The sequence below is a fragment of the Panthera leo genome, chromosome A3, assembly GCF_018350215.1.
Source record: "Panthera leo isolate Ple1 chromosome A3, P.leo_Ple1_pat1.1, whole genome shotgun sequence".
In the NCBI taxonomy this organism is placed as follows: Eukaryota; Metazoa; Chordata; class Mammalia; order Carnivora; family Felidae; genus Panthera; species Panthera leo.
In genome coordinates this window covers 119336883-119913598 of record NC_056681.1, presented here as the reverse complement: position 1 = coordinate 119913598, position 576716 = coordinate 119336883, and the positions used below count along the sequence as shown (strand labels likewise).

General features: G+C 43.6%; 3 protein-coding genes, 2 long non-coding RNA genes and 2 pseudogenes across 21 annotated transcripts; 4 read left to right on the top strand and 3 right to left on the bottom strand.

Annotated features, from left to right (window-relative positions):
* Positions 1–26443: 26443 nt before the first annotated feature.
* On the bottom strand, positions 26444–124952 carry DNMT3A (DNA methyltransferase 3 alpha). The gene is made up of 23 exons (XM_042933514.1): positions 124883–124952; positions 98346–98581; positions 85991–86095; positions 69943–70213; positions 63761–63804; positions 63160–63306; positions 39411–39626; positions 38988–39146; positions 38510–38617; positions 38104–38260; positions 37624–37773; positions 37472–37516; positions 36651–36730; positions 36025–36137; positions 35720–35903; positions 35419–35503; positions 33051–33196; positions 32195–32285; positions 31857–32005; positions 30748–30833; positions 28872–28941; positions 27922–28040; positions 26444–26864 (listed from the first exon to the last, which is right to left on the bottom strand). The coding sequence occupies exons 2-23, from the start codon at positions 98406–98408 to the stop codon at positions 26723–26725; spliced, it is 2730 nt and encodes a 909-aa protein (XP_042789448.1). The 5' UTR covers positions 98409–98581; positions 124883–124952; the 3' UTR covers positions 26444–26722.
* On the top strand, positions 49776–57313 carry LOC122216548. Of its 2 annotated transcripts, none has more exons than XR_006200956.1 (3): positions 49776–49904; positions 55656–55758; positions 57068–57313. It is a non-coding gene; the product is annotated as an uncharacterized LOC122216548 (long non-coding RNA). The 2 variants fall into 2 exon arrangements; XR_006200955.1 differs by lacking the exon at positions 49776–49904 and adding an exon at positions 54496–54973.
* A 29773-nt stretch (positions 124953–154725) lies between the features above and the next one.
* DTNB (dystrobrevin beta) lies at positions 154726–394310 on the bottom strand. 9 transcript variants are annotated; one of them, XM_042933506.1, is made up of 20 exons: positions 394132–394310; positions 367880–367947; positions 359216–359296; positions 353436–353649; positions 337734–337819; positions 325513–325667; positions 314401–314506; positions 310182–310348; positions 271311–271435; positions 231579–231656; positions 215307–215396; positions 212043–212130; positions 198413–198498; positions 197453–197566; positions 192693–192789; positions 165162–165321; positions 164242–164331; positions 160344–160397; positions 156843–156877; positions 154726–154938 (listed from the first exon to the last, which is right to left on the bottom strand). In XM_042933506.1, the coding sequence occupies exons 2-19, from the start codon at positions 367944–367946 to the stop codon at positions 156873–156875; spliced, it is 1863 nt and encodes a 620-aa protein (XP_042789440.1). In that variant the 5' UTR covers position 367947; positions 394132–394310; the 3' UTR covers positions 154726–154938; positions 156843–156872. The 9 variants fall into 9 exon arrangements, with proteins under 9 accessions (XP_042789440.1, XP_042789439.1, XP_042789441.1 ...); XM_042933505.1 differs by lacking the exon at positions 394132–394310 and adding an exon at positions 389975–389993; XM_042933507.1 differs by lacking the exon at positions 394132–394310 and adding an exon at positions 389975–389993 and having other exon boundaries at positions 160344–160394.
* A 13267-nt stretch (positions 394311–407577) lies between these two features.
* LOC122215134 lies at positions 407578–408114 on the top strand (annotated as a pseudogene).
* A 43707-nt stretch (positions 408115–451821) lies between these two features.
* Positions 451822–575524, bottom strand: ASXL2 (ASXL transcriptional regulator 2). Of its 8 annotated transcripts, XM_042933500.1 has the most exons (14): positions 575243–575523; positions 574654–574881; positions 527531–527613; positions 518450–518452; positions 501054–501162; positions 497168–497318; positions 480420–480535; positions 475277–475406; positions 474346–474489; positions 467323–467486; positions 462459–462555; positions 459780–459885; positions 457171–457888; positions 451822–454371 (listed from the first exon to the last, which is right to left on the bottom strand). In XM_042933500.1, exons 3-14 carry the CDS (start codon positions 527584–527586, stop codon positions 451897–451899), a joined length of 4269 nt encoding a protein of 1422 aa, XP_042789434.1. In that variant the 5' UTR covers positions 527587–527613; positions 574654–574881; positions 575243–575523; the 3' UTR covers positions 451822–451896. The 8 variants fall into 8 exon arrangements, with proteins under 8 accessions (XP_042789434.1, XP_042789430.1, XP_042789432.1 ...); XM_042933496.1 differs by lacking the exon at positions 574654–574881 and having other exon boundaries at positions 575243–575524; XM_042933498.1 differs by having other exon boundaries at positions 574654–575523.
* Positions 485307–494438, top strand: LOC122216543. Its single transcript, XR_006200953.1, has 2 exons — positions 485307–485349; positions 494295–494438. It is a non-coding gene; the product is annotated as an uncharacterized LOC122216543 (long non-coding RNA).
* On the top strand, positions 552622–552709 carry LOC122216727 (annotated as a pseudogene).
* Positions 575525–576716: the final 1192 nt, after the last annotated feature.

The window sequence follows — 576716 nt, the reverse complement described above, 5'->3', positions numbered from 1 at the left end:
CCAGGCCTGGGTTTTGCTGTGTAAATCTGAAGGTTAGCAAGCTGGGGACAAGCTCCAGGAAGGTAGAGCTTGAGTCCTATTAGCAGAGAAGACACTCGGAGGGGCTCAGCACTCCATAAATGACTGGTTCAGAGGAGGTGCTGGGCCAGTGGAACAGGTTGTGTTCTTCGCACAAAAGAAAAAACAAAAAGAGAGAGAGAGAGAGAGATACTTTTGCCCCCAATCTGGGGAACTGAGATCTAGGTGTGGGGGGAAATGGGATTGATTCCTCTCATCAGAAAGGTCCCCAGGCACGTAACTAAGCCTGCACGTTAAAGTGTTTAGAAGAAACTTGGTCTGATGGGTATTGAGGAGGGCACCTGTTGGGATGAGCACTGGGTGTTGTATGGAAACCAATTTGACAATAAATTTCATATTAAAAAAAAGAAGAAACGGTCTGGCGGTTACAATCCCCAACAGTAGGGCAGCCCTGCCCTCTGGTGGCCACTTAGTGCAGTGCCACCCCGGAAAAGCTTAGACAACCATTGGGGGAATTTTTTTTCGTCGTAGAAGTTGCCGGACTCCCTTGTAGACAACCGAGAAGCCCAAAAGTAAGGGAATAAAAATCACGTACCCTTAACACCTCTGGTGCCACTGGAGTTTCCAGTCCTGCCTGTTTCATACCTAGTTTATTCCTTCAATCAAGTATTTCACGGCACTTAACCTCCCGGCTGTAATCACTCTATTTTTTATCTTGATATGCTCACTTCTATCGTAACCTGTGTTGCCGCACGGCCTTCATAAAGATCACTGCAGATGGCTAGATGGAAGCCCACTGAGTTAATGTCCTCAGCCATCGGTCCAGCATGTGGGTGGCTTCTTCTTCAAAGCAGGGTGAGGCATATGAGAAGCTTTTAGTGTCTTCGTCACAAGAGTGAGGTCCCACTGGCTGAGCGGCCTCAAATGCCACCCATGTGGGTTTTGGCTGTCTCCAGGTCCTCAGTCCTGAATGGGTGCTCTATCTAGACCCAAAGTGAGGGCACACAACTGCCGTCCAAATACCTGCCTTCGCTCAACGACTGCCACCTGCTGGCATTATTCTAAAGGCTGGGGGTGCAGCTCTGGAAAAGGCAGGCAGAACCCTGTGCCTCCTGGAGAACGGTTCTGTAGGAAGGGGGTGGGGAACACATAATCACAAGAATAACTCTAACTCCGCTGTCATACATGAAAGTATATAACAAGTGTCCCTACTTAATCTGACTTCATCAGAGGGGTCCACATCTCTGGGGAGGTCTTTATTAAGCTCAGAACTCATGGATATACAGTAATCAGGCTGGGGCCAGGCAGAGGGAGGAAGTGGGGAGAGGGACGGCCAGGCCAGATCTCCCAGGAGTCTGTAAGCCGGTGAGCAAGTGTGGGGTTTCTCCCGGGGCTACAGGAAGTCACTGCCGGGTTTTGAGTGTTTTGAGCAAAAGACAGGCCTTTTAGAAAGATCCCCTGTAACAAACATAACCAGTTCGAAAGTGTAACTGAAGACAAGAATCTATTCATAAGAATAGCACAAAGAAGAAACTATTTAGAAAGTCATTTATCAAGAAAGATGTAATACGGATCTACAGAAAAGCTGCGAACTTTCCTGAGAGACAGAAAAGACTCGAATGAATGGAAAGACACATTTTGTCTGGAATAAAGGACAGTATTGTGAAAACATAATGTTTTCTTAAATCTGCCTATATGGGTGCCACATGCATGTAATATAACTTGGATCCTAGGGCCCCTGTTTTACACTTTTCCGACTTCCGGTACTTTCCCTCCACAACACGTATGACAGTGCGATTAGATTATTTTCGTAGATATGTGTTTCGGCTGCCTACCCGTTACATTGGTAAAAAGAACACTAAAATTCATCTGGAAAATGCACGAGTGAAAATAGCCAGTAGATTTCTTTTTTAAAAATCTTACCAGGTAATAAAATATGTTATAAGGCTGGAGTAAATAAAGCAGCTTGGCACACATAAATACAAAAATTGGCAGAATAGAACAATATTAAAACAACAATAGAACACAATAGAGAGACCAGAAATGGACCCTGACTCTATGTGGAAATTTAGAACATCATAGAGGTGATACTACATCAGTGGGGGAAAGGATTCTTCAGTAAGTAGCACAGGGAAAATGGCTTGCCATTTTGAAAACACTTAAATGTGGATCCATACCTTTCTCTGCACCCAAATAAATTGCGGCTGGATCAAAATTTTAAATGTAAAAACTGAACCGTGAAAGCATGAGAAGAAAGCATGCATATATTTCTATCGCACCCCGTAGAAAGGACAAGCAAGACGACACATAGCAGAGAAAAGAGATTCGTGTGGATAACATATTAAAAGCTCAGCCTAACTCAGAATTTAAAAAATAGAAATTAAAAAAGGAAGTTACTATTTTTTCTGAGGCGCTTGGGTGGCCCAGTCGGTTAAGCGTCTGACTTCAGCTCAGGTCATGATCTCCAGGTTTGTGAGTTCAAGCCCCGCATCGGGCTCTGTGCTCACAGCTCAGGGTCTGGAACCTGCTTCGGAGTCTGTGTCTCCCTCTCTCTCTGCCCCTCCCCTGCTTGCGTTCTTTCTCTCTATGTCTCTCAAAAATAAACAAACGTTAAAAAAAATTTTTTTTTCAAAAAAAATGCAAGGTGCAAAAAAACAGGCAGGTGCAGAAGTCTGAATTGTTTGTGTTTTGAGGTCGCACACCCACACATCTAATTATCTATATCGTTATGTATACACACGTAGATGAAAGCATGTATATGCTTTGGAAAAATTTGGAAGGATACACATGAAACTGATGGCCTCTGGGAAGTAGGCCTGGAGTTCGGGGGAGGGGGGAGGGGGGCGTCTATCTTTCACTTTCTACCACCTTATAAACTCCTCCACCATCTGAATTTTCACACTGAGCATGTATTACCTCCGCAATAGTACCAAAATTGTGGCTGCTGTTGTTGTTTTAAGATCCCCAGGCTGCCATGCAATGAACTGGCCACGGGGGCCGCGGGGGCCTGTGGAGAGACGTTTGGCCATCCAGAGAGGGCACGCCGGTGGCAGGGATGGCCGTGGTGCTGAGAGATAGGTGGATTGCAGACTTACCTAAAAGGCAATGCTGACAGGCCGGTGAGAGTGGGGTCCTTCTGAGCCCCCACGGACATTCTGCCACCCCTCAGTTCTGCCCTATGACAAACGTCATTCCCCCTCCCCCACACACACACACACACAACACCGGACTAAAAGCTCTGTGAGGACAGAGACCATGACTGTTATGTTCTCCACTGCAGGACCCAGGAGGCCAGTGGCCACCAACACTGGCTTTAAGAGCTCAGGGCCTAAGTGGGAGACACCCCCTCCACCCCCAGGGAAAGCAGGGAAAGGGTTTGAGCCGGTTCTGCCCACCGACCCCAATGACTCACACACACACACACACTTTCATGAGTACAAGCCTCGGCACCCGGTAGGAGCCTGCTTGGCACCCGCTGGATAAGTATTTGAATGGATCCCACCTATTCCCGATCCAGAAGGCTGTGCCAGCAAATATACCCCCTACCCCCTACCCCCCACCATTCGCTGCCCCCATGCCTGAACCCTGCTTCCTGCCCAGCACAGATTCTCCTGGCTGGGTGGACTTGGTCCAGGAGAAGGCTGCCCAGACTCCCACCTGCATTCCTGAGCCCTGGCCCCACACTCCTTGCCCCGCTCAGGCCCCCAATCCACTGAGCAGGGAGCCACAGATTTGTCCCAGAACCCCCAGGAAAGTCGGGGTGGTGTCTCTGAGGAGGCAACATCTGAGCTGGGCCTTGAAGCACGAAGAGGAAGGCGTTCCCACCAGATACAAAGGAGAAAAGAGGATGTAGGTGTATATGGGAGCCAGCGAGCCGCTGCAGGGAGGACTGAGGGCCTGGCCGGGCTGCAGTAGAGGCAGCCAGCTTGGGAAATACTCGAGGGGGTCACACTCATAATGGCCACCTCATGCCTCGATGGGCCTCTGTGCCCCGCTGTGCCCCCTGCACGTGTGGCTTCTCACATAGCTGTGTGTGGGGTGCGTCTTCTCTCCCAGACTCTGAGGTCCTCAAGAGAGACCTTTCATCTCTGTGCCTAGAGTGCCCGGCACAGCCTAGGGCACAATGCTCAACGAATGTTTGTTGACCTGCGAAAAAGGGGGGGATATTTGTAATTGTGGCAATCACCCAACTGTAGACATAGGTCAGAACTCCATGGGTTGTAGATGAGTTGGTGGACGTTATTGCTTGTGAATTACAGCCCAGCGTTGGGTACGAAGCGGAGCAGACGGGGCATCTGTCTTTGCAGGTCACCAGACACTTTCACTTCACTCATCCTGTGTCGCCCCAGCAGCAGCCCCATTTCACAGATGGAGAAACTGAGGTGTCAGTGGCTTGCCCATGTCCCACAGTGGCCAACCTGGGCCCCACCCTCAGAGCTTGGTGCTCACAGGATATGAGTCTAACGGACATTTTTAGAGGATGTGGTCCAGTAGAGGTTATAGAAATTCAATGTGCAGAGGTTATGGCTCCTTCTGCGGGTGCCAGTGGGCCCCCTTCTAAAATCTGGGGGGCGGGGAGGGGGCGCCTGGGTGGCTCAGTCAGTCAAGCGTCTGACTCTTGATTTCGCCTCAGGTCATGATCTCACAGTTTGTGAATTCGAGCCCCGCAACGGGTTCTGTGCTGACAGCTCAGAGCCTGGGGCCTGCTTCGGATTCTGTGTCTCCCTCTCTCTCTCCCCCTCCCCTGCTCATGCTCTGTCTCTCTCTCTCTGTCAAAAATAAACATTAAAGATATTTAAAAGAAAGGAAGGAAGAAAGAAAGAAAAGAAAGTGATGCTCTTCAAAGCATCCCCCTGTAGGGGCGCCTGGGTGGCTCAGTCGGTTAAGCGGCTGACTTCGGCTCAGGTCATGATCTCGCGGTCCGTGAGTTCGAGCCCTGCATCGGGCTCTGTGCTGACAGCTCAGAGCCTGGAGCCTGTTTCAGATTCTGTGTCTCCCTCTCTCTGACCCTCCCCCGTTCGTGCTTTGTCTCTCTCTGTCTCAAAAATCAATAAACGTTAAAAAAAAATTTTTTTTTAAATAAAAAAACAAGACAGAATACTTGGGACATATTTGTACAAAACAAGATGTATTAAACAAGAGACACATATGCTAAAAAATTATCCATTGTTTACCTAAAATTCAAATTAAACCGGGCTTAATGCATCATGTCCTGCATTTTATCTGGCAATCTCGAATGCATAAAAAATTAAGCTAATAAAATGTAAAACTAAAATGATAAAACAAAGCGATAAAATAAAATATAAAAAATAAAGTAAAATAAGATAAAATTTAAAGCTGATACGAAATAAAACATAGAATTTAGAGAACGAAAATAAAATAAACTAGATATAATATAAACATTACAAAATAAAGGTAAAAAATAAAATGTAATATAAATTTGTTTAAAACTTTTTTTTACATTTATTTTTGAGAGCGAGAGACAGAGCGTGAGCAGGGGAGGGACAGAGAGAGAGAGGGAGACACAGAATCCCAAGCTGGCTCCAGGCTGTGAGCTGTCAGCGCAGAGCTCGACATGGAACTTGAACTCACGGACTGAAAGATCATGACCTGAGCTGAAGTCAGATGCCTAACTGACTGAGCCACCCAGGTGCCCCTAAATCTGTTTGTTTAATAGGCGGGTGGAGGCCTGTGTGATCCCTGGTGCCTTAACCGTCCAGCAGGTTGATGGTGGCCCAGTGCCACCCTGCCTGGCCCTTCAAGCCCCCACCTGTGTCTCCACACAGCTCACCCAGCTCTCCTGGGTGCCTCCCGGGAAAATAGGGACCTCTCGCTCAGAGTCCTCCCTACCAGGTGGCTGAAGGATGCAGCATTTTCTCCACTGGTTTTTAATTTTTTTTAATGTTTATTTAATTTTGAGACAGAGAAAGAGAAAGACATAGCATCAGCAGGGGAGGGGCAGAGAGAAAGGGAGATACGGAATCCAAAGCAGGCTCCAGGCTCTGAGCCGTCAGCACAGAGCCCAATGCAGGGCTTGAACCCCTGAACCATAAAAGCATGACCTGAGCCGAAGTCATACACTCAATCGACGAAACAACCCAGGCGCCCCTCTCCACCATTTTTTAACCGAACCCAGTGTGTTCTAGAAAAGGCTGTCTGCAGCTCTGGAAGGAGCCCCCAGAGAGTGAGCAAATACTGCTCTGTTTTCAGGAAGGTTGCACCCCGCCTCCTGGCCTCTGCTGTCTTGTCTTGCTTGGGAGAAGGTCAGGTCGTGGAGGGCACCTGTGTCTGTAAGTTCCCAGGACACCTGCCAAGGCCCCCATGGGAGGGTAACGCCAGTGACGGTTCCCCCAGCTGAACTTTGCCGCCCCCATTCTGCGACCCCAATGCCAGGTGACATTCTGCAGCTGGAAACAGGCTGGGGGACCCTGGTCTTTTTTTCCAACAAATCTGAACGCTGAAAGGCACAGCAGAGGATCTTTGTTCGCTTGGGAAAAAGCCAATCTGTACCTTAGAAAGGAAGAGCAATAATAAAGTTATCATAATATGAAATTAATCCTACCTAATACAGCCATAAAGCTCCAAAACCTTACACCCAGTGGCCCCACTCCTTGGGCGTTGATCCTATTGAAATAATTATGTGCATAATAATGTTCATTTGGCATTGTTGACAGTGTTTGAAATTTGGAAACAGTTGAAAACCTAGGAAGGGAGAAGTATTCATTCAGTAAAGATTGACAGCCACGAGATGTAATGCTGGGCCGTCTTTCCATGATTATTTCCAGTGCTGTAGAAACATGGGGAAACGTTCACAACATCATGTCCATGAAAAGCGGTTGACACGAAATGGTCCCTACTCACGGATCACAGATCCTTCAAAATTCCTTTTTTTTTTAATTGACCTTTTACGCAGATAATTGTGGATTCACATGCAGTTGTAAGAGATAATACAGAGGGGCACCTGGGTGGCTCAGTCGGTTAAGCGTCCGGCTTCGGCTCAGGTCATGTTCTCAGAGTTTGTGAGCTTGAGCTCCGTGTCGGGCTCTGAGCTGTCAGATTAAAAAACTAATTAAAAATTAATTTTAAAAATTAAAAAAAAAAAAGAATACAGAGAGATACAGTTTTACACAGTTTCCCTCATGGTAACATCTTGCAAAACGAGCGTGTTGACAGTGATAGAGACTCCACTGACCTCGTTCAGATTTCTCCAGTTTTACTTATAGTCATGTGTGCGTGTGTGTTCAGTTCTATACAATTTTATCACACAGGGATGGTTTTTTATGTTATTTTTATTTTTTTTAATGTTTATTTTTGAGAGAGAGAGAGAGCACGAACGAGGGAGGGGCAGAGAGAGAGACAGAATTTGTTGTTTTTTTTTTATTTTTCTTAACGTTTATTTATTTTTGAGACAGAGCATGAATGTGGGGAGGGTCAGAGAGAGAGGGAAACACAGAATCTGAAACAGGCTCCAGGCTCTGAGCTGTCAGCACAGAGCCTGACGCGGGGCTCGAACTCATGGACCGTGAGATCATGACCTGAGCCGAAGTCGGCCGCTTAACTGACTGAGCCACCCAGGCGCCCCAGACAGAATTTGAAGCAGGCTCCAGGCTCCAAGCCGTCAGCACAGAGCCTGATGCAGGGCCCAAACTCCCGAACCGCGGCATCATGACCTGAGCGCAAGTCGGACGCTTAACCAACTGAGCCACTCAGGTGCCCCAGGGATGTTTTGTTTTTTTGTTTTTTTAAAGAACACTTGAATATGTAGAAACGTGTTAAGGTGGTGGGATTTGGAGAGGTTTTCCTTAACGTTTCTCTTTAATGTGGCCGCGTTATGTTATCCATGAACAGAGAAGGAGAGTTTGGACAGGACAAGGCAGGTGACGAGCAGAGGGAGGCCTGGCCAGTACTCAGGAGGCTGAGTACTGAGAGGTCATCATCCAGGCCCTGAGCACATTCAACTCACCATCCTTGCCAGAGGAGCCCGGGGTGGGGGGGCCGGGTGTCTCCCACGGCCTCCTTACCACTCACAGCCCACCACTGCCAAAAAGGGAAATCTCCCCACCAAGCGGGAGATATGACATGAGGCTTCCCAAATGTCTGCAGCCAAAGAGGCCTGGACTCTGGAATTGGACGGGCAGGCTCAAGACCGGCTCCCACGGGGCAGCCGGACGCAAACAGGATCTGATAGCAAAGGAGCCAATAAAGCAATGCCCACGGGGCCTCCTCTGGCTGCTCCTGAGAAAGTCGTCTGACTGAGGCTTTCCTTCCAGCGGGATCCCCCAAGGTCAGGGGCAGGGGAAGGGAGGTGCCTCCCCAGACTTCGCAGAGCCTCCTTCCCAGGGGACCCCCTTCCAGATGTGCCCTGCGCCGCTGTGCAAAAGGGCTCCGGTTCCCACACTGCCCTCTCCACAGGGAAGAGAAACTGTGAGCTGTTTCTGAAGGGGTTTTCACTTGAGACGTTTTGTAATTTTTTTTTTTAATGCGTATTTATTTTTCAGAGAGGGAGAAAGAGAGAGAGTGAGTGGGTGAGGGGCAGAGAGAGAGGGAGACAGAGGATCCAAAGCAGGGCTTGGACTCACGAACCACAAGATCATGAGCTGAGCTGAAGTCAGACATTTCACCCACGGAGCCACTCAGGTGCCCCAAGACGATGCTTTGTATTTTAACGCTGCCTCGTGAAATGCCTTGTGACAGCTCGGAGATCACAGTTGCCCAGAAGATCCTTGACTTGGTGGTTAGCCTTGCTGTCTGCTTATCCCAGGACGCCCCTTGCCTTCTCCTGTGAACCCTACCCTGCTCCCTTAAGGCGGGGGATGGCAAATATTTCCTGAGAAGGGCCAGACAGTAAATTAAGGTTTGTGTAGCATCTCTGTCACAGCTAGCATGGTGGTGATCCCACTAAATTTTATTTATCGGGGCACCTGGGTGGCTCAGTTGGTTAAGCATCCGACCAGATCAGGTCATGATCTCACTGTTCGTGGGTTCAAGCCCTACATCGGGCTCTCTGCTGTCAGCGCAGACCCTGCTTTGGATCTTCTGTCCCCCTCTCTCCCTGCCCCTCCCCTGCGTGCATGCATTCTCTCTCTCAAAAATAAACATTAAAAAAATAAATAGGTTTTAGTTATCAATATTTGTTGTGGATTAAATTTCGTCCCCCAGGAAGATTGTTTGAAGTGCTAACCCTCAGTACCTGTGAGTGTAAGCTGAGTTGGAAATGAGATCTTTGCAGATGATCAAGGCAAGACGAGGTCCTCAGGGTGTCCCCTAATCCAATATGACTGGTGTCCTTCTGAGAAGTGGGAAATGTGGACACAGACACACAGAGAGAGAACACCATATGAAGACACAGACACGGAAGGAAGGCAGCCATGTGGGGACGAAGGCACAAGCCAAGGAAATCCTGGGGACACCAGAAGTAGGAAGAGGCAAGGGAGGATCCTCCCTTGAGGCATCAGGGGGAGCACAGCGCTGCCAGTGCCTTGGCCTTGGCCTTCCAAACGTCCAGAACTGTGAGGCAAGAAACTGTAGTTCTAAGCCACCCAGTTTGTGGCCTCTCTTACAGCAGCCCCAGGAAACTAATGCAACACTGGATTGGAATTTTGTATAGTGTTCACCCGAACCACATAGATCTTGGTATCGTTTGTCAACCACACCAAGCAGCCTTGGGATTCAGCACATACACGCAGGCTGCTGAGAGCCTCTCCTCCAGTGAGCGCACCTCCCCACCACCCGTTCCTCTGAGAGAGCTGGCCGCACCCTTCGCTGAGAAAAGATGGGCTTCAGCCCCCTATGAGCCATTCCCATCAGAGCTCACTGGCCTGGGGTGACCCCGCCCCATCCAAGTGGGCAGCCAGAACCTACCCGAGAAAGCTGGTGTGGAGGGAGAGACGGGACTCAGCCAGGTCTGGTGCCTAGACTGGGAGGCTGGAAAAGCGGGGCCACGGGGCCTTTAAAAGGACCTTGAGAGGCACGTATAAATGGGCATCCAGAGGCAAGGGAAGGGACAGATAAGCTAGAAGGCAGCAGGCAGAGTGCACATGGCCCCGGAGAAGAAGAAATGCCTGAGAAAGCTGCTGCCTGGCGTCCTTCCTCGCTGAGACAACGGCTCTGCTTCCTGCGGCTGGGTGCCTGAATGCTCTGACCATTTAGTCCAAGTCCCCCTGATGTAAATAGCTTAGGTGGGCTTCTGGGCCTTGTTGCTGCCCTGGGACAAGTTCGCAGGGAAGGCAGGATGGGCCCAGCCCAAGGCAAGTCCTCAAGGCATCTTCCTCCATCCAAAGAGGTCCCACGTACCTTCCGGGACTTACTTCTGCCCAGGGAAGGCATCTGGGATGCCTTCTGGAAAGCAAGGATCCCCCAGAACAGAGGGACGGAGCTGGGCTGGGATTCCAGCAATTTCACTGATAGCTGCAATGGGTCAAAGACTAACACCATACTGTGGATCTTATGTACTGGGTGCTGGTGTATATACTCTATCGAACACCCCATGTACGTGTCTTAATCATCACAACAACCCAGGGAAGGAGACTTCAATTGTTCCCGTTTTACAGGCGAGGGAACTGAGTGTTTGAAGGCGTTACACAGCTAGTAAACAGCAAGTATTCCTTCTCTGGTCTGTCTGCTTTTCTGGCTTTGCCACACTGTACTGTTACCATAATTAAGACCCATATTTCTAGTTTGATTCCTCCGGCTGCTGTAGCCTTGAAATGTGAGTCAAGCAATTGCAGAATAGGCGTATCAGTTCTGTATTCTGACTGTTCCAAGAGCTAAGCAGTCTCATCGAGGGCTGAGAGTCAGCCACTAGTAATTTCTAATGCCCTCTGTTGTGTTCCCGTCATCTCGAACAGACTGTGCTCTTCCATACGGACCCTCTGCCTACTTCGTTGTGAACTTTATCCTGAAAATCACGTGCGACGGCATCTGGTTGCTATTGGTTTTGGTTGACCAGCCCCTGGCAACCCCATTTCCTTCTGGAAGGAGATTCTATTCCATCTCCTTCAACCATATCACTCTGTCGCGGCCACTCAGCGTACCCCCTTCCTTAGACGCAGCGACCGTCCCTGTAATGAGTGAGATGGAAGGCCATCGGGAGAATTCCCCTGGCGCTGTGAGCTACAAGCACCTGAATTCGGAGCGGCCAGTGACCACCTTTACCCTATCTGGAATCAGTCTGTTTACAGAAGGGAGCCAGGCAGAGTCAAACAAAAGATAGAAGTGGAAAGAGTGCGAGAGACAGAAAATCGAGAAGGAGAGAGAAAGCAAATGAGAGAGACAAAAACAGAGAGAGACCGGAGGCACCAACCCCGACGCCTGTTCAATTCTGTGACCAATCCCATATCCTTCCTAACTCCGAGCAGGTCTGTTTCCTTTTTGTTAAGTGTGTGGTTCTGTAATATGTCACCATGAAAACTCACTCCAAGGAGCTCAAGGGATGCAGGATGAACTGACCAGAAAGTTTCTCTCATGCTGAGAAGACAGAGGGTCCCGGACTCCTGAGGGAAAGTGAAGTCAGCCCCTGTAGTGCCACCCCAGTGCCTCGTCTGCCTACACCGCCCTTTGGACGTAGATGATATGTTCTACACAGGCAGACTCTGAGGCTCAGGGCGTCCATCAGACCTTCCCATTATGAGCTGCGGCCATACAGAAATCCCAGCGGCAGTTCTTGGGACCCCCTCTCTCTGGTAAACCCCACACCAACCCAAGCATCATCCCTCAACCCTCCGCACCTATTCCAAGCTCTGCCGAGCCCCCTTCCATCAGCCAGACAGGACTCTGTGTTTCCCCTGACACCTCTGGAGACCTAGCCCATGCCACTGCTGTCCCTCCCCAGGCCCCATCCCAAGCGGGCTTTCCTCCCTACCTACGCCATCGCCAAGGATCTAGATATTCTCGCTTCTAAGTCACTCAATCAGCATTGCATCCTGCCTCAGGCTTGCCCACAGGCCTCGTGCCTCCTCTGCCCAGGGTTCTCAGGGCCTGAGAGAGGCCTTGCCGAATGCAGGGCAGGCTGGCTCCCCACCCTGAGTGACTCTGGTTTGGACAGCACGTGGTGTGGAAGGGGGCCCAGTGCGCACTGTCCGGTCCCATAATGAAGGCGGGGTAAGGCCTCTGGAAGGTGGAGAGTGCCAGCTGGTGGCCACGTCTTCGGAAAAGCCTCTGCTCACAAACAGCATGCACGTCATGGTCCATCTTTATTTAAAAAACAAATAAATATATACACACACACACATACATACATTTAGAGTTTGAGAGTTGCTTAGAGTTGTGTACATATATTTGTATACAGAAAAGCACACATTTACATATGTATATATAATAGAATATATATTACATATAAGTAAAAATCTAGAAGTAAATATACTAAAATGCCAATGACGGTGGGAATCTTAAAAATAAATGTTTTAAAAATAAAAACTTTATTGAGGTATAATTTACATACAATAAACCGTACCTATTTTAAGAGTACAGTTCGATCAGTTTTGACAAAAATATACACCCAGGTAACCGCTGTGATATTTTTATTTTTTCCTTTGTGCCTTTTTTGATTTCTAATTTTTTTAACTCAGTGGGACAAATGTGACTTGAGGAATCGGATAACGCATGTACTGAAGGGTGGGGTGGAACCTGTCTCTGACCTTGCACTCTAGCAGAGGCTGGCCCCTTTGACCAGGTTGACCAGGGGTTTCAACAACCCTCACCTCATGTGGCTTCCTACAGTCACGCTCTGAGGACCTTGCTAAAGCAGAAAGTTAACCCATTTTGCAGGCAAATAAACTGCAGCTCAGAGAGGTCAAGTACCCTGCCCACTAAGTGTACAGTTAGAACCAACAGGGAATAGTCTTGGACCCCAAGTCCAATGCCTTTTCCATATGCCATACTCAACAAAAGACCACACCACCAGGTGGGGGGAGCCCGACCAAACTTTCCTAGGCCTTTGGGGGTCCCTGGCTCCTCAGAGCTGCAGGGAATGAGGCCAGCAGCCTGTTCAGGCATAGCTGCCCCCTCCCGCTGGCCACAGGAGGTGAATGGTGAATCCGGCCCAGACCTCCTGGATCCTGCTCCTTCCAGGATCCTATAAACACCTCACTCAAACTCAAAAGGGGTGAGCACCGGCCAGCAGGACCCACTTCTTGCCCTTGTCCCAAACTCCCCTCCGTGGCAAGCCAGGACAGAGAGAGCAGCACCCCTGGTCCCCCACAACACACACATTTCTTCTCCACTTCCAGAAGGAATCCCTTCACAGCTGAGTCCCTTGGGTATACAAACCCAGAAGTCCTCAGGGCCCTCCCTCTGGCTCAGTTAACCTAGAAGCCCAGGTATGGAGGATTTACGTGGAGGAAAATGCACATAAACAGGGGGACCTCACAGCCTCAGTCTACCAAGGCAGGAGGCTGTGGGCCCTGGTGACCTTGTACACATCTCAAACCTGTGTCCATTCCTGGACCTACCAAACACACACACACACACACACACACACGTATACGCAGCATTTTTTTTGTGCTTCTGTATAGCCCAGCCCAGCCCTTGGTGCTGACCATTTACACAACATCCTTGTAATTTCCACAATAATCTCATTATCACCCCCATTTCCCTAAGTGAGGAAACAGAGGCTCAGAGCAGTGAAATCACCTTCCTAGTTTGGGAGATTACAACCCAACCATCCGGGACCCCACCACTACACCCCAGCGTCCAACTGCACCCACCGCCTCACGCGGTGCCACCCAAGAACTCTTCCTCTGAAAACTGCACGGAGACATTCCCAAGCCCCCGCCCAGATAGGGGTGAACCCCTAATGCCCCTGCCCTTTCTCAACCTGCTGTTCCACCGGTCAAAGGGGCGGGGGGGGGGGCCGCTCGGGTGCCCTCACTTGCCACCAACAGAAGAACACAATCCTTCCAGGGCCAATTTACTCATATGGGTCCCGAGCCCTTCCACCTGAAATCACATTTCAAACATTTATGCTAGAAAATGATCACATACAGACACCAGGTTGAATAAACGATCCACTAGGCTGTGCTCCTTGCCGGGAGGGTGCATCTCAGTCACAGGGTATCCTGTCATCACAGCAGATGAGGGCGCCAGGCCCTTGAGCAAGGCCCGCACAGGTGAGGGAAGGACCTGCCAGTGCCCCCGGAAATCCCAGGGGGCCCAGGGGAGGAGAAGACAGCTAGGCTGGCCAGGCCAGTGGGATGGGGGCATGTGTGTGGGGGTCAGAGGCCAACCCTTCCTCCAAGCTCCCGGGTGGTAGGGATAGGAGTCCCCTCCCACCACCCCTGTCCCCCCACGCCCCCCATTCCCGCCCTCCCTACTGCTCAGAGGAAAAACTGAAATAAAATTATGTTACATCTGTGAGACAGAATAATACGCAGCCATTGAAAATGATGTTTTCAAAATAGTGATGGGGAAAATGCTCACAGTAAAATGTTAACAGAAAAATAGCATCCAGCATGCAATGAATTCTCAAAAAGTAATTATTATTTCAAAACACTATATTGACGAATAATACAGTCTTAAATGAATCAAGTTGTATATGTGCCTCATGGAAAAGAAAGAGAAAAGAATTCCAACAGCAGTTAAATTTGGGAGGTTGGGATAATGACTGATTTTTCACTTATCCCTTTTTTGATTACTTTGAAGGTGCGAGTAACATAATTTTAGGCTAGGGAGTCAGATTAACTTTTTTAAAGACTCATGGTCCATTCTCTTTAATGCAGAGAGCACAGACGTCTCCTTCCCCTGGGCAGAGCCCCCCTCTGAGGAAGCCTGGAGAGTGGAAACAGCCTCTGGGCTGGCATGTCAGACACACCTCCATCCAGCTTCTACCTGGCAAGTTGGGTACTCTTGATAAGCCTCAATTTTCCCATCTGTAAAATGGCACAATTATGAGGTCTTTGCATAGGAAGTGAGCTAATGCATGTAAAGAACTTGGCACAAGTCTGGACCCATGGGAAGGTCGGTCACTGTTGGCAGCTGCGGGCTAGGATTTCTTGTATCTGGTGGACACTCAATAATGAACTTTGCTTCCCTTCTCCTTGCCCTTTGTGCGCTGTGGACATAACCAACATTTATGCAACCGAGTTGGAACTAACTGAGGCCCATACGTTGTAAAAAATTCCAGAAACCCTGCTCAGCCCAGCAAGAGGCTTCTCGAGAGCCGCTATCCTGGAGATCACACAGGTGTGGGGCTGCCTGCGGTTACCCATTCATTCCACAAACATGCAATGTACCTCTGGGAGTATACCAAAGGACAAGACGACTCTATTTCTGCCTTCCTGGATTTCCATTTTAGCGAGAGAGACACAACAAATGAGTAAACAAAACGATTCTAATTATGATAAGAACTACAAAGGAAATAAAGGGCTGAACCAGAAAATTAGGGGAGAGGAGATCCTAATCTGAGCCAGGGGAGCCTCTCTTAAGGAACTGGTACCAGTAGGAATGTCTGCGCACAGAAGAGCTAATAAGAAATCTACCCAGGTGCCCCCATGCCCCGTCTTCCAACTCCTTTCCCCACACCTTGAAGAGCTAGCTCCCTGGGGGTGTGGCTGGAGGAGGAGCCAGGTCTAAGTAGGGAAGCAGGGGTGGAGGGCTGCACACCCAGACCTCTGGGGAGGGAGCCGGAAACTGCCACAGAGACCCTAATGGACCAGCCCAATCCGTGTGAGAGATAGAGTAGGGGCAGGTAACTCGGACTGTGACCTGCAGCCTTGCAGCAAGCAGAGAGGGTTTGAAATTTGGGCATTGCCCCTATGTGCAACCACAAGCACAGTATGTATCCCATCTGTAAAATGGGATAATAGCTCTCAGCACACAGGGTTGAGCAGGTTAAATGAGTAACGCAGAAATGATTTCTGGTACACGCTGAGCACTCAATACATGTCAACTCTAGCAATGATTAGGTTTCCTATGCAATAGTTATGTAAGGACCCGGTCTGGGCCCTGGGCACACTGCAGAAACAAAGGAAAGTTCCCCGCTCTTGCAGAGCTTTCGTTTGAGTGGAGAAGAAAGACAACAGCCAGGAAAGCAAACTACTGAGTCAGAAGCGGAGAGGGCGAGGGCTAGGAAGATAATACACGTGACAGAAAGCAGTGGGCACAAAAGTACTTGAGAAAGAGCAGTTAGCGTTTCTCTGAGTCGAGACCTGGATGAGAGCGAACAGGCCGAACAGGCCGAGGAAGGAGGGGAGCAAGATTTCCAGGTGGAGGGCACCTCGAAAATGCTCTGCGCTGGGAAAGAGCTTGGAGGCCCAGGCGGAGCGCGTGAGGAGGGCGGGGCTTTGCAGGCCAGGGCGAGAAGGGTTTACGCTCCCTGCAGGTGCACACAACGGATGGGCTTTTTTTTTTTTTTTTTAAGAGTTTGATTTTCAATAAGATCATTCTGCGTGTTGAACGGGCCGAAACCCGAAAGGGACGGGAAAGAACAAAGAGATCTATTGTCATGGGATGGGGACAGAGACCGGTTAGGGCCAGATGATGAAGACTTGGGGAAAGCTGCAAAAGTAAGACAGTGAAAGTGGCCCAATGAGGGTATATGTGGAGAGGGGTCTGTCAGTGCGAGCTGGTGACCGAGAAGTGGGCTGTGACAGAAAGAGGGGAATGGTGGATGAGCCCCAGTGTTTTGACACCAATTAAGCACCAGTTACAAAGATGTAGTGAAGTGTGAGAGCCGGGAGGAGACCAAGAGTTCTGTTTTTGGCAGGTCACATTTGAGGGGCCTGTTTTACACCTAAGCAGAGAGGTCAAGCAGGCAGCTGGATAGGAGAACCTGGGCTTCAGGGAAGTCGGGGTGAAAGCAGACACGGGGTCTCTGGAGCCCTCCAGCATTTAGAGAACAGGAAGGAGTCAAAGAAGTCGGGGGGGGTGGGGTGGGTAGGAAGACACGGGGTATGATGTCAGGAGCCCAGAGAACAAGGTGGTTCAGGGAGGAGGGGGTCACCCGGGCCCCAGCTCCTGAGAGGTGACAGGGTGATGGGGTGAGGGCCCCTCTGGGATGGATGGAGGAGAATGGGAGGAAGAAAGCTGAGTTGTTAGATCCCAGGAGTGCTTTCGAGTTTTGCTGTAAAGAGGAGCAGAGAAATAGGGCATCTGGAGGGAGGTCAAGGTCAAGTGTGCACGTGTGTTTAAGATCGATGGGTGCCATTTAGGAAATGCTCGGGGAGAAACAGAGACCAATGGTGCCAGACAGAGAGAGCCATGGCCAAGCAGGAGGACAGAGTGGGATTCAGAGCAAACAAGGGCGGTCCCTGTGGAGGGAGATCCCCAAGCCAGGCAGGAGGGGAGGGGCGGGAAGGGACAGGGAGATTGCGGAAGTCCTCACGCTGGGCCAGGCAGAACCCAGACCCCGGGTGATCTACAGTGCTCATGTCACTGTCACATGGGCCAAGTCAGGGCCAGGCAAGGGATGGTCATGCAGTGAGAGGTGGGGCCTTGCGCTTCCATCAGAACGAAAGCTTCTGAGAGGCTTTGGGTTCCCTCCCTCAGCCACCGCACACCCACTTTGGCCAAAGCCCTGGGCTCAGCGGGTGGCGGTGGCGGCGGGTGTGTCTCCCCAGGCCCCACAGCTACGGCCACACCTGGGTGGGGGGAGGGGGAGCCAAAAGCCACATGCTTGATGGACAAGAAGACGGAACCTGGGCCTCCAAGTAAGAAGACTGAGCTCAAGACCGGTAGCTAACCTGCCCGAGGTCACACAGGATTCAGATCCGAGGGTCCTACACGCTGTCCTCTTTCTTCTGATACAGTTCAGGGCACCTGGGACTTCAGCGTTGAGAATGAGGGGTCGGCTGGGTTGCTTTCTGAGATTTGAATCCAGCTCTGAAAACTGTTGTTCTAGCCGCCCACCCATCAGAGGACTCTGCCCAGGCACTTCCCCCCCAGCCCAGCAGCCTCCCCCACAGGCTCCCAGCTGAGGCCAGCGGGCCTCGTTCTGTTACAGGGTACTAGAACCAGAGAGAAAGGGAGCTTTGGGGGGTGATGCCAGGAGCCCATTGCAGGGGAGTCCCGTCCCCCTCGGATGGGACTTCCTTGTGCCCCCATCTTCGACATACACTTTCTGCCCCTCGCTGAAGCCCCTCGCCTAACACCCCCCCACACCGGACACCCACTGCCTGTGCCCACCACCTCTGGCCTTGCTGTGGATGGCAGCCTCCCCACCAGCCCACTCTGAGACAGCCTCTCGTCTCCCTCTCTCCTCTCTTCCGCTCTGCATTCACCAGGTCAACCTCGCTGAACCCAAGGAAGTTGCTCCTGAACCAGCAAGCCTGGGAGCGTGGCACATCTCCTCCCCAGCCCGGGCAGACCCACCTGGGCATTCCTCCCCTTCACAACGACCTGACTCCTGCCCAGCCCTGGCCCTTCCCTCTCTGTCCCTCTCCGCCACCATCGGATGGTACCTGGTTTAAAGGCAGGAACTTTGCAAGATGGTTTTTACTAATGAAATGGCCCCGGTAGCTCCCTCATGTAAGCTCTGGCCAGACCACCCACCTCCAGCTCAGGTGGCACTGGGAGGTCCCAGCGTGGCTTTCAGAGCTAGAGGGTACCCATGACACCCTCCCATTTCTCCTCAGCCTTGGAACCAGCATCTCAAAGATTCAGTGTGAATTCCATCCTCCCGAGGCTGCCTCCAGGTGGGTACTCCCAGGTGAGTTCTTTTTCCAAACTGAGTGACCAGTGTTGTTTCCACCTCTTGCTTCTGGCTACAGATTTCCAGCTTCTCAGGGGGAAAAAAAAAACGCTTTGAGCCTTCACTTCCTCACCGGGATTAACACGTTTCTGAGATGGTCAAACTAAGGACTGTGTTTGTTTTTCTGAACTGAGAGCCTCAGACTGAAGATCCACACTGTCTGCTGACCACTGAGAGGCAATCAGGCCAATGTGTCAGGAGCCAACCAAAATCTTCATCGTTCGGCCCCAAGACGTCTCATTTCTGGGAATCTAGCTTATGGAGAAAAAATACAAAATATAGGGGGGAAAAAAACCAACACATCAAGATATTTATTGCAGCTCTATTTATAGCTAAAATAAAATGCATATATATAGAAACAGATATCCAACAAGAAAATGCCATGCAGCCATTTAGAAAAAAAGCATTCTACATCAACACTGAAAAATAGAGAAAAAAAGTAGGATAAAAGTTAAGTGTACATTTACAATTTTGTAAAGAAAAGTGCCCATGAAAAAAAGCTGATTTTCTCCCTTTTCTCAAATTTTCCCTTTAGAATTCCTTTCAAAGCAGCCAACAAAATGGTGCAGCCCTAAACCTCTCCCTAGGTCTAATGTAGGAGAGAAACCTTGAATAATCCTCCCTTAGGAAGCCACTGGCCGAACTTGCTTGGCACTTAGGAGATAGAAACGCCACACAGAATGCCAGGCTCTTAGAGCTGAGATCCGTAAGGGGAACATCCTAATTCTCATATGTGCTTAGATTCTGTTTTTTTTAGATGGCGGGAGACCAGGAACTAGTGACTTTTAGGGGAAGAGTGGCAAGGATGAAGGGGACATTGCATATGAATGGGCTCTTCAAGCCACTAGCAAGACAGTTCTGAGGAGGGGCAGTGTGGGGCTTCAAGGAAGGCCGGTGGCATCCCCAAATGGCTGCCCGGTACCTCTTAACTGCACTGCTGGCCAGGGGCAAAAAAAGGATCTTAAGCGGAGCTGAAATGGGCTGACTTCCTGCCGACTGTCGCCACTTCTGCTCCCTTGTGGAACTACCCCAACAATCCCAGCCCCTCAGGCTTACCATGTCAGTGTTTGCAAACATCTCTCCTCCTTCCTAGGCCAAATGCCTCAGTTTGTCCCAGGGTCCCTTGTGCAGTCCAGATTGTCTACCTCTCAGCTGCCTTCCTCTCAACACCTTTGTGTGTTGGAGAAACCCCCTGGAGAGGGCAACAGAGCCCATAAGCAAAAGGCCCTCCACTCGGCTGACCCGGGCGCTGGCACGAGGCCCTCCTCTCACGGCTCCAGCCTGGAAACTTCTACCCCTCAGCCCAGGACAGAACGTGCTCTTCCAGAGACACCCCCCCCCCACCCCCGTCTCACTACGTAGCTTGTCTGAGCTTCAAGTTGACCAAACCGTCCTTTTTTTCACCCAGTTTACAGCCCCTACTTAATGCTCACACAGGTGATATTTTAAAGGGAGAAGCTGCATCGTCTGGACCCAAAGCTAGTCCCTCCCCACTTGGGTACTTGACCCCTCTGGGAAGGCTGTGAACAGTCATGTCAGGGGGAAGGAGACGCAAGACAAAAGGACATTATTACGGTGCTTTTTCCGTTTTTCTTTTTGCACAAAAACAGTCCATTTATTCAAGTGTTCTCCAGCACAAGTACATTAGAAAGGAGCTTTATTATAGTCTTCTGGGCACAAAAAAAATGTGATGAAGGCGGAACTGACAGACTTTCTACATCTGCTGTACGCATTGACCTCTTTAATTATTTCATAAACAGCTATGTCACGAGCATCACTTACACAGAGATACAACGGAACACCAGGGGGACGGGGATGGGGACCCGCTCGGGGGCCCTCTCCCGCGCCCCTCCTCGGATGTTCCAGAACCAGACTGTGAAATGTACATTATTATTGTCAATAAATAGAGAAGCAACCCTAAAAAAAAATACAGTGGTGAAAGGGTGCTGGAACCAGGAAAACAAACAAACAAACAAAACCGAAGGAAAAAAAAAAAAGAAAGAAAAAAAAGGAGAAAAGAGGAAGTGAAGAGAAAAGGGGCAGGGGAGGGGGGGCTGGGGAGGAAGTCCTGCATTTAGCTGCGTGGAATGTGGAATAAAAGTGCTCTGCCGCCGGGGTCAAAGCGAAATCGTCTGTAACAGTAAAAGGTATCACCCAATCAGCTACGGAGTTTATTCTTCAGTATGAATACATGATTTCCCACAAATAAGTAAGCACCCGCTACTTCAATGCCTCAGCTAAAACACATGAAACCGCCCATTTAGTTTTCAAGTACAAAGTTAAAATGCCTTTTTAATAATAATATATCAGAGTAAAATAATAGTCTCTTTTAAACTCCACTACAAGAAAACAAAACAAACAGTCATTGTCCAGACAGCAGACTTAATTTAACAATATATATTTTTAATAAAATGTTTTAGCACCTTGTTGAGTCACCTCCTCCCTCTGCGTATTCTAAGAAATTTCGGCATTTTGGTTGGTTGGTGAATTCTAGAGCTGTGCAGCCAAATCGGTCTGGGAAGTGAAATGGGACTACGGGGCGAGGCTTTCGATCCCTGCTCAGCTCCTCAGGCGCCAGGCTGGAGGCCGGCCAGACTGGGGTCGGGGAAAGCCGCTCTCCCACGGCCCTCGGGCAGAGCAGAACGGGGGAGTTTTCCAGTTACCAGAGTTCCAGGAGTCCGTGGGCCTCCGTTCGGGCAGAGTCACGACGAGCCAAGGGCCCTTCCGTCCTTGTCCTCACTCCTGGTTTCTCCCACCCCCAAAACTCTACTGCCCAGGGTCTGTGGTGAGCCAGAGGTCACCAAGCAAAGGCCCGTCTCGGCCAGGTCTCTGAGGACACCCAGGGACAAGAGGGGCTGCCCTTGCCTCCCAAAGACCCCCAGGCTTCCTTTACCAAAACGTAAAGATTCGAGAGCTTCTGTGAGAACCGTGCAGTCTATCTTTTCCATTAATCTCTCCTCTTTCCTCCCAGGTCCTGCACACATTTGGAGTTAACCCCTGCCTCAGCAGGGAAAGGCCGGCAGGGCCATGCTAGCTCCAGGCCAGTCCTCGGCAACCCCCCCCCCCTCCCCTCGCCCCCACCCCCAAGCCTGTGCTGGAGGAAAGCCTTTCCTGCCAAGGACAACTCCAGTGTCACCTCTAATCGCAAGCACTGGGAGCGAGCGGAGAGACAAATTCAGATTCCTCACCTCCTGGGATCAAAATGGGGCCTGGCTAGAAATGCTGTTCTCGCCAGAATCTTGGGTCTGCTGTTTCTCTGACCAAAGGAAACTGCCAGCTCTCTCAGATCACAGTGCCAGGCAGGTCCCACAGCCCTAACCCCACAGAGGGGGATCCTGCAAGTTTCCTAAAAATGACTCCTCTGAAAGACCCCAGTGCCACAGCAACTCTGGCCAAGCAGAACAGCGACAGGAATTCGAAACCTCCTCCAAGATCTGCTTTACCTACACTTAGATCACCAAACACGGGAAGACTACTGATTGTGGTTTTCCTGGAGAACATTTCCCAGACGGCTCCACTGAAACCTTCCTTCCCTTGCTCCTGCTACAGACCTTCCTGAGCCGGACATGGCGGGTATTCCCATGTAGGCTCTCCCAGAGCTGCCAGCAAAGAGGGACGGAGTGGGGAGCCGGGCCTCATTAGCCCAGTTCAAGGTCCAGCAGCCTTCCCTGCTGTCCCAATCCACACCCTAGCGACTCACCAAGACTCCCAGGGGCATCTCCACCAGCCAACCACTCCCAGGCCTGTCTCAAAAGCTAAGAGGTCCTGGATGCTCTTTGGGGAAGTTTGCTTTCTAGAAGAATGTTCAGTAGCAGGAGAGTTCTGGGGTCTAGAGAGAAAAACAGATAGTAACGCACTCAAGTCGTCATGTACTGACCGCGAGACCCCTCTCCCCCCTGGTCCTCACCTGCTGCTTCCTCAGCCTACTGTTCTCTAGTCAGCCCACAGGGAAGGGGCTTAGCACCAGCCAGCTTGAGGCCCACAGGGCTTAGCAGCCGCCTGCTGGAGACTCACCTCCTCCTGAGACAGGCGACCAAGGGCTCTGTGACCCTGGCACAGGCCCCCGACTACCTCCCCCGGACAAAAGCCACCAATCTCTTTGGCACCACCTTCTACTTGGCACCTGCAACAAACGGGGAGGCATCCTCCTCAGTCCCTAGAAGCCCTGGTTTCCAGGGGTAAATTTCGTTACAAAGAAGATCCCACTGGGGACACATTCCAGAATTTTCCCTAGGCCCTCCTGGTTTCTCCGCTCCGTGCCTCTACCCTCGGCTTCGCCCACAGCAAGCGTAACGATCCCCACCTTAATCCTCGCACGACCCCGCCTCAGCCAAAGCACAGCCCTCCTTTAGAAAGCGACCAGATACATGTCCCCAGAAGCGCCCCTGCTGGGGCTGGAAGTAGACTGAGAGCATCCGGCATGGCCAAGTTGGCACATCCCCAAGGTCCCCTACACCCTCTCAAATTCTACTGTGGGACCAAGCCCACGGCTTGGGCTGGAAGAAAAGCTGGTGATTGTGAACTGTCATCTGGCCCATTCCGGGGCCTAGTCAGGTTGCTAGACCAGGAGGAACAAGTGCTCTTAGGTTATCACCCACAAAAGCCAGGCCTCCTCCGAGCAAGCTGGCTGGCCCACACTAAGCCCTCAGGCTTTGCCACATCCATGGCTGCCAAGTTTCTTCCCCACACCGACCCCCTGGGTGGAGCTTGGGCCATCGGGAAAGGCAAACCCCTTCGCGTAAGCAGTGGACGAAAAGCCTAGGAGGGCCGAGAGAGCCGGTAAGTCTGTTTGCAGAAGGAAGGCCCGGAAGAGACGGTCCTGACGCTGGGGACTGCGAAGACCTTAGTGTTGGCCAGTGGGGGAGGGAGCACCTTGGACTGCCTGAGGCAGCCCTCCTCCCCACAGCCCTCCTGGAGTGGTGCTGGTGAACTCCAGGCCAGGAGGATGGAGCCCGGCTGGAGGAAGGGACGGGCAAGCACCACGATTTAGTACAGGGATTCCAACGAGGGAGGGGCGGACGGATCCCCCCTCCTAGCTGCTCCAGCCCCAGGGGGGCCCACCATCGCCACCTGCCACCGTGTCACAGAGCAGGCAGGAAGCAACTGGCTGTGATTTTAAAAACCAATCTGACAAGGAAATAGTAGCTTGAGGCCCAGGACCAAGCACCTCTAAAAGGAACAGGAGACCACGGCCACCAGCTGTGCGCGGACTCCTGAGCAACGAGCAAGGGATTCAAAGCCTTGGTTTAGTTTTGTCACCAATTATTAATTTGCTTTATTCAAATGATGAGTTTCACTGTCCCATTTTTTTTTTTTTCCAATGGAAGCCCCCTTGGCCGAGACAGACCTGGATGTCAATTTTATTTTGGTTGGGGGAGAATAGGTAGGGGGAGTCGAGGGCTGACTTTACTGGTGCCTAGAGTTGCAGGTCAGTATCACAGGTTGCTAACAGAAGAATCTTTTGACATCACCAGGGGCAAAAGAGATAGAACGCTACCTGCTAGAGGAGAGCACCTGCGAAAATAAAACCTCCTCCTTTTCCTGCCTTCAGCACCTAGCAACTTCTGGGATTGACAGTCTACCTGCAATCAGGGCAACAGAGGTAAAGAGCTGCAGGGCCGACGCCACGAAGTCCTGAATCCTGGGGAGAAGGGCGCTGGGAGCCCCCTGGCTGTGTGTGTGTGTGTGTGTGTGTGTGTGTGTGTGTGTGTGCGTGCACGCATGCACACGTCCATTCTGCATCGGTAGAATTCTGTTCCTGTGTATGCGTGTGGGATTGATTGATTGGCGTGGGGCTTGTCTGCAGTGGGACCCGAGGCTCAGCATCCTGAGCCCCCCTGCCCCGCTCCCCACTACATAATATTTCTTATACGTGACCCTATCTATGTATTTATATAGCGCCTATCACCGTAGGCCCTATCTTTCTAGGGATGCGAACTCGGGACCATGTGCTTGACAGCACACCTCCCAGCCCTGCCAGTCCCAGGAGGTGCCATCCCCCCTCCCATTATAAAATATATATCTCTATATGCCACATATCTACACCCCATCTATCCAGGCAAGCATCTGCCCATTGGGCCCTCACCCTGGAGCCACCAATGCTGTCCCTGCCTACCGCCAACGCCAGGCTGCCCGCCTCGGTAGGAGGTGTCAGTGCACTCGGGGGCTCCAGGTGCTGCTGGCTCCAACGAAGAGCACAGCTATCATCAGACCAAGTACTAGAAAAGAAATACACACCACTCCAATCATACACACGAGGAGAGAGATGGCCCGGTCCTCCCTCCAGCCCTGACACCCGGGACTCGAGAGGAGGGGAGTAGAAGAGAAGAGGGACGCGCCCGGAAGGCCGGCCTCGGGGACTCCTCTGGCCGCCTGGCTGTCGCTGCGCCCGGTGGCCCACCTGGCCCGAGGGGTGGGGAGCCAGGGCACCAGGGCCACCACTAACTTAGAAGCACCCTGCTCCCCGCACCTTGGTTTGAAACCGAAAGGGAGGGGGGTTGGGTTTTTGTTTTCTTAAAGAAAATCTGAAAACAAACATAATTATAACCAGAACCATAATAATAATTATAACAAAAGGTGTCATCAGCCTCCCAGTATAAAACTGCAGCCTTTGGAGATGACCAAAAACATCACATTCCAGGGGCCAGAAGCCGCCTTGTGCACAGAGGGTGGATGGTGAGGGCCTCATAAAAGAACACACAAAAGGCGACTTAGACAGGAAAGCACCAGTACGTTTTGTATGTTTTTTTATTTGCTCCAGGTGGGGTTTTAACTGTCACTTTCCCACACTCTGGATTATTTCTGATCCCACCACAAGGAGCCCTCGAATCGGCTAATGTGAGAAATTGGGAATGAAGACCCCTTATCCTGCCATCTTGCCGAGGGAGTCTCCTTTTTGAAAAAAAATCAAAAGGTTATTGCGTGAGCCTGGATGAATCCCACTCTTAGCTTTCCACGGTCCGACCACCTCGTCTCACCCCCTTTTTGGCAGGGAGAAGCGGGAGAACGCGGTTCCCAGAGTCTCCTCCTTCACCTTGTGAAAATACCAAGGGGAGAGCCCGCCATGGTTAACGATTCACCTTCAAGCTGCCTCCCTCCTCCATCCTCGGTTAAAACCCTTTGCACATAAGGCAATGTGGAAGCTGATGTTTTTACTCATCTCGCTGTTTTAAAGCACCATTATGAAGTCAGGTTGTACAGTAGTTAACAGTACCTTTTATATATATATCTCATATCTATCATATATATATAAACTGTAAACAAGAGGTAACAGCGGCTTCTAGAAACTGATTTTCTTCAAGGTTTCCTGTGTGGTAGGCACCTGAAATACTGTATAAAAGGGTCTTGTGTGTTCTGTCTCCCTGCTGCTAGTTGGGTTCTGTTTTGCATGACCAGGAATGGTGCTGGCAAGACAGCTCAGTGGCTGGGAGGGAATTCTGCCGCTGAGTGTCACTGTTTTCTGTCCCCTGCTTGTGCTCCTATCTGATCAGGCTAGAGACAACAACAAAAAAAGATATATAGTAAAAAAAAAAAAAAAAAAAAAAAAAAAAAAAAATCCAATATATAGATTTCTATAGAATTTCCTTTCTTCCTTCTCTCCCATCCTTCCTCTGCAAGGTATCGTTACTATGTCTTGTTACCGATTTTTGCTGCAATAAACCTTCTTGTTTCAGTCACAGCAAGAAACAAAAACCCAAACAAACAGAAAACCCCTCTGAAAAGAGTAGAAAACAAAAGGTTTGACCGAAAAAAAAAAAGGGGGGGGGGGAGGGGAGCTTGGTTTTGTTTTTAAATAGGACTGAAGATTAACATTGAAAAATCAGGAGATGATGTCCAACCCTTTTTGCAAAAGGCAAAGCCCTCCGGTATTTCCGCCTCTGTGGTTTTTGTTTTAAATTCCTTTTTCTCTTCTGGGTGCTGATACTTCTCTCCATCCTCATGTTGTTGGTGTTTTGTTGTGTTTTGTGTTTTTTGTTTGTTTGTTTAACTTTGTGTCACTACCTCGGTTTGCCCTCATGTCCCTTACACACAAGCAAAATATTCCTTCAGCGGAGCGAAGAGGTGGCGGATGACGGGCACACTCCATGACCGGCCCAGCAGTCTCTGCCTCGCCAAGCGGCTCATGTTGGAGACGTCGGTATAGTGGACAGGGAAGCCAAACACCCTAGAGACACAAGGCAGAAAGGGCAGGGGTCAATGTGGGCGTGGGCGAGTCTGCCAAATCTTCTGCCCTTCTTCACCAAGCACGACTCAGGCACCCAGCCACTTTCTGTGGACCTGAAGGAAAGTAAGATAATCGCTGTCCGAGAGGCGCCTCCCAGTACAAAGTTAGCATTTGTGAAAAACACCTCCGCCTGAGAGGATGGAGACACAGGCACGGCGGGTATGGAAGTCTATATACTTAAATGCACATCCCTAGGGCACGCCTGGGCGGCTCAGTCGGTTAAGCATCCGATTTCGACTCAGGTCGTGATCTCACAGCCTGTGAGTTCGAGCCCCGCGTCGGGCTCTGTGCTGACAGCTCAGAGCCTGGAGCCTGCTTCGGATTCTGTGTCTCCCTCTCTCTCTGCCCTTCCCCCATGCACGCGTGCTCTCTCTCTCTCTCTCTCTCTCTCTCTCAAAAATAATAAAAAATAAACATTTAGATAGATAAATACACCCCCCACCCCACCACCCCTGGTATCTTCTCCACAAGAGCAGACTCAACAAAGGAGTTGGACTCTTGCCTGAGTTCAGAAGCTTCAAGTTTCTGTTTGTTCTGTTCATTTGCGTAAATGGTCTCTCTGGCTAAGCTGCAGTTACACTGACACTGAAGAGGTAATCTAGCCCCAGAGTCTGGTTTGCACCAAATCAGAGTGCTGAGGCCGCGAGGCCTACCTTGGTCCCGCGCTGCCCCGGTGTGCAAAGTACCTACAACGAGCAGCACAAGTGGAGGAAGATCCTGCGGTTTAGCAGCTTGAGCAAGGACCTCTGGGAGCGAGCCAAGGCACCACGAACCGATTCCTAGACCCCTCTTACCCTGTGTGACCAACCTCACGATGCGCAGGAGTCCTCCCCAGGAACCTGCCCTGTCAGGAAACACTTGGGAGGACCCACCGCTCACAGGGTACCTGTGGAAGGTACGAGCCTGGCCGGAGGAGGCAGCGATCCCTCCTCCCTCACAGACAGCCACCGCTTCACCCCACACACCCCACGACACCAGCACCCGGCCTCGGTACTACCTTTCCATTTCAGTGCACCATAAGATGTCCTCTTTCTCGTTCATGAAGACGGGGAAATGCTGGTCTTTGCCCTGCTTTATGGAGTTCGACCTAGTAGTAATGGTCCTCACTTTGCTGAACTAGAAACAAGGAGAGGAAAAGAATGAGCACTCATCCGCCGGCTGTGCGTCTAACACATGTGCCAGGCCCTTGCCGGGACAGGCAAGTCCGACACTGACAAGTCAGGCCCGGTCCGTTCCGGTGGCCGGGGTGAGGCTCCGGCGTGAGCCTCGGCAGATCCCACCGCCCTGCTCTTCGTCCCACTTTGAGGTCACCCGGCCATCCTTAGTCCAGTCCCGCTGGCCAAGGACTTGAGAAGTAGCAGCTCGAGCCCAGGACTGAACTTCCTAAGTCTTCTGAGAACTGGTTCTTGCACACGTGAAGTAACTTGCAGGCAAAAGGAAGCCAAACGACTCGGGAGCTCGGACACCTCTGGGGTCCCTGCAGAGTGTTGGCGAATGTCGGTGCCTGCTCTCGTGGGCCCTGACGCCTAGTGCACTCGCTCCAGGAGATTTCTCCAGAGAGAGATGCGGCTTCCACATCACAGGAGAGACGTGCGGTCCCGAAGGCTCGTGCAACAGGCCCTGGCCAAAAAGCTTAAAAGCCCGAGCGGATCCAGGGACTCTGGCAAAGACGTCTTATCGAGTGTCTGCTTCCCACAGGACCAGCAGGCGACGCTCAACGGATGCGCCGGAGACTCGGAAGGACTTCTGATCTCTCTCCTTGCCCTCCAAGCTGTCCCCCGGGCCCGCCCCTCTGGCCGGCTGGCTGCGTGACCCCGTGTCACCTCCCAAAGTGCATCCTCCACACTAGCTGTGGACACGGCCCCAGAGGCCACTCCGGCTCACCCCGCCCTCTCTGCCCCTCTCCCTGCCCCCCCCAGCAGACGGCTTTGGTGCCAGGGGGCTAACCTTGGCTATTCTGCCGTGCTCGAGACACTCCTGCAGCTCCAGCTTATCGTTCACAGTGGATGCCAACGGCCTAGGAGGCAGAAAGAGAAGGTAACGCCCGAGACCAGGAGAGCATCGGGGACGCGCCGGGCGGCCGTGATTCACACGGAGAAGGAAAAGAGGGCGGAGGTCACCCGCACACGTTGTGACCCCCTTCAAACGCCCCCCAAACACAGGCACACACACTGCAGCCATCCCAGGACAGTGCGGCAAGTATTAATCCTTAACGGGAAGTTCCACAGTGGTCTCAATCCACGAATAAGCAGGTAACACCTGCCCCAAAGAAGGAAAACCCAATCGCTCTTGTCAGTTATCTTTAAATATACTGAGCTTTCAAAGTATCTGTCAGGCTTTGGGGGTGACCAAAGGTTCTGTATCTTGACTATGGTGACGGTTTCCATGGGTGTGTATGCTGGATGAAATTCATCCAAGTGTGCACCTTAAATGTATAGTTAAAAAGGCCTACGTTCTTGCACAGTCCCCAGAAGACTAAAATTCCGTGACATTCAATGTGTCACTTCTCACAGGGCAGAGCAGATCACTGAACATCACCTTCGGCGCTGACCTTTTCTGACCTTTCAGAATACTTAGTGAAGGTTTCCCATGGCAGTCCACCACCTCAGCGTGGGACCCACAGGGACCCACGGCCTGAGTGGGCGCCTCCAGCCTCTGCCCTGTTCACGCACACACTCACTCTACTTGGTCCCTTGTGGTACCTCTGGTCCTCCTCGAAGGTCAGAGTTCTAGAATTTTAGAGTCGGAAGAAGCAAGTGAGAATAATCCCACAGGACCAAGATCCGCGAGGAGACACTGAGTTCGTGGCTCCATGAAACACCGGATTGTGTAATCCAGTCTGCCCTTCCAGTACACATACGTCTTGGGAGCTGAGGAGGGCACTGAAACAGTTTTCAGGCCAGCTCTCCTCCTGACCCATCTCCTCCCATCAATAAGCCCTCACAAAAGACAGCAAGCAGTTTTGCGACATGGGTAGGAGACGAGGGATGTTCCTACAACTTCACGCTAATGGATGAGAGGAAGAGGAGAAGACTGAGGCCAGGTTAGACGATGTTTCTGATTTATAGATATAGCAAGGTATATAATCCACTCTTAGAACATTCTGGAAAAGAAAAAAAGAACATCCTGGAAAATATTTCCCTACATAACAGATATCTAGATTGGGTGGGTCTCACTCTGCTCTTAAACAGACTCTCAACCAGAATTCCTTTCTCCTCATAGGCCTTTTTAGAATGCATTTATTCCACTGAAGAAATGAAGTTGCCTTCATGAACATCTGGACATTAAAATCTCTACCTATGTAACCTAAACAAAGAACATCCTTCCAACAAAGGACCTGAAGCTAACAAAGTGTGGGGATGACAAGCGAAGCTGGACCCTCTAAGCTGCCCAGTGTTGCTTCGAGGGTCCCTCTCCTGGAGCAGATGTGGCCCAGGTGTGGGCACCACTCCTTCCCATCCCACATCCACCCTCCGTGGCTTCACCTAGAAGACTAAGGACAAGCGCAGTCTGGATCCATCACCGACGTGGGAGCGCAAACTATGTAGCTCAGCAGCATGGGGATTCTCCTTTTGTGTAAAGGGTGCACTTTCAAAGGTCTTATTTCAGCCATTAGTTTCTGATTTCTCAGGCAAGTATTTTCTATGCCCTGACTCGCCTTCTCCCTCAAGGAGAAGGAAACAGAGAAAAACATGGCAGAGTGGCAAGCTGGTCAGCAGGGGTGGCTGCCCAAGAGGGCCCCTCAGTGACCTCTTCCTCCTTGGCCTGAGCTGCCTGTCCACACCAACCCGCAGCCACCCCAGACCCGGGCTCTCTCACCAACCTGTTCATACCAGGAAGGTTCCCCCAGAAGTAGCGGGCCCTGTGTGCAGCTGACACTTCTTTGGCATCAATCATCACAGGGTTGGACTACAAAACAGGAGAAAGATTAAAGATGAGCAACAGAGGAAAATCAGAGTGCGCCAGGAAATTTTGCTAGTTTTAGAGCCTTACAGCCTCAAAGGCGCTTACTCCTCTCTCAGGAAGCCACACAGTGGAACAGCCTGAAGCCTCTAGGAAAAGCCAGAATGGAACCCAGCCACATTCCACATGCTCTCATTAGAACATTCTAGACCACTGCAGTCCAACTGAACACCCTGTGATGACGGAAATGTTTTCTGTCTGCCCTGTTCAATGGAGTAGCTGCAGGTGGCTAACGAGTACTTGAAATGAGGTTAGAGCGACTGAGGAATTTTAATGTCAATTTAAATACCACGCGTGGCTGATGGCTACCCTATTGGACTACATACCTCTAGCTCACCCAGAGGCTCTGAGTAAGAAAGTTCCAATGAGTGTGGATGCGTTCACTGTGTGTCCAGATTATGAGCCAAACAGACGCTTGCGCTTAACGTAAGAACACCGAGCGGGAGCACGGGCTCGAGCTCCCAGACTGCCCACCCCAAGAATGCCTCTGGCCACAGAGATCCTGAGTGCACGGCTCCAGCCGGCTCAGAGCTGAGCTGGGACCCACGGTAAGCCATGTTTTTTCCTTCTCAGATGCCACAGGGCATCTGTCGTGGTGCCAGGGAGTGAGGGCAAGCCATTCTGGTTGGGGAAAATTGATCTGGCCATCTCAAAGGTTCCCCCAGTGAAGCACCACACAGAACCCCAACTCTAGGAGTCTGGCACCCCACCTGACTTAGGAACAGTCCTTCAAGCCCTGAGGCCCACACCCACATACTACCTCTTAGAGTGAGACCACAGGTTCTTTCCAGGGTCGGCTTCTAGCAATGTTTCCTCCCTAAATGGGAAGCCCTGAGCTTCCCAAACAGGCCCCTTGCAAAGCAGAAGTCACCAGTCCCCAGCTCCACAATGCAGATGAGACAGGGATAAAGCAGCAGTCCAAGGTAGAAGCCATTAGTGAGCTGGCCAAACCAAGGTTGCTGGCTATACCTCGAGAAATCGCGAGATGTCCCTCTTGTCACTAACGCCCATGGCCACCACATTCTCAAAGAGCCAGAAGAAGGGGCGATCATCTCCCTCCTTGGGCCGCGCATCATGCAGGAGGCGGTAGAACTCAAAGAAGAGCCGGCCAGTGCCCTCTGAGAGGTCGGAAGAGAAAGCCATCAGCTGGGGCTGTCTGCATGAGACAGTGGTGTGGCTCGGGCACAGGGAGGGCAAGGGAGGACAGGGTCATTGGGAGTAGCTGTCCCAGGGCAGAAATATCCAAGTAGGAAACCTACGTGCGGAAGCACCAGCTCAGAAGGTGGAGGGGTGAGCACGGCACCTACCGTAGAGTCCTTTACGGGCAGGGTTGACGATGGAGAGATCATTGCAAGGACTGCCCCCAATCACCAGATCGAACGGGCCCCACTCCTGGATCTGGGAGGATAAAGGTAACGTGATGGCCTGATGTCCGGGGACAGAGGCAGAAAGGAAGAAATTATCTGTGAATCTGGCAAAAAAGTGCTTTGGCATGGGAGACAGGAGACCCAGCTGCTTGGTATGCTCACTACATACGTTCGTATCTAATACCACATATATGCCCCCCTCTCCCAAACACACACACACCGCCCCATGGGCACTGAGGCTCTCTGAGCTCAGTTTCCTAAACAAAGGGATTCAACCGGATAATCTCTGAGGCCAGCAGGGAAACAGCGTGCTCCTGACAGGAAAAGCAGCCACTTAGAGGGAAGGCAGTCCGGGCTGGGCAGCTGCATCTGAGGGTACTTTGTGCTCTGCACATTTTGGACAGGGTATCTGGGCCATCTGAACACCCTCCAAATGCCCTTGGGGATCCCCGAGGGCCTGCAGTTTCAGGGGTAGAGCTAGATAACTGGAAAGACAAAGGGTCACTTGGGCAAGACGCTGCCAGAGCGCCCCAGAAATGGAGGCTGGTAAAGCTGTTGCCAAAAGTATTAGAAAAACGGGAACCAAGGCGCTCTAGTAAAAAGGCCCTGAAAAGCTAGCTGGGGGCTGCCCATCTTCCTCTGCAGACAGGAGGAAAACGGAAGAGGAGAAGAGGCTGGGGAAAAGGACAAAGGAAAAGAGCAAATGAACAGAATGCAAGGGGGCGCTGCCGCCCCCCCAGGAGCAAAGCGCAAGGGACGCAGAGAAGGCGGGACGGGTCCCACTGCGCTGACATACATGCTTCTGTGTGACGCTGCGGACGTCCCCGACGTACATGATCTTCCCCTGGTGCCGCACCATGCCCACTGTGATGGAGTCCTCACACACCTCGGAAGCGATGTAGCGGTCCACCTGAATGCCCAAGTCCTTCAGCACCAGAAGCCCTGTGCCAGCCAGCAAAAGGCACGGTCACTGGGTCTCCTTCCCAGCACCCTGGTCTTCGCAGGGGGCTCTCTGGCTGGCTAGACACATGGGTCAGCAACAGGCCTGAACCCTACCCTGCCCGGTAAGCTGCAGGATCCTTCTGGACCTCTGTCATGCCTACTTTGGCATGAGCAAAAAGGCAGTCAAGAGCAGACAACAGATGGTTTTCAGGACCAGAGAGAATAGCAGGTGACTTTTGGGGAGGCCTCTTCTTTGCTGTTTCTACATCCTGCATATACTAGCCTTCCTCACCCCTCACCCATGGCCTCCTGCTGCAATTCTACCCAGCCTCCAAGACTCAACATAAATAAATGCCACCTGCTCTACAAGGTTTCGTCAACACCCCCCACCCCCCACCCCGCAGCCCCCTGGAAGCACCTCCCTGCCCCTGGAAGCCCCTAGCACTCTGCGTCTCTCCCCAACTCATTACAACGGTGTGTATTTCTAATTCAGCAGTTAGGCTGCAAAGGGTCTTCAGGACAGAGGAGTCTCATTTGTGTTTCCTCCTGAGCGAGCTACACTCACTTTCTTACCACGATCCCTCCACAAATGCCTGCTAATTGAGGGCAAGGAAACAATTAGAACAGACCCTGAGAGCTTCCGGAGAAACAGCATCATCTCCACTGCTCAACAGGCCTCCCCACCAAGGAGCATTTACAGCCTGTTGGGGTGTGACGTGGTTCCAGAAGGCCTCAAGGTTCTGGCCTGGGAAACCAAGGCTGTAAATTAACTTCTCCACGTTCACCTAATACCAACGTGGAGCTGAGCACATAAGCATCTGGCCCGGGATGCTACCCCACCCTGGCCCTCTGACAGCCCGTCTCCCTCTGGTCACAAGTTCTGAAGAGGGTTGTTCCTTTCTTAAGAACTGAGAAGCCGGGGCACCTGGGTGGCTTCGTCAGTTGGGTGTCCGATTTCGGCTCAGGTCACGATCTCACAGTTTGTGGGTTTGAGCCCCGCGTCGGGCTCTGGGCTGACAGCTCAGAGCCTGGAACCTGTTTCAGATTCATGGTCTTCCTCTCTCTCTACCCCTCTCCCACTAGCACTCTGTCTCTCTCTCTCTCTCTCAAGAACAAACAAACATTAAAAAAAAAACAAAACTGAAAAGCCCTCAGGGCACCTGGGTGGTTGAGGTCATGATCTCCTGGTTCATGGGTTGGAGCCCTGCACTAGCATGGTGGAACTTGCTCGGGATTCTCTCCCTCTCTGTCTGTCCCTCCCCCTCACATGTGCTCTCCCTTTCTCAAAAGAAATAAATGTTAAAAAAAGTAAACCTTTAAAAAAAAAAACAAAAACAAAAACGGAGAAGCCCTCGGCCTAGGGGCTTGGCAGATGGACAGAGGTCAGTAGCACCTCTCGGGAGGGCACTCTGGCAAGGTCAAGAACCGCATGAAAAAAACTTCCCATACGGTGACCCGGCATTCCCTACAAGAGAACAGTCTATGTGTGTATGTGTGTATAAAGATATTGTCAAGGACTACTCGTAACAGAGAAAAAACAGTAAACAACCCAACAGAGATCAGTTAAATAAATGATGGTACTTTTACCCAATGGAATCCTATGAAGCATTTTCCAGTAAGGGAGGTCCATGTTAACATGAAAAAGCACTCATAGTATCAAATGAAAAGGCAAGTTACAACACAGTGTGCATTTTACTATCCTTTCGTTTTATTTATCTATCTATGCATGATTATATAAACACACATTCATATACCCGCAGAAAAAAAAATATAAAAGGACAGACACCAAAACACTAATTATGAAATTATGGGTGATTTAAATATTCTTTAGACTCCCTTGTTGATAGTTTTTTTTTTTGTTTTTTTTGTTTTTTTTTGTTTTACTGTAAGTTACAGTCATCACACAACAGAACTGCCTGTGTTTTTGTTTTGGTCGCCGAGTCTGTCCTTTGAGGCTTTGTGAAAATCTTCAATGATCTCTGGCTAACGACCACCCTGTCCTCTGCTGCAGTGCCTCCCCCATAGAGAAACATGCTGGTTTACCACTGATTTTACTTCTCATTGAGCACAGAAGTTTCCTCTCTGAGGTAATATTTTAACAGCTGTCACGTTAACTATCACTCCGTTTTGCCGGAGTTACACACACATGGTCCCTCAGGCAAAGCCTCCTCGTCCCGGGACCAGGACGGTGGCACATCTTGGGGTCCGTGCCACACACTCACCTGTAGCAATTCCGTCGAATAGAGACAGCACCCGGATGGGCTTCCTCTTCTCGGCTGGGACAGGTGGGTAAACCTTCGGAGGGTCCTAGGCATGAGCACAACAGGCCAGGTGAACGGCCAGGATTCTGCAGGCCTGCACCCGGGGCTGGCCTCCCCCCAGCCAACTGGGGCTGCCCTGGCTTTCCAAACCCGCACCCCTGCCCAGGCCCCTCGACCACCCAAGCACTCTGGCTCTGGCCGAGCCTGCCCTCTGGTCCGGCAGGGAGGGGGTGGAAAGAGGCGCCCCGGGCCCGGCACTCACAAACTCCTGGTCGTGGTTATTGGCAAAGAACATCTGCAGCCGCGAGGGCCAGTCGTCCCGCCGCCGCAGCAGCCCGTAGGTGCCCTTGTGCCCGCACATGTAGCAGTTCCAGGGGTCCTCCTTGATGGCCGCCTGGGCGGCCCCCGGCCCCACCAACAGATCCACACACTCCACACAGAAGCACCTGGAAGGAAGCCCAGTGGAGCAGGGCTGGAGCGCGGCCGGGCCGAGGCCGGGTGGGGGGGGGGCGCTTGGCCCCGGGCGGAGCTCGGCTGGGGGGCTGCGGGCCAGGCAGGGACCCTCACCTGCAACAGTTGTTGTTCCCACACATGAGCACCTCGCGTCCCCCACAACAGATGGTGCAGTAGGACTGATAGCCGTCGTCATCGTACTGGTAGGCGCACTCCAGAAAGCAGTTCTAGACAGCAGAGGGGAGGGTCAGAGACCATCAGGCAGCACCCAGGACAGCCACGGCGAAGGTGGGCTTCGAGCCCAGGTCTGAGCAGGGGACAGCAGGTCTCCTGACCCACGGCAGTGCGTGGAATCAAGAGGCACGAGAGCAACGCCAGGGAGGGAACCGCATCCCCTTGTCCCTTGCTGCGGTGCTGGACTTTTCTCCTGGGCCCCCAAGGACATCCATCCATCGGCCCGTTCTCCCTCACCCCACACTAGGGACCGTGACATTGTGAGCCCACATCCAGGGAGCAGAATGGGCTTTAGAGGGGGAAGAATCTTTCCGGGGAGGACAAATAAGGGCAAGTAAACGCTCTGAAGGCCCAGGGTCTGTTATCAGGACTCTGCGTCCACAGTGAACTGTGGGGTCAACGTTGCTGCCACCCCAGGTGACTATAAGCCCAATGAGTTGACATGGCACAGAGAGCCAGGGCCCCAGGGTCACTCTCAACCACGTCTCTGCTGGGTGTGCCCCTACCTTACAGTTTTGGCACATTCCTCCAACGAAGAGAGGGTGTTCCAGGGTGACGTTGAGGCTCCCACAAGAGATGCAAATGTCTAGAAAGCAGGGACAGCAGAGAAAGCGGAGTGAACGTCACCAAAGGGCCCCTTCCCACCTTGGGCCAAAGCCCACGCCAGAAAAGCTACAAAAAAAGGGCGTGTTAGAGCCGCAGCCCCAAAAGGAGGCAGACAGGAATCTGGGAGAGCACCCACGGAACAGGAAGACACCAGGGCCCCAATCTTAAAGCTCATTAGCTCTCAGAGCAGCAACGCCTACCGCCCAGGAAAGGTGTAATTCAATGACAGAAACCCGCCCAGGAGAAGGCCCTGACCCTGGGTGACTCTGGGGACAGTCCAGTCCCTGGGCTGTCTTTAAGTCTCGTGCTCCTGCCCCATCTTTCCCAGCCCTGAGAGCCCCACGCTGGACAGACTAGGTCAAGGGAAACAGACAGGAGATGCTCTAATGACCACGGTATGAGAGAAGGTGAGGAAAAGTAAAAGGCCCAAAGGTCACAGGTTTAAGCAAATCCAAGAGGCCACCTCGCTCTGACCCACTGGAGTGTCCCAAACCCTAAGGACCAGCCCGTGTCACTGACAGGAAAGCGTGTGAAGCAGGCTGGGGGTGGGACATACAGGACAGAGGCCTTGACTGGGTACTGACATCCTGTGACGTTCGAACCTTGCTAAATACCTATGCTACTCTGTGCCGGGCACCACACGAGGAGCCAAGCCCTCCTGCCCGTGCCGGGAGCCACAGACTATGGACCTCCCAGGGAGTCAGTGCCCACGAGGACTCACCCTCGATGTTCCGGCACTTCTGCCGCACCTCGTACACCAGCCGCTCTGCGGAGGGGAGGAGAGCCCAGCATCAGAGGGGGCCGCAAGGGCCACGCCCGCGCCTCTGAACGCCAGCCTCGCCACACCACTCTCTCCAGAGCCAGGCCAACTACCTCTTGTGCGTTCGTCAATGATCTCCTTGACCTTGGGCTTCTCAGTTGTGCTCTTTCGGGGCTTTTTGGCTGGTGGGGGTGGTGCATAGGCAGCTGCCTCAGGCTCGACCCACATGTCTGTGTAAACTTCTTTGTAGGGGTTCTTCTCCTCTGGATAAGGAAAGCAGGTGACGAGACTGTGGTTACCACGGACAAGCAGTGCCAGCTCCCTCCCCTCCTCTGTTCTGCCTACAAAGGGGTGCAGCCTGGTCCCCAACTTGTTCTAGCTCCCAGCCCCCCAGTGCCAGCAAGCCAACGGGAGCATCTTATTCTGCGTCCCACAGCAGCACCGCCCCTACGCTGACCCCAGGGAAAGGGACACACCCCCCGGGCCTCTCGACAGAGGCACCTGGTGCCTCTAGGCAGAGCCTTCCCAGCCCTGGCATGGAGCTACCTGGCTGGCAGGGGTCCCAGAAGGCTGGGCTGAGCACCTGCATTTACCTTCGGGTGGCTCCAGGCCCTTGGGGCCGGAGGGCTGGAACCCTCCGAGAGCCCATTCGATCATCTGTTTGTTCTGCACCTCCACGGCCTTGGCAGTGTCGCTCTCATCGCTGTCGTGGCACGCTGGGAACAGCTTCCCCGCACGGCTACTGGCCACCTGGAGGGCAACACTTGTTGGGGAGAGCGTCAGGACAGGCTGGAGGACAGCAAAGGTGGCCTGAGGCAAGAGCTGGGAGAAGGGGCAGGGCAGGACCGCAGGAGAACACTGGAGGAGGGGAGCGCAGAGAGGATTCCCAAGGGCCTTACAGGTGGACCCCCTGCCTGGGCCTAACGTCTGCCCTCCAGCTTCTAGACCAGCTAGGGGTCCCTGCTGCCTAAGCCCCCTCTGCCTCGGAGGGGCACTCACCTGCAGGACCTCGTAGATGGCTTTGCGGTACATGGGCTGCTTGTTGTAGGTTGCCTGGTGGAAAGCACTGCAGAACGAGCTCAGGGGCATCAGCTTCTCAACACACACCTGGAGGAACAAGCGACGCCCCCTTGCTCCTCCGGCCACACCCGAGCCCCCACCGCGTGCCCGGCAACAGGCAGGTACTGAGGCGTGAGGACTCGGCCTCTGCCCTTGAGAGGACCAGATGCATCGACAAATGATTACACGATGCTCAAAGGAGGAGTCCAACCCAAGCGTGGGGGAGGACCTGAATGCAAGCAGGAAAGGAGTTCTGGAGAAAGGGTCCTGGGAGGCAAGAGCCTGGCAGGCGCACCAGCTCTCCGAGACCGCTTCTCCCGCCCCACTTCTGGACCTCGCCCCCAGCCAAAAAGCCTAGATAGCCCCTGGGACCCAGACCCGTCCCTCCCCGAGGCTACCACCAAACCCCACAACTTACCACCGAGAACTTGCCGTCTCCGAACCACATGACCCAGCGGGTGCCTTCAGCTGCTCGGCTCCGGCCCGTCATCCACCAAGACACAATGCGGCCTGGCCACCAGGAGAAGCCCCGAAGTTTCCCCCACACCAGCTCCCCAATGCCAAAGCCCCGGCCGTCCTGGAGCCCCAAGGAGCAGAAGTCATTACGTGGTGGTCACGAGGCCCTGCCACCCTGATCCCCCCGTGGCAACCCCAGCCCTGGGCATCTGAGGGTCAGGACAGCCAGGAGGGAGCTCCATCTGAACGGACCGAGACAGAGCAAGACTGGGGAGACGAAGAGGCCTGGGGTCAGGTGGAGAGAGGAGAGCAGGACGGGAAGAGCTGGCAGTGGAAGGACCCAGGAAAGAGCTGGACGAGGCAGGTGAAGAAGCGAGCCGCTCACCTCGTACTCTGGCTCATCATCGGCCGCTTTGGTGGCGTTCTTATCCCCGGCGTCGGCTCCCACAGGCTCAGGTGTGGTGGCCACAGTGGGGGATGCAGGGTCAGTGGGCTGCTGCACCGCGGGAGGGCTGGCCTCCTCCACCTTCTGAGACTCGCCAGACCCCTGGTTTTCTTCCACAGCGTTCATTACTGCAATCACCTTGGCTTTCTTCTCAGCCTGGAGAAACAAAGGTAACAGAAGTTACCTTGACCTCTCCAGGAATTAGCAAGGCCGCTTGACACGGGAGGGCTCTTCTCAATCTCTTTGTGGCCTGGAGAGAGTGACAGAAGTATAGCTGAGTTCTTTGCTCATCAACTCAACTGGCTTGCCATGGAAAACGGGAAGATCTGAAGTTGGTTGGTGAACTCAAAACAGTTGGCTGCTTTCCAACCTCCTCTTGTGCCTCGCACAAAAATCTTCCTTCATCGGTCAGCATCACCAGTTGCCCACCCTCGGACATGGGAAGATTAATTCTACTCAAACAGTAATTGTGTGCCTCAGCTTAGGCACAGACCTTGGCTCCGCCCTCAATCTTACTTCCCAAGCACGAATTGGATCCTCTTGTCCTTTTCTTTGTAATTTTCCTGGGCAATCAACCCCTGCTATTCCTGGTCTTGGCTTCCAGACCACAAATCCAGTTTTGTCGTGATGTCTACCAAGGATGAAATCACTGTTCTGTGTTCCCTCTCTGCTCAAACCCCACAGAAAGAGCCACAGAGCTTGTCTGCTCCTACGTCATTCTGGAGTTCTTAGCATTGTTATCAAATGCATGTTATCGGATTCCCCCCTTCTTTCTACACGCACCTTTCAGATCCAACACCCTACAAGCCACACATCCTCTCTGCCATCCTACTGACCAATTAACAATCCAAACCCAATTATGCTCCCAAGTGGCCAGCCTCCATCCGTTCGCCTCATCACTCTCATCCTTCCCCAAACCTGCTCCAAAACTGTCATCACCCTACAGAAGAGAACAAAATCCTTGATCCTTAGTTCTGAGAACCATTTCCCCTAGTGTCACCCCAGCTACTGAATCTGAGGGACACGTGAATCTCAAACTTCAAGGCTCTGCACCTGTTTCCACCACATTCGGAGAAAAACATGCCATCTTCAATCTGCCTTTCAACATGAAGCTTTCCCAGAGAGTTTAGAGCTGTAAATGCAAGCCCGTCCTCATAACTACATAAGAATATCACAAAGCAACTTGGAGTAGAAGAGCTCTAAGCTAGTCGGAGCACCTACATTCCCGCCTTCGCCTGGCAGTAACAGCCGATTCTAAGCAGTCCTTTCTTTCTCTTCCAAGTTGCCCAACCTAAAAAAGCATTTGATCTAAAGGATTTCCACTACCTGTTTCTGACTGGTTTAAGAATCTGATGTATATAAGTATCAAGATTTCCAAGGACTCTCTCTCCAAAGCTTGTCAACGGACTCCCAGATGCCAGGGTCCCAGGTGAAGAACCTTTGTTTTAAGCTCAAAGGCCTACTGTGTCGTCGATTCATTTCCCTTCTTTCCCTTCGGTCTTCCCGTCTGCCTCCAGGCCACCGACCAACCCTGCTTCTGGTGCAGTCCTGAAACACTGAGGATGAAGTCCTGGTTCTTTCCCCCGACTCCACAAATTCTAAGATGGGACACCGCATCCTTTGCCCCCAGCCCACAAACAGCTGGGAAAAGGAGCTGGATGCCAGCGGTGGAAAAAGGCAGGGCAACTTTTCTTCCCTCGCAAGCCCCTTGCTCACCTGCCGGGACTTTGCCCTCCCAGTCCCACCATCAATTATCTACCACCTCCTCCCCCACAAGAAGGTGCGCCTAGGTGTGTGCTCAACCCCATCCTCTTCCAGGACCAGCTGTGGCAACACTACTGAAGCCCCAGATCCGCTCACGGAGAAACACCATGCCTCCATGAACTTCAGGCACGGATCTACAGCAGGGTGCTGCTGTGGGAGACCCAAAGACCCTGCTTCGGGGGTGACGAGGCCCCTCAGCCAGAACAAGGCTGCGGGTGGCAGAGGGCAGGAGGGGCCTTCTTTGGAAAGGTGAAGCCACTGGCACAGAGAACAGCAGCGGGTGGGTGCCGGGCTCCCCAGGTCTAGAAGGGAATCGTGCGTGATGCCACCCTCCTCACTCCCCCACAGCCCCTTTGTCTCTCTTCTCAACCCCTCCACTGTGAGTTCCTGAACATTATTCTTCCCCCACAACTTCCCCCAGCTTGTCAGATGCTGCTGCTGACGGCTGTTAAGCACCCCCAACCCACTAGGTGCAGGAGAACGCGCACCCAGCAGGGTTTTGGCAGGCGGAGGAGGAGGAGGAAGAAGGGGGCCTCCATAGGGACGAGGCCAGCAGGGGTGGGGGAAGGAGGATGGGGGTGGGTTAGCAGCAGGAGGCAAGAGGAAAGGGGAAGAAGTGGCAGAGACGGTGGCTGGGTGGGGGAGGGGCCTCATTAGAATAGTCTGCCTAGGGCAGTGTGGGAATGCCTTTTTTCCACGCTCACTCCCACCCTCCTCCCCAGGCAAACAATAGGAGAAAGAAGGGTTAACTCAGGGCTTTGGCATTTGGGCTAAAGGCTCCTACCCCCAGTTCACAAGAGCCCACGCCAGAGCGGCCCAGAGACTGGGCAGGGCCAGGGAGACACCGCACCAACCCCCCACTACCGTGGCTCAAGGAAGCCACTTCTCTGGAGTTTGTCCAGCCTGGAAAGCCACTGGCAACTCTGCTCTAGTAGAGGCAAGGGCCCCGCGTCCAGGCCCATCTTCCTGGGCAGCTGTCCCGCCTCCACCTTCCTCTGCGACTCAGGCTGCTTTCCGTTCCAAAGGTCAGAGGTCCGGGCGCCCATGTGGACTGCCGGTGCAGTAGATCCCAGGCTGTCCCAGGCACCTCTGCCTTCCCAGGTCGGCGTCAGGCTGCCCTCCACGGCAGCCGCTGACGTGCCACAGCCCCTGTCAGGGCCACACTGCTCCTTCCTACCCAGCACCATTTCTCTCTGCCTGGCCTGCCCCGTGGCTCCCAGTGACACGCAGGAGAAGAAACTGTCCCTCCCAAGAGGCTGCAAGGTTGGCATGGCCCGAGGACAGCATGGTCCGCCAGCCAAGAGCACGGGTCAGCAAGGAAATGCCGACAACCCATCAGCCAGCCACTTCGGCCAAAGGGCTGCTTCCAGCCCAACTCCTGGTCTCCCAGCTCCCGTGGGCCAGGGCCTGCCCCCCAGCTTCACTGACTGCTGCCCCGGGCACACACGCTGGGGCTGCTCTTCTGGCCCCTGCACCGCCAGTCCCCACCTGAGCACAGGGAGAAGTGGGGCTGGGGGCTCCTGAAGAGGGAGTGGGTGGGACAGCACTAACTCAGCATCTCCAGAACTCGGGCCAGGCACAGCAGCCAGCTCCTGCGGGCCAGGGAGGCAGACTTTGACTCTTCTCAAATCCAGAGGGCTGCAGCGGCCCAGAGATCCTCCCACCGGCCCCTGCCGCCTCCCCGCCCCCAGTCTCCCCAGGGCTCCGTCCAGGAACCTACCCATAAGGCCAGGTGCAGCCCCTCTGTGGTCCGGCTCAGGTGTGAGCCCCGGCCCTGAAGCTCTGTAAGTAGCTGCCCGTCTGGGGGGAGGGGAAGGGGGCGATGGGGCTGGGGGCGGAGGGGGCCAGGGAGAGGGGGAGGGGGGAGGTGGGGGGGAGGGCTTGAACATTTTCTTTGTCTAGAACTCCAGGTCACGTGGGCCCCGCTGGAGTGCCTGGTTGGCTGCGAGCGGGCCGGGGGAGGGGGCCGGCTCTCAGACGCTGGCAATGGGCCAGCCCCTCTCCTCCCGTCCGAGGGGCGCGGGCCGCCGCTGGGGCCTGGGGGCGCGGCTGGGCCTCCGCCCGTTCCCAGGACCCCGCCCAGGCCTGGGCTGGAGGCGGCACCGCCCCCTCCTCCGGGCTGGTCCTCCCGCCCCCTTCACCCCCAACTCTGCGTGAGCTCCGAGGGACGCCTCGGGGCGAGGCGGGGAGCCCGCGGAGGCTGGGAAGGGGACCCGGGAGGGAAGGGGCTGCACTGCAGCGGCGGAGGTAAGCTGGGAGCGTGGAGAGTACCAGGAGCGCCGGCAAAACAAGAGAGGAGGTTGCGGACAGCCTGGGAGAGCCAGGAGAAAGTTGGTAAAAGTCCGTCTCTCGGAAGCACACCAAAAAAAAAAAAAGAAGAAAAAGCTTACAGATGAGCGTAGAGGCCCAGGAAGCTGTAGGGAAAACTCAAAGCACACAGAGATGGACAGAAGGCGCCTGCAGAAATTGGGAGCGCTCCAGAACAAGAACTGTTGGGGAGAGGGCTCTCCTCTTCATACTACAGGTGGATAGACAGGGGTCCCTTAAACGCGTGGCTTGAGTTCAGGCTTTGAAAACCTCTTCCTGGCCAAGTCCCTGGGTCCCCTACGTCACTCAGGATCTGCCTTGGATGTCCCATTTTCCCGTTTGCGGGGGGGCAGGGGGGGCACACTCTAGTTTAAAAGTGTAGCAATTCCTCTTTCCCAGGCACAATCATCTGGTGCTCAGGAAGACTACATTCCTCTTCTGGAGCCTCCAGGTGCGGACTCAACCATTTCAACCTCCCTCCTCCAGAGCAGAGGCCCCTATCCCAGGGAGGAGGGACACACATACACACACACTCTCTCTCTACCCACATCTGATAAAGAAGCAGACCCTCTTGGCCCTACCTTCAAGGAGCTGACAGATTCAACTAGACTTGGAGAGATAGGAAAAGGTCATTGAAAAAACATCTGTGAAGATAACTATACCACAAATACCAAGCCCCGTGGACTTGGATGGCTTGAAAGCCCAACAAAAAAAAAAAATGGCTAGTATGAATGATAAATGAGGTTAAGAGGTCAGTGTGGAGCAGAGATGAATCAGATTTGGAATGAAGTAAGATAGAAAGGAAATAAGAGATGTAGGGCTGAGGTGGGGGGAAATCCTTGCCCATCTCCACCTCCCAAGACAACTAAGGCTAAAAGGGTGCAGAGAAAGATGTCAATGGATATATCCCACAGCAGTGAAGAATAACACAGGTGTTTCTGACAAGACCAGATGAATGGTTATTTTGGAAAGATCAGCCTGATTTCCGTTTGCAAGATGAATTAGAAGGAGGAGCAGAGGAACTGAAGGTAAATGCTGTCAGCAGCAGAGAGCTGTTTAGCCAGCAGCACTTGTCAGAAAATCTGGACTTGGGTTCTGGTTCCATCACCATGACCTTGAACAAGTCACTTAACCCCAAGAAGTCTGGTTTTCTCATTTGCAAAATAGAAGTGATAACATCTGCCCTCCCAGGCCCTGGAATACCAGCATCTCTTAAAGAGATACTGCCCCAGGTGCCTGGCTTCCAGCCACAGTCAGCTGGGAACATACCAGCTGGAACAGGTGCTGGTATAAGGAGGTTAAGAGATGTGCTGTGAAGGACGGCCCACCATCCCTCCTGGGGCTCGGCACCCTTCTGAGGGCCATCAGAGCAAGCAAGCCCTGAAGAGGGAGGAAGACTCCAAATCAGAGAGCTTTCTCCAAATAATACTTGGGGAGTTCACACTTCGCTCTCCCAACCCTGACTGAGACTCAGAATCCATCCATACAGCAAGGAGAAGGAGTCAGGCTGTTCTGTTCCAACCCATCTTTCAACCCAGTCGAGGGATCTGGAACAGTTTTTCAGGCGATCCCCAAGCAGAGACCAGAAGTCCTGAATTTGTGCTTCTTGCCTGCTGGAATCCTTTCTGGATGAGCTTCTTCTCTGATGCCTCCTGGGCATCCAGGGCCTGTAAACAGGCCACTTTAGACCTCCCCTCCCAGGCCTCCTCTCAAAATGAAATTTCTGATCTGGTTTGGCCAGCTCTTTTTTAAAAAACTCTAGATCTTGGGGCACCTGGATGGCTCAGTCGGTTAAGCGTCCGACTTCGGTTCAGGTCGTGATCTCGCGGTCCGTGAGTTCGAGCCCCGCGTCGGGCTCTGTGCTGACAGCTCAGAGCCTGGAGCCTGATTCGGATTCTGTGTCTCCCTCTCTCTCTCTGTTCCTCCCCCGTTCATGCTCTGTCTCTCTCTGTCTCAAAAATAAATAAACATTAAAAAATAAATAAATAAATAAAAATAAAAAACTCTAGATCTCATCCATGGCATCTCCTTTTCCACTAATACGAGGTTAAACACTTTAGACTCTACACTGTGGCCTTGGGACTTCTTCAGACAGTAGTAACGATCCCTGGTGCATGCAGCCAGGATTCAAAGTGTCACCTCGGACAAGGACTATCAGTTTCACTTTCTCTTGGCCCACTTAATCAAGTAGCCTTTCCCTCCAACTGCCAAACTTCCTTGTTCTCATCCTTTAAAATTAAGCCCAAATCTTAACCTCTTCCACCCAGCTCCCAACTTAAGCATAAGAAAGACCCAACTCAAAGTTGTCCCCTCACCAACCTAGAGCACCGTCCCCCTCTTGTAGCTATGCGGACAGGAAAGTTTCCCCCCTTCTGTATGTATGCGTCACTCAGAGATTCATGTCTTCTTGGTGCTCAGTGGGCAGAGACGTGCCCCAAAACAGAAGAGGCCTCAAATCTAGGACACGAGGTGACTTTAGCAGGAAAAAAACAGGGCAGCCTTCAAGGATCCTCAGGTCATGTATGTCCTTGACCTTCCAAAGGAAGCTTCCCAGGCTGGTTACTGAGTTGGTCTTTTTTTTTTTTTTTTAAAGTTTATTTACTTAAGTAATCTCTATACCCAATGTGGGGCTCGAACTCATGACCCTGAAATCAGTAGTCCCAATGTGGGGCTCGAACTCATGACCCTGAAATCAGTAGTCCCAATGTGGGGCTCAGACTCATGACCTGAGATCAACAGTCGCAGGCTCTTCCAACTGAGCCCTGAGATAGGTCTTTTGATTGCAATAAAGATCATAAACCTGAAATAGGAGTGTCACATAAAACAAGCCAGGTTTTTGGAAACGTTAGAAAGTATGTTGAAAGGGGGAACTGCTGGATGAAAAGATCTAGTGGATGTCAAGAGCCTAAAAGAAGTGTTGGAGAGGAAGTATCCAGGATGGCCCAAAAGAGAGGGTAACTTGAAAGAGAGGGCCGTTTCCTGTTTGACAGGCAGAAAGCAGTGATTCAACAGGCCTGATGAAACACCTCTTAAGGACACCTGACTCTTCGCCCTGATCCTGCACTCATCGAGCAAACTTCTCATTTTAATTATATTTTCCAGCGACTCCGATGCCAGTAAGTTGCCAGAAAACAGCAGGACAAGTGCTAGGATCTGTGTGGCGAGGACACGTCCTGTTATAAATCTCAGCATTCTGCTATGTGTCGCTCTCCTGTGTTTCTGAAGAACATGATCACAAGACGTGCCATTAACCTGACTCTCCAGCTCCAAGACCTGAGATGAGGCACGAGGGCCACGATCCACCAGTAAAGAGCAGTAATTCCCACGGGTCAAGGTGGGGACGCCAGGCCTGCTGGGCTGGTTTTAACTCAAAGTTCAGTGTTCTGCGGTACGCTCTGACATGAAATCCGGTGCCGGCAGGACAGGGGGAGGTCATGTTGCTGCCATCAAACAGGACATTTAACCACAAGTCCGTTTACTCAAAGCCAGAGAAGCCATGATCCCTATGAAGCCATCTGCAAAGCCACGTATTGAGGAAGCACTGTGTATACTCTGCCACAAAAGCACTCGCAGCCATCCCAAGGAGACCTGGTCCGCACAAAAGGCCGTGAGATCAAAATGGATGTCTGTTCCGATCCTGCCCTTCTCCTACCTGTAGCTCAAAAGCCTCAGTGCTACGCACTAGACTCTGACTACCTGCTGATTACAGTCAACCCTCTGCATGGCATTCAAGGCCCCCACAAGCCGTATAGCGCTTATGTCACGCAGCCCACTCAGCCCACCCACTTGCTATTCCCGAAATATGCCCTTTCCTGCCTCTGTGCCTTTGCTCATGCTGTTCCTTGCTCCTCCCCTTCAACTCCCACCAGCCCAAATCCTGTCTATCCTTCCAGTTCATCAGTTATCTCCACCATCAAAGTTTCTCTAGACCTGAACTGTCCAATAGGGTAGCCACTCACTGCATGTGCTATTTAAATTAATTAAAATTAGGGGCACCTCGGTGGCTCAGGCGGTTGAGCGTCCGACTTCAGCTCATGATCTCACAGTTCATGGGTTCGAGCCGTGTGTCAGGCTCTATGCTGACAGCTCAGAGCCTGGAACCTGCTTTGGATTCTGTGTCTCCGCCTCTCTCTGCCCCTCCCCTGCTCGCCCTCTGTCTCTGTCTCTGTCTCTCTCTCAAAAATAAATAAAAACAATGTTTTTAATAAATTAAAAATTAAATAAAAATAAAAGTTATTTTCCTCAGTTGCATTGGTCACATTCCAAGTGTCCAAGAGCCACCTGTGGCTGGGGCTATTATATTGGACAGCACAGATCTTAGAACATTTTTATCATTGCATAAAGTTCTGTTGGACAGTGGTACTCTGGCCCCTCCCCCTTACCTTTCCCTACTGAAAAACTGCCCTGCCCCCACTCCGAGGTACTCCCATAGCACCTTGTAATCCTCTTAGCACCTGCCAATATTTGCCCATACTAAGGCAATCGTGCACTCACTCATCTTTCTCCTCCACAAATTAAAAATTCCTAGAGGGCAGAGACTGGACGTTATTCAGCTTCATATGGAAGCAGTGTGGACTCGAGCTTCTTGCACATTGAAGAGGATTTAGATAGTGTTTGCTGAACTGAATTCAACATTGTCTCAGGAACCTCATCCAGAATCCACTGCCAAAGTTCCCAGTTAGGGACAGATTCTGTCCATAGCAAAATTCTAATAGGTGCTAAGAGGTCCAGGTCTGCCCCCGCCCCCCCCAACCAGAGGCCGGGAATCTTTGTTTGCCTGTTCCCCTGCAATCCATATGGAGGTTGCAAGCAAATGACCAGGACTGGGCTGCTGGCAGTGAAGCTAAAAATAGCCACGGAGCCAACAGCAAGGAGTTAGCAGGACTTGTTGCTAGGGAGACCAGTCACAGAGAGAGCAACTAAGCAGGGAGAGTGTCAGACCAGCACCTGGAGAGCAGAGGCCATAGTTGCGGGAGGGGGGGGGGGGGGGCTTGAAGTTGACAGGGGTCCAAGGCTCCCACCTAGAGATGTTCAGCCTCCTGGCAGCTCCTGACTAATGCTCTAAGTGGGGCAAATGCTCCCCCTGTCCCTCAGTAACCCATCTCCATGGAAACCACCATTACTGGGGTGAAGTACCAGCCCCTGGAAGGGAGGCCTCTGCCTAGAGCTGGTTGTTATGGCAACACCCCCCCCTTTCCTGTCATTCTCTCTCCCCAGGCTTCTCCTGTGGGGGAAAGGTGGGGGCCTGGTCTTGGCTTAGCCAGCATGACCAGGAAACACCCGCTTCCTGACAAGAGTAACCTGCAAGGGGCTCTTCAGAAGCTCCTGGGAACCCAGAAAGGCCAGTCAGTCCTCAGCACAGGGCAGGCCTTCCTTTTCTTCCCACAAGAGCCCCACAGATCATCTTGCTAGGAGAATCCCCAAATCGGTTGGGTTTAATTGTATTAGGATCACCCAAGGTTTTTAAAAATACAGATTCTTGGGCCCTCTTGTGGAGATCAGCAGGTTGGGGCAGGGCCCAGGAATCTGCTAAAACCTCCCTAGGTAATTCTGATTCTCGCCAGGTGTGGAAACCACTAAAGGCCCTGGCTGTCCTTGTTACAAACGAGGAAACCGAAACCTGCAGGAACTGAGCCCACCCAAAGGGTCAGAGCCAGTACCGGGAGAGGAAGCGGTCTGGAGCAGGAGGGGTAGGTGGAAGGAGATTCGGAGGGAAGCTCCCTCAGTGCAAGCGTCGGAGGAGAGGCCTCAGGGAGGCCGTGTGTCCTGGGCCTTTCTCTCCTCCCCTTCAAGCCAGAACATGCAATTGTCCGATACTGGATTGTGATTTAGGACCGAGCCTCTCTCGACAAGCTATCCCCTGTGGCACAAGGCAGAGGTAGTGGGGTTGGGCCGTCTGGTTCCCAGAGTGTACAGAAGGGTGGCGGCCCAGGCAGATGATCTGTGCTGAAAGAAACTATCCTCCTTCGGAAGGAGACCAAAAGGGTCGCCATGGCAACCTGCAGTGCGCTGGCCTGGTTGGGCTCTGTGCCATCCTCCCAAACTTGGGCCCAGGAGAGGTGCAGCAGTATTCAGGCAAATGCCGGAGGGCAGGGGCGCCCCATCCCCCTCGCCGGTCCAAGAACCCACAGGGAGGCCGGGCTGTACTCCGGAGCCGACCTCGGAGCCCGCCTGGAACACACCCAGACACCGGAATCCGGGAGCACGGGAGTTCTGAGCACCTGCAGTAGCTGGGCCGGGGGAGGACACTGCGGAGGTGGGGGAGACGGGCCTCCGCCCTTCTGTTACTCAGCCTAATTGTGTGCCCAAGACCCACCGCACATGGAACCACAGCCCTCATGCAAGACAGCATGCAATTAGCTGGTAAATTATGTGGTAGGGATGCTGTCTCCATGTGCTGAGGGAAGTCAGAGGAGACGGAAATCAGTAAAGGCAGCAACGGGAGGATGACAGAGGGTATGCCAGGAGTGGGCACAGCCTCCCAGCTTTCTCAGACAGGAGCGGCCAGATCTTTAGGGGTGTCTGCAGTTGTATCGACTCCCCGGCAGATAGAGGGGCAGGGGTGTGAGGCACAGGCATGGCGCCTGCCTATCTATGAGGGAGAAGGGGTCCCAGCTCCCCCCCCACCCCCCCCTGCGTGCCATCCATGCACTCAGATGCATTCTTCTGAGCCTGGGAGGCACCTCCTGGCCGACCCCTCACCTCATCTCTTCCTGCCACATTCCCAGGCAGCCTCCCCTCCTCCCCAGCCCCCTCAATCTCTGCAGTCACTGCTACGCCCCCCCTAATGCTGTGTGCCTGGGAGCCCCAACTCGCCAGAGCAGCCCTGAGGCTTCTGGAGCTTCAGCTGCTACCTCCTTCCTCACTGCACCCATCTGCCTTCTCCTTCCCTACCGCTCCAGGTCTGCTCCATAAGGGGAAGGCTTCCCCCACAAAGCCAGCTCCCCGCTGCGAATCAGTTCCCCGGCCCCTAGCCCGGAGCTGTTGGGTGTGCAGGGATCCACCTGTGAGTGAGTGGAGTGCGGGTCCGGGCAGGGAGCAGGGGTGCAGGTGGCAGTGCTGCTGGTCCCCATACCTTACCACGGCAACATCAAAGAGCGGGATGTGAGGTCTCAGACTGAGCAGGGGATCATAGCTGATGCCAAGACCTTTAATAAGTGCCTAGGCTCTTTGGACCCTGATTTCCTAATCAGTCTGACAGGACCACAAATATCTGCTGACTAGTACAGGTAAGATCGAAGGAAGTCAGGAGGGGGGCGCCTGGGTGGCTCAGTCGGTTAAGTGTCCGCTCTTGGTTTCGGCTCAGGTCATGATCTCATGGTTCATGAGTTCAAGCCCCACATCTGGCACTGTGCTGACACTGTACAGCCTGCCTGGGATTTTCTCTTTCTCTCACTGCCTCTTCCCTGCTCATGCTCTCGCGCACACCCTCTCTCTCAAAATAAACTTAAAAAAAAAAAAAAAAAAAAGGAAGTCATGAGGGTGCAACATTTTGAGAGGTGGAAAGAACCCTATGACAGGTTTGCTTGAGGACTTGTCGATGTTCACTTTGCTTTAGAAACCCGACCCTAGAGAGAAGTGTTAATTTTATACCTGGGACAGATGGGTCAAAAGGAACCTGGTAAACCCTAACAGCCAGGGCTGCGCTGCTCTCCCCTCCCCTCCCCCACCCCTTCTCCAGGCTCTGGGGGTCAAAGGGAGGGGCTCAGGGACCACCATTCAGATTCAGGCATGCAGACCCTCTCAAGTTTCAGAGTCCAAAGAGAAGACCCAGGAGGAGCCCGGCAGACAGGCATTGCAGTAAACTACAGCTGGAAACAGCAGGAACGCCTACCATCTCCATCCCAAAGGGAAAATTTGAATTCCTGTACCAAGTCCTTTCCGGTCTTCTCCCCCCGCCCCACCCATGTTTGGAAACGGTTCCCTAGCTCTGCCTGCCTTAGAGCCCGAACTTCTTTCCTAGTTCAGTATTCCAAGATCAGAGAGTCTCATGCAACAGCTGTACATTAGAATCACCTGGGAGAGCGTTAGCAGCAATGTGGGCCAGGGCCCATCGCTAAATTCCAAATGTAATGAATCCAGAGGAGGGGCCCAGGCGGTGGTGGTTAAAACAAAACAAGACTCCCAGGTGATCCTAATGTGCACAGAGCGCCCCCCACCCCATGCGGTTGATAGGGCGGTAGGTGAAATGACAAATGCACCTTTTGGGGGATCTCTTCTGTGCCAGATTTGCTTTACTTGGAATCATCCAAAGCTTGGTGGTTCTCAAGCTTTCATAAGCCACAGAATCATCTGGGGACCTGGCTAGAAAACCAGCTTTCTCAGGAACCGCCCTAGAGATTGTGCCTCCTTGGGTTCTGAATGGGGCCTGGGAACATGCCTTTTTTGAATGCACAGCCCACATGATTCTGACGTAGTATCACAGCAACCCGCCCTCTAAGACACGCTGAATGCCCACGGCATCTTTGTTATGTATAAAGCAAGCCCAACTCAGTTTTTGGTTTTTGTTTGCCCCATAGAGTTGCCCTTGAAACAGCATCTAGATTCAAATATACAGGAGACTAAGCTCTTTCATCCCTATTGGTGTTTAATTCCTCTGAGTTGGAAATGAAAAATTAAATATGTATACTGCTCACCATTTACAGACTAAGGAGGAATAGGGGAAGAGTCATAAGGCATCTATAAGGAGTTGTAATTAAAAAATGGCAGATCTGAAAACTGGTAAAATCACACACGCGCGCACACACACACACACACACACACACACACACACGACATGTTTGTCATGGAAGAGTATAAACTGAGAGGTGGAGGACCAGGATGGCCAGATGCTTCACAGAGATTAGAAAGGGCTCCACAGCCTGGTGAAAGAGGGGGCTTTCTTGGTTCTTTAATGGGCTCCAGAACTCCTTCGGATTCCGAAGCCCTCGTAGTAGTCCTGGGCACCAGCTGTTCCCAGAAGCTCCAAGTCCCTGCCCCTCCTTATCCTGGTCTCCAACAGGCTGCTCTCCCTGCTTCCGGCTCTTCCCTCCCAGCTCTGCAGCACGTGCCCTCCACAGCAGTGATTCCAGAGTCTGGTTCCGGACCCACCTTCAGAGCTGCCTGCTACACCTCTCCCAGCGCACAGCCACCCTGCCGGCTTCTCAAAACCAGCTTGTCCAACACCGAACTCACCCTCTCCTAAGGGAACATATTTTCATGACCTTGGGGTGGGCAGAGAATTCTTAGAGATACACACACATGCTAACCAATAAAATGGGGGGAAGAAAAGGATAAATCAGACTTGATTAAAATTAAAAGCTCCTGCTCATCACAATACATCCTTAAGAAAATCAAAAGCCCAGACCACCTTCCAGTCCCAAACCCGCTCTTCCTCCAAGATTCTCTAGCTCAGATAATGACCACCACCCCCAGCCCCTAAATACGAGGCCAGTTTCTCCCTGTCCTCCGACTGGAGACAATTCTATCAAGTCTCTCGTGTCCGCCTCTTGTTACCTGGACCCTCAGTCAAAGCCCAGCCGAATGCCCTCCTAACTTGTCCTGCTTCTCGACTTCTCTGCTCTGGACTCCCTTGCCATGCTGCCAGGGTTACCTTCCTAAAAGCCACGGCCACCTCTCTCACACTCCTGCTCTCTGCTGCACAATGAAGCAGTTCCTGACCGTGACAGGAAGGCCTTTGCGGATCTGACCATCTTCCTTTGTAGTCTTCTCTCTCCTAACGCTTCCTCCCCGACTCTCACACCCTAGTTACCAGATCTCTCGCTGTTCCCTGAACAACCCAGAAGCTTCACGGCTCCTTCTCTTTGCCCCCTCGGTGGTTCTTTCCTCATTTATCCCTACTAGAATTCCCAAAGGAGGCCTCCACCAGGAAGCTTCCTGGAAATTCCCTGGAAAAGTGCCCTTGCCCTCCACTGTGCTCACCAGACTCTTGGTACCGGGAGCACAGAACAAGCCCCACGCTCTACCCGACACCGAGGTTCACAGTGAACGCTCCAGCCTTCTCCACTAGCCACATGTCCCTGGGACGGGAACTGTGCCCATGCGTCTCCTCTAGCACCAGCACAGTGCTGTGTGTGTTTGGTAAGAACTGAATTCAAGTCCATTAACTCTTTCATCTAGAGTTATTGGCTCCTTAATAGGGTCACACAGTCCAGCCGGCCACCCCGTGCTTCAACATCCCTGGGGTCTCCAGGACAAATGGTCTGGTCTTTAAAGCAAAGCAGAGAGAACATCACTGTTATATCTTCTCCTTTGTCTGCCCCATAGAAGGTGCTATAAGAACGCTTCTCAAAGTTGGGACTAAATATGCAAGCCATCTGGAGGTGCTCCAGACCCCAAACTCCCGGAGGATTTCTCGGCACCTACCTTAAGATCCCACTCAACGCCCTTCCCCCGCCATCCCTGTCAGGCAGACGGCTGGTTCCAGGGGGAGGGCTGCGTGCTGTCCCTTCTTTGGCAAGCCTTCCCCGAGGTCCTCAGGCTAGTTAGTGCTCCCATGGCCTGTTTGCTCCTAGTCCTAAAATGGCCGTACCGGGTTGCACAAGGTACTCACCTACCTGCCTACGTCTCCCAGGGGAAGGAGGCATCCCAGGCCGGGATTCTGACTTTCCTTCCAATTTGTTTCCGTAGTGTCTAGAAAATGTCGGAATGCAGTAGATCCGCAGACACATGTGGTGTCATCTTAAAGCTCAGATAAGGTTCGACGGTTCTTTGAATGAATGAATGAATGAATGAATGAATCAGTGATTAATAAAAAGAAAACTAGCAATACTGGGCAGATCTAGGTAGAGGGCCACCAAAGCCAGAAGCTGGAATGTGAATTCCCAAGCTAAGGAAATGCCCTAGGAAGATGTGTCACCTGTCGGGGGTGGAGGGTGTACTTTGCAACATGGCCTTTTTTGTATGAACTCAAGCCTCTCCCTAGCCTGGGCCTAGTGTCTGAAGATGAGCACCAAGTCAAGAGTAGTGAAGAGGAAAGGAAAACTAGGTTCCAGCACCAAACACATAAATATTACAAAAGTCTTTATTAAGAATCCTTGTCGGGATACTTTATATATGTGTTTCTAGAAGAGGCATGTACGTAAGGTCTGAGAATGCGCTCAGATATTTAATTTCGAATTCATGTACAAGGTAGTACAGGAGACAAAGGTGCTACAGGTCATGACTCGAGCCCTCGTCCCCACAAATTGTAAAATTTTAGAATCTCTGGGGTCAGCTGAGTCTATTTCTGTCATGTTACAAATGAGGAAACTGAAGTGCAGAGAGGAGAAAGATCTTCTCAAATAGATCAGGGGCAGAGGCTGAGCCCGGAAACCAAGCCTCCTGAATCCCAAGCCTCGTGAATCTCGTTCCAACACTGTTTTAATCCAATCTCACAATGTCAAAGGTACCTTCATGAGAAAACAGCGATTCAAGGAGGGGCTCAGGACCAAGTGAGTGGAGGGGGGGCGGGGCGGGGGCAGTCCTGAGGGCCTAAAGGACCCAAACCTGGCTCAGGCAGCCCAGGAGGTGGGGAGTGGAGGCGGCAGCTGGGGCAGGGGGTGGGGGGTAGGGCTGGGCCAGCTCTATCCTATCTCTTTTTTTAAAATGTGGTATGATTCTTTTCCTTTTTTCTTTTTTTTAAAGCTTATTGTTTTGAGAGAGGGAGAGAGAGACAGAACAAGTGGGGGAGGGGCAGAGAGAGAGGGAGAGAGAGAGTATCCCAAGCAGGCTCCGCCCTGCCAGCACAGAGCCCAACGCAGGGCTGGAACTCACAAACTTTGAGATCATGGCCTGAGCAGAAGTCAGACTTTTAACCAACTGAGCCACTAAGGCGCCCCCACTATCCCTCTCTTTTAACCCCATACTTTAAGGAGAAGCCATCAGCAAACCAGGAAGATTCTGTTCTAGGTGAGTCATTTGGGCGCAAAACAGAAGCAGCATGGGATGGGTTTTGCCCCTGGGAACACTCTACAAGCATATCCGTGTGGTTCTCACCTCCTTATCTAGGGGAATCTTAGTTTCCTAGGAGTAAGATAGGGATAAAGATAGTTCTTATAGTAACTGCAGATAATATATCTGTCAAATGACAAAAACAATACAATTCAGTAATGCGTTTGATGTCCTTTATTCCAGGGAGAAGAATCCAAGGATCGGAGAGTACAGTGCCTAACAAGCAATGGACTACTCTTCCCGAGGGATTCCGGCAGGAAGCGACTTTGATAGACTCTTAGAAGAGGTAACACGGAAACAAGGCATGATTGGCTAGGAAGTGCGGAATTTCCTTATAAGGCTAGCAGGTCCTATTTTCTAGGGTAAGGTGAGCCAACGAAAGCTGAGCTGGACGATTGTGATTGGTGTATGTTAAGTTTGACCTGTGGTTCCCGTAAGTGCATAAACTTAGGTTTGGATTCGTGACCTAAGCTGGGCCACTGGAACATACCGTATCTTAGTTCTATGGTGAAAGTGAATGCTCCTGGCACAGTGCCTGGTACAAAGTAGGTGCTCAGTACAGTCCAACCCCTCTTGCCTAGTTCCGCGGCCTCGGCCAGCCGCTAGACCCCGCCCACAACCACCACCACCACGCCCACCCCCCCACCCGCCGCCATTTGTTTCCTCATCACTAAAAAGTGAGGGTTGTTCTAAGAGCTATTCTCTGTGCCCCCTGATAAAGTGAACACTCCAGTGTGCAAACAGCCCATCCCCTCAGGAGACAGTGGGAGCCTCTATGATGACAATTTCACAGCCAGCCCTGGAAGTCACTCTGATTATAGGCTGTCACAGGAATACCTTTAAAAACCTGTTCAGCCTTTTGGTAAAGTACATACTTGTCATGCTTGCCCCAAATGGCATCACCTCCTTGAAGGAGATGTTATTTTTGAGGCCATCCTGCAAAAGTTCAGGTTGTCATGAATTTACGTATGGTGGATAAGAGAGGGATGCCTGCCGGTCAGAATACCCTAAAACTGCTATCCACGTAGTTTGCTAATAATTTGATTTTAGTCCTTAATGGTCTACTAGCGTAGCCATTTCTCAAGTCTCCAGTGCTAGAGCCCAGGGGAATCACACCTAATTCATCTCCTTATTCCTAAAGCCCCAAGCACAATGGCCCCCTACTTAGTAGGCGCTTAGTGATTGCTTATTAAATGGAATATAGCACAGCAGGAGATGACCCTCTCGACATTCACAGGCTGTTTCTTCCCAGGACGGACAGGAAGCACAGTCTGTTGAGACTGCAGGGTTATAAAGCAAGAGGAAGCAACATTTGCTCAGCTCAACAGAAGCAGCAGCACAAATGGCCAATAACCATATGAAAAGAAGTCCAGCCTCACTTATTATCTGGGAAATGCCAATTAAAATCATAACAAGATACCGTTTTTTTTCCCCACCCATTAGATTAGCAAAATATTGATGTTGGCAAAGGTGGAAGTCTTCTCATACCCTGTTTATGGGCACACAAATGGCACTGCCCTTTTTGGAAGGCAACTTGGCAGGTTCGATAAAATGCAAAACACACATTCCCTTTGACCTAGCATTCCTCTTTCTAGGTGTCTTAGAGGAACACAGATGCACAAAGAGGCATGACCAAGGATGTTCGCTGCTGCAACGCGTATGTAGTAAACTACTATAAACAACACAAATGCCCGCGACTCAGAGAACGGTTGAGTAAAATCGTGGCAATCCATATGCTGGGATAGAACAGTGATTACGTGGCGAGATTGTTGAGACTTATTGTAAGTGAAAAACCAAGCTGTAAAACAAAACTACAATGTGGTTCCATTTATGTAAAAAAGGAAGAGAAACAAAAGCAACTGTGAAGTAAAATTATATATTTATACACACAGAGATGGATAGAAAAAATCATGTCGTATATACACCAAACTCACAACACCAAGCACCTCTGCTGGAGGAATTAGAATCACGGGGGAGGGATGAGTTTTTCACAAGAATGCATTTGTGTAATACTTATGTCATTTAAAATCATTTAGAAAAGTATCAAGCTCCTGTTATACGCTACCCCTGCCCTAGGAGCTTTAAATGTTAAGGATTATTTTATTAACCCACATCAGTTCTGAGATTACAATTATTGACTCATTCAGCAAACCTTTCCCCAGTCTCCCCTGAGTGCCACCCCTGGGGACAGAGGTGCCCAGAGTGCCTGCATCTACCCAGCTCGGGTTGGGGAGAGGCGGAAAGCAAGCCGGGCAAGAGCCGCTCTCGTGCATACGAGATACACCCGGGAGCTCGGGGCACATCCAAGGCCAGCTACAACCAAGGGCTCTCAGCCTGGTGAGGTTAAAAGTGATGCCTAAGGTCCCACATCCCGTAAGTGGCCAGGTGGCATTCGAAGTCCCCTCCAAAGGCACCCTTCCCTTCAGGAACATAAAAGCTTTGCCACCTGTTGGGGGGCCCAGGGGGAGGGGATGGGGAACTGCCTGATATAGGCAGGAGAGGGGAGGTCTCTATGTGAACCACAGATTATTTGTTATCATCACTATTGAATATGTATTAAGCATCTAGTAAGTGTAAAGGTGCATGAGTCCCTCCCTTCAGGATGGGAGCCAGGAAAGAGACCAGATCCTAGATCAGCAGGACATGGTGTCCTTGCCTTGACATAATTTAGAATCAGGCCGGGGTGAAGAGATTACTCTTCATCACGCAGCTACAAGGGAGTCCTGAAACCACACAAACTGGAACCGTGGGAGTCCTCGGCCCCTCTGGCCAGACGACCGTCCCCGCTGCTTGAGCAGCCCTCTGCACCTCTTCTGCCTCACAGTGGTGACATCCGATGAAGTGACACATGTGCGAAGACCTTCCTAAACCCACCATACTCCCCTGGGTCACTGTGTTCTGTTAATCATTAGAAAGAGGAGCTAGGACTTGCCCTCCTCTGGGAGGAGGAATGCCTCACCTCTGCCCTCCCTGCTGCCAGGGCCTGGGCCAGCTCCGCCAGGGCAGGGAAGGTTCTCATCGGCTCCAGCACAGCGGAGGCCCGGCAGAAATAGCGGGAGCATGGAGTGCAGAAGAATCAGGGCACCACCTTACCCGTGGGAGTCTAATCACACGGGTCCTCCTGCCCCATGCTGTTCTCCAGGTACACCTGTCAGCACCTCCGAGAAACCATATGGAAACCAAGGGCTTGGGGCCTCAAGGCAGAAATCCAAGGGCCTGAGCTCCCTGAGGTGTCCCACATTCACCAATGTCTCAACTGCTTGGCCAACCAGCAGGTATATATTGAGCCTATTCTTATCCAATATCAGGCTGGGCATGATGGGGGAAGACAGGATTAACACACGAGAAATAGTGAAAAGTACCCTACAAAATATAACTGAGTGCTTCATCCAAAAACATTAGCAGTAAGGGCAATGGGGTGCAGAGAAGGGAGGAGGTCAGTGTGAACTAGAGAAATCCTAGAGAGCCTTGTGGACTCAGTCCTGCAGAGCATATAAAGGAAAGCACAGCGGGGACAAAGGGAAGAAAGAAGGGGCACAGCAAATCTAAAGGGGGACTGGTCCTTCTTAGAGGGCCTTCCTCTTAGAGAGTGGCAGTGAAACGGGGTGGGGTGATTGTGAGGTCCCAGTGAGAGATGATGCCTTGAGAAACAGCCAGGGCATTTCTAGCACAGATGAGGGAGACAATGGGGAGCCATTGTAGGTTGTATAGCAGGGCCCAGTCAGGATTCAAGGGGAGCTTAACCCTTGAAAGGATTAGTAAGGAAGTGACTATGTGATAGGACAGACAGAAAATGACAGCTTCCCACCTTCAGCCAGAATTCCCACCTCAGTCTCAGGGAAGGAGCACATGTCTCATTTTTCTCACCCGCTTATTTTAAATTTCTTTCATTTTGTGATATTCTAAGCCTTCTTTAAAAAAAAAAAAAAAAATTGGAGGTAGAGGAAAGCCTGGGGAGGTAGGTAATCTCAGATGGAAAAGGAAAGAGTAAACCTCAGTCAGTAACGGGATTGACAGAGGAGGATTTTGAAGGAAGCAGGCCCCACAGGTTGGGGCATGTGGACCAGCGAAGGAGCAGGTGCAGACTGGGGTCTGGTGGGAGCCCCAAAACAAGACACACGGTCCTCAAGCCCTACATCCTGTGTTTCTTCACCAACTTCCATTCCTGATCCTGAAAAGGCCATGTTGCCTGGTGCCTCAGAACCTCTGCATATGCCGTATCCCTCCTTCTGCAATGCCCTTTTTCCCCTTCCCTAAATTCTAGTCCATTCTTTAGAAGCCAAAAGCCACCTCTTGCTGATGCATGGATGATCCAGGCAGAACCGCCCTAAGCCCTTTGGGTGATGCTCTTCCCGAGGTGCCCTAAACCCTTGTCCTATCTTGGGGTAACTAGGAATCTTCTAGGCTTCTGGTACCCTCAATATCTCACACAGTGCTGAGACATGGAGGGTTCTCGTAGCTCAAAAATGGTGCCCTGCGGGAAGTTTTAAAGAGCAGGTGTCACCTTCTGAGGTTAGGAAGAGCCGGCTGGGCCTTCAAGTGACACTGCCTGGGAAACAGCTGGAACTGTGGTTTTAGGAGGGCACCTAGTAGGATCTAGGAGAGCACATAAGGGGTAAGTGGATCAAAACTGGCAGGAGGCGGGGGCGGGCAGAGATCTGGGGATGCCATAGTTAAGGGACAGAGGAGAATGTCAAGCAGATGCCATTGGAGGAAACGGGGAAGGATCCCAGGGCCAAGGTCAGGAAGGCCTAGTGAGGCAGTGTCGGAAGAAAGGCTCGGACGCCAGAGAACGAGGATGAGGCCGCAAGAGGTGGAAGGGTTTCTTTACCCCTGGGAAGCCACTCGGAAGACAGGCCTGCTGGTGACAGTTACTACCCTTTAGTCTGAGGGGAACCTGGCACTCTTGAGAGCTACCTGTGTTTCCCCAACATTCTTATTGCCCGCAGCTAGCTCTCTCCTAGCTCCCTGGCCGAGCCCAAGGGGGGCAGGGGTGGTGCTGTGGCCAGGCCTCAGCGGGCAGTAGGAAGCCCGAAGGGGGCCTGAGCTTGTAGCCAGCGCTTAAGTGCGGCCTCAGCCCCCTAGTTTGAGAATGAGGAGATCAGCAGTTCTAACACCTGTACTGGAAATCACGGAAGGCTTTATGACATCTTTAGTTATAGAATATGAATGAGGAACAGTTCTACTGGCAGAAGAAATACATTTTTTTAACTTCTTTTTTTTTTTTTTTTTTTACTAAGTTCTATGCCCCATGTAGAGCTTGAACTCAAGACCCCAAGATCAGGAGTCAGGTATGCTATTAACTGAGCCAGCCAGGAGCCCAACGGATATACTTCTGGGGCACATACCTCAAACATTTTAAATTAATTCAACTTTGTACGTGTTTCTGTAAATGCTCATTGGTTGCCTTTGTTGGCTGGGGGTGGGGAAGCAGAGGCCAAAGGTTTAAGATTTACTAGAAAAGCTTTTGATGATGGTTGAAGCTGGGTGATAGGTACATGGGGGTTCGGCACATCACTCTCTCTGCTTCTGCGTATGCTACAAGACATCCATGATAAAGTCTTGAAATTTTAGTGGAACACTTAAAATTAGGAGAAAATACACCTATTATCTTAATGTTTCCTGCAAGTTGAGAAAAGATCCGCTTTTCTATTGCAACTGAGGGCAGGCCCCCATACTGCTTCTTCAAGGGAGCACAGTTTGAGGACCACAGAGTTTATAAATTTACCAGGCCTAAAAGTCATCGTGTCTAAGCTTCTGGCCCGAGGGCTAAGGGAGAGCAGAAAAAAGCAAAGCCCCCCTCTGCTGGCCCCTGGGAACTGATTGGTGGGCACCTGACCAGATGGCAAAAACAGCCCAAGTTCCTGAAATTTCCAGTCCAAAGACCACACTGCGTGCTCAGGGTCAAGTGCTTCTCTCCTCTCCCAGACCTCAGACAGGCTGCCCCTTTTCCAGGCTCTTCCCGGAGAGAAATTTCTGCCTTCCTGGATCCCGAAGGAACTGGAAACAATCAAGTAGCCAAACCCCTACCTGTTCTGAACCTCTTCTAGAGCAAGCTCTCACACAATGTAAAACGGGATAAGGCCTTTCTTTGTAGGCCATGTCCCAGATGGTGGCAATTCAAGGCATTTCTGCTCTAATCCTGGTGCCAGAGGTCAACCGCCTTCTCTCTACTAATCAGACAGGAAGGAGAGCAGCCCCACAAATCAGGCTTCATAGACGGGGCCTCCCTGGTCTTGCAGTCTCCTTAGCTCCTCTCTCGGCTGCAGCCTTCCACGGGCTGGCTTCCACCCGCCACGGAAGCTGCTCTTAGAAAAGTTGCTGGCCAACTCCAGGGCGTCAGATGCAATGAGCATGTCTCAGTGAATTCACCTTCCACAGGGCTAGGCAAACACTCTCGGGAAAGCCTTCTCCTTCCTGAGTCATGGCTCTTCTCCCCTCGGCTACCCCCCAAGCCCCTCGTCAGTCCCTGCAGCCTGCCAGTCCTGCTCTCTACACGGCCCATAAATAGTGGGGTTTTGTGGCTGCGATCCTGGGACTTTGTCTCTTCTCTCTCCCTGTCCCTGGGTGAGCTCATCAGCTTCCCTGGACTTAAACACTAGCTTCTGCTCTTAACGCCCTCTCACCTTTGCATCTGGAGCCCAGACCTCCCTGCCCCCCAGGCTCCAGGCACCTCCACATCTCAGACTGAAGTCAGAATTCCTGCCGGTCTCAAACCTGCCCCTCCGCTAGCCATCCCCATATGAGGACATGGCCCAACCATCACTAGTATTCAGGTGAGACCCCTGGGAGTTGTCCCGGAGTCCCCCCATGTCCTCCCCTCCCCCGCCTCTCCCCTCCATCAGCAAGCCCTACTGATTCTATCTCCAAAATACATCCCGATGTGTCCACTGCTGCCCCTTTAATCCACATCAGATCATTCCTCTGCATAGAAACCTTCAGTGTCCTCAGAACTATACCAGCTTCTGGCCAGGAGCTGCAAAGCTCCATGTGGTTGGACCCCTGCCGACCTCCCAGCCTCGTCCAGTCCCACTTCCTCCCTTGCTTGTTTCACACTGGGCATACTGGTCTCTCACTTTGCCAAACAAAGTGCCTTGCTTGTGTGTTTCCTCTTCTTAGAACACTACCCCACTCCGCTCCTCACCAGACACCTTCTGCGGGGGTCGTGGGGTGAGGGGTGGAAGCTAGCTAGTAGAGGGATTTAGCAGCAAGAGGCTTTGAGGCAGTGGAGACTGAAAGACCAAGGAGCGACCCGATAAGAGCCAGCTCTCCTCTTCCTTTAGGTCTCAACTTAAATGCCACCTCCTCCAAGAAGCCTCCCGTGACCACCCCCACCTAAAGCAGGCCTCTGTTATCCTCTACTTCAGCCCCTTCTTTACTTTTCTGTCTTTATTGTTCTATCTCCTCCATCAGAATGTCAGCTCCACGAGGCCAAGAATTATATAGGCACAGAGCCTAGAACACTACCTGGTACACAGTAAGCGATCAAGAAACATTTGTTGAACGGACAAAGAAACCAGTCACTGCCTACTAATTGAGCGGTTCCCTGTAAGTGCAAGAGGTTAACCTGAAGGGGAAACTGAGGCTCAGCCAGGGGCCGACAACAGCTCCGGAAGGCGGCTGAAGCTAACTTCTGGTTTTCCAATGCTGGGGGACGGGCTGGGGCCCAGGCCAGAAGGCACCTCACCTCCCTTTTCCAGCGTGCCAGCCACTCGTCCCGCTTGCGCTTGCTGATGTAGTAGGGGTCCCCCGCCTGGAAGGTGAGCCGCGGCATGGGCCGCTGGCGGAGGCTGGACTCCCAGCCCAAGCCACCCCGCAGCCGGCCCCGGGAGCCCTAGGACAGAGAGACGACAGAGACAGACTGGCATTAAGATGGGCACCGACAGTCCCACTGCAAGGTTTCTTCCTCCTAAGGGGAAACTGAGGAGGCACTCACCTCGAACACGACACAGGAGCTCTGACTCCTGGCCAGAGATGCCGACCCTGCAAGTGCTGGGCAAGCCCCTGTTTGGGCTGGAGGAGTGAGCCGTGGGGTAACGGGGCACGTGGACGTGAACCATGAGGGGAGGTGCTTGGTCTCAGAGCGGGACCAGCTGGCTGCCTCGTTGGGGGACTGCTAACCTCCGCACCCATTTCCTTTCTTCCTAACATGGGGGACAGGTAGAGAAGGGGGCAGGGCCACCTCAGGATTCCCCTCACACACACTGGCCACAGTTGGTCAGAGAGGTGGCTTTCTTCTCCTAGAACCAGGATCCACAGAGCCCCTGGGGGTTGAGGAAAACACTTGCCTCCATTTTCATGGATTCGATGTTGGTCTCCTTCTGTTCTTTGCCTGTGGAGAGGGAAGAACAAAGGGACTGTCGCAGAGTTACAGGAGTGGCTCAGAGGCCCCACCTTGTGCCTGGGGTCCCTGCCACAGAGACGGGGTCCTCCAGCCGTTCAGTTGTTCGTGTGTCAAACCTGCTGGCCCACCGCGTGCTAGGCACGGTGTTGGCCCCAAGGACTCAGAGCAGGGCCTAGAGCAGAGAAGGGACTGGTGTGGGGTTGGAGGCCCAAATCTGAAGGAACAATAGAAAAGCCAGGGCCACTGTTTCTGGCCCACAGACACTGTCTCGGGCACACAAAAGGGGTCGTCTAGAAACAGCTCTCTCCCCCAGAGGAGGGGCCAGACAGCCTCCCCTACCCTGGAAGGGAGCTGTTCTCTTCCCTGTATGGAGTCAGGCAAAGATACCCTGGGGGGCAGTGGGTACAGAGCCACTGGAGCAAGACTCTGGTGAAGCAACTTTGTCTCTGAGACTCGGTTTCCTCATCTGGAAAATAATGATGCTGGAGATGATTTCTAAGGTCCTTCTGCAATTCTCAATATTGTGGTTCTGTTATCGATATCTGCCTCTGTACTCCATTCTCCCCCCACCCCCCTTCTCAGGTCCCTGAGCTAAGCCTCTATTCTAGTAGACTTGGATTCCGGCTGTTTCTGTGTGACCTCTGTAACCTCTCCTAGCCTGTTTCCTCACTGCATTAAGATAGAGAACTGTTCTAATATCTTTAGGTGATTGGCAACATTGAGTGCCTGGGGCAGGGCTTGGCATATAGTAGGTGTTCAATGAACGTTCATTTGGATCTCTGTCCCCAAGGCATTTCCCTGCTCCTCTACCCTGTGGCTCCTTCACTGGGCCCAGATGCCATTGCCTGGAAGCCCCCCACCCCCCTAGCAGAAGCCCCAGAAGTTCTGTCTATAGGGGAGTCTCACCCTCTCCCTGTCCCTCTCTGGGCCTCAAGCAGGAGGACAGCCACACTCCTCCAGAATATCCTGTGCTCCTATCCCGGTCCTCTCGGGGTCCTCACCCAGATGCCCTTCCCAGGCCCCGCACACACCTGGCAGTCTGGCAGCGGGGTTGGGTTAATTATGCCTTCCAGAGCTTCCTGCAGGTGGGGGTGGGCAAGTGAGCCCCTTCTCACCTGGGCCCCTGGACTCGGTTCTCTGAAGCCAAGAGTACTGAGCTTGGGCCCAAAGCAGGAAGGTCACTAAGGCTGGTTCACGGTAGTTGGGGTGGGGGAGCCCAAAACGGAAAAAACAGCCCCTACTTCATCTCCTGGCTCTGAAGCGGAAACCAGACACAGCATTGAAGGCCTCTTCGGCCCCCGGAGAGGAAGTTTCTTTCCCTCTCTCTCGCTAGAGAAGACCTGGGGCTCTTTGTGTGTGCCCCTGGGGCAGGGGCAGTCCGGGGTTACAGCGTCCCCAGAGCCCAGGGGAGGGGAGGCAGGGGCAGCGCCCACAAGGGCCCTGGCTGCGGGACCGCACCACGTGCCGGCATGCGACAGGGACGGTGCTGAGCTGGCTGCCTGGGTGGGGGAGGGGGCGTGGGAGGAAGCAGGAGTGTCTGTCGTGGGTGTGCGCAGTGGGAACGGGGGTGCTAGCTAACACTTTACACGACAGGCTTTTTAAGTGTGTCTCACCCGGGGCTTTCTGTCTCTTCCTCTGAGCTTCCGCTCAGCACGGCCAGCTCCCGGACTTTTCTCCCTGGAGCAGGGTGCCCCTCCCGCCCCCGGGGGTCCCCCTCCTCTCAGACCTGCACGTTCTCCCAGCAAGGCTTTGGGCTGCCAGAAGGGGGAGCCTGCCCTCGGACCAGGCTACGACCCAGGGTCCCTTGGACCTTTCAAGCTTTTCCTATGGGGGGGCCCTCCATGGCATCTCATTATGGGGAATCATACATTTATTAGAATGAAAGAAAATCAGGGCTGAAGGGGACTGTAGAGATGCTGGAGAACCTGTCCAGTCCCTAGATTTTGCCAATGAGGAAACTGAGGCTGGGGGGTGGGTGGCTGGGTGGGTGTGGAGTGACTTACTGCCAGGGCCGAAATCAGATATCGGGGCTCCTGAACCCCAAGCCAGCTCACTTTACCCTGTACCACCTTCAGGTTCTCCCCTTCCCCATTCCCTGGCCCCCATGCTCCCCCAAACAGAATTGCTTTTCCTCATGCAGTTTCCAACTGGCTTCTTTCTGGAATTTTCTCCCTGACAGATTCTGCACATGCCCACTGAGTGATATCACACACACACTTTCCAGCCTGGCCCAGCAAAACAACAAACTGGGCTGTCTCAGAATGCCACTCTTGTCCTGAGTCAAGGAGGGTCAGCTGCTCTCTCAACACTCCCTCTGCGGTCCATCTGCTCCTGGCCCAGACCCAGGGTCACAGGCGGGCCAGGTGGCTGCATGCCTCCCGGGGTGGCCCTGGCAGACTCAGACATGACCCTAGAGTATCTTAGGTCCTGGGGGCAGGAGAGGCCGGGATGTTTCCAACACTTACCTGTCGGTCTAAGCCTATACCCAGCTGGGGGCCACCCCAAATTCCCTTGAAAAGGAACCCAAATCTCAATGACAAGGCTAAGGCCAGGCTTGCCTCAGAGGGCAGTCACTAGCCCAATAGTGAGCGTTCAGAGAGGGGCTTTGTGCTGACCCTGATCTGGTCCTGTACTAGTTGTACAGTCTCGGGTAAGTAACTTAACCTTTCCGAACTCTCAGTCTCCCCAGCTGAAAAATGGGGACAATAAGAGTCTTCCTCACGTGATCACAAAGATGAAACAAGAGAATACATAAAAAGCAGGGCTTCTTAAACTTGAATATGCATCGAAATCAGGATCTCTTTGAAATGTAGATTTTGATCCCACAGGTCTAGGGTGGGGCCTAGGATTCTGCATTTCTAACTTCCGCGGTGACAGAGCTGGTCCACGGGCCACTTTGAGTAATGAGGATATAGGACACTCAACGCATAGTCAATACTCAGTAAAAGAAAGCCATATTACCGTCGTTTCTATTATAATCATGGCGGCATTAATGCTAGGAATGCAGGAGCGGTCCCAAGGCCACCACCTGCCTATCCAGGTGGCTCTTGTCCTGATTACTCATCATCTCCCCTGTTCTTCCTTCTTTCTCCTGGCTGTACTATCAGGATCTGGGGCACCTATGTGCACAAGAACGCTGCCCTAAAGTCTTCTGTCTTTCCTGTATAAGAGCTAACGGAAGGGGTTCCAGAGGGGATGGATGCCCCTCCCCGCCCCAAGAGATCTGGAATGAGGGAAATAGAAAGGAGACCATGGCTAACTCACTTCCTCCCCTGGGGCCTTAGTCTCCTTCCTCCTTGGAACTAAGCAGCTGAGTACGTGTTCTGTGTGGCTGACTGCTGGCCTGGCAGACCGCTGCCCATGCCTCCAGGTAGCACCTCACGGGTCTCAGCATCCGGGCAATGCACAGTGGCCTTCAGGGGTCCTACCAGCTCTGAGCGCGGCCAGTATCTCCCCCTCCTGGATAGCTGCAGCACACAGGAGCGCTCTGAGGCCGTAGCTGGGCGGTCGGGGAGGCCCGGAGTGTTTGCTTGCCACACTCAGCACTAAGACTCTGAGGAAGGTCCGCCTGACGTGTGAAGATCCCAAACCCAGGAGTCACCTCGACACCCTCTCTCCCCTTTCCCCTGGTGTTCTGGGGCTTGTCTGTTTCTCTCCATCTCTGCTGCCACCTCACTCGTCACAGCCACCTTCCCCCGCCCTCAACGCCTGCAGCAGCGTCCTAACCCTGCTTCCCAACCCCTCTGTTCCATTCCAGGATCCAGAGCACAAAGTGATTTGTTTTTCAAAACACAAAGCAGACCGTGTCACCGCCCCCCCCCCCCTCCCCAGCCCCGAAGGTGTCCTCAAAGACCTGCCCCGGCCCTGTCTGCTCTGCTCTCATCTCACACCCTTCTCCCTTGCTCTCTCCACTGCAGCCCTGCTGGTTTCTATCAGGTCTCTGGGTGCCCTGCTCCCTCCTACCTGGGAGCCTGTGTACCTTTTTTCCCTCATCCTGCACCACCCCTCACGTGGCGAGCCCCCACTCATCCTTCAGCTTCTGTGTAACAGGCCAGACCGGCTGAGGTTCCTTGGTCACCGTTCCTTACAGAACCATGCTTATTTTCTCTTAGAGAACATATCTCCCTGTATAATCACAAGCTTTTCTCTTTTTTAAACTCTAAAAAAACTTTTATTTTAAGTAGGCTCCATGCCCAACGTGGGGCTTGAACTCCAGCATGCTCTACTGACTGAGCCAGCCAGGCGCCCCTAATCACAAGCTTTTAAGTGTGAATTTCTCTTTCATGTCTGTCTCTCCAGCTGACTGTGAGGTCCTTGAAGGTAAGAACCAGGTTTTTGTTCATGATGGTTTCCCCAGATCCTGACACACACACACACACACACCAAATAGGTGTTTAACAAACGCCTATTGACCGACTCAAGAAGGAACTCCTGAGAACAAACAGAAATGGAGACAGGGAAATCCCAAACTGAAAGCAAACCCTTAAGGGTTAAGAGCAGCTTTAGAGCTCTGGCTCCACCCCACTGGGCAGGAAGGACCTGCCCTGACCTTGCACAGCAGCTTGGTGCCAGTCGTGGTGAGATCCCAGGAATCTGGGAGTCAGCCAAGATGTACCCACGGGAAGTGGCACATTTGGTGGGCAGGGCTGATGGGCTCCCAGGTTCTGCTCTGGAACACCTGGTCTCTTTAACGGGAGGGATGGTGTCTTCTCCCTTTCCTCCTCAGTTCCCCCCCACTCAGGCCCCTTGAACAATTCTGCCAAGTGTCGGGACATATCCCATGAGGCACTTGGGTGAGGGCAGGAGCCCTGGACAGTTCTGGGCCAGCCCACCCCGAGCCCCATTGCAGAATAAAAGGGGACAGTGGAAGGGCACACCGACTTTGAAGCCAGAGACCAAGACGGAATGAATCCTGGATCTACCACTTACAGGCTCAGGGTCCCTGAGCAAGTCACTTCCTCTCACTAAGTGGCAAGTTTTTCCTGCTTTAAAATGGGGATAATAATACCTCCGGAAGACTGTTTGGAGGACTAAAACAACGAATACAGAGTGCCCCAGAAAGCGCTTTGCACATAATGGGAACATCAAAGTATTAGTTGAATAATAAATGAACGAAAGATATTTTTTAATAAATTTGGAACTCTCTTTTCTGGAAATGCGCTCAATCTTGCATGAATATTGGGTTTGGATCCATGCAAAATAAGCGATGCCAATTAATCAATTTACTCATTCCATCATACACACTTGGAAAGAAGACGTTTTGAATTTAAAATGCACATATGCAAACCAACCTGGCAGGGCCCTGGGAGGATCAAATGTGATAATATATGAGAAAGCGCTCTGTAAACTGTGAACCCTGTACAAATGCTAGTTGTCCTCATTACCAACATGTTTACAGCTCGCTTGGCCCTGAAATCACTGGCTTAACCTGAAAGAGAAAAGTAGGCAACTTTCCAGGACTCCAGGGAGAGGCCAAAAAGTCCAGGGAGAAAGGGGCCTGGGCCGGGCAGCGCCCTGGCCACCCCATCCACCCCTCCCCCGCCCCGCTCAGTCACAACCACATTTTAGCGGGGTCAGCTGAACTGTGGTGGGTTCAGGACATCTGTGCTGGGGAAGACTAACTGGGCTTTTAACACCTACAAGGGCATCCACTGCCCTGAAGAGCCCAGAGGCTACAGACACAACCATCCCTGAGAGCTGCGCGCCAGGTGAGGGCTGAAGGAAACTGAGGTGCACACCCAGCCTACGAAGGGGTAGGGGGCGGGGTGGGGGGACAGCCATCACCCCAGTCCCGCAACTGTTAGCATTCTGCAAACCCACTGCTTCCAGATCTGGCTTTTTTTTTTTTTCTTCACGAGAAGCCAAAACTCCAGATTTTTATGTGAAATTTCTTGATTTTTAAATACTGGCAACTAATTTTTTTTAGATGTTTAAAACACTACATGGGCCAAATAAAATACGTATGCAGGCTGCGTGCAGCCAGCCGCTTCCAGGGCACAGCCTTGGCAAGCCCACCGACCTTCAGCTCCCATGCCTCCCCGGACCGGACCTGCTGGCCCCAAGTCTCTAACCCTCGGGGGAGTCCTGCGGAGCCCAGAGAGGCTGCCCCTTGTGCCCAAGACTCACTCTCTTCTGCGGGGGCTCCTCGGCCATCCTTGGGGGTGCAGCAGCCATTCTCCACAGCTCTGGAGGCTTCGGGCGGGGTCTCAGCCGCACCCTCTCCCTCTGCTGGGGCTCCGCCCTTCTGCCCTCCAGCGGGGCTCCCCTCCTCAGGCTGGGGATCACTCCGCTTCTCCAAGTCCCCATTGGGTAACAGCTCTGAGGGGCCTGAGTCCTGGGCCATGGACGGGGACTTGGAGGTCACTGCGGAGTCCTTCGGCGTGTCACTGCTTTCCACCTGGAAGATGAAGAAACAGGAGGAGAGGATTAGACCAGCGGTCTTGTCTCTCTTAGATCACTAACCCCTCTGGAAATTCTGGTGAGTGATGTCCTCTTTGTCCAGAAAACCGTGTTCACGTAAGCATCCGTACCAGCAGAGACACTCACAGTTTTGCTCTCGGTGTCAAGGGATTCGTGGGCCTGACTCCCTGAGGTCAAGGGGTTTGTGCGCTCCAGCTTCAGAAGCGGGAGAAGAATCCGGTAGGTGTGCCAGGCTGGTTTCACTGCCCAAGCCACCCTGGCCACCACCCCCGCTCCCTGAGGTGACATAGGGCTTCCAAGCCGACGCTGCAGCCCGCTGTTAGAAACAAATGTTCTGGGGCGCCTGGCTGCCTCAGTCAGCAGAGCCCGCGACTCTTGATCTCAGGGTTGTGAGTTCAAGCTTTGCATTGGACCTAGAGCCTCATTAAAATAAATACATAAGGGGTGCCTGGGTGCCTCAGTCGGTTAAGCGTCCGACTTCGGCTCAGGTCATGATCTCACGGTCCGTGAGTTCGGGCCCTGAGTCGGGCTCTGTGCTGACAGCTGGGAGCCTGGAGCCTGTTTCAGATTCTGTGTCTCCCTCTCTCTCTGCCCCTCCCCCGTTCATGCTCTGTCTCTCTCTGTCTCAAAAATAAATAAACGTTAAAAAAAAATTAAAATAAATACATAAACGTGAGAATGAAAGCTGGTGCTGCCACTCTGGAAAACAGGATGGAGGTTCCTCAAAAAACTGAAAATAGAACTACCCTACGACCCAGCAATTGCACTACTAGGCATTTATCCACGGGATACAGGTGTGCTGTTTTGAAGGGACACATGCACCCCCATGTTTATAGCAGCACTATCCACAATAGCCACAGTATGGAAAGAGCCCAAATGTCCATCGATGGTGAATGGATAAAGAAGATGTGGTATATATATACAATGGGGTATTACTCGGCAATCAAAAAGAATGAAATCTTGCCATTTGCAACTATGTGGATGGAACTGGAGGGTATTACACTAAGTGAAATTAGTCAGAGAAAGACAAAAACCATAGGACTTCACTCATATGAGGACTTTAAGAGACAAAACAGATGAACATAAGGGAAGGGAAACAAAAATAATATAAAAACAGGGAGGGGGACAGAAGAGACTCATAAATATGGAGAACAAACGGAGGGTAATGGGAGGGGTTGTGTGTGGGGGGGATGGGCTAAATGGGTAAAGGGGCACTAAGGAATCTACTCCTGAAATCATTGTTGCACTATATGCTAACTAATTTGGATGTAAATTTAAAAAAATAAAAAATAAAACAAAATAAAAAATAAATAAATACATAAAAGAAAAAAAATCAAGGATTTTTTAAAAAACAAAAACACAAACAACAAACATCCCTTGCACTATCCCTACTGCAAATTAGGACCACTCCCCAGAAGATTCTAGTGCCACCAAATCAATTCTGTTAACCTTGGGCTGATCTGACTTTTTTTTTTTTTTTTTTATGTTTATTTATTTATTTTGAGACAGAGGGAGGGAGGAGGGAGGGGCAGAGAGAAAGGGAGAGAGAGAATCCCAAGCAAGCTCCTTGCCGTCAGCACTGTGGGCTGATCTGACTTCCGTCCGATGTCTCTGGCTTTTGTTCTGGCCTCCTAAGGCCCAGACCCAAATAGTGACCAGTTGCCCCCTGGAGCGGAAGAGTCAAAGGGGGAGCCTCTCAAATATACATTCTGCTGGGCCCCAAAGCCCGGCACAGTTCTTTCCCTCAGCTCTGGACCCCACGTGTTCTCCCAGCACCCAGGCCCCGGGAGAAACTGCCCCCCGACCCCAACAGAAGCAGTTTGCAGCCTCTGCGGTAAGCCCTCCGTGGCGCGTGTTCTCATATTCCCCTCTGAAAGGAAATGTATCGCTCCATCCCAAGAGTCTAAGACCCGAGCCTGCTACAGTTCCAGGTAGTAAGAATCCCATCAAGGGTAATCGTGACTGTCCTTTGTAAGTGTCACTGCATGGTGGGCAAGACTCCTTGTCACCATTACCCCGTTAGAGCCACTCAACCTCCCTGAGGAGGCTCTAGAGAATTCTGTGACTTGCATAAGGCCACACACTTTGTAAGGACAGAGTGAGGGGAGGAGAGCCTGAGGAGCACTTTGTGCTTGGCCCCCGGGGGGCAAGTAGGCCCAGACATCTCAGAAGGAAGGGAGGTGTCCTCTTGGAGCAGAAAAAGCTAGCTTCCCCTGTGATCAGTGCTCTGCCATGCCCACGGGCACAAGGCCACCCTCGGCACCTGCCAGCCGCATCCACGGAATGCCTATGAGAAGGGAGACCGGGCCGCTGGCCTGCCAGTTAGGCGATGCTCAGGAGGGGGCCTCGGGTGCCCCACCTAGAAGGTGAGATGCTTAGGCTAGTCCCCTGAGGTTTTTCCCATCTTTTTAAGTCTTTTTTTTTTCTTTCTGTTTCTAAAAGTCAGACACATATATTATAAAAATTCAAGCCACACAAAAATGAGTCTTCTTAAAAGGCTAAAGCTCCTCTTTTTCTTTTTTTTTTTATAATTTTTTTTAATGTTTATTTTTGAGAGTGAGAGACAGAGTGTGAGAGGGGGAGGGGCAGAGAGAGAGGGAGACACAGAATCTGAAGCGGGCTGTCAGCACAGAGCCTGACACAGACCCCGAACCCATGAACCTCGAGATCATGATCTGAGCCAAAGTCAGACGCTTAACCGACAGCCACCCAGGTGCCCCTAAATCTCATTTTTCAACTCCCTACTTCCAAAGTCACAGGTAAACCCTGATCAACAGTTTGGTGAGTATATTTTCTAGACTTTTTTTTTTTTCTATGCATCTACAGTCATGTGTGAGTTACATGTTTATACATATGTATTCGCACACACATCCAGATCCAGATTTTTTTTTTTCTAATAGGGTATCATACTACTCTGTGTTCTATAACTTGCTTTTTCACATAACAAGCAGAGCGGGCATCTCTCCATACCCGTACATATGGATCCGTCTCCTATCTCACAGCTGCTCAACATTCTATTGAATGGAGGCTCCGTAATTTATTCAAGCAGTTCCCTAATAGTGAGCCTTTGGGGGGATTTACTTTACCTACAGTGAACCCCGAGCACTTCACAGTTCTGTGCACCTGTGTATTTCTGTAGCTTGGAGTCCCACAAGTGGGCTGGCTGGTAGAGGGCCCGCCTAAGTGTGAGTAAATAGGCCAAATCCCCTCCAGAGAGTTGTACCACTCAAGTGCACCCTGACGGCCCGAGAGAGAGCGCTGGTCTCCCTCCCCAGCAATCTCCAAGGCCGCTTCTGCTCTAAGGGTCTGTATCCTCAACTCTGAGCCCGCTGCTGCCATCTGTTGAGGAACCTCCAGGGTGGCAAATAGGGACAAGGGTCTTGGGGACAAAAAAAATAAATCAAAATAAAAACTAGAGTCTTCCCTGGACAAGGCTCCAGGCCAGGCCTACAGAGCAGCCTGAGGCAAAGGGACTGGCCGAATGGGGTAGCTTGGGGCAGGCCTGCTTCCAGGAAGGGAAGCTCCCATGGAAAGCTGCAAGTGTATGCAGTCCTCAGAGGCTGGGGGTTGGGTGGGGGCTGTAGCAAGAAAAAGAGGAGGCCTCTGGCAGGAACAAGAAGTCCTCCTGTTAACCTAGCCTTGGGCACAGAGGGCCTCCCAAGCCACAGCCAGGAGGCCAAACACAGGAACACAAGTGAGCAAGGAGGCCCCGTCTTTCTCCTTAGTCTCCATCTCTGAGTGTTGGGACCTACACAGTCTGTCCAGGACTCAGATGGCCCTTCCCACCTCCCTGCTCAAGCCAACAGGGTTCCCTGGCCTAGCACGCCCCTCCCTGGTACAAATCCTCTCACCTCTAGACAGCCCAGGTAGAGTAGGGCATACCCGGACCCTCAGGGCACCCCTAACGCCCAGCTGTGTCGGGCACCACAGAGCCCTAAACATGGCACTCCCAGGAAGATGGGGTGAGGGTCCCGCTGGCCAACTCAGGCTGGGAAATTCAGGTCAGAGCCAAGCTCTTACCGTGGCCGCGTCCTTTTCCCCTCTGGCCACTTGCTGCCCACAGACACCTCAAGTTGGGGCAGGCTCCCAGCCCCCCAAAGCTGCTCGAGACAACCCTGCTGTCACTAACTTCCTGCCTGGGAACCACATGGCCTGCTCTAACCCTGGGACTCACTTCCTGTTGATCGCCAGCTCCAGCAGAGAGAGCCAGGAGGACCTGTTCTAACACCCACGCTGCTCACACACCCCTCCCAGGCCCGCTCCGGGAGGACCTCAGTCTGCAGCAGACCCCACACCCTCTCCAGAGGTGGGCGAATCAGGCGAAGGGAAGCACTCTGCACAGCTCCAGCCCCAGGGTTAGTTCGGTGGGCTGAAATCCCCCCTGGATCCCACACAGTCCTCACCTCCTCTCTTCCCAACCACACCACCCTCCACTGCCCATTCTTTCTGGTTCTAGATGAGTCTGCGTTAGCCAAAGCTCTGGAATAGGGGGAGCTGCTGACTCCAGCCCAGGCCAGCCCCTGAGCCAACTCAAGACTCCCCCAGCCCCCCAACGCTGGGATGCCTGGCTGGCTCTATTGGTAGAGCATGTGACTCTTGATCTCCAGGTTACAGGTTCAAGTCCCCTATTGGATATAGAGAGTACTTAAAAATAAAATCTTGAAAAAAAAAGAACCCTCCCCTCCCCAAGCCAGCGGTAGGTCCTCACTGGCTTCCTCTCTGGGGCCCAGGCAACTGAGCAGGTTGAATCCACCTATAAGAAACCTCTGAGAGGAAGGAAGGAGGTCCACAGGCAAATGAACTGAAGTGACTGTCCAAATCTCTTGGAGGGGCTGCGTACACTCTGAAAGGGACATCTCGGGTGAGGAGCACAGCCTGATCCACATCTGGAAGCCACTGGGAGAGCCAGAACTGCACCCTTCTGCCCCCACCTCCATACCTTCCTCCCAGCTCCTTCCTCTCCTGTCCCCTGTCACCCTTGGGCTTGTCCACTCCTGGAGGCAAGGAGTTTGCTTTATCCAGCTCGACTCAGCAGGAGCAGGGCACCTGCTGGGCACTCAGTATTCATAACCGATTCTTGCATGCCAAGCTTAGGTTACAACTCAGAACACCCTGCTCATCTGCTGAGAGGCAGTTTCAACTTAGTTGCAGGTCAGATGTTAACTTTAAAATTCGGTTTTTGTTTGCTTTTATTTCACAGTTGCCTTGAAAGGAGACACAGCGGCACACCCTAAGACACTTATTTTTTCCCATGGAGGTGAGGGGGAGGGGTAGCAGCAGAAGCCCCTGGTCCTTTCAGAAGCCACCAGCAGCAGCTGAAGGTGACAATTTCAGCTTCCTCTGCTTCTCACCTGTGGGGCTGGGGGGAGGGGCGGCAGAGTTGGCAGAATGGGAATGGTGGCAGCTAGCGCCCCGTCACATCTCCCCCCTGGGGGCAGGGGGCAACAGTTATGGGTAAAGCCTGATCCCACTGCCCACGATGTACCTACTCTTGCCTGTATGCCCCATTATGGGTCTTCAAACCCTGCCCACCGCCTCCTGGGGTCCCTCAGAATTTGCTGACCTTTGCCTTCCTTCCAGGCAAGACCCCTCCACTCTGGGACAATGGTTCCTCCACTACCGCTACCCCCCTGCCTACCACCCCCGCCTCGGGCTCTCCTGTGAGCAGCTTATTTCAAGCTGGCAAATGCAGTGGTTCACAACCGGGGGCAGTTTTGCCCTCCAGAGGACATTTGGTAATGTGTCTGAGACACTTTTGATTGTCACACTGGGCTGGGGCTACTGCTGGCTTCTAGTGGGTAGGGGTCAAGGATGCTGCTGAACACCATACAAAAACAGGGCAGCGACCACAACAAAGAATTATTCGGCCCCAAATATCAACAGTGCTGCTGTTGAAAACCTCTGGGCTGAATGGGGGGCACTGAGCAGACTGCCTTTTTCTAAGAACCCTTTTTTAAAACGTCTTAAAAAAAGTGTATTGTGGCAAAATACACCTAACATAAAATTTTACCATTTTAACCATTTTCAACTGTACAATTTAGTGGCGTTAAAGCACATTCATACTGAACAACCATCACCACCATCTGTCTTCAGAACTTTGTCATCATCCCAAACGGAAACTGCACCCGCCACATACTAACTCCCCACTCCCTGTGCCCCCAGTCCCTGGTAACCACTATTCTACTTTGTGTCTTCTAAGGAACATTTTAAGGTCTGCCTGTCTCTTACACACACACACACACACACACACACACACACACACACACACTCCCAGCCAGGCAGGTATTTGTGCTAGGCCCTGTCCCCAGGTCACAGTCAGCCCCTCCAGCCCCCCTACCCCAGCCTGGCAGTAAAGGTGTTGGGGGGGGTAAAGTCCAGTCCAGAGGTCACCGAACCCCCAGCCCACTGCAGGCACGTTTGTTTACCGAGCCTTCCACACCCTAGCTCGTTACAGCACGCCTCTGCTACACTTCATTATTCACCATGTGTCTCCCTCGTAGACTCAAGAGTTTTTTGCCTTACGTCTCTTTTCATTCCCCTCCCTTCCAACGACTCCACCTACAGCTCCCTAGCACTGAGCACGCGGCATAAATATGCACATGCAATTAATAAATGTAATTATCACAGTCGTCCTGGTGGGTAGCGTTACCCTCACTTTTCCGAGGAAAAAGGCACCAAGGCCTCTGGTCACACACCTTCTAAGTGGTAAAGCTTCCAGAATGACCCAGGTACGAGAGAGGCATTTGAAAGCCAGCTCCCTCTTTGGGTTGAGTCTCTGGAAAAACCCAACCTCAAATCCCAAGGGTTCCAAGGAGGAAAAGGAGGCTTTGATGTGCCTAAGCAGGGCCAGGGAAAGGCTGCCGGCTGTTTCCTTGGCAGCAGCCACAGCAGGGAAAAGCCGGAGGCAAAGCAAGAAGCAACCTTCGGCAGTGAACCTGTCCAGGCCCCCGCCCCTGTTCACCTCCTCCTCTGCTGGAAGTCTGGACCAGACCCCAGAACACGCCCCCCCCCCCCAGATGAGGCCTCGTCTCCCAAGGTGGGGCAGTGTGCTGAGGTTCCAAATAAGGAAATGACTTTCGAGAGGCCCTTTATTATAATAATAATATTTACACACAAAAAATTAAAACCTGGCAAATAAGAGATGAGGAAAACAATACAAAGGAGGCGAGGCCCAGACATCTGAGGGCACAGGAACCCATTCACTGAGGGTGCCAGGGCACAGGGACCAGCTGTCCAGGGCAGCCCCGCGTGCAGGCTCACCTGGGCCCAGGTGTGGAGGGGGCCGGCCCAGGGCCCGGCCTCTCTTACAGGAAGCCCCTGGAGGCCTGAGTCAGGTTCCCGGGCTGGTTCTGGGCCCCTAAATGGCTCTCCCTTGCAGCCCTGGAGGCCAGGGCTGCAGCTAAAAGGGGCCTTCTCTCCTGCACCCCAGCGCAGCGCTGGGGCGGGAAGCCCAGAGGCCGGCAGATGTGGGGCGGCCCCTCCCACCCCGTGTTACCGCCGTTGTGCCTTTAAGGCCCTTGGCAGCACTCAGCTCTGTGCCAGCCGGGAACCCTGGCATCCCGCCAGCCTTGGCCTCTTGATTGAAGACACACAGTCACACGCACAGACACACAAGGGGTGCGCCACCTTCCGGAGGCACAGCCCGGGAGATGCGCGGGGGAGGCGGCAGAGCGGTGTCCACAAAAACACACATACAGTCCCCCTCTCCTTGTACCCGCGGGCCCGTCAGCCCCCCACCAAGCCCTGGATTCTCCCAGGCTGACTCCAGCTACAGGTTGACTTCAGCTTGCAGGGCGGCCTGTCCCACAGCACTGGCACTGGGCCCCACACTCCCCCCTTCGCCTCTGCCCCAGGCCTTCCTGCAGCCCCTTCTCCTGGCGGCCCTCGATCTGATTGGCCGGACGTGGCCTTGAGGCAGGGAGAGCCAGAGAGGTCCACGCATTGCCAACTCCCAAAAGAGGTCCCCAAAGCCTCCCTGCTCTGCCTTCCTGAGGTGAATGGAGGCAGACTCTAAGCAGATCGCTCTACCGTGTGTGTGTGTGTGTGTGTGTGTGTGTGTGAAAGAGACACAGACGGACAGACACTGGTTCTAGGAGACAAATTCAGGGCTCAGCAGAGCCTCAGAGGTCACACAGTTTGCGCCCCTGCTGGTCATGGCAAGTGCGTGCAAGAACGAACACGCCTGGTGGTGGCCAAGCCACTGGGGGTTCTGCCTCCAGCAGGGACACCTGTCCACCTGGAAGAGGGCCTGGCTGTGCTCTTTGAAGTCAACCTCAAAGGATTTCAGGATGAGCTGGAGGCTCCCGTTAAAAAGCCACCAGGTATAGAAGACCCACATATTTAGGTAAATCTCTTCTGAAGTTATTTCTATTTTCAACCCCTACCATCCAGGCCTGGGGTTTGGTAAGAAGGAAATCCACCATGGAAAATGGGGCTTTCTTTCTCTGTGCTTCCTGTACCTTTCTAAAGTTTCAAAGGGGTACCTCCCCACCCCACCCCACTGGGGTGCACCACAACCCCCCCCCGCCCCACCCCTCAACATGATTTCACAACTTCAATCGCATCCCCTCTAGCCTTTGTCTCTCCGGACTGGGGAGCCACAGTCTCGTCTGTCCTCACTTGGCAGCCCTGCCTTCCCCTTGATCAAGCTAGCTGCCCTGCTCTGGAACTTTTCCAGTTCGGTTATATCTTCCTCGAGGTGGCGGGACCAAAACGCACACAATTCCCTAGGTGATGATGATGAAAGAAAACCAGCGTCAACAACTCTGTCCGGGTGCATGTGCTGGCGAGCACCCACAGGAGCACAAGAGTGGTGCAGGTGCAGGGCGGGTTCCAGAGAGGCCCACGGGGTCCTAGGAAGCCCCCTGGAGGCCACCCCTGGAGGGAAGCAGGGCTTTCTCTGGAGGTGGCCCTGGAATGTGTGACTCTGGGGAAGGGACCAAGGCGGGATGAAAAGAAACAGGGAATTTTGGAAAAACAAAACAGAGATTCTGGGATTTCACTCAGATGCTCGCTGAGACCAGCTATCTAGAGTGACCTCTGCGAGGGCCCCTGCCAAATCTGCTCTCTTCCAGACGCCTCCATCTCTCACAACAACACTGATGCCATCCATGGGGCCTGCAGCATCTCCTCTCTCCCCTCCTTCTCCCCGGTCCACAGCGGTCAGCAGTGTGGGCCCCGCCAATTCTGTCCCACGCTGCCTCCCCTGGCAGGCTCTGGGGGTGTTTTCTGGCACCGCCCCACCTCACCCTCCTACTCCCTGCAGTCTCTCGTGCTCAACCCCCCATGCTCATGGATGCCAGAGCCGGCTGCCCAAAACATGACCCCCATTGCTTCACGCCCCCCACCCCCTCAAAAATCTCCTAGATAAACACACTTTTGAGAGGATAAAGTGTAAACCCCTCGGGCCGCCTGCCAACTACCTCTCCAACCGCTATCTAATGTGTTCATAAATGAAACCCTCAGCCACTCAGCCACACCAGTCAGCTCTCAGTGCCTCCTTCAGTGCGCCTTCCTCCCTCCACACCTTTGTTCAGGAAGGTCCTAGGTAGGAAAGTCTCCCACTTTTCCCTGGACTTGTAAACATTACCTCCCTTCCCAGGCCCAAGTCCAGCTCCTTCCCCCCCAGCATGTCTTTGGCACTTGAAGACCAGACTACCAGCCAGGCTCTCGGTCCTGGATGCCACTGGCAAGTGCCGCTTTGACCCATCAGGTGCAGGAATGGGCAGATGAATCTGCAGGGCAGAGTTACGAGAGGTCTCTAACCTCCTAAGATGAGCGACAGAACTGTTCTCCCCACACTTCGGAAACCACGGACAGACGGGTGCTAGCACTGCATCGAGGCACCCTCATAGGCAGCGAAGCCCTCCGAGGGGCTGGCAGCCAGGAGTGGGAGATACTTTCTGAAAGTTTTGTGCATAAAACCCAGGGGGCACCAAGTCACTGAATCAAGGTTCCAAAGATCGGTGAAGGAACCATTCTGACCTGGACACAAAGAGGGATTTGAGCTCTGTCTGAACTTGGAGACGAATCAAAAGTTCGTATTAGGTTGGAAAATGAGCCAATACTGCAAACGCCCAACAGCTGAGTTAAACTGTCCCCAGCTGGCTTGAGCTGCAGTGAAATGGCTCCCTAACTTCCCAGTTTACACCCCAAGTCTTCTGCTGCGAAGAGGGGAAGCTTTGCCCTCTTGAACTCATTTGGGCGTTGTGTCAGAGGCTCAGCCTCCAACGTGGAGTGAGTAATGTTGGCTTTGGGCTGGCCTGGCTGAGCTGGGCCCCTGCTCCCAACCCCCTCCTCCTCCCCCTCCCCCTCCCTTTCTGGGTTATTCTTAGCAAGAGGTGACCTCAGAATGCTCCCACTGAGCAAAAAATAACCCTGGAGGAAGTCGGTGAGTATAAATCTTCAATGAATAAATACATATAGCTAGTACACAAGGTATGGAGCCCTAAAGGGCTGGTCACTCCCCAGGGTCTGGTGGGCAAGGGCAGAAACTGTCCCTCCTAGTCCCCCAGTTGTAACCAGCATGAACGACAAAGGTGTCTGCAGGGCTGCTGGGGCTTGTGACCAGGCAGGACCCGGCTTCAGACACCTCCACTTGTTATGTCCTCAGGAGTTGGTGAACAGGAAGATGCCTCTTCCTCCCACCCTGAGGCTCGCACCCATGCACAGGCTCACACTCTCCGGCCGGCAGAAATCAGCCCTGCACACTGCTCTCCCTCCTCCCCATCACGGGCACCGGCCAGCCCGCAGGCCCTGAGCCCAGGTGCCAGCTCCCTTCCTAAGCCACGCCCAGCCCCGCACGGGCTTCCTGTTTCCTGTTGCCTGCTCGGCTCAAGCATCCTGGCTCTGAGGCCAGCGCTGCAGACCAGCCCCACTGCCCGGTTTTAATGGGCCCCCCTCTCGCTCTGAAGGCCGCTGCAGCCTTGCCCATTTACCCCCAGGCTCCCTGGTACTTGGGTTGGTCGCCCTCCTCCTATTATATCTGACTTGCATTTCTCTGTATGCTTTTTAGACCAGGTCTCCACTTCTTTCAAACAGCCCTGCATTCACATTTTAACTTCAGGCGGCTTTGGGAACACCCAGGCTTCCAGAGCATGTGGCTGGCGTGGTAAGGAGGATTGAGTGCTGTGGGCTTTGCAGGCGGGAGGTGTGGAGTCCAAGTCCCAAACATCCTCTCTGAACCTCAGTCTCCTCATCTGAACGTGGGCATCGTAATGACAGAGGCCCCACCTATCTCACACAGGTAAGTAAGTCACCCTTGCACAAGGCCTTTCCTTGTAGGCAATAAAGCGCTACACGACCCTAACTACGCCTTTGCTCCTGGTCTGCGTCCTCAGTGAGGTGGGTAGACAGTGCAGTGTGGCTCAGCTCAGTGCGATGTGGGGTGGCAGTCAACGTTAAGTCCAGTGGAAGGCACGAGCTCTCTCCGTGTGCTCTTCCAACTATGCGGGGTGGAAAGGCCAGGTTTTTGGTTTTGTTTTCTCAGTTCTCAATCCAGCAAGAAATAGTACTTTTGTAAAATACAAACTCATGCGTGTGGCTGTAGTGACAGTATCGAATCGGCAAAAATTCAAAATACTTATTTTCAAGTTCCCTAAAGACGTGTAATAGTTTGAAGACCAGTGCCATCCAAGCACATGATCAGTGGGCTTATTATCTTTTTTTAAATATCTTTTTTTTTTTAACGTTTATTTATTTTTGAGACAGAGAGAGACAGAGCATGAATGGGGGAGGGTCAGAGAGAGGGAGACACAGAATCTGAAACAGGCTCCAGGCTCTGAGCAGTCAGCACAGAGCCTGATGCGGGGCTCGAACCCACGGACTGCGAGATCATGACCTGAGCCGAAGTTGGACACTTAACTGACTGCGCCACCCAGGCGCCCCTTTTTTAATATTTTTTTAAATGTTTTTTTTTTTTTTTTTTGAGAGGGAGAGAGAGAGCAGGGGACGGACAGGGGTGGGGGGACAGAAGATCGGAAACAGGCTCTGCACTGACAGCAGAGAGCCCGATGTGGGGCTCAAAATTTCCAACCGTGAAATCATAACCTGAGCCGAGGTCGGATGCTTAACCAGCTGAACCACCCAGGCGCCCCAGTGGGCTTAATATCTTGTCTTTTATTCCTTTGTGTTCGTTGGGATTAATTTTACAAACAGCTCAGAAGAGAGGGTCATGATGGCCAAAGGGGACTTCCCTTGCAGGACAGGCTTTGATGGGCTATGACAGTGGGGCCAGGAGAGAGAAGGGAAGGCTGTGGACCAAGCCCCCAAGGTAGTGAGAGAAATGTGGCTGGTGTGCTCAGGGAGCAGCTGGCAGACAGGGTTTCTATGACAAAAGCAGTGGACGCTGAGCACCAGAGCAGGTTCAGGAGAGGGGCCAGATGGAGCATTCCAGACCTTGTCCCATAAGAAATGAAGATTCTTGAACACAAAAGTACCGTGGACAGTATTTAGTGTAACTGCACGGGGCCCCCTCTCTCTAACACACTAGGTTGAAAGGTATGTCTTCTTTATCAGTGTGGCCTCCTCACCCTGGTAGGTGCTCAGTGGGTGTGAAGTATCTGTCACTGAGGGGTTACAAAGTATACTGGGGGCAGCTGGGGTCTGGTCTGGGTGAGGGTGCAGCCAGGAGGCTGATGCCAGAGCAGGAATGAGTGGAAGAGATCCAGGCCTTGTGGATAACACGGGAAGGCAGACAATGATTTCTTAGCCTTGGGGCCAGGCGAGAGCGGGGAAAGTAGTGGCCGTACCTCACCCCTCCCTGTTCAGCACGGGACATGCACAAATTAAGACCCCGGCTGCAGCTCGCTCTCACGCTCAGCTTCCCCGCACTTCCCCCTCCGTGCCACCTGTCGGGATCTGAGCCAGGCTCCCTCCTGTTTCCAGGCTTAGCTGGATGACACAGGCTCGGCTGCTTCAAAGCTCTCTGGTCAGTCTGTCCCCAGGGCTGCCGCTGTACCGGGTCCCCACGAAGCCCTCCGGCTCTGCTCCTCTGCTGGGAGGCGAGGAGGCCAGGGCAAGCACCTGCTCCGTCCTGGGAGCCGACCTCTAGTGGCTGCACAAACTTCCCTGATTTCCCCCCCACAGGCTCCCTCCGGGGGCCAGGGGCCTGCTGCCTGGGAAGGCCTGTGAGCTTTTATTCCGGGGTCAGTTCTTCTCTGTTGCCCCAGAGTACAAGGGGTCCCTTTCACAACAGCTGCCTCAGCCCTCTGTCCCCCTGTCAGCATTGCCGTCCCCATGGTCTCTCTCCCATCCTGGGGCCTCTCTTGAGAGTCTGGGGGCTGCAGATGTCCACTAGGGCATGGGCTGGGCCACATGCAGACTGTGACCTGCACAGTATTGCACCGCCTCTCACCAGGGCTGCCGAGAGGCCAATGCTTGGCTCCCACCCGAAAGATCTGGTAGACCCCGGTCCCACGGACCCCCGCACAGGAGCAGGTTTATTCCACTGTCTGCCCTGCCCTTTTGGATCCACTTGGCTGTTTGCAAAGCATCCCTGGAGGTGGACAGGACAAGTGTTCCTGGCGGTTAAGTTTTCCCGATGGAGCAGCAGAAGTTCAGAGAAGTTCAGTAACTTGCTCAAGGTCACACAGCTGGTAAGCAGTAAATCTGTTTCTTCTATCAAACTGAGGTTGCTGTAGCCTCCTAAAGAGGAAAGGTTTGGCCGGGCAAGGGAAGACCAACCTTTGCTAAGCCCTGGCTCTCCAGTGCTTGCACCAATTTAACTCCCACAGGCATCTAGGAGGAGTGAATCCTTATCATCAATATTTTTCCAAGGGGGAAGCCGAGGTTCAGGCGGTGACTTCTTCAAGGTCACACGGGTGGTCAGTGGTGGAGCCAGGATTTAAACCCGGGTCTGTTATAGTCTAAAGACAGTGACTTTCCTTCCACACTAGCCCCTGTTCCAGGCAGGGGTGGGGAGGGCATACGACCCACTGACCCTTCACCCACTTGGCCCTGCCCCTCCTCCCTCGCATTCGTCCACCTCTGGACACATTTCCACAAACCTGCCCCTGACTGCCTTGCACTTTCTCTCCCGGGCCTCACCTCCCCTCTCAGTGATATGCCCTCCCTCTGGTCCCGGGGACTCACAAGGATGAGCAAAGGGTTGCCAGGTCTTTATTTGCTATAGGTGGTAATTCTTGTCCCAGGTGTGCCTGAATGGGGGGTGGGGGCCGAGTTCTCAGCCACAGATCATGGCCACAGATCATGGCCACATGTGCAGGTGAGGAATAACTGGTGGGCTCTAACTCAGCCTGGCTCCCCGCCCCCTCCCTCCAGCCTGCACTGGGGCCCTCCACCTTCTCCCAGATGCCCATGGGGAAGGAGAGTGGAGGGGCACCCTGGGAATCTGGGAGTACAGCCTGGAGTCTGCTGCAAGCTGGAAATTCCTTTGAAGTCCCCTGTTTTATCTTTCAACTTCATGTGAATTTTTCATCACAGGCCATAAAATATCCATGTTTGCTTTAATATTAAAATACTTAAAATTACTTACCAATTAAACGACTTAACTTCTGCCCCCCCCCCCCCCCCCCATCTCCAAACAGAATTGGCAGTGTACGCTTTGGTACCCACAGGTGCCCAAACCTCCTGGCTCTAAGAACCTCCCCTCCCCTCCCCCTGGTGCAGGCCTCCCTCCCTCTGCTGTCCTTTTCACCATGGCCACCATTCACCCCGACTCTCTCCCCCAAGGGAGAAAACCCTGCCCTGCTGAGAACATTTCCTTGATGGGCTGAGTTACAAATCTGAGCTCCCAGCCCTCCCTTGCCTACTTGCTCTGACTCTCCCATTCTCAGCTGGAAGGAACTGAAAGAAAGGAACCAGCTGTCTTCGGTGCTGGCAAATAATTATTGCTCTGCCTCTGAGTCTAAGGCATAGGCAGGCCAGCTCTTAGAGCCCCCAGGGCATGCCCTCTGGAGCATTCTTCATCCTGGGCAACCCCGGGACTCTCCCTAGACTCAGAGGTTATGGCCCCCAGAAGCCTGGGCTTGGGACTGGCCCTGTAGCCCACACTTAAACAGCGTCAGGTTCTCCTTCTTCTTTTTTTAATGTTTATTTTATTTTTGAGAGACAGAGAGAGAGAGCATGAGCAGGGGAGGGGCAGAGAGAGAGGGAGACACAGAATCTGAGGCAGGCCCCAGGCTCTGAGCTGTCAGCACAGAGCCCGATGCGGGGCTCGAACCCACAAACCACGAGATCATGACCTGAGCCGAAGTCGGACGCTTAACCAACTGAGCCACCCAGGAGCCCCTCTACTTATTTCTTCTGAAGGGACCCATCAGCCTGCAGCTCTCCTACTCACTTGGATCAGACGTCCAGACCTGGGTTCCCTTCCTCCGGGTCCTCAGGTGGGGCTGAAGCCCAGGGTGGGGGGTGGATGGGGAGGGGCCTGTGCAGGCTGGCCAGGGAACAGCAAGTCCTGCTGTCAAAGCCACAGGCCTGGCCTGGGGAACGTTTCAGGCTCTCTTACTGCCACTGCCCTTCCAGAAAAGTCCCAGCTCCGCCACGACTCGCAGCGCAAATCCTCTGGTCTCTAGGGGTTTCCAGTTCAGTGTAGAAAACAGGAAAGCGTGAGGGTGGCGGTAGGGTTCAAAGGACAGGGAATGTCAGCGAGCTCTGCACCCGCAGGCGTGCACCGCATTGCCGAGTCTTAACGCCCCCTGGTCCCCGCAGGACACACGTCACTGCTGTTTAGTGCGTGCGTGCGCGTGCGTGTGTGCGCGCGCTGGGGGGGAGGGGATGCCATGACACTCACCAGGGGGTGCTTGCGCTTCCGCCCAGGCCGCCCCACCTTCCGTGCGGTTGTGCTGGGCTCCTGCCGCTCCTCCTTGCCACGAGCCTCCTCCGGCTCCTCTCCCTCCTGCGGGTACAGACACAGCCTGTGAAGCCAGGGCTGGATCCAAGAGGCCTCCTCCCCTGTCCCACCCACCCCCGTGACAGCCACATTCCCGGGGTCGTGCCAGGCTGTTCCTCCCGGGTGGGGATGATCTTCATCCATTTCTTGCCTGGCAAAGCTCAAGCTGCCCCTCAGAGTCCCATTTAAGCAAAACCTTGGGGAAGACTTGAGGGCAGACGCTGTTGCCCCAAGCGCTGTGCCGCTCTGCTTCCTGGCGGTCACGTTTTTCTCAAGCACAGGGTCACAACACATGCTCTGACAAAAAGTGTATTTCTGGATAGGAATTTATTTATATGAAACCAACCTTACACAAGTACAAAAGTTAAATTAGCTATGTATTTCATGAATCACCTGTCCTGTAAAGCATAAAGTCACATGACACGACATTGTAAATCTGGCGACTGGAAATCTGGGCAGCACTTGGCATGGGGACTGTGGCAAACAATGGAGGACTTTCACAGTCACTGTGATGTATCTGCCCTGAAGCATTTGCCATGAATGCCTGTCACCCCACAGGAGCATCTCGGGGACACCATCTTGGTTCATCTCGATGCCCTGCGTTCATGGAGCTCTGGACCAGAAGTTTGGTCTTGTGAGCCACCTCCCCCAGCACCTGACAGAGCCGGGCCCTGCACTGTCGTCTCATGGAGCACAGAGACACAAACCTAGAAAGTCCTCCTGCCTCACTGCTCCAGCCTGGCCACAAACCACCCACGGGTTTCTTCTGACTCAGCCGGCTCCAGCATGACTAATCACAAACAGAAACAATGATGGGGAAGGAGAAAGGGACCCTGACCCTGCAGAGGGATCTCAGGCAGCTCTTCAAACCTTCCATGATGTCAGGAGCCAAAGATGGCTTCCCAGTCCACCCTGGGGAGGGTGCCAACCCAGAGCCGTGCTGGTGCCACAGAAGAGAAGGGGAAGGCGCACAGGTTCCCTGTGGATTTAATCAAGATGTCCCTCAACATCCCACTCAACTTTCATTTTCTGTGATTTCAAAATAGCTTGTGGTTTGCCTGTCTGTGGGCGGGAGGGGAGGGTCCAGGTGGAAAGAGAGAGTTTGCACCAGGACCAGAGACCCTTGACAGGCTCTTTTTAGGAAGACACGGCAGAGAAGCTGTGAGAGCAGAAAGGCCACAGAGGTGGACCGCCAGATGGTGGGGAGGGTTCCACGAGGGCTCTGGGAGGCCTGAGTGCGGGGGCCAGGGCACGTGCCCCCATGGGAGGCCAGCCCTCCGGCTCTGAGCTGTCCTTGGTGAGACCTCGCAGATACCCCGTATAAGAAACGATCGCTTGGATCACAGAGGAAATCTTACCCATGCAGCTTAGTCTCTGTGAAGGTTTCAGTCGAAGCTACAGAATGGCAGTGAATTTCAGGCGGAGACAGTGCTTTTGTTCTGACTCCACCACTGCTAACTGGGCAACATCTTAATCATTCTGACCAGGTAACCCGGCGTTTACAAAGCACAGCCAACGTGAAGTCATGCAAAGGCGCAGGACTTAGAGCAAACCAAAATGGGGCTGAGCCCGGCTTATCCGTTAGCTATAGTACCATCTTCTCTGAGCCTCACTTTGCTCATCCATAAAAGGGGAATCTGAAGGTGTCCATTCTGCCTGCTTCTCAAGTTTTTCAGAGGACCGAACCAATGTTTTGTCCCCTTGTCTGTTTTGTCCGCTGCTGACTTCCCAGAGCCTAGAACAGGCCCGGCGCTCAGTGAGTGTTCCGCATGCCCCCCACAGGAGGGGCTTACATAATCCCTGGCAGCAGGAGGCCTACTCAGCCCCTGCATTTGCCTGGAAAGCACTGGGCCAGACCTAGCCAAGCCTCTGACCACTCCTCACGGCCAGGCCCATGGGACTGGAATGCACAAGGCAACAGGCAAGAACGAGGCACCGATGTGGATCAGGGTCAGGCTGGGTGGCCACGGGGTCTGGAAAGACTCCTACTGCCCAGAAATTCTGGGCTACGAATGATTTCTTTAACAAACTGCATTTCTTACAGAGGGATTCGTTTGGTTTTCTAACTTTTACTCTGAACTAACCTGAGAAGTGAAAGTCATTCAGAGCCCCTGAACGGCACTAAGGAACCACAATCACCACACTGCGATGACCTAAAAACAACGACACTTGACATTTCAGGACCCGTGAGGCCGGTGCAGCCCGTGCAGAAGCCTTCAGGGGCCCCTGAGAGGCAACTGCTGTGCTACCCGAAGACTGCTGTAAGTTGGCCCCTTAGTGACACTGGCTATGCCTGACGCATAGGAGATGTTCCACGTATCTTCCCCCCATTTGAATTCAGCTCAGTGCAATACACCCCCGGAGGAAGGTGTGGGATGCCTGAAATGCCATGCCACCTGACCAGGTCCTGACATGTTGAAAGTGTGGACATCACCAGGGCAGGCTGCCACATGCTGAGCCCGTACCTTGGCCCAGGTGCAGGGCAAAGTGCGATACGCCCGGTCCGGCATTCAGGCCTCACCCCTGGGTTGTGCATGAAGAAACCCAATCTCCCCAAGAGCCCGGGTTGGGACTCGAACTCAGGTCCGGGTAACAACTGGCCCATGCCCTTTCCATCAGACCCTTAAGTACGGCTTTGTAAAAAGCATGTTATTTGGGGCCAACACATCATTCTTCCGTGACATAGTGATGTCACAGGGCAAGGAGAAGGGCGGTAAGGCCTCCGGCTCGGGACCTGCCTGAGTCCACACACACAGTCAGGGGGATGACACACAGAGAAGGAGAACAGATGGCTCAGGGCTGTGCCCCTCAAGGAGGCGTATCAAGAGGTCCATTCTCGCATCTGTCACGGAGCTGGCTTCATTCAATATCTTTGCTGATGGGTTGAGCAAAGGAATGTAAAATATGCTTATCAAATCTGTAAGCAGCCCTGATTAGGCAGCATCACTAATACTCTGAAAGGGAAGAATCTGATCCCCAGGGACTTGGAGCAGCTGGAAAACAGTAAAAATTTAGCAGGAACAGACATGAGCCCAGGTTGGTTTCCTCATCTGTCAGCTCAACCAAGGGGACTGAATTAGTCAATCCCTACAGTGGGGGTTGGCAGGAAGGGGACAGAAATTCTAGTTGGGTGGGATTTGGAGAGGGCAGGGATGAGCTGGCCTTCCCGTCCTGCTCTTGAGTCACTAGTAACTTCAAGCCATCTAACCTGAGTCTCTCTTTGCTCACCTATGAAACGAGGCTGATAATATCTACCTTACAGCGATGCCGTGACAATTGAATGAGGTAATATATCAAGAGCTGACACATGAGAGTCACTGAAGAACTACTAACTCCCGCTCTACACGTCCTGACCAGAACTATTCACAAAAGTGCATCCCTCCCTCTTCCCCTTCCCCCCTCCCTCCCCACCCCCAGGCAGAACCCAGTGCCCTGCATTTGCAGCCATCACTCACTGCTACAGACCAAGCCCAGCATCTGGCTGGTACCACTGCAGTGGGATACTCAGGAACACCGGCTCTCTGATCTTTCCAAAATGCAAAGCTGATTATGTCACTCTGCAGAGCTTAAGCCCTTGCTGAGGGGGCTCCCAGGGGCCTGCAGGATCCAACCAAGCTCCTTAGCCCGTGTGAAGGAAGTCCCCCAGGATCTGGCCAGCCGCCTTGGTCTCCCCTCCCCACCGCCTTCCTCCCACTCACCGTAAACAGACTGCACCAGCTGCAAAAGTGGGCTGCTTCCTTCCCCAGCGCCGTGGCACAGACCATTCCTTCTGTCCCGACTACCTCCCCCTCAGGTTGACCAGCAAATCCTTACTTTTCCAACCTAATTTCCTGGATTTCCTTCCTCTTGGTCCCTTCCTCTGACGGAGTCCATAGGTCCTTTCTCCCCATGGCACCAAATACCCAGCACTGCGATGGCCAGCAGTTGTCCTGGATGGGCTGTGAGTGTCTTGAGGGAAGGGACTATGTCTTATCCACCTTGGCATCCCCAAAGCCTAGACCGATGCGCCTAGCATGAGGCAGGCACTCAAAAGCACTTGATGAGTGACTGTCACATAGTAGGTACTCTCAGTAGGTGACTCCATACACACCGAGAGAGGCACACATGCAAATCTACAAACCTACAGTTACGTGAAGATAACTGTGCATGAGGCTCCGGTGCTGCCCTGAGCTTTATGATTTCAAATCAGGAAACAGGATGACTAACGTGTACTTTCTAGGCTTACACAGAGTCATGTCACTTTACATTTATGTAACTCTTTACAGCTCTCAAAGCACCTTCACATTTGGTGGCCTGTTAGGTTAGGTAGTTACCATCAGCCTTTCTAAACTTCTGAGGCTATGATTTGACCTAGATTTTAACCCAGCTCACTGGATGGATTATTTTAAGCCACATACAACTTCTCATTCTGATGAGCTGGGATATGACGATAATAATCTCTTGCAGTTGTACAGTAGGTGGTAATTAACAGAGCATTTTCACATACATTATTTCATTTTATTCTTCTGCTTTACAGAAAGCAGAGCCGGCATTATTATTATTATTCTTTTTATTTTTTCCATTACACAGGCGGGAAATCTGAAGCTCAGAGAGGTTATCTAACTTACAGAGATCAGGGAGCCAGGAAAAAAGGTCTTTAGAACCAAAATTTCAATCTTTCGACGCCCAGCTCATGGGTCTTTCCACTGCCACGTGCCATTACACCCTATTACGCCACGTGCTGCTGACGTGTGTCACCGTGTGCGTCACAGGGAAACCGTGAGCGTGCAGGCGATCCAAGGTAAAGGCACACACCGGCATTCACATGTGCGTATCTACACAGCTGTCTCAGGAGGCTCACGCCTAGACACAGGACCCCTCCCCTAAAGAGATCTACGTCCCACCCAGAGACAGCCGGCAAGATGTACGTGCTCCCTCCAGAGCGTACAGAGGATGCTACCGACCCAGCATCCGTTGAGCAGATGTCTCAAGTTGGTGTTTGAGTTGAGGGGATGAACTTGACAGATCTAGCCAGCCACTTGCCCAGACCCTTTGGGACAAGAGGCACGTACAGCCTTGGCCAGCTGGCCGGCTGGCCTCCAGGGGCCGTCTGTGATCGTGGAATTCAATGGAACCGATTGGCCTCTCCGCCAGGCCCAGCCCCGTTCTGGGTGGCCCGAGTCCCAGCTCTGCAGAGTGACAGCCACAGGACCCTGCACACCACACTGCGCACATGTGCTCACAGGTGCCACACGCCCAGGCTGGGCCCACAGACAGGTGGGTGGCAGGGCACGCTGCCGGAGGACGCACGGGGAGGACGAGGCTGCAGCGTGAGTGGCCACGCGGTGGCACCAGGAATGGCTGCACATACCCCCCAAAGTCCCTTGCTTTTAACGATCTCAGTCACCTCCCAAACTATCAGTCCTCTGTTCCAATTATTCATCAGTATTCGACAAGTATTCACTGCCCCATCGGTCTGCTTCATATTATACATACTGAGGAAGGCCCCATCCCTCCCAAAAGGCCATGCCCCCGAGGGGTTCCCACAGCTCCAGTGCCCCATAAATTCTATTTGGAAACCCCAAATGGTTCAAAATGGTGGTGCCTGGGGTTTTCCAGGCCCTCCTGCCAGGGTGCAGCCCTCCCCGACAAGCTGGGTGCCATGATGGGGCCTCACTGCCTTCTGGAATGGAGACTCCTCTAAGCACATACCCAACACACTGCAGCCCGGCAGGTTAACCTCCGTGGCCTCAAGGCCAACGTGAGGCCAGGCTAATGGGCGTGCTCAAAAAATATTTATCCAGCACCTATTGTGTGCTGGATACAAAGATAAGCAAATAGAGCACTCAGTTTAGAGAGAGACAACACATAAATAAAAAAGCACCTCAGTAGAGTGTCCCTTCCGTGGACCCCAAGCCCACCCAAGCTCTACATAGCGCTCCATCTCATCCCCACCCCACCAGGCACCCCCTTTCCGGAGGCATTAGAATGCTACGTGGGGCATGATTTTTCTCGATTTATAGAGGGAGAGAATCCAGGTAAAACTACTTCACAGCCATGTGACCCTTTGCCAAGTTTCTTAGCCTCCCTATGCCTCCATTCCTTCTAAAATGGGGGTGACGAGGAGATGCCCCCTGGGTTGTTGCGGGATTGAGTGAGTTAGTTGCCAAGCCAAGGAAGCTCCTTTACATGCCCTACCACAGCGTGCAGACATTAAGTGGGATGATCACAAGCAATATCCCTCATTGCCCCGCAGCTCTCTGCAGGGCACGACCAGGCCCAGGTGCCAGAAAGGAAGGGCATCGTCCCCATTTCCCGAACGTCCTGGAATACCCACTCCAGTCTGCCCTTCTCCTCTGCAAAGCCGAGCTCGGCTGTTCCCGCCCAGGCCCTGTGGGACGTGCTTCTTGGCAGGGAGGAGCTCCATCCCCAGCCTGACCATTTAAGCCACGAGGGACCTAGGGAACCTCACCTGAGCTTCTGAAGGTAGCCACAGCCCTTCCCGTCAGGAGTTGGGGCTCCCTGTCTCTTGCCTCAGTGTCGCTTCTATTCAACGCATGAAGGGAAGAGGGACCTCAGGCCTGTTTTTGAGGACCCAGGAATAACCTTCCTTCCCCATGCCAGGTTCTCAGTGGACTTTCAACCCACACCACACCCCGCCTGCGTTTTCCACCCTGTCACGCCAAGCTCCTGAGATCCTGGGGGCTACAGTGCACCTACCCCACCAGTGTGCGGACAGGCAGGTAGACAAATACATGGGTGGGTGGGTAGGTAGGTAGGTAGGTAGGTAGAGAGCAAGCTCGCTAGTTATCCAAAATAAGTCGTAAGACTAACTTAACACGTCAGGTCCCTGTGTTAAAAACACACCATGTAAACCTCTCTTTTCCCCGCTCAGAGGCCATGCCGCTGAGTCACACGGCGCATTCCAGACGCAAACACAGGTCTGTCTCCAGAGTCCGAGTGACGCCTTCTCAAGACTGTAGTGACTGCAGGTTACCTAAACTTGACCTGCCTACCTCCTCTTACGGTGCCTCACAGATAGCACGTGTTTTATGAATTGAAGGTTTGTGGCAACCCCGTGTCAAGCACGTCTGCCGGCACCATTTTTCTGACAGCATTCGCTCACTTCGTGCCACGTTTTAGTAACTCTTGCAATTTTTCAAAAATTTTCATTCTATTTGTTATGGTGATCAGTGATTACGACTTGCTGAAAGCTCAGATGATGGTTAGCATTTTTAGCAATGTTTCAAAATTAAGGTCTGTACATTTTTTTAGACACGTTATTGCACTCTTGATAGACTACGGTATAGCCCAAGCGTAACTTTTAGGCACTGGGAAATCAAAAAGTTCATTTGACTTGCTTTATTGCAGTATTCACTTTGCCCTGTGGATCTGGGAAGGAACGTGCAGTATCTCCAAGGTACGCCTGTCATATCTAACGTAAAGAATTTTAGAGGACCTAAAACATGGGTCCCAGTCGGCTCAGGGGTGGACTGTTTACGTCACACGTCCACTCTACGTGACCAAGCATCTAATCGACTCCACTGAACTACAAACGGATGTGCCCTTAGTCGTAGCTGTGTTCTTGAAGAGGTAAGGGTAAAGCTACCTTTTCTGTTACCGTCTGCATGAATTAAGACGGATGCTATTTAAACAACCCCTATAGTGACTATTATAAAGCAAAGAGCCGGCCCTAAGCATTGATGTGTGGGCATCTGAGTGTGATAAAGGCAGAGTGTGCCCAGAGTGGGCAACAGACCTGTGGACCAGCAAGAACAATGCAGAGGGGAGCTAGGGGAAGCCTAGCCAGGGTGCCCTTGAGTTTGTGTACCAGAATGCAGGAAGTAGTCAGTGCCCAAGGGAAGTCGGCACTTGCCAGGCCTTTGGGCCAGGCCTTTGGGTTGGAGGAGAGAGCCCCGGCCACAGCGGTGGACACACACGCACACACACACACGCACACGGGCACACTCACTGTGCTTCCCCGGCACAAATATGCATCCACTGCTGTTGCTTCTTCCACCCAGCTTCTCCCCCCCGGATGGTAGGCACGGCTCGTACCTTCCTATCCCCATTCCTTTACAGGAATGTTTATTTAGTTCATCTGACAGACTTATGGAGCCCTACTATGTGCTAGGTGCCTGGAGAGGTACCTGGAAAGAAAGAGAGGAAGAGAAGGAAAGAGAATGGGTGCAGGAGGGAGGCAGACAGGCAGGGAAGGAGGCATGGTAAGAAGTAGGGTGTCCACAGCCCTGTCTTCATTGACCAGCGTGTGTCTGGAGTGTCTGTGTGTGTGCGCACGCACATACCCACAATCGTGCCCACTAGACTTGTGTGTGAATTCTTACTGGAGATGAAGTGCCCCCAACACCCACCCTGGGGCAAGAGCGCTGTCGCGAGGAGTAAGGCATTCCCTGGCTATCCCGACTTGGAGGCACCACTCATTCTACCTCTTCATGCAGGAGGCAGCCTGGTGGTCAGCAGCCAAGAGCACAGTCTGCCTGGGTTCCAAGCCCACTTGCTAGCCACTGACGAGCTGTGTAACCTTAGGCAAGTGACCGCACCTCTCCAAGCACCCATTTAGTCGTTAATAAGATGGAGGGTGAAAAGAATACAGCCTATCTTATGGAGCAATGGTCAGAATGAAATAAGATAATGCAAAGCACAGAGCTTAAAGTAGCACCTGGCAGATAGCACTCAGTGCATCTTGGCTGTTGTGTTTCTGAGGCCAGAGGAAAGAAAGAGGGGAGCGGCGTGATCGGGGGCCCAGTCTGGGGCTTGGACTCGTGGCCAGGCGCTGATTCATATTTGGGGAACTGAGGAGGCCTTTCCAGCCCCTTCCTGCTCCCTCTGCCCCTCCCCTCCCCTCCATGCAGGGCCTGACACCCCACCTCCATGCTCCTCCGCAAGCCAGGACCCTGGCTCCGGGCCTCCCTGCTGTTGGACGTGCCCCCCGCCCCACACACATCCCCCATAAGGCCAGCTCCCCCTCCCTCCATGTGGCTACACCTACCCAGCTGACCCACCCTGGAGAGAACCCCAGAGCTCTACCCACCCCAAATCTGCATTGTCCCAGCCTCCCCACTTAACATACGGATGGCAAGGTAGGGGAGGCCACAGGGAGAAGAGGTGCTGGGCAGACCCCTCTATGCACTCCCAGCCATACGCACTCTGCCTCAGCCACACGCACTCTGCCTCAGCCACCACTGCACCCAGCCTGCTTGACCCAGGCCCCAGGCTGCTGTTCTGTGGGAGGGTCTTACCCCTCTCATTTCCCTTTCTCTGCTATCCGCTATGTATTTCCTGAGCATCTACTCGAGGCTAGTCAGGCCCTGCCCTCCCCTCCCCCTGGATATCATCCACACCAGTACTTCCTAGATGCCCCTAGAGAGCTAGTTAAAACAGATTGCTGGGCCCCTGCCCCAGAGTTTCTGATTTGCATTTCTAACCTTTCCAGGGGCCACTGGGGCTGCCGGTTTAGGGGGTCACGTTTTGAGAACCGCGTGTCCACTACAAACTATAATTCAAGGCCGACAGAAGGAAGCAAGGGCTTTGATCAGAGAGGAGCAGTGAAGATTAGGGAGCAGGCACACCGGGCAGAGGAAACCACAGAAACAGACGCCTGGCAGCTCCAGGAAGTACCCAAGTGGAAGGTGCGTGGAGGCGTGGCCGGGAAGGAGGCTGGAAGGGGCGTGGGGCCCAGTGGAGCAGGGGCCAGTGCGTGGCCACACCCCTTCCCTCTGGCTCACCAAACAGTTCCTTTATGCCAGGTGCCCCAGGCAACTCTGCCAGGCTCCTTGGGCCGCAGCCCAAGCCCATCTTCCCCCTCTGCAGACAAGGCACCTCTGCCCCAGGCCTGGCTTTCTCGGGCCAGCGTGGGCGGCTGTGTCTCTACCCGCCCTCCCCGGTGGCTCCCTGGAGCTGTGGGAGCCAGCCCAGAGGTGCCAGGGAGGTGTGCCAGGTGAGCCGGCATGCGCGCTGTGGGCGTGGGCGGCTGGGGAGGAGCGCCCGCCATGCCCCAGCCCCCGTCTATCGGCCGCTCTATCAGCACCAGGATCTGGGGCTTGGGTGTGTGTTTGTTGCCGCATGAGCCAGAACAGTTACTATGGGTAGATAATAATAGCAATCGTAATCCCTCATAATTGGACCAGACTTTGCTGTTTGCAGGGCATTTCCATGCCCGTGACCTCATCTGACTTCCACAACCACCCTGTAAAACAGGCACAGCCAGAGTCGTGATCCCCACTTCACAGCTGAGCAAATGCAAGCCCGGATGGCCTGAAGTCACATCTCCAGGAAGTGGCGTACTCAGGCCCGGGCCCGGGGACTTCTGACTCTGTCCAGTGCTCTTTCTCGATCTTGAACTGTCATCACAGGGAGCCTGATCTGCTGCTTTCCATGTGAGGGAGCCAGGGCCTCTGCTATCCAGGGTGGCACAGTTCAGTAACAAGAGGAGTCCGGCCTGACTGTCCCCCCCACCTTCCCCACCTGCCAGCGTGTGGACTGGAGCTGTGTCAGCACCAGTCAGGGCATCAGGCCACGTCGGGAGGTCAGGGTCACCTAATCCAACAGAGGAGCAAAGCAGAGCTGGTGGAGGGAAGGGAATTACCCATAGCTTCCACTCAAGAGCACAGGTGGCCAGCTGCAGGTGGCCCTGACTCCGTGGTGGCAGGGTGTAGGTCTACCGCCGCCCGAGATAGGAGTGGCCCGGAAGGCCCACGGGATAACCTGGACTACCTGTTATTTTCTGTGGGGGTCAGAGAAAGGGGACCGGTAGCGCCTAGAAAGCCTGGCTCAGTGGGCCACGGCAAGCACTTTCTCCCCAGTTTGCTGCGTATACACCCCCAACCGGGGCATTCTGCCGGATTCCAGGCTGGGAAGGCAGGTGCCTGCGCTTTGTGCGCACACCTGTGCGTGTGTCCACACGAGGACTGACGCAGGCGGGGCAGCGAGAAAGGTTCTGACCCACCAGGCTCTCATCTGGACCCACCACTGAGTATCTGGGCTCAGCGTCCTCACCTGTAAACTAGGGCCATCTGCCCTTGCCCCACCTGTTTCAAGGGCTGCTTCCAAGAACCACATGGATGGAAACCACTCAGAAAACCGAAACAGGCTCTAAGAATGAGCAAACCCAGGAAGGAGCTGAGTACGCATGGGGGAGGGTAAGCAGTGAGCGGGTCTCAGGGCCGCCCCTGACGGTGGCCAAGCAGAGGGGACACTCCTCAGAGTGCCGGGGGCGGGGGGGGGGGGGGGGGGGGGGGCATGCCCGGTGCCAGGTGTCCACTGTAGTTCCAGAAGGACAAACTATAACCCCCAACCAAGCATCACCACCCCTCGCTCCTTGCTCAGGAAAAGGGGAGCAGGCAGAGGAAACTGTGGGGACCAGGGCACGGCAGATAGGACACCCCAGAAAGGCCCGTGGCTGGCACAGCTTCCCCAGAAAGGTGGTGGTGGGGTTTACCATTTCACTGACAGAGGGGGAACACAGAATCCCAACGTTGGGGGTTCAGGGTGGCTTTGCCTACAGGTGGACACGGCTTGGTGAGGTTCCAAGGCAGCCTGTGGGGACCCAGCAGGGATCCCTACTGGTCTGCTGGGATCTCCTCTGATTTAGGCTCATCCTGGAGTTCAGCAGAGGGTGATGAGGTCACCTCTCATGGGGCTCTGAAAACAAGGAGGTCATTAGCTCCATGGTCACAAGTGACACTCACTCAGAGCCCGGGGGGGGGGGGGGGTGAGGGGCAGGAAATCACCATCTCCCACCATCTCCAGGATGACTGGTGTCACCCTGTGTGGGAGGGGGAGCCCTCACGCGGCCTCACATCTACCAACCTCCCTGAACTTGTCTTTGGCCTCCCAGAAGCTACCGAATACCCTGGGGAAGCAGAGACAGCTAAGACAGGTAAAGTGACCAACCCGAGGACACAGGGCTGGTAGGAGGCCAATCCAGAAAGGAATCTGGGTTCGGGGACACGCTGCAAGGCCGAGTGCCAACACTGTACAGACCCGGGGCTTGAGCCTCTGCTCAGACACCAGGAAGGTGAAAAGCCTGGGTCCTGGAGCCTGATCACGTGGTTCAAATTCCCACCGTACCACCAGGACTGAACCTCTACCAGCCATCACCTGAAGGGGGACATCACCCCCCCTCCACCGCCCAGCGCGAAGGCTGAGCTGCGCGGTCCAGCGCTCAGCACACCAGAGCTGTCACTGCTCGGGGACGGGCCCTCCCCTTCCCTGGGTTTGGGGTCCTAGGGGGTCCTGGGCAGAGCCAGCCGCTCACCTTGCGGTCCTCCTCCCGCTCCGGAGCGGAGCTGCTGGTGTCCCCGGGGCCGCTGGAGGGCATGGCGGGCAGCTGGGCGGTGGGAGGCAGGCTGGGGCTGCGCGGGGCTGGGGGGCTGCTGGGCTTTGGGGAAGGAATTATCGTGGTCTTTGTAAGCAAGAGTTAGAACTTAGACATAGATCCCGGTGCTGAGGGAGACTCCTGCTGCCTGCGGTGTGGACTTCCAGTGGCTCCACCTGTGGGGGAAAGACAAGAGGGGTCAGCAGGGCAGGGCACCCCCAACCCAAGCCCCACCTGACCCCCCCACACACACCTCAGCCCCGGGGCCTGTGAGGCCTGTTCCTCTGACCTCACTCCTCTTCCCAGGCTCACCAGCAGCTCCGGCCAAACTAGCACCCCAGAGAGTAGGGGAAACCGAGGCCGACTCAGCTGGCAGGGTACCGCCTGGCTTCCCCCAGGGCCACCTCCTGCCTGCGAGGCGGCAACAGTCTCCCCGGGGCCTCCGCGTTGCTGGGGCGCAGTGGGCGCCACTTCTGGGACTTCTAACTGCCTCCTGCCTCCTCCCTTTTCTTCATTCACGTCTGTTCTCTCCTTTGAAAGCTTCCCGCACCCTCCCTCCCACCCAGCCACCCCCTGGGAAATCCCAGAGGTCCCCAGCCCCGCTACATTTTCCTTCTAATCTGTCCTCCCCTCACGCCCCCGCCCCCACACCGCTCCCACCACGTGGAGGAAGTGAGCTGCAGTCACAGGATGTGAAATGAATGTCAGCTCACTTTAGGACCAGCGCCTGGGCCCAGAGAGAGCTGAGGTTGAACTCGGGCTGCGGCCAGGCTGAAGGCCTAGGTTTGCAGTGCAGTCTGGAGGGCGCCCCGGTGGGGAGAGGCCGAAGCCAAGGCCACGGTGACGGCTGACGGGAGGCTGCTTCCCCCCCACCCCCACTCGAGCCCCACAGATCGGCACCATTTGCCCGGGGAACCTGGTGGGCTTGAGGGGGGCCCTCCGCACCCACCCTGCTTGATTTTAGGGGCTTTTTCATCTTCCCTGCTTCAGGTGCGGGCCTCAAGCCAGTGAAATCACAAAGCCCCCGCCGCAGGCCTCTGCTCGGGGTGGGGGTGTTGCGGATTCAACCCCCTTTGCTCGGAGACACTGAGTTCTGGGCTCCCCACCCCGCAGGAGGAAACCCGGGCCAAGCCCCTGCCTCCAGTGCACCCGCCCGCGGGGAGGGGATTGGCAGGAGAAGGAAAGTGGGAGGCAGCTGGATCTGGGCCCACCCACACCCTTCCCCTTCCAGTTCCCGTTCTGCTTCCCGGGCTTCCCCTCCCTCTCGGGCTCCTTCTCCCATCCCCCTCCAGCCAAGGCTCCCTGGAAAACCAGGCACTGGAGAAAGCACAGGCTTGGGTCTCCCACGGGCGCGGCCCCTCCCCCAGGGACGGCGGCGGCTGGAAGGTGGGTTCTGCCCAGGGTGTGTTGGGACAGGCTGGGGCTGGGAGGAGCCTCCTTAGGGCCAGCACAGGAGGGGCTGTAAGTTCAGACCCCAGTGGGCTGTAGATGCTCCAAGCCCCCACAGGTGAACCCGAAGGAAACCCCAGGTGCTATGCAGACACATAAGCTCGGCACAGTACTGAGCTCCATGAATGTTTGCTGCCCAAGAGTGCACAGACAGCAGGAGGAGTATTGCTTTAAGTGTCAGACACGGTGCTAAGCACGTGACACGCTGGCCTGCCTTCCTTCCTTCCTTCCTTCCTTCCTTCCTTCCTTCCTTCGGGGAGCTTCTAGTACTATTACTATCCCACGTTTACAGTGGAACCTAATGTTCAAAAAGGTTAGGATTTGTCCATATTCTAGAGTCAAAGCAGAAACTTGAATCCAGATCTCTCTCACTAAAGCTCTGGGGGGACTGTCTGTGAAGCTTTGTCCCCCAGCTTATACCATCCCACAAAACAACTCTTGAGAGCCCATTAGAGAACTGGTCCAACCCAGAGCTCCATAAAGCTTCCCTCCATTATCAGCCAGTCATTCCCCCTCAAACCCACACCCCGTTTGTTAGCACAAACATGCCCAATGGCCTTACAACCACCCCCCCCCCCCCAACCACATTAAAACCTTCAAAAGGATAAGGGAGTTATCTGGTTGGAAAGAATATTGAACCCAGAGTCAGCAGATGTGGGTTCTAGTCCTGACTCGGGCTTCCCACCCTTAGTTTCCTCAACCGTGAAATGAGGCGAGGTAGACTACGTTATTTACAAGGTGTCTTCTCGCCCCTCCCAGCCAAGCTACTGGAGGCTCCAAGGGCAAAGGGGAGACGCAGACAAGGCTGGGATAACTTCAGGAGCCCCAGAGCCCCAGAATGGAGTCGGTGAAGACCCAGGCACAAAGTAAATAAGAGGCAGATAACCCTCCACCAGATGTTTGTCTCAACACTGCCCTGAGGCCCAGAAACACCCAGGGAGCTTCTGCAAGAAAAAAAAAAAAAAAAAAAACACTTTCAGAGAACCTCTGGTTGCCATTGAAAAGAGTAGGAAGTAGGAGGGAAAAGCGGAACATCACAAGGCATTGACCCTGAGGGCAGACACCCCAGAAAGGAAAGGAAAGGAAACCTCTTTCCTCCTCCCCTTCCTCCACATATCCCCCTGGTATCTGAGCTGCACGCACAAACTCACCGCAAACTCAGCTGACCTGGGTCAGTCTGTAGGTTCCTTTGTGTTACTCAATGGAACAGATCTGTCAGAAAGTGTTCCTCAGAATCACCCAGCATCATCTAAAACCATCCGGCATATGGTCAGGCAGGCCACGCACCGCACAGCCCAGGGGGCCCACGGCGGTGGCCAAGCTCCAGGACTCGACACGGCGCTTTCCACCTGCCCTTGGAAGCTTCCTTCTCTCAAGCAGCCCTGCTGAGAGGAGCGACCAGCTCCTGGGCCCCCGGTCCCAACCCAGCGGCATGTGTCCACCACGACGACGGTCCTTCGCCAAGCACGGCTCTCTGCTGCTCCTGGCGCCGAAGCCTCCTTCTCACCGGTGCCAAGGGCTGTGCCACAAAAACCACCACCAAAGAAAAATCCATGCCAGGAACGCTACCACCAAGGACAAGCAGCTTTTATTTCCTTCTTTACACTTCTAAATGTCCACAGTGGCCGTAAATAATGTGTATAGCAACATCTTTAAAAAATGCTTAAGGAATCCCATCAGAAAAATATCTGGGTATCACAACCTACACAGTCACCATTATCACTCTTCAATTCCAAACCCGCTGTGGGAAAGAGGACAGGGATTTTGAATATACACACCAAATTTCACCACCGTCTAAATCCAAGTTGGTAAAAAGTTTTTTTTGTTTTGTTTCTCAAGACGTACCGTCACGAGCTGGGGCAGAACAGAGAGGAGACACCACCCCCCCCACGACATTTTGGGGTCTGGAAAGCCGCTTCGTGATTGCCAAATTTCAGACAAAACTGATTTCAAATCAACCTCAAATCAAATCAGATCAGACCTGCTTTATGACAAGAATCCTCAAAAGACACTTGAGACAGTAGCACCAGCTACCTCCCAGACCAGGGGTGAGGGAAAATGAAGAAGACTGAAGGAAAGAAGTAAAAGCCCTAGGTCCTGTCCCCATGGAGTCCGAAGGTTTACTCTCTGGAGAGAACAGAACAGAGGGGTCTCTGCACAGAGTTGACTGGTGCAGCTGAGAGCAAAGGTAATATATCAAAATCCGGGAGATGAAGATTATTTTAAACGCTGACGTCGAGTGCCCCCAGCTTTTCCCCATTGGGCTCCCAGAACCCTGGCAGCCCGACCCTCGCCTTTTCTGGAGAATCTCATTAGTCCGAGGGGATAGGCCTGCGGACATAGATGCTGCCACCGGAAGCCAAACGGTGTCCAAATGGCTTGTTTAGGTCAACCAGGTGGGTCTGCCGCACAACAAGCCCCAGCATCATGCACAGGTCTTCTAATCCGCTTGTTCGTCCCCCGTGCTTAATCCTGTAAAGGACCATCATGGACCAGTAGACGTCAGAGGGAAGCCTCTGACTTGGAAGACAGAGACGAGAACGCAGAAACCCAAAGCAAACCACAACTTGGAAAACCTAGACTTCAGGCCCAGATCAGACGCCGCGTTCATGAGACAAGAACGTGGTGCGATTTGAAGAGAACACTCAGAGAACAAAACAGATTTGCCGAAGGTACAAGTCATGCTAGCAAGATGCAGAACTCAACACAAAGCTACTCCAAAGAGAAAAATGGAAATAGGAGAGGACGGGAAAGAGAGCTTGAGAACTGGTCCGGAAGTTTCATCTGAAAAGCAGGCGTTACAGAAAAACAAAAACAAAAACAAAAAAAACGGGAGAAAATTACCAATGAAATAATTCAAGGGAATTTCCCAGAACCGAGACATGAGTGACCTGGTTGAAAAGACCCACCACAAGGCACGTCACCGTGAAATCTCAGAACACTGACATCAAGAGAGGATCTTGCAGACCAGGAGAAAAAGTGACACATAAAGGTCCAGGAAGCAGAATGGCTTCGGATCGCTCAACGGTAATGTGGAAAGCAAGAAGACAAAGGACCAATACCTTTGGAATTCTTAAAATAATTCTCCCGTTAGAATTCTTTACGCAGCCTCGTCATCATTTACGTGTGATAGGAGAATATATTTTCCAGACGCTCCTTTCTCAGGAACACAGGAAGATGTCCTCTAAGACACACGAGACAAGGGAAGGGGATCTCCGGGATTGAGGTGGAAACAGGCCAGGTGAAGCCATCGAGGGTCACTGTTCGGATCAAAGCAGTGTCACCTAAGCCTCAGGCCTGTTGACTGCTGTCATTGCCATGCCCTTGACCATCGAACGGTCTTTTTAATCCGACAAGACTACAGGTGTCACTCCCTGTTCCCACTCTGCCATCTGAACTCAGGAACTGGACGGATTCGGATATTGACCGGTATCTGTCCTGGACGATGTGCTCCAAAAAGGGGGAGTAAACCAGACAAGAGGAAGAAGGCGAGATCCAGGAAACAGGAACTTCGACCCGAAAGAAGGCAGAGGGAATGCCACGGAGGACCACAAAAGGAAGCCACAGAATGGCAGCCACAACGTGCCACACAGCTAGAACTGGAAAGAACTTTCCAGCGAGAACTGGAAAACTGGGTCTGGAGCATGTAATATTTGATGTGACTGCCCTATGGAAAGCCACACCAACAGCTATTAGAAGGTGAGACAGCAACTAGCAAAAAGTACAAAGAAAATAAGGCAGGTGCAGAAACCAGATCATTGTTAACTTCAGTGGAAAAAAAAAAAAGGAAACGATTGCAGTAGACTATAAGGCTTAGCTGTGAATACAGACGCATTAGTTGATTTAACAAATATGTGTGTGTGTATACACACCTATGTAATGCATGTGGGTATATATACATATGTATGTATATATATATATATATATACACGTATATATATACATATATACGTGTATATATATACACACGTATATATATATATATATACGTATATATACGTATATATATATATACACGTATATATGTGTGTGTGTATATATATGTATATATACGTATATGTATGTATACACATATATATGTGTGTGTGTATATATATGTATATATACGTATATGTATGTATACACATATATATGTGTGTGTGTGTGTGTGTGTGTGTATATATATATATATATATATATATATATATATATATATATGCATTTCCTGTTGCTGCTGTTACAAGTTACCACAAAATTAATGACTTAAAACAACACAAATGTGTCATGTTGCAGTTCTGGGAAACAAAAGTTCAAAATGGTTCTTGTCACTGGACTGAAAATCAAGATGTTGGTAGGGCTGCACTCCCCTCCCTGGAGGCTCTAGGGAGAATCCATTCCCTCGATTTTTTCGACTCCTACAGGCTACTCATATTCCTTGGCTCATGGTCCCTTCCATCGTCAGAGCCAGCAACGGCCAGGCTCTCTCTTATCGCATTACTCTGACTCCGCTTCCAGAATCACATCTCCTCTGCCTCTCCCACCTCTGTCTTTCATTTCTAGGGACCCTGTTGATTACCCTAGACCCACCCAGAGAATGTAGGATGATCTCCCCATCTCAAGATCTTTAACTTAATCAGACCTGCCTGCAAAGTCCCTTTTGTTACATAAGGTAACATATCCACAGGTTCAGGGGATTAGGATGCGTCCCTCTTGGCGGGGGTGGGGACGTGGCAATATCCTGCCTATGACACGTATACACACGCATACATTCATATGTGCATAAAACATTTTTGAAAGAGCACTGTTAATAGTATGCCCTACCACGAGAGCGATTTCGGAGCAGAAAGGCTGGCCGTGTAAGGGAGCTGCATGCCTACTTACTAAATAGGAAATCAATGGGAAATGTCTAAAATGGAAGAATCAAAAATATGCACATGCCTCAGAAACGTGAGATGCAAAATTGCTAGAAGAAACAGCTAAAAGTGGTCGCCTCTGAGAAGGAGAGGGTGGGAGGGTCTCTTTGGTGAAGTGATGTTGGTCTTGACGTCTTACGTGATGCATATGTACTGCTGTGAGGAAATAAGACAGGAATGTTATGGGGCGCCTGGGTTAACCAGGCGGTTAAGCGTCAGCTTCAGCTCAGGTCATGATCTCACGGTTCGGGGATTCAAGCCCTGCGTCGGGCTCTGCGCTGCCAGCTCGGAGCCTGGAGCCTGCTTCGGATTCTGTGTCTCCCTCTCTCTCTGCCCCTCCCCCACTTGCATTCTGTCTGTCTGTCTCTCTCTCTCTCTCTCTCTCAAAAATACATAAACATTAACACAATTATTTTAAAGAGGCAATAGGGAAGGGCAAGAGGGCTTACCTCCCAACTTCAACCACTGGTTGGCATTGGCTTCTATCCTCCTCTACGAGTGCGTCTAAGCCCTTCTACCTTGCTGCTCTGTGAAACCATCACTTCCCACAGCATGACCATGACCAGTGCCTCACGCCCACACACAGTTCCATCACCAGCTATAAAAGGGGTGCCTCCCTCCCTGCTCCCCCACCCCACCCCTCACCGAACGTGTCTAATCCCTCCCCGTACATCACTTCCACCAAGCACAGCCCCTGCCCGGGGTGCTGCACGTCCCTTCCATTCCTCCCAAAGTGCATCTGTGCTCGCCATGGCTGCCCACGTCCCTAACCGCAACACCGGCTCATTCAACAGCCCACCTCAGCCAAACACCCACAGTTGAGCCATCCCTGCCACGTCACCTGCCCCCCCCCCCGCCTCCAGCCTGCCACCACACCGTCCCTGGCACCGTCCCCACCTTCCTCACCAACCCCAACCCCATCAGCACCTCCCCAGCTCATCACCCCAAGTCTCCCCTCCAGGTTTGCGCCCACCGGCACTGAGACCGTCACCCCGCTATGTCACCTCAACAAGAGCCTGCGCAGAACGATTCTCTTCCAGGAACAAAACCAGAATTGCCCCAAACCTAAATCCTTTCTCCATCAAAAACAATCCCGGGGCACCTGGGTGGCTCAGTCGGTTGAGCTTCCGACTTCGGCTCAGGTCACGATCTCACGGTTGGTGGGTTCAAGCCCCCTGTCGGGCTCTGTGCTGACAGCTCAGAGCCTGGAGCTGCTCTGGATTCTGTGTCTCCTTCTCTCTCTGCCCCTCCCCTGCTCACGCTCTCTCTCTCAAAGATAAACAAAAATTTTTTAAAAATTAAAAAAACAACACAATCTTGATGTCATCATCGTAAGAGCCCCTTCCACTCCATCTCAAGTGCTCGATCTGCATAGCTGAAAAACATAGACCATCTCTGGAGCAGGCCCTTCCTCCCCTTCCGTCTAAAGTCTACTTTTCCCCTTGTGGACTTTGCTTGTTTCCAGCTATCTACCCCTCCCCACCAGGGGGCTTGGGGCGTATTTGTCCTGACCCCACAACTCACCCCAGGCAGAGTGAGCACGTGACCAGGCGGGGCCAACCGGACGCCTCCGGGGACCGTGGTGGTGCAATGGAAAGGCTACAGGGTAGGATGTGAGTCAGGAGCGGCTGCCTGCGGGGGAGGGCTTGCCTGAGAACAAAGAGCTGAAGACAGAGGGATGGCACACTGAGGTCATTGTCTAGGCCCCCGAGAATCTAGCTGTACCTGGAGGCAGGGCATCTCTGAAACTCGCAGTAATGGAAGCCTTTCCCTGCTTGGGTGTGAGTGAGTCTGTGCCTTGCGGCTGACAGTCCTGACTCATATGCTAATCTCAGCCTCCTAAAGGGCTTCTTCCTGCGTGGGTTCAAATCCTGACCTGCTTACTCTATCAGCTGTGTGACCTGGGGCAAAACCATGGCCCTCGGCCTCAGTTTTCTCAGCTGTAAAATGGGGTAATAATAGGAGCCACTTCACAGGGTTGTTGTGAGAATTCAAACGAAATTCATTGAACATGCTTACAAGGGTGCCTGGCACAAAGAAAATCCTCAGTACATTTAAACAACTGTTAGTCCCTGACTAATCCAGCCCACGGTTTTCTCTCCTTTCTTGAAATCCCCCGAGTGCCCGTGAGCGGACGTCACTCAAACAGGAGCTTGTACTCACGAAGCTCCCACGACGTGCCAGCCCCTGTGAATAGAGCTTTACAACCGCAACATCTTGTTCATCGTCACGCCTCACTCCGACCTTTTGAAGTGGGGCCTCTCCCCTCCCCCCTCCCCGTTTTCCAGACGAGAAACGTGCGGTATCGAAAGGTTAAGAAAGCTGCCCAAGGTCATTATTAAGTGGTGGAGCTGGATTCACATCCACGTCAGTCCCACCCTGAAGTCCAGAGTTTTCCACTTCATCATGTCCTCTTACAATTAACATGTGGCTGTTGCAGACATATTAACTTCGGGCACAGATTGGTCTGAAAGCAAAGTTTCCAGTTAGCCTCCCTTTCCTGGTGAGGCCTGTCTGCGGGGAGGGCAGGAGTCGGCGTGGTGGTAAACAACTTTCTAATCATAGTAGCCCGGGCTCTGCCCAACGCGTCAATCATTCATTCAGCTATTTACTGGGTACCTACCATGTGCTCGGCACTTGCTAAGAGACTCGTATGGTCCCATTTCATCCTTGCAACGATCCTGTGAAATGTATGAAATGGTTCTCTTGTTATTCCCGTCTTATAGAAGGAAAACCTGAGGCTGAGGGGTTTAGTACCTCTCCAAGGGAGCACAGGTAGAAAGTTCCAGGGCAGGATTATGAAGCCAGGTCCATCTAACTCCAGAGTCCTTACAAACATGGCAGCACTTGGTCACGGATGAACGTGCTGAGCCTACGCCACAGCTCATCTGTCTACGCCCCTGGTGTGGCACCAGCCCAGAGATAACAGCGTCATAGCTGAATTTCCTACTGGAGCTTGGGCAGAGCTACAAATGCACCTTGTGGATGACCAAAGGCAGGAGAGTAATCGTGTGCCCCTCGCCACCTAATCATCTGCCAGGGTGGCGATAAGCTCCGGGCCTAGTAAACTGGGGGCCGGTAGGAGGCTGAGGGGAGCGACCAGGGCCTCCTAGACAGAGATGTCTATCTGCCAAGTCTTTCCCCTTACCACAGCCTCTCTCGGTCACAAGACTGAGCTGGATGGGGGGCGGGGGGGGGGGGTCTCCTTTGGACTGCTCATTCCCTCTCAGCGTGAGTGAGATGCACATCATCATACCATTCCTCTGGCTTCCAGAAACATCCCTCCCATCCAAACCACCAGCTGCACAGAGAATACCAAAAGCCATTGGCAACAGGCCAACAGTCCTGCCATCCTGTTGCCACTTCAAAGCCCATCTGTCTGGCTCTGGAGTCACAACAAGATGACCTGTGGTTGTCACACTCCCCTCGAGGCCAGGGCACCACCAGTGTGAGCATTTATGATCACACCAAACCTGCTGCCACGATGGTGGCAACACCGGCAGAGATGAGTTGAATCAGACTCCTGTGCTCATACTAATGGTTACCATGACACAGACCCGAAAGCAAGGAGGGAAAAAAAAGATTTATACCCAAAATAGATGCTGGTAAGGAGCCGAAGTTGTCCTTGGGCATTAAAAAGAACCAGTACAGACTTCCGTTAAGGAGCATGCAATTCTGAGTGTGACAGGTCAGGAGATGCCTGACTTGTGGGGAGCCATGGGTGCTGGAGCAGTCAGATGGGCGTCCCGGGCCTTGGATCAGAGAGCCAGGGTGGCCAGGCCGAGGGTCCACATGAGAATCAGCCACGTGGGCCCTGGCGGGGCCTGCTGTCTGAGCAGCCGTGAGCGTGGGTCCGGTCCTGTCCTCCCCTGGAGGTAGCCCATGGTCCACACCTGCCAGCTCCGGGACCTCTTCACTTACTCCCTGTTGACCCCTGCCTGTGGCCCCTACCTCCTGTCTCTGAAAGCGTCAAGGAGTGCGAAATGTCATAATCCCCGAAGGGGACACCACCATGGTTCCACTGGAAAGCAAGTCCACAGCCTGGCATTTTTTGGACCCCTGCGCCACTGAACCAAGAGCCCCCAAAAAGGAGTTACTCCACTGGCTTGGGTGATCGATCCTAGTTACCACACCGCTGAGTTGCTGGTTCGTAACAGAGACAAGGAAGACCACATCCGGAATCCAGAGGATTCTCTCAGTCACCTCTTAGAACTTCCAAGCCCCAAAGTTAGGGTTAATGGAAAAACTAGAGTAACAATAACAACAACATAAAAGACAGACCAACGAGGGATTCGGATCCTTCGAGAATCAAGGTTCGGGCCCCTGCACCAGGTAAAAGAAGCCTGGCCTGCTGACATTCCAGTAGAGCACAGAGGAAATCTAGGGTGGATAACGGGAGAAAGGAGCCAGACATCAAATGTGGCCTTGGGAACAAACACAGAAATGAAAACAGTAGTAGTTTTGTGTACTTTCTATTTACTGGATACATATACGTGTTTATTTGTACATGGTAACCGTTTTTCTTCTTTTTCCTCCTTCTTCCCATTATTTCATATACAAGCTGTTGGAAGTTAAATTTATACTTTAGTCTTTAAAAAAAAAAAAAAAGATTTTATTTTTAAGTAATCGCTACACCCATCGTGGGGCTTGAACTCACAGCCCTGTGATCAAGAGTCACATGCTCCACCGACTGAGCCAGCCAGCCTCCCCTATACTTTAGTCTTTAGGTAACAGAATAGTCAGTGGCACTGTGGCTGAACTTGAGAAGCTATTCATTCACGTAGACAGTGGCTGATCCAGTGCTTAGTGGGACTCTTCGGGGAAAGGGTGAGAAGAATTGCTTGCCGTGTCTTGCTAGGTAGAAACACGGCTTCGATTGTAGTTGTAGGGGAGCCCAAATAGGTGTGAAAGGTGCAAATGCAGTTGTGCGGCCAAAGGGGTAGGTAGACTGCCAGTTAGCGATTTATTCATCCTTCACTTCCTGCTCGGTGAAAATGCAACCAGGCCCTTGAAGTGTTTCTCCTCTGCCAGTAGGCACGGCATTAGACTCTGCCACCAGAGGGTACTGGAGGGACACTGAAGAAAAGGGAGTCTTCTTTCCTAGACCTGGGGTGCTCTCCCGGAGCTCTGTACACAACTTCCCAGGCCCCGGCTCCTGCAGCGAGGGGGCTTCTGAAGCGCCTGGTCTGGGGAGTGCCTAACAGCCGGCAGCAGCCAACATCTCCACCCGACACTCCCCTTGGGTAGTTTAGTGGCAGTGTGACCCATGCGTAGCTTTCCTTGGGACCCAAAGGATGGCTTCCAGTGAGTTCCAGGGGCAAGTCTCCAGCAAGGTCTTCCAACGTGTCTCCACAGTCAGCTCCCTGTCATCCAGGGAGCCACAGCCGTGCCCTCTCCATCCAGGTCGGGATATCGGCCCCGGCGTGGGCCTCTTCCCCGGGCGCTCCATGGTGACCCCCGGGGAAGCGGCTGGTCTCACACGTGCTATTTCTAGATTCTCTGTAGTTCGTTCTACGTCTCACCGGCCGGTCTCTCACTACTCCCAACCCCAGTTGTAGTTAACACGTCTTGATAGTAAAACCTGTTCGGATCACGATGTGCTTTCTGTCTTCTGAATGGACTCTGATACGGTCACGCACAGCCTCAAAGGACCATTTTCCATCCTCATGGTCCTTCAGTTCAATTCAGCCTCCTCGCCAGCTAACCGTTACCCTGCTTCAAGCACTCGATCGGCCACCGTTTACTGAGTGCCACTGCTGAGCCACAAGACACCCTACTTCTGGAAGCTTCCAAGCCAGTCGGCTCTCTGGCTCTCAGTTCTGCCCATGCCTCCCCCTGGCTCCATGCCCTTGACTCTCCCACCCCTCGGGCCCCTCTGCTGTCTCGGGGGGCAGCTATTACTGCACGGCGGGCACCCCCGTGGGGCACGCGGTCCCCTCTGCGGAGATGCTCAGGCACCGGGGTCAGTACAGACCCTCACTTTCTGGACATCTCCACCTGGCTGGTTTGCAACCACCTAAAATCCCACTCTTCTAGATCCAGATGCCTCATGTTTCCTCTGGCTTCTCTCCCTACGCGGTAGTGGCACCACCCCCCCTCGGCCGCCGAAGTCCCAAAGCCTGAAGAGAACCGAGGTCCCCCTTCCTCCTCAGTCCACCCGGCACCTGATCCTGTCCTCGGGCCTCTATCCTCCACCTCCGCCCTCCGGGCCCTTTGTGCCACAGGTCTCGACCTTGGTGGATGTTCTACGACGGGGCTCCCTGCCTCTCGCATATCTACCGCCCACCCCGGCCTCTCAGCAAAGATTTTCCACAGCACGTGGCCTCCTCCATCAAAACCTATGATGCCTGATGAAAACGTTCTGAGATTGCCTGTGGTGATGGTCGCACAACTCTGTGAATGTACTAAAAACCATCGCATTGCACACGTTAAACGGGTGGATTGTATGGTATGTGAATCATATCTCAATTCAGCCGTTATTTTTTTTAAAACTCCATCGGGCCTATGATTTTCACGCACAGTAAAATCTGAACCCTGGTCCAGACCTACACGGATGGCTCACCACCGCGTGGCCTCACCCCCCACCTTCCCAGCCGACCCCATCATTCCAGGGCCGGTCACTGTCCCCCAGCTCACACCCTCCGTTCCCACACCTGTGACTACACCCACCCCGTCCTCTCCTCTGAGGGAGTCCCCTCCCCCCGTCCCTCAGCACCCCCTATGCCCACTGCTTCTCCTCGACCACCCATCCAGTGGTCTTTAATCAGTGTCTGTCACGTGGTCATTTTGCTTTTCATGTGTATATGCGTGTGTCTGCTTTCCCAAACAGAGGAGGTCAGAGTTCATGTCTTGCACCTTGCTGTCCCCCCAGACAGCTCACAGCTGCCTCCCCCCTCCTCCCTGTTCCGGGTGACCCTTGAGGCAAAGAGGACTGTGTGAAATCACTCCCAGGCAGCTGCAACATCCCCAGCACAGTGCTGCGGTGCCCCGAGTGACCCCCCACAAGCCCCATTCCAGGGGTCGCTCAGCAGAGCCCCCCAAGGGACTCTGCCCACAGTGAGGCCCCCTGCGGGAGCTCCTGGCTTCCTGCACCACCTTTCCCAGGCCAGAACATACACCTGCTGTGGGGTCTACAGGCCCCACTGGCCCCCAGATGCACAGGGTGAAGGGGGTCATGAGGGTCCTAGGTCAGGGTGTCAGTGAACCACAGGAAGCAAGGGGGGATGGCCTCCCACACCCCTCCGGGCCCTTGGAGGCTGAGTCCCCACATGGCCTGTTGCCACTCTCTCCCCACCATCTACGCACATGCTTCTTCCACTCACGCTTTCTCACCCTCCTCCGAAATCAAGTGATCACCCAGCTGACCCCCTTCCAGGCCACAATTAAGATGTCCCTGAAAAGGTCTTCAGGGCCTGGGAGCTGCTATCGGGGCACAGCTCCTCTCCACCTGTTGCTACATGAACTACTCACTTGTCCCTGGTTTGCTTTCTCCTCACCCTCTGCCCCAACCAAAACCAAACGTTTTGTGAAGGGGGTCGAGGGGAGGAAGTAGAGCTCCAGATTCTGGGCAGTGCTTCTCGGAGTCACTAGCCCCTGGCAGCAGCCCTGGGGCCTCTCACCGCCTTCCCCCCCCCACCCAACTTCAGCCCTAGGGAGGCTCAGCCAGACTCCATCTCAAACCCTGGCCCTGCCAGTCACGGACACAGGCTGCGGTGTCTGGTCTGTGCAGTGGAGTGAATAGGAGCCCCTATTTTAAGATATGAGAGAATCCAGGGCGCCTGGGTGGCTCAGTCGGTCAAGCATCTGACTTTGGCTCAGGTCACGATCTCACAGTTTGTGAGTTCAAGCCCTGGTTCGGGCTCTGTGCTGACAGCTCAGAGCCTGGAGCCTGCTTCAGTTTCTGTGTCTCCTTCTCTCTCTGCCCCTGCCCTGCTCACGCTCTGTCTCTGTCTCAAAAATAAACAAACAAACAAACAAACAAACAAACAAACAAAGGATATGAGAGAATCCAAGTCAAGCTTTTAGCACAGCGCCTGGGACACAGTAGGCACTAAATAAATGTTAAGTCTTTTAAAAAGTATTATGTGATTAATCAGGGCAAAAGGCCAGTGAAGTGTCCTTAGAAAACCTAGACTCTGGCTTAAGATCACATCTACAAGTGCCTGTCGCTCATGGTGGCCTGACCCAGAGTCATCTCTCCCAGCTAAAGCCCTCGTCTGCCCCTAATCCCCCAGTCCAAGGCCCCTGGCCACAAGTATGGGCAACCTCTTCACCAGGGCCCCAAAGCCATCATCATGGCCACACACACACACACACACACACACACACACACACACGTGTGTGCACACAGATACACACAGACAGGTGCATATGTGCACACACGGGCATGTATACAAGGACAGATGCATGCACACACATACACAGATATACATGCGTGTGTGCACAGACACGGGTACACAGATACACATGCATGTGCACACACAGATACAGACAGATGCGTGTGTGCACAGACACACACAGACACTCACCCCTCCACACACACACAGACGGATACAGACACACACTGACACGCAGAGACACACATATATAGACAGACACGTATGTACACACACACACACACACACACACACACTCGCTCTCTCTCTCTCTCTCTCTCTCTCTCTCCTCACGCTCCAGGCGCCCCCTGCACATGCATCACACATTTCACCTACTGTATGGGCCAAAGAGGCATTTGGAAACCAGCTTGGGAACCTCATAACCATTCATAACATTGTTCTGATAGAAAACACAAAACATTGCCCGATAAACAAACATTTGCAATAGAATTCCTCCAAGAGCTAGGAATTGCCTGTGCTAGAAAACTAACCGAGCAAGAAGAGAAAACCGCATACACTTAGTTTGCCTCTGCAAAATTAATACCAATTACAAAAACATTTATGTGAACTGCTTACCATTTACACCTAATTACCATGCAGCACAATTATGCATACCATTAAGGGCATGCCAGATGAATTATGCTGTATGTTTCATTTGATTACACCACCACACCCTCCGTCCATATACGCCCGGCTTCCAGAGGGCCATCCCTCTGACAGGGTGCAAGCACAGGTCTGTACAAACCAGAGAAACATTGCTTTCCACTCTGAAGTCGATCGTGGTCCCCACCCCAACCTCTTGCCCCAGCCAGAGCCAGCCTGACTCTGGCCCAGGCCTTCCAGCCAACATCACCACCACGGGAGCCCAGGCCGAGACGCCATCTTCCCGCCAGAGCCTCCACCAGAAGGCTGACCTCCCAAGGTCTCCCCGCAGCCGTGGCTACACGTCACAGGGGCCACGATACAGCCAATGGTCACCATGGCGTGGCCACTCACGAGGAAGTTGGCCTCGCTGTCCAGACAAGGCCACCCCAAGCTCACCTTGCAGACGCCACCAGGGCCCTACACCCCTCCTCCTGGCACACTGAGCCAGCCACTGCCCAGGCCCCGCACGGTGCAGAGCTTCTCCCTCTCTTGTCCACACGGCCGTGGACAGTCCTGCCCCCTCTTTATTAAAGAGAAAAGGAACCGACTCCCCTGATTCCCACTTAGCCCACTAGACGCTCTTCAAATACAGTGGGGTGACCCAGGCTCGAGAAACAGGAGAGTCAATGGAACGTGATACGTGGACCTTCCCAGGACAGGGAACTCCTCAAAACTGACTGCGGGCAGGTGACACGGGCCTCCTGGAGGCAAAGCGCAAGAAGTAACTCAGCCGCTGAGAGAGGGAAGGAAGGGGTGCGCACGTGTGTGCCTCCACAGCACCAGAAGGGAACACGCGCAGCTGAATGTTAATTCTCGAACACCTGTGAGGCCAACTGCATAAGGATTCTTTTCAAAGACGAGTGACATAAAATGTGTGACGAGTGACATCAAATATCCAGGGTTAGCGCAAGAAGCAGCGTTTCAAAGAAGCAAACACAAACCTGTGAGGTTGTCTCCACTTTGCAGATGGCAAAACCGAGACTGAGAAGCATGGAGTGATCTGCCCAAGCACGCGGCTAGGAGGTGGCAGGGCCAAGCTGAGACCCCTGTCTGTCCAGCACCGGGTCTGCTGGCCCTGGCACGATGCCACGCTGCCTCTCGTCTCAGTGGTGCTAACTCAGCTCACGTCATTTTGCTGGAAGGTCTTTGGAAATGGCCCTTCCTGCGACAGGCAGATTCATTTCTATCTTAGAGAAATGGTTTTTGTTTGTTTCTCGTTTGCTTCTCCAAACTGCTGTCCCCGGCTTATCCCCACCTATCTCGGCAGCCCTGCCTTAAAGGGAAGGGTGGACGCCAACTCTGCAATTCGCGTACCATTTTCCAGGGTGAAGGGACTCACCCCGGGGCCCTGCAGCCAGGGAGCCCGGGGACAGAGCCTAGGCATTAAGGCTCATCTTCTGAGGGGGCTCCTGAGACGAGCAAGGTCCGGCTCAGGCCCTCAAACATCAGTAGCCCCCAGTTACTTCCCTCCGAAAAGTCTACAGAAGTTGCTACCAGCTACGGAAGAAAATGTGCCGGCCCTTCTAATCCATCATGCTGGGCCCTGTCCCTCCCTCCAGCCCCAGTCCTGTCCCCCATGGGAAGCCTCCGCAGGGCTCCCCCAGGCTCCCCCCACCGGTGCCCTCTCAGTGGCTGTAGCCTCCCCCCACACAGCTGGCCAGGTGACACTGCCCAGCCTCTAGCCCCACCTCCATGCCTGCACTGCCACTCCCCTTCTGACTAGGCTCCCTGCCCCCCTCCTTCTGTCCAGTCTCTCTGCCTCGAGGCCCCTGGACCCCCCCGCTCGGGTATAAACGTGGACATGTTACTCCAAGCTCGACATCTGCCAGAGGATAACACCCCAGCCTTCCGTGGTCCAGCTCCACCCCGCATCCCACCATTCCTCACATCCCGTGACGTCAGAAAATGCCCTTGACCCCCTGGCTGACCGCTCCCTGCCCTTTGACACTCAGCTCAAGCATCACGTCCTTTAGAACAGTATCCTGATGAGCACTTCATAATGTCTGTCATTGTCGAATCGCTATGTTGTACACCTGAAACTAATCTAATATTATAGGTCAACTAAATTTCAATTAAAAAATTAAAAAAAAAAAAGCCTTTGCTGTTTTTCTCTCCCCTTCTAATGAGACGTCTGAGCCCCTGTGGTATCCGGAGCTCTCTCCACTCCTCCACTCCCCTGCCAGATAATAATCATCATCCTGGTCAGATTCACCTACTGTGGGCTCAGCCCACAGGGACCGGCTCAGCCTCTCTCATCTTTGTGGCCAGTGCCTGGCACGTAGTAGGTCTTTAATAAATGAATAGATGAACGTGACTTGAGGATCTGAAGCAAAGGACCTCTGGACAGAAAACTCGAATGCTGCCAGACCTGCCAAGGCGGGGCCCTGGCATCTCACTCTGCTGAACCCGGCTCTCTCGGAGTCCAGGCTGTGTGGAGGGTGTTGACAGAAAAAACACAGAAGCAACGGCCCGGCCCCACTGGGCTTCCCAGCTGAGCCTCCAGTACTAGGCAGGCCCTCAGGCCACCAGCAGATGGGCGGGGGGAACCAGGCCCGGACAGAGGATGGCAATAGGCACCACCATTGTTGCTGGACATGAAACCATTAGGAACCAGCGCTGGGTCCCAGCTGCCAGCCCGCTGTGGTCTAGAGCCTCCCACGCCTCCAGGCCAGGGGGCAGGGCCAGAACCCGGCAGAGAGGTCACTGCCTGCTCTGGGCCCAAAGAGACCAGAGGGCAGGGAGAGAGAGAGGCCCAGGGCTTAGGGGCCCTTCGAGGTCCCCAGCGGGCACGGACTCCGACAAGACTGAAGTTAGCGCATCCAGATGAAAGGCCCAGAGATCAGGCGGCCAGGGCCAGAGGGCTCACAGATCAACCACCCCGCTGAATCTTAGCTTCCCACAGGAGGCCCTGAAACCCCGACAGCGAGAACGACAGACATCTGTAGGGTCGTACAGAGCAACAAGGCCTTCACGGGGGTCATCTCACCCGGTGCCCACCGTCACCCTCATGCAGCCCTGTCATGACCCCACTTAAAACAAAGGAACGCACATCTCCTCACCACCTACAGCGTGTCGGGGACAGCGCCAGCTGGTTTTCATACAGTATCTCATTCGACGCGGGCAACCCCGGGAAGGTGGGCAGGCTATTCTCCCTGCGTCTCACAGATGCAGGGCCTGCGGCACAGAGACATTAGGGCCCGCGGTGAGTGAGTGGTAGCGGGGCTGAGATGCTCAAGGTGTGCCCCCGCCCCCTGCCTGCCAGGGCTCTGCTTTGCCCAGCACATCCGTCCCCCTACCAGCCTGGGGCTGAGGGGCGGGGGGTGCGGCAGAGGGACACATTCTGTGCCTGCTTGCAGCACACGTTACCGTATTTATCTTCCTGCCTTAATCCGGGGGGGGGGGGGGGGGGGCAGAGACAAACAAGGCCGCATACCCTTTCTCAAGTCACGTTAAACAGGGGCGGCCTCAGAGTGGAAAGCGAACTCCAAGAGGGCACCCATGGGTGCGGGGGTAGGGCCGGAGGAGGAGGCTGTGGAAGGGGAAGGTGGGTGCTGTTGCCAAGCAACAGGCCGAGGAATTTGTACCTGCCGTTCCTCACCTCTCCACCCCATCACCGGGGTCACTGCCACCCACTCATGGGCCTCCAGATCACAGAGCTGGGCACATGCTGGATGAGTTCTCCAGAACCCCCTCCATCCCTCTTGGGGGTCTCCTGAAGCCCTATTTTGTCCTCCCTGTGTGCGGCTCCCCACGCTGTCCATGCTATGCCAGGGCTGGATCCCCTGAGCTCCGTACTGGGACCAGGGCCTGGTTATACCTCCGGTTCCCAGAGGACCATTTGGGCCACAACAGCCACCAGATCGAAGCCTTCTGTGAAGATCTTCGATGACTTGTGTGCCATCCTGGGTGAACTGAGAGTTCTAGTCACCACCCTAGAAAACTAACTCAGTCCACTGGCCCTGGCATGGACCAAGAGTTCAGCCAGCTGCCTATTTTCCACTCTCACCCAATCCCTATTAGCCCAGGCCTTTGCCTAGAGCGTCTGCAATATTTCTTCCTGCAACCTTTCCGGAAAAGACAGGTACCTGAGTGGCTCTACCCTTTGCTGTCAGTCTCCAAGCCCGTATCTTATCCATTACCAAAAAAAAAAAAAAAAAAAAAAAAAAAAGCCATTCTCCCAGGCCTGGCACGACTCAATTTTTTTCATATTCTTCCAGAAGCTTTCAAAAGTGTGCTTTTATTTATTTTTGTTGTTGTCATTAAGAAAGCAACACACGTGTGTTTACATTTTTCCAAAGATTACAAAAGACGTATAAAGCATATAAAGCAAAAAAGGCAAAGTCTCTGTTGACAGGTCTGCTGTGTGTCCTTCCAGAGCAACTTTTTCTGTCCACGTATATTTGTATTTCTTTTAAGGGATTTTACAAAAACAAGATCACACTCTGCACCCTGCTTTTGCGGGTAACCCAGCACCGTATCACGGACATTTAACACATCAGAGTAGACATGCTACGACCTCATTTCAAAGACTTAGGTCTATTTAGATTCCCCTTTATCCACAAATGTATTTACCTTTCCAGGATTTCTAAAATTAATCACACAGGACCGTTCCCTCAAGAAGTCCCTGCCCGACAGGTACCGTTTGCTGGAGTGTTAGAAGATCTCACCCGCCAGGCACAGGCCTGGGTGCCCTCCCTGGCCCCTCTCAGGGTCCTCTGGGGAACCTCTGGGGGGGGGGGGGCACACTTCCAGAGCCCCAAGCCCCAGCATTCCCAAACAGTCACCATGACATGGCCCACGTCCAGTCTAGGGCTCAGTAAACCATAGATCTGACCCCATTGTCCCATAATGTCCCCTCTGAGCATCTTTCACCTGTTCAAGTAAGCACCACTGAAACACAGGGATCTAGACGATCTGTTAGGTCCGGAACATCTGCACCAAAGCCCAGATCCATCCACACAGCCCAGCAGGCAGAGTACTAGACTGGGAGTCAGGACACCCAAGTTCCGACCTTCCGCTTACTAGCAGAGACAGACGGTCCTCCGTCCCCTCGGTGCACCCAGACAGGGCAGCTAACAACTGGCTCAGAATAAAAATGACCTTGACATTTGAAACGGAAACAGAGAGGAAAGATCAATAGGGATGACAGTGAGCAGGGCCATGACCGCAGGAAAGAGAAAATAGGAAACTGGTTATAGAAGTAAATAAGGCTGGGAAGCCTTAGGGGTCAGAGGGGACCACAGCAGGATGGGAGTGGACAATGCTGAGCTATGGTTGAAAAAAATTCCACTCCCTACTGGGATTCAGTTAGGAAAGCCCCAGACGTCTGCACCTCCTCCCCCTGTCGCTGTCCTCCAGACAGGCCTGGCTTGATGTGATCAGCAAGGGAGACGTGGCCTGGAGGGCCCTGAGCACTGGCTGTCCTTGCTGGGGGCTGCCAGGCACCTGCAGCCACACCTTGGTCATATCCCACTCACGCCCACCCTCACCCCCAGCTGGGGGCTTTGGGCTCTCAGTTCTGCTGCGTGTGGGGGAGGGAGACTGGAGGGAAGGGCAGAGTCAGCCTCTCCTGCCCCCATCCCCTTCCTACTCACAGCCCCTTGCAGGAATGTTCTGGATGCCAGGGCACCTCAGCTTGGGTTAGGGGAAGCCATGGGAGGCCAAGCAAGGGACCCCCCCCCCTCCTCCCCATTCATACCATGGTTGCTGTCACTGGCATGTAATCCTTACCCCAACTGGTGTTTCCCTTAATGGCCACAGCCCCCCTGGGGTTAGTGTGATTTAAATATGCTGTTTCCCTCCAAGTCTGAGCTCTTAAGTGCTAGTCTCTGGAATATAAAGAAATCATTAAGAGCCTATACCAAATGAAATCAGCTGGCCCCTTCCCTGCCCTCCCTTCTGTGCCTGTCTTCTCCCCACCCCACCTTGCAAAGCCACTATAAGCAGGGTAGTTCAAAGCCATTGTCCACAGGCCACGCAGGCGTTAGAGCACAGGGGCCGCTCTCCTCAAATCAATATGGGGTCTCCGTCTGGCTCCCAGCACAGCCAAGGCCTATCCCACATCCCAGCGGCTCTTCTACACTCCAGCCACCCCAACCGCCGCCCCCCCCCCCCCAGCAGCCTGGCTTCCTCCCCTCAGCCTGGAAACCCCACCTCAGTGCTTTGAGGCCCCTCTCAGGCGCCACCCCCAGGAAGCCTTCCCGGACGACCTCAGATGGTTGTGACTTCACCGTCCTTTGAGCACTTTATTTCTCCCTCTCCTGTGACCTCGGTCTGTGGTCATTAATTAGTTGGGCTCATCGTAAACTCACTCTGTTGTCTCCTCAAATCCTAGCCCAGGGCCTTGCCCACGGGAAATGCTCAGCAAACACACATGGGCCACTGAAGACAGGCTGAGAATAAAGCCTGGAACTGCAGCGTGAGGGATCGAAGGTGGGTACAAAGACAACCTGTTGACAATGGGATCCATTACACTCAGGAACAGACAGCTAAGTGGCACAGAGGGGCCTCCACCTCTGAAGATTATCCAATCAGAATCAGCACGTTCCTCCTTTGTCCAAGATTTTGCAAAAGAGGCAAAAGAGGAGGGTGGACAAGGCTTCCCAGAGCGCTTTGCAGCGCCGGTCCAACCCAAGCTGCCCACGTGATGAAGACAGTCACAGCTGCCTAACACTGAGCCCTGGCTCTCTGCTAAGGCAGTGCACTCTCTCTCCTGGAATCCTCACCACCACCTTGACGAGAGCCTCGTCTCATTTCCGCGTTACAGGTGAGGAAACTGAGGCACAGAGAAATTAAGTTAGCTGCCCCAGATCTCACAGCAGGGAAGCGGCTGTCTCGGGGGGGGGGGGGGGGGGGGGGCTCACTTCGGCTGCCTCGAAACAGGCTCATGTCTAAGCAAGTCATATCCCTCCCCACGCGGCTGCACACCGTGTACACAGAAGTACACACAGACACACGTGCACCACACCCTGTCTTGCCCAGAACACTCAGCCAAGTGGAAGCAGGCTTGAACACACACACACACACACACACACACACACACACACACACACCTGTGACACTTCATGAGCCTCAGATTTGTTATTTTGTTTTCTTTTGTTTTAGGGAAAAACAGTCAAGGAGAGAAAGGACTAAAAACAAGCCCTCAAGATTTGCAGGGAACGGAATCTGGCACCTTAGTTTATCATGAAAGCCCCCAAGAGCGGCCAAACTCAGGCCCATAGAGATGCCCAGCCTCAAAGGGCAGGTGGAGGCAGACTCCTGACTGACTCCACCGTTAGATACCAAAATGGAAGTGGAAACAATCCCCAAGGGCGCCGGACACCCGAGTCAGGGTCCCCAGGCCCCTACAGGCAGCAGGAAGTGACGAAGGAAAGGAGCAGGAGCACGTGACAGGCCATTATTGGCTCTTCTGGCCTCAGGCTCAGGGTAGCACTTCCAAGCCCAGCCAGGCCCCACACGCAGACAGCCCCCAACTCAGCTCTAAGTGTTCTCAGAGCTTCAAGTTCTCTTTCAACCCTAAACTGTAAGGCTCGTATTCTAATGGTAACATTTCAGGCCCAAGGATGGGGAGTGGGTGGTCTATTCTTAACTGACCCGTTCGTTCAGGAGCCAGTGAGACTGATCTGAGGAAGCTCTTCTGTGCTTCCAACAAACGCAGCCTTGCCTGGCCACGGCTAGGGAGAGGACAGGGACCAAAAACACAGATGTGTAGCAAACTCCCCCGCCATTCAGCAGACACCCATGGAGGCCCCACTAAATGTCTGATGGGGGACCCAGAGGCAGCCGAGTCAAGGTCCTTGTCCTGTGGAGATCACAGGCTTACGGGAGAGACGGTCACCCAGAGCAGCAGCCCCGGAGAGCTGGAGCGGGGGACAGTGTAAGTTCCCCAGGGGCCAGGTCACCCTGGGCAAGTATTTTGTAAGTCCTGTCTCCCTTGTGGCCTTTTTCAGAGGACCATCAGCAGTGATGTGTGTGACTGTGATAGGAAAATACCCACAAGGGAGTCGGCATACTGTGAATTGGACTCAGAGCAAAACAAAACCCTCAGAAATTATGCACACACACAGATTTACACGTAAATCACACACGTGTGAAGGTTTAACTGGAGGCTGCATTTTTACAGCCTCTGTGGAGTCACCTGTGACAAACCTGTCTCCCTGCAGGGCCCCCACCCCTCACACCACCTTCTCCTTTCAAAGGCCCATCCCCCAGGAGGCCTTGCTCTCTCAGACCTCCTCTCCTTGGAAGCCTTTCCGGATTACCGCCATGTGGTGAAAACAGACCACCCCGCCCCCATTCCTGGGTCTGAAATTCCACCACTAGAATCAGAGCCATAGAATTTCAAAGTTGGAATGGACCTCCAAGCTCCAGTCCAACCCCCACCCCACAGAGGAATCCTGTCCGCAGACACCCTGACAGATGGCCACAGTCCGGTCGTCTTCTCCAGTGCTGGGGTTGGGGGGGTGGGGGTGGGCAGTCCTTGCACTGTGCACCCGGCACTCAGGGAATCTAGAAGGAATTAGGAATTCACCTTCCTAAGGCCGACCTCTCATTGCAGACCCCACGCCAGGGATGGAAAACGAGGAGAGCCTCGGTCAGCCTGAGCTTTGAGGAGTAGCTGAAGACAAGCACCAAGCAAGCAGCTGGACAAGAGTGCAGAGAGGGAGCCAGGGCCCAAAGAAGTGGGGCCCGGGAAGGGAGGCAGTCGGGCAGGTGCCAGACTCGCCGCACAAGTTTGTGGGCCCCTGCCTGGGTGCAGCGCATGCACTCACATGCGCACACACACACACACACACACACACACACGCAGACTCACACTTTCACACAGTTGCCTGTCAAACAGCTCAACCGGGGGCTCAACGGGACCCGGAGGCAGAGCAGGACCACCTTACCCCAGAAACCTAGCAGGGACTCCCTCCTGACAACCCAAGTCTCCAAACCCCGGGGGTTTACTCAACCACCAGAAGATAGCCCCTGCCAGCAGAGAAGACAGCCCAAAGAGGGTCCCTCCGCCTGACAGCTGGGCTCCCCAAATCCCACAGGCCAGTCCTAACACTCCAGCAACGCCTAAGGAGAAAAGCTTCCCTGGCTGCAGCTGTCACATCTGCCTGGAAGGGAGGAGGCACAGCAGAGCAGCACCTGATCCCAGGATCCCTTCGCAGCCCGCCCGCCCAGGAGGCCGGAGGCCGGTTCAGCCGCTGGCAAGCCCAGGGTGAAACATGAAGACTGAACAGTCCCGCGGGGATGCTGATGGCAGTCTCTGGGCAAGGCTGCGAGGGGGGCAAGCTGGGTCACAGGGCAGAGGGCGCTTCTCGCCCAGGCTCCTGTCCCTGCTGGTTTGGGAGGGGGCGCGTGGCGTGGCTCTGGGGCCCGGCCCTTCCTCCCCCCGCCCTCAGGCCGGGGCTGCCCAGCTGGGTGCTGGACGCCATCTTGGGTCAAGGTGCAGCCACAGGGGGCTCCCCTCATGAGCCGGGGGTGGGGGGGTGGGGGAAGAAAGCCAATGAGACTGAGCGAGCCCCCCCGGCCCCCTTCCAGGGCAGCAACACCTACTCAACTGGCTTTGCAGTAGAGAGAGGTGGAAGGACGTTGGGGATGGAGAGAAAAGTGGGAAATCACAGAGGGGGGAGTGAGGGAAGTGGGTGCCCCCAAGAAGGGAGGTTCCAGGAAAGCGAAATGCAGTTTGGCAGCCCGAGGGCCGCGGGCCCCAGCGATGGGGGGCTGGGGGAGGCCGGGGGCGGGCCCTGGACCCACGCCAGCTCGGTCCGCGCCGAGGGGGAGGGAGGGCAGGGCGGCCTGGGGGAGGGGAGCCGGGGTGAGGGCGGGACACGGACCGCGGCCGCCTGCGGCTCCGAAGCTCGGGGTCTCCCGGGGCGCGGGGCCGAAGACCCCGCTCGGCAGCCTCTGCGAGGCCTCGTCCTTCACTGTGCAGATGCGAAGCTTTCAAGGACACGTCTGCACCGGCCCAGCGGGGGTGCGTGTGCGTGAGTGTGCCCGCGTGCGTGTGAGTGTGTGCGACTGGGGGTGCTGCTGCAGGGGGCGACCCTGGGCGCCCCCACCCGCGCCGCTCCCGGCCCCGGCCCGCAGCTCCCATCCCCGCGTTTTCCGGCCCCAGCGGCCCGGGCCCGGGATCTTCGCCCGCCCCCGCCCCGCCCCCACACTGCGGCGCCGCCGCCGCCACCACCGCCGCCGCCGCCGCCGCCGCCGCCGCCGCCGCCGCCCCGGCTCCCACGGCCCGCGGCGGGGGCAGGGAGGAGCCAGGCACGACGTCCCCCCCGCGCGCCGCCTGGCCCTCCGCGGGGAGGTGTGCCCCCCGAGTGGCACTCTCCCCACCCCCGCCGCCCCTCCCAGATCCGCTGGCACCCCGCACCCCCAGCCACAGGTGGCCGGAGGAGGATCGCAGCGCAGCGCTCCTCGGCCCGGCCCCCGGATCACCCCTCGGCCCGCCCCCGGGGGCCTCCCGGGTCCCCCGCCCCGCCGGGCCGAGGAGGGCCGGGAGCCGGGGGGAGGGGCGGGGGGCCGGGTCGTGCCAGGCTGCCATTTTCTGCCGCCGCCGCGGAGCCTGCGCGGGGCCCGGCCCCCGCCCCCTCCCCCGCTCCCTGCGGGCCGCGGCGGGAGCCGATCATTCCGGGTCGGGGTCCGCGCCCTCCAGCGCCCCGGCCGCAGGCCCCAGGCGGGGCCCCGGGGCGGGGGCAGGGCCCGGAAGGCGGGGGCGGCCAGGCCGGGGCCCCTGCGGCAGCGCCGAACCGGGCACCGCGGCTGAGGCCGGCGGTGGAGGGGGCCCCCCGCGGCATTGTATAGACTTGAACTTGAGCCCGGAGCCGGGCGGGGGCGGGGAGGGGGCTCCGCGCCGGGAGCGGGCGGGACGGGAGGGGGCGCCTGCCGAGCCCGCGGGGACATAAACAAACCCTCAAATCCCCCGCGCCGCCCTGGCCAGCCCGGCCCGCCGTCCCCTCCCGCAGCCCTGGCCCCGCGAGCGCCCGGCGCCGAGTTGCAGGGGTCCGGGAGCGTGCCCCAAGCCGGGCACTGCCCGCCGCCGTGCCCCCCGCCCGGCCTCCCCTCCTCTCCGCCCGCCTCCGGGCCGGCCTCCCGGGCCGCCAGCAGCGGCGCTCATTACCGTGTGGCCGGTGGGGTCGGGCCGGCCCGGCTGCGCGCCCTGGTGCCGCGGCGCCGCGTCCCGGCTCGTCCTCTGCTCTCGCCGCCGCCGCCGCCGCCCGCGCGCCCTCCCTCCCTCCCGGCCCGCCTGCCTCGCTCGCTCCCTCCCTCCGCTCTCGCTGTCGCGCTCCCTCTCTCCGCCTCCTCTGCCGGGTCCCCCCCCTCCCACCCCTTCTCTCCGCCTTCCTCCTTCCCTCCCTCCGGCCGCCCGCGGGCCCAGGCCTCCGCCCGCTGCTCGCCCCCCGCGGCCGCGCTGGCCCCGGCCCCGGCGCTGCGGAGCCGGCCCGGGAGGCAGCGCCGACTGGGGGGCCCCGGGGCGCCGCGGCGGTAGCGGCCTGGGCGCGCGGCCGGTCCTAGCGCCCTCGGCCCGACTTCCCGGCCTCTGCGGCCCCGCCGGGAGTCCCCGCACGCTGCGAGACGGAGGGCCAGACCCCGCAGCGCCCCGACCCTGCGCTGGGCCTGGGCACCTAGCTTCCGCCGCTCTCCGGGCCACTCCGCCGGGGGCCTTGCTGCAGCCCTCCCCCCGCGGGGTGCCCCGCTACCTGGCGCTGCCTCTGCGCTGGGTCCCCGCATCCAGCACTGGCCGCAGGGACAGCGGCCCCTCCTCTCCCTGGGCCGGTGTCAGTGCCTCCCCCCCAGCAGCCCGTGGAGCCCCCGGCGGCCTTCACCCTGCAGTTCTCCCGACCTCCACCAGAGCCCACTGCACTCTGCCTGCCTCAGCACTGGGGCTGGGGACAGCAGCGCCGGCCCATCCGCACAGCAATCCCCACCCGACCCGCCACCCCCGCCAGGTGCCGCCGCCGAGTGGAGGCCAGCCCACTCAACAGGGCCAAGGTCGGGGCGCCAGGTCCATCCAGGCCGTCCTAGAGGCTCGGGCACCTCTATAGGATGAGTCCCCTTAAAGGGAGTGAGCTCCCCGTACCTTGACGCGTCCAAGTAGAGTTGAGTGCCCTCAATTGGACAGTGGAAGACTGAAAGACTTCGTGGGGTGGGAGGTTGAACTAAATGACATTGAAGATCCCTTCCAGCTCTAAGATTCTGTGCACACCTACACTCCACCCTCACGCTTACTCACCCCTTCCCTGCGGGGGTTGTTCTCATTTCCCAGAGAGTTCTCCCGCTCCTGGTTTCTGACTTGGGGCATCTCTGTCTACTTCCATCAGCACAGCCACCCTCTGTTCATCGCTACCTCTAAGGCTTGGTGCCGGGCCCCCAGTCCCCCCAGACTGGCTCTCCACTTCTGCCTGTACCTCCATCAGCCCCTTCCACTGTGCACCCCCATTTCACCTAGCACTTCAGCTACATGGCAGTGCCCTGAGTTCCCTCACCCGGGACATGGAGTGCTCCCTTCCCGAGGCACCCACCCTCCCACTTGTGGGTGGGGGCTACTGAAAATGGGCACTCAGGCCCTCGCTGCTGAAACCAGTCCTACTTTTCCCTTCTCCCCCACCAGCTTCACCCCGTGGAGGGCACAGGAACAGATAGTTACCTAACTCTTTGAGACACAGAGCTGAACTTTCATCCAAGAGGTTTTCCTTCTGGAAGCTCTGTAATGCTTCCAGATCCTGTACACTTCCCCCACTCCCCAGCCTCAAGGTCAGAGGCCACTCTCCACACAGTTGTCTTGGCCTCACTCAAGTGTCCCCCCGCCCCCATGCCACTGATGGCAGGCCCTGTATGCATGGACTCCAGCTGGCCAGTTCTAGAAACTTGTACTGTTTCCTCCATGAGGATAGGAACCACATATGTAGCCCAGCACTTGGCACCCAGTAGGTTCTCAATAAACATCGGTTGAATGAAGGTGCACATTGCAAGCTCCTTGCCACTTTGCTTTCCACGTCAAGGCGGGCATCCACAAATAGTCTAAAGCTTGGCGAAGGGGAAAACCATGTTTAGAAAGATGGCACCATACCTCTCCCCTCCTCAAAGGCTTACGGAATAGTGCCCCCATATAGCGACTGTTTACCGAGCATGTCCTGTACACCAGGCACCAGACTTGGCACATTTCCCTTAGCCCTTGCCAACTCTGTGTGGTAGTTTCTATTATCCTCACTCTACGAATGAAGAAACTGAGGCTTAGTCAAAGCCATGCAGTCGGGAAGCCGCAGAATCAGGATTCAAAGCCTGGTTCATCTGACTCTGAGATCACCACACCATACTTTTAACACATTATAGTTACTCTTCACAAGCTGAAATGCTCAGGATCAAGAAGGGCAAATACAAGTTTCTGCTGATTAGTACTATTTATGATGGAATCCATAATGATGGAGCCCATGATGTGCGTGACCTTGGATATCTGTGGTGCTGGGGTCAAGAGGCCCAAGCTGACTATGTTAGAAGGGGTTTGTGTCCAGTGAGAAGCAACCATGTGGCTACAGGGTTGGTTCCAGAGTGTGGCCCTGATGTCTTTGGCATGAGAAGGACCCTCCAGGTGGTCCCAAGAAGAGGCATATCAGTTGTGGCAAACCCTACTGGTCCACACCCCATGTAACACTGGGTCTGGCTCAGATCGAGTTAGCCTTTGGGCCCCTATACCCCCTCACTTCTGTCTGTTCCACTGTGGCCTGCAGAACCCTGGTTGATCCTAGATTATCCGGGGCGAGGGGCAGTGTGGGTCAGGATATGCTAGGTTATCCTGCGATAACAAACAACCCCAAGTTTTGGTGATTTAAAATCACAAAAGTTCTATGGAAAACAGCGTGATGGTTCCTCACACGAATTAAACCTAGAATTACCATATGACCCAGCAATTCCCCTTCTGTGAAAGAGACTCTTCTAGACATTTGTACACCAGCGTTCATAGCAGCCTTGTTTACAATAGCCCAAAGGTGAAGATGTTCACGAATAGATAAGTAAATGTACCACCTACATACAGTGGAATATTATGCAGCCTTAAGAAGGAAGGAAATTCTGACACCTGTTCAACACGGATAAGCCACGAAGACATTATGCTAAGTGAAATAAGCCAGACACCAAAGGACAAAAATTGTGCGATTCTACTTACGTGAGGTACATAGAGTGGTCAAAGTCACAGAGACAAAGCAGAATGGTAGTTGCCAGGAAGTTGGGGCTGCGGGGCGGGGTGGCTGGGTGAGGAGGAGTGGGGAGTTAGTGTTCGTGGGTCCAGAGCTTCAGTTTGGGAAGATGGGGAGAGTCCTGGAGATGGAGGGGGGTGATGGTGGCACAATATGCGAATGTACTTAATGCCTCTGAACTGTGCACTTAAAGATCGTTCAAATGGCAATTTTATGTTATACATATTTTACCACAATACAAAAGTTGAGCATGGTACAACTATAAATTAAATCTATTAGATATATTACTTAAAAAAAAAATCACGTAAGTTTCTTTTCTCGTTCCTGTTACGTGTCTGTGGCAAGTCTGCAGAAGGGTAGAGTCCGTGGAATATTCTGGGACCCTGGCTGACGGAAGAGTCACCATCTCAAGGAGAGCACTGGAGAGTATCACACTGACAAGAGCCATTTGTCACTCATTGGCTGGAAGCAGTCATACGGCTCCATTCAGCTCTCAGGATCCAGGAAGTAATCACTACCACAGACCTTAAAGCAGCGAGAATCAGACGTATTTAGCAACCAGCACCAATGACTACCGCAGGGGCCCTTCCAACTCCTTCACTGACAACATGTTCCTCTAACATCTTCCACCCAGGGATTCTAGAGGGTGAGACTCGGTTCCCACACGTCTGACTCAGATGAGAGTCTACCCTGGGCCCCGCACCCCGGTAGACCTTATGTCCTCCACGTCAGTTGGCTTCCGAAACCATTCCACCTGCCTTTGCAGCACCTCATCCTAACGTCCAGACCCGGCTCACCTTCCATCCCGCTCGGTGGTTTCAACCCCACAGTGACTCATCACTCAGGCCATCTTAATACTCACCGCTCGTCACACCCACCAGGAGAGCTGCATCATGGACCGCTATCCACGTAGGTTCTTCATCTATAGCAAATGGTGACACTTCCACCTACCTTCCATGTGGGTTGTTATATTAGTCAAGACTCTCAAGTCACACGGGACAGAATCCCAGCCTAAACTGGTTTAAACAAACAAAGGGATTCAGTAGTTTAGAGTTTAGACAGTTGGGAAACCCAGGGTTGGAGATTCAGGACTAGGTGAATCCAGGGTCTCGAATGTTAACTCCAGGCCTCACTGTCTCCATCACTCTTGTCTGCTCCCCCACTGCCTTGGCACTTTCTCTCCTCCTCGAAACAGACCCCAAGATGGCAGCCAACAGCCTCAGGTATACATCCTCCCAGCTTAGAATCCCAGGGGAAGAACATCGTTTTCCCTTAGGAAGCCCCCGCATGCTTCCAGGACATAAAGCTCCCCGTCCTTTAGGAACGACCCCTCCCCCACCTCGAGCCTCAAGGTCTGAGACACATAATTGTCCCATTTTGGTTTTCATCGCCACCCTCACTAAAGGTGCCGTGCCTAGCAGACAAGTTCCAAGGGTTACTCCGGTTGTTCCGGCTTTGGTCACAAGCCCACCCCGAACCCGGCTCTACAGCCAGTAGGATAGCATGAATCACATGCCCACCCCCCTAGGTGAGGACAGGCGGTGGCTGGGGCCGAGGGATCCAGCCAGCACCCCGTGGAGTAGGAGCAGAGCTGTTCCCCCAAGGAAGGGGGCTGGACAAACACGTTACGCATCCTTCTTTCCCCGTGTGAGCACTTCCCAAATGCTCTGCCTACCTGATTGAGGCGGTGGTTGTACAACATCGCATGTTGTATATACATATATACATGATACAACATCAACGTGCCACTGAATTGTGCATTTTTCAATGATTGATGGTATGTGAATCTCACCTCAATAAAAAAGACATTTTTAAAATGTTCCTCCTCAAATGAAGAACCCACGCCATCTACAACTAAAAATGCACTTGATCTCCTTCCCAAAAGAAGATAGTCCAAGTCATGACCAGCTCTAAAATCGGGATCTCTGAGTAATGTGCATTTCTCTCAATGAGGTTTGGATGTGGCTCCTTTTCTATAACGGTGGCTAAATTACAAATTTAACCACCCAAAACACCGAAATTATGATGGCGGACAGAAAACAGATTATCCCCAGTAAGGACTGACTTTGCAAGAGGAGAAGGGAAAGAGCCTTCAGGGGTTGCCAGACCGCGGCCTCCACCACACCCACTTCTCCACAGTGGATCCAGGTGCGGGTCCTGGGAGAATCTCATGGAGGTTCATGGTCCTCCATGGCTGGGCCGGAGGGCCTACAGGGAGGAAGTCTCTTTGGGGGAGGGCCAGCTTTCCTCTTGGCGCGATCATGGCTTCCTGGGGATTCCTTTAGACCTTGAGCAATCCCTGGCTCTGGGAATTTGAGATCACTTCCGTAAGGCCTCAGCCAGTGGCCAGTCAGCTCATTTTCTGGGCATTCCATGGACCAGCCACTAGCCACCCCCTCCCAAAGACCCAAAGCACTGGGTGGACCACTTTGCCAGCCCCCCACAGGAGTCGTAAGCACAAATACAAAGAGCGGCTAGGAAAATGCTTTGTAACCCTTAAAATGTCATCCTTCTCACTCACAGAGAAAATCAGAAAGACACAAATTCATTCGGTGTGGTTTTGTGTGTGCCAATACACGGTCCTTTTATTCAGGTCTTCTACCCTCTTACTGGATTTCCCACAGCAACTGTCATAAACCTCCCCCGTTTCGAGATGCTGGCTCAGCCCCTTCCCCCAGGAGACTCCTCAGCCTCTACCTCTCACCCCAGCATGAGCCTCACGCTGTGTGTTGACAGATCTGGAAATAAATATGGATGTAAAATGTATGCATATATACATACATATATATATATACACATGTGTGTATGTGTATCTACCTATATTTTCCATTTTTCTGTTCACTGAGAGCACCTACAAGTACTAAAACCTCCATAGCAATGAGCACACCTCATGCCCAGATCTTAGTTTCTAAATACCATTCTTTACTAAAAGGAACTGAATTTTTTTGGAGAAATGGCAGATTCCCGAGATGGGTCAAGCAAGGAGCGAGATGAGGCCAGAACACGTCACACTTAAAAGTAAGGAAGCGCAAAAAAATTAAAAAAAAAAAAAAAAAAAAGTAAGGGAGTGCTCACAGAATCATGGGATCCAGGGGAGGGACTCCCGCTGGCAAGATGTGGGAAAATTTGAGCATCAGAATCAATGATAGCAACACTGAATAAAATAGGAATCTATCAGTCCACACTGCTAGAAATAAATGAATACACCGCAAGTTTAATGAGGAAGGGGATATTTACATAGTCTCAAAGTACTTCCCAACAAAATACTGCCTAATTACAAAGGGAAAAAGAGTGACTTTACAATGGAAAAACCTGAAACGCATCCCTTGAATCAAGTGATTAAAGTTAACATCATCAGTAATGAGCCAAGCTGAAATGGTATCCCACCTAACAGGATGCAGTGAGAACAACAGGGCACAATTTCTCTTGATATTCCAACCCAAGATGCATCACCTGAATCTAATCTTGAGGAAACATCAGACAAACCTTATCTTAATCCATTGGGCTGTGGTGACGAAGTACCATGGGTTGGGTGGCCGATAAACAGCAAACATTCACTTCTTACAGCTCTGGGGTCTGAAAAATCCAAGATTGTCACACCAGCAGATTCAATGTTTGGTGAGGGCTTCCTGGTGCTTAAACAGCCATCTTTTCTCTGGGTCCTCACATGGTGGAAGGGACAAGCTAGCGCTCTGGGGGCTCTTTTAAATGGGTACTAATCCCAGTCATGAGGGCACCGCCTCCTAATTCCATCACCTTGGGGGGTAGGTTTCAACGTATGGCTTTTGAGAGGACACAGCCATCAGACCCTAGCAAATCCAAAACAAGGGATATTCTACAAAATAACTGACTTGTGTTTTTCCAGAATATCGAGGTCACAAAAGTCAATGAAAGATTGAGTTTTTCCAGATCAAAGGAAACTAAAGACATAACAAGTGTATGTGTGCATTTCGGATGGAATCTTTTTGCTATAAAGGACATTATTGGAACAATAAGAGAAAGTTGAATGGGGTCTGAGGATAGCTGGTAGTAATGGGTCAATGTTACGTCCCTGATTTTGATGTTTATGCTGTAGTTAATTGTGAAAGAGAATGCCCGTATTTGAAAGAAATATATACTACAGTTTTTTGGAGGCTATTGGGCAATGTGTTGACACATTCATGAAAAGTTTAGAAAAAATTAAGTTTTTTTACTGTGTTTGCATCTTTTCTGTAAGTTTAAGATGTTCTTCTTACTTATTTTTAATGCATTTTTAGAAAAGATTTTATTTTTAAATCTTTCCACCCAATGTGGGGCTCAAACTTACAACCCAGAGATCAAGAGTCGCATGCTCTACCGTCTGAGCCAGGCAGGAGCCCCAGTTTGATTGTATTTAAACAAAAAGTTAAAAAAAAATCACCCCCAGGGGTTGTAGCATTTTGCCTTCCCGCCATGACCATGTATGAGAAAGCATGTTGCCAGTTGAGAATGCCGTCCCCCTGGTGGGTGAGCAGTGGTCTCACCACACATTGTGCCTTTTATGTCTCTCATTTTGAGGAGGTCGATCGTCTTTTCATATGTTTAAGGGCCCTTTGTATTTAAGAACTATCAGTTTATTTTTGACCATTTTTCTTTCAGGCTGTGTGTCTCTTTCTTCGTGTGTGTGTGTGTGTGTGTGTGTGTGTGTGTGTTACCTCTCCATAAATCAGAGGTCATCCCTTTGAGACACAAGCCAAGCTGAAGGCCAGTTGGGATTAGGTAGGTGAGGGCATCAGGGACGAGAGGGCAGTATCTGGGGAGGTATGTGGAGGGTAAGAACATGATGACTGGGGCCACTCCCCCTCAATCCCTCTCCCTCTGCTGCTGGCCTGCACCCTCAGACTGGGTGACCCTGCCTTACAGAACTTTCCTCTCTCTTCTGCAGCCTCCCCTCACCCAAATCGTTTCCCCCTTTCGCTGCTCCTCCAGAGGGAAGGGGAAAGAAAGGAACTACCTGCTGAATAGGGTCTCATGGGCTCCGGGGAGCAGCTGAGCCACCCCACAGCCCACCTGGCTCTCTGTGGGGCGTGTAATTCAATGTCAAGATAAAAGACTGGAAACCTGTGTTTGTGTCAGTACTTTGCGGGTACAGATGTTTTTGTGAGTAAAATATTTTTTTCATTCATTTCATTTCATTAGTAACGTACCTTCCAGGTTTTAAGATGAGTTCCATGCAACTCAATAAAAGGGTATCTTTTTTTAATTACACTTTTTGGAGATTTTTTTTTTAATGTTTATTTTTTTTTGAGAGAGAGAGAGAGAATTCGAGCAGGGGAGGGGCTTGGCGGGAGCGGGACAGAGGATCCAAAGTGGGCTCTGTGTTGATGGGATAGAACCCAATGCAGGGCTCGAACTCATGAACTGCAAGGCAAAGTCAGATCCTTAATTGACTAAGCCACCCAGGTGCCCTGGAGATATATATAATTAAATAAATAAATATATATATATATATATATATATATATATATATATATTTTTTTTTTTTTTTTTTTAAGTAAGCTCTGCGCCCAATGTGGGGCTGGAACTCACAACCCTGATATCCAAAGTCGCGCCTTCTACCTACTGAGCAGCCAGCCAGCCTCCCCTTTCTGGAGATAATTCTAGATTCACATGCAGTTGTAAGAACTACTACAGAGAAATCCTCCATACTCTTTGCCCGATTCCCCCCCCCCCGAAAACTTCTCTCAACACTCAAGTGTCCTATTCACAATCAGGATATTGACACTGACATGGTCAGTGGGCAGAACATTTCCATCTCCTCACGTTGGCTTCCTCACAGCCACACCCACCTCCCCTGTGCCTCTCCCCAACCCTGGACAATACGAATCCATTCTCCATTTCTCTAGTTTTCTCGTTTCGATGATGTTATATAAATGGAGTCATGCCTTTTAGGATTGGCTTTTTTCACCCAACATAAGTCTCTGGAGATTCATCCAGGTTGTTGCGTGTGTCAATAGCTCTTTTGTTTTATTTCTTTTTTTTCTGGGTAGAATTCCATGGTACAGATGTGTCACAGTTTAACCATTCACCTGTTGAAGGTTATCTGGGGCCCGTCCAGTTGTTAGGTTCAGGTTAGAAACCTGAGGCCAGGGAGGAGAACCAACCCGCACACAGGCGGAATATGGTAGAACCAGCCTGCAGACCCTGGCCTGGCTGCTGGAGTCATGGGGGGACAGTGGTGGGAAACATCAGGCAAGTTCAATGGGAACGAATATGGAGACGCGAGAGTGATCAATAATCTGACATCTTGAGGTTCGTGTTTAAGGAAGGTGTGCTGCTTTGGAGTGAGGCAGCTCAGAGGCGAGGAGACTGGTGCTCAGCTCTGGCAGGGGGTCTGGGCCAGCTATCAGCTGCCTTCCAGAAGGAACATCTACTGCTGACTGGAAACAGAGATGACAAGAAGGGACATATTCACTGGTTTGGGTTGTTATAGTAACATCCAGATAAAATATATATTCAGGGGCCAGAGGAGAAATGGAGCTGAATGCAGATGAGCTGCTGGAAGGGGAGAGACGACTGGAAGAACATCGCAATAGATGTGGTACTTACACATTGCTGGAGCCGGAAATAGGTGGGCTCTCCCTGAGGAGTGTAGAGACCAGAGACACCGGAGTGGACCTCCACCTGGGGGCGGAAGCGATGATGGCAAAGGAGAGAGGAGGAGACTCAGGAAGGCCAGGGGAGAACCAGATGAGTACGCAAAGGCCAAGGACAAGGGGATGATGGGGCGACAGGGTCAAGGAGAAAGGGCTGTATCTGTTATCTGTCGCCACATAACAAATTAACCCAATCTCGGTGGCTTACACAGCAACATTCGTTGTCTCACAGATGCTGCGTGTCAGGAATCTGTGGGTGGCTCAGTGGGGTCATCTGGGCCAGGGTCTCCCACAGGTAGCTGGCTCCAGCCATCTCCAGGTTCCATGGAGAAAGATTCATTTCTGAGTGTACTCATGTGGGAGTCCTTAACAAGATTCAGTTCCTTGGGGGTTGTCGGACTGAGGCCTTGTATTCCATGTTGGCTGAAGGCTGAGAGCAGCCCTCAGTTCCCTGCCATGTGGGCCTCTCCACGGGACAGCTCACAAGATGGCGGCTGCCTTCATCAGAGTGACAAGCCCGAGAGAGCGAGAGACAGTGTTCAGGAAAGGGAGAGGGCGGAGACACAGACTCTTGTATCAGAATCTTAGAAGCTTCGTCCTATTGTCTTTGTAAACAGCAAGTTACCAGGACCAGCCCACACTCAAGGGGAAGGGATTCCATGAGGGTGTGCGTATCAGGAAACCATTTTAGAAGCTGCCTACTACAGGGAGCAAAGACAAGGTGTCTGCACTTGACCTAAGACTGCCCTAGGTGGCCCCTGAGAGGATGGTGTCAGGAGAGTGCGAGGGGTAGGGGACAGAATGGAGGGAGACAAGTGGTGATGCCGAATTCCCAGCTGGCCCAGCACTTCAGGGGACATGAACAAACTCACGGCCTCCACCCCAGTCCCCGGATGATTCCAGCTCAATTGTCTGCCCGGGTCTGCTTCCTCCACCCCCCACCTTCACCCCCAAGCAGAGCAGAGCACACAAGCAGGCAGCGCCTGGCCCCTCATCTCCATTTCGCCAACTGAAACCAACTCCATTTCGCTAGGGGGGGCACAGGACCCTCCTCAGGGGATAGGAGGGCAGGAACCGATTCCATAGCCCTTTGCACACTCCTGGACTGGCGGCCTGTTGACTGATGCACCAGCAGTGACCGTCTCCCCGTCCCATCTGCAGAGGCATCCGCCTTCCCCTGCTGAGCCTGGCCAGCAATCTGGACCTGTCTCCCTGTCCCTCCTCCAGCCCAGAGGCCGTGGGTCCACTTGTTGGAGGGACACACAGAAAGGGAAGAGCCGAGGAGATGGGAACCAGGGCCTTCTCATCAGCAGCGGGCACCTCCTGGGCACACTTCCAGGGGGCACACAGGAGGCAAGAAGTGGAATGGAGGGGAAATCCTCAAAGGATGAGGCTGGGGCTGGACACGGACTTTTCCGAGAGGTCCATAGGAGACAGCCGCAGGTGCACATCACAGCCCACCCGACGGATGTGCAGGACGTGTGACCATTTGGGGATGCCGCCTTTGGGACAAGGGGCATATGATAGCCGGAATAATGGCCCCCAACAGTGTCCACATCTTAATCCCCGGGACCTGTGAAAATGTTAGGTCACATGACAGGAGGAATTGAGGTTGCTAATCAGCCTACCTAGAGGTGGGGGTGTCACCTGGATTATCCCAGGGGAGGGGGTCCAGTGTAATCACAGGGGCCTTAGAAGCAGGAGACGGAAGAGTCACATCAGAATTACAAGGTATGAGAAGGACTCCACCCACCGTTGCTGGCTTTGAAGGAGGAGGAAGGGGCCACGAGCCAAGAGCTGTAGGCAGGTTCTGGACTCTGGCAAAGGCCAGGATTCTCCCTTAGGGTCTCAGAAAGTTCCACTTGCCTTGTTCTCCCTCCTCTGCTCCGAGCTGGGGCCTGGGCCCAGGGAGCTGAGAACAGCCTGGGGGTTGAGAGATCTGGCTTCCAACCCTAGCTCTGCCGCTAACTCGCTTTTCCACCTGGGAAGTCATTTTTTTCCTTATTGGACACTCGCTTTCTGAAACATGGGCTTGGTAATAGCCTCCATTGCCCCCCACCCCAGCCCCCAGCCCCCGGGAGGTTGAGTCTAGACCACAGGTGGCGATGCTCAAAGGCTGCGGGAATCCCAAGGTCCACATTAGGGCTCAGCGCCCCCCCCCCCATCCCAGGTCTGCCTCCCCTCTACACATCTATTCCTTTTCTAACCACACAGAGGACGAGGGCAGGGATGACAGACATGCCCCCTGAGGACCTGGCAGGGGACTTGGAGAGCAAACTCCTTATAAACGAAGGAGACGATGGACGCCCAGAGAAGTTCATGTTGCCCAGGCCCCCACGGTGAGCTGCAGAGAGCACGGAACCCAGGTCAGACTCCCAGGAGGGTGCGTCCCCAGGCCAGGAGCTCCCTGGATGGTGTTGGGGCAAAGGGGAGGGGCTTCACTTCAGGCAGATATGGATGCGTGTGCTGGCCTGGCCATGCTTGGGAGTAACATGGGGGGGTGACGGTCCTGCCCGATTCCTGCACTTGTTGGGAGAATTTAACGGCATGCTGAGTGCCCCGGGCGGAGCCGGGCACACAGCGAGCGCTCCACAAACATCAGCGGACGGTACTTTCATTTGTTTGTTAATTTCTAACGCAAGCCTGATGTTTTTAATTGATGTATGATTAACATGCAGTGTTATATTAGTTTCAGGTGTGCTGACAGTGCCTTTATGAGTTGCTTTCCCACTTCTCTCTGTCCCTCGTCTCAGAAGGGGAGAGAGGAATAACGAAAATTCCCTCGACGGGACACGATGTTTACGGTGGGCTTTCCGGCTAGGCTCTCATTAGATCCTAACCACAAACCTGAAGGCCCTCGGGCCAGAGACCATTATCCCAGTTTGAAGGATGAGGCCGCGGAGGCGCAGAGAGGTCTCTTGGCAAGTCAGTGGCCAGCAGGACCGTCCTGGACTCCCAGCCACATTCGGTGCCCACGTGGAGTTTCCAGGGGCCCCGGGCTCCTCTGGGCACGGGAGGATGGCCAAGCTGGTGCACCCGGCTCGCCGGCTCACATGTTGCCATGCCACATGCGGGGCTTTGGGCTCACAGCTCTGTCCCGGGGCCCGCTGCACCCTCGCCCTGCCCCTGCAGTACCTTCCCCCCAAATGTCCTAGGTTCCCAGCATCCAAGGAGCATTCAGAAAACCTGCCTATCCCCAGACATCCTGAAATTTCTTTACTTGGAGACCAACCATGTCTTTTATCCCACAATTAGTGAGTTCCCAGGAGCTGAATGTCACCTGTTGCCGTGGTGATATGGGAGGCCATGAGCAAGGCAAGAGAGCAGCGGAGAGGGAAAAAGAGGCTTGGGAGAGGGGAAGGAGAAGCTGGGCCTTGGGAGCTCTTTCTGACCCAAACCGGGGGTTCGTGTGTTCCTGGGAACAAAGTAGCCAGGAGGAAATCGGAACGAGGAAAAGAAATAGAGACCAGGGCGTAGGCTGCACCAAAGAGGGAAAAGCTAAGCTTTGGGACTTCTCAGGTATCCCCCTCCCCGCCCCCACAGCTGTGCCTGCCTCAGTTTACCCCCAGCACAGTCTACTTTACTTTGATACCCAGGGATTCCAGGGTGTGAGGCCTCTCACTCCGGGAGTGGCGGGAATGGCCTTAGTCCCGGGGTGGCTGTTGGCTCTGCCAGAGCAAACTCGGGCACCCAAGAAGCAAGTCCTCTCTCACCACCGTGGTGATCTTGGACCAAGTGGCTCCCCCACCAACCCCAGTGGACCCCGGGCTCAGAAGATCTCCCGGATTTGGTGGCTGACACAGACCATCCCTTCCCAGAAGCCAGCGGTGAGCGGGGCACCCGGAGTTGCCCTGTCTACTCCCCCGTGACAGGGCACGTCATCTTGGAGTTTCCAGAGCCAGTTTCTTCAGAAACCTTGAGCTCCCTCCTGGCCCACCAGGGAAAGGCCTGGAACCTCATTTCCAGTCCTCACAATCCCTCCGGTGCAGGACCTCACATCCCTTCTCAGGTGACTTTGGTGGCGTACCTCAGCCTCTCCATTCTACACCCATAGACTCCCACCTTTTTTTTTCTTTTTGGCCACAGACAAGAAAAGTAGGGCTAGGTGATAAAGGAAGAGCCTAAAGGGATATGCTTCTTTGTATAAAATTAATATGTGACATTCCAATGATAAATATATTTCTTAAACCAAACTTCTTGGGCTTCTGTGAGGATGCCGCTGTCCCGGCCAGAAATCTAACACGGTAGCTGGCACATAGCAGGTACTCAATAAAATAAAAATCCCTCTTCCCCACACTCGTCCCCTCTTGCCCTTCCCCGTATCTGGGGAGGGCGGGCAGTGAAGGGGGTTCCTGAGAGCACCTGGACTTCCCGGATGTTGGGCAGCCCTCCTTCCAGAACAAACCTCTCCTGCAGAGGAGGGCAAGCAGCACCCAAGGGGCTGTGCTGAGTGACACAAGGGGAAAATCCACCTTGAGCCAAGCAAATCTTCAGTGTCCTTGGAAGGTGTATTGCTCAGACTTCCTTTCAAATGAGGAATAAGGAACTATGAAATGATTAAGGATTAAGTTCTGTGCCCTGACCTGGTGAGGGAGAGCAGGGCTGACAGTCAAGGCCCGTCAGAGAGGGGGACCTGGAGGTCAGGGTGCAGCGCCAGCCCTGGGCTCTCTGGGCCACTAGCTGGGGGCGGGGACCAGGGAAAGGGTGCCACTCCCTCGCCACATCCATCTGCTTAATGGAGGTGGGGCCCAAAGGAGATGCTATGGAAGCATTTAAAACCACTATTGTATCACTTTTCTGAGACACTTTTACTCACCAAATCCATTCTTCCGGTCAAGCAGGGATAATTCGCAACAAAGTAGGGGAAAGCTGTGGGATGTCACTGGAGTAAATCAGATAAACGGCGCTGTCGGGAGCTCCTCAGAGGCTCCTGCCTGAACGACCCCTTAGCAGTCTGATTGGGGGTGGGTGTGACGGAGTGGGCGTGGGGACTGGAGGCCAGCATCTCTAGGGACCCCAGGGACGTGGCCAGGTCTGGCTGGGCAAAGAACCCACTCGGCAGGCGCCACATTTGCACTCCTCGACCTCCAGGTGGCGCTGGGCTGGTACCGAGCACGCTGTCTGTCACCCATGTGCGGGGAGGGGCCTCGGCAATGCTGACTTCTGATTGGTTGAGTTCAGTCTCGCTTTCTTTTCGTGTCCAGAGCAGGTTTTAGGGAGGGGCGAGAGGAAGCGCGTGTGTATTTCATGTTTTGTTTTGTTTTTTTCTTTACAACTAAAACCGAGTTTCCATTTCTCATACCCTTACAAGACACCTCATAAATTTGCACATCAGGGAAAATCCTTGGTCACACCTATTTACAATAAATACATCATTTATGAGGTCCCTGGGTGGCTCAGTGGGTTAAGCCTCCGACTATTGGTTTAAGCTCAAGTCATGATCTCACAGTTGGGAAGTTCTAGTCCCCTCGTGGGGCTCTGTGCTGGCAGTGCCCAGAGTCAGCTTGGGATTCATTCTCTCCCTCTCTCTGCCCCTCCCCCACTCTACCTCTCTCAAAATAAATAAAAACAAACTTTAAAAAATGTAAATACATCACTTATTTATAAGGGAGTTAAGGTTTAGGATCTACCACTCAGACTTACCATTTTTTGTTTCCTTAGTCTCTGTCGTATGTGTGTTACCAACATAATAATTGCATCTTGGGTATAGTTTATTTGCACATTTGACAGCTGTTGGTTAAGCTTTTACGATCTGCCAGGCATTGGGTGGGGTTTTGTGGAGTCAACGGTGAGGAAAACAGACATGGGCCTTGCCCTCAAGGAGCTCACAGACATGATTTAGCAAGCACACCCATGTCAAATTTTAACAAACACAAAACTCCTTTGTGGCAATAAATGAGAAGTGGCTGGTGCTCTGAGAGAGAAGTGTGGAGATTTGAGGAAGTGTAGTACTGAGTACAGGCAACAGAGCCACTCACCCAAAGAGTATGAAACTGAAGTGTAACTGATCTCGTTCTAGAACACCGTTGGGCTCCCTTGTGAAGATGGGGAAGCCAGGGAGGAGTAGAAGGAGATTTGAGGTGGTTTTGTAGATACTCTCTGGTAGCCAAGGTGTCCAGTCTGGGCTTTTGTCTGGTTGGTGTGGAGGAAAGCACTGGAAAGTATGTAGCTTCCAGAATATTCTTTTCTTGCTCCAGCTAGAAAGCTATCTTCTGGGATTGGATGTGACAGGGGAACTATAAACCTTGTCCCTGGAGAAGGTGGCCAAGGAAGGGCTGACAAAACAAATAAGCAAACAAACGACACCTGTCAGGGAAACAAAGGCCTGGAGTCCAGAACACAGCGTGGACTTCAGAGAGAAGAAGGAGGAAAAAAGGAGGCAGGAGGGTTTTAGTCTGAGACCGGATCAGTCGCTGGGAGAGTCTGGCCTGGGTGGCTGGCAATGGTGGGACAGGACCCAGAGGGTCATAACCTGCCAGGACTCTTTTGAACTGGTTCGCAATTGGATACCGACCAGAGGAATTTCCTGCCAAGTATACTTGTGTTTTCTCTTTGTTCCTCTAAAAAGGTGCCGGTTCCTGCGCATTGGGGCAGAGACTGAGAACACTGAAAAGTTCACACGCTGCCCTCCCCGCCCCGTAGTCTCTAAACTTTCACCACACTTCCCCCCTCCCTTCCCCCACCCAAGCAACTTCCACCTGCTGACGTTACACGATCATCTGTTGCCTGGCTCCCGCACTGGAATACAAGCTTCCACAGGGCAGGTACCTGGTCCTTCTCTGCTGTAGCCCCAGGGCCTGGGATATGTCTGGTCCGTAGTAGGTGGGTGCCCTATAGATATCTGTTAAATGTATGAATGAAGCAGATTCTCCTGGGCCTGTAGAGAAACCTCCCTCAGCCTAAACGTGGAATGTACGGAGCGGGTCCCTCCAACGAAGGATAAATTGCTCTGAGAGGCCCCTTTGCCCTGAGAGAAGGCTGGTGCAGACTCTGCTGTTTCAGAGGTTTGAAAAGTCTGCCTCGCCAACTGAGGGGGCAGGCAGTCACCAGAGAGGGGTGTGCAGGTACTTGGTGGCGGGCGGTGCGGCCTGTGAGGTGGCGCTCCCGTCCTGTCCTGGCCCTTCCCTGCACCCCTGGAGCAACCCCCGGCCCAGAAGTGGCTCCTCCTGTGAGGTGGAGTCTGCGGTACGAGCAGAGGTTCCGCTCGGCCCTCAGAACCCCATGCTCGGACCTGACGGTGGCCCCTCGCGTGTCTGTGCAAGGGGATGAATTGGTCCCCAAGCCCTCGCAGCTCTCGCTGGCCCTGGGAGGCATCACGGGGGTGACTGGGGGCCACCCAGCGCCCAGCATGGCTCAGGAGCCCGCCCCGAGGCCGAGGCTCCGAAGGGGCAGCACCTGCAGTGTTGCGGGGGCGGTGCGCTTAGGGTCAGAGGAAGGAAGGAAAGGAAAGGCTATGGATCGGTGCTATGTGCTGAGTGCCATTCGGACCTTTAATCTTTTTTATTTTTTAAATGTTTATTTTTGAGAGAGAGGGAGAGAGAGAGCACAAGCAGGGGAGGGGTAGAGAGAGAGGGAGACACTAAATCTGAAGCAGGCTCCAGGCTCTGAGCTGTCAGCACAGAGCCCGATGCGGGGCTTGAACCCACGAACTGAGAGATCGTGACCTGAGCCGAAGTCCGATGCTTAACCAGCTGAGCCACCCAGGCGCCCCAATCTTTATAGCAACCATGTACGTTGGAACGATCCTCATTTTATAGATGCAGAGAACAAGGCGTGACCTGTCTGAGGTCACACTCTAGAAAGGAGCTGTGTGAGGATTCAAATGCAGGCACGGCTGCCCTCCAAAGCCCGTGTTTGTTCCACTCTACCCTACGGCTGCCCAAGAAGACTAGGACAGGGGTGGGGAGCCCAAGGAAGGTTCCCCGAGGAACGGGACCTCACCCAGGCCTCTGAGAGACGATGGCATAAGCTCAGAGAAGAGGGCAGGATCCTTGCCGGTGAAGGTGCTTGGGAGGAAAGATGGGGCAGAAGGAGGAGCCTTAGTGAGGGACACGCAGGGGGCAGGCTCACAGAGAGAGAAAAGAGAGAGGATTCAAAAGGATAAACCGAAGCCAGGTCTGGGGAGGTCACGGGGGAAGCCCAGGGAGCCTGAGGTGCCCCAACAGGACCGGATGGCTTCCAACTGAGTTGGAGCAGACTTTCTCCAGGAGCTGGGCCGGTCACATCCGTGGGCAGGTCAGCTGGAGGGCATAAACAGCCAGAGTGCAGGCAGAGGCACTCGGGACGCCAGAGCTGAGAGTTAGAGCGAGGGTGGGGGAGCCCCCAGATGACCAGTGGGAGGCCCGGGTCCACAGGCAGCCTGTGTTTCCTGGGCAGCGGGAGAATGCCAGATAGTTCAAGCACTGGCTCCCCCTTCCTCTCTACGTGGTCCTCACCCTCCCCTTTAGCCTCCCGGAGTTTTTTCTAGGGGCGGATGCTTCTCTGCATCATCTTAAACCACATATTCATTAACTGCACTGAAAAGCAGTCTTTTGCCCATATTAGTTAGGCACAGTCTACACAATAATTTGATTCCTATTTAAGTTTCATTTCCAGGCCAGTGCACTCTCCGGGTCCCCATACATCGGCCATTTGTTTGCTCAGAGTCAGCGCCCAATATGCTCTCAGCACTTAGTCTTCTAGCTCCTTCTCTCATGCCGCAAGTTGATTGGTGTGTCTGGGAAGGTTTTTACCCCCTCTGGGTGTTCCCAAGTGGGAATATCCTCAGCGGCCACTGCCACAGAACAAATCGTTGCTTCACGTGGGCCAGGACACACCCCCAGGGCAGGCGTCAGCGCCTATGGAATCCTGAGGAGGTCCCCAGGCTCCTTTAGGAGAGGACACCTGGCTTCAACGCTCTAGCTCCAGGCTGGGAGTGGCAGCGGATGGAGGAGGACAATCGGGAAGATAGGTGACAGCAGGTGGATTTTTTTTCATTTATTTTAAATTTTTTAATGTTTATTTATTTTTGAGAGAGAGAGGGAGAGTGTGAGGGAGGGAGGGACAGAAAGAGAGGGAGACACAGAATCTGAAGCAGGCTGCAGACTCCGAGCTGTCAGCACAGAGCCCGATGCGGAGTTCAAACCCACCAACTGCAAGATCATGGCCTGAGCCGAAGTCGGATGTTCAACCTGACTGAGCCACCCAGGCGCCCTAGATGGATTTTTTTTTTTTTTTAATAAAAAGCAACAAATAGCAATACTACTTGTAAACTTTGTTCAGATACTATCCTAGGATTCCATGGGTGTTGGCTGAGGGGCAGAAATGTAACTACGTTATATCCATCTATATTCATGAAATCATTTGTGCTTTAGGTAATTGACCATACGCACTCATTTTCGTCACTGGGAATGTTGGAGAACGTAGTATTTCCTGTTGTGAGAAGACTTGAAGAAGTCTTCTTTTGCTCTCAGGGAGCCTACAGTCCATTCTGGAAGATGTTAAAAAGCTCCAAGGAAGAGGCGCCTGGGTGGCTCAGTCGGTTGACCGTGCAACTCTTGATTTCTGCTCAGGTCATGAACCCAGAATTGTGGGATTGAGCCCCGCACTGAGTGTGGAATCTGCTTAAGATTCTCTCTCTCTCTCTCTCTCTCTCTCTCTCCCTCTGCCCCACTCAGAGTGGGCTTGGGGGTGGAAGCTCCGAGGTTCAAGGTCACATGTGTTCAATGAATGGAGACACAAAGCATAAATGTTTCAAGGGAGGTGAGTGTCTAGGCTGGGTGCTTGCTGACTTCCTGATTGTGACAACATTGAAGCGTCTCTCATATTCTTCCTCAGTTGTTTGTTTCCCTAAAACTACCTCTCCTTTCCTGCTTAGAGCCCAGGGCCATCCTGGACAGTCACTACCAGGCCTGCCATCACCATGGGGTGGCCCAAAGTCACGTCTGCCAGGAACACCATAGTTCGGCATTTACCTATGCAAATTTTACATCGCCCGCTGATGAGCAAAACAGTGGTCCACATATAGATTTGGGGTGTGGGGCTTTTGCCGTCGGAGTTCCCCCAGAGTGATGGTGGCTGAAGGCACAGTGACAGCAGCCACCAGGAGCAGTTGACCCCGGCAAAGGGGACTGTCTCTGACTCAGCAGCGAGGCCCCTCTCTGACCCTTCTGTCCCAGAATTCTGGCTCTGCATGGTAAAGGGGGTGGCGTACCTGTGGGTGTGGATGCTTTCCCACAAGTCTGTGCTCCCCAGAAATTCAGCTGCTTTGGCCCTTATTAAAAGGGCTGTTCTCGGTGGGGCCAGGGAGGCTCCTTCCAGGCTGCAGCTCGGGAATGGTGGGGAGGTGGGAGTGGGGGTCAGGGGGTGGGTGCTCTCTGGTCGGGGCTTCAGGGGGTGCAAGGACACCACCACGCAGCAGGATCCATGCCCACAGCAGCCCCCGGCACAGCTGCCCTGGGATGCGCAGGCACAGTCTCGAGAGAGAGGGGAGGTCTGGCGGTCTTCAGCAGAATCGTTGCCACGGGGGGACTTGTGGGACCAGAATAGCCAGATAGTCTAACATTTCCAGAGAAGCTGTAAATCTGGATTTTTCTGTGAAATCTTCTGATGCTTCACCATTTGCAGACCATTAAATTGTTTTAAAAACACCCCTCGGGCCAAAGCAAATGACTTTGGGCCATTCTCTGTTACACCCTCCTTAGACCCCAAACAGCAAGCAGAGTGTCTATTTCCTCAGTCCAAATGATGATGAGCACCCGACCTCTATGGTGTCATGATCCTCAAAGTGCTCCTTCCCCAGAGGGCCAAGCGGGCAAATGAGGCTGGGGCAGGAGCAAGCGTCAGTGTCACCGTGGAGTCACCAGCTGACACCACCCATGAGGCGTCAGCCCGGTGTGGGTCTGAGGAGTGAGCCTTGCCCTTCCCAGCCTCTGATGCCCGTGGCCTTGTAATGCTCTTCCCGGCCTGGCATCGGCAGTGGGCGAAGATGAGGAGGCCAGAGCGGGTGAAGTGCGCACTTTCTCGGTCACCTGCCCCAGTCCTGGGCCCGAGGAGGGGAGGAGGCAGGAGTCACCCCAGGCCTTAGTCTTAACCACCCGAGGCCAGCATCCTGGTTTGGGCTGCCAAGTCCTCGCCTCCTATTTTAGGGAAGCTGAAACAGATCCCCCTCCCCTCCCTGGAGGCTGCCTGGGCCCTTTGCACCTTGCTTTGCCCTAGCATTTTAAAAGTAAATCTCCAAACAGATGGATTTATTTGCTTTGTAGGTGTTTTAGGTTGAGTTGATTTTGTTTTGACGTGCTGGTTCAAAATAAGATTGACCCTTTGGAAACTCAACTTGCTAAAGCCATGTACCCAGCTTCAGCTTGAGGGTTTAATTGAAAACAGATGAGGCACACGGCCACCCCGCAGGCCTCCAGACTGAGCGAGACCTCGGAGGAGGTACACTGGCTCAGAGCAGGGGACGTGTGGCTTCAAAGGCAAGGGCCAGTGATGGGAAGTCTCATCCCAAGAGAAGGGTTTTGCTTCAAAAATAGCTTTTAATATGTGTTTTTTAAAAAATGAAGACACTAAAGGAGCTGACCAGGCATATTTAAGACCCTATAAGCATAGGAAACAGTAAAAGAACTCACTGGAATTCTATCTAAAAGCAGCCTTGGACAGGCTGAGTGAGCAAGTGAAGGAATGAGTTCACGTAATAAGAGACACGATGTTTTCTGTTATTTCGTCTTTTCCTATCATTTGATTTACCTGTGGTTGAACTCCTCCGCCTTCCCTGATTCCCCGGGGCGCTTTTCTGGACCTTGTGTTTGGTGATTAACAAGCATCACCTTGTGTTTTTGCCTTTTTACATATATGCCCTCCCACCTTGGGGACAGAGACATTTTACACACACGACCAAGTGTGGATGGCAAATGAAGAACTCTGCAATATGTACTTATTTACTCCTCTGATTCTGCAAGCAATTGAGAAGCAGAGAGGAGGGGGATCTCCTGTGATTGGCCAGACCAGTTCGGTCAGTCACTGGATGACACAGCTCCAGACAGACCTCCCTCCGCTAGGGTGAATAGGGTGGGGAAGGGACCCTCCTTCCAGGGTTGGGGAAACCTGGTGATTAGATAGAAACATCGTTGTCAGTTAATGAGGAGGCTTTGTGATGCGGCTTAGGCCGCGTAGGTGTGGTGAATGCTCACTTAGCCTAAGACCAGGCTACAAAGTGAGGCATAGAGGGATTAGTGTGTTCTCTTGGGGTGTCTTTCAACCCCCTGCCCTAAGGTTCAGGGTGACCCTAAGCAGCGGAGCCAGTTCCCAGGATGCATGTTAACTGAAGGAAGGAAGGCCGGCGCATCCTTCCGGTGCGTCTCGGTGGGGCCAATTATTAAACTCCCATTGATTCCCACCCTCCCGTCCCACTGTTTCTGTCAGGGATTCTGCCTGCCTTCCCCCCTGCTTCCATCCCCAGGGGCTGCTGGTGGAACCCCCTCCCCCGCAAGTCCCTTTAGTCAAGGCCAGATGTGACAGTGGATGGAGAACTCTCCAATCCTGCCCTGCAGTCAGGTGGAGGCTGGGGAGCCCCCGATGCTAATATTGGCCCCTGTGAGTGATGTGCCCACAATGCAGGGTGGGCCTTAGCGGAAGACCAGTCGGCTTAACCAGAGCGGAGTCTTTATCTCTTCGTTTCCTGCGTGAGGTAACACGTTGAAAGCACATCGCAGCGCCAGGCACAGACATCTGGCTCAGTCACTGTTAGCCAGAGAGACATGGTGGCTGGGAGATGCCTCCGGAGACAGCTTGCCTGGATTCACGTCCCCACCACTGGTTGTCCCTGTGTCCCTGGGCAAAACCCTTTCCTTGTTTCAGCTGCCTCATCTGTGGATTGGGGACAACGGTGCTAGTAGCTTTCAAGGGGCGTGGTGGGGATTAAGTCCCTGTGCTTGGAACAGTGTCGGCACACGTACATGACATATACGGGCTGGTCCACGCTAACGTTTCCACCTTCTCTTCTTGTTAGGCTTCGTCTCATGGGGCCTTTATGGGTCTCAGGGCGGGGGGTGGAGTGGGGGACAAACTCAAGTGTTTGTGGCACGTACAGGCTGGATTTGCACAGACTGGGGAGCATAGGAGAAAGGCACACCCAGAGGCAGAGGTGAAATTAGGAATTAGAGATACGATCTTGGTTAAGATTAAATATATATTTAATATATATATGCTATATATATATAATATATATATGCTTATATATATAAGGAAATCTGGGTGACTATTTCTTCATTGTGGTTTTTCAAAGTAGGCAAACCAGGCTGTAGTGAAGTCAACTGATTCAACACTTCACTTCCTCCCCTGAACCATCTCCCTGCTCCTCCTCCCCCCACCTTGGAATATTCTTCCTCTTCCTTGAAACGGTGCTGAAATTCTGCCATTTCAGCAGTCTGACACGGTGGGAAGGAGAGCTGCGTCCCAGTCAGGCAGACAGAGAGGATCCTGTGATCTCGGGCAAGTTATTTGACCGCTCTGAGCCCGGTTTCTCTGCGTTGAGGATGCCTACATCACAGCTGTGGTTGAGTGGATGACCCTACATAGAGCCACATGTGTGAACACACCTGGCGCACAGTAGGCATCTAACATACTCTGTTCACTCCTCTTTAGAGCAAAGCCTGCTTTAAGAAACCTGCCTGATTGTCATCACCCGGCGACATCAGGACGCCTGATGCTTCATGCATCTTAGGGCTCGACAGTTGCTTATGTGCATAATTCTCGTTTTTTTTTTTTTTTCCTGTTCCAATATTTTGCTTCATTAACTCCCTCCTAGATGTCTTCAAGCAGCTCTGTTGGCTGGTTTCTCAGGTAGAGTTCCATTTTTTTTTTGCTCGTATCTCTTCGTGGTGCCTGGACAGTCCTCTCCAGACATGGGGCCTCAGGGCTGACTGTGACTTCTGAGTTCCTCCAGGTCCCTGCTCGAAGCGAGTTCCTGTGTTGGGTGTGCCTGGGTGTACTAAGCCTTTTTGAAGGTAGCTCTGTGTGTACAATATGGCCAGAGAGTGACCTTGTCCAGGTTGCTGTCCCTGCTTGAAAGGACATGCAGGTGAAGAAAGACCCAATCTCATCATAAAATGGGGGCAGGGAGAGACCAGCTAGGTGAGGTGGCCTGTGGGAGGTCAGGGTAGGGGCCTCAGTAAACAGAAATGTTAAACAAGGCCTCCTCAACTCCACCCTGGCTTTAAACCCCCCGTTTGCAAAGTCTGGCTGCAGAGGCCTCCCAATGACCCCAATCTAAGTCCCCTCCACTCTCCAGTGATGGCTGAAGGCAGGAAGATAAGAGACTCCTTGAACAAGACACCCCCCAGGGAAATTCCATCAACCCCCTTGGAGGCTGCAACTGAGCTCTATAAACTGGGCTGGGGGCAGGGTGGGACTCGGAGAGGAGGGAGGGCAGGCGAGATAAGGCCTCTGACTTCTGGGCCAAGGGCCACGCTGGGGGTAGGAATCCCAGAGGAAGGCGTATGCTTCGCTTTCCAGTGGGGACTAATTAGGGTAAAATGTGGGGGTGAGTTGTGGCAACAGGACAGGAATGAGACCCCCTAAGCCTGGGGCTCAGGAGTGAGAATTTGTTCCCCAAATCCCGTCCTGTCTCCACCTGTAGTCCTGTCCCCTGCGCCCCCAGGGTGAAAAGCTCCCCTCCTCACCTGAGCTCTGCCCCTCTTCCCACCCTTCCTTCCTCTTTACTCTCTTCTCTCTGGTCTTTCACATGTCCCTCACTCTGCCCTGCTCTCTGTATTCCTGTCCTTTGTTCTCCTCCTCTGAGTGGGCTCCCAGGGTAGGTGGGTGGCAAAGGGTGAACCCAGGTGGTTGCCTAGGCAACGAGCAAAGTAGGACGAATGCCGGCCAGCCGTCATGGCAAGACGGGGAACCCAATGAGGTCCCCAAGCCCAGAGCCTCCTTCTTCACACTCCGTTGTCCAGTCCGAATCTGGTTCCGAGGAGCTGGGCTGGCTGGAAGCTCATCCAGCTGGAAGGAAGCTCAGGCTGACCCCTTGGGCACCTGACACCTGCACCTGGCTCCCGCCCTGTCCCCAAGCTGCTCCTCGGCCCTGCCTGGCTCGCTACTTCCTCTCTGCGTGCCCTCCCTCTCGGCAGCCCCAGGTGCATACACCTTCTTCCACAGGGCCAACCCCATCAGGGGAGCTTCACAGAGGCAAGACCTCAAAGGCCAAGGAGACTTGGCAGGCAGGGCCTCACCCAGGCCATTCACACGCTGGTGAATAAGACATCAGCCATTGCCACCGATGGCCATCAGGCTCTGTGGAAGAGGAGCCCCAGGGCCGGCTTTCTGAGGGATCAGGAAGACTGGGGCTCCGACCAGCAGGCCCAGGATTCTGAGGAGCTGTGGGTGGGGAGGACTTCCAGAGGCTTTGGGTCCAACTCCAGATAGAGTTCTTGCTGGTAGGGGGTGGACGCCTGGTGGGCCAGGATGGCAGCTGTGGTGGAGGAGGGAGGGAAAGACTAAGTGACAGGAGTCCTGGGTTCGGGCCATGGTGGAGCCAGCACGACCCAGGAGCTGGGACTTGAATGAGCAGCTCACGGTGAACAGGTGATCTTGAGGCCCGCTGGTGTAGACGTACCTGCTACATTTCCCACCCCACCCCACCCCACCCCAGATCATGTGCTTCGTCTGAGGATTCACTCTCCTGAGGGGGGGAAAGCTGCAGCACCTGTGGCCAAAACCCGAAAGCCAGAGGCCCCCCCTGTACGTATGTGCAGGTGCACTGAGGACTCACCGTGCCCCTCAGCAGGGCTGGGGTGGGGGTGGGGAGGAGCGAGTCCGCCGACCATCCTCCCACAGGCCGCGGGCCTTCAAACTCCGGCCGGGAGGTGCGCCAATGGCTGCAGGCCGACGTCCTAAGAGGTTCCTCTGGTTGAGGACTCTGCAGGGGATTCAGGCTCTAATTCTACCAGACGCATCCGTCCTCTTCTCCTCTCCTGTTCATGGGCCTGAAGACCAACACTTCCAAGTATCCAGAACCCCTCTGGTGTGACCGTTTCCCTTCCCCGGTGCGCTGTCCCATTTGTGTCCCCAGTCTGACAGGCTTCAGAAGGCAGTGCAGCACCCCCCAGCCCACCCCCATGCCCTAGTTACGAATTCAGACCAGGCTTCAACCTTAACCTCTAAGACCCCATGTTCACTGAGGCCTGGAGAGGGGGGCCTGGGGCTGGGCACACCGTCAGAGCTCCAAAGTATCTTCTCGAATGAATGCCAGTCCCACGTCAAGCTAACTTGTCCTCTCCCCACTTTTTTTTTTTTTTTTTTTTTTTTTTTTAGTGAACTCTACACCCAACGTGGGGCCTGAACTCACGGAGAGATCAAGAGTACGTGCTCTACCGACTGAGCCAGCCAGGCGCTCGTACGTGTCACTTCTCAATCTCTACCTTTAGCAGGGCTAGGCTCCCTTCACTTCAGAAATACCAAGACGCTCTCTGGTGCCTGCCTTTCAACAGCCCTCCCACCACCAGCAAGTCCCAGTTCTCCTCACGGCCTCCCTCAGGAATTACCCACTTTCAAAAACAAAAGCGCTCACCGCCCATCCAAACCTTCACACAACTGAGAAGCTGGTATCGCTTCCTGGAACTTGTAAACTGGTTCGATGTCCACTCCTTTTACCCTGTGGCCCTGCCCTGGCCGTCCCCGCTTGGAGTAGGAGGCAGAGGGCAGATGGTGCCAGCACACTCCACCTGCTCGCAGCCATGCCCGGGCAGGAGAGACACCGGCACACCACCCACAGACCTGGTTTTCCAGGCAGGGCTAAGTGTGCAGAGAAGGCATCACAACCCCTGGGATCTGCTCTTCATAACTGGGAAGGCCTGCCGCCCTCACCTTGGGCCCTCCAGTAATCATTTCCTCTTGGGCAATGGATTCTGCTCATGGGAGTTGGAGCTTCAGGTAGGCTGGAAGTAAGCAGCCCAGCTGGGCCCCGAATACGGTTTAACATCGAATATAGTGTTTGCATTCTGGGGAAAGCATCTGGGTGTAAAAGCCCCCCCTGTGGGGGCCGGGGGACTGTTATGCCACTTCCCCCCCCCCCCCCACTCCCTCTGGAGCCAGGCAGGCCCTCAGCCTCCCCCGTTGCTAAGACCAGACCGTGCAAGACCCACTCAGTCACTGGGCATTTGGGATACTGCTCTTCCACGCCTTCATGGCCTGTCTTGTAATGCTGTCCTCTCTTAACATGTCTGTGGGGCAGGTCCAATTGCTTGTTGGAGACCACAAAAAAAAAAAAAAAAAAAAAAAAAAAAATTAAGACCACTGGTCTTGGCACATGCTCCCCAGGGCACCTAACCAAGAAAAGGGACTGCTGAGGCCCCTCTTTTTCTTCCTTTAGAATAGACCACCGACTCTGGCCTTTCTCCACCTGCTGGCGATGGCTCCTGAACCTTTTCTCCTCGTAAATGTGTACTGTGGTCCTCACCACGTCGTCTTTGGACCAGCAGCACCAATGCTACCCAGGAGCTTGTTACAACTGCTACTGAATCAGAAACTGGGGGGTGGAACCTAGCTATCCATACATTACAAGCCTTCCGGGGGATTCCAAGTTTCAGAACCACTGGTCTTGTATCTTCCCTGAGAGCCCCAGGTAGGAAGCCTTAGTTTTCTGATCCACACGTGGAGAGCCTGTTGAGGTGCGTGTGGCTTGCAGCTATGGGAGTTTCATCCCAAGGAAGATGGGCTACCTATCTCCCACACTTCCAGTTTGCAACAGGCGTCTGGCCCCTGGCAGAGGAGAGGCCCAGGGAGGCTGGCTAGCTTTGGAATCCACTGAATGGTTCTTCATAAGGCCTTTTCTTCCAGAAGGTGCAGCAGGAATTCAGATGGCTCTAGGCATTGCCATAGCAACTGTACCTTTCTGAAGCCGTCATGGACTGCAGGAGCAGGGAGTAAGCAACGCAAAAGAAGGGGAGTCTGCCGGTGGAGAAAGCGCAAGCAGCAGACGAGGGGGCTGTGAAAATAAATGGAACCTCAGCACGGCTGGGACTTTGGGATCTGCACTTGGTGGGCCTGCGGCTTCCTCAAGACCCAGGATGCATTTAGGACCTCTCGAGGGGTCTTCACGGCTACGAAACAGCAGCCCAGGGGGCCTATGATGCTGACAGTATACGTCACTTCTCTTAAAAGATCATCTACTCAGGTTAAATTAGACTCCTAAATGGTCACAGAGCAATTAAGAAGGAAGTGCCCCCTACCTAGGGTGACACCTGTGTTCCAGGTCAGAGTTGAGGAAAGGGACCAGCTTCAAGCTCCTGATACGGATCTACATTCTACAGCACATGCCAAGAAGTCAGGAGGCACCTCAGGGGCCTTAGACAATGGTGGATATTCTAGCTGTAAAAGAACTCACTTGTCAACCAGAGTTTATATAAAACCCAACACCCCATGCACTGTCATGCTGGCGTCTGAGCTCATCGCCGTGGCTCTCTCTAGTCCTTTTTATCGTCCTCCAAGTACACGTGAGAGGCTGGGAGTCCAGAGCCTCTCCTGCGATTGAGGACGTTAAGGCTGCTCCTTGGTGCAAGAACCTGCCGAGCAGGGGCTGGGGGCCTTGTGGGCTCGGGCAACCTCTCAGGTGTGGAGGGACACACAGGGGGCCCAGAGGACACTGCCATACACCATGTGCACCTTAGCCCTTGGCTGTTTTGGAGCCACTGGTGCTTTTAATCTGTTCTCTGGCTCCTTCTGCTCTGGAAGAAGCAAGCAGTTCACGTGAGGAATCGGGAAGTGGGGTCCTGCTCTGTCCTCAGGGGCAGGGTCCAAAGTGTGGGACGTCAGGATTGTGGGGGGAGCACACAGTCATCCCTGAGACCTTGTTGTAGCCCTGCCGCCCCCACCCTGCCCCCCATCCCATACCTAATCTCACCACTGGTTGGCACGGAGTGTCCCTCAGAACTTTCCATATGGTTACTTTCATTCTTGCCCCATCTGGCCCTCCAGGCAAGGCTGGATCCCTGTTTCCTGAGCGTGTGGGAGAACCTTTTCACCAGTGCTTTTGTTTTACCAGAATCCCTGTTGGCTCTCCGGGGCCTCGGCTCACTGCTGGTCACGGCTGGGCCAAGACAGCGCTCGGAAGCTGCTGTGGAAGGCCAGCCCTCCACGGGCGTGGGGCCTCTCCGCAGGCTCCCATTTCCTCTCTGCTCTCACACAGCTGGAGCGATCCAGGCTGCACCTGCCCCTCATACGTAGTATTCATGACATGGAGGCCCTGGGCCTAGCAGCGCACAGCACTCCCGGAATAAGCCCTGACCTCCTTCCTGGGTGGGAGTAATGAGGAAGCGGGGACAGTGAGAGGGAAGGATGGAGAGTCAACCCCACCCGTTTCACCCTGGCTGCGCCCTCACGAGGTTTCCACGTGACTCCCTCCGTGGGTGGCTATGGGCTGAGCCCACTGGCTCCGCAGGCAGCGGGCAGGGGTCCGCAGGGGCGTGTGTGTTGGGGGGATGAGAGAGCCAGCTGTGGGGCCTCTCACTTCATTCCAGTCGCTGCCCTTTATAAATATTTATAGCCGTTCCACTACTAAAAATAACATCCTGGAGCCCAGGGAGCAGAAAAAAAATAAATGAAAATCACCGGGAATTGGGATTGATTATCATGTGTGCCAGAGCAGAATGGAACCCTGAGAAGGGGGAGGTGGCGGGAGCACAGCGCCCGGGGGTCAGTGCTCCCTCTGGTGGTCACCGGTCAGCGCTCCCTGGCCGGCCGGCGGCGGGCTTTGCTGCAAAGAATCCTCTCCTGGGCTGCTCTCTGCTCCCCCTTGCCGCCTAGGCTGCTGAGCAGTGAGCGGCACCAACCGGGGCGGAAGCCTAGCTAACCAGTATGAGAGAAAGGAAGGAGGCTATTTTTAGCACTGTGGCCAGGGTGTGAATATCTGTAAAACTCAGTAAAGCCTGAAGCTGTCTTTGCACGACACAGGGAAGAAAACCTGTTGGTTTTTAAAGGTCAAAGGTGGTGAGGAAAGTTGTACCCCCACCCCAGGGAGCACGCGATGTGCCGGCAAGACGCCAGCAAGAACTCCATCAGGTCACACACACAGGAGATTCGTGCTGTTTCTTTTCTCTTTTCAACCTCCCGGTAAATTCCTGTTGCAGAGATGAGACCGTGGCCCGAGGGGAGTGAGGAAGACGCTAGTTCATGCAGGACTGTGCAAGGGGGAGGCCCACCGGCGGCAGCGGCATCAGGCAGTCCCTCCCATTTCCCACCGGCTTGGGCTCCCCTCTTCCTGCCAGGTAGTGACGTCTGGCAGCCTGCAAGCCTGGTCCAGGTGTGCAGCCGAAAGATGGACAGGAATGCGCCTCTGGGGGAAGATCTCGCCTTCCTCATGTCAACGCCAGCTTGCTGCATGTCCCCTGTGCCTGTGCAGGACAGACACGCTGTTACTCACGGGTGCTGCAGAGGGTCTCCAAGCAAATGCTGCTAACATCTGCTGGGGCAAGGCAATGTCCTGGGATGGGGCTGTCGGGATGCTTAGCTTTCAACTCAGAAGATGCAAAGAGTCGATAACACTCGTGCTCCTTTTTAGGGAAAGGGGCTTTCTCTTTTGTGGGGGGTACCTAGAGTTTTTTGGGAGTTGCTGCTGGGGTCACAGGGCCAGGAAACGTTTCTGGGAAGAAAGAACGGGGTTTACAGTGCGAGGTTTGGAATGTGGTGCTTTTTTGGGAAGAAGGATTGTGACTGAGGAGAAGAGCACTGAGCTTGGAGAGGTGCTTACAAACACTGGGTGGCAGGGACGACACCTCAGATTCAGGCCGGAAGAGGGCAGAACTTAAGGGTCTGTGAAACTGAGCCACCTGAGTTTTTATGCTTTTCATTTGACTCTCTACTCCTGATGAGTTTCTCCTAACTCCCGATCTGAGGTCTGAGGACAGCGTCAGGAGACCCAGCTCCGCTTCTAGTTCTGGCACCAAGCTCCCAGGCCGTGGGCCTTCTTCATTCCCTCATCTGCAGGAAGAGGGGGGGGCCAGACGGCTCTGGCGTGCCTATCCTTATCCCCCAGTTCCTCTGTGCCCCCGGGGAGGGGGGCTCTGGCAAGCTCCCGAGGGGCAAGTCAGCTCCTGACTCCCTCGTTGGCTGCAGCGGCCTAGGCCTGCTGTTGGGAAGGGCCTTGCCTGAATGTGCAGTGAATTTAGGTAAAACCCTGCCCAAGCCCCGGAGGCCCTGAGATTTCCAGGGCAGCGAGAGAACTTCTGCAGCTTGGGTGCTTCCCATAGAGGCTTGCACAATCCCTGAGTCAGTGCAGGCTCCGAGACGGCAGGTCCCGCAGCGCTGGCAGAACAGAGCCCCTCAAGGGCCGGGTGCACGTGGGGGGTGGGGCCGGCAGGAAAAGGCCTGGAGATGTTCCTTTTTTGGGATCATGGGGCTGCAGCCCTGGCTTTTCTGCCTGGAAGATCTGTAACTGAGGAAGACGGCCTAACTTTTAAACACGAGAAGTGGGGGAGGGGAGGGAAAGAAAGATTGACAAATAAAGAGACATCTCGCGGTCAAACCAAAGACATCTATCTTCCAAAGAACTGTTCTGAACAGACTAGTTGTCCAATTATTTTCATCCCTTCTTTCTAGCAAGCAGGCCCCGGAGCCTCACTGTCTTGGAACTGGGAGGAGAGAAGAGTCAAGGTCCTCAGATGGAAAGACGTGAAAGACTACCTCCTAAAGCAGTGAGCACTGTCCCAGAGGGAAATCTGTATTTTCATTAATTTTTTAGGACGAGGGGGTGCGGGTTGGCAGGCACCACAGGAAATGGCTTGGTTGGCTCTATTGGAGTGGATGTGACCCTGGAGGACGGAAATACGTGTCTGTGGTCAGGTTCCGAGGCAGATCGGAGCTCTGGGTGTCGGAACCCTGGGGCGCCGGCACAGACCCTGGGAGAGAAATGACGGTGGTTGTGGGCAACCAGCAAGGTGGCAGAGGTGGCCGGGACAGCCTTGGCCACTGGCTCCCAGAGCCCGTGTCGGCTGGCAGCTCTTGGGTCTGCCGGCTGCATCCAGACACCAGTGATACCAACCGATACCGGAGGCCCAGGCCAGACCCAGCGTAGAGCAAGATGGGCCAGAGCCGGGAAGAGGGGCCAAGAGGGTATGATAGCGGGGCCGAGGCAAAGCGAAAAGGTGAACGGGGCTCTTTAAGAAAAGCTTTAACTGGAATCTCCCCCCTTCAGGGTGGCTGGCTTGGAAAGTGAGACCAAGGAAAGGGAGGAGGGAAAGGAAGACCGTGGGTACAAAGGGAAAGGGGCCGTGGGGAGGGCAGAGAACACTGTACTCACCCGCGCTTCCTCTCTGTCCCGGCTCCTCTGCTAACCTGTGCAGCACGGATACAAACAACACACGGAGTCACGCCTGGGGTGTCTCACCAGCCTGCATCTTCTCCCCGGGGACTACCGGCCCACACACCCACGGGCTTCTGGACTTCACTCTCCCCTTTCTGCCCCCTATGCTGGCTTTTCCCAACCAACTATGAAAAGGGCCAGGACAGTCACGCTACCTACAACCAGCACCTGCAACGGATGCAGAACAACCATGGAGAAACAAGTGTCTCTCGGGAGAGGGAAAATACTACTACTAAAATGGAAATGAAGCCACCCTAAATCTAGGGAGCGGTTATATCTGGGGGCGCAGCCCATCTGGTTCTGAAAGTGACCAAGGTGAGAAGGAATTAAATTTCGATACTGGCGGTGTTTCCTGCCTGCAGGCGTGTCTGCTTGGGGATGCTCAATCACTCCTGCTCCCCCTGAAATCTTGAACACCGACTGCACCCACAAAAGCCTGAGAATTCACAGAGGGCTGCTGCTGTCAGCCTACTGGACACACACCAGCGTACTCTGAGCGAGCAAACTGGATTTACAGCTCCCAACACTATGGGTGGCAGGTTCTGGGAGAGGCAGTTCTGAAGGACAAAGGAGCATAACATGAGGCCCTGGAGTGGCCGAGATGAATTTCGGGCTCTGAAGTACCGTGTCAGTCTGTTTCATCTGTGTAGTCCTGGCGACAAGGACTCTGAACACCCCAGGCGAGCAGTGAGGGGACGCGAAGTCAGTGCGGCACCCCAGGGGAGCAGAAGCGTTCCCCAGAATGCAGCCAGCCAGAGATCCAGGGTAAGGCAGTGAGGGGGCTGAGGTAAGGGCGAACGTGCTGGTGAAGTCTGGCTTGGTCACGAATTCTTCAAAAGTGCCCATTTGGCTCTTAGGGTTTTTGCACTGAGCAGACTATGCCTGGTGGGGTGCTGACCAAATTGTGTTTATGTTAGGTCAGCATCACTTCAACCCCAAAGAAGCACATCTCCTCTCTCTCTACGGTTGACAGTCACTCTTCTCCAACGCCTCGGTGACCGCAGTTACCGCCATGTTGGTCTGTAGTAAAATCTCATGTCTAGGCCACGGCAGACCATCGGAAGGTCCATCTGTAAAAATACCTGGCTTGTACCTCCACCCACATACCTGCCACAGTTCAGCTAAGAAGACATATCCTGAGACCTGTATGTACAATGCCAAGAGTCAAACATTTGTTTAAAACCCTACTCAAGTCTCACCCTGGCTCTTAACACTCTTTTTCTTTTTCTTGGGATGGCACCTAAAGCCACAGCAACGGAAACTCAGGTGTTCCCACAAGGTCTCACGGGGACAGACAGAAACGTTGGTGTGTGCACTGGAAGAGAGATGGGGAGACACTAAGAGCAAGAGGGGCAGAGAGGAGAGATGCTGGCAGAGAACACAGGTGCAGACAGAGGCCCCTGAGACCAGGGGGCACCAGGCAATGGGAACTATGCCCGTCCACGTGTGAGATGCAGCCCACACCCAGCCCTGAACCAGGACCTGGGCTGCAGTCCATGGTCATGGCAAGGCCCAGGTGGTCAGGGCCGCCCTCCGTGTGCTGCACAGAATACAGGGAAGCTGAGGAGAAGCCATGGGAAAAGCTACTGGGAAGGGAGGGTCAATGGGAAGAGAGGCCAAAGCAGCAGATGTTACGTCTTCAGCCAAGAACATTCCACACGAACGCTAGGATCTGGATGAGTTGTGTGGTGTGCGCGCGCGTGCGTGTGCACGCGTGGGACTGGAGCACGTGTTTACGGAGTGTGAACTTATCTCTGTGCATCTCCTCCCTGCTTCGTCTCTTGCACAACAACCCTTCTGCCTTCCCCCTGGTCTGCTCTCGGCAAGGAAAGGGTCTTCTCTACCATTCCCTGTGACACTGCTAGATGTCTCAAATACAGCTGACCTCGACTTCTGACATTTGGGCGGCCATGCCAAATATGCCGTGGTCCTCAATCCCGCACAGTTGCCGTCCACTGCCTCGCAGGCCTCGCTGACTCTCTAGAGGACTGTGGCACCCGGACTCCGCTTCTCCACTCCTCCCAGGATCCTGGACAGTCTCAGAGTCTGGTGGCAAACTCTGAAGGCCTGCCTCTCCTGCCCCGCGAGCCCCCGTGGCAAGCAGCACGGCAGACCCTACCCCCAGGCACCCCCCTCCCTTCCCTTCCCACCTTCTTCGCCTGCAACTCCCACTCCACTTCTTCCCACCCTTCCTTACGACTTTTCTCACTTCGCCTCGTCTACCAGCCGCATGGGCATGGATTCCCGGCTCTGCCAGCTATGATCTGTGCAGGTTATTGAACCGCTCTGAGCCCTGTCTCGAATCCTTGCTCGGGGGCTGTGAAATCAAACAGGAAGGGTGTGCTCAGTGCAGAGCATTCAGCAGGGGTAGAGAGAGTGGGCGCACCTTCCAGAGCCCAGCCTCCTCTGGGCCGCTCCCGCTCTGTCCCTGACGAAGCACTCTCTGGTACATCACCTGGCTTACTTCCTTGTATGTGAGAATTTACTGACACCTCACTATGTGCCAGGCACTCTTCTGGGCACTGGGGATACATCCTGAACAAAACAGACCGAAATCTCTACGTTGTGGAGCTTATGTTTTGGAGGAATCCAGAAATAGACATATTAATATAGGACCGAAATAAGAGCTCATACAACTCCCAAATGTTTTTTGTTCAGCATGGCACAGACACATGAAGATTAAGTGTGTGAAGTGGGGTCAGAAGGACCCAGTTCACACTGAATCTCTGCTGCTTTACAGCTACGTGATCTATACTTCTGAGAGCCTATTTTCTCAGTGGTAAAATAGGGACACTGTTATGTGTCTCACAGGGTTGTTAAGTGCCAAATGAGATAATACGTGGACATCATTTAGCACAGCTCCTTGTTCATAATAAGTTATTAAGCAAGTTTTCTATACAAGAAAACGAGGAAGGCATTACTGTCCTTTGCTGATACCCTTCTTTATTGCTTTTAATTCTTCCATCGAGGCCAGAAAACCATTTGGCTATTCTGCCCACAAGAATCGCTTCCTTTTCAGAAATGTTTCTTGTATTTATAATCACACACTCAAAGTTTGATGATTAACTTTTCCTGCTACTTCATTTTATCTCCTATTTATTCTGCATATCTCTGTCTTGCCTTTCTGACTAGATTATAAACTCCTGGAGGCAAAGGGTCATGTTCTGTGCTCTGCTGGTATCTACTTCCTATATCCGAACCATCTATCACAGTATCTGGAAATCAGGAGGCTTTTCTTGATCGCCTGACACCGCCACCTCCAGGGCAAACCTTGATGGTCGGTTGGGAAAAGTAGGCAGAAGGAACTGTGGGGGTTGGAAAGCTTTGGGGGAAGGGGCAGCAGGAAGGAAAGCAGAAACAAAAGGGAGGGGAGTTTCCCTCAGGGGCTGTCCAGCTCTGCCTCCCACTCAAACTAGGGGTCCTGTGAGCTGCCTTTACCTCTTTCTTTCCCACTTTGCATCTTCTTTTCTTCTTCCTCTGCACCTTCCTCTGCTGTGAAAACAAGTCCAAGGAGGCCAGTGACCCTTCAGCACAGCACAAGCATAGAGGGAGGGTGAAGGCGGTAACTCAGAAGGCTTGGGACGAAGCCCTAGCTAAAGGCTCACGGTCCCAGGCCTGCACGGGTGCTGACGCTCACCTAGTACGCGCCCTGCGTGGTGCACGCCCTAGCACTGTTTACCCATAAGCCCTACGCCCTTAGGGGCAGCACAGCTGAGGTCACTCACCTTGCTGCTGGTTCAGTTGCTGGCTTCCCTGGTGACTAGGTCGGGGGTGGCTGCCTCTTCTCCATGCCCGCTTTCCCTAAGGTGACGACACCCACTAGGGATACATCTAATACCTTGCATTCAGGTTCAAGAAAGCAACCATAAAAGTACATGGTGGGAGAATACCTAGATTAACACTGGCTTCTGTTAAGAAAAAACAACCAGGGGTGCCTGGGCAGCTTAGTCGGTTAAGCTTCCAACTTTGGCTCAGGTCATGATCTCTCGTTCATGAGTTTAAGCCCCGTGCTGGGCTCTGTGCTGACAGCTCGGACCCTGAAGCCTGCTTCAGATTCTGTCTCCCTCTTTCTCTACCCCTCCCCCGCTTGTGCTCTGTCTGCCTCTCTCTCAAAAATAAAATAAAACATTAAAAAAAAATTTTTTTTTAATAGAAAAAAGAAAAAACCACCAAAAGGGGGCGCCTGGGTGGCTCGGTCAGACTCCTGGTTTCTGCTCAGGTCATGCTCTCCCAGTTTGGTGAGTTCGAGTTCCATGTCAGGCTCTGTGCAAACAGTATGGTGTCTGCTTGGGATTCTCTCTCTCCCTTTCTCCCTTCCCCTCTGCCACTCACACTGTCTGTCTCTCTCAAAATAAGTAAATAAATAAATAAACTTAATTTTTTTTTTTTAAAAGAAAAAAACCACCCCAAATTAGAAGTTTTGGCTGATAACAAACTTAAAATGACTGAACAGCAAAGTGGCTGTGTGTTAAAAGCTAATGTCCTCAAAGGTTGCTTTCCCTGGAGTCTCCCTGAGCGAAAGCAGGCATGGAGAAGAGGTGTCACCCCCAGCGCAGTCAGCAGGGAAGCCAGCAACAGAGCCAGCAGCGAGCTGGGCTCTGCAGGGAGCACATCCCCCGTGATAGGGAGGAGTGTGCTCAGCTCTGGGAGCTCATTTTGAATTGGGGCCTTGAAACTCTCGACCATATCCCAGTGTTGGCAAGCAAAATGGTGAAGTGAAAACCACGTCACATTAAGAATGGCTGAAGGAGGGGCGCCTTGGGTGGCTCGGTCTGTTACGTTTCAGTCTCTCCATTTCAGCTCAAGTCATATGAGGTCACGTTTTGTGAGATCGAGCTCCTTGTCGGGCTCTGTGCTGACAGCGCGGAGCCTGCCTGGTATTCTCTCTTTCCCTCTCTCTGCCCCTTCCCCTGCTTGCTCTCTCTCTCTCTCTCTCTCTCTCAAAGAAAGAATGGCTGAAGGAACATCGAACAGCCACCTAAAGAGAAGGCATAGGGACAGCCATGTTACCTGTCATCAAACACTTGAAAGTCCAAATTAATAGGAGTAGGAAGGACTGAACTTACTCTGGGTGGCTTCAGAGGGTGGAATGAGGATAAACTGCTTACAGAGAGGCAAATTTTGGCTCCCTGATAAGAAAGAACTTCCTCATGATGAGAGCTGGTCATGAATGAGCTCACTGGAAATATTCAAACAGGACTTTTACACTGGGCAGCAACCTGGATTAGATGACTTCTAAGATGTTTTCCAACCTTTAGATTCTACTATTTGTGAAAGTATTTTGAAAAAGATGAGGAGGACAAGCTACACCTATAAACAGTATGCTCACATGGTATGGAAAATACGTAGAGACAATCTGAACATCTCACCTCATCCTAACAAAACCCTTGGTGGTGACAGTAAACGTGTGTGGGTGTTGGGCCAGCCTCTTCCATTCACTGAGAAACTGGCAGCTCGCGTGTAAAGGGAATCTGTTTCTGAATTTTGTAAAGGTGCTGTCATGTGTGGACTTAGTCCACATCTACCTGTGGACTTCAGGGCTTGGGAGGGAACAGAGTCAGTGAAAGGGGCCCTCGTGGGGCTGTGAATCTGACATCCTGTCCCGTGTGGACGGAAGGGCTCTGTGGTGGGAAGAGCCCTGGCTTCAGGTTCTTCAGACCTAAGTTCTAGGACCAGCTTCACCCCTTCAAGCAAATCACTCTTTTCGATAATCACTCACTGCATTTCTGAAGGGGACTAGACGACATGCTCTCTAAGGCGCCTTCCAAATACATCACATCATTTTGTTAAAACCACCCTTTCCTACCATAAGAGATTGCTGGGTATCCCTGTGACCTGTTAGTTTTGTGGAGCTATTTGGTCTCTGTGTGCCGTGTGTTTAATGGTGTCCGGTTACCTCTCATCTAGTGTGATGAGCTCATGAGCCACTGATTTTGCCCAAACCCTAGTAAGTAGTCACAAGGGACAGTGTGATTAACGTTCATGGCCTGAAATTCTTTCAAAAAGTGGGATTTCTGGCATCTGTGGGAAGTTCTATTAGGGAAGGGAATCTCTAATCACCCATGAAGTCATCTCAAAGGCAGTCACCTCTTGTATTTATGTGTGTTTATCATACAATAAAGAGGGGGCCGTGCTTCTGAGGATTGAGGAATGGGACCAGAATGGAGACTCTGTCACCTTCACACCCCCTCCACGGGAGAACTGGCATCTTAATTGCATTGAAAAAACCAACCTAGGCCATACGCTTACTCTCTTCTAAGTGGAATCAGGCAGATTTGAGAGTGAAGCCATGGGCCAGACCCATGACAACACTAAAGGTGTATGCTTTCTCCTTCAAAGGTCTGAAGAAATACCCAAGGCTTCCCTTCCCTAAGAGCCTGGACTGATGATTTCAGTGGATGTGTTTGAACAGTCCATGGAAACACTGCTTTATATTTTTATTTAATAACCTTGTTAAGCGACTTCAACGTATTCAAAAGCATTATATTAGGTGAAAAGAACAAAGGAGGGCCATATGTAGTGCTCAGGAAGGGAACCTATGTGTTTAATACGGAACATGGGAATCTGACTACTCTAAACCGATTAGTAAATAGCTAGCAGTTATAAAATGAAGAGAGTCATGGGGAGTCTTGAAAATATGACGATAGGGGAATGGCCTTTTATTATTTCTCTCTTTCATGGGTTTTATGTAAGAAGAACAATGAGGTAAGGGTGTCTGGAAAATCAGTGAAATAGCTAAGTGATGGAGAGACTGAGGAAGGAGCCACAGGGGAGACTGGACAGAGGAGCGAAGGAGCAACAGACTCAGGTCACAAACGTCACATGAAATCAGAGCCTAGTCGTGGACAAAAGGAGAGAATAGGGTTTCAAAACCAAATCAAATAGGAGAGAGCAGAAAGGCAACTGGGAGAAAGTCCAGAAGCTTTTGTGGCTGATTCAGTTCCAGTCTTCCAGGAAAGCCTCAGAACGAGGCGGTCGCGCAGCCCTGGGGAGAGAGAGGCTGTGGACGGAGAGCTGGCGGAGGACGAATGAAGCAGGGAAAGGGGCTAACTGTGTGTGCGTGGGGCTCTGAACTTCTTTAAAGTCTGGATTGGGTCTGTCCTGCAAGGAGCATTCTTGAGAGAAACATAACGTGTCAGCGTCTCTGTGTGATCACGTGTGGCAGAGAGGCTCCCTGGGCCAAGACGTCCAGTGTGTTCCTAGAAGGCAAAAAGGCTGAGTGGTGAACTGAGGTGGCGTGTGCTACGTGATGATGTTTTACCACGTGGCGAGGACGTGAGGAGGGCGTGGGGATGGAAAGGGGCGCGTGAGGCCGGGCAGGAGCTCTGGGCTTCACCTGAGTGGAGCTCCTTCACCAGGGATGACATGGTGTTGGTGATGGAATCAGCGGCCACCAGCAGGTCACTGCGGAGGTTTCTCCTCGTACCTGAGGACAGTCAGAGCAGACGGCGATGGCAGGTGGGCGGGCGTGGAGAAAGAGCCGAGCGCACGCCTCGGTCTGCCAGGCCCTAGACGCGGTGCAGGGCACCTAGGGGAGATGGGGCATCTCCACCCGCTCCCGGGCACATCAGGGGCACGAGGCACCCAAGTCCTCCTTCTCCTCCCTCTTCTTTTCCACCTGAGGAGTAGGAACCCATCAGCGGCACGCTTCTCAGCCACGGTCAAGGGAGTTGGATTCCAGAATGAGAGTCGGATTCCAGGCTCGTTGGCCTGATGTAGGACTTTACTCTCCACCAGCTCCACCAGGCAGTACTTTGTCTCCCTGACAGGACTTCCTTAGCCACGGCGTCTTCCCCCAACTATACGACACGGTTGGTCGCTAGCCCCTCAGACAGTTGTAGTGATCCTGTGCTGAGTGTGCCTGCAGCAAGGCCCTATTTAGAGCTCCACTCTTCCTTCTCTTAGTTGCTCTAAAGAGTTTCCAGGCAAAGCATGACTCCAGGAATGATACCACCCAATTCCTCCAGAGGAGGCAAAGCCCAAAGGACAAGGCACTTCCCGTAACCCAGGGGAAAAAAAAGCACAGAAGCCCCGGAGGCCTGCTCTTCACAAACATACGAAGCCTGTAGACCTCCCGTTGGGAGACCAGCCCATCTAAATGAGAAGGGACCAGCACTTGACTTATTTATACTGTATATGAAAATCTGATCGTTTACAGCTAAGCTCACAAAAGAAACTGGAAAAATCTCAGTAGGAATCTCATTCACATTTCCAAACCCCTCTAGCTCTCCAGTGAGCTCTGCTCCCAAATCTCACCTTGTGCAAAGGCCTCCTGCATGTCTCCCCCGACTCCGCTCAGTGGGTCTTGCGGACAGTGGGTGGGGGTGGAGCCAGCAGACGCTGAGCGGACAGGCATGGGCATCGGGCGGCCGCCTCCGTGAGTGGGGGATGTATGCGGTGATCCTGTGGCCTGAGCCTGGGAGAATCAGAGAGATGAAACGTGTTACCTCAGGTATCTTACCTCTTTGAGGAAGGAGAAAGTCCTTCTACTCAGTCAGTCTAAGCCAGCCGAAAGAGCTCAGTTCAGTGGGCCAGTGCACTGCGTGATCACATTTGAAAGGAAGGAGTCAGGCTGCCTCTAGGACTGCAGAGAGGAAGAAAAGGAAAAAAGGAAGGAAGGTGGGGGCGGGAGAAGGAGAGAGAATCCCATTAGACTGGACTAAAAGTGGGAGGAAAAGCAGAGGCTAGCATGGAGAGGGGGGCCTCGCAGGCAGACAGCCTGAGCAGAGTAGCTGGGTCCAGGATCTGAGAGGGGCTGGGGCCACACAGTTGGAAAATGATACACAAACATCTTTCTTTTTTGTTTGCAAACACATTTATGGACATGACCTCACTTGACCCTCACAATAACTTGTGAATGAACAGAAAGGGTGTATGTTCTTGTGCCCATTTTATGGTAGAAAAACACAGAGGGAAGCGGAAAAGCTTTGTGTCAGGCCAACACAGCTCACGGAGATGCCGGAAGAGCCCCTTCCACTCCCAGGGCAACGGCGGGCACCCGGCACCTCTGAACTCCCAGCCCGAGGGGATCACGCTCCTGAGCGCGTGTCCGAGCTCCGCTGCAGGCTGCTTCCCGGGGGCCGGGTCGCCGCACTTGCCAAAAGCACACAGTGAGGCTGTCGGGGCCATTCCATGGGGACCAGGTGAGGACGGACACACACCTGGTGGAAGCCGAACTTTCCCTGTGAAGGCTCCGGTACAGTTTCGGAGGAAGCTTGGAGCAAGGGGATCACATTTAAAAATTCTAGTTAAAGGAAGCTCACTGAGATTTGGGCCCCGATGCTGCTCTTCAGAACAAGGGACACTGGGTGTGACACAGGGCAGGTTTTCTGTGGAAGCAAAACTGGGAAAATAGAAGCCAAAGTGGGCAAATGAGTTCAAATAAAGAGATTTATCTTTTGGGGATCTAGCTCAGAAACACCCCGCACGACAGAATCTGCCCCAAACACGCCGACGGGCTCCATGCACAAAGCCTCACCTCAGCGCTTCGGCCGGCGTGCGAGCGGCGCCACAAAGAAACAGTCTGTTCTCTAACCCTTTGGTTTGTGTGAGCGTATGTGTGTGTATTTTAATTTGAGACATTTAAAATATACAGAAAGCTAAAAAGCATAACATGATAAACACCCACATTGCAAACTGTTCTTAGTTTGTCAAATTCATTTCAACTTAGAAACGCCGCAGAGAAGTCTGAAGACCTATTAGTGTCCAGTCCCAGTCTCTCCTCTCATCCCTTCAGAGGCAACAATCATCAAAGATTTTGGGGTGAATTCTTTTTCCTATGTGTACCTATATAACTATGAATAATGTATGATATTTCATACTTTAAAATTTTGCATCAATGGTATCATACTGTGCATATCATTTTGCAATTTGCTTTTATCACTTAGCATACTTTCTGAGATCTTTCCATGATACAAATGATAGGAACTTAGACCCTTACCTCACATTGTATATCAAAACTAATTCAAAATGGGTCATGAAACCCAGGAGACTTTTAGAAGAAAAGGTTAAGCAATGACTTTTTAGATATGACACCTAAAACATAAACTACAAAATAAAATGATAAATTGGATTTCATGAAAATTAAAAACTTTTTTCAAAGGACACCTTTAAGAAGGTAATAAGACACTTCACAGAATGGGAGAAGATTTTTACACATCATCTATCAGATCAGGGGCTTCTATCTGGAATCAGAAAGAAAACTTACACTCAATAACAAAAGGACAAGTAACCTAATTTAAAAATGGGCGAAGGGCCTGAATAGATGCTTCTCCAAAGAAGACATACAAATGTCCAATAAGCACCTGAAAAGATGCTCAACATTATAAACCATTAGGGAGATGCAGATCGAAACCACAATGAAACACCACTTCACATCCATTAGGATGGCTACAATCAACAAGGTAGACAATAACAAGTGTTAACAAGGATGCAGCTTAATTGGAACCTTTGCATGCTGCTGGCAAGAACGGAAGATGGTGCATTCCTGCTGCTTTAGAGAAGAGCCTGACAGTTCCTCAAAAGATTAAACACTGAGTGCCACGCGACCCAGCAATTCCACGTCTCGTGTATATACCCGAGAGTAATGAAGACACAGGTCTGCACAAAAATCTGTACACAAGTATTCATGGCAGCATTATACATAAGAGCTGAAAAGTGGGAACAATCCAAGGGTCTACCAACTGATGAATGATTTAAATAAAATGTGGGATGCAGCCGACCCTTGAACAATATGGGTTTAATCTGCACGGCTCCACTTATATGTGGATTTTTAAAAAACCATATTTAATTTTGAGAGAGAGAGTACATGTTGAGTGGGTGTGGAGCAGAGAGAAAGAGAGAGGGACAGAGAGAATCCCAAGCAGGCTCCACGCTCAGCACAGAGCCTGACGTGGGGCTCCATCTCAACAGCCATGAGATCACAACCTGAGCTGATATCAACAGTTTGGATGTTAACCAACTGAGCCACCCAGGCACCCCAAATTTTTTTTTGATAAATACAGCACAGCATTATAAATGTATTTTCTTTATGATTTTCTTCATGACATTTTCTTTTCTCTAACTCTCTTTTTGTAAGAATACATATACATATAACATACAAAATATGTGTTAACTGATTATGTCATGGGTAACATATGGATCAACAGTAGGCTGTTGGTAGTTAAGTTTGGGGGGAGTCAAAAGTTATACACAGATATTTAACTGTGCAGGAGGTCAGTACCCCTAAGGCCCCCACCATTGTTCAAGGGTCAATGGAATACGATTTGGCAAGTAAAGGAATAAGTACTGATACATGTTACAACGTGGACAAACCCTGAAGATATTATGCTAAGTGAAATAAGAGCCAGTTACAAAAGACAGAATATTGTTTGATTGCATTTATATGAAATGTCCACAACAGGCAAACCCATAGGGACAGAGAGTAGATTGGTGGCTGCCTGGGGCTGGGGACTTGGGAGGAATGAAGAGTGAGTGCTAATGGATGTGGGGTCCTTTCAGTGGGTGATGAATTGTTCTAAAGTCAATTGTGGTGATGGTTGCACAATTCTGTGAATATATTAAAAACCACTGCATGATAGACTTTAAAATGGTGAACTGTATGGTATGTGAATTTTATCTCAAAAATATTATAAAAAAGACACCACTAGAAAAAATAAAAAAGATAAGTCACAGACTGGGAAAACATATTTGCAAATTATATCTGATAAAGAACTTGTGGGTCTTTGCAATGATTTTTTTGAATATGACACCAAAAGCAAAGGCAACAAAAGCAAAAATAAACAAGTGGAACCACATCAAAAGTAAAAAGGTTCTGTACAGCAAGGAAACCATCATCAAAATGAAGAGGTCGGGGCACCTGGGTGGCTCAGTTGGTTAAGCGTCCGACTTTGGCTCAGGTCATGATCTTGCGGTTTGTGAGTTCAAGCCCCGCGTCGGGCTCTGTGCTGACAGCTCAGAGCCTGGAGCCTGCTTCAGATTCTGTGTCTCCCTCTCTGCCCCTCCCCCACTCGTGCTCTGTCTCTCAATAATAAATAAATGTTTAAGAATTTAAAAAACAACAAAACAAAACAAAATGAAGAGGCAACTTACTAAATGGGACAAAATATTTACAAATCATATATATGATAAGGAGTTAATATCCAAAATATATAATGAATTCATTCAACCCAACAGCAACAAAACAAAACAAAACTAAAAACCCAATCTAATTAAAAAATGGACTAAGGCAGGGGTGCCTGGGTGCTTTAGGTGGTTAAGTGTCCAGTTCTCGATTTCGGCTCAGGTCATGATGTCACAGTTGGTGGGATCGAGACCGTGTCGGGCTCTGTGGCGACAGTGAGGAGTCCGCTTGGGATTCTTTCTCTCCCACTCTTGCTGCCCCTCCCCTGCTCACACTCAAGTTCTCTCACTCTTTCTCTCTCTCAAAATAAATGAACATTTTGTTTAGAAAAATAATTTAAAAAAATGGACTGAGGAACCAAATATTTTTCCAAAGAAGACATACAAATGGCCAATATGTATATGAAAAGGTAGCCAGGGAAATGCAAATCAAAACCACAATGAGGTATCACTTCACACTTGTTAGGATGATTATCAAAAAGGTAAGAGATAAGTACTGGTGAAGACATGGAAAAAAGGGAACCCCTGTGTACTATTGGTGGGAATGTAAATCGGTACAGCCACTGGAGAAAACAGAGTAGAGGTTCTTCAAAAAATTAAAAGAAAATGAAAACGACAGAGCGCCTAGGTGGCTCAGTCAGTTGGGTGTCTGACTTTGGCTCAGGTCATGATCTCACACTTCGTGGGTTCAAGCCCCACGTTGGGTTCTGTGCTGACAGCTCAGAGCCTGGAGCTTGCTTTGGATTCCATGTCTCCCTCTACCTCTGCCCCTCCCCTGTGCTCACTCTCTCTCTCTCTCTCTCTCAAAAATAAACATTAAAAAAAATATCTTACAAGTTTGTATATCAATAAAGCAGAAATGGAAAAAAACACCAAGAATAAACTAAAAAAATAAAAAAGAAACTTGTGTCCAGAACATAGAAAGAACTCTTACAGCTGAATAATAAGAAAACAAACAACCCAATTACAAAACAGGGAAAGACTTGAACAGACATTCTACTGAAGAAGATGTACAAATGGGCAACAATCACACGAAAAATGCTCAACATGAGTAATCAATAGGGAAATGAGAACTGAAATTACAATGAGATACCACTTACCTACTGAAAGAGCTATAATCAAAAAGACGAACAAGGACATGAGAAAACCGAAACGCTTGTATGTTGCTGATGGGACCATAAAATGGTACACTACTCTGGAAAACAGGTAAGCAGTTTCTTAAAATGGTAAACATAAACTTACCATATAACCCTGCAATCTGACTCCTGTGTATGTGTCCAAGAGAAACGCAAACATATGTCCACCCAAAACTCAGACACAAATGTTCAGTAGCTATGGTCTGGTAGGCCAAAAGAGGAAATAGCCAAAAGTTCATTGACTGGTGAATAGATTAACAGAATGTGGTTTATCCATTCAAGGAAATACTACGAAATCTCTTTTTGCTATTTTTTGCTGTTTAACTTTTATAATAATTTTCCTCTGACAATTAAACATGTTCTATCTTGTGAAATATTTTATTTTTGTCAGCGTACATGAAACATGTATTATCATTTATTTTTTTTTCAGGGTATATATTTTTTCTTCCCAACTAGTTTATAAACATCTCAGGAATCCCGTTTTGGTTGGATAACACATTAATCACTGTATTAATATAAATCATTATCACATATTAATCACTGTATCCTGGGGAATCACCTCTGTCTTTTACCCTATAATTACCATCATCCCTGACTTTTGGCCATTTTTGGGGGGGAGGGGACAAATAATAAAGTATACAATTAACTCTGGTTTGGAAAGTGCTTATGAACAGCCAGATCCAGCAGTTCCAGCCCCAATCCAAGTGAGATAATGAAGCTGGGAGAGAGGTAAGAGGATGTGCAGAAAAGCAAGAAAGTCTGATGCAGTGGTGTGTCCCTTGCAGGGAAGTCCTATGAGCCAGCACAGTGTGGGATGCAGGAGATCGCAGACGCGGTGGACCCGGGCCAAGCCCCAACCTCTCTTGGGCTTCCAAGAGCTGAGGGGCATGGAAGGAAGATCGATGCCTGGGTTGCTCGGACAGCATCAAGGAAGGACCCCATGCACCCCTGTAGCCCATGGTTTCCCAGCTGCAGAGGCAACGAGCCTCAAGTGGTCTCTCAGTCACAGAAGAGTTAGAGCCTAACAGATCACGTGTGCACCCTGGCTGCCGGGAGAGCCTATGAATTCGGCTGCCTCGGCCGGGGAGTGAGGAGTGCTGCCTAGAAGAACCAGGCTTGGCCACAAGCAAAGGACCGGGCTGCCTCACCACACATGGAGTTGGAGCCGCGGACACCCCTCCCCTGATGCCACAGCACTCAGCATAGTCCCCAGGGCACAGCACCCATCTCGGTGCCAGAATCTGGGATGACTGGCTTCAGAGTTTGCCTGGAGATGCCCAGACTGTGTCCAGCTCAGACAGCAAGCACTCAAGAGGGATGAAGTCCAGCTAAAGATTTCTTTTTTGCGTATCTATGTGGCTTGTGAAATTCAAATGCACTTCACTGTGTGACAGTTGTCTGTCGTCCCCGCAGAGGGCTGACCCAGCATTAAGCACACAAGTATTCCCTAAATCTCCCTCAGTGCGATCTGGGCCAGGCACCGCTGCCTGAGGACTGAATGTCAGAGTCGCAAAACCCAAGATGAGCAACTAGGTTGCTTTTTAAGAACATGAAACCGAACCTCTGAAAGCATTTTAATAGGAAAATGATGATGGGGGATGAGGCAAAAGGGATGCACGAGGTGGCCGGCCACATGTGGCTAAAACTCTAGCTAAAGCCACATGTGGCTAAAACTCTAGGATCAGAAAATGAAACCTATTGCCCACCATCAGCTTGGAAATAATCAAGCCCTCTTCCTGGGATCAGTGCCCAGGACATGCCTTCCGAGGAAGATAAAAAACAGGCTTCAGAAGTTGTCTTTGTTCAGAGCAGTAGAAAGAGAAAAATGAAGACTGCTGGGAAGGCACGATTCTCCCCAGTGAATCTCAAGCACCAGCCCTTGGCTTTAGGGTCACGTTGGATTACAGCAATGCTGGGATGGAACCATCAAGAGCCCTGTGTGAATTCAGGCTCCAGCAGAGCAACACCGGTTTGGCATCCTGGTAGGTCAGTAAATCCCAACTGCCCCGGGAGAGGCACAAACCACAGCCAATCGATACACACATACTTCAAGTCAGGCCCGAGGCCCGAGGCCCGAGGCCACGGCTTCAGGAAGGCCTAGAGACTGGGGTTGGTCTTGGAGGAGGTACACATGGGTGCAGGCATGCCCATGGCTGCCACTGGGTGGTTTAGACATAAAGAAGCAGGACGGGCGACAGGTGCTACATCTACAGAAAGGCTTGCTCTCCCCTGCCTGCAGGCCTCTCTGCCTGTCGTCCTCTGGTCAGAAGCTCTCCACCCCCAGTGTGGTCAGACTAGCTCCTGCTGCCCCTCGGGGCATTTGCTTCATGGTCACCTCCTCTAGGGTCAGATTCCTGACATGCTCCCCAGAACTCTGACAGCATTAACCTCACCTCTCAAATTTTATCTTCCTTACCATTGTGCTAAGCACATGTAAATGCTTAATAAATGTTTGTTAAATGACAATGAGGTATATCAAGTTTCTGACCCTTTTTCTTCAGTAATGGAAAGTGGGAATGGAGCCAGAGCAGGCAGTAATCTCCAGGGAGCACTAAATCTATCAGTCATCAATAAAGCTTTGTGTGACATACTTAACTAGATGAGTAAATGTGGTTGGTAGGCAGACCTCTGTGAAGGCTCCCAATGACCTTGCTCCCTGCTGTCACACTCCTGTGTAATCCCCTCTCCTTGAATGTGGTCTGGGCATAGTGACTGCTGCTACTGAGTCAGGAGAATGGGATGTCACTTCTGAGATCAGGTTATAAAAGACTGTGACTTAGGTCTTGCCCATACGCTCTTTCTCTCTCTTGTTTGTTCAGTCTAATGAAGCCAGCTGCGATCTTGTGAGCCACCCTGTGGAGAGGCTCACGTGACAAGGAACTGAGGCGGCTTCCAGCCGCCAGCTGGCTTGAACTGAGGCCCTCAGTCCAGCAGCCCACGAAGAATCCTGCCAACAACATGTGAGTAGTTGAGCCTTGAGATGCCTGTAGCCCTTGTGAGAGACCCTGACCCTCAGCTTGTGAGGACCAGCATCTGGACTCCGGGCCCATAGAAGCTGTGAAGTAATAAATATTTATTCCACAAAGTCACTAGGTTTTGGGGTAAGCTGTGATACAGCAACAGGTAACTCATATTCTCAGGTTGATTTTCTTCTTGATACTTATTGGGTCAGTCCCATCTGAAGGACATTTGATGGAGAAGGAATGGGAGGGAAAGTTGTGGAACATGAGAGATCAAGCCCAGAGACTCAGGGAAAGAGGACTGTGAATGAGAATAGGCGCAAGGATATATAATCAAAAAACATTCTACCCGATCAGAGAATGTGTCTAAGTCCCTGAGTAAATGAGCCTGTCCTGATGCCGAAGTCCCAACCTCTTTGCTTTGTCAATAATCACAGGCCTTAGAGACGATTCTTTGCTGCCAATTCAAAGACTCAGAAGAGGAGGGGGAAGTTGCAGGTTCTGAGATGGAATCCTAGCTCTCTCCACCACTCTGGGGTAGACACACAAAGAGGAGGTGTGATTCGGTGGGAAGGGCATGGCCTGCAAGTCGGGAGACCTGGGGTTTTCTTTTGACCATACAGCACCTGCTTTTTAATTTTTCTGGGGCTCAGTCTTCTCATTTGTAAACTGAGTGGCATCAAGCAGATGATCTCTGAAGTATTTTTCTGATTTAAAATTCTATGATTCTATGCCTTTGGCCAAGTCACGTCATCTCAGTGATGTCAAGTAATCACGGCTTTGCTCCAGTCACAAAGAGGCCGTCGGTGAAGGATCTTCTGAGGGTTCCCGGCAGCCATCTCAGGGTCAGATAACGGCATGTTCTATACCGAACACACCTTTCTTTTTTTTTTTTCTTTTTTTTTTAATGTTTTATGTATTTTTGAGACAGAGAGAGACAGAGCATGAGCAGGGGAGGGTCAGAGAGAGGGAGACACAGAATCCGAAGCAGGCTCCAGGCTCCGAGCTGTCAGCACAGAGCCCGACGTGGGGCTTGAAGTCACGAACTGTGAGATCATGACCTGAGCTGAAGTCGGACGCTTAACCGACTGAGCCACCCAGGCGCCCCCGAACATACCCTTCTCAGCAGTACGGTGAGTACCAGAGATGCTGTCCATTTAGATTCATGCACACAGAGCCTCTATGGAGGTGCAGGGAGCAGGTGACTGCAACAAGGATGATTCTAGCTCAAGACGCACAGAATTTCAATAAGCCCCTTCTAGTTACACGCCCACAAGCTGGAGTGCGCAGAGCACACAGAGTTCGAGACCCTGTTTGCAGTGCAGCGCAGCACTCTGGGTGTGCCGTCAGTTACCTACGATCCCCGGTAGGGATTGTTCATTCTCTGCCCTCTCGACAGGTCTGGGCCAGACAGATACACTACAATCTGCCTGGGGCACTGCGTTGTGAAATTTCACCATGTCTCAGAAGCGCAGATGGGCTTTACATTCAGGCAGGCAGGACCTCCCCACAGAGACTGCCAAGCACTCCAGTCACTGCAAACCAATCTAGAATAAATGGTCACAAGAGCAGGCTGGGGGCAGCATCGCAGTTGGAACCTTGAAGTTATGGGGAACCTGCGAATCACACAGAAATCAGGAAAGGTGGAGGAACTAGTCAGGCGGCTCCAGGGGATGGGGATAAACTCTCCGATGCGGGTGTAAAACCATCTTGCGCCTCTGGGTTTGAGCTGCCAGGACAGGGGCAGTTAGCCTGGGGAAGCTAGGGAAGGTCTGCAATACGCTACTTGGTGTTCGAAGGTTTCCTGATGCAAGGACAGTGGGATCTTGCTGTAATACGACCTATAACAAAGGCTTGAATGCAGCACGGGCCAGTCACCAATGACTGAACACAATACATGCCCTGTCACTCAGGTTCTCTGAATACAGAGGTCCCTTGTAGTTAGAAACAATTCTGCTAGAAATACAGAGCTCGAGAAATACATTCTGAGACGCTCTTTGGTCTGTTGGCTCTTCACTTATTCTAAATTAGCAAAAGAGTTTAAAAACCTGAGAAAACTGGGTATCACATTCTAAGAAAAGGACTCACAGATTATGCTTACAATTTCAGAATGTTCATGACCCCAAGAAAATAGCCTCTCTTTTAGTCCAACGTTCATTTTATATTTGAAGAGACTGAGGCCTAGAGAAGCCACAAGGTTCCAAATAAATCAGTAGGAAGGCTACAACTGGTACCCGGGTCTTCTAATGGCCTCATATGGCTAGGAGAAAACCAAAGCATAGCACGGTGTTGCTGAGGCCTGGAGGAACCCATGTTTCAGTCGAGACCCGAAAGGAGAGTACAGTGATTATGACTTAGTCTCTTGTCTATGACACAAATCTAATATTGGAGCCAAAGCAGGTACACAGTATGCCAGAGAAGGTGACCTGAGGACACTGTGAGCAGAGACAGGAGCTCACAGGCTGTGGCAGAGAGAGCCGGCCCCAAAGGGAGAAAGGCACTGTCCTTAGCAGAAGGGTGATTTGCACCACACTCAGCTGTGTTCAGGCATCCTCGGCATGGTGCTTGGCACACAGGAGGGGCTCCAGAAATACTGTTTCCTTCCCTTCTTTTTCTTCATGGGACAGGTAGGAATTTTTTCGTATCTCCTTGGTACACACTACAGTTAGGTAATCGAGCCTGGAGCGGCTTGTGGCAAAAAGCCTGATTTTGAGTTACTGCCCTCTATGGAGCCCTGATAACTGTATCCTCTGCACAAACACAGACCCACCTGAAACTCTGAGCTAAGCTGTTATCATGGTACCAGAAGGAGGCGTTTTAGCCTCCATCTGTCTCTCTGACTCGTGGATACCTGCCAGGGAGCAGATGGCCTTTGTGGACAATTACCTTCATTTTGCTGCAGTGTATTTAAATTAAACAAACTGGCCTCTTTGCTGCTGATTTTCAGAGGCCCTCTCAGAAAAACAGCAACAACAACAAAATCCACAAAAATCAACCCTGGGAGAAAGGAGCTGCAAGTCTGAAATTTAGATAAGGCAACCCTGACTGTATAGAGGAATGGGATGTATAAAGAATGGACTTTTTTTTTTTTTTTAATGTCGATTTATTTACTTTGAGAGAGAGAGAGAGAGAGAGAGAGAGAGAGAATCCCAAGCAGGCCCTGTGCTCAGCTTGGAACCTGATTCCGGGCTCAATCTCATGACCCAGACGTCATGACCTGAGCCAAAATCAAGAGTTGGATGCTCAACCGACCGAGCCACACAGGTGCCCCTAAAGAATGGACTTGGGGCAGATTTTTCTCCCTTCAAGAAAAGGTAAAACAAACCCCACATACTATATCGATCTGATGTTGGGTGGCTCTGCTCGGAAAATGCAGCCATCACATCAAATGTGCAGCTGAAAGGAGAGAGACAGGAGGCCGCGCTGCCCGTCCTGCGTGCCTAACACGACAACAGTTGAGACCGCTAGCAGTTAGCACCAGGGATGGGAGCAAGCAGACAGCAGAGAACGAGGTGGAGGAGACGAGAGAGACAAGCGCATGGCAGCGAGCAAAGAAACAGGCTGTGATTCCCTCCGGGGTGAATTAGAAACAGCGAAAGAGCACGCCAGGAGACCTTCCTATCTGAGCAAAGGTGCTGTGTGACTTAAGTGTTGTGTAGCTTTTCAAGGTAAACTTTGCGTCTAAACACCAGAGAGAAGAGCTGAAGAGTTTTACGATGTCTCTCTTTTCTTTCCACCACAGATACCATGAACGTACATTTACATACTGTGTAGGTCTGTTGGAAGGATAGGATGGGGCCACCAAAAAGTGTGCCAACAGTCCCTCTGCAGAGGGCTGGCACCCGTTTGTTCCCACATCACTTCAGGAAACTCAGGGCTTACACACAGCCTGTCACTCACTGTTCACTGTGGTGGCTCATGGGGTAAGTTGCTATAAGACAGGAAACAGCTCCCATGGGACTGCTGGATGTTTATGGTCTCGGTACTGGCAGTGGGTAGATTCCGTCCCTGTTCAAGTCCAATTACACTGCAGAAGACAAAGCTTACCTCAAGGCTTCGAGGGGTGGGAAGCAAGTTGTCTAGCTATCTTTCTTAGTAGGAGGAGGAAAGCATACTAAGCTCCAGGGACAAAGAACAACCTACTACAACTCACCATAAACCCAAAGATCAAAAGAAGTTGAAATTTAAACTTTCAGATAGGGAAGCTCATAAATTCTAAGACTAGATTACCCTCTTTCTGTTTGTTTCTCCTAGTCTGTCCGACTCTATTTGAGAATGGTATTCCTTTAGTTCTCATTGTAGGATTTCAAAGCCAGTTCTCGGTGAAATGATCAGGGACCTCACTGAAGGGAAAATCCCTGTAAAATGAACACAAAACACTCAGCTTGCATATTAGAAACAAAAAGAGAATGAACTGCCAGGAGAGCATGGTCCTTATTCAGACAGCTCAATCGGTGATCAGGCAAGAAGCCAGAACCTATCAGGGATATTTTAAACTCCAATGAGTCAAATTTAAAGGCTACTTATAGGTATGCAAAACTCATATGGTGAGGTATGGCACCATTCTTTGCTGAGTCCCTGCTGTACCCAATGCAGCAGTTAGAGTCCAGGCTTTGCAGTTAGGGAGACCTAGTTTGGATGTCAGCTTTACCATTTATTAGCAGCATGCACCTGGGTAACTTACTTAACCTCTCTGCATCTCAGTTTCTTCATATGCAAAATGGAGATAATATCTTTACAGGCTGGTGTGGATGAACATAAAATGCTTCACACACCAGCTCAAAAGAGGACCACCTGCCATTATTCTACTTTGAAAGGTGCTGGGGGTCACAAAGGGGCAAAGTGTCCACTGTTAGCAGGCTCACGGTCCCCTGGGGTTGTTAGGCATGTATGCAATTAGCATACAAAGGAGAGTGAAATCCATGCCTTAGTGGAGGCACAAAGGAAAAGCATAGAATCGAGAGAATGTAACTCTGAGCTTCTGGAACAGGGTAAGGTTTCACAGAAGAGGTGGCATCTGAGAGTATCTTGAGGGCTATAATTTCAATAGGCAGAAAAGGCTCGGGAAGGGCAATCCAGGTGAGGAAAGGGCATGAACACAGGCCGCTGGCCTGGGAGGGGAGGCTGCCTGCGGGGGGTAAGGAGCAGTGTGGGGGGGCTAGCATATAGGGAGCACATAGACACGTGGTAGGAAAGAGCAGTGTGGCCTACCATCATCCGAGCCTTAAATAAATAGTCACCTAGTTTATTTACTAGGCCGGAGATGGCAAACGGCAGCCTATGGCCATATCCAGCTCACCACCTGTTTTTTACAGTCCATGAGCTAAGAATGGTTTTCACATTTTGAAATGGTTGCATTTTAAATGGTTATATAAGTACCTACATAATATCTCTGATTTGGTTTACAAAGCATAAAATATTTACAGTCTAACCCTTTTTAAAAATTTTTTTTTGTTTTTAATTTTAAGTAGGCTCGATGCCCAGTGTGGGGCCTGAATTTAAGACCCCAAGATCAAGAGCCACATGTTCTACCCACTGAGTCAGCCAGGCGCCCCATACTGTCTAACCCTTTAATAAAATGCCTACTGACCCCTGCTGGGGGCAGCGGCACAGGGAGCTAGGGGAAGGTTCCAGAGGAGAGAATGGCGTGGCCAGTGCCATGCATTTAGGACTCTGGCTCTGGAGCAACGTGAAGGAGGGACTGAGGAGGAAGAGATAGGGCACAAGGAGCCCTTATGCAGAGGCTCTTTCAACAGACCAGGTGACAGATGATGGAGGCTGGAATGAAGAAAGGTGGTAGGAAGTGGAAGGAGAGAGACACAAGCAGGCTTTTGGAGAAAAACTTGCCTGCACCTTGACAAGTGCGTGGATGAGCAGAAACCTGAGACAGTGTGCAGACAGGGAGCTGACAGGAAATATGGCCAGAGGACTGATTTGTGGGGAAGGTTCCTGGGAATCGTTCACCATCCAGTCCACATGTAAACCTCAGAATCAGGGATTCTGAGAATGCCTCGGCGGCTCAGGCTGTATCGCAGAGCAAGGTTCTCTGAGCTCAGGGTAGTGCTTCTCAGCTGGGGGTAATTTCACCTGCTAGGGCTTGGGGAGGGGGATATCACTAGAATTTACCAGGTAGAGGTCAAGGGTCCTGCTAAACACCCCACAATGCACAAATCAGCACCCCCAGACTCCCCAGAGTTATGTGGCCCAGAGTTCCACAGTGCTGAGGATGAGAAACCTGGCTGAAGGTGAGTCAGAATCTTTTCCCAGGCGGCAGGCTGCTGTGGAAGGAAGGGCAGGTCACCAGTAGCCTCGGGTTAGGTTAGGATCGTCAAGGGGCCCAAGAATAAACTCTTATATCTTCTGCACATTTGAAAGATGTCCTGGGGGGAGCGGCTACTGGCCTCAGAGTCTCCTAGATTGTCTCTTGGTTTCCTCAGGTCTGAGCTGGTTAAATACGGCAGTTGAAATTGGAGATGTGAAAGCAATGAATAAATAGTGAATGTTACATATATATTTAAGTTAATAAGAACACAAAATAATAAAAGTATTGAAGGATTTACGGTTAGCCAGCTTGTAGAGCTGTGGTGAGTTGGTGTGGTTTCTTATTAAAGGTACCGCATTAGCTACAGTTAACCGTCTCTCTCTTTGCCTCTAATTTTATAAAACAAGCTTCTACTTTTTCTTTCTTCTTTTCTTCTCTTTCTCTCTCTCTTCCTCCTTTTCTCTCCCTCCTCCCTTCTTCCCTCTCTCCCCTCCCCCTTCTCTTTCTTTTAAAGCATCGGGGCATCCGTACGGTAATGCCAAATGACAGTAATTCTACTTGCCAGACTATGATTGGCAGCAAATGGAGAAGAGTGCAAAAAAGTCTAGTGTACCTTTTATAACATGCTTCTTGTAGCTGAAACTAAGCAGATGTTCATTTCAGTTAAGGACTCTAGGAGAGAAGGCTCCCTACTGTTGCGTTATTGTTAATACGGAACATCAGAACCAGCCCGAGGTCAGCTATAAGACCCAAGAGATTGGTGCAGGATCAGGATTTGATGAAATGCCTACAGATGCTCTCCAAGTGAAGGATCATAGATCCAATCCCACGCCAAGAGAGGATGCTGGGGTGAGGTCTACCAGGAAGAGCACTAGGGATTCCTCTCCTCCTGTGGAAGCCCGAGAGATAAACCAAAGGAGGGGGCTTCAGGGAAGCAGCGGATATTTTCTTAGGATGCTTTCTTTTGTCTGGAAAGGAGGAGGGAGAAGGCTGGCGTGAAGAAACACTGAGGAAGGAGCTGGGTGTTGAAAGAAAAGCCCAGTGCATTTGAAAGTCACAAAAGGAGACACCAGTCTAATGAACCCAGTTGGTTTTCTATAGACCCTTTCTGGCTTTAGCCTTTCCCCAACATACTGGCTGGTACAGGTGACGAAAGCATCAAAGGACTGTGAAGCTGAAGTTTGCAGATGAGGAAACAGGTTTGTAAAGTCTATGGACATGTTTAGACAGAAAAGTGGTTTTGATGAGAAGGACCTTTGAATCACAAGAGCAATCCATTCATATGTAATTCAATAAGGAGGATTGAAGATTTAATTCCCTCTCCTTCTTTGGGCTGAAACCAAAGCAGGGTGGCGGCTGGACAAAACAAAGCCTATTTTTCAGAGCTATCTACACTACTACTCTACTGAAAATTTTCTTTCCAGGGTTGCTGGTAACTTCCTGATTGGCAAATCCAAGGGCTTCCTTATCCTATTGTCTTATTAATTTTCTCCTTCTTGAAAGCTTGAGCTTTCACCAAGAACCCACAATCCTACCCCTCCCACCTCCTCTTTCTTCTTTTTCTCTACTATGGTTTTTCCCTAAGCCTCATGTTTATGGTTTCAACCCTAATTTTATGTTGAAGACTTCCAAATCTACAATGCTAGCCATGTTTTCCCACTGAAGTTCCAGCTGCATATCCCCAAATATATGGTAGATCAGGCAAAAAGCCTGAGTGCCTGCCTAATCTTCAGAACTCAGTATGTTCAAAAACAGGTTAAAGTCCCCTCCCTAACCCAGATCATCTCCTCTTCTTACTTCTTCAGTCAGTGTTCCCATCATTTTCCTAGATCCTCAGGCTCAGAACCTAAAAAAGTCACCTTTCACTCATTCTTTTCTGCTGATGCTTTGCTGAGACTCAGATTGTAGTATTCTGGGTGAGACAGTGTGTCCCAGGAATTCAATGTTGTTCCAGCGGAAGGACAATTTCTCCAGCTTGGTGTGTAGAGAATTTCCCTGGAGACTTTGGAAGATAGTTTTCATATGTTGCATGCATTCTGTCCAAGAGAGGGAAAGACAGAAATGTAGTGCAGGAGGGAAATAGAAAAGCAGGGAAGGAAACCTCTCAGTTTGTCCTTGACGAGGGTGATGAAAAATACTGCGGAGACTCAAAGCGATTTCCCCCTATATCCTCACACTGTAAACTCCTTGTAGGTATTCAAGGAGTTCTGGGGGAGTGAAATACAAATCTTATTTTTAATACTGTAACAATATTTTCTCCTTTGGGGAAAAAACTGAATGAAAAACAAAGCAACAAACTACCAGGTTCCTATAGTGAGTACAGGAGCCGGGACTGGTGAATGAGCACACTTCACAGACCCACAAGGCAATCTACGTGCAGTTAGCACATGGGGTCATCTAGACAGACTAGGACTGGAACCCAGGCTGAAGGTCTATGGCAGAGTCACACAGTACATCACACTGATCTTTGTTTACCAAAAGACATCTGTGGAGTTCACAAACTTAGAGGGATAGCAGTGGTGCCTATAGCTCAGGATACCACTGACCTGGCATGTGTTTCTGTATTTAAGGCATGATGCCAATGATGAAATAATGTTCATACTATTTGAGGCTGGTATTTTTGTAGGATTCCTCTTGTTATCCTCCAAAACGCCAAGTTCACTGTCTTGAACATATGTAGTAAGACACTGCTGAATAAATAAGTGAACGGCAATTCTTTGCCTCGGGGTAGAAGTAGATTCAGCCTTCTATTTTAGAGTATGGTGGGGTCAGAGAGTCCAGAAGATTTAGAGGCATGTGAATTTGAATCACTTCCCAATGAGACTGTATCTAAAGGTTAAGTGAAGCAAGAGGAGAAGTGGTCCATGAGCACATCGAGGGGTTCACCAATAATCTCTTTAATGGACAAAGGAGGCTTTTATTTGTTGTTGTATAGAGTTTTTAAAAAGTACTTTTTCTTAAATTTACAAAGTTGATATTCATGAAGTTTGTTAGAACCCTCATGGGTCAACTGTGGCTAACTAAATATTGAGCACCCTTCCTCTGAGGTATATTTGGGGGAGCCAGATCAGAGATGCAGGCTTTTAAGAACCAGCTCACACCATGCTTTCTTTGGTGTAGTTGTAGTGGGTTATTCATCTGATTCTGGAAATCAGAAAGGGCATGTGGCAAGATCCCACTTGATATTCCAACTTACTGAAGTAAAAGGAAAGGTTCCAAGCGTGTCAATGCTCTCTTAGTGGAATCCCCAAGACTCCTCTAATTACACAATTTTCAGAGTCCCATCTATCTAACCCTCTGGACCATTACCATACTACTAATCTGGATCAAGGCAACCCCATGGGAGCCCTCTATTCTTATATCTTACTATCTAAAGTTAGAGTCTTTAAGCCTGATGTTGATCTGTATATAAAAAGTAGTGATGTCTAATAGGAGAATTCAGAGAAATGTTCCAGGCAACATCTTTCATGAGTAAACCGTACCTCTTGCCTTGGATAGCTCATTTTATTTGGTGTTAGCAATCCAGCAGTACAATTTTATGGTGCGTTGAGTCACTGGGAAAAATGGAACACTGAGATGTAACTCACATGAATTTAGACATCCGAAACCCCTCCAGACTAGGACCGGAGCAGCCCACAGCTCAAGTGCACCGATGGCAGTAAATACCATCACCAGCATTACTCGTCAGTCTGTTGTTACCTTAGTGAGTTCCTCTGTAACATGCTGGTGAATCCCCTAACCAGGCTGCAGGGGCCAGGTTTTTACTAAGCAATTATCAAAATACTTTCAAGTGATACAAATAACTACATATATCCCACATTTTATAGATTATATGTATTTAAAAAAAAGAGAGGATGATTTTATTCTACATACTCAACATCTGTTCTTTAGACAGAAATGGTAATAGCATTAATCATAATTAATGGCGACCCTGAAATTCCTTTTTCTGATTCCTTTTTATAAAGGGCGTTTCTGAACCATGATTTAGTCTTCTGAATGGGTAGGGAACAGGAGTACCTTGAGCAAAGTCACTGCTCTAAGTACTCGAAGCGGTTCTGTGCCTTATAATCAATAAACTTATAAATTCACACCACTTTTAGTTCGAAATCTTGTAAATTTGGTTAATACTAGTTTTCATTCAGCAACTATTTATTGAGTATCTGTTCTGTGGCAGGCACTAGCTAGCGACTGGGGATGGCAGTAGTGAAAAAGGCAGACAAAGTCCTTTAATTACAGTCTGATGATTATCACGGGCCTGATTAACCCTGACTCAGTTGATACAATCTAATTCCTGAGCCTGTTAAACTGTAGGGTATATTGTGGGTTGAAGAGTCACTCAGTGAAGTCTTATCTGAAATAGCCAGGCAGTTCTTCCCTTAATTATAACTCTTGGATCTGAGAAAAGAGAAGGGAAGGAGGGAGGGAGGGAGAGAGGAAAGACAGAAGAATTATCAGCTGAGGTGCTGATGCCACTCAAAGCCCTGGAGAAGTGGCTGAAGGCTGAAGGTGGACCCACAGCACCAAAGCTGTTAAGTCACAGTCATTACCTATTCCTCTCAAATCCCCCCAAAGCTAAAATAATCCCTAAAGAGGAAAGAAGCAAGAAGACGACTACATGAAAAGTTCTCTATAATGGATTTATAGAGCCAATTTTGGGAAGCGTGTCTAGTAAATTCTTCATTGTAGGAGTCTCTCACAACTATTTAATCACCCATATAGGTAACACATTATGATGGGGAAGAAATTAAACTATACCAGCCAGAACCCAGGAAGGAAGAAAAAGTTACAACTTAGCTCTGTGCTAAATACCTTTTTGTATCTCACTCAGTAAGGAGACAGACTAAAACAGAAGCACTAGTTCTGAAGCTTTATGTGTCTACTTGTTTAAAATGTTGAATTATATAAAGCTATTGAGCTTTCAAATTTGAGCCTCAGCACTGAGCCTTGGGTGGGTCCAGTTTAAACCTGTGATGTAAACAGAGGATATTTAAACCTATATCCACAGAGCAGAATGTCTTACCTATATCATAGTGGAGAAAGATGGGGAAAAGACAATTTGTACCAATTTGTGCCATGGACGGTCCTAAGAGAGTATGAAGACAAGGTCATGAACTCAGGACCATGGCCATGGAGAACTTCTAAGACATACACACAAGTGGTTCATTAGGGGCAAGCTTCAGCAGTCTGGGTCTAGCCTCTTACTTTGCCAACTTCAAGGGCATGATGATCTCACACAGACTCAAAGGTCACTGAAGCGAACAGGTTATTTAAGTCCCTGTCTGCTCAAGGTCAGCTTTAAAGCGACCTGAGAAATAACATACCAGCAGTGGCAATTTCTCGTTCTTGGATTACATGGCAATCCATAATGTTTTTTAAGAATGAAACGTCTATTGGAAGCTCTACTGCTACCATTAAAATAGATACTCATAAAGCCCGCCCTCTTTGGAAAGAGAGTTCTCAGGTAAGGTGTAGGGTTCTTCACTCTGAGCCGGCACATTCCCAGAGGGAGGAGATGCTAGTCTGGGCAGATTGTTGGAGTAAGGTCCCAGCAAGTGGTTTTAGCTGCAACGTGCATCTTTGGGGTATAGAGGAGAGAAGAGAAGGAGGGGAACAGTGGCTGTCGGCAGCTACAGGTGAGGTGATGCCCTGGAGCACCACGAAGGAGAGGAGACTGTCAGGCAAACAGCGGGAGAAAGGAGAAGGAAGGAGAGATGTTCTCTTTCCTTCCCTCAACACAAGCGCACTCATCCTCCTATTTGTGGTCGGCGTTACCAGCATCCGCGTCTCTGTGGCTTCTAAGCAAACTGGAGGATTATACGTCTATGCCCCCCTTGAAGTTAAGTGTGGTCATATGACTTGCTTTGGCCAATGAAAGGGAGGGAAAGAGAAGTATGAGTGTCACTTCCTGGGGCTTGACTTTCCATGCTGTCTTCTCCTGCTTTGCCCATATGAATGTACCTACTGAGGAAGTGCCATAAGATCAAAGCAATAAACTACATGTCAATGAGGAAAAAAACAAACAAACAAACAAAGCAAAAACAACACTAAACAAACTTTTGTTACAGTAAAGCCACTGAGATTTCTGGGTTGATCACCTATCTTAATCCCATAATCTATCTGCTTTCCTTCTGACAGTCTGTCTCTCCCTTGCTCCTTTCTTGCCTCTTCCCCCGTTTGATCTTTTCCTCTGCACTCTATTATTTCATTGCCCTCCTAACTGAAAATAATAAATATACTGTTGGGTATTCCTATTCTTTTTTTTCTAAATATTTATTTATTTTTGAGAGAGAGAGAGGGAGTAAGGGGAGTAGGGGTGGGGGGGGGGGGTGGGGAGACAGAGAATCCAAAGCAGGCTCTGCAGTGACAGCAGTGAGCCCGATGCAGGGCTCGAACTCACTAACTGTGAGATCATGACCTTAGCCGAAGTCAGATGCTTAACTGACTGAGCCACACAGGCGCCCCTGTATATTCCTATTCTTAATCTAAAACATGGATCACTTTGTTTTTTGAAAAAGAAACAAGTAAATTTTTTGAATTAAACATTCATATTTCTCTCTTTTAAAATTAAAGCCCTGAGGTAAGTTAAAAATCAGCTTTAGCTTGTATAAAAAAATGTATGCTTTGAAAACCTTACTATGTTATATAAACATATGGTGTTACTATTGTGGATAGGCCCTCAATTGATTTTCTTGTGTGGGTTAAGGGCTGTCCGGAAAAATAAAAACAAACATAAACCTTCCCTAAACACCATGCAACAGCCATGCAGCTCAAAAACCAGAGCTCCCCCTGGAGCAGACTCTGAACAGGAAATCACTGAGGGCATAACCAGTCACTTAGCTTTCATTGGTAACTTTGTTAAGAAGGCTCCTGGGGCTGGAGCATCCAGAAGCCTGTTCGAGACTAAAGGACATTTGAAGTCATCAGAAAAACTATACATTTCCATGCACAATCATTCATGATGTAGTATTTAGACCTGAGGTCACTCCCACAACCCTGAAAGTTGTTTCAGGCAATTAAAGTCACTCTAGACATGAAGCAGCAGCGAATGCAAAAGCAGGGAAATGCAATCGTAGCCTGGCTAATCATGCATAGTTAAATAAACACAACAGATGTGTACTTTAACAAAAATTCAACGAGCTCTGGTTTCAAGTAAGAACATGCTCTGCTAATGAGGTAAACATGACGTGGACTTTCAGGCCGTTTTACACGACTATGGAGCGAACGGCTGAGGGTTTTACACATAACCAATTCTGCAGAGGTGAACTTGTGCAGGGAGGAGACGAGAAAGAATGTAACAGTTCTCTGAGGAAGAGAAGAACATGCAAAAGGAGCAAGAATCAGGTGGAGAATTCCCAAGTTCACTTACTGCCTGCTTTTGCTCTTCCTCCTAGAGGTGTTGAAGATGGAAAAAAAGGCAGAGGGAAAAAGGAGAGAGGTTAATGGCCATCACCACAAAACATCTGGAAGAAATGATGGAAGAATCAGGCAAACCAGGCCAGGCGCACGGGTTCAGAGACCAAAGGCCCATACGGTCATCAGGCACCATCAGCTGCACAGAGCGAATGGCAGGCCTCCGTCCCACCCAGTTCATTCAGGGCTAGCCTCTAGAACTGGGAAACCATCTAATCCAACTTCCTCATTTATGGACAGAAAAGGCCTAGAGAGCCTGACTCGCCCGAGCTCACATAGCTGTTTAGGGTAGACTGAAAGAAATAGCTCAACTAGGACCCAGAAGCCCAATAATCAATCTCCCCATTCCTAATATTCCTATGTGTTAGCTACCTTCCTCTAGGCCAATGGTTCGCAAAGCAGCAGCACCTGGAAACTCGTCAGAGATGCAAAGTTTGGGCGCCTGCCAAGACTACCTGAATCCAAACTCTTGGGGTGGGTGGGGCACAGCAACGTGTTTCAGAGCCTTTCAGCTGATTCTGATGCCTGCTGGTTTGAGAGCCACTGCCCTAAAAACTTCCCCCAAACTAGCAATTTCACCTGACCAGACTCTCTTCCTTAGTCCCCTCCTCTCCACTTGTTTTGGGGCTGCTTTTTTGTGGTTTTGTCCCAAGGATGCGCTTACATCCCATCCCCATTCCTCCAACAAACTGGAAGCTGCTTCAGGGCCCTGAGAGGCTTTTCAAAAAGAACTCTCGACCTCGGTTTTCCACTAATTCAACACAGGTTCATTTAGTACTTCTTATGCATAAGGCCCTGGAAACCTGAAGATAAGATGTGGTCTCTGTCTTTTAGAGCCTCACAGTGACGGCGGGCAGAGTGGGTACTTGCCAACTCTCAGCTATCACAATGCACCACTGGGAGCCGCGGGGAGAAGCACAGCAAAGACGAGAGAAACACTTCTGAGTCTGTCTCTCCGTGGTCCTTTGCTCTTCAGCTACTCTGTCTTTTAATGGGCCTTTTTGCTTCTTCTTTCTCTGCCTCATCATGAGTAACTGTGGTCAGGGAGCCTCTGCTCTTTGCCCAGGGTGTGCAAATCTAAAAGCTGCTGTAATGGTTCTATTTAAATCGGATCCAGCCGTGCAGGCAGTCTTTACTGAACATGTGTGTAGGAAGTCTTAGGGACGGACGGGTGCTTCTGCTTTTACAGGGTCTGCAGATCTGGGGCCAATGGTAAGAATGGTTTCAGAAAATCCAACCAGTTACAAAAAGGAGAGAGGAAGTAAAAAAAATTGGAAAAAAAAAATTTTATTCCTGCAAGGAAGAGACATGGACTAGAAATTAAACAGGCACCAAGAACTCTCTTCTGGAGACTCCAACTGAGCACAAGAAGATGTTCTTCATAATTGGAGCCAGCTGCTAGATGCCTGACCAAACCTATACTCACAGGAGCCCAGGCAAAGAAGGCCCTGAGCGTTAGCTCAGTAAGCCTTAAGAAGTTAGCATCTTAGGGTGCCTGGCTCAGTTGGTAAAGCATGCAACTCCTGATCTTGAGGTCGTGAGTTCGAGCCCCACCTTGGGTGCAGGGATTACTTTAAAAAAATTAAAACAAAAGAAAAAGAAGTTAGCATCTTTCAGTTTTTACATCTGGCACGTGGCTCTGGTCAGAAGGGCTTAGAATTCCACAGCTGGGAAGAGCCTTCCCTTCCTAGCCAGGCTTCCCTGTAAGGCAGAATACTTTTCTCCATTCACTCGGCAGGGCAAAGAGCCATAGGAAGAGTTATTAAACCATTTAAAATGTGTGTTTATTGCTGGCACTAAGTGTTGAAATGGACACTGAGATGGTGGGGGAGGGATGAGGCAATCCTGACAGGCTGAAATTGCAGCTGAGGTCAGAAGACAAGGACAAAAGTTCTCAGGACTGTTTCTAAGACACCTCCCTATTTTTACTGTTTTCTCCAGGCAAGGTAACAGTGCTTTGGCTCAACAGAATAGGGAAATTTCAGGAAGCAATGTTTCCCATTTGCACATTTGGGAACTCTGCTATGGATAGTTTGTCCCAGGACATGACATCATGATAATCTGCAGGAGACACATGTCAGGTTAGGACGGGAATGGTGGACAGGGCAGCCTTTTCAGGAGGTAGGGGCCTCTGCTGTGCACTGGGGTTGGCAGAGGGTGGGCTTTGACAACGTGTTACTAAGGATGGTGTTTTACAATTTAAACTCACAGAAGTTGCTCAGATAAAGCCTTGAAGGCTCTGTCAACACACTTAACAGGTCAGATACGAGGCCTTAGATATAAGGTTTTTGTTTTCAGTCAGTCAGTCGTGTCAGTAAACACTGACTGATGGCAACTGGCACAGGAGCCAAGGTTGATTTAAAGGGAATAATAATACTTTAATCACAAATCCAAAAGTGCTTATGTCACCTAAAAACATGCGAGACTTTTCCACATGGGGGATGTCTGGCTAGGTGGCCAAAGTAACACCGTAAGTACTGCAGTTATCTACATGATAATTTATATTTTAAACCTCATTTGCAAATAAGGTTGAAATCCAAAACTGCAGAATTCACCTGGTGACTCTGTTTCAAAAGCAATATTAGGAAAATGAAAAATGAGGCAGAAAAATACTGGAAACATGATTTAGAAAGTAAAATACCAACATACAACCACTTCCAGCTTAAATAAGTTTGGGACAGAGGTTATCCATACACATTAATCAGGGGGGGAAATGTAAGGAAAAGATACCTTCTCACCATGGGTACCTGGGTGTCAGTCTGCATCATGCCACCAAAAAACCAAAAATACAATTAAGAAGGTCCCTGAGGGGTGTCTGGGTGGTTCAGTCAGTTAAGTGTCCGACTTTGGCTCAGGTCATGATCTCACAGTTCGTGAGTTCGAGTCCTGCGTTGGGCTCTGTGCTGACAGCTCAGAGCCTGGAGCTTGCTTCAGATTCTGTGTCTCTCTCTCTCTCTCTCCCTCTCTCTCTCTCTCTCTCTCTCTGCCTTTCCCCTGCTCGTACTCTGTCTCTCTCTCTCAAAAATAAATAAACTTAAAAAAAAAAAAAAAGAAAGAAAGAAGGTCCCTGGTACTCCTTGGTCTTACTGCCAAATACCTAAATGTGACAGTTAGGAACCAATATTTTCTTGTTAAATAAATGCATGATTAATTTTTACCCTGCCTTCTTACAAAAAAGGACTTAAGATTATTATTGAATAAATTAATAAACAATGGGAACACTTCATATACATCCTTCTTTAAATTATCATTTTTCAGATAAATAGATAATGTACACAATATTTCACTGAAGCAGTAGAAAGAACTCCCTGTGAAATGGAAATGTACTGTGCAGTGTATTTTAATTTATGAGTATCCCAGACCATGTGGTTTCATTGTCCATTTGACTAAGTGCTTACAGCTGTTTTATGAGAGAATTAAATGCTAGCAGATTGAACATCAACGAGGGCAGGACAGTCCTTTGAAATTAAAATTAGGATTCTAAAGCGTATTTTTATTATGGGTTAGTGAATATATTTTCTTAATAGTAGGAAAACATCTTTGAAATTTTCATGGAAGTCAATGATTCCTATGGGTGACCTTCTAGGAGTGCATATAATACACAAATTAGGATTGTGCTGTCATCATTTTAGGAAGCTGGACATTAGAGAGGCATGAAATTTTCAACTGTAAATTCTAATCAATGGGTAAAAAGACAACATTCCTGCTCTGTGTTGCAAATTCTTCCTCCCAGTCTGAATGGCCTCAGCCTATCTGGTAAGTAAATTATAAGGCATTTAAGAAGCCGGCAGGGGATTTTACAAAATGGGGCACAAGGATCCTGCTTATTTTAGGAAATTATAACTGTAAGACAGTAGCTAGAAATACAAAGAAGCTCAGCGTTTGGGATCAGAGTTCCAGGCCTCAGCTCATTCTGCCCAGCCCTTGAATACAAGCATCAGAAGTGAACCAGGTCACAATAATATTCACAGGGCTCTGAACCAGGAACTCTAACGGAGACTGAGGGCGGCGCAGCTAACGAGAAAGCACACCGTGGGACTTTGGGGGAAATGCATTCTGACTTCCCTTCAGTTTGCATAAACCTTTTGCCTTTTACAAAAATTACCCTACGGTATCTTCCCACCTATGTTTGGGCAATGTCTGAAAGCAACTTACTACAAGCAAGTCTGACACAGGCCAGGGATGAGTGGATCCCCTATTATCTCCCATCTTGCAGGGGACTACCCCACAATGGCAGGACTTTCAAAGCCCCACATGGCTCCAGATGCTATACCGGCCAAATGCATTTAAGTCCCTCTCTGCCATCTTGAGTGGGTGATTGGGTTGGATTAGCTGGATACTTGACAACTATTAGAGGGATCTGGGCCAGGTTTTCTTTAAACAAGACCCATTTAGACACGAAATACTTCTCAAGAGAAATTCCGTTAACAGGGTTAATGTAGAAACACGTCCATGCAAAACAACCCAAATACCCAGGACCAAAGCTAGAAAAAGAGATTCAGCGTAAGACTAAAAGAAGCGATTGTCTTGAGCAAGTCAAAAGTCAGTTTTTTTTTTTTTTTTAATGTTTATTTATTTTTGAGACAGAGCATGAGCAGGGAAGGGGCAGAGAGAGAGGGAGACACAGAATGTGAAGCAGGCTCCAGGCTCTGAGCTGTCAGCACAGAGCCCGATGCGGGGCTCGAACTCACGAACTGTGAGATCATGACCTGAGCCGAAGTCGGACTCTTAACCAACTGAGCCACCCAGGCGCCCCAAAAGTCAGTTTAAAACACAAACGCTACATTCACCCAAGTTGCTAATACCACTTGCTTCACTATGAAGGGACTCGTTTAGCATAGAGAAGTTGAAGAAAAGTCTCCAAGCTGATGTTTCCTTGAGCCGCACTGCTAGTCTGGACCCCTGTCACTCACACACTCACACTCACAGGTTGTGATGCAGCACAATCACTGGGCTAGACAGTTATATTTATCTCCATTTCTCCTTTAGCTTCTTCCCTCTCTGATCCGCTCTACGTATTTTCCCAAACTATTATTTCCCAAACCGTCAGTGACTCCCTTACCACAGGATTCAATCTACTCCCCTCAGCCTGGCTTTTGAGGTAATCCACACTTTGTGATTTCCACTCTGGCTGTGAACTCAGTGTGGTACCACAAAACACAGTGGTTTCCCAGCACAGACACAGAGACTGAAGGAACTAACAGCAGGAACAAATGTATTCTGGTATTGCTGCTACGTATCTGGGTAGATATTTCTGTGGAGTGCCAGTCAAACTGTCCAGGTGAGGACACTTAAATGCCAAATGTGCCTTTCTCTCCTCTGGGGTATAGGGGCTGCGATATATTTGTCGCATGTTGTAATATGTCAACAACGATAGTGACATCTGAATCATTCCAAATTTATTCAAGCCCCAAGATAACAAACATAGAGCTGGGATGCTCTTTTGTTCCTCCTAATAAAGTTATTCATTAGAATTAGTCTGATTAGCTTGGTCTGCCGCGATAATACTTACTAAAATAGGACTCTTAATCCTTCTTGAGTATTTAGGCGAAATATTTGAAAATTTGTTTTAAAAGAAACTTCAAATAGTTGAGAAACATTTGTTTACATATAGTTAATATCCTATTTATAAACCTGCCTACCACTATTTAAGGACATGACGCTAATTCCAGTTACTCATTTTTTATAATCAGACTTTACACTAATTAGATGACTTTATGGAGTCGTGTCTAACTTTACGGGCAGCGCCATTTAAGCCTTTAGCGGCACCCTGTTCAGGCAGCACGGCAGGGGTTGGGGGGGGGGCGGCAGCAGCTGAACTGGAGGTGAAGGGGAACAAGCGGTGGGAGGGAGGCGGGTGGGGGGGGGGCGTGGGGGAGCGGCCAGGGCTCTCTCTTACCTTCAGCAGCTTCATCAGCCCCTCCAGCTGAACCATCAGCTCGCGCCTGCTCTCCTGCAGCGCCGACATTCTCTGCTCCAGTTCATCTTTCCTTTGCCTGTCCGAGAGGAGAAGCCCATCCGGAATGAGGCTCTGAAGACAAAGGGACCCTCAAGGAAGGGTCTAAGCCTAGGCGAAATGGGCTTCAGACCCGATTCCGCTATTTACTGGGGTCTGTGATGCTGAGCAAGTTACTGAACTTCTGATACCTTATGTAGAAAGTGGTGATAATATCTGTTTTGCTCACTTTCCTGTTGTGAGAATAGTATGTAAAAATGCTTTGGAAAATGCACATGGCCATATACAGAACAAAGCATGATTAATATCATTGTTAAAGTGATTTTAAAAATTCCTCAGGAAGTCAATTTTAGAAAGATACATGAAACGAGTCCGAACTTAAATTGATAGTGGAGAAAACGTATGAAAACTGCTCAGGGGAAACAGGGTTCAGTAGCTGATGCTTCCAGCACCAGACGCCAGCCTCAAGAGTGAGACTGACATCAGGGTGGCTCTGTGTCTGAGAGAATTCACCTTTCTCCGAGGCCAGGTTTCGCGTCAGTTCTAGCTCAATAAGTCCAAAACCGAACTTAAGACTTTAGTCCGCAAATGGTTCTCTTTCCTCATTTCTTCTAGCTGTCATGGCTGAAAACCTCCGTCCTCTTCGATACTTTCCTGCTTATACCCTATATTCAGTCATCCGACTTAGATGACTCTTTCCTAGAAATGTATGTGTCTTTCTCTCCCGTCTCTCACTTTATCCAAGCACGCCTTACCTCACGCGTGCAATGGTCTCTCAGCCTGATTAATCCTGATTTCATCTGTTATGGTGAAGTGGAATAGAAATCAAGAGGCTTGAGGCCCACCATTTACTAAATATTGCAACCTTGGACAAGTCACTTAACCTGTAAGAGCCTCAATTTTCTCTTCACTAAAATGGGACTAATTACATACAAACAACTATGGCAATATCTGGAGGATCAAATAAGACCATGGGTATGAAAGATAAAATTAATGGCACCTATTTCCTTTTAGTTTTTCACTGTGGTTGTTAGAAAAGTTTTTAATTACATGTGTGGCCCACATTCTATTTCTATCAGAGTGCTGCTCCAGACCCCACCTGCATGCCTATCCTTAGTGCCTCACCTTCTATTCCCTTCCACGTCTGGAGGTCCAGCTGATGGTTCTCTTTTCCTTAAACAGATCCTATCATTTTGCGAATCCCAGCAATTCCCCAACTTCTTCCAAATATTATTCACTCCTTAGTGTCCCACCCAAATGTCACTCTTCCCGGGAAGCTACTCCTAATTACTTCAGCAGGTATCAGATCCTGCTTAATCAATCACTACAACAACTGGTGCTCCTGTGGCACCTAATTTATTTCACCTTGCGTTGCTGTCATACCTACCATGATGCAAAATCCTTGAGGTTAGGGGATGAGTCTTACTCATCTTGCATGTATTGAATGCTTAAGAGAATATCACATCCAGTATGTACTCAATTAACATCTAGTGAAGTTAACACCATCATTGTTTGAAATCCTCCAAGGATTTCCACTCACCTATCACTTAAGCCTCTCCAGAATCTGGTCTCAATTCCTCAACTAATTTTATCTCCTATCACTGGCACTCTAAAGATTAATTCATTGGATGCCTGAAACAAATTCTTAGTTCTAAGACTCTTTCCCTTCTCTGAAATGTATCATACTTCTTTGGGGGATCATGCTGAACCCCAACTCCACTTCTAATCTGAAATGTTTTGTCCCAGACTCCATCCAAATCAACCCTACCTTCCATGGTCTAGCTCAACTTCCACCACCTCCATGGGTCTAATTGCTTCTAGCCTCTCTCTATATTTTCATACTTAGATTTCTTATAGCATAATGCCCATACTATTTATTAACACTATATAATATTAGTTAACTGACCAGAAAATTATTTTATGTTTATTTCCAAAACTAGATCACAAATTTGTAAGATGGAATCATTGTTTTCTAGTCTTCATACTCCCTAAATTTCCAGCACAGGTATAAATTCAATAAAGAAAAACCGACTCATTCGATTTTCTAGAGAGCCTTTCTTCTCTGAACTTCCAAGACTGGATGCGGTACTCTTTCCCTGTGCTATGCACAACCAAATAATTACACTATGTGGTGAAAATGAAGGAACTATATGTAGCTACAGCAACAACATGGAAGGACCCTAAAGCGTAGTACTGAAGGGGGGAAAGGTTCCACTCTATGCATATAACAACATTTCTATAAAGCGCAAAAAACAAAAAGCAAAACTAAACACTTTATTATGTGGGAATACACATATATTTGATGATAGATACTGTTTAAAAAGCAAGACAATGATAAACCAAATTCTGGATAGAGGAGAGCTCTGTGGGGAACGTGGAAGCAAGGAAATGGGCTTGGGGGCACTTACACACACGACATGGTTTTAACAACACATGACAAAGGTGTGGGTTCATGGGTATTCATTTTATCTTTATGCTTCATATCTTACACATTTGTCATATATATTATTGAAATGAATATACCATTTAAAAATAACAGTCATGGGGCGCCTGGGTGGCTCAGTTGGTTAAGTGTCCGACTTTGGCTCAGGTCATGATCTCACAGTTCGTGAGTTTGAGCCCCGCATCGGGCTCTGTGCTGACAGCTCAGAGCCTGGAGCCTGTTTCAGATTCTGTGTCTCCCTCTCTCTGAGACCCTCCCCCGTTCATGCTCTGTCTCTCTCTGTCTCAAAAATAAATTAAAAAACTTAAAAAAAAATAAAAATCAAAAGTAACAATCATGGGGGAAAGACAGAATTCATAACCACTAATCCCAAGAATGAAATTCTCTATCTCGTTTTATTACACTAGCTGGGTACCTGGCAGTTCCTGGATTCGTATATATTGATCAAAACCAGAAGGATGTCAGATACGTAGAAATGAATCTTGCCCTTTATGTGTCTTTTGATAAACAAAAGTTCTCAATATGAATATAGATGAATTTACCAACTTCTTTCACGGTAAGTGATTCTGAGAAACTATTTTCTATTCCAAAATCCTAAAGAAATTCTCTCACATTTTCTTCTAGAAGTTTTAAAGTTTTGTCTCCATGTTTAATCCATCTGGTAGTGTGTTCTGTATATAGTGTGAAGTGGAGAGCCAATATGTTTTGTCTGTGTGCATAAGCAATTGATCCTGCACGCTTACTAAATAGTCTCTCTTTCTTTAGTGATAACAGAAGCTGCTTTTCAGATTAAACACTTCCGGACTTTTCAAGATTTAGACCCTCCTCAGATTTAGGGTAAATTCTTGCTTCTTGCTGCCTACATGACATCCCTGGGCTCAGCCCTCTGCCTACTAAATCAGTGACATTTTCCAGACACTTCCGGCTGAATTAAGGACTTTTAGCGATCCCACTTCCAGCAACAGTTAAGATTGGAGTATAATCATTTTTTGCTTTGCTAGATATAAAACAGTTACTTGTGCCTGGGCCGTGGTGAGGAAAAGGGAACAGTTGTATCTTACGCCGAGAGTTCAGAGTTAACACTGGGACTGAGTCAGCTGCACATGCTCTCCCAGACTTCGGAGAGTAGCACCAAGCTGCTAACATCCCAGACATGCAACGGAGGGCCTAGGAACCAAATCCTCAAGCCCAATTAAATTTAGGAACTAAAGTGAATTTTCAGAAGAATGGGAATCTCTGTATCTCTAATGATTTTCATCTGCACAGTTTAAATTCTTTATGACTTATTTATTGATGATATAAATCTAGAAAGAAAGACAGTTATAGAAAAACAATCATCTCCATTCTCTAGGAGAAGAAATGATGGTTGAGAAGCTACATGACCTAAGCCAAAGGAAGAATTACAAAAGGATATTCGGCTATGCAGAACCCCAGATGATGGCACATTAAAAATCAACTGTGCAATGTCAAATGTTACAACCTACATAGAAAGGATACTCTTTGGACATCTAGAGGTCTGGTGAGAAGCCAGCCACTAACTTAGCGTCCAAAAAATGTCTGCATTTACCAAAGAGTACACACACATCTTTTTAAGACTGATAGGAAATAAGAGCCTAATAACTTTGATCAGATCACTCTCATGTTAAGCTCTTCCGGCAGACTTCCTCATTCGCTCCAAAATAGCATCTCAGTGGGGGCTGAAGCAGCTCTCTGCCCGCATTCAGGTCCTGAGCCCTGAGTCTCCGGACCCTGAGGCCGTTTATATCTATGTTGAAGTGGGAAGGTTCCACAGCGGTGGTGCAAGGGATTCCCACGTGGTTTTGCATCTCAGAGATGTGCCTGTGTAACAAGCACCCTTCCCCTTCAACAGAGTCCTGCTCTGACTGTGAAGCACCGGGAGAATATACTTATGGGACAGAGGAGCATTATTCCTGCCAAGGGTCTTCAAAGTCAGACTAATTAACAAAATAAGAAGACGGATCGGAGCACAGTCTTCTTAAAGCAATCATAAAAGTGTAAACACTGCTCTGCCTGTCGTGGAGCTGGACACTGGTGTTGACCTAGTTCTGCCATGATGGCTGAAGTTCTCAGAATCCAAACACCTGAAGCAGTAACAGAATGACTGGAATGTTTTAACTGTTTGCTCTAACAGGACTAGTTGTATTGAGAAACAGATTCTATCCTACTCGTTTTGTTCCCGACACGTAAATTCCTACCGCAGACCATCCTTTGCAGACAGTGGTGCAGTATCCCTACTTACCTCAGCAGCCGCAGCTCAGCCAGCAACGTGGGGTTCTGCTGGGCCTTCTCGGGGGTGGGCTGGGAAGCCTGCTCATGCTCCAGACGGAGACGCTGAATCTCTTGCAAGATCTCCCTGGAGAGGCCAGATGAAAGAAAGTTGGCTGCACAGCGCTTCACAGCTCTTTCCTGTCAGGTCTTTTTATTCTAGAACAGCCTCTACCAATCTTGTTCTGACTGCTTCCAAATGACCAAGATGTGGAATAGCCACCTTCTTGACATTTCCACACTTCATATTTACTCAATGAAACAATCTTTTGTGGTAGAGAAAGTCATATAAACACTCTTCTCAAGAATTTGAAAAATCTCCACTAAAGGAAAACAGCCACTAGAAGACTTTCTTTCTTTCTAGGGAAAGGAAAAACGAACTCCCTGCAATCTCTGAATGTGGGTCCTATGCTAACTCCCCCCATCTCCCTTCTTCCTCTTGAGCCCCCGAGTGATAAGAGCTGCCATTTCTTCTTCCAAAACCTGTTACTTTACATCTAATCTCCTTGTCCCGGTTTCTACTATTCAGGGCATACTGGTGTGCCGTCTGGTGTCTGTGACTTTAAATGGCTTTGTGCGGAGAGAGCAGACAGTCACATACAGCACAGTGGGCCAGGATAAGATGACCAGATAAAGTGAAAGAGGGGTGGGGTGGAAAAGGGAATCATGAGAGGGGAGCTGGTAGGTGGGAGAAGGCACGGGAAAAAGAATCCATGAGGGCACAGGAACAGGGCTTTGGGCTACCAGAATGTACAGCATGCAGAGATCTCCAAATCAGAGTAGGGGCATTCCCATGAGTTGGTCTGGCCTATATTCACTAAGGTGGGATCCTCCTTCATGGTCAAAATACAACTAGTCTGCAAGGAAAAGGAGAATCAGATACTCACATGACAGTCTTGGACTTTAGAAACTGGCTTGGCCTCTACATTCTTACCTGTTTTTGTTTTCCAGTTCTGCAATAAGCTGTCTTTGTTGTTTGTTGGCATCAAAGTTAAAGCTCAAGTCAGTAGGAGGACGGGTCTACAGTGAGAAGAAAGCAAAGGGTTTTTTGGTTTTTTTCTTTTCTGTGTGTGTGTGTGTGTGTGTGTGTGTGTGTAATTAAAATATTCCAGAAACTTAGACTACTGATTTTTTAAAACAGATTTTTGGGGCACCTGAGGCTCAGTCGGTTAAGTGTCCAACTTTGGCTCAGGTCATGATTTCACAGATCGGGAGTTCGAGCCCCACGTCGGGCTCTGTGCTGACAGCTCAGAGCCTGGAGCCTGCTTTGGATTCCGTGTCTCCCTCTCTGTCTGCCTCTCCCCCACTCATGCTCTGTTTCTGTCTCTCTCTCTGTCTCTCACTCTCAAAAATAAACATTAAAAAATAAAACAGATTTTGGAGGTACAATTTACATACCATAAAATCCACCCATTTTAAGTATACCATTCAATGAGACTTAGTAAATTTAAACAGTTGTGCAACCAACCACCACAGTCCAGTTTTAGAACATTTCCCATCACCACAAAAAATCCCTCATGCTGGCTTGCAGTCAATTGCCACTCTCATCCCCAACCACAGGCAACCACTGACGTGCTTTCTGTCTGCAGTTTTGCCTTTTCTAGAAACTTCATATATATGGAATCATACAACATGTAGTCTTTAGTTTCTGGCTTCCACTAAGCATGATGTTCCTGAGGTTTGTCATTGTTGTTCGATGAATCAGGAGCTCCTTCCACCTTATTGCTGAATAGTATTCCACTGTTGCCAGCTTTTGACTGTTACAAATGAAGTTGCTAAAAATGATCATTTACAAGTCATTGTGTTGATATGTTTTTATTTCTCTTGAGTAAATACTTGGGAGTGGAATTCCTGAGTTATCTGATAATTCTGTACTTAATATCCAAAAAAAATTTTTTTAGGGGCGCCTGGGTGGCTCAGTCGGTTAAGCAGCCAACTTCGGCTCAGGTCATGATCTCACGGTCCGTGAGTTCGAGCCCCACGTCGGGCTCTGTGCTGACAGCTCAGAGCCTGGAGCCTGTTTCGGATTCTGTGTCTCCCTCTCTCTGACCCTCCCCCGTTCATGCTCTGTCTCTCTCTGTCTCAAAAATAAATAAACGTTAAAAAAAAAATTAAAAAAAAAATTTTTTTTTAATGTTTATTCATTTTTGAGAGAGAGAGACAGAGTGCCAGTGGGAGAGAGTCAGAGAGAGGGGAGACACAGAATCCGAAGCAGGTTTTGGGCTCCAAGATGTCAGCACAGAACCTGATGTGGGGCTCGAACCCACAAAATGTGAGATCATGACGTGAGCCCAAGTCAGACGCTTAACTGACTGAGCCACCCAAGTGCCCCTGTATTTAATATTTAAAAAAAATTTTTTTAATGTTTATTTATTATTGAGAGACAGAGCATGAGCATGGGAGGGGCAGGGAGAGGAGGCGACACAGAATCCAAAGCAGGCTCCAGGCTCTGAGCTGTCAGCAGAGCCCGAAGTGGGGCTCAAACTCACAAACCGCAAGATCATGACCTGAGGTGAAGTCGGACGCTCAACCGATTGAGCCACCCAGGCGCCCCCTGTATTTAATATTTTGAGGTACTATGAAACTGTTTTCCAAAGTAGCTGTATCATTTTAGAATCCCACCAACAATGAATGAGGGTTCTGAATTCTCCGCATCCTGGCCAACATTTGTCATTGTCTTTTTTCTTTTGTTGTTTTAACCATTCTAGTTCATGTGAAATATTTAACTGTGGGTTTTTTGAGATATGATTTACATACCATGAAATCCACCCTTTTAAAGTGTACAATTCAGTGGACTTAAGTATATTTACAAGCTTGTGAGATTATCACCATTAATTCCAGAATATTTCATCACCTCAAACCCCCCCCCCCGCCCCGTACCCATTAGCAGTCATTCCCCATTCCCCCTACACTCACACCCTGAGTACTGCTAACCTACTTTCTATTTCTATGGATTTGCCTACTCTGGATATTTCATATAAATGGAATCATGATCTTTTATGTCTGGCTTCTTTCACTCCGCAAAATGTTTTCAGGGTTCCTCTGTGTTGTAGCATGTAGCAATACTTTCTTTTTGTAGCTGAATAATATTCTGTTACGTGGTACTACATTTTGTTTATCTATTCAACAGCTGATGGGCATTTAGGTTCTTCCCACTTTTTGGCTGTTTTGAATAATGTCATTATGAGCATTTGTGGACACGTGTTGTGTACTCATAGGTTTTCATTTATCTTGGGTATATATCTAGGAGTGGAATTGCTGGGTTATACAGCAACCGCTTTTCCAAGTGGCTACACCAGTTTACATTCCCATTGGCAATGTATGAGGGTTCCATTTTTTCCATATCCTTGTCAACACTTGTAATTGTACATCTTTTTGATCATAGTCATCCTGGTGGGTGTGAAGTGGTATCTCATTGTGGATTCAACTTGCATTTTCCCTATGACTAATATATTGAGCATGCTTTCATGTGCTTACTGGCCATTTGCATATCTTCTCTGGCGAAATCATTTGTGGTTATGATTTGCATATCCACTGACATTTCTGACCCTTGTTGCCTCCTTTAAGAATATGAAAGCCAATCAACACAAACTAGGAAAATGGATAAATAGATGACGTTTCCCTTTTTTTGATTAACCAGAACGGAAGCCCAAAATGAAGGCTCTGAGATGGCTATGTTTCACACTGCACATTCTTGGTTCTGCCCAAAACATGACCTACCGTGAAGCAGAAACCTTGTTTCCTGTCTAGAGCTTAAAGATGCAATAAATAGTTCTTTTCATGTGGCATTTCCTAAATAAACAGGGGCAAAACAGCACAGCAAATGTGGGTGGGAGGCTTTTTTACCAAATATTTTTTTTCTTAAAAGAAGGAAAAAAGGTGATGTTTCTTTCTCTAGAGTGGACCAACAGCCAACTGAACAAATTTTCTATATTCTTTTCAGACTCTTGTGAGAGCCAGGGCTGAGCCTCACAAAAGTGGCTTGCCTGAGACTAAATCTGCTGTGAATAACAGATTTCCAGTTCTTGAAAACTGGAGTTGAAGCGAATGGCTCCTTATTAGTGTGAGATTGGGGAAAATTTGGATGAGGAAACGGACTCTCAAAAGGAATTGGCTTCATCATGGCAAACAAACAAAAACCTCATAGTATTTCATTGGCGATTTCTAAAGAATCTTTTCAGTTTTGAGTTACTGCAAGGCTGAGGCTTCTTTCAAAGAAGAGGTTAACACAGGAATCAAGAGTTATTATCAGCAGTTCCTAACCAGGAGAGATTCTTAGGCACCAAGAAGTATTGTTACTCGAGTACAAAGAAGTGCGGGTCAAAGACTTCTATCCTGAGGCAGCAGTTCCAGCTGGAGCTCAGAGCCTCTCCACCTGGAGATGACAACAAGGAGAGCCCCCAGTGGTAAGTGTTGATGACGGCTGATTTCCCCCAATCAAATGTGAAACACAGTCAAGTTACGTTAAATAACAGAGAAACTTGGGACTGTATTTATTTACTATCTTAAACTTCACAGTGCTCCTTAAAAGAAAAAAAAAAAAAAAAAAAAAAAAAAAAGCCAGGTCTCTCTTCCTAAAATGCCTCTAGGATACTGAAGGGAACAAGACAGAAAGGGAATTATTAGTTCACAAAGACATGGAATACTTTAACCACAAGAGACCTAAAGATGATTTCTTTCAAAAATTAACAAGTTTATTCATTTAGTCAACAAATATTTCCTGAGCACCTACTATGTGCTAGGAACTAGGATGCATTAGTGAATAAGATACAGCCCTACCTTCAGGTAGCTTACATTATGCTGGGAGAGAAAGATAAGGAACCAAAGACAGTACATACCATCAGTAGTGATAGATGCAATGAAGAAATACAGGGTCATAAAACAGAGTGAACTGAGACAGAAGACTCTTTTTGAATAAGGTGGTTCTGAAAAGGCTCTCTGAGACTCAGTGAAGCGGGGAAGCTAACCGGGTGATGATCTGAGGGACGGGTGTGCTAGGTAAAGGCCAAGCAAGGCCTGCAGCTGCTTCATCTGGGTGTGTTTAGGTCAGCACTGATGGAGTGGAAGTGGGCTTTGGTGAAAATGGTGGCTGACTCTAGGAGATGACCCCGGGACCCTGATCGCCAAGGGCCTTTTAGCCTTGGAGAAGAGTTTCCATTTCATTCTGAATGTAGTATGAAGCCACTGTAGGGCTCTAAACAAGGAAATACAGAATCAATTCCAAATACTGTAGGTACATACTCAGCCTTCGAGGAGGTGGAGCTTAACACTCACTCCTTTAGCGTGGGCTGTCCGCAGAGACTTCTTTCCAAAGAGACAGTGTGGAAGCAGAGGGGAAGAGTAACTTTATGTTGGAGAAACCTGACAAACACTACCTCAGCCAGGTGATCAAGGTCAACATCAACAGTGATAGATAAATGATGTTGACGCTATGTACCCCAGGTACAATGGAAGAAAAACAGCACTTACCTCCTCTTTCTCCTCCTCCTCCTCCAAAGCCATAATTTGAGTCTAATCATGAGAAAAACATCAGACTAATCCCAAATAAGGGACATTCTACAATGCATTTGACTAGTACTTGTCAAAGCTGTTAAGGTCATCAAAAACAAGGAAAGTTAGAGAAACTGTCACAGCCAAGGGGAGCCTAACAGACATGACAGTTAAATGTAATGTGCTATCCTGATGGAATTCTGAAAGAGAAAAGGGACATTGGATAAAAACTAACAAAATCTGGGGTGCCTGGGAGGCTCAGTCGGTTGAGCGTCTGACTTCGGCTCAGGTCATGATCTCGCGGTTCGTTTTGAGCCCCGCGTCGGGCTCTGTGCTGACAGCTCAGACCTGGGGCCTGCTTCAGATTCTGTATCTCCCTCTCTCTGCGCCTTCCCCGCTCATGCTCTGTCTCTCAAAGATGAGTAAGTGTTTAAAAAAAGAAACAAAAACTAATAATCTGAATAAAGTATGGGCTTTAGGTAATAATAATAATGCATCAATATTGGCTCATTAATTGCAATAAGCATGCCATGCTAATGTTAAGATGTTAATAAGAGGAAAAACAGCATGGGTTATATAAGTCTGTGGTAGCTTGGTAATTTCTCTGTAAATCTAAAAGTATTCTATAATAAAGTTTATTACTGTAGTGGGATAAGAATGGAAGTAGAGAGGCTAGTGAGGAATCCTAAATTTTGCTGTTTACTCACTATGCAGACCTTGACTTATTTTATTTTCCTACACCTTTATTTTCTCAGCTGTAAAATGGGAATATTTACAGAAAGAGATGTGAAGAGGACCACTTAGCATTCTCTTAGATTTAGGTAATCTCAGAGAGCTCCATCATCTTTAATGAGATGGAAATACATCTGAAAAATACAGGGTAAGAACAAGATCCCTCTGTGTAAACCTGGGCAAATTTTTAAAAACCAAGGAAAGCCAATGCAGTCAGCAAACTGCAATCTGGTAGCATGCATTTCTGAAGCCTCCTAAAAAAGGGCTGGCGGCTTCCCATCTGTATGAGCTTGGCAGGAGGAGTTCCAGAGAGATGTGCCTGATATCAGCTATGCTTTCTTCATACTCCAGCGGCACCCTCCCATCACCCCAATCTCACTTAGACTAACTAGAAGACTGTGGATTACTAATCCTCTCAAAAACCCAATGATTTTTAGGGCAGTGGTTCCCTAGCTGGCTATACATTTTTGTTTACAAAAAGTTCTGTTTTTCCTTTTTAAATAAAAAAAAAAAAAATCAATGGGCTCTAAACACAGAGATTCTGATTCAGTAGGTTGGAAGCAAAGCCAAGGATCTCTACGTTTTAAATGCTTCACACGATTATAGCATGTACCCACGTTTGACAATTAATTACTATTCTACAGGGGCTTTGAGTCATTAAGTGTGTGCAAAACACCACATGGATACTGTTGATCTTTACTTGCAAGAAGCCATAAGGATATTTCTGGAATGGTGCATGCCTGGAGCAGTCGATGTGATGATAAGGCTGTGAAGGCTGGGCTATCTGAAAAAAAAAGCTTCTTGAAAACATGTTGGGTGGGATGACAACAAAATGTTTCCCCTTCCTTTCACATTTCTTCCAAGTCTTCCATAAGGAATTTCACATTTTTCATAAAGAAAAAAACTTAAAAAATAAAGAAACAAAAAACTCTCCTCTGATTACATCTAGTGTTGCTGATGTTTGTGATGAAATTTTAAGAATTTGCTCTTATTACTATGATTTACCACACACTGTAGTTTTTTGTTTTTTTGTTTTTTTTAAAGGAATTTAGGCACTCCAGGAAAACAAATGAACTCTCCTGGCTCATCTAAACAACCTAGAATTTCTTTGTTCAAGGGTCAGCCTGAAGAGGTTTCCAGTGGCCGTGTTGTCAACTAAAAGAGAAGGGATGGCTCTGACACTGAGGTACTCCACAGGGTGCCATGCTGGCTGCTTAAGTGATTTAATGGTCTTTTTTTGTGAAAGAAGGTTTAAAAAAAAAAAAAAAAGTAAAACGTCAATACAAAGCCTATCTGGCAGGCTATAAATAAATTCTTTCGAGCACTACACCCATTTTATGCAAAGCACTTGTATCGGCAAGAGATTAGCAGATTAGTAGTCCTCTGTTTAACAGAAATCTAGTCAAGAAGAATCCTTCCTGAGAGGCCCAATATTTAGAAGATAACCACACACTGGAAAATAAACTGAAGATGAAAGGGACCTTATCAGTATTTCCACTCAAGACCATTCTAACAATTATCATTTTCACACAAATTAGAGAAGTGGCATCAGAAACTATCAGGTGTAAACAGACTTATCTTGTTTGCAGGAAAGGAGAACGTGACCTCCTTTTCAGGGTCAAGTGGCTTTGGAGCTTTTATTTACAGTATTTTTAAAGTACTATGTAAAGTCAACAAGATTACATGATGGCATTAAATATACTTAATTTTAAACATTCAACCACAATGCTATCTCAACAAATTTAATTAATTTCTAAAATAACTTAAATGGTTGTGACTGAGGACACATGTAAGGTTTAACTAATTAAATGGAACTTTTCTTTTCCTCAGACTTCTCCCCACCTGTCCTCCATTCTGTTCCATTTCACTAACCTTTAGAGTTGTAATGTTGGGAGTCAGATATATGACCTAATACTAGATACTCAAGGAAAAGATGTCGAAGCCTAAACAAATCTAAAGGAATAAATTACTTTTCGGGGGAGGAACAAAGCCAGACTCTCCACTGGAAGCACTATTTCTCTATGAAGAAGTAAACATAAATTGGCACACATTTCTAAAATTAGTATACTGTGTTTGTAGAAGACGGTCCTGAGAGATCTGGCCTGCCTGTCCAGCCTAATTTCACTCCAAGTATTGTTCTCTGGCCTCCAGCCTCACAGACATCTTTTCGGTGCTGAAACCTCCAACCTCAGGGCCTTTACCTAGGTTGAAACATCCCCCTGGCACACACTGGGTGTTCCTTACCTGGTTAATGCTCACACAGTCTGTTGTTTCAGCCTCAGATCCTTCTTCCTTTTGTCTTGCTCTTTCTTCCAGATTTAATGCTCTTCCCGAACTACAACCTTCTGTAGCTAAATCTCAGGAGTTGATTGACTAGTACCCCAGTCCCAGCTTGCCACTGACCAACTGTCACCTTGAGTAGTTTCCTTACCTTTCTGAGGCTTAGTTTTCTCATGAGATTGTTTTGCAGAATGAATGAGCTAATATATGCAAAGCACTTCGAATAATGACTGGCACATAGTAAACTGTCAATAAATGTTAGCTATCAGTGTTATTCTTTCAGCATGAATCTCACTGGGGCCTTTCTCAATGCTTACCAGAAAGTCTTTCCCCTTTTCCTTTGACAGGGTTAGTTACTTTCAGTACATTAATGATATTCAACTGTCTTTTTTCACAAAGAAAATTCTTAAAAGTTTCAACATAAACATCAGCAGCAGTGGATATAATTGGAAGTGTTATTTTTAAAGAAAGCGGGGTTTTTTTGTTTATAAAAAAACTGTTGAATTGTTGTTGGCGTTGAGAAATCTATCAATTCTTTGCAGGTATCTATCTTTTCTGGTTGCTTTTTGAGTACCTTGTCTTTGTATTCTGTAGTTTCACTAGGATACATCTAGGTGCGAAATTATTTATCAAGTTTGGAACTCATTGTTATGTTTCAATCTGAGGATTCATGTCATGAATCAATTTTGGAAAATTTTCAGCCATTAATTCTTTTTTTTTTTTAATTTTTTTTTAATGTTTATTGATTTTTGAGACAGAGAGAGACAGAGCATGAACGGGGGAGGGTCAGAGAGAGGGAGACACAGAATCTGAAACAGGCTCCAGGCTCTGAGCTGTCAGCACAGGGCCTGACGTAGGGCTCGAACTCACGAACCACGAGACCATGACCTGAGCTGAAGTCGGACGCTTAACCGACTGAGCCACCCAGGCGCCCCAGCCACTAATTCTTTAAATATTTTCTCACCTAATAGAAAATAATTTTATTTTCCTTTTTTTAGTGGTGGGGGAGTGGGGGAGGGGGATTCCAATCAGATGGCTGTTGGTTATCTTGTAAGTCTGAAAACCTTGTTTCAATCTTTTCATCTTTCTGTGTTGCATCTGGGAAACTTTCTTGCATATGTTTTCTAGCAGACTAATTCTCTGTGCAGCTGTGTCTGATCTGACCTTTAACTCATCCACTGAGTTTTACATTTCAACAACTTTGGTTTTTAAAAATGTTTATATTCTATTTGGTTTGTTTTCATCTCTGGTCTTCTTAGTCTTTTGTTACGTTTTTAATTCCTTCTTTCAGGTCTGAAGAAATTTTAAACAGCTATTCTATAGCCAATAATTCTAATATCTAAAGTCACTGAGGGTCTAACTTTACAGAGATGCTCAGGAGTTCATGTCTAGTTGGGATTCTCATGTCTAGTTGGATTCCTTCCTTTACAGAGATGCTCAGGAGTTCATGTCTGCTTGGCCTCAACTGTGAATGTTAACCTTAGGAGAGGATTTATATTTTGCTTCTCTTCCATGCCAGAGGATTAATTTCATGTTAAAATTTCACCTGGGTGTTTCTCAAACTATGAAGTTATGTAAATGCACCCAACACGAACACAGACAGGACTAAGGTTGTGAATTCCTAGGGGAGACCTCTTCTTCTGCTCCTACAGGAGGAGACCCATAAGCTTTCCGATTCTATTTTTGTGCCAGCAGATGGATGTCTTCTGTATCATACTTTCACCAGGTTGTGCTTCTGGGGGCCTAGCTTAATGTGAAAGCTTCATTTCCAACTCTCCACTTTGCATATGCACAAGGCTTTGCCCACTGTACCTCAAGACAATTAAAATCCAAGCACAGGGCTGGAGTGGGAGCAACAGCAGCCCATGGGCTGCTTTGGGTTTCAGTTCTTTTTAGCTCCTAGGAAACTGAATTCTCTTCTACTTATTTTCAGATCTCAACACAAGTAACACTTTCTCACAGAAGCCATACAGTATAAAGCAGGGACCTGCTATACATTTTCATAGCTCCTTCTATTTTCCCTCCACTGCACCTAATTGTTTGTAGTTCCGTTAGTAGTGTGATTATTTGTTTAATGTTTGTCCCTCTCACTAGACTGTTAGTTCCCTGAGGGCAGGAATCATTTGTTCATCATAGTAAATAAAATAAGTAATAAATAGTTGCCAAATGAATACGATGAATATGTGTGCAGAAGGAAGGGGAAATGGATATTAATATGCATATAACTCTTCAAGGAAAGGGTTGAAACGAAAGAAAAAAGGGAACATTTTATTATAAATTACTTCAAATTTATAGTAAACATATGGCAAATCCCTGGCCATTTTTCAATACAAACTCTTCCATATTCACCATTCTTGGTTCCTTTTTCTTTTAACTGAGATATAATGCTCATATCTTAAATACGCCATCCAATCAGTTTTGACAAGTGCATATAACTTGTAACCCACACCTCTATTAAAATGCAGAACATTTCCATCAATCTAGAAATTTTCTTTATCTCTCTTCAATATCCTCGTTCCCAGGAACAGTACCTGATGTGATTTCCATCACTATAAATCAATTTTACCTATTCTAGAATTTCATATACGTGGAATCAAACAGTACGCACTTTTGGTGTCTGATGTACGAGAATTCTGTTTGTGCCACATCCTCTCCAACATTTGATGTTGTCAATCTTCTTCATTTTAGCCATTCTGGTGGGTCAATATGGTTTTAATTGCCATTTTCCAGATGATTAATGATATTAAGCACCTTCTTATGTGCTTATTGCTCATCTGCATAACTTCTTCTGTGAAGTGAAGGGTCTGGACAAGTCTTGAGCCCATTTAAAAACTGGGAGTTGTCTTATTATTGAGGTGCAGGAATTCTTTACATAGTATGCCCTTTATCAGACATGTGTTGCAGATATTTTCTTCCAGGTTTTGGTTTGTCTATTTTTTTGATAGTATCTTTTGATGAGCAAAAGATTTTATTTTCAAAAAGGTCCAATTTATCAAATTTTTTTTTTAATGGTTCATGATCCCTCTAAGAATTCTTTGCCTGCTCCAAGGTCATGAAGATATTTCTCTAAGCCTTCTTTTAGTAGCTTTATGGTTCTAGCTTTTAGGTTTAAATTTATGACACATTTCAAGTTGGTTTCTATGGATGGTTTGAGATTCTTTATTTCATATAGATATACAGCTGTTCCAGAAGCACTTGTTAGAAAGATTTTCCTTTCCCAAAATGTCTTTTGTGCCTTGTCAAAAAAAGTCATTTGACCTTATACATATGAGCTTATCTTATGGATGCCTCATTTGTCTATCTTTTTGCCAATACCACACTTTCTTGATTACTGTGGCTGTATAGTAAGTCTTGATGTCAAGTAGGGTTAAGTCCACCAACTTTGTTCTTTTTAAAGACTTTTGGTTCTTCTAAGTCTTCTGGTTTCCAAATATGTTTTAAAATCAGTTGGCCAATTTCCATAAAAAGTCTACTGAGGTTCTGACTGGTATTGAATCTGTAGATTAATTTGGAAAATTTTGCCATCTTAACAATATTAAATCTGAATATTTTATGGCATACCTCTCCACTTATTTAGGTTTTCTTTAATTTCTCTCAGCAATATTTTATTGCTTAACATCTTTCGTGAAATTTATCCATAAGTATTGATGTTTTTAAGTGTTATAGTAAATGGTGTTTTTCCTAAATTTAGTTTTCTAATTATTCACTGCTGGTAGATAGAAATACAATCAATTTTGGTACACTGACTTTGTATCTTGCAGCACTGCTATAAAGTCATGTATCTGTCTTAGCAGTGTTTTTGTAGATTCCTTAGGACAGTCTCTACACCATCATGTCATCTGTAAATAATAACAGCTTTACTTCTTCCTTTCCAATATTCACACCCTTTTCTTCCTTTTTTCCCCTTTTCTTCCATATTGTACTGGCTAAGATCTCCAGGGCAATTTTGAATAGAGGTGGTGAAAGTGGACACCTTTGTCTTGTTCTCAATATTAGGTAGGAGAAATAGTCCAAAATGTAACCTTTCATTATATTAGCTGTAGATTTTCTTGTAGGTGTTCTTTAGCAGATTTAAGAAGTTTCTTCTACTACTAGTATACTGAAAATGGGCAGTGCAATTTGCAACTACATGGATGGAACTAGAGGGTATTATGCTAAGCGAAATCAGTCAGTCAGAGAAAGACAAATAATCATATGACTTCACTCATATGAGGACTTTAAGATACAAAACAGATGAATATAAGGGAAGGGAAGCAAAAATAATATAAAAATAGGGAAGGGGACAAAACATAAGAGACTCTTAAATATAGAGAATAGAGGGTTGCTGGAGGGGTTGTGGGAGGGGGGATGGGCTAAATGGGTAAGGGGCTTAAGGAATCTACTCCTGAAATCATTGTTACACCATATGCTAACTAACTTGAATGTAAATTATAAAAAATAAATAAATTATAGAAAAAAGTGAATAAACAATAAAAAAATAGAAAAAAAATGGTCACAGCCTTATTCAATAATTTCCAAAATAGTAAAATCCTGTTCTATTTGGAAATAGGACAAATGAAAGCAAGCACACTACCTGCAGTAAGAATGAAAATATAAGTAAGTTGAGAAAGGCTTTAGATATTTTCATGACTCGTGACTCTTAATGTCCGTAATAATTGGCATTTTATAGAACTATTTCCTTTTTTAAAAAAATTCTCAATGTCAATAATCTTTACCGAGATTAAAGAAAAGAAAAGAAAAGAAAAGAAAAGAAAAGAAAAGAAAAGAAAAGAGAAAGGGCAGTGCATTTTGTTAAATACTTTTTCTGCACTTACTGAAATGATCTTATAATTTTCTTTTTTAAACTGCTAACTTGGCAAATTACATTGTCTGATTTTTATGTATTAGTTAAATCTGCACTCCTAGGATAAATCTCACTTGATCATGGTGTATTATCCTTTTTATATATTGCTAGATTCAATTTTTTAATTTTTGTTAAAGATTTTTTCATGTTCATGAGAGAATTTGGTTATTGATATTCTTTTCTTGTAATGGCCTTTTTTGTCTTGGTGTCAGGTTAGAGTGGCCTGATAAAACTTGGAAAGTGTTTCTTCTTCCTCTATTGAAAATTTATGTCAGATTGTTATTATTTCTTCCTTAAATACATGATAGTATTCAATAGTTAAGCCCTCTAAGCTTAGAGTTTTCTTTGTGTGAAGTTAATTATGAATTCAATCACTTTAACAGATTTAGGACTATTTAGATTTTCTATTTATTCTTATGTCAGTTTTGTTAATTTACCTTTTTTTTTTAAGATTTTATTTTTAAGTAATGTCTACACCCAACATCAGGCTCGTACCCATAACCCTACGATCAAGAGTTGCATGCTTTACCAACTGAGCCAGCCAGGTACCCCTAACTTGTGTCTTTCATGGAATTTGTCTATTTCATCTAGGTTGCCAACTTTATTGGCAAAAAACTGCTTATAATATTTCCTTATCATCCTTAAAATACCTGTAGGATCTGTAGCAATGTCCCTTCTTTCATTTGTGATATTGGTAATTTGTGTTTTCTTTCCTTTTTTCTTCATCAGGATTTCTAAAGGGTTATTAATTTATTTGATCCTCTTTTTTAATGTTTTTATTTTTGTGAGAGAGAGAGAGACAGAGCATGAGTGAGGGAGGGGCAGAGAGAGAGGAGGACACAGACTCTGAAGCAGTCTCCAGGCTCTGAGCTGTCAGCCCAGAGCCTTTTGCGGGGCTCAAACTCACAAACTGTGAGATCATGACCTGAACCGAAGTCAGACGCTTAACCGACTGAGCCACCCAGGTGCCCCTATTCAATCTTTTTAAAGAACCAAATTCTAGCTCTTTGATTTTCTTCTCTTGACTCATTTTTTAAGGAGGATATTATAGATAAAACTAAAGGTCACTGTAATCCCTTCCCTAAACCCATGCCTCTCCTTTTGTTCCTGAGGTACCTATATCTATTCTCCTAAATTTCAAGTTTACCATCCCTCTACCATTTGCATATTAAAATAATGCTAATTTCTGCTACTCTGCTAGGACCTTCCATTTACTCACCACATTTCCTGCTTCTGCAGCCAGCCGGGCAGCATAGCGAGCTATAAGCCGGTGTTCCTCATCCAGTCGGCTAGGACTGTCCAGGACACTACCAAGGAGACAAAAATTCAATAGGTGTGCATTAAACATCCCCTACCTTTGTTTTTCTTTTAGAAAGAACAGATGGGAGAAAGCTTGTAAACAAGTATGGTAGCAAAAGAAACTGAAGCCTGGGTCATAGATACTAATGGTCCTCTGAGAGAAAGGGGGTTTACAGAAATGATGAGGCCATAGACGCCACACTTATCTCCCTGCTCCTACACCATCAGAAGGGGCACTTCTTTTTGAATTCAAGGTCTGAGAAAAGACAGACCATCTGCAAAATCTGAAAGAGGGATTTCTAATCAAATGTTTTGGAAGAACTTGTGACTTTTACACATAGGTCTTGAATTTAAAAAGACCAAGAGAAAAGTAAAGCACCATGAAAAACGGGGCTAAGGAAAAGTACTTAACACTGGCTGAACAGAAGTAAGAAGCCTAGGCAAGGGCATGTCCAACATATGCTAAAGTCAGAGAAGAATCCATGGTATCAAACCTTCCCTTTCAACGCTCCTTTTTCTTCTTTTACCAAGCTTCTTACCATTATAGCCTCATCTTCGAGTAAATTAATTTACTTCATTACTCTTTCATAAGAGTGCTGGTACCCCCAAAACTGAAAGACCTACCTAGTTGGGATATCAAATACTGCTGCACCTGGATGAAAGAAGCTAGCTCTGTATATATGTGATGCAATGAACTTCAGATTGGATTATGAAATAATTCACTCCTTTAATTTAGCATGTTACATCAACTGTCATTTATCCATTACATTATCTTGTAATAATTACTGAGGGGAATCTGGGAAGGGTGATGTTAAATCTACAGAGATGTGTCTGACCTTATTAATGTATTTTTCCTAGATGTTTTCACCTTTCTATATTTCTAATCTCTGTGGCTAATTCTTTAAGATTAACTTGGTCTTTCTTCTAGGATGGATTTTTTTTTTTAAGGTGCTTTAAGTCTTCTGCCTGTGCCACTTTAGAATATTTGATAATTTCAGGTATGCAAGTATCAGTCTCTTGCATGTCTCATCATCCTCTGAAAAGATGATCTTGTAATAAGAACATGCTAGCATCAGTTGGCTTTAATACATTAGGGCCAAGGCCCCAAGGTCAAGGCTGAACTGTCATATTTGTGCCTTAAAGATGTTTGTTAGAAATAAGAGAACTACCTTTATCTTCTGAATAAACAACAAAAATGAACATTTAATAATACAAGTGGATAATATTATAGAGGGCGTGGCAGCCTAAGAAATGGGACTTAAAGTGTCTGCCCTTTGTTTTGGCAAGGGATATAACAAACACTTCATTTTTTCCCTCTGTGCAAAAGAGCTCCTTTCTCCTCCATCATGTTCCACCCCCTAGGAAGGTTAATTCTGTTTGTCATTTATACACAAGTGTGGACGACACGGTTGCTTTATTTGGCTATGCTTTCCAGTCAGAAACTAGAACTTTATGCTGATCAGAGGTTTTAAGGTCAATGAAAATTAAGAGGAAAATTAGAAAGGTTCCTTATTTTTCTGCTTGAGCTAACTTTCATTTTCAGAATTAGCCAGGAAATTTCTGACTTCTTTGAGGAAGCAGGAAGCTAGGTTCATGAAGAGATACAGTACTCACCCAATCCTCATGTTCCCCCAGGCCTCCCAGCCACCAGTTCTTGCGCAGGAAGCCTAATCCCTAAGCGAGGAGGCTTGAGGACCTAAGCTAGACCCACCATAAATCTCTTTGGGCTGAAATACCAGGTAGCAGTCCCTGCCCAACATTCTGTTCCTATTTTCACCATGGAAACTTTTAATCACCTACACAAATGCCCTTATTGATAATAAGTAAGCTGTCCTGCCAGGGGTGAGACACCTCTATTCCTAGATCCAAGGAGCTGAGACAGAGTGTACAGAAATCATCTGTTGGATGAAGAGACACTCTTTGTGATACAATGCATAATTATCAGGCCTTCCCTCCCCTCCCATAGGATAGGCCTATATTAAACATACTTGGGAAGTAAAGAAGTAGACTTTAGAGATAAATGCCTAAACATATCAATGCTATTTAGTCACACTGGTAAAATTACGGGAAATGGTATGAAATATAAAAAACAATCCTTTTCAAAGATATGTATTTCACATTAATTATTCTTGTCATCGCAGGAAATAAAACAAGCTCAAATGACCTTCCTATGAAGCCATCGCAGGTTCTGTGCAAAACTAAGATCAAAATGCAAGGCTCCAGCTCTCTTATGTGCTCAGTTAATAAATTATGGCTTCCTCTCTAAAATTAAGAATCCGTTTGGCATAGTGACTCTTATTTGCTGCTAGGTGAAGTGGAGGGATGGCTTTGTATGATTTAAACGTTACCTGCTATTCTCCTTGCAGAATGGTGGTAGGTGTGGGCACAGAGTGGACAGGTAGCTTTGTGTCTGCCTGAATGTAACAGCACTTAGATTGGTATTAACCCTTTTAAAGGGTTAACTTTGCTAGAGTTAGTGGTTATCAAATGTTTTTCCATCCTAACCCACTGAGGAACCAGGCATATTCTCACATTAACAGTGAGTCCCTACCACAGTTGTCAAAGAAAGGGGTACATGGAGTTATTATAATACATACAATATGAGGAGGGATATATGTTTTGGAAAAGGCCCTGGGGTGACAATGATCCAATATCACTGCTGAAAACCACTGGTTTAGTTAATCAATGATGGATCTGGGAGACAGAGATGAAGATGTAGCACGTAAAGACGTTCTAGGGTGATGGCACCTTAGACGAGACAAAGTGAGACATCTGTGGGTTGATCAACCTTAAGCCCTGAATGTCGACAGAAAGGGGTCATTATTTAGACAAGAATGAACAGTGAGACGTGGCATCAGGTAACTCTGTGCATGTGCATCTTGAGACTGCACATCTGTCTGAGATTTGCTCAGCCTTTACGTGTGGGCCGAAGGAAGCGAACTCCACTTCATAAGAGCATTTCTGACTATATGTTTAGGTAAGTGCCCGGGCTTGGCAAGGCTCCTTCTCTTTCAGAAGTTAATGCTTTAGCAATTATTTAAGCTCTGCCAAACATAGCTGGTAGCTTCTCAAGAAAAACCCCACATGCAGAGCTTTTTCCAGCTGGCAACCCCAGGTAACATAGCTCTCCCTCCCTCTGATCAGCCCTTGGCTACCCGCCTGCTGCTGCTGCGCTACCACTGACCGTGCACAGTGTTGCAGACGGGCCACATAGGAGGCTATCAGCGCATGCTCATCGGCCAAGTGACTGGGTATATCCTGGCTATACTGTAACCTAGGAACAATGGAGGCAAAGACAGCAAGCACGACACAGACACATATAGAGCGAGAAATGAACATGGATTAAAATGGGCAAACTTCAAAGAAAAATAGAAAAAAAAATCATGATAAGGAAAATAAAAAAACACAATGCATAATGGAATATGGTGTTAGACCATAGAGAATACATTTCACAAATCCTTTGGACAAAAGCAGTCCCTCAGGAAACAGCCTTGGTTGACTGCCACTTTAGCCTTTGAGCAGAAGAAACCAAGGAGGGGTCGCCAAGGAGCCTTGCCCACCAGTCTTACCCAGGTTCTGGGCTCTGGGATGGACGCACCATTTTAGGGAATGCCCTCTGGCAGGCAGCCTGGGTCTATTTAACATCACTAAACGCCCTCTAATGCTTTTACAGCTTTTGTCTACACATTAAAAGATTTTCAGTGTCACCTCATGATACCAGTTAAACCTTTTTATTTTTATAAGGATACTGCCTTTAGCATCATTCTATTTTCTCCCATAAAACTGATACTTAAACCAAACTTGTCAGAGTTGTTTCTCATTGTAAAACAACACTGTATACATTCTGAGTGAGGCTCTTTTATAGACGTTCCGTAGGACCCTGCACATGAGTTTTTAAAAATTTTTTACTCCAGAAATGTTAAAACATACACAAAATAAACTAATGACTACTTTTCACGTACCCAACCTCAAAGAAATCAACATTTTGTCAACTTGCTGAGTCTATCCCTCAACTTTTTGCCTTGAAAGGGGTGGCTGGAGAAAATCCCAGTTTATTATTTCATTTTGGAATACTTAATTTATATAGCCATAATGCCATCATCACACCTAAACACATTTAAGAAAAAGTTTTAATTCAGCCCATCTAAAAATTTCCAATTTAATATCCATTTACATTTAAAATTAAGATCCCAGCAAGGTTCACACACTTTGCATTTGGTTTGTATGTTTTTGTTTTTAATCTTCCTTTTCCTTGTTTCTTTCATGTCATTTGTGAAGAAAACAGCATATCCTACATTCTGGATTTAACTGATTGCTTCTTTGTTGCCATTCAATTTGTTTCTCTATTCCCTGTGGCTGGATCTGGATATTTGATGTTTTTGCTTTTGTTTCATTTTTGAGAAGAGGCTAGAATCTGTCATAGGTAATACGGTGCACTTACAAATCAAATAGGGGCACATAATGGAATATAAACATTGATCAGTGAATTCAGAAGTTATTGGTCACATCTCTCTAGTATAAAGTTCCCCACCAATTTTTCACCTACTGGCTTTAGCATTTACTAATGAGTCTTTCCTAGATTCATTAGTTCTTGTGGGGTTGCACATGTCCAGTTTCCAATTTTATCATCTTTTCTGCATTTATTAGTTTTCTCTATTTATCATGAAATATCATTCATTCAAGAAAGGTAAAACAAATGGTTGACATTTATTACTTAACAAATTTCAGAACAATGAGTTAGGGCCCTAGTAACCTACAATGATTACCAAGGAGTTTTTTTTTTTTTTTTAATCATTATGATCTCATAGATTTTTATGTACCTGATTGCTTCAATCCATTATAATAATATTTTAGATGCTCAAATTATCCTGTCTTTGGCCAGTGGGAGCCCCCTATAAGTAGGCTCCTGTGTTAATCTAATATATCCATTAGATATTATCAGCTTCCTTGCTTGGCATAGTATGATGTCCCAGTCTTGTCTTGTGCATGTCCTGCCCCACATCTGGAATCAACTATTCTTTCAAGGATTCCAGGTTCCCGTTACTAGGAAAGAGTATTTAGAGACCACAGTCAGGGTACTAGGGTGCTCTTTATTCCTGGAGTATCATCACTGCTTCTAGAACTTTTCAGTGGATAAAGCTAGGAAATCTATGTATTTTAGAAGAAATAAAAACAGGTTCTCTCACTACTTTCAGATGCCATTCAATTTTCTGTTAGCGTGAATTGTTTTTGAGAAATCACTTCAAAACCTTATCTTTGGGGGCACCTGGGTGGCTCAGCCGGCTGAGCGTCCGACTTCGGCTCAGGTTATGATCTCACCATTTGTGGGTTCGAGCCCCGCTTCGGGCTCTGTGCTTACAGCTCGGAGCCTGGAGCCTGCTTCAGATTCTGTCTCCCTCTCTCTCTGCCCTTCCCCCACTTGCACTCTGTCTCACTCTCTCAAAAATAAATATTTAAAGAAAGTTAAAAAAACAAACAAACCTTATCTTTGTTCCCTTGTATATAACATTTTGTTTTCCTCTAGCTGCTTTAAATATCTTTTTATCATTGGTTTTCAGCAATTTGATTGTGATGTACTTTGGTATGGTTTTCTCTGTTTATCCTGATTACAATTTGCTGAACTTCTTTATCTATGGGTTTATGGTTTTCATTTAATTTGCAAAAATTTATTTGGAAATTTGGAAAAAAAATTTCCTGGAATAATTTTTCTCTCCTCCTTCTTTTAAACTGCTTGACATTGTTGCGTAGGTCTTGAGAAGCTCTGTTAATTTTTCAGCCACTTTTCTGTGTTTCATTCAATTTATTATTTATTTATTTATTTATTTTAGAGAGAGCAAGAGTGAGCACAAGTGAGCAAGGGGCAGAGAGAGAGAAGCATGGCTTGAGCTCACCCGACGTGGGGCTCAAACTCATGAACCATAAGATCATGACCTGAGACGAAGTCAGATACTTAACCAACTGAGCCACCCAGGTGCCCCTTCTGTGTTTCATTTTAGATAGTTTGTATTGCTGTGTCTTTAAGTTCAGTGGACTTTTTTTGTCTACAATTTCTGATCTACTGTTAAGTCCATCTATGGAATTTTTCATTTCAGGTACTATCCCTTTCAACTCTAGAAGTTCTATTTTTCAATTTAAAACTTTGTCATTGAAGTAGAATATATATTCAGAAACTTCCAATATGTTTACACTTGGTTCTTTTTTATTTTCATTTTTCTCATTACGTTAATATTTTCCTTTACATTTTTCTATTTATTGTGAGTGTTTTAAAGTCCATGTCTGCTCACTGCATCATGCCTGTTATTTCTGGCTCTGTTTGTATTGACTAATTTAATTCTGGTTACAGGCCATACCTTCCTGCTGCTTCCTACGTCTTCTAAATTTTTACTGGATGATGGAAATTGTGAGTAGTATGTTGTTGAATGTCTGCATTTTGTTGTCTTCTTCTAAAGACTTTAGTAGTCAGTTAATTTACCTGTGGACAGTTTGGTCCTTTTGAGGCCTGTGTTAAAGCTTCATTAGTGCAGATCTATGGTAATTTTTATCTAGGGCTATTTTCACCCTGCTCGCAAGGTGTGGCCTTTCCGGGGTGCTCCAAGTGTTCCATGATGTCTCTATTCTGGTTGATTGGAACCCAAACAACGGCCTGAGCTTGAGTAGCTGTTCTACTTTCAAATCCCTGGGAGTTGAGCTGTTCTTTCCCAGGTAGCTGTTCTTTGGTGGTCCTGTGAAATCTCATTCTATGCACAAGCAGCTTGTTTTCAGCCAAAGACTTAACAGACCTGTATGCAGATTTATGGAGCTCTTTCTCTAAATGCTTCCTCCCCTCCGGTATTCTACTTGGCAAATTATAGCCTCCCTAAACTCCAATCTCTGTCTTCTTATTCTCAGCAAATAAGGCTTACTCTGCTTGTCTCTGGCACTGGAGTTTGGTAAATGCCTCCCAGCAGAAAGCCTGGGCAATCATAGGGCTCTCCTCATTTACTTCCTTTCCCTTGGAGAAGAGTCCTGCCCTACTTACTGTCTAATTTCTGAAAAGAGTGTTATATTCAGAATAGTTTTCTAGACATTTATAGTGGAAGAGCTCATCTTATAGCAGTTACTTCACCATGACCAGCGTGGAATTCTCTCCCATAGTAACTCATTTTGTATCATACTTTTGTAAAGTATTTGTCTACTTCAAACTAAAAATTAAAACAAAACAAAAGTGCTTCTTTCTAAGACAGATTGAAAAGTAGCAGTGTTATATAAGGCCATCATAAGGGTTTCAGCTTTTACTCTGATATGAGAAGTTATTGGTGGGTTTTGAGCAGAGGTAGGGTATGAAAGAACTTATATTTTAATAAGATCATCTGCACTATGGAAGATAAAGTGTCAGAGAATGGGGAGGCAGCAGCTAATTAGAAGCTTCCTGCAACGTTCCATATGAGAGACAAGAGTGGCCAGCAAAGTAGCAGTAGCTGTAGAGGTGTAAGAAATAGCAAGATCTTGGACAGATTCTGACAGTGTTTTTGGATAAAGCTGATCTAATAATCTGACATTTTTGACGAAATAAGCATCAAGACTTCTGACCGAGCAACTACAGGAATGAGACCGCCATTAACTGAGCCGGTGAAGACGCTGAGAGAAGTAGGTTTGGTTGGGAAGATACAGAACTCAGCTTGGGACATCTAACTAAGGTATGCATTAGATCCAAGTGAAGATACCACTGAGGAGGAGATATATGAGGTTAGAGCTCAGCAAAAAAGGTCTGGTCTGGAAAAATAAGGTTAGAAGTCACTGGTATGTAGACAGTATTAAAAACTGTGAGTCTGGACGGGATCACCTACAGTGAGGCCAAACAGAAAAGAGAAGTGCTCCCTGTGGCATACTAACATTTAGAGTTCAAAGAGGTATGGAATAACTAGCAAAGGGGGGCAAGAAGGAAGAGGAGGAAAAGCAGAAGAGCACAATAGCTGGAGGCAAGTATAGAAAGCGTTTCAAGTAGAAGGGAGCGATCATCTATGTCAAATGCCATGGATAGATCAATTAAGATAAGTCCTGAGAATTCATCAGTGAATTTAACACTGAGGAAGTCACTGGTCTCCTTGAAAGAACTGGTTTGGCAGCGAACAGGATGTGAAAATCTGACCAAGGTGCGTTCCAAAGGGAGTGGCAGAAAAGAAATTGTAGGCATTCACTATAGAAGCAATAGTCCAACTAAACTCCATTTTAACTTTCTATGAAAACTGCTATTCAGAACTAGTGTCTTTGGCCAGATAATGAGGAATCTAAACCAAAATGAAAGGCATTATCAGTAGCCATCTACAGTAAATAAGGCACTTAAGTGTCCATATATTTTCTGACAATTCTGTGTCAGGGTGTGGGTGTTATGTTAGATATACATGTGATAATATATACTCCACTGAAAGGTGTACCTGTGTTTCCAGATTTTTTTCCTTTAAATTCTTCCCTTTTGATAAAATATAAATCTATATACAACCCCCAACTTATAAGTAGGTTTTGCTTTAGAAATCTGTTTTTCTAAAGCAGAGTCAGTAGTTTGGAATAGTTTGGAACCCCACACAAGTGATAAATACATAAAATAATGATAATGATAATAACGATAGTAATAATGATGATAATAATAATAATAATAATAATTTGTTCTATTCTAGGCTGACACATGTCAATTCCATCCATAAAAGTAAGTGATTTTCACGGCAGAATATACAATAGTTCTAGTAGTATTTCTGATGGAAATCTGGCATTTGAGTCAATGTCTGGAGCACCTACTGGATGTCAGGCACCGTGCCAGGAGAGGAAGACATACCACAGTAAGCAGGAACCAGACACGGCTGCTGCTCTCTTGATGTTAACAGTCTAGTAGAAAAAGAGATGATCGCACAAATAAATGTAAAATGGCTAATATAGTAAGTGTTAAGATGACAGGGACACTGTTCTTCTCTAAGAAAACTTAATTGGGGTTCCTCGTTGGCTCAGTCAGTAGAGCATGTGACTCTTGATCTCAGGGTTGTGAGTTCGAGCCCCACATTGTGTGTACAGCTTACTTAAGGAACAAAACAGAAAAAACAAAACAAAACAAAAAAAAAACAAAAAGGAAGAAGAAGAAGACATAAGAATAGAATGTTGTCCAGTTAGGGAGATCAGCAAAAGCAAGGGTGAGTAGAATAAACCAGAGTTAAAAAAGAGGAGTGACAATGAAATGAGCACATCTCTCTCTGCAGCATACTTTCCTTCCGAAGACACCCTCCCAGCTCTATGCATTTGAAACAAGCTTCTAGGTGCTCCAGATGCACACTCCAGGGTGACACCTGCTCTCCAAGATGATGGGGGCCTTTGAATCTAAGGCAGAGGGTCTCATGGCTTCAGCAGAAGCTCCAGTGGCAGCAAGAGAGGGTGCTTTGGCAGAAGTTAAGAGACACACTTGTGGGGTCAGGACACAAGGGAAAGGGATGTGAGCGGTGAGGGTGGGGATGAAGGGTAAGTTGTGGTGGGACAAGGTCAGAAGCAGAGGCTGCTTCTGGAGTGGCAGTTTGTAGCCCCGGAGCAGGGCTCATTGCTTGGCAGGAGGCAGGAGAGCACAGCATCTGAGAGCATGGGCTCTGGAGTGAGGCAGGCTTGGGTTTAATCCATACTCTGATACCTGCTTGCTATGTGAACTTGGGCTTTAATCTGTCCACAGAGAGATTCAGTCCCCTCATCTGTAAAATAATAATATAAAATCTACCTCATGTATTACTGACTTTAGAGAGTACAGGAAGGATTACAGAAGATAATGTAGTAGTCATTATCAGCAGAGTACCTGTGACCTTATCACAGACTTTCACATATGCTCTTTTGCTTATTCTCAGAATAATCTTACCAAAAGGTATTACTGTAATCCTCACAAGTTTACATTTCCAGCTCTGACCTCCCCCTGGAGCTCCAAGATTGTGTATTAGAGGGCCTAGTCAGCATCTCCCCTTGGCTGCCTAACAGGCATCCCAAACTGAACATGTCCAAAACAGAGCTCATTCTCTCCACCCACTTCCTCACCTGCCACTCTCCCAGGCTGACCAGTTGAAAGGAACAGCACCACCACTCACCCAGTCACCGAGCTCAAAGCAGAAGTCTTCTTGTTTCTTCTTCTCACTTCCTCGTGCCCCACATCCAATTCCTTAATCCGCCCTACTGGCTGCCCTCCGAAACCAGCCCCCTTCACTGCCCCCACTGCTGCCATCCTTTCTATCTGGCACGTCTCACCAAGTGCCACCCAACAGCCCTTGACTGCCCTCCTCTTCCACTCTTGCCCACTACAGTCGATTCTCCACATCACAGTGAGTGATCTTTTAGTAGTGGGGGTGATGAAAATGTTCTAGAATTGATTGTGGTGATGGCCACACAACTCTGTAAACATACCCCAACCCACTGAATCGTACACTTTATGTGGATGGATTGTATGGTGAATGAATTATGTCTCAGTAATCTATTAAAGAAATAAATAAACAGTTCTGAAACCACTATCCATGCTACCATGGCTAAACAAATAGGCACAGGGATGGTGGGTGATGGGGGCCGGGTTTCTCACTCTTGCAGAGGAAAGTTACAGATAACCAGGGGTGGGGGCAGCTATAGTGAATCATGCAGTACTGGAGTAGAACCAGATACTTCAGTAGAACTCATGTCCTTTATTTCTCTGCCCTGAATGGAATAAGCAGGCAATGTTAATAAGATGCCACATGCTTGAAGTAATTGAAGAAGAAAACCCCTTTCCTAACAGAAGAAGTACTGATTAAGATACAAAACAGCAGCACGACTTGAAGAAAAGGAGTATGTTTCTGGATAAAGCCTCGTGAGTCCTCACTCTCAATGAGCGTATAGTCTAGAAAAGCATGGAACAAACAGGTAATTATGATACGCTGATATGTACAACATGCTATGAATCACAGAGGAAGAACACTTAACCTAGTTGTAGGGTGTTAGGGAGGGCTTCCTGGAGGAGCTGAAGCTAAGTTCAGAAGGAAGAATTAGATGACAAAGAGAGGGACATAAAAGGAAAAAGGAAGGGAAGGCACAAAAAGGAAGGAGCAGGTGCAGAAACCTGCTTGGGGAACTGTAAGTGATTTGAGTAATTCTGGGTGTAGAAGCCAAATAAAAAGAATGAAATAAGGTAGGGCTGGGGAGACTAGCTAGCAACCGTCACCTTGGAGCAGCCTCCAAAGCCACACTGAAGAACGTGGGCCTAATCCTGTAGAATTGTGTTGCCACTAGCCACATGTACCTGTTTACATTCAAATTAATTCAAATTAAGTTAAAATTCACTCCTCTGTCACATTTCAAGTGCTTGACAGCCACACTTGGCTAATGGCTACCATTTTGGTTTCTATGCTATTGGACAGTGCTGTAGAAACAAAGAGCCACTGGAAAGTTTTAACCAGGAGAGTAACATCATTAGATCTGCATTTCAGTAAAATGTCTGGTAAGAAAGAAAGGACTAGATTGGGGGTGAGGTGGGGAGTAGACTGGAGATTTCCTAGTAAGATCCATGAAAAAAGTAGGAATTTATACCACAGCACTGATTTGTTTTAAATATCTGCTTTACTATGGCTAAGTTAAAATACTGTAATAGTTTGATGTTAGAAGGAGTGAAGAGCCATGGTTAAACTGGATCACCATAGGAATTTCAGCATTGCTATAGGAATTTCCATTATAAGTGCAAGCCTTTGGCACACCCCTTTCACTACAAAGCAGCATACCGCACGGAGTCGGCTTTTTTTTTTTTTTTAATGCTTATTTATTTTTGAGAAAGAGAGTGCAAGCAAGCAGGGAAGGGGCAGAGAGAGAGGAAGACACAGAATCTGAAGCAGGTTCCAGGCTCTGAGCTGTCAGCACACAGCCTGACGTGGGGCTCGAACCCACCAACAGTGAGATCATGACCTGAGCCGAAGTTGGACGCTTAACCAACTGATCCACCCAGGTGCCCTGCACTGAGTCAGCTTCTTAAGAGCAGATATGGTCAAGAGACTCAAGTTAACAGCCTCCAAATGTGAAAAATGTGTAAAATTGTGTGTGTGTGGGTTCTGTACATTTGTTGGATGAGTATGTGCCTGCTCTTTGCTAGTGTGAATGTGAGGTAGCTGGAAGAATCTGGATGACAAGAACTCATGCTATGGTCTGGTTCCTCTGTGTCCCACAGGCACTTCTAATTCAACATAATCTTGCTATCTTCCTGCCCAAATCTTCCTCCCGTGTTTCGACCATAAGTACCGTAAGCCAGAAAGGAACCTGGAGGAGAATCATCTATTCCTTTCCTTGGCCCCCCACATCCAAACTCCACAGAGTTTGGATCACTCTGTGGATCACTCTCAGGATCCCTCAGGCATCTCAGTCTGAACACGCAATGCTGAACTCACAGTTTTTCTCCCCAGACCTGTTCCTTCTTCCCCTCTGGTCTGCTGACAGTCCATAATGGATGTAATTCTTACTCAGGTTGAGGACCTCCAGCTTCAGTCCAATGAGAGGAGGTAACTATTACTTCAGTGCAAGGAGAGGAGTTACTATGCTTCTGTAAGCTTCAATTTTCCAACCTTAAGCTTTAAAGTATGGACTTGGAAATACTCAAGCTTTCTGTTTGTACTAACCTGAGTTAGAACTGCTGAAGGTTTACCTTAAATGCTTGAATGGAAATGGAATTTAATCCCAACCCAGAGGCAGCTAAAACCTGGCTGACTGCCTGGGCCATCAGATGGACTTTGGAGATCTGCCAACACTGAGGACCCTGCAGTCACATAAAATTATGTGTTAATTTTCAATTACTCTGCTTTTCTGTCTCTCAAAAATAGATTGGAGAAAAAAGTAATTCTTGTGTTGTCTCAGATTCTCATGAAGAATTCATGCAAGCTAAGTTGTTTCATGATCGTGCTTAAACCCTCATTAATTCTTGCTTTTCAACCAAACTCACTCTCATTTCACAGGAGGGAAGAGCACCAATAGCCTGAGTCCACAAATGGATAATTTCTGGCTTGACCAATTTCAGTTTGCCTCCTTTCTTCGTTTTGCCAATATTTCTGTCAGTCTAAAAAACAACAGATTGTGGCTTCTGTCGTTCTTCAGTATTCTGTAGATAACAAGATAAAACCTTTGCCTTGGCACCCACTCAGAAAGCCATTGTAATACTATTATAGTGCAATGCATCTCTTAACTTGGTCATGTGTCTTCATCTCAGAAATAATATAGAACATGGCATTTTCTGGCCTTTAAAAAATACTTCTCCTTCTTGTGAAGTATGTGTTAAGTTAAAAATTTTTGACTGATAAAATCGTGCCTTTACTTATGATTCCTAGTAATTGGTAACTTCTTAGAATTAGTGGCTCTAATATCTACGTGTTGCTACCCAAAGATGGTGGCACACAATACATCTTTATAAACCAAACAGACTAGAAAGCACTATTTAATATTTGAGGAAAATAAAAATGAGGTGGTAGGGGGGTAAAAAGGGCCTCCTGAAACAAATCTATGCTAATGCGGGAGTGATATAATCTACTTAGGTATGCAATTTTTTTTTCAGAAATCACCCAAAAAAGAAGTCTATAGCTAATGTCTCTTTAGCATCCTTACCTTCTCCACAGAGAGCAGACCCCCTTCTTTGGAAAACCGACCCCTACCCATTCAACCGTGGTAATCTAGGTAGGGCCACCAAACAGAAAACCCCTGGATGGGTAACATGATCTAAGATGGATCAAAAAGAACTCTCATTGGGAGTTTCCAAGTCGGAACTAAGAGAAAGGCAATAGCTATAGGGTTGAGGTTATGAAATATGAACACACAGGTCTCACGGATATATTCCCTGCTGTGTGAAAGGTAACTATTATAGGGAAGAATCAGCTGACATACAACAGGGAGGAGCAAGGAGCATGAGGGTAGCAGAGGGAGACAGGGAAACACCTAAGTGAGTTATAGCCCCCCTGGCTCTGGTCATCCCTGAGGCCCAGCCACGTACAGCCCTGCTCTTCTTCCCCCAGTTTGGCTACAAAACCAAAAAAATCTTCTTGTTTTCCCTAAGCTCATCCAAACTGAGCTTCTGTCACTTATAGCCAAGGGTTCTGACTAAAATAGAAACTGATACTAGAAGTGGGGAGAAACACTGAGTGGAACTAGCTGAGTCGGGTTGAGGAATGAATGGTAGCAACACTTCATCCCAGGGAGGGGACACATCTATCTTTGCTACGTGGCCACTACGAAAAGCAACTGGTTCAACCGTGATCTTAAGGATCGTGGGGACTCGATCTTGTGCCCCTGATGGCTGGAGTTCCAGGCACCGGAGAGGAATAACAGGATGGAGCAGTGATTTCCCGAAGTCTTCAGAACGAAGGGAGGGAGATGGGTTGTCTGGAAGCCAGTTGCTTCAGCCCACCAAGGGTGAGATAATGAAGACAATTAGGATCTCGTGGGGGCTGTATTGTTCCAAAAACCCCAAATATAAACCTCAACTCTTTGGCAGAGTGGGGTAGGGACAATTACCCAGTCATGTGGATAGTCTGTGGTTCGAAGCGCTTCCTGTACAGACTACCAGCTAAACGCTCTGCATCCTCCCTTTGCCTTCTAATTCCTGGAGCGGGCCTTCTTCTGGGCTCCTCTCCCCATCTGCTTACGCTGTAGTCTTCTCCAGTCTGTAAAATCTCTTTCCACTCACCCACCTGCTTTGCTGCTTCCAAATTCTTGTTGGTATGGTCTCCTCTTTCATTTTTCTTTTTTTTTTGCGGGTTTTTACTCAAAATAATCCCCACACTGTCATTTTGGTGGTGTTTCACAAGGAAACACAGCAGATGTGGCTTAATATGCCATGTTTTCCGTCACCTCCCTTTTCCCCCCGCTGTCCGAATTACAATTCTCCTACTTTCTGATCTCTACCTTTGTGGACTGGGTGCAAAGTGCTTACAACTTATCATTTGCTTCAGGGCAGGAGGGGATAAGGAGTCATAGAAAGACACACCTAGACCTGACCTGGGTGAATGGACATAATCTATGTAACCAGGGTCCAGGGCTGTTACAGCACGTGGACAGACTCCTGGGAGAGGCATGCACCCATTTGCAGTTGTACGTGGAATGCTACATTATGGGAAGGAAAACCCTAGGAGAGGAAACCGGTATGAGAAGGTGTGTATATGTATATACTTTTGCACACATCTGTGTGCTCGGTAGCAAAACGGTGGTCTGCCAACAGCCTCTGTTATTTGTCCTTCCCACGATCTCTCTCTTCTGTTCTTGACAGTATGACCATCTTTTGGGGACACACTCCCTCCTCTGTTTTGATGATGTAGGTTCAATGGGTGTGGCCTACCACATACACAAGGGTGGGCAGTAATCCAATCCAGGACAGTTGAGAACCCTTCCTTGGAGTTTTCTAATCGAAGGGAGGAAAAGCATAACTTCTTGAGTGCCAACGCTGTGGCTGTGCATCTGAAGCCATCGGCGGTATTGAGAAGTAGATGTTTCGCAGCAGTAGGGAAGGAAGATGGCATTCTGTGACTAACCAAGAGATGGAGAAGCCACAGATAGACATCCCGACGGCTTTTAAGTTACTTTTGTGATCCGTGGACACTTCTGCCTTTGCTTTCTGCTTTTGCCTTTGTCTTTGTGGGTTTGTCTCTTTTTGTTTTCCTTTTTGTTTTTTTAACTATAGTAAGAACACATACCATAAGATCTACCTGGTACTAACTACGAGCACAATGCTATAGAGCAGTTCATTTACAACCTTTTCATCTTGCTTAATTGGGTTTGTGCATTTTAAGTTAAATTTTAATACACGAAGTTAAAAGAGTTAATACTAATACACCAACTGAATGCACAAAGCAAAAAGTGTCATATTGGAAGTTTTTGTTACTGCCATAGTTATATGAACTGCCCACAGAATTGTAAAAGTTTAAATATTCATAAATAACGCTAAGGCTTTAGAAGACATTAGAATATATTGGCATAATTTTTGATATTGGTCTGAATATATGTAATGATTTAAAACAGTATAATAGTGGGTGCCTGGGTGGCTCAGTTGGTTAAGCATCCGACTCTTGGTTTCAGCTCAGGTCATGATCTCATTGTTCATGGGTCTGGGCCCGTGTCAGGCTTTGTGCTGGAAGAGCAGGGTCTGCTTGGGATTCTCTCTCTCCCTTTCTCTTTGCCCCGCCCCCCGGCTCGCTCACTCTCTCTCTCTCTCTCTCAAAATAAAAATGAATGAATAAATAAAATAATACAGTACCTTAGTCCAGAGACTAATACCACCATTCACATTCTGAACCCTGGGGAAAAAGAGGGACAGAAGCAAGCCTTGGAGGAAATCCAGTAGAAGGGGGAGACTTTAAGCCTGTTTTAAAGTTTTGAAAGTTTTTTGTTGTTTGTTTTTAAGTACATTGTTCACGTTATTTTATTTTATTTACTTTAATTTTTTTAATGTTTATTTATTTTTGAGAGAGAGAGAGACAGAGCATGAGCGGGGAAGGGGCAGAGAGAGAGACACAGAATCCGAAGCAGGCTCCAGGCTCTGAGCTGTCAGCACAGAGTCTAACGCAAGGCTCAAACTCACTATCTGTGAGATCATGACCTGAGCCGAAGTCGGACGCTCAACTGACTGAGCCAGTCAGCAAACCCTCTTCTGGTTTTTTTTAAAGAAAGCAAATTTCCAGGAACTATTTAGTCTAAAGCAAAGATGAAATTTCTTTCCAATTATAGAAATTTCAATATAGGAATACTAGAAGAATATTATATAGAGCAAATCCCTACAGTGGACCCTCTCAGGAACATAATTCACAGCATCTCACATGACAGCCAGCATCTTTGCCATTGATAAGTTTTTCTTCTTTAAAAAGTCACTCTTACATTTGTGAGCATCTTCTATTTGGACTCACATAGTATTTTTGACCCTTGGAGCTATCACTACTTTCATATGCACTGCCTCCTGAAAAGGCAGAAACTGTAGCTCTTACAGAAACTGTAGCTCATAAATTTTTCCTGCATTTTTATTACTGTGCATGTTCTTGTCTGATTCAGTGATTTATGTCGTATGCTGAGTCCTAAAGGAAACTTCTTAATTCTGGAGAGTAGCTTTATTCTCCTTGAGTATTCTCTGCCCCAGCAGAGGAAGGTTCTGTATGACTGGGATGATGTGCTGGGTTCCTAGCTTTCACCAGACTCTGGAGACACACGTCTAATGACATTTGGAGGAAAAAAGAAAAACTGATGAATCCTTAAGGAAGTAAACAGAATACTAGTTGGAAATTTACATTGGTTTGGTAACTTGGGCCACAAAAAGCCAAATCTATGGATTATGCAATTGATGCCCACGTGTTACATCATAATCTCATCCTGAATATAAATGAAATCTAAAATTCTAAGGACTAAATTGTTAGGATGGGAGCATCTTGTTCCCATATGGCAACTACTCTTCTTAATAAATTATAGCGCTCAGTCTTCCGTTCTGGCCTGCTAAGGGCTCTGGCTGCCTTTGTTCTGCTGGTCAATGCCTACAAAGTCTGTGATAACCACCTCTAGGAACCACCTCTAGTAGACCAAGTCTACTAGACTTTGCTAAAAAGAGTGTCATCTATAAGTTATTGTTTCTTCACCACCTCTTCTCTCATCAGTTTAGTTCTTAATTTTTTTTAATGTTTGTTTATTTTTTGAGACAGACAGAGACAGAGGACTAGCGGGGGAGGGGCAGAGAGAGAGGGAGACAGAGTCCCAAGCAACTCCAGGCTCTGAGCTGTCAGCACAGAGCCCAATGTGGGGCTTGAACTCAAGAACTGTGAGATCATGACCTGAGCCGAAGTCAGATGCTTAACTGACTGAGCCACCCAGGCACCCCTCATCAGTTTACCTCTTAAATAGTGAAAACAATATCTTAAATTTTCGCATAACCCCACAAGGTAGACACTATCATTGTCCCCATTTTATATATTTAAAAAAAGAAGATAAAAATCTTGTTCAAGGTCAGGTGAGAGCCAGGACTTAAAGGCAGCCAGTCAGGCTCAAGTCTATGCTGTAGTCAAGAATACCACTCAAATCTGCTCAAAAGAAGCGGTAAGGGGGGCGCCTGGGTGGCTCAGGTCACGATCTCGCAGTTTGTGAGTTCGAGCCCCGTGTCGGACTCTGTGCTGATAGCTGGGAGCCTGGAGCCTGCTTCAGATTCTGTGTCTCCTAATCTCTCTGCCCCTCCCCTGCTCATGCTCTGTCTCTGTCTCTCTCAAAAATAAACATGGAAAAAAAAAAAAAAAGAAGAAGAAGCGGTAGTGTCTCAACAAGGCTGTAGGCAAGGATTCTTACCTGGTCGTCTTGAGTTTCCTAGTGGACAACACATTATCAGGTCACTCTGATTTAATCCCTAAATCCTCTATTCCAGTTTACTCCATAGCTTCCTTCTAAGGCTCTTTCCCAAACTTGCTTGATGATAAGAATCACCTGGAATACTTATTGTTAGAGGTGTAACTTCTCAAGATCTCAGGATCCACTGGGTCTGATGTGGTCCCAGAAAACTGTATTTTTAATAACTGACCCACGTGATTCTTTTGAATCTTCTCAGCAGTCAAGTTTGGGAAAGAGTGCTCCAGGAGTTTTAGCCAATGAAAACAAACACAGTTGATCTTAAGTATCATATATTATATGTTAAGTCACAGTATTATTAAGCAGATGACATTTCTATAGCTGAATTAATCCAAAGCAATCAGTACATATGGCACAAAGTAGTTTTTCTTCAGGAAGAACTTGGGGAGTTGGTTGGAATGTCTTTGTTTTTTTGTTCTTTTTTGGGTGATGACTGTTAGAAAGGATTCTTTAATGGCTGTGCCTTTGAGGGAGTTTCTGCAATACTCTCATTATGGAACAGCTTAAATCAAACAGAGAGTAAGCCATTTTATAGAGTTCTTTTAAGTCCTGCCTGAGAGAATTTTGGAGAAGAGTAAATTAAATAAAGAAGAGAAAGGACTACACAGTTCTAGTTCCTTGTAGGACCCTAAAGGAGACTCTCTGTAAAACTAAAAGACCCAAGCTTTTCAACTTAAATGTTTATGAATCATATACACATTGATTTAGGAGAATTATCAGGGATTAATTCAGTTTACACAGTCTAATCAAGAAGCAGAAGTGATCTTCAACATTTAAAGAATGCAAATGCAAAATTGTTGAAATTCATGATCATCAAAATATTATTTAATGTTAAAGAAGAGGCTTTCCAAAGTGCCAAATCTGCTTTGACACTGTGTTCACTGCTTGTCACAAATGAAGAGTTTCCACCTCAGGCACCACTCACAAGCAGACTCCTTTGGTGCTACATTTACGAGTTAGTGGGGAAAAAAAGAAGAAAAAAAAAATCACAAAATAATTTTAAAAGACAGTTAAAGGAGGAGAATTCTGCCCTGTGGAATCTCTGCTTCCCCGGCCAGGCCTGTACCCAACTCTGAGCAGTGACTGAGGCGTAGGCCCTACATACCTCTTGGTGGGGGTGGGCACCCCAGAGGACAGGTGGCTCACCATGGTGTCGTTCATGTTGGCCAGAGGACGAGGAGGACTGAAAGGAAAGACATTTACATTGTATTAATAATTACCAACAGGACCGGGGAAACAAATGAAAGAGTGATAGGGGCAAAGGAACCAACTATCATTGCTTCTGATAAGCACAGTAGGATTCACAGGGAGGAAGGGTGGAGATGGATAGGTGCAGCCCAAGCAAACTCAACAAGAAGGGTTCTTTCACTCAAAGCCAAAGGACCACAGAGCTGCACTGCACCAAGAGGAGCGACTGGTCACACACACACCATGACAGGGATATAATTTCGCCGGATTTTGTTCCGTAGTTTTAGTGCACAAGAGGCTGAGTTCTGCTACTTAATTAGTATCTTTGTATCTTAGGTGTTTCCAGGGTTACGAGGTGTTTGACGTTTGTGGTATATTATGAGGGTCACAATGGCAACTTGCACGTTGTTCCTGATTTGGTTAGAGTTCACTGTCTTCCCTTAGATTTGGGTGGACAGACATGATGATGAGGGCAGTGGAAAGGATTAGGTTTCCTGGGCATACCCGAATCAGGTGACAGCACAGTGCAAGCCTGAGGAGGGGAGTGAGACAAAGCAGGAACAGAAAGAAGGACAATGTGTCAAAAATGGGCCCGTGATGGAAGAAGAGATGGGCAGGAAGGCAGCACAGCAGAGTCAAGAAACTGGCAGGTGGGCACAGGGGGAGGGCAGAAAAGAATGATGGAAAAAGCCCATCAAAATAGACCAACGTAAACACAGGAGCAAGTTGGGAGGTGATGGGGAGACTCTGATGCCAAAAGATGCTATAGCCATAGCACACGTTTGTCATCGGCAAGAAAGGGAAGATCACAGATGAACAAGATGGATTTAGTTTGCATACTTTTTACCAAAACAGGCTGTTAAGTACTAAATTCTTTTACTAGAATCTTAACAATCAATCCATATTTTATACTTATCCTCTAATCAGAATGCTTTTTTTTTTTTTTTTTTAAAGTAGGCTCCATGCAGACTGTGGATCCCAATGTGGGGCTTGAACTCACAATCCTGAGATCAAGACCTGAACTGAGATCAAGAGTTGGACACTTAACCAACTGAGCCACCTGGGTACCCCTAGAATGCTTTCTTTTATAACATAATCTAAATTTAAATTTTAAGGTAAGTACATTTGATAACTCGTCTGTAGCACTGGTTTTCTGGACTCAAGATCTAGTGCTCCTTTTTGAGAAAGTCTTAAAAGAATGAATCCAAACTTACCAAAAGGAATCTATGATTTTGCTCTTCTTCCTCCCCACCAAGTTCAGCTACAAAGGGTTACTGTCTTGCATCGGAGCCACATGACTATTGCTAAATATTACTCCTGGGAAATCTCTCACTTCCTTTCCTAAGTTGAAAGAAGTACTTTTCAGAGAAATTTGTCCATCAAAGCCAAAAAGTGAAGCAAAAAAGTCCTTCTTTCATATTTAGGTGCTTGGGAACTAGCTCCTGGTTTCTCCTTATATTTAAGTGCTGAGTTAATTATGTAAAGTGATTTTGTAGAGGTTATACTTAGCAAGTCTTGGTGAATATTAAGGGACCAGAGCCTTTACTGTTTTGCAGGTTTTATAATACACTCAAAAACGCAAGGGAAAATTTTCAGGTTAAGCCAAGGACTACCTACCTACCTATCTCTATATCTATCTATACACGCCTCTTTTTTTTTTTAACCAATTTTATTTCTGGGTAGGGAAATATTTTATTTATTTATTTATTTATTTTTGAGAGAGAGCGAGAGAGAGAGAGAGAGAGAGCAAGAGAAAGCACATGGTGGGGCAGAGAGAGAGAGAGAGAGAGAGGGAGAGAGAGGGCGAGAGAGAATCCCAAGCAGGCTCTGTGCTCTCAGTGCAGAGCCCGATATGTGGCTTGATCCCACAAACTGAGATTATGACCTGAGCTAAAGTCAAGAGTTGGACACTCAACCAATGAGCCACCCAGGCACCCTGGGAAATATTTTTAATGGTTTTCCATTTAACAGAGAGGATTAATGGAAAGTAATTTGCAGGGAACAGATTTAGGTCTCTTGACTTTTAAGCCACAGTACTATGTTTATTTATTACACATTCCTCCCTTTATGTGACAAGTTGCAAAGTAAGACATTCAGAACTGAAATATGCTTTTCTAGGCTAGAATTTAATTCTACATTATATATTTCCCCACCTATCTTCCAGGCAGATATCCAATATTGCCTCCCACACTTTCAAGCCTATTAATGCCAAGTAGCTGTGCTGAGTTATAATCAATGAATCAATCAATCAATCAATCATTTTAGGCTAATAATAAAAATGAACAGAGATTAACTCTAGTTCTAATGGACTAAATGTCCAAATGGAACAAGGAGACAATTCCTATGAAAGAAACAAATCCAACATCACAGCTTTTCATCCTTGAGGGCACCAGAAACATTCTGGTCCTGAAAACAGAATGGGCTTTTTGCTCGTTTAATATATTATTATTAGTGACCCATTTCCCAAATAAGATAAGGACATGTTCATGCTTTCAGAACTAATACAGATACCTAGTATTTTTCAATATTGAAGATACTACTACATTCAATTTCCTTTCTGACATTCTCAGAGGAAAAATGACAATAGAAAAAATTTTTTTAAAAAATTTCTTACACATGGATCCATGTGATAAAATTTCATGATTTGTAGTATTTTGTTTGGTCTGATGCCACAAGACTTGTTAACAATCATCTCTATCTCTTGGCAGATAGCATGCTCAATTATTATCATTCTTTTAATGTTTATTTATTTTGACACAGAGAGAGAGTGCAAATGAGAGGGACAGAGGGAGAGGGAGAGAGAGAATCCCAAACCGGGTTTGATCCCACAAACTGTGAGATCATGACCCGAGCCAAAATCAAGAGTCGATGCTCAACAAACAAAGGGCCCCATGCTCAATTATTATCTTTTAGCACATACATCAAAGCCTCTTCTCTAACCTCAGAACCAGACAGTAATGACTACATTGTAAGTTGGAAGCTAATCTTAACTCCCCCCAAAACTTCATACCCTTTGTGAACTTCTAGCACATTTTCCCAGAGAAATAGGTACTATGTGTTCATAGTCCAAGATGAAAGAGGAATTTGAAAACATAAAGGGAGTCTTTATTTAGGATCTACCACTAGACCCACAATTCACTGTGAAAACCAACAACTCAGATGTGGTCCTAGGAGATGTAATACACCAAGAATGACTTCTGGCTTAAAAATTTTTTTCATATGGCCAGTAGGACACAGCTGAAAAAATGCTTCCAGGTGTGAAGTAGACATTAATAGTACCAGTTTCAGAAACTTACAAGGCAGAATTGACACAACTCATCAGATCAGCTTTGTTGGTCTTCTTTAACGTGCAAAACCGTGTTGAATACCTTGAACATGTCACCAGATGTTTTATATCTTCCTTTGATGAAGATCTCAACAAGGCATCCTTAGACACAAATGAGTTCCCTGATACCCAAATGACCACCAACCATCTCTTCGTACAAATTTGGGAGGTTCCTTCTTTGTTCATAAGACATGCCAATTTTTTGAGGAGATAGATGGATGATACAGACAGAAGGCAATCTGCTAGGCAGAAGTAGTCGATACAAAAGAAGACATGGAGAGAATTTTTAAAATCTTAATCAAAAAGAAAGAAGCATTCTTCCTGGGTACCTACTCACAAAAGATAAGTAAGGCTATCTTCATCCCAATAACCTAACTACATATTGATGAAGACAGGTATATAAACAGATCATCATAATGCAAAATAGTGAAAGCAGCTAAAATTGAGGAGTCAAAGAAGAGCAGTTACTCTTGGAGGAAAGGAGGGGGGCAATGGGAGTGAGGCTGAAGTAACACTGAGGAGTTTCTCAGATACAGAAAAAAGTTAAGGTACCCTGGATGGATGAAATGGTATGGGAAAAGGCACAGAAGCCCAAAAGTACATGGCATATTTGGGTTTAACTTATTTGGCTGGACTCAAAGGCACTTGAAGAGGAATAGCTGAAAATGCCTCTGGAAAAGTAGATTAGGGCCAGGATGTGAATGAAGCCTGTTCTACCACAAGCTAAGAAGTTTGGAATTTATACCAATGGCATTGGGGGAAACATGGAAAGCTTTTAAGCCAAAGGATGATGTACCAATAGATGGGCTTTGAAAAGGTGACCCAAAAAGGATGTGAATAAGTCACTGACTTTAATCAAGGGTATGCATAGAAATCATCTGAGAAGCTTTGAAAATAAGATATGCAAGCTCTACCCTCAATTTAATGAACCTGAATCTTGAGGAGAAAGAGGAGTTTTTTCTTTAAAAAAGCTATTTATTTATTTATTTATCTATTTATTTATTTATTTATTTTATGAGAGAGAATACAAGCAATGGAGGGGCAGAGAGAGAGCGAGCGAGAATCTGAAGCAGACTCCAGGCTCTGAGCTGTCAACACAAAGCCCGACACGGGGCTTAAATCCACGAACCATGAGATCATGACCTGAGCCAAAGTCAGACACTTAACCAACTGAGCCACCCAGGTGCCCTAAGGACTTTTTTCCTAATGCATACCCCCTTTAAAAATCATTTATGGACTTTCAAGTTAAGATGGAGGGGTAGCATGGAGACCCTCAGCTTGTCTCATCCCTGAAATGCAGCTAGATCAGCACCAAACCATTTTACACAGCTAGGAAATTGATCTGAGGATTAACACAACAATCTGCATAACTTGAGCCAAAGAACTTGGCAGGTACCCAGTGCGGAGAGGTGAACTGGGGGAGAGAAAAGCCGTGGAGCATAGGGAGCTGTTTTTGCAGACAGAGGACAGAGAAAGGGGGAGAGTATGGTGTATTGGGAGAGTGCAAGAAAAACACTCCCTCGAGAGTAGCTGGAGAGAAAGAGAGAGAGAGAGTAAAAACACCTGCAGGTGACTGAACAAGAAATCTGTTCCCCAAAACCACGGACAGGAAGCAAGGAGTGCTTTTCAATAGCATCAGGATTCTAAAAACAGTGGAGCACAGAGTCTGAAGTTCCGGAGTTCAGTCCTGGTGGTGCTCTGGTGGGGAACCAGGGCAAATCTCCAGGAGCAGGCAGCGGGCTCTGTCACACAGGTGCCATGCGGGAAGAAGCGGTTCCCCTGCATGGAGTGCATTTGGTAGAGGTCATATGGCCTCCCACAGGCAAAGGTCCTAGTGGACCCCATAGAGCAGCCACATTTGCTGGTATTGGGACAAAGATGCCAGAGTGTGGTGAAACCTCATGCTAGCTGTGTGTTGTGATTTGCCATAATCTCTGAACTTCTGCTGCTGTCAGACTGCAGGAACATTTTCTGGGCAAGCTGGCACCCGGCCATTGCTCAGCAAGACCCTCCCCCAGAGAGTCGGCGGGGGTCCAAGCCACAGGGGTCTCTGAAGTGTGGGGTTTTGAAACACAATCGCATCTGAGATAAAACTCATTCTATGAAGCCAGCATTACCTTGATTCCAAAACCAGACAAAGACCCCACTATAAAGGAGAACTACAGACCAATTTCCTTGATGAACATAGATGCAAAGATTCTCAACAAGATACTAGCAAGAGTTATTAAAAGAATCAAGAGAATTAGAAGAACTATTCACCATGATCAAGTGGGATTTATTCCTGGGATGCAGGGCTGGTTCAATATCCTCAAATCAATCAATGTGATACATCACATTAATGAAAGAAAGGATAATAACCATATGATCCTCTCAATAGATGCAGAGAAAGCATTTGACAAAATACAGCATCCTTTCTCAATCAAAAACCCTCAAGAAAGTAAGAATAGAAGGATCATACCTCAAGATCATAAAAATCATATACGAAAGACCCATTGCTAATATCATCCTCAATGGGGAAAAACAGAGCTTTCCTCCTAAGGTCAGGAACATGACAAGGATGTCCACTCTCACCACTGTCATTCAACATAGTGTTGGAAGTCCTAGCCTCAGCCATCAGACAACACAAAGAAATAAAAGGCATCAAAATCAGCAAGGAGGAAGCCAAACTTACACTCTTCACAGATGACATGATACTCTATGTGGAAAACCCAAAAGATTCCACCAAAAAACTCCTAGAACTCATCCATGAATTCAGCAAAGTCGCAGGAAATAAAATCAATGCACAGAAATTGGTTGCATTTCTATACACCAATAATGAAGCAGCAGAAAGAGAAATCAAGGAATTGATTCCATTTACAATTGCACCAAAAATCATAACATACCTAGGAATAAACCTAACAAAAGAGGTGAAAAATCTATACACTGAAAACTACAGAAAGCTTATGAAAGAAATTGAAGAAGACACAAAAAAATGGAAAAGCATTCCATGCTCATGGATTGGAAAACAAGTATTATTAAAATGTTGCTACTACCCAAAGGAATCTACATATTCACTGCAATCCCTATCAAAATAACACCAGCATTCTTCACAGAGACAGAACAAACAATCCTAACATTTGTATGGAACCAGAAAAGACCCCGAATAGCCAAAGCAACCCTGAAAAAGAAAACCAAAGCTAGAGGCATCACAATTCCAGACTTCAAGCTGTATTACAAAGCTATAATCATCAAGACAGTATGGTAGTGGCACAAAAACAGACACTCAGATCAATGGAACAGAATAGAGAACCCAGAAATGGATCCACAAACGTATGGCCAACTAATTTTTGACAAAGCAGGAAAAGAATATCCAATGGAAAAAAGACAATCTTCAGCAAATGGTGTTCGGAATACTGGACAGCTCCATGCAGAGTAATGAACCTGGACCGCTTTCTTACACCACGCACAAAAATAAACTCAAAATGGATGAAAGACCTGGGGCGCCTGGGTGGCTCAGTCGGTTGGGAGGCTGACTTCGGCTCAGGTCATGATCTTGCGGTCTGTGAGTTTGAGCCCCGCGTCGGGCTCCTTGCTGACTGCTTGGAGCCTGGAGCCTGCTTCAAATTCTGTCTCCCTCTCTCTCTGCCCCTTTCCCATTCGCACTCTGTCTCTCTCTGTCTTTCAAAAATGAATAAATGTTAAAAAAAATTTTTTTAAATGGATGAAAGACCTAAATGTAAGACAGGAAGCCATCAAAGTCCTAGAGGAGAAAACAGGCAACAACTTCTTTGACCTTGGCTGCAGCAACTTCTTACTTGACATGTCTCCAGAGGCAAGAGAAACAAAAGCAAAAACGAACTATTGGGACCTCATCAAAATAAAATGCACAGTGAAGGAAACAATTAGCAAAACTAAAAGGCAACTGATGGAATGGGAGAGGATATTTGCAAATGACATATCAGATAAAGGGTTAGTATCCAAAATTTATAAAGAACATATCAAAATCAACACCCAAAAAACAAATAATCCAGTGAAGAAATGGGCAAAAGACAAGAACACTTTTCCAAAGACATCCAGATGGCCAACAGACACGTGAAAAGATGCTCAACATCACTCATCATCAGGGAAATACAAATCAAAACCACAATGAGATACCACCTCACACCTGTCAGAATGGCTAACATTAACAACTCAGACAACAACAGATGTTGGCAAGGATGTGGAGAAAGAGGGTCTCTTTTGCATTGTTGGTGGGAATGCAAGCTGGTGCAGCCATTCTGGAAAACAGTACGGAAAATTAAAATTAAAAATCAAAAAATTAAAATTAGAACTACTCTACGACCCAGCAATTGAACTACCATGTATTTATCCAAAGGATACAAAAATGCTGATTTGAAGGGGCACAAGCACCCCAATGTTTATAGCAGTGCTATTGACAATAGCCAAAGTATGGAAAGAGCTCAAATGCCCATTGACTGATAAATGGATAAAGAAGATGTGGTATATATAAACAATGGAATATTATTTGGCGATCAAAAATGAAATCTTGGGGGCGCCTGGGTGGCTCGGTCGGTTAGGCGGCCGACTTCGGCTCAGGTCATGATCTCACGGTCCGTGAGTTCGAGCCCCGCGTCGGGCTCTGTGCTGACAGCTCAGAGCCTGGAGCCTGTTTCAGATTCTGTGTCTCCCTCTCTCTCTGACCTTCCCCCATTCATGCTCTGTCTCTCTCTGTCTCAAAAATAAATAAACGTTAAAAAAAAAAAAAAAATTAAAAAAAAAAAAAAATGAAATCTTGCCATTTGCAACAACATGGATGGAACTAGAGTGTATTATGCTAAGCGAAATAAATCAGAGAAAGACAAATATCATGACTTCACTCATATGTGGAACTTAGGAAACAAAATAAATGAACATAGGGGAAGGGAAAGAAAAATAAGATAAAGAAAGGGAAACAAACCATAAGAGACCCTTAAATACAGAGAACAAACTGAGGGTGCTGGTGGGGTGCTAGATGGGGGGATGAGCTAATTGGGTGATAGGCATAAAAGCACTTGTTGGGATGAGCACGGGGTGTTATATGTAAGTGACGAATGACTAAATTCTACTCCTCAAATCATTATTACACTATATATTAAGGACCTTGGATTTAAATAAAATTTAAAAATTAAAAAATAAAGTACAATGTTTATGAAGATTTTCTAAATGTTCATTTATTTGAGAGAGAGAGAGAGAGCATGTATGCACGCAAGCTAGGGGAGAGGCAGAGAGAGGAGAATCTTAAGCAGGCTCCCCACTGTCAGCACTAAGCCCCACCAACACAGACAGGTTGAGATCAGGACCTGAGCCGACATAAGAGTAGGATGCTCAACCGACTGAGCAATCCAGGCGCCCCTATGAAGACTTTCTAAATGCTTACCACATAAGAGGTAAAAAAGGGCATGATAACTACGGTAATACTAACAATTATTGAATGTTTGATGTATACCTATCAGACACTGTGTGTAGAGCTGTAAATATATCATTTTATCTTCACAGTAACCCTATAAATAGAATTATATATACACACAGCATGTTCTCAGCTAAATAATAAAAGTAAACAAAGTAACTGAAGGAAATATGTCAAAATGTTAAGAGAAGTCGAATTATGGCTAGTTTTTTCCTTCTATTTATACTTTCCTGTACTTCCCCAAATTCTCCGGTTTAATTTTTCCTGATTTCCAGAGAAAAAGATGCTTAATGTTAAAAAAATTATAAAGCAGGAAAAAAAGACCAAAAAAAAAAAAAAAAAAAAAGAAGCTATAACACCGAGTCAAATTGTCTAAAGTGAGCCTATACTATTTTTTGTTATCATAAAGAAAGTAAATTGAAGGAAGATGTTTAACTGAGGGACTGTGAGTAGACAAAAGACCTTTAAATGATTTGAGTAGATGCAAAATTGTACATCCCCTCAGCACCCTCACCACCACAATCCTGCAAAAGAAAGTTAATATAACATATTAGATCAGGGCACATTATCTCCTCTACCAGACTGTGAGAAATTTGTGTGATTTTTTTTTTTAATCACTGTATTTCAAGTACCCGGCAGAGTATGAGACATGGAGCAGGCTTCTGGGAAATATTTGTTGGTCACAAGTTAGCACCATGATGCAGAATACAGAGGAGTGCAGTGTATAAGAAGTAATCTTTCTGTTAAATTCAGGTTTGGTGAAACTATTCTTGGAGAATGAAATAATGACATTATTAGCTGTTATATTGGGTAAGTATATTGGTATTGCTTGCAGCCACAGCAGGTTTTCATCTGTGACTGTGTCATGGAATCAGCAGAATGGGGTGTCTTAAATAACAACAACAGCAACACTTGTTGAGTGCCTAATATGTGTCACACTCAGTTCAAACATTTCCCAAGGGTTCACTCACTTAAACCTTACAGCCTTCGATGAGACAGATACTATTACTAACGCTATTTTACAGATGGAGACACTAAGGCATACTGAGGTCACAGCCAAATCCTGGCAGAAGGAGGATCTGAACCAAGGCGGTACTGCTCTTGTGTCTGTTCTTAACCATGGTGTAGTGTCTCTACTACCTTTGATTACTGCATTTTCAGAAAAGCTTACTTAAGACTGTTTAGTCTATAAATTATAAACAAAAGCATGGTGTTAGATCAAAGTTCTTAAAAAGCTGTTTCTATAGGAAGGTAAAACAATATACACCTGGAGTAGTTTTGGGGTGCTCTACTCTTTCCCCTATCACATCCTTAAAGCTCTGTATCATGAATGCCTATCTGAACTCAAACCATCTGGCTGCAGAGCTCTCATCTTTCACCACCTCTAGGCTGCCCCAAGGAAAACTGGGTAAGTTAGATCCTTCAAAACAGATCCTTCAAAACAGATCCTAATTTATTAAGATGAATTTAAAATCTAATCTTAATTTCAAAGGTGTTATGGATTCCTCATCTCAGTCTAACAAAATACATAGGTTTAATGAGCAAATTATCTATTCTATCAGCCAAACGACTGATTAAAAAAGAGAGAGAGAGTTTAAGACTGGGCTCAGGACCAACATTGCGTGTAATTACTTGTTTTGGTTTTCTAAGTTGACCTAGGTCCAGAGGTAAATACTTTTTGGGTGGAACTCTCTAACCAAGGATGTGAAAGTATAATGTTGTTGTTTAAGCAAAACTGCTACTTAAAAATTATGTGTGAATGAAGGGACACAAGAACAAAGCCAACTGAAGCCTGAGAGAACACTGAGGTCCTGGGCACCTGTAAGTGCTGTCACTTCTGTAGGTCCTTTGACAGAACCTATTCTGTAGGAAGTCATCCAGACAGTGAGATACTTTTAACCCTACCCTAGACTTTTAAAAGTATTTGCTCATTATCTTGCTCTTCTTCCCAGAATATTCTCCTGTTTGTAGAGGCTAAGACCGTGATCCTGCAATTCTCTTTTACCTTGACAGCTCAATCACATGCTTGGGGACTTCTTTTTTTTTTTTTTTTTTTTAATTTTTTTTTAACGTTTTTTATTTATTTTTGAGACAGAGAGAGACAGAGCATGAACGGGGGAGGGGCAGAGAGAGAGGGAGACACAGAATCGGAAGCAGGCTCCAGACTCTGAGCCATCAGCCAGAGCCCGACGCGGGGCTCGAACTCACGGACCGCGAGATCGTGACCTGAGCTGAAGTTGGCCGCTTAACCGACTGAGCCACCCAGGCGCCCCATGCTTGGGGACTTCTTAACCAGATTTTTTGGTTTCTGTTTATTACTGTTAGTGTGAAAGGGAAAAAGATTTTATTATGCTGTATGCTTTCATTTACTTGATGATCGCCCACAACGATGCTTCACAGATGAAGTGCTTAACGATTTTAGTTAACTATTTTTGTAGCCAGCTATTTGCCTTCAATTCTAGACCCCTGTGTTGCTTCTGAACCGCTCTTCCCTACTCACTTTGATCATACTATTCTCATCCTCAAGATTATGCAGCAGATTCCACCATACTTTAAGACAGATTCAAAACCTACCTTGAAGACTACTTCATTCTTTAATCTATCAAACTATTTAGGCCTTTCATATCTTTCAGGCAAATTATTCTCAGCCCCTGCTTTCAAGTCTTCCCCTTGATACCTACCTGGAATGTCCTTCTTCATAGACTCGGCAAGGTTACACTTTCTCACTTCTCCTACCAGAGAAATTGCTCCTGAAGTTATAGTATCACCACAAAGCCCTTCTGATCACTACAAACTCCATATAAATAAACAAGGACTTTATCAATAGAGAAACACACCAAAATCCATGGCTCATTCATGCCTAGCACTGTTCACTTTGAGAAAAAAACAAAAAACAAAATGAAGTTGAAGGTTGTCTCTGCTGACAAGTTTATAAACCAGTCAGTCCTCATAATCATCAGTCGTCGCAACAACAGGCATTTAGGTTTCAGCTTAATGTACTGTAATTCTTAAGTCAAATCTGATTTGACAATTATCGTGTACAACCAAAAATGTGTAAAATCATTTATAACAAAGACAACAACTTAATTATTTCCGACAATTAACTAAAGACCAGCACCACAAAATAGAATGAAAAATCTTATGAAGTTAGAAGATTTGCTAAATAGTTTACATTTATTTCTTCACTTTTAGAACACTGGAGAAGGTTGGGGAGGGAAGGGTCAATGAACTAACACTTGTTGAGTCCAAGCATTGCATTAGCATTGAGCTAGGTCCTCAGATACATTATCTGAATTCTTGCTACTGCTCATCATGGTATTTCTATTTTACTAATAAGGAAATAAAGGTCAAAGAAGAGAATTAACATGTTCCAGGTCACGTTAGTAAGTGGCAGAATCAGAATTGGAACCCACTTTTTTTCTGGTTCTGAACTCACTGAATAATTCAAATCTACAGACTCACCATCCTATAGCAGGCACTCCTATATTACCCAAATTAAAATTTCAGATTAGAGCTCTCAGGGAAGAACAGGACCATTGGCTTCAAATCTAACATGAAGTAACTTAGGAAAAAAAGGGGAATTTCCTGAGTATCATCACCAAATGATAACCAATGATAACACAAACTCATAAGTCAACTTCATGAAGGGTGGGGGTACAGCTGGCTTTCAGGACACTGGAACGTCATTAGGACATTGACTCTTTGCTGAGATCTCATTTTGGGTCAGAGTCTATACAGATCTCATGGCTTCTTATGCTTAACAAGAAATAGTTTCTGCCTAATACTGTAGCTTCACCACTGGAGAATAAAACCTCTTCCCCTAATTCCAATTTGAAATTCCCAGAAAACACCTCAAGTCATCTGCCCACTCTGGTAGACAGAGGGCCCAATATTTTGATTGGGAGTTCTCTCAGAACAGCACACCTAGGTCTGAGAGAGGACCAATTCTATAAAGAGGTTATTATTCCCAGGAAAAAAAAAAAAAAAGGTTGCAGGGCAAATCAATGAAAAATATTCACTTATTTAAAGATTAACTTTCTTCCAAAGTCAAGGTTAGCTGTCAGTGTCTAGGGTCCAGGTACTGTGGGATCTCTGCTGGGATGATCAGCCTAGATGAACACTACTTTAGGATGAAGGTAGTATATGTTTCTGTCTTCTTCGTCACTAACTTCCAAAATTTAGTAGTCTATAAAACTATTCACAGACCCCACACTGAGACAATATGTGATCTAATGAGAAAACCAGTTTATCTAATTATTCCATTATGAAGAGAATACACGAGAGTTACAATGATCTATAATAATGGCACACCATAGCTCTGGTGAAATATGAAGAAGGACAGATTCTAAGATCCCTTTTATCTCTCTGATTCTATTACTCTCTCAAAAAACACCCCGCCTCTTGACAACAGTCATGACAAATGGAGATCATTTTTATGCTCCTCGAGTAGCGTGATGTTTTTTTGTTCTTTGTTTCTATGTACCAGACCAACCATCTCTGTTACTCCACTATATTCTATGATTATCCACCAAAGCAAATAAACAAACAAACAAACAAAACTGCCTTTTGGAAAACCATAAGGTTAAAAAAAAAATATGGTACTGTAAACGTAGTATAAATATGATATTACTTGTTTACAATGAAGTTTCTCTGACTTCTAGGGAAGCACATCTCATGATATTATTGGTCATTTACAATTAATTAAGCAAGAGGAAAGATTTCAGTTTCCAAACCAACTACTAATCTAAACACATTGCAACTAATTCATCAGCGTAATAAAGACCTATGAATAAGATATACATGCTTCAATTTCTGTTTCTAGCAGTTCATCATAGCCATTTGTGGTATAATACTTATAATGAAATATTTCTCAGGAAGGAAAGGTTTACCACAAACACATTCTTATACAGAACTTTCACCACCAGATGACAGCTAGAGGGACCCTGAGGAACCTGGATATCCTGCTCTACTCTGGAAAAGGACAGAATTATAAAATGAATTATTGAATTAGATTATTTAGCACTACGGATCAGTTTAATTGTTATTATATTGAAAAAGCAGGGGAAGGGTCCTAATAAGACAGATAACTAAATCAACAGAAATGTATTATTTTATTTCAAAAACCTTTCCACACTAAATCCCTCTCTCTTTGTTCTCTTTATTCATTAAACTTAGATAGGAAGTTGTCAATACTTTATATAGATGTTAACTCCTGTATTTCTAGAAAAATGAGAAAAGACAGCAACTTAAAAACTTCAACAAGTTTCTGTTCACAGAAGGGTCAACGCATGGTGCAACACTGTCATTTCCTGACTGTTCACGTGATCGTTACTGAAATCTGTGTTCAAAAATGGAAACAGATACATTATTAGAGAAGACACGCTGATTCTCAGGTATTTTTATAACGAAGCAGACAGGAAAAGATAACAGTGGGCTTTCCCTTTATAATAAATGCCTGGGAAGTTCCAGAGGCCCTTGCACCCTGCCAAAAATAAACATAATCGTCATCAGCCCAGCAGCTGAAGCAGCAAAAACATAAAGGCAAGGAAAAGCTATCAAACCTTTACGTTCTGTAGCAAATGCCTCTTCTTTCTCTATGGATCTGACATCTAGTGTATTACACTGCTGTTGTCTCTAAGGAAACAGAACAATCGCATGACGAAGAATCTTCTCCACAAGGTAGTTTATCCCACGGAGCATCTTGGGGAGAGGAGGTACGAGCGCACAGTTCATTAGAAGGCAAACACACGTCTGCATCCGTCAGCAAGCCCATCAAGCAGTCGGGTGCAGCCAATGACAGAAAGGCAGATGTCACACACAGAGTAGGTACCGCTCCTTGGAAGCGGAAACATGAAACACACCTCTTGCAAGAGAATCCAAGTTCCGCTGCAAATTACTGACCCAATTAATCCAGTCGGCAATTCCATTCTGACGGGGCCATTAAGGAGCATCCCCCACCTCCTCTCCTAATGGCCAACTGCTTGACAGGAAAGCAGCCTGCGGTACTGTACCTGCCAAGCAAGCTGGGTAGGTAGGATTGGGAGGAAGGGAGAGTTAGGAAGGCTTGGTGTCTCGTTTTGTTGAGGAGGAGTTAATGGGAACGGTGGCAGAGTGAAAAAAACAGACGATGGTGTCTACCTACCCCTTGGATGTGAAGAGCTCCTGGCTTCAGAGGGGCAGCTCATCAGAGGGCAGCTGAGAAGGGCTGTGCAGTGTGAGCTGCCGAATGGGCTTTCAGGGACACCTCCAACAGGGCACTCCCAGGATGAGGACATCCCTGACACTCTGAGTCATCCTGTGCCCTCCTATCTCTTTCATCTCCTCAGTAGCCCTTACATCCGTCTGGCCCCGGTCTCCACCTCCATCGGCACCCCCACACTGCCGTGGCTGGCCGGCGTAACGTCAATAACATCGTGAGGGCTTTCTGGTAGTCCGCTGGTGTCCACAGAACTTTTGATTGTTACTCATCTGATCTCCCATGGCTAAAATTGCTTTCCTAAGAACAGTTCTCCCGTGCCATTCTGCTTCAAATCACTGATTCCCTACCAGTCTCCCAAATGAGGACAAACACCTTCCTTTCTGCAGTCACTGCCCAGACACTACAGCCTCAGTCTCCCAGTCCGTCTTATTTTACCACTTCCTTATACTTCCTAAGAGTCTGAGCAAAAATGTTACATAGGCCCTGACTTCTCTGCCACAGTAAAACAAAAAACAAAACAAAATGGTAAAAGATATACAAATACTACACTAAAAACAGGAAAGTCAAAATGAAACCCAGACTAAAAACCTAAGTGCCTAGCAAAAAATTCTATCATTTGCTAAGATGCACGAAGAGGCAAGAAAAGACAACAAGACACATCAGACAGCTAACTGGTTAATAGAAACACTTTGATACTGATGTTAAAAACCTGAAAAATAAAACGGATGTATGTGTTTGAATTCTTGGCAGAAAATGAAAGAGTTGATTTAGATGATATATCAGAAATAAAATAAAAACAAAATAGCAGTGAGATAATATCTCTCACGGTTACAAACGCTGAAGACAGACAAGGGGGAGCAGAGCACAGAATGTGAAGGGCAATGTGAACAGCAATGGGTTAAAATTAATTTCGGGGGAAAAAAAGAACCAAAGCACAACAGAGATCGAAATACCTTAATTTTATAATAAAAACACATGAAGGGGGAAGAAAGGCAGGGGGGGAGTGAAAAGAATGCATGTTTGGGAGAGGTGGGTTCTTGTTCTGATTCCGCACTAAGCAGACTGAGTGACCTACATGACTCTGGACAATGAAGCCCTTTGTGCCTCAGCTAACTGGTCTGTGAAATGAAGGGAGCTGGTTCTAGAACAGTGGCTTCCACATATGCTCCCTGGGCACCAAAGGATTCCATGAGGTGCTTCAGTCACCATGAAGGAGGGCAAGAGGATCAGATCTCAACCTCATTTCCATAAAAGCAGCTCCACTCCACTCCACATAAAATGTCATATAAACAAAATATTCCACTGCTGCTTTTTAAAAAAGTTTAAAAACTCCTCTCCTTATTATACAATTTAAATGAGAAGTTTCTGCTATGCTCATGCATAGTAGCCTGTTCTTTTCCTTTATAGGACTTATCACGGTTTGCAATTATATGTGATTCGCGTTGACTTCTTGATTGGTCTCACTTAAGAGGCTGTCAGCTTCCTGAGAATGGGGCCCACAGAGTTGACTGCACCCTTGGGTTCACACCACACACCTAACACCACGGCTGGGATATAGTGGGTGCTCAACAAATACTGGTTCAATAATGACATTTTATGATTCTACTTATAATTCTAATCTACTTGAAACAATGGATTAGCTAAACCTAAAAGTGCAAACTGGTGCAGGGCTCACTTGAATTTTATTTTTTATTTATTTGTTTTGAGAGTGGGAGAGATAGCACAAGAGGGGGAGAGGCAGAGAGAGAGAGAGAGAGAGAGAGAGAGAGAGAGAGAGAGAGAGAATGAGAATCCCACGTAGGCTCTATGCTGTTGGGAGTCCAACGTGAGGCTCAATCCCACGAACTGTGAGATCATGGCTTGAGCTGAAATCAAGAGTCAGACACTTAACTGACTGAGCCACTCGGGCACCTCCTCACCTGAATTTCAAATTGAGAATATGTATTCAAAGGATAGCTAATGGTCAGGCCATTTGGGATGGTGAGAACACTTGAGCAGGAGGCCTAATGATGATGAAACAGTGTGCTCAGGGGTGCACTTGAGCACATGAAAACAGCAGCACTTCCCTCCCATATGGACTAAACACATCAGGCCAGCGATGCCTGTTAAAGCAGTCTTGGTATTTAATTTCTGGGCCAAAAGAATCTAAAAGTAATTTGAAATGCCCTAATACGTTAGGGAGTTTGCAAGGGGAATAAAGAACCACACACCATTCATTAAATGTGTATCAAAGTCTCTGCTGGAAAGGCCACACAGAGACCTTTGAAGACAGTGCTGTGACAGTGAATTATAAATCAGCTAAAGAAGTAGTGGAGAGACTTCAGGTTCAAGGTGGCAGGTTGAGCACATGCAGAGAGCTTACCCTCCTGCACCAAACAAAAATGATTTGAAGATATAAAAATAAATTGATGTATACATAGCTAGAAGCAACGCAAAAAAAGGAAACTCTTTAAATCTAAAAAAAGAAGTATCCCCCAAGGAAGAAAATAAACAAGAAGCCATTGTGGTGAGCAAGGGTTGTGCAAAGCTTCCATGACCCCCACACAAGGACTGCTGCCTCCTTTGAGGAAGCTGGAAGAACAAACCCTCAACTCCCCCTCCCTCCAAAGAAACAGAGAAAACAGAGCATCTATAAAAGCCTTTAAAATTAATATATTTAATATCCTCAGGCACCTAAGGCATAGAATAGCATCCATAAAATGTTCTCTTTTTTTAAGTTTATTTATTTTGAGAGAGAGAGAGAGAGAGAGAGAGAGAGAGAGAGAGAATCCCAAGCAGGCTCTGCACTGTTAGTGCAGAGCCCCAACGTGGGGCTCAATCCTGCAAACCATGAGATCAGGACCTGAGCCAAAGTCAGATGCTCAACTGACTGAGCCACCCAGGTACCCCATATCCATAAAATGTTTTGAAAAGAAACAAATTAGAGATTTTAAAAATGAAAATCATAATTATTGAAATTTAAAAAAAAAACACTCCAAACACAGGATTAATATAATACTGAATCCAATGGAAGGCGGATCGTACATTTTCTTTAAAAGTTAAGAAACATGAGAGTGAAATTCAGTTTTAAACTCTCTATGTCAGAGTTCCAGAAAGACCAAAGAGAATGAAGAGGCAATTGTATCTGAAACAGATAATGGCTGAGAATTTTTCAGAACTGATGAAAGATATGAGCCTTTAGAGAATAAGAATCCTTTGAGTAATAAAACAAATTAAATAGAAATAAACTTTGAAGAAAAGGAGCTCATAGCCAGATAGATTATATAGTAAAACTGTTATAAATAAAAAATAAAAATAAAAAAATAAATTATAGTAGGGGCGCCAGGGTGGCTCAGTTGGTTAAGTGTCCAACTTCAGCTGAGGTCATGATCTCATGGCTGCTGGGTTCGAGCTCCACGTCGGGCTCTGTGTTGACAGCTCAGAGCCTGAAGCCTGCTTCAGATTCTGTGTCCCCCTCTTTCTCTGCCCCTCCCGTACTTGTACGCGTGCGCTCTCTTATTCTCTCTCAAAAAAAATAACGTTAAAAATTTTTTTTTTAATTATAGTAAAAACTATAGCACTAATGTTATAAAGGAAACTAATGTTACTCGTAAAATATGAGAGATTCAACAGAAAGGAAGGAGAATCAGATTGTTATCATCAAAACTGGTTACAAGATAACAGAGGAATGATACCTTCAAAGAATGAAGGGAAAACATCTTTTGGCTAGATTTTAAATCCAGCCAAATTATTATTCCATAATGAGGGTATGCCACAACAATTAGGCAAGAAAAAGAAAATGTATCCAAATTGTAAAGGAAGAAGTAAAACTATCTCCATTTGCAGATGACATGATCCCATATATAGAAAACTCTAAAGAACTCCCCAAACAGGGGTGGGGCTAAAAACAAACAAAAAAGAAGAATCCAACAAAAAACAAATAAAACCCCCCAAAACTATTAGAGCTAATAAGTTCAACAATGCCACATAACAAAAGGTCAATACAAAAAATCAGTCGCATTTCTATCAACTAGCAATGGGTAATCTAAGAACGAAATTAAGAAAACAATTTCATTTACAACAGCATCAAAAAGAACAAAATACTCAGGAATAAATTTAATCAAAGAAGGGGAAGACTTGTTGTACACTGAAAACTATAAGATATCATTGAAGGAAATTAAAGAAGGTCTAAAAAAATAAAGAAAAGCCATTCCACGTGCATGGACTGGAAGATGTAATAGTCCCCAAATTGATCTGCAGATTCATTGCAATCCCTGTCAAAATCACAGCTGCCTTTTTTATACAACTAGACAAGTTGATCCTTAGTTCATATAGAAATAAGAGAAGAATAAAATAGCCAAGACAATCTTTCAAAAGAACAAAATTGCAGGATACGTATCTCCCAATTTCAACTTGTACTAGTATGTTCAAAGGTTCAGAGATATTCATAAATAACCCATTATTCTCTAGTTACAGAAAAATCCCTAATATATGACATTATTTGGCTTTGAAAAAGTTTCTAAACCTAAACACTGCAAAGACTGAGCAACAGATCGTGAAGGCCTTTTAATTATTACCTAAGTGATATCTCTCACTGCTATGGGCTCCACACCCCATGCCTCTGTTTTGTCTGTCAGTACAGCTGACAATGGCGTTGGTACAGCTCCCTCGCCCAAGGTCTTCACCGTCACTATTTCTCCTCTGCCACCATAACAAAGGTTGGGGAAAATGACAGACGGATGCAATCATCAGAAGCTCAGCTCCCGTAGACAGGAGCACGTGGTAGGAGGAGTCTAGGGTGTTTTTCATTTTGAAGATGTTAAATTTTTAGATCCACCAGTACTTTCTCATTTGTAACTTACTCCCACTGTATCTACACCAGGAAGCCATTTGACTGGATTCATTTAAAGGTTTACATGTTCAAGTTAGTTTTTGGAGATCCTTTCTTGGGAAAGATCGCCTTCCCCTATTTTTAAAAGAGAAAAAATATATCAAAAGCTTGTTGCTACTTGCACTTCTATTTATCCCATTTCTCTCCTTCCTTTTGCCACTACTTAACATTTAAGGACACAATAATTTAGAAACAGAATTTTGTTTCACTTTCATGACTCAATTTCATCCAAACTCTTTGAATGCATCTTTGATATCTGTGTCTTCGTCATCACTAAAGGTTCTCTGAGTCATCACACAGTTCTCCAGAGTACATCATGGTCATTTCTGTCCAAATTGCTAAGAAACAATTCCTCTGTATCTAATGCTCTTAATGGAAAATGTACCAAAAGCTTCTCCCATAATATTCAGCCAGCTGGCATTTCCATCTATAGACACTTAATGCATTTTTTATTTTTAAGATTAAATTTAATCTTTTTTACACACATAATTAATAAACTTGATCTAATGGGAATACCGGGAACACTGCACTCAATAATCTGAGAATCTTTTAAAACAAACACAAGATGTTTAGAAAAAACTGTTCACATACTTAACCCTAAAAGAAATCTCAACTCTACCAAAGAATCTATACCACACAGAATACCACCTCTGACCAAAATTCAATAATATCAGAAAGCATCAAGGAATACCCCTAAAAGTCTCATGTGTTTGGAAATTTAAAAAATCGCCTTAGGGACACCAGGCTGGCTCAGTCAGAAGAGCATGTGACTCCTGATTTGGGGATCGTGAGTTCAAGCCCCACAATGGGTGTAGTTTATAAATAAATAAACTTCAAAACAATAAAAATAAAAAAATAAAAAATTGCCTTAACTCTGCATATTAGGAAAAAAGAATTTTAAAAAATAAATTAACTGAATGATCATCTAATAAAGAAACTAGTAACAGGATCTGATTCTTACATGCTTTCTCTTCTCTTTTTTTTTAAGGTTATTTATTTATTTTGAGAGAGAGGGAGCACGCATGAGCAGGGGAGGGACAGAGAAAGACAAGGAGAGAGAGAATCCCAAGCAGGCTCCACACTGTCAGCACAGAGTCCAATGCGGGGATCGAACCCACGAACTGCAAGATCACGACCTGAGCTGAAGTTGAACCGAGCTTAACCGATTCAGCTACCCAGGCGCCGCTTCTCCTCTCTATCTAAACATTACCTCCAAATTGTCAATTTCCAAATTTATACTTCCAAACTTTATACACATGAACACCCTCCAGACATATATAAACTGCCTACATCTCTATTTGGGTATCAAAAAAACCCAAATGGAGCTCCCATTCTACCCAAACTTGTTTCACCTCTAGGTATCCCGATCTCTATTTTTCCAGTTGTTCAGGCCAAATTGACTTCTCTCTTTCTCTCATACTCAGTGTCAATCTGTCAGCAACATTTTTACCCCTCCATGTTACACCACTTCTAGACTTTTAAGCTCTCAAAAGGTCTGAGGTTCACAGAGATGATATCCATGGCAAATTAATCAATTTCTTAAAATGAAGATGTTAAATATTCATCTCAAGAAACTCTATGGAGAAGCTGTTAACAAGAATGTTTTTCTGGTGATAAACTGGACACAGGACATGAGTGAAAAATAACAGCTGGACTTACAGAGAATTAAACGTGAGGTGGTGACAGCTGGGAAGAAATGACTGAAGAGGAAGAAGAAGTCACTTAAATTCCAAAATGAATTCCATTAAAAAAGTGAAAAACCAAGGAGGAAGACCATTCAATACTATTCAACAGAATCGTTCCTGAAATTCATGCTTGAAGATAAAATACCCAGTTTTACCCTGAAGATGATCCATTAGCATTATCCAAAAGGGAAAAAATAAGTAAGACAAAAGAGAAAGGTTACTTTACCAAAGGAGAAGATGCCTTATTTTGACCTTATCTTGACCTCTAGGATTATTCTGAATAGTAAAATAAAACCTCTCCAAAAGCTCATAAAAAATACAGAGTTTTACAATCTAAGCAGCCTTTCCTTGATTGCCTTCCAAAGCTTCAGTAAGGTCTGCAAAGTCATAACCAATAAACAAGCCAGGTCCCAAAATGTGACCCTGAAGAGAATGACTACAAGTAACTTGCCAAACTTAACCTAATTCAACAAGAATTTACAATTGTGCTTCATACTCCAGAAGCATACAAGTCAGTACAGTTTAGTCCCACAAACACCTGGAACATAGCACACACAAAGGACATTCGATCAGAGCCCTTAAGAAAATGAAGATGCAAAGCACGTGCTTACAACTTTAAGGAATCCAGGCCTGATACAGAATCAAAAAGTCCTTAGAGAAAAGAACAGCACTTTTGGTGTTCAAATGACTGATAAACCAACAAAAGCTAAAGGAATTCAGGGAAGGAAAGAAGAGATCCATACGAGTTAGCTGTTTCTAGGATTCAAAGGTTTCATGGATAGAGCAGAATTTAAGCTTGGCTCATGGATATACAAAAGTGGAAAAGTCTGAAAGAGGCAAAGAAGGGCATTGAGGAAAGGGGGCAGTTGGCCTGGAAAGTTCATGAGCCTGCTCAGAGAGGCAGGAAGAGATACAAAATTTTAAAGGGAAAGAAGGAGGCAAGTTTGGCTGAAGCACAGGCTTCATATTGCATAAATGTAGCAGAAGATAAGATTCAAAGAGTAAGGTGGGTCCTGATTACACAGGGCCTTGAATTCCAACATGAGGAGTGCCCCTTAATTCCACAGGCAGTGGAGTTTTGCAGACTTTTAAATAGGGAAGTAATATGATAAAGGCAGTAACTCAAGAAGATTAATTTGTTAGAAACATGTAGATAGATTTGAGGTTTAAGAAAAATGAAAAGGGCTAATTTAGTAGGTACTAAACTCAGGTACTTACTAATCAAAAGTGGGCAATATAAAGACCTATAAAGGTGTCAAGAAATATTCAGATTATTCTAAATTGCAACCAGATCACAGTATACACATTCTATTGAGAAATTCCACTTGAGGGGTGCCTGGCTGACTCAGTCAAAAGAGCATATGACTCTTGATCTTCGGGTTGTGAGTTTGAGCCCCACGCTGGATATAGAGATTACTAAATAAATAAATAAATAAATAAACTTAAAAAAAGAAATTCCATTCGATGAAATATATAATTTTGAGGCTCAATGTCTACATGAAATTACCTTATAGTTATACTCTAGATTTGGCTTGGGAAGCAATAAAGCTCAAATAAAAGCAGATTTCTCCAATATTAAGAATGATTACTTTTCAAGGATTTTTTTTAGCAATCATAATTAGTTCGAAAGTAACACAAAAGTGGATTATAGACAGACTAAAATATAAGGGTTAAAAATATAAAACTTTTAGGTGAACACATAGGAGAAAACTTATGTGACCTTGGGTCAGGCAAAGATTTCTTAGATGTAACATCAAAAGCATAATCCTTAAAACAACAAAAAAAAAAGAAACAAATTGGGCTTCCTCAAAATTAAAATTTTGCTTCAAAAGATCATTAAGGAAATACAAAGATAAGACACAGACTGGAAAAAATTATTTTCAAATCATATATTTGATGAAGAACTTACGACAAGAATATATGAAGAACTCTTAAAAACTCAGTAAGATAAACAACCCAGTTATAGAGTGGGTGAAAGAAAGTGTCCCGGCTCAGAGGACCCCAAGGGTACATGATGAATAAATGGAATGTGACATCCTGGATGGGAACTGCAACTGAAAACAGACATTGGGAGCAAAATGAATGAAGTTTTAATAAAGAATAGAGTTCAGGTAATACTGATACCAATATTGGTTCACCTGTAAAATGTTACCAACGGGGGAAACCGAGTGCAGGGTAAACGGGAACTCCCTGTTCTATCTTTACATTTCTGTAAATCTAAAACTACTCAAAAACAAGACTATTTAAATGGGCAAAAGATCTTAAATAGACCATCATATCAAAGAAGACACATGAGTAGCTTGTAAGTACACGAAAAGGTGCTCAACATCATTAGTCACTGGAGAAATGCAAATGAAAACCACAATTAGATACCACTACTCACTAAGTAGGATGGCTACAATCCAAATCGTGACAGCGTACGAAGCGCTGGTGAGAATGTGAGGAACCTGGGACTCTCATGTATTGCCGGCAGGCATGCAACACGGTACAGTCACTTTCAAAAACAGTTTGGCAGTTTCTTAAAAAATGAAATATACACTTACTCTGCATGACCCAGAAATTCTACTGCTAGGTATCCACCCAAGGGAAATGAAAACATTATGTCCGCACAAAGATGCAAATGTTCATAGCAGCATTATTCATAGACAAGCAACACCTGGAAATGAGCCAAATGTCCATCAACTGCTGAGGAATAAATAAAATGTGGTATATTCATACAATGGCATATTTTCAGCATTGAAAAGGAATGAACAATTGATATTGGATGCAACATGGATAAGCCTCAAAAATATTATGCTAAATGAAAGAGCCAGAAACAAAAGACCACACATTATTCTATTTATATGAAATTGCTAGAAAAGACAAAGCTATAGAAATAAGAAGTATATCAGCGGTTGTGTTGGGGCTACTCGTAGGAGCTGGGATGAACCAAAAATCGGTACCAGGAAACTTTTTTGGATGGCAGAAGTGCTCTAAAGCTGAATGATGGTGACAGTTGCAAAATTATATAAATTTACTAGGAGTTATTTAATTGTCACAGTGGGTGAATTTTATGGTACGTAAATTGTACCTCAGTAAAACTGTTAAAAAAATAAAAGACAAATCAAAATGACAATGAGATATGACCTCACACCCATTAGGGTGACTAATTCAATAAAATGAAAACAATAAAAAATAGAAAACAAGCGTTGGTGAGTTTGTAGAGAAACTGGAACCCTTGCACATTGTTGGTAGGAATGTAAAATGGTACAACTGCAATGGAAAACACTATGGAGGTTCCTCCAAAACTAAACATAGAACTACTGTAACATCCAGCAGTCCCATCTCCAGGTATATGTCTCAATGAATTGAAAGCAGAGTCTCACAGAGTTCTCTGTACACCCATCTTCAGAGGAGCATCATTCAGAACAGTCAAAAGGTGGGAGCAAACCAAACGTCCGCTGGGGAATGAACAAACAAAATGTGGTATATACACATACAACAGAATATTATTCAGCCTTAAAAAAAAACAACAACAGGAAATCCTGAAACATGTTACAACATGGATGAACCCTGAGGACATTATGCTAAGTGAAATAAGAAAGTCACAAAAAGAAAAAAAAATACATGCTTCTACTTAGATGAGGCATCTAAAGTACACAAATTCATAGAAACAGAAAGTAGAATGGGGGTTACCACAGGCTTGTAGTTTTTTTACTACAAAAAGTTGATGTTTAATAGATGTGTCGTTTCAGATTTGCAAGTTGTAAAAGTTCTAGAGATCTGTTTCACAACAATATAAATATACTTAACACTACTGCACGCTTAATGGTTAAGATGGTAAATTTTATGTTATGTGCATTTACCACAATGAAGAGAGAGAAAAAAACAACAACAAGGGATGATGTTTCGACCATGTTAAATTTAGAGTTTAGAAGCACAGCTTGTGTTAAGCACAGGTAGTGGTAAACAGAGTGAGGAAAATCCCAAGGTGGGGAGGTGAAACTCAGCAGACCAAAGTCACAGCCACTTGTAAATAGTTACCCTCCTAGGATTAAACCCTGAGGTTTGTTACATTAAATAATTGTTTCTCCTTACTGCATCATAATCAGTTATCACATTTGCTGTTCACCTGACCATCACACTCACACACACACACACACACACAGATAGGTACACATATACTCACATGTGTGGCTTTGTGTTTACAGCTCCACACTGAAGTTCAGGCAAAAATCTTATCCTATTTCTAGGACTACCTAACATGACACATGACCCTTGGTATCAGTGCTCTCTATGCTCCATCTTTCTTTTTGGAAGGATATACTTCCAGGGCTACCAAGTGGCCCCAACCCCAGAAGCGAATAATTCCCTGGACCATCCTCCTGAAATGGAGCCAAGGAAAGAACACCCAAACCAGGGTGAAGAGAGGCTCAAAGCTCTGAGAGAATCTTGTATTCCTCAGGTGCTAGGTTTTCAAAATCATCCCAGCAAACGTTAAGACAGAATTAGCGTCAGATGATGCTAAGAGCTTACCTTAAGAACCGTAAGAGCTTTCACATTCCGGGCTACATGAACAGGAGAATGAAAAGCAGCTTTTCTTTTCTCCAAAGATTAAATTAGATAGACCTGAAATATAAGGTGTCTGATGGCCCACTGGTGAGCAGATTATGTCACCATTGCCTAGGTTTTTCAAAATCACTACAGCAAAATGCAAGACAGAATTAGTATCGGATGAGCTATGATCTAAGAGTCAAATTATAATACTTAACCTGCTGGAAACAGCTCAAAATTATAACCTTCCCAATAGGTTCAATCTAAAAGACCAAGACACCCAGAATGAATGTGATACTCCCTTCAAGTGACGAGAACATCAGACTCATCCAATGATCTAAGAGAAAAGTATCATCTTGTCAGTTTTCTCAAATAAGACTATCCTCAGCACCAAGCACAGAGCCCCAGTCACAGTACACATTCAGCAAATAGTTGTGGAAGACAGTGATTTCAATCCAGACCAACAAATCAGTACTATAAAGTCTACTGCACCCCACACTTAGTTTGGGAATACAGTTAAAGCCAGTTAATAACTCTCTTTGAAAACACCCAAATTTAGTGTATTAAAAAAGTTGCAAACAATGAGGCACTGAGTTTGGCACAGGACAATTACCCAGAAGCATCCTGGTCACAAAAGCCATCTCCAAATCCAGATTTATCCATCATTTTAAAAGAAGCATCATGGGACATTTGGGTGGCTCAGTCAGTTAAGCGTCTGACTTCAGCTCAGGTCATGATCTCATGGTTTGTGAGTTGAAGCCCCGTGTTGGGCTCTGTGCTGACAGCTTGGAGCGTGGAGCCTGCTTTGGATTCTGTCTCTGTCTCTGTCTCTCTCTGCCCCTCCCCTGCTCACGTTCTGTCTCTCTCTCTCTCAAAAATAAATAATTTAAAAATAAAAAAATAAAAGAAGCATCACAAAAATGTGCCTTAATATCTAAATAACATAAACAAGTAGTTAGACTTGTTTTTTCAGAGTCTTACAAATTTCATAGGGTTTTAATAAATGGTCTTACATTATTCCTGGTCTCACAAATTTCTACTGATTTACTTAAAGTCATGAATAAGAACAAAGCAGGCAGAATTATCATATTATGCTAATAAGTTCACAAATACTGTAAGGATGAGATGTTTCAAGCGTAATTGTCTAAAGTTATAAAAAATCTATGAAGTTGAAATAAAAGAGAGGATATGTTTTGATCAAATCAAAATAATGCATAGACAGTCTAAGTATTAAATAGAAGGGCAGTTAAAATTGAACAAAATAGAACCATATTAAAGTTTTTAATTACAATTTAAATAACTTTTTTTATTATCTAGGTTAATTCTCTTTTGATGCTAAGTGTAGAGAAAACTAGTTGGCTCAGTTCAAATAGGCTAATATTTATATTTGCATAAGCAGCAAGAAACAATAAGGCAGTCTGGTTTCTAGGTAACAAACATTATCCAAGAGCTTCAACAGAAGAAGTTATCAATTAACCTTAACCCTTGGGCTGAAAAAACAACCTGGACCATCAAAGATGATGATGAGCATTCAGAAAAACAAAATACCAATAAGCAAAAAGTACTCTAAATTTGCAGTTTTTACCAACACTTCCTTCAGAGCAGGGGCTGGCAAACTTTTTTTATGAGGAGCCAGATAATAAATATTTTTTATTTTAAGTTTATTTATTTTTATCTTGAGAGAGAGAGAATGTGTGCATGCACATGTGAGCAGGAGAGGAGCAGAGACAGGCAGAGAGAGACTCTCAAGCAGGCTCCACACTGGTGGCGCAGAGCCGAACACGAGGCTCGATCCCACAAACCACGAGATCAAGGTCTGAGCCAAAATCAAGAGGTGGACGCATAAGTGATTGAGCCACCCTGGCGCCTCATTTTTTTTTAATTGAAATAGACTGCGGGGTGTCTGGGTGGCTCAGTCGGTCAGTTTCAGGTATATGGCATAGTGACTGGACAGGTCTGTATGTTATGCTATGCTCATCACTATGTAGCTACCATCTGTCACCACACATTGCTATTACAGGTACCACTGACTATATTTCCTAGGCTGTACAATATTTTAGGTTTTGAGGGTCATTCAACCTTAGTTATTACAAAGATTCAATTTTGCCACTGCAGCCCAAAAGCAGACAAAGACTATGTGTAAAGGAGTAAGTGTGGACTGTCCCAAAAAACTTATTTATGGACAATGCAATTTGAATTTCATATAATTTCCACACGATGTTACTCTTCTATTTATTTCACAAAATATTATTTTTTTTCTCTCCAGTTATTTAAAAATATAAAAACCACTGTTAGATCATGGGCCACACAAAGACAGCCAATAGGTTAAGTCTAACCTATTAAGATTAAGTCTAATCTGCAGGCTGTAGCTTGCCAATCCCTGTTTAAGAGAACACATCAGTCACAGGTGTGTCCAGTGGGACACTGGTCATGCTCTTCCCTGACGAAATTCAGAGGAATACATACACTAAGACAACACCAGGAAGTTTTGCTTTCTCTCAGAAATAAATACCATAAACTGAAATGTAATAGTGATTAACCGCTAATTAAAGAAATTAGGTATAAGGACTGTGTGTTTAGATAATTAGATCTTAAGCAACAGCAAATTGCTTGAATTAGGCTAGCACAAAGTCTATCAGACATCAAGAATCAGAAGTTTTATAAAGATGTTTTGGCCAAAGGAAATACCTAATTTCTCTGAGAGACTTACAAGTAAGAAAAGTTGCTAGAGTACGGATGATAAGTGAACTGGTTTTGTTTGAGGTTTATTTGAAAAACCTTGTTTACTTAATATTTTCAACTCCAGGAAAAAAAAAAAAAAAAAAAAAAAAAACCCACAATAAGCCAATCAAGGAAATATGCCTGACATCTAGTGGAGACTTACTGTAGGTACGTGACCTGTACTATTTTCTGAAGAAACAAACATAAAGAGGGGAGGGGATGAGGGAGGTGTCTGTTTAGATAGAACATGTTAGTGTCATTCATTCATTCAATGCATTTGAAGCGCTGACTACGCACCAGGCACTATTCTGGGCACTGGGAACTCAGCGAAGCATCAGACACAGTCCCAGCTTTTCTGGAGTTTACATTTTTGTGATATGATTTACTTAATTCTGAGGAAAAGACTTTAAAAGTTTAGAATACAGTATTACAGCATCCTAACCTCTTAGAAGTACTTTCAAATACATTAACCTTAAACAATATCCTGAGATAATTAAGTATTACTATTACCACTTTACAGTAAAGCAAACTGATATCTCTATTTTTTCTTTAATGTTTTTTTTGAAAGAGAGCAAAGGCAAGTGCACGAGTGAGTGGGGAGGGGCAGAGAGAGGGAGACACAGAATCTGAAGCAGGCTTTGCAGTGCCAGCACAAAGCTTGACATGGGGCTCGAACCCACGAACCATGAGATCATGACCTGAGCCAAAGTCAGACACTCAACTGACTGAGCCACCCAGGTGCACCTGATGTCTCTATATTTAATCTAGTTTTTCTTCTATCATACCACACTGCCTCCCTTCTATTTTTCAGTCAACCAACATACAGCAATTCAATGTTCTCTCTTCACTCTAGAACTAACCGTAGGGCTCAAACAATGGTCCAATGACTGTATGTTTCCAGGGTAAAAATTTCTTACTGGGTCTGCCTGTTAGGAAAGTGAGGTGTGATGGAAAGAGGCTGGGTGTGGACTCCAGTCCCAACTCCATCATTTTGAGCTGTGTAATCTTAGACAGGTCATTGAAACTCACCAATGCCGTTTCCTGACCCATTAATGGTTAATGATACTTATACTGCAAAGGTTGCTATAGGAGTTAAATGAAATGATGTATATAGGAGAGGTGAGCAAAGGGCTTGGAATACTATGTGTGCTCAACAAACATCAACAACACTTGAGTCCTGAATTTATGAGGATCTGGATAAATCTCTACATCTAACATGAAATGTAAGCAATTAACATTAAAATATACTTTATCTCATACTTAACTTCAATTCCTGTCCCACATTTCCATTGGGGTTTTAATTTTATTTCTAGGTGTCCAATAATGGTAAAACCTTACATTCTTTATGTGTTCACAAACTTTTCTCACTATCACCATGAGAATCCAAACCACCATCATCTCTCATCTGGCCTATGAAAAAAACCTCCTAGCTGGCCTCTTCTTTTTCAGTCTTGTCCTACTCTCCTATTTCCATGCAGGCAGTGACTTTTACAAATGCAAAATGCAAATATATCTGTGTCCTACCTAAAACTCTCCAATTTAGTATCATGTCCAAAATCTCAGCTGGATTCTGCCCACCTCTGCAGCCTTTCCCTCTCTTCTGTCCTACTGTTCCCCCTCTGCTGTGAATGTTCCTCCACTAAGCTCCAACATGGCTAATCCCCATTCATCTTTTAGGCTTCACCAAAAATGTTATTCTTCACAAAAGCTTTTCCTAACCTGCCACTAAGATGAAGACAAACCATAAGGTAAAGGCATCTTACTAGAGAATTATTTTACAAATATAGACACAGATGTGATTTATATTATTTCTCAGGGTGTTAAGGTGAGTATCAGTTGCTAAAAGAAAAGCAAAATTAAAACTGCAACAAATCAGGAAAATAATGGAGTTGGGACTAATGGCTATCCATTTTGGGAAAGAAAAACCCTTAAATTATTTTTTTTTGAAGTTTATTTATTTTAAGACACAGAGGGACAGAAAGAGAGAGAGGGGCAGAGAGAGAGAGAGAGAGAGAGAGAGAGAGAGAGACAAAGAATCTCAAGCAGGCTCCTTGTCATGAGCATGAAGCCTGATGCGGGGCTCAATCCCACCAATTGTGAGATCATGACCTGAGCTGAAATCAAGAGGTGTATGCTTAACCAACGGAACCACTCAGGTGCCCTAGAAAACCCTTAAATTCTTATCTTTTATCTGACAACAACAAAAAAAGAAAAAAAATCCAGAAATAAGAATTTTTTTATAGACACAGATATTCTTTTAATTTTGAGAGGAGCACATTAATGTAAAATATGAAATGGAAGCCAGAAACAAACAAACAAAAATAACAAATTTGATCTTTAAACTAAAAAGTTTAGTAAGAAACATTATTCTCTACACTAAGAGCCATCTTGACAAGGTTAGACTTTCTAGCATGTCCCGTCTCTTTTATTTTTTATTTATTAAAAAAAATTTTTTTTAATGCTTTATTTTTGAGAGAGAGAGAGAGAGAGAGAGAGAGAGAGACCGTGTGCACGTGCATGAGTGGGGGAGGGGCAGAGAGAGAGGGAGACACAGAATTCAAAGCAGGCTCCAGGCTCTGAGCTGACAGCACAGAGCCCAATGAGGGGCTTGAACTCACAGACTGTGAGATCATGACCTGGGCCGAAGCTGGACACTTAACCGACTGAGCCACCCAGGTGCACCCCTCCCCTTTTTTTTAATGTTTATTTATCTTTGGAAGAGAGTGAGCATGTGAGGGGCAGACAGAGGGGGAAAAAGGATCAGAAGTGGGCTCCATGCTGACAGCACATAGCCTGATGTGGGGCTCAAACTCACGAACCATGAGATCATGACCTGAGCTGAAGTCAGACACTTAACCAACTGAGTCACCTAGGCACCCCACATGTGTCACTTCTGAACCAAAGCACAGGAAGATGGGTATGAGTTCCCGATAAGCTCCTTTCCCTGCTGCAGGGATCAATAAGCCCTCATGTTAAGATAGTGGAGCCAAAGATTGAAGCAGCCTAAACCATTAGCCACTGTCCATAGTTCAGCGGCTCTAGAGTCCTTCCCATCCACATGGGACTTCGTGTGAGTGACAAATAAACATCCATGCATTAAACTATGAGATTTGAGGGTTAATTTTCCACTGCATTATCACCTAATCTATCCTGATTATGTGATATTCATATCTTAGGACCCTGTGGTTCCACTCATACCTTAGAGAAATTCTCTGTATGAGAATGCTCACACCAGTACTGTAGATTGTGGTGAAAAACTAGGAACAACCTCAATGTCTGTCAACAGGAGAATGGATTATTTATTGTATAGTCATTCGGTGGAATGTCATTTGAGATTCTCAATAAATCTCAAAAACATACTATTTAATAAATAAACATACAAAAGGATATGTAGAACATAACCACTTATATAAAGTTTTATAATGCTATTTTATGGATGCATGAACATCTGGTAAAAGTGTAAGAATATGTATAGAGTGATAAATACCAAATAAATGTTAGGGGCTACTCTATGGGAGAGAGAAAGGGTAATGGGATTAGGAAAAACACAGGAAACCACAACTTTATCTATAAAGTCTTAATAACAACAACAACAAGAAAGATCTGGGGCGCCTGGGTGGCGTAGTGGGTTAAGTGTCCAACTTCAGCTCAGGTCATGATCTCACGCATTGTGAGTTCTAGCCCTGCGTTGGGCTCTGTGCTGACAGCTCGAGCCTGGAGCCTGCTTCGGATTCTGTGTCTCCCTTTCTCTCTGCCCCTCTCCCACTCACACTCTCTCTCTCTCAAAAATAAATAAACATTAAAAATTTTTTAAAAAAGGATCCGAGGTAAACATAATAAAATGATAAGAATCAATAAGAAATATTAACGGTTCAGATTCTTAGCCCTCAGTCCTAAACTGAATTCATACTTAAATTTCTAACAGAAAGCAGAGATGAGGAAGGCTGTTTTTTTTTTAATTTTTTTTTTTTAACGTTTATATATTTTTGAGACAGAGAGAGACAGAGCATGAACGGGGGAGGGTCAGAGAGAGGGAGACACAGAATCTGAAACAGGCTCCAGGCTCTGAGCCATCAGCACAGAGCCCGACGTGGGGCTCGAACTCACAGACTATGAGATCATGACCTGAGCCGAAGTCAGATGCTCAACCGACTGAGCCACCCAGGCGCCCCGAGGAGGGCTTTTTTAATATAGAGAGAAGAAACCTGAGGTGAACGTTCTCCTGAGCCACAGAAGACCAGGAACGTTCAATAATTAGAGATGCCAGGTGCCTCTGAAAGAAGGGAGAGTGGCTGCATTAAAAATTAGAGGTTTGGTTTAAAGTCCACCTACAAAGCAGAGCACCCCAGTCCCCAATACCACACACCAAATGACTACTTTTTTCTAGGCCTGGTAAAACAGCTAGAGGTTCTTCTCTAGTGAAACTGACCAGAAAGTCTCTGAACCCAGGCACACCAGGTAGAGATGGCCATGTGGGGCCTGAATTCAGATGCGAGAGATTAACTGCAAGAATACACTAAACTGCTGGATTCCCCAACACACTTCCTCTGGTCAGGAAACACACAACCTTTGACCCAATAACTGTACCCTAGGTTTAAAGAAAGTCTTACCCTGTTCCACTGGGAAAAAACATCTGAGGTCTTTACCGCAGCATTTTACATGGAGGCAACTGGATGTCCATCACAGGGAGAACGAATAGGTATAATCTGCATAGGGCCACTTTACATAAATTTTTTAAAAGGAGGTACAAAACACTACGTAGTTTTCAAGAACATGTACTGGGAAAAAGATATACAATGAGCATTCTAATTAGAATGATTAGTCCTGGGGAAAGGGTGACCAGAGTGAGATATGCAAATAAAGGGGAATTTTTTAAATATTATAAATAGCACAAAATAAGAGAGGAGAAAAAAATTCAATTATCATGGTGTAATACTTCTAACTGTAATAATGAAAGCCAATTTTACTTATAATGACTAACTATAATAATAATAATATTATAATAATACATTTAAATGGAAAAAACTCGCCAGTTAAGACAGGTTGTCAGATGACATTTTTTAATCCAGCTCTTAATTTACAAGAAGCATGCTGAACACCTAAGGACACAGAAAGGTTGAATGTATAAGGGTGGGGAAAGTTACGCTATGCAAATATAGCAGAAGATATTAAAAGAGGTGTAGCGGATAAAATAGACTTGAGAACATACAGAATTATTAGGAATGAAGAGTTACTAGGTAAGAACAAATTTTCAACTTCCTAGTGAAATATGTATAGTTTTGAAGATATGAGCAACATGATTAACAAACTTGACCTGACGTACATTCATTCACTATGAGCTCTAAACCCAAACAAGCATAGAATAAATGTTTTCATGCTTACTAAGAGTGTAATAAAAACTGGATCATATACTACATATAACCCTGTCTCAACAAATTTGAAAGAACTGAACAGTGCAGACCGCTTTTTAGACCAAAATTAAATTAAACTAAAAATTAATAACAAAAAAGGAAACTAGACAATCCTCACATGTTTGGAAATTAGGAAAGTATACTTCTCAAAGAACAATAAAAAAATTACACAAGAAAATTTGGACACTACTCAGGGACTACTTAGAGAAATTCACAGCCTTAAATGCTTATATAAGGAGGGGGAAAACCTGAAATGAATACGCTAACCGTATCTTTAAAGAAGTTAAAAAAAAGAGTAGCAAGATAAACCCGAAGAAATTGTAACAAAGGAGATAATAAAGAGTAGAAACAAATAATATTCAAAAATACAATGCATACAATAAGAGAATCGTCAAAACCAAAAGTTGGTCCTCTTAAAGTCCCTCTTAAAGATGGTCCCTCTTAAAGATGGGACAAACCTATGGCAAGATTTGTTCAAGAGGGGAAAAAAAAAAAAGAGAAAAACCATAATTATGTGAGAGTAGGAATGAAAACGGGACATTAGCGCATATACTGTAGATAAAACGTCATGAATTTTGTCCCAATAACTTTGAAAATACAAATGAAATTGACAAATTCCTACAAATATAAAATGTTCTAGAGTGACTCAAAAAGAAATAGAAAATGAAGTCTTATAATTGCTTTTAAAAATGGAATTCACAGTTAAAAATCTTCCCACTAAGGCTTTTGGCAGAGATAGCATCATTGGTGAGTTGTACCAAATATTGAAGGAGCAAGTACATAATTTCAATTTTAGAAAAGCTCTTCCAAAAAATATAAAAAGAGAGAATGTTCTTCAGCTTTTTGAAGATAGCACACGGGGAAAACTTTGTCCTAAAAATAAAACAAAACAACAACAAACAAACAAAAAAACCCCGGAAATTACAGGACAATTGGAACTCCTAAACATAGGCAAAGTCTAAATAAAATATTAGCAAATGAAATCTAGCAATGTATTAAAAGAAGAGTCAACTTGTATTTCTTTCAGGAATATATGGTTGTTTAGAAAACAACGTAATTCACTACATTAATAAAGAAACTCATATGATCATGTCAATGCAGAAAAAACTTTGATAACATTCATTCATGACCCCCCCCCCCCAAAAAAAAAGCACTCTTAGCAAACTAGGCATACAAGGGAATCTCTTTTACCTGATAAACAATTTCTTCTATAAAACCTACATCAAATAACATACTAATAAATGCTGAAAGCCATCTCTTTGGGATCAGCAACAATACAAGAATGCCTACTAAACCACTTTTATTTAATATTGCACTGGAGGGGTGCCTGGGTGGCTCAGTCAGTTAAGCGTCCGACTTTGGCTCAGGTCATGATCTCACGGTTTGTGAGTTGGAGCCCCGCGTCAGGCTCTGTGCTGACAACTCAGAGCCAGGAGCCTGCTTCGGATTCTGTGTCTCCCTTCCTCTCTGCCCCTCCTATGCTCTGTCTCTCTATAATAAATAAATGTTTAAAAAAAAAACTGCTTTAATATTGCACTGGAGGCTCTAGCCAACTTAAGAAGACCAAAAGAAAAAAAACAGATGATTAATATTTAAAAGCACAAGGAGTGAGGGGTGCCTGGGTGGCTCAGTCAGTTAAGTGTCTGACTTCGGTTCAGGTCATGAACTTGCGGTTCGTGAGTTCAAGCTCTGTGTTGGGCTCTGTGCTGACGGTTCGGAGCCTGGAGCCTGCTTCAGATTCTGTGTCTCCCTCTCTCCCTCTGTTTTTCCCCCGCTCCCACTGCCTCTCTCTCTTTCTCTCAAAAATAAATAAAGATTAAAAAAATAAAAATAAAAGTACAAGGAGTGGGAGGGAAGAAATAAAACTATCATTATTTGCAGGTGATATAATTATTTTAGAAAATCCAAAAAAATCTGAGTGAAAATTACTAAAATTAATAAGCAAATTAGGCAAGATGACTAGATAGTGGATTAAAATACAGAAACAATTTGCATTTCCACATACCAGCAACACACTGTTAAGAAACATAATTCAATAAAGATACCATTTGCATGACTGTGTATATACATTTGACAAAACTCATTCAATTGTACACTTGAAGTGGGTGCCTTTATCATATGTAAACTATATCTCAAAAAACCTGTAGAAAAAAGGACACTATTTGCAACAGCAACAAATATACAGAAGAATTTTTAAAAGTACCAAAGAATCAGGGTGCCTGGGTGGCTCAGTCGGTTAAGTGTCCGACTTTGGCTCAGGTCATGATCTCAAAGTTTGTGAGTTCAAGCCCTGCATGGGGCTTTGTGCTGACAGCTCAGAGCCTGGAGCCTGCTTCGGATTCTGTCTCCCTCTCTCTCTGCCCCTCCCCTGCTCGTACTCTGTCTCTCTCTCAAAAACAATAAACATAAAAAAATTTTTTTTAAGTACCTAAGAATTAATCTATCATATATAATAACTTTCTGGGGAAAACTATGAAGTTTTAATGAAAGGCACAAACTAATATTTACTTTTTTAATATTTATTTTGAGAGAGAGAGAGAGAGAAAATGAGTGGGCAAGTGGGGAGGGGGCAGAGAGAGAGGGAGAGAGCCCGATGTGGTGCTTGATCTAACAACCATGAGACCATGACCTGAGCTGAAATCAGGAGTTGGATGCTTAACCCACTGAGCCACCCAGATACCTCAGCACAAAATGATATTTAAATAAATGCAAAGATACAACACATTCATGACATGGAAGACTTAATACTATAAAGATGTCAATTCTCCTCTATTTGATTTTTAGATTCCATGATTCTCAGGTCAAAATCCCAACAAAATTTTATGAGGGACTCAATAAACTGTCAATAAAATTTATATGAAAGAGCAAAGGGCAAAAAAATACACAAGACATTCTAAAAAAAAAATTACTTAATCCCTTATAGTAATTAAGATAGCATGATGTTGGTATAAGGATAGACAATTTGACCAAAGGAACAGGAGAGTCCAAAACCAGACCATGCACATTTGGACACTTCATTTATGACAACCGTGGCAATGTAGGTCAGTGGAGAAATGACTGATCACCCAATAAATGGCCCTGACACAAGTTATTATTCAAATGCAAAGAGAGAGAGAGAAAGAGAACTGGATGTTCTATACCACACCATACACAAAAGTCCATTCTACATAAACTAAAAACATTAGTGAAAGGGACATCTTCAAAACTGAGAGAGAGAGAGAGACAGAGACAGAGACAGAGAGAGAGAGAGAGAGAGAGAGAGAGAGAGAATGAGAAAACCACTACAATACTGGAGGAGCAAAAAAAAATTTTTTTTAATCAAAAAATGTAACAAACACTAACCAAAAAGGGGAAAGGTTGAAAAGTTTAATCAAAAAGTGGATTACAAGCAATAGGTAAAATTCACTATGGAACACAGTGGGGAACAAAAGTATCTATTTTTTTCCCAGCAAGAAGAAGAAACCAAAAGACGAGCAAAAAAACAGTACAAGAAAGTCAATCCAGTTATAAAGTCAACAGGCCTGATTTTGAGCAATCAGTGGTGTGTACGGGAGACGGACCCCCCTGCACCCCGACGGGAGGTACCTGCACAGGGACGGGGGCGCCGGCACCACGAGGAAGAGTTCACAGAACCGAAGCGCACTGACTCTGCAATGAACATGAACTGTAAGTGCTGCTGTCGGGTTTTCAACTTTTAGATTTGACCCTTAATGAATCTCAGAAGACTTAGCTATGATCACTGAAGAGAACAGAAATATCAGCATTGACAATACGAAAGACAGATGACAGAAGTCAGGAGGCAAAAAGAGAAGGGAGAAATAGAGAGAAGGTACTAATTTCCTCAGTTCACACAGTGCAAGTCAAAAGAAGTTACAAGATATAGAGGTTTAGGATTAGTATTTAAAATTACAAAGGTAAAAGTAAAATAAAATAACAGGTAATCAACTTTAAAAATGGTAATATAATTATGAAAAATCGGGATGGGTTGATACGTAGAGTTATAAGTGAGACTGGTTCCTTACACAACAGCAGGAATTCAACAGTGTCCAAAATTGGGAAGTCAAAAAATGGGGCTCTGAATACATCAGAGATATCGAGGTATCCGCCAGCAAATCTAAAAGCCAGACAACACACAACGAAGTGTGGAAGAATGTGCTGCATTTCATTTTATGCTCTTCTGTATTCTAAAATTTTTAATCTATAGGTATGTATCATTTTAAAAGAAGTTTTTCAGATTATTGAATGAGAAAGAAAATAAAAGATCAAGAACCCTAACTGCTTTTTTAAGGAGGTTAAAGAAAACAGATGTCTATTCCAACAGAAAAACTTCTCGACACCCGATAAAGACTAATGATCAAAAGCCTACTGACTTTATCCAGGAGGACACATAACATCACCATTTAATTCAAAGTGAAGAAACCAGTTTAGAGGCTGAATCTTAAAGTTTCATCGTTTCTCCTCTTCCTTAGTCTTCCTCTTTCTCTACTTCTCTTTTTTGATCCTGTCTGGCTTTCTTTCATTTAGCATGAATATTCAAAGAAAGTAAAAATAAAACACCAGTTTTATTTACAGAATACAATCTTGTGTTTCCTAATTTTCTCTCAATACAAAACATAAAAATAAAAAAAACCCAACAAATTAAGTTGATTTTCATTTCCTTACTCTTCCTCTTTCTCTACTTCTCTTTTTTGATCCTGTCTGGCTTTCTTTCATTTAGCATGAATATTCAAAGAAAGTAAAAATAAAACACCAGTTTTATTTACAGAATACAATCTTGTGTTTCCTAATTTTCTCTCAATACAAAACATAAAAATAAAAAAACCAACAAATTAAGTTGATTTTCATTTCCATGTTGTCTGAACCAGTTTTAAACACCCCTGTGGGCATTACAGCCATACAGAAGAAATGATCACTACCGCTGATTTAAGGAAGAACACGCTAACAACAAAAGGTAACCTTGCTAAAACCAGTTCAATAATTACTCTTCAATATATTAATTAAAGTTTCTGTTTGTGATCATTATCACTTAGACTTCAGGGCTCAGGAGCTATATGCTTCCATGTAAATATTTATGGTGATTTAAATAAATGAAACCTTGAAGTCTTTTTTTTATTTATTTTTTTTAATTTTAACGTTTATTTATTTTTGAGACAGAGAGAGACAGAGCATGAGCAGGGGAGGGGCAGAGAGAGAGGGAGACACAGAATCTGAAGCAGGCTCCAGGCTCTGAGCTGTCAGCACAGAGCCCGATGCGGGGCTCAAACTCACGAGCTGTGAGATCATGACCTGAGCCGAAGTCGGACACTCAACCAACTGAGCCACCCAGGCGCCCCAAAATCTTGAAGTCTTAAGCTCCCCAAAAGTAAAGTAAAAACCAGAAGGTTAAATGTTCATGTTAGGTAAGTTGGCTGTGATCCAAAAGAATTCAGCAAGGTCTCCATTTCAGTATAATCCATATCCATAACCAGGTGTATACTTACACTATATTTGCAAGGTCAAGTGGTTTCTCGGGTTGCTCAGGAAAAACAGGATGTGGGGGTTCTCTGGTGGGTACACACCCCAAAGATTTACTAATTGCATGGCTCAGCTTCTTTGCAGGGGATTTCTGTGTTAAAGTAGAAAATAAGGAAATAAGAAATTAAATCTTCAAAATAATGAAAAGGAATTTCCAAAGAACATGGTGACAAGAACTAAAGAAAATATCTTTTAAATACAAGCTAAGTTGCATTATAATCGACCTTACCGGGCCTTACAGAATGGGATCTACAGTTGTCCCAAGGTCATTTGTGGTCCTTCATTTCTATACTTACTCCCTCATTTCTACCATGCAGTCAGACTATAAAGTTAACGTTAACTTTCCTTTTGAACATCTCTCTGTGCCCTTTGCATGAACTCTCTCTTCTGATGCTTCTAGATCATTTTTGGTAAGATGTTACAGTTAATTTCCCAATCAGAGTCAGAAATTTTTGGTGGACTAAAATACTAAAAGGCTAAGATAATGCTGAGAGCTCGTGGCTTTTGAATGTTAGCAAATTAGCTGACTAAGTCACATCCCAAAACATGCCTATTAAGAGAATATTCCCAAAATAAACGTGAGGCAGAACATTTGGTGCTAAGGGTCTGGCTATGTATACAGACACAGATGAGTGCCCTCACATAGACAGGCAGTCAGCATCAGACCCGTGACTGTAAATTCAGATATGCGGAAGGCACAAGAATAAGTTGGCATACTAATACATTTCTCTGTAAGGTAGAACCACACACGCCAAATCCAAAGACTATCAAGTCTAAGATGTATCAGTAAATATACACACTAGTAAACAATATGCCACAATTAAATTATTCAGAACATTCACATTGGAAACCCATATATAAAGGAAGCTCTTCATATATTGATTTTATTGCCCACCCAATTCCCTTTAAATAACACATTTGTCTGAAATTTTCTTGGCAGGATGTTAACTGCAAAAAGGTGTAAATATTTCATTCTACTCCCTCTGCAACATGTTACCATATGTAGCACTCTAATTGAAAAACAGAACTTGTTTGCAGCCATGTGCCTTATCGATATCACATCTCCACTTAACTTTTATATGCTGCTTGCACGTATTTAACACAAAACAAGCAAAACTCTTTGCCTTTAAGACTATGCAGGGATAGTTAATTAACACCTTGTTTATAACACAGACTAAATAATACCAATTTCTTCGGAAACTTCATATATTGGCTCCAAATCACCTACCACTAACCCCTTCAACACATTAAATTCTGAGCAAAGCCTAAATGTAGTATTTCCTAAAAAGCGTATGAAGCTAAACAAAGCAAAAACCTGAACATCCCCCCTAAGTGCTCTCCATTTCCCCTTTGCCCAACAGGCTGAAATGTGACTTGATCCTCCCCTCTGTCTTCTACACTGTCCCCAGACCTCACATCACTTCTCTGTTTAACATCTTTCAAAGACTCCTAATCACTTATAGAATAAGATCTAAGTACCCACTATCACATTCCACATAAAAGCTTTCCTACCTGGCTCCTGCCTCTCCTCACACTTGCATAAATGACAAGCTGCTCAGTTAGCCCCAAACACCGTGTTCTCTTAGGTCTCTGTACCTTGGCGTGTGCCTTTCTGAGATCACCTTTTGCCAGTCTATTTTTCTGTAAATTTTCTGCTCATCTCTCAAGACTGCTTGCAAGTCTTGCTCTGGGCAGACTTTTCTCACAGTTTCATAAGCCAGAGACCACCTTTCCAAGCTACCCACTTACTGTGCACAAATTTCCACTGTTATGCTAACGATGCTATCATGCACTTTTTAATTATGTGCCTATTTCTGTGAAACTGGTGCTCCTGAAAGGTAGGCTCTACATGTTAATCATGTGTATAGTTCCAGGATCTGTTCCATAATGGAATATGTTATTTGAACAACGGGCCTAGATGAATTTTCTAGACTGCTTTTTCCTGATCAAACCATATAAACTTATTTCTTGAGTTACAACACAAGTAGGAGAGAGAGGACATCAGAGAATACCTTAATTCACCTTTACAACTAAACACTACATCTGTGATCCATGTATTAATTTCATGATATTTTGCTATGTCTGAGAACCCCCTGGGCCATTAATTCGTGTAGTCTATGAGATGGATTATCATATAGACTGCTTTAGCTGCATCCTGAGCAAAAACAACCATGAAATCACAGGTTTCACATGTATATTTTATAATGAACATTAAAATAACTACATAACTATTAAAATAAAAAATGGCTCCCTCTGTACCACCTAATAATCTCTAGTAGTGTGCTTGTAATTCATTTGAAAATACTGCTTTAAAGTCAAGGCTTAAGATCAGATCCAACTTTGAGTCTCAAAAATATAGATAGGAAGCTAAAATTAATACATTAAAGTCAATTCTAAATGATTAGAACATATCATGAGTTTTGAAATGTATGGAAAGGGAAAAAGACTGAGAATAAATATACATATTCAGGAATTACAATATTAACTAAGGGCTAGGACCAAACCAAAGAGGATATATTACTCTGAAAATGTTATTTATTTGCTTATTATTTTAAGTAAGCTCCACACCCAACGTAGGGCTTGAACTCACAGCCCTGAGATCAAGAGTTGCATGCTCTACTGACTGAGCCAGTCCAGCGCCCTTACTCCGAAAATTTTAAAGACATTCATTCAGTTAGGTTGTCTAAATATGTAAATAAATGACTTCCTTACAAAGATAAATTATGATATGGACCTGAAGTGAATTTTGCTATCTAGGTAGTTTAGGAGGCTAAGATTAATAAAGCCTGTAAGCATGAATCCAAAAACGGCTTTAAGCACCAAGATAGGGACATTACCTCTCAGGCTCCCGGACCTGTAGGACAATGCCCAGGACTTGGCAGTCAGTCACCAAATATTTACAGAAGTGAAGAAGGGAGTGAGGAAGGAAGAAGGCAGGCGAGGCGCAGGGACTGGTGTCTTCCACTGTAAAATACTCTGCAAGAGATGCCACTTTCTGTCTCTGTAACTTTCCCCTCACTTGGACTCTAAAACTGATAAATATATGGAGAAGCCTTAACCTAAAAAAGTAAATCTCTTCTAAACACTCTGAGGTGATGATTTTCAAACTTCGTCCGTTTTCGATACCTTAATCCACATTAGTCAATTTCAAAACATTTCCTACCATTTCTTCAAAATACTACAGGGTACGATTAAAGAAGTCTATACAAGAGTGTATAAAATGTGTATGTGCACTTTAAAAAGTTATAAAACAAATACCTACCTACCCACCAGTGTGCCTGAGAAACCGAAATATGGTTGTCACTCTGAAGCCTTGCTGTGGGATCTTAGGCTAAGAGCCCCCTCCCACCTCACTTGCTCCTCTGCTGGTAACCTGTATTCTGGATTTTGTATTAATCATGTCCTTGATTTTACTACTTTGGTGATTATGCATAAATACATGATTTAATACGTTTAAAACCTATATAGACTTACATAGATATATTTTTCTACAACTTGCTGCTCTCGCTTAAAATGACATTACAAATCATCCCTATCGATACATGTCACATTCATTTTTTCACCAACTGACTGTATGTCATTGCTTAATTATATCATAATTCATTCCACTGCTAATAAACACTTGGGATGTTTCCATTTTTTCCCTCTCACAGTGTTGCCATAAACTTTCTTGTCTAAGTCTCCTGGTAGCCATGTGTAAGAGTTTATCAGAGTGCAATTACTGGATTGAGTTATACACATTCAATTTTACTAGGCACTCGCCACTTGTTTTTACATAGTGGTTACACTAATTTCCATTCCCATCAGCTGTGTGAGAGACTTCCTAAATCTCCACGTTCTGGCTAACCCTTGTTATTGTCAGACATTTTAACATTCGCCAATCTAATGAGTGATAAATGATTTTAATTTGCAACCCTGACTGCCAAAAAGATTGAGTATCTTTTCCAATATTTACAAGCCAGTTGGTTCCTTCCTCTGTGAAATGCCTACTCCTGTCTTTGGTGTAGTGTTACATAGGGTTGCCTTTCTCTTACGGATTTGTAAGAGTTGTTTATATTTTTTTGCGGAAGACCTATGGAAGTTAGATCTTGCAAATAACTCCTACTTCACTTGTTTTTGACTAACAATCATATTTTTTTAGGAAGTTTTTGTTCGGTTTGGTTTTAATTTTAGAGGGAGAGAGTGTGAAAGCAGGGGAGGGAGGAGGGGAAAAGAGAGAGAGAGGAACAAAGAATCTTAACTAGGCTCTACGCTCAGCATGGAGCCTGACAAGAGGCTCGATCCTACAACCCCGGGATCAGGACCTAAGCTGAAATCAAGAGTTGGATGTGTAACCAACTGAGCCATCCAGGCTTCCCACCACCTTAACCATTTTAAAGTGTACAGTTTACCAGTAAAGTACATTCACATGGTTGTGCAAACAATCTCCAAAATTTTTTCATTCTGCCAATCTGAAACTCTATACTCATTAAACAACCCCTCGTTTCCCCCTGCCCTGAGCCCCTGGCAATCAACAGTCTTCTTTTTGGTCCTATGAACTCTGTACTATCTATCTATTACTATAGATAACCTCATATAAGTGGAATCCTACAGTATTTGCCTTTTTGTGACTGGCTTCAGATACTTAGAATAATGTCTTCAAGGTTCATCCATGTTGGAGCATGTATCAGAATTTCTCCCATTGTCAAGGCTGAAAAATATTCCATCATATATACTGCATTTTGTATACCCATTCATCCATCAATGGACACATGAGTTGCTTCCAAGTTTCAGCTATTGTAAATAATGCTGTTACGAACATGGGTGTACAAGTATCTCAAGACTGTGCTTTCTTTTGGTATATACCCACAAGTAGAATTATTGATAAATCTATTTTTCATTTTTTAAGGAACCTTCATGCTGGTTTCCATAGTGGCTGCATCATTTTACATTCCACCAAAGGTGGGTCCCAATTTCCTTACACGCTCACCAACACTTCTATTTAAATACTAACCATCCTAATGTATGTGAGGAATATTTTATTGTGGTTTTGATTTGCAATTCCCTAATGATTAGTGATGTCATATATCTTTTCATATGCTTGTTAGCCATTTATTTATTTTTTTAAAGTTTATTTATTTTTGAGAGACAGAGAGAGACAGAGCATGAGCAGGAGAGGGTCAGAGAGAGAATCTGAAGCAGGCTCCAGGCTCTGAGCTGCCAGCACAGAGCCTGACGCGGGGTTTGAACTCACAAACTGTGAGATCATGACCCGAGCCGAGAAGTCGGACGCTTAACCAGCTGAGCCACCCAGGTGCCCCAGCCACTTATTTTTTTAAGGAAATAAAAGTTTTATTGCATACATCACAAGGAAGCAGCAAGCTGGACAGCAAAGGAGAGGTTGTCTGCCACTTGCTACCCATTTTTATATCATCTTTGAGAAATGTCCATTCAAGTCCTTAGCCTATTTTTCAATTGAGTTGCTTGTTTTTTGTTGCTGAGTTACAGGAGTTCTATAAATTCTGGATATGAACCCCTAATCAGATATACAATTTCCAAATATTTTCTCCCATTCCATCGTTTGCCTTTTCATTATGTTGTGTTTATGTCCTTTGATACAAAGAAGTTTTTAGTTCTACTGATTTATCTGGAGATTCTTTCAGGCTTCCTACACTGACAGTCATCATCAAATAATGGCAATTTGGTTTCCTTTCAATTCAAACATCTTTTCCTTGTTTATTATGTGGCATGGGACTACCGATAAAATGCTAAACAGAAGCACTGATGGCAAGCCTCTTTGTTTTGTTTTCAATCTTAAATAATTTCAACATTTCACCAGTAAAAATAATAGATACTATCAGTTTTTATAAATATCCTATATTAGGTTAAGGAAGTTCCTTCTATTTCTAGGTTGCTAAGGTTTTTTGTTTTGAAACTGTTTTCGGGTGTGTGTGTGTACATGTGTGTGTGTGTGTGTGTGTCTGTGTGTGTGTATTTAAATTATCAATGGATATCGGGTATTATTAAATGTCCTCTATAAGTCTTTTGAAATGATTATATGGACTTAGTCCATCAATCTATGAATTTGGTTGTTATAATAATTTATCTCTAATTGCTGGAATAAAACCAGGGTGATCAGGCTGTAGTATCTTTTGTACACACTGCTGGAATCAGTTTCATAGTATTTTGTTTAGGCTTTTACTTCTGTTCATGAAAACATCTTATAAGTTTCCTTTCTTGCTGTCCTATGAGGTTTTGGTATCAAGGTTCTTCTGGCCTCAAGAACGAAACTGGAATGCTCATTATTTTTTCTGGAATCTGGGAAATGTTACATAATATTGGAATTCATCTTTTCTTTGAGTGCTTGTTGAAACTCATGTCAAGTCATTTGGGCCTGGTTGTTTACTTTGTAAAGATTTTATGCTACTAATTCAAATTCTTTAATGATTATACTACTACTTGGGGTTTTTATTCCATTTTGAACCAGTTTTGGTAAGAAGGATTGTGTTAGGAATTTGTTCATTTCAACTAAGTTTTCAGTAACCAACGTACCAGTTTTCTTGTCATCTTTCTGTTACTGATTCTTAAGTCAAATGTACTATAGTCACAGAATATAGTCTGTGATACTAATTCTTTCGAGGCTTCCTTAATGTGGTCAATTTTTTTTGTGTTTGAAAAAAATGTGTAATTAATGGATACACTCAAACTTCCTATGGTCTGTGTTTTGTCTAATGATTCTAACAGTTGTTGAGGGAAGTGTGTTAAAATTACCCATTTTAACAACGTATTTTTCAACTTCTTATTGTGCCTCTATTATTTATGTATTTTACAGCTACATTAGTAAAGGTGTATTTGTGGAGAACTTTTTAATTTTAACATTTATTTATTTTTGAGAGACAGAGGAAGACAGAGCACGAGCGGGGGAGGGCCAAAGAGGAGTGGAGGGGACACAGAATCCAAAGCAGGCTCCAGGCTCTGAGCTGTCAGCACAGAGCCTGATGTGGGCTCAAACCCACAGACGGTGAGATCATGACCTGAGCCGAAGTTGGACACTTAACCAACTGAGCCACCCACGTGCCCCATGTGGAGAATTGTTAACTACATCCTTTACCTTTGGCAAACTAGCTCTGGTTAAAAAAACAAAAAACAAAAAACAACTTTATTGTGATCAAGCATAGTGTAAAATGTACCATTTTAGCCTCTCTGGTAAAAATTTTTGCCCTGAAATCTATTTTCTGAAATTAATATAGTTTCACTAAATTTCTCTTGGTTGGTACTTTGCGTGGTATGTCTTTTTTTATCCTTAACATTCAACCTTTCTGTTTGTTTGTTTGTTTGTTTACTGTTTCTTATAAGCAGCATAAAGTCAAATAGAAAAATAATAATAACCATTTGATTATTATCAAATGGTGCCTGGGTGGCTCAGTCAGTTAAGCATCTGACTCTTGATCTTGGCTCTTGGCTCAGGTCGTGATCTCACAGTTTTTGAGTTCGAGCCCCACATCAGGTTCTGCACTGATGGCCTAGAGCCTGCTTGGGATTCTGTCTCTCCTTCTCTCTGCCCTTCCCCTACTTGTGCATGCACGTGCTCTCTCTCTCTCTCCTCTCAAAATAAACTAAAAAAAAAAATTTTTTTAAGTATCTATTTGACAAGGGGCGCCTGGGTGGCTTAGTCGGTTAAGTGTCCGACTTTGGCTCAGGTCATGATCTCAGTTTGTGAGTTCGAGCCCCTCGTCGGGCTCTGTGCTGACAGCTCAGAGCCTGGAGCCTGCTTTGGATTTTGTGTCTCCTTCTCTCTGCCCCTCCCCCACTTGTGCTCTGTCTCTGTCTCTCAAAAATAAATAAATGTAAAAAAAAAAAAAAAAATTTAAATATCTATTTGACATCTGCTGCTTTTTATCTGGAAAATTTAATTTGCTGATTACTAATATACTTTTACTTATTTCTATACCTTATTATATCACTTGGTTTATTATTTATGTCATTATTTTCCCTACATCTTTATCTTTTCTTACTTTTTAGGTTTTTTCTTTTTCTCATTTTGTTTTCCTTTTATGGCAATTATACTCTTTGAGTCCACTTTTTTAGTGGTTGCCTTTTGTTATTTGTTTTTTTTCCTGAACTAGAAGCAATGGCTATTAAGAATGTAATGTCGGGGCATCTGAGTGGCTCAGTCAGTTAAGCACCCAACTTTGGCTCAGGCCATGACCTTGCAGTTCATGAGTTTGAGCCCTGTGTCGGGCTCTGGACTAACAGCTTGGAGCCTGGAATGTGCTTCAGATTCTGTGTCTTCCTCTCTCTCTGCCCCTCCCCAGCTTGCACTATGTCTCTCTCAAAAATAAAATAATTTAAAAAAATTAAAAAAAAAAAAAAGAATGTAGGGTCAAGTTCCTGACGGTGCTTTGCACACAAAGTAAGGCTCATTTAACCCTCCCAACAGTCTTATGAATTAGGTGTTAACAGTCTCAATTTTATAGGTGTAGAAACTAAAGCTCATATAAACTAGGCATGTCTGATTCTTTTCACAGTATAACACAGCCCCTCAACAGGTAAAATCACTCAGAGAAAAGAACACATAGAGATTAGGAGGGACGGCCCCAGACAGTGAGACATTCTTCTTGCAAGGAGTCAGCAACAGACTGGGGACACCAAGCACCAGCATGGAGGTCGTGAAGGAGAAGCCTGGCTGAGGGATGGGGACACAGAGTTTCCAACTGAGAAGCAGACTCCAAGTTAGGGAGGGAGAAGTGCCTTGCGCTGTTACTGCTGCCCTGTATGCTCCTGCACCAGGGCTAAAACTTGCTTTCCTCAGATAACTGTGGACCAGGCACTAAGACACCCCCCCAATTTTTGTTGCTGCTGTTGAGCTCAGCTGATGGTATTTTCAATCAGCCTCAAGCTAATTGCTTGCACAGCACAGGCTTCAGCTCAGCTCAGGGCACATGCTGACAGGCCCTGACACTTGGGAGCACAACAGCCTAATGGAAAAAGCTCAGGATTGGTGCCTCGGAGGCCATTTCTGTCATGTTCACTTCAAATTACTCTCTCTGAGTCCATCATCCTGAGCTCCAAGCCACCACGGAGGGGATCCAAGCAGAAACATAAGCCTATTAAATCCTCAGACAAGCCAGGAACCTCCACTAACTATTTTAACATGAACACTTACCACAATCTTAATTAGCATCTGTACTCTCACTCTGTTACCTTAAAATCCTTTCCCTCTACTCATGCCTCAGCCACATTCGTGTCATCGTTGATTAGTTCTCTAGCTGCATCTTATGTCAAGCCCACCAAAATTAGTTGATTATTATTATTATTTTACACATGATGCTTATTTACATTTACCCACATTTACCAATTCTTCTTGTATCCCATTTCTTCCTTATTGCTTCAATCTATTTTTTCCCAAAAGTATATACTTTATTGTTCCTTCAGCAATGGTCTATGGGGGCAAAGCTACTAAGAATCTTTGCAAAAATAGATCTTTTTTCTCCTTTGCTCTTGAATAGATTAGTTAAGTACAGAATTCTAAGTTGATCTTCTTGCTCTATCCTTTAATTGCCTTTCACATTTTCCATTTCCCTGTATCTGTGTTCAATATTCTGTATCCTGGTTAATTTCTTCAGATCTGTTTCCCATTTCTTAATTTTTGCTGTAGCTGTCTCTAATCTGCCATTTAACCTCTAATGAACCTTAATATTTTTATTTCTAGAAGCTCAACTTAGTTCTTTTTCATATTGGCTTGTTCCGTTCTAAAATGTCACTCTTCCTAAATGTACTTCTTTATCTTTTTAAATGTAGAATTTTCTAAAGTTGTTGGCACACTAAAACTCCTATTTTTCTCTTGCTGATAATTTCATAACTCAGTTTGCAATTTTTTTTTTAATTTTTTTTTTTCAACGTTTTTTAATTTATTTTTGGGACAGAGAGAGACAGAGCATGAACGGGGGAGGGGCAGAGAGAGAGGGAGACACAGAATCGGAAACAGGCTCCAGGCTCCGAGCCATCGGCCCAGAGCCTGACGCGGGGCTCGAACTCACAGACCGCGAGATCATGACCTGGCTGAAGTCGGAGGCTTAACCGACTGCGCCACCCAGGCGCCCCTCAGTTTGCAATTTTTAATAATGAGTTCACCTTTAGCAGAGACTGCTTTTTGTATGGGAGTCCCATTTGTACCTTCTCCAGCCACTGGAGTATTTTTAGTCCCTCTTTTTCAAGGAGGCTGCTCTTCTAAAGTCCCAGCCTTTACAAAAATATCAGTTCTATTCATCTTGAATGGATCCAAGTTAGATTTCCCATGCCATGGGGGCATTAAACCCCAACCACTGGCCTAAATCCAGTATCCAGTCTGAAACCCCTTGGGACACCACAATTTGGGGTTTAATTTTTGATAGCCAGATATTTCTCTTTTATTCAAGTTCAATTCTGCATTTTAGTTTTGTTGTTGTTACATTTAATCCAACATGCTTATCTGTCACTGGGGATGGGAGACTACAGTTAGCTCAGTCTACCATGTTGCTGAAGCCAGCAGTTTTAAGTTGGAGCAACAGACAGAACTTCAGAAGTTGAATTATTCTTTTGCTTCCAAGATAAATGCTACTCATCATGCATCAAATTACTTTTTTTTTTTCTTGAGAGAGAGAGAGAGAGAGAGAGAGAACACACAAGTGGGGAAGAGGGGCAGAGGGACAGAGGAAGAGAAGAGAATCCTAAGCAGGCTCCATGTTCAGTGCAGAGCCCAATGGGAGTCTTGATCCCACGACCCTGGGATCATGACCTGAGCCAAAAACAAGAGTTGGAAGCTCAACCAACTGAGCCTTTCAAGTGCCACTACTAATTTTTTTATGTAGGATTTGGGCATCTATATTCTTTTTAAAACATATTTATTTATTTTTGAGACAGAGAGCATGAGCAGGTGAGGGGCCGGGGGCAGGGAGGACAGAGGATCCGAAGCAGGCTCTGTGTTGACAGCAGTGAGCCACACACGGGGTTCGACCTCATGAACTGTGAGATCATGACCTTAACTGAATTCAGAAGCTCAACCGACTGAGCCACCCAGATGCCCCTTGGGCATCTATATTCTTAAGTAAGGATGGCTTATTGTTTTCTTTTCTGGTGTTTTCTGGTGCCTATTTGTACATGGAAGTTATGCTGGCCTAGTAAAATTGGTTAGATGGGTTCCAGTATTTTCTTGTGCTCCACCATAGCAGGTATAAAATGAAAATTATCGATTTCTTGAGATTTGAGAGAACAACACCTGTAAAACAGTCTGAGCTTGAGGCTTTCTTTAGTGTGTAGATCTGTGATTCTCATTCCAATATTTATGACTGGTTTGTAACCTATTCAGATTTTCTACCTTTTATACTAAATTTGTTAGTATCTGTTTTCCTAGAAAATTGTCCGTTTCATTTAGGTCTTCTGATTCATCTGCATAAAGTTCTTTTAGTCATATTTTTTAGGTTTATTAGTTGTACTTTTTCAGTTTGAGTTGAAATCTCATTTTGTTTATTTTCTATAATTTTTTGCTAACTTATATACTTAAGGGTATAATAATTCTTCCTTTGTGTATAATTTAAGGACGTAGGCTTAGACATGTGCTTTCCAGTCATTTAATTTTGATAATTTTGATTATCCATTATCTTTACCCCACAAGCTTAGAATTCCAGATGTGTATACAGGTTATTTCTTCTTTCTGTTGTTGATTTCTACTTTTACTGCACTGGGGTCGGGGAATGCTCCACTCTGACGCAAGGTCAGAAGGAGAGGAGGGGCTGGGGCATGGGGACACTGGAAGGAAAAAGCTTCACAAGCGGAGTCAGTGGGAGGAATGGCAAGAAGTACAGTGTGCTGGGAGCGGAGCAAAGAGGAGAGAGGAGGCAGCAGAGCTTGGGTGGTGTAGGGCCTTCACCCCAAATGAGGTGGGAAGCCGGAGGAGTGTGTGGAACGGGCAAGGATGTGAGGTGTCTCATAGGATCGTTGTGACTGCTATACTTAGAACAGATTGAAGGTCACAAGTGCAGAAATGAGGGACACCATGGAGAAAGGCTCCACAATAATTTCAAAATGTATATATTTATACACATACATAAATAGACATGCAGTTATTAAAAGCAAGACAAATAGGCTCACAACTGAGAGCAACTCTTGTAAATTATACCTTTTGGTAGCATTTTGAACTCCCATTTTGTCCCTTCCAATGTTGTTTGCCTTGTTTTGTCTCATATTAATATTTTATACTGCCTTTTTTGTCCCTTTATTGTCAACTTTTGAATCCTTGCCTAAAACAGTATACTGTGTGCTTTTTGTTGTTGTTGTTTTGTTATCTCTGAGTTTTTACCTCTTAAGTAGGTGAGTTTAATTCATTTTCATTTATTGTAATTATTGATATGTATGTTTAAATTCATTCATAGCAACTTATTTTGTGCTTTGTATTTACCATGGTCTTTTTTTCTACTTTCACATCTCCTTTTGGATTGTTCCAGTTTGTGTGTGTTACAGTTTTTCTTCTAATAGTTTTAAGGGTCTAGTTTTTTGTTTTTGTTTTTTTTTTTTTGCTTTGAATGACTGATGTATTTTTTCTTTTGATTTCTTTTTTTTAAATTTTTATTAATTTTTTTAATTTACCTCTAAGTTAGTTAGCATATGGTACAACAATGATTTCAGGAGTAGATTCCTTAATGCCCCTTACCCATTCAGCCCATCCCCCCTCCCACAACCCCTCCAGTAACCCTCCGTTTGTTCTCCATATTTAAGAGTCTCTTAAGTTTTGTTCCCTTCTAAGGGTCTAGATTTTATATAGGATTCTAGTAGCTGCCCTTACATTTTTAATGCACATATTTTCTTATAGAGTTGATTACATTTTGTCATCCTCCTCCTGCAATCCCATGCATGCTTTTATTTCCTTTTCACTCCACCTAAGCACAAATTCCATGTTGCTATCTTTGCTGATTAAAGTTACAACTTGCTAAAAGTCATCTTCTCTTTTACAACCAATGTTTACTCAGATTTAACATTGTTTTCCTGCTTTCTCTGCTTCTTCTTTTCTCTTTTATCCTATTGCTACCTTCTTGGTTCATTTTTTGTTTTTTTCTTACTGTATCACTAAGTGTATCTATCTTTAAATTAGTTCTTTCAGCAAAGGGCTGTCAAAGTCCTTCAAGTCTAAAAATGTTATTATGAGTGCCCTCACTGTTGAAAGATAGTGTGGGCAGAAACAGAATTTAGGTTCTGATTTATTTTCTCTCAGCATCTTTAAGACACTGTGCTACTGTTTTCTTAAAACCAGAGATTAAATCTAATATTATCTGGATTCTCATTCTTTTGTAGACCATCAGTCTTTTCTCTCTGGTATCTCTTTGGAATTTCTCTTCTTCATTATCACCGGGATGTATATAGGTGTTGTTTTGTGTTGTTCCTTTTAAAATATATTCTTCTTGACATGTAGTAGGCTCTTTACACTTAAGGGCTTGCCTTTTTCTGTTCTTGCAACTCCTATTAGATAAATATTGTAACTTCTACATGGTCCTAAATGCCTCAACCTTTGTTTCAAACTCTTATCTCTTGATGCTGAGTTTTGAGAGAATTTCTCACCCTATTTTAGTCCACTAATTTGTTCACAGTTATATCCAGTTTGCTATAACCTATCCAATGAGCTTGTTCAACAAGCATATTTTTCACTTTAATTACTGTTGACCATTTCATAACCTCTGTTTCTTGGAAGCATGGAAGCATGGAAGCACGCTTGGAAGCATGGAAGTCTATCCTTGGTCCTCTAGGAAAATTAAATTGACCTATTTTTAAAGTTTCTTTCTCATTGTTCTGCTTCCTAACGTGTTGTTCTCCTATTTTTATTTCACAGTGCTAGGCTTCTTCTGGTGTTTCATGGTTCTTGGCCAGGCAAACATCTCCCACAGGGACTGTTCAGCTGCCATCTTAGCCAGCAGTGGCCTTCTGGCCAGAGGATCTCATGCGAAATCTGTTCTGACAAAGTAGGCAGATCAGCTTCGGGGTCCCGGCAGTAGTGATGACCTCAAACAGGCAGTGGGAGCAGCTCATTTCTGCAACTTCTCATTTAATGTATACCTTCTCTGCTTAAAGATGTCTTATGGCTTCAGGTCTGGAACATTCTTTTTCTTTTTTTTTTTTTTTTAAGTTTTTACTTATTTATTTGAAAGAGAGAGAAAGCATGCACGTGCAAGCTGGGAAAGGGCAGAGAGAGCAGGAGAGGGAGAATTCCAAGCGGGCTCCCCGCTGTCAGTGCAGAGCCTGACACGGGGCTCAATCTCACAAACCGTGAGATCAGGACCTGAACTGAAATCAAGAGCCGGACACTTAACCGCTTTACTGACTGAGCCACCCAGGCACCCTTCCTTTTCTTTTCAATCTTTAAAGGGAATTTATTCATCTAACTTAAAGTTTTATCATTTCTATGGGTTTGGTGCAGAAGAAGGAAGAAGTAGTGTTTGGTCAACCATCTCAAAACTAGATCTATTACTTCTTTAAATATAGTCTGTCTGCATTCTCCTCAGCCTCTTTCTGGGAGGGCAATGTTCCATTTATCCTCCACATCTTAACTGTTTTTTTCTATTACTTTATCCTTTTGCAATGTGCTTAGGAACATTTCTCTGCTCTAGTTTCCAGCTCACAAATTTGCTCTTTAGCTGGAAACACTGTCAATTAGCCCATGTAATGAATCTTATTTTGACAATCAAAATTGTAATTTCCCAGATCAATACTTAATTGTGTTTGGTAGATAAAATAACGGATCACCTCTCTCCAAAGGTTTCAACTATACATATTATAAAATCTGTTCTATTTATTCTATTAATTCTATGTCTGAGATAAATTCTTCTGTTATCTCCTCTGCAAGGTTGTGTTCCTCTGGTTTTTGGTGATTTCTAGCAAAGTGCTCGTCTTTGTTGTCAAGGCTCTGTTCAGACAGTCTATCTGTGTGCACTACCTACTCAGAAGGAAGACGTGTCTTCAGTGAGAGTGGCAGGGGCACAGGAGGTACCACCTCATGGAAAGACTTTGTATCTAGTCTTCAGAGCACGGGAGCTTCTTATTCTGGAATTCATCAAGCACCTGGAACTCAGCCCTGTCTCTCCAACCCCAGTTCCTATATACACTACACCTGCCTGAGACACCTCCATCACCATGCAATGGTACTGGAGTCACTCTGTCATTGTGCTGAGCCCTTCACAGCTCCCTATAACAACTGCTTCCAAGTGGAAATAGACACTATTCTTCTAGATGCTATTCCTATCTTGAGCAGCAATACTTTCCTGACCTTGTTTTGGAACAAGGTTTTCTTTTGCAAATGGATCCCATGTGCTTTTCATGGGGATTCTTCACAGTCTAGGGCCTGCCACGGGTTTTCCTTTTTTTTTTTTTTTTTTTACCCCCTCTAGTATACTTGCAGATTATTTTTAAAATTCCAATGTACCATTTCTAAGTAGCTGGGACAAGAAGGAACGGCTACAGCAGGACCTCAGTCCACTGCCTTGAAACAGAATGCCCACTTCTTTTTTTAAGTTAAAATCAATAAAAATTTATTTTGAAAATTTTATAATATCTCTTGTGATATATTATTACTTTTGGTCTTCAGAATAACTACTTCAGAAAGTAAAAAACTCGAATTGCTAAGCTCCAGTTTAACTTAGTTTGTAAAGCTATAATTTTAATTGATTAATGTATGAGAGAAATGTAATCCATGTAATTTTTGTTACTCTTCCAAGATGTAAGAGTATTAGCTCTCTGACAGTTATGAAAGTGTGGTTAGGTAAAATAAAATGTAATTAGTTGGCATATGGCTTCTGAAACATGCTTGTAAGTTACAACAACCTCTTAACCCACAAAAAAGGAACCACTGCTATTCCAGCTGGTCCACCAAGAGATGGGGCAGGAAGCAGTACCTACCAAAGAACAGCAGTACCTTGGTCTGAGCAGCGAACAGCTTCAGCCCCTCTTTCAGGAGAAAAAGAAGACAGACCTGTGGGAAGTCAGTATCGACAGACTGACTACTTAGGGATGCCATGATCGCCAACACAGTATTTATGGTTCTACACACACTGGGTGACAGTGGCACTTGAAGCACAAACGAGTGCTACATTAAACGCAAGTAAATTAAAACTGAAAAAGTTGTGAATGCGGATAGACAAAAACACAGTTCAACACCACGCCTTGCTCCCAACTGAGTTGCCATAACAAGCTGACCTGAGTGGAAAGCGTTGTATTTGTGTGGGAGGTGGCCCCCTTCACAGTCTACACAGCAGTGAAAAATGTGGTGCTGAGTGTGGACTGTCCTATAAAACATCAGTTTGATACCATGGATAGAATCTTCCTTCTCTGTAGCTCTAACTGGCAGTTCATATTCCCTTCCTCTTCAAACAATTTGTTAAGAGTTTTGTTGCTCTATAAGAGAATTAAAACGAATATATTCCTTATAAATGAAGATGTGGATAAACAGTAAGGCTCATACACTGCTGGTGGGAGTACACAGAGGTAAAGCCACCTCAGAAAGCAATTTTGCAATATCTAGTAAAACTGAGGGTGCACAGTGCCCCAAATCAAGGATCCCACCCCTAAAAACACACCCGAGAGAAGTTCCACACCACACAGGACGACCTGCACCAGAAAATCCATTAAAGCTTTGTTTGGAAAAGTAGAAAATTAGAAACAAGTTGAATGGTCAGTCAATAGGAGGGTAAAATGTGGTATATTAACAGAATTAAATCCTATATGGCAATGACAATAACTACAACATAGAGATCATTTAAAAAACAATGTGGATAAAAAGGAAGCTGCATAAAAATATATGCACTGTGATATTATTTTGATAAGTTTAAAAATATTAGAAAGAGTCGATACTACCCAAAGCAATCTACATATTCAATGCAATCCCTATCAAAGTAACACCAGCATTCTTCACAGAGCTAGAACAAATAATCCTAAAATTTGTATGGAACCAGAGAAGACCCTGGATAACCAAAGCAATCTTGAAAAAGAAAACCAAAGCAGGAGGCATCACAATCCCAGACTTCAAGCTATACTACAAAGCTGTAATCATACTACAGTATGGTACTGGCACAAGAACAGACACTCGAGATCAATCAAACAGAATAGAGAACCCAGAAATGGACCCACAAACGTATGGCCAAGACAAAGAAGGAAAGAATATCCAATGAAATAAAGACAGTCTCTTCAGCAAGTGGTGCTGGGAAAACTGGACAGCGACATGCAGAAGAATGAACCTGGACCACTTTCTTACACCATATGCAAAAATAAACTCAAAATGGATGAAAGACCTCAATGTAAGACAGGAAGCCATCAAAATCCTCAAGGAGAAAACAGGCAAAAACCTCTTTGACCTTGGCCACAGCAACTTCTTACTCAACATGTCTCCGGAGGCAAGGGTAACAAAAGCAAAAATGAACTACTGGGACCTCATCAAAATAAAAACTTCTCCACAGTGAAGGAAACAATCAGCAAAACTAAAAGGCAACCGACAGAATGGGAGAAGATATTTGCAAATGACATACCAGATAAAGGGTTAGTATCCAAAATCTACAAAGAACTTATCAAACTCAACACCCAAAAAAATAAATAATCCAGTGAAGAAATGGGCAAAAGACAGGAATAGACACTTCTCCAAAGAAGACATCCAGATGGCCGACACATGAAAAAATGCTCAATATCACTCATCATCAGGGAAATACAAATCAAAACCACAATGAGATACCACCTTACACCTGTCAGAATGGCTAATATTAACAACTCAGGCAACAACAGATGTTGGCGAGGATGAGGAGAAAGAGGATCTCTTTTGCACTGTTGGTGGGAGTGCAAGCTGGTGCAGCTACTCTGAAAAACAGTATGGAGGTTCCTCAAAAAACTAAAACTAGAAGTACCCTACGACGCAGCAATTGCACTACTAGGCATTTATCCACGGGATACAGGTGTGCTGTTTTGAAGGGACACATGCACCCCCATGTTTATGGCAGCACTATCAACAATAGCCAAAGTATAGAAAGAGCCCAAATGTCTATTGATGGATGAATGGATAAAGAAGATGTGGTATATATATATATATACAATGGGGTATTACTCGGCAATCAAAAAGAATGAAATCTTGCCATTTGCAACTACATGCATAGAACTGGAGGGTATTATGCTAAGTGAAAGTAGTCAGAGAAAGACAAAAATCTTATGACTTCACTCATATGAGGACTTTAAGAGACAAAACAGATGAACATAAGGGAAGGGAAACAAAAATAATATAAAAACAGGGAGGGGCAAAACAGAAGAGACTCATAAATATGGAGAACAAACTGAGGGTTACTGGAGGGGTGGTAGGAGGGAGGATGGGCTAAATGGGTAAGGGGCATTAAGGAATCTAGTCTTGAAATCATTGTTTCACTATATGCTAATTTGGATTTAAATTTTAAAAAATAAAAAATAAAAATTAAAAAAAATTTTTAAATGTAAAAAATATATATATATATGAAAGAATGCTATATATTTTAATAGTCACATACATATGTATAACAAAAAAATACAAAAATATGAATGGAAATACTAAACACCAAAATCACAGTAGAGGTTACCTCTGAGGAGGAAGGAGAATGGGTATGTATTACAGATTTCTTTCCGTATCTGTACACAAAAATCTATTTCACTTATTTTGACTGCATATACAGAATTTCATAGGTATAGTTATTATATATCATAACAAAATTTAACCATTTTGCTACTATTGGATATTTTGGCCATTTCCTTTTTGGGGGGTAGGGATGGGCCTCATACAGAGATCCTAATATATTTGGTGCAAATGTTTTTATGGAAGAATTCCTAGATGGGGAATTGTTGGGTCAAAGGTTGTATTCATTTAAAAATCTTATTTTTCAAATGTATCCATTCACACTCCTGCCAAGAATCTTCTAGAGTCCTCTTCTCCACATTGCTACCAGAACTGGATGTTATCAATCTCTAAAGAGTCAGGTGGGCATAAAATGAACATGTCCATGACCTAAAGTAGTTTAAAAACTGGAACAAGTGGGGAAGGCCAACTTTTAGAAAGTTCTTTTTTTTCTTATTTTTTTAAAATTTATTTTTGACAGAGAGAGAGAGAGAAAGAGAGACAGAGCATGAGTGGGGGAGGGGCAGAGAGAGAGGGAGACACAGAACCCGAAGGAGGCTCCAGGCTCTGAGCTGTCAGCACAGAGCCCGACGCGGGGCTCAAACTCACAGACTGCGAGATCATGACCTGAGCCGAAGTCGGACGCTCAACTGACTGAGACACCTAGGAGCCCCTAGAAAGTTCTTTAATAAACACTAAGGTATAGAGACTAATGACATCCTGAGGACTTACGATATAATGGAACATACAGACAAATGAACAGATACTTACAGTGGGGTGGTGAGTGCTTTGAAAGAGGTGTTCAGTGGACCACAGCAGAGCACAGATACAGAAATCAGCCTGGGAAACCAGGAAAAGAGGCAGCAGCTAAGCTGAATTGTAGAGGCTCTACAGAAGGTGGCAAGGAAGATGGGGAGGAGAGGAGGAAAGGGGCACCTAGAACAACAGATTCAAAGAAAGGTAAGAAAACATGGTGGAAAAGCACCTGCAAGTAGTTTAATACTGATAGAGTGCTGCCTGCAAGTGGAAACGATAAATAAAAGTCCCAGACCAAAGATACTTGTAAAAGCTTTCAAACATTACTCCGTAAGACAGAACTTCAGTGTGTTCTCGATCATATGATTTACAAGTTGCTTCTAGCATAGACTGAGCGGACAGTTCTCTGGCTCAAAAGCAGTGACAGGTTGCATGGCAAAATAGAAAAGGTGACCAATACTTCAGGTTTCAGCAAACAAAGGGTCTAGTCAGCTAAAACAAAAAGAAGCAGAGCACCGAGTACTATGGAAGTAGACTGACAGGCAGTCAGGGCCCCAGGAAAGAGAGGCTGGAGGGCAGAAAGCATGGGGCGAAAGAACCCAGAAGACCTGCCATGTGCTTCTGTGCACAGCAGCGCTGTCCGGAGCCTGGAATGTAACAGGTACTAGAAATGTTTATTGAAGGATCACCAGGGCAGAGGGCTCTTTGCCTGGCTTAGATCACCACCCGTATGACTACACCTGGTCACCCAATACCTGCAGAGACTTTCACAAATACTGCCACAAGTCGAGGCAGGAGTCAATTAACAGCATCCATGAGGCAGACATGCCAAAGTCAGGACCGAAGACCACCACCACCACTATTACCTAACACTGCTCTCAAATAGCTTCTCAAACTTGCCTGAAGATTAAAAAAAGAAATCCTGGGGTACTCGTCATAAAAATAAAACAAAACAAGGCAGATTCTTTTGCCTCAACCCAGACCTACTAAGATAAAATTCCCAGGCGTAGGGGCTTGGTACTTTGTATATTTAATAAGCTGCCCAGCAGTCTTTTCAGGCAAATTTGGGCAACCGCTACTCTAGAAGTTCCTAAGAAGGCAGAGGTTTTTTTGTTTGTTTTTGTTTTTTAAAGTTGTAACGATTGGAAAATTACTAAGTTAGTTTCCTCTAAGTGATACAGTTGTCTACTTAGAAGTGGAAGCAAACTGACTGAAACATTATTAGAAACATGTATTGAGAGAAAAGTCAGTAAGGCCTCAAGATGGAAATGTCTATTAGACCACTGAACACAGGAGTCCTAACCTGGATAAGAAGACTGGGCTGAAATTAAGAACTGCAGGAATCTATCCATGTCCGGGGGGATCATTTAAAAACCTAGAACTGTGTGAAAAATTCAGAGGGAGGGCACTGAAAGAGAAGAAAACACAGTTCAGGAGAGAATGCCAGGGAACACATATCTGGTTTATCAGAGGTAATCAAAGGTTTAATCAATAACACATGAACATTCCATAATTGAATACTTTGTAGTCACTAAGTGGACAGAGAATGTGAGGAATATACAATACACATGTATTAAACTTCTTTGCAGAAAAAGTTCTCCCCTAAATCTGCACCAACAGATCTCAGAAAGCACCAGACGACAATTCCTGATATATGTGAGTTCACGTAGAAACAGGCAATTCACATTGCTGGATCACATGGACCTCTGTAATTCTCTCCATACATGGAAGTAGGGTATACATTCTCCAGTTCCGCTCTGGTGGCCAGCTGTCAGAATCAGGAACGATCTAAAGCTGGACAAAGGGCTGTGGGAAGTCATGACCACCAAGAGGAGACCGCTCATTTGAAGAAGCCATTGGGGTTAAGTCATTCATTTCTCTACAGATGGAAAACCACCCTATCATCTCTTTGCTCTAAGAATATTCAGGCTGGTTGGAAAAAAAGTGCCTTATTGTTCATAAACTATACACCAATCCTTTCTTTGATAAGCATCCATCTTTCTAAACAGCTGGGTCCATTTCAAATATTCTGCTTTCAAAAACTCAGCACTTTTGCAGCTGTAAATGGATTTAAGAATAAATAGTGCATCCAAATATCATAGTAGAGTGGGGGCGATGTTCAGATGCTGAAAAAAGCAATATTTTAAACATCCCGATCAACCTATTGAAAATGTTGATAAATGCTGTCAGGATATCTCCAGCCTATTCCTTCTATCTCTCAGCTGGCACCAGAAAGTCCACAATTTCAGAGGGAGCTTGGTCAGTGAAGCAGTCAGCTGAGCCATCAGTCAGGAGAACTTCAGGGCCCTTCTCCCCAGACCTTCATACCACAGGGACAGGAGGAAAGATAGGCACCCAGAGCTCTGCAAGTGCCTAGCAAGGCTTCTCCCAACTAACACTCAGAGCGACAGCACCACGGTCTGCCTTGGACACTATCTGGGGCTGATTCCAGCACAACCTTTGTCATAAGGTTATCACACCATGCTTGTTCCACAAGAAATCCAAGACTCCCACTTAGATTCTCATAAGGCTCTGCAATACCCTTACATGACCCCATCTCACTAATCCTCACTCTCAAATCCTTCTACTTGTCTTCATAGTCCCCATCCCCCAAATCCCTTCTCTGGCAAAGAATCCTCTTCTCTGAGTCTTATTTCACCTTCTTGCCCTGGGAGGAAACCTGGCTTTCCCTGAGGGCTCAACTCCCCCCCCCCCCAACCAACCCTCCCCCCCTTCACAGCCATTCAAGATGCACCTGCTTTCTCTCTCACACCCTCAAATTGCTGGATCTCCAGCTGTGGATACGTGCTCCTAGAATCTCACTGCCACTCCCAGATCATTTTCTCTTTTTCTTAAAACCCCAATTTTGAATGTCACGTCATCGGACCAAAGCATCAAACATCCCTCTGTAGTGGAGTCCACCATTACGGCTGCCATAATTCTTGTTGATTCCAACATCCACATAGAATTGACCCTTCCCATATGCTAGTTATAGGGGGTTGAATGGTGGCCCCGAAGGATATGTCCAACACCCTGATCTCTGGAACCTGAGAATATTACTCTATATGGCTAAAGAGTGAATGCTACCTCCTATGGCAAAATGCAATTAAGTTAAGGATCTTGTGACTGAAGAGTTTATCCTGGACTATCCGGTTGGCCCGTATGCAATTACCTGTATCCTCATAAAATAGACACACAAAGGAAAAGAGAAAGAAGAGGAAATGTGACCAATGAGGCTGTGACTGCGGTGACGCAGCCACAAATCAAGAAAAGCCACCAAAAGTGAGAAGAGACAAAGAATGGTGTGATGGTTAGTTTCATGTCAACTTGCTGGGCTACCGGGAGCCTAGATATTTGGTCAGATTTTGAGTGTTCCTGTGAGGGTGTTTTTAGATGGGATTAACATATACTCCCCTCCCTGCTATAAGTGGGCTTCATCCAATCAGTTTGAAGAGCTGAACAGAAAAAAAGGCTGGCCCTCACCTGAATAAGAGAGTATTCCTCTGGCCAGTCTTTGAATTAGGACACTGGCTTTTTCCTGCCTTCAGACTTGAATCGCAACATCTGCTCTATCTGGGTCTGGAGGCTGCCAGCCTTCAAACCCAGACAGGACCTACATTATCAGTTCTACTGGTTTCCAGGACTTCAGACCCACACTGGCTCTACACCATCAGGTCTCCTGGGTCTCCAGCTTGCTGACTCATCATGCACATCCTGAGACTTGTCAGCCTCCATAATTGCATAAACCAATTCCTTATAATAAATCTTTACAGATAAATATATATATATAGGTTCTGTTTCTCTGAAGAACTCTAATACAAATGGATCCTTCCCTAGAGTCTGCAGAGAGAGTGTGGCCCTGCTGACATCTTGATTTCAAATTTGTGGTGTCCAGAACTATGACAGAATAAACTCCTGCTTTAAGCTACCAAGTGAATAATAATGTGTTCTGGCACCTATAGGAAACTTATACACTGGGATTCCTGGAACTCACCTTCAACAACCTTTCCCTCACTCTACATCGGCCACCAGCCTCAGAGTCACATCCTGGCACATCTTATAGCCAATTACCGTACGTCACCTAAAATCTCAATTTCAAGTGCTTCATTCTTCTACAAACTTCTGTCTAGCTCACTCCTTCAACAGAACTTCAATGCCAGCAGGTCCACTACTCCACTGAGCCTACCACCTTCACATTGTTCCTTATCTAACCTCATGGCCTCATTTCTCCTTTAACCAACCTACACTCCATGGCCCATTATTATATTCATTTCTTTGCATACTCTCCAACCCCTCTTGCCAGCTCTTCCTTTGTCAGACTCTCTGTCGAAACCCCAACTTTATCCACTCTGCTCCTTTACCCTCTACACACTGGGGAAGTAAATACACAACTATGCTGACTGGTCTGACTTTGGATTTTATAACCACCAACCTCAAGTTAGTCATTCCAATCTCAGTTTAAATGTCATCTCTTCAAAAAGGCTTTCCCTGACCAGGTTAAAAAAAAATAATAACAGCTTTATTGAGATATAATTTACATACCATAAAGTTCACCCTTTTAATATTACAATTCAGTGGTTTTTAGTATACCAAAAGAGTTATACCACCATAACTAATATGTCATTTCAGAACATCTTCTTCACCCCAAAAAAGAAATCCAATACTCATTGGCAGTCAACCCCCATTCCTCCCTTTCCTCAGCCCTTGGCAACCACTTCTCTATCTCTTTGCATTTGCCGATCCAGATAAATTTCAGATAAATAGAATCCTACAATATGTGACATTTTGTATCTGTCTTCTTTCACCTGGCATAGTTTCAAGGTTCATCTATGTTTTAGCATGTATCAGTACTTCATTTATTTTTATTGTCTAATAATATTTCATTATATTGACATACATTTTTTTATCCGTTTGTCAATTGACCAATATTTGGATTATCTCCACTTTTTAGCTATTCTGAATAATGTTGCTATGAACACTCATATACAAGTGTATGTGTGGACATGTATTTTCTCCCAAAGGACAATTTTCACCTAGAAGTGTTGGACCACATCATAACTGTTTAACATTCTGAAAGGGACACCTGGGTGGCTCAATAGGTTAAGCGTCGGATTTTGGCTCAGGTCTGTGATTTTGATCTCGCGGTCTGTGAGTTCGAGCCCTGCAGCGTCAGGCTCTGTGTTGACAGCTCAGAGCCTGGAGCCTGCTTCAGATTCTGTGTCTCCCCATCTCTGCCTTCCCCCCACCCCCACTTACACTCTGTCTCTCTCAAAAATAAACATTAAAAAATTTTAAAACAAACAAACATTCTGGGGAACTACCAAACTGTTTTCCACAATGGAAAAATTTTACATTCCCACCAGCAGTGTACCGGGGTTCCTGTTTCTTCACACCCTCATTAACACTAGTTATTGTCAGTTTTTTCTTATTTTAACCACTGTAGTGGATATGAAGTGGCATGTGATGGTGGGTTTGATTAGATATTTCCCTAATGACTTAACGAGGTTGAGCATCTTTTCATGGGTTTATTGGCCATTTGTATATCTTCTTTGGAGAAATGTCTATTCAGACCTTTTACCCATTTCCCCCCCAAAGTTACCTTACTTTTTTTTTCATTACAAAAACACATGACAGAAAATTGGCCATCTCACTTCAGTAGTATTAAGTATATTCACACTGTTGTGAAACACGTCTCCAGAACTTGTTCATCTTGCGAATCTGAAACTGATTACACGACTCTCCTTCTTTCTTTCCCCCACCCCCAGCTCCTGGTAACCACCACTCTACTTTCCCTATACCCATGTTTAAATTGGGTTATTTGGTGGTTTTGTTGAGTTCGAAGAGTTCTTTATAATTCTGGATACAAGTCCCTTATCAGGTAAGTGATTTGCAAGTATTTGCTCCTTTTCAGTGAGTTGTCTTTTTACTTTCTTGCTGGTATCCTTTGAAGCAGCAACTTTGTCATTTCAATGAAGTCCAATTTATCTATTTTTCTTCTGTTGCTTGTACTTTTAGTGTCACATCCAGAAGGTGCAGCATATCCCAAGGTCGTGAAAATCTATGCCTGTGTTTTGTTCTAAGAGTTTCCTGTTTGTAGCTCTTACATTTAGGTCTCTAATCCATTTTGAGTTAATTTTTTATATGGTATAAGGTAGGCGTCTGGTTTCATTCTTTTGCATGTGGATATCCAATTGTCCCAGCACCATATTTTGAAAAGCCTATTTTTCCCCTCCTGAATGGTCTTATCACCCTTATTGAAAATCTATTGACAACAAATGTAAGAGCTTATTTTTGGACTGTCAACCCTATTTCATTAATCTATACATCTACCTTCATGCAAGTACTACACTGTCTTGATTACTGTTTTACTGATAATATAGGTTTTGGAGTCAGGAAGTATTGAGTCCTCCAACTGTGTTCTTCTTTTTCAAGATTGCTTTGGCTATTTTGGGCCCCTTGCATATCCATATGCATTTAGGATCAGCTTATAGGGTTATGTAAAGACGCAGCTGAGATTTTCATGGAAATCGCATTGAATCTGTAGATAAATTTAGGGAGTACTGTCATCTTAACAATATTGAGTCTTTTGATCTATAAATGTGTAGGCTTTTCTATTTACTTAGGTCTTCTTTAATTACTTTCAATGATGTTTCATAGTTTTCACTGTACGTTTGCTATGCAGCAGGTACCTAAAAAGAATTCGTTATGGGAGTTCCTGTCTACTGGCTTTTGTTTTCTCTGTGTGGTAAGAAAGGAGGTCATCCTTTGAAAGAGAGGGAAGAGTGGGGGTAGATGGTTTTTAACAAATGGAGTTTTTTATTCCTACACAACTTTAATTGACTATTGCCAAGAATGGAAAGCAAGGTGATCAGAGCAATGTGATAGGACTGCACTACTGAGAATCAATACAAAGTTGGGGATCATGAATTTATGCTAATACTAGTCAGCCCTTTTGTATGGCTTTCTCCAGAAGTACTTAGGAGAAAGCAGACAGATTTAAGTCATCCATGAATTTAGTTGACAGAGATATGGATAAAAAATCACCGGACAGTGGAGTTTATGGTACAGGAAGGAAGCGCTGTATCTAAAATGGTAAGGAGAAAAGAAAAATGAGAGGACTGAACGAAAGCAGACAGGTCAATGGAACAGAGGTTGGAAGACATGAGGGACGGTCTTAGGGAGAGATGATGAACAAGTCAGCTGGAACGACAACGGGTACCAACACAGAATGGGGTGTCTAAATCAGTGGTTTTCAAGTAGAGCAGGTGGAGTTGGCAAAACGGTCCAGGTGGAAGTGAGGGAGTGGATGTCTGAGGCTCAGTGGAGGAGAAGACAGAGTTGGGGAAGTCAAGAAACTGTGTGGCCAGGGTCTTAAAAGATCTGACTATACAGATACCGAAACCAACCAAGAGGTGACCATAATTCTGGTACTAATCCATACAGGGGTGAAGGAAAATGACCAGAAAGTCAGGGGCTAACTGCAGTCAGGAAAGAAGAAGGGGGCTGGAGTTAAAATGGCATGAGCCTCAAGGCAGTATCCTGCTTCTTGTCGTTGTTTGATCCAAGAGATTCAGGGTGTGATGGGCTAGAAGTGGAAGGTGGAAAGCAAGGAAGAAAATAACCAGGATGAGTAGTAGGATATGCAGAATTCTAAGGTGACTCTCAGCAACCCTTGTCCTCATCAAATGTCTCCCCTTTGAGCGTCATTGGAACCTGTGAGTATGATGAACTATCACTCCTTTGACTATGTTACAGGGACATTACCCTGATGGGTTTGATCCAATCGGGTGAGCCCTTTAAAAGGAGCATTTTTTCTGGCTAGCTACAGAAAAGAAAGTCGGGGATATGTGCTCCAGTAGGCTTGGAAGAAAGCAAATGTCCGTTCTGTAAGCTGATATGGGGCCACATGGCAAGGAACTGCAGGTGGCCTCTGAGGAGAGTCATCCCTGGCTGGAAACTAGCAGGAAAATGGGGACCTCGATACCACATCTGCAACAAAATGAGTTCTGCCAATAACCAGTGAGCTGGCATGAGGACCTCCCAGTACTGATGATAACCACAGCCTGAGCTGACACCTTGAATTCAGCCCAGGAAGACCTAGAGAATCTAGTCATGTCATTGCCTGGACTCCTGACATACAGAAACTAAAATAACAAATTTCTGCTTTAAGCTGCTAACTTTGTGTTATTTGTTATGCAGTAACAGGACACCAAAACAGTGTCCATAAACTGTTTACCCAGGAAATCCCAGCCTATGCATGTCGTCCCTGAATAAAGAATAGTGCCCCCTTTCACTCTCAAGTAAGTCTGCTTTATATGATAAATTATATAGCCACCCTAACAATAATTTCACTTCCCAACCCCTTAAAACTCACAGATGTGAGAGAATAAACAGCTACCACCTGAAGGGATGCAGGAGAAGGGGACGTTCTAGAGGAGAGTCAACCTCAATTAAGATGGAGGTGAAAGAAAAGTTTCAAGAAGCAGTAAAAGTGAGGGCAGCTTGCTGATTACAGCAGGGGTTTTTTTGGTTTTTGTTTTTTGAGAGAGAGAGAGAGAGAGAGAGAGTGAGCAAACAGGGGAAGGGCAGAGGGAGAGAAAGAGAATCCCAAGGAGGCTCCACGCCCAGCATGGAGCCCAACTTGGAGCTCGATCTCATGACTGTGAGACCATGACCTGAGCTGAGATCCAGTCAGACACCTGACCAACTGAGCCACCCAGGCGCCCCAGGAGCAGCAGTTCTAAAGGTTCTTGAGATGTGGAGAACTGTAAGAAGGATGGGGGGGGGGGGGGGGAGGGTGGGCAATGAATCACCAACAGATCACGATTGGAATGGCAGTGCCATGCAAAAGAGCAAGGCCAGACAGCTTCAATGGTGACAGCGACTCATGAACACGAGGTGGGAGCTATGGTGGACACGGTTTCAGCAGCTCCTCTGAGGACTGTGGGACGTTGGGCTAAATGCCTCATTTACAGATTTTGTTCGGAATGTCTTCATGTATTTGCCTTACCTCATGTTGTAACTTGCCACAAGTGGGGATATTGCCCTATGCCTTTGAAAAAACCAATTCTTCTAAAAAGGAACTTTCATGCACTGCTGGTGGGAGATGAGCTGGTGCAACCACTGTGGAAAACAGCATGGACGCTGCACAACAAATTAAAAATAGAATTATTATATGATCCAATAATTCCACTACCAGGTATTTACCCAAAGAAAACGAAAACACTAACTCAAAAAGATAACACGCATCCCTACATTTATTGCACCATTATTTACAATAGTCAAATTTTGGAAGCAACCCAAGTGCCTATCAACAGATGAATGGATAAAGAATATGTGGTATATAGATACAATGAAATATTACTCAGCCATAATAAAGAATGAAGAATAAAGAACACCATTTGCAACAACATGGATGGATCTAGACAGCATAATGCTATGTGAAATAAGTCAGAGAAAGAAATACTATATGATGTCACTCATACATGGAATTTAAGAAACAAAACAAACGAACAAGGGGAAAAAAAGAGACAAACAAAACAACAGACTCTTAACTCTGGAGAACAAACTGGTGGTTACCCGAGGGGAGGTGGGTGAGGAGAGGGGCAAAATAGGTGAAGGGGATTAAGAGGACAATTAAGATGATCACTGAGTGAGGTATAAAGTTGTTGACTCACTGATTGTACACCTGAAACTCATACAACACTGTATGTTAACTGCACTTGAATTTTAAAAAATTAAAAAAAATTTTAAAGCCTCCGGCCTAGTTTTACACTCTGTACAAAGGAGTTATTTAATTATGATGTGACTATTTGGAACTGGGCAGAAGTGTATCAAGAGGCACGGCATACCTTCTTCTCGCTGAATGCATATTCTCTCAGAATTCAAGAGATGTGAGGAGAGGTGCACTAGTCACAGGAGAATTAAATACCTGACAGAGGTCTTGGTCTCTGACAACAGAATATGTTCTGAGTCAGTAAGTAAATTATTTAATATCACTAACGCTCAAACAAGTATCCTAGACACGTGTGTTGCCTGTTAATATTTATTTTTTAAAAAGATGCAATAATGTTAACAGATTGCTAAACAAATCCAAGTACTTCCTTATTTATAGATTTTTGAAGAACAAGAGAAGTAACTTTGTTCAGAGGTGGAGTCTGCCCTCTGCTGGGAAGAAAGGCAAAACTTCCGCATATTCCATATTACGTAACTGCCTCTACTGAGGCACTCAGCTAAACAAATGGTAGCTGTGCTACAAGTGTATTTTGTATAAACACACACACACACACACACACACACACACACACACACACACACACACTTCCTGCCAAGTGGAAATCAGTCAAATACCTCTTGGTAAAGTGAAGACCAGGGTAAGCAGAGATCTGAATGTAAAGCACAGGGAAGGTCAGGAAATGGCTTCTTTCTAGCCCTCCTCATATATCTAGAAAGGGTTAAGAGTTTCTCTTTGGGAAAATGGAAAAGTTCCAGACAGATGGTGGTGATGGTTGCACAATAATATGAATGTGCTGAATGCCAGTGAAGTGGACACCTAAAAAGAGATAAAATGTAAATTTTATGTTGTACATATTTCACAGTAACTGAAAGACAGAGATGAGAGATAGAGGAAGAGGAAGAGGGGGAGGAAAAGAGGGAGGGAAGGATGCATACAGTAAATCAGAAAAGCATGGATGCCCAACCAAGGAAAATGAAGGTCAGGGTTAAGATCATTAAACAGGGATTAAAAACAACAGCACTATATTTGAAATACTTTAAAAGACTTTCTCCAAATCTGAATCATTTAAATAAGGGAATAAAAGTCCCAGTAAACATTATGCATCGTTGTTTTAACAAAGTGCTCTTTTAAAAAGCATAACTTTGTAGAAAAATAGGGTAGTCTCTATGGCTGAATTAACCATTTAAACAGAAATGCTTGGTTCAGGTCGTAAGGCTTTCCTCCTGTGTGGCAGACTTGGATGCACGGCTGGGTGTCCTTTCATTCACCCATTTAACAGATCCTTACTGAGCATTAACTATAGGCCAGGAAATTATTTCCAAACATAACTGCACCGTCCCACTCACCACACCACACATGCTCCTTGTGATGGGACTTTACCCCCACCACCGCCACCAGCATCCTCTCCCTCCCCTGAGCTGGACTGGCCCTAGTGCCTTGACACTGTAACCAACAGAAGTTGGCAGAATGTGGCTGAGTGACTTCCACAGCCCAGGCAGAAAAGGCCTGACGGGTTTCCCCTAGTCCTCTTGGAACACTTGGTTCTCCAGATGCTCCCTCAGGGGATGCTGTCTCTGAAAACACCGCCACCATGCTGCGGAAAGCAGAGGCCACGTTCAGAGGCCACACAGGTGGCTCCAGTCTACAGTGTGGCTGAGTCCAGCCTTCTAACCATCCCAGGGCAGACACTGGCCAAGCGAGTGAAGAAGCACCCACCCCACTGGTACTTCAGTCATCCAGTAGAGACCTCAGAGGTCATGGAGCAGGGACAACCCAGCCCCCCTGCCCTATTCAAACTCCTGACACCAAACCCATGGGTGAAATAAAATGGTTGTTCTTTGGGAGCGTCTGAGTGGCTCAGTCGGTTAAGCGTCCGATTTCAGCTCAGGTCATGATCTCACGGTTCGTGAATTCGAGCCCCGCGTCGGGCTCTGTGCTGACAGCTCCGAGACTGGAGCCCGCTTCGGATTCTGTGTCTCCCTCTGTCTGCCCCTCCGCTGCTTGCACTCTGTCTCTCGCATTGTGTCAAAAATAAATAATAAGACGTTAAAAAAAAAATGGTTGTTTTATGTGACCAGTTTGGCAGTGGTTTATTTTGTAGCAACTGAAATACTGTACGTGCAGGCCTCCTAATGGCAAGGTTACTTGAAATATGACCCAAGACCAAGAGAAGATGACGACTATATCCTTGCAAACTGGAATATAAAAATCCATACTGATTCCATGGCCCACTGTCTTATTTCCATGTGGAGGACCTTCTCTGGAGGACCCCAGCAAGTGGTCACTCTCTGCCCCTCCCTCCTCGGACCAGACTGGTTGGTTCTAGAGAAGGAATGAACATGCTAGCTCAGCCTCGTTCCCTCCCCTGTTTGCTGGTATCCGCAAGCTCTACAGAAAGCAAACATGCTTCTCTGCTCCCAGAGCCATGAGCCTCCAGGCTCCGCTGCGTGCTGGGAAGGCCCACCTTGGGTTGGCTTATATTCAGTTCAGGGGCTACTGGCAGTCCATTATTTCCTCACAGTTAAAACCACCTTCTCGAACAGACTGCCATGTGCCCAACTCCTGGCTGCAATTGTGAGTGGGGAAAAGTGAAGTGGGATTAATGGAGTCTCCTAAAATCCTGCTAAGAACTGCTATTAGAAAAAAAGTCTTAGGGGGCTCAGTCAGTTAAGCATCCAACTCTTGATTTCAGCTCAGATCATGATCCCGGAGTCAGGGGATCAAGCCCGGCATTGTGCTCTGCGCTGAGCATGGAGCCTGCTTGGGATTTCCTCTGCCCCTCTCTGCTGCTTGCGCTTTCTCTCAAAAGAAAAGAAAAGGAAGAGAAGAGAAGAGAAGAGAAGAGAAGAGAAGAGAAGAGGGAAAAGAAAAGAAAAAAGGAGGAAAGGAAAGGAAAGGAAAGGAAAGGAAAGGAAAAAAGAAAAAAGAAAGGAAAAGAAAGGAAGAAACGAGAAGGAAGGAAGGAAGGAAGGAAAGAACAAAAGAAAGAAAGAAAGAAAGAAAGAAAGAAAGAAAGAAAGAAAGAAAGGTTAGAAATAGATATTCACTGACAGTTGTCTATACTCTCTGTCTCCATCTCTCTCCCCTCTCCCTCTTGCACCCACTTGCGTCGGGTTTTGTCCCCACCACTCCACAGAAACTGTTCTTGCAAGACCACCTCTACATTGTTAGATGAGGGGCCACTTCTCAATCTTCTCCCTTGATTGTCACAGCACTGGACACAGAGGATCAATCCCTCCTCCTCAAAACACCCTTCACGCATAGTCCAGAACACCACCGTCTCCTGGCTTTCACCTTGTGTCACTGTTCACAGGTTCCTCCTCTTCTCCAAGATCTCTTAATGATGAGCCCTGAGGGCAGTTCTCATTCCTCTTCTCTTCTTTCTTCTCGCCTCTATCTCCACTCACTTGGTGGTACTGTTCAGTTGCATAGCTTTACATACCAACCACTTGCCAATGACCCCCAAGCTGACATCTCTATCTCAGACTTCTTTATGTTTAGACTCATATGCCATGGCCTATCCAACAACTCCCTATGTCTAGTAAGCAACTTAAATCCAACTGAACTGAATTCCCAGAGTGAACTCTCAATCCTAACCTCTACATGTACTCCATCCACAGCTGTCTCATCTCAGCTGATGACAATTCCATCCTTCTAGCTGTTTAGGACAAAATCTTCACTCCTGTCTTCTCACAAGCCACATCCAACGCATTAGGCAGATTCAGAAAGTAAATTCTAGTTCTACCCTTGTCACCACCTCTACTGCTACCATCCTACCGTATCTTGTTTTGATTACTGCAGTTATCTCTCCTGAAATGCTCTTTCTGCTTCTATCTTTTCCTCCCACTTTACTCTTTACATGTTATCCAGACTGATCATTTTAAAAGATAAATCAAGCCATGCCATTCCTCTACTCAAAACCCTATGGACTCACATTCTGGGGTAAGTGGGTGGCTCAGCTGGTTGAGCTTCCAACTATTCTTTTTTAGTGTTTATTTATTTTGAGAGAGAGAGAGAGAGAGAGAGAGAGAGAGAGAGGCAGGCACTGAGAGGGGGAGAGAAAGAATCCCAGCAATGTCTGTGCTGTCAGCACAAAGCCCAACACAGGGCTTGATCTCACCAACTGTGAGGTCATGACCTGAGCTGATATCAAGAGTTGGATGCTTAACTGACTGAGCTACCTGGATGCCCAGAGCACCTGACTCTTCAATTTGGCTCTAGTCATGGTCTCAGGATCCCGGGATCCTGAGTCAGGCTCTGTGTTGAATGTGGAGCCTGCCTGGGATTCTCTCACTCCCTCTCTTTCTGCCCCTACCCTACTCATATTCATTCGTTTTCTCTCTCTCTCTCTCTCTCTCTCTCTCTCTTTTTCCCGTAAAAAAAATAAAGACTCCTCATTCCACTAGAGTTAAGGCCAACATCCTTATTATGGTCAGAAAGGCCCTTGTGAGCTGTCCTCCTTTCCTATAGACCTCCTCCTGTTCACTCCACTCTGGCCACATAAGCTTCTCTGCTGTTCCCTGAACTCAGAAACACACTCCTACTCACAGGATTCATGCTGAAAATGCCTCCTCTTCCCCAGATGTCTACTATCATACACCAAAGACTCTGTTCAAATCTCACTTTCTCAACAAGGCCTCTATGACCCTATACTCTGGATTCTGCTTTTTGATTTCTTGTTCATGTGCAAGTCTAGTGTAAATTGGCAGAGGGGCTCTGATCCATCTACTAGATACCCAGCTCCCTTTCATTCAAGGGCTTCTGCCGCTATTACTTTCTTCGAAGATCATTCCATGTGGCCAATGTCTAGTGGGAGTGGGAAGGGTAAAGAGAAGATGAGACACATCTGCTTTAAACAGCCGTGACCCAGAAGTAACACAGATCACCTGCAAACAAATCCCACTGGTCAGAACAAGTCATATGGCCCTGTCAGGCTGCAAGGATGACGGGCTAGATCATCCAGGTACAGGTCCAGGAAGAAAAGCAAAACATGGATATAGATAAGTACTTGTGATCACAAAATATGTTTCCTCCCTTTTCCTGCAAACAAAACACACTCAAACCTCTCCAAAAAGAAAATGTGAAGCACCACTCAGTCAGTGCATCTAAAGACAAGTCCAGGACGTCTGGGTCTATCACAGTCTTCTTCATCAGGATCATGCGTAGCTCCAAATGATGGACCCTATGAACGGATCGGGCAGATGATCCACACCCACCCTCCCCAGGCCCAACACACAATGGAGGAGCACAAGCACAAGGTTCTTCCTTATCTAATATCCTCCTTGGCAAAGTGGGCTCTGGCATGCCCTTCCTAGAGGCCGTACAGCCTTCACAGACCACCTCTTTCCAGAGCAAGTTCTGGGTCGTTAGAAAGTAGTCTTACAGTTAGAACAGTCAGGGGCTTGTTAAGTGCAGGCTTCTAGTTCCTTTGCCAATATATAATTCCCTCAAAAACTTAGTAGGCCTTTGATCTATTTGTTTCCAGTCAGTTCCATGTGCCAGTAACCGCACACAAAGTCTTTTCCTGGACATCATTCTTAAGGCTGATTTATGTCTTTGCCTCCGTTCCTCTCGCTTTGAACTAACAGAAGCCACCTGGAGTCCAGATGAAACAACAGGTCAGCAGTTTCCAACGTTGGCTGCACGATGCAATCACTTGAGGGAACTTTTAAAAACTGTCTTATCTAGGTTTCATGTACCTTTGACCCATTAAATCAGAAGCTATGTAAGTGAGAGCAAGGTAATTCTGATGAACAGCCAAGAATGAGAACTCATGCCCTGATCCGATCTTTGCCATAGGACTGTCATCTTTCTTTGACTGAGAAGGTTCACTAGGCCTTTGTGGCTCAAAGCCTTTCTCAACTCTTACCTATTGCTCTCTAGGGTCTACAAGCAATCTGTTTTTCCTGTCACTGCTCCAACTGTCAGAACTTTCTCTATTCCCTTTCATTTTTTGCTTGGAAACTAGACAATTCTTTCTTAAGCTCATCTCTTTCGTGTAAGACCTAACAAAAGACAGTCAACACACACTCGCACTTCAGTCCTTTCCAACATTTGACCCAGAGCTCAGGTGGCAAGAAGTGGACCTTCTAAGTTATTATGGATGACAAATTTAGCCACTGGCCACCACTGCATAACATAGATTTCTGTCCTTCCCACCTCCAACATTGGTGTCCTTATCAGGGCTACCTGACAGCTAAGCCAACAAAACAAATCTCAAGGTTTTGCTGTAATAGAACTTACTTCCAGAACCAGCTACTACAGCCAACACTAAAACCTCAGTAGCTTAACACAAGGTTTCTCTCTTGCTCCTAGCTCTCTTGATCAAAGTCAAGCAGGGGAGCAGGATATTCTTCTCCACCCATCATTCAAGGACCCAGTTTCCTTTCATTTATGGTTTCATCTTCCTCTGGGTCCTAATGAAGTTCTCTCCCCTAAGCTGTGGTAGAGAGGACAGAAAAGGCCCTCGGCTATTAATGGTCTTATTCTGGGAAGACACATATCACTCTGTTCACATTCCACTGATAACTGGTATTTACATGGTTTTTCTTAGATACAGGGAAGCTGAGAAATGTAGTCTAGATGCATGCCAAGCAAAAATGGGAAAAGAGCAATGTCAGTGAGCCCTCATGGTCTCTTTCACACCCCTTAAAATTCAAGCCCCACTGAGCAGGAATCTTTGTCTGGTTCTGTTCGTAGATGTATCTCATATGCCTGTAATAGTGCCTGGTACGCACAGCATGAGTTCAAATAATATCTTTTGAACGAATAATGAATGCACAGAATTAATCACCATATAGCATTTTCTTCTAAAGTAAAGTCAAATGAATGGATTGATGCCTGACAGAATAATGAATTACATCGCATAGTTACTTAGACAAAATATTAAACTTTTGGAAAAATCAAAATAAACTTCCAAGCACCAATATAACACCTATCAAATCTACAATGCAAATTCATATACAAACTTGTTAAACGTACACTAAATTTATCCCTTGTGAACACAGAGAAATAGTTATTCAAATACTTGTATAAACACAGTGGGCAAATGTCAAAGAAATGACTATTAAAGAGATTACACATCTTTTTGTTAGTAGAAACTTCTTTACCCACATCAGTCTCAAAATTCATTCAGATCTTCCTCAAAGAGCAAGGGTATTATACATACAGAGTTCTAATCCTGAAAACAAGTCACACACACACACACACACACACACACACACACACACTGCTAAAAAACTTTACCAGGATGCATCAATCACACATAATGCACATACTCATCAAAATTCAAAACAGACAGCAACTTCAAAATGATGCATGCGTATTGTTCATGATTTTTCTTGAAATCTTAAGTCACTATAACAAAAATAAATAAAATTTAAAAAACAACAAAGCTGAAATAAAAATAACAACAAATGGGGATATGACTTACTACACAAGAGTGTTATGAGAATCAAGCAAAAGCACAAAAATTCACTGTGATTTCTGTACTTTATGTATGCTTTTGCTCAATGAAATAAAGCACAGGAAAACCTGCTTTGTAAATCATAAAGCAATATTCAGTCACTTATGTTTTAAAAAAATGTAAAATTCCCATTTCTAAAAGGGTTATAAATTAGCTAAATGAGCAAGTTGAAATTAAGATGAACAAGTTCCTCATTCTCTCTTTTTTTAATTTTTTTAATGTTTATTTATTTTGAAGGGGAGAAAGACAGAGTGTGAGCGGGGGAGGGGCAGAGAGAGAGGGGGAGACACAGAATCTGAAGCAGGCTCCAGGCTCTGAGCTGTCAGCACAGAGCCCGATGTGGGGCTCAACCCACAAACCACAAGATCATGACCTGAGCCGAAGTTGGACGCCTAACTGACTGAGCTACCCAGGCACCCCAAGCTCCTCATTCTCTAGCCCAACGTGTAGATGAGAATTGTCAAAAGAAACATCCCAATGAATCCAATCATTACAAAAGGTAACAGAGCAAAGAGCTATCTCAGTGCTGAGAGTTAGACTCTAAACAAAAAACAGTGGGAAAAACATTAACAAATCATTTACCACCAAGCGACACTTGTACTTTAAGAAAGGGAAAAGCAACAACTTGGAAATCTATAAATTATCTCTATTCAATGAAAAAGGGAAGAGACTACTACGTTGTATTTTTTTCCTTTGCTTGTTTAAAAAATTTTTAAATAATCACTCCTCAACCAAAAACAATATTAGAATTTACAACACAACAAAACCCCAGATAGGATGTTCAGTTTAACACAAATTTTATGGTTAAGTATAACTGAAAACCTATCTGATAAAACAAAAAACAAAAAACAAAAACTACCTCTAACATGTCAGAGATGTAGGAAGTAAAGTGCACACGTGGATTGAAAGTCGTTCTTTTTTTTTTTTTTTTTTTAACTAATCCCTGATATGAACTTACCTTCTTTTTGTTCTTGGTTGAGTTTTAAAAAGACTAATTAGAAAAAAGGGAAAGAAAAAAAAAATCCTGATTATTGAAGCTTTCTAAATACTTAAAGTCCAGTAGGATGACCAAGGGTAAGAACCTAAATCCTGAATTACACTTATGACACTCTATATGTTCTACCCTTTAGCAAACCAACCAACCAACCAACAAATGAAAACCAGAGGGAAAAGTTTTTAAAACAACTTTTTGGAAATAAAAGTATGGCATTTTGTGGGGGTTGCCTGGGTGGCTCAGTCGGTTGCGTACCTGACTTCGGCTCAGGTCATAATCTCATGGTTCGTGAGTTCAAGTCCCACATCGGGCTCTCTGCAGTCAGTGAACAGACTACACTGTCCTCCTGTTTCTCTGCCCCTCCCTGCTCCCCACCCCTCTCTCTCTCTCTCTCTCTCGAAAATAAACATTAAAAAAATATATGGCATTTTTAAGACTCTGAAAATAAATTGAGAGACAGGAAGAAAAATGATTGATGCTAAGCTTGTTGCATGATTTGTAAACACTATAGGAAAATCACACATCAACCTCCACCCAAATACTGTTACTTAAAAGACTACTTTTGGGGCGCCTGGGTGGCGCAGTCGGTTAAGCGTCCGACTTCAGCTCAGGTCACGATCTCGCGGTCCGTGAGTTCGAGCCCCGCGTCGGGCTCTGGGCTGATGGCTCAGAGCCTGGAGCCTGCTTCCGATTCTGTGTCTCCTTCTCTCTCTGCCCCTCCCCCCTTCATGCTCTGTCTCTCTCTGTCTCAAAAATAAATAAACGTTAAAAAAAATTTTTTTTTAATAAAAATAAAAGACTACTTTTGAAAATAAGGACACTGATGTGGCAACTGTAAAATACAGTATTTCCCCAACTTCAGAGAGACAAAAATTAACCCCTTTATTTCATGCAGCTTTCTTTACCCCATTTAAGCCCTACAGACGTGAAGAAAATATGCTTTAAAAAAAAGAACTTTCAATCCCACGTAAAGCTCAGAGAGGAAGCTTTGGGAGAATACCCTTTGCACAGTTTTAAAATAAGAAGACACTTCTCGCTCACTTTTCCATTTCAACTGTAATAATACCTCCAGCTCCTGAAACTTTAAAGATTCTGCTTTTAAAATCAGGTGATGAAGCGCAACACACTCGCAACCCATCCCAAGTGTTGGCACCTAGATCTGACTGCACCACGTCCCTCTTTGCCAGGGACCTATCGGGAGACCCTCCTGGTGCTGTTGGCGATGAAAGAGGAACAGCGGGGGACCCGGACTGACACACGAAGCAGTTACCCAGGAGGAGTGCTCCTTCATCTGGTGTTGGTTGCTGTGAGGGCCGCTGGCGTGGCCACGCCAAAAGCAGTTTTGGCAGAGCTGGTAGTTGTGGCACTGCTGGCATCGGTACCGGAAGCCCATCATACTCTCACACCGGCAATAGGAGCACTCCACGGGGTGGAAGACTTGTGGCAGGCAGACAGCAGGGCAGGGGAGAAGGGGCGGGAGAGGAGGAGAAGCAAGTTATCTTACTTTCACTCGGAGAGTCAAGTCAATACACTGGAAAACCACACCTAATGCAAAAAAGCAAAAGTGAAAACAACACTAACACTGAAAACTCTGAAGCGTCTCCTAGTTAACTGAGCCGCCATTTACTAGAATAAGGGGGGAAAACAATAAATGAGAAAAGTTTTTCAAGTTACAATATTATATTCCAGGGGTGCCCGGTGGCTTAATAGGTTAAGCCTCTAACTCTTGATACAGGCTTAGTCCGTGACCTCCTGGCGGTGACACTGAGCCCCCTGTCGGGCTCCACTCTGAGCATGGAACCTGCTGAGACTGTCTCCCTCCCTCTCTGCCCCTCCCCTGCTCATGTGTTGCATGTGCACACGCGCTTGCTCGCTCTCTCTCAAAATAAATAAACATTAAAGAGAAGACTATTACATTCCAATTCACCTTAGAAAATAACCAATTTGTTTAAAACGAGACTCATGCTTCTCAAATTCAGATAAATATATAAGAAGAGAAACTTTCAGTCTAAAATTTATTTTTCAAACCCATTGCTTTATAAAGAGATTTATCATTGTCAGCTGTACAGGCATTTGTTTCCTTTGCTAATAACACCTGGAATGATATACTATGGGTCTCTATTACCTGAAAATGGTATTTTACACAGCACCTTCAACTGAAGGCCTTCAAATGTTGGCTGAACTAAATGCTACAACATGCCTGGGCACAAGTTTGTGGTTACTGGTAAAAAAAGTAAGGCTAGACATATTGCCATGTTAGTTTTAGGTAAGAGTTCTAAGTAGCAAAACAGTAAAATAAAGTACTCTAGACCAACAAAGCAGCGGGGATTTGGAGGAAGGGAATCTTAGGGACCTGTCACCCTTTTCTCCGTTCATACAGCATGTCACCTTATGCAAACCTGCCAGGTAACAGTCAGGATTCATAGAGATTGCTGGGATTCTCTTACAGCCTGAACATCCAGTTCACTGAGTGGGAAGTGGGCAATGCATAACTGTATATTAAAGACAGTTGTTTATTCTTTTAAGTGTTGGTAACATAATTGTTCCCTCTGGCAATTCAATTCTGAACACAAGAAATGGAAGTCAATAGGAAAAGGGCATATAGTATTCAAATCTTCATTTGAATAACTCTTTCTAGCAATATGTATACAAATCCAATCTTATTTCAATAATAAGGGTTTTGGGGGGTGCCTGGGTGGCTCAGGTGGTTATGCATCTGACTTTGGCTCAGGTCACGATCTCACAGTTCGTGAGTTCAAGTCCTACTTCAGGTAAGCTTGAACCCCACATCAGGTGAGCTACAGCCCCACTTCGAGTGAGCCCCACATCTCTCTCCCTCTCTCTCTGCCCCTCGCTCACTTGCACCCTCTCTCTCTCTCAAAAAAATAAAATAAGGATTTTGGGTTCTGTTTCCAAAAATGTACATCAAGACTCGGGGGGGGGGGGGGGGGGGGAAGGAGCACTTGGTGAAGAAAACAATGTAACAAGATCATTAAAGACTATAAAAAGTAAAATCAGGAATAAGAACTCCAAAGGACATAATTCCTCTAAGAAATTCAAGCATTTTGTCATCAAGATATTTCTAAGGAATAATGAAAGTGCTGATAAGACTCTGTGCTCCAAATTAAAAGTATACAATCTAGTAAAGTTCCACCAAAGAACACTACTCTCAAATCAATCTGGAGCTAATATCAACACAGTCAACATCAGCATATCAGAATTTATAATTCTACATAACTTTCAGTTAATATTAAATAATATATAGGGGCACCTGGGTGGCTCAGTCGGTTGAGTGTCCGACTTCAGCTCAGGTCATGATCTCACGGCTCATGAGTTCGAGCCCCACATCGGGCTCTGTGCTGACAGCTCAGAGCCTGGAACCTGCTTCAGATTCTGTGTCACCCTCTCTCTGACTCTCCCCCACTCATGCTCTGTCTCTCTCTCTCTCTCTCTCTCAAAAATAAACATTCAAAAAAATTAAAAATATATACATATTAAATATATGTATATTAATATTAAATTATCAAGTATATTCTGATAATCTTGGATGAATATGCATGTCTATGTGATTTTTCTTTTCTTCTACACCAGTCAAGAGCCAACACTTACATTAGACAGTATAAGGGGCTGACCAGATGGAAAGGAGAGCCAGAATAAGGAAAGGATCACCTATGTACTGGGTCAATTATAAATAAGATCAAGTTTTGGTAAAAGTATTCTTTTTGGAAGAATACATCATGTTGTACCTTCTTATATATTATATGCTTGGATTTTTCAATAAAAAAAGTGCAACTTCTGCTTAAGCAAATAGATATCTGTCCTTATTAATAGTAACTTCAATATGATTCCAGCGATGAATTCCATAGAAAAAGCCCAAACAACAACAAAAATACCATATAGAAATATATAGAAATACCATAATTTTAGAATTTACTTCCCACCATAAAAATTAAGATATGTAGATAAATGTTACCGTGATAGATAACATGTTTTATTTTTAAGATATTGCAATGAGTTCATACTATTTCTCTGTCGCTGAGGAAAATATCACTAACCTCATAAGAATGTAATCAACAAGTAATACACTATATACAAAGTAACAGTAAAATGTTCACAATGATAACAAAAAAATTAGAACAAAAGAGATTCTTTCTACTTGGCATAGCAAATACAAAATGATTTTATGAAAACAAATTGAATATAAAAGTACAAAAACACTTCAGGTTAAAAGTATTGCCTCCAAAAGAACTGATAATACTGTAATAATTTAACAGTATAAATCTCTATCCAAAAATCTTGTTAAAAAATTATTTAACTGTTTTAGTTTAGTCAAGAGATTCTAGACCTTTAATTAAATAATCCTGAATCTAAGGTACCTGTGAACTAAAGCCACAGTGGGGCAAAAGGCTGAGAGGTTTAAAAACAGAAGATATGGATGGGACAGAGAGAAGATAAAACGAGTATGGAAGTGTATTTCATTCTTACAAAGGGAAAAAGGGCTCTGCTTTTTAGCTCCTTTCACTTGTTACTGGTTCTCTTTGGCGGAATAAGATACAGGCAAAGGCCCGGAGAGGAAGGAGGGAGGTTACATAAAAAACTTCAGCCTTTCCTTTAACAAACTCAGACAACCTAAACAATGAGATAAATGGATAACAGCAGAAGAAAAAATTAAGAAGTTACTAAGAGATAACTGTCATTTTAAGCAAAACAGATTTAGTCAAATTCCTGGAAAAGATACCGAGAGTAATTCAAGGTAAAATAGTAAAGGAAGAAGTAAAGATGTATGAAGTACCAAATCCTACCTTAGCTATTCTCCTTGAAACTACTCTAAAAGCATTATAATTTTAGTGGGTGATACTGCATATATGCAATTTTTTAGAACTATGGATTTTATAAATTAAAGGAAAAAAGGAAGGCATAGGTAAATCAGGTCGGTTCAAGTAGAAAACAATCACCTGAAATCTCAGGGGGAAAAGCCAAGAGTGTGAACCACAAAGTTTGATATTACTATTTCTTGGTACCCTAAGTAATAAGTCCCCTTCCCTTACTTTTCTTTAAGAAATAAATATCCATCGAGGCGCCTGGGTGGTTCAGTAGGGTAAGTGTCTGACTTCACCTGTGTCTGACCTCACAGTTCGTGGGTTCGAGCCCCGCATCGGACTCTGTGCTGACAGCTCAGAGCCTGGAGCCTGCTTCAGATTCTTTGTCTCCCTCTCGCTCTGCCCCTCCCCATTCATGTTCTGTCTGTCTGTCTCTCTCTCTTTCTCTCTCAAAAGTAAAATAAGCATTAAAAAAATAAATGAACTTGTAATTTAAAAAAAAGAAAGAAATATCCCTCTTTTGAAAGCTAAAATCACAAATCCAAATGACAGAGTGACAACCAAAGTCAATTATAATTTTCAATGGTAATAGCTAAGGACATTACAAAATACTATCAGCTCGTGTATTTCCTATAGCACAAGAAACTGAATGATAAAAGTTCCGCTTACCATTCTCAACATGGGCAAGCCTATGCATGAGAGGTAGCCAGACAAGGCACTGGGGGGGAGGATCGGCCATCATTGTGTCTAAAAACATATTTAGCATGATCTTTTTCTGTAAAGAGAAGAAGAGCAAACATACTTTATATTATTAATGAATTCCAAAATTATGTTGATCTAGAATTCTCCCAACCAAGTTGTAATGAAATCCTTGTGAAGTTCCATAGCAAAATACAATATTTTACATTACTAGAGACAATGCAACATACTGTATGTCACTACAATAGTCACATGCATTTCCACACACATTATTTTGAGTCTTAAAACAACTGTACCAGGTAAATAGGTTAGGTATTATTACTAACTTCATATTACAGATGAGAAAATAAAGAAGCATTTATATGACTTGTGAAGGTCCTACTCAAACAGGACACAAAGCCAGCACAGGAACTCAGCTGTCCTTCAAACTACTATTTATGTTAACCAGTGAGGGAGACAGACATCCCACACCTTATTATAAAACAACATCAGTGAGGGACGCCTGGGTGGCTCAGGTGGTTAAGTGCCCGACTCTTGATTTTGGCTCAGGTCATAATCTCACCGTTCATGGAATCAAGCCCCAAGTCAGGCTCCCCACTGACAGTGTGGAGCCTGCTCGGGATTCTCTCTACCTCTCTTTCTGCTCCTCTCCCATGCTTGCTCTCGCTCACTCTCTCTCTCAAAATAAAACAATAAATAAACATTTAAAAAATCAGTGAAAGCTGAACTACTCCATTTATTGTTTACCGTATCTCCAGCATTTCATAACATTGGTGTGTTATCACTAAATAAATACTGCAGTGAGGGGCAAACACTCTTAAACATCATTTAACAACTTTCTTGTACAGAAAGAAAGAAAGAAAACTAAAGGGAAGAATTGGATGAAATTAGAGCCTAAACATCCAATGTCCATCACTCCCCCCCCCCCCATTACATCATCTCCCCAGCTAGACTGCATTTTTCTGTTTCATCTTTATTTCTCTCTTTTAAACAAATACATACGAAGCTTCCACTGTATGTGAAACACCGGTATAATTACATTCCACTGGATACAAAAAAATCAGAAAACAGTTTAGAAAAAATAGAGCCATGAGATATAGATAGAACAGATTATCAAAAATTTTCAAATTAATGACTTTTCCTTATTTCCTCTAACCCACAAAGCACCTTTCCTGCTTTGGAGACGGGAGAGCTCTATGATTATAACCTGGACACGGAGGCCCCCACTTCCAACTTTATTCCTAAAGAAGGGCAGAGACAAAAGGGTGAACACAGGAGAGCAGGAGATACAGGCCCAGTAAGTAGTGCTTTTCTAATAAGCCCTGGTCTCACCATTCAGAGGGGGAGGGAATGAGGACTGGAGCACGTGGACACCAAAAGGCAGCCAGAATCTCACCTCACTCTCCCAAGTAACTACGTTCTCAGTCCCACCACCTTTTCTTGAGGTGAAAAACAGGGTATATGAAATGGAGTGTTTCCCCATAAAACTTTAAAATACTTTATTTCAGGAAGGAAAAAAAAAAAAAAAAGGACACAATTGGTTAGAGCCGACTCAAAGATTTTGCCAGTATATTATAAAACAAGTGATTTTTACCACTAATCCGTTCACCTCAAATTGGAAGCAACAAGTGAAGGCACTGGGGTGGCTAGTCAGGAGGATGGCGGCCTCCAGCATTTGTATCCGATCCACCGCGACACCTTTGCAGTGATGGTTCCATCATGCAAACAGGAGACTACAGACTCACTTCTGTGTATCTTTTTGGCAAATATGAGAATCTTGGTTTCATTGTATGTAAATTGGAGATAATTCTTATTAAGAATAATCTTAAAAAAAAAGAAACTGGTAAGTAGGGAACAGAAAAGGGAGGATAAAGTAGATGTAGAACAAGAAAGGCTTTTGCAATAAAACTCAAAAAAGATGAAGAAAGAGGAAGGAAAGCCTCAGATTCAGGACAGAGGCTGGAGGCCATCACTGAATTAAGGGAGGGAAGGGGCGAGCAAGAGGGCTGAATGAGGGTGATAATAGTAAGAACCTACCATACAAAGGCCCTTTATAGATACCCGTGTGTGGGTGAAATTTGAAAAATATCTACTCAATTAGGCTAAATAAAGTTTTCCAAAGTGTTTTCCATCTCAGGCATCCAAGTCCCTAACGTTTCTGACACCTCAGTGGAATCTCGGAGGAATGAGTGAACAACATTAAAAACAAAACCAGAAAGCCACCAAACATTTGAATGGAGGTCCAGATATAGAAAATGCCTCTTCCTATGGATATGCACATAACTGTAACAAAGCAACAAAAAAATGAAAAGTGTCCCCGTAACATTACTGAGAAAGAAGATACTAAGAAGTGTTTTTTAGCTAGCAAGAGGTAGGAACCAAAACTTAAATGTATGTTTTAATTAATATTTCTATATATTTTATATCTAATTTGTTATTTTATATCTTACATTAAAATTAATTTTTACAAGTCTACCTGTAATTCTAATGCTACTTTCTCTAACAAGTTTTGACTCACCTATCATGGAGGCTTCTTTTTTAATCTTCGAGATGAAAAGGAACAATTATATATGACATCTCATTAGACCCTGATAAAAATGCTCAGGGTCAGCTTACAAAAGTTGTTCTAAGGTCATACTGTGATGTGAAGTCCTCCAAAATCATGAGGAATGAAACCAGAACTGTGTCCCAGTAGCGTCTTCAATAAACCATGTGATTTGGGGAAAATCGCTTACCCTTCTGGTTTCGGTTTTCTCACCTATCAAAGGTAGAGCAGTAGTTCTCAAGTGTGTTCAGAAGCTGCCCTGTTGGTTCCTAAAACATTTGCAATGAGTCCCTGAGGCTGGGGCTATTTTCATAGAATTCTCAGGCATTATTTGCCCTTTTCAATCTCATTCTCTTATAGGCAAACAGTGGGCATTCCAGAGGCAAGGCGGCAGATTCACAACCATCTGAAAAAGCTACTAAAGCACTCCTCCCTTTCCCAACTCCTCGCCACGTGAGGCAAGATTTCTTTCTACACTTCAACTAAAACAACGTATCACAACAGATTGAAAGGATAAGCAGACAGGACAATCCAGCTATCTTCAACTGAGCCAAATATTAAAATGATTTGCAAAAATGTAGAACCATGGCATTCTTGTTAAATTTTTTTGTTTTGGAATATATAGCTTTTTTCATAAAAATATGTTTTCGAATATATAGTTTTTCATAAAAATGTTTTCAAATATATAGCTTTTTTTCATAAAAACATTTAAGATTTAACAGACTTCTCATTGTTATTTTTACATGACACTATCTTTAATTTCTCAATTTTAATTTCTAGTATAGAACTATTAATAGAAATAACTCACATGAACAAAAACTCTTTAGGGTCCTCAATAATTTTTATTGTAAAGAGGTCCTGAGACCAAAAAGTTTGAGAACTGCTGTGCTAGACTTCTCAGCTCAAAAATTCCGTGACTTAGTAAATGACTGTGTAAATGACCAGTTAGCACTTTTTTCTCCTTTTTTGTTTTGTTTTTCATCCTTGAGTTGAACACATTCTTTGCATTTTTCCCTATTTAAAAAAAAAACCTTTTTTTTATAAATGTTTATTTATTTTTGAGAGAGACAGAGACAGAATGTGAGTGGGTTAGGGGCAGAGAGAGAGGGAGACACAGAATCCGAAGCAGGCTCCAGGCTCTGAGCTGTCAGCACAGAGCCCAACGTGGGGCTCGAACTCACAAGCTGTGAGAGCCAAAGTCGGACGGTCAACCGACTGAGCCACCCAGGTGCCCCGCATTTTTCTCTATTTTTATAGCACAGTATTTATAACAAAAACTACAACAAAATTGCAAAAACTGCTTCCTACAATTCTCATTTTCCTATATTTCCCTGTAAATGTACATATGATTCTATGTAATTATGTACATAGGGTAGATAAAAATATATAACTTTTTTCACTTAACTTTTTTTAAAATACTAATTGTTTTGCTACAAGGTCTTCATTTCTAATCATTTTAACAGCTGCCTGATCCACTGAGCTGAGATGCCATGATTTATCTCTGCCTTCCTCTATAAAACACTGAGGCTGTTTCTATCCTTGTGTGTACTCATATATATTTTTCCCTGGAAGTAAGCATTTCTTTTTGTCATCTACGTTCCTGCCCTTTGTTATTCTAATCCTCAATACTGACAATTATTACCCTAGAGCCATTCTCACCTCCTTCCCTCTACCCATGACTACATTTTCCCTGTTTTAAAAGGGGGTAGAGACCACCCCTTAAAAATAAGAAATCCAGTATCACTAAAACAACATGAGAAAACAAGTAAATTAGTTTAGCATTGGGTCATCACAGGTGCAATTTCCAGCCTCATCATTTCCATTAAAACCTCCTATTTCCTTATGGGCAACAGGTAAGTTTTTTGTTTTTTTTTTTTTTTAAAGACTTTTATTTTTAATCTCTATACCCAATGTGGGGCTTGAACTTACAACCCTGAGATCAGGAGTCACATGCTCTACCAACTGAGCCATCCAGGTTCCCCAACAGGTAAGTATTTCTTATTCATTGCTCTGACTTACTTGGTAATCAGTAAAACCATGAATGACATACGGTTAACAAACCTGAAACATTTTTAAAAGTGTTTTTAAAGTCTTCTAGATTAAAATATTTTTATACAAACTTTTGTGTAGAGTTAAAAATATTTTGTCTGACCAGGACAAACATAAATTAACTGGTTATAGGACCAGTGCTATGGGTCAGCCTTTTGATTATTATTAGACACTGAATTTGACCATATCACAAATTTATTTTGAACTTGAAAAATTAAAGTACTTTGTAATGACATAACAATATCATGCTGCTGTGCTCTTTTTTTAATGTTTATTTTTGGGAGACAAAGAAAGAGCACAAGCAGGAGAGGGACAGAGAAGGGTGGGGGGGGGGGGGGGGGGGACAGAGGATCTGAAGCAGGCTCTGTGCTGACAAGCAGCTAGACCAATGTGGGGCTTGAACTCACAAACTGTGAGATCATGACCTGAGCCAAAGTTGGACGCTCAACGGACTGAGCTACCCAGGCACCCCTGCTGTGCTCTTTGTTAGAGATGATTTTATTTATTATGGTTAAAAAATGGGGAAAACTTCAGTACTTCTGAAATACTATATTTTCCTCACTGCAAAGACTGTTTCATTTGAGAAAATCACAGAATAAAAATATCAATGAAAACAACAACAAGGTTTCAGATACATCCATGAGATTTAAACTTTCAGTTAGAATTCAAACCAAGACACTTTCTCATGCCATATTTGATTTAAATCATTTAATCCAACAAATCTCTAGTAAGCATCAATCATTTTCCAGACACTGTTAGTCACGGGGATATAAAGTTGAAGGAGATCAAGGTGTATCCCTTCAGGGCATAAGTGAACTAGATATAACACGCCATGGGAATGCAGAAGAGGAACAATTAATCCTACAGTGAAAGATTCAGAGCATCAAAGAAGAAGGGCTATTTTATCTGGGATATGAAATATGAGGGCTTCTGTTGGAGAGAAAGAAGGTCAGGGGTTATTGGCATTTCAGTGAGAGCTAATATCATTTGAAATGACAGCATACGCAGGACCAAATGTGGACATAATTCAGCTGAAGTGACAACAGGAACAGCTCTGACCAAGTTCACACATGTGCAAGAAAAGACAACCCATCATAACTACTGGCCAAGTGCAATTGTAAGATATTATTGTCTGTATGAGGTACCTGGATATCAGAGATGGTAAGGTGTGAAAGAGTGTCTTCAAATCAATGAAACATGGTAATTACCCAACTAGATTATCTTGGTAATGAGGGACTGCTGATGGAGACTGTAAAATCTGCTTAATTGGAATTCCTATGAAATACACATATACACGTACCAGGTAATTCTTACCAAACTTTATACAACGTCCAGGAAAACAAAGTCAGAACATCCAGAAAATGTCTCACTTCAAAGATGGAGTGGGGAGAAAAGTCATTTTGGCATGTAGCAGAAGAGGATATGCGGATCAAAGTATAGCCAGAGGACATCTCCAGGCACAAGAAATACTGTTGCTGTTCTGAAAAATCCACTGGTGATAATGTAATCCCATCTCTACCCACTGCCCACCTCCCCGTGAATCACGGAGAGTCCCGCAACACCCAATGAAAGAGCACCGCTCCCTTCCCATCTCCCTCTCTCCCCTACTCATTCAGTCTTCCATAAAGACGGACATCAAGTTTAAGATCCTCTGCAGGGTGGACTGAACACTTCAAACTAAAGTCAATATGAACCTAAAAAATAAATAGCACAACAAATAGCAATCATCTTTTTAAGGAGAAACAGAACTCATCCTTAAACTCTGAAGTTTAGAAAAATTGGGGAGAGATTTAACATATTCACTGCTTGTTTTTTAATAACTTTTAAGTCTCTAAAGTCAGTTTGTTAGTTTACAAACACTGAAAAATCAATACACCTGGTCTACCCACCAAAATATTAGCCTTGAGGTGCTATGTTAACACTGTGCTTTATACAGACAATAATCATTAGCACAAATAAACAGCTAGATTTTTTTCTAAAAATTTTACAATATACCAAAGTAGAGAGAATAGTATAATATGCTTGTTACCCAGCTTCAACAATTCTCAATAATGACTAATTTTAATTTATGTTTTCACCATTCCTTCAGTCTGGAATATTTTGAAGCAAATTTCAGGCATACTATTTCTTGAACTAACTTCACTCCAGTGGTTTATTACGGACACCTCAGATGCTTATGAAGCTGATAAAAGAATCTTTGATATTGAGGTTTATAGGAAACCACCAGAGCATCTTCCAAAGTGGCTCATATGAGAGTTCTAGTCACTCCAAATCTTCACCAACATTAGTTGTCAGTCTGAATTTTAGCTATTCCAGTGGATGTGTTCTGCTGAATTAGCTTATAAATGCCTTTAATATTTGTTGTGTTTTTAAAACTATGTTAAGTCCAACATCTTTTTTGGGGTCTGTTTGTGAAAAGCAGGCAAAATTGTTTTTTAAAAAAGAATTCAAGCTATATTAAAATAAAGAAACACGTAATTCTCTTCACATCATTTGAAAAATTCAAGAATTTCTCCTGTAATGCAACACAGACATCACTGAAAAGCTGCATACTGCAAAGCAGTGGATTTAAAAATAAGGTATATGAGAAAAAACAGGGTTGGCACAAACCTAAAAACAGATGCCACCTTGTAAACAGAGAACAAAACAATAGCAACACTAATAGCACAATTAAATCTCTCAAAGGCACTGCCAACAAGGTCACTATCAGATGATACCTTTCAGTCCTAAGTCCTGAGTCATTTTTTCCCTTCTTTATAATAAGGGCATACAACTTGTAACACAGATCAATTTTATCAAAACTAAATACGGGCTCCAGGGAATAGCTAACTCCATCAATCAATTTTTGTAGCACAGGTGTGAGGGGTCCTAAAAACAATATCTTCACACGTCTTTCTTGTGCATCCACAGTTTCACCCCATAATACTACAGAAAGTGAAGCAGTTCATGAATCCCGCAAACCAGCCGCTTCTTTCACCAGAGAAAGGTACTTCTGCAGGTTTTCCACTTCTTTCTTAAAACAGTCCTACATTCTTTCATTGTGATCACTTTTTTGCTCAGCCCAGAACATTAATATGCTGGGAAAACTGCATGTGAATCAACAGAGCAATTTCCACTTTACACTGACCCTGTTCTCTCGCTATCTGATGGTGGATAAGTTAACTCGTGTTAAAAAACACATAGGTAGGAAAATAAACCATACGGGAAAAGCCCATTTTCAAAAAGAAACCCAAAACTCATTGGATTTAACTCTTGCTGCATGAACCTCTGTCCAAAGTCTCATATTTTTGGTCATTCTATCAGTAGTTTCTTTTTCTTTTGAGGGTCCTTTTTTGGGCCATCTTTACAGACCACAGAAAGCTCAAGTTTCCTCCAGCCTGAGATGCTGCTCTGACTTTTTCAAATTTGGCACATACCAAAGCACAGACTGAGTTTTTTATAGGAATCAGAGGCAGATAAGAAGCAACAGCCAAGCTGTAAGTTCAAAAGCCTCACAATAAAGGCATAAGGTGATCTGGAGAATCCTAGATAGCACTACTAGGATTAACAGCTGGAAATTTCTGTATATTCTTCAACATTTTAAACTGTCGTTCCAGTACTAGACTCTCATTATAGTCCTCATGTTACAATCAGATCAAAGGTTACTTTAGGTTTAAAACCCCACATAACTGTCATCCACTGGTCAGATGTTACTCTTCACAGACACTTCTTTGTATAAATTCCCTTCCCCATTCATTCTGACACACTTTACTTAACAGTAGCATTCCAGGACTTGATCAAGTTTTAGCCTGACCTCCAGGAAGTATCTTGTGTGAAAAGCCACATGTACATCAGATATGATTACCCCAGAGTATTGTAGGGGCAACCGTTTAATGTAATGGTACTACTAAAGCAGTAGCACCAAGAGGAATTCTAAGTGAAAACTGTCTGGGGCCCCTGTGTAGCTCAGTCAGTTCAACATCTGGCTCTTGATCTCAACTCAGTTCTCACAGCTGTGAGTTCAAGCCCCACAGTGGGCTCCACAATGGACGTGAAGCCTACTTAAAAAATAAATTAAAATCAATGGAAAATGTTTGTAGTTTCTTTATCACACTCATCCTCACATCGCTTCAGGGCATTTTAATACCTGAAGGACATTCCTGTACCAGGATATGTATGGAAAGCCTCATCTCATTTAGAAATGCATATCTATGGGGAAAATGCAAACTATACTAGAATAAAATGAAGCACAGAGCTATTTTTACTATGCTAAAAGCTGATATTGTCATTTATACTGAGAAAGAGATAAAGTATGCATAGAGGCAAATTTCCACAAAAACAATAAGCCAAAGTATGTACAAATTTGGAAGAACATCTCCTCAGAACTTACTAAAAATAACTCACCAGTATTATGGGTGCCACTTTCGGTGCTAAAGCTAATGAGTAATCTCTAAACAAATTACAAAATAGTTTTTGAAAGTCTGAGTTCAAATAAATATGAATTCTTAACTTTAAATGTAAAAGAAAAAAAAGGTATGTATGTGTTTGTTTTTGCTTCTTTTGTGAATCCAAGTATCACAGATCAGGAGGATCTGGTTTATGATGTTCTTTCAGTCCTCAAACTTTTAGATTTGTTGTTTTTATGTGTTAACTTTTTACTTTTAAATAATTTCAGACTTCTAGAAAGATCATAAGATTACAAAAAAATTCCCCAGTTACCAAGATTTCTCAAATGTTAACACTGCAGAAGAGATGCCCCTTTACCCTTAAATTAAATACCTATATTTCTTAAAAACAAGGTTATTTTCTCACATAATTTAATACAAATATCAAAATCGGGAAATTAACATTTAATAACAAAATACTACTATCTAGTCTACAAAACGTATTCAGATTTTTTCAATTGTCCCAACAATGTCCTTTATAACAAAAAGGAAACCCTGGATCATAAACTGCATTGGGTTTTTCTTATCTCTTTAGATTCCTGTAACCTGGAACAGGTTTTTGGGTTTTTTTGGTTTTTTTTTTTTGTTTGTTTTTTTTTGTCTTTCATGACATGGACATTCTTAAAGTGTATAGGCCAGTTATTTTGTAGAACTATCTTCAGTTGGGTTTGTCAGATGGTTCCTCAAGATGAGACTCAGGCCAGATGTTAATAAACTTATTGTGATAACTGTTTTGCAAGATATACAAATCTCAAATCATTATGTTGTACACCTTAAGCTTTTACAATGTTATATGTGAATTACATCTCAATAAAACTGTAAAAAATAAAACCAAACATAAAAAAATGGGGGAAAAAAAAAAAAAGGAAGAGGAGACTCAGGCTGTGCTTTTCTGGCCCAAGTACCACAACAGCAATACTGGGTACATCTTGGTGCATCCGCTCAGGAGGCAAGGACATCAGTCTGTCCCTTCGCCGGTGATAGGGACTTTGATCCCTCGGTTAATGTCAATCTGACAGGTTTCTCTATTGTAACATGGTAACTTTCTAATGTTACTACATTTCCTTTCATAATTAATAAACATCTTATGGTGGGGCTCAGTCAGTTGAGCATCCAATCCTTAATTTCGGCTCAGGCCATGATCTTGCAGTTCATGGGATTGAGCCCCACGTCGGGTTCTGCACTGACAGCACAGAGCCTGCTTGGGATCCTTCTCTCTGCCCCTCTCCTGCTTGAGCACACATGCATGCACACTCTCTCTCTCTCTCAAATAAATAAAATTTTTAAATAAAAAATAAATACCTTATGAGGAGATACTTTCAGACTATGTCAATATCCTACTTCCATTAATCTTTTACTCATTAGTTTTAACACAGATTTTTCAGTAATTCCCCCCTTTCCAGAACTTTCTAAGCTTAGCATGAAGCTCCTTTTATCTCATGTCTACCTGCACAAATGGAGCTACTGCCAGCATCCACTCTGCTCTGAGACCCCTGAGACTCAGTTAAGATCTCAGGAATCCACACATACAATCTCTAGGGCAGGATCACACAAGGACACTCACAAATAAAGAGGAAACCCAGTCTATCGTTTCTTCACATGAAAACGAGAGTGTACCCTCAAGAGATTTTGAGCTGGCAGCTGAGAGCCGTGTAGCATTCCTTGCCTTTGGTGCTGAGAAAACAATGGCCCAGTATTGTATAGAGTTTTACGCCAAAATTCTTCTATTTCACAGTTGAAAGAACTCATTCAGGCAAGTAATATATGTCCAGTAGCAATAATATAAACACTTCATCTTCAACATTTTTCTTTAAAATGTTGGTAATTTAAAATTTTACATATGTTACCATTTTCCAGAAAAGACTCCCCTCTCCCCCAAACCAGAATTCGTAGGTGAATTTTTTGTCTGCCCTCTTTTTCACACCCCTCCCACTTAAAGCTCTTTTCCCTCCTCTACCCAAGGCTTTATGTCCCTAGACTAGAAGCAATCTGGTGAAATCTAATAAAGGGCAGGGGGATGGATGAGTGCTCTTCTAGTCCTAGATTCTACAAAACTGTCCTTACCTGCTGTGGAAAACAGGTGCGGACTGAGTGCTCTGTGTAACCAAAAGATGGCCCTTCAAAGACAGCTGTTGGGAGCTTCAGAACTTCCTTCAGAAACTGGTCAAACTTGCTAAATATCATTAAGCCATTGGAATCTGACATCTGGGAGAAAACATCTATGAGAACAAAACCAAATAAAGTCAAACTAGAAAGAAATATAAACTTTTTATAAATGACTCTATGTTATTTGTATACTGGTCAAAAGTACCATTAAAAAGTACCATAAAGCTATTATGATTTTTAGTTAATATGTGTTCTCCTTCTTATTAACATTGTATAGTTCCTTTACTGCCCAGCCCTCTCTCCCACCCACTTAATATCTACCTAAATATTAAACCCAATAACGATTCATGTATGTCTACCTACCTCCTCTTTTTGAGTGTACATAACTGAATGATATATAACTTATTTTATTTATAACAAACTTTGTTCCAAGAAGAATTTGTAGCAACATACCTTTATCTCTTAGCATTTATGTATGTGTTTATATAAGACATATGCATGCTTGGGTTTATGAATATATTAGCATATTGATTTGGGGGTATGAAACTGTATTATATTTATATATTCATATGCTACTAATGTAATGTATTCCTGTGAAGGAATAAATTTGAAGGAAGCATAAAACATGTTTAAAATATTCCATTCAGTGAGTTCCAAAGTAGAATAAAAAGAACTCCTATAAATTCTTCTACCCCAAGATACTTTGATACTATAAGATCTTATTTTTACCATAAAGTCTGACTCAAGCAGATGGGAAAGAAATTTCTAGTAATACTATTTCTTTATCTTCTTAGAGAGAGTCTTTTCTCTCCAGTTAGTTCTTCCTCTCTTCTCATCCATAGTCGGGGAGAAAAAGAAAAATCACCAACAGCCCAAAATCAATGTGTCAGAGAAATGTGACCTAAGCTTTTTTTCAAAGTATTGAGCTTCCTTATAAACAAATGGGTGAGTTAAACATGCACAGAAAAATCGTTTCCTGAGGCCCTGCCAAGTGTGGCATTTTAAAAAGTCAGATTCTATACATAATTAATAAGTATAGAACAGATATATATGTAATTGATATATGTTATATATGCATTATTCTTTAGGTTTAATTCAAGGTATTTATCCTGAAGCACTAGGTGTAGAAAAAAAAATACATTTGAAATATATTAACTAAAGAAAGATAAAATGTTAAATTATCAACTCCACAGAGTAACTTTTAAAAAACATTAACATTAGGGGTGCCTGGGTGGCTCAGTTGGTTAAGCGTGCGACTTCAGCTCAGGTCACGATCTCACGGTCCGTGAGTTCGAGCCCCGCGTCGGGCTCTGGGCTGATGGCTCAGAGCCTGGAGCCTGCTTCCGGTTCTGTGTCTCCCTCTCTCTCTGCCCCTCCCCCATTCATGCTCTGTCTCTCTCTGTCTCAAAAATAAATAAATGTTAAAAAAAAATTTAAAAAAAAAAAGAAAAGAAAAGAAAAAAAAACATTAACATTAAAAAACAAGAAAGTATCAAAGGGATGAAAATCTACAATATATGCTCTCTAAATAGCTGTTAGTTTGTAGCTGGAGAAAAAGTATTAAATACTCATGGCGGGTGGGGAGATTCAATGAGAGGCTAAAAGAACTACAATCCTAGTGGAAGATAAAATCAATTAATTAACAAATATTAAGTTCCTTCTATGTGGTCCAAGTGCCAAGCATTCTGCTAGGTGTCATGAAACACAACAAAGAAGTATGATGGGGGTCTTTATCCCCCAAGAAACTTTCAGTGTAGCTGAAAAAAAAAAAAAGATACATATGAAGCAAAGAAGAATTAAGTGTTAAATTGACACTAAGTGGAACAGAAAGAACAGAGACATAAAGATGCCTGTTAAGCCTATTTGTCAAGCACCACAACAGGTTGTAACCATGGCTGAGGCTGCCTGTAGCCACCCAAAATTAATTATCCTCGTTTCTACTAGTAATAGAACACTAATTTTATTTTGTACAGCAATGCACCCAACTAAGAAATTAAAACTTATAGCCTCCTTTTAGCAAGTCATGGTCATGTGACTAACTGGTAGCCAATGAGACTATAAGCAGAAGGGTTATGAGGGACTTCCAGGAAGGTTGGTAAAAGAAAGCTGACTAAGCTGGAAATCAGGCCCTTCTTTCCTTATCCTCTTCCTCCTTTCGTTATCTGAAATGTAGTTATGATGGCTGGAGCTCCAACAGCCACATGGACTATGTGGTAATTGTGATTTTGTTACAGAAGTCATGCACTCGAATGGTAGAAAACAAAGGTAGAGAAAGCCTGGGTCCCAGATGAAATACCACATCAGCCTTGGACTACCTAACCCTGGACTTCTTTTATGTAAGAAAAAAATAAACTTCAGCTTTGTTTAAGACACTATTGTCCTGGGTTTTTGTTTTCAAGCAACAATCCCTAATACTAAGTGCCTTATACATTACTAAACAATACCTCATTTTACTCTCACAAAAAGGTGTATGTGTGTACACATAATTATTTAAATTTTATAGATAAGGAAACTAGCTTAGAAAGGTTAAGTTGCTTAGGGTTAAGAAGTTGGTAAGTAGCTAAGTCAAGATTTAAAGTTACACTTTAAAGTTATACTTCCCTGACTCCATCACACCACACTTCTTCAAAATGTAGTTTAGAATAGTTACAAAACACATAGGCAGTAACTGTCAGGGAAGTTCTAAAAGAAAGGAGTTAGAAGCTAGGCCTTGAAAGGTATAGAATGATGAGGTCAAAAGAGGTTGGAGGTGGGGGCTGGGGGACACAACCAGAGAAGAGGAGGCAAGTGTCTATGGCAGGAATTTGTTATCTTTTTTTTTTGGGGGGGGGGGGGGGGGGTAAAGCAGGAAACAGTGTACTGAAACAGTGTACTACATTCTTCAGTGAGAGACAATTTAGATTGAGAAATAAAGGGAAATAAAGACAGAATAAGAAACGTATCTGGCATGAAAGAAAACTTTGAAAGAGGAAATCACTTTGAATTTGGTTTAAAAACTCTTACGAAGGGAAAAGATATTTAGAAAGCTAAGTTTCTGTAAAATGAGACTGTTAGTGACCAACAGAATGGATAAAAAAGGAAGAACAGGACTGGGGAAATCAGCTACAAAACCTTGTGGAGGAGGCACAAATGAGGTAGCGAGTGTGTGAACTTCAGTAGTGACAGTAAGGTTGGGGGGGGGGGGGGGTCACCTCCAAGACATTTCAATGCAGGAAACGCCTGCTGATGGCAAACTGGATTAGGGAATAAAGGAATTTAAGAAGTTAGGGTTATTATTCTAAGTTTCCAGTTTGGGAAAATGACAACCCTGACTAAAAAACAAAACAAAACAAAAAAAACCCCTGAAGATACAAATATTTATCTTTGCACATAAGTGTATTTGAACCAATCAGCAAATGTCCATGCAGAACCATCCTGCAGGTAGTTAGAACCAGAGTACTGGGCCACAGCTCAGGACTGCAGATACAGAGCTTTGAAGATGTTGCCAATTATGTGAAAAACTGATGCCCTTTGAAGGAGGGGAGACCATAGTAACTTCATTTTTATTTATTTATTATGTATTTATTTTATTTTTTTTAAGATTTTTTTTTCATGTTTATTTATTTTTGAGAGAGAGAAAGCACGAGAGAGAGACAGAGCACAAGCAGGGGAGGGACAGAGACAGAGGGAGACACAGAATCCGAAGCTGGCTCCAGACCCTGAGCTGTCAGCACAGAGCCCGACGCCGGGCTCAAACTCATGGACCGCAAGATCATGACCTGAGCTGAAGTCAGACGCCCAACCAACTGAGCCACCCAGGCACCCCTAACTTCATTTTTAAATAGCTGGGTGAGGGGCGCCTGGGTGGCGCAGTCGGTTAAGCGTCCGACTTCAGCCAGGTCACGATCTCGCGGTCCGTGAGTTCGAGCCCCGCGTCAGGCTCTGGGCTGACGGCTCGGAGCCTGGAGCCTGTTTCCGATTCTGTGTCTCCCTCTCTCTCTGCCCCTCCCCCGTTCATGCTCTGTCTCTCTCTGTCCCAAAAATAAATAAAAAACGTTGAAAAAAAAAAATTAAAAAAAATAAAATAAAATAAAATAAATAGCTGGGTGCTAGTCTTATGAGGAAAATAATCATTCATTAAATCTGAACGAAAACAAAGGGTCGATATGGGATGTGGCAACGTGCCTACTACTCAGTATCTACCTTCCCCTGCCTGCTCCCCAACTGAACCCTGACGGTAATGAGAATGGCAATGTGCTCCACTTGAAAAACAACTTCCCAGTCTCTCTTGTACAAGGTAACTCTAAAGTGGATTTCTGGGAAGGCTTCTGCTTTCCTGAGAGAGGCACTTCTTTCTTCTCTCTGCTTCGAATGAGAACGTGAGGCCTGGCATGCAGCAGTCACGTTATGAACGTAAGGAGGAAAGCCATATGGCAGAGCAGGACGAGAGGATGGGACCTGAGTCTTTGATGACATCCTTAACTCACGGTACCAACTTTGACCTACCTGCCTTTGGACTTAATTTTACATGAGAAAAATACATCCCCATGTGTTGAAGCCGCTGTTGGTTAAGTTTTCTGTTGCCACTCAAGGTATTCAATAACTGATAAATTAGCAAGTTATTAAGTTCTACCCGCTAACTAAATGGTGGAAATATCCAAGACCAGAAACTTTAGCTGCCCAGCACATAAATACACATATCTACAGCTTCACAGTTACAAAAACATCTGTGTATATACTTGCACTGACACATCTATACCTAACTCATTCAGAGTAACAAAGGAAATAACTGACAATAAAATGACCAACCTTACCCTCAAAAAAGTATTATTTTCTATTATACTTTGTTACTATGTCCTATAATATATTCAGAGTAATTTTTTTAAAAATTCACTAAAAAAGAAATTATCACTTAATAGGGCCATGTTACAATTATAAGAGAACCAGAACATGTTTCTTTGTTTGATTTAATAAGAGAAATACTGCCAGACCCCCAAATTGAAGGCACAGTGAAGTTAATTTATTATTGCTTGAGTTATTGGTTTACAAAGTATTTTTTTTTTAAAGATTAGGCTTCTTTGATCTGTAAGAAAAACAGTAAAAAAGTACCGAAAATTTTTTTTAATCTTAAATGAAGCATAACAATGAGTGAAGTTACTGTGATTTACTATATACAAATACAAAGATCTCACCAAAGTAGTAACTAAGAGAGGGGCGCCTGGGTGGCTTAGTCAGTTGAGGGTCTGATTTCGATTTTGGCTCACATCATGATCCCATCATTGGTGACATCAAGTCCCACACTGGGCTCTGTGCTATAAGCACAGAGCCTGTTTGGGATTCCCTCTCTCTGCCCCTCCCCAACTTGCATGCTCAGGAATGCTCTCTCTCCCTCTCTCTCTCAAAATAAATAAATAAACGTTAAAAAAAAGAAGAGACAATAAAATTTAATAAAAAATTAAACTAGTCCTCTAATTAAAGCCCTCAACCCTTCAGCATTAAGGGACTAAATTACTTCCCAGAACACTGGTTAATTTCCCCAGTAATTCTTTTTCTATTTATATACCTCTGAAAAAAGCTATGCTAATTCCCCATTAGATGTTTCCAGATTAAAATGTAGGCTTTCTCCCTTGTGAAAAACCCACAATCAAGTCCCTAAATGTATATGTATACACACTTTAAAAAATATTCTGGGGGTGCCTGAGTGGCTCAGTCAGTTAAATAGCTGACTCCTGATTTCAGCTCAGGTCATGATCTCACAGTTGATGAGTCTGAACCCCACATCAGGCTCCGGACTGATCGCGCAGGACCTGCTTAGGATTCTCTCACTCTCCCTCTCTCTTTGCCCCTTCCATGCTCTCTCTCATGCGTGCACGCTCTCTGAAAAATAAATAAATAAACTTAAAAAAAAATTCTGTCTTTTGTGTAATGGCAAAATAATTCTACTATTCTACCATCATCACATCTGTTTCAACCTTTTATTCTGGTGATAACGACCCTGGCTTTACTCATTGCATCTATCCACTCTTTTTCTCCCCATATAACCAATCATACACTTCTGCAAGATGATAGGGTTGTTTACAATAAAGAGTCAAGTCTATAAACAGAATGCCATTTTCTTTCATATGTTAGCTTTTCCTGGCAAATGACTCTCACCGCCTGTCATCTTTCTACCAATTGAGTAACCTAACCCACAAAAACATGTATACACATCTGTATATTTATAAATACCTGTATGTAACCAAATCCAAATGAATATTTTATTCCCAAACTCATGAACAGTCCTACAGCATTCATTAAGTCAGAGTGAGGCTAGAGGATGGAGTCTGAATGCCTTGGACCTCTAGTGCTGACTCAGCCAGGAACTACCTCAGACAAGTCTCTAGGCCTCCCTTTTTAAAAAGAAAAAAAAATTTTTTAATGTTTATTTATTTTTGAGAGAGACGGAGACAGAATGCAAGTGGGTTAGGGGTAGACAGAGAGGGAGACACAGAAGCAGAAGCAGGCTCCAGGCTCTGAGCTGTCAGCACAGAGCCCGACGCAGGGCTCGAACTCTCACAGAGCCGCGAGATTATGACCTGAGCCAAAGTTGGACGCTCAACCAACTGAGCCACCCAGGCACCCCTCTAGGCCTCCCTTTTGACAAAACATTGATTTAGGACTTATCTCTTACTTGCTTCCAGTTCTAGAACATTTTGGTTATATGAGAAATGCAAATGTGGGCATCATTCATTCAAATTAAACCGTCATTTCCATCTAATGATGAGAAAGGATGGTTAATAGAAACCAGTCAGGATAACTATGCAGTGACAGGCAGTTAAAAGACTATTGAAGAGGAAGCTAAATTTTAAACAAGTGAATCTGTTTCATTAGAACTGCAAAGGATGGCCCCTCTACAGGCTGTTAGTAAAATATGAAGGAAGCAAGCAATTGAAATGTCGGTGAGAACTGCCAGTTCTGGGCATAATCAGCACTCAGGCCATCTTTTCTCTGACTACTCAAAGTGCGGTATATCAGAAACACGCAAAACCAAAAGTAATATAAATTATTCTTATTACAAAAGCATTTTTATGCTATAACACAGAAAAAATGCCTGTTATCATTTTGGCATATTATTTCTTTTTCTATGTGCGTAATAAATTTTTGCCTAAAACTATATTACATTTATGCATTTTGGTCTGAAACACATATTTGAGGACATTATATTCAATCATGTAAGTAGCCCAGACTGTAACTGGGTTCTGTGCTTTGGACACTAAAACTGTTTCAAACTTTCACATATTATAAAAAAATGTCATAACAAATATACATAAAACTTAGGGCACACTCTTGACTAATTCCTCAGGGTAAACTCAAGAAACAGACTGAGTCAATGGATGTGGATATTTTCACAGCCTCCCTGATACATTCTGTTAGGCTGTCATTCAAAATGGGAGTGCCAGGTTTTTAAAGGATTTAAATAGAAATTACATGAATCATCTGCTCCTATCCTTTTTTTAATGTTTATTTATTTTGAGAGAGAGAGAGAAAGCATGAGTGGGGGAGGAGCAGAGAGAGAGGGAAAGAGACAATCCAAGCAGGTTCCACACTGTCAGCACAGAGCTCAACACAGGCTCCCAAACCATGAGATCATGACCTGAGCTAATATCCAGGGTCGGACCTTCCACTGACTGAGCCACCCAGGAGCCCTAAATTATCTGCTCCTATCTTTTAATGCAAGACAGATGAGGTCTGAATAAGAGACTAAATTTCCTAGAAAACAAACAGCAGAATTAGACAAAGTAAATAAATCCCATAAATTAAATGACAAGTATGATTTCATAAATAATAGGCTTTACAGTCTGTAAGTTTTGTTCTCTGAGTTATTTTTAGGGTTTCTGACATTACTAAGTTTTGATCAGGCTTATAATTAAAGTCTGTATTCTGATTATAAATCACTGGTATTTAGAATGTGATCCCAGTTAACTGTGAATCTAGGATACAGTCCCTAATGGCCATAACAGTGAACTATTTCTATAAATGAACATTACCTGGAGACAGAAACTCTCTTAAGAGAGATCTGAAAAAACCAATCAAGAAATGTTTCAAGCTAAAAGTACAAGTATTGTTTAAGTTGTTCTAAATGCTATCTTGAAACTAAAATAAAAAAACAAAAAATATATCAAACAAAAAAGGGGGGAGAGAAAATTATAGGAAAAAAAAAAATCTAAAACAAAAGGGAAAAAGCAGAAAGATCAAAATAAAAGGAAGAAAAGTACAAACACTAAGGTGTATTCCATAAATTAGAAAATTGAATTTAAAAAGAACATTAACATGGGGCACCTGGGTGGCTCAGTGGGTTAAACGTCCAACTCTGGGATTCTGGCTCAGGTAATGATCTCAAGGTTTGTGAGATCAAGCCACACGTAGGGCTCTGCGCGGACAGTGCAGAGCCTGCTTGGGATTCTCTCTCTCTGCCCCTCCCACCTCTTACGTGCGCTCCTATGTGCTCTCTCTCTCAAAATAAATAATAAACATTTAAAATAAATAAATAAAAGGAACATTAACAGAGGTAACAAACAGAAAGTGCAGTTAATGGGAGGAAGATGGAGAAACTGAGAACAAAGTCGACGGAACAAACAGAAGGAAAGTGAATAGTCAAATATCATTGGAAATTACAATATAGTGTTATAGCTCGCTTTTACCTAAGCTGTTATTCAGCCTTCTCAATGAAGCAGGACATAGCTGAGACTTGGAAAACCAAGGAGAAAAGGATTCTCACAGCAGACAAACTGCCAATCACACTACAAAAGCTCCAGTACTTCTCTCATAATACAGAAGTCATCACTTACATTCATACCTTAAATAGAACGCTCAGAAGTTTGCTTATGTTTTCTCCATATTAAAAGTAAATCAGAAGCAGGGCACCTGGGTGGCTCAGTCGGTTAAGCTTCCAACTTCAGCTCAGGTCATGATCTCACAGTTTGTGAGTTTGAGCCCCGCATTGGGCTCTGTGCTGCCAGCTCAGAGCCTAGAGCTGGCTTGGGATTCTGTGTCTCCCTCTTTCTCTGCCCCTTCCCCGCTCACACTCTGTCTCTCCCAAAAATAAATAAACATTAAAAAAAAATTTTTTTAAGTAAATTGGAAGCAAAGAAAGATTTCTAGAGACTGGTACTCTGATAATCCTAACACATTTACCAGTGATAAAAGGGACACACACACCCACCACCACCACCACCAACAACAAAGTTGTTGCTTTGTTGTTGCTTTTGTTGTTTTCAAGAACTTGAGAAAGCAAAGTTGTCTGAAAACATCAGAAGGGATAAACAACCCAGAGCCTCACAATTAGCCCCAAATGCATCAGACGATGACATCTCCGAGTTATGAAAAATATGTAAATTATAACCAGTGAGCTCTGTTTAAAACAAGAGTGACAGACCACATAAATGTGGTTTCCACTCTGAATGATTAAAATTAAGAAGTGGAGACAGACTTCAATACCTGAAATGTTTTACTTATGTTAAACATCTCATTTTCAAGCGAAGATAATTATAGTACAATAAAAATAATGAAACAGAACTACAGATGGTAAAGAAACTATAATTTTGAACATGAAGATTAGAAAGCCATACTTTAGACCTATCTGCATAACACAAATATGGTAATTAGTGACCTAGCGTGGGCTGGTATCTCATCAATCCATATCTGATGTGCAATGATCTGGCATTCTGAATACAGTGACAAGTCACATTGGCCTGAGCATGTGTACTTTTGTGCCGTGTGAATAGTGATCACTTGTGTTCCTCTAAGAAATTTGAAAGCTAGGGGCTCCTGGGTGGCTCAGTCGGTTGAGCGGCCGACTTCGGCTCAGGTCACGATCTCGCGGTCCGTGAGTTCGAGCCCCGCGTCGGGCTCTGTGCTGACAGCTCAGAGCCTGGAGCCTGTTTCGGATTCTGTGTCTCCCTCTCTCTGACCCTCCCCCGTTCATGCTCTGTCTCTCTCTGTCTCAAAAATAAATAAATGTTAAAAAAAAATTAAAAAAAAAAAAAGAAAAGAAATTTGAAAGCCACCTAAAAACAAATGAAAAACCTGCCATTACCTGGATCCCTTCCACATCTCACATCATACTAAAATTTGCACTTTTTCACTAGCAGTTACAACAGGGAATTGCAGTAATTTTAGTACTCCAGCAACAACTGATATTTGGCAAAATTTTGGCATTTACTATGTGCCACGTTCCAGTTCTATGTAAATATAGCTGATTTAACCACAGAAACTGAAAGACTCCAGAGTCATCTACAATCTGCAGTTATATCATGTATTTTCTATTTTCAGTCACTTTCTCCAGTACACTAATAAAGACGGCAATGTATATTCTTTACCTGGTATCATCGTCATTAAAAAAGACATAAAATTCCTCGGGCTCCTGGGTGGCTCAATCAGGTAAGCGTCTGACTCTTGATTTTGGCTCAGGTCATGATCTCACAGTTTGTGAGTTCCAGCCCCAAGTTGGGCTCCGCGCTGACAGCATGGAGCCTGCTTGGGATCCTCTCTCTCCCTCCCTCTCTGCCCCTCCCTTGCTCATGCTCTCTCTCTCTCTCTCTCAAAATATATAAATAAACTTTAAAAAATAAGAGAAAGATAAAATTCCAACTTTCTTTTCCTTTATGTTTGAATGAAATATAATCTCATCCGTATTGTATTATCTCAGAAAAACACCATGCTAGAATTAAAAAATTTGAAGAAATTTCAGCCCCAAATAGTAATATTTTGAGATACCATGTGAAAAATACATAGAAGAGTCTTTAATGAAACTAGAAGTTTTACTACTGAAATTTTGGTTTACATTGCCGCTGATTTTGAAATGAAGATAAACCACGTTAACAGCTGACCAAACATACTACGTAAGACCTTTCTTTAGAATATTGATATCTATATCTAGTGAGCCATCCAGCTTTCCAACTTTCAATGCCATGGTAACATGTAAGAAAAAGCACAGAAGACAAAGGTACCTATCAAGTCACCTTGCCCAAAAGCTTGTGTTCAAATCCAACCAAGCATTTATAGCTTTTAATTAAAACAAAAAATGTAGGACGCAAAGGAACATCACAGGGATGCAATCATCAAAATCCAGTCCGTGAGAAATGCTACTGGACAAATGACGCAGTTTCTTCAACAAAGCAATTCACAGGGTATCTCAACACTTCATCAAAACCCACAGCTTCAATCTCACCTCCCTGAAACCTGCCAGAGCTCCTTACGTGTAGTATGGCACTTTGCTCCTTGTACTGCATCGTATGTGCATCGCCCATCACAGCATCAGTATATGGAGGACAACAAAGTAGCTTAGAGCAGGGCTAGAAGCTCAGCAGCCTGAGTTGAAATCCCAGCTTTACCCCCTTAGTTAACTTGTCTGTAAAATGGAGAAAATACCACCTGCTGCTCAAAGAAATTTTAAACATTCAGTGAGAAAATATATGTAAAGCACTTAGCACGATGTTTGGCATATCTCAGGCAGTTAGTAACTATCTAATGAATGAATAAGTGAAAACCATAAGCAGCAAAATTAAATTACTGTGCATGTCACTTCCTTTGATGTCACTTAATCCTACAGTATACTTAGGGAACAGTAAAATGACAAAATGGCCAACAGTAAGAAAAGACTTAGGAACAATAACTAAAAAAAAAAAACAAAAAAAACCAAAAAACTATAAATTTCTAAATAACTGAGCTGTACTCTAAGGTACTAAGGAAAAGCTTAATCATAGCAAATACCCTCTGATGAAGAATAAGGTTATTTTTTAAAGGGCTAATCTTAACCAAACCTGGTAAAAATAATCAAATTTCTTTTCTAACTAAAAGCAATCAGCATAATCATCTGCAAGCAAAATTTTTAATAATATAGGAAACATTTTTAAAAGACTTTTTTAAGGTCCATGTTCCTGTTCTGAATCTCTTCAGTTTTGTTACTTTATTCTAAAAAAAAAAAAAAAACAAAAACAAAAAACTAAACAAATTAATTCAACTAATTTGTCCATCTCAACAGTAGGTGGCATAACTGACATATTCTGAGCCAGTTTCCAGTTGTTACAAAGGGAATGATCTAGTAAAAACACAAAAAAGTTCATTACAGCATCATCCAAAATTCTGACAACATTCATTTAAAACTGTTTAAAGGTCCTAATTTGAAAATAAAATCTTTCAAATAATATGAAAGTACTTACATCTCAATTTGTCCAGCATTTTTCCACCACACATTGTTGCTAACATAGCTTTAACTGAAAATACGGTCAACTTGCCTCGGCCCTCACTGCAAAATAAATTATATTAGAACAATTGCTATCTGGACCACAAAAGCATTAATCAAATGTATCACTAAATATCAAGCAACCAGTACATTCACCCCTACCATTATATTCTACAATTATTACCTTGAATTTTTAGAAACCTTGGATTGTTTTTCCTTTGTAGAATTAAGGCCTCATGCATGTTAGGTAAAGAGTGCTAAAACTAACCTGAATTATTTGGAAATGAGCTTTATAAACATTCTGTAAAGAATTTTCTACTGGCTATGTAGACAGAGGCCAAATGGATGAACCAGAAATAAATTTCCTATCAATTCAGCCCATTGAATCCACAATTGAGTTGTTTTTAGTATTCAAAACTGAGGCACCACCTGGTCTGAATAATTCAGAAATGTGTCCCTTCTAGCACGATAACAACAGTTTATTGTTATATAGTAAACCCACAGGGTGCACACGGCTATAAAGGTTTTATAGTACATTCATCTTTGTTCTTACTACGACAACCTTACGTTACAATGTGTTTATTCTAAGAAGCTTGATCGTATCTGTCTCAGATCTTCCCATACCACCACTGTGAGAAAACTGAAGGGGAAGGGATAGTAATATTAATTCTTTTTTAGTAACTGGGGATGAAATGTCAAACATACATGAATTATCTAAAATAATGCCACACACCACCTGCAGAGACAAGACAGTGTCCGCAAGCCCCTCTGACCCAACCTGTCCGCTGCTCCCTCCATCCAACTATTCCCTGGTTTCACAGCAGATGAAAACCTCACTAGCAGGTTTTTAAAGTCATCACTTGTAAACTAACAATGGGCTTTTCTGTTCATTTTATAAAGCTTGCGCTTACAAAGTTTCACAGTAAGAGTAAAATACCTCTGCAGTGATGAGAACTATATCACCTTGGTTTTGAAAAGCAAGTGCTTATGGTCCTAACAGGGTGCCTTCCATTTTCCAAAACTTTTATACAGTAAGATCGCACTTGAAAAAAAGGCAAATGGTTTATAAGCCAGAAGGTTCTCAGTGAAAAGATCTCCAGGAAATACTAATGCTTGTTACAGTATGACTTTCGACTCTTACATCTCTTTAAGTTTATTCATAAGATAAAACCAGAATCCCTGTAATTAGCTAAAATTAGGATGAGGTTTTTATTTTTTTAAGTTTTTTTACTTATTGAGAGAGAGAGAGAGAGAAAATGAATAAGCGGGGGAGGGGCAGAGAGAGGGAGAGAGAGAATCCTAAGCAGGCTCCACACTGTCAGCACACGGAGCCCAATGCAGGGCTCGATCTCACGAACCATGAGATCACAACCTGAGCCAAAACCAAGAGTTCGACACTTAACTGACTGAGCCACCCAGGCTTCCCTGGGATGGGGTTTTTAAAATAAAAGTTCTCCAGAAATACAGGCACCGCTCCACATCTTATATGGCACCTGGCAATATAAGGAATATGCCTGTGTCAAACACTCCCTGCACTGTACAAACCACACGAGAAGCTACAAAGAACATCAGCTACTAAGAGGAATGGATTTCTAAAACCAATACAGAACTTCTACAGTGGACATTTCTTTTTGGTCACCAACCATCTAAATGCCAAGTCTACCTTTAAGCATGCCTTATATTATGAGACAAATACGTGTCCTACGACCCAAGTGTGAAGAAAGAAACAAAGAAAACCTCACCCGCTTGCTTTCCCATCTTTCTTCAAAACTAAGACACGGCCACATGCCACAAGCTCTGCCAGTAAGACGCACCCGCTCTAGACCAAATAGAAAACCATTAGCTTGTAGAAGGAGGAACTCCAAAGATTCCACCAGTAAGCATGGCTGCACTAGCAGTTACCTCCAGCTTCCTGAGTGGGCAGAGACACAGACACTTGTGGCAGGCCCACGGCCCAGCGTCAGTGGTATGTGGGGTGCAAGCAACGATATCAGTGCCCCAGAGAGGTGGCAGTGGTGTCTTCATTAGAGCGCTTTTGTGACAATTTTGAGATCTGTTCTTGGTGGTGTGGTCATCAGGCCCACTTTCCCAGCCTTGTTAGAGAGTCTGTGGGTCACACATACCCTTTTAATAAATTAGCCAGAGACAGTTTCTTTTTTTTTTAAAGTTTATTCATTGAGAGAGAGACAGACAGACAGACAGACAGACGGCGAGTGGAGGACGGGCAGAGAGAGAAAGGGACAGAGGATCCGAAGAGGGCTCCATGCTGACAGCAGAGAGCACAATGCAGGGCTTGAACTGACGAACCGTGAGATCATGACCTGAACTGAAGTCGGACGCTCAACCAACTGAGCCACCCAGGTGCCCCCAGAGATGGTTTCTATTGCTTACAACTAAGAACTCCACTGGATGCAGTTTGTATCCTGAAGTGAAGTGGCCCAGAAAGATGAAGCAACAAAAGAAAACATTCCTGAAGTCCAGAGTGGGAGCAGGCATGCCTGATGGCCAGCGAGCAAGAATGAAGCGGCAGGGCTCATCAACAGTAGACGGAGCCTCGCTACACAGCTAATGACATTTTTTAAGGTAAACTTGCTCAAACCGTTGTTTGCAGATACAGATTTCATGAAGTGAGAGTATCCAGGGGAAAGTAAAAATTAATCTTAGAAGAGATTTCCATAAAAATCAGGATACTGATTACCTGTGGGAGAAGGGAAGGGGAGACACAAAAGGACCACACGAAAGGCTTTCCAGGTGCTGACAGTCCTCGACTCCTTGGCCGCCATAGTACCTACATGGGACACCTGCTTTACAATGATTCATTACACTGTACTCTGTCTTAGGTATCCTTCTACAGGCATTTTCTAATTCTCAGTATAAACTGTTTAAAATAAATGAATCCCGGGAAAGCGACAGTTACCATTACTGGACAAGGCTAATGGTTTAAGGCAGAAAATGATGAAGGGAAACCTAGAAGTTAAAAGACACTTAAAATATATAAACTGTATGCATAAAATTTTTCATAATGAAATGCATAAAAAGAATAAAATTGTTAAAAATACCAAGACCCAGGCCCTATTCTTAATTTTTAAGTTTATTTATTTCTGAGACAGAGAGAGACAGAGCATGAGCAGGGGAGGGGCAGAGAGAGAGGGAGACACAGAGTCCGAAGCAGGCTCCAGGCTCTGAGCTGTCAGCACAGAGCCCGATGCGGGGCTCAAATCCACAAACCGCGAGACCATGACCTGAGCCAAAGTCGGTCGCTCAACCGACTGAGCCACCCAGGCCCTATTCTTAAATGCCCATTAATAAAAGACTGGCTATTTATGCTATCATAAAAGAGAATAAAAAATATGTGAAAGATAAAGAGTTATATCCAGGATAGATTACTAAGTTAAAAAAAAAAAAAAGCAAAGCATGGAAGAAAATAATTGCTAGAATGCTATGTAGCATTCTGTGAAAGGATATTGAAAAAATAACAATGGTTGCGTCCAGGGTGGAAAGAAGGCAGCCAAAGGAAAGCATGAATGTATGGGCACTTTTCACTTTGTAAGTATTAAACATGCTTATATTAGAAAAGACAATTCTCAAGTCAATAATCTTAAGACACTAGAAAGAGAACAGCAAATTAAACCCAAAACAAGCAAAAGAAAAAATATATACATAAAAGCAGGAATCAGTGAAATTAAAAAACAGAAAAATAGAGAAAAATGAATAAAACCAAAAGCTGGTTCTTTGAATAAATCAGTAATATTGACAAACCTCAAGCCAGTCTAAGAAAAAAAGAAAGATATTGGTAATACCAATATCAAGAATGAAAGAAGGGTTATCAACTAAGGCTTCTATAAACATGATAGAAATAAGAAAACATAAAGACGTTGTGTCCATAAATTCAACAACTTAAATGAACCAGACAGACACAAACCACTCCTTGAAGAACACCAAGTATTAAAGCTCACGCTGAGGAAACAGATAACCTCAATAGGCCCGTATCTATCACAGAAACTAAATCTGTATTTTTAAGCTTTCCAAATGAGAAAGCTCCTCATGCAGAGAGCTATACTGGTGAATTCTAAACATTTAAAGAAGAAATAATTGCATTTCTACGCTCTTTGAGGGAACAAAAAAGGAGTAAACGCTTCCCAATTCTTTTATGAGACCAGTACTATTTTGATACCAAAAACACAATAATCTATTACAACAAAAGAAAACAAATCAGTATCCCTCATGAATGTGGACACAAAAATCCAGATACCAAAACCCTACCCTGTTCTTGATATTTTTAAAAAGTTTTTCGTGTTATTTTAATATGCATCCTGAGCTGAAAACTACCAACACAGAACTTTGAAGGCAATACTAAGACTTCAGCTTTTATGTTGCAGGTAATGATAAAATCAAAGGACATAATGAAAGATTAAAGAGAATTAATCATATTGTGATTGTATAACTCTTTCTGGCTCCAAATCTCATGTTCTTCCTTCAAAGAGAAAAAAGGATCTATTCCTGATGCAAAGAAGAAACTGATGCCATTTATGCAAACAGAAGGGTGCGGCAGAGCCCGGCATGCTGACAAGAGAGCCAGGTCAAACTCAACTCTGTTACTCAAGAAAGATTTAACGTACAGTACCCATCAATAAATGCCATATGGCAGGTCTTAATGGGTACTATGACACCTTTACTTCTAAAAATTATCATAAGAGCACTTAACACTTTTTTCTTAAAAATCTTCAGAATGCTTTAGAAGCTAATATTTAAAATACTAATATTTAAAATACTTCGTATCCCTTATTCAAATATTCTTTACTCAGCTTTAATGCAGATATTAGTTCCAAATTCAGAAAGTCTTATATTCAAATACAGGATAACAACATCCTTCTCAACTGACTTAGATCAGCACTTGTATCTTTTTCCACTCGTTATTTTTTATAATTTTTTTTATGTTTATTTATTTTTGAGAGAGGGAGAGACACAGTGTGAGCAGGGAAGGGGCAGAGAGAGAGGGAGACACAGAATCCAAAGCAGGCTCCAGGCTCTGAGCTGTCAGCACAGAGCCCGACATGGAGCACAAACCCATGAACCCCAAGATCATGACCTGAGCCGAAGATGGACACTTACCCGACTGAGCCACCCCTCCACTCATTAAGATTATTACTAATCTCAGTGACTGACCTCTGATCAGACGTGTGTGTGTGTCACCCCTCAACTATTATCAGTAACGTGTGGTCCCTTAATTCGTCATCTCTCAGATCTACTTTCCAACCATTCTCCTATTCGTACAGCCACACAGCAATATCCACACATAATCTCCCACCCATCGCACCGTGAATCTTCTCCCCTTTCTGCCTGCATGCCTTTTGGGGTGTGCTAATATGTGTGCGCGTAACATCTCATGCTTTATTGAGGGTGAGGGGAAATCCATGTACATGTCAATGTGTAACTCAAGAGGATAAAGGGAACGTGTAAGCAAGGTGGGGGGTGTTTTAAGTAAGGAGAAAGGAGAGGTATCTGAGATTAAGGATCATGAGGACCTACAGACAGATTTAGGAATGACGCTTACTGAACATGTTTAAGAATCTGTTTATAAATATATAATCGTGTATCCTGAAAATGGGGCAGTGGGTTCAGGTCTGAATTACAAACTAACCTTCCCACTTACAATGCTTACAGTTTTAGGCTCACGGTTTCAACCATCAAAAGGTTTATTCACCTTTCATTTTTTTTTTTTAATTTTTTTTTAAACGTTTTTTTTTATTTATTTTTGAGACAGGGAGAGATGGAGCATGAACAGGGGAGGGTCAGAGAGAGGGAGACACAGAATCCGAAACAGGCTCCAGGCTCTGAGCTGTCAGCACAGAGCCCGATGCGGGGCTCGAACTCACGGACCGCGGGATCATGACCCGAGCTGAAGTCGGCCGCTTAACCGACTGAGCCACCCAGGCGCCCTTTATTCACCTTTCAAAAGTAAATACTGATATAAACAAATTAAGAAATGGTGTATTTAAGGATACTTTAAATACTTACTAAAGATACTGATGTAAAATCTAAGTATAATTTAGCATACAGAAATAACCACTTAATAAAATTAGTGAAAGGGTGTACTCAGAATTCTTCCTGAAATCACGTTATTTACATTTTTCTCTTCAAACAGAAAGAATCTTAGCTCCCCCACCTCTCAACTGTTTGCTTAGTAGGCCAAACGTCAGCATTTACTCCTTTGCTCTGAATGCTTTTCTTGGCACTGGGTTCCTCAGTCTACTTTAAGCCTAACTAAAACTTCCTGCAGCTGCCCCCAAACAAAGCAAAGGGAAAGTGTCTCTGTCACTGTGTTCTCTAGTGTTGCCTTAGCGCCCCTGCATTCTTGCCTAGAATTAGAGGCAGCAGAGAGGAGCTGCAGCCACTTAGCAGCCTAACACCCTGTGATTATGTCCTTTATCTAATTGATTCTTTCTTCTTGGAAAAACTCAGTCTCAATCCTTCCCAGCAGACACCCGAATTTAATCTGTATACAAGTCAAGTTACATTTAAAACTCAAGGGTTAGCTGCCCTTGGTCGTGGCACACACAACCTCCCCGACACCTATGTTCTCAGTCCTTCCAAGGTAAAATCCAAGTTCATCCCAGAATCCGTTGTCTTCGAATAGGATTCGGTTTTATCACAAAAAAAATGTGGTTCAACTAAAAATCTGACCTATGACAGCTTCAGAGTTAGTAGGTGAATACTTAATAAGTAACAGTAGGGGTGCCTGGGTGGCTCAGTCAGTTGAGCGTCTGACTTTGGCTCAGGTCATGATATCACCCTTGAGTTCAAGCCCTGCGTTGGGCTCTGTGCTGACAGCTCAGAAGCTGGAGCCTGCTTCGGATTCTGTGTCTCCCAATCTCTCTCTGCCCCTCCCCTGCTCACGCTCTGTCTCTCTCTCTCTCAAAAATAAATAAATGTGAAAAAAATTATTTAAAAAAAATAAGTAACAGTAAATATTAACCCCTGCATAAAGATACTAAAATGAAAGGGCAAACAGGTAGTGTTTGTTGAGGATGATGGGAGTAAGGAAACTTGTTATTTTAACCCCACCCAGAGTCTCTCCAGGGAGCACCCTCCCTCGGTAAGAAACATCATGCTTCTCTTTCTCAGACTTCCCTGCATGATTCACTGCTACAGACCTATCATTTTATGGTCTGACAATAAACCATGCACATGACTTCTAAAAAGAGTTCTTATTATCCAATACTGAGAAAACACCACGATGAGCTCCGTGCCAAGCTAAGCAGACAGTGAGTCACCCTGAATAAACACTGCTATGTTTTAACATGCAGGCACCTTCAGAAGCCTCGCGGTCCTCACCTGTGCCCTTTCGTTGAGAGCTTGCTCATTTCAGTTCAGCAAAGTCTCAAATTCTACCTATTTTTAAAAAAATATTTAAACTAACCTAATCTGGATGGCGTTTATAGCTTTGCGCTAAGAAGAACTTGCTATGCAAATTAATACTTTTGAAAACAAGACTACAGGGGGCATTTTTTACTTAAGAAACAAGCTGTTTCTACATCTTTAACAAACAATTGTGGCTGCTGCCAACCATAAATTAGTACTTCTCACATAAAAATAGACTTCTACTTTGCAAACACTGCTACTAGTCCAATTACCACATGCAGCTAAAAGTAAAAGAACATTTCTTGTTGATTTTCAAAAACTCATATTTTCCCAATTAATCTTAATTTACAAAACTTCACAGTGAATGGATTATGCAATAATCACCTGCAAATCAAGAATCCATTTGGCAAATGTCAAATGGCTTAATCAAGTAAAATCAACTTAGAATATTATTCAGTTTTATCACAATCAGAATGCCTGCTAATTTTTAATTTTCATTTCAACCTTACAAATATTTATTAAGAATTTAGCATTGTGTTTATCAAGTAATCAAAGAAGTATAAGGTAGAATCTCTGCTCTCAAGGACTTTCAACCTTATTTGTACTCTTACGAAGCAGTTTAGAGCATTGTATAACTTAAGGTCAAAATAATAACACAGACAAATACCATAGGTCATCAAAGGGATAAAAGTGGGGTTGGTGGTAAAAAGTAAGGCTACAGAGTATATAAAAACTTGAGCGGGGTGGGGTAGCGGTTGGGGTAAGTATGCTTGGAGAGAAATGGGAGTATATCATATTAGAAAAATTGAGAAGTGCCTCAAGTAGTTTACTTAGAGCTTGGTATGTACAGGGAATCAAGGAATGATACCATTAGAAGTGAGGGTACGAATCTCATTCAAAAACCACAGGGAGTTTTGGAAGGTTCTTGAGGTGAAAAAGGTGTCTTAATCAGATTAATTTGGAGGTACCGAATGGACTAGAGATCTCTCTGTTACTACCTCTCTCCTCACTTTCAGAGAAACAAAGGCAAGGAAAAAGTAACACACTCAGAAGAAGCATGCCCTTTCTTGCCTTTTCTTCAACGTTTTTTATTTATTTTTGGGACAGAGAGAGACAGAGCATGAACAGGGGAGGGGCAGAGAGAGAGGGAGACACAGAATCGGAAACAGGCTCCAGGCTCCGAGCCATCAGCCCAGAGCCTGACGCGGGGCTCAAACTCACGGACCGCGAGATCGTGACCTGGCTGAAGTCAGATGCTTAACCGACTGCGCCACCCAGGCGCCCCCTTTCTTGCCTTTTCTTAAAAACAAAAACAAAAAATAGGGGCACCTGGGTGGCTCAGTTGGTTAAGCATCCAACTTTGGTTCAGGTTATGATCTCACAGTTTGTGGGTTCTAGCCCCACATCAGGCTCACTGCTATCAGCATGCAGAGCCTGCTTCAGATCCTCTGCCCCTCTCTCTCACTCTGCTCCTCCCCTGCTCATGCTTTCTCTCTCTCTCTCTCTCTCTCTCTCTCTCTCTCTCTCTCTCTCTCTCTCAAAAGAATAAATAAACATTTAGGGGGCCCCTGGGTGGCTCAGTCAGTTAACCGGTTAATTGTCCAATTTCGGCTCAGGTCATGATCTCACGGTTCTTGAGTTCAAGCCCCACATCGGGCTCTGTGCTGACAGCTCAGGGCCTGGAGCCTGCTTCAGATTCTGTGTTGCCCTCTCTCTCTGCCCCTTCCCTGCTCATGCTCTGTCTCTCTCTCTCTCTCAAAAATAAACAAATATTAAAAAAAAAATTTTAATAATAAATAAACATTAAAAAAAACAACAATACAAAAATAAACACATAAAAAGGAGACAGTAAGATAAGGCCAAAATAATTAGCAAAAAATTGTTTTTCTGAAATATTAGCTAATGGTCAAACCCTTTTCAGATCTGCATATCCTGGAATCAAGAAGATTCTTTGAAAATTAACATGAACGCATGACTTCTCTTGAAAGAAAAGCTACAAAATAATGAGTAAGTGATGGGAAGAGTAAGTGAACTTCAAGTTCACTCATTTCTGCTCCCTGAATAATCCTGGCACCAAGTACTCAGACTGTGACTCAGTGAACCAGTTCTGGTGACACCACATCAAGACACCCACCAGGCAGCGTGGGGGACGCAGGGCAGGCAGGTGGGCTGTCCTCCTCCTGGTCCACCAGAGCAGCTGTTTCTCTCCATTTCACACAAGGTTTCCGCTGAGGATTTCACCTTTTTAAAACACCCCAAATCCCTACCTCATTCTCCACCAACCCCCGGAAATTTCCTAAAGGAGTTATGCTCACATCCTTGCAAGAGTTAAATGTGCTGCTTCTGTGAACCTCAAACTCTTCCCACTCAGTCCTAGTTCTCTTCCACTTGTGTTTGGCTGTATTTTTTCTTGCCATCCTGAATCCATCTGACAACAAGCAGAGATAACAGTAAATACTGTACATAAATATATCAAGTATTTATGCCTCCCAGGATATGATAGTTTTGCTTAAAAATCACAAATGAGGGGGGCGCCCGGGTGGCTCGGTCGGTTAAGCGTCTGACTTCAGCTCAGGTCATGATCTCACAGACCGTGAGTTCGAGCCCCGCGTCGGGCTCTGGGCTGATGGCTCAGAGCCTGGAGCCTGCTTCCAATTCTGTGTCTCCCTCTCTGTCTGCCCCTCCCCCGTTCATGCTCGGTCTCTCTCTGTCTCAAAAATAAACGTAAAAAAAAAAAAAAAAAAAAAAATCACAAATGAGGAAGACTGTAACCTAACGTTATCTTTTTCAGCAATGTCCATTCCATAATACGCTAGCTGGGCATATTCAAAATTTAAGGAATACAACTGCTTTATTTAGAATGAAAGAGTTTGTTTTTGCTTTGTTTTTTTATATTGTTTTGTTTTTAGCATTCAGTATTAAGAGGAAACCATGGAAACTTTTAAATATGTCCAAATTGTCAGAGCAAGACTTTAAAACAGTTCTTAGCCATATTTCCAAACTACACAGCAACTTTTTCCATATTTACCCATCAAAATTAGATACATAAAACTCATTACACTAAAGAAATCTTTAGATTGTTCAAAGTAGCAAGAGTGTTTTATACTGCTCTTTTAGATGGTAAACAATAACTCTGACCTTTCGTTAATATGTTCAATACTGATGTATTTTGAAGATTTTATCCAAACCTAGTTTCATTAGATGTATGATTTTTTTATAGGTTTGTTCCATTTAAGGTGTAATTTCATTCCATTCTAAGCAGTAGTATTTCTTGGAGCAAAGCTGAGGGAAAATGGTACTGCAACACATTAGAATGTAGGCACTGGAATATTTACATATGAAATAATGATACTTGAGATCTGCTTCAAAGAAGGCATGAAAGAGGGAGGGTGGAGGTGAAGATCCTGAGGATACAGATGAGGTAAGTTTGGGGATGTGCTGGTAATTACTGAAGCTGAGTGATAGATAGCTTGAGATTTATTATAATATTCTTTCTATGTTTGTAAATATCTGAAATTTTTCATTAAAAACATTTGAAGAGAAAGATATCCTATGAAAAGTAAATGGAGAGAACATATGTGCAACACATATAACCAAGAAAAAACTGTCATCGAGAGTCTATGAAAAGCCCCTATAATCAGTACAAAAAGAAAAAACAACATGCTAGAACAACAGGCAAAAGATACGAAGAGGCATTTCACAGAAGTAATATATTTGGTTAAGAAACCCATGAAGACATGCTTGATAATCAAGAAAATGCAAATCAAGACAACAATGAGGTATCACTTAGCAAAAACTAAAAAGTCTGACAATTCTAAAACTTTCAGAAAGAATGTGGATTGAAAGGATCTCTTATGCACTGGTATAATTTGTTAAAATAATTTGATACTATCCTCTAAAGCTGAATTTCATGTACCGCACCTCCCCCCCACCCCGAATTGGCAATTCCATTCCTCAGTTTAGGACCAAGAGAGCAGTCTAGAACACTTGTACGCATGAGCCAGGACGCTCCAGGCAGTGCTGTTTCCCGCAGCAAGAACCTGGAGAAAACGACAGGTACAGTATTACAACAGAATGTTGTGCAACAGCGAGAATAACTGAACTATGGCTACATGCAACATGAATGAAGTGTTACAATATATTACTGAATGGGGGCACTTGGGGGCGCCTGGGGGTGCCTGGGGGCTCAGTCAGTTAGGCAGCCAACTTCGGCTCACATCATGATCTTGCAGTCCGTGAGTTCGAGCCCCGCGTCAGTCTCTGTGCTGAAGGCTCAGAGCCTGGAACCTGCTGCCGATTCTGTGTCTCCCTCTCTCTGACCCTCCCCCGTTCATGCTCTGTCTCTCTCTGTCTCAAAAATAAAAAACGTTAAAAAAAAAAACATGAAATGAATGAAAAAAGTAAATGAGGTAATAGTACAGACAGCCAGACAACATGAATTTCTTTTTTACAATTAGTAAAAATAATTAAAATTAACACTGTGTTTATGCCTATATACGTGGGGAAAAAACTGTTAAGAAGAACACAGTAACGCAAAATCAGAATCGGATTCACTTTAGTTATGTGCAGGTCAGTGGGATGGGACAGGAGAAATAAACCTAAGTTATTGCTAATGTTCAAGTTCCTGGGTTAGATAGTAGGGCTCACGATGTTTATTACCTCTAAGAATGAATGAGGGAAGAAAGCACGTGTAAAAAGATCAGTTAGAAGCCACGGAAGCAGTCCAGGCAGAAGATGATGGTGGCAGGCTGGGTGGTAGTAGGGCCAGAGAGATGCACACAGATCTGAGCGAGTCAAGATGTAGAAATGGGGGCACCTGGGTGGCTCAGTCGGTTGAGCATTCGACTTCAGCTCAGGTCATGATCTCACGGTTCGTGGGTTCGAGCCCCACATCGGGCTCCGTCTGAACACTTGCTAGGAGCCTGGAGCCTGCTTCGGATTCTGTGTCTCGTTCTCTCTCTCCCTCTCCCCTGCTCATGCTCTGTCTCACCCTGTCTCTCAAAAATCAATAAATGTAAAATTAAAAAAAAAAAAATTTTTTTAAACAGATATAGAAATGACAGGCCTTGGTAACTGGCATGGAAATGGGAGTGGAGAAGAAGGAAGGGTGTAAGTAATTCTCAGGTTTCAGATTTAAGGAGCTGGGTGGAGAACAGGGCCGTTTAACAAGAAAGGGAGCCACAAGTTTATGATGCTCAGTGAGCAGTTTCGGGTTGACACGTAGCCATCTCCTTCATAGCTAGTCCAACCACCCCCACCCCCACTACTGTGAGGCATCATGTAATGAGGGGAAGAATTGAACCACTCTACTCCAGAGACACAAATCCTGATCTGTTTGAGCTAAAAAGCATCACATCTACACATGCATGGCCCAAATGCACATTTCTGGAGGGAGGCTCATATACTTTCGTTTGGTGTTGAAAGAAACCAGCTCTCTCCCGCTACCTAGACTTGAAACAGGAAGCATGTAGCAGCTGACAGCAGGCATTTTTTGATGTAGCAAAAGGATGAAGCTGATACAAGAGGAGGGCAAAACCACAACCACTATGAAGAGAAAAATGGAAGCGAGAGCTCTGATGCAAGAAGACAGAGGGCTGGCCTGCCTCTGGGCCTCTGGGCTCGTTGGTGATGTGAGCCTATTCGCCCACTGCTACAAAAGCACACGCGTCAGTGGGCTTCCTACTGCTTACAACTAAAGACGCCGACCTAACACAGACTTTGGTGATGGAAAGGGAGTTTGCAAATCACAAGCCCTACGTAATGGAATTGGCTCAACTGAAGAAGAGTAAGGAAGAGTTCTTGTCCCTCAGCATCGCCTGCTGTACCTTCAGACCAGACCAGATGACTACCACCAATATTATTATACTAAAGACCTGATAAGGAAAAAAATGAGGCTACCCAAGTGTTTTGGTTATTCCTCATAGCTTTTACTAATGTCCTACACACAGATGTTTACAACATTGTTCTCTGTGTTTTAGTTGTCAAATATAAGATACTGTAAATCCTCAGCAGAAAAAGAAAATAATTCCTAATAAGATACACACCTGAGGAACAAAGTCTGGATCCTATTTGTTTCTTACTATTGTTTTACAGCCTTACAATGTATTTTAATTGTAACAAAACACGGCTGGCCAAAATTTGACTGTAAATTCAGAGGTAAGGGAATTTAAGAATAATCAAATTAGTACTTCAAATTTTAACTTAGGACTTATAAAATATGAAATCCTGAAAATATTAATTAAAATAAAGAAATAGAGGAGTGCCAGGGGGGCTCAGTGGGTTAAGCATCCATCTCATGATCTCAGCTCAGGTCTTGATCTCAGGGTCGGGAGATCAAGCTTCACGTTGGGCTCCACGCTGAGTGTGAAGCATACTTAAAAAAATAAAAAAACTACATACTCTACATATCAAAGGCACTCTCCAGCCTAAGTAATAAAGAGGCCAATCAATACAGAGACTAATATTTGAAATATTTCACAAAATGCTACGATTTTCAAAAATAAAATTCCAATAACCAGATCCTTTCATTTTTCCAGTATGTGAAAGCCAATCTCAAATTACTAGAGTGAAACAAGATGTTATCATATATACATATACATACATATGTACGTTACGTACGTACATATATATACATATGTATGCACAGGCACACACGCGTGCACGCGCACACACACACTCAAGATTTCAAGGTTAGCAGTGATATAAGGATTTATTGATGCCTATGGCCAAAGTTTTAAATAGGATATGATGTGAGAATTACCAAATTCACCACTGACATACTACAGTCCTTCCTCTTCTTAACTTACTCATCTGTTTTTGTTTTTCCTAGTTCTCTGCAGCATGCCCTTCTATGGATTGTCTTCATATGATTTACTGTTTGCTTACTGTTTTCCGTTGTCTCCCTCTGGATGTGTCTAGCCATCTCTGAATATGTCCCAGAATCTCTGCACCTTCTGCTCCTAAGTTGGGTATTCCTGTTCTCTCTCTTGCTATCTCTTTGCTCTGCCTTCTTCCTTTCTTAGCCATCTCTTTGCCTGCCTTCTTCCTTCCTTAGCCATCTCTTTGCTCTGCCTTCTTCCTTCCTCAGCCATAGTACTTAACTTTTTGATATGGTTATAGAATCAAAGTTTATATAATTTCTGCTTTATCATTTTTTAAAAGTAAGATGACTTTTATTTCTGATTTTGTATAAAAAAATTTTTTTCTTGAATTAATTTGTATTGTGCAACCCTGAACTGATTTACTCACTGAGTTAGTGTCATGATACGTGCTGCTTATTCACCACAGAATAACATTTTTACTAAGGTCTTTGTATCCAAAGAGTCATTCCTTGGACAATATAAAATTAACCTTATGGATTCACTAATCAAATTACAAAAAAAAATGGCATTCAAATTCTGGGACTTATGTCTCATGTGTACTCTTGTTTTAAAAATTCAAATTTCCTAAAATAATTTTCTATTAAATAGATACAATATTTAATTTGATAACATCTTATAAAAATGTTATAAATTTAGTGAGTGCCTATGTTGTGACCTGACTTTGTCACCTGCAGAGTTTTATCAAGGCACAGAATCTTCAATATTATGAAGTATAATAAATAAAAGCATTTTACAAATGTATAAACTCAAAGTAGGTCTACAGGGAGAAAAAAATGAAGCAGAAAGAATTAACCCATCCAAAGTGGACGGTTGTCAGTATAGCAGAAATCAAAAATCTAAAGTCTTGGTTCCTGGAATATAAACATTAAATTCTATGCTTCCATCATTTATGATTTCTTTTTTGCTTTTTATAATACCAACTTAATTCTCTATGAATACAAATATAGCAAATTATTTGTTTTAATTTGTAGTACATTTAAATAGTTTTCTTCTAGTGTTATAAGGTGTATAAGATAATGTTCTGCACTGAAAAAAATTAAAACAGCATCCTAAACATAAAGAGAAGAAAACAAGACTAGAATCAAGGGGCATTTACTATTCCAAAGTAAAGAAAGGTTAGCTTCAAGGTCAAATAGAAAGCCTCATAATCAAATTCACAACTTAGCTATACTTCTCTGGATAGAGAACAGCTATACTAAGGTACTTACAATTTTACCAAACACTGTGTCTCAGTGTTGTGATTCTCCATAATTTTATGGAGTTTAATATGTGATAGTAAGTCACTCTGGCATTTAACCAGTCTTTAGAAGGAACTCATATGGAGTAATTTCCCTTTTAACTGTGATTCCAAGTTGACAACTCAGCAAGACACTCTGGAAGAAGGATGACTAAGACATAAACATTCTTAAAATGAAGTAAACATATAAGGTACTAGCCTGTCATATGCAGCAATCATAAAATTGAGGAGGAGGCTGATCGACTGCTCCACACTGATTTGGTGAGTAGAAGGAAGGCGCTTGTTCAGCTGGTAGTAGACAGAGGAGATGACAGTTTCGAGTCGGGACACGCTGATCTCAGTGGTATGGTCCAGTGTATTAAGGCCATTGTCTCGGAAGGCTTCAATCATGTTCCAGATATCAACAAGATGGACTGAAACACAAAGAAAATAAATTGTCAACAATTTAAAAGTTTTATTTCACCAGAAAGATCTAAGAACTTTTCATTTATTTATATCTAATAGAATAGTGAAAGGAGGCAGAATAGGACCCCAAAACATGCCACTTTGGCATAAGGATTATTTTGAGCTAAAGCCACTTGAAAAACAGCAGGTGCCAAGAAGGTCATGTTAAATTCCTCTTTTTTTCCTGAAAGCAGGAAATAAACTCCCAAGTGAAAGATGCCCTCCCTATTCCAAAGGGAAAGAAACATTCTTATCCCCAGAGACAGTGAACTGAATCCAAGAGAAATCTGCATAGACTTTGTTAAAATAACCCTTATCTTCCTTGAGTCTCCCCATATATTTTAGTTACTTTTCCACAACTGCTACTCCTTCCTCCCTAGTGTATCAGCACTGATGCCTCCTCACCCCTTCAGTTCTTCATTTTCCTATGGGAGCTCCCAGGTACAGGAAAACTCTGCGTGCAAAACTGCCAATCTGTCTATGTCCATTTAATTCTCAGGCCCAACCAGAGACCCTAAGAGTGTAAAGTTTTGCCTCCCCTACAATAGCATCAAAAGTATATATTGTAAAATTTAACAGAACCTCAAGGAGACAAATTTCATAAGCTTAGTGGGAGAAATTAACACATTTCCCTTAGTAAGTGATAGAGGAAACATGCAAAAGCATAAGTGCGGATGTAGACAATTAAGAGTAGGCATAAAGGGCACTATATGAATTACTGCCCCTAGTGATTAGAGAATATGCTTTATTCTCAAGAGTGCAAACCACCTGTCTGAAAATTGAGCTTATCCTGAGTCATAAAGCTAATCTAGGCAAATTTCAAAGGATTCAAGTAATATCAACCATGTTCTCTGATCAAAATGAGATTGTCAGAAATCATCAAAAAAAAAAAAAAAACACTTTTCAAATAAACTTTATGTTCAGAAATGAAGAAACACAATACTAGGGGATGTCCTTAATCTGATTAAGGGTATTTACAGAAAACTGCAACAAACATATTACTTAAAAGTAAAATGTTGAAAGCTTTTCCTCTGATATGTGAATAAGATAAGAAAGGCTCACCATCAAATGTAAATTGGTATGGCCACTGTGGAAAACAGTATGGAGGTTCCTCAAAAAATTAAAAATTAAAATACTATATGATCCAGTAATTCTACTACTGGGTATTTGCCCAAAGAAAACAAAGACACTAATTTGAAAATATATATGCACCTCTATGTTCATTGCATCATTATTTACACTAGCCAATATATGGTTGCAACCTAAGTGTCCACCAATAGATGAATAAATAAAAAGGATGTGGCATATATAGAGAATGGAATATTACTCAGCCATGAAAAAGAATGGGATCTTACCATTTGCAACATGGATGGACCTAGAGGGTATTATGCTAAGTGAAATAAGTCAGACAGAGAAAGACAAATACCATATGATTTCACTTATACGTGGAATGTAAAAAACAAACAGACAAACAAACAAAAAACAGAACAGGCCCATAAATACAGAGAACGAACTAGTCCTTGCCAAAGGAAAGAGGGTGGGGGGATGGACAAAATGGGTGAAGAGGAGTGGGAGATAACAGGCTTCTAGTTACAGAATGAGTAAGTCATGGGAATAAAAAGCACAGCATAGGGAATATAGTCAATGGTACCGTAATAGCACCGTATGGTGACAGATGGCAGCTACACTTGCGGTGAGCATATTGTAACATACAGAGTTGTAGAATCACTGTGTTGTGTATGTGAAATAAATGTAACATTGTGTAGCAACTACACTTCAATTTAAAAAAAGGAAATGCCAACTATCATCATCTCTATTGTATTTTGGGTCCTAAACCAAAATAAATAAGCAGTAATTATCCATGTAAGTTTCAGAAATGATGAAATTTAACTGTCATTATTCAGAAATGACAAAATTCTACACATAGACTATCAAAGATTCTCCAGATAAATTACTAAAACTGATATTTGAGTCTGGAATGATTGCTAGATACAAGTCAAGATATAAAAGTCACTGTATTTCTATCAGTAACAGAAAATGAAGTTTTAGGGGTGCCTGGATGGCTCAGTCAGTTAAGCATCCAACTCCTGATTTGGGCTCAGGTCATGATCTCACAGTTGTGAGACTGAGCCCAGTGTCAGGATCTGTGCTGGGTACGGAGCCTGCTTAGGATTCTCTCTCTCCCTCTGCACCTCCTCCAGTTCTCTCTCTCTCTCTCTCTCTCTCTTTCTCTCTCTCATTTAAAAAAATAAAACAAGGGGCGCCTGGGTGGCTCAGTCAGTTGAGCGATCGACTTCAGCTTGGGTCATGATCTCATGGTCCATGGGTTTGAGCCCCGCATCAGGCTCTGTGCTGACGCTCAGAACCTGGAGCCTGCTTCGGATTCTGTGTCTTCCTCTCTCTCTGCCCCTCCCCCGCTCATGCTCTGTCTCTCTCCATCTCTCACAAATGAATAAACATTAAAAAAAAACTTTTTTAATAAAATAAAATAAAAAAGAAAAAGAAAATTAAATTTTATATACTATTTATAATAGTATCATAAATCATCAAAACTTTAGGAATAAATCCAATGGAGGAAGTGCAAATATCTCCACAAAAAAACAAAAAAAATTATAATTTAACTGGCAGAAATTAAAGAGCTAAATAAATGGAGGAACATACCATGTTCATTGGAGGAAATGTCAATATTAGAAATATGTTGATTCTCCCCAACTTACTCTATAGATTCAGTGCAGTCCCAACAAAATGCCACAGGGCTATACATTAAAATAGGATAAATTTTACTATATGTAAATTATAACTAAAAAGAAATCAAGAGGGGAACCTGGGTAGCTCAGTCAGTTAAGTGTCCAACTCAGTTTCAGCTCAGGTCATGATCTCACTGCTTCACAGGTTCAAGCCCCACATCGGGCTCTGTGCTGGCAGCATGGAGCCTACTTGCGATTCTCTGTCTGTCTGTCTCTCTCTCTCTTTCTCTCTCCCTCCCTCTCTTTACTCCTTCCCCACTCACATTATCTCTCTCTCAAAATAAATAAACTAAAAAAAAAAAAAAAGTAAAGATAGAAAAAAATCCCAGCAGTGTTGTTTTATTGTTTCTTTTCAGTAGAAATTGTTAATTAGATTCTAAAATTTATATGAAAATAAATATAAAAAGGCCAAAACTGTCCCAATATTAAAAAGAAAAACAGAACAGGGGAGCCTGGGTGGCTCAGTCGGTTGAGCGTCTGACTTTGGCTCAGGTCATGATCTTGTGGTTTGTGAGTTCGAGCGCCACGTCGGGTTCTGTGCTGACAGCTCAGAGCCTGGAGCCTGCTTCGGATTCTGTGTCTCCTCCTCTCTCTGCCCCTACCCTGCTCATGTTCTTCTCTCTCTGTCTCTCAATAATAAATAAACATTAAAAAAAATTAAAAAAAAAAAAAAGAAAGAAAAACAAAACAAAGTAGGAAGACTTGCTCTGATATTAAGACTTATTATAAAGCTATAATAGCAGTTACTGGTAGGATAGACAAATAGACCAGTGGAACACATGAGTCTAAGAGCATATACGGAAACTGCTATGAACATTCTTTTTTTTTTTTTATTTTTTTTAATGTTTATTGATTTTTGAGAGACAGAAACAGAGCACAAGTAGGGGAGGGGCAGAGAGAGAGGGAGACACAGAATCCAGAACAGGCTCCAGGCTCTGAGCTGTCAGCACAGAGCCTGACGCGGGGCTTGAACTCACAAACCGTGAGATCACGACCTGAGCCGAAGTCGGATGCTCAACCAACTGAGCCACCCAGGCGCCCCTGAACAATTATACATTTCTCCTAATGAGTATGAAGAGAAGATCTGGAGGCAGTGAAGAAAAAAGGATAGTTTTTTCAATAAACCATGTAAGGGACAATAGAACATATATATGGATAAAACTGAAATTTTACTCCTACTTAAACTATACACCCACAGAAAAAAAATTTTTTCAGGTTGATTAAAGAATCATATGTGAGGGATGCCTGGGTGGCTTGGTTGCTTAAGTGTCTGACTCTTCATTTTTTTTTTTTTTTTAATGTTTATTCATTTTGAGAGAGAGTACAAGCAGCGGAGGGGCGGGGAGAGAGTATCCCAAGCAGGTTCTGTGCTGTCAGCACAGAGCCCAACACAGGGCTCAATCCCACTAACCGTGAGGTCACGACCTGAGCCCATATGAGCCACCCAGGTGCCCTGAGTGTCTGACTCTTGATTTCAGCTCAGGTCATGATCCCAGGGTCGTGCGACTGAGCCCCACATCAGGCTCCACACTGAGCATGGAGCTTGCTTAAGTTTCTCTCCCTCTCCCTCCCTCCCTCTCTCCCTCTCTCTCTCTCTCTCCCTAGCTCACGTGTGAAAAAAACCATATGTGACAAAATAAAGCTTCTAGAACAATGCATCTTTTTACTGTACATTACTAATGCCACTAGTCTGTTTTCAAACTCTCAACACTGCACACATACACTACCATTTCCCAAAAATAATTACAGGAAGAATTATTAAAACGGTAGTTGCTCTGATAGTGATTTTCAAACTTTTTTTACCACAACCCACAGAAATATATTTAACACACACACACACACACACACACACACGTCTAAATATATAAAAAACAAAAGTTTCACAAAATACTTTGTCTTACCATATAATTCGTGTTATGATTTCTTTTCTTTCTCTTTTTTTCTCTATTATGTGCTTTAAAATCTGGCTGCAGCCCATCAGAATGATTTCATGAACCATTAGTGGGTCAAAACCCATAATTTGAAAAACAATGCTTTGAGAAATCAGAGACTTCAGTTTAAGATGGCATGGTAAACTCCCTAGAGAGAATTTCATACTAGGACTTTTAAGTAACGCTTCAAGTAGGGTAGAAGTATTTAGATGTAAAGTGACTTACCCAACATCATGTGTTTATAATAAATGCCAAAACCAGGACTAAACTAAGGTTTTTCCAATTCCAAAGCCAACGTTCTTTCCATTACACAAAACAGTTTTTCGTTAACACACACAAACAAGAAAAGTGCAATAATTCTGTCATAAGTTAATCTTCATGGAAATTAAGAGAAGAAAGATTCTATATCCATGTGTGTATATATATGTATCCGTACATACACATATATATTTTTTATTTACTTATTTTATAAGTAGCAATTGTGGAGTGATTACTTATAGAAAAGGCTGATTCATGTTGTATTCATTTTAATCAAGAAAATTAATTTATCACACCTCTATCAAAATACTGTTTTTCTTTTCTTCCAGAAGCTGATTAAAGAGGTGAGAAGGAGAAAGCAATTCTTCCACTTAAAGAACATTAATACTGTGCCAGCATCGAAACCAATTACATTATTGAATTTAGTAAACATTTTGAGGGACAAGTCCTTTCCATGACAAAGCTTACATTTTAATAAACATTCAAGACAAAAATAATTCAATTAACATTACAGGAGGACTAAAAGATACTAAAAACCTTTTATTTATATTATTGAGAGCACTATCCAGCTATCACAGAAATTAGTGAAAATGACTTACGGTTGCATCGCTTTTGTACAAATCGTAATTTGCAAGCTGTTCTATAAGTTGATAGTCGTATGACATCAAAATTCTGAGCACCTGAAAAAAGGGCAAACAACATATGTTCAACTGGACTTACCATTTAATTTCTAAATACTGGGAAGTGACTATTCCACAGCATGGACACAGGCTATATATAACATGGCAACTAGGCTTTTCTTCTGAGAAAACAAAAGGGGTAAGGAAGGGTCAGGCACACTTTCTTCATGCCCACTCCATGCCCAGCACCATGACAGCAGTTCTGCCTATATTATCCTGTCTGCCAGCCTAACAAAACTCGGAGGGAGAACACTCGTAACTAGAGTGAATCTTTCCTTCGATACCACTTATATGAGAAACACTAGGGAAACTATTGTGAGAAGCTGGGAAAGGGAAGTTCCATCCCCAACTAACCAAACAGAAAGATTACTAATCTGATCAATCAGACTGTACAGCATGTTTACCACTGGAGAAGTAACCGTACAAAAAAGTCAGCACATATGGTATATAACTCACTCTCTTTCAGGTTCTCTCTCCAGTGCAGTTAGAGTCAGATTAGGTACTGCAAAATGGAATAGAGCAAGTATCACACAAGTCCAAAGCGAACTGGTTGAGGGAAATGGGAAACTCCATAAGCTCCAGCCCAGTTTGCCAGAAATCTCTACTCTTAAGTTCAAGGTGCTAGTCAAGAATTAATTATCACTGTTTTCCTTTGTCATTTTTTTTACGCTGTGAAAATATATCCCTCTAAACCCAGTGGAAAAAGGAAGTAACAGTGGGATGGCACAGGATTCAGACATTCTAGGGATCCCTGGCCATAATATCATTTTTAAAATCTAACAGCAGTCTGAATCCCAAAATAATTTCTACAAGTCAAGATATAATCAATAACTTTAGAACTTTATTAAAATCTTATTGTACCAACATTCAACCATCCAGGTTCTCAAACTTCTGATACATTTACCTTCTTCTGAAGCAGTCCTCTTACCAGATATCTATAAGGAAAACCCTCATATACTGCTCTAAGAATAGCCTTCACTTTTTAAAAATGTCCCTTATGTAAGGGGTGCCTGGGTGGCTCAGTCGGTTGAGCGTCCGACTTCAGCTCAGGTCACGATCTCACGGACCGTGAGTTCGAGCCCCGCGTCGGGCTATGGGCTGATGGCTCAGAGCCTGGAGCCTGCTTCCCGTTCTGTGTCTCCCTCTCTCTCTGCCCCTACCCTGTTCATGCTCTGTCTCTCTCTGTCTCAAAAATAAATAAACGTTAAAAAAAAATTTTTTTTAAATAAAAATGTCCCTTATGTAAACGTCATATTGATTTCCTGATCAGAAAATATTGTAGTTTGGCACATAAAAAAAATAGAACAGAAAGTCCCCAGTGAAGAAACTAAAATGATTATCCCTTTGAGTATTCTGAACTAGAAGAGATTACTGTTCATTTCATTATCATTCATTTTGAGAATACTTCATTATAAGAAATACACTAAATGCCCCTTTAATACCAATATGTCAGACAGTATGTATCAAGCTTATCAAGAAATTGTACAAAAAGTCCTAACTAAACACACAGGTAAAACTCTAGCCACAGGTGGAGAGCCCGGTGAAGCTCCTGGAGACAATCTAGAAATACTGAGTACCCAAAACGTAGAGGGAAAGGATAAGAAAGGATTAACTCTTCTTTCTTTATTATGGCTCTCTTCATTCATGAGAACAGGATATCAATCTCTATTGTATAACCAAATCCCAAGGAAAGCAAAAAATCAAATGGGTGAGTTTCATTGTATCTGCTCGTATCAGAGTCTCCTGGGGAACCTGGAATCTTCAGTCTAGAGAGTCCTACAATCAAGCTAGGTTTGGGAAACATAACTATCCAACTCAACTAAAAGGTCTGGCTCATGCAACTCTTAAATTCCACCTCACACCCAAGCCCAATCAGTATGGGCTACATATAATTACCCAAACATGCCAAACCCTCTCATCTGAGCCTTTGTAAGTGCTACTTACTGCTCCAGCCCCTTCTTCATCACATCACTGAACCGACTCAGCCTAGATATCACTTCCTCCCAGATCTTTTCCTGGACCCACCTCCCCACCCTCCGCCGAGCTGCCCCAGTCATGGCCCCTACTGCCCTATCGTTCCTTATGTCCATTTCCAGGAAACTAAGTTTGATGAAGACAGAAACCATTTAATTGTTGTGTTGTTCACTATTATATGCCCAAAAGTAGGACATACTAAGACTAGTTCCTGAAATATTTGCTGAATGGATAAATAACTGAAAATTAGGAAGTTCTATGTCACTGGTATAAAAGACTGATCTGCTTCCTCCCAAAAATATACCAAGTAAAGTCGAAGTATCAGACAAACTATACAATTTTGGAAAAGCTGATAAAGAGAGATAAAAGCAGTGGGAAAGCCAACTCCTTTCTCCAGGTAAACATGCTGATACATTTAGCCTTCTTCAGATAGATCACAGGATTCCAAACCATGTTCGAGGGAGCCATAGGATTTGCTGGAGGTGCTTGGCAGACCATGGGAGGTGCAAGGAGGTAAGTGTATTTTGTTAGAAAGGCCTCTAACTGATGAGATGAGAAGAGAAGGAGAAAGGAGAGAAGAGATTACAAACTGAATAAATATAAGTATAGCAACATTTCTGAATTGTCCCGAAAACTTACAACCACTTTTAATAAGGAAAAAAAAAACCTTTCAAGAGAGTGAGTCTGAATAAGTAACAAATATAAACATAAATGACTTCCTTATTTTTTTTTTTTCGGCAGTACAATTAGAAACCCTGGGGACCAGAGATGAAGCCAGAGGTCCCAGCAGAGAGGAAGGTACAGACCACAGAGTGGTGACTTCTCAGGGGGTGAACTAAAAAAAAAAAAAAAAGAAAGAAAGAAAAACGATACCACAAAGGGAAATGGTAGGGACACATGGCTGGCTCCACCTAGATTTAGATTTAAATTTTATTTATTTTTTTTTTTAATTTGAGAGAGAGAGAGAGAGAGAAAGCATGTGTACATGGGGGATAAAGGCAGAAGAGGAGAGAGAGAATCCTAAGCAGGCTCCACACCCAGCGTGGAGTCCATCGTGGGGCTCAATCCCACAACCCTAGGATCATGACCTGTGCTGAAACCAAGAGTCAGATGCTCAATTGAGTGAGCCACCCAGGCACACCTATATTGAAATTTTAAAAGCAAGCAAAGAAAGTGATAGTCAAATAGATGAGACTAAAGAAAAACTGATCATGCAAAAGAATTATAAAGTCTAACTTTTGGCGTTAAAAAAGATAATGCTGAGGCACATGGGTGGCTCAGTGGGTTGAGCGTCCAACTCTTGATTTCAGCTCAGGTCATGATCCCAGGATCGTGGGATCAAGCCCTGCATCAAGCTCTGTGCTGAGCATGAAGCCTGCCTAAGATATTCTCTCTCTCTCTCTCTCTCTCTCTCTCTCTCTCTCTCCCCCTTCCTCTGCCCCTCTCCCCTACTTGCTCTTTTCCTCTCTCTAAAAATAGAAAATCAAAAATTTTTAAAAATTAAAAAAAAAAGTTAATACTAAAAGTGGTGTACCTTTCATAAAGGAAGTACTCTAAAACATTATATTCCAGTATTACTTTGAACAAAGTTATAAATATCATGCTCTGAACTTCATTTTAATTGACATTAGAATTTCTAGGGTAGCCACAAAAAGAACAGGAAAAGAATACGAAAACTCACAACCAAGAAGAGGGAAAAGTAGAATGGAAGGAAGGAAGTTCAATTCATCTAAGGAAGGCAAGAAAGGAAGAAAAAAAGAGAAAAGAAAGGACACATTTGAAGCACAAAGCAAGATGGATGAAAAAATGAAATCTATCTGTATTCATAAAAAAATTAAACAGAATAAATTCTTCAGTGAAAAAGCAAAGACTGTCGGTCACAAGGGTAGTTGTTAAATAGCTTAGCTTATGCTATTTCCAGGGGATACACACAAAACATAAGGCTACAGAAAGTTTTGAAAAGACACTATACAAAGCATTCTAACCAAAGAAAAAAACTGGTGCAGCCATATTAATAACAACAAAATAGACTTCACAGCAAAACATATTACTAGAAAAACAGGGTAACTACATAATGACAAAATATTTGATCTCCCAGGTATACGTAACATTTTAATGCATGCACATCTACAAACAAAAGCTTCAAACTACTGAGAGAACTAAGGGGAAAAAATTTAAAATCTATGATCAAAGCAGAGATTTTTAACGTCTTTTAGTAATTAAGGAGTCAAATCCATAAGGACAAAACAGATATGAATAAAACATGTAACAAGTTTGATCTAAATAATGCAGAAATCATACACATTATTTTCAAGCACTCATGGAATATTTACAAAAACATGCAACAAAAAAGATCGCCAAATTCAAAGATTCTAGAACGTCTCTCATTCCCTGATCCATATCCCAATTCAGCTAAGTATTTTTTTTTAATTCAAAGTCATTTATTTGCAAATTTTTTTAAAAGAGTACTCTAAATAATTCCTAACAGAAATAAGAAAGCACAGAGAAGTGATCATGAAAATGGCATATATCGGAACACATGGAGCACAAAAATAGAAAATCACAGGAAAGAAGTTCTTAAGTGCTTATATAAGAAAGAAAAAAGTGTTAAAATAAGCAGTTGGAAAAAGGAACAACAGAATTGCCTAAAGTAGAAAGAAGAAAATAATAAACACAAGAGAACAAAATAATGAGGAAGAAACAAAATACATGGAGAGGACCAACAAAAGTCAAAAGTTCCTTGAAAAGACCAATAAAATTGACAAAATTCGGGAAAACAAAAAACAAAATCACAGTCTCTGAGACTGGAGGGAGGCCTGACGTCAGCATTTTATCACCTGACCTAGAGAGCTTTCACTTTACCTCCAGAGTTGCAAACTACAGTTCTAACTTATCACCTTTTTCTTAGTAGTTTTATATCATGTAAGAATTGTAAACTACCAAATTCCTTCTATGTAATTTATTCCAGTCTTCTTTTAATAAATATTTATTGAGCTACCGGGCCTACTGGGATGAAGAGATGTGATCCTAATTCTCATAGTGCTTAGTCTACAAGAGAAAATATTAAACAAAGAAAGAATAAACTAATTTCACTGCCCTTCATAGTATGGAATTTAAATATATGGTCTAAAAACAGAAAAGCTTAAAAAAAAACTGAAAAGCTTAAGAAGATTATAGAAAAATATAACAATGGTATAATAATAAAGCCACACAACATAAAAAAAAACAACCTATCTAAATTATTAAATTATTATGACTGCTTTCATGCTATAACAGCAGAGTTCAGTCGCTGTAACAGAGAACTCATTATATGGCCTCCATATCCTAAAATATTCACTTTCTGACCCTGAAAGGAAAAGATAGCTAGCCCTAGCACTATATTTACAGAATAAAGGAGAAATACATACATCTCAAGAGAAGCAGGAAACATCTGATAAAATTCGATACTCGTTCATAATTTAAAGAAATAATAAATAAATATATAGAATAAAGAAAATAATAGTAATAACTCTCGGTAAATTAGAACCTAGAAGTAGTTCCTTAACCTGATAAAGGGTACAAAACCTGCAACAAATATCATTTTAACAGTGAAATACTACATGTATCCCCATTAAAGTATGAAACAAGACAAGGCTGGCTGCTATCCGTCCTGTTCTTCCTGTTCTTATATCAGAGGTCCTAATGAGTAGGTAGGTAATGAAAAAGAGGTATAAGAATTTCAAAAACAAGAATTAAAACTGTCTTTGTTTAAAAATAATATAATCCCATAGAATGTACAACATCCAGAATGGACCCTCATGTAAACTATGAACTTTGGGTTTTACAATTTGTGAACACAGGCCCATCAGTTTTAATGAATGTACCCTCTCGTGGGGGATGTCGATAATGTGGGAGGCTGTACATGTGTTGAGACAGGGAATAGATGGGAACTCTCTGTGCCTGCCTCTTAATTTTACTGTGAACCTAAAACTGCTTGAAAAAAGTGAAGTCTCGGGGCGCCTGGGTGGCTCAGTCAGTTAAGCGTCCGACTTCAGCTTAGGTCATGATCTCGTGGTTGTTCGGGTTCGAGCCCCGCGTCAGGCTCTGTGCTGACAGCTCAAAGCCTGGAGCCTGTTTCAGATTCTGTGTCTCCCTTTCTCTCTGACCTCCCCTGCTCATGCTTTCTCTGTCTCTCAAAAATAAACATTATAAAAATTTTTAAGTCTCTTTTAAGTAAAAATCTATTAATTACCCATTGAGAGTAATAAAAGAGTGGAGAAAGATCACTGGATTCAAACTTGACATGAAATCAACCCAAAACCTAGAGGGTAGAACTGTATGAGAAGGCTGGCAAAAGATGATTTCTGCATCCATAGAAGGGAATAATGCTGGAGATTTGGGGGGAGTAGAAAATGAGAGAGTAGGCCAGATATCACTGCCACCAATGCAATTCTTCGCGTGAAAAAAACAGGAGAGACAAGAAGCCATACCAAACATCTCCCAAACTGTCCAAATCCTTGAGTTTGTTACAGAGAATAGTAATTTATCCAGGGCTCATGTATCAGAATAATATTCACTAAGCAGTAAACCCAGTTCTCTAAGCAGTTCTTCACAGAACACCCAATTTCTATTCCAAATATCGACCGTCACTGTACTCTCTCACATGCCCATGTTTGTTTCCTGAAGCCACCCCAGGCACTTCTTTTTTATTTTTTTAATGTTTATTTATTTTTGAGAGAGAGTGCATGTGAGCGGGGAGGGCAGAAAAAGGGAGGACAGAGGATCCAAAGCAGGCTTGCAACAACAGCAGAGAGCCCAATGCGGGGCTCAACACCACAAATTGCGAGATCATGACGTGAGCCAAAGTCAGACACTCAACCAAGTCACCAAGGCACCACCCCCCACCCTCCCCACTTCTTCTTTTTTTTTTTTTTTTTTTGAGAGACAGAGAGGGCACGAGTGAGGAGCAGAGAGAGAAAGAGAGAGAGAGAGAGAGAGAGGGAGAGGAGACAGAATCCCACAAGGGGCAGAGAAAGAGGGAAAGAGAGAGAACCAGAGCTAACCCAAAGTGGGGCTTGAGCTCACCCAATGCAGAGCTCAAACTCATAACCTGAGCCAAAGTCAGATGCTTAACCAACTGAGCTACCCAGGCATCCCCCCCACTCCCAGGCCAGTACTTCTTAATATCAGGAATTATTGTTTATTTCTTTGGATTCCTTATTTTGTCTGTTTCCCCCTTGCCAAAGTGTAAGCCATATGAGGATAGTCAGGCACTACGTTTTGTTCTCACCTTAACCCTAGCACTTAGAACAATTCCTGGAACATAATAGATCCTCAATAAATGTGTTAAAAATTAAATAGAAAAGATGACCCCTATGCTGAGCCTTGAACAGCAAACAGGAACAACGAGTCAGATGAAGGTGAGCCGAACAGCATGAGCAAAAGCACAGAGACATCAAACATATGATCAATGTGGGAAAAGCCAATTCAGTATGACCGGGCAGTGACACCCATGGTGTGTGATGGAAACCGGGAACCTATGAACCGAGGGGAAAAGAGGCCAGGAGAGCCTTGCCGGGCATGCCCAGGAGCTTGGACTTTCTTGGGAAAGCAATGAGGAGCAACTGAAGGGATTTATGAAGGAAGTAACACAGATTTTTGCAGTTCAACTGGCAGCATCACAGACCACAGATTGGAAGGGGTTGACACTGGAAGAAGGGATCCGAAACAGATTGCTTTTAGTTCAGAAAAGTAACAATGATAAAAACATTAAACACAGCTAATCACATTAAATACCTACTATTCTGTGTCCATGTTAAAGGCCTGACGTTATCTCATTTAATCTTGACAATAATTCTATGAAATAGATACTACTCCCATTTTATGGACAAGTGTAGCAGCACAGAGATTAAGTAACTCACCTAAGATTATCTAAGTTTTAACACTTAGTCCTCTATACCTCAGAATCTGTATCCAGTGTAACTTAATTTACATAATGTATTAATTATTTATCACCACCTGCAAGCTCATGGTAACAATGGAGTTACAACAAGAGGTCTAAACTGACTGGTGTGCCTTGGGACACCTGGCTGGCTCAGTCAGTAGAGCATGTGACTCTTATCTCAGGGTCATGAGTTTGAGCCCCAGCTTGGGTATAGAGATTACCTAAAAATAAAATCTTAAATAAATAAATAAATAAATAAATAAATAAATAAATAAACAAACTGACTGGTGTGCCCTAAACTCATAGATATGCTAGGTAACATTTCTGCCTTAGTATTCATGATCTTACTTAAGAAAGTAATTCAAGTCAGGGCACCTGGCCAGCTCAGTCAGAAGAACATGCAACTCCTGATCTTGGGTTTATGAGGTCAAGCCCCATGTTGGCTGTAGATATTTAAATAAATAAATATGTAAAAAAAGAAAGAAAGAAAGCAATTCAAGTCAACTCAATTACAATATATGCTCTGACTTGAGGTCCTTCAACTCCATGATTCTTCAACTCCCTTTTTTCCCTTTTCTAAAGCTTGGAATGTGCTAAGGATTAAAGATGTGACTTGATCAGGAAAAAAAAAAAAAAAGGCATCCCCACACATACAAACAAGGGCTCCAGAAGCACTCAAGACTCACGCATTTCTATGAACAGCTGCCTCTTCTCTGCCATGGTCTTCCGCTTGTTCCCACTTTCCTCAATCATCCTAGAGACAAAAAAAGATACAATAGACCACTGTAATTTGACAGTTCAACCAAGAGCTTATCATTCTATTAAGAAGAGGTCCCAAAAACCAAGTTGTATGTGCACATTTAAGACAGCATCAGTAAAAACAAAGTGAAAGCCTGATACAGAAAAAGACAAATAACTGTCCTTTTATTTATCTGACAGCTTCTAAAATAATTACAAAGTTAATAATTAAATGAGCACACACATTTGCTTCCTGTGCTGAAAATATGGAGCTATGTCTTATTTCTAACCTTGATTATTTTCTCTGCAGAGTCCTGGATTAGCTGAGACAGTTTCCCATATCCTTACTGTTTTACAAAGATAAACATGTTACTAAGTATAACTTAGCAAATAATTATAATGAAAAGCTAAAATAAAGAACATAAGAAGTTATTAGCTTATACATAAAAGATATAAATAAAATATTCTATTTTATATTAAACAATATTAAACAAAAAGGTATTTATCCCCAAACTCAAAGAGCTCCTAAAGGTAAGTTTTTATCACATGATAATAGTTTAGGTTGACAGACATAGGCTGTCACTCTGTTAAAACTCTTTCCATGCATTACCTCATTTAATCCTTCCAACAACCCTAGATACTGGTTATCATTCTTATTATACCCATTTCCCATTTTATAAATTAGGAAACAGCCTGCAAAGAACACTAACTTGCTTGAGGGCACACAAACAGAAGTGGTAGATGAAATCCTAACCCTTTCACTAAACTTCTTACATAACTGTTGCTTTTAGATGCATATTGCCAAATCTCTACACCTAAAAAGCTAAAAAAAACCAACAGCGTATTGCACAGACCCTAGTGATGCAAAATCTCTAATAATTTCTGCTGCATTTTGCCTTATTCTGTGAAGAAAAAATATCTAGACAAAGAGCGTAAGCCTAACAATTTCCTTAAGCAAAATTAAGCTGTTACTTACATAACATACTCTCAAATATGTTAGAATCACAAATTAAATGATGGCTACACAAATTACATATCCATTAAGACAAGGTGCCCGGCAAATTATAATTATAAATAGTATCCTAAAGAAAATTTAAAATGTAAATGCAATCCTTAACATCCTACAACTAATGTTTTGATAATTAAGACTGACCATTTTAGATCATTGATATGTTATAAAGTACTCTTCAACACACATGTTGGTTACTTAACAATTTACCCCCAAAAGAACAGAATTTTAAACGGAAAGAAAGCCAAAATAAAAAGCAACTAGAAACAGCAAAAATTAAATGAAATCTAAGTCCTACAGTAAAAAAACAAAAGTTGATACCCATAGCCTGTAATTACTAAGAAAGAAAGTTACTTAAAAGTTTACTGCCTCTTCCTCAATCTTGGCCTGTGAAGAGGTAATAACAAATCTTAAATGCTAAACACAGATTAAAAGAGAATATCATAATATCCTTTATAACACATCTCATTTATTAAATCCTTTTTCTACTTTTGGTATTTCTCTACATCACTTTTTTTCAAAGTTGGGTATAAGAATTCCTGGAGATCTCTAAATTCTTCACGACAATCTTCTAAATTGTATCTTTGTTTCCAAGTTAATCTTGAAAAAATTAATATAAATATATTCTGGATCATCTGGATGTCCACCAAACTATAATGCTAACTAACATAAAAATACCAACATTCTCTATAAAATTTAAAGAAGACCCAAAGTCTAACAATATAATGTTCAGTATGTCCAGGAAACAATACAAAATTATTTGGCAAACAAACAACCAAGACAATCTTAACTCACAAGGGGAAAAACGATCAATAGATGCCACTGACGAAATGACGCAGTTGGTAGTAACCTGACAGACTTTAAAGCAGTGATTATAAAAATGCTCCAATTGGCAATCACATACACTCTTGAAACATGAGTTAAAATCTTTTTTTTTTTAATGTTTTATTTATTCTTGAGAGAGACAGAGACAGAGAGTGGGAGAAGGCCAGAGCAAGAGAGGGACACAGACTCAGAAGTAGGCTCCAGGCTCTGAGCTGTCAGCACAAAGCCCGACGTGGGGCTCCAACTCACAATCCGTGAGATCATGACCTGAGCCAAAGTCAGATGCTCAACCAACTGAGCCACCCAGGCACCCCCAGAAACGTCAGTTAAAATCTTACGTGTCAGTAGAGAAACAAAAGATAGGAAAGGAACCAAATGGAAATGTTAGAACTGAAATATAAACTCACTGGGGGAGAGGAGGTGCTCACTGGATGAACTCAACAATAGAATGAAGACAAAGGAAAGAGTCTGTAAACTTTAAGATACATCAAACAGAAATTATCCAATCTGAACAACAGAAAGAGAGAGAAAGAGAGAGAGATTTCTTTAAAAAAAAAAAAAAAGGAATAAAGCCTCAGGAATTTGGTGGACAAAAACAAAAGATCCAACATTCCTCATGTACTCAGAATCCCAGAAGGAGAAAAACAGTGTGGTGATATGGTGCTCAACAATACATGAAGACATAATAGCTGAAAACTTAGCAAGTTCAGTGAAAGACATACCTACAAATTCAAGAAACTGAGCAAACAAGTTAAAATCAAAGAAACTCATTATAATGATCACATCATAATCAAATTGCTAAAAGACAAATTCTTTTTAAAAAAGTGTTTAAGTTTATTTATTTTGAGAGAGAGCATGCACACATATATACGTGAGCAGGAGAGGAGCAGAGAGGGGGAGAGAGAATCCCAAGCAGGCTCTGAGTTGCCAGCACACAGCCCAACACAGGGCTTGATCCCACAAACTGAGGTCATGACAAAGAAAAATTCTTTGGGAATGCAAGCTGGTGCAGCCACTCTGGAAAATAATATGGAGGTTCCTCAAAAAACTAAAACTAGAACTACTCTACAACCCAGCAATTGCACTACCAGGCATTTATCCACGGGATACAGGTGTGCTGTTTCAAAGGGACACATGCACCCCCATGTTTATGGCAGCACTATCGACGATAGCCAAAGTATGGAAAGAGCCCAAATGTCCACTGATGGATGAACGAATAAAGAAGATGTGGTATATATATATATACAATAGAGTATTACTCAGCAATCAAAAAGAATGAAATCTTGCCATTTGCAACTATGTGGATGGAACTGGAGGGTGTTATGCTAAGTGAAATTAGTCAGAGAAAGACAAAAATCATATGACTTCACTCACAGGAGGACTTTAAGAGACAAAACAGATGAACATAAGGGAAGGGAAACAAAAATAATATAAAAACAGGGAGGGGGACAAAACAGAAGAGACTCATAAATATGGAGAACTGAGGGTTACTGGAGGGGTGGTGGGGCTAAATGGGTAAGGGGCACTAAGGAATCTACTCCTGAAATCATTGTTGCACTATATGCTAACTAATTTGGATGTAAAATTTAAAAAATAAAAAATTAAATTAAAAAGAAAAATCCTTGAAAGAAGTCAGAGTAAAAGAAAATTTTACTGGGGCCCCTGGGTGGCTCAGTCAGTTAAGTGTTCAGTTCTTGGTTTGGGCTCAGGTCATGATCCCACAGATCTCTCTTCTCAAAATAAATAAATAAACTTTTTTTAAAAAACTTAAAAAAAAAAGGGGGCCCCTGAGTGGCTCAGTCGGTTAAGCGTCTGACTTCAGCTCAGGTCATGATCTCAGTATGTGAGTTTGAGCCCCGTGTTGGCCTCTGTGCCGACTGCTCAGAGCCTGGAGCCTGCTTTGGATTCTGTGTCTGCCTCTCTCTCTGCCCGTCCCCTGTTCGAACTCTCTCTCTCAAAAATCAATAAACATTAAAAAAAATTTTTTTTTAAAACTTAAAAAAAAAACAAAAACATTTTACCCATAGGTCAGGGATCAGCCACTTTTCTCTTGAAGGGCCAAACCATAAATATTTTAGGTTTGCAGGCCATGTGGTCTCTGTTACAACTACTCACCATTGCTACTGCAGTGTGAAAGTAGCCATAGACAATATGTAGACAAGTGGGTGTGGCTTTGTTAAAATTTTATTTAGAAAATAGTCCGCCCACAGACCACAGTCTGCCAGCTCCTGTTTGAGAGGAACAATGTTATGAATTACTACAGATTTCTCATCAGAAACTATGGAAGTCCGCAGACGGTAGACCAAGGCTTTTAAAGTGCTGGGGAAAAAAACACGGTCGACCCAGAATTCTATATTGAGAGAACATTATCCTTCAGAAATTAAAGAAAGCTAAGAGAATTTGTAGCCAGCAGACATGCTCTAAAATAACTGCTAAAGAAAGTTCTTCAGAAAGGAGGGGAAAATAATTACAAAATATTGCAAATGAAGGAATAGCAATAGAAAAGATGTTAAAAGAAATAACACCAATTTCACACAATTGCTACCAGAAAATACAAAAGAACATCTTTTGATTCATCTTAAAAAGCCAGCAATATCCTGATACCCAAAATAGACAAAGACAATACAAAAATAAATATCTCTAATGAACACAAACACAAAAACCCTCATCAACAAGCAAAATCCTCCACAAAGTATTATAAATTGAATCAAGCAATATATAAAAACCTTGGAAGCAACAGGGGTTTATCCCAGGAATGCAAGACCAGTTCAACATTTGAAAACTAATCAACATAATCCAACATATTAACAATCTAAAGGAAAAAAAAAACACGTTTATATCAGATGCAGAAAGAGCATTTCACAAAATACAATGTCCATTCCTGATGATAAACTCTACTCAAACTAGAAATAAAACCTTTCTCTACCTACAGGGCATCTAGAGAAAACTTATAGCCAAAGTCACACTTAATGGTAGAAAACTAAATGCTTTCCTCCTAAGATTGGGACCAAGACAAGGATGCCCATTCTTACCACTTCCATTAAACACTATACAGGATGTCTTAGCTAGTGATACGAAATAAAAGGCAAACAGATTGGAAAGGAAGAAATAAAATTATCCCTACTTGCAGACAACATGATTATCTTTGTAGAAATTCCAAAGGAATATACAAAAAAAGCTCCTAGAACTAAAAAGTGAGTCTAACACTATTGCAGGACACAAGATCAAAACACAAAAATCAACCACAGTTCTGTTTACTAGCACTGCATAACTAGATATTGAATACTTTGAAAACAGCATTTACGATATCTCTAACAAAAAATAAGATGCTTAGGTATACACTAACAAAATATGTATAGTAAAGGATCTGTATACTGGAACTCAAAAGAGTGATGCAAGAAATTTTTTAAAGACCTAAACAAACAGAAAGACATACCATCTAACCAGACAGTCTAATCAAAATCCCAGCAGAAGTTTTTATAAATATAGACAATTCTAAATTTTATATGACTAGGCAAAAGGATTGGACAAGAGAATTTTGAAAAGAAAAAAGGTGCAGGATGACACTCCCGAATTTTAAGAATTACTATAAAGCCACAGAAATCAAGACAACACAGTACTAGAAAGGCCATTTGATTTTTTTTTTTAAGTGCAAAAGAAATTCAATGAAGGACAAACTTGGTGTTCAATATACTGCTTATCTATATGCCAAAATGATGAACCTTGACCTCTACCTCACACCATACACAAAAAATAATTCTAAATGGAAAATAAATGTAAAATATAAAAGTATAAAACTTTTAGAAGAAAACACAGGATAAAGTCTTCATGGTCTAGTACATCACACTAAACGCACAAGCTGTAAAAAATAAATAAATAAATAAATAAATAAATAAATAAATAAAATAAAATAAAAGACAAATTGAACATCACCAAAATTAAACACTTTTGTTCTACGTAAGAAACTGGTAAGAAATGAAAAGACAAGCTAATCACATTTCAGACACAGGATTATATATAAAAGTATATAAAAAAACTCTCAAAACCAAGCCAATGTGCAAGAAGAGGTTGTTACTCAACATTAGCCACGACGTTGACATTATTTGTTGACTTAAGAGTGTAGAAGACCCTGTTGATATCCTGCCTTTACTCCTTCACCTATACTACTACTTTCATGTAGAACTGATCAGCTTCCAGTTGCCAACACCTGCATTTCTTTGCCTGAGGGTTTTTCTGGCCATTGAAGACTGCTTTGACATTTGCAGGGCAGTCCAGAAGTCCCAGGGAATTAACATTCCTGGAGGAGCCCTCTCACTGATGGAAGTTAATATATAAATACTCCAGCTCCTTTACGCATCAAAAAACAATGTTTTCCACTGGCTTCCTAAGTTCCCCTTTGGAATTAAGTTTGCTGACTCACAATGCCTGATAAGAAACCCTTTACTAGCTGCTTTCTCTTCTCTGACTTCTCCATTCTCTTGGTATCTTCTAAGATCACCTAAAAAAAAAACAACAACAAAAAACAAAAAACAAAAAACAAAACAAACAAACAAATAAGAAATACTTGCACTTGAGTCTTTATATCAGCATTTGCTTCTAGGGTAACTCAAACAAGACCAATTTGGCCCTGGTATAACAGGTCCTTCCGATGTATTCTGTAAGTGGATCACTTGCCAACCAGACAACAAGGTTCCCAGTGCTGGTAGTAAGTGGCTTGGTGAGAACCCCTGGTGAGCTGTTGCATCAATATTACTAAGATTCTTGATGTGGTGGAGCTAGGAAGAGATACAGGTAAAAGATGACTAGGTTATGCAATAGCTTTAGCATCTGAGAGATATAGGGGTATCAAGAATCTTAAAGACAATGAAAGTGGCTGAGTTTCTGCTCAGTAGCATTGATGCACAGAAGAAAGAAAACGTCAAGGGCTAAATCATATAGGTATCAACTCAAAGTATGGTAAGACAGCCCAAAGACCTCACAGCAGCATTTTAAGGAACCCTCAGCCTCTACAACCAGAAGGCAGATTGTGCTAAAAAGCAGACCCAAATTCTGATTATGAAAGGAGGTAAATTATTAAAAATATTGAATTGACACTCCAGTCAAGATTCTCCTGAACCCTCTAGGCCGGAAGAAGTGGCTCCCTTGCCCTTGCTACAAGATGGCAGTCTCCTCTGCCTAAAGACCATGAAAGGCCTCATCTGAGATACATGCCTCAAAAGATGCTGACACTTCTCAGGATCTGTCCCTTCACTGATTCTAGGCTAACAACTAGGGTCAAGTCTTGGCATCATGGGAACAGGGAGGTACCGTCCTTGCTTTGGATGGAAAGAAGTGATTCACCAAAACAGCTATTGGACCTGATAATATGTACTGATGGGACCTGGGAGAACATACCTGGGAATGGATTGAGAGCTGAACTTGGGGACCAAGTATAAGGTTGGTGAGGAAACTGTTATATAGGCACACTCCCCCATGACACTGGATTTAATGCTCCAAAAAGGACAGCTGGAGCCAGTCCTAATGTACTGCTAGATTGGCCCATTTAAGCCTTGGAGTGAGAGCGATTGATGACCTATAGGAAATGAATTGGAGATGCTAGAACCACAAGGCAGAGTATAAAGAGGCATATCCATACCCTTCCCCATATCTCCTAACCTTTGCCAATTCTGTCTACTAGACTGACAGCATCTGCTTCAAAAACAAAACAACATAAACAACAAATTGATGGCCTTCTCTGACCTCTGAAGTCCATTTTATTCCCTGTATGCCAACCTTGAAATATTACAGACTTACCACCCTCTGGAAATGGTCCTAACCACCTACCTCGCCCCCTCAAGAGGGATAATTCTGAGGACATGTTTTATACTGGCTCCTAGAGTTCCCCAGTGGGAAAGCTCCAGATAGTTACTTGCAGCTGTAACTTGCTTGATAACAAATCCTTTACTTGCAAAACTTCCCTTCCCTATCTCACTTCATGGTCTTCTACTGGTATTTCCTGGGATAATCTTCAAAATAAAATACTTGCACTCAAATCCTTGTCTGAGGCAGCTTCTGGGGGAACTCAAACTGTTTAAAACAGTAAGTTTTTTCACTTAACCAGGCCAACAACAATTCAGATTACATAAAATCCAAATGTATAGGGTACATATAAACTAAGATTATTATAAATGATTTCCCTAAGCCTTACTGATAGGTAAGTCCATCCAGTGCTCCATGGATACTAATAACTCAAGCTCTCTAATTCTGATTTTAACAGTTCCACAATGAACAAATATCTAATCCTACTGCCATACCTGATAGTATGTCCTTGTGCTCCTGACATAACCTTGAAAATCAACACTTACATGAATGTAAGCACATTGCTTTAACTTCCTTCCACTCACACTCCTGGCACTTTGCCTTTTCTTAGCCTCATAATCGAGAGATAACCAACACCTCTGTATTATTCCCTTCACATACTAACTCTGATTTCAAACCCTGCCATTTCCTTCCTCATGATATCTCACATCCACCCCTTTTTCCCATTTCGACTGCCAAAATCTTTGTCCACGTGAATGCACAAATAAAATTCTATGATACCATGATCTCAGACTCTGCACCCACATCTTCCTGTATCTCATCCTGTGGTCAGAGAAATCCACTACATATATTTATGCCAACATGTTTCATCTTCAGTGGACCCTAATCACCCTACTCAGGAGTTTCACCCTACCCAATTTAAAAAAATCAGTGCACAAAGTGCACCAAGCCAGGCAAAGAAAAACAAATACCATGATCTCATCATATGTGTAATCTAGTAATACAAAAAAAAGTCAAATTCACCATAGAAGCACAGTGGAATGGTGGTTTCCAGTGGCTAGGACGTAGGGGAAATGGGAAGATAGTAATCAAAGGATACAAACTTTCAGTTATTAGATGAACAATCTGGGGACCAAATGCACACCATGGTAAGTGCAGTTGATAATACTGTAGTGTACTGTATATTTGAAATTTGGTAAAAGAGTAGATCTTAAACTACCACAAAAAAAGGTAACTGTGACATGATAGATGTGTTAATTAACTGTGGAAATCATCTCACAAGGTACACATATATATCAAATCATCAGGTTGTACACTTTAAATATATAAAATTTTATTTGTCAATTACACTTCAGTAAAGCTGGGGGGAGGAATATAACAATATATCTGAGCATCTTTCCAAGCTGTCAAATACTCCTCAAAAACTTATCTGAGCCTTGATTATTGACAATTATTTTCAGTTATCTACTACTTTAAACAATGCAACAATAAATGTCTTTGAAGCAAAATTAATAATTAAAAAAAAAGAACCAAACACAGCCTTAGCCTATAAAATGTTAAAAAAAAAAAAAAAAAAAAAAAAAAAGACTACAGTCCTAGCTATGAGAATGTATGCAAAGTTTCTTCAATCTAAAAAGGGTTGACACTGTAAGCCCATAGAAGAGGCTATTTAATGTCCTAAGCCCAAAGCCAACAAAACAAGTGAGTTTTTAGATACAAAACCCCAAAACACAATCCATGAAAAAAAAAACTGTTCAGTTAGATCTTACCAGAATTAACCATTCTGCAAGAGATACTGCTCAGATAATGAAAAGACAAGCCCTAATGTGAAAGAAATGCTTCCAAAGCACTTCTGATGAAGGACTTGCATCCCAAGTGCAAAAAAGAGTTCTTAAAACTCAACAGTAAGAAAACAGCCCAATTACGCCTGGGTGGCTCAGTCGGTTGAGCATCCGACTTTGGCTCAGGTCATGGTCTCACAGTTCGTGAGTTCAAGCCCCGCATTGGGCTCTGTGCTGACAAACAGCTTGGAGTCTGGAGCCTGCTTCAGATTTTGTGTGTGTGTCTCTCTCTCCCCCTCCCCTGCTCATGCTCTGCCTCTCTCTGTCTCTCAAAAATAAATAAATGTTAAAAAAAAAAATTTTTTTAAGAAAACAGCCCAATTAAAAAAAAAATGATCAAAAGATCTGAGCAGATACCTCACAGAAGACATACAGATGATAAATAAGCATATAAGACATTCAATATCATTTATCATTAGGAAATCACAAATTAAAACACAACGAGATACTACTGAATGGCTGAAATTGAACAAAAATGACCACACCAAATGCTGACCAGAACGCAGAGCAACAGGCACCCTCGCCCACTGCTGGCAGTAACACACACACAGCCACACTAGCAGACGGCCTGGAAGTCTCTACAAAGCCAACTGTACAGCCTTACCATGCATCCCAGAAATTGTACAACTCGGTATTTACCCAACTGAGTTGAAAACTTCTATCCACACAAAACCTGCACCCAAATGATTACACCCAGCTTACTCAGAATTGCCAAATAATGAAAAGCAACCAAGATGTCCTTAAATGGGTGAACAGATAAACACACTGTGGCACTTTCATAAATGGAATGTGGTTCAGCAATAAGAAATGAGCTATCAAGCCATGAAAAGACACAGAGGAAGCTTAAATACATACTGTTAAGTGAAAAGAGCCAGTCTGAAATGGCTAAACACCATATGATTCCAATCTCAGGACCTTCCAGAAAAACAAAACTATACAAATGTTAAAACAATCAGTGGTTACCAGAGATTTCGGAGGGGGGCGGGGAGGCAAAAGGGATGAACAGGTGAAGCACAGGGGACGTTTTAGGGTGGAGAAACTTTCACAGGATACAGGTTTAGTGTAAATGACACTAAACATTTGTCAAAACCGACAGAAATTTCAGAGTGAACCTTAATGTACGTCAATTTTTTCAAATCCTTGTAATGTCAGAGGATCTCAGGATGAAATGCAGAATGTGACAAAAAAAAATCCTACTGTTACAAATGTATGACACAACCTCACTGAAGAGGGTGAGGGGGAAAGTAGTGACCTAAGTAACTCTGGAAATAAATGGAGTCTGTAAGACTAAAGACAAAGCAAAACACACGTAAGTACCATACTCTAGTTTCTCATGGGTTATAAGTTAACGATTCTGATACGAGTATGCATGGGCACTGCAACTGAACACCTAAGTTAATGGATGGCAGATGGTGGAGAGTGAGGTTACAGAGAAGCAAGATGAGAAGCTAGCGAGATCCATGTGGTAACGGATTACAATTGGAAACATTAGTACAAGTTCATGTTAGTTTAATATAGATACAGATACCCACACATAGAAGCATTTGTAGATACGTGTACATACAGGGGTTAGTATACACAGATATACATCCTTGCTCTGTCAACTGAGAGGGCCTAGAAACAACAATATCCCAATAGCAATGACAACACCTAGTGCTCAATTTTTGGTGTATAACACCACTCTCCAATAAAAGGAACCAGAGCTCCTTGGAGAAATGGCTGAGGCAGGAAATACACAACATGAGCCCTAGAGCATCTTGAAAGAAAGTTCTGGGAGGGAAAACACTACATGACAGGGGCGTATCAAAGAGACACAGAAGCCAACTGTAAGCTCCCAATGGCCAAAGTTAGAAATTTCAGCAACAAAATTAAATAGCATTAAATATCCTTAAGTTGATACTTATATAAATGAGTGAATGAATTAATAAAGAATCAACAAATATCCTACACAGAATTCCAAATTATTTACATAGATACTCTGCCCTAAAGAAAGTGGAGCATAACTCCCCACTCCTTAAGTGTGAGCTGCACACAGTGACTTCCTTCCAAAGAAGAACAGAGGGAGGGAGGGAGGGATACCTTGGCAGTGAAGACACCTGACAGACACAACCGTCAATCAGGTGACTGAAGCCAACAGTGACCAATCATGTTGACAGAATGTACCTTTCATATGATGTGATGAAAATGGCATTTTTCTTCTGTGATCTTCCTTCCCAAAACCTTTAAACCCAGTATAATCACGAGGAAAAGCATCAGGCAAATCTCAACTGAGGGAAAATATACTAAATACCTAACCAATACTCAAGTTTGTCAAGTTTCATAAAAAATTTGATGAGAAAAGTCTGAGAAACAGGGGTACCCAGCTATCTCAGTCAGTGGAGCATATGACTCTTGATCTTGGGATTGTGAGTTCAAGCCCCATGCTGGGTGTAGAGCTTACTTTAAATAAATAAATAAAAACATTTTTTAGAGGGAAAGAGAGAAGTCTGAGAAACTGACAAACCCAAGAGAAGTCTAAGAAGACACGACAACTAATTATCATGTGGTATCCTTGATGGGATTCTGGAACAGAAAAAGGCCATGAGGAAACACTAAGGAACCTAAACAAAATATAGATTTTAGTTAATAATAACAGAACATCATCAGTCCATTGATTGTAACAAACGAACTGCACTAATGTAAGATGTTAATAAGAGAAGGAACAGGCATGGGGTACGTATGGGTACTCCCTATTATTGTTTTTCAGTAAATCTAAAACTGTTCAAAAAATTTTTTAAAGACAGAAAAATTACTGGGGCACCTGAGTGGCTCGGTTGGTTAGGCGTCTGACTTCGGATTGGGTCATGATCTTGCGGTTCATGGGTTTGGGCCCTGCATCGGGCTCTGTGCTGACAGCTCGGGCCTGGAGCCTGCTTCCGATTCTATGTCTCCCTCTCCCTCTGCCCCTCCCCGACTCGTGCTCTGTCTCTCTCTCTAAAAAATAAACATTAAAAATTAGAAAAATAAAAGAACAATTACTTGTTTCTTTTCCTTTATTCTCTTAACTGATTTGAAAAGCAATTGCATAGGCATGCCTGGCTGACTCGGTCGGTGGAGCATGCAACTCTTGGTCTCGGGGTTCTAAGTTTAAAGCCCCATGTTGGATGTAGAGATTACTTAAAAATAAAATCTTGAAAAAAAAACTATTGCAGGAAATAATATCTATAACATTGTGCATTGTTTTGTTGGGCCTGTAACATAAAGAATTCTCTGAAAAGACAGAACGATCCTAAATGTCTACGTACCTAACCACAGTGCCTCAAAATACACTAAGCAAAAATTGATAGAACTGAAAGGAGAAATTGACAAATCCACACTTCCACTTTGAGACTTCAGTATTTCTCTATGATCAATACAAGTAGAAAGTCAAGATGAATATAGAAGGACCAAACACCACCATTAGCCAACTAGTCTAATTGATACTTATCGAACGTTCTACCCGATAATGGCACAATACATGTTCTTTCCAAGTACACATGAAGCATGCATCACCAAATTCATCACAAATTCTCTGGGGATGGAAGCAAAATGATGTGAGTGCAGAAGGACTCCAACTCTATGTAGCTATGTTTTATTTATCAGACTGGATTCTGGGTACACTGTATCATTCTTTACACTTTATACATCCTATTTTATAATAAAATGTTAAGTCATTTACTTTGAATGTATTCTCTAGTAAATCTTTTCTTTAGTGGTTGGGGGGTGGTGACAGGGTAGGCAGGACACCATATATCTTATTATTAAAAAGGAATATACTAGGGGCGCCTGGGTGGCTCATTCGGTTAAGCGACCGACTCTTGGTTTTGGTTCAGGTCATGATCTCACAGTTTGTGACTTTGAGCCCTCTGTCTGTCAGCTCTGTCAGCACAGAGCCTGCTTGAGATTCTCTGTCTCCTTCTCTCTCTGCCCCTTCCCTGCTCATGCTCTCTCTCTCAAAAATAAATTCACAAACATTTTTTTAAAAGAGGAGCATACCAAATACCATAGTTCTGTACTTTTATCCAAATGTACAAGAACTCCTGCAAACTCCATAATTTGATATAATATTTATTATTTCAATCTTCAGCAATGTCTTCCATGAGTATCCCAACAAAAGATGCATTCTAGTTTGTCACCAAACTAAAGTTATTGATTTGTCTATATAGTATTTAAGCCACTTTTACCAAAACAGGAAGAGCAAAGGTTTATGGCTTTTTGTCTTTTACTCCTAAAGTAAGAAATCTCCAAAGAATCTCCTAAAAATGTATCACTAACTTAATAATTTTTAATGTACTAGATTAGTTAGCTCATGACTGTAATCATTACTGAAAAAGCGCAGTTTGTCTTCATATACCAAATGCTTAGCTTTAAAATATCTCAACTGATAACATTAGCCTCATACTATCATTAGTGAATATCTTAAGACACACTACACTCAACAGTGCATATAAACCCATATATCAAATAGTATTTAACAAATTTTTTTTACTGATTCCTCTTCATTCCACTTAGATCATTATTGTTTTGTACTCTGCATCAGACTGACAAGCTCATAATATCATGTATCAGCTCTGCTTTTTTCTTGTTGTTCATGTGTCCTCACGTTAGTACTTCAATCTCCAGTTGAGTCTGAAACTTCAATCTACAACTCTTTGCAGAAACCTTTTTAAGCCCTTTGTCTATTTAGCAAGGTTCACTTCATTGAAATAAGATGACATAATCTGAAAGACCACTAATCCAGGCAGAGATGAACTGTAATATGTCCGAACAGAATGTAAGCCAACAAATAAGGAGGCTCACACAATGGGCCCCTCCAGGCTTTGTGGTCCCCACTATCCCCCTCTCAGGTTACTTTGCTTACCATACCTGATGTATATCACCAGGCATACAGATGGAGCAAAGTGTCGACCTACGGATGAAATATTAGTAAGCCCATATTTTGTTATACCCTACCTAGGGGATCATTTTGCATGCCTCCCACTCTGGAAACCACTGCTCTTAAAAAACAAAACAAAACAAAAAAAAAAAAAAACCAACAATGAGAAAATGGGACTATGCTAGATTTGAGAAACAAGTGAGTAATACAGGTGCAGAATTAGATAAGGACATTTAGAGCCTATGTAGTTAGTTAATTTGGCCTAAGTTTACAAAGTTAGTCATTGGTGGAAGCAGACAACCCATCGGACTCGAAAGCCTATTCTCTTTCGGCTGTGCCACATCGCCCCCTACAGGGACGACAGAAGGATTCCAGGAGTGAGGAAAACACAGGTCCACAAACTGGGGTGCTAGATCAGACCTCACGTCACAGTTAAATGGGGTTTGGAGGGGGGCGCCTGGGTGGCTCAGTCAGTTAAACGTCCGACTTCGGCTCAGGTCATGATCTCGCGGTTCGTGAGTTCAAGCCCCGCGTCGGGCTTTGTGCTGACAGCTCGGAGCCTGGAGCCTGTTTTGGATTCTGTGTCTCCCTCTCTCTCTCTCTGACCCTCCCCCGTTCATGCTCTGTCTCTCTGTGTCTCAAAAATAAATAAACGTTAAAAAAAATTTAAAAAAAAAATTAAAAAAAAATGGGGTTTGGAGGCTAGTGTAACGAAACGTCTGGATTCTTGTCCTGGTTCTAGTCCTATCTAGGCAGCAATATGCTTCAGAGTTGGACAAAGTCTGCAGGGGAAGTTAAGTAATTCCCACAGTAAAGATTAAAGGAAAGAGAGCAGGCTCTAGAAACATTTCCAGAATGTCTCTGTACTACACCCAAGTGTTAAATATCCTTCATTTCCCTTGAATCTTTCTGTTAATGTCTTAACCCTTCCAGCTGTCAGTTACTCCAAAGCACCCAGGTATCAAAACTTCATGTGCAAATTCACTGTCTCCCAGCAAAACTCCTGTCAGTTTTTCTCTGGATGCCCATTTATTTAAGAAGTCCAAGATAATGGAGATTATCACTAATTAGTACTTGACTAGTTACACTAGTCAAACTTCTCTGAAAGAGAACCTCCTTATTTATTTCGGGAAAATTCTCAACTATCTTTCCTCTAACACTTCTTCTTTTCTCTTCTCTTTCAGATTTAAAAAAAAAAAATGTCAGGGGACGTAAATGTTGTGAAACCCTAAGATTTGCATTTTTACAAATCTAAAAAAGTTCTCTAGATTCCAATAAAAAACATTCAAAGCTGCTCTCCACTACTACCAAGAGCTCTGAATAGCTAATATAATAGCCTCACAGGGCTATGGAAACTATTAATAAATTATGTAAAGCATTTAGCCCAATGCCTAGCACAAAATAAGAGCCTAATAAATGTTAGCTACTTATTATTATTATTATTATCATTAATATTGATGTTATCATGTAACTACCCTCCTGGGTAATGTCTAAACTAGAATTCTACAGGCAAGACTCCTTCCTAATTAACAATTCTTCTCATTTAAGGTATAAAAATATTGGGGTGCCTGGCTGGCTCAGTCAGAAGAACATGTGACTCTTAGTCACACAGTCGTGAGTTCAAGCCCCTATTCTGGGTGCAGAGTTTACTGAAAAAAATGAAATAAAATAAACTTAAAAAAATAAAGGATAAAAACACAGACTTGGAAGAAGACTAAACACTTTGTTATCAATCACTTGCAACACTAAATTTGGAATAAAGAAAAGGTTTTTTAAAAAAGTGAAAGAGATAAAGAAGTAGAAATGCAATGTGCCCAAAGAATCAGAGAAAGAATATAATAGAAAGTAAGCCACAGAAAGGAGAAACAGGTGCCTCTAGTGTGCTCGACACAAACCTCCTAGTTTTGCCTAAAACCTGCCAAAGTCTGCTTAGTTAATAAGAGGAAATTTTAGTTCTAAGCCAAGATACTAAACTACTTATCTAATAAGGAAATAATAAAAGCATATGAACAGTAAATAAAAGGTACACTCTTGAAATGACATGCAAAGCTCTAGTTTTCATAGTCACATTTCAAAAAAATGTATCCTTGTTAGTTAAGCTTGTCCCCAGAGACTTTTTTTTAAAAGAAAGATATTAAGAATGACTTTTTGGGGGCTCCTGGGTGGCTCAGTCAGTTAAGCATCTGACTCTTAATTTTGGCTCAGGTCGTGATCTCACAGCTGGTGAGTTCCAGCCCTGCACAGGGCTCTGTGCTGACAGTGCGGAGCCTGCTTGGGATTCTCTCTCTCTCCCTCCCTCCCTCTCTGATCCTCCCACGCATGCACGCATGTGCACACACACACTCTCTCTCTCTCTCAAAATAAATAAACTTAAAAAAAAAATGACTTTTTCAAATGAGTTTGGAACTAATGAAAAGAAAATAAAACCAATTAAATAGCAGTGTGCAGGGGCACCTGTCTGGCTCGGTTGGTGGAGTGTTGACTCTTGATCTTGGGAGCTGTGTGCCCAAGCCCCATGTTGGGTGTGGAAATTACTTAAAAATAAAATCTTAGGGGCACCTGGGTGGCTCAGTCGGTGAAGCATCCAACTCCTGGTTTCAGCTCAGGTCATGATCTCAGGGTTGGTGAGATTGAGCCCCATGTGAGGCTCTGGACTGACAGAGTGGAGCCTGCTTGGAAGTCTCTCTCTCCCTCTCTCTCTGTCCCCCCCCTTGCTCATGCTATCTCTCTGTCTCAAAATAAATAAAACACTTTTAAAAATTACTTTAAAAATAAATAAAATAAAATATTTTTAAAATAATAAATAAATAAATAAATAAATAAATAAATAAATAGCAATTTTCAACCTTCACATCAAAATCCTATGGAGCACCTGGGTGGCTCAGTTGGTTGAATGTCCAACTTCGGCTCAGGTCATGATCTCAAGGTTCATGGGTTCGAGCCCTGCGTCAGGCTCTGTGCTGACAGCTCAGAGCCTGGAGCCTGTTTCAGATTCTGTGTCTCTGTCTCTCTCTGCCCCTCCCCCACTCACACTCTGTCTCCCTCTCTCTCTCTCTCTCAAAAGTAAATAAACATTAAAAAAAATTTTTTTGTTAATCCTAGACATTAGCAATTCCTTTTCTGAGTTCTCATATCTTTAATATCAGTTAATATATCTGTGGTACTGATTACGAGCTACAAAAACCAAAGCAAAGCAATGGCAAATGAGAATGGGAGAGCTTAGAAATGACTGACCTAACCCAGACCCCCTACTTTGAGCATCCAAATAAATGTCTTGTCCCAGGTTACAGTTATGCCTCACAATAAAGAAAGCCCAGAACCCCCAACTCTTGGTCCATTATACCATCTTTCTACATTAGTATAAAATGTAGTAAAAATTATAAACAAGTATGAAAAAACACAATGCAACAGAAAAAAAGGTAAATGATGAAAAAGCAAATCACAGAAATGGAAGTCTAAAGAGCCAATAAAAACATCGAGTAATGTTCAAACTCACTAGTAATCAGAAAAACATATATTAAAAGACAGAACCAAAATAAGATTACATTTTTCATCCAGCAATTTGGCAAAAATTATAAAGCCTAATAACACTAAACGTTGACAAACCTGGGAAGCAACAGAATCCACACACCTCTGGTGTGAATGTTAACTGGTTAACGCATCAGAGAGAAATTTAGTAATATCCACTAAAGTTAAAGATGTGCTTGGCACATAAGCCAGTGTTTTACCCCTAGGTACACACTCTAAAAGTCATGCATGTGTGCACAAGGAAATGTGACAAAAATATTCACAGCAGCGTTACTTGTGATGGGAAAAAAAAAAAAAAAAATCCAGAACAAATGAATTGCCAATCAATGAGAAAACATAAAGGTAAACTATGATATAGTCAAAAACCAGAATCCCATTCTGCCAAGATGTATATATCCATATATTCATATATGTATGCTACATATATCCATACAGATGAGTGTCACAATACTGAGAGGAAAAAAAGACAAGTTACAAAAAGAAATAATTACTACTCTTAATATAAAGGGGTTTTTTTTATTTTTTTTAATGTTTATTTATTTTTTGAGAGAGAGAGAGACAGAGTGTGAGCAGGGGAGAGGCAGAGAGAGACAAGGAGACACAGAATCTGAAGCAGGCTCCAGGCTCCGAGCTGTCAGCGCAGAGCCCAATGCGGGGCTCGAACCCACAAACTGTGAGATCATGACCTGAGCTGAAGTTGGACGCTCAACTGACTGAGCCACCCAGGCGCCCCAGGTATTCATTATTTTTATTTTCTGTACCTCTGAAGGTCAATGTTTCATAATGTTCACAAAGATAAAGGAAAATAAACTCAAGGTCCAACCAAAATAGTTACTCCAGAGCCCACATACTTAACCATGATACTATATATCTATAGTATCTATAGTATACTATATATATATATATAGTATAGTATATATCTATATCTATATTTGTTTGTTAAGAAAGATTTAATCATTATAAGAAATCTCTCCAGAAGATACAAAACATCAGACTGGGAAAAAGCAAGGAAGTACCTGACTAACGAAAAAGTCTCTCAAGGAAATCATATTGGAGACACAAAGCGGTCCTATCACCATGCTCAGGAATCATGTGGGTAAGCCAAAACACAAAACTCAAGTTTAACTGGAACATCAAACATGCTATTTAAGGACAGTATTGTAGAAACAACATGGGCTTTGAAGTCTGCCCTGGGTTCAAATACTACCTGGGTTTCTAATTAGCTGTGTGGCCCTAAACAAGTTTTAACTTCTCTGAGCTCAATTTCCTCACCCATATACTGGAGATACCATATCTAGCTTCCAAAGTTATAAAGATTAAAGAGTAGTCCTTATCTATGAAAATCACTTGATACACTGTAGCCTCAAAATAAATATTATTCCTGGCAGAAGGTCTCTCTCTGGCAAGAAGAGACAGAGCAGGCAGAGAGAAAAGTTAAAAGGAGGGAATAAAGAGCCTACAAATAGAAGCCAGGAAGAAGTTGGAATTGTTAGGAGCTGGAAAAGTCTTTGTTGAATCCCATAAGTTACCAAAAAAAAAATTCTTTAACTGTGTACTATTTCACTATAGAATGCTTAGTTACAAGAATATTTAGCCTAGACTTTTTCATCACAACATTTCAGTCTTGTTTTAGCTTATTTATAGTGTTAATACACAAAAATTCAAGATCAAAATGGGGTTTTATAAAGATTCGCTTTTTGTTAAAAATGCATTATCAAATAAACCATGTACAATATACCTGTTTCTCTCAGTTACCTACAACTCAGAAATATCTGTCCTAGTCTTAACATATTAAAGAGAAAAGAATGATAATTCCAACAAATACAAAAAAAAAAAAAAAAAAAAAAACAATGCCCTTGAATAAAATTCAACACCCAATAAAAATACAAACCAAGAACAGATGAAAACTTCCATAAATTGACAAAAGAAATCTACCAGAAACCTTCAGTAAGTATATCTAATAGTGAAACACTGGAAGCATTCTCATCAAGGAAAAAGATAAAAATGCTCATTATCATCACTACTATTCAACTTCTATACTGGAGGGTCTGGGCATTGCAATAACGCAGACAACAAAATGGCATGAACTTTACAAAGAAGCCTGGGCAATTCAGGCTTCTAATCAAAGTAACCCAGTAAGTAAATAACCCTGATGCATCCCCTCCACTCCAAATGCACAGCAATAGATAAAATATTTGTTAAATATATTTTTAAATGACTTGAACATGCTCAAAAACAAGGTAAAACCCCATGTGGATCAGAAACAAAACAGACACACAAAATTGTGAGCAGGACTGAAGCTACAGGCTCACTGGACTCGGAGTCCAGAAGCAGGTGCACATCTTCTGCAGGGCAACAGTAACACAAAGCGAAGGAGGTGGAGAAACAGGAGACATGACAGCTGAGCCAGACTCACGGCTTCAAGCCAAGGATGAGGCTGGAGCTGAAAAGAAGCTACAATGTACTGCTGCCAGTCTCTGCCTAGAGCTACAGTGTGTATACTGCTCTAGGCCTAGACAAGTGGGAAGATAAAAACACAGCCTCACGACCAGGAACTGAACCGAGACATTCACAGACTCTGTGAACAGATCTAAAATAGCCCCAATTATCTCAAAGAGTAGGACCCCTGACCCACCATCATCATATCTGATTTCTTGACTACGGTCCAAAAAGGCAATAAAAGCGCCTGAAATATCACCACACAGAGAAGGGTGAGCACAGAAATAAGGAAAACACAATCAAAAGCACTCACACTTGAAGGAGTCTGTAAATCAAAACTTCAAAAGACATAAAGAAATATAATGCTAAGAAACACAGCCAACAAAAGCAACAATTAGAATATGAATTCATTCGAGGGGCGCCTGGGTGGCTCAGTCAGTTAAGCGTCCGACTTCGGCTCAGGTCATGATCTCGCGGTCCGTGGGTTCGAGCTCCGCGTCGGGCTCTGTGCTGACAGCTCAGAGCCCGGAGCCTGTTTTAGATTTTGTGTCTCCCTCTTTCTCTGACCCTCCCCTGTTCATGCTCTCTCTCTGTCTCAAAAATAAATAAATGTTAAAAAAAAAAAATGTTTTAAGAATATGAATTCATTCCAGATGAAGTTTAGAGAACAGTCTGACAAAGACTTATTTTTTAAGTACATTTAGGGTGCTAGGATATAAATTTCTTTAATTATCAGGAATGCAAAATTGTACAGCCACTTTGGGAAACAGTTAGGCAGTTTCTTGTATGGCTAAACCTACTCTTACCACACAATCCAGCAAAAATGCTCCTACATATTACTCGAAAGAGTTGAAAATCTATGTCCAAGCAAAAACCCAAACATGGATATTTATAGACATTTTATTCATAACTGCCCCAAACTGGAAGTAACCAAGATGTCCTTCAATAGGTGAATGGATAAACAAACTAGTGCTTTCATATAATGGAATATTACACAGCGGTAAAAAGAAATGAGCTATCAAGCCAAGAAAAGACAGGGAGGAACCTTAAATGCATATTGCGAAGTGAAAGAGAGCAGTCTGAAAGACTACAATACTGTAGGCTTTCCAACTGTATGGCATTCTGGAAAAGGCAAAACTATGGACAGGGTAAAATAATCAGTAGCTATCAGGAGCTCAGGAGGAGGGAGGAAGGAATGAATAGCTGGAACACAGGGGATTTTAGGGCAATGAAGTTATTCTGATGATACTGGAATGACACTACATGAAATGTCATGTAATGACATTAATGATGCATGACATTTTGCATTTGCAAAATCCACAAAACACAAAGGACACAAAGAGAATCCCAATATATATATACTATGAACTTAAATTAATAATAATGTATCAGCATTGATTCGTCAGTTGTAACAAATATACCACACTAATACAAGATGTTAATAACAGGGGGAACTGTGAGGATGAAGAGGTATATACTGTGCACTATCTACCCACATTGGTCATATTCAGTTATGTATGTAACTTTTTAAAAAATATCATGGACAATCTCACTTCTAGATACACACACAAATGAACCAAAAACAGGGACCTGAACAGATATTTATTTGCACACCCTGTTTATAACAGCATTATTCACAGTAGCCAAAAGGTAGAAACAACCCAAGTGTCCACTGTTAGATGAATGAATAAATAAATGTGGTACATACATACAATGGAAGAGTATTTAGCCTTTAAAAGGAAAGAAATCCAGGGGCCACCTAGGTGGCTCAGTAGGTTGAGCGTCCGGCCCTTGATTTCGACTCCAGTCATGATACCAAGGTGGTGGGGTGGAGCCCCAAGTCGGGCTCCATGCTGAGTGTGGAGCCTGCTTAAGATTCTCTCTCTCTCCCTCTGCCCTTCTCCCCAGCTTGTGCTCTCTCTCTAAAAAAAAAAAAAATTTTTTTTTAATAAAAAGAAACAAAATCCTGAGACATGCTATAATATAAATGAACTCTGAAGACATTACGCTAAGTGAAATAAGCCAGACACAAAAGGACACGTGTTGTATGATTCCACTCACATGAGGTACCTGGAGTAGGCAAATTCACAGGGACAGGGAGTAGAATGGTGGTTGTCAGGAGCTGGAAGGAGGTGAGAATGAGGAGTTCGTGTTTAGTGGGTACAGACTTTCAGGTGGGGAAGATGAAAAAGTTCTGGGAATGCACAGTGGTGGTGGTTACACAACAATGTGAATGTACTTAGAGCCAAAATTGCTCACTTACAAATGGTTAAAATGGTAAATTTTATGTCACGTATATTTTACAATTTAAAAAATGTGGAAAGATACTGAAAAACTGGTTATCCCAATTGAAAAAAAAATTATCTCTTCATTATACCACATAGAAATTCCCCATGGAAAGCAAAACTTTTTTTTAATTTTAGAAGAAAATATAGAAATCTATAATTCATACCGCAGGGTAGAAAAAATTTACTTAAGCCAGACACACACAACGTTTTTTAATTTAAGGGTAATTTTTTCACAAATGTAACATTAACATTTTAAACTTGTATACAAAGACACTAACAAAGGGAAAAGGCTAGCCTCAGACTAGCAGGATGCATTTGCAACACATATAGCCATCAAATAATTAGTATCCAAAGTAACCCAACTGTCTGTTCCCCATTGAAGGAAGAATGAAAAAGGTGATTTAAGTCCACAACTGAACGTTACCTAGTAGTTAAAAAAAATGAACCAGATCCACCAGTTCTACAGTTAATTCTCCCTCAATTAAAATTTAAAATGTGTACCCCCCCCCCAACCTAGCAAATCTACTTCTTTCATTCACTGCAGCAATGTCTGAAATAGCAAAGAGCTTAAATGGCCTTTAATGAGGAGATGATTTTTTTTTTAATATATGAAATTTATTGTCAAATTGGTTTCCATACAACACCCAGTGCTCATCCCAAAAGGTGCCCTCCTCAATACCCATAACCCACCCTCCCCTCCCTCCCACCCCCCATCAACCCTAATGAGGAGATGATTAAATAAACTATAATACACATACTGCATAAGAGATCATAGAGTAGTTGAGAAAAATCAGGTAGATCCCTATGTTCCAACATGGAAAGATCTTAGACATTTTGTTAGGGAAAAAAAAAAAGTTGCGGAACAATGTGTATAGTATCATGTCAATAACTTAGGGGCAGAAGGAAAATGCTTTATTTCTGGATTACCTATACTGTGTGTGTGTGTATAGATGAAAATGAAAAGGCCTAGAAGGACCACTGATCCTTCTACAACTGACAACAGCAATTTCAGCAGAAAAGCGAGTGGGCCAAGGGGGCATTTATTCTGTCTGTACTATTTGAGTTTTTTATAAGAAAATGTGCATTCATAAGCCATTCGCAGAGCTGCAGTACACAGCCACATAGACTGTGCATGAGACAACCCCAGGAAGTCCCATGTGCAGGGACTCTGATACAAACAGCACCCCCTAAAGCTGGGCGATATACATCCTGCACAACTAGACTCTAGAGCCCTGATGGCTGTGTAATTAGAGGTAAATAAAATGAGAGGGGGTGGACTGTAAACCAGCATGAGGGAATTTTCTGGGGTGATGTAAATTTCTACATCCTGACTGGGGTAGTGGTTACAGAGTATATACATTTTTCAAAACTCCTCCAACTGTACACAGACATTTGTGCATTTTATTATATGTCAACTATACATTAATAAAATTAATTTTAAAAGAAAAATAAATTAAATATACAGATAAAATACAATGTCATTGGGAGAACCTGGAATAAGGCACCCAAAATTACAGGGGCAGGGCACCCCAAAACAAGAACAGATGGACTCCTGTTGGATGCATTCTGAAGTACACAGTCCTAAAACTGAAGAGAAATTAACTTAGTTCTTCAAAGCTTACAGCACAAGACCAAATGTGGATTAATATGACTCTTGTTTTTTGTATACAGAAACGAAGGCCCTGAAAGATTTCTATTAGAGACATAAAATAAATGGTAACTTGGCATTCTATTGGTTCTGAGTCTAATTTTCTAAGTAGAATACTTGCCTCTCATGCATAGTGGACGCTCAAAACCCTTGCCAGCATAACTTTGACTACATAACCCTCTTCAAAGGTAATTCCACTTACGTATGATAAAAATCCTCACAGAACTCATAAAAGGTCAAGTTTTAATTTGGCACACAAAGTAACCCAACAGGCACTACCACCCGGGGCACTGAAACAGCAGCCGGGAGCTGGAGAGCCCAGAAATCCAACCTCAGCAGAGAACAGGTAGAATTGCAGTCCTTACAAGAGATACACGCTCTTCCTACAGATCGAAGATCTATCCAAGGACCAGGATAAAAGGGCGGGGGGGGGGGGGGGGGGGGGGGACTGTTCCCTAGATAAAAGTACTCTTCTTCTTCCTCAAGTGATAGAACAAAAGGGCCAGAATTGGATGATTTGAAGCAATGGCCCACGGAGTAAGCTCCTGCTGGACAACATGCAATAAAGATGTGAAAGTGGCAGTGTGGCCACAAGAAATCACGACAACATCACCTTAGCCATGGCTTTAAATACCCAGACCTAGGAACCTGGGTTACCTTACATGACTCCCCCCGCCCTCCCCGCCAAAAAAAAAAGGAATTATTTCAGGAAGAGAGGAAGTCCATCAGCCATCCCTAACACCAACGTAATTAATAGTGTGCTCCGTGTAAAATACAGCAAAACCTTGTTTGGTTCGTTCATTCATGCAATCGATATTTTTTGTCTGACTGCGTGGGCCATGCACTGTTCTTGCCATTGAGGCTATAGCAGTGATAGTCACGGAGCTTAGTAGGAAATTTCCAAATTTCTTCTTCCCTTCTCCCCCCTTTAAATGTTAGGCAGAACTGCCTTCAAACTCTCCCAAATTTCTCCCACAAGCTCCTCTGACTCTTCTGCTTTATCCCCAAACCAAGCCATTTACGGCTCCAATTCCCCAACACTGGGAAAAGACCAAAAAGACCCCAAAAAAAAAAAAAAAAAAAAAAAAAAAAAACCTAAAGTGAATGAAGTATGAGACAAAATTCATGCTGCTTTGTATTTTATACGCATACCTTCACTACCACATTGTCAGCACCTAAACAGCAAAGTACGGTTGGGTTTTACACTATTTTGTGGCCTCAGTGCTGACCATGGTTCTCTACCCAAGGTAGCTGATCAATAAACGTTTACTTGGAACGCTGGAAGGTCTTCCTAATCCCAAGGCCTGGCACAGGAATTTAACAGCAAGCATTTGTTAGCTGCATCCTGCCTCCTCTCAGGACACCTTCCTTTCAAAGGTGACCTCGGTGCACAGGTTCACTGTTAGGCGCCTCGGCGAACAGTGTTTGGGAGTGATCTGAAATAAATTCCCTTCCCTCTGCCAGGGCCTAACTGCCTCACCTGCCCTCTGCCAGGACCTGCCTCCTTCGCCCCTTACAGCACCTAACGCAGAGCCCCCTCCCAGCGAGCCGGGCTCCAGGAGCATCAACCCGGCGCCCGCACCCCGGCCCCAGCGCCCTGCGGCCACCGTGCGCTCCGGACCCCGAAGACCCCTCCCCGGCCCGGGGCTCAGAGCCCGGCAGCGCCGGCCCGGGACTCCGCTCCATCCCCTCCGCTCGCCCCTCCGGGGCCGGGCGCGCGGCACCGTCTCCCCTCGCAGCGCGCGCGGTGCAGGGGCCCCGGCTCCCGGAGCCCCCTGTCCCCGCCGCTCCCGGCCCTGCACCCCCGCAGGCTCCTGAGGTCCGGGCGCTGCGAGGGCTCCTTCCCGCTCCTCGCGGGCGCGAGGCTCCAGCACCGCGCTCCTCTCCCGCAGCCCGCGGCCGCCGCCGCAAACCCCCCACGTCACTCACTTCCCGGCCGGAGCTGGGGACGTCGAGAGGGTCTCGGGCGGCCGCAGCCTCCTCCGCCTCCTCCGGCCCGGCCCCGGCGGCTGAGGTGGCGGCTGCGCCCGCTCAGGCCCCGGAGCCGCCCCCGCGGCGAACGTTCTCAGGCGCCCGGCTCGCGCCGTTTCCCCGCCCGGCACGCGCAGCAAGCCCGCCCCCGGCGCGAGGGCGCGAGGGCGCGAGGGCGCAGGGCGGGGGGCGGGCACGCGCCGCCTGCGCGAGCGCGCGGCCGAGGGCGGGGCTTCCGCCGCGCCGAGGAGGGGGCGGGCGAGCGGGCCGAGTTCCCTTCGAACCCCGCCCCCTGCGGCCGAGCGGGACGCGTCCCCCCCAGCTCGCCAGGCGGCTCGCAGACCTGCGAGGGAAACCTGCCCCCTTCGGGCTGGTCGCTCACACTGGCGGCGGGCGGCCGAGGTGCGTTTCAATTCCACAGGTATGTGCGGGGCAGCCGGATACTCGGCACGACGTGACTATAAGGTAAAGAATGCAAAGAACCACCCCATGAATCATTCATCCGCGCCTCGAGCAAGAGATCTTGCCCTGAGTGGTTTTTCCAAATTAATTCAACTCAGCAAGCGTTGACTGAGCACCGACTCCGTGCCTAGCGCCGCTGTACCAGGTGCTGTGTAGGTGCACCGTCACGGTCACGGTCACAGTCACGGCCCCCGGTCTCGAGGTGCGCATAATTTAGTGCAAAAGCAGCCGTGTAAACAACCAGGTCTGGTGACCCATGCAAAGCAAAGCCACAGGGAGATGCTGTGGGAGGGCAGAGGAGGAAGAGATTACTTCCGCTGGAACCGCGTGGAGGGGCTCCAGGGAGAGGTGGCGTTTGTGTTCAGTCTGGAAGGAAGAAAAAGAGACGTCCTGAGAGAAAAAAAGGAGTGCATCCAAGGCTAGGTAAACAGCTTGGGCAAAGGAACAGAGGGCTACCCAAGTTTACCATCTCAGCATCAGCTTTTGTGTTTTAGTATTATCCATTTTTGATAGAACCCTTTCCAAACATAGATGATTCGAAATTAGAAACAGCTAAACTTTTTTTTTTTTTTTTTTTTTTTTTTATGGTTCAAAGGATCATTTTTCTCAATGATGAGCCTTTCTCAAGGCTCAAAACAGCAGTGTCCTTCAAGGGCTACTGATATGTGAGCCCATGATGTAAGTCCCTAAGCCAAGAGCCCCCAAGCCAGTATGCTTTAACGTCTGGTTTTTCACTGCTTTTTGGCACCTTATGGTAAGGCAGATCGTACCACCTCCTGCTGCTGTCTGCCTGCATGCCTGCCTGCCTTTAGAACATCCTCTTCCTCCTCCTCACATTTTCCTATTTTTAAACTCCTCTGGTGAAGGAAATGCTGGTAACTAACTTTGTTAAGTAAGGGTAAACAGGCTCCTCAAAAAAAAAAGGACATCACCTTTCACACATGAATTTTAGGACTATTTTTCATGCTTAGAAGACTTTTTCATTTGTATTCAGGATCCTGACTGTGTTCTGAATATGCTAAGATACTCAGAATACAGGCAAGAGACGTCTTATTTATTCATTTACCACTTATTGAGCACCAACTACGTGGGAGGCTTTGAAAGGGTAAAACATTGATCCTACCCTTCGGAGAAAAGACGTGTAAATGATGTAAAATAAATATGTCAATACTGTCTGCTATATTTGCCGTATTGATCGAAACCTAGGTAATATCAGTATGTGAGCTAGACTATAATAAAGCATTCTGGGAATTAACTTCTTTAAATACACTTGTATTAGCATCTCTCCATCACGGTTCTGTACCTCATCACCTCCCACATCCTCAGAAAACTCCTTTCAAACATATTTCGATCACGCTCCCTCTCTCACTCCCAAAATTATCGACTCTTACCTTTTTCCTTCACCATCTGTCATGTTCAAGCTTTTCCTGTCCTCAAGAAAAAGAAACCCCTCTGTCACTCTGGACTGTCTTCTGGTTACCACTTGTTCCCTTTCTGTATTTGCCTTCACAAACGCCTTAAAAGTAGTTTGCACTTCTACTCTGCCAACACGGCAGCCTCCCCCTTCTCAACCCATGGCTGTGTGACTTCTGACCCCACCACATCACGGTGCTGCTCTCAGTCATTTAGGTCTTGCTTAATCCTAAATGCCACAGGCCAGTTTTGAGTCAGGTAGTGAGTTCTTGGTGGCATTTGACAACACAAAGCACTCCAGTCTTTTTGAAACTACCTTGGACTTCGTGACATGACTACCTCCTAACTCCTCTGAACACTCCTCTGTCTCCAGGGTTCTGTGTTCATTTTTCAGTCCACCCCGCCCATTCTCCTTAACTCATTCCATTCGCTCTTCATTGGCCATGTTTACCAGCAACTCCCTGAGCATTATCTGACTCTGCCCACTCATCTGAGTTCCAGAGACACAGAAGCCTACTGGACTTCCCCACTTAGATGTCCTACAGACATCCCAAGTTCTGCATGTCTAAAGCCGTTCAGCATTACCGTCGCTCAGCTGCCCAGTCCAGAAACCTGGGAGTCATCCTTGATTCCTTCCTTCCCGTCCCCACCACACTCAACAATCCTGTTGATTCTCCTCATAAATAACTCTAGAATCTGTCCCTTGTAGCTAAGCCTCTCACTGGACTAATGCAATAGCCTTTGCTCTTGTCCCTCTCTTGTAGTCTGGTTCCTTCCATTCCATATTCCATACTGTGTGTCAGAAAACACTTTCAAAAATATGCTGCCTATATATGTCACTGCTCAGCATGGCACACAAGACCTTCCATTTCTCTGGCCCTCATCTATCTCCTCACTGCGTCTTCTGTCGCTTCCTACACACCCTGCATCCAAACTCCTGGAATGTTCCTACTTTCCCTTGCCTCCATACCTTTGTGCTTATTTCTCTCTCCATTTGGAATGTCATTTGAGTCCAAGCAAAGAACGTCCAATGTGTAGCTAAAGTTCCACATAGAATGAAACTTTCTGGAAATCAGAAAACATAAACGTACATAATGAAAGGGCTGCCATGTACTTGGGGAAATCATCACAGAATGACCAATTCTGAGAGCTAGAGTCTTCAAACTGTTAGACAAAAATAATAATTTTGGGGGTGCCTGGCTGGCTCAGTTGGAGGAGCATGCGACTCTTGATCTTGGGGGTCATGAGTTCAAGCCCCATGCTGGGTGTAGACATTCCTCAAATAAACTTTAATAACTTTCAAAGCCTCCATGCAAAAAGTTCAAATTACTTAAAAGGGTAAGGAAATTAGGACGCAGTACATTCAAGATGTCTGCAAATTCTTTGTCACTTCTTTTGATCCAGGCTGGCCCACGTGAATTGTGTGACCAATAGAATGTGTGATGTATATGAGATGCGATGTATATTCCAAGCCTAGGTCTTGTCTTGAAGAATCCACCTGGGTCTTTGAAAGCACTTGCTCTTGAAGCCCTGGGCCACAATATATACCATCTAACTCCCCGTGGAGAGGTTCTGAGATGGCACAGAGACGGAAGGAGGCTAGCTGATCCTAGCTGATATGAGTGAAGTCATCATGAATGCTCTATATCAGTTCAGCCATCAGCTGAATACCACTGAGTGACCCCAGGGGAAGCCATGTGGAACAGAAGAATCATCCAGCCAACCCCCGCCCAAATTCCTGACCCCAAAGATTGTGAGATTATAATCAAAACAGTTCTCACTTTAAGCCATTACGTCTCAAGGTAGATAGTCTGTTATGGAACCTGGTGACCAAAATATTTGGCATTAGACTTTTCAAGGGCAAAGCAAGGCAATAGTGATGCAGCATTTTCAGTATTTTCTAAAAACGCAAGGAAAAAAGATGCAAGCTAAGGATTTTGTATCCACCCATCCACGCTGTTTTTCAGGCACTGAACTCTATAGGAAAAAAAAAAAAAAACAACTGTTTTTAAAATGCAAGAATTCAAGGAATAATATGCACATAAGCCCATCCTAGGTACTTACTAAAGCAGGGTCAGCAAATTTTTTTTAAAGCACCAGATTAGCAAACATTTGGGGTTTGCAGGTGTAATATTCAACTCTGCCATTGTAGCACAAAAGCCTCCATAGATTTGTGCAAATAAGTGAGTGTAGCTATGCCCCCAAATAAATTGGATTTACAAAAATGGGCAGCCAGCTTGATTTGACCCATAGGTTACAGTTTGCCGTCCTGTACCAGAAGAAAAGAAATAGAGAAAGTTATTTCTCTTGGGGCACCCGGGTGGCTCAGTCGGTTAAGTGTCCAGCTCTTGCTCTCAGCTCAGGTCTTGATCTCAGGGTTGTGAGTTCAAGCCCCACGTTGGGCTTGGTGTTGGGCTCAGGGTTGGGCGTGAAGCCTACTTTAAAAATAGAAAAGAAAAGAAAGTTATTTCTCTCAAAAAAGTGCAAGACCCATATGATTTAAGAAAATAAGGGGCACCTGGGTGGCTCTGTCAGTTAAGACTCTTGATTTCAGCCCACACAGTTTGTGGGTTTGAGCCCCACATGAGGTTCCACACAGACAGTTCAGAGCCTGCTTGGGATTCTCTCTCCGCCCCTCCCCTGCTCATGCTCTCTCTCTCTCAAAATAAACTTTAAAAAATAAAATTAAAAAAATAATTGGGCCCCTGTGTGGCTCAGTTGGTTAAGCGTCCAACTTCAGCTCAGGTCATGATTTCGCGGTTCACGAGTTCGAGCCCCGCATCGGACTCTGTGCTGACAGCTCAGAGCCTGGAGCCTACTTCAGATTCTGTGTCTCCTCCTCTCTCTGCCCCTCCCCTGCTTGTGCTCGCTCGCTCTCTCTCTCTCTCAAAAATAATACACATTTAAAAAATGTTTTCATAATTAAAAAAATAATATATCACAACCAAGTAGGATTTTGTATTAATCTGCTAGAACTACCATAACAAAATACCACAGATTGGCCTAAGGAATAGAAATTTATTTCCTCACAGTTCTGGAGGCTTAAAGTCCAATATCATAGTACCACAAGGGTTGGTTTCTTCTGAGGCCTCTTTCCTCAGCTCGTTGATAGCCGTCACCTCCCTGTGTCTTCACATGGTCTTCGCTCTGTACTGTGAGTGTCTGTCCTAAGGATACCAGTCACCGTGAAGTAGGGCCCACCAACCTCATTTTAATTTAATTATCTCTTTAAAGACCCTATCTTCAAATACAGTCACATTCTGCAGTACCGATCAAGACTTCAACAACCTTGGGCCACCTGGGTGGCTCAGTTGGTTAAGCGTCCAACTTCGGCTCAGGTCATGATCTCACAGTCTGCGAGTTTGAGCCCCGCGTTGGGCTCTGGACTGACAGCTTGGATCCTGGAACCTGCTTCAGATTCTGTGTCTCCCTCTCTCTGACCCTCCCCTGTTCATGCTCTGTCTCTCTCTCTCTCTCTCTCTCAAAAATAAACATTAAAAAATATATTTTTAATATAAAAAAAAAGACTTCAACAACCTAAATGTAAAGGTTAAAACTATAAAACTCTTAGAAGAAAACATAGGTGTAAATCTTCATTACCTTGGCCTCCTTAGACACACCCCACAAACACAAATGACAAAAGAAAAAGCAGATAAATTTGGCTTTATCAAAATTAAATACTTTTGTGCATCAGAGGACACCATAAAAAAATGCAAAGACAGTCTACAGAATGGGAGTAAATATTTCCAAATAACATACAAGCTGAGGGACTTATATCCAGAATACATGAACGAACATAATTATAACACAAATAACCCAGTTGAAGGGTTAACCCAGTTGAATAACCCAGTTGTGATGGCTCCCATCACAATCGCAGATAATAACAAGAGTTGGTGAGGATGTGAAGAAATTGGAACCTTGATACATAACTGGTGGGAAGGAAAATGGTGCAGCTCTTTCAGAAAATAGCTTGGCAGTCCTGAAAATATTACACATGAAGTTATATGACCTAACAATTCTACCTCTAGGTACATATATACCCCAAGAGACTTGAAAATAAATGCCCACACAGCAACCTATACACAAATGTTCATAGTCTTACTCATTATGGCCAAAAAGTTAAAACAACCCCAAACTCCATCACCTGATGAATGGATAAACAAAATGTGGTACATCCATCCATTCAGTGGAATCGTATTTCGCAATAAAAAAGAACAGTATATGTTATAACATGGAAGAACCTTGAAAACATTATGCCAAGTGAAAGAGGCCAGTCACAGAAGACAGTATAGTATATGATTCTATTGATATGGAGTGTCCAGACGAAACAAATTGACAGAGACAGAAAGCAGGTTGGTGGATGCCGGGAGGCTGGAGGGGTTGGAGGGATTGGGGAAGGACTGCTAACAGCTATGGGGTTACTTTATGAGTTGATGAAAATGTTCTAAAATGATTGTGGCGATGGGCACACAAACCTGTGATTATACTAAAACCACTGAATTGTATGTACACTTTAAATAGACGAATTGAAAGGTATGTGAATTATGTCTCAACAAATCAGGCTCTTTGAAAAAAGAAAACTATAAAAACAATCCCAAAAGACACAAAAGTATACTCGAAAGAGACATCCCTTGGTTTCGGTTAAAATAGCTCAACATTGTTAAGATGACAGTTCTCCTTATGTTCATTTATAAAGTTAATATGATTCCCCCAAAATAGAAACAAGCTTTTTTCTTGTTTTCTGTAGCGAGGCAAATTGATGCCAACGCTTTTATGGAAAAATAAACACTCAAAAATCACTAGTAAAACACTGAAATGAGATATGAGAGATGACAAATATCAAAACTTACTGTGGGGCGTCTTGAACGAAAATAATGTGGTTCTGGCAAATGAATAGGCAGACCAATGTAGCAGAATAGAAGGTACAGAAGTCAGTACAACCACCTAGGAAATCTAGTATACGATAAGCAGTCAAATGGCTGAGGCAAAGAAGGACTTTTTAACATGATGTTGGGATGACCGTACAGCCATATAGAGACTCGCTCTGTTGGTGAGGTTATGGGAAGACAAATACCACTACAGAGAAGGGGAAACAGTATAACCCCTCTGAATGGGGCATTTGCCAATATCTAATGAACGGTTTGTGCATTTACCTTTCAACCTAGCACTCCAACTTCTAGGAACTTACCCTAAAGACATCTCCAGAAATAATATGCATGCTTACATATGTCCCTTCTTCACTGTACCATTATTTGTATTTGTAGAATATTGGAAGCTACCTAAGTGCCCAAACAGAGAAGACCGATTGAAGAAACCATGATACTTACAGTCGATTCCTAGGAAGCAATAAAAAGGAGTGAGGAATATCTTTATGAGCTGATTTATAATAATTTCCAGGGTGTATTATTAAGCTTTAAAAGCAGGGGTGCCTGGGTGGCTCAGTCAGTAAAGTGTCCAGCTTCAGCACAGATCATGATCTTGCGGTTCGTGGGTTTGAGCCCCGCGTCGGGCTCTGTGCTGACAGCTCAGAGCCTGGATCCTGCTTCAGATTCTGTGTCTCCCTCTCTCTCTGCTCCTCCCCAGCTCATGCTCTCTCTCTCAAAAATAAATAAACATTAAAAAAATTTTTTTAAAGCAAGGTGCAAAAGCAAATCTCTAGTATGTTACATTTTGCGTAATAAAGACAAGAAATAAAATAAAATGGATTTGCTTCTTTTAGTAAAAGATCATCATAAGAACAATAAATCAGAAAACAATGAAATTGTTTGCCTGTAAAAAATTGGGTGAGGAAACAGGTAGAAAGGATAACAGAGGGAGGGACAATTTTGAGGGTATCTTTTGGGGTAGTTTTGCCTTCTGGATGCATGTTTATGTTATTTATATATGTTCAAAAATAAAATTAAGGGGCACCTGGCTGGCTCAGTCAGGAGATCATGCAACTCTTGATCTCAGGGTCATGAGTTCAAGCCCCATGTGGGGTATAGAGATTAATTAAATAAAGTTTAAAAAATAATAACAAACTAAATTAAATTAAATTAGCAAGCATAAGAAAAAATTTTAAACCTGTAACTAGATGCAAACGGAAACAAATAAACCCAACTGGGTGTCAAACGAATGACGTAGCCACATGAAGAGGGAGAAAGAAGTAAACCAAATAATTTGTATATAGGACTTAGATATACCTTTAGTTGAATGCAAACCATAAGCTGGGGAAAGAATACCAGGAAAAGACGAAACACAGTGGCCAATAAACATTTAAAAATATTATCTTTATTGCTAAATTTACAAATTAAATTAGCAAAATATTTGATATTTAATATCCAGTGTTAAAGAGTTTTTTGGAGAATATAAATTATACAACCTTCCTGGAAAGGGATTTGGAAATATATATCATTTTTTTTAACGTTGATATCCTTTGACCCAGAAATCCAAATCCTTGGAACTTTTTTTATAAAAATATTTAGTGATGTATAATTAAATCTATGCATTAGAATATCTTACCAGAGCTATTTCTAAAAAATAAAATTGAAAAAATATATGCAGGTACAAGACTTTGATTAAATCACAAGATAGCCATGAAATAGAAGGTGCCACAGTCATTAAAATAACAGTGTAAAAGAATGTTTCATGTCATGGAAAAGTACAAAATGGTATGTGTAGTATGATTCAAATTTTGCTTGACAATATGTGTGAGAGACAAACAACCCAAGAGGAAAAGGGTCAAAAATATGAGCAGACATTTTACAGAAGGGCAAACACATATGGCAAGTGTATGTATGAAAAGATCCTCAAGTTCTTTACTATTCAGGAAAATGCAAATTAATACTACAATATTATAAACCCACTAGAGAGGCAGAAGTTGTAAAGTCTGACAATTCCCAGGGGTGCCTGGGTGGCTCAGTCGGTTGAGTGTCTGACTTTGGCTCAGGTCATGATCTTGCAGTTCTTGAGTTCAAGTCCTGCATCAGGCTCACTGCACAGAACCCACTTCAGATCCTCTGTCCCTCTCTCTCTGCCCCTCCCCAGGTTGCTCTCTCACTCTTGCTCTCGCTCTCTCTCTCTCAAAAATAAATAAACATTAAGAAAAAAATTATGATGATGATTCCAAATGTTGGACAGGAGGTTGATCAGTTGGAAGCTCTTATGCACTGATTCCCGGGAATGTAAATTGGTGCAGCTAGTTTGGCAATGCTTCATGAAGCTGAAATTTTGCATGCTTTGTAGCCAATGATTTCACCCCAAAGACTTCTTGACACATTTTCCAAGAGACATGTACAAGTGCTGCTCATAATGGCAAAAGACTAAGAACAATCCAAGTGACCAGCAAGAGAAGAATGAATGCATAAATTGTGCGTATCTCCACAATGGAAATATTAAGCAACAGCCACAGTGAAATAATTGTATCTACACAGAACAGCTTGGATAAAGTGACCCAATGTGCTTTTGAGTGAAAAAAGCAAGAGACGTATGATTACAGCATGATACCATTTTTATAAAGCTTAAAATCAAGTAAACCCAAACAATTTATGAATTCACTTTTTAAATCCACAATTTATAAAATCACTTTTATAAAGCAAGGGAATAATAAACCCAGACTAGGAGAAAATAGTTACCCTGTGAGAGGAAGGCTGGGAGAGCATCAGGTAGTTAATTGCAGTAGTAAATTACAGTTATTGCCAATTACTCATAATGTTTTGTTTCTCAGTGTTTGTGTTAAAAAAAAAAAAAAGAGGGAAAAAGTTTGTAGGTGTGTGTGTGTGTGTGTGTGTGTGTGTGTGTGTGTGTGTTGTCTTCCTGAAGAAAAGATGCGAAGAACAGAAACCAAAATATTAGCAGAGATTATCTCGGGGCGGGGTGGGGGGGATTAGGAGTGATTTTAATTTTCTCTGTATTTGTTTATATTTTCAAACTGTTAAATGAGCATGCACTTTTTTGAGAACAGGAAAAAAATAGTTTTCAAAATCTCTCCTAGAACCTGTCTCATTTTCATTTGGCAGCTTGAACATCCAAGTCTTAATTTCCACGGTTATAAATTATCCGAGGGAGAGGTACGCAGTGGAATCTCCAAGGTCGTTTGTGATGCCAAGTTTGGCCACGTAGTGAGCTGACAGCAGTGGAAGTAAAGCTACAGAAGGATGTTAGCGAGCTGCGTGGGAGGCCAGACGCCTGCCAGCTGAGCGTCAGTGTGGGTAACAAGAAGATAATCACAGCTCAAGGAAAATAATTTAATGAACCTGAAAACCATTTCTTGAAGTTATGAATCCACAGCCCTGCCCTTCAATCCCCACCAAAAATCCCTAATAACATGCAGATAAGAATACTGGAAACAAAATATCACAATCCCACCTTTGTATCAAATTATAGTAAATTCACGCCATAATGAGTGTCATTCTGTTCTCTGGCACTCACGGACGATGTGAAAGGACTGGAAAGGGTTCAATAGAGAGTAATTAAAATGACAAGCAGCAAGAGTGTTCTTTACATGATGACAAGCAAAAACCAAACTCTGGACTTCGGGGGAGGATGAGGGCTTAGATGCGACATGCCAAAGGTGTGCACAGTCGGATCAGACGCGGTCACCAAATCTTGTAATCCTGGCAGGTAGGGCTGGCTGATGGTGGTTGAAAGAGGCAAATTTGGAAGAGATAAATGGGAAAGGCTGTTTTGCACAGTGGGTAACATGTGGAAATCCTTCCCCCCAGAGGCTGAATCATTGGTTCTCGGTCTTGTCCAAACGTGAAATGAAGACTGCACAGAAAACCAACTGGGAGGCTGGCTAGGGACGGGATGGCCAGGAAGAGGGCGGTGCTAAGACAGGGGTGTTCTCACTCTTCATAGTATCATGTGAGGTCTGAGTCTGTGACAAATTGCATGGAAAACCTTTATGAATGAAACTTTCTGGGGTGCCTGGGTGGCTCAGTCAGTTAAGCGTCAGACTCTTGATTTCGGCCCAGGTCATGATTTCACGGTTCATGAATGAGAGCCCTGTGGCGAGTTGTGTGCTGACAGCTCAGAGCCTGCTTGGGATTCTCTCTCTTCCTCTCTCTCTCTGCCTCTCCCCCACTCCCTTGCTCACTCACTCTCTCTCAAAATAAGTAAACTTAAAAAACAAAAATAAAAAAGGGACTTTGTAAGATTTACATTATGGACAGCAATCGTGTTCTTCAACAAAACTGTCCAGGATGGTGCCGGGATGAAGAGACAGCTACACTGAGCCGCCAGGGTATTTTCTGTGTGCCGATGATCACGCGAAGAACTCCCATCCTGCCCTATGGAGGGAAGCTCAGGAGGCCGAAGCTCAGGAGGCCAGAGCTCACACGGCACATTAGAGAACCTCGGGAATTTCCCCAGGAAGGCAACCCAGGGGCCACAGTCTCCAAGGGAGGGTATCTCTTAGGTTTTGCTGGTTTCCCAAAGGCTAATTCTTTTTGTGGTGTTTTCAGACACCTCCAAAGATCAACAAATTCCATGTTGACCGAACTAAGGTGGCTCGAGATTAGCAAATCCAGCTGTTCTCAATGTACCACTCACCTGGTATGCTTTTGGAAAAAGCCCCTATATCTCGGACCCATCCTAGACGAACTGCATTTTTTTAAAGTGCCTGCAAGTGATCGAGTGTGCAGCCAAAGTGGAGAACCACTGAGCTTCTCCATTAAAGTTAAAGTTAGTTATTTGAAGAGGTTCTGATTGTAGGAAGAGGGCAAAGGGCATTTGGGGACGAGCTCAGCAGAAGAAGCAAGGTGGCTCTGCCAGCTCCCCAGTGCCCGCACGTGCCTGCGTGCAACCCCGGGCTGTCCCCGCACGGGCGACAGGGGCAGGCGTGCCGAGCTGCTTCACCTTCCTGAATGTCACCAGACCGCCTTGGACATTGGAAGATAAGTTTTTCAGGTCCCTGCTGTCACATGAGGGAGGACAGAGAAGAGAGCTATGCGTGCCCCTTCCTCTTGTAGGCGCTGCCTCTGTGCTCCTCTCTAGAACCAGAGAGAAGGATGCATGAGCCCAGCAAGCCCCAGGAACAGGAATGTGCTTTCTTGTCACCAGTGCTGAGCTGTCCCATCTCTTTTTTGCTTCTCCACATTTACCAGTTTCCTCATCTTGCGGTTAGCCCCTTCTGCTCCACGTCAGCACAATTACGTTCCTCCTCTCAGCATTTCAGCGCTCAGCCCGTGGCAGCCTCCACCTCTTCCTGTTCCCCATAGCGACTCCTTCTAGGGCTTGGATCACTACTATTGAGTGCTTCTCTGGGCCTACTCAGGGGCTTCTGTGGCTTCAGTTCAGGTCATATTAAGGGTGCTTCCAGGATTGGTTAGGACAACTGTATACCAGGAAAGTCCTTCCTTTTCCTCACATCGCGAAGTCTCCATCGTTTGCAAAGATGCCCGAGCAAAGAGCCCAAATTGCAGAAAGGAAAAAAAAAGTCACCCTTTGGAACTGGAGGGGCCACAACAGCTATAGCAAACCACGTGGAACGCAAGGAGGGCCAAGTCCCACACTCCGTGTTGGCAACTGCCCGGCACTGCCACCCGGGCTCTGGGCTCCCCCTTGGCAGGACAGCCTCCCACCTCCTCCATTTCTCCCTTAGGTATGCAGTACTCACTCTTTAATGCCCTGCATGGAAAACCACTGTAGAGTGAGGAAACTTCCAGAAACAAACTTCACCCACAGTCTCAGGTACCCACATGACCCTCGGTGTCATTTGCTGAGGCTTTTAAAGGCATGTCTATCACCCCACTTATTTTCCAATCTTTTTTTGTTCCCCACCTCCAGATCTACATACTCCCTTCCGCACATTGAGTGTTAATTTCCTACCTCATTCACTGGACTCCGTACCTTCATAGATGCTAATACCACTTACATCATCCTTTACTGTCTCCATCAATATCTGTCCATACCCTGTTTCCAGATCTAACTCAAACGTCACCTTCTCCAAGGAGATGGCTGTCTTAGAACTAACTTCACTGCATTCTGACCATGTCTGTGTTGTACCTCCTACCCCGCCAGGCCCGGTTGTAGTGTATTGATTTTTACATTTGTTGACATGTTGATTAAGTAAGTAGTTTGGGTTGTTTCATATACACCCATTATGCTTCCTCAACTAGATTTCAAGTTCCCCAAAACCCAGGACTCATGGTCAAAACACAAAAGAACTGTGGCTATAAGAGATGAGATGTAGGCCTTGGGTTTGGGTTGGACCTCAGAGGGTCTGTACCTGGCCGGGATGCCGGTGTTACATGTGATTATGATGGATGAGACTGTATTCTATATGTAGACTATCATATCTTAAACATTCTCACCAGTCAGCATCCTTTCACGGCTCTTCAGAAATCTGGAAAAGTCATGTACCTAAGGAGGTTGAGAACATATGTTTGGTGTTTGGTGAGAAACCTCAAAGAAGAAAAACATGCCAACACTACACAAATTACAATGCCCTGCACTGTGTTTCTAGGACTTTCTCACTAACAGCTAATATTTAATGAACACATACTGTATATGAGCCTATGAAATAGAAGGTAGGATAGAAAACAGACCTGGAAATTATCTGCTTAAAGAAGCTTACAGACCCTTCCTCAGGTGGCTGGGAAGATGGTGGACATTCAGACTGAGCCTGCCTACCAAAAGCAGCTGACCTTCTTTCACAATAAGAAGAGGATCCTGCTTAGAGAAATTGGCAAGGAGAAGTTTCCACAATACTACAAAAACAGTCTGGGCTTTTGAGATGCCCACGGAGGCCACTGAGGACACCTATAGTGACAAGAAATGCCCCTTTACTGGTAATGTCTCCATCTGAGGGCAGATTCTGTCTGGTGTGGTGGCCACGATGAAGATACAGAGGACCATTTTCATCCACTGAGACTACCTCCACTGCATCCCAAAGTACAACCGCTTCAAGAAACACCACAAGAACATATCCATGCACCCGTCCCTTTGCTTCAGAGACATCCATGTTGGCGACATTATCACAGTGGGTGAGTGCCAGCTCTCAAGCAAGACTGTGTACTGCAATGTGCTCAAGGTCACCAAGGCCACTGGCATCAAGAAGCAACCCTGGAAGTTGTGAGACTAGACGCCTGCCCACACCAAAGAAAATAATTTTCCCAGTCAAAAAAAAAAAAAAAAAAAAACAACTTACAGATGGCAGTGAATTAAACAGAAATGCTGACTTTAAAGAGAGACTACGTTAAGTGCATTTATTTTTATTATTTTTTGAAGAAATGCATTTCTTTTTTTATATTTCATTTATTTATATTTAAATGTTTATTTTACTCTTGAGAGAGAAAAAGAGAGAGTGCAAGCAGGGGAGGGGCAGAGAGAGGGACACAGAGGATCCGTAGCAGGCTCCATGCTGTCACCACAGAGCCCAATGCAGGTCTCGAACTCAGGAACTGTGAGATCATCACCTGAGCCAAAGTTAGACACTTAACCAACTGAGCCACCCAGGTCCCCCTATTTATTTATTTTTGAGAGAGAGAGAGCGTGAGAGCGTGAGAGCGTGAGTGGGGGAGGGGCAGAGAAGCAGGTGAGAGAGAATTCCATTCAAGCTCCACGTTGTCAGAGCCCAATGCGAGGCTTGAACCCACAGACCTGAGCCAAAATCAAGAGTTGGTTGCTTAACTGACTGAGCCACCCAGGTGCCATAGTGTATTAAAAAAATTTTTTTTAATGTTTATTTCATTTTTGAGAGAGAGAGCGCGCGCGCAAGCAGTGAAGGGGCAGAGAAAAAAGGGAGACACAGAATCCGAAGCAGGTTCAAGATTCTGAGCTGTCAGCACAGAGCCCAACACAGGTTTAGAACCTACTAACCGCGAGATCATGACCTGAGCCAGAGTCAGACACTTAACCGACTGAGCCACCCAGGTGCCCCTCAAGTGCATTTTAGTAGAGGTTCAAAGCACTAGGAGAGCCCAAAGGAGAAGACCCATTCAGTCTAGAGGCATGGTAAAGTAGACTGTAACAGTGATGGTCCCCAATGGGTCATGCCTCATGGTGCACGTGCCCTTGTGTGTTGGGACAAATGGCACACATGACAGAAGCAGAAGCTTGGGAAATACTTGCACAGTAGGACTTGCTCTCTTGAAACACTGCCCTGTGACCATAATGTAAGGAAGCCAGTCTAGCCTACGAAGAGGCCACAGGGAGGAAAACGGAGACAGTCTCACTGTTGATTAGCTCCTACTGCCAGATGTGGAGTGAGGCCATCTAGGACATTCCAGTCCGGTTGATCTTACAGTTTAAGTGCAGCCACGTGCTCTAGTGACACCAACAAAGGAGCCTCCCAGTTGACCTGTGAAGATGAGAGGAATAATAATTAAGACTCAAAGTTTGGAGTGATTTGTTTCGCACCAATAGATAGTGTACAGAAACTGGTACCTGGAAGGAATTAGCACCTTAACAAAAATATGAAACATGTGGTATTGGCTTTGGATTGTGTGGCAAAGGAAGGCTGGGAGGGGGGGCAGGAGGTTTTGGGGGGAAATCTACTGCAGGAGGGGAAAGGCGGCACCTGTGTCTTCTAGCAGCGAAACGGCCCCAGCAGGAATTTAGAAGGTAGAAAACTGGCCTAATAAGCTTATGATTCGGACTCGGGGAATTTCCAGGCAGAATGTTAAAAGCGTAAATTGTCTTTTTTAGCAGCTTTTGCCATAAGGGACAGCAAGGAGGAACTGTTCAGCATCCCAGCAGAACTTAGAAGGAAGATGGGAGGTGTGGGGTGTGCTGGCTACCAGAGTCAAGTGTTTCATATTTCTAGTCTCTCTAACCCACAGGAGTCTCCAAGGAAGACATGGATGTCTTCAGGGTAAAGATCAAATCAAGTTTGAGGCTGTGACTCTTTGTTAAGACCTCAGAAAGATATAAGGTGGTGCTAGTAGCTCTCTCTGGAAAAGGAGCTTCTAAGAATCTTGAGGTCATTTGCCCTGTGGCTCTCTGACATGCTGCCCAAAGTGGAGGGAGGACCATCTCTAAAATAATTGTGGGAATGGCTTTTGTCTAACAAAGTAGACTCTTCTCTGACAGATTAAAAAAAAAAAAAAAAAAGCCGACATCGTTTTAGGGGAGTCCTCGGACAGGGAGAGTTCAAAGTGAAAAAAGCCTCCCTCCCCCCTCAGCTCCACACGATCTAAGGGCAGAAAGAGCTACTCAGCTGCAGACACAGTTCTTACAGACCCGGAAGAGTATCTCCGAAGCTAAGAGGCACAGAGAACAATCGACTGAGGAATCACTCCCAGCGAGCTAGCAGGGCCCTGGAGCACGAGCATCCTTACCTCCAAAGTAGAGAGCCTCGACAACACGGATCCTGCTCGGTTCAGAATTGCCCAGTCACTGTGTGTCTCCCTCCACTCCCTTCTGGAACCTGAGTGTTTACCAAGGTCGTCCAGCCCTCTCTCACCACTGTGAGATGTGAGGCGAGGAGATGATTCTCTTTTTAGTTCACCGTCCTGGACCCAAGGGGACCCAGGGAGGAGCTGCAAGCGAGGAGCCTTGCACAAACCGGAACCTGATTGGATCCGGAGGCCCTCCTCTGTGAGCCTGGGGCCCTGATTGGATGAGGCGTGCGGGCACCTGTAAGAGTGAGGGTATCCCACGTGCAAGGGATGTGAGCCATTTGTTAGAGGAGTGGTCCTGTTAACCATGCCTCCCAGTACCCACTAGGTATCTCCCAGTATCCCCGCTGTGTGTGTCTCCCTCTCCCATAGACTTTCAGTGCGGCCTTGGGATTTGCTTTGGCCAGTGGGACAATGACGCACCAGAGGCTTGACGGGCACTTGCACGTTAGAACATCACCCTGAGATGCCACGTAAGGAAGACCATCGGCTTACTGGAGGAGGAGAGACCACATGAAGGGGAACTGAGGTGCCCCAGGTGTGAGCGAACAACTGCCAGACATCTTGACCATCAGCCCCTCCAGCCCCTCCTACCCTATGTTGAATGAGTATGTTCAGGTGAAACCAGCAGAGGAACTACTCAGTCAATCCACAGAATTATGGGAAATTCTACATCATTGCTAGTTTGAGTAAAAAGTTTCAGGATGGTTTTGTTAGGCGGCAATAGATAACTGACTCATGGGAAGATTTAAAAAAGCCTTCTTGGAAGAGCTGGTACTTAAAGATGAAAGAGTGAGAGCATAGAAGGCCACAGAAAGGTTATCCCTGGCACTGCAAGGTAGGAGGCATGGGGGTAAGTGTAGGCATGGGGGAAGGGGGAGGACAGGGAATTACAGGCCGCTTCATGCTTAATATGCCACAGTCTGTGGGAATTACACCCAGAAGGGGTAAAGAAGTCCCCCTTTTTGGAAAATAAGTCTTCCATTACTCATCAGAGGTCTTGGCTTAGCTGTGGGGGTCTTAGAGGTCTGGAGCTTTCCCACTTCTATTGACCAAACATATGCCATACAGGAGATTGTCCGGGTTGGCGGTGGCCAGAGGACAACGTGCTGTCACTTCTCAGCTGCATTAATGGGAAAGAAACAAACACCCACACTGCACCAGCTGGACGTGGCTCAAAGGCCGGGGGCAGTGTCCGGGGCTCAAAGGCCAGACACTCAAGGCTTACTGTATATGTGCTATTGTTTTCAGACTATGCAATGCTGAACACTGTACATAATTTCTCTGGGTTTCGTGTCTTCATTTGTAAAATGAGCAGGTGTCCGCCAACTCTGAAAGCCTATATAAGGTCCTAGGAAGATATTTTAATGCATAAATAAATATGTAAGTGCCTCCCACATAGTAAGCAGCCAAATATTTGTTGAATCTGAGTAGGCATTAGCAACAAAATGGACTCTGGTAGCACTGAAATACTATTCTCTGTAAGTCAGTACAACACTCTTGGAATGCAAATGGGAATAAGAATCAAGAGTCATAAAAATGTTTGTTCTTTGACTTTATCATCCCATCCTTGGGAATTTATCCCAAGGAAATAATTAAACATACGATAAAAGCTATATGCATCACCACCAATGTCAAAAAAAAAAATTCAGCACCAATCTGAATATGCAATAAAAAGATAAATTATTGCCTGGGCAATATTATATAGCCATTACAAGAAATATTCTGAAAGGTGTAGAATCACAGGGAAGTGTTCAGGATTCCCTAATTAGGGGAATATGATATATATATATATATATATATATATATATACACACATATATATATGTATATATATATATATATATATACACACATTTAATATATATTATATACATTATGTAATATATATATACACACATTTAATATATATTATATACATTATGTAATATATATATATATATATATATATTAAATATATATTATTTCCGGAGCTGTATAAAAATGGACCCTGCCAGAAAGAAACATGCAAACATGAAAATCGTTGTATAAAAGAGCTGAGATCATAGTGAAGGTTTTTCTTCTTCCTTATATGCTGCCTTTATAGTAAAGTTTTTTAAAACTTCATTGTCCCTGCTCTTCACCCTGGTGAGTAATCAGGTGTTCCTGTGGGAACAAGAGAAAGCCCACCACGTGTGCTCTGGGAGTGGCTTGGGGCCTTCCACGCCGCAGGAGCCCTGACAGAGGCACAGGCCCCTCCTGATAGCATCCAGGAGACCCACCAGGGATGCAGAGGGGCTGACCAGGAAGAGGGGCAAGCTAGCAAAGGGTAATTTAGACTCTCTGTAACTCCATCAAAGGAAGAAAGTAGAACAAGGCCACGGTGAGAGACCCTGAGGTGCCCCATGTTGTGCCAAGATGGTTGTGGCAGGAGACCAGAGAACAAGGAAACGGCACTGCCCGAGAGGTGACCTGACCAAGTGTTTTGTTGGTGGAAACCAGAGAGAGGCACTGACAGAAGTGACATCGCCTCACCCCCCCCCACCCCCATCTGAAGTTAAGATCATCTTCTTCATTCAAACTAACCAGTAGTTTTGAGCATCTACTTTGCATAAGACGCTGAAGAGGACACAAAGATGACTAAGACAGGGTTTCTGCTGCAAGGAGCTGGCATCCCAGCACGGGGTGGGGGAGGGGGAGAAGAGAGAGAGAGAGACACAGACACAGAGAGACAGAGAGGATTATCCCACAAGGCAGAACACTTAAAAGAGGGGGAACCAGTGCTACCAAAGTCAGGAGGAGGAAGAGACCATGTCCGGCCAGAAGGATCACTTGCCTGGCCCTTAAAGGACAGGTTTTGTCAGAGATGACCCCTGAGGAGGTGTTTCAGGCTGTGGAGCTGGTGGAAGCCAGATGGCAGAGGTGGGGAAGCCCCTGGTGCACTTGGGCAGCGGTGAGCGGTCTGGTGAGGCTGGTCCAGAGCATGCAGAGCGAGGGCAGGGAGAGATTTGGTGGGAAGGGGGAGTGGAGCCAGGAAGGGTTCATAGCTCCAGTGGTCTGCTGGGCTGTGCTTTCAAATACTGGGTGGCTCAGTCAGTTAAGCATCAGACTCTTGATTTCAGCTCAGGTCATGATCTCATATTCATGGGATCAAGCCCCACGTCAGGTTCTGTGCTGACAGCGTGGAGGCTGCTCGGGATTCCCTCTCTCTCTCTCTCTCTCTCTCTCTCTCACTCACTCAAAATAAATAGTTTTTAAAAAGAGAGAAATACAAACTGAGGGTTGATGGGGGGTGGGAGGGAGGGGAGGGGAGGTGATGGGTATTGAGGAGGGCACCTTTTGGGATGAGCACTGGGTGTTGTATGGAAACCAATTTGACAATAAATTTCATATATTGAAAAAAAAAGTTAAAAATAAATAAATAATTCTTTGAGAAAAAAAATAAAATAAAATAAAAAGAGAGAAAAAAGAATAAGGCACAGTGACAGGACCTTGGAGACAGAGTGGGGAAGACAGGAAGGAGTGGCCTGGCTAGGGAGGAGCCAAGAGAGCTTGATATAGCGGGGGTGTCTGCAGGTGAGCAGAAAGGAAAAGATGGGAGGAAGGTCACAGGGGCAGAACTGATAGGGTTTGGTGATTGACTGGTGTCGGGTGGGAGGAAGGAGTCGTAGATGATTCCGGGGCTAAAGCCCCCTGAGACAGAGCCCTGGGCATGCTGGTAATGGGGACAGGAAACGGGCTGGATGAGGAGGTGAAAGCGAAGGGTTAGCTTGGGAAGCAGTGAGTTCAGTGCAAGTGGCCCAGTCCAGCCAGAGGCTTGAGCGACCAGGCAGGACTTCACGGGAGAGCCGGCCATTCAAAGGCTGTAGCTGCAGAGGCAGAAGTGTCCGACAAGAGGGCTGAAGGCAGAAAGTCATGGCACGATCTGTTGACATCAGAGGAGAGGAAGCAAATGACGGAAAAGTGGCGGAACTGAGAGTGCAGAGGAGAGCAGGGTCCCGAGGCTTGGATGGAAAGTGGCGACTGTCCTGTGCAGGGCGAGGCAGGGGCAGTGGTCTCAGAAGAAGAGTTGAGGGCGGGCAGAAGCCAGGCTGTGAGAAGCTGAAAGCACGGTCACAAAATGGGGACAGGCTTTCTTAACTTTTTCATTACGTTTGGCAGTAAGGAGAGGAGGGCTGGGTGGCAAGCTGAAGGGGGTTCAGGGTCAAGGGAAAATGGGTTTTAGGGTGTATACCTTTGAACGTGTTTGTAGGTAAGAGATGGTGAAAAAGGGCGACGGAGCCTCACTGCCCTGGAGAACAGGGGACTGGGCAGTGGTGAAGTCAGCTGTAGCAGAAAACAAGTACTTGGTCATCCAAGTCAGTGCTGTTTAAAGACAGTTGTTTGTTGTTTTTTGTTTTTTTAATGACAGAAACTTCCCTCGGGCAAACCTTACTCAGAACCACAATATCCAGGGGCACCTGGGTGGCTCAGTCGGTTAAGCATCCGACTTCAGCTCAGGTCATGATCTCGTGAGTTCCAGCCCCGCGTCGGGCTCTGTGCCGACAGCTCGGAGCCTGGAACCTGCTTTGGATTCTGCGTCTCCCTCTCTCTCTTCCCCTTGCCCGCTCATTCTGTTTGTGTGTGTGTGTCTCTCTCTCTCAAAAATAAACATTAAAAATTAAAAAAAAAAAAAAACAACGCAATATCTAAAATCATTGATGCTGAGTTATAATAGGGAATTAGCAGGCCACGGAAGGCCCTCATCCTCCTGGGGCATCAGCTCCAAGCAAAACAGAAAGGGAGGAGACAAGATGGAGAAGAACATAAAGTCAGTGACAGAGAAAAGTGAGAGATCTTGCTTCAGGCTTTGTGGGGATGTTGAAAAACTTAAAGCTTAATGAAAGAAAGAATTTGGAAGAGTCATGGTGGAGAATGAGCTACTGATAGCACTTGAGCTGGAAAACATAGGATTTCTGAGCAACAGGGAGGTCCCCACTGAGTTAGAGCCTGAATCGCAAGGACAACTGCCTGGCACATGGCTTTTCTCCAGCAAGGCCACGGCTGCAGCAGAAACAGCCTGGGATGGTCATTATCCAGGTTGGGCACTGGCACAGTCTGACGGGAGGCTGGGACGTGAGGGCATCTCAAGAGCGTTCAAGGGCATGGTACAGGGGGTCAGCCTTCTCTGGGGTCCCCTATTTGCCAAGCCAGACAACAGGGCCTTCCTTTATGCCCGGGGATGCACACCTTTGGCTGCGATTGGTGGGAAACAAGGCTCCTTTAAGGGACAGGACACCAACAGCTTTGGACTGAGATTTTCAGTGAAATATTCGGCACAATTTTAAAAATTATAGTAAATTGTACATGACATTAAATTTGCCATCTTAGCCATTTTACCAGGTACCGTTCTGTGGCATTAAATAATTTACATCCTTGTGCAATCATCACCACCACCCACTTCCAGAACTTTTCCATCATCCCCAACTGAAACCATCTGTACCCATTAAACACCACTCTTCCATTTTCCCCTCCATCCCAGCTCCTGATAACCACTGCTCTACTTTCTGTCTCTCTGAATTTGATTACTCTAGGTGCCTCCTACTGGGGAAACCATACGAGGTTTATCTTTTTTGTGACCGGCTTCTTTCACTTAGCATAATGTCTTCAAGGTTCATCCATGTTATAGCCTATGCCAGGATTTCTGTCCTTTTTACGGCCGAATAATATTCCATTGTATGTGTACACATTTTGTCTACCCATTCATCAGTGAGTGGACACATGGGCTGACTCCACCCCTGGGCTCCTGTGAATAACACCACTGTGAACTCTGGGGTACAGATATCTGTAGTCCCGGTTTTCATTTCTTCTGTGCATGTACCCAGGAGTAGAACTGTTCATGGTGTATTCTTCAAAACGATACACATAACTGAATAAAAGTAGATCAATACAACTTTGACCAAAATTGGTGGCACTGGACGTGCGGAAGGTCAGAACAAGGAGGCCCGGGTGCCAGCACCTTGCCTGGGCAGGACTGATGGCAGCTGCTCACACCCATTTCTAGAGCCCTAGGCTAGGATGTCCGGTCAGTCTTTTAGGATTCAAGGCCTGACCCTAGAAGGATACTTGATTATTTCAGTTTCAGGAAAGAAAGGAGCCATTCCAGGCTTCCAAGGCACCATTTCTGGAGGCAAACGCACACACACAGCTGTGTGAAGCAGGAAGTTCACAGACAGCTGTGGTTTGAGCACAGGTGATAAGAACAGGTCAGTCCTAAAAATAAAGCCCAGTTGTGAGGGGGCACCCTAGCCTTCCCTTTCTGGTGTTATTTATGGCTCAAAGCACACAGGCTTTGGAACCAAGACAGGCTTCTGTTTAAATCTGTGCTCCCACTAGAGTTGGCTCTGTTAGCTTGGGCAGGTCATTCTGTCCCCCTGATTCTCAGTTTCCTCATCTGTAAATTGAGTGGCTGAAAGGACTAAACGATAAACGTATGCATGAATGACCAACGCAGAGTCTAGCGCGCGGTGAACTCTCAGTAAATGTCGATTTCCTCCTTTTCCCACCTCAGTGGCCCCCCTGCCTCCACCCTCTTCTGGATTTCAGGAGTCTAGCAACCCTTGGCCTCTCTGGCACCTTCCCACAGAGCTTTAAGCTACCAGAAAAACAAAGAGGCAGAAACACTGCACCTTTGCCTTCTAGTGGTGAAAGAAGCCCATTGCAGGCACATGCAACGAAGTACACGTTCATACTTTATTGGTTGATGAGTCAGAGGTCCGGTCTAATTTACAAATGCATATCTGAGTCATCAGCAATACAGCACTATAACTAGAGTTTACTGCTTACTATTATTCATGATTAAATACTATAAAGCAGGATAATTAGGAGGCCTCATTACATATATCACATTTATTTGGTTTGACTGACTGACTCCAACAGTAACTGTCCATATTTGGCCTCATGTTCATCCGTTTGTAAATGTCAAAGAGCTGATGGTTGAGAGGACTTCTTGAGCCCAGAGATATCATAATGTCCTAGATCAGAGTACGGACCAGGGCACGGTGGAGGTTGGGAAAGGTGTTGTTTTGGAGATGATTCATGAAGGACCCAAATGACTGAGGGTGAGCACACGTGTTGTTTTTCAGAAAGGCTGAAAACATGGGAGCTGACAGGAGACTGAGTAGCTGCCAAACAAGGCATCCATAAGAGCTCCTGGGATGTCTGCGTTCTGACTGGAGAGCAATGCTTTCACAGGCGGATGGGCTGGCTGAGGAGAAGTACAACTGGAGATAAGATGTGTTTGGAGGGTGGGGAGGACGTGGCTCCTGGGGTGGGCCTGGTAGCAGGTGAGAGAAGGCCCATAGAGTACAGGGTGGGGAGACATTGACAAGATAGGAGAGCGTGCAGGTTGGTGGGTGTCACTCCAAGTAGCCACCTGGTGAGTTCCCCGACAGCCAGGCAGTATAAGGATGCAAAGTGGCCAGGGTCATGGTGGTTCATGAGCCAGTACTTGGGCCCAGCCAGAATCTGGGAGGCATGGGGCAGTCACACAGAAGCCCCGTTCCCCAAGAATTGGGCAGGGTACACTGGTGGGGACCCAGCAATAGCATCAGGAGCACCTTCCAGCCAGAAAGTAGCCTGACTACAAGTCCTAAGCTATGTCCGGAGGTTGTGTGTCTCACAGTTGCTCATTGTATCAGGGTAATTAGCATACTTGTCAAAATGCTAACTCCTAGGCCCCGTCCCAGATCTCTGGACCTTCATGGCATGGGGAGCCATGCATGGCATGGGGAGGGGGGATGGGTGGGGCGTGCTAAGAATCTCTACTTTCAGTACCCCTCCCCCAGGCGATTCCTATGTCTATGCCTAAGGCTAATCAGCTCTCCCTGGAACAGCAGTGGGATGTTCCCAGGCGGTTGGGCAGGGCCCAGGGGCCATAGCTATGGCATAAAGGATGGGAGGAGCAGGAAGTCTGTACACTACCCACTCCACAAAGCCCAGCAGCAGCCATGCTAGTCCTGGAACCTAACAGAAGTTCTACCACGTGCTGACCAGTGGGCTCTGGCTTTTGGACCTTGATGGGATACCATGTGATTCCTGCAATACTAAAAATGACACATGCCTCAACATTTTTTTTCTTATGTAAGATTTTTGGTTTGGGTTTTGTTTTTTGTTTTTTGTTTTTAAGATGAAGTGTGAGTTGATGTACATAGAACCAGGGCTAGTCTCGCGCAAAATAGGTGAATGGTTTGTTTCTGTCCTGTTATAAGCCCACCCCAAGGTACCCATTGCCTTCATGTGGCAGTGGGTACCAGCACCTTCACCGTGGTCCCCCTTCCCACCCCACTAATGAGTACTGCATTCTCTGGCACTTTCTTCAACTACATGACCTTTGCAAAAACCTATACATGCAACGAGTAAGGAAGTGATATGTCATCTGTGATGCAATCAATTCAATGGATTAGGCAGTCTTTGAAACTACTATAAAGATTGTTTAGAAACGTAGGGAAATACTTATTAAATAGTATGTGTTATTAAGAAACCATAGGCACTAATCTCTCTGATGTCGACCTTAGCAACATTTTCTAGCTATGTCTCCTCAGGCAAGGGAAACAAAAGCAAAAATAAACTATTGGGACTACACCAAAATAAAAAGCTTTTGCACAGCAAAGAGAACAATCAACAAAACTAAAAGGCAACCTATGAAATGGGAGAAGATATTTGCAATGATATGTCCAATAAGGAGTTAATATCCAAAATATATAAAGAATTTACACAACTCAACATCAGAAAAACAAATAATCCAATCTTTAAAAAGAACCTTCATGCACTGTTGGTGGGAATATAAACTGGTGTAGCCACTGTGGAAAACAATATGGAAGTTCCTCAAAAAGTTAAAAATAGAAATACCATATGATCCAATAATGCCACTACTGGACATTTACCCAAAGAAAACAAAAACATTAATTTGAAAAGATATGCACCCCCATTTGCAGCATTACTTACATCAGCCAAGATATGGAAGCAACCTAAGCATATCAATAGATGAATGGAAAAAGAAGAGGCAGTGTATATATACAATGGAATATTAGCCATAAAAATGAATGAGAAAAAAAAAAAGAATGAGATCTTACCAACATAGATGGACCTAATGGGTGTTATGCTAAGTGAAATACATCAGAGAAAGACAGATGCCACACAATTACACTTATAGGTGGAATCTAAGAAACAAAACAACTAGGGGCACCTGGGTGGCTCGGTCGGTTAAGCGTCCGACTTCACCTCAGGTCACGATCTCACGGCTCGTGGGTTCAAGGTTAGAGCCTGGAGCCTGCTTCAGACTCTGTGTCTCCCTCTCTCTCTGCTCCTCCCCCATTTGTGCTCTGTCTCTCTCTTTCTCAAAAATAAATAAACATTAAAAAAAATGCTTAATGAAACAACTAAACAAACAAATGGGAAGAAAAACAGGAATAAAAAAAAGAGCAGAAACAGACCCATAAATAGAACAAACTGGTAGTTGCCAGAGGGGCGGGGGGTCGGGGGGGGCGGTGGTGAGGAGGATGGGCAAAACGGGTGAAGGGGAGTGGGAGATACAAGTTTCCAGTTACGGAGTGAATAAGTCACGTGGGTGAAAGGTACAGCATAGGGAATTTAGTCAATGACGTAGTAATGGTGTTGCATGGTGACAGATGGTAGTTACCCTTGTGATGAGCCTGAATAACGTATAGAGATGTCAAATCACCACGTTGTATACCTGAAACTAACGTAACGTTGCGTGTCAACTATACTTCAACCAAAAATATGTGCTATTAAGTGCAGAAAATATCAGCATAGCTACACAAATATAAAAAAACAAAACAATATGCAAAAAATAGAACTTGTGAGAGTTGTAACCATCTTTATCTCTTTAAAACCTTTTAAACCGTGTCATCGTGTTGCTGTCACTAAAAACCACCTTGCTAATAAGTACTGTCCCTTTTCTTCTCTGAATTGCAAAATAATAGACCGTGCTCAGGATTGAGACATTTAATCACAGAACGGTATGTGACTGCTGAGTCTTCACTAACCTTGAAAGGTCAGAAAGCATCCCGGTGAAATCCATGATCGATGGGCTGGCTGGCAGCTCTGAGCCCAGCCTGTTCTCAGCAACCGGAGCCCCAGCTCCCAGCAGCTTGCTAATGGTCTCCTGCAGGGGTAGGTGAGGGAGACCAGCCCCTTAGCAGCTGTTCAAGCAGCAGGCTGGGAGAAGCTCTGCCCACCGCAGGGGGCAGATGACCCTGGGCAGGGTGGTGGGAAGCGCTGACAGTCTGACTTTTTATTTGGACTAATTCTGGTTGAGCTCTCCCATGAGTACATTCAGGCCCCATCCCAAGGTCTACTCCCAGTGGCAGATTTCCACTCTCTGCCTGTTCGTAGATGGAAGGAGAAGCGGGGCTGAAAATGCCAACCTCCTTTCACAGCCTGTGAGGTGAGGGGAGCTGTGATAACACTCTATAAGTCCTCCTGGTGGAAATGCCAGGGGCTGGTCACTCCCGGGTGAACTCGCATGAAGTGGTGTTGCTATGCCAGGAAACGCAGTCAGAGAAACACTCACCTGAGAGTTGGTTTCCCCGCAGGGAGCTCAGTGAGACAGCAGAGACATCTTTCCTTGGGGAGAGAGGGCAGGAGAATGCCGGTTCCCGGGATGTAATTAGAGATTCCAGAGGACTTGGCTGGAGACGGGGAGCCCACGTGGGGTACACAGGGGAATTCCTGTGACCTGGAAGAGCATCAGAGCCACAGAGATGTTGGGTGCTGTGGAGAAGAAAGCTGGGGGAAGGTGAAGAAAAGCATCTTTTTCCAAGGGAAATGATGGAAGATACGATGCCGTTGTGAAGCTTCCCTTTACGGCCTTTGGCTCTTCCAATCCCTAGGAAGCTGGAGAATATAAACACTAGGCGCGCCTGGGTGGCTCCGTTGGTTAAGCATCTGACTTTGGCTCAGGTCATGATGTCAGGATTCGTGAGTTCAAACCCAGCATCAGGCTCTGCACTGACCGTGTGGATCCTGCTTGGGATTCTCTGTCTCCTCTCTCTGCCCTTCCCCCAATTGCACTTTCTCTCCCTCTTTCTCTCAAAATAAACAAATAAACTTACAAAAAAAAAAAAAAAGAATATAAACCCTCTATCATTGAGTTAATTCTACCCATGAGTCTTAAAAATGGTTCTACAAAATGAAGACGAGTAAGAAGCCAAAAAGTTGCTGACTTGCAGATAAAAGAGTGGTCACTGAAATGAAAAATGCAAATTTCATATATAGTGTTAAGATTACATGGTCTGTTGCGGCTGCTTCCCCCTAAGCTCAGGGTCTATAATCTGGGTACTGACAGGATGCATGCAGTGGGATCAAGCTTTGGCCCTGTTAGCACCAATGGGAAAGACATAATCCAGGCATGAACAACCAAAAGAAAAGAGAGGACGTTAATACACAACGTCTTTATGCTCTCTCTATAAACAATATAACTCTCAGTTCATGGCTACTAGTTTACTAAACTTTCAGTAAACAACTCTTACTCTTGAAAAGTAAGAACAGGGGCGCCTGGGTGGCTTGGTCGATTAAGCGTCCAACTTCGGCTCAGGTCATGATCTCATGATCTGTGAGTTCAAGCCCTGCGTCGGGCTCTGTGCTGACCGCTCAGAGCCTGGAGCCTGTTTCAGATTCTGTGTCTCCCTCTCTCTCTGCCCCTCCCCTGTTCATGCTCTGTCTCTCTCTGTCTCAAAAATAAATAAACGTGAAAAAAAAAAAAAAAAAGAAAAGTAAGGAACATTCAATAAATAAAATACATACATACAGGGGGCACCTGGGTGGCTCGATAGGTTAAGCAGTCGACTTCGGCTCAGGTCGTGATCTCACAGCCCATGAGTTCGAGCCCCACGTCAGGCTCTGTGCTGACAGCTCAGAGCCTGGAGCCTGCTTTGGATTCTGTGTCTCCCTCTCTCTCTGCCCCTTCCCTGCTGGTGGTCTCTCTCTCTCTCTCTCTCTCTCTCTCTAAAATAAATAAACATTTAAAAAAAATTTTAAATACACACATACATAAATATGAGGAATGTATTTTATACATATTTATTTTTGAAATTTCAGTTACTAATACTGATAAAGCAAATTCAAGTCAAGGCTTAACACACAATAGTTTCTAAAGAAACTTTAGTACAACATACTAAAATTTATGGGTTGCAGCTAGTACAGTACATAGAGGGAAATTTATAAATGCCTGGAGGTTCTAACCAGGCAAGAAAATAAAAGAAAGGGCATTCAGATCAGAAAGAAAGAAGTGAAGAAAAATTAGGTTCTAATTAATACTCTAAATATAAGTTTTATGGGTTCACTCATGTTCCTCAGAAAGATTTGTTGAAGTCTTAACCCCTAGACCTTAAAAGTTGACCTTATTTGGAGGTACCTGGGGCTCGGTCCATTAAGCATCTGACTTCGGCTAAGGTCACGATCTCGCGGTTTGTGAGTTTGAGCCCTGCATCGGGCTCTGCCCTGACAGTGCCGATTTTTCCCCTAGAGCCTTGGGAGAGCCTGGCCCTGCTAACACCCTGATTTCTGACTCCCAGGCTCTAGAACTGAGCGAGGATAAATTTCTGTTGTTTTAAGCCCCAGCGTGTGGCAATTTGTCACATAGTCCGAGGATACTAACACTATTATATACCTTCTTCCATCGACCTGAATTAAAGGACCCCCCAAGAAAGGTGGGAACCTACTGTTGGCAGAAATACACCCAAGTTCCCTGCCACATCCCTATCCCCTCTTTGGTCAGGAGCAGACCTCTGATGCTCTGTATATGGCCAAGGCCTGGGGAACCGGGGCAACCCACACTAAGCAGCTCAGAAAAGTAAGTGGATTCTCTTATCAACTCTCTGACCTCCCACGTTGTGACAGACTCTGTTTGGGTATTTACTCAATATCTGTTCCCCATTTCTTCCTCAACAAACAGAGCCCCACTGCTATTCAGGGATCTACTTGTCATAAAAGATAACCCTGTCCCCAGCACTGCTCAGGGGTGATCCTGATTAGTCCAGGTCAGTGCAGCGATCCTCTTGCTGATGACTGGTTTAGGGATGACCAAGTGAGGGGAAGCCTGCTGGAGAGCTTCTGCAAATGGTTCGTCACTCTAAGCAGTGTCCCCTTCATCCATTGTACATTCACCATGAAGGCAGGACCATAGCGGGAGGAGAGCCAAGATCAAAGCTGAGATCCTGGGGGTGCATGAGTGTACAAGTAGGAAGACTGATTTTTCCAGGTGAGAGATGGTGGTGTCTTGGCCAGGGTGGCGACAAGTTGCTGGATTCTGGATACATTTTGAAGAGAATGGCCAAAGGATTTGGAGGCCAGGGATGTGGAGAATGAGTGAGAGAAAAAAAAAACAGAGTCAAGGAAGACTCAAAAGTTTTTAACTCGAGCACAAGAATGGTTTGGTTGCCATTCACTGAGATGGAAAAGGGCCATGGGAGGAAGAGCTTTGGTGGGGAGCAGGGGCTCAGCTTTTACTAAGTGTGAGATGCCACGTCTGAGCAGAGACATTGAGCAGGTGGTTAGATGTGAGTGGAGAACAGGAGAGGGGTCTGGGCTAGAGAGGCAAATGCCCATTGCCAGCATTTGGAGAGTAGTAAGGACATGGGATGGAATGAAATCACTATTGAGTAAGTCGAGAAAAGAGAAGTGGCCTGAGGCCTGAGCCAGGAGGCAGCACACAGACTGAGAAGGTACGCCTGTGTAGATAAGAAGAGAAACAACCCGGGGCGCCTGGGTGGCTCAGTCGGTTAAGCGTCCGACTTCGGCTCAGGTCATGATCTCGCGGTCCATGAGTTCAAGCCCCGCGTCGGGCTCTGTGCTGATGGCTCAGAGCCTGGAGCCTGTTTTGGATTCTGTGTCTCCCTCTTTCTCTGACCCTCCCCTGTTCATGCTCTCTCTCTCTGTCTCAAAAATAATAAATAAACATTAATAAAAAAAGAAGAAGAAGAGAAACAACCCTCAACACAAATACGTAAGAAAAAACACGAATATATAAAGTCAATACTTCGTTTTTTTACTCAATAACTGTGAATAGCAGTAATAATAGCTTCCTACCTGCCAGGCTCTGTGCTAGGGTGTCTCTGCATATTACCGAATTTAATCCTCACAGACCTCAGTAGGAATTTTTAAAATATTAATGAAGCAATTCCAAGGTACCATTACACAAACCAAACTCCATAAAAATGAAACCCTGTTTAGATGGGGCTGTGGGAGAACAGACGCCCTGGAACGGGGCTGGTGGCAATCTAGCTGGAGAGGAATCTGGCGGCAGCCTGACAGGAGCTCAAAAGTCCATACACCTGTTGACTTTATAGCAGGAGGAAAAAGTAACTCTTAACATATGTTCATGGTAGCTCTAGCAATAACATAAAAAAAAAAAAACAGGACAGTTAGAGAAAGACAAAAACCATAGGACTTCACTTATGAGGACTTTAAGAGACAAAACAGATGAACATAAGGGAAGGAAAGCAAAATAATATAAAAACAGGGAGGGGGACAACACAGAAGAGGCTCATAAATATGGAGAACAAACTGAGGGTTCCTGGAGGGGTGGTGGGAGGGGGGATGGGCTAAATGGGTCAGGGGCATCAAGGAACCTACTCCTGAAATCATTGTTGCACTAGATGCTAACTAATTTGGATGTAAATTTTAAAAAAATTAAAAATTAAAAAATAATACAATAATAAAATACATACACATATATAAACTAGAAATGAAGATGCTTGGGTGGATCAGTTGGTTAAGCATCCAACTCTTGATTTTAGCTCAGGTCATGATCTCACAGTTTATGAGATCAATCCCTGTATCAGGCTCTGCGCTAGCAGGCTGCTTGGGAGCCTCTCTCTCCCTCTCTCTCTCTCTGCCCCTCCGCTGCTCGCTTGCTCTCTGTCTCTCTCAAAATAGATAAAAAACAAACATTAAAAAAAAAAAACAACTAGAATTGACTTAAGTCATTGTAAAACAAACTAAGGTAAATTAACAAAAATGACAAAAATGACAAGTGTGGGGCTGTGCTGACGTAGGTAATGTGATCTGTCTTGGTTAGGGATTGCTTCCTGTTGAGGGTGGGCTCCAGCCAGTTAGCTTAAATAAAGGAAAATGTATTGGGAGACTAGGAAGCTTTATTGAGAGGTTTATCTTTGGGATCCCAAGAATAACAACTAGACCCAAGAGTCTCGAAGACAGGGACAAGCCCTGGAAGGTCATCAGGTACGAGGCCAAGCATCTGAGTGGTGACATTCTCTCCTTGACCAAACTCCAGCCAGGCTCCTCTGAGCCTGTTCTCAACCAGGCCTCAACGTTGGCCTAGAAACTCTCAAACAAACTCACTAACATAGTCTCGAACAAATACACTAACATCTTGAGGCCACATCCTAGGGATGACCAGAGGCCCCACCTAAGGTGCCTGCCTGAGAACTCTCAAGGCTGCCCAAGGAATATGCTGTTTGTTCCGGCCAACACCTGAAGTCAGAGCCCCTGTCTCTTAGTGTCTGTGGGAAGATAGGGATCTCACTCTGATAAGTGAGCTTTCTAACTTTGTTAGTTTTTAACGCTGATACGTTTTCTGACAAGAGCCAGAGAAGTTGAAATGCTACATGCAAAATACACTTTTACCAGATTCTGTTCTTTCTGTAAAATTTCTTGTGCTCATAGTTTTTAAAATGCATTTCTGAACAGTGATTTAGTGGGCTCCACGGAGGTATAAAGGGTGAAATGTTCCACCCCCCGTGGGTTGTGTGTGAATAGGGACTAAGACACGGTGGCGGATTTGGAGGAGCCAAAAGAACCAAGAGGAGGCTGCGTGGCAGCTAATGTGAGGCCAGTAATTCTGTGTTTGGAAGGAAACTGTCCCCACCCCCCACCCCCACATTGCCAATTTCTGGTCTCCGTGGTCCTTTGTACACGACTCCTACCTACGCTCTTTCTCCATGAAACTGTTATTTTGTTAGCGGAGCCACATGAGGGGCTTGTAACAGTAAAGAAGAGGGAAGGGTGATGCAGGACTGCAGGCTGCTAAATAATGTGTTTTCATGACTTTTCTCCTCTGCCTGGAACACGGATTTCTTCTTCTCTGTGAAATTCCTGTACAGCCTTCAAAGCCCAGATCAGATATTTCCCGAATGGAGTTATCTCTAATCCGCTAATCGGGATTACTCCCTGTGCCCCGTCTTCCTAGGCAAGTTTGATCCTTCTACTACAGAATTTTATGTATGGTTTTATAATTCATTGTGTACACATCTGCCTTTCCTCAAGGTCAGGGACTATGCTTCATTATCTTTGGCTCCCTGGTATCAGTGCAGTTCTTGGCAAATCCAAAGTGCTCAGTAAGTGCTTGGTGACTAATTGAATTCCTTGTGTATATTCCTTTGCTCATTTATTCCTTATAGATTCCTCAATTGGCTGCGAGGAAATCAATATCAGGACTAGTTTAGATTGGTCTTTCCGGATCAGTCTGGTCTTTCCAGATCGATGCAGCACCTCTCAGCTGGAGGCACAGAGGCATGGGGGGGCTCCCTTTCATGTTTCCTGAGGAGAGACTTCAAAGCAAGGCAGGACGCAGAGGATGTGATGTTACTTAGCAGTTAGAGAAAAAGGAGATCAGATGCCTGCTCTTATGTGACCTTCCTTCCCTACACAGCTGCATTATTCCCTCCTTCTTTCCAAATCGAGTCCTGCTCTACAACCAGATGGAAGAGGTGGAACCAGAAGAAGGATTCATACATTTTCCTGTTGCGGGGTTGAGATGAAAACATTCACGCATCAGTTTCCTATTGCTGCTATAACAAAGCATAAAACTTTGGTGGCTTAAAACAACACAAAATGATTTTATAATCATTATCTAGTTCAAGGGGTTAGATGTCTAAAATGAGTTCTACAGGGCTAAGATCAAGGTCTGCACGGCTGTTTTCTTCTGGGGGCTCTCAAAGAGGATTCATTGCCTTTCCAACTTTTAGAGGCTACCTTCAGTCCTTGGCCCACATCACATTGTCTTTTTCCCTCTGCTTCCATCATCCTATCGTGTTCTACCCATTGGATCCCATACCTCCCTCTTACAAGGACTCTTGGGATTGCATCGGGCCCACCCAGATAATCCAGAAGCATTTCCCCAGCTCAAGCTCCTGAACTTAATCACACTTGCAAAGTCTGTCTGCCCTTTTGTCTGTCACGTAAAGCAACACCACTTCCATGGATTAGGGTGTGGACATCTCAGGGGCCCATTAGTCAACCTGTTACAACCCGCTGAAGGTGAGACTTCACCATTACAAAATCCTGCCTGTCCACAAAGCCCTTACCTGACACTTCTCACCTCCTTAACCATTATAGCAAATCAAGGACACAGTGGACTCACTGATGGCATATGTAATTTAACAGTGCCGGGAAATAATTGTAGGACTCGAACCAGTCCAAGGGAAATATAACAGCTTCAGAGCTAAGTGCCTCTGCTGAAAACAAGCATGCATACATTTAGGGTTCACACTATTTTTTTGAGAGAGACAGAGAATGAGTAGGAGAGGGGCAGACGGAGAGGGAGAAAGAGAATCCCAAACAGGCTCCCCGCCCAGCATAGAGCCGGACACGGGGCTCAATCCCACAACCCTGGGATCATGATCTGAGCTGAAATCAAGAGTCAGACGTTAAACGACTGAGCCACCCAGGCACCCCTGAATACATTAGAAAATATATATATACTGTTAACTTTCCACGCATTAAAGGATACATGAGAATGGAAGACCTAGCATTTGAGTTCCCCTGCATCAACAGAATTGGATTAATGAAATAATAGGAAATAATTTTAACAGTAATACATGACATGAGTTCACACCATGAAGGAATGGGATGTAGTACATACAATTGCTCATACATCATATCCCCTGCAGAAGTAAGAGAGCACATTGCGATGTGAAGGTTGTGAGAGCCCAGAGTGATGTCCTGTCAGGCCCGTGCAGCTGTCACATAGCAGCCCCACCTTTGGGGGCAGGGGAGAGACAGTGAGCTCCATCCCATGGCATCACCCCATCTGCCACTCTGGTCTCTTCATGCCAAGCAGACCTGCTTTCTTCTCCAGGAAGCACCTACCCTGCTTGGCTCACAGCTGGGACCACCTGCTCATTTGGACAGTGTTTCAGGTCTATTTCCTTGTTTTGTTCCATCTCCATCTCCCAGAGCAGACCTGGCTTCCTCCCTGCAGTGCGGTTCCCAGTCAAGGAAGATGGAGTCATGTGTCCCATGGCTCCCCCTAAATAAAGCATCGTGGCTTCAGCCATCTGTGCTAGAAACGGTGGTGTGCTTGCTTCTCTAACCAGCCAGGCTCCTGGTCTGTAGTATCTGGCACCACTCACCGATGCACATCCACGGCCTGATGGATGACCACACAACTGCCTCAAGCATAACACCTTTTAAGCAGTCGGAGAGCTCTAGGGGCGCCTGGGTAGCTCCGTCTGCTAAGCAACAGACTCTTGGTTTCGGCTCAGATCGTGATCTCTCGTGAGTTCGAGCCCCACGTGAGGCTCTGCACTGACAGGAATTTGCTTAGGATTCTCTCTCTCCCTCTCTGTCTGCCTTTCCCCTGCTTGTGCTCTCTCTCTCTCTCTCTCAAAATAAATAAATAAACTTAAAAAATAAAAAAAAAGAATGGAAGAGCCCTAAAAAATAAGAAGATCTGTGTAAAGAACACTAGCTTCCTCCCCGCGAACAACTGTATGTGCGTGTAATTAACAGTCACGCTCCCTAGCAGGGCAGCTGCCAAGACTCCTGGCTTATCTAACAGCGGGCATCCTGCTCCCCCATTTTCGGACGCAGGGGTCCACGTCGCAGTCCGGCCTGCGGCAGAACTGCCGAGCAAGCTCCTCAGCTGGGCTCTGCCTCACCTTGCTCCTCCCCTCAATGGACGCTGCATTTTTGTCTCTGCCTGTTCTTACCAGGCCAGCCTGGTCCTGCCTGCTGTTCATCCTGGTATGTCTGCCGCACTCCAGCCCGGCATGGCTCAGAGGCTATTGGCTCTCAGCCAGGTCTCGTCCATCTGTCTCTCCCGAGCTCACACGATAGACAACAGGACCCACCACCCCATACCATGCAGGGAATGGGAACACATGGGACGCAGGAACGGCCATCGCCAGATCCCCTGGGGAAGCGTACGTGCTCACTGCTCCGTCTTGTCTGGCAGCCCAACCTTGCCGGGTCTGAATCTCGGGTCACCACACAGCAGCTTGGTGATTTGAATCTCTCAGGGCCTCAGTTTCCTCACACATACCATAGGGATGATACGGTAAAACCCCACCAGAAGGTGACGAGTAGGTCACAAAGAGGTCAAGCTTGTAAAACGCAAGGGCACAATTCCGAGAAAGTAATGAAATACTTGGATTCCGGGGTCCTGGCGACAGGAGCTAAGTCCTTTCCAGTCTCAGCCGTGGTTTGGTGCCATCTGAGTACTGTTTACTCTGGTTTAAATATTGATGGGGACAGAGATGGGTCCTGCGGCTGTCTGGCTAAAGTTCCCAGGACAGGAGCAATAATTCCAGGAATGTCCTCATCAGCTGGCGCCCAGAGTGTCTTTTGGACCCAGGGAAATTTGGCTGGGAGAACACTAAAGACACAGAGACTCACTCTCTGCCTCCCCATTTCCCCGGAGGGAGTTGTGGCCCTTCCCACAGGGGCAGGTCGGAAGAACTGTAGCTCATCCGTTTGAAAGAAGAGCCCGGGGTAAGGTCAGGACCCAGGAGAAAAACAATTATGCGACACCTGAATTTGCTCTATTATAGGGTTTTACTTTAACGCCTATCCCATTAGTGTTGTTGTGAACATGTCAGAGTGCTTGGCATGCGGCATTTGCTCCATAAGTCATGCATTCATCCCCCAGATGCTTATTAAACACCTACTATGTCCCGGCACTATACCGGATCCTAGGACTATGGCAATAAATAAGAAAAATGCATATTGTTCTTGCCCTTGAAAGCTTATAATTTAGCAGAAATAACAGCTTGGAGCCATGCCTTGGAAGCTATGAAGGTATTATCATATTTCTTCTAAAATATCCTCTTTCCGAAACATTTTTTAAAAGTTAATATCTTATATGTATATTTTGGAACAGAATATTCCATCCTCCTCCCTAAAGGAGTGGTTCTCAACAGGGGTCAGTTTTGTGCCCAGGCAACATCTGGCAAAGTCTGAAGCCATTTTTTGATGTTTGTTGTCATAACCTGGGGATGGGGTGCGTGCTACTGGCATGTAGTGGGTGGAGGTCAGGGTTGCTGAGCTACAATGCACAGGACACCTCCCAGCACAGACTAGCTGACCCGAAACTTCAATATGCCAATGTTGAGAAACCAGGGTCTAGAGGGGACCTGCTTAGTCCACGATCAGTTATTTTGGGCCATAAAGGGAGAGAAACACATTTCATCCTTCCAAGTCTTAGAAAAACTAGCCCTTCTGTTCCAGGCTGTATGACACTTGCCCGTGTTAGAGAAGGTTCTTAGGGTTTTTCAATCCAGAAGCATAAGCCTCTCAGGGACAGAAAGAATGGACCTGGGAATCTGTTTACAGAGTACTCAGCACTATAACTATATTCCGTGTGTTATATTTGACTGATTCTCTTACCGAAATGAGTTTTCTGGGGCACCTGGGTGGCTCAGTTGGTTGAGCATCGACTCTTAGTTTCAGCTCAGGTCATGGTCTCAGGATCGTGGGACTGAGGCCCGTGTCTGCATGGAGCCAGCTTGGGATTCTCTCTCCCTCTCTCTCTCTCTCTCCCTCTGCCCCTCTCCCCTGCTCCTGTGCACACACTCTCTCTAAAATAAAAATAAAATAATTAAGTTTTCAAACAAATATTACTGGAAAAGGCCTTGTCTTTTTTACCCTTTGAACACCCCACCAAGATATGCAAATTATCCAAATTACCTCAAGGGCACTGAACCCAACTTTTCAGTTCATTTGGCTTTCTTTCTTTTTCAAAGTGTTTTAAAAGCTTGTCTGGGCATACTTAATCCAATTTGGTCTTTAAGGCAGCCCAGACTTCTAGAGTGACTGGTTTTTGATCTGGTAGTTTTCTCATATCTGTGCAGCAAAGCAATACAATTCTGGACAAAGCAGAGGATAAGGAAGAGTGAGGCAAAATAACAGGAAGCCAGAAGGAGAGGGAGAGACGAAGGAAGGAGAGAGAGCAAGAGTGGGTCACACACACACACACACACACACACACACAGAGAGAGAGAGAGAGAGAGAGAGAGGAGAAAAACCAAAGAACTAAGGGGTTAACAAGCCCAGGAAGAATGGAGATGGCCAGTCTTAACCTTCTCAGCTTCAAAAAGCCCTAGATCCCATCAACTGATGAATGGATAAAGAAATTGTGGTTTATATACACAATGGAGTACTACGTGGCAATGAGAAAGAATGAAATATGGCCCTTTGTATCAATGTGGATGGAACTGGAGAGTGTTATGCTAAGTGAAATAAGCCATACAGAGAAAGACAGATACCATATGGTTTCACTCTTATGTGGATCCTGAGAAACTTAACAGAAACCCATAGGGGAGGGGAAGGAAAAAAAAAAAAAAAAAGAGGTTAGAGTGGAAGAGAGCCAAAGCATAAGAGACCCTTAAAAACTGAGAACAAACTGAGGGTTGATGGGGGGTGGGAGGGAGGGGAGGGTGGGTGATGGGTATTGAGGAGGGCACCTTTTGGGATGAGCACTGGGTGTTGTATGGAAACCAATTTGACAATAAACTTCATATATTGAAAAAAAAAAAAAAAAGCCCTAGATCCTCACCTCAGCTTGCTCCTTTGCCTTCTGAAGTGCTTTCCAGAAGCACTGTGTTGGGTTCTAGCCTACTTCCCTCTCCTCCGGTTTTCGGGTAGAGGTGGGAGCTCCTGACTCGTTCACAGCTGGGCTCTGCAGCAGAATCCTGTGTTGAAACAGCATATGCATCGGGAAGGGAAGAAGGATGCACACATGAAATGCAAGACTGTCTTGCCATTTCCATTCACCTTATCCTAGCGGATTATCAGTACTGTTACTGATGAAGCCTGAATAGCCACGAGTGAGTACCACGCATGTCCCCACTCCTCTGGTTAGATGATGATTCAAACTATGGTGTGAACCCTTTGAACTCTGTATTTCACGTCCCATACGCTGAACAAGCTATGTACCTTTTCTAAGAAATGAGATTTGATTTTATAACGTGCAAACATGTGATCTGAAACGTGCCAACCATTTTTTCCAATGCAGTGTTTTACTTGGAACTTGTCACAGATGTGCTGTTACAGATTCTTTGATAAAACAATTCATCTGGGCTTACTTGCAGATGTTATGCCTCTATCACACAGCCATCCATGACAGCCAGTGACAAATTGATAAGAATTATTTGTAATGCTTGTGGCTAACAGAATTGTGTGTTCTATGAAGCATCATTCCTCACTTTAAACATTTGTGTTACTGGTTGGTACTAGGTGTGCTATGGTACCTCCTTGATGTAAACAAGAATTTAGCAAAAGCTTCCTGAGACTGTATTTCATGGCTTAAACTTACCCTTGACATATTAGTCTTCAGTAATGACACTCAACCCCAAAGCTTACTGGTACAAGCACATGTCTTGACCAAAGTATCTTTCTCCCCTTGAGTTTTTCTAACTTTGGTTTTGAATTCACCTCTTAGGGACTCAGTGAGGGTTTCTTCGGGTTTCCTTACAGCATGATATTTAACAAACTCCCCACATGCCTCGCACATGTGCTCAGTAAACATTTGCTAGATGGAAAAACAGGAGGACTTTGCAAGGTAGGTTATCAATATATGATGTGACTGCCTGTCAAGTTGTACTGTCCGGAGGGCCATTCCTTGTCCCACGTCTCCCATCCAGGCATTTCCAGGACCAAGAAATCTCTCATCAGGCCAGCTTCCTTCCAGTTCTAAATGCCAGCATTATGCTAGAAAGGGAAGCACTTCCTGGGCAGCCCAGACATTCTTCAATCCACCAGCATGTCTCTTCTGTTCACATTTGTCTCCAGGCCCATCCCATGAAAGCCCAAGCCAGGGAGAGGAATGGAAATGATGAGTCCTGAAAAGTCTTCACTCTTTGTTCTTCTGACGGGTGATGGGATAATTAGTCCCAATGAGATGCGGCCTCTCCCAGACTATATTTAGTCTAATTGTAGAGCTTCTTTCCCCTGGAGGAGCCTGGGATTCCTCCAGGAGATCATAATGCCAGAAAAAGAGCAAAATCAAGCAGGTGGCCACAGTCATGGTGGGGCCTGCCCTCCCTTTCTCAGAAGGGAGGCAGCGGTGGGCTTGGGTCCAGGATTCAGGAAATGGGGTTCCGCTCCAACTCTGCTACCGACTAGCTGTGTGACTGAGGACCTTTTATCCCGTCAAAGCCTCAGATTTTCACATGTTACATAAGCATGATAATCTCTACCTAGCAGGAGAGTAGTGAGGATGAAATGTGTTATGTTTTGTAAAGCACTTCATACATTGTAGGTGTGTGATACAAATGTAGCTGTGTCGCCATAAGTAGTAGAGGTGCCTGGATTTCCCCCTTCACGAAGGGCCAGTGCCCACTGAACACTGACATGGGAGGCTCTGTCCTACTTATGAAGTAAGCGTGCCATCATCTTCTCACCCTTCTTCCCCTCCAGGACCACAGCATCCCAATCCTCAACTCATGGTTGGTGTTCAGTAAATATTTGATTGCTAATAATACTATTTGCAATTAAAATTTTAAACTAGAGAAGTATTGACTCAACAAACACTAGAGATAACTGTATATTTAGTTGTCTAAATATACATTTTGCAAATAAATTGAGGAGAGGTGAGTCTTTTTTTCATTCCCAAGTACACTGAAAGCAGTACATAATACTGGTACGCCTTTGTTTATCCCTTCAGCTGTACCATTTTAAATTTGATAATTTTAATATAATTTGCATCAAATGAAATATAATTTGAAGTCAGACCATTTACTGAACTCTTCCTTCTCTTGATGGCGCTTCATTCAAAAACACTTCCTTCCCCTTGCTTTTCCATCTGTCCTATTTCCTCAGTTCTTGAAAGTAAAAGAAGAGAACTTTAAAATTGCATCTAAAGAATTCTCTATGATTCAACATACATGTACATATGCAGAGCTGAGAAAGATATTTGAAATCTATGGAGTTTTTTCTCCAACTCACCTGGTGGTAAATCTCCTATTCCAATACACACACGGATTTGCTGTACTCGATACCCTGGATCTCAGTGTTTTGAACTTTTTCTTCAACCTAATGAGCACCTGCAATCCATAATTATTGGGTAACAACGTACTTTCCCTTCCAGGTAGCTCATCCTCTCCCCCCAACCCCCCCCCCCTGCCCCATCCTGCCAACCTCAGACAATGAGACTGAAGCTTACTGCCCGAGGGAAGAGAAAGAAGAACTCTGGCTAAAACAAAGAAATTATGGCTCGGCTTTGCACTTCAGGTTAGACTTTTTAAAAGTTCACAGTGAGACAATAGTCTTGAAAGCCAGAATTTTTTGAAAAATAAAGAGGTGTTTCTCAGAAATTCTAAACTAGTTTTTCTACATAAAAAGAAACAATGCCTTTTAGAGAAGTGACCATAGAATAAGCCACAGAGAGCACAGATTCCTGCCACATATGGAGGAGGAAGTCCTTCCACCAGAGTGGGAACGAGCTGGGAATGAGAAACAGAAAGGCAGGGTCTCATCTTGCCTCACCTGAGTGTCAAAACTGCACAGTAGCGAAACACTAGGTAGTATGGGAGAGGTTAAGAATATCAAGACTGGAGGGGCACCTGAATGGCTCAGTTGGTTAAGAATATCAAGACTGGTGTCCTGATTCCCCACTGAGTGTGAGGATACTGATTACCTCTCTCAGACAAACTTTGGCTTTGGATTGGTTAGCAATGGCTGAGGGAGGTGCCTAATGTAGGTGGGCCCGGCATCAGCCTCCTAAGATACCAACTATATACAGCTGACCCTTGAAGCAGGAAATGGGGAGTATTAGGGGCACTGACTGCCCTCCCCATCAAAAATTCACGTTTAACTTTTGATTCCCCAAAACTTAATTGCCTACTGTTGACTGAAAACCTTACCAACATCATAGTCAATTAACATATATTTTGTATACTGTATGTATTAGATACTGTATTCTTATAATAAAGTAAGCTAGAGAAAAAATGTTAAGAAAATCACAAAGAACAGAAAATTCTGTTACAGTACTGTAAAAAATCAGCATCTAAATGTACTCGTGCAGTTCAAACCCATGTGGTTCATGGGTCCACTATAATGGAGAGTGTTATAGAACAGGCTTCTCAAACTCTTTGATCTTTGGAAGGCAGACCAAGTATCTACTGAGCCTGTTTCTCTGGGGTGAGGTTTTCAAATTCTTTGGTTTCAAGATCCTTTGACATTCTTACATATTACTGAGGACCCCAAAGAGCTTTAATATATATTGCTATAAGGATTTACTATATTAGAAAATAAAATTAAGAAATGCTTAACATATTAATGTTTTAGGGGCATCTGGGAGGCTCAGCCAGTTAAGCATCTGACTTCAGCTCAGGTTATGATCTCGCAGTTTGTGGGTTCGAGCCCTGCATTGGGCTCTGTGCTGATAGCTCACAGCCTGGAGCCTGGTTCGGATTCTGTATCTCCCTCTCACTCTGCCCCTCCCCAACTCACACTCTGTCTCTCCCTCTCTCTCTCAAAAATACACATTACAAAACTAAAAACATAATAACTTTTTAAAAGATAAATTCATTGATGTTAATATACTTTTTGTACAAAATTACTATTTTCCAAAAAAATTTTAAATGTAGTGAGAAGACGAAACAAAAATAATATAAAAACAGCGAGAGGGACAAAACAGAAGAGACTCATAAACATGGAGAACTGAGGGTTACTGGAGGGTTTGTGGGGGGGGGATGGGCTAAATGGGTAAGGGGCACTAAGGAATCTACTCTCGAAATCATTGTTGCACTATATGCTAACTAATTTGGATGTAAATTTTAAAAAAATTAAAATAAAAGAAACTTCTGGTTGCCCCTCTAAAAAAAGAAAAAAAAATGTAGTGAGAAGAATGGCATTACTTTATATATATATTTTTTGCCAATGTCTTTAATGTCAAGCTTAATAGAAAGCTGGATTCTTTTATTTGATCCTGCATTAAATTTGTTATGAAAAATTGTTGTGGTTGAAGAATGTGAACAATCCACCCTCATGAAGGATAAGAGAAGTATCTAAATAAAATTTAGATAACTGTGGATATCCTACTTTGATACTACATCAAAAGTCAACAAGTGGTAGTTTTGTAATGGTTAGTTGCAATGGAGAATCTAAAACCACATTATTGGGGTGCCAGGCTGGTTCAGTCAGTAGAACATGTGACTCTTAATCTTGGGTTTGTGAGTTTGAGCCCCACATTGAGTATACAGATTGCTTAAAAATAAATAAATAAAACTACATTGTCAGTAAACTTTTTATTCTCTATTACACTAAAGTTTATGGATCTATTTTGCACTTTGAATGGATCGTTTACCCATTCATAATTTTGTGACATCATTGTCATTTGTGAAGTATTGTTTCACTGGGTTATGTAGATATTATAAATGTTGACACATATCACTATACAGTGTCAAATATATCTATGTCTATTTATATTTAGCTAGCTAGCTTAGTATTTTTGGTTTTTTTAAAAGTCTTTAAGTTTTGGGAAGCTGTCAAGCTCATGGTGGCAGATATACTTTTTCCAAAATTCTTTCACTCAAAAGCTCAAATTTTATCATTGTCAACAAATATCATCAATTATATTTTTTAATTTTTTAGATTTTTCTTTTTTTAAGTTTATTTTTTTATTTTGAAAGAAAGAGAGAAAGCAGGAGAGGGGCAGAGAGCAAGACAGAATCCCAAGCAGGCTCCACGCTGTCAGCAACAGAGCCTGATGCAGGACTTGAACTCATGAGCTGTGAGATCAAGACCTGAGTCGAATTCAGACACTTAACCAACTGAGCCACCCAGGCACCCCTCGATTATTTTTTTAAGTAAGCTCTATGCCCAATGTGGGGCTTAAACTCAGGACCCCAATCAAGAGTTGCATTCTCCACTGACTGAGCCAGTCAGGCACCCTAATACACTTATTTTTCTTAGGTGACAGGTTCAATTTGCTCATTTTCAAGAAAATTCCCAAATCTGAATAACCATAGTTTTTCTGTCATATTCATAAATGATTTTTCTTCCTTTTTTTCCCTTTGAACACCTTCATTCATTTCTTTTTTTAAATAGTAATTTTTTAAAACTTTTATTTATTTATGAGAGAGAGAGAAAGAGAGACAGAGAGACAGAGGTGAGTGGGGGAGGGGCAGAGAGAGAGGGAGACACAATCCACAGGCTCCAAGCACTGAGCTATCAGCACAGAGCCAATGTGGGACTCAAACTCAGGAGCTGTGAGATCATGACTCAAGTCAAAGTCACACTTAACTGACTGAGCCACCAAGGTGCCCCACCTTCACTCATTTCTTAAACATGAAAAAAGCAGGTAGATCAGCTCATCACTCAAATAACTACACCAATGATTTTTCTCAAAATAACTACTGTTCTTCAGTATACAGAAGTATTTTATGTGTAAACTCCCCATTTTGTCACACATACTAAAATGACAGGTACTCAGGGATCATGATTTAAAATGAATCATAGGCTTGGGTTGCTGGGTGGCTCAGTCAGTTTAGCATCCATCCGACTATTGGTTTCAGCTGAGATCATGACCTCACCTTTCATGAGTTTGAGCCCTGCATCGGGCTCCGTGCTCACATCACAGAACCTGCGTGGGATTCTTTCTCCCTCTCTCTCTCTCAAAGTAAACAAACTTAAAAAAATAAAAATAGAATGAATCATAGGCTTAAATGTAAAACACAAAACTATAAAACTCCTAGAAAATGACATAGGATAAAGTCTAGGTGACTTTGTGTATGATGACAACTTTTTTAGATAAAACACCAAAGACACAATCCATGAAAGAAATAATAATTATTATTATCTGGACTTAATGAAAATTAAAAACTTCTGTTCTGTAAAAGACACTGTCAAGAGAATGATGAGACAAGCCACAAACTGGGAGAAAATATTTGCAAAAGACATATTTGACAAAGGATTGTTATCCAAAATATATAAAGAACTCTTTTTTTTTTTTAAGTTTATTTATTTATTTAGAGAGAGAGGGAGAGAGAGAGAGAGCATGAGCAGGGGAGGGGCAGAGAGAGACGCAGGACTCAAACTCAGGAACTGTGAGGTTAACACCTGAGCTGAAATTCAGAGTCAGATGCTTAACTGACTGAGACACCCAAGCACCCTGAAATATACAAAGAACTCTTAACAATTAGAAAATTAACAATCTGATTAAGAAATGGGCAAAGGGCTTTACAGACACCTCACCAAAGGAGACATACAAATGGCAAATAAGCATATGAAACAATGCTCAATGTTGTATGTCATAAAGGACATGCAAATTAAAACGAGATTGGGATGAGCACTGGGTGTTGGGCGTAAGAGATGAATCATGAGAATCTACCCCCAAAACCGAGAGCACACTGTATATACTGTATGTTAGCCAACTTGACAATAAATTATACTTTAAAAAGTGAGATACTTTTTTTTTTAATGTTTATTTATTTTTGAGAGAGAGCATGAGCAGGGGAGGGACAGAGAGAGAGGGAGACACAGAATCCGAAGCAGGATCCAGGCTCTGAGCTGCTGGCACAGAGCCTGATTCAGGGCTCAAACTAATGAACCATGAGGTTATGACCTGAGCCAAAGTCGGACACTCAACCAACTGAGCCACCCAGGCACCCCACTGCTACACACTTATTAGAATCATTAAAAATCAAAAAACAGTAACAACACTGAATGCTGGCAAGGATGAGAGGCAACAGGGACTCTCACTCATTGGTGATGGGAATGCAAAATGGTACAGCCACTTTGGAAGACAGTTTGACAATTTCTACAAAACTAAACATACTGTTACCACACAATCCAGTGGTCATGCTTCTTGCTGTTTACCCAAATGAGCTGAAAACTTATATCCACATAAAAACTTGCACACTGATGTTAATAACAGCTTTATTCATAATTGCCAAAACTTGGAAGCAACCAAAATGCCCTTCAGTAGGGAAATGGACAAAATAAACTGTGGTCTATCCAGACAATAGAATATTATTCAGAGCTATAAGAAATGAGCTATCAAGCCATGAAAAGACATGAGGAAACTTAAATGCGTATTACAGAGGGGTGCCTGGCTAGCTCAGTCAGAAGAGCAAGCAACTCCTGATCTCAGGGTTGTCAGTTTGAGTCCCATATTGGGTGCAGAGATTGCTTAAAAGTAAAATCTTTAAGGGTGTGTGGGTGGCTCAGTAGGTTAAGCATCTGACTCTTGGTTTCAGCTCAGGTCATGATCTCATGGTTCTTGAGTTTGAGCCCCACTTCAAGTCTCACTTCAAACCCTACTTTGAGCTCCATATTGAGCCCCATGGGCAGCACAGAGCCTGCTTGGGATTCTGTCTCCCTCTCTCTCTGCCCCTCCCTGTCTGGAGCGCTCTCTCTCTCTTTCAAAATAAATAAACGTTAAAAAAATTGTTTAATAGAAACATTTTCATTTCTTTTGCTTATTTTAGGTTTATTTTGTTATTCTTTGTCTAATGTCTTAACATGGAGGCTGTTGTCAATAATTTGATAACTTTATTCTTTTTTAAAGTAAATGTTGAGTACTATGAATTTCCCCCTAAGTACTGCTTTAGTAGCATCCCAACACTTCTGATATGTTGTTTAATTTCTATTCAGTTCAAACTACTTTCTAATTTTGATTGATTTCTTTGACCCATGTGGGATATGTTATCTGGTTTCCAAATATTTGAAGACTTTTCAGATATCTTTCTCCTAATGGATTTCTATTTTAATTCCATTATAGTCAGAGAACATACTTTGTGTGACTTGAATCAGTCTGACTATATACTGAGGCTTGTTTTACAGCCCATAAATATAGCCTATATTCTGCGTGCTTTTGAAAAAAAATGTGTATTCTGCTGCTGAGGAAGTGTACCATAAATGTCAATTACATCAAATTGGTTGATAAAGGTGTTTATGTCTTCCATATTTTTACTTATTTTTCTGTATACTTGCTTTATTGAGAGAGAAATATTGAAATCTTTAACTACAATGGTAGATTTCTCTCTCCTTTCAGTTCTATTAGTTTTTGACTCATGTATTTTATAATAGACTTTTAAGAGCAGCTTTAGGTTCACAGCAAAACTGAAGGGAAAGGACAGAGAGTTAACGTATACCCTCTGCTTCCACACATCCCCAGTTATCAGCACCTTATACCAGAGTGGTACATTTTTTTTAAATCAATAAATCTACATTGACACATCATTACCACCCAAAGTCCATAGTTTGCATTAACGTTGTAACTTCTATGGGCTTTAACAAATGTGTAAGGACATGTATCTACCATTATAGTATCCTACAGAATGACTTCACTGCTATAAAAATCCTCTCTGCTCCACCTATTCATCTCTCTCTCCCCTTGACCACTGATCTTTTTATTGTCTCCATTGTTTTGCCTTTTCCAGAATGTCACGTAGTTGGAATCACACAGTATGCAAACTTTTCAGGTTGGCTGTTCTCAGTAATATGCATTTTTTAAAGATTTTATTTTATTTTTATTTTTTTAATGTTTATTTATTTTGATGGGGGGGAGGGGCAGAGAGAGAGAGAGAGAGAATCCCAACCAGCTTTATAAATGTTTTTAAGTCAGGTAATATTTGTCCTCCAACTTTGTTTTTCACCTTCAAATTTGGTTAGGCTATTTGTCCTTTGATTTCCATATGAATTATCTGAGGTCAGCAAAGATGTCCATTATAAGAATTCTACTCTTCACTAGAATTGCTTAATACCAAGCAGAAGGATGGTTAATGGTTTGCTTATTTTCAAAAGGGACTCACCCTTGTTGCCACCAATTCCTGTAACATTCTGGTAATCTTCAGCTTTGATGCTAGAGTCTTCGTTCTTGGCTGTACTAAAATGTTGAATTTGGTTCCATTCTCAGCTGTCATTTCTTAGGTCAAGGACATTTTTCTGAGTATGGACAGAGTGAACTTCAAGACTTTTGCTTCTCTCAAGGACACACCAATTCTTCTAACATCATTACTAGTTTCTCTAGTGCTACAGGGTTTTTCTTAATTCCACTGGTGGACCATAGATTCTTCATTTCCTTAAACAAAACCACATTTACTTTTTTTTCTTTTCTTTTTTTCTTAAGTAGGCTCCACACCCAACATAGGGCGCAAACTCACAACCTTGAAATCAAGTTGCAGGCTCCACTGACTGAGCCAGCCAGGCATCCCAACAAAGCTACTTTTAAATTAATCTCAGGTTGCTCAGAAAAGAAAATGTCACACAAGTTTTATTTTCTTTATCCACTGAGACTCTTTTTTAAGAATTTGTGGTAAAATATACATAACATTCACCAATTTAGCCATTTGTAAGTGTGCAGTGCTGTAGCATTAAGTACAGGATGTTGCAACCACACTACCGTCCATCTCCAGAACTTTAAACACAAACTCCCAATCCCTGTTGCTCCAAGTCACTGGCAACCACCATTCTAATTTCTCTATGAATTTGACTACTCTCGACACCTTATATAAATGGAATCATATATTTGTCCTTTTGTGTTTGCTTATTTCACTCAGCATAATGTCTTCAAGGTTCATCCGTGTTGTAGCAGGTGTCAGAATTCCATTCCTTTTTAAGAGAGAGAGAGAGAGAGCCTTTTTAAGGCTGAATAATATTCCAAGAATATCACATTTTGTTTATCCATTTATTGATGGACATTTGGATTGTTTCGCTTTTTAGCTATTATAAATAATGTTGCTATGAACATTGGTGTGCAATTATCTAAGTCTCTGTTTTCATTTCGTTGGGGTATATAGCCAGAAGTGAAATTGCTGGATCATATGGTACTTCCGTTTAATTTTTTGAGGAATTGCCATACTGTTTTCCACAGCGGTAGAGCCATTTCACATTTCCACCAGCAACACACAAGGGTTCCAGCTTCTCTACATCCTTGCCAACACTGTTATTTTCTTGCTGATATACACACACACACACACACACACACACACACACACACACACTCACTCTGCTATACAAAGTAAACTCTACTCCCAACGTGGGACTTGAACTTATGACCCTGATATCAAGAGTTGCACACACTACCAACTGAACCAGCCAAGCACTCTTTTTGTTTTTTATAATAGTTATCCTAATGGATATGAAATCTTATCATGGTTTGGTTTGCATTTTTCTGGTGATTAGTGATGCTGATCATCTTTCATGTGCTTATTGGTCATCTGTGTATATCTTCTCTATATAAGCGTCTATTCCAGTCCTTTACTCATTTAATTGGCCAGTTGTAGGAGTTCCTTACATATTCTGAATATTGGTTTTTTATTAGATATATGATTTACAAATGTTTTCTCCCATTCTGTGGATTGCCTTTTCACTGTGAATAATGTCCTTTGATGCACAAGTTTTTCATTTTTAATGAAATCCAATTTATCTTTCGTTGCCTATGCTTTTTCCATATCCCAGAAATCAATGTCAAATCGGATTATAAAGCTTTCTCTTCTTCTGAGGGTTTTATGTTTTTAGCTTTTAGGTCTTATATTGATGTTGAGTTAATTTTTGTATAAGACTTAGGGTAAGGGTCCAATTTTATTCTCTTGCATGTAGGTATCAAGTTTCCCAAAAATATTTATAGAGAAGACTGCCCTTTTTTCATTGACTGGTCTTGTCAAAAATCACTCCATCATATATGTAACGGTTTATTTCTGGGCTCTCTATTCTACTTCATTGGTCTGTATGTCTGTCTTCAAGGTATTTCCACACTATTTGATTACTGTGGCTTTGTAGTACAGGTTTCCTTTTTATTTTTGAAATGCACCACACATTCTTTCTGGCTCATGTTCAGTTCTTTAACACCCTTCAAGTGTTGCCTGGAGACTGGCACTTTCTGTAGTTCCCCAAATTAGCCAGCATCCAGGGAAAATTGCGCAATCAGGTGCAGGAAAAGGAGCAACATGTGAGTCATTCAACATGGTATTGGGGTTTTTTGGAAAAGAAAAGGCACAGTCGCTAAAGTAAAACTGTATGCCTTTATTCAACTTAAATGAGTCGTTAAGATAAAATACAATTTGCCCATGTGCAGAAACATTATACATTCAATTCTGAAGAAGGTAGTTTTATACAACCAATAAAAGGAACAGTCTAAAAGTGAGAGGAATAAAGACAATAGTGAGAGGGAGCTAAAAGGCAGAGTTTTATCTGTCAAAGTGCTAAGGCCTATGTGCACAAAGTTTTAAAGTGAACAAGACCAACAGAAGGTCATTTCTTCCATTCGGATTTCTCTTGGTGCTGGTGAAAGTCTTAAGGTGTGATGCAATCACAGAACTAAGATGGGTTTTTTTAAAAAGTAGGTCATAGCACTTACAGCTAAAAGTTTTTAATTTCTAGAGTTTCATTTGTCATGTACTCATGGATTCTACATATTTTGTGAATTCAGTAAGAACTTGGCCTTCAATCAGTAGTTTATTATCAAAGAGCAAATTGTCAGGTCTTTCCCAGCCCAGTATCTATCTCCTTATGCAACAAAGAGGAAACCAAAATATGAGACTCTGGAAGAGTTTCATTAATTTAAAGTTTGCGGTAAGTGATTACATATAGGTTCAGCTGGGGTCACCAGAGTCTTCAAATTGCTATTGCCTGAAATTGCCTAAAATGAGAATTGCTTACTTGGGGTTCAAAGTCCAACTCCATCATGTCCAAGCTCTAGGTATCTGAAAACATCAGACACTGACTCTTAGAAAGAACTGACCCAAGAAAGTAACATTTTTTTGTACCACACTTTCCATAGAAAGGAAATAGGCTGTGTGCAAAATAGTTCTAAAGTATCTTCAAATATTTTGATATCATTTAATGCATTGCTTTCTTATTGGACTAATCTGAATTTTAACTACTTAAAAAGAGGATCCATGATTAAAGTTAGTGAAATTCAATGTTGACTCAAGTTGGCTTAATAGTGTTTATGAGCAACATCTGTGTCATCTGACAGGTGTACAGACCTAAATCCTGATCAGTAGCAAAAGTTGCCACTAGAGGATTCAATAGAAAACCATTACTTAGCCTACAAAATGTCTCGAATCAAATGCCATGTTCCAATCATGGCAATGTAACATTATGTGAAGCCAAAACCTTAAAAACAAAAAAAAATTATTTTGTAAAAAAGTTAAGAATAACCCCAAGTTTACTTAAACCTATTTTAAACCCAATCTTGGGTTTATCTTTCTTCTCCCCTAGGCATTCTCTGGGTTTTGCGGTCACGATGGAAATCAGGTTTTTTATTTCCCTTTAGCCTCTTTGAGTTTGGAGAACCAGGGGCATTGAGTTGGAAGTTATTCTTCAGGAGAGTCCACTATGTGGCCACAGCCCATCTGCCCAGCTGATCGTCTTTGGCTCTCCATTCAAGGCTCAGTCCCTCCTCCCAGTTTAAGGAAGTCTTTCCAAGGATGCCCTTTATAGGTTAAGACTGAAAGCTCCATGGAGGTATAGAAATTCTTTAGTTTATAAAGTCTCTATAAAAGAAACCAAATCTTTTGTTTAAGGTCACCAAATACTGTGAAAATATAGGATACCCACCCTCCTGCTTCTTGGACAAAGCTGAGACATTTCACAGTGGAATACACCAAATACCTTCTTGACCGAAAGGTGAATCTGGATTATTTTGGCATACAGAATTTGAGTTGCAAATCCAACAATTCAGGTTAAAGATAAATGGTAAGGAAATTTCAAGAATAAGCACTAACAAAACACAATGATTTATCCTTTAAATTTTTTTTTTTTTTTTTAAACACCAGACAGTCTCAAAGGAAGAATTGGGAATTTGGGCCGCTAAAAATTTTAGGTCTAGAATCCTGCTGAAGTTTCTTATAACTCAAGTTCTGTGACTTAGAGATGGGGGTGCGGAGGGGAAAGCCAGTTCTACAATATTATAATAAAAAACTTTAAAACACTAATTTTATCCACTTTGGAGAAAAAGCACGGATACAACTTATGTTTATATTTTTAACAATATAAAATAAAGGGATACATGTCCTTCTCACCAGACTACAAGACGAAAATCAAGATTTAGTTTTAATTCCCTTTAGCTTCCTTTGTGTTTTAACATCAGTGACAGGAAGGCTGCATTATTTATCTAATTGTTATTAGAAAGGGTTAGCTGAGAATAACAGATAGCATCTTTCCTGATGCACTGAGCAGAATTAATTGAAAGGGATTCTCTCTTCAACTAAGATGTTACTAAGAAATTTCTTGACGTTTCTATTAAGAATTCTACATTTTCCAATGATTGTTTTCAGAAAATGTAAATTTTATTAACATGGCTCTTCACTTCCACACTGTTATTTCACCTAGGGACAATGCCTTTCTTCTCTTTCTTCATGTCTCGCCACTGTGTTTTGCTCAGTGCCTCAAACGCTTCACCTCTGTAATTCATTTACACTTAAATTTCCATTATGTCTTGGGAAATATGTAGCACATATTTACTCCTTGAGCCCTTAACTAGACACATGCTGTATGGCTACTACTACTTTAGGAAGACCTTTTGCAATTTACATGGCTGCTTTTGTTTACCCTTGTATAACCTGAACTTCAGTAGTGCTTAGCACATAGTAGGAGCTCCAAGAAATATGTGAATGAGTAACATGATCTGTACACAAAAACAGCTAGAAACAGTATGCAAAATCTTATTTAAGACCACTTTATGGTCAAGTAGTGTCAAAAGCAATGAACACAGGTTTCTAAGGTTGTGATGTAAATAAAGGACAGTTGGGGATTCAAGCTGAAGTTGTGTTCTGGTATATTGCTTTCTCACTCAACTGCAGATCAACTATACATTTAGGCTCCTATGTCATTACCTGAATATGAATGTTACTTTCGGTGAGGTAGGAGGCCCATTTAAATAATTATATCTACTGGAAATGGGGGGATGGCTTTGTAAAAGGCCATAATGGGCTGGTGTAAACACATTTAATATCTCACCTTCACTCCTATTTATTATATGGGAATTATGAGGATGCAGATATTCCCTGAGACTTCAGAAATTTCCTTTAGAAAAAAGCGCATTTTCAGCAAAGATTTACAGTGCTGTTCCCTTGGATGGGTAAACGATATTCAATGTCTTTGTGCAACACCAATGTTTGAAATGTCAATTTTTGAAAAATAATAAGGCTGTCTTTTAAAAAGCATTCTACATATCCTTATTAATTTCCAAAATATAAATCTATAAATTATTCATTTTTAAAGAATGGGCTAGATTCCTTTATTTCCAAAGACTATCTAGGTATCATTTTGCTCCTTCAATCGTATCCTAAAACCAAGTATTTGCAACCACAAAATTCTCTTGAACAGGATTGCAGACTATCTGTAGGTATGGCACCATGGGCAGTTAAGCTCGCCTAATATTTGGCTCATTCCGTATTTGCATAATTGCCCTTCCCGACACTGGGCAATTCAAAACCCAAGTTCTCCTAGCTCTTCTAGCTCTCAAGATCAACCAGCAAGGACCTAAAACTGGTTAGGAAACTCCCTCTCCAGATAAATCAGGAAGGATACAGAACTGCTTAGGAAATTCACTTCTTAGAGAAGAACTGGGAAACTGAAAAAAAGTTTTCAATTACCTTCACGAGATTATTTCTTCACGTAGTCCTACTGCTTGTAAGGTGATGGCAGCAAATGTTTGCTAATGAATCATTAACCACTGTTGAGAAAGAAAAACCTATTTTCCCCCTGAGATATTTTCTTACCGTTCTTTGTTATAGAAGCAAACAGTGGGCACACCATGTTTTTGTGTTTGTCTGTTTTGAACGTTCCCAGGAACACCAGGTGGTTAAGAGACAGAACAGTTCAAGGGTGAAAACAGAGACAGACAGATAAGGTGAATTTAACATTTTTACTAGAATTCTGAGAGAAATATGCTACCCTGATATGTTTATCACCAAATTCCTCATTTCACTCCTCTATACAATCTGTGGTAATCTTCCAATGATAATATAAGGCAACAGCTGAGGGCCCTTACCCACACCGCTCTCAGATGGATGTCAGACCTCAAGATTCACCAAAAACTCCAAGGTTTTTATTTTCACTTTAATTATCTTTTACTTAATAATAAAATGAAAAATAAGAATATATGAATACATACAATCTATATACATATATTTATTGCAAATACTTAAAATTCTTATGTAAAATGATTTTTCTATATTTGTGAAAAAATATGACTTTTTAAATGGTGTTGACACCAACTTCTCTGTACATACCCTCAATTCCAATGTTAACAATTCCTTTAAAAAGGCAAAAGACACAAAAGTTTAGCATTTACCAAACCAGTCTGTACAAACCTTATAAGCCAGAAGGAAAAAAAATAGCTTGTGGTAAATAAGTTGATTTTCTTTTAAAATAAAAAATAAACTTCAAAACTATTCCCCTTATTGCATTTCTCGGAAATAATCTGAGTGTCTTTAGAGTAACTTCCTTTGTAATAATTTGTGCCTTAACAGTGAGGTCCTACATTAAACATACCATATATGAGAAATTCAAAGTCTTCCACTGTCACTTTTTACATAGATATTAAAATATATATTACTTAAAATATATTACTGGAAAGCTATTTTTAAAATTGATCTTTAATAGTTGTATCAAATGTAAAGCATTAAAAAAAATAAAGTAACCAAGAATCTATGAAGCTCTTACTTCAACTTTAGGAAATGTTTCACCTATTGTTCCCTTTCAATAGGTATGTAGGTACTGAAACATGGCAGGAAAGATCCCTGCCTATCATCATGTTTCTCAGAGTCTCTTTGGACTATTCTACAAATTGAGCTGAAAGCTACCACTGGCCAAGTTTTTTTACTTAGCACGTTGTTGTAATGCAATGGGAACTTTTCCCTCCTTGCTGTGAAAGTGAAACCTCTAGGTCACAGAGAAAACCCTGGCGCTGCTCACGGACAGTGAGTTCTAGAAATAAATAGTGGTGTATTGACCAGAGAAGACCCCCTCATTATAACAAATCATTTCACCGAACAGTTCTTTAAGGACTCTAAGGTAGAGAAAGGCAATTAATAAGCAATTAGGATGGTCACTGTCAAGTCATTAATACATGTGAATTTACACCTTCACCCAGAAGGCAACGAGGTCTTCCTTTGGCTATTTATTTAAATCTGAGAGAATTCCTAAAACACATACATCTGGGTGCCTTCCCAGCCCATGCTAGTATGCTTCCCCTACCCCAAGAAAAACGTCCCATTTGCCAGATCTTATTCTTAGAAATGTTACATGGGACATCACATATAGTTTCAGTATCTTGAGCACAGGGTTTAAGGAATAGTAGGGCAAACACTCCAGGTTATTTGGCTTTATTTTGTTTAATAGGCTGGAGAATTTTCATGGAAATTTTTTTTAAGATTCAGGGAGCCTTCTCTAATAGACAACTCAGAACATTCATTAAGTAAGACTGAGATGATTATTGTTAATGCTCTCTCCCCAAGGTGACCTACAAAGGAAGGTATCTGAAGGCTGAGAAGCATACCCTGGAGGTATAAGCATCAGGCACAATGCCTGACTAGTCACTGGAAATAGTGCAACTACATACCACAAAAATAAGCTTAGCACTTATCCACAACCTTTCAGATTGAACTGAACGGTAAAGCAACTCTGAAAACCTAAGATAAAAACTGCTTTAAAGGTACTGGAGTCCCATGCTCTTAACAACACACAGATCTTTCTTGTTCCTCCTGCTTCATTTTCAAAAGAGTCAGATTGTAATACGGTTGGATTGTTGCTCTTGCTTTTCTGTTCAGCTCTTAAAATGACTTTCTACCTGAAACCACTGTTTTGAAACGAACTGACAAATGGATTGTATTTAATTTACTACCAACCCAAGAGAATCTATTCTCTCATTCTGTCAAGATTGAGACAGTGTACGTAGACGACAAATTCTGTTTTAGGGACATTTGTAAATGCAAATATCTCATTAGCTGAGTATAATTTGTTAGGAGAATCTGGGGAATCATAATGCTTAGGGCCTATCTGCAAGAGCCTGGTCAAGATGAAGAGGCACAATACGGTCTGCTCTCCAAGTGGACTTGAAAATCCCTGATACTTTTCCTCCTTTCCTGGTTAGTCTGTCCAACCTCAGATTAGGAGAACCATGGAAGAGAGACTTTCTATGACAGCAAAGGCGCAAAGAAGAAAACTCACGTTGATCAATCCAAACTGGTAATTAACGTTCAGCATGGGGTCCGTTCTGAATCACTCAGGCACTTCCAGCGCACAGACCGCCTTCGGTCCTGGCACGGACACGGGGAGTGAAGAAGCTAAGTATGGGGAGTCTAACCCAGCAATAGGTGCTTTGAACTCCCTCCCTTGGACTGTCCAGGGTACTGACAGTCTGGGGAACAGAAGCATGGTTTCTGTTTCCTACTGGATCTTGGCTGGAGAACTTAATCCTTACCCCTGTATCCTTGCAGCCTTCATATTTTTAAGCCATGAAGAAAACGGGAAGTTAGGAGGGCATCCTATTGTCTCAGCTGAAACTGGAACACAGATATTAATCTTATATTTGCCTTGGGTCGCAAAAAATTAACAAAAACAAAAACTGAAGAATAGTGTAGCAGTAAGTTTCTTATGGGGTTCAAAAGTATTACAAGCATGTATATTATGGGGCAAGGAGGGGAATGGGTAACAGAATGGGGAAGAGTGTTACTGTCTACTTTCTCCTAATCTGGAATGTGACTTAATAAGTTTACACTGTTCTGCGTATGGTAAATATCACATCCTGAATACTAAGTACAACCACAAGTGTACTAGGTTGCAATAATATTTTTACTTTATACACTTGAAATTAGGAAACTTAAAATCAATATGCAAAAGATGCACATTGACAACACCCAATTCTTCGATACCAAATTCTGATAAACTGTAGATTTATTCTAATGTTCTTTAACCATGACCTAAATATATGTACTCAAAAACTCTTCAGTCATTAGAGACAAGATTTAAAAGAATAAAAAAGGAAACAAAAAAAGTCAACAAAAACAAATAACAAAACTGTGAAGCTAATTTCTCCTTTCTAGATGTTCCCTTAGCCATTTACTGAGGCCCCTTTACATTAGAAATCTCTAGTGCATAGATACCAGTAATCCAAATAGAGGACAGGTTTTCTCAAACAGGAAAAGTGTCTAACTTTTACTGTATGCGTGCACACTGTGTTCAGAGTCATATAGAACAAGGTTCTTCCATACTCCTCAGATGCCTGGGAGGTCCAAACAGGCTTAACAGAACGGGCAAATGTGACAGCCAAGGGCTTTTCTTCCTGCAGCGACAGCAAGACTACAGAACATCAGGGAACGGGCTGGGCAAGAAGAGGAAAAGAAAGACTACCTTGTTTCTAGTGTTAAAACCGTTTTCCAAAGTTCTGTATGTTCAGTTTAACAATTTCTGCGCTTTTACTCCTTTGCCCAACAAAACACATAGTTCAAATCACCCCATCATTAATATTATTTGTTACTTTTGTCCTAGTATTTCCTACCTGTTTGTAAGCTCCACGACTGACAAAGTACTTGGATGTTATTGCCGGAACTGCTGCCCTGCACAGGCGACAGTAACAGCAGGGGCCCGGAGAGGCATCTCCTTTATGGGCCACATTCACAGTCTCAGGGCAGGGTAGTGGGACTTGAGGGCAGGGATCCACAAACTGCAAGCAGAGAGCTTGGCAACAGCACGGGTTTGTGGAAGCCAAGAACCAGGTCAAGAGCTTTTGGAGTCTGAGATACTACCTGTGAAATTAACATCTTATCAAAAATTTGAACTTAAGAAGGTTCTTCCTGTCTAAGAGAAAGGGACTGAGCAAACCCTGACTCCAGATTCTGCAAAGGCTGAATAATCCATGTAAAGCCTGCAGTCAGACTGTCATGACATAATCAGCTTGAATGGTCATTTCTCCAGACCATCCCTTCAACTCCTTCCTTTTCCTGGCCACTTAGGAAAGGACAGAAGAGAGACAGCTTCCTGTAACCATGCATGGCATTAAAGTTTTCTCAGAGTCACATGAAGCAGAACATAAATCTGAATTTAAAGTAATACATCATTACCTAAACAGCTGGAAAAACGTTAAAACAAAATGTGACATATTTACATGATTTTGTAAGTGCAAACTTGTCACAAATTCACAAAGTCTTGCTTGACCTAGACTTACTATACAAGGTGCTCTTCCTCTAAAATGTAAGATCTGCACTCTGTATTCCTGATTAAGTAACATTTGTCTCTCAAGACAACTGAAACCTCCTTATTTATTTCTGTGATTCCCAAAGGATGCAAAAAACACATCTCGTCAACCCTTCCCTTCCTGCCTCCTTTACAGCATGTTCTCTTTCTAGTCTCGTTACCGAACGACAAGGCAGGAGACACAAAGTTTAGAGGGGCCGATGCAATCATCGTGGCAGAACGCTCCACACCCCTTGCACATGATCATGGCTTTCAATCGGCAGTAACATTTCGAAGGTGTGTCCTCTATGCTGTTCTCTTCAGGAAAGGCCTGAACAGGAATGGTCTGGCCATGGCTGCTGGGATTCATAGCTTGGCTAGCAGGGATAGTGGTGACAGTCACTGAAAAGGACATGACATCACCTACGTTGCTAGATACTTGGCTACAGTCAGGCATCCCCGGTACAGCAGAGTTAGGGTCCATGTCAGACGAGGTGGAGACATTGATCATGCCTCTGTAGCTTGGCCCAATCTGTGTGGGGCTTCCATATAGCTTTGGGGTTTGCAGTGGTGGAAGGAGGAGAGGCTGATGGGTGGGACTGTCTGCAGTCAGAGGGAGAGCAGAAGAACTGAAAAGCTCAGGGCTGCTACGCATCGTCTTCCCTCTCACTGCATGAGCTATTTGTTTCTGTGCTGCCTGAATAAAATCTCGGGCTAGGGTTTTTTCATCAAATGTTTGGCCTCTAGGGAACAGGTAATTCTCCTTGCTTAAAGTGGTTTGCTCATGCACTGGTGTCTCCGCCTTCACATTCTTTTTTGCTAAACAATCATTGGTGGATGGGGTCTCTCTACTGTGGGGTCCTGAACTTGCTTCACACTTGCCAGAACCCTGGGAAGCCTGGGGCTCCTCCTTCACCATGATGGGTTCTTGCTCATCACCAGTACTTTCCTCATCAGTATCTTCTTCTTTGCCGCTGCTACTATCTCCTGTTGCATTTTTACAGTCTGTATATCCCACTTTCAAGGCCTCAGTGGGGCTACTTAGACAAAAACGGTCTTCAGGGTTTACAGAATGGGTCCTCCTAAAGCTCTCTGAACCCCGGCCATAGGTGGAAATGTTAAGTAAGTAGTGACCTGCCATTGCAGGCTTTGATGTCCTTCTGCCAGCAAAACCCAACATGAACCTCTGGCTTGTAGAGATATCCTCTAACTGGAAACCTGAGTGAGTGAAGCTGAACTGGGAGGGCTGCACAAACGGGAGAACATTCTGCCTCCGAACCCTCTGGATGAGAGTCTGAAGGATCTGATCTTGAGTGGCTTTACTTAGTCCTTCCTGGTATTGGTGTGTGTCAATGCTAGAGTCCCTCAGATCCTTACCTGTCAAGAGCTGGAGGGATCTTGGAACCTGGGGGAGCTGCTTATTTTGCAAGGTTTTACCCAGCGGCTGTAGAGCTGGGCGAGACTGCCTCTCACTAACTTCCTCTCTGCTGATCTCTGTTGCGTTGGTGCCTGTGAGGGCTCCCACCCCCGGCTCCTCTCTTGTGGTCAGTGGAACAGTTTTCATTTCAACTTTGGTGAGAGGTTTGGGCAGAATTTGCTCCATGGGAACATCTTTGCCCTGAAGCAGCTGAGTGACCAAAGGATTATTCGCAGGGATACTAGAGCTTGGCCTTGAAATGGGTCCATTCATATTTGAAGAAGTTCCTGGAGTTTTAAGGCTAGAAGCTACTGGCAAAGTGCTCGAGGACGGAGCTGATCCGGTAGGTGCTACAGTCACACTGACCTGGGGTACAGGAAGCTTTTCTAAAGTGGCTGCTGTTAATAAAGATGTTAAAGGAGAGGGAGTCATATCCACTGACGTACTAGCAGTTGTCTCTGCTGAGGCTGAAGGGTCTGGTATATTCTTACTAGAACCTACTCTGGGCTCAACTGTGCCGTCAGCTGCAAAACGAACAGGCGAGGCACCAGAGAGGAGAGCAGAATCTGTCGGAGCAGAAGGCGCTTTCTCCTGTCTGCAATCGTTGGGCCCTTGTGGGTGGGTATGAGAGGCCACTGTGGCTGTTGCCCTGGTGGGATTCAGTTTTTCATTACTCAGTTTCCCTACAGCTGGTGGGGGTGCGTGAGTGTGGGCTGGTGATGGGACACTTGTGCGTGCTCCACTGATGGCAGGTGTTGGAGGCACTGAGGGGGTTTGCTGTAGTTGTGCTCCAGAGACACTATGAGGCTGAGCCTGGTCTGGGGTCTTGGTCTCAGACTGGGGCTGAGTCTCTGGAACACAGGGTAAAAGCTCTCTCGTACCTCCCCTGCTTCCAGTTCCTGCCAATTCCAGTGCGGGGCCCTTTCCGGGTTCACGGGCTCTGTCTGAGTCTGGACTCCCTCCTCTAGCAGGCTTCCTTTCACCACCCTCTCCTGGACCTTGTCCACCCCCCGGGCCAGGTCCTGGAATGGTCCCTCCAACCGAGGCGGCGGCGGCAGCGGCGGCGGCGGCGGCGGCTGCTGCCCTCTGTGCTTTGACCAGCTGGGCTTTTGCTTTGATGTCTGCAAGAGTTCTGGCTCCTGTTCTGTTAGGACTAGTGATGGAGACTGGAAAACGAGCCCTGGGAGAGACCTGCGATGTAGGAAAAGGCATGGGGGAGATTCTGGAGACAGGGATCTGAAAGAAGGAGGGAGAAAAAGAAAACGCCAGAGCTTAGTTTTCACTTACAAGAGTAACAGAACTTCATCAACACTTGAATTTTCCCAGTAGGGTAAACACTGCACAACACCAGTGGCAATGGTGGCAGGTCCATGGCCAAGAGACCAGACTGCGGAGACAGCAACACGATTTCGTCTCCAGGATCCTTCCACCTCTTAGAGTGGTGCCAAAGTCTCTCCTCCCCCGACATCCTGTCCACCCCAAATCCCCATACCTCTTTTCCCAACACAACTCCCTCCTAATGGCATCACTACTCACAACTGCTTATTATTTACGATACAGACCTCTCTACGGTATTTGTGCTTTCAAAAGTGTGTGTGTGAGAAGCATACCACTGTCTTTGTCTTCCTAGCTCTCCTTCCAAGGTCCAAGGAAAAATTCTTGCTCTCTTCTGCTCTACACACATACACCCATGCACACTTAAGAATATAGGCTGAATTATCTCAATGACAGAGGCTTCTAGATAGCACTGGAAGACAGAGACAGTGTGTAATCCACAGACGCACCCCACTCTGCCCATCCCATGAGGAAGGATGCACATAATATATATGTTTGCTATAGTCATTCTCCTCCCTGGCTGGCTTAATACTTACTTGGGGAGCTTTTTAAACTTACTTGGGGAGCTTTTTAAAACTATATGCGCTCTGAGTCTTATCCTAAAATTTACAAATTAGAACCCTAGGGAAAAATGCTTTTATCAGGTTTGAAACCACTGGTTTTCATATCATGAAATATTGTATCTGAAAGGAATCTGACTCATATTTGAAACTATACTTCAGAAGCTATCAGAGTTCATTAGAATGCATCAAAGTCTGGCCCCTCCTAGTAGCTGCTAGAGTTTAAAGGAACAAATAACTATTACAGATGTTCTAGGGCATTTAATTAAAAAAAAAAAAAAAAAAAAGAATCAAGCCACGGTACTGTAAGAATAGTAAAAGTGATTTTCATAAAAATCACACTCTCTGGCAAAGCATGCATTGTAGAAAAGTCTCAAAAAATTTTTTTAACAGGGTGAGATTTGTAAGTGTATAAATCTTAAAATTATAAAGTCATGAAGAGGGGCGCTTGGGTGGCTCAGTTGGTTAAGCATCCGACTTCAGCTCAGGTCATGATCTTACAGTTTGTGAGTTCGAGCACTGTGTAGGGCTCTGGGCTGACAGCTCAGAGCCTGGAGCCTGCTTCAGATTCTGTGTCTCCTCCTCTCTCTGCCCCTCCCAAGCTCATGCTCTGTCTCTCAAAAATAAATAAATGTTAAAAATGTTTTTTAAGAAGTCATGAAGAATGTCATACAATTAGTAATAGGCAAAATGAGAGGGAAATCACGTAGTAAATGAAATGGGTCAAGCACTAGGAAATGAAAGTTTCTAAGGGATATTTCCTGAAAGAACAACTTTCGTTCAACTAAGTTAAATTAAAAGGGGGGGGGGGAGGAGTATTTCTATGTGGATTATTTTCTCTTTATATCCTAATATGAATGAATAATACCCAGTGCCTGGGTTCATAGTAGACACAATAGTATTAATAAATACCATTAATAAAAATGTACTATTTATCAAATGAATAAATGGATTACAAACTGATATTAAGCACAAGGCCAAGTATTACTAAACCTTTATATCAGAAGTAAAAATGTGTTTGGGCTTTAAAGGGCTCACTATTGGTTAAACGCAGTCTTTATATAGTATCTTAGCGATACTGCTTTCCGAATGTGAAAGATTTAGTACGCAGCAATATAACACTAACATGGAAGTTAATGACGTATCCTAAGCAGCAGAGCTTAGCAAGGCTATTCCACCTTACCAAGAAGAAACCTTCTCTCAAGAAACCAGCAGTGACTCAAGGCAGCCACAAACGTTTCCTTTAAAAAGATGGGGCACCTGGGTGGCTCAGTTTGTTGAGCGTCCAACTTTGGCTCAGGTCATGATCTCAAGGTTCCTTGAGTTCAAGCCCCATGTCGGGTTCTGTGCTGACAGTGTGAAGCCTGCTTGGGATTCTGTCTCCCCCTCTATCTGCCTTTCCCCCACTCACACTATCTCTGTCTTTCTCAAAATAAGTAAATAAACTTAAAAAAAAAAGGTAGTTCTAGAGCCACAGAACATCAAATTAGTTATGGCAGTAAGCAAAGGGCCAAGGTACACTTAAATATCATTGCTCTCGCTACAAAGATCTTTTTTTTTTTTTAAGTTTATTTATTTATTTGGAGAGAGAGAGGGAGAGAGGGAGAGAGGGAGAGAGGGCAAGGGAGGAGCAGAGAGAGAGAGAGAGGGAGAGAAAGAGAATGTCAAGCAGGCTTCACGCTATCAGTGCAGAGTCAGACACGGGGCTCAGACCCATGAACCATGAGATCATGACCTGAGCCAAAACCAAGAGTCAGATGCTTAGCCAACTGAGCGACCCAGGTGCCCCAAAGACAGATCTTTTAATCACATCAATGACTTCCTTCTTTTATCATATTTCTTATTCTGCCACATGAGAGAATAATATCGGTAACTATTTTAAGATATAAGAGTAGCCAGCAGGGGTGGGTGGGTGGACAGATGTAGTCTACATTAGATATCCAGGTACCTTACTTACTCAAAAACTAAAAGATCTGTAGGAATGGAGTTCTAAATGCCTGTTTATTAATAATTTTATTCGTGTAAGACCACAGTTACATGCTTATCAAATATATACAACTGCTTCTGCATTAAGAAATAACACAAATGACTTGAAATTTAGTAAGTAGGACCAGAAACTCAATTCTTCCCACTCACTTACCTTGAGAGGCGGTACTTTTCGCACCTGGATCCTGTCTGCTCTACTGAGAAAGGGCTGTGGCGAGACGTGAAATGGCTGCTGGTGCTGGCGATTCTCAGTGACACGCGGCCTTTTCTCCCAGCTCACAGGGGCCTCTTCTTGGAGGAGACAAGATTTCCTCTTAAGGCTCTCTGGGCTGTGGTCGGTCAGAGCTGATGGAAGTTCTTTCATACTGGTCTCCTGTGGACCTGTTTCCACTATGGGCTTCATTCCTGGCTTATCCACCCCAGGACTCTTGGGTTTGTTTGGGGACGTAACTAAAGCTCCTTGGCTTTCATCTTTGTTGTAATTAGAAACAGTAGTGAGATGATTCTCTTTCTCAGACTCCTGTTCAACAGAGGCAACTGGCTTCTGCTCCAAGAGCTCATCATCCTTAGGGCACTTGATGGGAACAGTGCCGCCAAGCTCTTGGGTATTGCTTGCTGAGGACAGTAGGGGCTCTGTGGGCTTCGAGTTCGGCGGCACCAGATCTTGGCTTTCATGCTCTTCCTTCCTTACTGGGGATGGTGCTTGTGCCACTTCTTCTTTAGACTCTAACTGGGGAATCACTGGGACTGTACTGGCAGGTGAGGCCTCTGAAGGAAGCATGGATTTTGGTTGCTCTGCTGGGGTTTTCTTTACTTTGAGATCACTGGGCGAGGCTGTTAATTTCTTTGAATCCTCAAGGCTCAGGCCAGAACTAAAAGGTGGAAGAAAAAAATATTCTAGTTGAGAAATGGCTCGTGTTATTGAAAGCATTATGAGATAATAGTATATGGCAATGCCTAGAAGGAACCCTGATACATCGGAGGTATTCCTCACATGTTATCTTCACTATTATCATCATTAGTGAAGCTCTGGAGTTCGACTGCCTGGATGCAAATCCTGGCTCTGGTAAGATCCATGTGACATTGAGTAAGTCACTAGTCTTCTGTACCTCACTTTCTTCAGTTATATACTGAAATTCATCACTTGATACTATTGGTGTTATTAAGTTAATGCATGTAAAGTACTTAGAACAGTACCTAGCACATATTAAAGCTCAATAATGTTAATTATTATCATTACTTTTGCATATAAGAGGGGCTACCTTGTCTAGAAGCAAGCATCACAGACTACTCACAAGGGAAGTGAAAAAAGACCAAGACCCATGCACCCTGATCAACTCTGCTCTGCAGCACCTGAGAAAGGCTGGCCCAAGAAATCTAAGGGCCCCTGAGGAGACAGGAGTTGGCTGTCAACACTCTCCAAGCATTGAAAATTAGAACTTGGGAGTTTCTGGAAAGCCTGTTTAAACTTCATTTAGTATAGTTCTATAATTCCGAGACCAATGCCTCTGAGCTATCCCAGGAGTGAACTGATGGGACTTCCATAGTGTGGCCTAGAGCTAAGCTACTCAGTAGGAGTCACTAGAGACTCCTCCTAATGTTTTAGGATATTGTTTAAACAGGCAAAAGCAAGGTACCCTCTTTGGTGACTTCAATCAGGACTGCACAATGGCTAACAACAAAACTATACAATACCAAAAAACAGTTCTTCTATAAAAGCTGGCAAAAAATAAGAGCTAAAAACAGAAAAACCCAAGAATTGCTACAATGCTCTATCTGCCTAAGGAGGGAGGGCTCAGAGCTCATACTAAGAGTGGAGAAATATCAATACGTGAAACTCTTTTTCTTTTCTTTTTTTTTTAAAGATTTTAAGTAATCTCTATACCCAACGTGGGGCTTGAACTCACAACCCCAAGATCACGAGTTGCATGCCCTAATACCTGAACCAGCCAGGTGCCCCAATAAGTGAGACTCTGAATCTCAGTAGGAATTACTTCCTAAGTGACCATAAAGGGGATCAATGAACTACTTGGAGACAAGGACAAGAGCCATTAGTTCTCAAACTGTGGGTATGAGTGTTCTTAAGGACTGCCATTAGGTATGCAGAAGGAAAGAAGGGAGCCAAACCAACAGAATCTGGATGTTCAATTCTACTTCGAACAATACAGCTCCACTGCCATCTATTTAAATGTCCCCTTTAAAATTTTATTTGGACTTTTTGTTAGGGAAAAAAAAAAAAATTTAGACAACATATCCTTGAGAACGGGGTTTGTATCTTGATTCAGCTATGAATATCTCCCAGAGGGCCTTATACAGAGAAGAAGCTGTTTAATGATGCACTGGGCATAATGATCCATATTATGGGATTCCTCAGTGATTCTGGATAAATTATCATCTTGTGGGATGATAATTAACTACTAGAAAAGATGTACAGAATTTCAGTATTCTCTTAACTTAAAAAGTCACTGGAAGAACTATTCACCCTATTCAAAGAAAGGGACTCCAATTCAAGATAACACTTTTTTTTTTTTTTTTTTTTTTTTTCCTTTCATAAAACCATCCCACCCACAATAGTAATGTGTTAAGAGTCAAGTAATCCAATTCTGGGCACCCATGACTCATAAAAAGAAAATAATTCTTCCTAAAATAGAATTGGTGAAGGAAATTGAGGACCAGATTTTCTAGAAAGGTAGTAAGATGAAACACTGTGTGACATATATGTAGGAATGAACATTTGGTTTATAGAACCTGTCTTGATATTACCTCTGACCATAGTAGCTTTCAAAGAATTGTTCTTTCCATGGCTCTACTTTTTTCTCCTTCTCAATCTCTTGTCGAATTCTCACCTGCATCTCAGGTGTAAACTCACCTATAATGTACCAAAATAAAATAAGATAAAATTTTTAAAAAGGATACTCAATAGAAATATGGTGTTTCCATTTTTTAACTTTGCAGATTACAAAAGACTCGTGCAGGAGTCAAAATACCATCATGTGAAAATAATAGAAATTTCCCAGAATTCTAACAGAAATTTCTCAAAATTCCTCACTGGAAGGGAGCAGCTAAATGCCATCAGGTGAAATAAAAATACTTGTGCACCACTCCATGCGGTTTTCGGTCTCAGCTGGGCCACTTGTGCCTTTTCTCTGGGCTTTCCTTGTAGCACCTCCCTCTAACACCAAACATCATTTCTCTACAGATTTCTTTTATCACTAACCTTGAATGTTTAATTTCCACTGGAAATTTGATATGACTCTCATCATATGTTTTCAGTAAATAATGCCACTGAGTATTTTATTATTTTAAAGCTCTGTTTCTCTGAGGCGACTTGTATTTTATGCCCTTTATCTCCTACTGCATAATGAGCAGCTATGGCCCCGCTCAGAGGCATTTAAGGCACCAGTAAAAAGAGAGGGAGCTATTTAGGAGCTGCTAGTTTTCTAACTGTCCCAGAAATTGTGCCACTCTAGCGCCTTGGCGAGGAGGCATTCAACATGTCAAACACCCAGCTGCTCGGAACATGACAGTTACGTGCACATACTACCGGCCGCCTTCAGTCCTCCCACTCCATCAGCAGAGAACCGTCCAATGTGCTGGGTAGGCCACCTTCAAGCCGAGGCTTGGAAACATTGCTCTCTGTTATATTCTACCACCAAGGACACCAAGGAATAAGAGGTAGCAATGGTAGACGTGAAGTTGAAGGTCTCTTGGGGGTAAGAAAACGGAAAGGGAAAGTGTCTGAGGACACAGTCCTGGTCATGTAAGTAGGAAAAGAGGAATCTGTCTGCCAGAATCCAACGGAGAACTACTTTTTTGTCGAGTCCACTGTGCATGACAGAATGAGGAACAGAAAGTACTGCATTCTGTTCACACGTGTACAGTGTTCAAAGTGTTTGCTGCTCACATGACTCTAGGTATAGCAGTGACTGCTCCTATGCAGTTAACACTGCTAATAATAGTTAACACCGATACTAATCAAGGTATCACTATCGTTAACATCTACTTCAAAAAACTAGCGGTTGGGCAGGGTATAAACCCTTTACCAAATTCTTCTTCTTTTTTTTTTTTTTTTTTTTTTTTTTTTTTTTAAGTAGGCTTCATGCCCGGCATGAACTCACGACCCTGAGATCAAGGCCTGAACTGAGTTCAAGAGTTGGAAGCTTAACCCATTGAGCCACCCAGGTGCCCCTACCACATTATTCTTAAAGGTAATGATAATGTATATGTTTTATAGTGCTTTTGTAATTTTAGCTCTTTCAGAAAAAAAGTAATCAGTGTGAGAGCCTTTCTACACAGAATTTGCCCCCTAGGGGCAATGGGATGGCTCAGTTGAGCGTCCAACTTTGGCTCAGGTCATAATTTATCTCACGCTTCGGGAACCCGAGCCCCTCATTGGACTGTCTGCTGTCAGCACAGAACCCACTTCAGTCCTCTGGCCCCCCAACCCCTGCACCTCTCCTGTTTGCACTCTCTCTCTCAGAAATAAATAAACACACACAAAAAATTAACCATTTAAAAAAAAAAGGACAGAATTTGCCTCCGAAAAGAACAAAAACAAGAGGAGGGAAAATGTCAACAACTGCAGTGAATGTAGATATTAGCTTGTCAATTAACCCTAAATGCTAGAGATCTGACAAAAAGTCAGATGAACAGCATTCCTAATTGCTCTCGTTACAAATGTATTTACTTTTAATCTTTTTTTTTTTTTTACGTTTATTTTATTTTTGAAAGAGAGACAGAGTGAGAGCAGGGGAGGGACAGAGAGAGAGAGGGAGACACAGAATCTGAAACAGGCTCCAGGCTCTGAGCCATCAGCATGGAGCCTGACGTGGGGCTCAAACCCAGGAACTGTGAGATCGTGACCTGAGCCAAAGTTGGAGGCTTAACTGACTGAGCCACCCAGGTGCCCCATAAATTTATTTATTTTAAAGTTTCTCACACTTGTTTTAAGCTATGCCTTGGCATAAATTCATTATGACTTTTCAAGTGCTGGTTTGTATTCCATGTGTAACTGAAAAACAAACATCATACAGCACTGTAACTAATTTTACACTCCACTTATTAAGGAGCTTAGTAAAATCTCACTTCCTAGACATTAACCTAGAATCACTAAGTCAGAATCTTTAGGACTAGGGCCTAAAAATCTGGGTTTTTTTGTTTTTTTGTTGTTTTTTTTTTTTTTTTTAGTTTCCCAGGTGACTGTGATTTCTTGAAGAAACATTGCTAGACTCCATCTGGAGCTAAAACCTGGTTACACAGGCTCCGGATAAAGGTCAGTGTTGTGTTTCACACAGGATAGCTACCTCTACCCCATGGAAACATCCTGTCCTTTGCCTACCAAAATTGCTCAAAAACTCATTGAGGCACAGAGGTGCCAATATGCCCTCACAGCGGCTCCAAGTGCATATACAACCTAGGAAGCATGCAGGGTAGAACACTTACCTTCTGAGAGTCGTTCCTTCCAGCCTTGGGCTGCTGAAGTGAAGAACTCATTGTTAAGGGCTGAGCCATTTAACTTCATCAGACCATCTGGACCAACCTGGGTCAAAGAACAAGCCAAGAAAAGCTAACAATGAAAGCCAAATGTATCTTGTGGAATTTGACTTTATTTTAGAGAAGAATGTATACACATTTATACATATATATTTAATTTTATAGAAACATGACTAGATCATACCATACTGCCTATTATGGATACTCCTGTTTTATAATGTATCACTTTTTTCTAATAAATTTCTTTCCTGATTACCTCTCCTCCCTTCTTCCTCTACTCTCAATTCCATTTCCCATTTATTCTACTCAAAGAATCATCTGCAAACAAATACATATATATCTAAGAAGTTCTTTTCTTGAGAGGTTTATTATTTGTTTTGTAAAACTGTGACCAGTCTACACACACTCCTCTGAATCTAATTTTTCTCACGTAATACACTATAGAAGTCTCTCCAAGTCAACAGGCACAATGTTAGCCTTTATAATAGCTGCATATTTTTTCATTGTATGTATGCACCTCATTTCATTTACCCAGTTTCTTTTTTTTAGCTTTGCTTTTAAGAGAGAGACAGAGAGAGAGTGAGCGCCTGGGAGGGGCAGAGAGAGAGGGGAGACAGAATTCCGAGCAGGTTCTGCACTGTCAGCGCAGAGCCCTATACAGGGCTTGAACTTATGAACTGAGAGATCATGACCTGAGTTGAAATCAAGGAGCTGGATGCTTAACCAACTGAGCCACCCAGATGCCCCCCCATTTACCAGTTTCTTAATCATAAACATACACCTTGTTTCCTATGTTTTCCCATAATGAACCAAGCTGCAATTAGCATTCGGGTAAAAATGAACATACCAGTGCTTCTATTTCTGTGGAGTAAGTTCTAAAAGCAAAGCAATATTGTGTGTGTAAGCAGGTATTGTTAAGACTATTTTCCAAAAAGGCTACAATTCATATTTCTATCAGAAATATATGCTTATCCTATGAACAACAGATGTTAACCAGGCTATTTTCTTTTTGGCCACTCTAATGGGTTTGAAATGGTAATTTCCTTTACCTTGACTACTGGAATTTTATTCACCTTTTTGCAAGTTTATTAATATTTAGATTTGCGGGGCACCTGGGTGGCTCAGTCGGTTAAGTGTCCAACTTCGGCTCAGGTCATGATCTTGCAGTTCATGATTTCATGCCCCACATCGGTCTCTGCTGACAGCTTGGAGCCTAGAGCCTGCTTTGGATTCTATGTGCCCCTCTCTCCCTGTCCCTTCCCCACTCTCACTCTCTCTCCCTCTGTCTCCCCTTCAAAAATAAACATTAAAAAATTTTTTTAAAGAAAATTAAAAAAAAATATTTAGATTTGCCATCTTGTGAAATTCTTATCATTTGCTCATTTTTCTATGAGGCTGCTTATTTTTATTATTAACTTGTGAGAATCTTTTACATAGTACTCTTAGTAAAACTAGAACATATATTAAAAATATTTCCCTCAATCAATCTACTGGCTTGATTTGTGATGTCTTCCCAAAAGGTTTTAAGGTTCTTTATATTAAAGATTTTGGATTTCCTATCTTGGTTTAGAACCATAAAATCTTATTTAAGGACATAAAACACAAGATATGAAAAATCTGGACAGAAAAACTTAATAAAATTGCCATTCTCCCCAAAGTTAATATCTATATTTCAATCAGAATTCCTTGCAGATTTTGCATTAACAAAATGATTTTAAAGTACATATGGAAAAAAATAAGAGAAAAATCGCCTTTCCAATTATTAAACATACCACACACAAAGCCACTATAATCAAAACTATTATTACTAGCGTTAAAAGGAATAAAGAAATGAGTGGAAGAGGAAGGTGTGCATGTAAACACATATTGCATATAACTGAATAAAATATATAACAAAGATGGTGTCTCAATCCGTGACAAAAAAATCGTTCCATTAAATACGTGGTGGAGGAACAAACGGCTGTTATTCAGTGGAAAATAAAGGTGAATCCCAATTTCCAAGCAATACAAAAAAAATTCTAGATAGATTAAAAGTTTAAATGTGGTCAAAAACAATTTTCTGAAGAAAATTTATAACTATTTGGACACCCTACAGATTGAGAAACTCACTTTCTACACCTACCTGGGCCCATATTATGTTCCCCTAGCTCTAGAGCAGAAATTGGTGAACTTTTTTCTGTTAAAGGAGAGACCGCAAATATTTTAGGCTTTGCAACGCCATAGGGCCTCTGTTGCAAGTACGTAACTCTGCCTTGATGCATATCGCAGCTACAAACAATACGTAAACTAATGTTAAGTGGCTATGTGCCAATAAAACTTTATTTACAAAAGCAGGTTGTGGGCTGAAATTGGCCAATGGGCTACAGTTTGCTGACTGCTGATCTGTACTCTAGGGAGCTGGCAGGGGGTTAACAGTCTTCCCTATAAGAACTATAAGAACTTATAGTCTTCCCTATAAGAACTCTTATAAGAAGTCTAAGAGGTCAGCCAACCTCTGCTTGAATAGCTCAGTGATGAGCAAGTTACTCCATCACAGGTCACTCCATTTTAACAGCTCCAACTGTTAAAAGAAAAATGTTATTTTAACTCCACATTTGCTTTCTGGAAACACAAAAAAGTTTACCTCTTTCATTTGACAAACCTTCAAATATACCTAAAGAGTGCTCCAGTCCCCTCCTATATTCTTTTCTCTGGTTTAAATAATGTTTTTCTACTTTGTGGCTGGGCATTCCATATACAGAAATGTTGTTTTCAATGTTTCATCCTACTAATACCCAGAATTCTATAAACACTCCAAACTGCATCTGATAGTGAAGTTAATTTGAGTTCCATACTTCTATAGATAAGGACATTATTTCTCAAATTACTGTGTGTTCCCACCATAATCAAATAAGTCCAACTAATGCCCCAATAAGAATTCCCCACAAGGGCACCTGGGTGGCTCAATTGGTTGAGCATCTAACTTTGGCTGAGGTCATGATCTCACGGTTTGTGAGGTCAAGCCCCACATCGGGCTCGCTACTGTCATCATGGAGCCTGCCTCAGGTCCTCTGTCCCTTCCCTGCTTATGCTGTCTCTCTCTCTCAAAAAAAAAAAAATAAATAAACATTAAAAAAAAAAAAAAAAGAATTCCCCACAGGATTGCACTCTATAGGAAGATGAATAGATAACGTTCAAGATACCTTTTAATTCTAAAACTGTATGTGGCAGTCCTCCTTCTGAGACAGGATAAGGACCATTAGTCAAAATACCATTCTAAGGAACCTGCACTAGAGTTCTAGAGATGGGCCCTCAGTTATGTCCCATCTTATTATTCCCAACCTAGTAACTTAAGTCTGTAAAATAAAGAAGAGAACAATCCTTATTGAGAAATTCTCTAAAAACTTTGCCGAAATGTTGGCCTCCTAACTTGTTCGAACCAAAAACTAGGCATCCCAAACACTGTACTTTCTCTAAGAAGTGTTAAGGTGGGCAAGGCAGGAGCTGGGGACAATCAGCTTACTTACTTCTTTGTCCCTATTGCAGGTTACTACCAGCACCTGACTTACTTGGTCTCCTTGAAAATAGAATCTGACCTGCTTGCACATGTGCTGACTCATAGCACAAGGTGACTGAAAGTGATATCAATGCAGTTGAATAGAAAGATGATTTTCAGAATTTTCAAAAATAGAAATATTTTGCTTTGACATTATAGTCAATTAGCTAGGATAATGTGTGTAGCTTACCTACTCTCCTTTAATCTTACTATAAACTAGAGGGATATATTTAGTTTTTTTATTGTGAACTAGGGAAAACCCTTCTTTCTCATCTTGTTTTTATAATGATTAGGAAAAATGGGAGAGGGCCTATCAGATTACTTAGAACAAAGTATGTGCTTGGAAATAATGAATTAAAAAAAAAAAAAACTCAGAATTTAAAAACCCTCAGAATTGAATAAATCTTAGAAAATCAAAACGGTCCTATTATAGAGGAGGAAACAGATAATTAGACATGGGGGGGGGGGGTTGACTTGCAAGTAACTCTTTCTCTGATGAAAGCCTAAGTCTCTGATCGTTACCTAATTCCTGACCTAAATCTCCCTGGTCCCTTCCTAGACTCTTCTCAAATTTGGTATTTCTTCTAGCTATCTCTTTTAAGACTATAACGTAATTACTGGGCTTTTAAAATTCTTCATATATATATAATATTTTAAGTTTACTTATTTTTTCAGAGAGAAACAGTGCGGGAGAGTCAGAGACAGAGAGGAAGAGAGAGAGAATCCAAAGCAGGCTCTGCACTGCCAGCACGGAGCCCAACGAGGGGCTCAAACCCACAAACTGTGAGATCGTGACCTGAGCCAAAACCAAGTCGGACGCTTAACTCACGGAGCCATCCAGGTGCCCCTTAAAGTTCTTTATTATGAAAACAATAAATGTTTGTTTTTTAAAAATCTAACAAAATAATGAAAATAATTAACACTCTTACCCCTTTCAAAAAATCCATTCAAGAACCCCTATTTAATGTCAGAAATAAGACAACTCTTCTTCCTGAACTGTATTCAATGAATGCCTACCGAGTATGATAGCTACACAAATTTTATTCCACAATTTTGACATTCTGATGAGATTTTTTTCCTTTGTAAGACTTACAGGGCAAAATTCTTAAGAACACTTCCATAAAAATATTCTTATTTCTTGTTCAGTAGCTTTGACACCACTTCTTTACGAGCATACATAAAAAGCTATTTAAAAAGTCTTAAGGAATTCTAAAGGGGATGAGTGAAGAAAGCCTCAGAAGGGTTTTTGAAAACTGCTTATGCTTGAAAATAACGCACCTGACGATCCACCTCTGGAAGGAGTAAAAGCAGTCGCTGCTGGCAATCTCCAGGAAGGACTGAAAAGGTGTGTTTGTTGATCAGTGCTCGTAGATTTGTGTTAACCAGAATGGAGTCTGGTGTCTCAACATCAATTTCAGCACATTTAGTCCTTTTCATTTGCCCTATAAAAATAGGGGAAAGAATCATTTAGGCCTCCTTTACGTTCTTGTTTCTATCTAGAGTACAGTTTGCTCTGCAGTGCAAAAAAATGACAGTTGTAACTACTTTAAATATAACGCTGTGAAGAAGGGAACACTTACGGTATCTAGAAATTTTCTTCCAAGACTAACAAAAAGCAAGGTGTGGCACATACGCAAAATGATCAAAAAAAATCCAGAAAAATTCAAATCTATATAATAAATCATATTGGGATCCTTCTTCCCTTTCCATGGGAATTCTTTCATCAATTTTCATTACCTAAAAATGTTACGACTGAATAGCTTAGTGGTTTCAAGAAACTTGGTCACAATCAGAAGGTTATATTCTTTCAAAAGACTGACAGATTTCAGTACAAAAAAAAGTTTCAAATGTAAATGGCAAAAAATATCATAAACAAAAGACTAACTTGACAAAAATATTTGCAAGCCATGACAAAACTTTTGGGATTCTCCATATTAAAAGTGAATCGATATGGGGTACCTGGCTGACTTGGTCTGCACAGCGTGCAACTTTTGATCTGAGGGTCATGAGTTCAAGCCCCACACTGAGCCTAGAGCTTACTTTAAATAAATAGGTTGCTAGATATTAAAAAAAATTTTTAATGCATCTACAAATCAAAATGAAAAAGATAATCACCTTGAGAAAAATGAGCACAGGGGATTACAGGCAATTCACAGGTGACTAACCATAAACAGACGCTACGATATTAATATTTTTAAAATTCCAGTAAAACCAATGAACAGTTTTTGTCTATCAAAATGGCAAATACTGCAATACAGTGATGAGATTACACAAAGAAAAAGCTAAGACCACCTTCAAATACTGCTGATGGGGCCCAAATGAGTACAGTTTTATTAGAAGAAAATTTGATAATATATAGCAAAATTTTAATGTGCACAGGAATATAAGACTCAGAAATTCTACATTTAGAAACATATGCACAAAGCTACACAACCCTGAATGTGCATAACGTCTGCTCCTGGATGAAGCAGAAACAAAAGTAATCTATTTTTTTTAATGTTTTTTTAATGTTTTTATTTTTGAGAGAGAGAGAGAGCGAGAGAGAGAGAGCAGGGGAGGGGCAGAGAGAGAGGGAGACACAGAATCTAGAAGCAGGCTCCAGGCTGTGTGCTGCCAGCACAGAGTCCGACGCGGGGCTTGAACACACAAGTCGCGAGATCATGCCCAGAGTCAGAGTCAGACACTCAATCGACTGAGTGACCCAGGTGCCCCCAGAAGTAATCTCTCTTATTATCTCACACAGACTACCCTGACAAACCAACAGACATTCCACTATGACAGAGAATCAACAGAAACCAAAAATAAAAGGTTTAGACCTAAAAGTACTGCTATTACTGCAACTGTCACAGATAGAATACAAAATAGCGCTATATAAAAGGATTTAAAAAATAAAGAATGTGATTGTAGAGATGGGGATAAAATCATCAGGAATGAGCACAATCAGGTCTCAGTGAATTTCAAATAATATTAGTAGTAATCATAACTACAAGGACCAATAATGGCAGCTGTAAACACTTCTGTAAGGCTTCGTAAGTGCCAGGCACTACTCTAAACATAGACATGTGTTAGCTCATTTATTTTTCATGTAACCCTATGAAGTAGGAAACTATTATTATACATTTCACAGAAGAAGAAAGTGAGGTCCAAAATGGCAAGTAAGTTGCCCAAAATTGTACCACTAATTAGAGTGAAGGAATTTGAACCTAGGCATCATGGCTCCAGAGTCTGTTATTTATCAGTATAGTGTAGAGGCACAGGTATCATACAGTACATGATCTCTGATTACTAGGTATTTAAGTTAAAAGTTCATAACAGGAACATAAAAATCCCTATATATTTGTATTTTAAAGACTTCATTTTTAAGTAATCTCTATGCCCAGTGTGGGGCTTGAACCCATGACCCTGAGATCAAGATTCACATGCTCTACTCGCTGAGTCAGCCAGGTGCCCGCAAATCCCTATGTATTTTAAGAAAATAAAAAATTTTTAAGTTTGTTTATTTACTTAGAGAGAGAGAGAGAGAGAGAGAGAGCACGCACATGAGCAGGCAAGAGGGGCAGAAGGAGAGAGAGGGAGAATCCCAAGCAGATTCCATGCTGTCAGCACAGAGCCTGAAGTGGGGTTTGATCTCATGCACTGTGAGATCATGATCCGAGCTGACACTTAGCCAACTGAATCACCCAGGCACCCTCAAGAAAAATTTTAAAACTTCAAGATAATTCCTGGGACAGAGAAGAAATCACAGTAAAAAATTTTAAAACTTCAAATTGGATGATATTAAAAACAGAATTTGAGAGACAAAGGTAAATATCCCCCAAATTAAAATAGTACCAAAATATATAAATGAAAAGTAAAGGCTTCTACATTCCCAGCTTTCTACCAAAAGGGACATTTTATTTATATTTTTATATTTTTTTAAGTTTATTTATTTTGAGAGCGAGAGAGAGAGAGCAAGCGAGCGAGTGTGCACACAAGCACACATATAGGGGAGGAGCAGAGAAGGAAGGAGAGAGAGAGAATCCCAATTAGGCTCTGTGCTGTCAGTGCAGAGCCCAACGAGGGGCTCAATTCCATGAACCGTTAGACCATGACTTGCGCCGAAATCAGGAGTAGGATGCTTAACGGACTGAGCCACCCAGGCACCCCAAAAATGACATTTTTAATTTGAAATTAAATCACAATATACATACAAATTATATTTAGTATTTTCTTTCACAGAATATCTTAAACATCTTTCCAAACTATCACCTACAAAACTCTTTAAAAAGCTGCACCATATTCCAACATACATACTATGACTAACTTAATTAGGCACCCACTGAGGATCACAGAGGTGATCATTTTTTGGTCTGCATAAACAATGTTGCAATGACCCCAGGGACTGAGAGCAACATCCTACATGTTATTTCCATTAATGCTTATTTGCATGAGAGGAGATGAACCTGCATTTACTTCTTGGCCATGAGGTGAAAGTTAGATACACCATGCTTTCTTTTTTTTACGGTTAATTTTTCCTAGTTTGTTAGTATGCAAGCCAGAAATTTGCAGTCCATAATTTCTCAATTTTTTACATTTACATTTCTACTGCAGTTGAATGAAGATACTAAAATTGTGACTTTGACTGCATTTAAGTAGAATGTAGTCTCCATAAGGAAGGAACTTTGTTCATCACCACATCACTAGGAACTTGTGTTTGGCATATTAGTATACCTTCTATAAGTAGTTATTTAATTAATGAATATTTTTAATCCTTGGCAGTGGAATTGATGATCAAAGGGTATGCTCAGTTCACGGCAGATACTGCTTCTAAAGAAAAATGCACCATTTTACAATCCACCCAGAATCAAACCTGATTTTTACAAAGAAGTTGTCTGGGGGCGCCTGGGTGGCTCAGTCGGTTAAGCGGCCGACTTCAGCTCAGGTCATGATCTCGCGGTCCGTGAGTTCGAGCCCTGCGTCGGACTCTGTGCTGACAGCTCAGAGCCTGGAGCCTGTTTCGGATTCTGTGTCTCCCTCTCTCTGACCCTCCCCCGTTCATGCTTTGTCTCTCTCTGTCTCAAAAATAAAAAAAACATTAAAAAAAAAAAAAAGAAAAGAAGTTGTCTGGTTGCTGGAAGGCAAAGAAGCTGGCACCTCCAGCAACTTATTGACTCGGCTCTTAATTTCATCGCTTATACTGTGCCTGGTAATCTTCAAATTATTTCCCCTGCCTGCCTTACACCTCACTTCTAAGCGTCTTCTTGGGGAGCAAAAACAAATTAGATTGGTTCTGCTCTCTGCAGGTGCCTGGACACCTGAGCCACAGCTCCTATGGGACTGGAAATGTCTCTAGGTATCCATATTGTAGCACAATGTTCCAAAAACACCATAATTAAAATTTAAACCAATCCCAGGAAGGCAAGTATTGGATTTCAAGAATTCTTTCTTCTCCCTTTTCTCTTTTTAAAGATTTTATTATTTTTAAATAATCTCTACACCCAATGTGGGGCTTGAACTCACAAACCCGAGATTAAGAGTCGAGTACTCTACCGACTGAGCCAGCCAGGTACCTCTGGAATTCAGGAATTCTTACTTATTTTGATAAATAATCTGTAAAATCAAACAACAACAAAAACCCAAAGAAGCTGTCTGAAATATTATTAATTCTGTTCTCACACTTAATAGTGTGGAAGGGTCTGGAACATAGAAGTGGGTATACAATGACTTCTTCCAATTTTATCACCATTGCCACACTATCTTTTAGCTTCTATTCTGCTTCTGAGATGTTCACCATCCCAATTCCTACATCTTTGTACACGAAGTGTTTTCTTTCTCTCTGGAAGCTTTTTTGGAATCTTCTCATTATCCTGGATGCTTTGAAATTTCAAAAGAATGTGCCTTGGAATGGGTTTCTTTTTATTCATGTTTCTTGACACCAATTGTGTACTTTTACTCTGGAATATCTGACTTCAAATTTTCTGGAATTTTTTCCTTTTTTTTTTTGTTTCTGGAATTTTCTTATATTATTTTTCTTTTATCTTACTCCCCGTTCTATTGTTGTTATTTCTGATGGTCCTACTATTTTATTAAATTTTTTTTAATGTTTATTTTTGAAGGAGAGAGAGACAGAGCATGAACATGCGAGCAGAAGAAAGAGAGAGAGACAAACACACACACAGAATCTGAAGTAGGCTCCAAGCTCTGAACCCACAAACCACAAGATCCAGCTGAAGACCTAGATGTTTAACTGAATGAGCCACCCAGGCAAACCTAAAAATGTTTTATTTTTTTCTTTTTGAGAGAGAGACAAAGAGGAAGGGAGAGGGGCAGAGGGAAAGAGAGAATCTTAAGCAGGCTCCACACCCAGTGCAGAGCTGATGTAGGGTTTGATCTCATGACTGTGAGATCATGACCTAAGACGAAATCAAGAATCCAACGTTTAACAGACTGAACCACCCAAGTGCTCCTCTGATGGTCGTACTATTTTAGACATTAGACATTCTAGATTGGTATTCTAATTTTCTTACCTTCTCTCTCCTTTTGAATCTCTCTTTTGCCCTATGTTTGAGAAATTTCTTTACCTTTTAGTATTTCCATCATAATTTTTTATTTAAGCTACATTATTACTTAATACTGAGAACTCTTTATTTTCTGATTTTTAAAATAGTAGTCTATTCTTTCATGGATGCAATATCATCTTTTATTTCTTTCTGTGGATATTATAGTTTTTAAAGTTGCTTGTTTTAAATTTTCCTGAATTGTCTGTTTCTTCTGTATCTGTATTTCAGATTCTGTGTCTCATGATGGAGGTCTTCAAAGGTGATTGTGAACAATCACAATTGGGGGAAAAAAAAAAAAAAGCCTGACTGGAGGGGCTCCTGGGTGGCTCAATCAGTTAGTTAAATATCTGACTTTGGCTCAAGCCATGATCTCATGGGTTCATGAGTTCGAGCCCCAGGTTGGATTCTGCAATGATAGCTTGGAGCCCATAGTCTGCTTCCATTCTGTCTTTCTCTCTCTTTGTTCCTCCCCAACTTGGGTGCACACATTCTCTCTCTGTCTCTCTCTCACAAGTAAACAAACTTTTTTTTTTTTTTTTTTTTTTTTTTTTTTTTTAAAGGCCTGGGGCACGTGGGTGGCTCAATTGGTTGAGGATCTTACTTTGGCTCAGGTCATGATTTCACGGTTCCTGAGTTCAAGCCCTGCATCAGGCTCTGTGCTGACAGCTCGGAGCCTGGAGCCTGCTTCAGATTCTGTGTCTCCCTCTCCCTCTGTCCCTCCCCTGCTTGTGTTCTCTCGCTCTCTCTCTGTCTCTCTCTGTCTGTCTGTCTCTCTCTCTCACACACACACACACACACACACACACACACACACACACACAAACATTAAAACTTTTTTTTTTTTAATTTTAAAAAAAGGTCAACTGGAAATTTTGGGTACATAGGTAGGTAGGTCTTATAGACTGATGAGCTCCACAGAAGTGTGAACAAGATGGTTTCTTTTTAGACTGCAATCTATAAATTTGGCTGCAGATTTTCTTCTAAGGCTATTCAATTTCTTTAGGTATCAACCCATCCATCTCCTGCTGAAACACAGGTGGGGCTGGAAGGAAGGAAATAGTGGTGGCAGAAATATGCTTTCCTACTAGCATTCTGGAAGCCAAGCAGAAGGATCACTATTGGTATTTGTATTTTTCTTTATTCCCCTGATTTCAGTACACTGCCTCATTATCTGCCCTTAGCCATGAGTGGTATCTTTGAATTTGAAGTCTGTATGGTTTCATTTCACCTCAAAACAAATCTCCTGTCTCCTGCTTGGGTGAAGCATCAATCTGCTTCTTACTAACTTTCACAAAAGGTCTTCTTTTCAACCCTAGGCTTCATTCACCCTTCTCCATTATGACACATGGTTATCTCCTATTCTGGAATCTGTCTGGTGTTCTGCAGACTTAACTGGCTTGCTTATTACTGGCATCTGTTGCTCAGCTCTGTGAAAAACTCCATCCAGTTTTCATCTTTCAAAATTTGTTGACACTGCCTGCCCATCTGTTGTCTCCTTGTTTTCATTACCCTTATGGATTTAATCTTTTGCATTTCCTTATTCTCATCTTAGTGGGATTTCAAAGGGAGCAGGAAAAAAGGGTCAGTTTTCTGTGTTTAATTATAAGTCCTTCTGTCTTTCTGTACACAGAAATAAGACACTAATAATGCTGGACAAAGCAACCTATTGTCAGAAAAAGAACTAAACCACAAAACAGCTGCTGAATTTCAAACACACAGTTGACAAATTAAGATGCAGAACCGTCTTTGTAAATCAACTTACTTGTGTGGAGCCTGTCAGACCTCTGGAATGACTTCTTCCCCAAGCCTAGCAAGGGATTTTCCACTTGAACTGAACAAGAAAAGCTAGAATTTGAGTTCTGAGGGCTGCTTGACTGGCCATCAGATGGCTTTCCTTCCCACATTGCTAAGAGAAAAAAATATATCAAAGACTGGTGACACTGAGGTTACAGACAGAAATCAATCAAACAATTAAATCATTCAACACTAACTAAAACTGCCTCAAACATGAGGCAGTGTGACCTTGCACATGCGTTTTGAGTCTGCAAATTCAGAGTTAAAAAATAAAATAAACTCCCTTCTGGAAGGAAGCACATTATTTGCTTCTGGTGGTAAATTTCCTTCCTAACTAAAATACAAAGCTCTGCAAGACACAGTTTAAATTTGGCAGGCCCATATAATCAGCTAGCATCAAAATGAATTGTGTAATAAAATACAAAGTCTGTATCTAACCCAGTTTAGAGGAAAAACAAAACCAAACAACAACAAAAATCCAAAGACCTGTTTTTTATATCCAATGGAAATTCAAAGGTAGCCTATATTCTTAGGAAGACATTTTATCATTAAAGGAGAAAATGGGTGAAGTTTGGTCTGAGTGTCTTGGCAATATCAGCTTTTTAAGATCACAGATTAGAAGCTTCCTAATATTATTAGGTTAGACATCTTGGAAGTCAGTCACTGATCTCATTCTAACATGCAAATCTCATTGATGTATTTTTTCGTAACTGCACAATGATTTTGTATAAATTTTCCCATTTACCCTGAAAGGATTTATATTGGTGATTTGGCAGTAACAGACTACGTACATAAATACAGCAATTTAAAAATAAATGATATGGTATCCAAACGTGGAAAAACAACACAAAAATACGGGAAAAAGAACTTCCACTGAAAAGATGCCCAAATCTGCCTACCAGGCCTGGCAGATACAGAGTCACTGGCTGCTTTGACAGTCTTCAGGGAGAGAGGCTGGTTGCAGGAGATGGACATGCTTGGCCTGCATTGCTGTTGCTGCTGCTTCTTCTGCTGTTGCTGTTTTAGAGCCTATAAAAAGAAAACTGGCTATGAGCAACAAAAACAAATCAGTTTTTAGTAATCGCAAAAAGTAAACGACTGCTTTTTAAGTGGTGAGGAGCATGCTGATCATTCAATTTCTTTGAAAGCTATCAAAGTAAACAAAACCTAAATTAAACCAGTTGAACACAAGGCCTGAATGATACTTTAAGAGTCTGAGTATTTTTTTGGCAGTATTACTCCTTTAGATAAATGTGAGAATTAGTCATGAACATTTTTAGAACCTAAAAATCACCAGTAAGCCATGGACTTTCCATATTTGCAGCAGCAAATTAGAGGTTTTCAATCATTTCTGGAAACAAATTCTAAACCCTCCACCAAAAAGATTCCCACTTGCATTAATTCTACGTACAAATGTAAATATTTAGCTTATGTATATTTCGGAGGTGATACATTTGGACAAAAGGTTGTAAATAACTACTTATTCTGATCGACTGTAAGAGCAGTAAGATTTGGCCCAATGACCAAATCCTCTGCAATTTACAGCAATGCAATATATAGAAGGGAATAAAGGTTAGAAAAGTTTTGTTTTTTTAATTTTTTTTAATGTTGGTTTATTTTTGAGAGAGAGAAAGACAGAGTGTGAGCAAAGTAGGGACAGAGAGACGGAGACACAGAATCCGAAGCAGGCTCCAGGCTCCGAGCTGTCAGCACAGAGCCGGACACGGGGCTTGAACCCACAAACTGTGAGATCACAACCTGAGGCGAAGTCAGAGGCTTAACCCACTGAGCCACCCAGGCGACCCTAGAAAATACTGGTTCTAAGCATAGTGTGGTTCCTCCTGGCTATTTCAGAATTATTTTTATTTCTATAACGTTTCTAGCTTGTTTCTAGAATACACTACACTCAACTAGTTAAATAATGAATAAAAAGACAGTTAACTTCTCAGATTTTAGTCATGAAAATATATGAAGGCAACTTTTTAACTCAAGGTTAAAAAAGAGAAACTAAGAAAGTAGAGATACATTTCAAGAAAAGGCTGGAAATCTATGACCTTACTAAACTGCCAGTTTAAGCTTCAACCTTCAGAGCATCATGCAGAAAAGTGTGGAATAACTGGCCAGTTGGTTCCCATTCCCTCCGCACAATATAGTTTTCTCATTCCGGTTCCACATTTACACTCATCCCTGCTATACAACAACTGATCATGACTAAGCTGTCAAGGGAAAACAGTAACTGAGTGAGTCAGGTATCTGGCTCACATTCACCTACAACATTACAGCAGGCAAGCAGGCGCATAATGTATAAAAAACATTGGCTCAGTTCATGATCTCATGGTTTCGTGGGTTCAAGCCCCACATGAGCTCCATCCAGGCTGGCAGCCCAGAGCCTGCTTTGGATTCTCTGTGTCCCTCTCTCTCTCTGCCCCTCCCCCCACTCATGCTGTTTCTGTCTCTCTCAAAACAAATAAATAAACTTAAAAAAAAAAGTTGGCATTTTCTGATTAGCTTATCTCTCATTCTCTGCAATCAGAACAGAAAATGTTTATACACTTCCTGGGTGGCAGCCACTAGAGTCTGTTCTGGTCATTCACAATATCTAGATCATTCTAGGTTAGTGCAAAATTTAATAGAACCATTTGATCTCATCTATTCCTACTGTCATCATATAAATTCAGACACATGATGGAAACAGAGTAACTTATAGCCTCTCTATTTAGGAAGCGTACTCAGTTCTTTTTCTCCCTCAGTAGTTTACAGTGTTCCTAATTCTATTTTAAAATTAAAAAACGGGGGGTGCCTGAGTGGCTCAGTCGGTTAACTGTCCGACTTTGGCTCAGGTCATGATCTCACGGTTTGAGCCCCGAGTCAGGCTGTGTGCCAACAGCTCACAGCCTGGAGCCTGCTTCAGATTTTATGTCTCCCTCTCTCTCTGCCTTTGTCCCCACTCGTGCTGTCTGTCTGTCTCTCTCTCTCTCTCAAAAATAAATAAACATAAAAAAAAAATTAAAAACCAAACAGCAAAAACAACCCTTCATTGTCATAAAGGATAACTTATGTTGAACTAATTTTTTCCTCATCTAATACCATACCAAACATACACTGAAGGCAAGGCCTTACTTTACATCCCACCAACCTTATTTACATAATTTCCCATACTGGAATTCTTCCAATACATTTGACCCTTGGGATTACAGGAGTGTAATAATACAGGAGTAGTAAACATGTTGTGGATTATCTAACAAGGTTTAGGAAAATACTTGCCTTTTCCTGTGGAAAAAAGCATCTTATACTTCTTAAAATCCTCCAAAGTATTTATAAAACTACAAGTGCTATTTTGTATTTTTATACAAAATAAAATATTGTATTTATTATCCAGGCAGACAGCAATTAATGTTATTGAATTTCTGAAACTCTTAATAAAAAAGCACTTTTGTTTTAAATACTTTAAGATCTACATAATTTTTAAAATTTCAATTATATAGAATAATACATGATTACGATCTTTACCATTTATCACACATAAAGCTAAACTCCCTTGACCATCACTCAGTCTTGTCCCTAATCTTCAGAGATAACTACAAACATCAATTTATTTTTCCATATTGAGCTTTTTTTTTACATTGACATTATGAGTGTATTTCTACTAAAAATATAATATTGTTTTGCAGATATGTATTTATTTTTTATCAATGGCATCATGCTCTACATGTTGTAATATAACTTCAGTGATTCAACATTATAGTGTGGTGATGCTTCCATGTCTATATATATAAAACAACCATATTACCAACATTTAATCTTGCATAATTGTCCAGCATATAGATATGCCATCATTTACATAAGGGATTCCCTAACTGATATATATTAGGCTACTTGCAAGTTTTTGCTATTACAAACTTTAACACAAATATTTGTGTGTGTGTGTGTGTGTGTGTGTGTGTGTGTGTGTAATTGATATGTGTATTTATTTGTATTTTTCTAACCTAAGTTCCAAAACGTTCAAATGCTTAGTCATGGGATATGTGCTCTTAAAATTTTAATAGACAGGGGCGCCTGGATGGCTCAGTCAGTTAAGCATCCAACTCTACTGTGGCTCAGGTCATGATCTCATGGCTGCACTGTCAGTGAGGAGCCTGCTTGGGATTCTCTCTCTCCTTCTCTCTCTGCCACTCCCCTGCTCATGCTCTATGTTTCTCTTTCTCAAAATAAAGAAATAAACTTTAAAAATAAAATAAAATTTTAACAGACATCACAAAATTTCTTTCTACAGTAATTTATATTCCGTCAAACTGCCATTAGACATTTTTCTACATACCTGCCAACGCCTGATATTACAAATTAAGTTCTTGTGTATACCAACTGAGGATAAAAGTAGTCTGTTAAGGTTCCATTAATTACTAGTGAGTTTGTATTTATAGATCATTTTGCATTTAAAAAATTGAAAGCTAGGTCTTTGAACAGCCCAACAAAATAGATGGATGGCTAAGTAGCACTGGGAAAAAAGATACATGATAAACGAACAACACTGAGGAACAAAAAGGACACATAAAAGAACGCTACACACAACTTTAAACAATTTTCTTTAAAGATTTTATCTATACCCAACATGGGGCTCAAATTTACAATCCCAAGATCAAGAGTCGCATGCTCTACTGACTGAGCCAGCCAACTGCCCCACAGATAAATACGTATTTTTAAAAATCAAGTGAGGGGACCCTGGCTAGCTCAGTGGACTGCTTGAGCCTCTGACTTTCGATTTTGGCTCAGGTCATGATCTCACAGGGATTCTCTCTCTCCACCCCTTCCCCTGCTCAAACGCAGGCACCCACATGCTCTTTCTTGCTCTCAAATTAAGCAAACTTAAAAAATAATGAAAAATAAAAATAATATCAAAAATATCAATAATATCAAATGGACCATGTTTTAAGAGAAATTTCCAAAAAAACCCTTTTTCTAAAATTAGTTCAAAAAGCAGGAATCAAATGAGACCACTAAAAATAGATGAAACTGAAATGCTAGCACAATTTTAAAAAGTGAGATTTAAAAAATTTTCAAGAAAAAGATAATTTCTACAACTGTTTTCCAAAAATCTAGAAAAATATAGAGAGCTACCCAACTTATTTTATTATATTAGAACCATCCTGAGTCCAAAACTGTACAAGAAAACAACAAAAATCTTAAAAAAGAAAATTCTATAACGTATTCAAAAATAGGTAACAACATGTAGAGTTTACTCCAGAAAGCTAAGTATATGTTAACATTAGAAAATCTAGCCATGGAATTCTGTGTTTTAATAGATTTAAAGAGAAAAGCTACCTGATCATCTTAATAAATGATGAAGAAAACGAACCTAAAAAGTTCAACACCTATTCATAATTTAAAACAAACAGGGGCTCCTGGGTGACTCAATCAGTTGAGTGTCTCAGGTCATGATCTCACCTTTGTTGGGCTCTGTGCTGACAGCTCAGAGCCTAGAGCCTGCTTCGGATTCTGTGTCTCCTTCTCTCTCTGTCTCTTCCCCACTCACACTGTCTCTCTCAAAAATTAACATTAAAACAAACAAACATGCACACAAACAAAAGCTTCTCAGGAAATTAGGAACATATGAAGAGCTTTTTTTTTTTTTAATTTAAATGTTTATTTATTTATTTGAGAGAGATCCAGGGAGGGGCAGGAAGAGAGAAGGAGAGGGAGAGAATCCCAAGTAGGCTCTGCACCGTCAGCACAGAGCCCAATGAGGGAGTCAATCTCACAAACTGTGAGATTATGACCTGAGCCAAAATCAAGAGTCAGACACTCAACCACTGAGCCTGCCAGTGCCCCACAAATGAAGAGCTTTTTAAACGTGATAAAAAGACTATCTACCATAAACCTACAACACAGAGGTACATATATTACTAAATCCAGATTGGGAAACTACATGAAATTTTTCCTTAAAAGGACCTAATGTCCTTTCAAGAAATTGTCAATGACTTCCAGAATCATGCATTTTTAATCAAGAACATAATACTTCTGTTAAACACAGACTAGCATGATTACCTGTTTTAGTGCCTTCTTGCTGTGCTTCTGTGATGGAGAAATGACTTTACCTGCTGGAATGGTAGGTGATGGGCAGCCTGACTGGGGAGAGGATGGTTGTGACAGTCTAGACGATACTAGTTGGGGGGAAATGACAATAAAAAAGGTGGTTATCAGAGTTGGTATCAAGCACCATTCCTTCCCCAATCATATGCTGCTACCTGTATTAAGAACTGTGACCAAACACTTTTGGGAAGGATCTTCTTTTTGGAGTTCTACTGCAACAGCCTCCCTTTTCAGTTTATTTCCTCAGAAAGCTCTAGTGAAGGATGATAGGACGGGGAAGGGATGGGTGTTAATATTCACTACTTTTCATTTTTTTATTTTTCAATAGATTGATTGAAGCAGGAAGAATATAAACCATGAGTCATCAAATTAGATAAAACTGAGAAAAGATTCTAGAGCCTGTTGTACAGTATGTGTGTCTTAAGGTAAATCTGATGACAACATGATACAGTGCAAGGGCCCTGGGCTGACAGAAAGGGTCCAGTTTTCCCTATTTTAAAATGAAGGCGATAAGGCCATTCTACCTCAAAAGCTCTAGAACAGCTTTAATTCTTATATTCCTTCATCTCTTAAATCAATAGTTTCAGGCCCACCAGTCAGTGTGAGAGGGTTGTAGGATACCTCTAATGGTAGCAATGGACGTTTGCACAGGGTATAACCCCTCTCTACTCATCACTACTTGTTTTATACCCCATCAGAGCTGAGCCAAACATCAGTCTTATGTGAATGAGGGTTTCCCCTTCAAGAGCCTGTCCTCTTCTAATAAATAGCAATTACAGTTTTAGGTTCCGTAAAGTTCAGCAGTGCATGCAGCTCACGGCGAGAGATAACAAAACTGCTGATTCAGACCCTTTAATAATAAAAGAATAATTGCTGCCGCTGGTGATGACTCTGGAATAGTGTTGACAGAGTGCGTGCTTACTGACACCTTCTCCTTTCCATGGCAGCTGGACTATAAAGGCCTGGATAGCAAAATGGCATCCCATTTAGCTATGGCTAAAGAGCTTTAAGATACCATATAAAGTATGTTGGTAGGTAGCTACCTGATATAAAAGTGCAGAAGCATGCATGACTCATTGGAATACACAGGTTTGGAAAATAGCATTTCCATGGGTTCTCAGATGTCCTAACAAAGGAATACACAATAGATAACATTTCAAGAGGACAAGAGCAGATAATACTAAGAAGGTTGACTTGTCAGACTTGGTATTGGCTTTGCATTCCACCCTTATGACAGGGTTTATATATGGGAAAGAACTGACATACAGTAAGTGTGATGCTTAAAAAAGCTCACTGTAATCTATGATACAAGAATAAAATTGGGTAGTTCTTGAGATAACTGAGCAGCAAAAAGAAACCACATCCTCAGTCTACTTATGTGGACCAATTTTAAAAAATAACAGCTTTACTGAGATAAAGCCCCATACTGGTTAGCTGTCACCCCTGTTTCCCCTAACTATGCCTCTAATCCCAGGAGGTCAGTAATCTACTTTCTGTCCCTATGTACCTGCCTATTCTAGACATTCCATACAAATTGAATCAAACAATATGTGCTCTTTCATGACTGTTTTTTCCACTTAGCACGTTTTCAAGTTTCATCCATGTCAGAGCATGGATCAATACTTCCCTTTTATCACCAAATAATATGCCATTGTATGCACACACTGCATTTTGTTTATTCATTAGCTGATGATCACTTGGGTCATTTACGTCTTTGGCCATTCTGAACGATGATGTGAAGAACACTCATCAGCACAATTTCATGTTGGACAGATGTTTTCAATTCTCCTGGGTTCATATATTAAAGTGGAGTTGCTGGGTCTTACAGCAAGTCTATGGTTAACTTTTGAGGAACTGTCAAAATGTTTTCCAAAACGGCTATACCATTTTTATAATTCCACAGCAATGTACGAGGGTTCTAATGCTTGTCAACACTTGTTATTGCCTATCTTTTTCATTTGAACCGATGTTTTTAAAGGGACATAATGAAAATAAAGTTAAACACTATTAATATTTGACTATGCTCACTTTCTCGTCAATGGTTTGCAGAAATCTGAAAATATGCATTTCCTTACCTACCTCAAATACTGCCTAAAAATAAACAGAAAACAAAATAATTCCCTTAGAGAATATAAGAATTCCATTTTGCAGCCTGAAAAAGGAACAATAAAAGCTATCCGTATTACCACGGCAAACTGTTTGTGGACTGTTCCCCCATAAGGCAAAAGCCCTTTCTAACAAATGAAACCATTAACACGTCTCAAAGCCAGCCAAACTCAAAGCCAGCCAAAATAAATCACGAAAACTTCAGGACCCACCAAGTAAGGAGTATCTCCCAGATTTGACTTATGCCAAGTACTGGTCTCATAACGTATATGAAACTTTGTCCTAACTTTCATATGTTTAAGGCTCAGAACTACAAACAACAAACAAGATTTAAACACATGGTGAGAAACTTCCCTCTCAGATTGCGTTTTAGTGGCTACCTGTCTTCACACACAAGTTTATTAATAAGAACCAAAAGTAAGTATCTTGTGTGTATCTAATAGTGTGCTAGGTTCATGTGAACAGGATTTCACTGAACTACCCTTTAAGGTGGGTCCAAGTCTGCTTTCTATTCCCACCCAAACTCCTTCAATTCTCCCCTCAGAGATAACTAAGTAGTGTATTTGGGTTGGCATCCTTGCTGACCTTTTTCTACAAAAAGAAAAAATATGAAAAGATTTTTAAGGACATATATTTATGCAAAAATTTAAATATACACATTCTTCTGTATATTGTGAGATTATCTAAATTTTACATATCAGGAAATGTAATGAGTTTGCCAAAGGACTCAGACAGTAAGGGGCATAGCTAAGATCCAAACTGAGTATAGTTTCATTTTTTTATTTTTATTTTTATTTTGAGAGAGAGAAGAAAGTGTGTGTGTGCACAAGCCAGGGAGGGGCAGAAAGAGAGAATCCCAGTGTGTCAGCACAGAGTCCAGTGTGGGGCTCGAACCCACAAACTGTGAGACCATTACATGAGCTGAAACCAAGGGACGCTTCACAGACTGAGCCACCTAGGCGCCCTGCAAACTAGTATTGTTTTCAGAATGAGTGGGTATTTGTTGTGAGCTGAATGGTGGCCACCAAAAAGCTATGTCCTAATCCCCAGAATCTGTGAATGTCACATTATTTGGAAAAAGAGTCTTGGCAGATGGAATTAAGTTAAGGATCTTGAGATGAGATCATCCTGGATTATCTCAGTGTCCTAAATCCAATGACACAGAGGACAGACAGAAAAGAAGGCGATGTGAAGACAGGCAGAGATTGGAGTGATGTGGCCACAAGGCAAGTAAGTCAGCAACCAGTAGAAGCTAAAAAAAATACAAAAAACAGAGTTCTCCCCTAGAGCCTCTGTAGGGAGTGTGGCCCTGCTGATACCTGATTTCAGACTTCCGTTCTCCAGAACTGTGAGAAAATAAGTTTGTTTCAAGGCACCTAGTTTGTGCTAATTTGTTATAGCAATCTCAGAAAAGTAACAGTATGTAAATTGATTTTAAAGTGTCATTGTCAATCCATAGATGTTTATATATTTGAGATGTTTAAATCAAAAACAATCATTGCAAATTTGGCACTCAGATTGTCCCCTTTTGAGTTAGTGTGAGAGCCTGTAAGTTGTAAACCATCTTTAGGACATGGCCTCAGCAGTAACCAACTGCTTCTCCTTTCTATCTAACAAGAAAGAGTCCGAGGCAACCTTGCATCTTTTTCTCCCCCAACTTGGATCAGCCACTTTTCCAAGGACCACTGGTATCTTTCAAATAGGAAATGGTATTAAAAGACCATGTGCTGCACCGAAGGGGGTAATCACTTGCTACAGGGTTACCACTGGTTCTAGGACTTTAATGGTTAGAACAAGAAAGGTCTTTTTTTTTTTAATTTTTATTTATTTTTAATTTTTTAATGGTTGTTTATTTTTGAGAGAGAGAGAGACAGAGTATAAGTGGGGGAGGGGCAGAGAGAGAGGGAGACAGAATCTGAAGCAGGCTCCAGGCTCTGAGCTGGCAGCACAAAGCCCACAGGGCTTAAACTCAGGAGCCATGAGATCATGACCTGAGCCGAAGTTGGGCACTTAACCAACTGAGCCACCCAAACGCCCCGAAAGTCTTTTTTTTAGAAGGAGAAAAATTCATGCACAGATAACAAATTTTAATTTTATGTTACAGGACTGTCACTTAACTTTTCTGATTTTATACTTCTATCACTTCCCTTCTTCCCTGATAACCCTGGTTCCTAATAACATTACTGTAATTATTAATGTTTTCCTAATATACATCTAGTTGCAAAGAAACTGCACCAATATAATTACTGAAAACAAGACTACTCAAATATAGTTTAAGATGTCTTTGTGTCTCTGGACTCCTACACCTAAGATAGATCCCAAACAACTTATGTATGTCATTATGCCAAAAATTTGACATATACTTCAGTTTGCTTTGTTTCATATTTCTAGAAAGTACACTTTAAAAACTTGGTTTAATTATGTAAAGCAATAAAACAAGTTACTTCCATATAAGCCTAGCTCCCTCCCCTATCTACACTACTTTATTACTTCTCTTCCCTTTTAGGAAATTGTATTAACTATCCTTCCATTTTTGTTTGCTTGTATTTTTGTTTTGGCGAAAACATAGTGTATATATTTTAATACTTTTACTTTTTTTTTAAGCAAAAAAAAATCTGCACTGTAAGCTGTTCAAAATCTTGATTTTTTTTTTTAACTTAACTAATATATCCTGTGGAACATTCTAGAAGAGAATACAGAGATCTTCCACATTCCTTTTTTAATAGCTACACCGAATTCCACTGTACAGATGTACCATAATTTCTTCAACCAGACTTTGGTGAGTATGTCCATTCTTTCTTGTCTTTTGCTCTTATTACTACAATGTCTTAATCAGTGGTTCTTTAAGGTATTGTACCAAGAAAAACACCATCAGTACCAAAAAATCTGTTGGGAATGCAAATTACTAGATCCCAGTCTAGATCTACTGAATCAGAAACTTGGAAGGTGGGGCCCAGGAATCTGTGTCATAATAAAATCTATGTGATTGAGAAGCATTAGTCTTAAGCTATGCTATTTTGTATTGTCGACAGTGTCTGAGGATTGATTCTTAGAGGTGGGTTTGCTAAGTCAACGGATAAAAATATATGCTTCCAGAAACAACACTTTAAAAAGTTTTATTATTCTCAGGTTTTAAAAGGAGCTCACCCATGTTTTCTCCTTTTAGTACTCAGTTTCATGTTTTACATTGTATCTCTCGTTTGTTTGAAATTTATCATGGAGTATGGTGTGAAAAATGAATCCATTTTCGTCGTTTTGGAAAATACAGCTCTAAATTCCCTTCTCTATCAGACTTTATCTCCACGGATTCTTTTGTCAGATTCATAATTGCATGTGTCATCTACACACAGAAGCAGCTTTCCCCTTTTTTTGTTGCTCACTGTTCCAACGGCTTTCTCTTGCTTAGTTGTGCTGGAATATAAGAACTGAGACACTGGGCACCTTGTTCTTGACTTGTTCTAACCTAAGGGCAAGCCACTGGTGTTTCCCCATTAAGATGCTGGTTTTTTTTGACTAAATTATTATGTTAAAATAGTATCCACCAATTCTCAATTTTATTGAGTACTGAATTTACACAAAGGCCTTTTCAGCAAGTACAGAGATAAGATTTTCCATATTAGTTGTATTAATATGATAAAGTATAATGGATTTCCCAGTAATGAATCATACTTACAACCTAAAACCCCATTTTTTAAGGATATATAATTTTTTTTAAGTTTACTTATTTACTTTGAGAGAGACAGCATGCGCACACAGCCAGCGTGTGTGTGCAGGATTTGAACCCACAGATCATGAGACCACAACCCGAGCCAAAACCAAGAGTCAACGCTTAACTGACTGAGCCACGCTGGCGCCCCAGGATATATAATTTTTTTAACATATGGCTGGATACTGTATGTTAACCTTTAAGATCTTCCCTCAATGTTCACAAGACAGCTTTGTACTTTGTGGAAAGTTTTAAAATTTTACTTCGAAAAAGAATCTGGATGACCTTTTTTCCTGCACTGGAATAGTTTTAAAAACATTGGGATTGTTTGATCTTTAAATATAGTCTGTGAACAATGAATTTCTGTTTAAGTATGTGTTCTTTTGAAGGGGAGCTCTTCTATATCCCTTTTTGCATGAAACTTTATTGTTTAGATTTTCTATCTCTACTGGGTTCAATTTTTATGCATCCTGTTTTCCTACAAAATCATCTCACTTCATCTGAGTTCTTAAAGCTTGTGAAAAAGTCTTGTGGTTTAAAACTTTTGTTTTGGTATTTACTTCAATCTGAATTTGTATATGTATATCTTTTCTCTTTTTAAAGGTCAGTGAAGCTGGTCTCTTTTATTCATTTATTTTGAAACTGTTTCTATCATTGTCCCCCTCTCAAATTCAGTAATTTCCATTTTAATTCTTTTGCTCAGCTTTTTATTGCTTTACTTTGTTCTTCTTTTTTCTAGCTTTCTTGGTTGTATGTATATTATTTTTATTTATTGATAAGAGGTATTCAATGCCCTGATTTGTTTCCTGGTAACTACTTTGGCTGTAACTCACCCAGATGGCCCTACATTAACTGATTTCTGAATGTTAAACCAGACTTGTACACTTAGAATAAATCCTATCTGGTGGTGATGTATAATTCCTTTTATAAATCACTGGATTCAATTTGCTAAATATTCTGTTGACGATTTTTGCATCCATGTTCATTAGAGACATTGGTCTGTAGTTTTCTTCTCATGTCTAGTTTTGGTATTAGTGTAATGCTGGACTCACAGAATGAGTTAGGAAGTATTCCCCCTGCCTCTATCCTCTGCAAGAGATCATACAGAATTGGTATAATTTCTTCCTTAAATGTTTGGTAGAATTCATTAGGGAATCAAAGTGAGCCTGGTTTTTTTTGTTCTGGAAGGTAACTAATTACTGACTCAATTTCTTTAACAGGCACAGGCCTGTTCAGACAGTCTATTTCTTCTTGTGGGAGTTTTGACAGATTGTGTCTTTCAAGGAACTGATCGATCTCATCTAGGTTATTAAATCTGTGGGCACAAAACTGTTCAGAGTAAAAACAAGAAAAACTGTTCATAGTATCCCTTTATTATCCTTTTAAGTCCATGGGATCTTTAATGATGGCCTCTCATGTCTGATATTCATAATTAGCTTTCTTAGCTTCATTGATCTTTTCAAAGAATCAGCTCTTGGTTTCATTGATTCTTTTCTACTAATATTCTGCTTTCAATTTCATTGATTTCTGCTCTAATTCTTAGTATTTCTTTTCTTCTGCTTAGATTTAATTTAGATTTTATTTCCTCTTCTTTTTCTGAACTCTTAAAGTAGAGGCACAGATTACTAATTTGAGATCTTTCTTCTTTTCTAAACTAAATTTCCCTCTAACCCCTGCTTTCTTCACTGCATACCATGACTTTTGATACATTGTGTTTTCATTCTCATTCAGTTCAAAATATTAAAAAATTTCTTTTCTTCTTTGACCCATGTGTTATTCAAAAGTGTGTTGTTTCTTTTTCTTTTTTCTTAAAAGTTTTTGTATTTAAGTAATCTCTATATCCCACTGGGGCTCAAACTCATAACCCTGAGAATCAAGAGTTGCATGCTCCTCCAACTGGGCCAGCCAGGTGTCCCTCTATTACTGACTCTTAGTTTAATTTCACTGCGGTCTGAGAGCAGACATTATATCATTCCCATTCCTTTACATCTGTTAAGACGTGTTTTATGGACCAGAAAAAACTATTTTCGTGTCAGTGGGAGAGTCAATCTTCTTAGGGATGTACTGGATGATATTAAAATTAAGAAACTGTATTCATCAAAATAAAGTTTTCAGAAAATAAAAAAGGCCACAAAGGAGAAGTTACTTACAAGATATACCTTTAATTAGGTAATATATGAAGAACTAAGGAAAAGATGACCCATGCAAAATTGAAAACACTGGAAAAGGCATTGCACAAAGGAGGCCATCCAAATGATTACTAATGAAAAGGAGTCCAATTCTGTTGGCCATGATGAAAATACAATTTAAAACCATAAGGGACACTATTACACAGTAACCAAAGTCTAAAATGTAAAAGACTGACCGTTGGTGAGCATGTGAAATATTAGTTGAACTCTCATACATTACTGGTATGGCTATAAATTGGTACAAGCACTTTGGAAAACTGTCTGGTAATACACACTACACTTAATTCTGCTCCCAAGTATATACCAAAAGAAATGGGGGGGGGGGGGGGGGGGGAGACATACACAAAAGCATTCACAATAAAGTTAATAAAATAGGCAAAAACTAGAAATAACCTGATGTTCATCAATGGTAGAATCGATAAATAAATTGAGGTACTGGGAAATATTTATAAAATAGAATACTCTTCAGTTTTAAGAATCTGATGAATAGGGGCACCTGGGTGGCTAAGTCGGTTAAGCGTCTGACTCGATATCGGCTCAGGTCATGATCTCACAGTTCATGAGATCGAGCTCCATGTTGGGCTCTGTGCTGACAGCAAGGAGCCTGCTTGGGATTCTCTCTCTCCCTCTCTCTCTCTGTCCCTGCTCTCCCCCAAAATAAATAAACATGAAAGAGAAAAAAATTTTAATGAAAATATTTAAAAATAAAAAAAATTTTTTAAAGGAGTATGAATAAGATACACAAGAATTTGGATGAAATCTTACAAGAGCACAGAGAGGGCCACTGGGGTGCTGACGCTATTTTGTTCTTTGATCTGAATACTGGTTCATGGTGCTGTCCCATTTGTGAAAATTCAACAAGCTGTATACTTACGATATCTGCACTTTTTTAGATATATATAATCAAAAATTTTAAAACAGGTAAAACTAATCTATACTGACACAAGGGGCAGAAGTTTTTGCGCAGTGGCTAGAGATGTCATAATGCCTCTGCAGTGGTAGTGAAGGATCATTATAGTTAATTATTTACTTATGGAGGTGCAGTTATTTTCCACTCTCATTTCAAAACAAGGGCTTGTTAAAGAAATACAGCATCCCCAACAGTTTCTAAGGTTGACAAATCATTTAAACCACTGCTGTTTAAATGTGGTCCAGCTAAACCATTGCTGTTCAAATACAGGTCTGCTACAAGAGAAATAACAGTGAGAATACGCATTTAGACACTTTCATAGAAATCTGACACTGCTGGGCCATTTTTTATATACTTTACGTAAGTATCAGTGCACAAAGGATAGAGGAGGGGGGAGAGAATGGTCGTTTGTGATGAAAAGTTTGAGAATAAACCAGCTAGCTGAGGAGGGGAGGATGCAGGGTAGGGGGTGTACAGGAAGGGCTTGGGAATAGTGGCCACAGTCACAAAATAAGGAACCAAGATTTCCTAGGGCTATATCCTACAAGATGAACATATTAAGAATAAGACACTGTTTGAAAAATAAACATTAAGGCTGCGTTTTAACTTCATCAAGCCCCTGCTTATAATCTTTTTAAAAAAATGAATTACATTTATTTCTTGGTAGATAGTATGTGTGCTTGCACATACGATTTTTCAGTGCACAAATTCATGTGAAAGACACATATTTCTTGAGTTCTGAAACCAACACCAAGCAGTGGGAAAGCAAACCTCTGTTATGTTTTTTGCCTTCTCTCCATTCCAGCGTTTTCCGGGTTTCATAGATCCGTACTGATTAGTGCTGGGACACCAGCGTGTTGGCCCAAAGGTCCCACAAGGCCTGAGACATGTTTATAATCCTAATCTTACAAAGTGGCATTTAGAGAAAAATAATCCCTCACACTTCTGTACTACCAGTTATACTTTTAACTTCAAATAAAACCAACTAATGTCACCAATTAATCTCATCCTGAATTAAGGAAATCTACTCAAAACAAATGATTTTCAACAGTAAAATGGAAATAAATTCTTTTAACCTATATACCAGTGAACAGAAATGAATTGAACTAACGTAAATGTAAAGGCCGCTTTTAGGAAACGGACTTGAGCAATGAATGCAGAGCAAGGCAACCCCTTGGCTGAATACAGACATCAGGCAACCCATCTCCAAACATCCACAGGCAGTAACTGACCAAGGGGTACTTACAACCAGGCACAGTTACCAAAAAAGGGAAAATTCCATACATCCCCATACCTCCTCACCTTCCCCCCTTTAAAAACAGCCCCCAACCACTGCCTCAAGTCAGACAGCCTCTCCTCTAGGGTCCTGCCTGCTGCTCCCTTGCAGTGTGTTCAATAAACTCCTATCGCCTAGGTTCTGCCTCAGGTGAATTCTTTCAATGCCTATTGCCCCACATTTGGAAGACCCCATCCAATAGGAAGAGACATCACAATAAACACTAGTAAGTAGAAAAAACAAATCAAAGCTAGTATATTTAACTAACTGCAATTTAAATAAAAACTTGAAAGAAAAAAATAATAAAACAGAAAAACTAAGTGGCACCTGGGTGGCTCAGTTGGTTAAGTGTCCAACTCTTGACTTCAGATCAAGTCTCACGGTTCGTGGGATTGACCCACAACTGGGCTCTGGCACTGTCAGCAAGGAGCTTGGGATTCTCTCTCCCCTCTCGCTCTCTGCCCCTCTCTCTTGCTCACATGCATGTTCATGCACGTGCACGCACTCTCTTTCTCTCGTTCAAAAACAAACTTTATTAAAAAGAGAAATAAAAAAAATTTTTTTAAAAGCTAGTATATTAACTCAGATCTTACATGGACAAAAGGATGAGACCAACAGCAAATGGACTATAAACAAAAATTTCATTCCTCTTGGTATGTGGCTACAAACATTTGAAAGAGTCAGCAGGGTTGCTATTCTCTGATCCAGAATACCACATTTCTTAATCCTCCTAGTAAATTACTTTATGGGGCGCGCTGGTTGCTCAATCAGTTCAGCGTCGGGCTTCGGCTCAGGTCATGATCTTGTTTCGCAGGTTGGAACACTGCATCAGGCTCTCTGTTGTCAGCACAGAACCCTCTTCTGATCCTCTGTCCCCCTCTCTCTGCCCCTCCCTGCTTGTACTCTCTCTCAAAAGTAACATTAAAAAACATTACTTTAGGGGCACCTGGGTGGCTCAGTCGGTTAGGCGGCCGACTTCAGCTCAGGTCATGATCTCGCGGTCCGTGAGCTCGAGCCCCGCGTCGGGCTCTGTGCTGACAGCTCAGAGCCTGGAGCCTGTTTCAGATTCTGTGTCTCCCTCTCTCTGACCCTCCCTGTTCATGCTCTGTCTCTGCCTGTCTCAAAAATAAATAAAAACGTTAAAAAAAAATTAAAAAAAAAACATTACTTTATGCACACCAATACCTTATAAATAATGGAGACTAGCACTAAATATTAAGTCTGATCCCTACTTCTTTCCCGTACTTTCTTTCCACAAATCCCCTTTTCCACCCAAACTTTACTTCATCATATGGCTTCCTGAAAACACTGTACACATGCTGCTACTTTCTTGCCTTTATATATGTTTTTTTTTTTTCATAATATATCCTGTATTCCTCAGAGGTTATACCCCCAATGGAAGGAAGTATATTAAAATATTATTCTAGGGGTGCCTGGGTGGCTCAGCAGGTTAAGCATCCGACTCTTGGTTTCAGCTTAAGTCATGATCTCATGGTTTGTGACTCTGAGCCCCTGGTTGGAATCTGCACTTACAGCTGCAGAGCCTGCTTGGGATTCTCTCTCTTCCTCTCTCTCTCTCTGACCCTCTCCTGCTCATGCTCTCTCTCTCTCTCTGTCTCAAAATAGACATTAAAAAAATTATCCCATAGCTTACACAAGCCGTAGTAACCCAGGTAAAGTTAACTATTCCCTTCTCTAATGCTGCCATAACATGACACATATAAACACTTGTTACTTATTAAACTCATTTGCTAATTGCTTCTTTTTCTATCCTTCTAGCTATGGATAGGGCCCACACCTTATTCAAATTGGTTTCCCAAATACCTGGCAAATAATACATATGTACTGGAGAATGAATGAGTGTGGCAAGCATTTTAAATAGAGATAATTCTTTCGTTTTATAAATCAACTAATGGCCTAAAGAATACTTCCCAAGTATATCCTGACCTATTGGTACTACTCCAATGTGGACTGCTCAACAGCTTAAAAGCACTCGTATTTAGAGAACATATTCAGTATCTGATTAGAAACAAAAATGTTTGCTTTCTTATAAACACATAGATACAATATTAACAAATTCTGATAAAAAGATCAGCAGTTACTTACTATTTGATTTTTAAAACCCAGCAAACTAGTAGAGAAATGAGTTTTTCAGCTTAAGATTGTTTTCAGAAAAATATTTAAAATAAATTTCAGAACTTGAGGCTCATTAAAGCCAGTTTTATATAGTTTACTCAAGTAGTTTCAGATTGTTGGATAACTGGTACTACCCACTGAGTACGTGTTCAGAAAGTACTACTTTTCAGATATATTACATCATTGAGAATTTTCCATTTCAATGGATGATTATACTGAACAAGATCAAAAGGATACAGACTATCCATGCTAGATGCCTCTGAATTAGGGGCCTTAGCAAATAGACCCTGACTATTTTCTTTTTTCCTGAAGATATTTGATGGGTCCCTCTGAAGTATCAGAAATACTATCAGAGAGGTGCCTGGGTGGCTCAGTCATTAATCATCCGACTTCAGCTCAGGTCATGATCTCATGGTTCATGGGTTCGAGCCCCGTGTCAGGCTCCGTGCTGACAGCTCAGAGCCTGGAGCCTGCTTCGGATTCTGCGTTTCCTTCTCTCTCTGCCCCTCCCCCACTTATGCTCTGTCTCTGTCTCTCCAAAATAAATAAATGGCAAAAAAAAATTTTTTTTTTAAGAAATACTATCAGAAATAATGAAGCAATAACATTACAATTGAAGCTTAGCTTCCTACAATTGAAGGATTAACAGCTGAAAGACTGATAACAACTGAAGTATCCAAACTGTTTTAATTTTCATCAACAGTAATCCTTCTCTTAAGGGAGAGTTCTTTTTTCACAATAGTTTTCTTTTGAGTAGTTTCATTTCTAGAAGTTAACAGACTTTTAGTTTTTTATGTACCCTCTTCCTACTCCAAGTGCAGTCTCCTTCAAACTTGGCAGGGTGTGGCTACGATTAATATTCGAACAATCCCCTAATCAAAGATGGAGAGGATACCTGGGTACCCTACCTATCCAAGTCCTAACAGTGGAGCCATCCTTAATATATGACAGAGCTAAAACCTCTGACTCAGCCACCAACCACACCAGAGAAGAAAGAGAACATCTCTCTCAAAGCTCTCTCTCTCCACATAAGTTAACTTTGCCCAAAGGAGTTTTTCTCCACAGTGTACTAATTTTTAAAGGAGACATTTCTATAAATAATCATCCTCATTTAGTAAACTTACATGTATAAATGATGTTATAGGGCAGGCATGTCTTTGGTATTTTAAATAACTCCAAACATAGTATTTGTCAAATTTCTGATTTAAAATACCTCTGCATAAGCGATAAAATTAACATTAGATCATGCCCCTGGAAAGAATCTGTAATTCCTTGTAAGTCAAAAGGTATATCTTACATAATTAATTTTTCTTTTAAGACATTTTAAAAGCAGGCCAAAATTTAACAAAACTTTTTTCTATCAGAAGATAAAAATAATACTTCTATCTTTGCTTCATGCTGCAATATTTGTATTTTATTTGGGGGAAAAGACAGAGACTTCACTTAGCTATGATCCTATAAAAAAAAAAAGCAACAAAAAAAGTTGACTCTAATCATTTTTTTCTAGATTTATTCCGCCTTACCTTGGCATGGAATCCCATAAAGCTCTTCTCTGAACATGGTTTCCTGTCTGACAATTAGGAACCAAAGCTATGAACTTCTAAGTTCTTCCACTTTACATGGAAATCAATAAACTAGTTTTAATATTGGACTGAATTTCAAAGTTCTGTTCTCTGCCTATTTGGCTGAAAGGTATACCTATTATCAAGAAAGGTTCTATCGATTTTCAACTAGAAGTACCAGTTCTGCTGTCAGAGCTCTTTATTTTTGTACATAAAAGGAAGTGGGTTTTGATACTATCTCAATGTTCTTCCTGTCTTACAATGCATTTGAAATAAAATGATGTCAGATTGAGAGTAACAGCCCTAAATAAGAAAACGGAATAGGCACAATTACTTTGCTTTCCCTTTATTAATAACTGTAACTGATTTAAAACTGCTCTGCTACATGTTGCTACTAGCACTGCTAACTACAAGTTTTCTACTTTCATTTGCACTGGACTACAAAAACATTCCCAGATTACATAATATACACCTAAAAATTTACCTATCTAAGCCATACGCCATATGTACGACCCATGAACGAGAGAAGCACTTTCTATGAGAAATGAAATCATTCTTCATTACTGGTAGCTCAGCAAAGAGTAAACATGAATTCCACATGACATCATGCGCCCCTCTTATCTTTATCTTCCAAACACCATTTAGCCCATTCTCCTCTTAGTTTACTGAACTTCCTATAATGAGAAAAGAGCTTTACAGAACATGTCATCTTAACGTAAACTGAGGATAAATACTCAATAATGTGATAATTTCTAGAAAAGCAATGAATACAAAGGCAGTTCAATAACAATTTATTTAGATCACAATTCTGAATTTGCTACTACTTCCCTGTTAAATATCTTCTATTATTATGCCAAGTATAGCACAAGGTTATGCTATTTTAGATCTATTAACCTATTAACAACGGGATTCTATTGCTATTTCTTTAACGTTTATTTATTTTTGAGACAGAGAGAGACAGAGCATGAACGGGAGAGGGTCAGAGAGAGGGAGACATAGAATCTGAAACAGGCCCCAGGCTCTGAGCTGTCAGCACAGAGCCCGACGCGGGGCTCAAACTCACAGACCGCGAAATCGTGACCTGAGCTGAAGTCGTTCGCTCAACCGACTGAGCCACCCAGGCGCCCCTCCTCTTAATTTCTTAGAGACAGGCTTTACCAAACATGTAACAGCCCCTACTCACAACAGCTACTGCTGCATATGTGGCTATTGAAAAGGAGAGACCTCCAAGACCATGATTTTGTTCCCAAATTCACTAGTCTGACCAACTTTGTTATTGATTTCTGTTTCCAGCCACATCTAGAAATTATGAATCTTGCTAACTGCTTCTCTTGCTTAATGACTTGGCTTGGTTCCTAATCTTAGAACAACAATTTCCAAACTTAAAAGTTTAAACTGGGGACAAGCAGGAGATATAGACCCCTTACCACTTTTGGCTACACCCTCCCAAAAAAAGATCCTTAGTGGAATCTAAGGAATGTAAAGCCCTGGACCACACCTCCTTTCACTACTGACAGGGTGTGTGTATACACACACACACACACACAAGAATAATTACCACAGGTACTAGCTTTATTTGACTTTATACCATTTGTTCCTAGTATGTGAGGTCTAAGTTGCTCTCTTAAGTGGTTGTGATCTTAAAGCTAAAATCCTGATTACAAAATGTGCCCAAATTGCATGTGTGGTAGCTTTACCAGAGGACACAAATGATGCCACCAATCATCTCAGTTCTCTCCAGGAGTAGCACCTGCATGAATGCAGTGATGCTAATGAATCAGACTGCTTTTCTCATACAGTTCCACATCAATAGTTCCAAAGGCACCTAAAATTAATGAATCCAGGATTCCTACATATATAACTCTCATTTCTAGATCCAAAGAGAGTTGACCTATAACACAAACCTAAGAGGATATCCAAGCTAGGGACACTCTCGGATGTCTATTTTGTTCTGGAATATGAGTCCTTGTAAAGAAACCACCATGATCTGGCTTAAAATCTGCCCTGCATGTACAGCTGAATTTATGAATACTGAGGTGAAAACAATTTGCCCTCTTTAAGAAGACTCTGACAAGAAGCTACAGATAATCGGCAAGAATAGATAATAAAATGCATCCTTAAGTGGAAAATCCATCTCAGGTAAGTTGTAGCAACAAAGACACTATTCCCTAAAAAAAGTTTTTTGGATAAGCTATGAAGCAGACACCAAGCAGGAAAGAGCAAAGACCATCAGACTAAATTTAGGCTTTGCTAGCAGAAATGAAAAGCATTCTTTTCCTAGTAAGCATATAGCTGTTAGAGCAAAAAATGCTCAAATTTTAGAAGAGAAGGTTAAAGAGACAAGAAAAAAAATTAGAACAGTCTTTAAAAAAAAAAAAAAAAAAGGCTATGGCTGACCAAGAACTGAAAATAAATCCAGATAAAACCTAGAGCTATATATGGAAACCAATTTGACAATAAATTTCATATACTGAAAAAAATAAAAATAAAAATAAATAAATAAATAAACCTAGAGCTATGTTGTCCAACCGATAGCCACTAGCCACATGTGGCTATTTAAGTTAAAAAAGAATAAAAATTCAGTTCCCAAACTGCCATATTTGAAGGGCTCAATAGACATGTGTAGCTACTGGCTATGGTGGGTTGGACCTCCATAGACACAGGGCATTTCCATCACTGCAAGAAATTCAACTGGCCGGTACCGATCTAAAGGGAAAGGGAAAGCGACGGACTGTCCTAGGGTCTGAAAAAAGAGGAGCTAACAAGGGCATTTGCCCTATAGCATTCAGTACTTTATTGAGAGATCAGGTGGATTTACCTTTCCTTTTCCACCTGCTCTTTTTTCCCTCCTTGTTGCTGCCACCATCACTGCTGCTGCTGCTGTTCTCAGAACTCTGGGAATCTGACTGACCATCACTGCTTTCTTCTGAACCTTCTGATAGCTCTTTCACCCCATCCGGCACATCTTTCTGAAAATGTAGGCATCCAATTAGGATTAATCATTACCATTTCAGCAAATAGGAATTAAATTTCTGATATGCATTGTTTGCAACTTAACTGTGCTGATTAATTTTTAGTATTATAGGATTCAGTAGCAGAACCAGCAATATTTTCTGAATTCCTGTCATCTCTCTTCTTTGGGTCAATTTAGCTAATGTTTCCATCTACATCCAAAGATAAAAATTATACATGACAATCATATGCAAGCACAATACAGAGGCTCAAATTAGACAAAAACTGGAAATATATTAAGTCCAAGTAAATGAGGAAATGTTCAGAATAAAACAAGTATATAATAAAAATTTTGTAAAAGGTAGATATATTCATCATCCATATATACACACACACACACACACACACACACACACACACATTATTTGCATGTATGTACCATTATGTATTATGAATTCAGTTGAGTCTGGTTAGGAACAGATACTGTATTATTTGAATCTGATTCCTACATATTGGTTAATAAGTAGCAAGAGTCAAATATAAAAGAAATTAAAATTTTTTTTTGTATTTTTAAGTAATCTTAAAACATGGGGCTCGAACTTACAACCCCAAGATCAAGAATCACGTGCTCTACCAGAATGCCCTACCAACTGAGCCAGCCAGGCACCGCAAAAGGAATAATTTTTTTAAACACTTGGGTGCCTGGGTGGCTCAGTCGGTTGAGCGTCTGACTTTGGCTCAGGTCATGATCTCACAGCTCGTGAGTTCAAGCCCCGCGTCGGGTTCTGTGCTGACAGCTCAGAGCCTGGAGCCTGCTTCTGCTTCTGCGTCTCCCTCTCTCTCTGCCCCTAACCCACTCACATCCTGTCTCTGTCAAAAATAAATAAACATTAAAAAAAAATTAAAAAAAAAAAAAACTCATAAGAATCTTTGGTTTCTACGTTGGATAGTGAGATTGCTAATCAGAAAGGATAACCTGTGTCAGCACAGTATATGAGAAATATAACAGTATATGCTGCAAGATCAAGAACTTGGAAATAAAAACTTTCTGGGTTTGAATTCTGGCTTTATCTTCTAATTATGCAGCTTTGGCCAAAGTCTTAACCTCATATGCTTCAGTTTACCTGTCTATACCATGGGGATAATAGTACCTACCTTAAAAGATTATTCAGAAATTAAATGAGTTAAATGTAAAATGCTTAGAATAGTGCCTGGCATATAATAAGAGCTTAATAAATATTAACTACTATATATGTATATAGTATATAAAAATATACACACATAAATATACATATTAATGTTATTTCTAAGGTATGAAACTATGGATGGTTCTTTTTTCCTCTCAATGTATTTTTTTTATTTTCCCACATAATTAATTTTTATAATCAGATAAAAAATAATTCCGACATGTAACCCTCCTACCTACAACTGGCACTCAGAACATTACAGCCAAGATAATAACCTCTGATCTAGTAAGGAACTGATACTTCCCATTTATGTTTATATCCTAGTGCCATTTCTAAGTCATTTCTTATGTTATATACTTTCTTAAAATACACACCCTATATTTTTGTATTCTTTCCTTCAAAATGCAGGACTTTTACAGTTAGTTGCCAGCCAGACCTCCTGACCCATAGGTTCAACAAGTATTTTAAGTACAAACATAATGCTTCTTAAACTTAAACTTGTGACCCTTTCAGGATCAACTGGTCAACTGTGCACGCCCCAAATCTCAGAATCATTTCACCTCATCATTACCAACTCCATATAGTATACATTTTATTTCTGTAATGTCCCTCGCCTCTATCTCTTCTACCACTCTCATGGTTCAGGTCAATTATCTCTTGCAAACAATCCCTGCTTTATCCTTAAATCGATCCTACTTGAATTATCTTCCTAACAGATTTGATCATGCTATTTTCCTGAAAAACCTCTGCCATCTCCTCAGCTATCTCTCTTTTTTTCTCTCTCAAACTGCTAAGTCAGGTCTTCAAAAGCCTCCAAAGTTGGATCTTTACCTCATGTTAACCCAACCCCCAACTCGTTACCACACTAGCCCACACACAGATTATGGTAACCAGTCTAATTTACTCTATTTTCAAATCCATTCTGAATCTTTCTATCTGTGCCTTTACTTAAGCTATTTCCTTATCCTTGGAAGGCCCCCCTCCCATTACTTATTTGTAAAAGTTTATCCCAAATCTTACAAGTTAAAAAAAAAAAAGCTTTCTAGATCCTTCTTTTCAAAATTAATCTTTATTTCTCTACATGATCATGAGGCCTTATAGTATAGTACTTTATATCACAGTACATTTTGTCAGTATGCAATTGCTTTAATAACTATGTGAGAGTTGAGAGATCAGCGTCCAGTTTCTTCTTTATGACCTCCACAGTGCTCAGCATAGAGTAGGCATTTAATTAATGTTATTAACAATATGGAAGGTCTAGAACAACTAAGACTTAAAAGAAACACAAAAAGCTCCCTGTGGGAGTAGAGTCCCTAATCACAGAAGTTTTAACAAAGTGTATAAAAAGGAGGTTTTATAGGTAAATTAGAACTTTCTAATGTTAGTGGGCTACACAAAACCACTGAACATAGTGATGACTACAGCTCAAAGCTAAAAAGAGGGGACAGAGTCCCACGTACATATGGATAACAGTCAGTGCATGCCAAGCATTAATTCTCCTCCTGCTGATAATTTCTTCTGGCATACAACCCCTTTCCTGAATTCGTCTGGCAGAGGGCTTACCCTCAAACTCACATCAAAGTAATCTGGGGCATCAGCCCGGAGTTTACTCTAAATCCTCTGTCCCCCTCTCTCTCTGCTCCTCCTTTGCTCATACTTTCTCAAAAATAAGTAAACATTAAAAAAAAAAAACAGAGAGACTGATCATGAACTTGTGTACAGCCAATCAGAAGCCTCAGTGCATTCATTATTCAAGTATAGACACATGGGCCAAACCAAACCAATTAAACCAAATCAAAACTAACTGGAGGGCTCCCACTTCAGACTCAAGGCTCTTTTCTCTCCAGACTTACAGCCTGCAGATTTGGGGTGGACAGTGAAGTCATGTACAATAGGAGAGAGCCTGCCTGAGAATGAAGCCAAAAGAAGGACAGAGACCAATCCCCGATGACATTATTTGAGCTCCTGGATCCAGGCTGAGTTTCCTCAGAATTTATAGTTCTATAGTAAACTCTCTGTTTTAATCAAACTCCTTTAAATTGGTTTTCCTGTTTGTCACTGAAGGGACCTCAGTGCCAGAATCAGAAATCAGCAAGACTATTAGGATAAAAAAGAACAAAGACTCAGTCAGGAATCCAGTCAGATCTGGGTCCATATTCCGGTGTTTATCCTACCTGGCCAACACTAAGCAAGAACTTTGGCTTTTTCTCCATTACAAAAGGAGAACTACAGCTCTGAATTTAATGGAGAATAAAGTCACAAAGTAATATAAAGCATCCAGGCTACAAGAATAAAATCACAAAGTAATATAAAGCATCAAGGTGGTAGCTCCAAGGTAACACTCATTATTCAAATGTTGTGAGGTCCCTTAAAAAGTCACTGGAAGTCATTTTCAGTTCATCCTTTCAAGATAGCATTATAATAAAGAATAAAAAATAAAATTACTTTTCTGGTCTACCTACAGATGGTTACAGATTAGTAAAAAAACTGTGCAGGATACAGAGTTGAACATATTACCTCTTCCCAATTTTAGTTTTTAAGTGACGTCCTAACAAAAATATTTACCTTCAAAGTATATACGCCCATTCTACCTGGAACTTTATAGAAGATGCCCTCTTCACCTCGGGAGTTTGTGTGCAACATTGCATTCAGGCATGCAAGAGGGGAAGTCCCACTGCAAAGGAAAAATAAAAAAAAGAACAAGAGGAACACAATGATTAGTTTCTGCCTCTGAGTATCCTACATGACACTGACTTAAGATAAAACTAACTGATCAACATCATTTCACATAAACATATTTTATAAACTATAATATCAACCTACAGAAAGGATGCCATGGAGAAATGGATGTAAAATTTATCCCCGTGTATCTAAAGAAAAATTAATTCTTTAATTTTCTTCATCCTGATGCAGTAGCTAACATGCAAGAGAACATGTACCTCACAGGAGTTATTACAAATATATTTTACAAATACTGTAATTCACTTACAATTTTGTCAATTTATACCTCCATAAAGCTAAAATTAAAAAAGAAAGAAAGAAAGAAAGAAAGAAAGAAAGAAAGAAAGAAAGAAAGAAAGAAAGAAAAAAGGGAGCACCTGGGTGGCTCAGTTGGTTAAGGTCCAACTTTGGCTCAGATCATGATCTCACGGTTCGTGAGTTCGAGCCCTGCGTCAGGCTCTGTGTTGACAATTCAGAGCCTGGAGCCTGCTTCAGATTCTGTGTCTCCTTCTCTCTCTGCCCCCTCCCCGCTCACACTCTGTCTGTCTGTCTCTCTCTCTCAAGAATAAATAAAACATTTTAAAAAAATAAATAAAAATTAAAAAAGGAAAAAAAAAAAAAAGGTTCTCCTTCATTTAGCAGAAGTTTTCACAAGCTTTACATGTCCAGAAGTAAAACGGGGGTGGGGGGAGAAAGAACACAAATATAGATTCAAACAAACAATATTAATAAAAAACCATATATATATCTATCTCCATGCACACTGATGCAACAGACTGAATCTGAGGTGTGAAAGAACACATTTATATGGTCTCATATTTATTTTTTACATTTTTATTGATATAATCGACATATATTACTCATATTAGTTTCAAGTGTATGACACAGTGATGCCATATATATATATATGTATATATATATACATATATATATACATATATACATACATATATAAAATGCAACAGTCTCTTGTACTTAGATCTATTACAAGATCACTTAAAGAGGTAAAGTAGGCTTTAGAACATTTATCTTCTTTGTAGCACCTTGGTTAAATGTTTACTAATTTCAGTATACATTCACCAAACCTCTAGAGCTTTAGGTATATAATAGATTATCTGTAAAAAATATAAATATAATACTTTCCTTTCTGTTACCACATTTCATTTTCCTATCTTTTTGTACTTACCTAACAAATAGCAATATAATAGATGTGTGACATCCTTAATTTAAAAAGGTTTTTTTCCTCCTAATACCTGAGCTTATTTGTACATTTCCAGCTGTTCTCTCTCTTAATTCTCTGTTGGTACCACTCAAAAACCCAAATAAGCCTAATAGAAGAGGCTGCTAGGTATCTTGGAAATACCTAAAGAATTGTCTATGGGGGAGAGCAGGACCATGGGTCCACTGTCTTCTGGTAGTTATGAAAGTGTTGAGGGTCAAAAACTGTTAAGAAGATGGAGGGCAACCAAGAAAATTTAAAAAAAAAAATTTTTTTTTCCTGAAGAAAGTGTTGAGACTCTCCAGGTTGATTTTCATAGTTATGTTTACATAATTTGGAACTTCCATCTTAAAAACACATATACTGCAGGGCAACTGGGTGACTCAGTTGGTTAAATATACAACTCTTATCTCAGAGTCGTGAGTACAAAGTTCCACGTTGGAGCCTACTTAAAACACACACACACACACACACACACACACACACACACACACACAATTCAATTCTAGTCAGAATTCCAAAGTTTATATCACATAAATATATAAGAAATTTTTGGGCGGGGCACCTGGGCGGGTGGCTCGGTCAGTCAGGCGACCATGATTTTGGCTTAGGTCATGATCTCATGATCTTAGGCCCCAAGTCGAGCTCTATTGACAGCCTAGAATCTGCTTGGAATTCTCTCTCTCGCTCTCTTTCTAACCCTCCCCTACTTGTGCTCGTGCTCTCTCTCACTCTCTCTCTCAAAAAAATAAATAAACTTAAAAAAAATCTCTGGGCAAAAAATGATGGGAGACTTAAAAAGATACTAAAATGTACTGTATGCTATTATTATTGAAGTAATATGTTTCTAAGACAAAATAAATAGGCAAATGAACACTCTAGACTGTTGTTAAAACAAAACAAAATACAGAAACAGCTAATAAATGTAAAAAGTGAGATTTTTGTTAACTGTACAATTCTGTACCTATCTGTATGATCTGTGTAGTAGGAAGGAGACAGGCTCATGACATGGTCACCTGTGGTTTGACTACCTAGCATCTATCTATTCCCTCTTCTGAAGACCATACCTAAAATTTCCCATGAAACATTATTCCTCTCCCACTCTCACACATGTGGTTGAGACAGATTCAACCCCCTGTGCATCACAGGTGTAAATTCAAACTGTTAAACCATGATTCCTGGTTGAAAAAGCCAATCAGTTGAAAAAGCACCCCCATTCCCCACCCCCACAGTAACAGATTCAGGAACAGACACATGACTTAATCAGGGGCAACAACCCTAGGAGCTATTTACTTGGGCATTTAAGAAAAGAAACTCCCTCTCTTCCCCTTAGCAGTAAGATGAAGTAATGCCTAAACCTTTCAATCACGTGACCATGAGGAAAGTATCTGGATTTGGGGTAAACAACACATAGGACAGACAAAGGAAGGGTTGGATAAGGATTATAGGGAAAAATACAACACCCAAAAAGGCACTGAATTGACGAAAGAAAAAAAAGGAAAACAGCAATAATTTTAGCAATGTTACTTTTGCAGTTCTATCAAGCCTTGCCTTAAGCCGATCCTACCTTTGGAACTGCTGAGATTTTAAGTCAAAAGCAACCAAAAGAAGTGTAAATAAAATAGTTTATGTTAAGTAGTGCTGGCATAGCATGTTATTCATCTGGGGACACTAATTTTCACAGCATATGCACAACATTCCAAACGGATTAAAGGCCAAACTGTAAAAAAATAGGAGATTATTAAAAGGAAAATAGTGTATCACTGCGAGATAGATAAACCTTTCTAAATAAGAGAGAAAAACCTAAAAACCACAAAAGAGAAACAATGATTAAATAAAAATAAACATCTCTATGTAGGAAAAAAAATAAGATCAACCGAACTGTAGACAGTATATGAAGCTGAAAGGAGTAACTGTGAAACAAATGGCAGACAAAATAATGAACAGTCCTACAAGAGCTGCTTTTAGGAAAACACAAACAACCAATTTAAAAAAGTGGATAAAGAGGGAGCCTGGGTGGTGCCATCGGTTAAGCATCCAACTCTCGATCTCGGCTCAGGTTGTGATCTCACAGTTTGTAGGTTCGAGCCCCACATTGGGCTCTGCGCTGATGGTGCAGAGCCTGCTTGGGATTCTCTCTTTCTCTCTGCCCCTCCCCAGCTTGTGCTCTCTCTTTCTCTCTCAAAATAAATAAATAACTTAAAAAAAAATTTTTTTAAGTGGATAAAAGATATGAATAAGTGATCATAAAACATGTATGTAAATGGCCTATAGAACACTTAAAAGGAAGCCCAAACTTCTTAGTGATCAAAGGGGAAAAAATTAAATCAAGATACCGTTAATTAGACTGGAAATCAAATGAATCCACATCTTAGTTAACAGTACTGTGCTAACATCAATTTCCTGGTTTTGATGTTGCACTATGTTACCACTGGAGGAAGCTGGGTGAGGTATACATGGGATTACTTTCCCAGTTTCCTGGGAGTCTATAATTACTTTAAAATAAAAAACAAAAAATCAAATGAATTGATAAAATCCATTGCTGATAAGGTTATGGGCAAATGAGTACTCTTAAAAGACTGTTGGCAGAGCTAAAAATTACCACCTTTCCCATCCCTTCTCAGTTCTATCTTAGGGAAGTAACATGGAAATTTCCATTGAAATGAAAAAAAAATTAGGGCCCACTGATCCAATAATCCCACTTGTATCCATCCTATAAAAATAAGGCCACAAGGACTTACGGCCATATATAGGAGGATTATATCCAGCATTGTTAAAAGTGTCAAAGCACTGAAAATGGCTTAAAGTTCATTAATAAGGAAATGGTTGGCCATGTATTAGTACAGTAACCAACAAGACATCAATCAGTAACAACTACATTAATAGGGTGTCTGGTTGGCTCAGTCAGTAGAAATTGCGTTCTTGATCTCTAGACTGTGAGTTTGAGTCCCATGTTGGGTGTAGAGATCACTTTAAAAAAATAAAATCTTAAAAAAAAATAAAGTACTTTAAGTCAGAGAAAGAAACAAATAATGTGATCTAGGATCTAGTACCTAGAATCCAAAACACAAAAACAGAAACAAAACAACCCAAACCAAAAAAACTCCTTAAAGGAAAACCCAAGAAATGAAAGTAAATGATACACATCTGGTGAAAAGATGTGGTAAAAGTCTTAAAAACACCATCATAATATTTTCCTTGCAAATCTGGGTATAATTTTCCTTTAAAGGAAATAGGGAAGTTCTGAATAACCCACAAGATATACAGAATACTATACTAATTAAAACAAAAACTTAGATTTGGTTTCAGGAAAATACAAAAAGTCAGAAAATCCTGGCAGAGTTTATTTTTAAGAATAATGAAGCAATGGCAGAGAAGTATAAAAGGCTACACTTCCCATGATGGTAGTAATAGATCTTCAAGGAAAATAACTCCAGAATTATATAATTAAATAAAAGAACTGAATAATTCAAAGAAATAGGTTCCATGTGAATGGGCAATAAAACCCTGGTACTCAGAAGATCAATACCAACGTAAAGTGAAGTTTAAGTACAGTATGAGGTAAGTCCTGACACCTGAAGCAAGAACGCCTCGAGATTACATAATTCATGAGACAATGCAGCTTCTAATTTTTCTTACCCATGCTCAAGAAAGTAGAGTTGGGGAGGAGGGAAAGGAACACGTGCTCTAATTTTGTGCTGAATCTACCTCATGTAAAGGAATACAGTAAGATGTTTCATACACAAGTCCCCAAAATAGAAGTAACTTCAGTTATACTGCCAACGGCCTTATTTAGTTCTCTTTGCAGGAAGAGTTGTAACTCAGCAGTATTGAGTAGGGCTGAAAAGACCTGAGGTTTGTAATTACACTGCTCAGGTGAAACATTACATATAGAAACTAATGAAAGGAGGCATCACCATGTGCCAAAAAAAAGCCAGACATATATTCACACTCATCTGAATACAGATCTGAGAGTGGCCACAGGCAAGTCACTTTAAATGCCCTTAATCTTCATTGTCTCCTCTGTAAAATGGGGGTAATACCACCTACTCTGTAATTTGACTGCACAGATTATAGGTAATATATATAAAGTGTATGTCAGAGAAGAGATTCACTAACTGTGGTAATGACCCTAACGGCTTGCTCCCCCACTCCAGTCTCATAGTATTCCAGTGTTCCCTATCTCAAGAGACAGTAAATTTACCTTCACCCCCATCAATTCTCCACTCTGAAGCCAGGGTAAAAGTTTTAAAAACAAATATGATCATGCCACCTCGCCTAGCTTTAAAATTCATCCACGATATCACAATGTCTTAGAGTCAAGTCCAGAATTATTTTTGTTAATATATCTTTTTTGAAAGAATGCAAGTGGGAGAGGGGCAGAAAGAGGGGGACAGAGGATCCCAAACAGGCACTGCACTGACAGGCTGACCGCAGCAGGCCCAACGTGGGACCTGAACTCACAAACTGCGAGATCATGACCTGAGCCAAAGTCAGATGCGCAACAGACTGACCCACCCAGGTGTCTCCCAAGTCCAGAATTATTAATACAATCTGGCCATGATCATTTTCCCACACCCTCTGCTCCAGCCTACTCAAGCACAACACAAATCTAATTGTGAGAAAACATTAGACATAACCAAACTGAGGGACAGACTACAAAACAGGTGGCCTGAGTTCTTTAAAAATGCCAACGTCGTGAAAGACAAAAATTAAAGAACAGCTCCACAGTTAAAGGACTATAAAGATACATGAAAAAAATGCAAATGTGTGATATCCTGAATTAGGGTATCAGTGGAAGAATTACCAAATCCGAATACATTGCGTTCGTTAGCTTGTAATATTATATCAAAGTTAGTGTCCTGATTTTGAGAGTTACATTGTGGTTATGTAAAGGAATGTACTTTCCTTTAGAAAACACACCCTGAAGTGTTTAAATGTGAATAGGGCATTAAGTCTACAATTTAATCTGACATTTCAGAAATACAAATTAGATAGATATAATGATAAAGTATAAAATGTTAGCATTTGGGAAATTTTGGTAAAAGTTAAAATTCTTCCTACCACTTTTGCAAATTTTCTTAAAGTCTGAAATTAATGTGTCAAATAAATAAAAAGCTAAAAACATGCACTGTGTATGAGAAAAGCTATGGAAACAATATGGACCAATACAAAAGTATCAAGTACTTATAAAAGCTACAATATGATTAATCTCAAAAACCACATACGATTCCATTTATATGAAATATCTAGACATGATCTACAGACAAAAAGTAGATTAATGCCTGGCAATGAGAACTTCTATTAACTGTATACGTGTATGAGGGATCTTGCCGGGGAGATGGAAATGTTCTAAAACCGCATTATGCTGATGGTTGCCGAACCCAGTAAATTTACTAAAAATCATTGAGCTGTACACTTAAAATGGATGAAGTTTATGTTACATACACCATACCTCAATAAAGTTGTTTTGTTTTTGCTTTTAAGTAGGCTTCCCACCCAGCACGAGCCCAGTGCAGGGCTTGAACTCATGACAAGAGTCAGATGCTTAACCAACTGAGCCACCTAGGTGCCTTCAGTAAAGTTGTTTTAATCTGGTTTCTCATTCATTCAACATTTACAAAGCAGCTATTCTGTAACCACAAGGTAGTAAGTGCTGGTGACATAAAGGAAGCAGAAGTTTCCATAAGTACACATTCTTACATTTTCATGAAATAAATAAATAAATAAATAAATAAATAAATAAATAAATAACAGAACTGGCACTGAGCAGAGCCAGATAATATGAGGTCTTCATTTCCTAGTGCGTGCACACACACTATAGGATCATTTAATTTATGATTAACTGATATTTCCCTCCCACCAGAGAGACGAGGCAAGTTGGTGCAAATTTTAAATGTTTAGTAATGTAAAATAATGTACCATATTTGCAATTTTGCTATCAGCACAAGAACTGAACACAATCAGGGGCACCTGGGTGACTCAGTCAGGTAAGCGTCTGACTCTTGATTTTGGCCCAGGTCATGGTCTCACGGAGATGGAGCCCTGTGTCAGGCTCTGTGCTGACAGGCTTTGTGCCTGCTTGGGATTCTCTCTGCCCCTCCCCCGCTGGCATGCATGCATGCTCTCTCCCAAAATAAATAAATTTACATTAAAAAAAACTGAACACAATCAGAAACAGCTATATATAAAATTTACCAACTCAACCATTTCTGTGTGTGTGCACTTCACTTACACTTAAATAAATTCATATCACTTACACAACCAACCTCTAGAACTCTTATCTTGCAAAACTCAAACCCTATGCCCATTAAACACCTCTCCATTTCTCCCCTACATCCAACCCCTGGCAACCACCCTTCTATTTTTTGCCTCTATAAACAGTAAGTGGAATCACACAGTATTTCTCCTCCTCTGTCTGGTTTATTTCACTTCATACAGTGTCTTCAAATTTCATCCATGTTGTAGCATATGTCAGAATGTCCTTTTTTTATTTTAATGTTTATTTATTTACTTGTTTATTTTGAGAGAGAGCAAGAGAGCATGCGCAGCAGAGTGGAAGAGGGGCAGAGAGAAAGATAGTGAGAGAATCCCAAGCAGGCTCCATGCTGTCAGCACAGAGCCTGACTCAGGCTTGATCCCACGAACTATTAGATCATAGCCAGAGCCGAAATCAAGAGTGGGATGCTTACCTGAGTCACCCAGGTGCTCCAGAATTTCCTTCTTTTTTAAGGCTGAATACCAGTCCACTGAATGTATATGCCACATTTTGTTCATCCATTCATTCATTAATGGACATCTGGGCTGTTTCTATCTTTTGCCTATTGTGACTATTGCTATTATGAGTATTGCTACAAAAATATGTATTCAAGTCTCTGCCTCAATTCTTTTATGTGTATACCCAGAAGTGGACTTGCTAGGTCAAATAAAATCCTCAACTCTTACTCATTCTTTACCTTATTTTCAGTTTATGTAACACCCACAGATAAAAATCAGGTAAATCCAGGGGCACCTGTGTGGCTGAGTCAGTTAAGCATGCGACTTTGGCTCAGGTCATGGTCTCGTGGTCCGTGAGTTTGAGACCTGCATCAGGCTCTGGGCTGATAGCTTAGAGCCTGGAGCCTGCTTTGGATTCTGTGTCTTCCTCTCTCTATGCCCCTCTACCACTCACATTCTGTCTCTCTCCCTTAAAAATAAATGAATATTTTTTTAAAAATGGGGGGCCTGAGTGGCTCATTCGGTAAAGTGTCCAACTTCAGCTCAGGTCATGATTTCACAGCTTGTGAGTTTAAGCCCCATGTCAGGCTCTGTGCTGACAGCTCAGAGCCTAAAGCCTGCTTTGGATTTTGTGTCCCTCTCTCACTCTGCCCCTCCCTCGCTCATGCTCTGTCTCTCTCTCTCTCTCTCTCTCTCTCAAGTATAAATAAAACATTTTAAAAAATTAAAAAAAAAAAAAAAGAATCAGGTAAATCCACAGATTGACAAGGAGCTTCACAGGTCATCTAGCCCATTTACTACAGATGCTTAGAGCTCCTCTGAAAACATCAATAGGTAATTGTCCAATCTTTTGCACAAGCATTTGAGGTGGTGGAGGCTAACTATGTCCTCAAGCATTTCCGATCATTTATATTCTTCCTCAAGCTTAGCCAAGTGTGTCTTCCCATAACTTCATTTTTAGTCTTGATTTTATGCTGGAAATCAGTGGCTATCACAGTGGAAAAAATCTGGGACAATCTTTTCTTTCCTCTTTGTTTTTTTCTGTACTGTGAATTTTCCAAAATGACCTTGAAATAATTTATCTTTGTAGTGGGGGGAAGAAGTTTACCATTATTTCTTCATTATTCCATAGGACAGTCCTTCCAGTACTTTAAGACTCTTCATAAAATCCTAAAGTCTATACCTTCCCATATTTGTGGTTCTCTCCTCACTGGCATCCCCTCCTGCAACCAATTTAAAGAAATTGAATAAACTTTTACTGTTCATCCTCAAAATTCTCCAATATCCTCCAGTATTTATTACGCTCATTTCAAGCCTTTGATAAAGAGCTTTAAGAGACTTCACCAGTGTAGGGGCGCCTAGGTGGCTCAGTCGGTTAAGCATCGACTCTTGATTTTCGCTCAGGTCATGATCTGGCAGTTCCTGAGTTGGAGCCTTGCATCAGGCTCTCTGCTGTCAACAAGGGCCAGCTTTGGATCCTCTGTCCCTCTCTCTCTCTCTGCCCCTCCCCTACTTGCGCTTGCTTACTCACTGGCTCTCTCTCAAAAATATATAAACATTTTAAAAAAAAAAGAAAAAACAGACTTCAACAGTCTAATTTATTTATTCCTACTGATATTTCCCCTTGTAATAATTTACCCAGCCTAATTTCTAATCTCAATCTCTTGTTCATTTTTCTGTACTCCCTCCTACAGAATAGGCTTGTCAAAACTAGGCCTCAATTAATCAGCTTCCTTATCTCTGACGGAACTATTACACACTCTATATTTATCCTTCAAAGCTCAATCCCTTGAATTTCAATAGGATTAAATAACAGACTCAGACTTCCAAGGTTAAAAGATATGTAGAGTCATCTAGTTCCCCAGATACTTGAATGCCCTATTTCAGCTTAATTTTAAATATAAAAAGATAATAAACATAAGAATCTTTCACTCAACTGATACACTTATGCACATATCTATACAGACACAGATGCACATGCACAGTAATCATTATCCACATACAAACTGAAAATTTAACCTAAGTAACTTGAAAACTAAGGATGAACTGATTTTTATGGCATGCTTACCTGACAGAGCACATAGAACAAAACAGAACTCAGCAGAACCCTTATGTTGAAAAACAGGGAGTTTAGAAATCACTAAATTAATAAATAACCTTGGTAGGTTTTTAAGTCACTGGAAATTTTTGTATTCTTAGAAACCCTTTCATTAAAGTCTTTTGTTTGCTCTCCCTTGGTCATGTTATCAGCAATTCTTCCAACAAGAAATTCATTTGGGTAACAACGAATCTAACTTTTAAAAAGGAAATAATATTGGGGCGCCCGGGTGACTCAGTCAGTTGAGCTTCCAACTTCACCTCAGGTCATGATCTCACAGTCTGTGAGTTCGAGCCCTGCATCGGGCTCTGTGCTGAAAGCTCAGAGCCTGGAGCTGCTTCGGATTCTGTCTCTCCCTCTCTCTCTGCCCCTCCCCCGTTCATGCTCTGTCTTTCTCTGTCTCAAAAATAAATAAACATTAAAAAATATTTTTAATAAAATAAAATATAAATAAAAAGGAAATAACATAAATGTAAAGTTTTTCAAAGTAGCATGTGACTCATCCATACTTTAATGAATTAGTTTCTTCAAACTATTTTCCTCCCCAAACACACCATGAAACAAATGGGAAAGGATCACTGGACAGCTGAAAAGGTATTGAGGGAAATTTTTATTTGGAGAAGCCCTTTTGGGATCCCAAAATGAAAGGTCTGGATTAGCAGAGTAGCCAAAGGGCATAAAACAAATAAGAGAGTAATCTAGGACTAGCATGGAGGTGGAGGTCACAGAAATAAACACAGACTCTGAAAAATGTGTTTGGTATACTGTTTACACTCTCATCTTTATCTTTCCATTTTTGACTTTTTCCCCTACTACTGTTTTCTCAAAAGCATGGTTTGTCCAGTACCAGTAAGATATAAGCAAAACCATTTCACCAGAGGAAAAAAAAGAAAACAAAAAAAAGAGCCAATGATTCTGTTTTATTTTAAAGTAAATAAAGGGGCATGTGGGTGGCTCAGTCAGTTAAGCTTCAGCTCAGGTCATGATCTCGCAGCCCGTGAGTTGGAGCCCCGTGTCGGGCTCTGTGCTGACAGCTCAGAGCCTGGAGTCTGCTTCGGATTCTGTGTCTCCCTTGCTCTATGCCCCTCCCACGCTCACACTCTGTCTCTCAAAAAATGAATAAATGTTAAAGCAAAATTTAAAGTAGGGGCTCCTGGGTGGCTCAGCTGGTTGAGCTCAGTTGGTTGAGCGTCCGACTTTGGCTTAGGTCATGAACTCGCCGTAAGTGAGTTTGAGCCCCACATCTGGCTCTGTGCTGACAGTGAGAAGCCTGCGTGGGATTCACTCTCTCTGCCTCACCCCTCTCATACTCGCTCTCTCTCAAAATAAATAAACATTAAAAAAAAAAAAAAAAGACTCCTTTAAGAGCCTTACTCCATCTCCTGATCCTACTCAAAAGAAAAAATGAGGCAGCAGAAGCAGCACTTACATTTTGGAGTCAGACAGATGTGGATTCAAGTTTTATCACTAACTAGCTATGTAATTTCTTACTGCTTCAATGTCTTTATCTATGAAATAAAGACTTCAGAGGGTTTAAAATTAAATAGATCAGGGGCACCTGGATGGCTCAGTCAGGTAAGCGGCCAACTCTTGATTTTTGGCTCAGGTCATGATCTCACAGTTCATGAGCCCGCATCGGGCTCCGCGTTGATGGTGTAAAGCCCACTTGGGAGTCTCTCTTTTTCTCTGCCCCTCCCCCGGCTCACCCTTGCTCATTCGTTCACTCTCTCTGAAAATAAATAAACTTAAAAAAAAAAAAAAAAGATTTAAAAGATCATATGCATAAAGTACCTGACTCCTATCTTAGCCGGTGGCCATTTCCACTACTGATTAACTAAAGCATCTTGCTTTTCAATCTTACGAGAAATAACATAATAAAAAGAAAATACAGACTTTAAGAGAAACACAATCTTTCTAAGAAAGGTCACTCTGTAACTATTGCATATAAAAAAATACCAAATGCTTTTATTTCAGCTGATCAGGATGCTGACATGTCTTAACTGGCTGGGCCAAGTTCCTAAAGAGCATGTCTCTGAACTAAAGAGGTGTGAAGGGCTGCATATGAGGACATACTATTTGGAGTAAAACAAGTATTAGCGAAGAAAACAGAAACTAAGAATAGAATACTTGTCATTATAAGCTATGGACATAGTTCTGAAAGAAATAAGCTGGAGAGAGATTAAAATTCAACAGATTTAAGTATCAAAAAACAATCTGTTGTGATTTTGCATCTTTGCAATATTTGGTATTTTTTGTTCATTTAGCAATATAGTTTATATATCTAAACAGCCAAAGCTATTTATTACAATTATTTTCTGCTTTTGAACGGAACTCTCAGTCTTGGCATAGCCACTTACGTCAAGATTCAGAATTCTTTTTTTTTTTTTTTTTTTTAAGTAGCCTCAACATGGGGCTTGAACTCATGACCCCAAGACCCAGAGTCACATGATCTATTGACTAAACCAGGCAGGCACCCCAAGATTCAGAATTTTAAAGTAGTCAGTTGATTCATTAATCTTACTAATTTCTAGCATTTTCCAACTCACAGAAGTAACTTAAGAGTTATGGTAAATCTTATACAATTAAATGGTTTTAACTGCAAATGAGCTTCCCTCAAACTTAAAATAAAGACTAAAAAAGGCAAGGCAAGGCAAGGCAAGGCAAGGCGGCATCTGCAAATGTGATCAGACCAGAAGCAGCAGCCCAGTTCAGGAAGCCTCTTTGTCCTGGTCAGCCAAAGGCTACTAGCTCTCTCCCCTGACAGGCTCAGCAGACCAGTGGCGCAAGCAAGAGAAAGAACCATCATAAGCACATGGCCTGGAAAGCCTCTCTGCCTCCACAGGCTGGAGACTTCCTTTATCCCACATTTAGAGGCATCAGGCAGCCTGGCCTATGGAAACTCCTTCTACCCCCTCAGAAGAAAACAGCAGAGATCACTGGGAGCCTCTGTCATCAAATAAAACAACAAGACCCAAATAGCAAAGCAAAGGCTGTGAAAATTAAATTGTTATTGAATCACAGTCCACCAAGGGAGTCTAGAACTCACATGGTAAACCCAAGCAGTGTGAATCCCCGCTTAAATAAAAGATTTGAATTTAATAGGACCCAACATCTCCTAACATAAAAACTAAAACATCCAGGATCCGAAAAATAAAAATAAAAATAAAAAAATATCCAGGATCCAAATACAATAATCACTTATCATACCAAAAACCAAGAAAATCACAACCTAAATGAGAAAAGACAATCAACTGACACCAACACTAAGACAGATGTTGAAATTATAAGACAAGGATGCTTCTATATGCACTTAAAATTTTTCTTGAAACAGGGGTAGGTGGGTGGCTCAGTCAGTTGAGCATTGACTCTGGCTTGGGTCATGATCTCACGGTCTGTGAGTTTGAGCCCCACATCGGGCTCTGTGCTGACAAGTCAGAGGCTGGAGCTAACAAGTCAGATGCTTCAGATTCTGCATCTCCCTCTCTCTGTGTCCCTGCCCTCCCCCCCAACCCCACATTCTGTCTGTCTGTCTGTCTCTCTCTCTCTCTCTGTCTCAAAAGTAGATAAACTTTAAAAAAATATAAAAGAAACTTTACTGAAAAAAATGAAAATACAACAAATAGGAAAGAAACTAAAGTTATAAAAAAGTTCATACCATGAGCCCAGAAAGAAAAGAAAGACAAAGAGTATTCAAAGGACTACTGGCTAAAAACTTCTCTTATTTGGTGAAAAATAAACATAAATACTCAAGAAACTCAATGAATCTAAATAAAATAAACTTGAAGAAGTCTGCACATGAAGACACATAATTAAATTTCTGAATACTAAATCCAAAAAAAAAGTCCTGAAAGCTGTCGGAGAGGAACAACACATTACCCGTAGGGAAATACTAATTCAATCAACAGTAGAGTTCTCATCTGACACCATAGAGACCTGAAAGACGTAGTACCACATCTTACAAACGCTGAACAAAATGAACCGTTGATTTTATAAAAATTCCTTAAGAATTCTAGATCTAAAGAACTGTCCTTCATAAGCAAAGGAGAAATAAAGACAGTCCTAGAAACAATAAAACTAAAGAAATGTATTGCTAGCAGACCCACTCTCCAAGAATGGCTAAAGGAAGTTCTTTAAACAGAAAAATAAAAGAAAGGATACTAGAGCACCAGGAAAGAAGGAAGAATAGAAGTAAGCATACATACAATAGACTAACCTTCTCATGAGGTTTTAGCTAATACTTGATGATTGAAACAAAAATTAAAACATCATGTGATAAGAACCTAAATGGAATAGCTTCCACACTTCAAAGTGGTAAAATGTTCATATCATCAGAATGATAAATCACATATTGTACACTCTAATACCCAGAGCAAACCCTAAGAAAATTAGGCAGATATACAAAGAAATACACTATAAATAAGCCAATATGGAACCCTAAAATAATCCATGGGAAGGTAAGAAAAGAAAAATAGAAGAACAAAAACAGAACAAACAGAAAACAAATAATAAAATGGCAGGCATAAACTCTATTAATAATTAACCTAAACATAAATAACGTATATATACAAATTAAAAGGCAAAGATTAGCAGAGAAGGCTTAAAAACCCCACAATCCAACTATATGCTATTTATAAGAAATCCATTTCAAATTCAAAGACACTGGATCTCTCAAATGTTGCTAGTGGGAATGTAAAATGGTACAATCACTGTGGGAAGCAATGTGAAAGTGTCTTTAAACTAAACGTGCATGGGACACCTGGGTGACTCGGTCGGTTAAGTGTCTTGACTTCAGCTCAGGTCACGATCTCACAGTTTGTGAGTTTGAGCCTCACATCGTGCTGTCTGCTGTCAGCACAGAGCCTGCTTCAGATCCTCTGTCTTCCTCTCTCTCTGCCCGCCCTCCCCCGCTAGCACACTCTCACGCTCGCTCTCTCTCAAAAATAAACATAAAAAAAAAAACAAAAAACTAGGGGCACCTGGGTGGCTCCGTTGGTTAAGTGTCAACTTCAGCTCAGGTCATGATCTTGCAGTCCGTGAGTTCGAACATCAGGCTCTGTGCTGACAGCTCAGAGCCTGGAGCCTGCTTCAGATTCTGTGTCTCCCTCTCTCTCTGCCCCTCCCCCACTCACTCTGTCTCTCAAAAATGAATTTAAAAAATTTTTTTAACCAGCAACAACAAAAAACTAAATATGCACTTACCATACAACATCAGCAACTGCACTTGTGGGCATTTACACCAGAGAAAGGAAAATTTATGTTCACACAAAAACATGTATACTTTTCATAGAAGCTTTATTTGTAACAGTGAAAAACTGGAGACAATTTAGATGTCCTTCGATGAGTGACTAGTTAAATAAACTGTACAGCCATGTCACTGAATACTACTCAGCAATAAAAAAAGAAAACGAAATACTGACACAGACAACAACCTGGATGAATCCACAGGGAATTACACTGAGAAAGTCAATCCCAAATATTATATATTTCATACAATTCCATTAATACAAATTATTGAAATGACAAAATTACAGAAATGGAGAACACATTAGTGGTGGCTGGCCTGAGGGGGGTGGATGGAGGTGGTACTAGGGAGGTAGGTGTGGCTATGAAATTGGCAACACAAGGGATCCTCTTGTTGATAAACCTGTTTTGTATTTTGACTGTGGTGGTAGATACATGTATCTATACACGTGGTAAGACCGCACAGAGTCAAATACACATCCACATGTGCGCGCGCGCACACACACACACACACACACACACACACAGGAGTACAAGTAAATCAAGTAGACTGTATGAAAAGCAATATTCTGGTTGCTGATACTGTACTACGGTACTGCACACTGTTACCATTGGGAGAATCTGTATAAAGGATGATTTCTTACAACTGCTTGTACCTTATATTTTTCTGTTGTTACTCTAATTTTCTACAGTGAGCAATGTGTAGACATCTGTTGGTTCTGCCTGGCCAAATACATTCTCTCTTCTTCTGGAAAGAATGTACACTTTGCTTTGGGGAACTATGACCTACCCTACTGGAAACACTCTTGTAGGACTGGCCATCAAGATCTCACCATGCCTGGACACTGAACCAGCCAGGTTCACTCTTCCTTGTATGTTAACCCTGAACAGAAGAGACACAGACTAATTCATCCCAGCTACAGAGTCCTAATGAGCCCATCCATTAGTTCTAGCTACCTGATCTCTGAAGTTAACTTAGTTCTCTCAATTTCAAGGTTTGTTTCTTTCCTTTGAGGTTATGAGCTACCCCACATTCTTCAAATATATCCCATTTTGCTTAAGTTCTTCACATTTGGTTCCTGTTATTTGCACCTAAAGAACCTAATCAATATAAGGCCCCCTGAAAACACACACACACACACACACACACACACACACACCCCACAAAAAAACACCTTACCTAGTTTTAAATTTTTTAAATAATTTTAACTGTTTGCACAAACTGAATTAAGGTTTTCTCCATAAACGGATACTAAAAAAATGAATAGATTCTTATAAACGAACTTAATAGAATGCAAATTTGGCTGCAGTTAAAAAGATTTAGCTGTAACTAAAAGCCATACGAAGTCCAAGTAACATGAAAATACAATGATGTGGTTCCTATTCTAAAGTCTCATAGCTAAGACAGATAATAAGTAATTATAACATAAAAACTGTTTTAGAAGAGGTGTGTTTAATGCTATGTCAACACAGAAAAAAAGCCAATTCAATAAAGGATCCAAACTATGAATTTTAACCTGTTCTAGCCTGGTTTTAAATAAGTATCATTCTCTTAGAAGACTTACCAATATTCCCTCTATATCAGTCAGAGCATAAACATATATTTTCAATATTATGGTCATAAAGCAAATGTTAGCTCACACAATTCCAATCTGAAATATTTTTATTATTAGTCAGCATGAACACTAGGTATTCCAATGCTAATATGTCAAATGATAATTTTAATAAAGCCAAATGTAGACTGGTTTCTAAAATTATGACCAAATAATGATTACAGACTAAAAGGACAAAAAAAAGTCACATATAATAAATATTTACATAGTACTTCTACTCTTATTTAGTTTCTGGACTAATTGTTTAGTTTTATAAGTAAAAATCACACATCCAAAGATGAGTTCAATTAAACTTGTAAAAGTATACTTTATCATTATAGGTACTTCCTTAGAATAAAGTAATACTTCTTACCTTCTGGAGTTGGAATGCACCCCAAGAAAATGAAAGAAAGAAAAAAAAAAGCTTTTAATTTTAACAATAAAACAAAAAAATAAACTCTCCCTTCCCCTCCCAGCAATATCCACAATTCTTCAAATTAGCACCCTCCCCCCACTTTGCTATATAGAACATTCATTTCTTCTTTAGAATTTACAAGTTAGCCCAAAATATCACGTTGTCTAGACATGCACAGTTAAACTCAGATAAATAGTCTAAACCATTTCAGATAACAACTGCATACCTTAATTATGTGACAAACTAAAACTATTAAAGCAGTTTTGAGTCAAATGTGGATACAATGAGTATTCTTTAATATTCTTCCCATGCATTTCAATTTCAAGGAGCCATCATAAAGCCATCAGCTATGGACCCTAAGGTTTATTAGTTTCCATAATGAATCCACTACTGTGAAGCTGAGTAACAATGGGCAAGAATACTCTTTTCTGTTAATATACAAGCATTTGGGGATTTTTGTTTCTTCATTATTAAGCCTTTTTGACATCCCTACAAGGTTTGTGTGCTTGAAACCAGACTGCAACAGGCAGATAAAGAAAACACAGGCTGAATTCAAAGGTATCAGCTAACTTTAGATAAATATGGTATCAATTTAATCAATAATATTCTTCATTCTTAAACTGAGTTCTTTCCAGTATATCACCTTAAGGCAATTCAGCTTGGCAAGCAGTCCAATGATCTATTCTGCAGAGATAATGATTTCTGCTGAAAACTAGTAGAGAATGTTGACTTTATTACCCTTGCTACATATTTTACAAAAGAAGAGATGGGGAAAAAATTAGGTGCTCAGATTAGTTTTTGGTATGAGGTAAGCTAAAACATTATTTTAATACCATGTGAAAGAGATTATCTTGTTCATAAGTAAATGTATTAATACTAATTAGATGCAACTGGGACTCCTCCAAAGAGGTAAAATTTCAATCTAGCAATTGTTTATTGAGCATGATCTTTGTTAGATGGCTCCCAGGTTCTTTACAATTCCAACTCTAAAGGAGCTTGCTTGGGATACAAGACTGAGACATTAAAAAAACAAAAAATCAACTCCTTGTTAGGGAACAAATTGGAGTTCTACAAAACAACAATAAAGATTTAAATGTTCCATTACTGTAAATTCTTTAAAAATGTAGTGGCCCTTTCAGAAGTCAAGTTATTATAATGGCTGAGGTTTTTGTTCCAAATTCTTCCAGAAAGAAATTTACAGTTAGATAGCAACTATCTTAATGTTATTATGTACCAGCACATAATACAAGACTGATTTGAAAAATCAAGCAAATATACTAATCAAAAGAGTAGGAAGAACTAGGGATATACAGACAGTATGATATATTAATAAGAACAAAACCAGAAACAGTAAGCCTGGGTTTCTAGCTTCACAGAACCAGTTGTCTAACCCTGACCAATCTCCATGGGCCTAAATTCTTCAATAATAAATTGACATGTAACGGTAATATCCCAATTAACTATTCCAGCTATAACATTCTGTGACTGAAATAATGTGACTGATTTGGAAAAGGGGTTGGGGAAGGGAGGCAAGGGTGAGGAATACAACAGGGATTACCTTTCTGGGGGTACTGTTAATCAGGGCCATCATGCTGTAAACAGCTAGAGAAACTTCATTTGCAAAAAAATCCAGTTTTTTAAATTATAATTTAAAAGCTAGGTAGTTGGCTACACTCTTTTATTAGCTACATAACTTATTCTCCCACATCAGTTTTATGGTGTACAAGATTCAAATTCATGACTCACCAAAATTATTAATTATTGTATATCATGAACCCTTGGGACCACTCATAAATGGTCTAATTCAGAATATAATCTGAGGATGATAAATTCATAATACCAAGAATCTTCCTAATTTCTCTTTCCTCTTCTACTTATGAATGGAAAGAAATAGTAGTAAGAGAAAAGGGTTTCAGAAAATAGTTATTTTTCTCTTCTTTGCTAAAAACTCTCTTTCTCTAATAGCAGATATAAGAAGAGTCAAGGTAATACAGCTAAAGGATGAACAAAGCAGGTTAAGAAAACCTGGGGGGCGGGGGGCGCAGGCACTAAAAGCAATGGCTAATTTAGAAGGAAGGCTTGAAGTCCTATACTTAAACATTAATGGCTGCCACAGCTGATGAAGGGGAGAAACCTGTTGTACAAGACTAAGGAAAGAAGTAGTGAAGAGTGATTAACAGTAAAGGATTCATGGGAATTGTATAAAACATACACAAACATTTGACTTATGGAGTATTCTGTGTATGTTTCACCAACAGTATTGCATACTTAATGTCTATGTTTAGTTGTTTGCTTTTCTGATAAGCCAAAATATTCAATTTGCACAGTCTCTTGAGTTCGTCTCTGTTGGATATATACTGCATTGCTGAAGTAATAAAATGCCTAAGATTGACTTCAAAACAGTCCAGGGTGAGAGGACAATTTATAATTTAGCTGGAGAATGTATGCTTTTCTTTCCATTTGCAATTTTCTAAAAGTAAAAATTTATTGAGGCGCCTGGGTGGCTCGGTCGGTTAAGCGTCCGACTTCGGCTCAGGTCATGATCTCATGGTCCGTGAGTTCAAGCGCCACGTCAGGCTCTGTGCTGACAGCTCAGAGCCTGGAGCCTGTTTCAGATTCTGTGTCTCCCTCTCTCTCTGTCCCTCCCCTGTTCATGCTCTGTCTCTCTGTCTCAAAAATAAATAAACGTTAAAAAAAAAAAATTAAAAAAAAAAATTTATATTTAGGTAACTGTCTTCGGTATCTTATTAACCGAGACTGGTAACATAAGTGAAAGTACATTATCATGAAAGGAAAGGATGCATTTTTGGATTCTATAACACACCAGAACTCTTTACTCAATGATGTGCCAAACAGGTATTAGGTATTAATCTCTGAAAATAGACACCTACTCTATAGCTCCAGATCACTGTTACCTTTTAGCTGCGACCTTGAAATTTATACTATAACCACGCCCTGCACCTGAATACCTCCTCACCCCTTGTAAGGGTCACAACTTTTTTTGAATCCACAAATACATGCTCAGTGAATCCTTTAACAACTCCTCACTTGTCCAGTTCATTCTTCAGTTCTTTTCTATAGTAAATAGCAGCTATATAATCAGGAAGCCTAGAAATCATTTTTTATTTCCTCTTTCCTTTTACCTTCCACATCCAATCCGTTAGCAAGTCCTGAAATACGTATCTTAAATCCATCTATTCTCCCCAGCACTACTTACCAAATCCAAACAAAACACCACCATAGTTTGCCTGCTCCAGTAAAGCAGCCCCTTTATTAGTCTCCTTAACCCTTTCAACTCCTACTGCTGCAGGCCATTCTTCATAAATTACATTCATCTAAATATATATATTTATCTAAATCATAATTCAGACTACATATCATCTTGTAATTATCAGATGCAAATGTTTGAGGCAGGTGTATTATTTCCTTTTGAGAACTGACTACACGTTTGGACAGAGTGATGCTTAAACATTTAACCACTGGTTAAATTCATACTGGTTTACTGTGTTCTATTCACATCCACTTACTCATTTGGTACAAAAAACTGGCTCCGATTACAGAACTACTCAACATGGAGGTTTCAAACACTAGTCATAAAATATTTGTGTTAAGTAGCCTATACTAGACTATCTGTGATAAACCCCCTTCCTATAGTTTTAAAATGACTGAAAAACAAAGGCTACACCAAAATCTGGAATTCTATTCTAAGCCAAAGAAAAACACAATGATTTTGAACTGAAATTTGTGGATTAATTCATGTTTCCATGAACTCCACAAATTTAAAGCTCAATCCAATTTCATGATTTAAAATTGAGTGAGACTTGGTGAGAGCAGACCCACAATAGCCTCTCTCTCTTTCTGGCTGGTTGCAACTAAAACTTGTAAAAATACAGAAAGCAACTTCCCACACAAAAATTTGTACATGGATGTTCACAGTAGTATTATTCATAATAGCCAAAAAGTGAAAATAACCCCAATGCCCATCAACTGATGAATGGATAAGTAAAATGTGGCATATGCATGCAATGGAATATTATTCAGCAATAAAGGAATAAAGTACTGATAAATAATACAATATGAATGAACCTTCAAATCTTTATACTATATGAAAGGAGCCAGTCAAAAAAGACCACATATTGTGTGATTCCATTTTATGAAATATCCAAAATTGGCAAATCCATGGTCAGAGAAAGCATATTAGAGGTTGCCTAAGGCTGGGGCACTGAGGGTGGGGCAAGGAAAAGGAATGACAACTAATACTGAAGGGTTTCTTTTGGGGATAATGGAAATGTTCTGTACAAATACATTAAATAATAAACCACTGAACCATATGCTTTAAAATGCTTTTATGGTATGTTCATTATATGTCAATTTTTAAAAAGCAACTACCTTAAACATTAAAAATTAAGAAAGCTGGCACATTTGGGAAGTCTAATTTGATTTGTATGGGAGTATGTAGTAAAGAATTTACCTTTACCCAAAGAGAGGTCTGGTCTTTGCCCTTGGATTAAGAAATATCCACTAGGCCTTTTGAGAGACTTGAGCCAGCCAGATAACACTGGCAAAAGAAGGCAGCAGAGAGGGGACAGTAAAATAAAATATAAAGAAAAAAAGAAAATAGTGAAATGGTAGAGTAAATCTAATCATGTCAATGATTATCAGATAGAGTATTTCTTTAAAAAATACTATGTGCTGTCTATACAGTTTAGCTGGAGTGAAGATGGAAACAAATCAAGTAAAACAAAATGGTATATGGGGCCAGACAATGATTTTAGTTATTCTACTGAAAAACTACTGAAGGCTGTTGTGCTAGTTATCAATTTATTGACTTTTAGCTCCAAATCCAGCTTCCTTTGTCCTCTCTGTAGTAGTGGAGCTGGACCCTATAAACACTTCTCCTCTGCCAGTTGGCTCAACGTTAAGTTTGTCAATAGTGCACTGGAGGAACACTACAGCATGAAAGGGCGCTTTTCTTTCTGGTTTTACTGTACTGTTGCCTGCCTGCTCTTACGACAGGCAGCACCCAGCAACATGAAGGACACTTTGACGGCCCTCCACCTTCAGCAAGGTTCAGCAGAATGCCTGTGGGTGGCTTCCCAGAAAATTCTGCTGGAGCCTCAGCTGGCTCCCAGTGAATGTGGGACAGGTGCCCAGCAGGAGGTTTTCCAACAAGTTCTTCTAATACTCAGTAGGGAGTTTCCTAAGTGCTAGCCCAGGCTACAGCACTAGTGAACTTTGTCATCCACTGTCCATTTCCATGACTTTTTCATCATCCCAGAAAGAAACTTTATACTAATTAAACAATAACTCTTTATTTTTCCCTACTCTCAGTCCCCGGTAACCTCTATTCTACTTTCTGTCTCTGTATCAGTCTGCCTGTTCTAAGTATCTCATACAAATGGAACTGTACAATATCTGTCCTTTTTTTTTCCTGTCGTCAATCACTACTTGTCCTTTTGTGTCTTATTTCACTTAGCATGTTTTTAAGGTTTATCCATGTAGTATGTATCTGAATTTCATTCTTTCTTAAGGCTGATAATATTCCACTGAAATTATATACTACGTTTTATTTATCCACTCATCTTTTAATGGACATTTAGGCTGTGTCCACTTTAATGTATTTTAAAATAAAACAATAGAATGTGGAATAATCAAACTTAAGTGAGCTTCTTCAAAATGGGGAAGATGGGGAAAACTACAAAGGGAAAAAAGAACTGAAAGCCACGTACTATGGATTGAGGAATGAAAATTAAACTGTAAAAAGCAGCACATCTTTAATAAAGATATTATCTATTTCATTCAGTAATCTAAAAACTTTAATGATTATAAGACAATCATTTAACACATCACTGCAGCAAGAGAATAAGCTGTAACTGCATCTGAATGTGATCTCCCAACTACTAATACTTCACATATATAACAAGTAGGTTTTCAATGTCTGACATATGCCAAACACAAAAGAGAAGAGGGACAAAGAGCAAATTTCACTCCTCATGGAGCTACCTTAATGTAAGCAATAGAGAAGCTTGATGACTTTTTTAAGATCACAAAAATATGTGACTTCAAACTTTAGGTGGTATGAAGAAATAAACAGAACACTATAATACACTAAAAAAGGAAATATGCTCTAACTCGTAAAGTCAGCCAAAGTGCTCTGAAAAAGACATATTCAAACTGACACGTAAAAAATAAGAGGTAACTGAGGTAAAAGCACATTCCTTGTTAAAAAGTCAGCATATGGGGCGCCTGGGTGGCTCAGTCGGTTAAGCGTCCGACTTCAGCTCAGGTCACGATCTCGTGGCCCGTGAGTTCGAGCCCCGCGTCGGGCTCTTGGCTGATGGCTCAGAGCCTGGAGCCTGCTTCCCATTCTGTGTCTCCCTCTCTCTCTGCCCCTCCTCCGTTCATGCTCTGTCTCTCTCTGTCCCAAAAATAAATAAACGTTAAAAAAAAAATTAAAAAAAAAAGTCAGCATATACAAAGGCTGAAGAAAGAGCTTCCCTACATATTTGAGAATTGATAACATATAATATTTAAAGCTATGGAATTGGACAGAATCGCACTTAAGTTAGAAGGTAATGAGCAAAGGAAAAAAAAAACTGAGAAGGAAGGAGGAGGAGAGAAGAAATGTTTGTAATCGCTTCAGGTAACAGAGTTTCAAAAAGGAAGGCGTAGTCAACTGTGTGAAATAATGCTAAGTAGTAAGAGTAACTAGAAGTCCCATGGAGTTAACAAAATGGAAGTCAATGGTGACTTAGAAAGAACTGCTTTGTTGTTACACAATTGCATCACAACAATGTAGTTTAACCAAGAGCAGCTACTTATAAATTGTTATCACGAAGTGAAGCCAGAAGCTATTTTTGCTGACTCTACCATTTTGCTATTTTTTTCTAAATCTCTTTTTTTCCCCTTCTTTTATTTATTTACTATTCTTCACATATTTACTATTCTTGCCTGCTTCCTAGAAATGATAACGATAAGTGTAAAGTCACAGAGCTTTAGTATATTGGAGCCAGATGACCCTGCACCTGTCACTGAGACCTAAGGGACTGAGGGTAGTTTACTCTCTACACACCAGATATCCTGGTCTATGTCCCCGGTGTGCATCAAAAGTCTAACTTTAAGGAGGAAAAAAATGAAATCTCTTGCCCATTCATATTCTATAAAAACCCCATACTGTTATAAAAAAATATTAGAACACCTTAGCAATTTGTTCCACAGAACCACAAAAATCACTACCTTTTGCTCCTGTAGCTTTGTACAAATTGATCTGTTATTACATGGACATTATGCTTTAATCTAATAAGTCTTATCTAATTCAAATAAAAATTTAGAATTATATCACTGATAAATTAAGTGACTAATTTTTTAATTTACAAAAATGTTTAAATGTTCACACAATTTCTGAGAGACTTATGTTACATAAAGTGAAATACACTAATTTTACTTCATTCCTTCAAAGTCATAACACAAACCTATTTTATTCCCAGCCTATTGACGTTTGGCCACAAATCAAACAAAATTTCTTGAGCTCTGTTAGCAAACAAGGGCAAAAAACTGAATTTTATATTCAAGAAGATGAGAATTACAATCTAGAACACACAACAGCTATTTATCAAAAAATGTATTACTGTCCGTTTACAAATATTTTACCATAGCTCATTACTACTCTGGCATCTGAGCTGAACAATTCTCCAGTGTAAAGGACCATCCAGCACAATGTGAGACATTTAGCATCCTGTTACCTGTTAAATGCCACCGTGCTCCTGTACTTTCTAGTCACTTTGACAATCAAACACAGCCCCATAAATTCTGAACACTTTCCCTAAGGGTGTTTACACAATACCACCCCCACTTGAGAAAACTAGTAGCAGTTTTATTTTTTTTTTTTTAAATTTTTTTTTCAACGTTTTTTATTTATTTTTGGGACAGAGAGAGACAGAGCATGAACAGGGGAGGGGCAGAGAGAGAGGGAGACACAGAATCGGAAACAGGCTCCAGGCTCCGAGCCATCAGCCCAGAGCCTGACGCGGGGCTCGAACTCACAGACCGCGAGATCGTGACCTGGCTGAAGTCGGACGCTTAACCGACTGCGCCACCCAGGCGCCCCAACTAGTAGCAGTTTTAAAGCACTCCAACCTTTCCCATCTTAATGAAAATATCTCTCATGTAGACTCCCAGATTTCAACGTTAACAATACAAAGTACGTTGAACAGAACTTTAACATTTCTTTTTTATTTTTTTAATATTTTAACTTATTTTTGAGAGAGAGAGAGAGAGAGAGAGAGAGGACAAGTGGGGGAGGGGCAGAGAAGGGGAGACACAGAATCAGAAGCAGGCTCCAGGCTCTGAGCTGTCAGCACAGAGCCCTACGTGGGGCTCGAGCTTGTGAACAGCGAGATCATGACTTGAGCCGACGTCGGACACTTAACTGACTGAGCCACCCAGTTGCCCCAATTTTAACATTTCTTGATGACAGAAGGTCTTGTTTATGAAGTGACTATTACGTGCCATTGTAATAGAAGGCTCTTAGAAATTAAAGTGTGTTTTATCTTTGGTCCTGTATTAATTGACCCCAAGCTGTTTTATTTGTACATATAACTATTACTTGAAATACATACTGCTCTATATGTACCTTTTCCATTTTATTCTTTTTGGCCAAGGTTATTTCTTCCTAGATTGTCTATTTCTAGCACTCTCCCTGCACTAGAGAATACTTGTTACATGCTACTGACCAAGCTTATTAAATTAAAAGACTGAACTCATAGGTGAAGGTTTGAAGATGGCTCCAGGACTTCCTAAGAATTAAAGTGCATGGGATGGAAACAGATACATTCTAAGAATTTTTTTTTAAACATACTTGTGGTTTTATAACTGTGCTATGACTGAAAACTCCAGAGATCTGACAACTGAATAAATCAGAAATTAGCAAAGCAGTTATTACTAAATCATCAATCTTCAGGGCTAAAGTACACTGCTATATACCACAAAACACTCTAATCAAGTATTGTAATTATTACTAATGATATTTAAGTAACTCACCTGATTTCTTTTAGTCCTTCTCTCTGGATAACTTGAAGAATTTCTTTATGACTCATGGGTGTATTGGGGTATTTTTCTAAGACCTGAGAAACAAGTATATAATAATAAATTATTTATTTTAAGTTCTTATTATAATTATGTGTATAATTATAGTTCTTATTCTTATAACTATGTATTAATTTCATCCAGCACATACATATCCAGGGACTTTTCATCCCTTTAATTTTGGGACAATAAGAAAAATGGAAAATTAATGAAATATAAACAGGTTCTTCTCTCTTAGTCACAAACAATATGTCAAGTCCTGAAACAGAAATGGATCAAAAAAGATTAAGATTAATAACTAAATTATTTATTAGTAGTGTTTAGTATAAAATTATGTACTTTCTGCCTCCACCCCCATGTCACATGCCTAACTGTGGATCTACTATAGGTAGTTTGAGATTATCATCTTTACATTCCCAGCAAAGCTGAGTATGGCATGAATGCTCAATAAATTCTTAACCAAAACAAATGAACAATACAGTTGTAACAAAATTTCCTGGTTCTGGTAAAAAAGGAGTAAGCATAGTTTATCTCCTGCTGAATATGACTAAAAACCTGGACGGAATGCATGGAGCAGCTATCTGAGGTAGCAATCGGGTTGGAGTACAAAACCACAAATAGAAGTTTTACTAACCCCTAAGTGAGTTTCCTGATTTTATTTGCTCTGGGACCACTCAGTCTAAACTCAAAGGCAGTACAAATTCAGAACTGTCCACTAACAGCAGGCAGAAATGGCTCTCAAGAGAATTCTTCTCTTTTTTGATCTAAGGATCAGTAAAGCGGTCCCCTAGGGAGAGGCGGTTTTCTGAGGTTTCCCCCCTTTCTCTTGACCTATGCCCCCAGACAAGCCAAGACAGCATCCTTGGCAGTGGTGATACCAGCAATGGTTGAACAGGGACTGAAAACTCCAACAAAACAGAACCCTTCTAATCCCCTAGGTGTGAAGGGAATCCACATGGCTTATATTCTTTCTCTGTCATCCTATTGTTTGCCATCAAAGGCAGATGCAGTTGTGGAATATACAGCAAAACAGAGAAATGAAAGCCTCAGCTGTCCAGCCATAGGACAAGGAAGAAGGGTCTGTAGGAGCCAGAAAGTTATCAGGGAGAAAGTTATTGCAAAGACAAAGGAGCCAAGAAAATGATACCACAAAGTTCCATAAACACTCCTGGGGTCACTCCAGAGCTATGCATGTGTGTGTCTGACCCTAATCATAGTATCAGGTTCCCAAATTACCCAGTAAGTGGTACACATGCAGAACAGATCAGAACAACTCTGCAAAGGCTTTGAAAACTAAATATTGGAATTGTAGTGCACAAAAGGTAGGTGGAAACTTGTGATCTGAACCTAACAAAGTCAAATAAATACCTACTTTAAAACTCATCCCCCCCCCCCCGCAAAATTATTCTCCATTGGATTTAAATAAGACATACAATATGATAACATAACATTAAAATGTCTATATACAATCCAACATCACTTGACAACTGAACAACTAGGAAACTCTCAAGAACTCACAAGGGAAAAGACAACCTACACACAATAAATCCAAGATAACAAAGACATTGGAATTATCAAAGACTTTAAAGCAATTATTATAACCATGCTTCAAGTCAGGAAGAGGGGGGTGCCTGGGTGGCTCAGTTGGTTAAGCATCCAACTTTGGCTCAGGTCATGATCTTGCAGTTCTTGGGTTCGAGCCCCACATCAGCCCTGTGCTGACAGTTCGGAGCCTGGAGTCTGGAGCCTGCTTTGGATTCTGTCTCCCTCTCTCTCTGCCCCTACCCTGCTCACACACTTTCTCGAAAACAAATAAACATTAAAAAAAAAAAAAAAAAAAAAAAGTCAGGAAGCGGGCCACCTAGCTGGCTTAGTCGGTGGAGCATGCAACTCTTGATCTCAGGGTTGTGAGCTGGAGCTCTATCCACAGGGTGTAGAGACTACTCAAAAATAAAATCTTAAAAAAAAAAAAAAAAGTCAACAAGAATATTCTTGAAAGAAACAGACAAGAATATTCTTGAAAGAAACAGTGTCAGCAGAGAAATAAGGTGTGTGTGTGTGTGTGTGTGTGTGTGTGTGTGTGTGTGTATGACTGTGTGAAACAAAATAAAATTTTAGGACTAAAAAATACAATAACCAAAATAAAACCCAAAATTCCCTGGAGGCACTCAACTGCAGAATGGAGATAATGAAGAAAAGAGTCAGTGAACTTGAAGCTAAAGCAATAGAAATTATCCATGATGAATAGACAGAAAAATGGTAGAAAAAATAAATGAACAGGGCTAATGGGAAAGAATCACAAAGTGTAACATTCATGTTATCAGAATCCCAAAAAGAGATGAGAAAGAGTGCAAAAACCGTATCTGAAGAAACAGCAGCAGAAAACTCCCCAAATTTGGTTAAAGATATACACTTACAATTTCAGCAAGGTCAATGAATCTCAAACAACACAAATTCAAAGAAACCCATACCAAACGCTAAAACAACAAAATAAATTTGAAAGCAACCCAGGTAAAACAACCATTTATTTAGGAGAACAATTCCAGTGACTGTACATTTCTCATCAGAAACCATGGAAAGTAGAAATAGTGAAAAAAACATTGTAAAGTACTGTAAGAAAAGGGCTCTCAATTCAAAATTCCTATCCAGCAAAAATGCCCCTTAAGAATAAAAGGGAAAGGGGGCACCTGGTTGGCTCAGTGGGTAGAGCATCTGACTTTTGATCTCGGGGTCATGAGTTCAAGCCCCATATTAGTATAGACATGACTTTTTTAAAAAATGGGAACAAAGGGGGTACCTGGGTGGCTCAGTCAGTTAAGCATCCAACTTCACCTCAGGTCATGATCTCATAGTCTGTGAGTTCAAGTCCCATATTGGGTTCTGTGCTAACAGCTCAGAGCCTGGAGCCGACTTTGGATTCCATGCCTCTCTCTCTCTCTCTCTCTCTCTCTCTCTCTCTGACCCTTCCCCACTCACACTCGGTCTCTCAAAAATGAATATAAATGCTGAAAATGAAAAAAAAAAAAAGAATGAAGGGGAAATCTAAACATTCCCAGATGAAGGAAAACTAAGTGTCTGCCACTACCTCACTAGGCTTAAAATGATTTATTTTAAAAAATAAATTAAAAATTTTTAAATAAATAAATAAAATGACTCCCTTTAAGTCAATTCTGGTTTCCTCTTTTTTTAGATCCAAAGTTTAAGCAGAACTCTTATACCTAAATCATTTTCCATTCTCACTGTTAAAGAAATAAAGAACTAGGGGCACGTGGGTGGCTCAGTAGGTTAAGTATCTGACTTCAACTCAGGTCATGATCTCACAGTTCATGGGTTTGAGCCCTGCATCAGGTTCTGTGCTGACAGCTCAGAGCCTGGAGCCTACTTCAGATTCTATGTCTCCCTCTCTCTCCACCCTTCCCCTGCTGACACTCTGTCTCTCAAAAATGAATAAATGTTTAAAAATTTTTTTAATAAAATTAAAAAAAAATAAAGAACTCTTGGCAATTAAAAGATGCCAATGAAAGCTAAAATGAACCAGTTCTCTATACTATACTACCAAAAGAATATTATTTAGTACAGCAAGTCAATAATAACAGATACAGGACTTGTATAATAGAAATCATTAAAGTCAGATACCCTAGATCAGCCATTAAGGTATCACAATGTGGTATCACCTACTACCACCTATGAAGAAAATACAAATAAGTGCTATACATTCTCTCAGTTAAATTTCACAGCAACTTTAAAAGGAAAACATTAATATCCCCATTCAAAAAGTGGGATAACTAGGGGCGCCTGGGTGGCTCAGTCGGTTAAGCGTCCGACTTTCAGCTCAGGTCACGATCTCGCGGTCTGTGAGTTCGAGCCCCGCGTCGGGCTCTGGGCTGATGGCTCGGAGCCTGGAGCCTGCTTCCAATTCTGTGTCTCCCTCTCTCTCTGCCCCTCCCCCGTTCGTGCTCTGTCTCTCTGTCTCAAAAATAAATAAACGTTAAAAAAAAAAATTAAAAAAAAAAAAAAGTGGGATAACTAAGGTTCAATAAGTAGATTTCCAAACACAAGACAGCAAGGGTAAGTGGTAGCCAGAATTGAAACTCAAGTCTATCTTGCATCACTACAGCACACTGTGTCCTGTGTCTACATCCATTTTCTCATTTGCTTAATCATAAAATCCAACAAACACACCTCCATTTATCATCTTCCTTGATCTCTCTGCTACATCTGACAGTGTTAATAACCGTTCTTTTCTTAGACATTGCTCTCTCTAGACTTTTTTTCTAAAACCCTTCTTCTTAGTCTTCTTCACAGATGTCTTTTTCTATGCCCACCCTTAAATAATTTATAAGCATCAATCTGCAGCTTTTGCTGCTCATTCCACCAACTCTCCCTGAGTAACATCATCCATCCCCAAGTCTTCACCAAGCACCCGTATTTTGATAAAAGAAAAAGCAGCACAGTCTGTACATAACTACCTTTTATTTTTTTTAATCTTTTTTTAATGTTTATTTATTTCTGAGACAGAGAAAGACAGAGCATGAGTGGGGGAGGGGCAGAGAGAGAGGGAGACACAGAATCAGAAGCAGGCTCCAGGCTCTGGACTGTCAGCACAGAGCCCGATGCGGGGCTCAAATTCACAAACAGTGAGATCATGACCTGAGCCGAAGTCGGTCACTCAACCGACTGAGCCACTCAGGCGCCCCCATAACTACCTTTTAAACATCAACCTTAGATGCTTCAGAAACATCTCAAACTTAGCATGTCCAAAATTTCACTTATTATCCTTGTCCAAATTAAGGCCCATATAGAAAACTGAGCCTTTATTTATTGTCTATATATTAAAATGTATACAATTACTGAAAATGAAAAAAAAAAATACACCATGGACATGGACAAATAATTCATAAAAGAGCTAATACAATAGGATAGCAATCATATGAAAAAGCATTTACATACTGAAATATTTACAGATGAAATTATATGATGTCTGGAATTTGATTCAAAATTATACAGAGGAAATTAGGACAGAGGCTTAAATATAGCAAGATTGGCTATAAGTTGGTAATTATAAGAGCTACACAATGGGTACAAAGATATTCATTATATTATTGTCAACTTTTGTGTACACATTCAATATCCCATAATAAAATTTATGAAAAATAAAAGAACCAGAACGTTTGACTTTACCAACAATCAAATATAAAACTCATATTCTCTAATGTTTTTCCCCCGCTAATGTAGACAGCAAAAACATGGCAATAAGTAAACACCATGAAATGAGTATGTACACATAATCCAGTACTACTGAGATAGAAGAAAATATTCATTATGTTACTCACTAAAAAATTTAAAGGCTACTTATCCAATAACAGGACACCAAGGAATCTGGCATTATCTATACCACTGAATATTATACAGCCATAAATGAAAAGGGAACATGACTTGGATATGGAGGCCTCCTCTCTAAGCCTCCCTCAAAACTAGATATGGAACTCAAGTTCTAGACACCAGAACGTGATAACAGCAACAACCAGATTTTCAAAAAGCCAGAGCACGTCCCACTTTGGCCCTTTCTCTACCCCGAGGCTTTGACAATGGAGGTGACAAGGCATCCTGACCCATACAGGTAAGGCCATTCCTTAAGAATGGCAGACTACTGACTATACCTCCAGACCGCTGCATGAAAGAGAAATACACATCCAATCCATTTAAGGAACTGTTACACACAGCCAAGTCTGTGCCTAACTAATATGACTGACCAATCTATCCACAGGACACGGGACAGCAAGTGACCTTAAAACTTAAATTACATTATTCCTCTGATTTTAACACTTCTTTTAATTAGCTAAAATTGAAATCTGAATTCCTTGATAGAGCTTAAAAAATTCTACATGAAATCCTGTATCTTACTCTTCTTACATTACCTTCTTGCCCTTCTTCAAATATAACAAATTCATTCCTAACTCAGGGCCATTTGCATCTGTCCCACCTCCTGCAATGCTTTCCCCTTTAACTCTCTCCCTTCACTTCTTCAGAGAGATCCTGACCACTCTAAAATACACTCAGACACTCACAAGCAACGCCACCACCTACACACACACACACACACACACACACACACACCCGCACATGCAGACACACTTTATTCCCTTGGTCTGATTTTCCCCCAGCTTTAGTGAGACATAATTGACAAATAACCTTGTGTACATTTAAAGTATACAATATGGTCATGTGATATTCTTATATATAGTTAAATGATTACATTAAGCTTTGTTAACTATCACATAGTTATTTGTGCACATGGTAACAATTAAAAGATCTACTTGTAGCAAATTTCACGGTTTTTCTTTTTCTTTTCTTTTTTTTTTTTTTTTTTTTTTAAAGAGAAAATGCGTGCATGGACAAGCACCCGGGAGGGGCAGAGGGAAAAAGAGAGACAGAATCTTAAGGAAGCTCCATACCCAGTGCTGGGCCCATGGCAGGGCTCAATCTCACAACCGTGAGATCATGACCTGAGCCAAGATCAAGAGTTGGATGTCCAACCAACTAAGCCACGCAGGAGTCCCATATCCTTAGCAAAAAAATACACAATATTGTTTACTACAATCACCATGCTGTACATTAATTAGATCACCAGAATTTATTCTTCTAATTGCTAGTTTGTATCCTTTGACCAACATCTCTCCATTTCCCCTACCCACCCCCAAAGCCTAGAAACCAACAACTTACTGTTTCTGAGATCAATTTTTTTAATCTATCTATCCATCTATCCGTCCATTTTTGAGAGACAGACAGAGAGAACAAGCAGGGTTGGGACAGAGAGAGGGAGGCAGAGAATCCCAAGCAGCCTCCAAACGGTCAGCATAGAGACTGACACAGGGCTCAAACTCATGACCTGAGCCAAAACCAAGAGTCAGATTCTTAACTGACTGAGCCACCCAGGTGCTCTGATAACAACTTTTTTTAGATTCCACATATGGGACCATGCAGTATTTGTCTTTCTCTATCTGACTGTTTCACTTAGCATAAAGCTCACAAGGTTCATCCTTGTCATATACGGCAGATTTCCTTCTTTTTATGGCTGGATAGTATTCCATTGCACACAGTAATTTTTTTTTTTTTTTTTTTTTTTTTTTTTCAGATCTTCTGTATGACACCTAAGTTGTTTCCATGTCTCAGCTACTGTGAATAATGCTGCAATGAACACAGGGGTGCAAATACCTCTCTAAGACAGTATTTCATTTCCTTTGGGTATATACCCAGAAGTGGGATTGCTGGTAGTTCTATTTTTTTTTTTTTATGTTTATTTATTTTTGACAGAGAGAGACAGAGCATGAGCAGGGGAGGGGCAGAGAGAGATGGGGACACAGAATCTGAAACAGGCTCCAGGCTCTGAGCTATCAGCACAGAACCCGACGCGGGGCTCGAACTCACAAACTGCGAGATCATGACCTGAGCTGAAGTCGGATGCTCAACCGACTGAGCCACCCAGGCGCCCCTGGTAGTTCTATTTTTTAAGGAACATCCATACTGTTTACCATAGTGTCTGTACCAACTGATGTGGCACAAAAAGAGTTTTTATATAGAGATATACACATAAAATATGGTCAAATAAAAACACAAAAGACTGATATACCTATTAAAACATTAAAACCTGAATTCACACAAAAAAAAACTTCCTATGAAGATTATCTTCAGATGGTGCTGCCAAGATAATACATAAATTTTTTTTACATTTCTCCCTTAATTCACACATATTTATAACTGCCTTATGGTTTATAAACATCACATAGCCATTCTATTTCATTCGATCCTCACAATAATCCAAGAAGGAAAACAGGTTTAGTTATGTCTATTTTACCAGGAAGTTAAGACTCAGAAGTTACAAAGCACAGCCTGAACTTAGATGGCAAAACTCTTAATTCCCCAAACTAGAGGATAATATTAACACTTTATACAAAGTGAAGAGTTCAGAGGTGCCTAGGTGGCTCAGTCGGTTGAGCGTCTGGCTCTTGATTTCAGCTCAGATCACGATCCCAAGGTCGTGGGATTGAGACCTACACAGGGTTCCAAGCTGGGCATAGAGCCTGCGTAAGATTCTCTCTCCCTCTGCCCTTCTACGGCTCGTGCACATTCTCTCTCTCTCTCTCTCTCTCTCTCTCTCTCAAAAACAAAACAAAACAAAGAGTTCAATGATAAAAGAAATATTTATTTTGTTAACTAAAATATGCTGGAATGATACAAACTGCCTCTGCTGAATAGTGGGTAGGTTCTTACCTCTTGAGGCAAAAACAAAAAAACTAACAGGATTACAGAAATGTCACTTACTCTTTTGATTAAGACAGGAATAGGATGTCCAACTGTAAAGATCCAATAGAGACCTTTTTCTCACACGTCTGTTTTGAAACATGACAAAATTAGCTTAATGAAAATGTCAGCCTCTACGTATGTCTGTAAGTAAGTTGATATCTTAAGAAGTGGGTCCCTGGCTTTGTTTTCAGCAATGAGCAAGTACATAAAACTGAAAAACAAGATTCTGGTGGGGCCTGGGGAGATCCTAATATTTTAAAAACTGTGTTTCTCAAATTCTAGTATTAATCAGGCAAAATAAGAGTGTTTCACTAACTTCCAGTGAAATTCATGGTACTCCACAAAGAAATTAATTCCAGGTGCTGAGTTAAATCTATATACAGTCAGATATACCATATGTAAAGTAACAGGGTTTCCCCAATGATAATGCATATTCATTCTAGAATACTTATTCATTTATTTATTTTAGTAATCTCTACACCCAATGCAGGGCTCAAAATTACAACCCCAAGATCAAGAGTCACATGCTCTTCTGACTGAGCCAGCGGGGTATCCCCATTCTAGAAAATTCGGAATAACAACAACAACAAAAAAAAACAGGTTTTATTTAACTGTATGTACAGAGGGCTTCTGCCATGACAGAACAGGACTTAACATGTTGGCATATCCCCTTCCAGGAGTTTTTCAGTAACATTTTACATAGTTGAGATTTCTTCTGCACATATCAGTTTGTACTATTTTAATATTATTAGAAGCCCTTTTTTGCAAATCTTGAGACATCTATTGATATATTTCATAGCAGCATAATACTCCAGTGAATATTATACACACATAAACACTAAATCACTTAATCCATTTCCTATTGTTGCATATTAGAATCACTTAAAGGGGTGCCCAGATGGTTCAGAGCATCTGACTCTTGGTTTCGACTCAGGTCATGATCTCACAGGTTGTGGGACGGAGCCCCACAATGGGCTCTGCAAAGTCAACTTGGAATTCTCTCTCCCTCTCTCTGCCCCTCCCCTGCCAGTACACACACGGTCTCTCTCAAAATAAACAAATTAAAAAAATTTTTAAATCACTTAAAGAAGCACTATTATTATTATCCTTACACACTGGACCAACAAATGCCAAGAATGAGACAGACCCTAATTTTATCCCTGATTCTATCATTTAGAGCTCTGTGACTTTGTAAAGTCAATCTCTGAGCCTCAAATTCATCAGTAAAATGAAAATAAGAACAATATCTATAACTTATGAAAGACCATGTGCGTCAAAGAGAATATTTTATTTTGAGCAGTTTCGTTTAGAACTTGGGGATAGTGGGGTGACTCAGTCAGTTAAGCATTTGACTTTGCCTCAGGTCATGATCTCACATTTCATGAGTTTGAGCCGTGCAACAGGCTCTGTACTTAACAGTGTGGAGCCTGCTTCAGATCCTGTCTCCCTCTCTCAATCTCAAAAATAAACAAACATGAAAAAAAAAATAGAACTTGGGGATATAGCAATTCTCAATAATGTGTTATTGTGTTTTTTTATTTTTTATTATAACAAATGCCAAGTGTTTCTGATTATTTTTAAAATCTAACAAGTGGAATTCCTGCATAAAGTTATTTTAATATAGTCAAATTGCGATCCGCCAGATGTACGGGAGTTTCACTACACCATTAACCGGCATTTATATCATTTTAAAACTCTTTGGTAACTATTTTAAATATACATATGCTACAATTTTAAAATTTTAGTTACTAATGAGGTTGGATTGGTCATGTCATTAAACATTTATATTTCCTTTGTTGGGTGACCCTGACATAAGGCAACAAGTTACTTGATTTAAATAATAAAAATCAAATTAAAAACTAAAATTTTAGGGGTGCCTGGGTGGTTCAATCAGTTAACATCCAACTCTTGACTTTGGCTCAGGTTGTGATCTCATGTGGGATCGAGCCTCATGTCAGGCTTTGCACTGACAGCACGGAATTTGCTTGGGATTCTCTTTCTCCCTTTCTGCCCCTTTCCCCAGCTCATGCTCTCTCTCAAATATAAACTTAAAAATATAAAAATAAAAAATAAATTATAAAATTTAACAACTACAGGGGCACTCAGCTGGCCCAGTCTTGGGTCTTAGAGTTGTGAGTTCAAGTCCCATGTTAAGCATAGAGCCTACTTACACACACACACACACACACACACACACACACACACACACACACACAACTTAACAACTACATCACAAAAAGAGATCTGGTTGAACACTACAAATACACTGCTTTTATTCCATAAAAGAAAGGAGAACATTAAATGATTTTGCCAAGTCTACCTAAACAAAATATATTTCCATCAACAAGTTAAAAGAGTAAAAATACACAACTGATTAACCCAAAGCAGAAAACTACATTAAAAGCATTGTTAAGGGTATAAATGATATTCCATATTTAGTTGTTATTCCAGGCAGATTCAGTTCCAACACAGAACTTCCCCTCAAATAATCCATTTGGTTGCCTGAAGAAAACATACTGCCACTGAAATCTCTGAGGAACTCTGTTGCTACAAGTTCTGCTTGGGAAAAGTGGGAAAATGTAGAGGTTTTTGTAAACCATTCTGAAAAGCACTGGAGTTGATAAAAGAAAAACAGTTTGTACAATTGCTTGCCCTCGTCAAAAACTAGAAGGAGTTTCGGGGCGCCTGGGTGGCTTGGTCGGTTAAGCGTTCGACTTCGACTCAGGTCATGATCTCACAGTCTGTGAGTTCAAGCCCCGTGTCGGGTTCTGTGCTGACCGCTCAGAGCCTGGAGCCTGTTTCAGATTCTGTGTCTCCCTCTCTCTCTGCCCCATCCCCACTCATGCTCTGTCTCTCTCTGTCTCAAAAATAAATAAACGTTAAAAAAAAAATTAAAAAAAAAACAAAAACTAGAAGGAATTTCTAAGGAAACTGATACAATCATCCCCCTGGCAATTAAAGTTCGTTCTGTTGGGGTGCCTGGGTGGTTCGTCCATTAAGCATCCAACCCTTGGTTTCGGCTCAGGTCATGATTTCCCCAGTTTGTGGGTTCGGGCCCCGCGTCTAGCTCTGCACTGAGGGCATGGAGCCTGCTTGGGATTCTCTCTCTCCCCTCCCCCTCTGCCCCTCCCCAACTCACTCTCTTTCTCTCAAAATTAATTAATTAATTAATTTTTTTTTTTTTTTTTTTTTTTTTTTTTTTAATCAAAGACCTGGAGCGCTGTACTGACAGCTTATAGCCTGGAGCCTTCTTCGGATTCTGTGCCTCCCTCTCTGTCTCTGTCCCTCCCCTATCTGTGCTCTGTCTTTCTCTCTCTCTAAAATAAATTTTTAAAAATTATTAAAAAAAAAAAAAAAGACCTAAAAATTTTTATACGCCTTTCTAGTGAGGACTTCCCAGATTTTCTAGATATACTAGTCTTTAATGAAATAAAATAGAAGAAACCAGTTAGTTACAACTGCATAAGGGATATTTACTTTCCTTTAAAAAAAAAAAAGTTTATCACTAGTTCCTTTAAATATTAGGAACTCAAAATTAATTTTAAATTTAGAAAATTATTTGTGCTAGATTTCTCAATACTTAGAGCCATAAATCACTCAGTTTGGAGAAGAAACGAATGTTTTTCTTGAGGTGCCTGGGTGGCTCAGTTGGTAGAGCGTCCGTCTCTTCAGCTTAGGTCCTGCTCCCAGGGTCTCAGGACCAAGCCCGGCATAGAGCTTTGCACTGAGCATAGAACCTGTGAAAGATTCTCTGCCCCTAGGGGCGCCTGGGAGGCTCAGTCATTAATCATCCGACTTCGGCTCAGGTCATGATCTCATGGTTCATGGGTTCGAGCCCCACGTTGGACTCTGTGCTGACAAGCTCAGTGCCTGGAGCCTGCTTCAGATTCTGTGTCTTTCTTTCTTTCTGCCCCTCCCCCACTTGCACTCCTGTCTCTCTCTCTCTCAAAAATAAACATTAAAAACAAATTTTAAGCCTCAAAAAATAACTACAATTCTTTAATACCAAATTATTTAGACATCCCCAATTTTCATGAAAAAAACAAACTTTTTTAAACAGTTAGACTGCTCAAATCAGTATTCAAAGACCCAAACATATCACATTTGGTTAACATACGTCTTAAACTCTCTTCTAATCTATAGATTTCTTCCATTTTTCTTCCAATTTATTTACTGAAGAAACCAGGTAGATTGTGCTATAGTTTCCCACATTTCCATATTTTGTTAATTGTATAGTACTCTGTCCCTCATATTTCCTGAATATTAGAATTAACACCTAGAGACTGGCTCAGATTTGTATTTTATTTTAGCAAAAACACTTCATAGGCAGTGTTGGAGACTTCCTATCACACCACGTCAGAACACAAAACATCTGTGGTCTCTTTTTTTGAAATGACTTCTATAGAGTTTCATATTATAAACTACAAGCTATTTTATACTATAAAGTATTAAAAAGTTTCCCATAAGCATTCCTACCTAATTGTTTTAGTACCCATAATGATCACTACCTAGACTCGTTATTTTATTTAGGTGTCCAAAAATGGTGATAAGTCTATCATTCCTTCTTCATTCATTAGCTAAAATCCTTCCAAAAAGAAATGTTTTCCTCCATCTACTTTTTGGTTACCTGAAAGGCAGAGAATTCATACAGACAAGGGTAAGTGTTTGATTATGTCCTATTTAATAATTTTCAGAGTAATTACCCAACTTTCCTAGTATGCTCCAAAGGGAACCAGTGAAGTTGGGTTGTTTGTTTGAAGCATCATTAGGAATATTATGAATATCCTTTTATGAAATATCATTACAAATTAATATATTTCTGTGATTTAATAACTGTGTTTCCTCACTTGTAAACTGGTTATTCATGACCACTGTCTACTTAGTATATATACCATTTGTATTTCTATTTTCACATTCAATATATTAAAACTTTAAAATGAATACTAAAACTTCTGCTGTCACATTTATTGCAAATATTTTTTCCAGTTTATCCTTTATCTTTTCATTACTGCTATTTTTACATGGAGGTTTTTATTAACTCCATGTATTATAACTGGTCTTCTCTTTTTATTTCCTTTTTTTTTTTTTTCTGGTAGCTTTTTGTTTTCAATGTTTATTCATTTATTTAGAGGAACAGAGACCACATGCATCGGGAGGGGCACAGAGAGAAGTGGGGGGGGGGGGGAACAATCCCAAGCATGCTGTGCACCATCAGCATGGAGCCTTATGCAGGGCTCAAACATACGAACTGTGAGATCATGACCTGAGTCGAAATCAAGAGTTGGACACTCAACCAACTGAACCACCTAAGCACCCCTCTTTTGATTTTCTTTAGCACTTCTACATTTTATATCTTCCCTCCCTTAGATAGCTTAATATTTTTCCAACTTTTCATTTACATTTAACTTTTAATTCACTTAATTTTTAATAAGAAAATATGCATTATGCATAGACAGAGAGAGAAAAATGTGCAGATACACTAGATACATTACTATTACAATACTATTACTACATTGTATTACTATTACATTATTTTACCAGAAAGACCATAGTAGTTTTACAAAACATTTAGCTTACGTTAACCACAGGAGGGCAGTGTTTATCAAACAAAAATAGCATTCCTTTGGCATTGTTCATGGAACTACTACAAACACAATTTGAAGAAACTACTTTATGACAATCAGAATAGCTTCTCAGAAGAATTTTTTATTTTACTGTAAGCTCTACACCTAATGTGGGGCTTGAACTCATGACCCCAAGATCAAGAGTTGCATGCTCTACAACTGAGTCAGCCAGGCACCTCTGCTCAGAAGAATTAAAATTAACATCACACTGAATTAAAGCATGATAAAATAAAAATTTTAAAGTGTGCCTGAAACATCTATTTCTTGGGTGCCTGGGTGGCTCAGTCGGTTAAGTGCCCAACTCTTAAGTCTCAGATCATGTTTAACCTCAGGGTTGTGAGTTCAAACCCCATGTTGGGCTCCATGGTGGGCATGGAGCCTACTTTAAAAAATTAAAACACCTATTTTATAAAAAAGTATCTATTTCTTTATTTGCAGATTCTCACATCCAGCTAATAAGTAAGATATTAAAATTACACTTTCTAAGTACCAAGAAAAATCTAGACGGCCCCTAAGATTCAAGTTTAACTCTAGCATAAACAACAGCATTTCAATTATTGATGCACTCATGAGTTCCTTCCAGATATGCATATATGCAGAGCCTGAATTTTGTATAATCTAGGTGATTTTATCTTGCATTTAAAATGTGCAGATAAAAATATGATAATCTTTATAGATTTAAATCAGTGTTATATGGCTTACTTACTAAGCTTCAATTAGTGTTAACTAATTAGTTTCAATTAGTGTAACTAAAGTCATAGTAATGAATAAGGTCACCCAGGAAATATGCAGAATGATGTAAGCCTATACTACAAAACCAATATACCACTGTGTAAGAGTCAGAGAAGAAAACCCAGCCAGTAAGTAAGGAGTGGCTAGAGGACTAAGAAGAAAATCAGAAGAACATGGTGCCTCAGAAAAGACAAAACATTCTAAGAACGATGAAGTGGTCAATCATGTCAAAAACTGCCTAAACTGAGACAACTTCAAAATCCCCTGTATTTAGCAACAAGTAACCCTTTTTTTAATGTTTATTTTTGAGAGAGACAAAAAGAGAGAGAGAGAGAGCACGTGCGTGCACAAGCAGGGGAGGGGCGGAGAAAGAGGGAGACACAGAATCCAGAGCAGTCTCCAGGCTCTGAGCTATCAGCACAAACCCCAACGCAGGGCTCGTACTCATGAAACATGAGGTCATGACCTGAGCCAAAGTCAGACAGTTAACTGACTGAGCCACACAGGTGCCCCAACAAAGAGCTCTTTAATTAGTTTTACAGGTTCAGATTCCACTTAACCAAGAGAGAAGAAATCAAACTTGACAGGGCCTAGCACTGAATGGGAGGTCCAGAAGTGGTGACAGGGAATTAAAACAACTCTTCCTAAAACAGTGAAGGAAATGTGGAGTCAAGGAAAAATTGTATAGTCAAATGGACTTGAACAAGTTTCACGGAACCAGGAAAAAAGGAAAGAGAAGCATCCCTAGCTATCCAATTCTCCCCACCTCAAATAGACAAATAGATTATTCAGATCAAGTTTGACAAATCCTTCATTACCCAAACTTGTGCTACTTATAATTTGACACTTGAAACAAGATGAGTCAAGAGGATGCAGTATCCCCCACCTAACTAACTATGCAAACACTACGTGAGTTTAGAACCTAAACAAAAAGTAACAATACATGCAACTTAGAAGGAATAACTTATAGAGCCAAATATCTGAAAAGGAAAGACAGAAAAGGACCTTACCTGGCTGCTTAGCAGTATCTGTTGATCACTAACTCTGTCCTGAGATGCACTCAGCTCAGCTCTGTTACACCAGACTCTCCTTGTTTCCCTCCTACCCTCTCCACCAGTGACTTTTTATTCTCCACAGTATTTTAATAATGATCTCCTTCAGAATTCTCTTAATTTCTAACCTCTTTGCACATTTCCATCCTCTCACGGTTTCAAAAATCAATACGCTCCTACAGCAGCATTCTATATACACCCCCCATAGTTCTTATCATACTGTATTTATTATAACTGCATTTTACATCATCTGTCTTACCCACTGGTACATAAGTTCCATAAGGGCTGAGACCTTCTGTTTTGTTCATATAGTACCCTTAGTGCCTATCATATACTAAGTGTAAAACGTGAGGGCTGACTGGCGGATTCAGGAACACAGACGGTAAGACTGGCTCCATAAAAATTAATTTTTTTTTTAAACAAGAAAGGATGAAAGGTGAATGCAAATGCAAATAAGTTTGTAGATTCAGGGACAGAAACTTAAATGTAAGAAGCGGCTGAGAATATTTAAATACAAAGAGGCAGGGGTGCCTGGGTGGCTCAGTCTGTTGGGCATCTGACTTCGGCTCAGGTCATGATCTCACAGTTCGTGGGTCCAAGCCCCACGTCAGGCTCTGTGCTGACAGCTCGGAGCCTGGAGCCTGCTTTGGATTCTCTGTCTCCCTTCCCTCTCTGTCTTCCCCTCTCCCACTTGTGCTCTGTCTCACCCTCTCTCTCTCAAAAATAAATAAACATTAATAAAAAAAATTTTTTTAATACAAAGAGGCAGCTGCAGATAGCCAGATAGCTATATGGGCTACATATAGCTATATATATGGGCCCATATAGCTACAGATAGGGGCCCAGATAGCTACAGATAGCTATATGGGCTGGCTTCTCAAGCTCACAAGTACAGTTTTACCTAAAAGTCCCTCAATTCTGAACAGCTCTATCAAGTCATTCTGCTCTACATTAGGTTATTTTTATCTGATTATCCAAGAAGTCTGTATGTTATGTACACTCCCTAGTTCAGCCAAAAAGAAAGAAAGAAAGAAAGAAAGAAAGAAAGAAAGAAAGAAAGAAAGAAAGAAAGAAAAAAGAAAGTTCCCAAAAGCTCATTCTCTCAAAATTCTGAGGATTTAATACTTATCTAGAATTTAAGTGCCAGGTACCGTTTTAAGTGCTTTACATACATTAGCTCATTTAATCTTTACAATAAACCTACCAGGTAGATGCTAATATGGCATTTTTTTCAGATGTGAAAACTTTGGCACAGGAAAAATAAGTAATTTACCCAAGGTCACATCAGCCAGCAAGTGATGGAGGACAAGACTCTTTGCTCCTAAGCATTATGCTATACTGCCTTCCTCAATCAGTGACACATCCATACCACTTCTAAATTTAATTCTCACTGTAACACACAATCACTAACTGTCTAAGTGCCAAAACCTGGGACTGCAAAGATGAATAAGAAACAAGCCCTGGGACCCCTGAATGCCTCAGTGGGTTGAGCGTCCGTCTGACTCTTGATTGCAGCTCAGGTCATGATCCCAGGGTTGTGGGACTGAGCCCAGAGTCCGGATCTGCAATGAGCATGGAGCCTGCTTAAAATTCTTTCTCTCACCCTCTGCCCCTCTCCCCAGATCACACTCGCTCTCTTGCTCTCTCTCTCTCTCTCTCTCTCAAAAAAAAAAAAAAACAAAACAAAAAAACAAGCAAGCCCAGTTCACAACTAGGGTAGAGAAAGAATGGCAGAAAGGAGAGACAGACAACTATGAGAGAAGAAATACTAAAAGGATATAAAGGACTACAGAGGGGCACCTGGGTGGCTCAGTTGATTAAGTTTCCAACTTCGGCTCAGGTCATGATCTCACAGTCTGAGTTCAAGGCCAGCGTCGGGCTCTGTGCTGACAGCTCAGACAGAGCCTGGAGCCTGCTCCAGATTCTGTGTCTCCCTCTCTCTCTGTTCCTACCCCACTTGCACTCCCTCTCTCTCTCTCTCTTTCTCGCTCTCAAAAATAAATAAACATCATAAAAAAATACATATGGAAGCAAAAGTAAAGAACATTTAATTCTTCCTATAAAAATTATGCAGTATTTCAAATACAGAGGAAACTACAAAATAAAAGAACACTTATGCACTGACTAGGAAACTTTGTCAAATCTGCAAAGGAAAATGAAGGAACTTTTTTTTTTTTAAAGCGAGAGCATGTATGTGCACAAGAGTGGGGGGGGGGGGAGCAGAGAGAGAATCTCAAGCAGGCTCCGGGCTCAGCAAGGAGCCCAACATGGGGCTCAATCCCACGACCCTAGGTTCATGACTTGAGCCAAAATCAAGAGTCAGACACTCAACTGATTGAACCACCCAGGCACCCCGAAGGAGCTTTTTGAAAAGATAGAAATGTTCTATACTTTGACTAGGGTGGTGGTCACATGGTTGCATACATTTGTCAAAATGAATTCAGCTATACTTTTAAGATGTATGCATTGTAGTACATAAATATTACACCTCAAAAAAGCTGGCATATACCTCAATAAATTGATTTTTAAAGGAATTAAGCCAAAATGAAGGAATACTGGAAAAATACGCCACACTCCCTGAAATTCAAGAGTAAGCACAAATTAAGGAAAAAAACAAATTTGAAAATGGGTTAGGGTGGAAATTACGGTTTGTATTAAACTGCACTTATTCACATCTGAGATACTGTCTTAACACCTGAAATGACCAAAATAACAGAAGCAGTGAAAGGATATCCAACAGAAAAATTTAGGGAAAGAGGGGTGAGAAACAGAAAGGATAAAGTTCTCTGTTTAGCTGGGGGGGGGGGGGGGGGGGTTATCCTTAGGAGGAAAAAAGATACTGCATCAACTGTAGCCATCAAACAAAAATAAAAAAAGAATGCCAAGAGATGGTAGACAATACATAACAGGCTCTGGCTGTTAGGCAAGTTAGCATTCTAATGGTAGAAACAGACAACAAATATGTAAGAAAAAAATTTTTTTCTTCACATAGTGGTAAGTGCAATACACAAAATAAAACAGGATAATAAGGTTGACAGTGAATGGGAAAAGAGAGAAATCCACTGAGTAATCAGGCCTCAGTGACTACCCAACATTTAAGCTGAGAACTGAGTGACAAGTTGCCAGGCATGGGAATATTTGAGGGCAAAACAAGAGCCATGAAAAGCCATGATAAGTTTTAGTTTATTTAGCCACATGGAAAATAAAATTCAGGAGTGCGTGGGTGGCTCAGTCGGTTATGCGTCTGACTCTTGATTTCAGCTCAGGTCATGATCTCAAGTTTCATGGGTTTGAGCCCCATGTTAGGCTCTGTACTGATGGTGTGGAGCCTGCTTGGGATGCTCCCTCTCTCTCTGCCCCTCCCATGCATGATCTCTCTGTCTCTCAAAATAATATTCAAACTCAATATTTCATCAGGGTGGTTTTACTTAAAAAAGAAAAAAAAGAACAGATACCACATTTAAAGAAAACAAAAAATATACAGCGAAAAGTTTCATTCCTTTCCCCGCCTCACCTTCAACCCCTTCATGTACCCCCCCATCTCTTACTCAGACACTCAGTTTCTTATGTAGCCTCCTAACATTAAAGCAATCATGAACAAACACAAATATATTTATCTTCTTTCACTTTTACACACAAAAGGCAGTAAGTCACACACAATACTCAATACATGACCTTCTTAGTGCATCTTGAAGAACCCTATGTGTATATAGAAAGCAACTATTCCTTTTTATAGTTGCATAATACTCCATTGTATAATTATACTACTATTTACTTAACCATCTCCTAATGATAGATTTGGGAACTGTTTCCCATCTTTTGCATAGTATACAGCAGAAACAGGTGGTGCCCTGTATCACATCCCCTCAGCCCAAGGGGAATTCAGCCACATATGCTGTGGACAGTTCCCACTTACAATGACAGTGTCCCACCTCATGCTGAGAGTAGCCTATCCCAAGGGTCCATGAGTCTCTCCACTTTTCTGCCTCAGGGCTTTCTCCAAAGCCACGAAAGCCCAAATAGCAGCAAGGCAGCTCACAAGTCCAGGGAAGTTAGCAACCTTACCAGAAATCCTAAACCAACTGCCAGGGTGAACAAATGCTCCAGACTGTCTTAAACCACTCCATACATATGCAACAGACCCACAAATGAGGAAGTCATAGTGGCAGGGATGAAGGTTATTTATAAGCCCAACAGCATAGAGGCTTCCTCTCATGAAAACTGATAAACCTTAACTACTGTTCCTGCTAAGTGTCCAAAACTTGTCATCAACAAAGTCCTACTCTGAGTCCCTCAAAGAGATGAGCCAGCTAACAAAGGAAAAGGAACAGAATAGGATGCTGGTAGTACCACTGTACAAATGTGTTACTATCAAAAAAGAATTTATGTAAAAGGATTCTATGTCTAAGATAAAAAGTAGGTTCTAAATTCTATCAGGGTTGTCACCATCCCTGATAAAAATTTCCAACAAAATGAAGTAAGCTAGGTGTTCCTGGGTGGCTCGGTCAGTTGAACGTCCAACTCTTGACTTCAGCTCTGATCGTGATCCCAGGGTTGTGGGATCGAGCCCCACATCAGGCTCCGCACTGAGGGTGAAGCCTGCTTAGGATTTTCTCTCTCTCTCCCTCTGCTCCTCTCCCCTGATTGTACTCTCTCTCTCTCTCAAATAAAAAAGGGAGAAAAAATAAGTTAAAAAAAATGAAGTGAGCTAAGCCATACACTAAAAAAAAAATGAAGCTACTATAGCAACCACTATCTTAATTAGAGTTAAGGCGCCCCTCTCTCTCAATCTTTCCTCTACAATTCTCATGTATGACTGCAAGACAGAGATAAGAGTATATGAATAATAAAATGAGTAAGGTTGATTTCAAAGATATACCAAATTTCAAACTCCAAAAACTTCTACTTTATCTCCCAATCACTAGTAAAATGGTTAGAAAAATTGCCTATTAGGAAGCTTCAATAATTACAAAAACCATAAAATGTTCTTTTTGTTGTGATTATAATGCAATAAAATCATAAATTATAAAAAATAAAATAAGTCCTTAAAACTGTTTTTTATCTCAACCCAAAAAAAAAGTCTTGGACCAACAGGGAAATCACAACTATAATATCTAGAGAAAAGAAGTAAGTGAAAGGTATAATTATGGAAAAGAAGGAAGCAATTTATTATTTTTAAAAGTACTTCTCTTATTCTCTTAAACTACTTGAATTTTTTTTTTTTTTACCATATTGATTTCAACAATATCTAAGCACCTTCTATACAGCATACGCTTGAACAACATGGGTTCGAACTACACAACTCCACTTACACACAGACTTTTTTTGGATACATACGGCAGAGTACTGTAGATGTATTTTCTCTCATGATCTTAACGTTTTCTTTTCTCTGGCTTACATTATTATAAGAACACAGTATGTAATGCATGTAACATACAAAATATGTGTTAATCAACTGTTGGTTTATTGGTAAGGCTTCCATCAGTAGTAGGCTATTAAGTAGTTAAGTTTTGGGGGAGTCCAAAGTAATACTCAGATTTTCAACTGCACGGGGAATCAGCACCCCTAACCCATGTTATTCAAGAGTCAACTATAGTTCGATCACATAACAAGGCATCTAAAATATCCAAATTTATACTCTACCATCCTCAATATACTATCTTCACTGGATTAAGTTAATCTAATTCCACTGTCTCAAAAATCATTCTCACGTACACCTTTGGTAATGAATCTTTCCTCATTTAAAATGGCCTTTTCTTCCCAGACCCATATGAAAATTTAACTTTCTTTAGGGGTTCATATCCCTTTGAAAGTCTGATGATAGCTATGAAAACTCTTCTAAGGAGAAAAAAAAAAGTTTATGGTTAGTTTCTGTCGGTCACCAGATCCCATGAAGTTTAAGGTACACTTGTGATTTTAACCATTTATGTACCATTCAACATTTCTCTGGTTAAAAGGCCCTGATTCACCTTTGGAGACCCACCTCCTTCCTCCATTCTCAATCCATATGGTGGGAACCAACACTAGCAATAAAGCAAGAAAAAAAGCACTTTCCAACCTCTTGGCCATAGTAATTCACTTAGAAATGGACAGAAGACTCAAACTAAGGCTGCAGGAGCAGAATAACAGGAACTACTGACTTAAACTTGAATGATGGGACACTGAAGCTAACAGCTTTCAAACATCCAAAAGACCAACAAAAGAGATAGGGAGGTAGTGAGGAAGGGAGGGAGGAAGGAAGGGAGGGAAAGAGAGAGAGAGAGAGAAAGAATATCTTCACAATGCCCCCCCCCCTTTTTTAAAAATATAATTTATTGTCAAATTGGCTAACATATAGTGTGTAAAGTGTGCTCTTGGTTTTGGGGGTAGATGCCCGTGGTTCATTGCTCACATACAACACCCAGTGCTCATCCCAACAAGTGTCTTCCTTAATGCCCTCTACCATTTTCAAAAACAATCCTGACATAGAGCCCATCCCTAGATCAAGATTAAGAACTCCTAAAATAGGTAAATCTATTCTGAATCCATACACATGGGTTCATAACAGTAAAGCTAATTATGGCAAATACACTGGCAATAATTAGAGCCTACTAGTCACAAAAAGCTTTTAACCTAGTATAGGAGAAAAAAAATTATATATTTTTAAAGTTCTGTAAGTTACTGAACTATATGATGAAATATTCCCAAAGTCAGTGAAAGCAAATGCCTTAAGACAAGGCAATTGTCTTAAGACTGAAGAATTTTATAGATGTCAAACACAACCCGGACTTCCATATCCTTGTTCAAAAGAACCAAGTTAAAGTCTCACCTCACTCATGAAGTCACTCACATCCTCAATGACACCCTTCCTTCTCAACTTTAGGTACTCAAAATGGACAATTTTGCCATTTAATTGTATACATACTTTTATCATTCCTGCTTATTTTAGTCTCTAACTCTTGTCTCCACACAGTGAAATGCACTTATTCACTGAGACAAAATAGTCAAGGTTTTAATCAAAAGAGAACTAGAAAAAAATCTAAACAGGACAGATGAGCAAGAAATTCCAACTTAGATTTACTGAATTTCACCTTTCTTTCAGAAGGAAACTCAAGAGTTTTCCTCTGTGATTAATATCACCACCACCACAACAGCCCCACAGAAGTGCAATTTCCTTTATTTTTTTTTTTAGTTTTATTTTATTATTTATTTTGAGAGATGTACAAGCATGGGGGAGGGGCAGAGAGGGAGAGAGAGAATTCAAAGTGGGTGGGCTCTGTGCTGTCGGAGCTCGTGGAGCTCATTCCCGTGAACCGTGAAATCATGACCTGAGCATAAATCAAGAGCTCAAAGCCTAACAATTAAGCCACCCCCAGGCACCCCCAGAGGTACAATTTCTATTTAAAGCTCCATGAAAAAAGTGAGTCAAAATACCTTTTTTTCTGCCTTTGCAAAGTTTAAAAAAGAAAAAAAAAGCAACTGGAGGCACTGTAAAAAGAGAGCTTTATTAAATATTAAGGGAAAAGTTGCACAACGTAAGGAAGGAAAAGACAACACAATCTGCAGTCACTTTCACATGAGCAGATTTTTGAATCTCACCATGATGACCTTCTAATACCAATACTCCCTGCTCTTGCTTCCACCCTTCTAACCCCTTAGGAGCTGACAGGAGGTCTAGTGAACCACTAGAGTTCATGAAAGAAATAAGAGTCATCATTCCCCCACAATAAGTCCAGTGTTACCTCAAGGTCAGTGACCATGTTACATACCAATGATTCTCCACAAATCAAAAGAAGACTAAGTTAGGAGGGGGGGAAAAGTGCAAATCAATTAGGCTGAAATACTAATGGTGGTTGCCACTGGGTAGTGAGGACAGTGGGTGATTTTTTTCCTTTTAACCCTCCCCACACTTTCTATCATGTGCAAGTATTATTTTTACCCACAAAAGGGTTTGGGTTTTTTTCCATTATTATGCAGTCAAATCTTCGCCTTTATGGATTCTGCTTTTGTTAAGTATGCTTTCCATAGAATGACACAAAACCAGAGAAACAGGAGGAGAAATATTACCAAATGTGACTACATAAAAATGAAAAACTTGGTACCGTGTGTATGCACATGTACACACACAAACCCATAAACAAAGTCTAAATAAAAACCAGGAAAATATATCACACACAGAAAAAGTTGTTATAAATAAATGAGAAAGGGGTACCTGGGTGGTGCAGTAGGTTAAGCCTCCAGCTCAGGTCACGTTCTAATGGTTCGTGAGTTCAAGCCCCATATCGGGCTCTGCACTGATGGTGCGGAGCCTGTTTGGGATTCTGTCTCTCCTTCTCTCTGCCCCTACCCAGCTTGTGCACACTCTCTCTCTCTCTCAAAATAAACTTAAATTTTTTTAAATAAATGAGAAAAAAAACCAACAATCGAAAGAAAGAAAGAAAGAGAGAGAGAGAAAGAGAAAACTGGCAAAGGATATAAAAAGGTAGTTTAGAGAAACAAATACAAGTGGTCAGTAAACATCAGAAGATGTTCAACCACAGTCATGCAACCATAAATACAGAAATTGAAATCAAACCAGATTTTTTTCATCTACTGAGTTTGCAAAAATGAAAAGGTATGAAAAGCCCATTATTTGTCAGCGTATGAGAAACAGGTATTGTCATCCATTACCGTAAAATGGCACAACCCTTTTGAAGCACAATTTGGTACTCTCCAACCCTGATTGGGTACATCTCTGACCCACCAATTATAATATAAAAATTAATTGTACTGCTATATTCTTACAAGAACACAAATAATATGTACAACATTTACTTAAACTATGTTTATAACATCATGGTAAAACTGGAATGGCCTAAATTCCAGTAGTTACTAGGAAAATAGATTTCTAATCAACCAAATAATAGAAGAATACGCCATCAAAGAGAGCAATGTGGACACTAAAATAAGAGACAACAAAAGTAAGAAGAGACAAAATGAACTACATTAAAATTTAAAATCTATGCATCAAGGGACACAGTCACAACAGTGCAAAGCTGACCTACAGAACTGGAGAAAATATTTGCAAATCATATATGTTAAAGAGTTAATATTCAGAATAGTGTTTGCTTCAGCAGCACCTGTACTAAAATTGGAATGATACAAGCAAGGGGCATCTGGGTGGCTCAGTCAGTTAGGCATCTTGAGTTCGGCTCAGATCACGATCTTATGGTTCAGGAGTTCTACCTCCACATCGGGCTCTGCACTGATGACACAGAGCCTGCTTGGGATTCTTTCTCCCTTTCTCTCTCTCCTTCCCCCACTCATGCTCTCTCTCTCAAAAAAAATGAACTTTTTATGTAAAAAAAAAATAAAGTAAAATTAAAAAAATAAAATTGGAACAATACAGTGAAAATTAGCATGGCCCCTACGACATACATATTTGTGAAGCATTTTTTTTTTTAAATCAAAGACATCCAGATGGCTAACAGACACATGAAAATATATTCAACATCACTCATCATCAGGTAAATACAAATCAAAATCACAATGAGATACCACCTCACATCTGTCAGAATGGCTAAAATTAACAACACAAGAAAAAATAGATGTTGGCAAGGATGGAGAAAGGGGAACCCTCTTACACTGTTGATGGGAATGTAAACTGGTACACCCACTCTGGAAAACAGTATGGAGGTTCCTCAAAAAGCTAAATATAGAACTACTCTAGGATCCAGCAACTGCACTATTTAGGTATTTATACAAAGGATACGAAAATACTAATTTGAAGGGATACATGTTTATAGCAGCATTATCAACAATTATCAACAATAGACAAATTATGGAAATAGCCTTAAGTGTCCATCGACTGATGAATGCATAAAGAAGCTTTGGTATATACATACAATGGAATATTACTCAGCCATAAAAAAGAATGAAATGTTGCCATTTGCAACAAGATGGATGGAGCTACAGTGTATCATGCTAAGCCATGCTAAGGGAAATAAGTCAGTCAGAGAAAGACAAACACTGTATGATTTCACTCAGGTGGAATTTAAGAAAAACAGATGAACATATGGGAAAGGGGGAAAAAAAGAGAGGCAAAGCATAAAAAACACTCTTTACTATAGAGAACAAACTGAGGGTTGCTGGAGAGGAGGTGGACAGAGGGATGGGTTGAATGGGTGATGGGCATTAAGGAGGGCACTTGTGAGGAGCACTGGGTGTTACATGTAAGTTATAAGTCACTAAATTCTACCCCTGAAATTAACACAGCTTATGTTAACTAGCTGTAATTTAAATAAAAACTTGAAAGTATGTACACACACACACACGCATTAATATTCAGAATATATACAGAACTACAACTCAAGAAAAAAACAAAAAACAAAAAAACAAAAACAAAAAAAAAAACTCAAAAACGGGCAGAGGACTGAACAGAAATTTCTCCAAAGGAGATATACAAATGGCCAAAAAAGCATATGAAAAGATGTTCAATAGCACTAATCATTAGGAAAATGCAAACCAAAACTACAATGCAATATCAATCATATCCACTAGGATGGCTGCTTTCAAAACAAAACAAACAAGAAAAACAGAAAATGACAAGTGTTGATAAGGACGTAGAAAAAATGGAACCTGTACACTGTTGACAAAAAATAGTATAGCGGTTCCTCAAAAAATTACAAATAGAATCATAATATGAATGCAGCAATATCACTCCTGGTTACATATCCAAAAGAATCAAAACCAAGGTCTCTCAAAGAGATACGTGTACACCATGTTCATAGCGGTATTATCAAATAGCCAAAAGGCAGAAGTGCCCACTGACAGATGAGTAAACAAAATATGATGTACACATACAATGGAATACCATTTGGCCTTAAAAAGGAAACTCTGGCACATGCTACAAGATGATGGAAGCTTGAGTACAATATACCAAGTTAAAAAAAGCAAATCATGAAATGACAAACATTGTATGATTTCACTTATACAAGGTATCTAGAATAGTCAAACTCATAGAAATGTAAAACAGAATGGTAGCTGCCAGGTACTGTGTGGGGAGGAAAAATGGGGAATTGTTTACTGAGTACAGAATATCAGTTTTCTAAGATGAGAAAGTTTTAGAAATACGTCACATAACAATGTGCATATATTTAACACTATTGAACTGCATATTCTAAGTAAACCTTGTGTTATACATTATTTTACCACCACTTTTTAAAAAGAGCAATGTGGATAGATGGAAAGATAGGAAATGTTAATGACAGATTCTAGGTGGTAGATATGTGGTTATTTTCTGTAAAACTTTCAGCTTTGCTGTATTTATAATTATTCATAATAAAATATTATGGGGGAAAAAGAACAATGCAGCACTCTATGAGCAGATGTACAGACACTTGCAGAACTGTATATAGTATAGTTTAACTTCTTACCCTTTAAAGGGGTGGGAATGGGGCAGGATTACATATATGGAAAGAAATTTTCTGGCCTTACACCTTAGAAGCCATTATCACTGTTTACCTCTGGAAAAAGAGTTGGAGATGTAAAAGTCTATTATACCCTTAAAGATTTGGGATTTTTGTCATGAGCATCTATTATTTGTATTGTAAACATATACATTTATCCAGGCCTATACCCATCATCCTCCCCATTATAAAGCAAATATTAATTCTCTAACATCTAGTTTCATGGCTTCACTTTTTACATTAAAAATGTCAACCCTTCTATAATTTGTTTTGGTATGTGATATGAAGCAGAGATACATATATTTTTTTTCCCAAGATTATTAGGTTTCTCAACACTACCTGTATACTGAATTCTTAAATATATGTCACTGTCTCTGGATTTTCACATCTGTACTATTTACCAATCTTGTCTAGTCCCAAATCAGTGCCATGTTGCATTAATCACTGTATCTCTGCAATACATTTTAACATCTAGAAATATGCTATGCCTATGGGCACCTGGATGGCTCAGTGGGTTAAGCATCTGATTTTGTCTCAGGTCATGATCTCACAGTTCAGGAGTTCGAGCCCTGTGTGAAGCTCTATGATGACAGCTCAGAGCCTGGAGCCTGCTTCAGATTCTGTGTCTCCTTCTCTCTCTGCCCTTTCCCTGATGGCACTCTGTCTCTCTGTCTCTGTCTCTGTCTCTCAAAACTAAACCAAAAAAAAATTTTTTTAAATAACAAATAAATTTTTAAAAATTAAAAAAAGTTATGTTATGCCTCTTTTTTAAGGTTACATTTCTCTTTTTAAAAATATTCTTAGGGATGCCTGGGTGGCTCAGTTGGTTAAGTGTCCAACTCCTGATTTAGCTCAGGTCATGATCTCATGCTTCATGAGATCAAGCCTTCCATCTGGCTCTGAACTAACAGCATGGAGCCTGCTTGGGATTCTCTCCCTCTGTCTCTCTCTCAAAATAAATAAAACATTTTTTAAAATACTGTTAGTCTAACCCAGTTGAACTTTTGATTTGTTTTCCAAAGTAGAACTGTACTTGACAAGAACTGAAATTTTATCATATTGATTCTTCCCATCCACATAAAACAAATTGGCTCTCTTCCATTTTTCAAGTGTTTCCCTCATCCTTTTCAGGGATTTTACAGTTTTCTTCACCTAGATCCTGCACATTTCTTATCCAACTTATTTCTAAATACTTCATAGTTTTCATTGTATTTTGTTTACTATGGAAGGAAGGAAGGAAGGAAGGAAGGAAAGAAAGAAAGAAAGAAAGAAAGAAAGAAAGAAAGAAAGAAAGAAAGACAAACAGCTAGAAAGTCTCAAAATACATGGACATTAAACAACACACTTTTAAATAATACACAGACTATGGGGCACCCGGGTGGCTCAGTCAGTTAAGCATCCAGCTATTGACCTCAGTTCATGATCTCATGGTTCATGAGTTCCAGCCCAACGTCAGGCTCTGTGCTGTCAGCACAGAGCCTGCTTGGTATTCTCCCACTCTCCCTGCCCTTCACCCCTACCAAATAAATAAACATTTTAAAATGAAATAATACATTGGCTAAAGAAAAAAAATCTCAAAAGAAATTTTAATATATTATGAACTAAATGAAAATGAAAATACAAGTTAACAAAATTTCATGATGCAGGAAAAGCAGTGCTTAGAAATTCATGGCACTGAACACATACATGCATACATTAGAAAAAAAATATAAAATTAATAATCCAAGATTCTACCTTAGGAAACTAGAAAAAGAGCAAATTAAATTCAAACTAAACAGAAGAGATAATAAAAATGAGAGCAATAATCTGTGAAACTGAAAACTGGAAATCATAGAGAAAAATCAATACAACTAAAAGGTGGTTCTCTGAAAAATCAATAAATGAATAAACCTAAGACTAAGAAAAAAGACACAAATTACTAGTATCATAAGTGAAAGAGAGAGCATCACTACATATCCCATGGACAATAAAAGAATAAAAGAGTATTATGGGGGCACCTGGCTGGCTCAGTTGGTGAGGGCCTGCGACTCTTGCTCTTGGGGTTGTTCGAGCTCCATGATGGGTGTAGAGATTACTTAAAAATAAAATCTTGGGAGGGGCGCCTGGGTGGCTCAGTCAGTTGAGCATCTGACTTCAGCTCAGGTCACGATCTCGTGGTTCGTGGGTTCAAGCCCTGTGTCAGGCTCTGTACTGGCAGCTCAGAGCCTGGGGCCTGCTTCAGATTCTGTTGTCTCCCTCTCTCTCTCTGCCCCTCCCCCATTGTTCTCTCTCTCTCTCTCTCTCTCTCTCTCTCTCTCTCTCTCAAAAATAAATATTAAAAAATTAAAAATAAAATAAAATAAACCCTTGGGGTACCTGGGTGGCTCAGATGGTTAAGAGTCTGACTCTTGTTCTCTGCTCAGATCATGATCTCAGTTTGTGAGTTAGAGTCCCACATCCGACTCCGTGCTGAAGGCACAGAGCCTGCTTGGGATTCTGTCTCTGTCTCTGCCCCTCCCCTACTCACTCTCTGTCTCTCTCAAAATAAACTTAAAAAAAAAAAAACCCTCAAATTTAAAAAATAAATAAGATAAAATCTTAAAAATAAACAAACATTATGAATAACTCTATGTCCATAAATTTGATAACCTAGATGAAACGTATCAATTCCTTGAAAGATACAATCTGTCAAAACTCAACAAGAAGAAACAGACAATCTGAATAGGCCTGTATATTTTTTTTTAATGTTTACTTATTTATTTTTGAGAGAGTGAGCACACAAGCAGGAGGCAGGCAGAGAGAGAGAGAGAGAGAGAGAGAGAGAAATTCCAAGCAGGCTCCATGCTGTCAGCGCAGAGCCCGATGCTGTGCTCAATTCCATGAATAGTGAGATTATGACCTGAGCCCACACCAAGAGTCTGACGCTCAACTGACTGAGCCACCAGGTGCCCCTAGGCCTATATCTTTTAAAGAAACAGAATACATAACTAATAACCTTCCAAAGCAGGAAGCACCAGACCAACGTAGGTTCACTGGCAAATTCTACTGAACACTGAATGCAGAAACTATACCAATTCTGTACAATCTTTTCCAGAAGACAGGAGCAGAAGAAATACTTCCTCATTCTGAGGCTTGCAATACCCTAATATCAAAACCAGACAAAGACACCAAAAGAAAACAAAAACAAAAACAGAAAACAAAACAGTACAGATCAATATCTTTCATTAACATAAGTGCAAAAATCCTCAACGAAACATTAGCAAATCAAATCCAACAAAGTGAATGGTAGCACACAGACTGGGGAAGATCAGAATTCAAAATACCACCAAATGGCAGAGTTTAGCAAATTTCCCCCTCCAGTACCTCTCAATCTGAATTCAACAGAGCCCAAAACCTGGATATGGGCATTAGTGTACACAGAGTTCCATTAGAGTAGGAGTCTCCTAATACTCAGCAACAAAGAAGGAATTTCTCCATTTTATTTCTTAAAACTCTGAAAGGAGGAAAACCTTCCCCTCCATATCAGAGGAGTTTACAGTCCCAAAAGAATGAAGCAAAACCCCATTGCTCTTTCCCCTCTCGTCTCCGGCTGCTCAGCCCAAGGGAGATACAGTCGTAGGAAATGCAGAGTAAAATAAAGACATTTCTGGCCAAAGATGAAAAATGGGAATCCCCCCAAATCAGAAAGTACTGGGAAGACTGCCAACAAAAGAACTCAGGAAAGCGACCCTTAAAATTGTGTATGAACTCCTCAGCTAACACCTGAGCTATGCATACATGACTGGACACTAAAACAGTATAGACAGACTTTGAGAATTGAACTGTGGGATAAATCGGGGTCAGCCAAACTTATCTATAAAGAACCAAACAGTAAATATTTTACGTTTTGTGGGCCAGTCTCTGTTGCAACTGCTCAACTGTGACCACCAAAGTATGAAAGCAGCCACAAAAAATATACACAAATGGGCATGGCTGGGTTCCAATAAAATCTTACTTATAAAAATAGGCAGTGAACTAGATCTGGCCCACAGGCCAGAGTTTCATAACCCAAAGGGAAGACCACCCCCCAAATCCCACATAGTATGATGGTTCACACAAAGGAAAAGTCCAAATAGCACTAAAAAGGCTTTGAAGTCCTAACTGACATTGAAACAACAACCCACAGAAGGCTGGTCAAAACCTGAAGCCTAAACACAATTCAGCTAACTGTTTGCTAAAATAAAACTATTAACATTCTCCATGTAATTTAAACAAGACACAGAGTGTCAATTACAATTTAAATTTACATGGTATACCAAAACCCAGGAAAACCTCAGTTTGCTTGGGAAAGAAAATCAAAACACAGAAACAACAAGATAACACTGGTATGGGAAATATTTCGTAAAGACTTAAAAACAACTATTATAAAAATGCTCCAAGTAAAGGTAAACATTTTTTTTTTTAACATTTATTCATTTTTGAGAGAGAGAGAGAGAGAGACAGAGCGTCAGTGGGGGAGGGGCAGAGAGAGAGGGAGACACAGAATCTGAAGCAGGCTCCAGGCTCCAGGCTCTGAGCTGGCAGCACAGGGCCCAACGAGGGGCTCAAACTCATGGACTGCAAGATCATGACCTGAGCTGAAGTCAGACATCCAGGCGCCCGTAAAGGTAAACAGTCTTGAAGGAAGAGAAAGATATAAAGTAGAATATAAAGAACCAAATGGAGGGGCGCCTGGGTGGCTCAGTTGGTTAAGCGTCCAACATCCCAACATCTGCTCAGATTTCGGCTCAGGTCACGATCTCGTAGTCTGTGAGTTAGAGCCCCACGTTGGGCTCTGTGCTGACTCAGAGCCTGGAGCCTGCTTTGGATTCTGTGTCTCCCTCTCTCGCTCTCTCTCTGCCCCTCTCCCAATTGCACTCTGTCTCTGTCTCTCTCAAAACTAAACATTAAAAAAAATTTTAATACAAAAAGAACTAAATGGAAATTTTAGAACTGAAAAATAAACCAAACAAAAAAAAAAAAATCCCACCTTATCCACCTCATCAAATAAATCAATAAGAGGAAGTAAACATGAAAACAGAAAAACAAATAATCTAGTGATTGAATAAAAACCATTTACTCTAAATTTTTGTATGCCAAAGGACAAATCAAGAAAATGAAAGAACAGGGAGGGGCATCTGGCTGGCTCAGTTGGTGGACCATGCAACTCTTGAACTCCCGGTTGTGAGTTTGAGCCCCACATTTGGTGTAGAGATCACTTAAAAATAAAATCTTTAGGGGCACCTGGGGGGGCTCAGTTAAGCACTGGACTCTTGTTCAGCTCAGGTCATGATAACACAGTTTTGCTCGTGGGACTGAGCACAGAGCATACTCAGGATTCTCTCTCTCCCTCTCTCTCTCTCTCCCTCCCCAGCTTGCACATACACGCATTCTCTCTCAAAATAATAAATAAATTTTTTTTTAAAACTTTAAGAAACAGAATGGGGCAGGGGGGATGTGCCTGGGTGGCTGAGTCAATTAAGCATCCAAATCTTGATTTCGGCTCAGGCTGTGATCTCATGGTTCAAGAGATCAAGCCCCACGTCAGGCTCTGTGCTGACAGTGCTGAGCCTGCTAGGGATTCTCTCTCTCTCTCTCTCTCTCTCTCTCTCTCTCTCAAGTAAACAAGGAAGAAGGAGGAAGAGGAGGAAGGAGAAGAAGAAGAACCACAACAACAACAACAACAGAACCTATAAGGAAGGAAGACTTTCCAACTGATTTTTATAAGGCCAGCATTATCCTGATACCAAAACCCAGAGACAGATGATACAAGACAACTAAAGATTAATGTCTCTCATGAACATAACTGTAAATGTCCTCAACAAAATAATAGCAAATCCAGCTATATATAAAAAGCATAGGGTGCCTGGGTGGCTCAGTTGGTTAAGCAAGCAACTCTTGATTTCAGCTCAGATCATGATCTCAGTTTGTGAGATTGAGCCCCACATTGGACTCCACACTTCAGCAATTGAGCCTGCTTGGGATTTTCTCTCTCTCTCTCTCTCTCTCTCTCTCTCTCTGCCCCTCCTCCACATGCATGTGTGCATGCTCACCCTCTCTCTCAAAATAAATTAATAAACTTTAAAATATTTTTAATGTTTATTTATTTATTTTGAGAGAGAGCAAGCTGGGAAGGGAAAAAGAGAGAGAGAAAGAGAATCCTAAGCAGGCTCCATGCCATCAGCACAGAGCCCCACAGTGGGGCAGGATCTCACAAACCATGAGATCATGACCTGAGCTTAAATCAAGAGTCGGATGCTTAAGTGACTGAGTCACCCAGGCGCCTCAGTAAATAAACTTAAAACACACACACACACACACACACACACACACACACACACACACACCCCACAGGGGCACCTGGGTGGCTCAGTAAGTGGGACATCTGATTCTTGATTTCAAGGTCATGAGCTCAAGCCTCACATTGAGGGTGGAGCCTGCCTAAAAAGTTTTTTTTTATTTTTTTTTTTGATGTTTTATTTATTTTTGAGAGAGACAGAGCACAAGCAGGGAGAGGCATAGAGAAAGAGGACGGAGGATCCAAAGCGGGCTCCGTGCCACCTGCAGCAAGCCTGATGTGGGGCTCAAACCCACAAACCGTGACCACGACCCAAGCCCAAGTCGGATGCTCAACCAACAGAGCCACCCCCCAGGCGGCTCCCCCTAAAAAAGTTTAAAAAGCATAATACACCACAACCAAGTGAGATTTTTTTCCCCATAGGAATGCAAAGTCAATTCAATATTTGAAAATCAATGTCATCCACCATATTAACAGTCTAAAATTTAAAAGCAAATGACCCCAGGAATTCACTCAGAAAAAGCATCGAACTAAATTCAACATACATTCGTGACAAAAACTCTCAGTAAACTATAAATAAAAGGGAGCTTGGTCAACCTGACAAGTACTTATAAAAAACCTACAGCTAACACACTTAACGATAAAAGACTAAATACTTTCTCCTGTAATCAGAAAAAAAGTATCTGCAAATCACATATCCAGCAAAGGGCTTACACCCAGGATGGATAGAGAATTCTCAACTCTCAACAGCAGAACAACAAACAACCCAGTTACACAGTGGGCAAAAGACCTGAACAGACACTTCACCAAAGAGGATATACGCTTGGAAAGGAAGCATGTAAAAAGATGCTCAACACGGTGACATGGCACACAACAGGCGGTGAGGACACCCATGACCTTACTCCTTCCTCTTTTTTGACTCCATCATCTCAGTAGCAGCTGCAGTGGCCACAGTTCAGTCACTGACATGCAGCTGTGTCGGTGCCCAGGAGCTACACACCCTCCAAGTGACCAGTCAGGAGACAGCAGACCGGGATCAAGACTCATGTAGCCTCGCTGGAGGGCATCACTCCAGAAGATCAAGTAGTGCTCCTGGCAGGCACACCCTTAGAGAATGAAGCTACCCTAGGTCTGTGCAGTAAAGGCTCTGACCACCCTGGAAGTAGCCCGCCCCATGCTTAAAGGTAAAGTCCACGGTTCCCCGGCCTGTGCTAGAAAAATAAGAGAGCAGACTCCCAAGGTGGCCAAACAGGAGAAAAAGAAGACCACGACAGGCCAAGCCAAGCAGCAGATGCAATATAACCAGTGCTTTGTCAATGCTGTGCCCACCTTTGGCAAGAAAAAGGCTCCAGTGCCAACTCTGAAGTCCATTGTAATACTGGCTTTCCCCAATAAAGACACTTAATTCAGGGGCACTTGAGTGGCTCAGTTGTTTACACGACTGGTGAGTTCGAGCCCCACATCCAGCTCTCTGCTGTCAGCGCAAAGTCCCCTTCAGATCCTCTGTCCCCCCTCTCTGCCCCTCCCCTGCTTGTGCACGAACATACTCTCTTGCTCTCAAAAATGAATGAGCATTTAAAAAAAAAAAAAAAAAGATGCTCAACAACATAAGCCATTAGGAAAATCAAAATCACAATGATCTACCACTGCACACATATTAGAATGGCTAAAATAAAAAGTGCTGACAGTACTAAAAGCAAGCAAGGATGAAGAGCAACTCTATTTCAAATACATTGCTGGTGGGAATACAAAAGGATACAGCCACTCTGAAAAAGTTTCCCAGTTTCTTGTAAAGGTAAACATACACTTATTCATTACACAGCAATCCCACTTCTGGTTATTTGCCCTGGGGAAATGAAAACAACATTCTGCCCACAAATTTTTACTGCAGCTCCATTCTTATTTGCCAAAAAAATAAAAACAACCTACACATCCCTCAACAGTGAATGGATAAACCATTATACATTAGTACAATGAAATACCACTCAGCAATAAAAAGGAATTAACTATTAATACACAAAACAACACAGATGAATCTCAAAGGCATTAAAGTGAATTTAAGAAACCAGTCTCAAAAGGTTATACACCATATGACACCATTTATATGACATTCTCAGAAAGACAAAACTAGTGATGAAGAACATGTCAGTGGTTGCCAAGGGTCAGGGACAAGTAGAGGGTAACTATATAAGATATTCAGGCTTGTACCTGACTACAGTGGTGGTAGTTATATGTGTTAAATTCACACAATTGTGTAACAAAAAGGTCAATTTTTACTGCATGGTAATTTTTTAAATAAAAACTTCTAAATCAAAATACTGAGATGAGCTAACAAGTGTATGTGTAAGTAGAAAATAAAAAGACAGTCACTACAGCATTAAAGTGGTCATTTTAGGTTTCCAATTTTCATAATAGTATTGAGCATTTAAGACATAACCACTTCACGAAATACCCTTCAGCCATAAAAAAAAGGGTTATTATTAGCAAACCCAGAAAATGACAAATGAAAGTATTTTTGAACATGAACAAGCAGATTAGAGGGGGGCCTGGGTGGCTCAGTCAGTTAAGTATCCGACTTCAGCTCAGGTCCATGAGTTCGAGCCCCGTGACAGGTGTGCTGAGAGCTCAGAACCTGGAGCCTGCTTCAGATTCTCTGTCCCCCCCACCTCTCGCTGCACCACCCCCACTCCGTTCATGCTCTCTCAAAATAAATAAATGTGAAGAAAAAAGAAAAAGCAGATTAGAAACTGAGAGACTAATTACAACCAAAAAGAAAAAAATGTATCAAAGACTAAAAGGAAATATCCCAAAATGTTTATATTGTGTCAGACAGAATAAGTGATCTTTTTTTCTAATTCATGAAACTTTTACAAAATGAAAGAAACCTATGTTACATATTACTATAACTAAAATATATTTATTTTAAATTTCAGCATGGATGGACCTAGACAATATTATGCTAAGTGAGATAAGTCAGATAGACAAAGACAATTACCATATGATTTCCCTGATATGTAGAACCTAAAAAACAAAACAAATGAACCAACAAAACAGAAACAAACCTATAGATACAGACAACAAACTGATGGTTGCCAGAGGAGAGGGAACTGGGTGATAGACCAAATAGGTGAAGGGGATTAAGAGGTACAATCTTCCAGTGGTAAAGAAGACACAGGTACATAATGTACATTATAGGGGATATAGTCAATGATATTATAAAAACTTTGTATGGTGACAAATTATATATATTTCATAATGTATGTAAACACTGAATCACTGTGTTGTATAACTGAAACTAATACAGTATTATATGTCAATTACTCTTCAATAATAAATTAAGCCCAATAAAGTGAAAAGACAGTAATCCTAACTCAGAACCAAGATTCACAAACAATAAATCGAAGTAAATTTATAAAATGTCAACCCTCATCTAGACCATTAATGAGAAAAAAGACAAAAATGTTGACCAAATACAGATTGAGAAAGTATCTAAAAATGATACAAAGTAGACTAAAGCCATTTAAAAATTATAGCGTTTTAAGGCACAATTTAAATCACAAACATGCTCACACAACTTTTAAGATTAAAAGCATAAAACATAAATATCTTCACAGACAACTTTTATAACCCCTTGAATTAATATACAAATTCCTGGTGGGAGGTCTACAGAAAGTTAGTTTAACAATCATTTCCATTAAATCTCTACCATTTGCTACCTCTTGTCAGCTAGAAAACAAACTTGGGAAATAAATATGAAGCAAATCCAGGACTAAATGAAAAAAAATAGGCAAGTTGTCCTTCTATCCTCTCCAACATCTGCCCTCAAAGTGTGACTTTTGTATCACAAACTTGTAATAGGTTTTCCCCTGGCAAAAATGTCTCTAATTTTTTTTGGCTTTTTTAACATTTATTTGAGAGTCAGAGGGAGACAGAGCATGAGTGGCGGAGGAAGAGAGAGAGAGGGAGACACAGAATCCAAAGCAGGCTCCAGGCTCTAAGCTGACAGCACAGAACCTGACGGGGGACTCAAAGCAATGAACCGTGAGATCATGACCTGAGCTGAAGTCGGACGCCTAACTGACTGAGCCACCCAGGTGTCCCAAAAATGTGTCTAATTTTTAATGAGAAATAACATTAAATGTGTTTTCACAAGAAGCAACAAGCAACCCAGAGCTACTATGATGTTCGACTCCCAGGAGCAGTAGTCACATTTAATACAGTATGACTGGCTCCTTCTGGAGTTGTGCAACACATGGCCCTGATTGATTCTACCACTGGCACAAACCTGAAGACCAGTGGTGCAGAGGACAATGGTATGGAAAGAACAGTCATACAGGAACTCAGAGAGAGAAGAAAAATCAACATGAGCTAGTATAACTGGGGAAAGAGTTTTGCTTTCTTTTTTCATTTCAAGAATGGTAAGGTTTTGTTGTGTTAAACAGCATTCAATAACCTCCTGTATGTGTGAAAACTTCAGAAGACCAGCAGGTCTAAAGGCTTCTGCTGGAGAGCTGTTAAGTGGGATCGGTGTAGGTAGAATAGATATAAAATGAGAAAAATTTGAATGATATGGAAAAAAATTTATACCCCCTCCCACCCTTTTAATTCAAGACAGCCGTACTGTAACCCTCATAACCTCTTTACAATAAATCCCTCAAATGACCAAAACTGCTCAAACACAGGTGTGATGCTATCTCCTGCATAAAAACTCCATACGGTTCCTAAAATCAAAATAGTTGTCAGCCCAACTTCTAAACTATTCACATTTTGGCCCCAACCTACCTCTTCTGGCCTGATCTTTTACCATTCAGTACTCAAAGGTGAATTAGCCATGCATCAAACATCCCCTGCATTTTTCAGTGTTCCATCTTTTCAGCTCTTCTGTCTGCTTAAAATGCCCTTACCCATATTCACCTATGTGAATTCACCTAACGTTTTATCAATCATCCCTCAATACCCAGGCCAAATATTCTGAGACCAACCCTGCCATGTTCCCTCTCCACCAAATTTTAGTATTAGTCTTGTTTGCTATTAAACAGCCTCTACAACACAAATTTATTTTGTGATTATGTTTAATTATGAAACTTAGGTTAAAACAACATAATTTTATCTCAGCTTCTACGTTGTCAGGAATCTGAGCATGGATTAACGGAGCCTTCTGCTCAGGGTCTCATTAGGCTGAAATCAAAGTGTCAGCTGGGACTGACACTGAACTCATTTGAGGCTTGGGATTCTTTTCCAAGCCTACTACCAAGCTTATTTGTTGGCAGGTTTCAAGTCCCTTTCAGTTAGTTCCCTTGCTGACTTTTGGCCAGGAGTCACTCAGCTCCTAGAGGCTCTCTGCCACTCTTTGCCTCATGGCCCTCTATATAGGCAGTTCCTAACGTCTAAGAGTGGAATTTTGTGCAGAATCTCCTGGAGCAGGAAAAGGATTTTCAGTGAGTTCTTAAAGTTGTTCACAGCTAGTTGAAGTCTCTGTGTGATTCCACATTCACCTTGGGAAACAACTGGCAAATGGGGTCCCTGAGGTTAAAGGGCTTTTCATTACAATAGTCTCAAATCTCTGTGCTTATTTGCTAAGAAAGAACATCTTCACAATAGTTTTCTCATTCAAAAACATAAAGCAAAATGGGGTGCCTGGGTGGCTCAGTTGGTTAAACGTCAGGGTCTTGATCTCTGCTCAGATCATGATCTCAGAGCTCGTGAGTTCAAGCCTCGGATTGGGATCCAAGCTGAGTTCACAGAGCCTGCTTGGGATTCTCTCTCTTCCTCTCTCTCTCTGCCCTTTCCCTACTCTCTCTCTCAAAATAAACATTAATTAAAAATTTAAAAAATAAATTGCACTCACTCAAGAGAACAGTGTCTTCATTTTTATCTCCAATTTAAAAAAAGGTAAAGAAAAAAAAAAGATTCAGCACTCATGTGCAAAAAAGTGAGTTAAGCTCTGCAGACAGAAACATTTAAAAGTCTCTGCCCTTCAAGGCACCTGGGTGGCTCAGTAGTGGCTTACTCTTGATTTCGACTCAGGTCATGATCTCATGGTTTGTGGATTCAAGCCCCACATCAAGCTCTGTACTGACAGCGCAGAGCCTGCTTGGGATTCTCTCTCTCCCTCTGCCTCTCTCTCTCTCTCTCTCAAAATAAAAAAACTTAAAAAAAAAAAAACTTTAAAAACAAAATAAAAGTTTCTGCCTTCAAGGGGCACAATCTTACTGATATATAAACTGAATTTCCCCTTATTTGTCCACAATGAAACATACATTTAGGAAAAATATGTCTTTGAAGCTGAACATTTTTTTTTTAAGTTTTTATATCCTTTTGAAGGAGATAGAGACAGAGTGTGAGCAGGGAAGGGGCAGAGACAGAGAGAGAGACACAGAATCCGAAGCAGGCTCCAGACTGAACAGTCAGCACAGAGCCCGATGCAGGGGTCAATCTCATGAGTCATGAGATCATGACCTGAGCCGACATCAGGCGCTTAATCAACTGAGCCACCCAGGTGCCCCAAAGCTGAACATCTTTTAAAATTTATACTCTATTTACAATCTTTAATAATCTTCTTTAACAGGACTCAAAACCTAGAAAGGCATAAAAGGTAGAGATTGATAAAACTGTTTACATAAAAATAAAAAATGTCCAGGCAGCAAAAAAAAAAAAAAAAAAAAGGATAAATCAGTCAAATCAAAAGACAAAAATGAGAAAGAGATCTGCAACATGAATGACAAAAAACTATTTCCTTAATCTACAAAACAACCTTAGAAATTAGTACAAGGGCACCTGGCTGGCTCTTCCTCTCGGGGTCATGAGGTCGAGCCCCATGTTGGGTGTACAGATTACTTAAATAAATAAAACTTAAAAAAAAATTAGTATAAAAGGGACCAGGAAAAAAAAAAAGGCAAAAGATCTAAACAGCCAAGTTTACTGAAAAACATACAGATAGTCAATTAAGTATAGGAAGTTACTTTATACCTGCACTGTCCAATAATGGTAGCCATTAAACAAATGAGACTATTTACTGAGGTTTGTTTTGTTTTGTTTTCTACATAGGCTCCACACCTAACATAAGACTCCAACTCAGGACCCTGAGATCAAGAGTCACAGGCTCTACTGACTGGGCCAACCAGACACCCCCAAAAATAAGGCTATTTAAACTTAAAATTAAATAAAATTCAAAATTCAGTTCCTTAGTCACACTAGCCACATTTCAAGTGCTAAATGGCCACATATGACAAGTGGCTACTGTGTTGGGACAGTACAGATATAGAACATTTCCATCAAGTTCCACTTAACAAAAGAAATGTTTTTTTAATATATCAAAGTGGCAAAGAATAAAGATTGATATATTCCTTGGATTAGAGAAAAGTAGGAAAAAGGCAGTAACCTTCAAAATTTTCGAGAGGAATATAAATTGGCACAAATTCAAGTTTACAAACTCTTAACTATTCTATTCACACAAAAGTACATGCATCCAGACACACAAACAATGTACATGCATATGCCCACATGTATATATTGAACTAGTTGTTACAGAAAAAAAAAACAAACAATGCTATAAATGGCCTATACATCGGGACGCCTGGCTGGCTCAGTCGGTGGGGCATGAGACTCTTGATCTCAGGATCATGAATTTAAGTCTTACATTGGGTATGGAACCTATTTAAAAAACAAAATAAAATAAATAAATGGCCTATAAGTCAAAAAATAAATAACTGATTTTTTTTTTTTTTTTTTTTTTTTTTTTTTAATGATGGTACATTTAAAAACAATGGAATATCAAGGTGCCTGGGTGGCTCAGTTAAGGGGCTGACTTCAGCTCAGGTCATGATCTCACAGTTCATAATTCGAGCTTCCCATCAGGCTCTGTGCTGTCAGTATGGAGCCCACTTCAGATACTCCGTTCCCTCCTCTCTGCCCTCCCCTGCTCTCTCTCTCTCAAAAATAAATAAATACTAAAAAATAAAAATAAAAAAATGTTTAATAAATAAATAAAAACAGTGGAATATTAAAACATTTAAGGGAATGAGGCAGATATTAAAATGAGGCAGACATTAAAGGTATCCATGATATTCACAACTAAACAAGTTGCAAAACTGTATATAAAATATAAGTAGCTATACATATTTATGTATTATCTCTACATACAGAGTTAGAAGTCCAGAAAGCTATATTTGAACTATCAACTGTAATTTCAGTATGGTAACTAAATATCGTCAACATTTCAGGATGCAGACTTTCATTTAATCTTGTTTTTATTAGAATGACTCATCCAAGATTAACTCTTTACACTTTTCTGTTCCTCTTTTTTTTTTTTTAAGAATGAGCCTAGGGGCACCTAGGCAGTAGCTCAGTCAGTAAGCATCAGACTTCGGCTTAGGTCATGATCTCATGGTTCATGAGCCCCGAGCCCCACATCAGGCTGTCTGCTGTCAGCAGAGCCTGCTTCAGATCCTCTGTCCCCCTCTCTCTCTGCTCCTCCCCTCCACTCTCTCTCAAAAATAAACATTTAAAAAAAATAAATGAGCCTATATAGCTTTAATAGAAACTCAAAGTAACTCAAACCAGTATTTTTAAGTCATATATAAATTCTAAAATTTAGTGTATTCAATAACCTTTTAAAACAACATTAAAAACATGACAAATCAAACTGTACTAAAAATACTAAAGGGGTGCCTGGGTGGCTCAGTCATCAGTCAGTTAAGCGTCTGACTCTTGATCTCAGCTCAGGCTCAGGTCACGATCTCATTGTTCATGAGTTCCAGTCCCACATCGAGCCCTCAACTGATGGCTTGGAGCCTGCTTGGGATTCTGTCTCTCCCTCTCTCTGCCCCTCCCCAACTCATGTTTTTTCTCTCTCAAAATAAATAACCTTTAAAAAAATTTTTTTAATAAAAATAATAAAATTTAGTATATTCAATAACCTTTTAAAACAACATTAAAAACATGATGGATAAATCAAACTGTATTAAAAATACTAAAGGGGCGCCTGGCTGGCTCAGTGGATGGAACATGGAATTCTTGATGTCAGAGTTGTGAGTTCAAGCCCCACGGTGGTGTAGAAGTTACTGAAAAACAAAATCTTTAAAAAGAAAAATAAATAAAATAAATGAAAATAAAATTACTAAATTGCACACTACTATAAACTATGAGGCTGGTCTCTATGCAATATAGAAAGAAAGACTACAGTACTAGAGAGGCATTCAGAGGTCTTTGGTAAAAAGGACAAAGATAGCAGGTATTGAACCCTACTGATGAGTTCCCTGCAGTTGTATCTTCCACACACTGGCCTCCTTCCAAACAGCTTTTATAGTAAAAACATAAATGCCCTTTCACCGACAGCGAAACTGCACAGCCTTTTAAGAAAAAAAGAGTCTGCAGATGAGGAAATAGCAAGGCATTCTACAAATGTGATGCTATTTTCTCAGCTCCTGTCAGAATTCTAGGAGATGCAGTAGCAGCAGCACCTTTCATAGAAATGTTTAATTTATGTGCTCAAAAGAGGTCTGTTGTTTTTTGTTTTTTTTTCAGTTGTTAGGAGGTTTGTGGGCTTTTAAGACAGGCACATAAAAACAAGACAGAAGGAAAGACAAACTGAAAATAACACAGAATTCAAGAAGCAAAACACAGGGGAACTTTAATATTATGGCAAGAAGGAACATCAGTCAAGAGTGTTACATCAAATCACCCAGCACAAACAGACTTGCAGATAGCAATTTCATACACGTATCAAATATCTTACAATTTTATGTCAATTGTAACTCAATAAAGCTGAAATAATAAATATAAATGTGCACTTGGTATTTTGAAAATTATGGATCACAGCAGTTTGTCAATTTTTAATCCATGCCCCTTACAATGCTCTCTCATTCTATTTTCTATATATTCCAAGATTTTGCCCAGTTTTACCTCCAACAGTCTATAAACAATACATGTAATATCTTTTTCCAAGATGCACACTCTTTCTTGGAGATTTTAATACTACTACAAATACAATACAAATACAGACTAAAAAGGACTCTGGCCTGGTCAATATATATCCAAGAGGATATAACCAGGCTTGGCTTTTAAGTCTGTACTTGTATTCATAATTTTTAAGAAAAAAACTACTCATGGTAAAGATTAAGGGTACAGAAAATTTCTAAGACTTCTATTTTTACTAAAGTACATTTTGTTAAGAAGTTTTCCTAAACATCTTTCTAGAAAACATCTTTCTATTCATTATATACTTTTATCATATTTTAAATTATTTTCCATTTTCTATACTTCCTCCACAAAAGTTTTTAGCCTCTGAGCATTACTTCTTTTTTACAAATGTCCTAGGGACACCTGGGTGGCTCAGTCAGTTAAGTGTCCAACTCTAGGTTTCTGCTCAGGTCATGATCTCACGATTCATGAATTTGAGCCCCAAATCAGGCTCCACGCTGATAGTACAGAGCCTGCCTGGGATTCTCACTCTCTCCCTCTCTCTCAAAAAAAATAATTAATTAAGAAAAGATTTTTTTTTTCTACCTTCCATCTTATTCCCTAAAGTTAAATGACTTTAGGCAAATGTCAAAAATAAAAACCTATGTACATTCAAAATAACATTAATCACTAAGGGAAATCTTCTGCCCACAAATCACATGCTAAAGACCTATACAAGACAGTCTGTGCTCACCTCTAACACCCATACTTCACTTCACGTACCCTGACCTCTTTGCTCCCAAGATATCCAAAGGTACCTCTAGTATAGAATCTCTTAAGGTTGCCTCCCTGTCCTTTCCACCTACAATCACAACTACCTTGTCCTTTTAGGACATTTTCCCCTTTTAACGCTTCCCTGGTTGTGGTGAGTAACAAGGGAAAAGTCAAAAGAGAAAACAGGATCAACAAGATTGTAGTATTTCCAAAGCTCTGCTGTTGCAAAAACAGCTAAATTCTTCAGGGATGTCATTAAATATTTAGATGATACAATGTTCATTTTGGTGTGTGTGTTTTTTTTTTTTTTTTTAAAGCATGAGCTTAACTTTGAGCACAGTTCTGAAGTCAGTGCAATGGTTCTCAAGATCTCTGGCTTACTACAAATCTTTGTATTCAAGTCGAACCAAACACTATAGATCTAATTCCCAATCATTTCATCACCATCACTGCTACCCTTAAAATTAAAAACATCCAAGACTGTTAACAAAATACTTGAGTAACAATGGGGGGGCCTAAGTCGCTCAGTGGGTTAAGTGTCCAAGTCTTGATTTCGGTTCAGGTCATGATCTCATGGATTCATGGGTTCGAACCCCACATCCAGCTCCTTTCACTGACAGTACAGAGCCTGCTTGGAGTTCTTTCTCTCTCTCTCTCCCCTTCTGCACATGCACTCTCTCTCTCAAAATAAATAAACTTAAAAAAAATTTTTTTTAAATACTCAAGTAAAGCTTTTTAATAACTAGTGTATTTATATAGGGCAAATAGAAAATCAGTAGGGAGACAGTCCAGTACAGTGAATGAGCATTCAAGTTCTACAGAATCTCAACTCCATCATCCCTCTCTCCGCTGTCCCTAGTTATTGGAACTAGTCTGTATGTTCTACATTTAATCAGCCTTTTGATATAATTTTACTATTATACAGTAATTATGAATATTATCTTGCTTTTTCAGGTTTGTAACAACCTTACATCAATCCATGTAGCTCTCACCTCCATGCATACCCTCACATCAAACATGTACATATACATATAATTAATTTTATTTATTTGTTGCTATACTATTGGTCAGAAATACAACCTCATTTTAACAGTGCTCCCTAAAACAGGACAGCCCTACAATGCAGATACCAAGAACACAATGAAAAAAGAAGCAGATAGTGCTCGTTTTCGTAATTTTATTCTTTCCTTGCTGAAACTGTTCCTAGAACATTTGACCCTAATGCCTATGAAATGTTTCTTTTTTTTTGAAATAAGTTTCTTAAGACTTACTTCTCCTAGTCGTTTTGATCTTACAAATATATGCAACATTTCTTAATTTAGGTCAAAGTTACTTCCGTTTGTCAAAACACTAATTTTCTGATCTCATTATTCTGAAATATTAAAGATTGACTTTTGTCTATTCCCCCTACATTTACTTCTACCTAGTCCTTCTTACAAATGGAAATCTTCTGAATGCAGAGGTTTAGTTTAATTCCTCACTTTACAGATGATAAAATGAACCAAAGAGCAGGGTGCTTTTTAGATTTTGCCTGCTAGTAAAAAAAAAGTTTTAGTGTCACCACTCTCATTCTAATTTTAACTTAGATTGAGGCTTTACATTTGTCAGAATCAAATAAAAATACCAAACCACTAATATTCTGACCCCTTCAAGAACTCACTCAGTACTCTACTTATTAAACTAGCCTTTCCATCTTTTAAACATAGCTAACTACGGCATGAAATGTTTATTATAAATGAGCAAATATAACTAACTAGAATTTAAATTAAAAATTGAAAAAATAAAAATAAAAATAAATGAGCAAATATATTAACCTATTATAGGAAACTCTAAACAGCAGATGCAAACTTTTCCTACTTGTCACAATCTCCCAACGATTAGACTATTTTATCCAAAGAGATCATAATGCAAAAAATACTCTTAAGATTCTAGCGACTTGAAATAAATATATTAGGGTTGTGGTCTGCTTACCTATAATTACAATTTGCCAGCCTTCTTTTAATAAAACGAAAAAGTCTTGAGGTATTCATCAAGTAGAAGAAAGTCTAACAGTCTTCTGTGAAGAAGCAATTTCCCCACCACCAAAAAAATTATTTCTAGAGTTTTATCTTTTAAAGGAAACTATCAGCACAGTCACAATTATGAAGATAGACTGTTAAGTGAAAACACTCAATAAATAAAATGTGCCTTTATTTATTCACTAACTTTTTCACATTTCCAACTAAAACAGAAATACAAGCTTAAGACTCATCAATCCCCTATCACATAAAATTTACAAAACAAATACACACGGTTTACAACAATGCACAAGATTGAATAAACAACAGAATCCAAATTTGGGGAAATAAAAAAGAATGGGTGGTAATGTAACAAAACATTAACATATAACTGAGGGGTGAGATATGTGATTTATTTTCTTCTTTATACGTTTCTATAATTTTCCAAATTTTCCCACAGTGAACATTTATTACTTTCGTAATCAGAAAAAAAAAATTCATTTAAAAAATAAACCATACATCACATAAAGGTTCATTTAGAAGGGGTCTTCATATTATACAAGTATTATTGACATGATTCACCATTAAAGATAATGCCTCCACTTTCTCACTTTCCAACACTAAAATGCTGTTTTACGTCTCTAACTTTTCTGCTGCATCTCCCAACGTTTTATTTCTACATACATGCACGCTTTTCGTTTTTTTCATACAACGTAATAAAAGTCTCACCATTCCTAAATTGTCCATTTTTTAAAACCTACCTCTAAATTTCGTTATAACAAAATGGGGGGGGGGGAAGTGGGGGGAAATGACAATTTTACCCACTAATCACAACTTCGTGAGGCCACCATCACTTTAGCTACGGAAAAGTCAAGGCCGGGTAAACTACACGTCCCACCATGCATTGCTGCCTTGTTCAGAGTAGGTCTCTACGGAAACAGAAAAAAAAAAAAAAAAAATTCTACAAGTCCCACCTGTTACTTCGTTTCTAAACACCTCCTGCACTTTCAGCTTCAACAGCAAACAAAAACAAGAGCCTCGTGACCTCACGTTGGACCCGGGAGCCCAGACGAGCAGGGGACCCGGGGTCAGGCGGCATGTCTGCTATAGCGGGTAAATTCTACCAAGATCCAGCGCTCCTCTCTTCTTTCCGGGGCTGGGTGCACGCACAAGCCTTCTCCTATCTGCATCCAATGGGGGCTCTTCAGCCGCACAAGGGAGAAGAACCGGTTACTGTGCAAGCACAACAGACTTCCCCATGCCGGGGCGGGGGCTACCTCAGTGTGGAGGTGAGAGCGACGTGACCCCGAGAGGCAGCTTCAAAACACTAAGGGGACTCGTCGCAGACGCAGGGAGAAGCCACAGCCCCGCGGCGACCCTCTTCCGCTGGGCGCCTCCATTCCCACAGGGATCACAACCCCGACACTAACCGCCGCCCTCTCCGCGCGGTTTTGTGCCCCCTTCAGCCGGGTCGCTGGGCCAATGACCTCCCTTCCCCTGCGACCGGCAGGCGGCGAGGGAACAAAATTCTCCCGGGCTTCCCCTTCGCTCCCTCCCCCTTACCGTCTTGGCGGCCTCCGCCCAGGTCCTGCCCTTCTTCCTACGGCCCTTTTCCCTCATGTCGGGTCTTGAACTGACTGGGAGGCTCCCGTGTCCGGGCTCCGGCCGCCCTCCCTGCCTGCTCTGCCCTGCGATGCTTTTCCCGCGGTGCCGGGAAAAGTGGGAGAAAGGGGAAGTCAGGTCCGAGGAGCACCCAAGCAGAGGAAGCGGCGGGGGTGGTGCGCGGAGGGGGGGGCGGGGGTCTATGGGGCGGCCGGTCCTCCTGCTGCCGTTGCCACTGCTACCGCCGCTGCCATATTGGGTCCTTACTGTACAGGCAGCCGCTGCGGTCACGTGACCGCTCCCGCGCGGCCGTCACTACTGTACGCAGCCGGACGCGCGAACGTGCGCGCGCGCCCCCGCCTCCCGCGCGGGGCTGCAAGACGAACGAGCCGACGGTCCGCTGCGTCCCGTCACTCCCCCGCCCTTCCGCTCTCTGCCTATCCTTTGGAGCATGCGCGGGAGGGAGGTCCGACGCTAAAGTGCGTCGAGCGTCCAGTGCTCACGCCTACAGCGAAAATCTGCCTGCGGAAGCGGAACTTGATCCGTCCCGGAAGGCTTATTGAACGGATTCTGACCGCGTGCCGGGCGTCTTGGTGGCTGTAGAGGCTTGGAAGAGCCGTGCTTTTCCCCCAATCGGCGACTTTCCTAGCTATCGCTTTCAATAAGCCTCGTGCTTGTGTTTTTTCATTAGTGCATGTTCAGGTTTACAAAGGTTATCTTTGTGACGATTTGCAACAATTTTTGTCTGCTCATTTAACCCGTTTGGATAGATGAGGCAAGTTGAGTTCGACCTGCCAAGCTCACCATTCTAGGCTGTGGGGAAACCAAGAATCAAGGCGCCAGCTCAAGAGCCGTTTTTCCATCTCCAAGGATTCCTTTAAAACTTAAGATGATCCCCTCAGCCCTTTCTTAAAGGCCACAAGTAACTGCGTTCACACTTTTTCAAGTGAATAGTCTCATCAAAGACCCAAATGGTGTCTTTTCTTTCTTGGGGACCTTAGTCACTTGCACAGTGCCTATAAATATCAGGCACCCAGTAAATATTTGCTGAATGAGTCAGCTGTCTGTAGTCAAAAATTGTCTGTAGGGTCCAAACAGCCTCCTGGAAAATCCAGAATGTGGCATCTTCCATCGCATGTTTTTATACTTTGCAAGGTAAAAAGAATATGCAGTAACGCCTACTGTTCTCTCAAATCCATCTGCTTTCAGAAGTTGTATCTAGTTTAGTAAACTTAGCCCTATACTATATTCTAAAATAGGACTGAGAGTTGGGCTGCCTCTTGGGAGGAAAGACAGGTGAGAGCAATACTTAACTTGGAGTCCATGGTTAGGCTTCAAAACCCCATGGACCCCCTAAAATTATGAACAGCCTTTTAATGTAATTGTGCATGTTTGAGAAAAGAACTCATGACTTTCTCAATTTTTCAAAAGGGGC

What these genes read in the sequence shown, in the direction of transcription:
- DNMT3A (XM_042933514.1), bottom strand. Translation starts at nt 98,408, where the DNA reads ATGCCCTCCAGCGGCCCCGGGGACACCAGCAGCTCCGCTCCGGAGCGG. An exon ending in GGAAGCGCAAGCACCCCCTG is followed by an intron (nt 70,214 to 85,990) that starts GTGAGTGTCATG and finishes TTCATCTTCCAG; the next exon opens with GTGGAAAGCAGTGACACGCC. An exon ending in ATGATGAGCCAGAGTACGAG is followed by an intron (nt 39,147 to 39,410) that starts GTGAGCGGCTCG and finishes TTGGGGCTCCAG; the next exon opens with GACGGCCGGGGCTTTGGCAT.
- DTNB (XM_042933505.1), bottom strand. An exon ending in TGTACAAAAGCGATGCAACC is followed by an intron (nt 353,650 to 359,215) that starts GTAAGTCATTTT and finishes TTTGTGTTTCAG; the next exon opens with TCCATCTTGTTGATATCTGG. An exon ending in GGCTGATGAAGCTGCTGAAG is followed by an intron (nt 165,322 to 192,692) that starts GTAAGAGAGAGC and finishes TGATTCTCCCAG; the next exon opens with GCTCAGGCCACAGGATCACC.
- ASXL2 (XM_042933496.1), bottom strand. Translation starts at nt 575,299, where the DNA reads ATGAGGGAAAAGGGCCGTAGGAAGAAGGGCAGGACCTGGGCGGAGGCC. An exon ending in CTCTGTATCTGCCAGGCCTG is followed by an intron (nt 474,490 to 475,276) that starts GTAGGCAGATTT and finishes TTTTTCTCTTAG; the next exon opens with CAATGTGGGAAGGAAAGCCA. An exon ending in GAAAAGTACCGCCTCTCAAG is followed by an intron (nt 454,372 to 457,170) that starts GTAAGTGAGTGG and finishes TCCTTCTTTCAG; the next exon opens with ATCCCTGTCTCCAGAATCTC.